Genomic DNA, 564,858 nt, shown 5'->3' with positions numbered 1-564,858 from the left:
GTGCAGGACCTGGCGTGCTTTGCACTGCTTCCTTTTGGTATTCCTGTCCTGTATGCTCAACAGATTTAAAACAAGGCATGCAGATGGGACATCTTCCCCTTTTGCTTGCACATTTCTTTTCCAGCGGGATGCACACCAAATGTTCTTCATTCTAAACACACTGAGAGCTGCATGAGATGATAAACACCAAGGCTGGGGACACCAGGGAATGGGAGAGCTCGGGCTGTCGAGAAAATAATCAGCCTCCTTGACAGGAGGATGCTTCCATCAGTAACTCTTGTGCTCTGAGCCTAAAGAAAACATGTGCTTCTCTTTCTCTATCTTGCCCTCCCTCTTTGCATGCTTAAAAAGTAATTGTTAATAGTTTAAAACAGGTTTTAAGCCAAAATTTTTAAGAGCTGCAAACAGACTTACTGGCAGGTTTTCAGATCTCTCATGGCAATCAAAAGCAGCTGATCCATGTTTCGCAATCTATTTTCAGACTGCCAAAACTTATGACTTAATTAATAAAATAAATGTGCCTATCAACTACAGCATAACCCTTTTGACCTTAATGAAGTCCTAAATCTTTAGTGAATTTGTTTCAGGATTTCAAATGTACACACAGCTAATATCTGCACTTGTTGCATGATAGTTTATTGCCTCGCCATGCTGCTGGTGCAGCCCTTGCTAAACTTCTGACCCTTGCCTGCACACACCCTTTCCAGATGACTGGCAATTTGGAAAACCTCATCAGACAAGAGGTCACATTTCTGTGCCCTGTTACTTGATATAACTTCTGTCTAATTGGCACGCAGGCCAGGACAAGCTGCTCCCACTCCTTGCACAGCAGACACGCTGTGGCACAGGAGGTTTTTCCTGTGGGCAGGACCCGTGTGCTCCTCGCAGAGCAGAATGGGTGCAGATCCCACCCCTGTGCTGTGCACACTGCCAGGAGACCTCTGGCACTCTTCTAAGGACAGTGTGCTTGATCCCCAGCTTTGCAGAGTTTTCTGCAGAGCGACCACAATATTTTAAGTCACTGTGAGCCTGTTCCCTGTCAGCTGTGATGTTTCTGGTTTGCAGCCCAGGCTCCAAACTGTTTCTTTGCCTGGTGGAGAGATGGGATCTAACCACAGAGCTGGACCAATGCTGGCTTGTGCTTCTGTGCAGAGGCAGATGTAGGTCTTGACATGGACATCGCAGGCATTCAGGAAGGGTTTATTGACATTTTAAAAAGGTACAGAAGTGGAGTAAAAAAGGTAGTGATTGGAACATCTCCAAGATTTGGAGTCATTAGTGAGTTACTTTCTAAAATCGGATTAAAGATTGAGAGGAAGGTAGAGCTCTTGTGAGGGGTCCTGCCAGCCTCCTTTGCTCTTTAAAACCTAATTCTAGCTATGAGTGCCAGAAAAAGGGTGAGGAACATCACATCTCTCTCTGCCAGTGCCAGTGCAAAGTGCTGAGGAGGAGAGGCTGGTGGAGCTGGTTCTTGAGATCCAGACAAACTCCCAGCAGGAGAGGGCACGGGCCTTTGTGCTTCCCCAGCTGCCCCTCAGCCCTCCTGTCCTGTGCCCTGGGGCAGAGCAGTGGCTGCAGCTCCCTGGGGACACTGTGCCAGTCCCAGAGCAGAGGACATCTGAAGGGGAGCGTGGCTGTGTTTGCTGCACAGCTCTTCACGTGGAGGGTTCCTGTGAACTTCTGGAAGACAACTTAATAACTGAGTAGTCAACGTCAACACAGACTATTAAAATCTGAATTGTAGAGTATCCATTCTCTCAAGGACTTTAATAAAGGGAAAGGCATTGCTTCCCAGGAGAGCTGAGCAGGCTGGCACAGAAAATTGAGTGTAACAACACTGCTCTCTGCACTTTCCTTTGTCTCTTTCTGCTTATGGCAAGTGTTCTCCTCACAAATCTTCCACCTTAATTTCTGTGCAAATGCATGAAATGATTCAGCTTGCCAGGGATACTCAGAGCCCTGACAATGTCAGCACAGTCAGGTAACTCACTGAGCTTAGTATATATATGCATAGTTTTCTTGTTTAACCTGTTAGACTGCTTAAAACTCTTTTACAAATACGAATTAGCTTTGTTTTCAGATCATAAGAGCATTCTGATAGTCCATTAGAGGGGGAGGAAGGTGATTTAAGGATTGAAGGGGGAACCTAAATGAGTTGTAATACTGTGACTAAGTTGTTTCATTGTTTTGATTTAAATCTCATTCTTACCTTCATTTTCTGCATGGATTGAGTTGAGAGGACAGCTCTCCTAGGTTTAAGCAGACCTGGGGAGGTTGGGTGAATTTCACTCAGGTTTAGCCTCCCAGGCTTGCTGAAACCGCGTCTTGCAGTGTCCTTGCCTGCTTTTGTTAAGGAGGAAGAGGCCGGGCAGTTTCCTGTGGAAATCTTTCTCCATTGCATTCTTCTGGGTGGTGACACAGTTCCAGCCGGGAGAGCTCCCAGGCAATGGCTCTGTCAGAGCTTTTTCTCATCAGAAACTTTTCTCCCTTGGTTATCACTCACTCCCTTCTGGCCCAGCGGGCTGTGGGGCTGGGTGAGGGCCAGGGAAGGGTGCACCCCCCAAATATCCCCTTCGGCAAGGGACTGCCCTGGGACTTCCCGGGGCACAGAGGGGAGAGGCAGATCCGCTCCTCATCCTCCTCCCCTCAGCATCCATCCCGGGCTGTCACAGGTGCTGGGAGAGAGCCAGAGGTGTCCCAGCTGGCCAGCAATGCATCCAGGGACCCGGGCAGTTTCTCTCTGGCTGTGCAGGATTTTTTTTCATGTCACTGTTTTGTCCTAAATTGTAAAAACAGCATAAGCAGCAGTGATGACTCAGTACCCCATAAAGCCAGGAAACAGGTGGCCTACTCAGTGTGCAGAATTAGTTTTTTTCCTAGCAAAGTGGGGAAAAATGGAAAACTCTTTAAGTTTCAGAAACATTGAACTTTAAAAAATCGTTATTATTATTATTTATTATTAATATTTTACTGAAAGAACAGTCTGATTTTGAGACAGGAAGAGAGGGTTGTTTAGGAGACAAAGCAAGGAGATGAACTTACTCTTTTACATTATATTTTAGGAAAATGAGAACTACAGTTATCCAGTATGTATGTGAGATCATACAGTAATTCAGATCTGACAGGATTTACTGTTTGTACAAACCCCACTCTTCCCCTCTTCCCCTCCTCAGTATATCTTGAATGAGAGAACCAAACTGATATGCATTTTAATGAGACTGGAGTAATTTCCAAGACACCAGATTTCTATGTGATTTCTTAAAAAAAAAAATGACATACCGTATAATTTGATTTGATTCTATCTTTATGATGATGTATATTACTTTTTAAAATGCAATAATACAAAGGAAGTTGCATCCTGGATGCTCGATGTGAGGTGTTGCACAGTTCAGCTTACCCCAGTCCCAGTCCATTCTTAGCTCTGAAGTGGGAACAATAACCATTATCTTTTCTCTTTTAGCTCCTTAGCAGCTTTGACTATAAGCCCTTTGGATCTCATAAATAGATGTACACTACCAAGCACGGCGCTGGCAATTCCAGCTGGGGACTCCTAACAGTCTGCTAATTAAAATATAAACGTTGTAGTGCAGTGCATTGATTGCATTGTCTTAAGCAGTTAAAACCTTGAGATAGCTTAGAGGGAAGGGCTGAAGTAGAAAATAAAACCACTGCTTTTCAGATACAGTAAGGCCAATTAGTCCTGCCTGTTATAACCTTCTATGGGTGTCTGTCCAGAAGCTCCCTGAGAGAATCACTGCTTCATTTTTACAAGTTATGGTGTCCAGTGATTCTGAACTCTTCTTGAAAGCTGACTTGCAATAATTTATGTATTGTAATAATAATCAGATTTGTAATAATTATCAATCTGTGGGGCTGTTAATTATAAATTTACAACAGTATATCACAAACTAAACAACTACTTTAAAAAATCCCCCTAACTCTATATTTAAAACAAAAATAGTCCCCTGCACCCTGTATTAAAAAAAATTTAAGAAGTCAAGCTTGATCCATAAGCTGACAATAGTAAGGAAATTCAGACATGAGCAGGGAAGTGTTCCATATGTTCTCCACTACCTAGGCACAACTGGGTGCCTCTTTAATGATGAGCTGAATGCTCCCTGTTGTGCCTAGGTACTGCAGAACATATGGCGTGGTTTCCCCCTTAGCTGTGAATTTCCTTGCTTTTGTCAGTAGGTGTCTTAGCTCTGTTGTGTTTTAATATAGTGTTTGTGCCTCTGAGCACAGGCCGAATTTGATCTTAGGCAAATAGGAGGGTGGATACAGCTGTTGATTATCTCATATTCCTCTGGAAACTATATTTCAGTGCATAATCTCTATCTGTATAAACACACCTTGTAATTGTTAATCAGGACCCTCAGAGTTTAAAAATCATTCCGCTGTGCTCCAAACTTAGCATGGATGATAAATGACTCTTTAGTTGCCAATATAGCACAATATTTCAATTTCCTGCCTTCACAGAGGTATTTCAAAGGTTGAATGGAGTTCATACTCACAGTATGTGTTGCCTAGAACTCTGTGATCTCTTGCTGGCAAACTTTAACCAAAACCTTTTCAATTAACTAAACGCATTCCTCGTGGAAATCAGCCAACCCAAAGCTGGACAAACAGAGTTTCAGTGATACTTTGCAATAACCTTTGCCTGCTCCTGGCTCTGGATAAGCATAGCCAGAGTGAGTTTATTAGTTGATAGCAAGTTATGTGATTGATAAAAAGATTATTATAACTTTGAAATAAATTTTGCTTTTTGACAGTTATATAATTCCAGTGTAATTTCCTTTAGTTCTGCTGGAATCCTCATTTATGTGGTGTAAACATGAGTAAAGTTTAGCCTACAACCAGCAGAGCAGAAATCCCACTGACAGGACAGGACACTGAGGTGTGAGCTGGGTCAGTCTGAGGCTTGGTTCTGCTGCTGTTGGGTGATACCCTGGGGGTTAGGGCTGTGCTGGTGACTGCTGGAACTACAAACAGTAAATGGGACTGAGGAATACCTGTCTTCTTTGGAAAAGCTGGGAGAAAAACCCTCCCACAGCTGGAAACTCTGCCACTGGAATTCCCCAAGAATAGTCTTGGAGGAGTATTGTGCATGAAAACCAGCGTGTGCTCTCCCTGTGTCTGTCTCTGGTGAAGCACATCTGTTGTTGACCTCTCCTGGGACAAGTGACTGGGCTGAAGTGACCTTTTGCCTGAGCTGCTGCATTTTTGTGCTCAACATGCACTGCCGTGGTAGCCAGGAATATTTGTAAAAGACAGCTTGTTCTAGCCACACAGAGCTCCAAATTTTCTTTGTGTAAGTCCTTATTAAACCCATTTGCTTTAATATGAAAATGTCACCCCAAACAGTTCCTTATTCAGACAGTACTCGTGTCTGAATATTTACCAGTGGAAGATGACATGAGGGGATATGAAGTTGCATGCACTGGTGGAGGACATGCCTTGTCTCCCAGATAAGCTGTTTATCATTTTTGCCCTCCTTTAGCATCCTAACCTGGATCTACCAGAGCTTATGGCTGATCTCTTTTACCTGGAGCTGGACAGGTAACCTGCAGCTCTCTCTAGAGGGTTACCAGGCAGTCAGGTTTGTTGTCCTCAGTACCAGCTGGTCTCTGTGCCTTTGTACTGAGGCACTTTGTCATTATCCATGAATGCCAGCGTGGTTCCCTGTCCTTGGGTCCACATGCACATTCAAGCATAGAAATGGTTTTCATGAAAAGCCACCATTTGGACCATGAAACAGCAACTGCTCAAATGTGTGCACTCACAACCTGCAAGCCCCTGTGTAGTGATCCCTGTCCCAGCTGACCAGCTCTGTCCTGACTGGCAGTTAGCTCAAAGGGAATGTTCTCCAGCTGCAGAGCATCCAATTCCAAAACACTGCAGCGGGCTATTTTCCATCCCTTTTCCACTCTCTCTGTGTTCCTGCTCCATCCTCTGTCTTAATGTGATGCCTCTGGGTGCTCTGGTTTCTCCCAGCCGGGCACGAGGGCTCTCCTGTGCCCTTGGCTGGAGGATGTGCTGGCTGTGCAGGACTCTGCAGTGTGAGCTGCCATCGCCTCCTGCCCGCAGGCACCGCGGGGCCCTCTTGGCCAGTGGCCACTTCGTGCTCTGCTCCCTTCTGTTTCCGTTCCTTTGAGGGCATGTGCCTTTTGAATAGCAGAAACCACACAGAATTTTGCCATGTGCTGCAGCTGGGCACACCGTGAGTCAGTCCTTTAGTATGTGTAGAAATCAATATTTGACCACAAACACCCCCCCACGCCCCAAATGGCCCTTGTTTTGCCTGTGGAAAGATAATTTGCCTAATTTCAGCTGGAGTCTGTACAAGGCACTCTAATGAGCCATGGCCACCTCCAGTTCTGTGACTGGGTCACCAAATATATTGCATAAAAGATATAAAATACATTGCATTTTTATTGTAGCACCACCATTTCTGTTTTCTTTTAAAGAACCTTGTGGAGCTCCAAAAGGGAGGAGAGAAGAGGAATATTTGCTTGTTGCTTTGCAACAGTGCAGCTGGCTCCCAAAGCACTGAGCTGTGTCTTTCAGGCAGTACAGACCCAGTAATCCAGTAAATGCTGTGCTCTCCCGTTGAATAATGCAAAGGATAATTGCTTAAAGGACCACACAGATGACTGAGGCTGAGCAGTGTGTTCGTGCTGCAGGTTGGGTGCAGCTGGCTGGGACAGGAGCTGTGCTGGAGCCCGGCTCTGTGAGAGTGAGGAGGCTCTGCTGCCTCTGGAGTGCTGCAGCATCTCCGTGCTCTGGGGGTCACCAGGCATTCCAGGGATGGCAGGGCTCCTCACATTTTCACAGCTCATTCTGCTTTGCGTGAGACATCCAGAGGCGTTTGGTGCAGCATGTACGAGGTAGAGAGAGTGGCTCAGCGCAGGAGTTTCTCCATTTTCCATGTGGGCTTGCTGTAAAATCATACTTTGTGATTAGCACCCAGCTACACCACCCTCGGGAGCAGTTGCCTGTTCCAGCTGGCTCTAGGGATCTCTTGGGTCCAAATTCATTTATTTTTTCCACTCCTTTGTTTTTTAACCCTTCTATTTGTCCTAGACTCCACCACCCTGGGCAGTTTGTATCACCATTATTACCCATTGAAGTATCCTGGAAATCCATTTTTCCAGTTATTAATTTTTACTTTCATTAATTATTTTCTCCTTCTCTCTCTCTCTCTCTCACAAACACACACACACCCCTCTTCCCTCAGCCCAGACCATTTCTCTGTCACCACAATTTTGAACACTGTTTTCACGATGGGGAGAACCTTCCATGAGTTGTGTTCCTTCCCTTCAGATAAGTTTTCACTTCTTTTTGAATTCTACCTGTTTGGCTTAAATAACCTCTTGAACCTTGCTGTTTTCCCATGCTAATTTTATTTTTCTTGCCTTCCGTGTTTCTTTGAAAAGCTGCACATTCCTTCTGGGACTCTATTATGGTTGCTTAAGTAGCCTCCATGCTGAGTTGAAGGATTTTAATTTCCTCACTTCTGACTTCAGGGCCTTTTTGACTGGCTTCCTCTTTTTTTTTTTTTCTTTTTTTTTTTTTTTTTAAGTCCCCTTTCTAAAGCTTAATGTCACAGTGCTAGGTTTTGTTGCATTCCCTCCCACAAGGACACTGAACTTAATTACACTATGCCCCTTTGTACTCAGTGATTCAGCTAGAGTGAGTTCTTCTACTCTGCATGTCATTTTCACTGGAAAAGGGGCACTTTGTTGGTATTTTTTTAAGCAAGAACGGTAACTTTCAACAGTTATCTTGATTTATAATCCAAATGGAGCAGTTCCTCCAAGAGCTCTACAGCCCAGTGAATGTTGCCCTTATCCCAAATTCTCTAAAATTGCTTTTCCTCATCATGGCCGGGGTTGATTAGGAGAGCTGATTCTGCAGGTAGAGTTTGGGGATTTGGTTGGGTGGAGAAGACCAAGGACTGGAATTACTGGGTAGAGTGACCATGGAGAAGACTGTCTCTTTCCCAGTTCTGTATCTTAGTTTAGAGCTGGTACAGATCCTTCCCATGGGTGTCTTGATACCTGGGGCTAGACAAACACCTCTGTTTGTCCTGTGGGAGCACTGGGGTTTAAAGCTGTCCCAGGACTCCAGGATCATGTCTGACATCAGGGAAATGCCCTCCCCATCACAGCGTGGCTGTGAGACTTCAGGTCCTGCCACCCTCACCTCTGTGAGTCCCCGTGACAGAGTCAGAGCTGGGCAGAGTCTCCAGGGCAATGGTCCCTAGAGACTTCGCCTGCACATCTCAGAAGTGTGGAAAAAATCCCCTCTTGCTTGGCAGATGGTGCACGACTCACCTGCTTCTGTTCTTCCATCCTACTTCACCGGAGTTTCCCATGGAAGCCTCTTGACTGCTGGTCAGGGTTTTATGTTTTATCTGCCCTTCCTCCTGTACCCCAGCTAAGTCCCCCTCTGCTCTCGTTTGGGATGCCCAGTGTCCCCTGGAGTTCAGCTAAAGGGCAGGACAAGGAAGAGTGATTGCTGACTTGTTTGAGCACTGCTCTCTTTTACTGACCACCTTTTGTGATGCTGAGTTGTGTCCCTGGCTGTCCCCCCAGAGGGATGCCTGCCTGTGCAGGGCTCAACTGGAATTTTTGCCTTCTCCTTCACAATCAGAGATCTGGTTACTGACACGTAGCTGACAGCATGCCTCTCTCTGCCTTGTATGCTTGGTTTCCTACTCTAAATAACACCCTTGTGCCTTGTCAGGTTTTTTAAGCGTTCTGAACTGATTCTGCATCCTCTGTGGAGTACCCCCTGCGTCATCTCTGCTTCCCCAAGCAAGGAAGAATATTTTGGGCTGTGGTCATACAGATTTCACCACCTTCTCTGCACCAGAGCAGACGCCTTGGCCGCTGTCATGGGCATAAGTTTGGTTTCTTTATCTCCAAGGCAAGGAACTGGCAAGGCTCTTTCTGAAAAACAGTTCAGCAAACAATCCTGATGGTGTTTCATGGTGAGGTGCAGGAGGAAGCATTTTCTGTTTCTTCATCATAAACGGAATTTTAACTCCCTGGATCCCCGTATTAGCGAGCACAGTGGCTTCTTCAGTGTGCTGGAATCCTCCTTGGTGTGTGGAGAAGATTGGAGTCTGTCCCATCTGTGTGCAGCTGATCACCATGGACAGGATTCACAGCCAAACCTCATTGTGAGGCAATTGCAGACAGAGAACTCGGATAATTTGGGGTTTTTTGTGAACATTCCTGAGGATGGTTGGCCATCCACTTGATTGCAAGCCAGTGAGATCCCATTCTTGGTCTAAGCTAGACTGGAAAACAAAATATGCCTTCTTCATATCAACACTCCAATTAATTTAATGGAAATTTTGTGCTATTCAGGTTGGAAACCATGTGGAGTCGTCTCATACATCAGACAGAAGAATGAAAGCCAGCAGCAGAAATTTCAGTGTATAAACTGACTTGGAGATCCCACCATAGGTACTTTGGAAGCAATCTCAGGCTCCTGAATTACTTCTCTACAACAATATTCTACAACTGATAATTAGCATGAAGGAAATTACTTTAGCATGTCTTCATGACATTTTTAAGGTTTGCTGTCTGGGATGTGAAATATGGTCAAAGTAGCCAGCTTGTAATTTCATTTCAAAGAATCTGCTGCCAAAAAGATAATTTTTCTAGAATTTCAAGTGGGAAAAATGCAAATTTAAGGCATGAATAGGAACAAAAATTTTCTATGTGAATTTTGAAAAAACATTATTTTGGTAATGCCTTACATTTGCAAGGTAATTATTGTAATAATTTGATATGTAGAAGTGAAGAAGTTTTAAAACCGGAAGACAAATGTTGCTTAAAATCACATTCTGCCCCCATTTTCATGCCAAAATCATCTTCCCAAATTTTCAAGATAATTGCAAATGCTTCCAAAACAGTTAAACACATGAGACATTACTTGCTTTTGGAAGGGAAAAAATGCACTTAGCAGAGGCAAACCTTTATTTAATTAGCCCCGGTGTAAAGGTTTCTTGTATTCCTCTGCAGTTACACGGCCGTGAGAGGCTGCGGAGTACCTGAAGGGTAACTCCTACTGGGACTAATTCAGTCCAGACAGCTCCAAGTATGTTCATTAAGCTCTGGCTGGGTTTCACACAGGTGGGGAAGGTTAGAAAGCAACAGATAGAGAATGGTCCTGATTGTGTTAAGCATAAAACACCATTTGTTTCACAAGTGAGAAGGGAACTAAATCGGCACGTCCTGAGGAGTACTATCCCGCTGCTACAAGTCAGCTCTCTTTTTTATTTATTTTTTGTTTTCTTGCTACATTTTCAAGCCTCAGTGTAAAGCAGCTAGAATGTAGAAACCCTAAGCTCATAAATCAGGGGACTGCTGAAAAGATGCCAAGGTTTAAACTGCCACGGGAGCTTTCAGACTTGTAATACGTCAGGAAAAGAGGGAATTTTAAATAAGTGTTATGGTTGGCATGAGAGAGGGAGAGAATAGAACAGGGTTTAATTCTAAAATTTTAAAACAGAGCCAAATAGGCTTGAAAGTCAACTGGTGTAGCAGTTAAAATGCTCCACATTGACTACCGCTTTCTCTTCACTTCTGAAGAATTGACAATAAGAGGGGCAGAGTGAGTTGGAATGCACAGTACCTCGGCCAAAATATTGAGTACTTTGTTTTTGCATTAGAAAATCTTTAGAGGGTTGCTAGTTAAGAAGAAACATTGCAAGCAGATGTAAGTGGCTGAATGCAGATGTGTCTGAGGGCTACAGAGCTTTGTGGACACTGCAGGCCATGACAGTGGTCACGTGGGGAAAGAAGAGATTTTCCTCCATGCTCTGCCTGTAGCAAATTCTGCTTGGAAAACCCATGGGTGGGACCTGGTGTCTGCAGGGCTACAAACATCAGGATGCAAGACCAGGATTTCTGCAGATCCTGAAGGTGATGGTGCCTCACCCCTTCAGAAATCACCTGTCCATAGGAAGGGCTTTAGTGTGAATCCAGGGACTCTGCCTGTGAGTCCCATTTTTTATAATCTTGGTTATTTATTCTATATAATCCCCAAACTCTGCATTAGTGGGACTAAAGGTGCAAGAAGTGAAGTAAACTGTGAATCTCCACTGCCACAGGTATATCAAAACTTTAGTGGTATTTGATATTTTTGTTAAAATCTCAGGTCCTGAAATCACACAGAACTTGAAATTCCCCTTTTTCTTTTTTGGCTTCTCTCTCACTCTCCCTTTATCCTTTTTATTTTGTTTTCTGTGTTTTTAATATAGTTCCATTACTTGAACAGGACTAATTTCCTGACCCATTAGACCAATAATGGTTTTGCCATTCTTTAGCTGTTAAATGCTGACCTAGCCTTGACTTGTGCCAACAAATTGTTCACATTATGAACAGGATTTTGGGATGCGAGCCAAAGCTTTTACAGGAGAGAGCAGAGATGAGTGTGGGCCCACCAGAGCATTGGTGGGGGTGGAAACATTTGCCATCTGGGCTGGCACGAGTCCCTCTGACACACGGGCGATGCACGGTAGAGAAAAGTCCTGTAACAAGTGTTTGCTGGTTGCTCCATGTTCACTTCCCTGAGGAGAAGCATCATAGATCCTCAGTTCATAACCTTTGCAAAAGCCTGTGCTCACCTTTCAATATTTGTCTTGCAACACCAGCAGATTCAAAAGCTTGGTTTTTTATGTTTACAATAGAGTTTTCTAGACAGCTTACTCCCATCCAATGCAGATCCTGAGATCAGATGGTAAGAGCACAGTGTTAAAAACCACTGGTGGTAGGTTTGATTCCCATATGAGTCATTCACTTAAGAGCTGGACTTGAGGGTTTTTGTGGGTCCCTTCCAACTCACAATATTCTGTTGTAAGAACCTGTGGTAAGGTGATGCCCAGAGATGCTTTGAATGGTGTCAGCCAACCTGGAATGTGATTTTTGGTTGGCTCTCTTTAAAACGAGGGCTTTTGTTACTGTTTTAGAACCCAGGATTTTTTGGTTTACAGAACATTTTGACCGTTTGTGATTCCCTTCATTGGTGTGCACCTGGACATCCTCTGCCATTTAAAAGAATCTGCTGAAGTGCTCCCAAGCCATGACACCAAGGAAAGAGCACGTATCCCTCTCTCTAGAGAGGGCGTCTGCTTAGGGTGACTGGAGATGGACCTGCTGAGAGCAGGACTGCTGGGGCAGGACCTGGCAGGGACGTTTGGTCTGGGTTGTCCTGGGCAGCAGTGACGAGCTGCTGAAATGAGACAGCTCAGCAGCATTGCAGCCACTGAAGGGGATTCCCAGGGAGAAGGTCTGCACTTACTTTTTCAAAAATGCCCGTCTTATACTTGGTTGAAACCAAGGTCCAGATCTCTTTGCCTCCTTTTTCTGCCTGTCCTAGGTACTTTTATGCAGGGTTGAAAGCACAAGAGGCTGGACTGAGAGCTGCTGGTGCTTTTGGACCTCCTGACCTTCCTGTCCAGCTTTGTTAACGTGAACTTCCCTACACTCCTCATCACCTCCTATTTTCCGGCCTGGATCCTTGGGAGCAGAGGTGAATCAAGTGTCCCTGCTGTAGTGACACGGAGCTTTGGTCACATTTGAGGTGCAGTCAGGCATCACCTTTACAGAAGCCTGGTGTCTGCAGTGCCCCGTGCTGCGGCACTGTTCAGTGTGCCAGGGCTCGTGGGGCTGAGGGGGGCTGGCCCCAGACTGTTGGCATAGCGACTGAAACACGGCTGGAAAAATGTCAGCCCCTCCAAAAAGCCTGGGCTGTGCCACAGAAAGTTCCAGTCAGCTTTGCAGCAGCTTTGGCTTGTAAAGCTCGCATTTCATCTGCCAGTCAGATCGTTCTGTGACCTCCAGAGTTTATCGCGGAAAGTACAAAACATTAAGTTCATTACCGACTGAAAGGCATTTTAGCGAACAATAATTAGCAGCACTTAAAAGATATTCTGTAGCCTGAAACACTAAATCCATGGTATATAACAACCAGCCGTGGAGCACATGTGTGTGTAACAGTATCAATATTGAAAGCCCCTACTGTGATGAGCCGTAGCAAAGCATTTTTAGTCGACATACTTTTGGGATCGCTAATGATTAATTAGTGTGTATCATAATGTAAAGCAAATGTCACCTCTGCTACCTGGGGCTCTGTCGTTCGAGAGGGGCCGCTGGCGGAGGCGGAGCGGATCCCAGGCAGATCCCAGGCAGATCCCAGGCTGCCACCTCGCGGGCACGGCCCCGCGCCGCTCCCGCAGCATCCCGGGCAGCGCCCGCGGCTCCCCGCGCTGCGCGGGGCTCCGGAGCCGCGGAAAAACTCCAGCGGCAAACGCTCTGCCCTCCCTCCCTCCCTCCCTCCCTCTCTGGAGGGCGGCCGCCTGAAAGGGAGCGACCTCGGAGGGCCGCTAATAACCAGAGAGAGATTTCTGACAGCGCGCGGCAGAGCTGTGTCAATAAAAAGCCGGGATTAGGTGCCTAAGAACCGCATTATTACCGATGATTTCTCCCTTAACCAGCCTCATTATTTGGAGGTGTTGCAGCTGAAGCAGTTTGCAAGACAGCCACAGAGCAAAGGCTTTTTGCCTTTCGCTGGGGAAGTCCACGAATTTCCTCTGTGTGTGTGGAAACCACGTTGCCCGTACTCTTGTGTTAATTCACAGCACTGTATTTTATCCCATCCCACTCTTCCCTTTCATTCCTCAAAAGCTGCAAGTTTTCAGTATAAATTCGATTATTTTATAAATATTTGTTGCTCATTTTTAAAAACAGCTCTCTGGGAAATTGTTACTAAGCAAGAGGGAACACTACAGATTTAGTCCCACATTAGGATCTAGAAAAGCAGATTTTTCTGTTTGCAATGAGAGAGTGCCAAGGTTTATCTCTTTGCAGGCTCAGCCCAAAAGTGTTGGTTTACTGATTTTTACAAAAACCAGGGGTGTCACAGCTGAAGTAATAAACGTTTTCTATTCAGCACCATTTAATGCAAATGGCTGAACCAATGATTTCAACTAATGAATTTGTCTTCTAAAACTGCAGCATTAAATTTTGCAATCCTACTGTAAAACAAAACAAAACAAAACAAAAAAACCCCAAAAATAAAGGCAATATGACATTACAGATGTGGATCCCTAAATACTGTAATCAGATATCACTCATCTGGAGAATTTGTGTGAACTCAATACAGTTGCAGTTCAACTTCAATTTGAAAAGGGGAAGATTTTTTTTGATTTATCACATTTTTTTGTGCGTGCAAGTTGAAAAGCGTGCTTGATTTCCACTATAAATTGTATCCATGCCTCATCACTCCATATTTTTAGAGGTGTGCTGACATCCTAAGCACAGTAGGATCTATACTTGACATTTTAAAGGGGCTTTTATAATTTATGTGGATGTTTGATACAACATATTTTTTCAATCTGTAGTGTGGGAGGGTCATGAATTTGAGCTTTCATTTCCCATACATTCTAGGAACAGCTAATTTTAAAATGTAAACTGTATAGCTTACATATATTTTCCAATCCTCTGCCTAAACTATATAATGGTAACTTACTGTGCAATTGATAAATTTCTTAGGTAAATAATAGTAGCTGTAGTGGACAGAATTGTCAGAATTTATCTACCTAATTGTCAGCATGGGTTTGATTAGTTTTGATCTTTTGCTACTTATTGTAGCAGATTAAAAAACTTACATTTCATGTTGCTATTTTTTAGCAAATAAAATTCATGGAAATATTCTATTGCATGTCAGACAACACTGTGGTTGTCTGGTAAATAAATAATACTTAAAATGACAGTCTTGTTACACAGGGAGATACACAGAGAATAGCAAGGGATGGGAATTGATGCAGCCAAATTATGACAATCTCTTCTCTGATAATCGTGACCATAAACAGGGAAATTTCACTTAAATATCTATTTCAATTTATTAACATGTCCAGAGGGAAAAGCAACTACTGAAACACTGCTCAATTTCTGTGTGTTTTTACTATTTTATTTGATTATATTCAAAATTCTGTTTGTGTTCTGCTTTTATGTTTATTTCAGCAAGAACTTGGCAACCTAGAAACGGCAGAGTCCACGGGATACTTCCTTTTCCATCATGTCTCTTAATCCCTTTATGGAAGGAGGACGTGTGTTGTCTAATGTGTTGTTTCACTGAGTAGATTTTTTCTTCTTAAAATAACTGAGATTCCTCTTACACTAAAATCTCTAAGAAAGAATGCAAAGGAGAGCTCAGAGAACTTCATAACAGTTATGAACCTTCTAGTTATTCTAACTCTACGCTCCTGACTGTTTTCCTTGTCACTCAGGAGATGTTCAGGGTGAGTTACAGGGGTTCAGGAGTACTTTTGAAATCACAGCACCGGGACATGGAACCGTTCCCTGGTTCTCCTCTAGATGGATCAGGACAGAGCTGGGAAAGGTTTTTGTTCCTCCCAGCAGATGTGGGGTCCCTGGGGACTGCAGGCTGTGCAGCTGAGCTGTGCTGAGCTCTGCAGGGCTCTGCTGGGGCACAGCCTGGCAGAGGGAGCTCCTGTGACAGGGAGTGGGGCTGCTGATCCCCAGGCAGGACCTCATCCAGCTGGACACACACTCCATGGCAATAATCACCACAATAATCAGAGTTACAGCCCTGCTCTGCTCCTGTGCTGGGGTGTGGGCTGCGAGGGAGAAGGTGCAGTACCTGAGGATACAGGGAGAGCTCAGGTGGCAGGGCAGGGCTGGGCTGGGACAGCGCCGTGATTCCAGCCCTGGACCTGCCCAGGGCTCCCCTGCCCTCCAGATTCACCTGCCCAGGGCTCCCCTGCCCCTCGGGATTCACCTGCCCAGGGCTCCCCTGGCCTCCGGGGCTCCCCTGCCCCTCGGGATTCACCTGCCCAGGGCTCCCCTGGCCTCCGGGGCTCCCCTGCCCTCCAGGATTCACCTGCCCAGGGCTCCCCTGCCCCTCGGGATTCACCTGCCCAGGACTCCCCTACCCTCCAGGATTCACCTGCCCCTCGGGATTCACCTGCCCTCCAGGATTCACCTGCCCAGGGCTCCCCTGCCCTCCAGGATTCACCTGCCCAGGACTCCCCTACCCTCCAGGATTCACCTGCCCCTCGGGATTCACCTGCCCAGGGCTCCCCTACCCTCCGGGGCTCCCCTGCCCTCCAGATTCACCTGCCCAGTGCTCCCCTACCCTCCGGGCTTCACCTGCCCAGGGCTCCCCTGCCCCTCGGGATTCACCTGCCCAGGGCTCCCCTACCCTCCAGGGCTCCCCTGCCCTCCAGGATTCACCTGCCCAGGGCTCCCCTGCCCTCCAGGATTCACCTGCCCCGGGCTCCCCTACCCTCCGGGCTTCACCTGCCCCTCAGGATTCACCTGCCCAGGCTGTGCCCACCCAGGTCTGTCACGCTGTCATGTGTCTGCTGGGAACACAATCTGATATTGCTTACATGCACAGCCTGTGATATGATCTGTTCAGGGCTATTCTGCATATTCTGTTAATATTTAAGGTGCAATCATATTATTAATGCTTTACATCAAGAGAGTGCAGCATTAGCTTGTGTTAACTGGATGTATTCTCCCACTCACTCAGTCTTCTGTGGACCTGCCACATGCTGAACACAGAGCAATACAGGTTTCTCTGTCCGAAGGGCAGCTTTGCAGACACTGTGTATGTTTAATAAAGTGCATTCACTGATTTTTCACTTCACTGTGTGAAGACACTACACAAGGCTGAATGCTGAGTTTCATAGACATATACTGCTAAAATTGCCTTGCCTATTATAAAGATAAAAATATCTTTTTGTTCAAATGTTCTGCTTGCTTCTTTACAAATGAAGGAGTTAAATACTGAAAGGCAGGTGGATGCTGTAACTACTTTAGAAAAAGATGAATAGGGCTGATGGCTAAAGCTACAGGGAATCTATTGAAGGTCCAGATGCAGACATGGCTCTTACTCTACACACAGTTCAAAGTGGGGTGAAGCTGCCTGGTTAATTGGCTATGAAATAACTAACCTCTGGGAGAAAATTGCCCTTGTAGTTAATTGCTTGTGTTCAGGGTAACATGTAGCCACCTGGCTGATTAGTGCCCTCACCTATATTTACACCCACCCGTGTTTAAATGCAGGCAGCATTGTCAGGCTGGCTCTGTACATTCATCTAGTGGCCCTCGTGGATTAAAGAAAATATGACCATCAAGGTCAGTTTTGCTTTTTCATTGTTCTTTTATCTCCTTCTGAATCCCCCATTTCTCACATAAGAAGAGCAAATTCAATCCTAAAGTAAATCCATAGGCTTTAGCAGAACAGTAGTGGAATGGATTTTGCCCCAGTTGTTTAGTTTGGTCATATTGCAGAATCATCAGGGCTGGAGTGGGGGAGTAAAATCTGACAGCCTAATGGAAGCCAGAAGGCAGGGCTGGTGAATGAGTGGAAGGAAAGCAAAGTGTTGAAATGCAGACAGGAAGTTGTGGTGTTTTTGTGATGGAAAAATCCGTGGGGATAGGTCGGACAAACACCACTCAAAGAAGATATTAAGCTTTTCTGAGGGGAAGAGATGGAGAGGAGGGAAATGCTAAACAAGTTGCATGTAGAATTGTCTGGCTTTTTAAATGGTTTTGTGCTCTTCTGCCCACTTGTGTTTGGCAGTGGTGCTGGGGGCTGGGCAGCGTGTCCCCTGGGCCCCTGGGAGCCAGCTGTGCTGAGCCCCTGGGGTCTCTGCCCTGGGGCTGGCAGAGCAGCACCCCTGGATCTGTTCTCTGCTGGGAGATGCTCAGTGTGCAGGAAGGGGGAGAGCCTGTGGCAGGAGGGTGTCAAAGGAGTTTCTTCAGACACCACTTTCCCTCTCAGTGCTTTTTTACTGTTGCCTTGTTAGTGTGTTCCACTTCCCATCTGTCATGGATTTGCTGATGTTTTGCTGCTTTTAGGGGAGAAGAGCTGCACATCACACCTTCAATGAGGTATGACAGCTCGGCAGCTTTGGGTCCAGGCAACAGGAATGGTACATAAACCTGTTCTGTAGGCTTACAGTGACTAACTGAGCAGAGTTCAGGGCTGTTCCTTTGTTCTCAGGATGTGCCTTATTTATTCAGACAGTACACATGCCACAAGTGGTCACACAGAAGAAGTGATGGACTTACCAATGGAAGCAAACCCATGGGACAAAAGGCTTTTTCTACTTTTGCTTAGCTAGCTGAGAGTCTGGCACTTTGTCTAAGCTTGTCATTCAGAGTTCTTCACCTATGAGCTCTCTACCTGCAGAGAGAAATTCATCTCACCTGTATTAGGTGGGAGCCCTGCTGTGTGTCTCCATGAAAACAGAGAAATCACAGTCAAAAAGCTCAGGCATCTGGGTTTTCCACAGCCCAGTGTTCGGTGAGGTTAATTCATCCTAAATGATTTGTCTGTCCTGCAGCTCTCTGACTGTGAGAGACATCTCCTCCTCAGTATCAGAGAGAAGCCAGAGTCCTGCTCAGACTGACAGTCTCTAAACACTCTGGCTGTGTTTGGGGAGATCAGAAGGTTTAGGTGAGCAGTTCTGCCTCATGGAATCTAAATCTCTCATGCTCTAAATCCTGTAAAAAATCTTCAATTTAACATTTTAGCTCTTTCTAATACTTCGCTGTTTTCTTTTCTGTGAGTGACTATTATTCTACTCTTTCATTTACTTAGTTGAAATGTAAACTTTGTAAAGAGAAATGAACACTATTTCTTTTACTGATAAAGATTGTAGTAGAGTTGAAGGTATAGGGAAGCTAAATGAAAACCTTGCTCCAAGAGGATGCAGCAGATCTGTGAGAATTGTGACAGGAGAGTGGGATTAACACATCACAACTCTAAGTGATAAGGACCTGACAAGGGCAATTTCCTTCACACGTTTGTACAAGGATCTGTATATACAGAACTTGAACTTGAGAGATAACACAGACATAAAATATACATTAAAATGGTGTGACAGAAAAAGATTATGTTAACAACTATTTCCCAGTCTGTAAAATGTGGGGAAAGTGCATAAATTCATGGGCTGGTATGAGAAATTGTCTCCCTTAACTCTATTGTGTTATAATGAGGACCTTCCACTTGTATTAAAAATGGAGCCTTTAGAACCTAGCAACAAAAAGGGTCCATTTGTATTAAAGATTTGTTTAAGGATGGGCATTTAAAATCGTTTGACCAATTTGTAGAAGATTTTAATATTCTTGGAGCTCAGTTTTCCCGTTTCCTTTGGGTAAGACATGCTGTTCTTTGTGAATTAAAAGAAGGTATAGAAATGCAAATGTAGCAGATTGAAAAATTGTTGTACAAAGAGACTGTCTCACTAAATTGATTTCAAGGCTACATAGGACATTGTCAGTATCCTTAGACAAAGGCAGATTGGAAGTTAAAGAGAAAAATGAGAGAGATTTAGGTAGAAATTTTAATATACAAGAATGGAAACAGACAGTTTAATAAAATGGATTTGTATGAAAATAAGACATTAGGTTGTTCAATTTAATTACATCCTATTCAGACAATCTATTTATGCCCTCTAAAATGGCAGAAATATAGAAAGAGATTGCTACTATACTACAATAACAGCAAGGTGCTGCATAGGGGGTAATGTATACACATATTTAAGTATTGATTGGACATCAAATATTTTCACAGAAAGGTGTCAGGAATTCTGCAAAATGAGTGTGTTTAGACTGAAATTTAAAGACTTGTTGATTATACCAGTGGGAGAGAGATATTTGTGTTTCAAGGAGGTTTTAACAATTTCTTCTTCATGTGTTTAGACACGAAGACATTAGAAAGCCAGGAGGAGAGAGATGGTCTGTGTTATCTGTGGTAGAATATTTAATTTATTCTATGCCTCAGCATTCTATTATTAAATATTCCACAAGAGTAGTGAACAGAATAAAGTAAGTTGAAGCTTGTGAAGTCTGGATAAACAGGTAAGCAATGAAGACACTGAGATATGGCCAAGACACAGCATTACTCTATGAAAAGCAGTGAAAATCTCTGGGCACTGCAAAGCTATTATTGTGCAATTTCTCAGGGGGATAGTAAAATAAAATACTAAAGAAACACTGAAATAATCATTAAAAAGAATATCCAGAGTTTTGAAACTTTTTCCTGATGTCTGAGTTGGGAAAATCTTGACTCTGCCTGTTGAATGGAGTTGGTGCTGTGGTTTGTGAGAGCTGGTCAGTCATTCCCCCCACAGGTGGAGTCTGGCTCACAAGGACAGGTCCCTTCTCCATTGCTGGCTACGTGGGGAAGATGAGCTGAGGTTTCTGCTGGGGTTTCTGTCTGTGACAAAAACATCCCAGGAAGTTTCTGCAGTGACAAACTCCCTCTGCAGCCATTCCCTGCAGGTCAGCCACCTCTGCTCTGGGCTCTGCTGGGGCTGCTGGCCTTTCCCAGCACGGTGGTGCACTCCTAACCAGGAGTGATGAAGTCCTGCAAAGTACGGCTTTGCCTTGTTTCACTTTTTCTGTGGGCTCCAAGTGGGGCCTGGGCAGTGCTGGTGAGATGGCAGCGGTGTCACCAAGGGCTGCTCCTGCAGCTCTGCAGGGCTGTCTGTTTGTCTGCCTTGGAGGTGGTGGCTGCAGGGGGTGAAGGTTTGCAGCTCACACCTGCTCCTCACTTTGTGCCAAAGCTTCTGTCCCAGCTCTGGGAAATGACACGTGCCACACGTTCAGTGGGGTGGTTTTGTGCAGAGTCCAGCGGGGTGTTCTCGGTGGCTGGTGCAAACAGGCAGCAGCAGTGTGCCACGGGAGCCAGAGCAGCCCGGCCCCTGGGCAGGACACAGGGAGAGCTGCACAAGCCAGCCCTCACTCTGACCTCAGGGATGTTGCTTTGGAGCTCTCTGTGCAGTTCTGAGATCTGTCTGCTTGAAAGATAAATTTGGCTTTGATATTTCCTACTCGGGATTGTCTCCCAGTGAAACTGCAACACCGTCAGGCATGTGCTTTTCACCCACCCAGTTCAGCAGATGACAGTGCTGTTTCATAAGCTCCTGTATAATGAAAGGAGATGGTTTTTATGTTCTGTAAAGTTTGTTAGTCTTCAGCTAAATTTGGCTCATCTTTTCAGTCCTAAATAAATGTATTTTCCTCCTCCAATAAATGAAAGACCAACAGTTTATAGAAAGAAACAAAAGGGATGACTTTAAATGTAGTCTTACTAATGAGTTAATCAGCATGTTTGAATGCTAATAAGCACAAGTTGATAACTGGATCATCTCTTTGCTATTGTCCACTGGGAAGCCACATTTAGGAAATTAATTCAAAATTCATATTTAACTCACTTCGCTTATGAATTAATGTGCATATTTAAATCTACCATGCAACAGAATCTTTGGTATCTGCTTTTTTTTTTTTCTGTCTCCTTCCTCCATTAATAATTCCTATTCTCTAATAAAAATTAGAGGAGGGAGGAAACACTACTGGTCATGAATTCTAGCAGTGTCGTGCAAAGATTGCCCCTAGAACCTGCAATCACTTGCTGTTTAAATAAAGGCCTGTAATTCTTGCCTTTGCATCTGGAGTATCTGTTGTCCCTGTGCAGCAGCAGTAAAGCCTTCCCTGCTGACTCAGGTGCAAAGGACTGGCCTTGGTGCCCGGGGAGTGTCAGTGTGCTGGGCTGGGGCAGGAGGGAGCCAGTGTCAGCCGTGAGAGTCCCTGCAGCTCCTTGCGTTCGCGGGACCGCCAGGAAAAGCTCTGATGGTTGTTTCTTCAAGTTTGCTGCACGGGATTGCTCAGGAGGCTCTGGAGAACTCAGAGAGCAGCCACGGACAGCGGCCCCGGAGGGCCAGAGGCTGCACGGGGGGTTCCTCCAGCCTGGAGGCACCGGGGTGCTCTGGGCAGCTCCTCTGGGCAGCTCGGGATGCTCTGGGCAGGTCAGGGATGCTCTGGGCAGGTCAGGGATGCTCTGGGCAGGTCAGGGATGCTCTGGGCAGCTCGGGATGCTCTGGGCAGGTCAGGGATGCTCTGGGCAGGTCAGGGATGCTCTGGCAGCTCGGGATGCTCTGGGCAGCTTCTCTGGGCAGCTCGGGATGCTCTGGGCAGGTCAGGGATGCTCTGGGCAGGTCAGGGATGCTCTGGGCAGGCTCGGGATGCTCTGGCAGCTCCTCTGGACAGCTCGGGATGCTCTGGGCAGGTCAGGGATGCTCTGGCAGCTCGCAGATATCAGTGAGTACAGCGAGAGAGGTGGATCTGAGAAGCAGGGCCCGCACTACAAATAGATAAAGGCTCCTTACTGTGAGGGGTGGAGCAGAGGAAATCTCCCGAGTACAAACGTCATGTCCGTGGAATAGATGGAGTCCCGGAGTGTGATCCCAGGAACTGCTGATCGCCAAAACTCCTGACACGGCTCATGCCATGTTTGGCAATAGAAAACCGTTTAGCTTTTCCTGTTAATTTTTAAAGATACCATTAAAGGCAATACCACAACTAACATTATATCAGGCCAAATTACACTAGTGTGCTGCTTCTATTTTTTTTTTCTTTCATGCTGTGGCATTTCCTTTCCCTTGAAAACACTCTTTCACTCAGTCTAGCAATTAACTGCTTGAACGGTATAATAAGGAAGCAATTAAGAGGTGACAGAGAAAAATTAACACTCCATTTCACATTAAGGGCCAAGTGAGTATCCTGGCCATTGTGAGTTAAATGTGTCTTTGAAAACCCGTAGTTTGGATGTATTTTCCTTTTGAATAAGAAGCCAGCTCCGTGTTTTTTTAGTCTAGAGTCCCAATCTGAAAATGGATGATAACTAATTGGGTGCTGTCTGCTTAAACAGGCTGTATTAATTGCAGTTCTCCTGTAAGTGTCAAGGAAAACAAAATCTTTGTAACGTGTAGGCACAATGTATGCAGCCCTAATTTGAATATGCATGTATCAGGGCAAATAAAGCAAACTATTGCATGCAATGTTGCCATGGCAGGGAGCATTTGCATAATAAATAACGGCTATCATGAGACTTTCTTTATGAAGTTCTCTCCCGTGTTGTCAGCTATAAGACAATTGGCAATAAAGGAGCCAATATTGAGAAAGTAGAGTTTGTTTTGCTTGCAGATGCGACGCCCCGAGCCCAGCGGCTGTCAGGGATGGGTGCTGCGACAGAGCGCAGGGCTCGCCTTGCTCTGCAGGGCAGCCCCGGCACAGCCGAGAGCTCGGGGCGAGGTCAGAGCCCGGAGCTGTGCGGGGTGAAATCAGAGCCCGGAGCTGTGCGGGGTGAAATCAGAGCCCGGAGCTGTGCGGGGAGAGGGCAGAGCCCGGAGCTGTGCGGGGAGAGGGCAGAGCCCGGAGCTGTGCGGGGAGAGGGCAGAGCCCGGAGCTGTGCGGGGTGAAATCAGAGCCCGGAGCTGTGCGGGCTGAAATCAGAGCCCGGAGCTGTGCGGGGCGAGGGCAGAGCCCGGAGCTGTGCGGGCTGAAATCAGAGCCCGGAGCTGTGCGGGGTGAAATCAGAGCCCGGAGCTGTGCGGGGAGAGGAGGGCAGAGCCCGGAGCTGTGCGGGGTGAAATCAGAGCCCGGAGCTGTGCGGGCTGAAATCAGAGCCCGGAGCTGTGCGGGGTGAAATCAGAGCCCGGAGCTGTGCGGGGTGAAATCAGAGCCCGGAGCTGTGCGGGGAGAGGGCAGAGCCCGGAGCTGTGCGGGCTGAAATCAGAGCCCGGAGCTGTGCGGGCTGAAATCAGAGCCCGGAGCTGTGCGGGGAGAGGGCAGAGCCCGGAGCTGTGCGGGCTGAAATCAGAGCCCGGAGCTGTGCGGGGAGAGGAGGGCAGAGCCCGGAGCTGTGCGGGGTGAAAGCAGAGCCCGGAGCAGCTCAGGGTGAGGAGGGCAGAGCCCGGAGCTGTGCGGGGAGAGGAGGGCAGAGCCCGGAGCCCCCGGGCTGAAAGCAGAGCCCGGAGCTGTGCGGGGTGAGGAGGGCAGAGCCCGGAGCAGCTCAGGGTGAGGAGGGCAGAGCCCGGAGCCCCCGGGCTGAAAGCAGAGCCCGGAGCTGTGCGGGGTGAGGAGGGCAGAGCCCGGAGCTGTGCGGGGTGAAAGCAGAGCCCGGAGCAGCTCAGGGTGAGGAGGGCAGAGCCCGGAGCAGCTCAGGGTGAGGAGGGCAGAGCCCGGAGCCCCCGGGCTGAAAGCAGAGCCCGGAGCTGCCCGGGAGCCCGGGGCCGCCGCTCCTCCCTGTCCGGCGGCGCTGACCCGAGGGCCCAGGCTCTGTTAAAGGCTGCACTGCGCGATCTCGGGGCGATTTCCAGCCCGAATGATTCTGTGCTCTGTCGTTTGTGGCAATCCGGCAGGTGGGACACGGCACAGAGGTTTGCTTTGTATTTTATAAGCAGCCTAAGGCTCCGAACTTTTGCATGAGTGTTTTAGCAGTCGATAAAACCGAGGGAATGTGGGATGTGCTGGGATGAGAATGGGTTGGGATGTGCCAGGGAAATCATGGCTGTGCCGCTCTAATCCCAGAGGAACTGAGGTTGGTTCTGTCTCTCAGAGATGGTCCTTGGCTTTTCCATAGGCTACTGAAAAATAACACAATGCTGAAGCTTATAAGAGGTTTTCCACAGTGGCTACCAGTTGCTAAATGAAGCTGATCCCTGGTTTAGTTTGACATTTGTAATCCAAATCCAATCTGGCATGGGGATTTCTGATTTACTTTTCTACATAAATTGTATTTAATAATATATGTCATCTCTTCACATTATTTTTGGTCTCTTTAATAAATTGTAAGGAATAAGCTGACTGTCAGTGTTATATGAAAAGTAAGTGATGATTTGCAGGTTTTATTTTGCTCTGAATGTCAGAAATTATACCTTTATATGGGTCTATTTTTTAGCTCATGGATGGATCATGTAATATCTATAGTACGTAACATCTTCTCCTAAACAGAAAAGAAAAAAGTCTCTTCAAACAAGTAACCCCAGATCTCATACAACAGCACAGCATGTGTCAATTCACACTGTGTCATGTGACATGAAGCTACTTAATACAACCTGCCTTGGAGTGACATTTGTATTGCCCATATCATAGAATAAAAAAATAACACTTTCACAAGTGAGGAATTATCTTTTCCAGTTGATGGTATTTTGCTATTTGCAGGTAAGAGTAAAAAACAGGTAAGGGTTAGTGAGCTACCTTGAAAAGAAATGTTACAGTAGGGAAGAGATTTGATAAGGGCCTAACCGTGCTGGCAATGCAAGCAAAAGAAATGGTTCTGTTCATGAAAGGCTGGCTCTGTCTTTAGATGTGATTTGAACTGAAGCAGGGGAAAACCCAGAGAGGAAATCTCAGCTTTTGAACAACAGGCTTGTGAGCTAATTAAGGCTGAAATAAGATTTTAAGGAAGGAAAAGAAAACATTATCTATTGCCAAGGACCGAGGGCACGTTTTCATCCACAGCTCACACTGCAGGGGACGGGTAATGCACAGACACCCCAAAGACGTGCAGAGCACTGGGCAGAAGGCAGTGCTGGCTGCTCTCCTCCCCATCCCAGCTCTGTGCCGTGCCTGCTCATGCTGCCTCAAGAGAGGACAGTTCTGAGCTCTGCTCCTACCCTGAAGACATTGAATTTTATTGTTTATTCATAAAATCCTGATTTGATCCACAGCTAAGAGCAGTGAGTCCTGTAAATGCTGGACAGCTTGTGAGTAGTGAGAGTCACCCACAGGCTCTGGTACTTCCTCGGCTCACAAGAAAATCCCCAATCCTTCTGGAGGCTTTTCTCTTTAGACTGGATCTTCTTCAAACCCACAGGAGTCCCTTTGCAGTAGCATCTCATGCTGACGTGCAGTTGTCCTCACCTTCCTGTTGCTCTGAAAGCATCTCCTCGTTGTGTATCCCAAAAAGCCCCAGCGACCCAGGTGTGTGCCAGTCTCCAGCTGCTCGTGGTGCTGTGGGATGTTTTGCACAGGACCTTTCCTGTAGCCCAGGAACTGCAAGTGGCCCTGGAAATAACCTCAGAGCTGGGAAGAGAGATGGCAAAAAAAGTTTCCCTGCAAGAATTTCTGTTAAGAGTAGTAAACATCCCCATTTTGGATAAGACTGGGTGATTTCTGCCTGGGTGACGCTGCTCCTTGGAGCAACTCTCCTCTTCTGGTAATTTCTTAAGTTTGAGCAGCAAGGAACACATTCACAGTGTGATATTTAATTTAAGATCCTTCTGGAGAAAACTTTGTAACCTCATTGGTCTCTACAAAGTTACACAGCTCAGAGCAAAGTTGCACCTTGCCAATGTGCTGGTACTTGTGTGTTTCTGTGACTTCAAAGTATGGTGATCTTGGAAAGATTAATTGTAAATTTATTTCAGCTGTTTTCACAGATTTTTTTTGTAACGAAGCCACACAGATAAGCTTGCAGTGAATATTTCTTGCTCTCCTGCCATGGCCCCATGCTGCCACTGCCATGGCAACCACGAAATCTCCTCTCCTTCCCCATCTCGTCTCCTGGGCTGGGGAGCCTCTGGTGCCACAGCCGTGGCAGTGCCTCTTCCAGCACTGGGGCCATTTCCAGCCCTCGTCCCATTTCCCAGCCCCTCACTGCAGGATCCCCCTTCCAGCCACTGGGGCTGGGAGCTGCTCTGCCCTCTGCAGCCCGGGGAACAGTCCATTTCTGCTGGGTGAGATTCAGGAGCAAGGACACAGGGCTTAAGGTCTGCCACCAGTCAGGACTTCTCCAAGCAATGCTTGGGAGGGTCTGGACGAGGCATTGTGGACATGTTTACATGCATGGCCACCTCACATCATTTCCTATTGAAAATGGACAGTTGCAAAGCTCTTTAATCAAATCTTGAAGCTTAAAAATGTAGTCTATTTGATACAGGGGATATGTCTTTTTCTTCACAAAGGGAGGAAGGCACGTATCAAATCTTAGAAATGAAAATAACATGACAATTTTGAAAACCACCATGAAATAAGGATTTATGAATTTGTTGATCTCCCCTGGGGACCCGAGTGCAATAAAAGCAGGAATTGTGCTGGCTCGGGTGGAAGTGAGGAACATGTTCAACTTGGAGGCAAATGGTTTTGTGGCACAATCCAGGGATAGAGCTCAGCTGTCACTCAAACTGTTAATCCCCCCAAATCTTTAGCGCTTGAGGATTAATTTCTCTAAATATTGTGCCAAATATAATAGTCTCTCTATCTCTCACACTATTAGACAGCTATGAACTACAAGGAGCCTTTTGTCTCCCTAATAGGATTCATCCCTAATTCCAAAATCATAAAGCATGAGTTTAAAATTAAAAAAACCCATAAAACATTTTCCACAGGTAGAAAGAGAACAGTAGGACAGCTGTAAAGCCAAAATCCTGGGCTCTGCTCCTGCCCTTTACACCAGCCCTACAGCAGGAACAGGCCAGGGACAGTGGGGCTTGCTTCCTTCTGCTTTCTCCTGACACAGATTTCCAGAAGAAGGGACAGTGATTCAGTGCCCTTCCCTTGCCATATCTTGATTTGGGGTATGGGTGTACACCAAAATGAATACGCTCCAAATGACCCAGCCAATGTGGAAACAAAGGAGAAAAATAAAAATTGAAGTAGTGGCAATGAACACGGTTCAATTTTCAACTCTGAAGGACCTTTTGTTCTGAGATATTAGCTCATTTTTACTTTCTGGGAAGTCAGACTTGAGGTACAGCATTTTGCTTTCATGGCTCCAAATAATTTCAGGTTAGTGAGTATTATTCTCATTCTATGAACTTTTTCTCCCAGTTGGGATGGCAAACACTGCAAAATTAAAAAATAAACTAAATAATTATGTGATTGACAGCTTGCATCCTGGTCAGAACTCCTTAAGCCCAGTATATTAACATTTCATTATAGCTGTTAGACATGCCATTTCACTCCAAATGATAATTAATTAGCTTTGAAGGTGTGAAGTGAAATCAAAATCCAGAGTGAGTTAAGACTTTCACACTTTTGCTTTTAGGTGAAAGTGAGTATAAAAATAGAGGAACACTGGATGCAAATGGTTTCACTGCTGTAGTTCCTAGAGTCTAAGAATAAATGGATACCTTTCTATAGAAGTGATCTAATGGGATTTTGAAATGAAAAGGTTTTCTTTATTGGAACATTAACTAGATTCTTTGAAAAAATGTAAAGCTGAAAATTTTGGTCTGTCAGCACCGGAGTAAAGATGGAAAACCTGTTATATCTGTGTTAAAAGTATAACAAGATCGTGTAACTAGAAATGGAAGAAGTCAGCGAAAATTAGAAAGAAAGGAGGCTGGTTTTAAAGTGAGATTAATTAACCATTGAAGGAGCATCCCGAGGGGCATGGTACCTTTTCCAGCACTTAAAGTCTGTAATTCATGACAGGACATATATTTCAAGAAAACTCTGTGACAGTACAAATAGTTCAGCAGGGCCTGGAGCCCCAGGGGGAAGGCTGGGTTGTTCAGAGGGGAGGGGATCACGGTGTTCCCCTCTGGCCTTGGCACCTGTGGGGTCAGCCCTGTGGGACAGGTGAGACTCAGGTGTGCAGCCTGCTCTGCAGTGTGCCTGCTCTGGGAGCAGGGTTGGGCTGCTGGGAGGGGTGCAGGTGTGCAGGGTGCAGGTGTGAGAAATGCAGGTGTGCAGGGTGCAGGTGTGCAGGGTGCAGGTGTGCAGGGTGCAGGTGTGCAGGTGTGCAGGGTGCAGGTGTGCAGGGTGCAGGTGTGCAGGGTGCAGGGTGCAGGGTGCAGGTGTGAGAAATGCAGATGTGAGGGGTGCAGGGTGCAGGTGTGAGAAATGCAGATGTGAGGGATGCAGGGTGCAGGTGTGCAGGGTGCAGGGTGCAGGTGTGCTGCCCTGTGCAGCTGCAGCCCGGGGCTCCTTTGGGAGCTCCCTCAGAGCAGGATGCCCAGGACTCTGCAGCACGGGGCTGACTTTGCCCTGGGCTCTGCACTTGCCTGGTTCTCCTCACCCCTCCTGGGTGAGTGCTGCTCCAAACCTGCTGGTAAACTCTGCTGCTGCTGCTGCTGCTGAACCCCTGTTAACCTGAAGGCATTAGAGAAATTGGTTGGAAAGCTCAAATCCTTCTTGGGGGTCAGGAAGAAGAGTCTTAGAAATGACACAGAAGAAAATAGGAGTCAATGAGCTACACAATGGTAGGGGAAAATATTGTCTTTTACAAAATCCCGTGACTGAGGGAATTCCCCAGTGGAGGGAGAGCAAGGTGCTTCCTACATGACAGTGAATGACAGCTTGATGTCCTAAATGACAGTGAATGACAGCTTTTGTGTGTACTGTGCCTTGCAGTTACATTTTCTGAGATGCAAGTGAGAAAGGGGACACTAACTCTTTTCCCAGAGTTATTGCTAACTCACATCCCAGTTCTTCTCCATTTCCATGTTCTCCATTTCTAATCCAGATCTTCCCCTGCTTCCACTGAATCCTGCACTGGCCTTTGCTGCACAATAAGATTGGAATGACTAAAAGGCCATGGAAAAAAGGAATGGACCATCTTTGTGCTCCCTACCCTTAAAAAAAAAAAAGAAGCATTGCCAGCTCCCTCTGTACCACCTGCTGCTGCAGGGCTGGATCATCAGCAGTGGGAGCCACAATTCCCAGTGGCAGCAGGAGGTTCAGCATGGAAGCACAGCCACGTGCTGTGGTGGCACCGTGCGTTTGCTGTTTGATGGGATTGTGGACTCTGGGTCTGCAGTGCTGGACAAGGGCAAAGGCAGCAGCAGCCTAAGGCAGAGTGTGGGGCTTTGTGAGGAGGGGGTCCCGGTCATCCCCTGGAGGGCCGGGCCCTCCTCAGGCCCCTGTGGCTGCCTCTGGTTTTCCAGTGGTAGCCCTGCCCCAGGGGTCTCCTCCTGGTCCTTCCACCGCCGTGGGTGGATGCGGCTGCTCCCAGCAGGAGAACAGCACACACCCTCCACCACCATAGCCCAGGGAGAGGGAGCAGGGCAGTGCCAGACTCTCCATCCTCCTTCAGGCACAAGGCACAAGGCTGCAGAGTCTGATCCTGGAAATTCTGACTTCTGTGTGCACTTATGTATTTTATGGGTTCAGGCCTTTTACAGTCTGCAGCCACTTCTGCCTGTTCCACTCTTTCCATGCAAGGATGGGATTTATCCTACCGAATACCTGCTGCAGAATTTTTATCTTTCCTTCTGATGAAGGAAAAAGGGATCTAAAAGGAGCTGGCTAAATGGAATATGCAGTTTTGGAGTGTGTGTGAAGCCTCTTAGGCAGCAGTCAGAGATCTCGGGGCGAGGTTTGGTGAAAGAGCTCGTGTTGGTTTCTTGGAGGTTGCAGCTCCTTGCCAGAGCAACCCCCAGATGCTCTGCCTCCTTCCTCTGACTCTCTAGTTCAATATCAAGTTTGCTTTTGTCTTGTCTTATTTTTCCTCCCCTTTTCCAGGGAGCCTTGCTGGCTGAATTCCTGGTGGTTTTGATTCACAGCTTTTGGCTTGTGAGGTGCTGCAAGAGGGAGGCTGATGTAAGTCCAGCTCTTGTTCTTTAATTCTGTTCTCTAAATTCAGCTTCACGGGGTAACAGATAAAAAACCCCAGCCCTCCCTGCAGGACTCATGATGGCCTTGATCTCTGTGTTTTTTCAGCTCCAGCCCCATAAACCTTCGAAGCTAACCTTGCAGCTGCATCCTGCTAGGCTCTCCCACACAGATCAATCTCATTTCTAGTTTTGATTGTTACAGTTTAAAGATAGAATTTCCCTTTCTTGCTTCACAGCATTCAAATGCTAATTAGTTCCCTTAAATGTCTAGGAAGTTATCCCAGTTTACACATATATGGTTTATTAACTCATGTTCATTTCAAACCTGTTCTTTGATGTAGGCTAATGGAATTATTCTTTATTCTTTTAGAATCTCTTTAAAAGGTGACTTCTCTTTCTTTCTTGATGGATAGTGTTTCTCTGAGGCACATTTGTGAGTGTTTGCCTTTGGAAAAAATACTTGTTTTTCATGGGTTAATGCTGAGTACTTCTGGATGTTCATGCAACAGATAAACATTTGTTTTCCATTTGCAGCAACTTACTTTTTAGAGTTCACACTTTTACTCTTTGCTGAAAAAATATTTCTTTTACCTCCCTTTCCATAGCTAATAAGATGGAACAGACCAGGTTTGCAGAAATACATCTGCCTAGAGAATATGGCCGTGTGAGCCAGCATTTGTTTCCAGCTGTTTTCTTGTCATTAGCTTTTAATTTCAACAACTACCTGCTTGTGCCTCTCCTCTTTTCTCCCCACCTCAGGTATTTTGCGCTGTTATTGTGATTGTCAGTTCTGTTCTGCTTGAAATGTTTCCATATATGTTGCCATGGTTACAGGTGCCAGAATTGGAAATAAATGAAGGGGGTATCAAGGCACCGGTGTGACTCTGATGGAGGCTTAGCACTAAGATGTTAGCTATTATTTTGCTGGATTCCATGATATTTGATGATGGATCCATTTTAATAGAATATTTAAATGCTTGCTTGAATATAGATTGCACTAAAATGGAATTATGTAGGATTGGATTTTAAGGTTTTTTTTTTTTTTTCCTTTTTAATGAGTACACAGCCTTTGGGACAGTCTGCACATGGGCAAATAGTGTCTAGAACCTTTACTGCATAAATGGGATGAACGTGTTGGACTACATCTACTACTGGAGCATGGATGAGTACTGAGTACAACTCTTCAGAAAAGTTCAAAGAGATAAGAGAAGAAATTTTTAGGAAACAGAGAGCTGCTTCAGAATGGTTTTGTGTAGCTGACTGAGGAAAATACTTGGAAATTAGGTGGATGCTGTCTCTTTTATGGTCTGAGTTGCAGTACCAACTGCTTGCCAAGTCTTGTGGGAGGTTTCTGGTGGAGGTGATGTGAAAACCAGAGATGTCTCTTCCATTTCTCATTTTATAGGCTTGAGACTTCATCGAAAGCTCACAAAGTCACTGGAGAAATTCCCAGTGACAACAGTGACATTTGAATTTAACCTTAGGTCAGCTGATTAGCAACCTTTCCCCACATTGTTCAAAGTGATTTTAGTCTGTTTTAAGTGCTCTTCTCTTTCAGGTTGTCTCGGTCAGTCAGACCCTCTCAGTGTGCACCTGTGGGTAATGTGTTTCATGTGTTCTTTAACATGTGGGATGGGCAAAATATGGGAGCACTGCTAAATGTCTAAAATGGGCAGTAATATGTCCCAGAGAAAGTTCCTGCTTTCCTTCCCCAGTGAAGGGGTGGCTTTTCCTTTACTGGTGTCATCTGTCCCCACTGAAGTCAGCTGAAAAGCTCCTGCTCATGTGAGAGAAATTTGTGTGTATGTGTGAATATGCATTTGTTTGTACACCCATACAGTTATCAATGTGCAATTAAATATTTATATTTTTGAAGTAGCTTTAAAATAAGCTGTGGCTTTCTATTTTCTGAAATGCTATTTTGAGGCCAGTGGAAAGAGGGCAAAGACTATGGTATCCCTCTAGTGTTGACTAGTGATTATAATTGGATGGTAATAGCAACATGAGATTTAACTAAAGATTGAGGTTTTTACAGTAACTCAGTTTAGCATGTCAAATGCAGGAAACTGGAGCAAATGAAGGCAGTTGCTCTATTCATCCTTTCCCTGAATTTGTATCTTCATTTCTCACTAACCCCTCCTCTAGGAAACTCTCACCGAGTGCCTTCCACCTTTGGCCAGGCCAGAGCCCTTCAGAGTCCCTAGGTGCTGGGGTTTTCCCTGGTGCATCCAGTCAAAAATGTAAAGTTCAACTTCTTAATTGCGGCTGTGGTCACCTTTTGTGTACCTTTGGCGTTTATGGAAGGGGCAGGGACTGCTCTGCTTCCCCTGCGTGGAGGAGCTCCTGCAGAGTAGCCGGGGTAACTCTGCACACCACGGAAATATGCTTTGCAGCCACCCTGAGAATCCCCGCTCCTCTCTGTGAATTCTGCTGCACCAGCTGCAGACCCAAAAGCTGAGCACTTCTAAGTGCTTTGTCCTCTGTCCCTTTGTCAGTCTGGGCTGAAATTTTTAACTCTCTGTACTGCAGAGACTGTCTGGGGGAAGCTGGGGAACAGCATCTGCTTTGTTTGAGCCCTCAGCAAACAGAGCCAGCTCCCCCAAAACACGGGGTCGTGTTTGCCCGGGATTTTGCAATTGCCTGCCTTTAGGTGGAGGGACACACGTGTGCACAGGATGAAAGGAGCTGCATCAAAATCCGTGTTTGCACAAACTCCGTAAACAAAGCAGCGTCTGTTGGGCTCTCTGGAGCCTTCCCTGGGCACCACGGTCCCTAATTGTTGTCAAACTGTTGTGTTTTCCTTGCCACTGAATATTTACAGCGCGGGGTAACACCGCTCATCCCCTGATGAATGAGCAGAGCTGTCGTTTCCTGCTTGCTTTAGGATTTTGGCTCCGGTTCGTACCTGGTGAAAGGCAGGAGCCGTTTGGCACCAGCTGCGGGAGCCAGAGCTGCGCAGGGCAACAACGACCGCTAGTGGCTCGCGGTGTTTTTTCCCAAATTGCTGGCACTGGAAGGAGAAGCCAGGGCTCGGAAGTGCTGTCCCTGTCTGTAGTTCACGGAGAGATGTCAGAGGTGCAGGCCCAAGGGCTCCGTGTCTCCAGGCCAGGCACCGGCTGTGCCCTGCCTGGCTTGCAGCGCTGCTGGCATCTGCAGGGAGCCCAGCGAGGCAGGGAAGGCAGCTGTGACGCCAAGGGACCCTTTCTCCAAGTGACTGTGTACAGTGCAGGGCATGGGGAGTACCCTTTATACATCACCAGAACAAAACTGAGCTTTGCTGCCTCCCCCAGTGCCCCTTTCAGAAATCCCTGTGCTCCTTTGCAGTCCCATATGGCAGAGCAAGAGGAAGAATCAGTGACGTGTTTGTGAGTAAAGCTGATGGAGTTTGGTCTGGGCACTGGTCCTCCTCTGCTGTCAGTGACCCAGTGCAAACTTAGAGACAACAGATCAACGTTCAGGTGGAAAACAGTAGGAGCAGAATAAAATATCACTGACGGCTTTGGGTTGGAAGGGACCTTAAAGATAGTCTAGTCCCAACCTCCTGCCGTGGCAGGGACACCTCCCACTGTCCCAGGCTGCTCCCAGCCCTGTCCAGCCTGGCCTTGGGCACTGCCAGGGATCCAGGGGCAGCCACAGCTGCTCTGGGCACCTGTGCCAGGGCTCCCCACCCTGCCAGGGAGCAATTCCCAATTCCCAATGTCCCATCCAGCCCTGCCCTCTGGCACTGGGAGCCATTCCCTGTGTCCTGTCCCTCCATCCCTTGTCCCCAGTCCCTCTGCAGCTCTCCTGGAGCCCCTTCAGGCCCTGCCAGGGGCTCTGAGCTCTCCCTGGAGCTGCTCCTGTCCAGGTGAGCAGCCCCAGCTCTCCCAGCCTGGCTCCAGAGGGGCTCCAGCCCTGAAGCAGCTCCATGGCCTCCTCTGGACCCTCTCCAGCAGCTCCAGGTCTGCACTGTGCAAGAGCTGAGTTCTGTTTCCCATAAACTCTTTGTGGTTCCAGGCATTACCCAAATACCAGCCTGCAAACCTGAGTTTTCACTGGTTCAGCTGGTGTGAGGAGAGTCTTGAGCAAGCACAGCTGAAGATCATCAGCTGAACACCAAATGCAAAAGCTACATCTTGTCTTAACAAGAAGCTAGTTCTTTCCAGATGGCCACAAGATAAAATGAGGATAGTTCTCTGGTCAGGGCATCCACTTTAGCTCCAGAGGTCTGTGTTGATTTCTCCTGTGGGAAATCTCCTTTTTAGGTAACCCCAAATCTTCCAGTTACAAAAATGCTTGTTTTTAGATTTAAGGAATGACTATGTAAGTGGTTAATGCATAGCTGGCTCTTAGCTAGGAGGGGAAAAAAGATTAATTTCTTCATCCTTAAGGGGACTATTAGGTTATATATAGCAGGGTATCATATCCAAAACTAAGAGAAAAAGAAAGATGCTTTTCATGTTAAACAACTTTACAAGTGCAGTTCTAGGGGGTTTTGTCTTCTGTTCTGCGTTTCTACCTGGAAACATTAAACCATTTTAGTCATTTCTGCTGCCTGTTAGTAGGTGGCAGTCTTGATCAAGTTTTGAAAGGGTGAAGTCCCTCCCGTGGGCTGGGCACACTCTGGCTGTCGGCACCTGGGACGTGCAGGGGGATCTCTGAACACGCTGCCCTGCTCTGGGGGTCCTGGGCTCTGCATGGCTCAAACCTGGACAGCTCTGGCAGCCCCAACGGGTTTTTAAGGGACCTGGGGAAAGTGAAGTCCCACAGAGAGGCAGCATCACCAGGGTTAAGGTGTAGAGGGTGATTTTTAGCAGTAATTACTCCATCTGAACCCTCCCTAAAAGCACACTGCCTCTTGCCTGTAAAAAATGGATAAAAGAATTTGCCTGCTTTGAAGGATGATTCTGGGTTATGTGGCAGTGGAACTGTGGACTTAGCCCTTGGGCTGCTCTGAAAGCTGAGCACACTGGTGCCACAGCACCTCTCCTCTCTCAGCTGACCTCAGGTCTGGGTTCTGGGCTGACTCCATCCGTGCAAGGAAGAAAGGGGAGGGCTTTCTGATCTGGGTTAAAAGCCCTTCTGTGCTCCTCCTTGGACTCTTTCCCAGTTTGATTTGTCTGTAGCAATAGACAGCTCACCTTTCTTGGCTCTCAGAGCTGATGGCTCTATGTTTACCAGCCCAGAAAGTCTCTCAGAAGTCTTAGCCAAGAGAGATGACTTGCATGTGAGTCCACCAAAAAAAGATATTTTAAAAAGCAATCATTGCAGATAAACAGAGTGGAACATAGGTGATGGAGAGGACATTTCTTTCTGAGAAGCTTTATGTACCTGGACTATCACTCCATTAAACTGCACTGAACGTCGGAACAGTCATCTCGTGAGAGAAGTGCTATTTTCAGCACAGCATTAATCTAAGTGGACATTTCCCCAGGATTTAGGATATGGGTTCCTTTGTGCTGGCTCCAGTTTGAGCTCTCTGTGCCTTTAGGAACGTTACTGCCCCTCCTGAGGCAGGACTTGGGCAGGGCTGGGTCGCTGGAGTGGGCACAGCAGAGCACCAGCCCTGCCCTGCAGGGAGGAGCCGGGGCTGAGTTAAGTCTGTGGCTCCTGTGGTGTGTGAGGGATGGCAGCAGGCAGCTCAGGCTCGTTTTCATTCCTCTTAAAGAAACTCTTCTTGGAAGCTCTATCAGAAAAAAGGATTGAATCATGTCTCTGCACGCTCAGGCAATGCCACAAGGCTGCTAATGAAGATTTCAAGCCATGAGGGATATCTGGTCTGGCCTTTCCTCCTTGGGCAGCATGAGAATGGGACTGGACCTGCTCCTAAACTCTCCTCTCCTCAGCTGGAGTACCTGCTGTGTGATTTCTTTTTCTTAACCAGCTGCTGAGGAATTTGGTACCATCCTCTGGTTACTACAAAAAAATTGGAGTGGGGAGCAGAGGGTAAAATAATAATGGACAAATGAACAAAAAATATAGTTATGAATCCCCCTTGTTGGATAAATGTACACTGTGTAATCTCACTTTGCACAGCACTGCAAAGCTCTTCTCATTCCAAAAGCTTGAGGGAAGTTACCAGATCTTGAGGCAGATTGCAGAAGTCCTCTGAGAAGGGAGTATCTGCTTTTGAGAAATAAGGCCTCCACTGTTTGTTTCTGCCTTGCTCTCTTTGTTTGGGGAAAGAGGTACAGGAAAGGTATCCAACAGAAACATTTAAATGGGAATAACTATTGACCTGTCTCAGCCATCAATAGATCTTTATTTTGGGGGGTGGTGTTTTTGTGCCATGACTGTGGATGGCTGTGCCAAGCAGGAAAAGCTGTTTTCAGCTGTCTGAGGGTTTGACTTTGGGATGGAGCGTGGTCCCTTTAGCAGAGTGACCCCAGAGAGTGGCCAGCAGCCCCAGCAGCGATGCAGGGCCCGTGGGGTGGCAGGACCTGCTGTCACCCTGCACTGCAGCCCGGGCTCTTACCTGGGGAGATGGCACTGCAGGAGCACGGGGCCAATGTGCAGTGACAGCTTGGCCTGGGCAGCCGTGCAGGGGAGGAACTCTGGTCTCTGGGTGAGATGGCAGCCGTGCAGGGGAGGAACTCTGGTCTCTGGGTGAGATGGCAGCCGGGGCTGTGACCCTGGCTCTGGGGAACCCTGGCAGAGTGAGTGGTCCCTGCTCACAGCAGAGCTCCTGCCTGGCTCAGCACTCAGAGCCCAGACTGTGCTGTCTGTGATAAAACGGGCAGCATTTATGGCTGTGCTGCAAGAACTGGGTGGTGAAAGTTTCCTGGACTCCTGGTGGGAGCCAGAGCTCCAGAGAAGCTGTAACTCTGCAGCCTTCTAAAGGCAGAGCGTGGCAGGGATTGCAGCAGAGTGATTTCTTTAAATCCCAGCAATGATGCCCACAGCATCCAAATCCACCCTGGCCCTGCCTGTGCCGTGCCCGTGGAGCCACGAGATGGCACTTGGTCCCCGTTTTACTCTGAATTTTCTTTTCCCCCTGGCCCAGCTTGTTAGCTGCTGTGAATGCTAACAGTCTGGATGTTACTCGTTTCATTCTGAGTTAATAATTTTCTCTTTTAATTTGCTGATAATTTGGAAATTTGGTGATGCTAAAAAGCCCTGAAATTAATGCAGTAGACTCTGCTGTGAGCCACAACTACTGTTACAGTTATTTGTAAAAGAGAGCCCTTTGGGAAGGAAAACTTGCACCCAATATATAAATATTTTAATGGCATCTAATTGAATTTTAAAGAAACTTCCAAGCATGTTAAATTCCTGTTTTAATATCCAGCATCATTAAATGTGTGTGATTGCAACAACATATATAAATCCAGAGTGATGGGGAATTATTCCAAACCACCAGGAAAACCTTAGCAGAGAGCTGCTGCTGACTCTGTGATAGAACAGAGGGGTGATGGGGACTGTTCTTTGGGAACCCTAGAAATGATAAACTAAATTGGAGTAGTTAATTCAACACCACAGGTTCATCTTCAGATGCAAAGGATAAATACATATGACACAGGGTGTGGAAGAGACAAGGGACTCTATTGAATCTATCTTAACTGAGTCTGCATAAAACTGCCTCTACATCTCAGATTTTCAACCACAGAGCTTTTTTCCCAGTTGGCTTGTTTTCCCCTTTTTGGCATCAGAGGCTAAAGGTGGGTGTTTGCAGCTGAAACTTCAAAATCTGTTTTCTTCCCACTGGCAGGGAGTTACCCAGGGAAAAACAGTTTCTGTTCCAAGGCAGGCTGCAGCCCTGCCTCTGCCTGCTGGCCCTCGTGCAGTGTCCCAGCATCATTTCCGTGCTGTTTGCTCCAACTGTTTGGCATCTGCTTTGCTTCCTGAAAGGCAGCTGGAGCTGAGTCAGTCCTTGCCTTGCACTGAGTGTTCCACAGTTACACACTGGCTTCATTCATTGGGAAATACTCGCTGGTTTTTGCACAAAGATCTCTTTTTCCTGGATTTAGTTTGGCTTTTTATGCAGTCCTCTGTCATTTCGGAGTTCCTTTTCAAGAATTTTCAGTCTGATGCTCCAGGAAAAGAGAGTTTTCTGTGGAAAAACATGGTGCTTAAACTTGGTAGATGGGTTCGGTTTCCCAAATGGCTCTATCCGTGGTGGGGCAGGGTTTTCCCCACTGCCTGCAGGTTCTCCAGCAGGAATACTCCTGTGTGCTCCTGTCTTTCCCCACCTGATGAATTTCCCAGTTATAAGTGACACTGTTGGGTGTGGGAGACAGTCCATGTCTGTTCCCAGTGGTGCTTGTGCCTGTCAGAGACAATGAGATTGAACTGAAATCCAAGCTTTCTGCCTTACACAACAGTGTTTTTATTGAAACTACAAATCTGCAAAATGGTTTGCACTTGCCAAAATGTCTTGTGCTGCTTTTCATTTCAGCTCAGACCAACAAACCCAAGTGCCAGGTCTGACTGGACAGTGATGCTTTAATTTCTATAATTTTCCTTCCATTTTAATTGGGAAATTTAATCCTATAGCTTTAAAAAGCTGTTATTAAATTTGAAACATCATAAGTGTTCTGGAAAAAAAAACCCAACCTAATAGTTCAGTCTCTAAAAACAGACTCCCCTTTTTGGAAACTGCATTTGTCCTTCTCCATATCAAATTTCTGAAAAACTCTTCTCCTGCCTGGAATGAGTGTGCTGAGCTGATACAGCTCCAGAGTCCACTTCTGCTCCCTGTGCTCCTTGGCACGGTCAGGGCAGGATTTTGCAGTTTTGGTCCCATGAAGTGGCCTGTGCAGACAGCTTGGTTGGTTTGTTTGTTTGTTCATGTCAGGGTTCCTACTAAAGGGGACCAGCAGTGTTTAGAAATTTGCTCATACATTGGGATAAATTCTAAAGACGAATTAAACCAAAGAGTACAGAGTAGTGTCATATAAATATTTAATGTGAACTTATGGATTACATTGTCCTCGAGACTGCTGTCAGAGGCACTTTGAAGCCACATGTGGCTTGTGATAGCTAGACAGAGGCAGCTTTAGCCACGAGTTCAGGCTCCTCTAAAAACACCCCTCCAGGGACCCCTTTGAAGTGGTAAAATTTTATGACTAGCTAAGAAATCAGAGTTCTGCAGCCAAAAATACGTACTGCTGTGTTTCCTCTCTGCCCTTTTGAAATGGACATCACTTGTATTTTTAACCCTTCTTCTCCAAGGCGAAGGTGAGGTAACATCACCTGGGGAGAGCAGTGCCCGGTGTTGGTGCAGGCAGGAAGCCTTGGCAGCAGTGCCCAGGTGATCTCAGAGCCCTGGGGCTGAGGGGGGCTCTTTGCAGCAGCTCCTGCTGCAGGTGCCAGGGCTGTGGAGCAGCGCCTGCTCATCACTGCTCTTCCTCCCCAGCCCTTGCCCCTCTCGGCAGCCCCGGTGATCCCAGCACTGTGCGAGGTGGGAGCCACCCACACACAGCTGGGAGAGCAGCAGGGCAGAGGAGAGGATGGAGAAGTGAAGTGGCCCAGCAGAGGGTCTGAGTGCCTGTGCACTGAGCTCAGCTGGAGAGCTGGTTCCCAGCACCCAGCACCTGGCAGAGCTTTGCACCCAGCAGTGCAGGATTGTGGAGCCGTGGCTGTTTTTCAGGTGGGGATGGTGAGAAAAAGGGTGGTGGCACTGGGGAATCCCAGCTCCTGCCTGCCAGCTCCTGTTGCACCCTCTCTTATCAACCAGGAGATGCAGCCTGGAGCAGAAGGGTTCCTGCAGGGCAGTTTGGGCTGTGCCCAGTGTGGCTCCCTGATTGAATTTGGATTGATGTAACCAATCAGGAGCACTCTGCTTCAGCAGGACCTTCCCTGATGAAAGAGCTCCAATCTCCAGGGCTCAGATCCCTCTCTGCAGGGGATGCACCCCAAACCAATCTGTGCACAAGTCTCCAGTGTCACAGGCAGGTTGTCCCAGGTCAGCCTCCCCAGCTCCCCACCGGCAGTGGCTTGGCTGACACCTCGTACAAACCTTTTTTGGGGGAAGAAGTTGACAGTAGCAACTTGGAGTTAAAGGAGTCTTAAGTAATTCCAACAATGGCAACTTGGGATCTACATGTCCAGAAAGTTTTATCATGCCAGAGACATCTGTGTTTTTCACTCTACTGGGTTTTATTTTCAATCATTTTTCTCATTAAAAAAATGTGTGTATCTCATTATGTCTTCATATCTGAGCCAGCATTTAATTCTCTGATTGCATATGGTCGGTACAGCATGTGCCATTACACCCACCATAATAGTGAAATGACAGTTCCCTTTGCACAGTAGAAGACTAGAAATAACTTTCTGCTGAGGGATGCTATTAATTTTTCTCTCCTTTTTTTTTTTTTAGCCTAATAAAAGCGAATATATAAGTGGCCATGATTCAGATCTCAGAAAGTGTTTTCTGACTAGTCTGTGACTTGTCGTATAAGGGCTGCACTGCAGCTTTGATATTTATGGTATATTATACCCACGTAAGAGTTATTTTAAAAGGCTACAAGAACTATCTGCTTCTTGTTTTATGTATTATTTATCAGTCTCTTATTCTTTCCTTTATGCCACAGATTTTTATTTTCTTTTCAGTCTCTCCCCTTGATGTTACAGAATCCCAGGCCCGCTGCAACTGGCACTGGGGGACGTTTGCAGCTGGGCTGGCATGCCCCTGCCCAGGCTGTGCCCTGCTCCCTGAGCTGTGGGTGGCTCTGGCAGCTCTTCCTCGGGAAGCTGTGCCTTTGTGACAGCACTGCATTCTTCACTGGCATCCTTCAAACTCCACCGCTGCTGTTCACCTTGTGGAAATTTCTTCTTTCCCTTTAGCATTTCCTCCACCTTAGCAGAGCTGTCCTCTCCCTCACCCAGCAAATCTCTCATGGTCTGTGCGAAGGACTCGGAGTTGCTGTGGAAGCAGGGAAGGGCAGCAGCTCCTTCCCTGGCTGGAACAGAGCATGAAAGCAGCGCTCCAGCCCGGCAGCATCAGCTGTGAGGGCCAAAGCAGCTCCCAGCAGCCCAGGGCAATAAATGCCCATCTGCCACACACAAGTGCAGCAAACCCCTGGTGATGCTGCAGCAGTGCCAGAGATCGAGGAGGGGCTTTGTGGGTGGACAGTTTCCCTCCACTTAGGATGGAGGAGGAATATTTAATAGAAATTTAGAAATAATTTTTTAAAAATGCAGCCTCTTCTTCATTCTCCTTGTTAATTCTGTCTCCTGGCATGCAGGAGAAACCCATCTGTCAGCTCCTGCATCCACTGCCTTGTGCCTGGTTCGATTCATGGCAGGTATCAGTGCTGCTCGTCCCCAGCAGCTCCTTTAGGGCACGGGCTGCTGCAGAAGAGCCACAGCTCTGCTTTGTGCTGGGGAGCCCCTGCAGTGCTCTGGGGCTCGGCTGGGCCAGGAGAGCTCCAGGGCCCCCTTCTTCATCGTGCCCCGGTCCCTGCGCTGACAGTGATCTGTGTGTTTTCTCAAAGCTCCAGTGACCTGTTTGGCTGCCTTTAGCTCCCTGCTGTAGTCCAAGCATTGAATGTTGCTCCTGGTGATCATAAAGAACCAGCTCTACAGTCCCACCAAAAGGTGTCAGTTGCAGTTTAATATTATTTTTCCCTGATTGCTTTTTTTCTCCTCTTTCCACATGAACTCTGATGAATCCCTTTGAACATCTCTTTCCTTCCATCACCATTTTATCAGGTCCCCTCTTGCTTCAGAGCAATTCTTTGCAAACCCCTTGTGCTGATTACCCTGGGTCTGCCTGAGCTTACTGCTGTGCTGGTCGGGCAGGGACTGAACTGCTTTCTGATGGGAAGGCTCAGTCACCAGCATGAATCACGTGGAAAAGACATGTGGCAACCAGCCCAAAAGTCATGCAAGCCTCATCCTGCCAGCGTTGTTTATTCCAATACACTTTGGCAGGTGGATCTCCACACGTACTACAAGCCTAGGAAATGGGTGGGTGTTTGTTCAAAGGAAAGGCCAAATGTGCTTTTCAGCAGGGTTCACCTGTCAGGGTGGCACCTTCTGTGATCTGTTTTGTAGACTGTCCTGCTCTTTGAAGCTACAGTACTCTGGTTTTCCCCTGATGTTGATGATGTGGAACGTGGTCCCAGATCTGTCACTTGCTGTGTTTGTTACAGTCTGCAGTGACACACCCTTTTTACTTTTTCTAGCAGGTATTTTTTAAATTAAAGGCAGACTTCTTAGCAGAGCTTGGTTATTCATCAATATTATTAGATTCTCCCTTCCCTCTCCTGATGCTGGGAATAGAAACCTATGAAATTACACAGCGCCGAGTAAGGAGGACGGGAAAAACCCATCCAGCTGAAATGCAGAAGAGATTTCATGTGCCAGTGGAGGGGGTGCTGCATTGAGCACTGGGTGTGTAAGCTGGCAGGACCAGGCAGGGAGGGGATGCCAAGGGCTTCCCCCAGGCCAGTGCTGGGGCTCACTCCTTCCCTGCACGAGGCTGGTCATGTAAGGGAAGCAGCTGGCTGGACCTGACCTGGCAGGGAATAACAGCAGCTTTTGAGAAATGTATTAGATTTTTTCCTTGCTTCCAAAGTAGAGGCTTACAAACACAAAGAGAAAAGGCCACGCCTTCTTGAATCTTGGAAGAATAGTCTTCTGTCACATTGCAGGGGCACAAACACCTGGCTCCTGTAAGAGTGTTTGCAGATGGGGTTGTGTTCCAGCTGGTTTGCCCAAAAAGAACTGGGGAGTTCAGGCAGAACCTCTGCATGGCAGCACTTTAATGCTAACAGCCCCCACCAGCAGGGCCATCCTTCCTGGTTTTATCCTGGAGGGCGTTTGCTTGCAGAGCCAGCCTTGGGAGAGGAGCTTGGCACCAGAGAAGTGCTTTCTTTGCAGTCTGTTTAGTGTTCATCCCTCCTGGTCAGGTTCACTTTGAGTGGGAGGCTTGAAGAAAGGAAACCTGCTGTCAGGGGATGTACCCAGACTGCTGGAGTTTGAGCAAGAGCTGGTTGGAGAGGGAAGCACTCGAGTTCCCATTTCTCCCAGTCACAGCTGCAGGCAGCTTTCCAGTAAGAACCCGTGTCTGTCTCTGGGAGCTGTTGTTAGCCTTGCCCCAGCAAACAAGCTGGGACTTCTTGTGCAGTGCCTCGTCTCTCGTTTAGCAAGGAGAGAACAGAAGGGCAGCCCTCGCTCCAGGCCCATCAGAATCACAGAGGAGAGGCGGTACCAGGGCAGCACGGGAGCTGTCAGAGGTCCTGTAATCCCACCTGTGCTGCAGGTACAAATGGACGGCTCTTAGGCACGAAGGAGGAGCTGGAAAACCTGCAAAGTGCAAATGCCTGTGCAGCAGAACCTGCTCCTCCAGCCAGCACAGGGAGAGCAGCTTCCACCCTTCAGCTGTGACTGCTCTGCTGTTCCACCAGCTATGGCTTTGTGGAAACACAGCTGCTGTTATGATTCTGCTGCAAACACAGAGCTTGCAGATGTGCCACTGCCTAGAAAATTCCTGGGCTTCCCAGGAAGTTATTGTGCTGGCTTTTCCCACCTTCCTGGCATGGGTTAATAAGGGCACTGGGTGCTGGATGAGAAAACGCGCAACTTTTCTCTTTGCAGTTTTCACAGGCACAAGGTTCACCTGTGGTTCAGTGTTTAACTAAAATTAAGGCTGACAGCTTTTCCCTATAAATTAAATTAATGAGATGTTTGAACTACTGCTAAATTGCTTGTGCAGATCTTTGCTGTTTGACATTGTCTCTGGGCTTCCTTCCCACAGCCAGCCTGTGCAGCTGCCCTCGTGCCCCTTGCCCATGCTGAGATTAAAGGGCTGGTCATTACTGAACTGCTCGTGCTGTGTGTGCTGGGAGAGGTGGCCACACAGAATTTTCACAGAGCCACTCGTCTGCAGGGGAGAAAGTTTACTAAACAAAAGAAAAAAAAAAAAAAGAAAAAGGCAAAAGAAAACGCAGTCTTGCCGTTGTAACCTGGGAGGACGTTTTGCTGTGTGAGTCTGGGGGCACTGCACAGCAGCAGTGCTGTCCCACGGTGTTCGTGTCCTGGCTGGTTCTCTCCCCTTTGCTCACAGGCTTTTCACTCAGACCTACTCAGCTCCTCCTGCCTCACTCACACCATCTCCCACAGCAGCTCTCACCCTGCACCCACCATCAACTTTCAGGCCTTTTTCCGCTAAAATGGGCTGGGTTAGCAGAGGCAGTCGATAACACTAATGAGCTCATTTAGCCAAATGGGATAAGGGATACATGTGGGCAGAGGCAGGAGCATTCCCCCCAGCAGAGCCCAGTGAGTGAGGGCAGTTTGCCTGTACCATCAGCTGCAGGAGCTCGGGGGCTCAATCCACTTTGGAATCAGCTTGGGGAGGTATCAGGAGCTCGACGGTTATGGGAAGCCTGTCTGGGCTCCCTGAGTAACTCTGGAAGGGTAAGAGGTGAGGGTGTTCCATCTTCAAGAAATGCAGGGTTTAAAAAGGAGTATCTGCTTTGTGGAGCAAGCAGAGTGAGTTATTTAATAAACAGCCACCTTGTAGGAGACACGCTTTCTAAGAGCAGAAATTGAAGCTGGTTTGATTTGGTAAAGCTCCCTGAGTTCTTCCTTTGCTGTTGCTTTGCAGAGAAGGACTTTTCTTCCTTGTAGCACAGTTCCCTGATGCAGAGGAAACAGGCATCGTGACCTGGGAGCTGTGGTTGCCCAGCTGAGGACAGGAGAGAGCACATTAGCTCCTTGTTGCTTGAAAATTAATCTCAGCAAGTATCACTGGCAGAGGAGCTAATAGCTGTAAAACAGACAAGGAAGCTAAATGCAGGTAGTGAGGCTATTCTGCACATACATCATCAGAGAGTTTTAGCTGTGGTCTGATACCTCAAGGTATTTCAGTGCTGTTTGTGGCCAAATATGTGGTTCATAGTTAAAACTGTGTTTGCTTTAAAGCATTTCAATTTTCTTTTTGTCTCATCTCCACTGCAGTTCAGGAGGGGTGTAGAAAGTGATGATGAGTAAGTTACCTTCTTTTTCTACCACCTGACCTCTGGTTGCATCAGTGGAAACAGGCCCTGAAGGTGCAGTGCAGGCATGGAGTGCAGGCAGGACAAACATCTGTTTGTCTGGAAATGCCTGCGAGTCAAAGCCAATTACTTGGCCATATCCCAAGATTCTGTTCCAGTAAAGGTAAGATTCTTGACCACTGCTCAGACAAATGCAAGGTTTCTTGTGCCACTGGCAGATTGGCAAGCTATGCCGAGCTGTGAATTTCCAAACAAGACAAAATTGTGACCAAGCAGAGCCATTGTCTGATGGATCAGTGTTCTGGCAGAGTGATTTAGCATCCAGGACTCCCCAGCTCCAAGGGGCTGACTGGACTGAATGCAGAACTCTGTGTATCTGTTAGTGTCTTTGCATCTGACATTCCCATCAGATCAATGTTTCCATGGGAAATGCAGATGCTGTTTTATAATCAAAGCGTTTGAGATTCTTTGGGGAAACTTAGAACTCTGTTCCTTTCTGCATTGTCAAACAAATGGTTTTGTCATTAAGTTGTTTTTCAAAACACCATCTTCTTCACTTTCCCTGGTGCCATACTCTCTTTAATGTAGACACAACGGAAGGAACGTCAAAAGAAGCAGATTAGAGCAAACTATGACAAAAATGACTATATAAGGTGGACATGGCCTATAAACCTTGCAGCTCTCTCTGTTAGGCTGGGAGAGGCTGAGAAGCGGGGAGATGAGCAAGGTGACAGGGACAAGGAGAGAGAGGCTAGGGCAGGTGCTGATGGGGATGCACATGTGGATTCAGCCCTACAAATACAGTGCATTTACTTGGACTCTGTGAATTGTCTCTGTCTGGGATGTCCAGTTTGAATGTCACCCCACAATTCTGAGCTGTCCAGCTGCTGCTTAATTACTGGCACAAGGATACTTTGGGCAGACTTGGGTAATCGTGGCCTCTTGGGCTGATGCAGCCTCAGGATTACCAATGAGTTTTGTGTCCTTTCCTGTTTGCATTTTCATCTGAGATTTACAGCAAACAACAATGAGAGATGCCAGAGGGCAACTTTTCAATTCTTAGCAAAATAAAAATATGTGCCAGGGTTCATGCATATATTCATGTGGACACCTGTGTTATTGAAACACATTTCCTTTGCTATTTGTGATCTATTTACTTGGACCACTCTAAAATTCAACTAATGCATAATACTGAAAATTCTCCTGTGGAGCTGGGTAGAACACATGAAACTTTATTTTGTGCTGGGAAATTCTGCACTGTATATTACCCACTTTTCCCTTCAAGCACTTCCAGCATGGAGCCTTCCCCTTGCCAGGCTCTGGTGCAAACCCGAGGAGTCTCAAGAGGCTCTGACCAGAGCAAAGCCTTAGAGGTCAATGTTTGTTTGTAAACCATATTCCTGGGCAATTCCATTTTCCATCCAGTACTGAATTTACCTCAATGTCTTGCCTGGTTATTTAATATTTTCCAGCTGACTAGAGGAGCTTACACTCCTGCTGGGCTGCTGTTCTGGGGGAGAGCTCTCCCAGGGAGATCTCAGTCCCCCGAGGAGCCTCCCCTGGGCTCGGAGGAGCTGGTGCTGAAGTGCTGGGAACATCTGGCAGGCTGTGAGCAGAGAGGGGCAGGGGGGAGCAGCAGGACCTTCCCCACGGTGTGATGTGTGCTGGGAGGGGTGCTGAGGTTCTGCCTCGCTCTCAGCCACCCTTGCATTTACCTCCTCCTGTTTAACACGGGTCTGAAGTGGAGCTCTCAGCACGTGTGCAGAACTTGCTGCTGCAACCAGGCAGCCTGAACAGGAGCTGAGAGGAGGAGCAGCAGTGGAGGCTTTCGGGTCAGAGCCAGGGCAGGACAGCAGGGAAGACGAATAACCCATGGCTGGAAAGATCTCTGCTTTGGTGTCACATTGCCACCCGTGTCCTGGCATGAGGGCTTTGCTTCAAAACCACATTGTTATGAGGAGCCTGTGGTGCAGCCCAAGCTCACACTATTCAGGACTAATGAAGAAAATTGAGAGTTTCATTCTGTGAAATTACAGAGCACTGAGCCCTTCCCAGAGATGGGAATTCAGCCCATGAAAACTTGCCTCGTTTGCTGCAGGGAGGTTGAGGCAATGGCACTGGTTTGATGTCCGGCCAAGCCTGGGTTTGAGGTCTCTTACCTGCAAAAATTAAATAAATTTAAATATTAGAAGTTGCCATGCTCGTAATTAATTCTTCCAGGAATATTTTCCCCAAAGCTTAAACCATTTCCAATAGCAAGAAGTTATAATGAAGCCTAAGTGTATTTATGAAGTGAAATCATTAACAATGGATTAGCCAGTAGAATCCAATTTCCTTTTCCATCAGTGATGCTAACACAGACTGGAATTTCATTGATGTATTGGGCATCATCTTCATCCTCTTAACTGAGAGAAAAATTATATTTGCCATTCTCCAGTGGCTGCACTTTGCAGGAAAAATGGCATCTTATACAAAGGATCAAGCCAGAATCTTAATGGAGAAGGTATTTACAAGAAAATAAATGTGCACATCAATATTTCACAGGCATCTCATACGTGCATTGTGTTTCATTATGTTTAATGTATGAATGTAACCATTTTACTTGTGTGGATTTTTTTTCCTCTTAAGCAATGTCTTGAGGAGTTTAATGTAGAGAAATAAATTTGTGTGAATGTCTGTAGTGCGTTATAAGATAGTATATGGGAGAGGTGGAGGAATCCTTCTCCTAGGAGTTCTTTTCCTTAAAGAAAAGAGCTTTCCACTCTAAGTGCTGAGTGTAGAGTCTGTGTGTTGGAAGCTCTGGTCGCTGCCTGTGTGCTCCACGCTCTGAGCCCTGCTCTGCTCCCCCTGTCCCCTGGGAGGAGTGCAGGAGGCTCAGAGCAGCGGGCTGCACTGCAGGGCTGCCTTGGGTGAGCAGTTTTGTCCAGCAGACCACAGTGCCTCAGGCAGAGCAGGGATCTGGGTTCAGAGCACACCAGGGTCTCCTGGGAGCCTGGCTGCTTCGCAGCTCCCTGCTCTCCTCTCCCAGCCCCTCGGGAAATACAACACAGAGATTTCTTGTAGGGCTCCTTGAGGCTCCTCTCTCTGGAAAAAATCTCAGTTCAAAATTCTGCTTCTTGCTGTCTCAGTGCTCTGCATCTTCCCCCCTCCCAGCCCCATCAAAAGTCGGCATTTCACAGCCTTTGCTGGGGCCAGGTGTCCACGGATGGTGGAGGGAGGGGTCCCTTGGTGTGTGCTGGGGACTGAGACAAGCTGCTGGCTCTGCAGAGGGGCTGTGGCAGGCAGGGTGGGCACAGTCCCCACAGGTCTCTGCTTCAGAACAAGCTGCTGCAGGCTCTGTGCCTCTGCCAACTGTGTGTCTATTCACATGCTGTGCTGCTTAAACTTTTCCTCTCTAGATTTTTCTCTGCCAGAATAATATGATTTAGGGAAAAGTCCCAGGAGATGCTGATGGCCAGGAAAAGTCAGCTGCTGTGCTTTTGGGGGATGTGGTGGTGTAATTCCATGTGCAGCCAGGTAGGTACCAACTGTCTTTGCTGAGCTGTTATCAGGGCTCTCTCCATAAAGAGAATATTTCTCTTTAGAAATGACAGCAGACCACTGTCTCAAACCAAAAATGAAACACTAGATTTTAACCCTAGTGATTGATAACAAGACAGTGATTGATACCAAGCAAAAAACCCCAACACTTTATTTAAGGAAAAGTAATTTTAGGTAATGTTATTTTAAAAATTAAGGCATAGAAAGTTTAAATAGAAAGCAAACTGTAGCTTTTAATGAAATCAGTGTCTCTTTTCCTCCCTATTAAGAATCCCCAAATCAATCAATTTCTGAACCAGCTCAAGGTGACCAAAGGTAATTCAAACAGAAGTTCAGACCAGATTGCATTTGGACTTGTCCTGAGTATTAATACATGCAACCATGATATTTTCTCATTGTGTGAACTCTAGAGAGAAAAGATAGGCTGTTGCTTTTTTTTTTTTTGTTGTTTTTTATGCTGGTGCTAAAATTATCTGCTAGTTTTGAACATTTCTGTAATGATAGTTGCAGTGTTAACTCCCACAGCACAGGAGCTGGGGACCATGTGGCTGGGTTTGTAGTGCACCAGATCAGCTCAGGCTGTGTGTGAAGGAGGCTTGGCTCCTGTGAAGCACAGAGCTTGCCTCTGTCCCCCACTGCAGGAGAGGGCTGACCTCGCTGGAGGAGGTGGTGGTCAGAGGAAGAGTCACCAGAAGAGGTCAGTCCCTGCTGCTTCTGCCTTTTGCTAGGGTGGTTCAGTAAGAGCTGGAGCTGTAGATCAGCTTTAGCAGGAGCTTCATTCCTCACCTTCACAGTGTATGACACAGCCAGCACGGGATGCAGGTAACTGGCTTGTTTCCCTGGAACAGCACTCTGGTTTTGTTCTGCAGAAATCTGTAAAATTCTGCAGACAGTCAGGACTGAGCTTCAAACTGCGCTCTGCAATCGCAGCTCAGATGCAGTTTCTGCAGGGCTGGGCTCCTGCATTACCCCGTGCTGTGCAGGACACCAATGCAGCCATGCACCATGAATTGCAGCGCTGGTGAAATGTTTAACTGCTGCATTGACAGCGTGGGGCTGGGCTCACTCAGCACTTGAGTCATGGTGTCTGGAGCATGAGATCACTGTCTCGGCTCCAGGGAGGCTGCAGAGCCCACAGCAGCAGGCAGGGCCATCCATCAGAGCCGGGCTGCTGCTCCCTGCCCCCGTGGGCAGCATTCCTGAGCATCCCTGCGGGGCTGGGCTGCCCATGCTGGCCGGGAGTGCGCGGCTCCATCCCCAGAAGAGGGGATGCATTCTGAGCCCCGTGCCCAGACTGGGCTGCAGATGGGCAGCCTGGCCCCCCTGGGCTGTGAGAGGGGCCGGCAGTGCACAGGGGACAGTGGGAGCACAGTTACAGTCAAAAGGATGAAGGAGAACACCGACCCAGAAGGAGCTCATGAAGGAGAAAGAGGCTGTCCGGGCAGAGGCAGCTGTGGGTGAGATGAGCTCAGAGCAGTGTGTTTTCCCATCCAGGTGGTCTGGGGGCACTCGAAGCTGGGATGAGTGGCTGGCACCAGCCTGTGCTGGGATGGATGCTCAGGAGAGCGACCGTGAGCCCGCATGCAATTCTGCCTTGGAGCAGCCCCTTCCCTGGGCTTAATTACATGCTCAGGGGATTGAGGCTTCTGGCTGTGATTCCCTGTTTCTGCAAAGGAGACTTGGGAGCCTTAAGAGAAAACCAGTTGTCTTGAACAGCCTGTCCTGCAACTAGAAAAGAAATCTGTTTTGTGATTAAGTTATTCAAATCAGAATGTGCCATATGTAGCTTTTCCCAATGGCATGCAGCCAGCAGATGCATTGGCAGCCCCTTGTCTCCCACCCCCCTCCAGCTCACACTGGGTAAAACAAATGCTCGTGAACCAAATAACAACCATTCTTTGAAATTCGGGCCAGTCTCTGCTCTGCCCGTGTAACTGAGGCTCTGGGATGTGTCTGAGAGGAAATGTCAGGCACACAGGAAATCACAGGACCTGAGTGCATGTCTCTCCATTTCACAGTGGTGCTCTAACGAGTGGACCATGCTGGAATAAGAGCAGTGAAGTAGAACAATATTTAAATGTATGCTCCACTGGGCTGGACTGGAAGTTGAATATATGGGATTAGGGACTGAGTTTTAGGAGAGGGTCCATGGCTAAAGGATGGAGTGGTGAGAGCTTTCTGATTTTTTTTTATTCTTCCATCACCTACAGAATACCAGAAGGACACAGGTAGGAGGAATTCTCAGTGCTGAGACTCAGCTCTCAGTGTGATGGTTCTGTTTTGCACATTAATACCAAATACTATGTGGAAAAATGATTCTGTTTAGAAAAGCATCAAATCTACCTCCAGAGAACAATGCATCAAGACCGTGCTCTGGCGTTTCTGAAGTGCCTTCATATCATTAGACTATAATGATATGAGTGACTTTTTCTGTCAAATGCTGCAGACCTCTCCCTTTGCACACTGCTCATCAGCAGTGTCTGGGTTTGTCCTCCTAGTGTGTTACAGTTGCTTGTATGCTTTTAAGCCTTTTCTTTAGAAAATGAGGAGTATTGCTGGGCAAACTGTGGTTTACAAATTCTGCAGGCTTTGTTCGTTTACAAGTGAAAAGGATAAATGAAATTGGGTTGGGACAATAAACATACAAGGGATGGTGGAACGTAGCATCTCGGCAGTGCAGCCCTGCCCTGGTGAGCTGCGTTTGAGGCAGTGCCACAAATCAGTTCTGTTTGCCAGGTGCTCCCAGTGTTTGCTGTGCCACACGCCTCAATCCCTCCGTGGGAGCTTCCCACCGAGTTCAGCCTTTAGCTGCTTCTAGAGGAGGGAACAGATTTCTGATTTGGGCAGCTATTTACAACTAGACCTTTAAAATGACCTAACTACCTTTAAAGGCAGTTTTTAAAACTAGAAACTGTCTTCCAAAGGAAATCTTTGCAGTAAGGTGAGAGTGGAGGGGATGGGGATGAGGGGCAGGACAATCCCTTTGCCCTGCTTCCCTGTAGCACCCAGCAGGGTCGGGGGGGTTGTGAGCTCTGGGCTCTTTCTCTTTGCATGCTCCTCCTCTGCACACCAAAGGTTTTGGCTGTGTTTGAAGCACCTTTCAGCTCTGTGCTGCTATCACCTCCCAGAATGTCACAGCACACCTGTGCTCATGCACCATCCAGTTGTGTTTGAGGCACAAGGCAGGTTTCACAGTCCTGCTCCTCACATGTTAAACCCAGCTCTTCCTTCTGAGCCATCAGAAACCTGGGGACTCTTTCAAGACTTGTTGGAGTTAGCAGAAATCCTGCTTCTCTGCTTCTTGCATCTGCTTTGGGGGAAAGGTCTTTTCTATAGCTCTGACATTAAGCTTTTCTGGCATGTGGAGCTTGCAGATAATAGAGGATGCAAGTTATTGGTTTCCAGGGAATACTGCACTCTGTGTTTTTTCCTTTTTATTATTATTTTTTTTAAGTCAGAAGTCTCCATTACTCTGACAGAAAGTGAGCAAGTTTGCATTGTCTCTGCCACATTTTCCCTCCCCACCTGCATACAGGGAATAGGGAATACCAACCAAGTTCCTACCTGTGGTGGTGTGCTAAACAGGGAAAAGCTGTCCCTGCTGCTCCCCAGCTGAAGGTGGCACTTTCAGAGGTAACAGGAAAGCAACCAAGGGAAAAGTTTTCCAATCTTCTGTTTGATGTAACCAAACCTGTTCTTTGTAATCCTGAGCCCTTTTCTACCTTTTTCCTAAAGTTCAGTGAGATATTTTGCAAGTGCTTGCAGTTTAAGATCACCCTGGTGTGAGCCTGCTGCCCTGGGGTTTTGGCAGCAAAGCCTCAGCTGTCCCTGTGGACCTTGCAATGGTGGGGAAGGAGTGAGCACTGGGCTCTGGGGCACAACACATCTCCAGATCACATCCTGCTCCTCCCTGGGGAGATGGGAGCACACAGGGATTGCCAGGTGAGAGCAGCTGCACTATTCTCTGTGGGGACAAATATTAACGCGTTTAAAATGAATTGTGTGCTCGAGATAAATTACCTCCTGGAAGCGTGTTGCCTCAGAACCTGTATAGCTTGTGTTTAAGAGGATTGACGAGGTGCTCAGGCTTCTCCAAAGCAGGGAGAGAGTTACACACGTGGAGGAACGACAGGTTCTCATCTTCTGTGGCGGTCTGGGTTTCTCTAATCCATGTCTGTGTTTGCTTACATGTCATTAGAGACGGGCCCCAGAGTGACTGAGGGGCTGCATGCATCTGAATCCACAGCTGAGACAAATTCATTTGTGCATCTGAATCCACAGCTGAGACAAATTCATTTGTGCATCTGAATCCACAGCTGAGACAAATTCATTGGTGCCGTGCAATTCCTGAGCATGGGAGCTCTGTGCTGGCCCTGGTGGCCCTGTGCTGGCCCTGGTGGCCCTGTGCTGGCCCTGCCTATGCCTTGGAGCTGCTCTGACCATGGGGCTGAGCCCTCACAGAAATCTGGCTCATCTTGGGCAGGAATAACTGAAACACTCGAATTATTATTCTCTCTCCCCAGTTCTTCATATCAAATCTGCATTTCCCCCCTCTATGCTCTAATTAAAAGCCAAATGAGAGGGAGAGAGGAGGAGGAAACGAATAATGCCAGATACACATTTGGCTTAGAAAAAAGAAAAGCACACTCTAATGTGTTTGAGGACAATAAGGAGGAAATGATTCACGCTTAATAAACCTCTTTGCTGTTAATCTCTGTTAACCTAAGGGCTCTGATACTTTATTGGAAAGTCTTCTCACTTTCTGTTGTGTCATTGAAAAGAAAGAACTTTCGTTATTGTTTTTTGCAGGGGTTATTTACTGAGCCTTCTGCCTCTGCAGCACTGGGGTGTTGTGGGAACTGGGCAGCCTGGTTGCTGTTATGCCCAGAATATTTTGTCACTGTTGTGATCCTTCCCCTTGCTCACTGCAGCACGGGAGGTCCCGAGCCACAGGCCTGTGTGGTGGGAGGGCTGGTCACAGCTCCCAGGTGTTGTCAGGAAAGGCTGCTGGGCTCACCTGCCTGTTAAGGTGATTGAGATCTGCTGCCAGAGGGGCTCCTGGGCAGGTGCTACCACCTGAAGGGCTGAGGCTGAGTCTGTGCTGGAGGGTTCCAGAAAGGAGCGCAGAGCTAAAGATCCTGTGCCACCTCCCTGGGGAGGTGGGAGTGCAGCGGATGGATGTGATCAGCACGCTGCCTTCAGAGCCCTGTTCTTCCTGCGTGATGCACAGGCTTCCACAGCTCGCTCACGCCGTGGAGCAGTGCCAGAGATGGATGTGCTGCTGCTGTAATCGGAGAGGAGCCAGGGGCAGGATGGATATTGCCGAGAATCCCTCACGCTGAGTGATTTTCTGTCCAGCTGCATCATCTTTCAGCCCCTCCCGTGTGCCTGGCCTCCAGACACCCAGAGGTTTGTTTCTTTCCCTTACGGTCGGTGGCAGGAAGGGCTGTCCCTGTTTTCCTGAAGCAGCTGTGTTGGCAGGGGCTGGGTGACTCCTCCTGTGTGTGACCAGTGGCTCAGGGGGCACAGATGCCACCCTGTCCCTGCAGCCCCAGGTGACCTGCCCACCTCCTGTGGTGCTGCTCAGGTGGCTGATCCAGGTGAGGGAAGGTGTATTTAAAGGTAGGAAATGAGGAGGAAGAGCAGCACCAGAGGTGGCAGGGGATGTGTAAGAAGAGAAAAAAATATATTTTGGGGAAAATTTAGTGTCAGGACAAACATGTAACACAGCAGCTGATGTGCCTTTGAGTCCTGAAGCAATTCCCAAGAGATGTGCTCTCCCTTAGCCTGGGTGAGGGCTCTTCCCCTCGCTGCAGGCCTTCCCTTCTGACCCAAGTGCTCAGAGCAAGCCAACACCTCTGACTGAGAATTCCCCAGTCTGGAGGTTCACAGGAGGCTCAGCCCTTGATTTGATATCAAATCCTTCAAAGGAAATTTCCCTGTGGTTTTAATACATTGGGGCTTTTAACTCCAGCAGGGGTTTTGTCTTATTATTTCTGTGAATCAAACCATGTTTCTGAAATGTTTTCATTTTCTTTCTGAGGAAAGGCTATTTTAAAGTCAGAGCTGGATAAAAATTAAAGCATGAACATTACCTGACTGGACTGTAAGTACTTTATAAGATATTTAGAGTGAAACCAGTACAACTGCACAACATTATTCCCTGCTAATGCAATCAATACCTTCCTCTTGCAGTGTTGTTACAGGCACATTTCTCTGGTTCTGGCCAGTGAGTTTTGAAATATTCTTTGCATAATTTTGCCAATTTCTCACTGTGTTTATTTGGCAATTATTTTAGTTATCTCAAAATCAGATTTTCAAATAAAGCAGTTTTCCCCCTCTGTGATGGCTATGAAAATTACACTTGGAAAATCAAAGCTTGCAGAGATCATTTCACTTTCATCTCTTGTTTTTGATGAGGTCCTAGCACATCAAAAATCCACAGTCAGAGACATCCATCTCTGCTCAAACATTTAAAATAACAGGGGGCCTTCATGGTACAGCAGGAGTGCAGCCAGAGTCCTCCCAGCCCGGCACTCACTGGAGTTGGGATGAACCCAAATCCTGTCAGGGCTGGGGACGCCTGGCTGGAGCACAGCCTTTCTGCTGGCACTGAGCAGGGCTCATTGAAACTGCACACAGATCCGACAGGAGCACAACTTCCACAGGAAAAGCCCTGAGTGGAGAGGATGCAGTGCTGGGCTGCCAGCAGCCAGAGGTTACCAACCCTCTAAAGGCTTTCTGTAGCTGGGGGCATTAAATAATTCAGTAGTGTTTCCATCCAGCCTCATGGAAAATTTTCTTATGTGCTAAAAAATTCTCCAGACCACCACCAGTAACTGAAATGATGAGAGAAACCCAGCCTGAGCACTAACACTATGCTATGGTAAAAATGAATTAAAAAATTGCATGAAGAAGCAGCCCCCCTGGCAGAAAATGACATTTAATTGTTTTCCTCCTACGATTTAGAATGCAAGAAGGCTCTCACTGGAGGTTCAAAGAGCTGCTCGTGTAAAGGATCAATAGATCCAGCACTGTATTTAGTGTCAGACTAAATGCTGGACCAGGCAATTATTTTGATTCATCACGGTGGTAAGTGAAGCATCAAAGTGACAGAAAATTCTTCTATTTTCTTGTTTCCTATCTAACCAAAATATTTCATCTTTAGAGTCAGTTGTGTTATGGATTGCTATTCTGCTCCTGACAGGCATTGCAAATGGTTTGTTAATTCAGTCTCTGATCCAGGGGTATCTGTGCCATGGGGACCCTGCAGTAGCACCCGTGGCCTTTGAGACACCTCACCGGAGTATCAGGGTGCAAATGCTCTTCCTGGCATCACAGGGAAAACTCCTGCAGGCTCAAAAGAACCAGTTCTGGAGTTGGATCCATCTTACTTTAACAAACTACAAGATGAAGGTCTACATTTACTCAGGGTAACGAATTAGATAACCAATATATTACGTGTGCTCAGCCACTTTGCTCCAAAGCTTTGACAGCTCTGTTCACTGACAGCAGCAGCCAGGCCCAAAGAAAACCTGCAGAGAAAGCTCGTGCAGCTCCTGCCTTGCTGTGGAAGTGAAAGCAGCTGCCTGTGCCTGTGCCTGTGCCTGTCCCTGTCCCTGTGCCATCCCTGTGCCTGTGCCATCCCTGTGCCTGTGCCTGTGCCTGTCCCTGTGCCATCCCTGTGCCATCCCTGTCCCTGTGCCTGTGCCTGTGCCTGTGCCTGTGCCTGTGCCATCCCTGTGCCTGTCCCTGTGCCTGTGCCATCCCTGTGCCTGTCCCTGTCCCTGTGCCATCCCTGTGCCTGTGCCTGTCCCTGTGCCTGTGCCTGTGCCTGTGCCATCCCTGTGCCTGTCCCTGTCCCTGTGCCATCCCTGTGCCTGTGCCTGTGCCTGTCCCTGTCCCTGTGCCTGTCCCTGTCCCTGTGCCATCCCTGTGCCTGGGCTGTCCCTGTGCCTGTGCCATCCCTGTGCCTGTGCCTGTCCCTGTGCCTGTGCCTGTGCCATCCCTGTGCCTGTGCCTGTCCCTGTCCCTGTGCCTGTGCCTGTGCCATCCCTGTGCCTGTGCCATCCCTGTGCCTGTGCCTGTGCCTGTGCCTGTGCCTGTGCCATCCCTGTGCCATCCCTGTCCCTGTCCCTGTCCCTGTCGCTGTCTCTGTGCCTGTCCCTGTGCCATCCCTGTCCCTGTGCCTGTGCCATCCCTGTCCCTGTGCCTGTGCCATCCCTGTGCCTGTGCCTGTGCCTGTGCCTGTGCCTGTCCCTGTCCCTGTGCCTGTCCCTGTCCCTGTGCCCGTCCCTGTCCCTGTGCCATCCCTGTGCCTGTGCCATCCCTGTCCCTGTCCCTGTGCCTGTGCCTGTGCCATCCCTGTCCCTGTCCCTGTGCCTGTCCCTGTGCCATCCCTGTGCCTGTCCCTGTGCCTGTGCCTGTCCCTGTGCCATCCCTGTGCCATCCCTGTCCCTGTGCCTGTGCCTGTGCCATCCCTGTGCCTGTCCCTGTGCCTGTGCCTGTCCCTGTGCCATCCCTGTGCCATCCCTGTCCCTGTGCCTGTGCCTGTGCCTGTGCCTGTGCCATCCCTGTGCCTGTCCCTGTGCCTGTGCCTGTCCCTGTCCCTGTGCCTGTGCCATCCCTGTGCCTGTCCCTGTCCCTGTGCCTGTCCCTGTGCCTGTCCCTGTGCCTGTGCCTGTGCCTGTGCCTGTGCCTGTGCCTGTCCCTGTGCCTGTCCCTGTCCCTGTCCCTGTGCCTGTGCCTGTGCCTGTGCCTGTGCCTGTGCCATCCCTGTCCCTGTGCCTGTGCCTGTGCCATCCCTGTGCCTGTGCCTGTGCCATCCCTGTGCCTGTCCCTGTGCCTGTGCCTGTGCCATCCCTGTGCCTGTGCCTGTGCCATCCCTGTGCCTGTGCCATCCCTGTGCCTGTGCCTGTGCCTGTGCCATCCCTGTGCCTGTGCCTGTGCCATCCCTGTGCCATCCCTGTCCCTGTGCCTGTGCCATCCCTGTGCCTGTGCCTGTGCCATCCCTGTGCCTGTGCCTGTGCCATCCCTGTCCCTGTGCCTGTGCCATCCCTGTGCCTGTGCCTGTGCCATCCCTGTGCCTGTGCCTGTGCCATCCCTGTGCCTGTCCCTGTGCCTGTGCCTGTGCCATCCCTGTGCCTGTGCCATCCCTGTGCCTGTGCCTGTGCCTGTGCCTGTGCCTGTGCCATCCCTGTGCCTGTGCCATCCCTGTGCCTGTGCCTGTGCCTGTGCCTGTGCCTGTCCCTGTGCCATCCCTGTGCCTGTGCCTGTGCCATCCCTGTGCCATCCCTGTCCCTGTGCCATCCCTGTGCCTGTGCCTGTGCCATCCCTGTCCCTGTGTCATCCCTGTGCCTGTGCCATCCCTGCCATTCCAGGCACCCGGGGTTTGTGAGCTGGGCCTGCAGCAGCTCCCCCACGGCAGGGACTTGCCAGTCCTGCTCCTTCCAGCTGAGACAAACTGAGCTGGATCCTGAGAGCGGTGCTGTCCTGTCCTGAGTGCAGAGTGCCTTCACAAGCAAGACCTGTCCCAGGAGTCTGCAGCCCTTTTCAGCCTCAGAAGGGGTTGTGGAAGCCAGCAAAGTGAGGTGCTGAGGGAGCTGCAGTGTGGGGTGTTCCAGGTAACTTGTGAAAAGCCCAAGGAATTCTGTTCTTTCCCAGGGTCCTTGTGGTCTCAGATGCCTACAGAAATTGGCCTTGGGGTTGGAAAAGGTGGCAGAAGTGAGAGGGGATCAGCTCAGCTTCCATGTGGGAAGGGCACAAACAGCCCTAAAACACAGCAGCCTCTGAGTATCTCCTGGAGGCTTTTGAGGACAACTGCTGCTGCCAGGAAAAAAGGCCTTTGGACCCGAGGACACGATGCTGCCTGAGGTTTGCTCCTTTCAGCTGCTCTGTGCCTGTGGAACAACCTGCTGGTGTCACCAGCTGTGCAGGTTTGTCCTGCAGGCTGCAGAGAATGCTCCATTTGGGGTGAGCACACCGGTCTGGAGCATTCATCTCCTTGCACATGCCCTTACTCAGGATGGCTTGAGCAGGCTGTGAAAAACACTGAAGCTCTTCAGTTCCCTGTGCCATAATGGGGTGGATGGACAGGCTTGTCCTGGCAGTGCTGGAGTGTGAAACTCTGACAAGACCTCAGGTGCCAGCTGTTATCCTGAACTGCTGCTGGGCCACGGCTGCTCGAAGGAATGAGTTGTTAGCTCGAGAATGTAAACACACCATATTTGTGTATTAGTTTCTTTTGAAGTAATTCAAATCCTGCTTAAAAATTCTGCAGAAAGTTCTTTAGGTAACTGCAAACCCTTAGACTCATTTATGCCTTTTGGATGACAAAAGCACCTTTCAAAGAGCTCTGAGTGTTTTGTTGCTGTGCAGTCAGAGGTGTCTCTGCAGGCTGCTTGGTGCCTGTTCTTGGCAATATTTCTGCCTGAAATCCTGGTGCAGGCTCAGGCTACAATGTCACCTCCAGTGAGGTTTCAAAAGACCAGCACCAGGACTGATCTGGGATCTGAATCACTGGAAGTACCAGGGGAAAGCTCAGAATTTGCATCAGATATAATGTATTATGAGTGAGATTTATAACAGGATTACAGAAAACAGTTGCTAAAGCTACTGGCAGTAAACAGGGATTAAAATATTTATCTAGCTGTAAAAATATGAATAATGGAGTAATTCATGTAGTTATGTAAAGGAGCTGTGTACTTTACACTGACAACAAATAGCACTCCTAATATCACTGATATTTTACAATGTCCACGTATCAAAATCCTTCCGTGCCTTTCACTTGCAACCCAAATCCTCGTGTATCTAATCAGTGCATGATATGGGATTTCCTCACAAGGGAGTGAGCAGTGCTCTGCCTTTCTGCCTCCCTGGGCCCTCAGTCCCTCCCCTCCCTCTGCGAGGGGTGTGATGCCAGCCACAGGGCAGCTGGCTGCTCAGAGTTCCTGCATTTTTACATTGCTCTTCCAACAACTGCACTCTGCTAATCTAGCTCTGTGTGATCAGTGGTATTTTACAGGAAGGTCTGGTCTTTCTTTGGGGAAGTGGTTGAGATTTTGGACTTTCACAACTCCCGTCTAATAGTTGAAACTTTTTACACAGAAGAATTCTTCTTTCTGACCCAGGTCCTGCTGCAGCATCCCTCCAGTTCAGCTGCTCTTACGTGTAATCTGTAAAACAATGAGTGAATGTACAGCAAACACTTCACTGCCTCCACAAACATGTATTGGTGGCCATCAGCAGCACCAGAGGTTTCACTTTGTACTTTTTCCATCACCTCCTTGCCAGGAACAGCTTCCAGTAAGATGCACATCTGCAGTGGTGCTTCCAGGAGTGCTGTGACAGTTCATCCTGGACAAGTTGCGAGTTCCCCTGTTGTTGTAGCTCTGTAAAACTGTGCTTAAGTCTGCCTGGACTGATAAAACCATCTGGTGGGAAAAGATCAGCTTCATCTGGAGGATCTGTGCTGTCCTCTGAAGGCTGAACACAGACCCTGGGGCCAGGCTCTTCCTGAGCCAACCTCACAGGCTCCAGTTGCCACCAGGACTCTCAAGCATCCTGTTCTTGATCTTCCGGGTGAGAAAAATATTGTTCATTCCTTGTTTAGGCCTAAGGAAGGAAAGCTCATTGGTTTGCCGCTTTCTGCTTTTACTCTCCAGTCAGTTGAAATGTTTAAAATATTCAGCAGAGAGGATTAAGCAGCACAGCTGGCCTTGCTCCTGTGTCTTGCTGAATTCCCCAGGTAATCGGTCACGCTGCACACCGAGTGTCTCCCACAGCTGCTGATTTCCTCAGCTGGCCTCTGCTGACAGGAATCAATCCAGCCCGTGGGGTGGTCCAGGAGATGGGCATTAATGCTGGTCTTTGGGTGGCCAGTGCCTTTCCCTCCTGGCTCAGACCACCCCAGGGCTCTGGGAGCTTTGCTGCTTGCTTTCTCTGCAACAGATTGCTCTCGCCACACTGCGTCAGCACAAATTACTTAGTCAGTTTTGGATTTGAACTCCATCTTTTATGCATCACTTGTGAGTCTTATGTGAGCTGTGTTTTTGATTTTTGGTATGTGCAATGATTCATCCCCTCCTGACGCTCTGTGGGGCTGAAGTTTGCTCTTCCTCTCAAACAGTGCATCCCCAAGTGGAGTTTGAGCCTTTGTGAGCCAGCACAGAGCTCATAAAAAATGATAATCTCAAGATTATGAGCAGTGGCAATCAAAGGGAGTAAATACAGTATTAAAATAAGGCAAAAATGTGTGGTATTGGAAAACTGTTTTGGCTCACTAGCTAAAAATTGTGTAGTAGGACTCATGGAAGGGGATCTGTGTGTGCAGCAAGGGACAGACAGAGAGCAGCTGCTAAAGGATTGCCCAAAGGGTAAAGAGGCATGAAACATTCTTATTTAAAAAATTGGGCTGCTAAAATGGGAAGGAACTATTTCTATTGCAAAAGCCTTTCTGCTTTTTCTTCCAAGTAGGGGGGGGGGGGTATAGGGAGGAAAAATGGTGTTTCTTGCATAGTTGTTTTGAGGAAAAAGCTGTTTCTATAAGGTATAGACAGGAAACAGAGCAGAAGTGAGTTGCAAAACCATCCAGGGGAGACCCTGGATTCTACTGAGGACATTCTTCAGGGTTTCCCATCTCTGCAATTATTTCTGATCCTTCATAACTGGGCAGCTTTTGGCTTTATTTAGGCAGTGTTAGAATGCACTCTTTAGTCAAAAGATGCTGATTCATGTGTTCTCAGGATTGTGTCAGAGCAGAAGCTGGGGCAGCTCTCCATCAGCACGGGGCTGGATTGAGCTGTGGGAGGCACTGCCCTGCTTTCCCACGAGCAGGGAGGGAACATGCCCCACAGCATGGCAGTGGCTGCCTGTCCCTGTGAATAACTGTGGCGTGTTGTTTGTTATTAGCAGCGTAAACAAGCAAAATACAGCTAGCTGCACCTCTTGGCTGTGGCTTTTGAAGAGCTCAAATATATACAAAAATACAGTGCAATAATAGCTGATGGTGGGCAAAGGGCCAGCCACAAGCTCCTAAATAACTTCCAGCACCCAATAAAGTCTTGCCGTGTTTGCACTGAAACTTTAGCCCGTTTTTCTCTTCCAGGCTGTTTGGGAAATCAAGCAGAGCTCCTGAGCCATTAACTTTGCTTTGAATTGAACTTTTCTGTGTTTTGTCCCTTACAGGTACCAGTTTGAGGCAGTCAAAATGCTTGCTGGTTCCCAAAGGGTGAATTCAGGGATTTCTGGACACAAGGTTTGAGAGGATGTTGGTGAAGCTGCAGTTCAGCTCCCCAGGAGATGCTTCTTCACAGAGTGTGCTTTGCTCCTGGAACCCAATGCTGCTGCCAGAGCAAGGTGAAAAGCCCAGCTCAGCAAGCTGCAAGGAAAAATCCCAACTTCTCTTCTGGGGAGCGTGTGCAGGTGGCTTTCAGACATCAAGGAAGTTCATCCTGGGGACGTGCTCTCCAAGATTGCTGCTCCTTTCCTCAGAAGCAAAGTCCTGGTCTTGGCCACTGCCTCAACAAACAGGCCAAGGACAAATGCCCCTCCAGACTACTTCACTGAGTTTTTTTCCCTAATTCACTCTTACTTTTTTATCAAATTCAGAAATTCTGATGAAATTCAATCTTAATTTCTTATGAAATGGAGATTGATTTGGCAAAAGAGTGTGAGGTGCTGAAGATACCAGCCTTCCAAAGCAAATGTGATTCCAGAAAATGTTCCTACTGAGCATTGGGATGCTGCCAGTTCCAGGGCAGTGCTTGGACTGATACCTCACGAAGCACCACGAGCCACGAATGTTTTATTGCTTTGGGAAGCTCGGCCTCGGTGCCTGTCCAGCCCCTCCAGCGCAGGAAGGAAGATCAGCCGGGCGAAGCGCTGAGCGCTGCAGCTCTCTCTGCTCCGGCAGCGGTGCCGCCGTGGGGCAGCAGGGAGCTGCGAGCTGCTCCCCTGGCTGAGCGTGGAGCTGCTTCCCAGCCCCCGAGGAGCGTGCAGGGCTGCGCTCAGCTCTCCTCTGCTCCGCACCTCAGCGTGGAGCGGCTCCGCTCCCCTGGGGCTCCTTCGCAAGCCCCTGAACGTGGGGAAAGCTCACCAGTTCTGAATACCTGCGGCTAGAGGGGGAAGGTTTCAGTGCTTTTTAAAATTCGTTTTGTTTTTAACTCAGGGCAGACCTTTCGGTTCAGTGCTGAGCTCTCTGGGCTCTCCCAGCCAAGCCATGAAGAATGTCACAGCATCAGAGCAGTCCTACAGAGCTCGTGCTCAGCCACTCTTGGATCAGACTGGAGCACTCTGTGTTTATTCTGGCAAGCTTTTCCACCCAGAGGGAGCTGCCTGGGGCGCTGTGGGGGCAGATCACCAAATGCCATTTTTCCTGGAAAGTAGAGCAGAGCATCCCCCATATCCTCCCACCTGATTCTTAAGGGGGAGTAGTTCCTTCCCCTAGTGTGAATTCCAGCGTGTATCTAATCATGCTCCAGAGATCCCCAGCCAGCATCCAGCTCTTGGGGGAGAGGGAAAGTAGGATACTGGGTAGGAGGGAACTCCAGCAGAGACAGGGGAATTGCCTGGCAGAGATGTGGATGTCACAGAGCATGGACATCAGCTCTGTAAGAAAAGAGTGTTCCTTCAGTTCCAGGCTGGAACAGAGACAAGCCCCTCTCTGTGCCCTGCGAGCTTTGCAGAGCCTCATCAAGCAAGACCCAGATCTGAGAAATGTCACCTGCTGCCATGCAGCCCCAGCAGTGACTCAGCAATGCACACGAGAGGCTGCTCAGCAAGGACAGATTGTTCTCTAAGTACACTACTTTTTTTGGTTGTTTTTTTTTTTTTTAATATCGTCTAATTATGTTCTCTTCGGTATTGATCCTGTGCTCTTTTAGAAGCCAGACTCATCCTTTGCTCTTAAGAAGCAGAAAAGAAAGCATTTGGAGCCTGAGCTGCTCTGTGGTCCCCCAACCATGTCTGCTGGGCTCGTTTGCTGGCTGACAGTTGGTTTGGGACTCTTGATTGCATTTTTTAGGGATGTGATTTTACAGTGTGTCAGAATCTCATGTCTATCTCTTTTCCCTGCAAACCACTTGTGGACAGTTGGCCAAACAAAAGGTTTATATTAAAAAAAAAAAAAAAATTAAAGTGGTGAGATTCTGTTGCCAATTCTCCTGTCATTCTCCTGTCCTATTTACTGCTTGGACTTGAAAAGCATAACGATTTTTGAAAGCTTTGTTTTTAAACTCTGCTCTTGCTTTTCCTTTGTGACTGCTTTGACAGACTCCTCTGATGTATATTTCAGCATAGGTTGATGTGAAGCTAATGAGAAGGCAGATGTTTATTTACAGAAATATGGGTTCCATTTGTAGAATTATTTCCTGGTAAGGAGAACATTGCTTTCCAATTACCTTACATTCTAGGAGGGCTTTTTTATAAATTTCTTTACAGCTTGGTCTTTAAACTGTATATTGCTACAGGCAAATAAAACTGCCAGTAAACCGAAACCCCACAACTTTAGCAATCATTCTAAAACACAAAAAGATTCAAATGGTATTTTAAGTCAAGAAACGGATTTACACATCATAAGTGTATAGATATCAGCACCAATTTACAAGTCTGACTAATAAGTACTGAATAGAAAAAGATTAAGTTCATAAATTCTCAGGCTCTACTTTGAATTGTCTGGTGCCTGATTTACATGAAGTAAAACTTTGTGTAAAATGGAGAACAGCAGAGCTTCTATCTTGTCTGCCATACAAACCCCAATCCTTGTTATGTATATCCTGATCAGACTTACTTTTATCACTTCATCTTTTTGTTGCTACCCTTGGCACCACGAAATAACTGTGGAAATAGAAGCAGAGCTCTGTGTGGTGCATGGCCACAAACCAAGGCTCTGGGTAAAAGGCTGCCTCAGCCAAATCAAGCAGAGCAGCCAGCTGTGTGTGCAGCTGTGGCTGAGGGCCCAGCCTGAGCTGGCAGAGCTGAGCCAGCTGCCCGTTGGGATGGGGTGGAGCACTCCCCCAGAGGCTCTAGGTGTGGCATGCTCTTGCTGCAGCTTGTGTGGACTCCAAACCAGCTCTGACAATAACTAGGCTAGCAAATGCCTCAAGAGGTAAAATTTCCCCAAAAATGGGCTAAATGCCAAGTGGCAGGTAGCTAAATTAGCGTGGAGTAAGATGTGCATTCCCCAAATTCTGTTCAGTGCAGACACCAGGACAAGCTCTCCTGTCCCTGACACTGCCCTGCCCTCTGGCCAGCTGGAGTGTCACTCCTGATGTGACCCAGGGTAAGGAACAGGTTTTCCCTAACTGGGGCTTGCAGGTCATGCATCAGGACTCGCCCCAGGTCAGTCACCTGGTGGGAGAAGGTGAGGAGAAGGTCTGCACAGCCTTGTGCCCCTCCACGTGGTTCAGGACGAGCAGTGCTGGCCGAGAGGAGCCCTGGCAGCAGCCTGGACATGAGTCCCTTGTGCTGGCCCTGCTAGCTCTCCTTCCTTCTAATTCCATGGGGCTCATGGACCCCAAATGAATGTTTTCAACCTCTTGTAGTGATTCTTCAAAGCTCTGGTGCTGAGGGTAACTGAAAAGACAAACCCTCTTTTTTCTTTTCATCTCAGCTCCTTTGTTGTTTCAAGTGTCTCAAAATCTCCCTGGTGTTTTTTGTGTTGCTTTGATGACTGTTTTGCTTTTTCATGAACAACCAGGGCAGTTGCTGCAGGGAGACCTCCCCTTCCCCAGCATCAGCAAGTGGCTGGAAAGCTGGAGGAGGAAACCTGGAGCCAGGTCCCTGAGGGCCTTGGTGGTGGAGGAATGCTGCCTGTGCTGACATGCAGCCTGAGCAGAGCAGCCTCACTCACGAGTGAGGTGAGTACAGCTGGCTGAGCTGTGCATGCACCTTCAGGCTGGTCTCACCTGGGAAAAAGGGATCTCCTGTTCTCCTCCCCATTTCTCTGCAAGGAAGATGTTTCCTCATCATCCCTTTGCTAGCTCATGGCTGCTCCTGCTCTAGCTCTGCTGGGTTCAGTGGGGTCAGTCCCATGGGGAAATCTGCCCTTATCCTACTGGCCCAGGCCCATGCAGAGCCCGTTGTGTGTTTTCCTAACTTGTTTGTGGAGCAGCAAAATCCCTTGAGGTTGTTTCCATTGTTTCCACTGCTGTTTCCTTCCTTTCCTCTGAACTTCCCAAGCTGAGCTCCTCTGTCCCATTGTATGGCTGCAAAGGTGGGGTCCTATGAGACCCAGCCACCCTTCAACCACCAGGGCTGCCTAGGATGGCAGAGCCAGATGACAGCCATTGCCTCCAAATCTGCACTTGTGCAGCGTCCCCCGAGTCTCAGGATCCCCACTGATAAAAGAAAAGGGGAACAATAAGAATTCTTGGTAGCCAGTGTACCCTCTCAAAGAACTTACTGGCACAGCAGTTGGTGGAACTTGGCTGTGTTCCTGTACGAGACTAAATGAAATATGTTCTTTGAATTTTTGATTCACTTTGAATGAGTTTTACGCAGTCCCATTTCCTTGTCTTCAGGGAAGTGGTACCCAAGGCTTCACTTACTTGTTTACTTCTAGATTCAATTTTATCAGGCTTAGTCTCTTCAATGCTTTTGAGGAAAATCCCTTTTCTCTCTCTTTTATATCACATGAAAAACTATTTCCCTCTTTTACTGAGAAAAAAAATCACCATCCTGAGTTGTACTGTGTGACTTTGGTGGGAGAGGAGTATTTTTAGCCAGTCAGAACTGGAAATCTGACTTAGAAATGTGTGTAAATGTGTGTGAATGAGGATCCAGAGCAAACCATCTGCAGAGCTGCACAAGTGGAGCAGCAGCCAGGCACAGCCCCTGCAGCTCAGCTCCTGCCTCTGCATTCTGGGCAGGAGACCGTGCTGCCCGAGGCTGCAGCTTGCCCAAGGCTCTTGGCAGCCAAACCCCCACAGCCTGTCCAAGAGGGCTAAGAGAGAGCAGGACTTGGCCTGCTTTCTCTCAGGTAATCTCTGTGTTTGCCTGCTTGTCACCCTGGTGCCCAGGAGCTCAGCACTGCCCGGGAGGGTGCCAGCAGCCCGGGAGTGCTGGGTGCCACGCAGGGCTGCGGGCAGGCACAGCAGCACTGCACCCAGGGGCTGCTGGATCCACGAGCCACTCGAGGGGATCTCAGCAGTAAAGTGGTACTGGCTGTGACTGAAGCAACAAACCCTTCACAGCAGGCTTCATGTAAAGCCTGCGAGCTGTCCTGCTGAAACACAGGGGGGCATTCGGGTACCTGCAAAAATATCTGCACTCCTGAAAGCTTAAATACCAATCCAGTGTGAGAATCCATTTCTGTTCCCATTGTGGAATGTTACTTTATGTAATTATCCATGCTCAGGGTGTTTTTACCCACCCAAGTCAGTGTGCATTGTGATGGCAATGCAGTAGGTGCTCGTACTTAAACCACCAAAGCCCCTTTTCCTGCTTGTGTGAAGGGAGCTTTGGGACAGACAGTAGGTGTGGTATGTATTTATTTATTTATTCTGTTGCAATACTTGCCATATTCATGTTATTTCTAAGTGAATCCAGGTTTTGGGCCATAACCCTGAGAGGCTGGATGAGCAGGTCACTGTAAGGTCAGCTGTGTGCTGTGGGAGATGCTGCATTGGGGCTGTTCCTCACAGCCTCTTCCACATCTTCAGCTCAGCAATGCTGTTGCTTTAGGCTCTCATAATTTGATTAAACCCTCATTTGTCTGGAAAGGTGAGTCACCTGTAATCAGCACATTAAATGAAAAACCTGTGCGATTTCCTACTGCAAAATAATCTCAAATTCAATAAAGGTTTAATTCCACATTTACAAGCCCTGCTGCTTTCAGCTCTCTAATCACTGTTTCCTGTCAAGCACGAAAGTCTTTTCATTTCCTGGAGTATGAACACAAACAACTGGGTGAGAGCTGCAGGCTGAGGCCTGAGCTGCTCTGTGTAGGACACTGCACATTCAGAGACCATCTCACTTCAGCAGGAAACCTAGGATTTTCATGTTTCCAAGACATTTTATGGAACAACTCTGCTGGCAATCACTCTGTTGGTGTCCAGAGAGATTTGATCAGACAGTAGGTGAGGTAAGTCAGCTTCCACCAAGTTTCCAAACTCTGGTGGTGTGTGTTTGGTGGTGCCCAGAAGGATTTGAAAGGAACTTAGCTTCTGGAAAATTCTAGCCTTTAGGAAGCCCTGGGGAATGTGCTGCCATATCAAATCACATTGGCTCCCTTGTCATTGAGAGGTGTGTCCCCAGGAGAAGCCTCGTGAAGTCAGGGACACTGTGGAGCAAGAAGAGCTGTTGACCAGCTCACCCTTTCTTGTCTCATGTCTCTAGAGCCAGGGACCCAGGGAAACAAATGGGAGCTGCTGAGCTTTGTGGTGCTTTTCTGTGTGGGCAGAATCTGGGTGTTGGCCAAGGTGGTCTCCTGAATGACTCAACAAAAAGGAAAAAGACCAGCAAGGAAATTTCACAAGCAGATTCCCTCAAGGGTGGCTTTGCTGTACACCTCTGCAGTTTTAGAAGAGCATCAGCCAGACAGTGAATTAGCTTCTTGGAGAGAAAGGGTTTGGTGTGTGCTTTTCGGGGAAAAAGGCCAAACCAGTGACCAAAGTGCTCTGGCTGTGCAGGGGCAGTGCTCCCTCAAGTCTGATTTACACCTGGCAGAGGCCAGGCTCAGGCACTGGAAGCTGTGCAAAAAAGGGGAAGAGATGCCTCTGTGGAGGTGTGCTCTCTCCCTTTGTTGTGTAGCTCAACACTGTCGTGTTTGAGGAGCTTTTTGTGGGGAGGGAAGCTGGGAAAGAGATTGGCCTGTCAGCTAGAGGATCAATGCTGCTTGTATGTACTTACTAACACGCAGCAGTACTGCCTCCAGACATATTCCTAGAGCTAGAAAGTCCAGCACTTAAAGGATTTGTGGAACAATGGTTTTCTATAAAGACAGAGAGGCAACTTCTATATCAAGCATGCTTGAGATTTTTTTTTCACTTGGCACACGCAGAATCCATTAGACTCAAAGTGATCCAAGGATAATGATAGGAGCACAAGAAAAAAAAAAAAAAGGAAATTGAGGGAAGTGCTTTTAACTGCAGCGATCTGAAGTGTCAAAGATAAATAATACATAGATTGGCATTGCTTTCTAAAGCTACTGCTGAGTGTGATGGGGATTTTAATGCTGAGAAATCACGTGTGCCCCACGGAGGCTTTGGAGTCAGGTCAGTGGTGCCAGGGAGAGCTGAGCTGATGGGGAGTTCCTCTCCTCTGTGCAGCACTGGGGAGGCTGGGCTGCTCCTCTGATGACAGCAGACTCCTTCAGCACCCTCTTTTGTCAGGTTGCTGTGTTAGTCCTGTTTTAATCATCTCCTTGTGAGAATTTATGGAGTCTGCTCGTGCAGCAGAGGGGAGGGAGGGAGGGTTCCCTTTGTGAGGCTGAACTCTCTGTGCTGGGGAAGTGAAGCAGCTTGAAAGGGGAGGCAGGGTTTTCCTCTGAGGGTTCTCACTAGATGGAATATCATGATCCCGTGTGACTTTTCCAGGCTCGTTGGTGGCAGGAGCTGATGTGGGGGTGGAGTGGCTGAACCTGAAGCCGACAGTGGCACTTGTAGGGCCCAGACAGTGTGGGGATGTGCTGGCAGCAGGGCCCGTGAGGGACAGGAGGAGGGGAGAGAGGTTTAATGTGCTGGAAGATCCTTGGAGACAATCTGTGACAGAGGAGGAAGGGGAGCACCAGAGGGAGTGGGGAAAATGAGGAGGAGGAGGCCGGGGTGGGCTGTGCTCCCCTGGACAGGCCCGGGGAGCTCTGTGCTGCTCACAGGTGTCACCTCTTGTCACCTGGACCTGCTTCCCACAGCTCATGCCATCCTCAGGGCAGAGCCGTGCTCTGCGTGCCCAGGGGAGCAGCTCCAGCAGCTGGGCAGGGCCCAAGGGATTTTGGGGGAGCCTCTTGCGCTGAACTTGCTCCAGCAAGGTTTGATGGGGGCACAGAGGCACTGCTGCAACAGCCTCGTCCATATTCATAACCATGAGAGCTTTGCACTCGCAAAAGATTGGATTGCCTGGCTTCACAACCTTTAATAGACGCAGTGTGTGGCTCTGTGTGATTCTAACACGGCACATCACACACATCCTACAAGCTGGTGGCAGTCTTATATTGATTTTGAGTGATTCTGGTTTCTGTCTTTGACCAGCTATCGCTTTCTGTTGTGATAATTAAAGTGCATTTTCACACTGTGGCAGGAAGCCCTGATTTTCTGTGTGCAATACACTGAGTTCCCACATCACAAGGGGAACTATTGGGAAATCCATAATTGCAGGGCTTTGGCAACCTTTAAATATTTCCATGGTTACTGAGGGGAAGGAGTTTCCCATTGGTTGGTGCAGTAATTATTTCAGTGACAAGGATGAACATGATTTTTGAAGTTGTTTGTTAGAGTGTTATTTGGATTTAAGTTAATTTTGTAGCTCTTAGAGTACAATTTCCATACGAGCTGTTTGTTGTTTTCTGTTAATGAGAAGCATTAAAACTTGGCTAATTGTGCCAGTGGAATGATGTGGAAAACTCTACCACTGGTGCTTTTGCATTACTTTCAAGTGAATGAGGAAAGCCAGATTCTTGTGACCTTTTGCCTTCACTGTGGTTTGTGTCTGGATTCCATGTCAATATTAAAAATTGTGTTTTTACTGATAAAAAATCCCCAGAAAGGAAAAATCAAACTGGTAACAAAAGCCGATGAATTTATGCCTTTGGTGCATCCACGTGGGAATGAACGTGCTGAGATCCTGCATGGGCCAGCTCTGAGCAGCTGGTGCCTGGCTCATTTTGGGGTTCATCCATAATGTTCCTCCTAGTCAAGAGGGGACAAAAAGTGCCTGTGGGCAGGCTGGAGGGGCAGCTGGGGAGAGGGAGTGCCGGGACTGTGTGGGGGTGCTGGGACTCCCCTTCGAGAACTTTTCCACAACAAAGGAGGACAACATTAACTGGGTAAGTGGCTTATGAAATACTGCTCCTTTCTGCAGCAGCAAGGACGTGACAGGAATTCTGGGGAGAGCCCCAGCCTGTAATGCTCTGAGGCTGCTTGTGCAAGGGATGTGAAGTGATGCCAGGTATTGGAACCTACTTTCCTCGTGTGCTTGTTTCTGACTCCTCTTGTTTCCTTCAAAGAGTGTCTGTACAGGACAGCCTGGGTGTCTCTGTGCCAGGTGACTCCTTGGTGCATTTGCCACTTGGGCCTGACAGTTACTGGAGTTAAAGATTTACAGCTCAGTACTTGTGCCAATTTTTTGGCCCATTATAAGTCTAACCCAGCTTGACGAACAGACCTCCAAATTTGTATTATACAATGAGTCTCAGCATGTTTGTTTTCTCTAGGGAAGTAAAGACAAGTATTAATGTCAGACTGGATTTGAACTGAAAGCATCACACAGGAGTTGTTTTATGGGGTAGTACTCTGGCACTGGGTTGTTTGGGCTTTTTTTTTCTTTTTTTTTTTTTTTGTTCCTACCCCCTCCTGCTGACTACCCACAGCCCCAAATTAGGGCAGCTAGAAATTTTCTGGTTGAAAAAGCTCAAATACCACTACCTTTCCTGTGTCTGTGTGCTAATGCCAAGGGCACAGGGATAGAAGCGAGGCTTGAGGCACAAACCTGGGGCAGTTCACACTGTGGCAGCTGCAGACAAAGAGGCAGACTGCGTGTTGAAAGCGTGCCAGGTTTAGCCAGGATGCAGCCCAGGGGGCACAGTTAGTTCCTTTTTGGGGGCTGCGTGTGCAGATTGATTTATTTTTAATTGGGGCAGCTCATGCTGCTGAGGGTTAATGCATTCACAGGTTCATGGCCCACTCAGGAGTGTGTTGTTGTGGACTGAGGGGCCAAATGCTGCACTGCTGACACAGCCAAGCCCATCGTCTCCTCCCAGGGGCTGCACTGGTGCTGACACTGCCCTGCACGTCAGTGTGGGTGTAAAACAAAGCCTGCTGTGGGCGTGGGAGCATTCCCGTGGCTGTGGTCAGCTAAATCAGCAAGGTGAGATGCTGTGCTTGCACAGGCAAGAGCAGCACAGCCAGTGCTGGCTCCTGGCCCTGCAGGAAGGTGAGCAACCAAAGGTGCTTTTCTTGTCCATCAGCCCCTTCATCACTCACAGCAAAACCTTTGGGAGAGCCTGGGGTGGGAATTGAGTCTCCTTCCCTTCCCCTGCCTGGCCGTGGGGCCTGGCCCATCTCCCCTCCCCTCTGATCCCTGGGTTCATCTTGTCCTGATGTGGTTTGGGGTGACTCAGAGCAGTGGCACACAGGATTGATGGAAGTGTTCTGTAGCCCCTTCAAGTCCTCCTGGTGAGATAATGGGATGTAGATTGATCTGCGCCATCCTCTGCCTGCCCTGCCTCCCGGAGCCTTTGACAGCGTGGCAGCCTTGCTTCTCTGCTTTATTTATTTCTTTTAAATGAGGCAGGAAGGATGGTAAATATCCCAATTGGTAGTTGTTATTTGAGAGAAAGATTTTTTTCACTTTTAGCCAGCCCCGCTGATTTTTAACCCTCTGATGGCAGCAGCCTTGTCTGTCTGCACGTGCAGTGTGGACTGTGACAGACAGACACGCTGGCATGCTGTCCTGGAGACCAGCCAGACTTCCCCTACTTATCTCAGCCTCTCCATCACTGTCTCTGTTGCTTCCTGCTTTTTAGAAACCACTATGAAAATTATTAGAAAATTTTGCTTTTTAGTGTTTGTCTGAATAGTGTTTGTCACAGCTAGAATTGCATTTGCACACATGATTACAGTGTGTAATGAGAACAGAAAATACTGCATCAAACCCAGCTGATAAATCTTACATTTTCTATGAGGTAAGCCTCAGGCAAGCTGTCTCTGTGTCAGAATGGAAGCAGTTTCACAATCAAGAGAGTTTCTTGTTTAGTGTCTTCAAACAAATCCTCATTACAACTAAACTGTGTGTTCAAATCAATGTCTGCCCTGGGTCAGTGTACAAAAAAAAAATTAAAGCAAAGGCAATTTCAAGTCACTACCTGAATATCTTTAAAAGAATAAAAGAATTAACTTGTCTATAAATTTACATTTTCCCCTTCCCCTTCCCAGCTCTTTTGGCTCAGGTGTTCCTGGGGTGGCCTTTGCCCTTAGGCCAGCTCGTGGTGCTGCAGTGGAGATGCACTCATGGTTTTACCTGAGCTCTCTGTCAGCTTCTCTGCGTTAGAATATCCTGTAGAATATCCTTCTGGCTGTTAGAATATCCTGTATCAAAACGCTCCAGGATTAATTACAGGCTTTTCCAAATGACTCTTCCTTTGCTTTGCTCTGAGCCTGCTGCCAGGACAGGCAGCAGGTGTTTCAGGTGGGGAGGAATGCCCCAGCAGGTGTTTCAGGTGTGTTTCAGGTGGGGAGGAGTGCCCCAGCAGGTGTTTCAGGTGTGTTTCAGGTGAGCAGGAATGCCCCAGCAGGTGTTTCAGGTGTGTTTCAGGTGTGTTTCAGGTGTGTTTCAGGTGTGTTTCAGGTGAGCAGGAATGCCCCAGCAGGTGTTTCAGGTGTGTTTCAGGTGTGTTTCAGGTGAGCAGGAGTGCCCCAGCAGGTGTTTCAGGTGGGGAGGAGTGCCCCAGCAGGTGTTTCAGGTGTGTTTCAGGTGTGTTTCAGGTGAGCAGGAGTGCCCCAGCAGGTGTTTCAGGTGGGGAGGAGTGCCCCAGCAGGTGTTTCAGGTGTGTTTCAGGTGTGTTTCAGGTGTGTTTCAGGTGTGTTTCAGGTGAGCAGGAGTGCCCCAGCAGGTGTTTCAGGTGTGTTTCAGGTGTGTTTCAGGTGGGGAGGAGTGCCCCAGCAGGTGTTTCAGGCGTGTTTCAGGTGTGTTTCAGGTGTGTTTCAGGTGAGCAGGAATGCCCCAGCAGGTGTTTCAGGTGTGTTTCAGGTGTGTTTCAGGTGTGTTTCAGGTGTGTTTCAGGTGAGCAGGAATGCCCCAGCAGGTGTTTCAGGTGTGTTTCAGGTGTGTTTCAGGTGTGTTTCAGGTGGGGAGGAATGCCCCAGCAGGTGTTTCAGGTGTGTTTCAGGTGTGTTTCAGGTGTGTTTCAGGTGTGTTTCAGGTGGGGAGGAGTGCCCCAGCAGGTGTTTCAGGCGTGTTTCAGGTGTGTTTCAGGTGTGTTTCAGGTGAGCAGGAATGCCCCAGCAGGTGTTTCAGGTGTGTTTCAGGTGTGTTTCAGGTGTGTTTCAGGTGAGCAGGAATGCCCCAGCAGGTGTTGCACACGGGGAGGAGTGCCCCAGACGCTTCGGGCGCCCCGTGGGCGCTGGTGCTGGTTTCGCAGAGCTGCTGGGCGCAGCCCGGGATCTCCCGGAGCCTGTGGAGGCTGCCGGGGGGGGAGCAGGAGGCTCCTGGCCCGCGGGGCCGGGGCTGCGGTTGCCGTGGCCATGCGGGACGAGCGCATCCCCGCCGGGGAGGCTCCCCGAGCCCACGGCAGCTCCGGAGCGCAGCTGCAGGTGCGCTCATTGCAGCCCAACACGGGCGGAAGGCGGCAGCGAGGGACGGGAGCCCGGCTGGAGCTGCCCCGGCGGGGCCGGCAGGGAGAGCCGAGCCTGGGAGAGCCGAGCCCGGGAGAGCCGAGCCTGGGAGAGCCGAGCCTGGGAGAGCCGAGCCTGGGAGAGCCGAGCCCGGCAGAGCCGAGCCCGGGAGAGCCGAGCCCGGGAGAGCCGAGCCCGGGACAGCCGAGCCCGGGAGAGCCGAGCCCGGGAGAGCCGAGCCCGGGACAGCCGAGCCCGGGACAGCACCGGGCAGGGAGAGCCGAGCCCGGGACAGCCGAGCCCGGGACAGCCGAGCCCGGGAGAGCCGAGCCCGGGAGAGCCGAGCCTGGGAGAGCCGAGCCCGGCAGAGCCGAGCCCGGGAGAGCCGAGCCCGGGAGAGCCGAGCCCGGCAGAGCCGAGCCCGGCAGAGCCGAGCCCGGCGTGCCAGGGACAGCGCCCAGACCTGGGGTGCCCGTGGGGCACAGCCAGGCTGGCACAGCCCCTGCTGGCCCCGGTGCAGGCTCCAGGAGCCAGCCCGGCCTGTGCCAGGGCTCTGCCACCTGCTGAATGTAGTGGCTTTGAGGTTGGTGGTTAGTTTATGAAAGATAACAGGTGACAAATACATTTTTTTCTCTGCTTTTCCTAGACCTAGAAGTGTCCTTAAGGTCTGGATCTTTTAGCAATGCCTTGAGGAGAGGGTTTTCTGTAAACACCAGTATGTTTTTCTTTTATTTTTATGATATTCCATGTACCATCAAGGTTGAGAAGTCAGTGTTGCTAGCAGGGAGAGCTGAGACAGCACTGTGGCTGCCTGGCTGTCAGAGCAGCTCCGGGGGGAGTGGGTGTTTTTCCCTAGCCTGGCTTGGGCATGACACTTCAAAATTTGTGCCAGGCCAGCTCAAACAGGCTGGTGTGCATGGGATTGGAATATCAATAAAGGCTGAAGTCAACTCAGTGATTCCAGGGCATTGTAGTGAGAAAATATTGCATTTTCTGAAGGCTGAACTGTAGCGGTTCATTTAGAAAAGCTCTTCAAAGCAGGGTTATAGTATTATTCTGTGTTACTAGGTGACCACTTTGTTGTCATAAACTGGACTTTTTCTAGCACATGTTCTGAGTGTTGACTTAATCCCAGGAAGAAAACGAATCCATTTAGAGAAGCGAAGTGTTGCTTCCATTGTGTGCTCCAAGTCCTCGTTGCTTTGCTCAGTGTGGGGCTCTGAGCCTGCCACTGTGTAATTTGGTGACTAAGGTGGCTTTTTATTGCCACTGTTGTCAGCGGTTCCAGTTTTCAGCAAACAGCTACTTTTTGGTGAGGGAAATTTAGCATGCACGTCGTCATGCTGGGTGCAAACTTCCACCTTCGTGCACAGCTGAACGTAGCAAAGTGAGCTACTCTGCTTTAAAAGAGCTGCTCTAAACTCCTGCTCTCCCAGGCTGACTCTGAACCACCTCAGAGCAGCAGCACGTAAAGGACTCGCGGGGCTAGACCCATCCTGAACTGCGAGGGGAGCCGCTCTGTAGGATCAAGGACATCAGTCTTGTAGGATCCTGGAGCATTCGCTCAGGGGCTGGGGCAGCCTCCTTTGCCTGACCTTTGTTTCCCTCTGGCTTGGGGGCAATCACTTGCTGATGATTCTCTCTAGAGAATTCCTAATTGCTTCCTGTGCACGTGGAGAGGAACTTGGAACGGTGCTGGCACCGGAGATGGGGCCGTGCTTTACTCCCTTCTGATGCTGCTGGGAGACTCCTGGGCTGCAAAGAGCACCCCCAGCACAGCTGAGAGGGAGAGGTCTCATTTTATTGCTTCAGTGCTGCAGAAGGCTGCACAAATGCAGCTGTCAGGGCCATTTCCCTGCAGCTGCGCTCTCGGCAGAGGCATTTTGTGGTTTATCTCGGCGTCCCTCAGGCAAAGGCACAGAATTGCTTCTGTTTAGCAGAGGAAGCCCCTGGGTTTGGGTGCTCTCAGGAAGAGCAGGGACTGTCCCTCAGGACGCTGGCCCTGTGGCCTGGAGACACAGAGGTGCTGTGGGGAGGGACAGTTCTGTTCTCAGGTGCTTTTCTCCTTCCCTGCTCCCAGGGCAAGCTCACACACAGAGGAGTCACAGCGGTGTCCCCAGAACCAAGGACTCCTCCCGCTTTCCTTTTGTCAGCCCTGCTGCTTTGTCCAGGCAAGCAGCCCAAGGCTGTGCAGTGTTCCTAGGTGGGTGTATGTGAGAGCAAAGTTTGACTCAAAACTCTTAAGTTAGCCTCAAATGAGAATCCTGGAAGAGGAGGAGGACAAATAGAGATAACTTTAGCTTGGCTTCAGAAAACGGGGCTTTTTTATAGAGACGAGAACGTATTTCAGATTTGTTGTTGCACAAAGTTGAGTTTTGTTTGGAAAAGGCCAAGTGGCAAATTGTGTGATTATATTAAGCTCACAGGTGGTGACTCACTGGCATAAATTATTTCCAGGAAACAAATGGAAGGAAGGGTAATGATATGTTGTTTCTTCTCCCGTGGAATAAAGGAATAACCTTTCTGCCTGGGGGTACTTTTAGAAAAGCAGATAAAACCTGGAGTCAAAACCATTTGGATCAGTAAGTCCTGTCTTTAACGTTCCCTTCAAATTTCTATGCTGCAGTTTCTGAAGAAGAGGCTGAGAATCAAATTGCTTCCAGCCCCAGAGATTGGAAGCCTATTTTAAGTTATTAGAAATATTTTCTGTGCACCTCTGCTGAGGAAGTCCCTGAATGTCTGAGTCCCTGTGGGAGGAAGCTGCTTAAGCAGGTGGAGTAAGAAGACTGGGAATAGTCATTGTCCCTTTGGACAAACTTCCAAGCTTTTCCTCTGTTAGCCACTGGATGGGGTGAAGAATGCTGACATTTGGGAAAAAAAATGAAGGAGCTGGTCCAGTTGTGGAGTATCACTGCTGCTAAGACTTAAAAAAATATATAATAATTTGAAATCACTCTCTTATCAAAGAAAAAGCAATTCATATTTGCAGATCTTTTGCAACACAAAGAGTTATAACAAACACGTGAAGAGTCATTACAACTTGTGCTTCCTCAAATAAAATTAAAAGTAATTTACAACCCCAGCAAGTCCTGGTGATAGAGGAGACATAATTTTTAAAGCTTAGTATTTCTGTTTTGGAGCAATTACAGAACCTTGTATTATAGAGGATGATGTGATTGTTTTTCATGTGGCAACACCATTTAATTAAGATTTAAACAGATGGTTAACAGGAATAGTATTGCAGACTTCATCAAAGTAAAATCTAAAGGGCGCAATAATATTTCCACTTCAAAGTGGTTTGTTTTGATTTCTACCAATAAATAAATAAATTTCACACGTCAGGGAAAGCACTCTCACAGCAGAGTTACTGTATTACTGCAGTGCAGTGTGGCCACAGAACAAGGATTTAATTTGTAACCCCAGCGCAGATACAAATCCACCAAATGGGCAGTGCTTGATTTCTGAGATTCAGTGGTACCCACTGAGAGTGAAAAACCCCAACAAACTGGTTTTGGTGACTGGGAAAAGCATAGGCACGAGGTGAGTGGAGAGGCAGCCCCTCAGCCTGCCCTGGCAGTGCCCAGCCCAGCTGGAGCCAGAGGCTGCTCAGCAGAGCAAGGAGGGCACTCGGGAGATCAGGAAAGGGACAGGGCCAATCTCTTCTCTCCCTTCAGGCAGGGAAGCAAAGGAAAGATGGGGATTTAGCCCAAGAGCAGGACTGGAAATGTGGAAACAAACGTGGATCAGGGGAGCAGCTGCCACCCACACCCCGTGCTCTGCCCTCCCCTGCTTGCTGAAAACCCACAGGAGGAGGAAAGGGAGTGCAGCATGTTTGTGTGGATGGGGCTTATTTATTTCTCCTCCACAGCACAGCTCTGTGGAAGAGGCACCATCACAACCCCCCATCAAACCTTTCACAGTCAGAAAGAGAAAGCACAATATCTAAATCAAATTGAAATGGAATTTCCAGGACTTCTTAGGGCAAAGCATGACTTTGATAAGCAGACCTGCCTGTGCAAAGGGAGCGGCCGTGCTGGCCCCCAGGGCAGCTCCAGAGGAAGGGGAGAGCAGCCCTGCAGAGATAAGTGCCTATTTCTGGGCATGGCTCAGCAGCAAGGCTGTCCTGCAGCCCCAGAAGCAGATTTCCAGGAAGGAAAGGTCAGGGAGGATAAGGCAGCCATCTGGGAGCTGTCACTCTCGTCAGTCTGCTTTCTGCCACGGCACTCTTCACACTCACATGCAGGTCAAGAACAAAGCCGAGTTCAAAAGTTGCCTTGCTCCGGCAGGGATGCAGTGGGAAATGGGGCTGGGATTCTTCTCGTCCAGCTTTAGTTAAAATCTCGTTTCCTTGGCACTCTGCAGGAATAAATCAGCAGTTCTGGAGGCCGTGCAGCCCACGCCTTCACCCCTTGGCTGTGGAGGGAGCCCGAGCAGCTGTGCTGAGCCCAGAGCCTGGTGCTGCTCTCACCTGGCTGCAGGTGAGGCTGGAGCTCGCTGCTGCACTCTGCCCTTTGCAGAAAGGTGTCCCCGGCTGCTGGGACGGGGGGACAGCCCAGCAGCTCCAGCACTCCCGGGCTCTCTGGGGATGCTGGCAGGGGTCCCTGCCTGTCCTGCTGTCCCTGCTGGCTCCAGCACTGCGGGCTGCTCTGGCCTGTGCTCTCTGCTGGGAGGAGATGGACAGGCAGGGAACATTCCAGAGCAGCTCTGCCCACAGCAGCTCCAGCCTGGACCACCCCTGGTTAGCCCTGGACGTGGAGCTGCTGTCCCAAGGACAGTGGGGACTGCAGGTGCACCACGGCTGGGTGAGGAGCTGCCAGCAGCAGCAGAGCTGGGAACACCAGACAGCTTTTCAGGAGAATACTCTGAAATAAAACAACAGAGGCAAGCTGCTCTTGAGACATCCCATTTATAATCAGCACACACAAAAGACAGGAAGGTGTTCCTTGTTCAACACCTAATGTCATTAAACTTTACCCTGGCAAATATCAGAGTTGCTGGAAACAAATTCAGCCTTTTCTGCAAATACAAACTCCTGCTTTAAAGGGATAATTTCCCTAAACATTCGAGTGACAGGTTTGGGAGGCGTAATTAGAAAACCCTGGCAGACTTAAAGGGAAATTTTTTTACCCACAAAGATGCACGTGTGTAAGATGCTCCATTGTCCTAAGGTTCAATGTGTTTAGCAGTTTTGTTGCTTAAAGTGATAATTAGACCATGTTGAATTTAACAGAAGTCAGAAGAAAGATGAACAGTATCTAATCCGACCTCAGTCTCTCTTGCTTAACTCTTCTTAGGGTAGCAGGCAGTGCAATTTCCTTTTTTGTTTGGTATTTTATCCCGACAGAGTTGTCACCTCTCCCCCTGTCCTTCTCCACCCCTCACTCTCTCCTTGAATGTTGTTCCCCCCGCTGATTTCCAATTTTCATTCCTTGCAGAAGAGGTGACTCACAGGATCCTGGTTGTATCAGCATCTCCAAAGTGTTTAACAGCAGGAGCAACTTGAACATGCCATGAAAGTTAAAAGCTGATGAAAGCACAATTTGACATAACATTAATAGGCCAGATTCTCCACTGATATAAAGTGAGGAGAAAATGAAATGGCACTGGTTTTCACCATCTAAAGCGAGGCACAGCGTAGATCTCTGGTTAAAAGTACCTTGTGTAGTTATAATTTCACACTCTAAGTTGTCTGGAAGACAGGGAATTAAGCAACAGGGCTGAGCATTTTCCAGAAATAGAGGCATCAGTGGGAGTTGCAACAGGAATTTGTATGTAATTACTGTCCTTCCTGGAGTGTCAGGCTCATCCATAATGGCAAAGCTTTGCGTTTGAGCTGGAACATGCAAACCAGAGCAGGCCCCACATTTGGCACTAATTGGCTGGGCTGAAGGTGTTGCAGAAACGCTGCAGTTGTGAAGGTGCAGATGGAGAGGTGGCACCTGCAGGGCAGCTCTGTGTGCCTTGGCCCTCGCCTGTCCCTGGGGCACGGAGACACGGTCACAGGGACATGGAGACATGGTCACAGGGACACTGACATGGTCACAGGGACACTGAGACACAGTCACAGGGACATGGAGACACGGTCACAGGGACACGGAGACATGGTCACAGGGACATGGAGACACAGTCACAGGGACATGGAGACACAGTCACAGGGACACTGAGACACAGTCACAGGATATTGACACGGGGACACGGTCACAGGGACATGGAGACACAGTCACAGGGACATGGAGACATGGTCACAGGGACACTGAGACACAGTCACAGGGACACTGAGACACAGTCACAGGATACTGACACGGGGACACGGTCACAGGGACATGGAGACACAGTCACAGGGACATGGAGACATGGTCACAGGGACATGGAGACACGGTCACAGGGACACTGAGACACAGTCACAGGGACATGGAGACACAGTCACAGGGACATGGAGACACGGTCACAGGGACATGGAGACACGGTCACAGGGACATGGAGACACGGTCACAGGGACATGGAGACACGGTCACAGGGACATGGAGACACGGTCACAGGGACACGGAGACACAGTCACAGGATATTGACACGGGGACACGGTCACAGGGACATGGAGACACAGTCACAGGGACATGGAGACATGGTCACAGGGACACTGAGACACAGTCACAGGGACACTGAGACACAGTCACAGGATACTGACACGGGGACACGGTCACAGGGACATGGAGACACAGTCACAGGGACATGGAGACACGGTCACAGGATACTGACACGGGGACACGGTCACAGGGACACAGTCACAGGACACAGAGACATGGTCACAGGGACATGGAGACACGGTCACAGGGACACTGAGACACAGTCACAGGATACTGACAGGGTCACAGGGACACTGACATGGTCACAGGACACGGACACGGTCACAGGGACACTGACACAGTCACAGGACACTGACACGGTCACAGGGACACGGTCACAAGGACACGGTCACAGGACACTGACACGGTCACAGGACACGGACACAGTCACAGGACACTGACACAGTCACAGGGACACTGAGACATGGTCACAGGGACACGGACACGGTCACAGGGACACGGTCACAGGGACATGGTCACAGTCACAGGACACTGACACAGTCACAGGGACACTGAGACACGGTCACAGGGACACGGTCACAGGGACATGGTCACAGTCACAGGACACTGACACAGTCACAGGGACACTGAGACACGGTCACAGGGACACGGACACGGTCACAGGGACACGGTCACAGGGACATGGTCACAGTCACAGGACACTGACACAGTCACAGGGACACTGAGACACGGTCACAGGGACACTGACACGGTCACAGGACACTGACACGGTCACAAGGACACGGTCACAGGACACGGACATTTGTTGGCTCCACAGTGCTTCTCTAGGGCTGTGGAAGGGGAGGAGATGAAGCAGTGCTGAGGCAGCCGGGGTCCGTGGCTCTGGCAGCGAGGTGCAGGGGAAGGTGCTGCAGGAGGGGCAGCCAGGAGCGCTGGCCACGGGCTTGCAGGAGTCCTGCAGCCCCTCCAGATGCCTCGGTGGTTTTTGGTGGGGCAGGCAGCCCCCTGAGCTCAGGCCGTGAGCTCCACTGTGGGTAAGGATGACTCACGCAGCTTGCTGTGAGTTCTGTTGATTTCAAGCACGCTGATGAGCTCTGCCCACGACATCCCAGAGCCACAGGGATTCTCTCCTCACCGTGGTGCACAGGATCTCACGGCTCAGCCAGTCTCATCCCCGTGTCCTGAGCACGATGGCTCTTCCAGCAGCACCTGCACTCCAGAACAGGGGAAACGCCTGGGCTCGGGGGCAGCACGTTCCCCCCCGCACGTGCAGGGAGCTTTGGGAGCCTGAGGAGAAGCTCAGCACAGGCTCTGTGTGCCAAGCAGGGCCAGACACGGGGGGCTCTGGGGAGCGCTGACTCACAGCGTTCACATCGCTCTCAGTGACACTGCAGCAATGAAAAATATTCCAGATCCTTCCCTCTGGGGTACCTATCTCATTTTAGGCTGCATAAATCCTCCCCACACATTTGCAATAAGACTTTGGCTAACTTTTTGCAGGTGATTTAAAGTGTGTGTCTGACAAGATTTCCTGTGCCATGTTTCCCTTGATGCTGGAATGTCCTTTGGCATTCAATAAAAACCCAGAGTGCTCACGTTAATTTGATTTTTGCAATCAAGCCACCTTAAATTGCATTTATTCCTGTGTGGTGACTCATGCTGTAATGATCTGATTTGTAGATCAGGTCCAACTTCTGCAGGGCATTGTGCAAACATGGGACAATTTCCTTCTCACAAATCTTTCCACAGTAACAAAAGAAATGAACACATTTTTGCCTACTCCAAGTAGGAGACAAAGCTTCCAATTGTTTTTAACATAAAATTTACAATATTTTAGTAAAACAGGCATGAAAAACTGTCAGGTGGAATCTGTGATCCCAAAGGGGTGAAAAAAGTAAAGGTGTCACAGTGCTGAAGCCATGGTGGGAGTAGAGGTGACAGAAGTTGTAGCCATGGTCTGTGGACAAGGAAAAATGTGCATTGCAAACCAATCCAGGGAAACTCCACGTGTCTGGATTACTGTGGACATAACCCCTGCAGCTCCTTCCTGCCCCACGAGCCTTCCCCAGGCTCAGCAGACCTGTGGGTGCTGTTCAGTCCCTCACTGACACCCCTGACTGGGAACAGCAGCAGGAATTCCAGCCAGTTGCTGTTATTGACATTTTGGTCCTGAGCTGCGCCTCTAAATGCAATTATTCAGGTGCCTGGATGGGGAGCTGGAGGTAACAAGCCAGCAGAGCTAAACCCCAGCTAATTAACTCTGCCAAGACAGCCTCATTAGCTGCAGCAGTGTCTCCTAAGCACAGAGATCTGCTGCTGGTTTGGGAGCTGCATGGGAGCTGCATGGGAGCTGCATGGGAGCTGCATGGGAGCTGCATGGGAGCTGCAGGTCACCTGTGGAGGAAGGAGACTGAAGAGCTTTTCAGTGCCAGCAGGAGCACCCTGGAGCCACGGTGGTGTCCTGCTGCCGTGCGGTGCCAGGCTCTGTGCCTGATGCCCATTCCCTGGGCACAGGCACACCTGCCTTCTCGTCTCTCCTCCTCTCTTGGCACACCTCCAGCTTCTTTTCACGTCCAAAGCGTTTGGTGTGGTTGGAATTTCTGCCTCTGGGGTCACTGAGCCTGGGAACCAAGTCCCTGGCGGTCCAGCCAGCGTGCTGAGGAGCTGCTGCTGCGTGGGCATCACCCACAGAGCAGAGCAGCAGCTCCAGCGAGGGGTTTCATCCCAAGGTGAGGCTGGGAGTGGTTTGTCACGTGTGTGCCCCGGTGTTGTGCTGGGATTGTGGTGATGGACAAAGGGAGCAGCCCCAGCGTGGGGCCCTGCAGGCCAGGCAAGGAGCAGGGAGGGCCACGGGGGTGGCTGCTGGGGAGAGCCAGAGGAAGGGAAACCTCTGTTTGCAGGGCCCTTGAACAGAAACGTCGCCCAAGGCTTCCCTCCTTCCGCCTTGCTGGGCTGAGAGACTTGTCCCTGGGCAGACACAGTGAGTTTTCTTTGCCTTGGTGTGATTTGCACTTGGAGAAACACTCTTTCTCTTTTCTCTACTGACTTGTTTTCCAAAGGCACAGCTGACCTGGGGTCAGCTGCGTCCTTCCCTTCCTGCTACCCAGGCACCCATTTCCAGGGCACAGACTCCAGGGTTTGCTGCTTTAGGAGCAGTGACCCTCTGCACTTGTTTCAAGTCACCTTGCTCTTTTTCCATGATGAAGCCTTGGAAACTCATCCCGTATTGTAACAGTCCCTTTTGGTTACTTTAATCCTAAATTCAGCAGTTTCATTAAATTACTCATTCTCCCCCATTTTCTTTGTGATCACCAGCCATGTCAGTCACAGCGACTCTTCAAAGAGGGAGGCTGAACTCTACATCAGATAGGACTTTTTTCTTTTTATTTATAAAGCGAAGCAGGAATTCTAACAGGTCCACTAGTCATATCTATTGATTTGGTACTTAATCATATGAACACAATGAATATTCAGTGCCTGCATGATATAAAAAGAACAATCAGAATAAGCTATTAGAGGTGCTGGAATCTCATTTAAAATCTAATTAGGTCTAGAACAAAACTAGAGGAGTCCTGTCTGAGTAGGAAGAAATGGATGTGTCTATGTAATGATTGAAAAGCCTTCTTTTTTCATCCTTCTCTTGGCATGTATTAAGAAACTAGCTTTTTTTTTTTTTTTTTTTTTACCAGTTCAGGCTTGGAAAACCATTAGTCTGGCTGGTGCCCTCATGCTTTAACTCACAGATGAAGCTGTAACTCTGTGCAGAGCTGCAGTCATGGTGTTTGGGTGGGCAGTCCACTGAAGCAGAAATTGTTTTATGGCTGTCCCTGTTCCACTGCACTGATCAGCTCATAAACTCCTGAGTTTGCATTGCTTTAATGGACCTCGTGGTTTTCTGGATTTTATCACTATATCAGATCAGTGCTCTGTAATTTTTTTCCCCACTTTTTAATAACAAAACTGAGAAAAACTTCAGTTATTTATGGCTCTTTTACATAAATATCATGGCTCAGCTTGCAGGGGCTGTCTTGCATGAAGGCAGATTCAGGCTTTGCTCGGCTGGGCAGAGCTGAGCAGGTGAATTTCTCACTTCCCTTTAGCAGCTGGGCTGGCTCTAAGCCGTGCTTGGCTTGTCCTGCTGAGGCAGGCAGAGGACGGAGCAGAGGTCACCGTGATGAGCTGCCCAGAGTGACTCTGCTTTGCTTGGCGTCAGCAAACTTTGCCTGGCCTCTGACATTTCTGACCTGGGGGTGGGCAGGGGGTCTGCACGGGCCCTGCAGAGCCCCGAGGGGCAGCCAGAAGGTGATGGGAGCCCTGCCCACCGTTCTGAGAGCAGCCAGCTCTGGGCCTGGCACAGGGGGCCCTGCACCCACACCTGTGGCAAGAACGTTTCTCTCTCTTTCTCTCAGGATTTTCTATTGAGGTGCACAGAGAGAAATGAAAGAGAAAACAATTTCTATTTCTGCTCCTTGTTTTTCTCTTGTGGAATGTGTTTGGAGAATTGTTTACCCAGAGTGATCGTGGTGGATTGTTTGGGCCTGGTGGCCAATCCAACCCACCTGTGTCTGGGCTCTGGAGAACAGGGTCACGAATTGTGGGGAGTGAGATATGATAGAGAAAGTAGCATGTAGTATTTAGTATCCTCTTTTATATAGCATATTAATGTATTATAACATAATTATAATAAAGCAATCATTCAGCCTTCTGAAATGGAGTCAGACATCATCATTCTTCCCACTGGGTTCGCCGACATCTACAACACACACCCTGCTGCCAGAGCCTGCCAGGGGAGGGCTGGGGGTGCCAGGCTTGCCAGGGCTCTGCCACCCAGGCTGTGGGAGCATCAGGTGACTGTGCTTGGTGTGTTCCAAGGACACTGCTGCCTTTTAATCGCCCATTATTCAGAGACTGCGCCCAGGATTTTCCTGCTGTGCCATTTCCAGCCCAGAGCACAGTCTCAGGCTCTCCAGGGACAGTTTCATTCACTCTCCAAAGCCCAGGTGGCCAAAGCCTCCTCTCAGGGCAGCCCAGGCAGGGTGCCGTGGGTTAGCAAAGCTGCAGGGAGGGCTTTGCCCAGGAAGCTCCTCCTGCCTGCACACACCCCACGGTAAGTGGTGGTTTCCTAGAAATGCAGCCCTGGATACAGAAATGTCATTTCATTCATGAATTCATTTTGTGGTTGCTGAACATTCAGAGCTGGGAATGATCTTTCTGCATTGAAAGCCTGTTCCTCTCCCACCTTCAGCATTTCCTGAGGATGCAGGAGCCAAGGCAGCTGCTCCAGGCAAAGTGCCTTTCACAGCAGCACCCGGCTCAGCCTGAGGCCGTGTTGCAGTGACTTCAGAGCTGCCAGCTGCAATACCCCCCTCCCAAATGCTGTCTAGAATGCTTATAGAACATGTAAGGAATTATATTGACAAGCAAGTTAGCTCACGTGTAAACAGGGAATGAAAGGGAGTCAGGGAAGGTCGTGCTGCTACCCTGTGTAGATCCTATATTGACCAGGGCTGAGCAGCAAGGACCCATCCCTGAGGACTGTCCAGGCACTGCATTCTCACTGACCACTGTGAATATTCCGTTCCAGAAGTACAACCCAAGCTGTGCACACCTTCTCCCCCTGCAGTAGCTGGCTGCTCCCTCTACTCCAGCCCTGCAAATTCAAGTTATGGAGACGTAGCTCAGCCAAAAGGAGCCCCAGGACTTCTCTTTGCGAGGGGAAAAATGGCACTCATTAATAATGTGAGATTAATTCCTGAATTAGAGTGTATTCCTCGTGGTTTGAGGATGATGAGGAAGGTCTTGAGGTCTTGTTCAGTTTGCTTATAGTTTCCTTGCTTTTCTTTTCCTTGCTGCAATGAATTAAACCTTACAGAAGTGGGCACTTGCCAGGTATGACTTTAGACTTTTCAGGCTGCTGTGTAGGGATCCTAATTTCTGCCTGATATGCGTTACCTTCCACAACTGTGTTATTCCCAGGATTTGATTTTGATTCTGTTCCATCTCATCTGAGATGAATGGGTTTAATCAGAATCTCTTAAACCCACTTTATTGAATGGCAGCCCTTTATAAGATTCTAAGAAACATACCACAGGCTTGCCCTGGCAAGGCAAGAGGCTAAAGGAAGGGGAGAATTTTAGCTTCTAACTGGATTCTGACTATGGAGCTCTGGGGGTTTATAAGATTTTCCAGTGATCGCCTCATTTGGCCTCTGTAAGTGGAAGCTGGGCGAGAAAATACAATCTATCTGTCTGCTGTGAAATGTGCTTATTGATTTCAGCAGCTGTACTGTGGTTGTTCTCTCAAATCAGCTAACTGAGGTCCTTAATGAAAGGTGGCTCAAGCAGCAGCAGCTTTTGCATTTGCCTCCCCAGTGCTCCGTGCAGGCCAGTGCTGTTCTCCAGGCACATTGGGCCGAGTGACTGCAGCGGGTGAGGTTGCTCAGGGTGCTGAGGCTCCCCTCCATCTCTTGCAGTTGGATGATCTGGGTTGAAAGGGAGCTCTGGCTTTTATTCTAGTCTGAAGAGAGCACGTTGTTTCCTTTTATCCTCAGCAGAGCACGCTGCTGCCTGGTCGTGTTCTCAAATACAAAAGTTTTCAGTTAGCTCAGCTGGGAAAGTAGGTCTGGGTCTCAGTGCTGGCTTTCCTCCCTGGTCTGTCCCTGGTGCCTCTGGCTCCCTTTTCCCCAGAGCAGAGTGGCAGGGGGACAGCCCAGGCCTCAGTTTGGTGTTTCCACTGGGCTGTTAGGCTGGATGGAGGCTGGCAGCAAAATCCATCCCCATTCCTCCAGAAACTCATTAAAACCAAGTAACTGTGAGCTACAGCAAAGTGATTTCTGCTTGGACTACATCGCCAATTTAGCAGATGTGTGAAAGGTAAAATGATTAAGTAGTTTCTTGTAAAGAAATCTTTCTAACTAGAAACATTAAAAAAAAAAAAATCCAATATCTGTTCACTTATTTGATCAACTTTGTAGGCATAACTTCTTCTAATCATGTACTGCATTCCTAAGAGAGAGGACATGGATTTTTTTTTGACATCGCAGTTTTTCCCGTGGCTCATTATAACTGCAATATTTTGTGTAGGTGTTTAGAACAGAGGACTGGGAGTTCCATCACTGCAGTATTTCGGGACACGTACTGGCTGCACAGTGCAGCTGCAGCTCTCTGTGCTGACAGTTAAGGAAGATCTTCATGTATTAAGAGAACACGTATTATTTTGCATATTATTTTTGATTTTTATAGACATATTGGTGTTCATAATGGAGGCCTGACTGCTCTTAGGACTGGGTAACCAGTTTTGGTGTCAGGGGGGGTCTTTCCCCCACCTCATTTGATTCCAGCTCATGCTGGAGTACGATGGCAGCAGGGTCTGTCTGCAGGCACAGCAGCATCACTGGAGTGTTCACGTGCTGTGCTCTGCAGCCCACTGCTGTGCAAGCCACAGCTCCTGCCACTGGAGCTCCTTTCTCAGAAAGGAAAAGAAACTTTTCACAGCTTTTTCTCCCCATTTCAAAATACAGTTTTTTTTAGCTAAAACTGGTTGCCAAATTCTATTTTGATCCCGGGGTTTATTTTTAAACTGGAGATCAGTACATTCAGGAATCACAATTACGTGAAGATAATGCTGATAATCTCGTTCTGCAGTTTCCCCACAGAACTTGTCCATGTGGTGTTTATCCTGGAGGTGTCTGGCAGCAGTGACAGCAAGCAGCCCTGCTGGGAGCTGCAGCTTCAGCAGGAGCTCTGCAGGTGAGGGCAGGAGGGACCTGCCGGGGCTGCGCCCACAGGGGACAGGGGCTGCTCCCAGCTTCGGTTAGAGGCTGTGAAGGACCAGAACTCGGTCCAGTGCTGCTCCCAAAGCCGGGAGGAGCTGCCAGAGCCCCAGGAATCCTGCAGTGGGTCCTGTCCCACCCCTCTGTCTGTGAGGAGGGCGGTGGGGACAGCAGGAGCCAGCAGAGGGGACACTGAGGGGGGCAGCAGCAGGGTCCCCTCTCCCTTGCTGCCTGCACAGGGGCAAGAAGCACCTGGGCCACCCCCAGACCTTTCCAGGGCTCCCTGCTCCCATGTCCCTGCACACAGCTCCCGGCAGCTCTTCCCACCGCGCACAGGTGGAGTCCTGAGCTGCCTGCAGAGCCCCTGGCTCCCGCAGCTGCTGGGTCTGAGGCTTTGCAGTAGATCTCAGTTTTCCACAGGCAATTCCCCCCTCTCTTTCCCAGCAGTCCCACAGGAATGAGCGAGGAGCTGGCTGGCTGCAGTGGCACGCGGTGGCCCTGGCAGGAGCCCAGCAGCCCTGGATTCTGGCTGTGCCAGTTCCATCTGCACAGGCAGGGCCACTGCAGCTCTGCCCTTTGTAGGAGGCTGGAGGAAAGGAGTTTGTAACGTGGTGTCCTGGCTCATCTCCATTAGCACGGAGGGGAGCAGGATGGGACAGTTTTCCCTGTGTTTCTGACAGCTCTGCAGTGTGGCCCCTCTGCTGGCAGGCCATAGCCCCGCGGCTCTGCCCGGGCACAGGCGGGGCAGCACAGCCCTGCTGTAAGTGCTGGGTGGGAGCTGTGCCAGCTCAAAGTTCTCTTTGGCACCGCAGAGTGCAGCTGGGGCCGAGTCCCGACTCCTTCACGGAGTGATCCGTTCATTCCTGAGAGCAGGAGGAGGCACAGCCCTGACAGGGAGAGCGAAACCCTCTGGAGCTCCAGCAGCCAGGTGAGCAGGAGCTGTCTGACCCTGCCCTGTGGCTGGAGGTTCAGGGCCCGGGATTTCTCTGCAAGGTCGTGCAGGGACAGCACAACTGGAGCTGCAGGCTCAGGTCGCGAAGTTTGGTTTTCTTCAGGTTTTATTTTCATTTGTTTTTGTTTTGTTTTGTTTTTCTTTATTTTAATAGATTAGGTGATTCAGGAATGGTTTAGATGCACTTGATTCTAAACTCTCAAGAGGACACTCGCCAAGGGGCTTTTCTCTTGGCTAATCCTAAATCCCAAGGCTGCTATCCATCCCCTGCTTTGCTCTTTGCTGCTCTGTCCCAGGCACAATTTAGCAAACAATCGTGTCCTGATTATGTACCAAAATGCCAAAGCAAACAAAAGTGCAATCACAAGGGTGGATTATGAGCTGTTTTCCTTTGCTGAGGGAAGAATGTTTTTTGTCCATGCTTTTCAAGACACACTACTGTTCATGAGCAATTTAAAAAAGAAATATTTGATACTGCAGGGGAATTGGTAATGACTTAATCAAAGGAAAAAATAGCTCTTTGCTCCAGTTGAATGTTCACATAGTTTAGTTCTTATTAGCATCGATTTCCCCCAAATCTTTAACATCTGATTTATGAAAGGCAACATAACGAATTTTAGCAATGAACAGGAATATTGGAGCAACAAGAGAGAGCATTCTCCACTGCCTCGTGTGGCAGCGTGGAACTCCCAGGACAGCTCTGGAAGGGCTCACCCTTCTCTGCAGTGGCATGGCAAACTGCCCGTGCCTCCCTCTCAGCCCTCGGCAGGTGGGGAGTCAGGGATCAGCGGGGTGGGGAACCACCCCCTGTGCAGGAGCAGACACAAACCCCTCTGCAGCAGCAGGCAGAGCTGCCCTCCTGTGCCCCTGCTGCCCCAGCACCTGAGAGAGCCTGGGGGCTCCTGGCATTGCCTGCCCGTGGGACTGCAGCTGCTGCAGGACCCTGTGCCACACTGCCAGGCTTTGTGGCAGGTGAGGGATGTGCTGAGCTTCCAGTCTGTGATGTTTTTATTTAAACCAGCTGGGACTCTCTGACATTCTCAATTACAGTTTGTTTGCACACGCTCTTTGCAATTGAAATGCAGTTTGCAACCAGTGCCCCTAAGGTCTGCTCTGGGACGTGCCAAAACCTCACTGCCAAAGCTGTGAAAGGAGGTGGCATTTGCAGTGCTAATAGAGAAGGATCGGGGGGGAGGGAAAAATAGCTTAAATTTTCTTCATCCCTTTTAAGCAGTGACTCAGTCATCAGCCCTTCCCCCAGTTCTTCACTGATGTTCTAATTGCAGACCAGTACCAGCTTAGGCTGCCTAAAAATAAACTCCACATTTTCATTTAATCGGACTGTCTGCCTCGTTGCTGTGAAAATTATATAGGAGAAAATATTTACTTACAGGGTTTTCCAAAGTATGATCTCTCAGCTATCCCAAACAGGTAGGTAATGGATCCATACAGAAATATGGTAAACTACAAAAGAATGTGAGAGTGAGTTTGGGGCTGGGTGGAGCCTGCCTCACCTGAGCCCCAGCCTTTGGGCACGGGCTCTGCCTCTCTGCCTCTTCCCAAGCTCCCCTAAAACAGGTCAGTGACCACGAGCAGCGTTTGCTTCCTCTGGCCAGCCACTGCTGCCCCAAATCCCCCAGTGTGCCTGCAGCCTGGCAGTGCCAGGGAAGGACTGGCGTTTGCAGCCAGCAGCTCAGACCTGTGTCCTGGTGAGTCTGCTGCCATTCCTTTCTCTATGAGAGGTCCTGGCATGTAAATAATGTAAATAATATTGCAGGTTAATGTCCCTGGCAGTGCTGCAGGGGGTGCTGGGCATTGCAGTGCTCCTGCCATTACACTGCAATATTCTTCCAATGAACAGCAGCTTTCTCAACAAAACGTTGTGCCCCTCAACTGTCTGGAAAAAAAAAAAGGAAACTGGGATGGTGGTGGGTTTTTTTGATGCAGAAATATATCCTTTTGAAGATATTGGGGTTTCTGAGTGTGTTGGGAGCACTGACTTGCAGTCATTTGAGGGAATACTGCAAAACCACTCATGAATATTTGCCTTTCCACTCCTTGTGAAAGGGAAACATTGAAACCGTGCCAACAAAATGCATTTCTTGGGGACGTTAGGCAGGGGGGAGCAGGTGGATGGGGATATGGGAGAGCCACATGGTCGGGGGATGTGTCTGAGAGGTGCTGGCTTGGTTGCCTGGAGCTCCTTGGCGGGAGCTGCCCAGCCCAGGAGCTGAGGCTGGAGGGCCCACGGAGCTTGTTGGGCTCAGCAAACACCAGGGTCAGTGTCTGAGGGGTTTGCAAGGATAGTTCTTGACTGCACTATTTTAATGTGAACTGGGAAGTGACTTCTTATGTTTATGGAGAGTGGAATTTTGGGATGTAAATCACAGGCAAAAAACAAACAAACAAACAAAACCCTACATTTGAATTTGATGAGCAAACAGTTCACTGAATATTTTTCCCAGCTGAAAGGTTTTGGACTCAATGATCCTTGTGGATCCCTTCCAGTTTATGTTATTCTATATTTTATGTTGTTGGCAAAACCAGAAAATCTCGGGTAGTTCTTATTTCAGCTTTATGATGAGCTATCCCAATAATAGTATCTGACAGCCATAAAATCGACATGTAAGTCATTGATGACAAAGATTGTCTGTCTGTACTCGGCGTGCCCACTCCAGCTGCCTGGGCTCCAGCTGCTGGAGGCTGTTTTGGCAGGAGCTGTGGCTGCAGCCCTGCCTGCCACGCCAGGAGGAAATGCTGCCCGGGACAGGGAGGCTGCCACTGCCCTGAGCCACGGCTGCACGAAGCCACCTCTGCTGGCCCTCAGGACAAGGAGCCCTGCATGGATGAAAGCCCTGAAATTCACTCTGTGGGCATTACAGACCAGAGCTTCAGGTAATGCTGCCCCTGAGTGCTCAGAAATCATGGCACTAGCTAAAAATGATGCCTTTACTTTTTAATGTGAGAAGGAAAGGCTGCTGCTCTACTTTGTCTTACTACAATTAATTCTTTTCTTCCACAGAACTTTATTAATAATAAATATTTTTATGTAAAAGAAAGAAAAAGGAGGAATATTCTCGGGGCATATCCCAGTATCAGGTTCTTTTGTGTAAATTGCCAAATCATCCCGAGATTTGCATTAAAAAGCCCAGCTTTAGCTCTGCTAAGTGCCTTGCACTGTAAGTCTGCTGCCTCTGCGCAGCTCAGAGAGGCAGCAGCCACAACGAAGCCTTTCAGAGCGGGGCTCCAGGAGTCTCCCAGGCAGGGAGGGCTCCGCACTCCTCCTGCAGCAGGGCGGCTCCCGGGGCAGCTCGCCGCTCCTTTCTGATTCCTTCCCTCGGCCATCTCGGCCCCTTCGGCACGCTTTGGGCTGTGGGGCTGCTCTTCTGTCGGTGCTGAGGCTGCGCCCCGTTTTCTGCTCCTCGCACTCGTGTTCTGCCTTGCCCCGGGCTGCGGAGCGAGGGGAGCATCCCTCGGAGCGCAGGGAAACCCGGCTGGGGCTGTCCCGCCGGCACCAGGGGCATCCCTGCCCTGCACCGTGTTCCCTCGGAGCCCAGGGCCGGGCGGGGCAGGAGGGAGCCCCTTCTCCTTCTCCTTCTCCTTCTCCTTCTCCTTCTCCTTCTCCTTCTCCTTCTCCTTCTCCTTCTCCTTCTCCTTCTCCTTCTCCTTCTCCTTCTCCTTCTCCTTCTCCTTCTCCTTCTCCTTCTCCTTCTCCTTCTCCTTCTCCTTCTCCTTCTCCTTCTCCTTCTCCTTCTCCTTCTCCTTCTCCTTCTCCTTCTCCTTCTCCTTCTCCTTCTCCTTCTCCTTCTCCTTCTCCTTCTCCTTCTCCTTCTCCTTCTCCTTCTCCTTCTCCTTCTCCTTCTCCTTCTCCTTCTCCCTCTCCTTCTCCCTCTCCCTCTCCCTCTCCCTCTCCCTCTCCCTCTCCTCTCCTCTCCCCTCCTCTCCCGGGAAGGAGCGCGGAGCTCCGGCCTCGCCCGGCTGCCTCAATGAACCGCTTTGATCTCGGGCGGATTTCCCCGCGCTATTTTTAGCTGCAGCGAGGGTAACCGAGGGATGTCGATTCCGATGCAGACGGAAAGCAGTTCCAGATGCAGCTTTTCTCCAGGGGCAGAGGAGAGGAGCAGAAGGAGGAAAACAAGGCAGTCTCCAGCAGCATTTCCAAACCTTCTGCTCACACAGAGAGAGGTCGCCAGGGCCCTGAGGCTAGAGAGGAATGTTCCCCAAATACAAAATTCACTGGATAGCTGCTGGTTCTCCTTGTCGGCTTTTGTGTAACTCAGCACTCTGCTGCAGCCCAGAGTCAGGACCTGCAGTTAAATTAATCTTTGCAGCACAGTGGGTATGTTTATAAGGGATTGCTAGCCGCCCTTTGAATTAAAAATAATTGCAACATCTCTCACTTTCCCTGCTTTAGACACATATGTGGAGGTCTCAGATTGCCCGGTTTTGATCATACCAACTCCTGCTTTTTGTTTCATCTTCAAAACTGAAGCGAAGCAACGAGCAGATACACAAACTAAACCTTTCCTCCCTGGGGCAGGAGTGTGTGTGTCGGCAGATTTGCACTCAGGCTGCGGAAGAACAAGAGTAAAAACATGTTTACAGGGGAGAAGCGCTTCCGAAGGGCGTCTTCTTCTGCTATCGCCGTTGCTGGGGAAACCAGCGCGGTGCCCGGAGCGGCTCTTTCTGCCCCGGAGCGGCTCTGGCTCTCTCTTTCTCTCTCTCTTTCTCTCTCTCGTTCTCTCTCTCTTTCTCTCTCTCTTTCTCTCTCTCTTTCTCTCTCTCTTTCTCTCTCTCTTTCTCTCCCTCTCTGCCCCTCTCCCTCTCCCCTGTCCCCTGTCCCTGTCCCCAGCCCGGAGCGGCTCTGGCCCAGCGCGGCGCTCCCGCAGCCCCGGGGAGATGCCGGCTCAGCGCCCAGCGCAGCCCGGGCCGCTCGCCGGGACGTGGCCGGTGGCAGCGGGCTCCGGGTGCTCTCCGGGGCTGGGAAAGGCTGGGACAGGCTTCAGGGGCCGGCGGAGGAGGGGCAGTGCTGCCAGGAGCGAGGGCTGGGAGGATCCAGGGAGTCCCCAAGCTACAGAGAGTGCTGAGGCTGATGCAGAAACCCCCTATCAATCTCAGCTGGGCTTGCTAACTTCCTACTTGTCCATAAACATTCTAATGAGGGACTAATGAGTCCTCTTACCCTGCTCCCTCATCCCCTTTGCATCTTCTGGGGTGGAGCTCGGTTGTGTGCGGTGTGAGCTCTGGAACCCGTGCTGGGGATGTGTTTATTTCTTGCTTGGTGCCTGTAGTTAGAGGATGCTTTTCCATGGCCAAATGTGGTGTTCTGTTAGCACAAATCCGGGCACCAAGATACCTTAGCTTATAAATCCCAAACCATGAGCTCAGACAAATACACTAAAAAGCCAGAAGCTTAAAAACAAGAAAATTAGGATCTACTTATGTATTTGAATGCATTTACTAGAGTTTTGTTCAGTTTTTCTCCTCTGTTTGGAGAACCCTAATTTCAGCAGTGACATCAGTGCTGCTGGTTTTCATGCTTTCTTTTTATCCAGTGCCACAGATTTGGGGAGGGGTTTTCATGCTTTCTTTTTATCCAGTGCCACAGATCTGGGGAGGGGGGATCCAGGAACTGTGATGGGCCTGCAGGAGAGCAGCGAGCACAGCAGGACTGGCAGCAGCCAGAAACCAAGCTTAGCACGGTGCCATTCGGCTGGTTTGGCTCCTGATCTTGGCAAGCTTTGGGAAACGGAGCCCTCTCTGGAAATTTTCCCTGCTCAGGTTTGTGGGCAGCCTGTGATGCACAGATGTTTCCAACATCTGCATCTGAGAGCAGAGCCCTGATGTTTGAGACGCTGAGGTTTGAGACAGACACTCCCCCTGGGCACTTCCAGATTTTCAAACAGGACCTCAGCTCCCTCACCCCTGTTCTCCCTCCCAGCTCTGGGGTACCACCCACTTCTTCAGACTGTTTACCTAGCAGCTGAAACAAATGAATTCTAAATTGGAAAAATCTCCAAATTGGTGTCTCTTTAGTTACCAGAGTCCAAACATGTTTGGCCAGATGGATCAGTTAAACATCCCTTCCTCCCTGCCCCACATGCCAGACCTGAGAAATCTTTCCAAACCCTTTCTCAGGATCTGAAATGCCACTCCCTCAGCATCCCCAGAGCAGTCTTTTCTCTCCAGGCATCTCTCCATGGGCCATGGTTGATCCCAGTGCCCCTCTGCAGTGAAACCTTCCCCTTTTGTTCCATTCCCCTCCTCCAAGCTCGCCTTTCTGCAGGAATCCCCCGGGTTTGATGCTCTCAGGGTCGCTGCCTGGCTTTGCTCTGCAGCCCAGGGGAGCCCGTTCCTGTGAGTCTGGGCTCTCCCAGGAGGAGAGGGAGAAAGCAGGGCTGTGTGCTGAGCACTCCATCGTGTCCACCCGCAGGACACCCAGGGCCTGGCACTCCCTGAGCTGTGTCTGAAAGATCCATCAGCTGTGGGAGCTGCTTTCGGGGCCAGAGCCCCTGCCTGAAAGGGCTTTGCTGTGGCTCAGCATCATCTGCAGCACTCCAAGAAGCAGAGAGACACCAGAAGTCAGGGCAGGAGAGTTTTAACTCCAATCATGCAGGAGCATTTCAAGCCTATCACAAGCCAACGCTGGGTTTTCACAACACAAGTTTGGATTTAGAGGGTGGACTGTCTCCTGAATCCTAAACCCCACTTCCTGGTGAATTCTTAATTCTGCAAGTAGGTCATCTCCTCTGGGAACAGTGGAGACTTGACAAGTCTAAATAATAACTCTTATCTCTCCTCTCTTTGATGTTAGATGTCACAAAGTTGTTCCCTGCCATCCACTTTTCATCTCTTCTCTTCAATTCCTGCAAAACTCGGCTGAACACACAAGCTGAGGGAGGAGAAGACATTTCCAGGTCCCACCAATGTTTGCAGGGCGAGGTCTCTCCCTGGCTGCCAGGGTGACCCATCCCAGGGCTGGCACGGGACAGGAGGGGCCCCGGTGTCCCTGAGGACCCGTGGCACCCAGAGCTCACCTTTGAGCTGCAGTTTCAGTGCACAAAGCCCAGAGCTGCCAACCCTCTGCCTGTCAGAGGAGCCTCAATCTCCAGGGCACGCCCAGGAGTGGGAAGAGGCTCAGCAGGATGGAGGCCACGTCCAGCTGCTGGACACAGAGCCACGCCAGGCCACGGCAGTGACCAGTGCCAGGACAGTCCCTCTCACCTCCTCTCACCTGTGCTTTCAGCCGAGGCTCTGGCTCAGAGGTTCAGCTGCCATGAGGAGCCTTGCAAGGACCTTGCCCTGATTCCGGAGTCGTTCCAGTGACATTTTAAATTATGGGTGAGTTTTACATAATTCCTTTGATACGTGTTGTTATGACATGTAAAATTTTGTCTTTGCAGTTGCAGTGAATTATGTAAGAGCTTTGTTTTGCATTTGTCAGGATAACTTGAAGCACTGCACATTTAACAAATGCACTTTTAAAGGCCCTGGTCCTGCCCACAAGTGCAGATAATCTCCATAAACTTTATTAAATTTCTAGTAAATTATAAAGGCTAACAGGCGAGTGACAGTGTTCAAACTCCAAAGCTGAGCATGCAAGGAGTAGGAAAAGTCTTATCCTGAAATGCAGCACCATTCCTGGGCTTCCAGGGATGGCTCCTTATATGATCAAATGCTGGTTTTCCCATGGGGGCCCTGTCTCCATGGTGGAGCAGCCTGCCTGATGCAAATCAGTGGGCAGCAATCCAAAAATCTGTTTTCTTTATGTCCTTCAGCGTGTGGCCCCAGCCCTTGTTTGCTGTATCCTGCTCATCCTCGCTGTAAAGATGAAATACTCTTTCCACTTGGTGTTTGGGGTTTTTTTCTGTGCCACTCCAGTCATGTTTGTTTATTCTGCATGCAAACTATTAATTAATTTGTCTCTGTGAAGCCCAGGAAGGCAGGGGAGAAACATTATCACTTCATAGATAAGGAGCAGAGGCACAGAAAGATTCAGTCAAGAATGTCAATTAATCTGGGATATGCACCTTCAGGAGCTGATAACCCTGTGCACGTGGGATTTTTTGCTGGCTTTGGAGATGCCGTGGGCACTGTCAGGGCAGGACTGCAGTGGGCAGCTGCTGCTGGCCACACGGGTGGCCTAGAGCACTCCCAGGGCACGGGGGACCAGGAACAGCAGCCAGATGGAAGTGCAGGAAACCCCAGAACAGGCTGCAAAGATCCTCTGCTCCAGCCTCCTGCCCTGGCAGGGGCACCTCCACTGCCCCAGGCTGCTCCAGCCCTGCCCAGCCCGGCCTTGGGCACTGCCAGGGATCCAGGGGCAGCCCCAGCTGCTCTGGGCAGGGTGGCAGGATAAAAGCAGGACATCCCTCTCCATGAAGAAAGCATTCCTAGAATCCAGGCCAAACCTCCCCTGGTGCAACGAGGCCGTTTGCTCTTGTGCTTGAGTTACCTGGGAGAGCAGCTCTCCTTTCAGGTGCTTGCAGCAGCCCCTGCAGCCTGGTCCCAGTCCGTAAATGAGAGACCTGAGAATGGCTGTGGAAACTTTCACTTGCCAAATTCCAAGAGTATTTATATAATTTAATCGATAAATTGCATTGATTTATTTGCACTAAGTAACTCCTTGAGGTCTGGGTAATAGATAAAGGTGTGCATGGTGCTGTACAAACACATCATAAATAAATGCAGCTTGCAAATCAATTGCACGATATTAATCATTAATCTTCTCATAGTAAAATAATGTGATGTCTTTCCATTATCGATTAAAAAAAAAAAAAAATCTGACCTAAGAGGTTTCAGAGTCATTTGTTTGAGGAAGGCTGCCCTTTAAGCCAGATCTTACACTTTTAAAAGGTCACAGGGTTTAAATATCATGGTTCCTTACAAAGCAGCACTCCCTGAGAGGTTTGACAGCACCTTCCTCAGAACACATCATGGATCTGCTCGAATGAGAGCTCGGCCACTGGGGCCAGGGCTGGGTTCTTGCAGGGAATTTCACTCTCCCCGCTCTTTGGCTGCTGGTGAAGGATGCACAGAGATCTGTAAGGGCTACCCCAAAGCCTGGTGCACTGACACAGCTGAAGGGCAGCACATTTTCCTCCATCACCGCCCTGGCTGGGCCATTTTCTGACGGCAGTGAGAGAGCTGGGAGCAGAACCAGGAGGTGTTTTACTGCATTTCCTGCAGGCAGGAGACAAATCCCTGGCCAGAGCAAGGTCTAGTTCCAGGTATGCTGAGCCCAGTCAATCTCCTGTTGAGGCAGATGAGCCAGACCAGATCAGATCCATTGCCCAACCTCGGGGCTCCAAGCTGTGCACAGCTGAGCTGCCTCCCCACCCCACTCGTCCCCTATATAATAATATGCATTATTATATAGCAAGAAGAAAATGCTTATTCTACAATTATTTGTTCTAATTAATTTATCTCTCCATCAGCTTTCAAAAGAGACAGATTTCCTTGTTTCTCTCCCTCACTGCCTCTTGGCACGTGCGGTGCAGCAAGGCAGGGCCACGCTGTCCAGATGTCTCCCTGTAATCTGCAGCTCCAGTGCTCCACACGGCCCTTCAGACTGGATTTTTAAAACAAACAAGGGCTTTAAAAGTAATTCATGTGCAATTGTCTTTCATGCCAAAAGTGTTTTGCCTTTCCTTTTTTACCCAAGCTCTCCCTTTTTCATGCACTTTTAGGCACACATCACTTTGTTTAATAGCACAGCATTGCTTTTGGAAGGGGCAGAGCTGTTTGGATCAGGAGGATTTTGTTCAGGAGAACATGTGGGGCAGGAGAACATGTTTGCTGCTAGACTCCTGGCTGGTTCTGCTGAGAGGTTCCAGAGCCCTGTTGGGCACAGGGGAGGAGTTTGGCAGAGCTCTGTTACTGCTGCTGTGAACCAACACAAACCGTGCCCTCAAAATTCCGCATACAGCTCCGTGGTTTCCTCCTGGGTTTACAGAAACTGCATGGGCTTAGCCCAAGGTTTGCACAATAAATAAAGCAGTCAAAGCCACTGCTGCCCAGCCCAGCTGTGTGTTCAGGATGCAGTGTGCCCAGGCTGCTGGGCTCCTGGCTGTGCCTGACCTTGCTGTGATGTTCTTCTGCAGGAGGCAGGGAGGAGACTGAGCCTGGGCTCTGGGCAGCCAGAGCAGAGATCAGCTTTGGTGCTTCAGAACCTGGTGGCTGGAATTTTTGTTGGCATTTCATGAAGACTCCTGCTACTCAGGCAAATGCCTGGGTCTGTAGGCAGCCCAACTTTCAGTAACTTTTGAGGCATCATTAATGCCATCCCACTCCATGGCTATTCCCAGGCCTACTCTCTCTTCCCAGCACTTTCTTGCACACATAATTTTAATTTCCTTTAACCCTTCTGGTGATTAACCTTTCCCCCAGCTCCTGTCTCATCTTGCCTGGAAGCTCCATCCAGCTCTGTGATCTTTGTCAGCTGCTTAAACCCTTCTGCATTTCCATGGCAGCCCTCAAAGACTTGAGATTTTGTGCAGCTTTTACTGAAGTTTCAGCAGCTGCCTCCTCTCCCTCTTGTTGTGGCCAAGGGACTGGAGTCTGGTCTCCTCTTTGATGCCATTTCTGAGCAATTCTCCACCCTGATTGTTCCCCTCCTGCTCACAGAGGGGTCAGGCAGTGCCCAGGGCAGAGTTTGGCTCTTGGAAGTGCTTGGATGGACAAGACTGGCAGGGTTTTCATCTCCTCAGCAGAGGGATTGCTGTGTGCTCTAAGCACAGATGGGCACAGATGGGCAGTGGGGCAGCAATGAGCAGTGGGGCAGGACTGGGCAGTGGGGCAGGGATGAGCAGTGGGACAGGAATGGGCAGTAGGGCAGGAATGGGCAGTAGGGCAGGGATGAGCAGTGGGGCAGGGCTGGATAGTGGGGCAGGGATGAGCAGTGGGGCAGGAATGGGCAGTGGGGCAGGAATTTGCAGTGGGGCAGGAATGAACAGTGGGGCAGGGCTGGGCAGTGGGGCAGGGATGAGCAGTGGGGCACAGACGAGCAGTGGGGCAGCAATGAGCAGTGGGGCAGGAATGGGCAGTGGGGCAGGGATGAGCAGTGGGGCAGGAATGGGCAGTAGGGCAGGGATGAGCAGTGGGGCAGGAATTTGCAGTGGGGCAGGAATGAACAGTGGGGCAGGGCTGGGCAGTGGGGCAGGGATGAGCAGTGGGGCACAGACGAGCAGTGGGGCAGCAATGAGCAGTGGGCCAGCCCGGGGCGGCGCCGGCTCGGCCCCGCAGCGCTCGGGGCTGCCCGGCCCGCTCGGGCCCGGGACGCTCGGGGATGCTCCGGGACACTCCGGGACGCTCGGGGACACTCCGGGACATCCCGGGACGCTCCGGGACGCTCCGGGACGCTCGGGGACGCTCCGGGACGCTCCGGGACGCTCGGGGACGCTCTGGGACGCTCCGGGATGCTCGGGGGCTGCCCGGGACGCTCCGGGACACTCCGGGACACTCCGGGACACCCCGGGACGCTCCGGGACGCTCCGGGACGCTCGGGGACGCTCCGGGACGCTCCGGGACGCTCCGGGACACTCCGGGACGCTCCGGGACGCTCCGGGATGCTCCGGGACGCTCCGGGACGCTCGGGGGCTGCCCGGGACACTCCGGGACACCCCGGGACGCTCCGGGACGCTCCGGGACGCTCGGGGGCTGCCCGGGACGCTCCGGGGCACCCCGGGACGCTCCGGGACGCTCCGGGACACTCCGGGACGCTCCGGGACGCTCGGGGGCTGCCCGGGACACTCCGGGGCACCCCGGGACGCTCCGGGACGCTCCGGGATGCTCGGGGGCTGCCCGGGACGCTCCGGGACACTCCGGGACACTCCGGGACACTCCGGGACACCCCGGGACGCTCCGGGATGCTCGGGGGCTGCCCGGGATGCTCCGGGACGCTCCGGGACCCGGCGGAAGAGGCGCCGGGAGCCGGGGCCGGTGAAGCCGGGGCGGGCAGGAGGGGACACGAGCTGCCAAGAGCAGCGCCCGCAGTCCCGACTGCTCTGTGATTTCCTCGGCTCTCTGCTTTGCTCGGTCCACCCCAATTATGCAATCGTGAGATCTGCTGATTGAAACTCCCTAGAAAAATCTCATTATGTTATCTAATGCAAAACCTTTGGGGTTAATGTAAAACAATTTCACCAGCTCTGTGGCAGGTGGGGTCTCAAGTGTTGCCACTACTTCCAAATGCAGTAATTGTTCTTTTAAATTAAGAAAGTGTAAAAAAAAAAAAAAAAGAACACACCTTTGAACAACAACTAAAGTTCTGCTTTTGTCTAACAAGAAAAGAAGTTTAATTTTTAAAGATCACTCCATATTATGAACTCGCTTAATTATCAGAAGGGATGGTTGGATGAGCAGACAATTAAAACAAGGGGAAGCTCGGAAGGAAAAGTTCACTGTATTAGAGAGACAATGGGGGAAAGTAAAACTATTTCAAGAAACATTTGAAGGAAACCATTTGGGAAGAAAGTAGGATTAATTAAGTTTTGGACCAGTTGATTTTGTTATCTAAAACCATTTCCTAGATGAACACTGTTACATACTTATGCATGAGGTAATGCCTAAGGCTCTCCAGCAGCAGAGTGAAATGTCGGTGCAGGTGAGGGCTCCTCAAAGCAGCAGGGAGCTCCAGCCTGGGCAGTGTGAGTGTGCCAGGCTGGGGCTGGGCTCAGGCCTTGCTGCTCTGGCTGAGTTTGCTCTCCTGTCCTGCCCAGGTGCAGCTGAGCCAGCTGAGCCCCAAGGGAGGCGTCGCTGCTGCTCCTTCTGTGCAGGACGTGCCCCACGCCCCGGCCCCTGGCCTTCCCTTTCCTGGCCTCGCCCTTTTCCTCATCAGGAAAGTGAAACTTCTCCTTCACTGCTCTGAACACACCTGCGGGGAGCTGGGACCCTGCCCTCTGCCAGGAGACCAGCTCCGGGGAGGAGTGTGACAGCGTGCAGGGCTGAGAAACCCCTGGCACAGGAGAGCATCCATCCTGCCCCTGCAGCTGTTGAATTTAGGTGAGACGTGCCAGACATAGCTGGGAGCGCCTGAAAGTTATTTTCCATACGTGGTATTTAGGACTCTTAAATTTCACATCATTAATAGTGATCTTTGAAGGGAACCCTGTTACTTGTCTTCTAATTCCTGATGAAATAGAATAATTTATGGCATCAATTTCTCTGATTAATGTAAAATGTGTTTCAAATTTGGGCTTTCCTTTAATATTTTAACTTTCCCTTGACAGGAGCTGCAGAAGGTGACTGAGTGGCCCCCAAACTGATGTGGTGTGTCCTCAAAGCAGGGTGAGATCTGCTACTGGAGCTGGCCAGCAATAAAACCACAGCGCAGCAGCAATCCCAGCTTGTTTCAGGAGCTGCTATCCAAAAGGCATGAACCAGGGCCTCAGCTCTGCTCTCTCATGCCTGGGGAGAGAGTGCCTTAAAACCTTACTCTGAATTGGGAATTTTTTGTTGTCAAGGACATGTCCCCAAAAATTGCTGAAAAAAGGCCAAAGCTGGAGTTACACACAGCACAGCACAGCCTGGCAGAGCCTGGCACAGCACAGCCTGGCACAGCACAGCCTGGCACAGCACAGCCTGGCACAGCCTGGCACAGCCTGGCACAGCACAGCCCGGCACAGCACAGCCTGGCACGGCACAGCCTGGCACAGCCTGGCACAGCCTGGCACAGCACAGCCCGGCACAGCACAGCCTGGCACAGCACAGCCTGGCACAGCACAGCCTGGCACAGCCTGGCACAGCACAGCAGGGCACAGCCTGGCACAGCACAGCCTGGCACAGCCTGGCACAGCCTGGCACAGCACAGCCTGGCACAGCACAGCAGGGCACAGCCTGGCACAGCACAGCCTGGCACAGCCTGGCACAGCCTGGCACAGCACAGCCTGGCACAGCACAGCCTGGCACAGCACAGCCTGGCACAGCACAGCAGGGCACAGCACAGCCTGGCACAGCCTGGCACAGCCTGGCACAGCACAGCCTGGCACAGGGCTCACTCCCTGGCTGGGGACACAGAGCGTGGCTGTTCTGAGTATCTCAGCTGGGCACGCAGGACCAGCTCTGACAGTGCCCAAAGCCAAAGAAGGGCTGAATTTCTGTATCTATGGCGTTACGGGGAATGGCCGTCACACAGAAAGATTTGGAACATTAATTACAATTAATTCTGAACATTAGTATCTTTTGTAACTTCATAATTTAATTGCCAACCCTTTTCCCTTCAAATTAACCATGGGTGTACAGCATACAATCAAACAAGCTTTTTTAAAAAGTACATCTTAATATAAATAGTTTATTCAGTGCATGGTTGTGTATACAACAAATAATAAACAACTTTTTTTGTAGCAGGCAGAAAGCTGCCTGTACAGAACTAATTCAGTTTTGGAGCACAGAATCCAACGATGATTAATGCACAAAATCTTACACATCATGCAACTCTATGCCAATATTCCAACTTTCTCCCATGCAACAGACATGATGACCTAAATGGAAACCTAACTACATTTTTTAAACAATTGTTTCCAATAGCATGTATAAGTATATGTTGTTTAGGGGTAACCTGTCCTAACGCTTCCTCCTACACAATATTCACGTGCCCGTTACAGTGAAAGGACTTTTACAAATAAGACGTTTCTTATAAAAAAATTAAGTCACCTTAATTCCACAGTTTCTGTCTTTAAAAAAGAAGCCACAACGATAGTTTAACATGACACACAAAATGGAATTAAGAGAATTCTACACTGGAGGATAATTTTATCCCTTTCTGTTAACTTCCACTTGGGATAACAAAACAAATCAATTCCTACAGACTGGGGTTAGCACAAGAACTTTACCAGAAACTACAAATCTATAAAAATTTATTATTTCATTGTGTTTAAAACCACAAGAACACTGTTTGCTTGAGCCTGAGACACCAACTCTCAGTTCCAACCCTGAATTTTGAGTTATTTTTTTAAAGACAGAGCTTTAAAGACCCATTGGAGTTCAGAAATCAAAAAGTTGCACTATTCCAAATTAAAGGATACATTTTTTTTATCAAGCCTTAGATATAAAACGGTAAGCCAAGGAAACAACAGAGTTTACGTATTTGTTTTTTGTTTGCCCCTATAAAACAGACAAGCATTAAAATTTCCTTTGAAGAGCAAAAGTGGTCTTTTTCTGAGTTGGAAAGCAAATTCTGATCAGCAGTGAATGCTGTGAAATGTTTTTGTTTCGTTTTCCACAAAGCATAGGCGAGAGAGAGAAAGAGATAAAGAAAAAGTGAGAGAGAGAAAGAGCTGGACATTTCTTCTGGGAGGTTTTCCCACAGCTGTGTGTGCTGCTCTCCAGTGCCTTGTGCTGTGCACAGGCACACTCTCCAAGCCTGGGGATTCTCCTTTGGCAACCAGAAGATCTAATGGCTGATAAACAGGTGACCTGTGGAGCTCGGTGCCTTGTCCCGGGCAACTGAAGGTTTGGATGAAAGACTGCGAGTAAGAATTCAACTGCATCCAGAGGTAAGGTTCTGTTAGAGAGCACTTGGCTGGCCTGAACCTGGCTACGTTGACTCGTTTTGGCTCATGGATTTACCCCCATTTAGCACTCCTGAAACGCTTCTGCTCTTTGTTGGGGTCCCACTCCCAGACCTGGAGAACTCTGTGAGATCGTGGAGGGAAGGCTCTTTGTACATGGCCACTGCAAGGCAAGAGAGAGCAGAACATCAGCACGGCCTGGGGCTGCTGGCTGGGGGCAGAGCCCAGCCCTGACACGCTGGGGTTGCCAGCCAGCAATATGCCATGGGAGGAGAGACAAACAGCCAGGGCAAGGAGCCCCCTTCCATGCCAAGCACTTCCCGAACCTCTGAGATCCTCCTCGGTGGACTGACATTTTACAGAAGGAGAAAACCACTCCTCCCCCTCCCAGTGAAAGCAGCCACTGCACTTACACAGCCTGCAGGACAGACCTAAGCTGACAAAAACCAGCATTTCCTTACGAACAGAGAAGTAGCACTGCCAGCAGCTGTGATTTCACCTGCTGGAACTCTGCTGAGACGAACACCATGGTACAGAACATTACACTCCTGTCACACAAGCAGCTGGACACGTCAAAAACTTATGCACAGAAATTAAACACAACGTAGTATCAGTTCAGAGAAATGGAGCAAACCCAAGCAATTACCTTTTAAGGGTTTTGGAAGGAAGTGTGCTGCAGGTTTATTTTTCTTCACGTGGTTTCCTTTCATTATTTCTCCTTCTTTGTTAAGACCCAAATACCAACCCCGGCCAGACTGTTGCTGTCTGTAGATCATTGAGGAATATGTCACATAGTAGTTTTCAAATACTGATTCTTTGAACTTGCATTCGGGTGTAAAATGTTCCTGTAAGAAAGCAACAGATCAATAGGTGCAGGGCCGAATCCCACATCAGTTAATGAAAAAGCATGTAATATAATATCCATTGCCTTCTGATGGTTACAAGTCATACCTCTCATCCTCAACTATCCACTTATGAAACATGGCTCCTGAAAGTATTAACAAAGGAGTAACACAATTTGAAACCTGTGAAATGATGCTGTGAGCTGCTCTAAGTAGATTGCAATAAGATCTTTTTTGAACAATGAGTAAAGAGTCTGAGGATTTATTGATTGAGGCAGCTAATGGATGTCAGGCAGACACGGAGCTGTGTCACCCCTGGGACCAGCTGTGCTGCAGCCCTGCAGGCAGGAAGAGCCCGCGGGATGCTTTGTGCATTAACTGCTGCCCTCGGCTGTGTAAGAGGCAAATGCCAGAGTAAATGGGTGTCTCTCAGTACCCCTAAGGGCCCTGGCTCCTTCGGCCTCTGGACATTACAGGTTCTGCAACATCTCACCCATGGACTGGAAAATACGAGAGAGGAAGGGGTTGGTCTGGCCGTGCAGATGTTAACGCCTCAGTCGTGCCTGTCACTGCACCACAGAGCAGCCAGATGTTTGCTGGCCTCCCCTTGCCAGGGCAGCCAGCTGCAGGGGAGCTGCCCTCGTGCTTACCTCCTGCTTGTATAATCATTGTAATTTTGATTTTAAAATATCGCAGGAAATTAAATGTCTCAGGAGCTTAAGATATTCTTATGTAGTTTCTAAAATATTCTGAAGTGAGAAAAGGATGGTATCAGGGAAAAAAAAAAAAACCACCACTCTGCATTTTCTGCACATCTTTTGCCATTTTGTCTTTACAAGAGAAAGAAAAAAGCTCCCATTCTCTGACTGGCATTTGCTTCAACAAAGAATGTGAAGCAAGCAATTTTCTTCTTTTTTTTCCTTTAAGCTAATTGGTTGTTGTTTAGTTAATTGACAATTGGTTTCAATTGCTGTCAAATAGGGACAGTCATTGCATTTTTGTAAGATTTCTGCATAAAAGCCTCCCCTCACTGTTCCCTGCCCAGCACCAGCCATGGTAACAAAGACTGTTGCAAGGGTATCATCCAATTAGCAGCAAAATGGAAAACTACAGTGCTCCCACTGGCAGATTATGGTTTATGTACAGTAATTTGGAGCTGTTTGGGTACAAAAGGCCCGCTTGTACACAGCAGCAGAGGGTCAGACTGCAAACAGAACCCCAACATTTCCTCTGGAGCCCTCAGGGAGCAAGTTCACCTCAAATGAGCAGCCCAGAGTCCCTGACACGGAGGGACAGAACAGTGGGGGACAGAAGGAAAGACACGGAACCCCTCTCACTCCTGGTTTTCCCTCAGCTCTCGTGGAGTGCTGTGCTCCTCTGAGCTTGCAGCTGAGCCCATGCCCAGCCCGGCAGTGCCCTGCATGGGCACGTGTCCATAACACGCCCAGTCACCAGGACACGTTCCCTCCCAGATGGCTGGGCACCAAAGCAGAGCCCCCCATGGCCTGGGCTGGCAGGATCCGTGCCCCTCTCTGCTCTGGCACCTGCCAGTGCCGGCTGCAGCTGCAGCCAGCAAGCTGCCCTGGCATGGCCCTGCCAAAGCAGCAGCTCCTCTGTCTCGGGGCCCGGGTGTCGGGATGACCCCAGAGTGTAAAAGTCCTCATTTCCCAGCCCCGCAGCCAAAGGAGGAGTCTGAATGTGCAGGGTCGGCTTCTCAAGGGTGTTTATTTCCCCTTCTCTAGAACATTCTCTCTCTGCCCTGCTGAGCTCTGTCCAGCAGCTCGGCCATGGCATTCTGTCTGCCCTCAGGGCAGTGTTCACATTTTATACCAAAAACTCCGTGTGCCGTGGTTACAATAACGTGCCAATGTCTGTCATTGGTGTTGGACAGTGTGTCTGTGCCTGAAACCAACAGAAAAATGTCACCAGCACAGCAAGACATAGAGGGCAAGGAGAAGGAGAAGGAGAAGGAGAAGGAGAAGGAGAAGGAGAAGGAGAAGGAGAAGGAGAAGGAGAAGGAGAAGGAGAAGGAGAAGGAGAAGGAGAAGGAGAAGAAGGTCAGGACATGCCCAAATCCCTCCATCTTGTCCCTTCGAACCCCATTCTAAAAAGCCCCAAAATTTTACTTTTTCACCCTGTGTCAATTCACCTACCACACCACTCAAACCCTCGTGGCTTGTAATTCCTCACACAGAGTTGGCAGCTTTTCCCACGGGCTAAAATGGAAGCCACAGGTGTTTTTGACTCCATGCCAAGGTCTCTGAGCCCCATGCCAGGGTCTCAGCCAGCCAGGGCAGCCAGAGGGGTGTGCTGGGTCCCAACACGTCTGGGCAGCCCGGGGCTGCAGGGCTGTGCCCAGCCCTGCCCAGGGGAGTTTGTTCCACTGCCCTTCCTGCAGCCCAGCCCGGGCGGGTGCCCTGCTCGGCACCAAGGGGAGCAGCCCTGCAGAGCCAGCTCCGGGCAGGAATGGCACCACGGGCTGTGCCAGGCACCCTGCACTGCCCCGAGCCTGGGCAGCTCCGGGCAGGAATGGCACCACGGGCCATGCCAGGCGCCCTGCACTGCTCCGAGCCTGGCCAGGAATGGCACCACAGGCCATGCCAGGCGCCCTGCACTGCTCCGAGCCTGGCCAGGAATGGCACCACAGGCCATGCCAGGCGCCCTGCACTGCTCCGAGCCTGGCCAGGAATGGCACCACAGGCCATGCCAGGCGCCCTGCACTGCCCCGAGCCTGGCCAGGAATGGCACCACGGGCCATGCCAGGCGCCCTGCACTGCTCCGAGCCTGGCCAGGAATGGCACCACAGGCCATGCCAGGCGCCCTGCACTGCCCCGAGCCTGGGCAGCGAGGTGCCAGCCCCGCTGGGCACGGGCAGGGCTGCCCTGAGCTCGGCACAGCGCAGAGCAGCAGCTCTCGGCCATTGTGTCAGCTCTGCTGGCACAGGCTTTGTCACACGCCGAGGAGGAGCAGGCTGCCCCAGCTAACACCGACGCTTTCCAGCTCGCAGGTCGATCCTATCCTTACAAACACACGTCTCCAATTCCAAGGCCAGGTTTTTCCTGTCTCTCAGCTGTCCTTTTAGCCCATCCTCGCAATAAAAACGATGCAAATGAGGTCTGGAAAGTCCAGATACATTATGGATGTATGGATACATTATTACACAATATGGATACATTCTTACACAAAACAGACACATTATTACACAATTGATACATTATGGATACATTATTACACAAAACATATGGCTACATTATTACACAATTGATACATTATGGATACATTATTACACAATTGATACATTGTGGACACATTATTACACAAAACAGATTAAATAATTCTTTCTGTGAAACGCTATTTCCATCTCTGCTTACCTCAAAAGTCACTGATGATGGCACCTAGATGACAATAAACTGCAGTGTCTCAAGCCCCTCACACATCCACCCTTAACACTGAATGAATGAATGAATAAATAAAAGGGAAAAGACTTTCCAGCACATAAAAGTGCTGGATTCACCGTAGTCGTGACTCAGCCACACTTAAGTAAGCAGGAAGATGAACTGTCAGGGGCTGCTTCTTGGGTTTGAGCTGCTCAGCCTAACTACTGAAAGGTTCCTTCATGAACAAATCTGTAGCTGCATTGAATATGTGAAAAATAATAATTTGGTGTATGATAATATGGTAAAAGGGCCTTGTGGCCTTTTTTATACACTTAGAGTAGCTGTATTTCCAGGCAGCTGGCTAGATTATATCTAAAATAATTCAGGTTGCATTACCGAATGCCAAGCCTGAAAGCTAAAATATCACAAAAGCCAATCTGGAATTCTTCCTGCTCTATTTCTGCAGAAGACATATCTGAAGCCAAAACCCCTCCAAATGATCAGCCATCACACCCAGCAGCCCTGCAGGACTGCATGTTAATTATTCTGTGCTCCAAATGACTCTGGAGCAGGAATTCAGCCCCAAAAGGGGAAGCCTGTGTGTGAGGAAGGGGTTCAGAGAGCCCTGGTTGGGATGGCTGATGCTCAGGGCACAGGAGCAGGAGGATGTTTGCTCTCTGCCATTTATTGCATCCTGAATTTGCACTCTGGATGCCATCAGCAGGGGCCAGCACCAAATTCTTCAAGTCATGAGGTCAGGACTGGGTTTGTTCAAGGTTTCTTTCACCACAGGTCAAATATCCTGCAGCAGTTTATTAGAACAATGACAGATTTTGTTCAGATGGACTTAGTGCTAGAGGCCTGAGCAAACAGCAAGAAAAGAAAATTTAACTTTGAAAAGTATTTAAGAAAAGTATTGTGTACTCGGGAAACTTGGAAAATGTTCTTATATATTGAGCATGTAATTATATTCCTTGTGATCAATGACTATGTCTGTGTACAGGATTTATCCTTTATTTTCTCCACTTAATGAAAATTGGATTTTTTTCCCTCCATATCCCAATTTCTTTCAGAACTATAATGTAGCCCAGGATTCCATTTGATAATCATGAATTTTTGAAGGAGCCTCGTTAAGGCTCCAGAGCAGTGATTTTCTGCACCAGTGAGCCTGCCTTTTTTTATTAACAGAGATTGATTTTCTCCATCTCGGCACGTGAAGTTCCAGGGTGTATCCTCTGGACCATCACCCTGTAATGTGCGTGGCATCAACAGCACAGGATGGGAATACTTCAGCTTGCATGTTATCAGGAAAAACAGCTTTTAGATCCCCAGCGTGAGGAGTCTGGAGCAGCTGGAATTTCCTGAGCCCCCAGCAGCCATTTGCTGCAGCAGTGGAAAATGACATTCCCTTTCCCTTCTGGCACTTTGTACCAGCTCTAGCACTTCTGCACAGCCAGGCTCCAATCCCACCCTGCTGGCCACTGTGCTTGAGTTTCCCTGCTCTGGGAATCCTGGGCACGCCACTGGAGCAGCCTGCCCTGTGTGCACAGGTCCTGTGGGGCTGCTTGGCCACGGGACTGTCCCTGTCCCTGTCCCCAGCACTGGCAGGCACAGCAAGGGCCAGAGTTTCCAGAAAAAAATTTACAGAAAATTTCGAATTTTCCAGAAAAAAAACCCTGGGGGGTTTTTGAGGAGAGGTGCTGGAGCAGCTCGGGGAGGAGCATCACTGTGGCCAGGCCCTTGCAGGTGAATTTTCACAGGCACTGCAGGTAGCCCAAAGCCCTCAGGAGGGGCTGTGGGGCTGAACTAACTGCTACAGACAAACTACCAGCTGATCTGTGGGACAATTCCCCCAGAGATCACTTCCAGGTATGTGTACTGGCCACACACCCAAGGAAGGAAGAAAATTAGGTCCAAAATTATATAGAGAAAAGACACTGAATTTATTCAGGAAAACAACTTAATGGGAGGAGTGATAGGGAGGCAAAGCTTTCTGGAGAGTGATCCCAGACAGCTCCATAGAATGGATTTTCCTTATTGCTAGTGCAATAAACAGGAATTTATCAAGTGAAACACAAATGGTCAGTGGTGTGTAAAATTATTTAGTGCAAATCTTCTGTGAAGAGTACAATGGAGCCCAAGGAAGCAGCTGGATAACCAGGATCTCAGAAAGATTTCAGGTTGTCTCTAGGTATTCTCTGAATCCCTGAGAAAAGCACTGAAAAGAGCCTGCAGTGATTCCCTTGGCATCATTCCTTTGCACAGCAAACCAAAAGCACAAATTCAGGGGAGAATGCCCACAGTGTACCGAAGTAGAAAACATATTAATTACAAACACAGAGATGCAGAGGTGTGAATTTTGTTCATTACTCTCTTTCTGCCCTCATCAGTGACTCAGTTGAGCAAAAGTCTCCATCTTTGCCCAGGTTTTTAAGTGGCCTTTAGGCCCCTCAATAACCCATAAATAATAACTGGGTGCGTCACCTCAGGCAGGATGTGCTGCCTGATGAGCCAAGGGAAACGACTCAGAGACTGGAAACAAGGCTGGAATTTAACTGAGACAGGAGCTATGCACAATCATATTATTGCTCCCCTGCCTTTTGGTGATGCTTCACTTTACAGCTGTGCTGATTAACCAAAGCACTCCTTAACTGGGGCAGGAGAGCTAAGGCATGATACATGCAGGAGGAAGGCACTCTTCTGGTTACTGCAGAGGAAATTAATCCTGCTGGAAAAAAAAACCTGTCATGGGGCTTAAAACTTCTGCAAGATGCCCAGGAGTCCACTTCAGAGATGTCAAACACAGGTCCCTGTCCTAATCCACCCCACCAAGTTTTGACATAGAATTTACTTGCTATGAAGAAGGACAGAAGATCCACTTTACCCCAAATTCTCCTCTTGGACAGAAGATCCACTTTACCCCAAATTCTCCTCTTGGACAGAAGATCCACTTTACCCCAGATTCTCCTCTTCTGCATCATATTTACCTCTGATGATGCTGGAATCATTGTAGAGGGAAACCCCTGCCGTTACCTAATGGACCAAGTGTTATTTTGATACATTCTAATGCTTGCACCCACCCTCTTTTGATTTCTGCAGCTTCAGGAGGAGCACTCAGGTCACCCGAAGCAGCAGAGGCAGCTGCAGCAGGTCCCTCTGTGTGCAGGTATCAGTGTGTGGCAAACACCCCGAGCCACTGCAGCTGGAGCATCACTCCAGCAGCCTTGGGGCTGTGCCAGCTGCTGAATCGTGCTCCCACTGAGAACTACCAGAGAACTCCCTTTTCCTCTCAGCAGGCTCTCCGTTTTCCCCAGAGCAGCCAATCCTTTTCATAATTTTCCTAAGCTCATTATCTCCGTTCCCTGCCACAGCGGCTTCCACGGGTGAATCCAGCACTGTGGAAAACATTTAAAATGTGTCTGCTGTTGTTTTTTATCATAAGCAGACTTCTTGGCTTTTTTTTTTCTTTTTTTTTTTTTTACAGCTTTCTACTCTCAGCTTTTAATTTTGGAAAACAGCACATAAAAGTACTCAGAGTGCCTCTTCTGTGCCATTCACTACCCCACATCTCTCCATCGTGCCTCTGCTTATTCATCTCTTGTCTTAACTAAGCAGGCCTAATCTTTTAAAATCTCTTCTCATATGAAAGTTTCTCAGTGCCTTTAATCATTTTCATTACCCTTCACTGAATTCTTTCTTTTTTCCCCTCTATCATTTCGAGAACTGAAACACAACATTTAAGAAGAGGCTGCACCATTGAGTTGCATAACAGAGGTAAGATATTTTCAGTCATTTTTCTTGTGACAAAGTAAAATGGACTTTGTTGCTCAACCTTACTATTGTGCATTTGTAGAAAGGTTCTCTGTCTTTTCAGTCGTGTCTCTGATAAATATAGTCCAATGTTATGGTATAGCTGACCCTCTGATTAGTCAGTGTACCCAAGCTTAAAGGAAGGGGGAAAGATGCAAAAAGCAGCTCAAACAGCTTTCTTCCCCAGAACTAGAGCAGAGAGCCCCAAAGATGCTAAGCAACCTATTTTATAACAAATCCATTATTACACAGATAACCTGCCAGACACTGCAATCAGATTTCTAGCAGTTATAATTGACATCAAATCCTGCTATTGTCAAATCTCTCCAACACAGCTGTTGAGCAGAATGTCCTCAGCTTAAGGGTGCCATTTAAGTGTGTGCTTTTTAATAAAGAGCAGACCTAGGTTGGAAAAAATCCCTTTAAAGTGTGGGCACCATCTCCTGCTCTCAGTCATGGACAGCCCTTCATGCCCTTGTTCCAAGGGCCAAGCTCTGAGCCCACTGGCACTGGCTGGACATGGCCAGTGGCACCTGAAAGAGCATGAGGAGCAGAGCCTCAGCCCAGCCTGGCACAGCCCAGCACAGCCTGGAATGGCACAGCCCAACCTGGCATGGCACAGCCCAGCCTGGCACAGCCCAGCACAGCCTGGCACAGCCCAGCCTGGCACGGCCCAGCCCAGCCCAGCCCAGCCCAGCCCAGCCCAGCCCAGCCCAGCCCGGCCCGGCCCAGCCCAGCCCAGCTGCCCTGTTTGCAGGGTCTGCCCGGAGCTGCCCTGAGCCCTCCTGGGCTCTGCGGAGGATGGCAGCAGTGCTGGGCACTGCAGCAGCACCCCCTGGCACCTGTGCTGCCCAGCCCGGCACCTGTGCTGCCAGACGGGCTCTGGGGCAGCCCCGAGGCATTTCCTGCTCCTGGGTGCAGCACAGCAGCCCGGCCTAGGGAGAGGGGGGAGATCTCTGGGCTGACACCCATCCATTCATGCACATTTACCTTAAAGGGCTGGAAAACAATAATCTAATCAGTGTTTGCAGCGAGCTCTAAATCTCTCTGCTTAATTACAAGCAGGGACATGACCCCTTTTGCAGTGGGTGCTCCCAAGTCCTATGGAAAATCCAGAAGGCACACAGAGCTTTTGGGGAGGAGCAGCTGAAGGAGCAGGAGCCAGAGCAGAGGGCACAGTGGTGCAGGGAGCAGAGCTGGCAGGGGCTGCTGTGTGTGCCAGCCTGCAGCCTGGCTGTGCAGGTGCACCTGGGCCAGTGCATGTGGGGGATCCCCTCCCTGCTCCCTGCTCCCTGCTCCCTGCTCCCTGCTCCCTGCTCCCTGCTCCCTGCTGCCTGCTCCCTGCTCCCTGCTCCCTGCTCCCTGCTCCCTGTGCTCCTGAGGGCAGACTGCAGCAGGCAGGGCTCTCCCAGCACAGCCCGTGCTCAGCCCCAGCTCCCCAGCGCCCAGCAGCGTTTGCTGACGCTGGAGGAGGAGGATGGGGTCTGCAGCACAGGAAGAGCTCAGCTGCTGCTGAACGAGCTCTTTTTCTGCACACCAGCAACTGCCTCTGCTCAGTGACTGCGAGAGGCTGCAAGGGGAAGATAAACAGCAGGAGCTGCAGGAGGAGGAATAATGCCACACTACATCACACAGGCTCCTGCCCGCCTGCCAGCTGAGGGTGTTCCACAGGACAGCCAGCCCTGCCCTCTGCCTTTGCTGGGTGGGTGCCCCTTTCTGGAGCTCTGGCTCATCCATCCTCAGGTGCCCATTCCTGGAGCTCTGGCTCATCCATCCATCCCTCAGGTGCCCATTCCTGGAGCTCTGGCTCATCCATCCATCCCTCAGGTGCCCATTCCTGGAGCTCTGGCTCATCCATCCCTCAGGTGCCCATTTCTGGAGCTCTGGCTCATCCATCCATCCTCAGGTGCCCCTTTCTGGAGCTCTGGCTCATCCATCCTCAGGTGCCCATTCCTGGAGCTCTGGCTCATCCATCCATCCTCAGGTGCCCATTCCTGGAGCTCTGGCTCATCCATCCATCCTCAGGTGCCCATTCCTGGAGCTCTGGCTCATCCATCCCTCAGGTGCCCATTCCTGGAGCTCTGGCTCATCCATCCATCCCTCAGGTGCCCATTTCTGGAGCTCTGGCTCATCCATCCTCCCTCAGGTGCCCATTCCTGGAGCTCTGGCTCATCCATCCATCCCTCAGGTGCAATTTGTAGAGCTCTGGCTCATCCATCCATCCTCAGGTGCCCATTCCTGGAGCTCTGGCTCATCCATCCCTCCTCAGGTGCCCATTCCTGGAGCTCTGGCTCATCCATCCCCCAGGTGCCCATTTCTGGAGCTCTGTCCCTCCTCCTGGCAGCCCCAGCAGTGCCCACCTCCGTGCTGTCCCCACGCTGCCCTGGGCACTGCCTGTGCTGCAGCTGCTGCCTCACAGGAGCCTCCCCTGCAGCAACACTGCCAAGCCTATTTTGGGAACCCCCTGGAAGGCTTTGTAAAGTAATACATGCATCAGAGTTTTTGGACTGGGATTATATACTAAAAAATAACACCAAGCTAACAGGCCTATTAATTAATATCAGCCTATTAATATTAGGCTTTTATTCTGAAGCACTACGTTGCAAGCAGAATTGTTAATATGGATAATGTCAGTGCTGGGAATCGTAAGCAGGACATTGCACTCAACAAAAGCAGTGACTCCTTCAGAACCTGATCCAAAATGTATTTTGACCAAGGCAAATACTACCCATGCCTTCTCTGCATTTTGGTTAGCTCCTGATGTTCAGGCAGCCTGCAAAGACACACAGACCTCTTGCTTTAAGAAACCTAGGATATTTGATATTTGTCACTACCAATGCAGCTTGCTTAATACAAAGTGTAAATAGAAAACCTGAGCTTAATAATAACAATAATGTGAATGTCACAGGTTCAAGGAACTGCTTAGCTCCATCCTGACCAAATTGTAATGAGACCTTTTCAAATGAGCTTGATTTACTGAAATCTGTTCGTTCATGCATGCCATGGGTGGATGTTTTTCAAACCTCAGCAGGCTGACAGTGCCAGGCCATTACTGGCAGCCAAACCCTGCTTCTTGCTGCAGAGCAGTGATGCTCTTTGGAATCTGTGCACCCTCACAGCCCCCCAAATGCTGCTATTGACCATGTGCTGCTACGGGGATCTCAGAGGGATGTTTGTATTAGAGATGCTAGGCTCATTGTGCCATCTGAGAGATTTCAGGTGGCAAAACCTTTAGTAACAAGATAATAAAGGATTATACAGGGGAGATGAGATACAAGAGTGGCCCTTTACTGACGCTGACTGGTAGAACACATTGGTTCTACAAAGGGACACATGCAGAGAACAGGCTAAATTTCTCTCTGTAAATCACATACACATGTCTTGTAAGCATTTTAAGTTTTGGGAAAGTTTTCCACCACTTGCATGTCCTCTTAACAGGCCTCCAGCGAGCCAGTGAAGGCAAGAAATAGCCCTGTCCTTCCAAGAGACAGCCTGAGCACACAGATAAGCTCACAAAGCTCTGGTTTCTCTCTCCCACAGTGATAGGGACCTTGCAAAGGCCTGTCACTTGGCTGCTGATGACTCCCTGCTGCCCCTGGGCTGTGTAGAAGATTACTCTGGAGCCAGACTTTTGGGAGACACTATGCTGCTGTTGTCTAAGCAGCAGAGGAGAAACAGGTCCCTGGTAAAACACTTGCAAACCTAATTTAAACTTGGAAGACACCCAAATGTCTCTGGGAGGTGCAATTTAAAACCCTAACCTAAGATAGCCTGGACTGCAGTCACAGATTTCTGGGAATGCTGTGGGACACTTGCTCCATGAATCAAACACTGCAGATCTCTGTATTATAACATTTCATCAGGAGAGCTGTTGTGAGTTCTCTCACAGTGAAAAAAAATAGAAAAAAATCTAAATTCAAACACAGGTATGACCACTACCTGACTTGGACATCTGCTCCAGCAAGTCTCTCAGCCTTCCTGAGAATTTGAGTCAAAGAACCCTTTCCATCCCCATCCCCATCCCCATCTCCCTGACAGTGTTACCTGTTGAACAGACAGGGAGCTCCCTGAAAGGATTTAGGAGGGTTTGAGTGAAATCTTTGTCCCTGAATCAGACAAGAAGGTGAATGACGTGAGCACTTTGATTTGAGACCTAAGCCTTGTATCTCTGCCTCAGAAAGTTTTGAGCACAGCTGAAACAAAGAACTGGCAGGACATTTCCAGATGCTGGGTCCTGTATCACAAGGAGGAATCTGAAAGCCAGCTCCCAGGTTTGCTTTGAAAACTGCTGCTGTATTTCTCTTGAGGTACCTAAGGTGCCTTGGATCAGCTCTGCCTCTGAGCTGTGGCTCTCCATGTGAAGTCACAGCTGCCTGCAGCAGGCAGGAGCGAGCAGAGAAACCAGCCTGCAGCACAAAGGTGAGCCTGTCCATCAGGAGAGGTGCTCATCCTTCCCTTTCCCCACTGCCTGATCTCCCATTCCACTGCCCAGGGATGGCTGCACTGATCCCTGCCACGGCCACGGTGCCCAGAGGGAGCAGCTGCCCGTGTTCACAGCAACACCACCCGAAATGATCATCTGAGCAGGGATTCCTGCACTTTCATTACAGTACAATCTTCTTAGAATTACTCCTAGGTGGCTTTGCCTAGGATTAATTGGGTCTACAAACTAATTACTTTCTTTCTGCAGGTTATAACATTTTGTCTGCTGGTCTCTTGTCTTTTTAAGCTCCTGCTGGTGACATTCAGCTCTTCATTTCAGTGTCTCCCACCACTGGATGTTATTGAAAAGCAGCTGCTGGCAGAGCTGCAAACACAGCCAGGAAAGCCCAGAATGCCAACTGGAAAATGATGAGGAAGAAGAAGATTCATTTCTTCCCCTAGATTTTGCAAAGCTGTTACCTGTTTCTGAATGGCATTTCCAATTCGGCACTGGGAACTGCTAAAGCATTTACATAAGAATGCAAAAATTCACACATTATCACTGCAGGAAGCACTTAAAATTTAAGATAATTATATAGTATGGAAAGCATTTCAAAGGACTCAAACAAAATAACAACTAATTCTAGAGAGTCACCCTTTAAGATGATTATTACTCTGCACTGCCGCTCATCTCCCACTAAAAAAATCCTTCTCTTTACAATTATATGCACATGATAAATTCCTACTCTGTTCTTCCACCATCAAGCTCCCACAGCTGCCACTGACAAATCTGCATTCTCCGAGAGCTTAACTAGGCAACCAAAATCTCCCCACTGGGGAGAGAGGTGAAGCTCCAGGGCCGGGGCCACCCTTCCTTGCCGGGCTCCTGCAGGGCTGGTTTGCAGCAGGGACACAGGGGGCTCCTGGCAGGAGCCTGCCCTCCTCTGCTGTGCCATGAGCAGCAGCAGAAGGATCAGCAGCACGGGTGACCCACAGGAACCTGGCTGGGCACGGTGGGGAGCCCTGAGCCCTCACCCCTGCTGCTGTGCTTGCAGGAGGGCAGCAGCCCGGGGTGCTTCTCCTCACCTGTGCAAGGTAACAGAAAGCAGGAAAAAAGCATTTCGTCAGCTGCTTTCCAGACCAAAAAATCCCATTTCAGCTGAGGAAAGCTGCCATGGAAGGGAGAAGCACACTCGTGAGGTGGAACTGTTCTGCCCCAGCAGCCCCTCTCCACCTTCTGCTTCCACTCCCCACTGTTGCTCTGGCTCTGCCCCACTGCTGCCATTCTCTTGTCTTTTCCACAGGTGTCCCAGGGGAAAACAAATAAAACATTCCACCTAGCTCTACTGCTCCAAGCAAACCCATTTGGGGAAAAACCTATCTGCCAAATCCTAATATGTTTTTATTGGATATCTGCTGAGAGAGATTTACAGAAGTTCATGCCAAAGTCAAACTACATTTTTTCCCCCCACAGCAAGGGCAAAAGTACAAACTGAACTCAGAGCAAATGAAAATTTCTTGTCTAAAATATTATGGAGACTTAACAAAGTCCCATACCAAGTCTCTGACTTAATGGACAAAAGAAAGTGTTTTGTGAGTCTAATTATTGGAAATAACAGCAGTGAAAAGAGCTGGAACTTCCCCACAAATTTTAGCCTGAGAAAGAAAATGGATCTATTTAAAACCTTATATTTGGATACAGCACAGAGTAAACTAGAACAGCATCTGGTGATGGGAAGTGCAGCCACCCCATGAATAGGTGCTGGGCTGCTGCAGGTTTGCCACACAACTGTCTCAAACAAACCAAAGCCCTGGAGGTCACTTGTCACTGGAGCCTGATCTGAGAAAAGACAGAGGCAGAGGAGCTGTGCCAGGTGCTGGTCTGGATGTGATCTGTGGACAGCACCTGCTCTGACCTTTCACATCAGGCAGCACCATTTGGGGTCAGGACCCTGCAGCTGCCAAACTCCAGCCTGGCACTTGCCAGAGTGGCCTGGGACAGAGCCGTGGCTCAGGGGACAGCCCGGGGAGCTGAGCACACTGAAATGAGCAATTCCCTCCTTTGGCACACAGCAGTGATTACACCTGTTAGAAGGAAGGAATGTTTGCACTCCGTTGTGAGAATGAGGACTACTAAATAATATCTGAGTGTAATCACATTTACATGTTGGAGTGTGCATAGAGAAAACAGTCTTTTGAGAGATTCACCTTTCCTGTTCCCAGCAGCTGCAGTCAGTGTGATGCAAGAATGCAAAGGGCTGAATTACTTCTGCAGACAGGAAAATTATTTATATATTTTTAAATAAATAATGTGATTTATGTAAAAAAAAAGGCTTAAAACCTAAGAACTGAATGATGTATAGACTAATTCATCATTGGGGTTTTAATATGATACCTCTAAAATATGCATAGGGGTCAGTGATTTACTAATAACCTACTCTTACAGCACAGCACACAGGCAGAGATGCAAAGCACAACAGGTTTAAACCCTTTAAACTCCCCCATTTCTGTTCTCACTGCTATATAAAAAAAGAACTATTTAAATTAAGTTGGTTTTATTACCCCTTTGTAAGTCTTAATCCATTACTGGGCTACCTCTACCACAGCACACAAATAAATCAGCCTTTCATTGCCAGAGACCTTTACAATATTGTGGTTGTTCATTTACTTTTAGTTTTCTGGATATGCTGGGCATATCCTGGGCATGCAAGAAGGATCCACGTGCCCTAAGAAACTCCAGATCAAAAAATAAATATTATAAAGATGAAAAATATTCATCAGAGGCAGCAGGAAATCAGGGGAGCAGAGCAGGGCAGAGCCAGGCAGCGATGATGTAACGTTCAGAATTGTATTTAAGAAGTAAATCCTTGGAGCTGAAGTGCATTTCAGAGCCAGCAGCAGGGGCTGGCAGTGCTGCAGTGCTCCAGGAACTGCTCTCCTGGTTCCTCTCCACACCTGGCTCCCTGGGGCTGCTCCTGGTTTCAGACACAGAACCTGCCTGCCAGCAGCACCTCCCAGCGCTCAGACTTCTCCCCACACGAGCATTTTCACAAAGAAGGAAATGAAAACCCAGCTCTTCCATGTTTTGCCCAAGGCTAATGAGGAATTCATTGCCCAGCATGGATTAAAACCCCAGAACACTTCTTGCACCACGACTCTTTTCAGTACAGCCTTGTCCTGTCTCTGCTGACTCCACCAAGCTCAGCTCTCCTGCACACCTGAGGGCAAGATGAGCCTTGAGGCTCTTGATCTATCGGTTTTTAAACCCATAAAATGCCCTGAAATAGCCCCAGTACTTGCACTCTCCTTACCCCCTCCGGCTGCTTTGCTAAACCTGTATTTTGTCTTTTTCTGTACATCAGAAGGGAACTGGGCTCCAGCAGCAGCAAGGTGCTACCATGGGATTACAAATCACTGGGGCACTGGAGAGCTTCTCCATGCCCTGACAAAAGGAGCCCAGGGTGTGCTGAAATCAGAGGGAGGAGCTGCTGGGGATCACTACACCAGTAAAACATGGCCCATGTGCATCACCAGCTGCCCGCTGCACCAGTTACAGTCTGCAGCTACAAGTAAGTCAAGTACTTTATTTGTGTAATTACAAGGAACTGATCCCTGGGGGTCATACAAATAATTCAGTATACTAGCTAAAAATGAGCTTTCTGAGAACATTCACACTAGTATAATCTGATGGGATGCAGAGTTCTGGAAAATAAATGCCAAAGGAGATGAAAAAACAGCTAAAGCTAATTTATTTTTTAAATCAAATGAATATTAGCTTTTTTTTTTTTTTGTCTGTATTTGCTCAGTTTTAAGGAAGAGCCTCTTTGCTTCTTTGTTGCTATTTGTTTTTCTTGGGCAATAGATCTCAACCTGAGGAATTGTATCCAAGGTTCAGCACAAGTGCCAAGGAGTGAAATGCAGCTATAATAAAGCTACACTGCACACCACTTGTGGGAGGCACCTCTGTCCATCAGCCTTTCCAGCAGCTTCTGAAAAATAACCCCTGTTATTAAACTAATCACCTCGTGTCAAATGGCAGAGTGACAGGAGAGGAAATTCACCTGGGTAATAACTCAGCAATAAAGGTATGTACAGGGAGGAGGAAATTAGGCTGCTGCAGACACAGCAATAACATCGTGAGGCAAAATCCAATATTGGAAGAGATAAAAGTTTTCCATCCCAATATTCCTCCGTGACAAGTATGAAAGAGTATGCATAACAGGGGGGAAAGATGAAGGATAGCAGCCAAAAAAGGCCTCTGAGAGGTGAGCTAGCAGGTAATGGATGGCTGCACAGAGGGCAGAGGAGGAGAGGCCAGGGCTGGGACCTCAGTGCCCCTGCTCAGCCCTGTGCTCTCTGCAGGGGCACCCAGCCAGGGCTGCTGCCCGTGCCACCCACACCAGCCTGGCACAGGGCAGCCAGGGCTGCTGCCCGTGCCACCCACACCAGCCTGGCACAGGGCAGCCAGGGCTGCTGACGAGGCAAGCCAGCAGCAAAATGTGTGGCACTGACATGTTTCCTAACAGCACTGACAGATTTTAATAAGCAAGCTATTCTTCAGTTTTGATTTGAGGTGTATATAATTAGGTAATGTGGGTGTTGAGTGATAAAACCCACAAGAAATACACAAATTAGAAGCACTGATTTTTTTGAAACCATGGCCTGTTTCAGACTAAGTGGCATGACCTATTTTTATTGTATTATTATATTTGGAAAATAAAAGGAAAACTTTTCTTTTTCATCTCTTCTTCAGCATAGGAAAGATTGGGGACAAATGGCACTGCTTTTTTAAGGTCTCCTCTTTCAAAATGTAAGAACCTTTATTTGTGGTTTGATTTCTTTCACTGTTAACTGGCTTCTTCCTGGAAGAGATGAGATCTAGCCTTTTCCAGATTTTCCAGTAATCACTTTCACAAACTTCCCTACAAACTCAGTTAAGCATTTCTCTGTTCCAGATTTAAGTAAGACCAGGGAAAGCCAGAAATATTCTATGACTGCTGACCAAAAGCAAGAGTTTACAATGGATTTCAAGAATGTCCTTTTGAAAGGAAAATGACTGCTCAAAAGCAAAAAAAAAAAAAAAAAAGATCCTCTCTGAATTTTCAGGCATTTCCTCACATGGCAAGATCTTTCCATGGGCTCTGAAAGTGAAATATCCAGTACAACTTTCTGTACAGCCTTAGGAATTCCTACTCCTCACTGTCACCACTAATGGGCTGAGCAGGGGATCAATACAGCAACTGCACAAAATACATATTTCTGTCTATTTCAGGAATTTAATCAATTCCTTTTAAAAGAAGGTAGATTATCTTAATTAAATTTATAACATGAAGTCCTTTGGTGTGCAGGACAATGTCTTGTTCCAGTATCTTTACAATCTTTCATACAGGCCTCCAGTGGCCACCAACTCATGAATTGCCTTTTTTAGAGCACCTTATCATCTCTCCATCATGTGACTGTTATGTAATGACCCACCCTTATCTCTGCTGCCTGCTGTGGACAGAAGCCCAGCGTTATTATTTCCCAAAAATCCACTCAGCAGGGCTGACCAGGGATGGTCACTGAGCCACTGGCAAACACACATCTCCCAAATCTCTGGTCCTGCTGTGTCCCAAGTGCTGCCCTCAGCCAGCACAGGGCTGGGCACAGCCTGCCCCGAGCCCTGCCAGCCCTCCTCAGGCTTCTCCCCAAAACTCATCCACCTCTTTCTGCATCCTGCTGAGCTCCAGCCAACAAAAACTAATTTAGTCCCATGGGAAACACCAGGACTACAGAACCTGTTCTTATTTCAAATCAGTATGAAACACACCAAAATCCTGTATCTTTTCACAACACAAAATATTAGAAATCATCTCCTAATACTCTTAAAATGCTACAAACAACAAAAGACTGAAATTGCCATTTTGAAATGGGTTTTTTTTAGCCATAGTCTTTTCTCAGAAATTTTAGAAATCAAAATTTGTAGCTTTTCTTCTGGATATACCCATCTATCTCCCAGCTTTCTCTCCTGAAACCAATTTTCCTGAAGTCTTTGTTTATCCTTATGGATGAACAGCCCTGTTTTGCAGATGTCTTCATATAGCACCTCATCCAGAGCATCCCTGATCCTGGTTCCCCAAAGATCTTCTTAGAGCTGTCATCCATTCAAATTCATAATAGCAGTGATTAATAGGAATAAGAATGCAAAGCCAGCAGCAACAGGAGCTTAGTGGGAATGCTATACTTTTAAATGGAAGCTGATTAGTCTCAGCTGCTCCTTCTGGCTAACACTGAGCTGTAATACTTCTTGATTCCATCTGCTTTACTGCCTGCCCTTTTGTAGGGAAAGGAGCATTTTTATTTTTATGACTGGGAAGGTAAAGTATCAGCATTTCTATTGACCCTCAAAGCTATAAGGACTCAGGGGCAGGCATCCTTACCAAGAATCTGCCCAAAATTTCCCTTTTTATTCCCCTGCCTTTTGACTTAACATGCAATTGCACCCGTGGAGAAGCTGGTGAGTCCCCATGTCCCTCTGCTGACCCATCTCCAGACCCGATATTGCCAGGAGTGATGGCAGCGACCCCCTGAACCCCAAATCCTGTCCCACTGCCGTCAGCCAGCTCCCACGTGGGGGCTGCTCCCAGTGCTGCTCCTGCCCTTTTCCCCAGCCTGCATCCCTGCCCGGGTGTGAGCCCTGCCCCAGCCTGCCCCAGAGCAGGAGCAGGGCAAAGGAAGAGCTTTCCCCTCTCTGAGGCAGGAGCAGGGCAAAGGAAGAGCTTTCCCCTCTCTGAGGCAGGAGCAGGGCAAAGGAAGAGCTTTGCCCTCTCTGAGGCAGGAGCAGGGCAAAGGAAGAGCTTTGCCCTCTCTGAGGCAGGGGCTCAGCACCAGCCTGGCAAACACTGCAAGGACTCGGTGGAGCCAAGCCCTCTGCAGGATGGAGCTGTCCTGGGAGGAGGCACGGCGTGGGGATGCTGTGGGAGGGCTGCTGGGCAGGGAGTGCACTGCCCAGTGTCTCACAGCTGCATCCCAGGGGCCGAGCACTGTCCTTGGGCTGCCTGGCAGGCAGACAACATCTGCTTCATTTAATGATTTCTCCTGATGCCTTTCAGATCCCAGCAAGTTTGAGATGCTGCCCCTTATGCACTTAGAGCACATTTCCCAATTAAGAGCAGAATGGTTTTTTATAGTCAAGTGGGAGATTTGCAGTAACTATTGTAACCCAATTGTAAGGAAGATCTCCAGGACTTTATCAACCTTTTCCTTGAAAAAATTAATCTTGGTACAGAAAAGCAGAATTTTTACCTGCACAGCAGCTTCCCAGACGAGCTCTGCCCTGGCCATGCCTTCTCCTGCTCCCACCCAGAAGGCTGCAAGGCGTGCCCAGAGGCTGAGTGTGCAGACCTGCAGCCACTTCTGGCTGTCACCAGGGTAAGCAAGGACAGATGCCCAGAGTTACTTCTGAAGAGGCTGACCTCGAAGAGCACAGGCTTTGTCTGATACACAGGAGAACCTTCCTCACAGGAAAGCACTTTGAACGAGGTCGTAACTTAGCCCTTATCACTTCTTGATGGAAAAAAGAAAATGCTTTTACCAGTTAATGGCTCAGAAAAGTGCATGACTGGTTACTGTAACCACAACAACATATTCAAAAGCAGTGAGACAGAAAAGGAAGTGCTCGATAAGCATATGTTGTTTTTAATAAAGAATGACTTAGTGCTAAGTGGACCACACAGCTTCCAAGGTTGCTTGACAAAAGCAGAACATGGGGGGACCCAACACCCTCCCTGTGCCCCATCCAGTCACCTCCTGCAGCATCGCCTGCCCTTCTCTCTGCTGGGCATCCTGCCCCAGGCTGCAGAGCAGGGCTGATACCCCTCTCCCCCACCCTCCCCACACCAAGCATTCCCCAGCCCCAGCACCAGGCTGCACCAAATTCACTGCTTAAGGTACTCCCTGGGTCCTCAGGACTGAGGTAATTTAGTCAGAACTGAGATCTGGAAGGCTGATTTTGTTCTGGCCTTGCATGAACTGATCATTTATTACACTGCAAGATCAGCACGTGTTATCAATATTCAGAGGTCTGAGAGCTCCAAGTGCAGATGGGCCATGGACTGACAGAAATTTACTGTGTGCAGTGGCTCAGATGAGACTGGAGGAGAAGTGCCACCATCCAGGTGGCTTTCTGAGAACAAGCACAATGAATCAGCCAGCAGCACTGAGATATCCTTCCTGTGAGCTGCAGAAGGGAGGGAAGTTGGCCCTCACCCCACACGCTGCTTCCCCTGCTCCCCGTGAGCCAGAGAGCAACACAGCCATGACACAGACCTCAAAATATCTGCCTGCCAGGAGGGTCATCCTAAGCAGGGCCTAAAACTACCTGGTTTGCAGGCTGCAGCTGAAACAACCAAAATTCCCCTTGTTCCTACAGCAAAACCTCACAGACCCTGCCCACTGTCCCCCTGCTCTGACATTCCAGCATTCCCAGGTGGGCAGCCCTGATCACCCCCAGGCTGGCTGGTTGTGATGCAAGGACCTTCTTCCAGCTGCTCATTCTCCCACCTTGAGGACGTGGGTAAGGCTACCCCTGGCTGCACAGCATAGGCAGGAAGCAACATCTAGAGTAAAAATCAGCTCTCATGGCAGGTGAAACCTCCAACAAACCTGAGCCAAGGAGCCACCAAGCCATGACAAGGCTGCTTGCTCTGGTTCAGCAACCTCGCTACATTCTTCCCTGCAAGGAAATGCACTTTGCTCCTTCTTGGCAGTGGCTGGGAGAGACATAAAGCTCAGGTAAAGGTCTGAGTGGGAACGGGAATGCAGCTCCAGTGATGGTTCCTGCGGAGCAAATGGGCTGGAAACGAACAGCAGAACTCAGCAACAAACAGGACTCGGATGAAATTCACAGAGAAAAAAACACTGCCTCATTTCAACAAGCAAATCAGCATTATTAAATCACCTCCTCCTTTAGCTGGGCTGGGGTAACATCCACCAGTGCCAATCCCAAACGTGTGCCCGAGCAGGGATGTAGGCTGAGCACCCCTGAGCACTCACATCCCGATGAGAAATGCTAATGCAATGTTTGCACTTAACCCCAGCACTTGGACCCCAATTCTCAGAAGGCACAAAAGCAGCTGCTGCTTTCACAAAATCGAGCCTCTGATAAGATGCTGCAGGCTTCACACCATTTCCTGAAAGGGAGATAAGGACGGAGTTGGGACAACTCACATCCTGGGCAATGGCAACTTGGAAAATCAGCTCCGGGTACAAAAAGCACTTTCAGGTAAACTCATCTGCTGATATGGAAAAGTAATTCTAGTACAGAGATGAAAAGTATTTTCAAGTCTCATAAAACCAATCTGACCAAAATGCACTTAAAACTTTGCATTGAGTCTAGCATGTCTGTCACCCTGCTCTTAGGGCTAGACTTGTACAGCTCAATAGGTCAGACCAGAGGCAGACAGGAGCACTCTGGGCTCTCAGAACACCATTACCTCTACAGGCTGCTGCACCATCACTTCTGTGGCCATGCCAAGGAGCAGGGAGCTGCCACCCCAGCTGGAGCAGCACCGAGCTGCACAGGGGCTGCAGCAGCACAGAGCTGCAGAGGGGCTGCAGCAGCACCAGGGGCTGGAGCAGCACAGAGCTGCACAGGGGCTGGAGCAGCACAGGGGCTGGAGCAGCACAGAGCTGCAGCAGCACAGAGCTGCAGAGGGGCTGGAGCAGCACAGGGGCTGGAGCAGCACAGAGCTGCAGCAGCACAGAGCTGCACAGGGGCTGCAGCAGCACAGAGCTGCACAGGGGCTGGAGCAGCACAGAGCTGCACAGGGGCTGCAGCAGCACAGGGGCTGGAGCAGCACAGAGCTGCACAGGGGCTGCAGCAGCACAGGGGCTGGAGCAGCACAGAGCTGCACAGGGGCTGCAGCAGCACAGAGCTGCAGAGGGGCTGGAGCAGCACAGAGCTGCACAGGGGCTGCAGCAGCACAGAGCTGCACAGGGGCTGGAGCAGCACAGGGGCTGCACAGGGGCTGCAGCAGCACAGAGCTGCACAGGGGCTGGAGCAGCACAGAGCTGCACAGGGGCTGCAGCAGCACAGAGCTGCAGAGGGGCTGGAGCAGCACAGGGGCTGGAGCAGCACAGAGCTGCACAGGGGCTGCAGCAGCACAGAGCTGCACAGGGGCTGCAGCAGCACAGGGGCTGGAGCAGCACAGAGCTGCACAGGGGCTGCAGCAGCACAGGGGCTGGAGCAGCACAGAGCTGCACAGGGGCTGCAGCAGCACAGAGCTGCACAGGGGCTGGAGCAGCACAGAGCTGCACAGGGGCTGGAGCAGCACAGGGGCTGCAGCAGCACAGAGCTGCACAGGGGCTGCAGCAGCACAGAGCTGCAGAGGGGCTGGAGCAGCACAGAGCTGCACAGGGGCTGGAGCAGCACAGAGCTGCAGAGGGGCTGGAGCAGCACCAGGGGCTGGAGCAGCACAGAGCTGCACAGGGGCTGGAGCAGCACAGAGCTGCACAGGGGCTGCAGCAGCACAGGGGCTGCACAGGGGCTGGAGCAGCACAGAGCTGCACAGGGGCTGCAGCAGCACAGGGGCTGCACAGGGGCTGGAGCAGCACAGAGCTGCAGAGGGGCTGGAGCAGCACAGAGCTGCACAGGGGCTGCAGCAGCACAGGGGCTGGAGCAGCACAGAGCTGCACAGGGGCTGCAGCAGCACAGAGCTGCACAGGGGCTGCAGCAGCACAGAGCTGCACAGGGGCTGGAGCAGCACAGAGCTGCACAGGGGCTGCAGCAGCACAGAGCTGCACAGGGGCTGGAGCAGCACAGAGCTGCACAGGGGCTGCAGCAGCACAGAGCTGCACAGGGGCTGCAGCAGCACAGAGCTGCACAGGGGCTGGAGCAGCACAGAGCTGCACAGGGGCTGGCTGTGCTGCCCCAGGGAGGCAGCACAGGGTGGCTCTGACACGCTGGGCACAGCCTGGGCTTCCACTGCTCCTGGAGCCCTGGGGCTCATCCCTGCTCCCTCCTCCAGCCCCTCTGCCCTCGCTCAGCCCAGGGCTGCGTAGAGCTGTGGAACAGGGCTGCAGCCCTGGACACCCAGAGCTGCCTCCAGTGCAAAGCCTGAGCCAGCAGAAGCTGGTCCTGGGCAGTCAGGGGCACCACGAGCTGGCCTGGCTCTGTGGCTGCTCCTTCCCAACAGAGAAAAATGAGAGGATCTTGCCTCTAAGGCTTTAAAATTATTTTTTAACACAAGCTGCAAATGTTGAGACAAAAATCACCAAAGAAGCCCAAATCCTCAGCTGTCATGAGCTAGCCCTTGGTAAAACTGTTATAAATGGGTCGTTTCCATCAAGTGTGGCTCAGTTCATGGGGAAGGTCTGACTGAGCACTTAATTTAGGCTGGAGGAAACAGCCTCTGCAAACCCTCTGCTCTCAGATTTCACACCACTTGACAATCTCAGATATTTTTCACTCATGCTAATGCCTTTCTTCTTGATGTCAAAAAATTTCAGGACAATTTTAACATGTACCTTCAAATCATCAAGCTGAAACAAATCTGAAAGGTGTGCATTTCCCCACAAAACACCCCCAAAATGTCTGCTGTTACTTCTACAGCTGAGCTGAAGTTAGAAACTTTAGGGAACGACTTTGTTAAGCTTGGCAGGAAAAAGAAATCAAGCAGGATGAACTGTGGTGAAAATCATCTGCCACCAGCAGCTCCCAGAGACAGCAGAGGATGAGAGCAGCAAACCCCACAGGGGGGTCAAACACGACCCCACGGGACCCCACAGGGGGGTCAAACACGACCCCACGGGACCCCACAGGGGGGTCAAACACTCCCTCTTGGCTCTGCCACGCAGCTGCAAAGGATTCTGCCACTGAACTCGAGTCCCAGGGGTGTTGTGTTGGAAAGGAGAACTCTCACTCAAAATGAGCCCCTCACCTTTGGGTAAACGAATGAATTCATTACTGAAAGTCAGATAAACGATTTCCAAGGGATTTTTTCTTTTGGGGGTGGGGGGGGAACTATGCAGTGGTCTTGCTGACACAGATTGGTATTTTATACCAGTGGTTTAAAATTTCCTGTGCAAAACTATATTCCAGACCAGAAGGAAAGGGATACACATGTGCACAGGGAGAAAAGACACAGTTTTGGAGAAAATCTATTTCCTCTGAGGGAAATTATTGCATGTTCAAAGATGATGAAGACAGAAAATGCAGCCCAGCTGAATCCTCATTAAGAATCTGCATTCACCTGGCTCACCCATGCAGAACTCTGTGTGTCAGAGGGCTCAGCCTCCAGCACACATACCTTCCTCACCACTCATTAATTCTTTCCCAACACTTCTGAGTATTTTCTACATTAAAAAAAAAAAATAATACTTTGCCCATGTGTACTTTGTTAAGAATAATGCACTCAGATGTGATGGATGGCTGGCTGATCTGCAACATACTTGCCATACCGTATTTTATATTATCCTGCTTGCTTTCCTTCCCTATTTCTGTTCTTTATTAATTCATTCTCTCTCTCTGACTTTCCCCTTTAGTAATTCTCTGCTTGGTTTCCAGCCTTATTTTTATCAGTGGATTTTTCCATTACTCCATTTTTGGCCCCTTGAAGAGAATAACAGAAGCTAAGTGTCCCTTCCCTCCCCAGTCAGACTCAGACCTCGCACACCCTCCCTAGCAAGCAGCACACTTTTTGCCCACTTTCACATATTTTTTAACAAGCTGGCTTTCAAATAAAACCAACAGTGCTTAAATGATACAGCTCCTCTTTGGCAGAGATGATCACATTCCTAAGCAGTTCATCCAAAGGCTTTGCAAAGGCAATTCAAGCACATCCTTTTACCTGGGACTGTTATTTCCCAGAGGCAAACACGCTGCTGCTAATTTAAACAGAGCTCATGTACCCATGTGCTCTGCTGTGAATGGCTAAGGATCACTGGGGCTTACACTACATAGACTTCCTACTTGTGGAAATTTTAAATTACCCAAAATGCATATGAGTTGAGTTGAATATGTATGCCCACCACCCCCACTTCAGCTTGAAAATTGCTTTTTTTATAACAAATGCCTATTTCGAGCAGAGTGTTTGGAAAAGAAAAGCCCTTCCAAGCCAGGGTGTCCTCTGAAGCAAGTGGGAGAAGAAGCAGGTTCTAAACCCACTCCTTTTGTTCCAAAATGTGGAATTTATTTTGTTACTTTTATAGTCACACACTTGCCATTGGCTCCAGCAGGCTTGGAAGCAGGCTTGCAGGGATGCTGGGAACAGGAGGGAAGGGCTGATGGAGGTAAATCTGTCCTTTCTGCTTGCAAAGAGAGGGATGGAATAAATTCCAGAGAGGGGAGAAAACGAGAAATGTAATAAATAAAATACTGAGAAGAGTGGATGTTAAAAGAGGGGAAGTGACAAGCAGAAGGGAAACGAGAAGTCAGCTGCAGTAAGGACCAGCAAGCTGCTCCTGAGATGGAAGCAAGGAGGGAAGCTGGGCATCACCAAGTGCAGCTTCTGGTGCCCCCCTGGCAGGGCAGGCAGCCTGCTTGGGAGGCAGGAACTCTGCCCTGCTTGGGGAACTCTGCCCTGCCTGGGGAACTCTGCCCTGCTTGGGGAACTCTGCCCCGTTTGGGGAACTCTGCCCTGCTTGGGGAACTCTGCCCTGCCTGGGGAACTCTGCTCTGCTTGGGGAACTCTGCCCTGCCTGGGGAACTCTGCCCTGCTTGGGGAACTCTGCCCTGCCTGGGGAACTCTGCCCTGCCTGGGGAACTCTGCCCTGCTTGGGGAACTCTGCCCTGCCTGGGGAACTCTGCCCTGCTTGGGGAACTCTGCCCTGCCTGGGGAACTCTGCTCTGCTTGGGGAACTCTGCCCTGCCTGGGGAACTCTGCCCTGCTTGGGGAACTCTGCCCTGCCTGGGGAACTCTGCCTTGCTTGGGGAATTCTGCCCTGCCTGGGGAAGGGTTCCAATGTTCCCAAAGGTCACCCAGCCCCACTGGTGACATGGCAGAGTGCATCCAGAAGCCCACGGGTGTCCAAGGAAAGAGCAGGCCAGGGCCAGGAGCAGCCCCTGGGATCTGCAGCCCCTGAGCCAGGCCAGAGTCCTGCCCTGGGGCAGCAGCAGACCCCAGCTCACTCTGGTGGCCCTGCAGACTCCACCTGCCCTCCCCAGGCTTAACAAGACCTCAGAGTACTCGACACACTTAGTGCCTCCTTTAAACTGGCTTCAGGCTTCCTCCTGAGCTAATGAGGAACCACTTCTGAGCTGCTCCTTTAGGAAAGGGCCCTTCTTCAAAGCCCCTTCCAGGTGCCATGTGCAAACAGCAGCAGACCCAGGTTCCCTCCTCAGATCTCACTTGTCTGCACCAGGGACTGCTCCTGGGAGCTGCTTCAAAGGCTGAAGTGTCAGCATCAGAAAGAAAAGAGGTGTGTGGGTGTGAAGTTACTAAATGCAAAACTGTCAACCTCCTTTCATTTACAACCCTGAATATGCATGCATGCAAAAATGTAGGACTTATATTAAAGTTTTTACTCTTGGAGCAGAAAATATCAAGGAAAAAAGAGACTAAAAGATAAGACAAGGCTGTGCAGGTCAGAATTCTTTCTCAACTAATCTTTTCTTTTTCATCAGTAATGGTTTCTGTTCATAAACCCTGCCCTACCTTAAATGAGATTGTCTTGTACCATCTCAGGGAAGGGCACTGGCAGCAGACACCTTTTGCTGGTGACTGGTCAGCGACAGCAGATGGATTTTTTTAGTCTCTGACCCCCAAAAAAGCTGTGTGGGGAATCAATGCCCACCCCAGAAGAGCACTAGCCTACAAAGCACCTCAGGGCAGGAGTGGGATCTGGGGTGCTCCAGCTGAGGAGGCTCTCTGGGCTCTGCCTCGAGCTCTGGCAGCTCCCTGGGCTGGGACAGGGAGCCAAGGCACTGCCAGTGCCAGCGGGGAGAGCTGTGCTCCCCAGGGGCTGGGCTGTGCCAGTGGGAGCCCTGAGCAGCAGGACGGGGACACACAGGGCTGGGGGACACTGTGCCAGCCTCACACAGTGCAGGGCTCTGGGGACACTGCACTGCTGCTCCTAAGCAAATTCATTCCTCACCGAGCCTGCCACAGCCAGGAGGAACAAAAACTCACCCCATCTCATGGGAAACCTGAATTCTGTCCTTGGCCACCCTCAGTCTGTGCTCCTGCTGCTGGCCCAGACATGTCACCTGCTCAGGGGACACCTGCTCACCAGCTCAGCCTGATTTACTGCTGTCCCCAGGACTGCTCAGGTGTCCCCAGGACTGCTCAGGTGTCCCCAGGACTGCCCAGGTGTCAGACACCACAGCACGATGCTCGGGGATGGCTGAGGCTCACTGAGCTGCTGGAACACTCCTGTGCTCAGATCCAGCTGGGAAACAGCGCTGGGGCAGCGGAGAAGCAGGAAGGGGGAATATGTCCTGAACAGAAACCCTCAGCACTTATATGGGAACCACGATTTCGATACTAGGCTTTACTTGAAAAGTGCTTAGATTTTGGTTTAAGAGCTACATGACCTGCAAAACCCCACCAGACTCTCTGGCAGAGAGTCAAAGATGCCAAAACATCAGTCAAAGGCTCAAGCTCTTCTCTTCATAACGTGTGTGACCCTGATGTAGGTACCACAGGGACAAGGTGATGTACAGGGGACAACCTGAGCACCTGCAAGGCACAGGGCACTTCCCCCTTTAGGTTACCCAACATTTGTTTTGAGTAAGAGTAGAGATGTTTGGATTTGGCCTTACAGTAGCAAATGGCTCCAGAGGCATCAGCCTAATGACAACTTAATTTTACCAACGTTGCTCGAGTCAGTAAAAACCCTACAGACTGAATAATTGCTGTATCAAAAAGGAAAGGCCACAGCTATCACAAGTACCCACATTAACTCCAGTTGTTTCATAAGAGAAGCAACTGTTGCTTAGAAGACTGTCAGAGGAAAAAGAAACTTTTCTTTTACTGTCAGTGCTGCGATAACAAAATGAAGGGCTGCAAGTGCAGAGGTTTGCTTTGGGTAGCAAATGAAGCTTCATCAGATGATCCATGGCCAAGCTAGGATGACTGTAGTCATCTTCTCCCCAAAGAGCACAAAAGGAGGTTGATTTCCTTCGTACAGATATTCCCAAGCCACTGGCAGATCAAGACTGCCTCCCTCCCAGCTGGAAATTCCAGATCTTCGGGGGTTCCTCCTGGGGAAACGGCTCCAAGGCCAGCCCTGGAGGACTTGGTGTAGAGCTGGTGCACAAACAGGGCCCTTCTGTGCTCCAGAGCAGTGCTGCTCAGCAAGAGAAACCACCAGTGCCACGTGGGTGAGGCATGTTCTCCCTGCCATGGCTGCTGGACGTCATTTTGGGAAGAAAAGGTTTGGTTTCATTTTAAGAGCTACGGGTTATTTATAGTAAGTGCTTGCCCTTCTGGTACTGCTCCTACAAGTATAATTAAAGGAAATATAAACAGTTAGTGCCTCACTTAGTACAGGTGTTTTCTGGCATCTCACAGATTTGAAATGCAAATTTGGGAAACAATTAACTAACGTGGTAGAAATCAACAATTTGCATAAAGCTCTTCCAGGTCTTTCCTTCCACAGCTGCAGTCATTTCCCCAAGAAAAAGCCCAAGGAAGTCCGTGCTGAGCTCTGCTGCCCGTGCTGCAAGTCCAGCTCTGTCTAGAGCACACGTCAGATCTGGGCTCCACGCAGAGGCCGCCAAAGCACAAATTAAAGCCAGTTTAGAGCTTCCAGAGCTGCTGGGTGGTGCTGGGCAGCCGTGGCTGCGCCCTGCCCATGGCCCAGGTGTGCAGAGCCTGCCTGCAGTGCTGGGCTGAGCCTGGCTGGGCTGAGCCTGGCTGAACTGAGCCTGGCTGAACTGAGCTGAGCCTGGCTGAGCTACCTGGCTGAGCTGAGCCTGCCTGCAGTGCTGGGCTGAGCCTGGCTGAACTGAGCCTGGCTGAACTGAGCTGAGCCTGGCTGAGCTACCTGGCTGAGCTGAGCCTGCCTGCAGTGCTGGGCTGAGCCTGGCTGGGCTGAGCCTGGCTGAACTGAGCCTGGCTGAACTGAGCTGAGCCTGGCTGAGCTGAGCCTGCCTGCAGTGCTGGGCTGAGCCTGGCTGGGCTGAGCCTGGCTGAACTGAGCCTGGCTGAACTGAGCTGAGCCTGGCTGAGCTGAGCCTGGCTGAGCTGAGCCTGCCTGCAGTGCTGGGCTGAGCCTGGCTGGGCTGAGCCTGGCTGAACTGAGCCTGGCTGAACTGAGCTGAGCCTGGCTGAACTGAGCCTGGCTGAACTGAGCCGAGCCTGGCTGAGCCCTGCTGCAGCCTCTGCCCCACCTGCAGTGCCAGCATCCCACAGAGGCACCAAAAGCTGCAGCTCCAAGGGAAAAAGCAGCACCAGGCATTGGGGAGGGCATTACTGTGAACAGAAGCACACCTGCCTCTGCTGGGCTGCTCCACATCAGCCCAGCTCCTGCCTGGGCCTGCAGCCAGAGAGGGCTCCAAGCCAAGGGCCAAAGGCTGGCCCATGACAGAAGAACCCCTGTGGGCAGCCAGGGCACCAGGGCTCTGCTGCTCTGCCTCTCCTGGCCTCGGAGCCTGGCTCCAGGCACTTTTTTAGTCATTAAGTTTCCCAGGCCTCCCAAACGTTCTGTTCATTTTTTAATGACACAGAAATCTCATATTGTAAATCAATGTCTATCTTGTCCAGATCCTGAAAATTTTACTGAGATAAATTAATTCTCCCTCTGGCTGGCAGTCAAAGAAACTGCATGAGTAAGAATTACTTACATGAGGAAGGATTTGCAATATCAAGCCCACAAAACTCTTAGTTTATCAGGTGAAGGGAACAGATCTGCACTTCAAACTGTGTCTATTTCACTTATTAGAATTTCTTATGGTTTTTGTTCTGTTTCAGATCATTCAGTTATTTACTCTGAGCTTACTGTGCCTTCTGTCAGTGTCAATATGGCTCAGCTGGCAGCAGATGCTCTGCTAGCTCTGAGCACACTGGTGTGAAGTAACGAGAACAGAATGGGAATTGATGTGAACTTTTGCCTGAAACCTGAGCTGAAACCTTTGTATTTATGAAACTCTGCTTCTAATTCATGTACCAGCTCCACCAGATATCCTCACTTTAGAAATGCTGTATTCTAGTTTAGCTGGAGGACACGAGTACTGGCAGGGTGAGGAGCAGCCCACTCTTTGCAGTTCCCCAAACCCATTTTGTTAAAACATGAAGTTCTGGAGCTGCCATTCGAGGAAACGTGCTCACAATCTTTAGAGATTTGCCCACTCACAGTCAGCTCAAATGCAACGTCCCACCAATAGCTGGGCTCAAGAGGAACACTGCTGTCTCATTACAGGATTTTTTAACATCTGAAAATGCTCTGGGGATGAGGATGGAGGGTCTAAATTGATCCCTTATTTCTGTGCATTCAAAGTAATCAGTGTAAAGAAAGGGGGAGGCTGCTTGATAAAGCAGACAGCATCTTGTGCTGTGATTCTGAACCCAGCTCTCTGATTTTTAGATACCTCCTGAGGCTTTAAATAAACAGAACTGCACTTCACCAATTATCATGCCTGTTTTGCTTAGCTCCCCAGTGGATTCCATTTTAGAAGAACCATACTGCTCAATATTCAGAACTGTTTGGGTAGAATTACAAAAATGAAAAACAATGTGATGGCACCTGTAGCATCAGCAGAATGTAAAATATGAAAGGCCTTATTAGTTCAACTATTTAGACCATCCCATTCCCTGGTAAAAGCTATTATATAGGCATTATATCCAAAGAGTCCCTAATCCATTTGAAATTTCTGATTCCTTTGTCAATCCTAGATTGCCTAATGAAAGCAGTTCAGTACAGAAATGCAAGTTTCTTGATACAATTCTTATTCAAGAGACTTTTTCCTTTCCCAGGCCCTTTTTATATTTCCCATCCAGGAACCCAGCAGGTCTAACTCCAAGAACTACATTATGGAACAGTTAGTTTCTGAGACCAAGGCTTCAAGGGCAGAATGTAAATATGACAACTTTTCCATTTCCTTTGCTCCTGAGTGTCCTCTGTGCCACACAGAAGGTCTCTCCTGCTTTCCAGGACTCTTACAGGGGGCTCTGGTTCCAGCACACAGGAGTCATGCCAAGAGGATGGCATTCAGACTGGGACAGAAGTGACAGAGCTTCCTTTGGAAACCTCCTCCAGTTGTGCTGCAGTTCTCAAAAGCAACCATGGAACTCTGAATCTTGGCTTTAAGCACTCCTTTTCCTCCCCCACTGACTCCCCATCAGTATTTCTCAGTGCTCTTTTCAAAAGAAGCCTTTTGGCTGACAATGTGAACTTTCATAGTCGAGCTGGATTCTCAGTTTTTGCACCTCATCTTTTGCAATAAAAGTTCTGCAAGGAAAAGATGCTTTTAGCAGGCTTGCAAGGATGTAAACGGCCAGGAGCAGTAAACATTCCTCTGGAGGCTGCCAAGTAGAACAGAAGTGAATTCAGCTCCTCTTAGCACTGCTGTAACTGCAGGGCTACATAAAGATAAAAAGACACAACGTGTTCAATAAATCTGTTCCCAATACCCCACATGGCAGATCAGTTGCTGGTGACAGCCTGGATTGATGGACAGCAATTCTGGAGCTGGGCTGCCCTTTGCCTACTTTTAGCACAAGAACTGCTGAATTTTGTTTGTCCTGGCACTGCTGAACAGCCAGAGCTCCGAGTGCTGTCCTGCAGCACAGGCACTCCCAGGAGCAGGCACACTTCCACCTCCTCACTCAGCTTTTCCTGCAGCCATTCTCACCCTGCTCCACCCTCACCACCTTTCCCATCCACCTGTGACCAGGTTGAACACTTGGGGGATTTCTCCTCGGAGCAGCAACAGCCTCCTGAAAAGCACCCCCCAAAGCAAGGATGAGCAGCAGCACTGAGCAGGCAGGGCACACCTCTCTCAGCCCCCTGGCTAGCTGCAGGTGCCAGGGGAGAGCACAGCAAAAGGGGATCCTGCCTTCCTGTGCACCCTGCCCCGGCCTCTGCTGGCTGGGACCCTCAGCTACTTCCAAGCCAAGCAGAACACCATTGTACTTTGCAGCATTTTCCTTTCAGGAATTTACCTAATGGTGCTGGAAGCCACACAGATGATGGGATCCCGTCACGGAGCTCCCAGCTGAACACGGAGCTGCGTGGAAAACACTTCTGTGAATTTAATAAACGTGATGAGCCCTGCCATGGCAGTGTCATGCTGGGTTAGCTCCTACTCTAGTTCCGAGTTTCCAGTGCCAGCCCACTCCTGTTGGTTTGGGGAGCCCTGGGAGCCTGTCTTACTGCAGCACCTGCTCAGATGTTCACCCTCAGACAGGCTGAGCCATCGTGCCGGCAGCTGAGGCAGGGGCTCTGCTGAGTCACGGCGACAAGAGCTGCTCATTAGCTCAGCCTGCAGCACCAGAGGGAGGGGAAACCCTTCTGGGCTTCCCAGAGCAGGCAGACACCTTTTTAGAAGGAAAGGCAGGTGCAGGAAAGAAGCCAAGGTTTCATAATGGTATTTTCTTTTAATTAAGTCACATTCTAAAGAAACAGAGTCAGTTTGGAATGTGAGCTTGCTTCTGAACTTGAAGACACAGATCAGGAAAAATAATCAACACCTCAAAAATCCACATAAATCCTAGCATACATATTTTCCCAGTGAACTGAGCCCAGCTCTACAAGAAGCAGGCACTCATGCCTGGTGTGCATGGACCTCTACACCCCACAGGTACCTACGCTGCTGGTCCTGAGGTGTAGCACCTACACCACACTGAGGAGAGAAAAGCAGCACTTTTCTCCTTGGCTCTGCTGAATCCCAGCAAGGCGAGCCGTCCTTTGGTGATCTGAGCACCACATCCAGTGGAGTCAGGACCTGGCAATGCTCTCCTGGCACTCTGCAGCTCCAGCCCTCATCTGCTCACCACTCTGCCTGCCAAACCCGTTTTGCAGTGTGACAGGGAGGTGCTGGGAGTAGCCTGGGAGCCCTGCAATTCAGGATTCCTTGTTTGCTGGTCCAGGGCCAAAACCCCTTGTTCAAAATGATCAGTGTGATCCAAGGTGCAAAGATCTCAGACTTGAGTCCAACTCCAAATTCTGCCAAGGCTTTTTTCTGTCATCATGGCAGCGTTGTGTCACTGTGACCCAGTGAGAAGTGCAGTGAGAAACCCAGTGAGAAACTGGGTGTTATGAGCTACATTGCCATTTCTGCCCCATTTCTGAGCTTGCTGAGTCCCAAACTTCTGCTCTGAGCAGTATCTGAAGTCTGAGTCTATAAAAACTTTCTTTTCACCCAAGGACTTTGGCATTGATGAGCAAATGACCAACAAAGGAAGAGGATGCACTTTTAGCCTCCTGTCTCTTTGCACGTGTACTATTTATCTGCAGGGCACTAAACTCCTCTTGCACAAAGAGCAGCTTCCCTGATGACTTTCAGCAGCAGCTCTGCTGGGAAGCGTTGCCCAGGTGTGCCAGGATCAGAGCAGAGCCCTGGGGCACCCCTGCCTGCCTGGGCTCCTCTCAGGGAGCCTCAGCTGAGCAGCAGCTGAGAGCCTCAGCTCCAGCAGGGGCTGGAGGCACAGCAGCACCTCGGGATTTCAGATGCCTGGGGATGACTTGTAGAGAAAAGCAGCATAATAGTTTCAAGACCTTCGGCTTGCTGAATCTCCTAATAATTCTCCCGTGGGAGGATTATGCCATCTGCGCTTCCCTGCTGGAGACAGGCAGTCTGTCCCCAGAAATCTGGGCTCACACTGGTGCCCCCAGAGACAAGCACCTGAAGAACAGCACCATCCCTCCAGCCCCCATCACTGGCAGCAGCACAGCTCTCCTCCTGCTGCAGGAACCTCTGCTTCCCCCGGGACACGGCCCCAGGAGTGTCCCACAGCTCAGAGCAGGGCCACGCGGGCTGGGGGAGCTCAGCCAGGGGCTGCAGGTCCCTTCAGCAGCTGGGACACGTCTGTGAGCAGCACCCTGCAGCTCCCTGCAGGCAGCCCAGCTCACACCCACCCCAAAACCTGCCAGGCACACACCCTGCCTGGAGGCTGGGGCCGGGCAGGAGCACCAGCAGCCTGTGGTGCCCCGGGGAGAGCCACAGGGCAAGGTGCTGGCAGGGACAGAAAAACAAGGATCTGCACCTCAGACTGGCACTGAAGAGAATCAGCTGTATTCAGGTGTAGTCTGCATTCGTGGTAAAAAATGATTTATACTGACATGCAAATTTAACCAGATGAAGCTTTTGATTATTTCCCCTATCTCTTGGTTTGTGCTATTTCCCTGAGGTGGAAAAATGCTCTTTGCCAGTAATTCATTATAAATGCCCCAGCCATTCCCATTAGCTACAGCAGGTCTCCACTGCACTGCTCAGTATTAAAATATGCACAAACTTCTCTCCAACTCACCAAAACCAATTTTTGAATCACTCTGTGAATTTAATCACATTTCAGTTCTCTTGGCTATCATCAACGTGCATGCTTCACACAATATTTACTTTCAGTGCAGGTACCAAACGTAGATATGACAGTTTATTTTACATACAGAGGACAATGTTAGCTGAATGCTCTCTCAGGGTAAATGATACACACAGCTGTGCCCAGGGTTTTACACCGAAGTGCTCCCTAAACCCCTGCTAGCTCTGCACCAAGTGACAGCAGATGAGAAATGGCAAAAGGAAGCCACGTCCAGCAGCAATATTAAACCAAAAGTACTCATCCCAGAACAGGTAACAAAGGCAGCATAAACACCTTTTCCTAGCAGCCATCCCCAGCAGGCTGAGTGCCCTGAACTGCCCCTAGCTAGGCTGGGGGGCTGGAGGAGGGATGGGCAGATTGTCCCTGCCACACATGGGCAGGGCAAAGGGCTCCCTCCAGCCTGGGAGAAGCTGTGAGGAACTGCCCATGACCCTGGGAAATGAAATGCTTTGGTAAGACACAGGAACCCAGAGCAAGACTACAGGGGAAATGAACCCCCTTTCCAAGCTGAGCTGCACTGCTCCTGAGACTGGCCAGAAGTGTGCAAAGAGCAGCACATATTTAATTATACTGTTTCTGACAGCATACCCAGGAGAAACAAGCACAAAATCGCCTGTGTTGAAATGTTCTATAGGAAAAATATGCATTTCACTGACAGTCATTACATGGTTTGAAAAACTCTACCATGATGGTTCATGGAAAATGCATGGCTGGAGGTTCACAGGCTGCTTTTTAAACTGGGTGTATTTTGGGCTGTTTCAGCCTATGCAGAACACCCAATTCCCTGCACCTCCATCTGCCTTCCCCTGGAGGAACGTCACCCACTGCTGCTCTGCATCGCTGGAGCCTCCTCTGTCACATCACCACCACTTAATGAGAAAGCAACAGCTCCAGGACTGCGTGTCTGCCAAACACACCCTTAAAATGTTCAAGACAACCAAACAACACACGAATTCACAGGATATGAAACTAGAAAAACTCATGTGGGGCATATATGGCGATCATGTGAAAGACGTGGTCGTTCACAGAAAGCAATAAGATGAAATAAAAGCCACCCTAAACCACAAAATGATTCATGGTTACGTAAGACAGCAGGCCATAACGCTGCCTAAGTCATCTTGCAGCAGCACGGTGCTGGTGTGAGAGGATGAATCAAACACTGTACTTTCACGGGGAAAGGATGCTCAAGCACCAGGGGCTGTGGCTCCAAATAGCTCCTAACAAGGTCCCTCCAAATAAAACTGAGGGTGGGTTCAGCTTGGGAGGAGCAGTCACCCAACAGCCATGGAGTTTGGAGGACGCTGGCTACGGGAAAGAAACCATTTCAGATGGGGATTCTGTGATCTGGAGATGTGACATTGTGGCCTCCCTTCCCTGCAGGCCAGGACTTCCACGTGCCCCTGTAACAGAGAACTGCACATTTGATTTCTTAGTTTATCTTTCTTTTGTTTAGCTGAATTGCTGCCTTGTCCCCGAGAAGCTTTTATCATTACCCTACAGATCTCACTGATCTGATGCTGCTAACTGACAGATGCTGCAAACTATCCATAAACTCTGGCAGCCAACTCCAGATATCTGTTCTTTGCAGATTTATGATACACCACTGATCCCCCCATGGAGAAAATTCACCTCCTTCTCCAGCACAGCCACGGGGCTGAGGCAAACCCCAGTGCAGGCTGCCTCTGAGGCAGGCACTGTGGTGCCCTCTGCACAGACACAAGGCTCACAACAGAGCCCAAACCAAGTGATCCTGAAAGGGACCACAACGATCTCTCCCCTTATCCAACTGCTTCACCAGTGCTGATTTCATTGCTCTCTGGAAATGGTGCAACTATCTGCTCTGGTTATCTACAGTTTAGTGCCCTTCTATTTCCCCTGTTCTCCTGCTTCAGGAACTTGTCAGTGCTTTGTGGGGCTTTTGCACTTGATCAATCCCATGTTGCCATCTGTCCGCTCCTGACAAATCCCATTCAGGAACACATCCCTGCAGGGGCTTTGAAATCCTCAGGATGTGTAGATGGATGTCACTTACTTGAGCTGATCTGTTCCCCAGACTCCCTGGTGGCTTTCCTTGAACAGGTGAGTGTTCAGCTGGTATAAATCAGCTGAGCTCTCCTGGGACTCATTTATATCAACCAAGAATACAGCCCAAAATATAGAGTTCATTTCCCATGCATCAGACTGTCAGACTGCATCCCTTGCTGAAAGGACCATTATCAGCAAAATAATGCTTGAAACACTTGAAAAATAGTGCTGGAAATGGATTTCTGGCAGCCTGAAGCAGGGGCAGGTGCTCCTCACCAGCCCTTGTCCATTCCCATGGATCAATGACAGGGACAAGATCTGGTTTTTGCCCCCAAGAGTTTCTTGTGACTATCGCAAAGAACAGAACAACCAAGCCAGAAGGCAGCAGGGGATAAACCCAAGATTATTGAGAACTTGGGTGACAATTTCCCTTAGAAAAGTAGATCAAAATTAAGTGGACACCTGTATTTGTGAAGAGATTTTAAGAGTACGAATTTGGGAAACCACACAACAGAATTCTGTTTAAAGCCTTGCCAAGCCCATCAAGTTCAAGAGATTAAAAAATAAATGTAAGAAAATAAAGTTGTCTAATAAGGCAACAAAAATGACCACTGTTACTAAGGGGGAAATAGAGAGATGTCACCAGTTAATTTTGCAATGACATCAACTATGGAATTCAAAGACATTAAAGGATCCAAGGAAGACGTGATGCAAGGGAATATAACCATGTGAAGAACTACCCTTAATCAATGCAAAGAATGAAGATTACAACCCAAGTGAATCTCAGAGCTCTGCCTAAGATGCATATCAAGCTAGAAGTTGCACTTAATCTACATCAGGGTCACATTCTGCCCCTTCTCCCCCCAGCAGGGGAACTGGAAGTGATGCTCATCATCTCAGAGGTGCCGTGGGCTCAGGGCTGTGTGGCAGCGAGCAGGGACTGCTGCGCTGCAGGTAAATCCCCTGCCTGTGGCTATCCTCACCCTGCCCACTTCCCTTGCCCAGACAGAGGTGATTTCTGCAGGGAAGCACAAAGCACCACCAGAAAGCAGAGATTTCTGCACTGAGAGCACAAACCCAGTGCTCTCTGGAACGTTCCTTTGTCCCTGCGCTGCCAGGCCTGATCTGCTCCTGCTCTGACAGAAAGAGAAAAAATATGCAAAGCTGCCCCTGCTTCCAGCTGTCAGGATTGCAAAATAAATGAGAGATTTGAATAAGTTTGCTTAATTTTTATCAGGATTAAGGGAATCTTTTATAGAAGAGAATCATTTGTAGTAGATAATAGAATACATTTTCCTCTATTTTCCTCCTTGGGAAAAATCTATTAAAACTGTATAATTAAAACTCCTGAAGATAGTTCAGCTAAATGTTTTTAATTGAAAAGTGGTCTATTTTAAAAGTTTTTCTTTTTTTTAAATAAAAACACTGTCTGCTCTTGTGAGAAACATCACTGAAAATTATCAACTGATATTCTTCATCAAAACTACTAATAAAGCTGTTCTTTACTCACTCACCTACTTGAAACCATAAAATTTCCATTTGAAAATCCTGGCCAAACAAAAGAATAGAATTACTTTCTCCACCTCCTTTTACTTACAGTAAGACAGATTCTATAGGAAGACACAAAGCATGCTGAGGCAGGTGTGGGACACACCCAGCTGTCCCCTGCCCTCAGTGCCCCACTCTGATCAGCCCAGTCACTTCACAGGGACCAAGAGAGAGGATCCTCTCTGTTCGGGGTTTTGGTTGGGAGGTTTTCTCATATTTCACACTTCAGGATTATTCAAAGGCACCACAGCTTGATTCCATACATCCCTAGGTGCTCCTGATGGAAAAGATGAATAAACCAGAAGCAGGCTATCACCACCACACTGACTCTGCTGCCAAACTCACATTTATAGGTTATTAGCAGATCCCTTGCAACAGTAAGTTATTCATTTAGCACAATTCCACTGAGAAGAGAAATAAAACGTTTACTTACTGATGTATATAGGTATCCTTCACTGTTCATTGCCAGATATAATTTTGTTTGAACCCCCTGAATCGCCACCACTCGTAAACCCACAGGTATGAGGTTAAACAAAGCTAGGAGAGAAAGGAGATGGAGAGCAGAATTAATCCTTTGGAGTAGGCAGATCAGATAGCAAACGGAAGCAGAATTACCAGAACCAAATAGAAAAGGCCTCTTCATGCATACATTAATTTCTGTGGGTGCTACAGAGCAATGCTTCTACCCCCATGTCCTCTGACAGCAATTCCCAGCAGGAGCTCAGGCAGGGTCTGAGGTATCAGTGCATCTCCCTCTCCTGAGGAGGGGAACTGCTGCCAGCTGACAGAACTTACCTGCCTCGTGAGCAGAACCCAGCTCTGAACACTGTTTGGGTTTTGTTAGGGCGCTTTTCTTGTGCCACTTAGGGCAAGAAGCAATCCAGAAGCAAACAAACAAAAAAATTTTCAAGATAATCAAAATTTGTTTTCAAAGTCAGTAAACATTTTGACCAAAAGGAAGGAAGAAGATGAAATTCAGAAAAGTTGAAAACCATCATTAGCATCTCAAAATGTTTCCACTTATAACTCATTGGGGTTTAATTTCTCCTCTTTTTTAGAGGAGAATGGGTTTGAAAAAACAGAGTTAAATAACTTCAAAATGAAATGAAAGGGCAGCATGTTCTTTAGATCAACCCCTAAATCTGTGCTTTCAAAATTGAGCTGCTTTGAATGTTCTGCTTGCATTTCTGCTTGTACACATGCTAATAGTGGCAGTATTTATAAGCACAGAAACAACTCTTCAAAAAATGAAGATTCCGGTTTCCAAAGTGGCAAAGAGAAAAAAAAGAAAAAAAAGAAAAGGAAAAAAGCAAAGCTCTGCCATAGCCTGGATTCATGGATATGTTAAAATTGAACACAAGAAATAACGAGTTGAATAACAGTACTCTGTGTTCAATATGTAGGATTAAAAATAAAGGAGAGCTAAGAAAATTATCATAACCCAAAGTATGTCCTTCCACTCTGTGGCAGAAATGCAGATATAGGATAAAGTGATGCCAAATTACTTCTCATTTCCAGTGATTTATTATTTGGCTGAAAAGTTCTGGTCTGCTTCAGGCTGAAGTTTGATATTTATGGTCACTGTCCAAAGCCAATTTAAAACCGAATCATGAATTTGAAATATTTTTATTATTTTCAAAATTATGGCCAAGAATTATGACCCATTATAAATTCCTTTTTAAGCCAGAAAACCCCCAAATGGTCATATTTAAGTAAAAAATGTGCAGCTTGACAGCATTTAGCACAGATCCTAAATTCTGTGTTTGGGGCTGTCAAGAGCACATGGAGGTTGGGGCACCTTTGAGCACTGCGCTTCCTACAGTGGTCACACGTAGCAGGAGAGGTGGGCTATCCAGAACTAACAAACAAACGCAGGGCATCAGAACATCTCTGGTTTTCTTCCCCTTTCATAGCCACGAGTGTACAGGCAGATAAACCACACATGCAGACCCTCCTCACGCCCACCTCCAGCTCAAAATCAACACCCATTACTTGCTCTTCACTCAAAGAAAATTCTCCGGCTCTGTGCAGCTTTTGGCAAAAGAAACTTAGATTTTCACTAGGGAAAAAGGATTTTTCATTCATTCTATCAAATGCTTGAGTTTATTGCGGGGAGAAAATATTCCCTTGGACATGGGTCCTTTGCAGTTCAGCCCCAAAAAGCAGCACCTGATCTCTGTGTGGGCAGGAGAGGAGGGTTTAAAGCTCAGCACCCAGGCAGAACCTGCAGGGCACTTCTGCAAGGTGATTTCTTAATGGCACATTTACAAGTAGGGCGGGTGTTGGGGTATTTTCAGCACGAGGGTCTGAGCACGGGCTCCACTGTAAACAGTGCTGCAGACCTGTCAGCAAGAGCTGAGGAGAGGGCAGAGCTAGGACAGCAGGGACAGAGCTGCCACGGAGCTGGGACAGCAGGGACACAGCTGGCACCGAGCTGGGACAGCAGGGACACAGCTGGCACCGAGCTGGGACAACAGGGACAGAGGTACCACCGAGCTGGGACAGCAGGGACACAGCTGGCACCGAGCTGGGACAACAGGGACAGAGGTACCACCGAGCTGGGACAGCAGGGACACAGCTGGCACCGAGCTGGGACAGCAGGGACACAGCTGCCACCGAGCTGGGACAACAGGGACAGAGGTACCACCGAGCTGGGACAGCAGGGACACAGCTGGCACCGAGCTGGGACAGCAGGGACACAGCTGGCACCGAGCTGGGACAATAGGGACAGAGGTACCACCGAGCTGGGACAGCAGGGACAGAGCTGGCACCGAGCTGGGACAGCAGGGACAGAGCTGGCACCGAGCTGGGACAATAGGGACAGAGGTACCACCGAGCTGGGACAGCAGGGACAGAGCTGGCACCGAGCTGGGACAGCAGGGACAGAGGTACCACCGAGCTGGGACAGCAGGGACACAGCTGCCACAGGCCACTAGGATGGGCTGTATAAGGAATTCCTGGCTGTGCTTTGCTGTCCAGGGGCAGAGCTGAGGCTGAGCCCTCCTGCCCGAGCGGGCTGGCACCTGAGCCAGGGGTGGGTGCCCTGCTGTGGCACCCGAGCTGTGGGTGGGTGCTCTGGCTCCTGAGCCAGGAGTGCTCGGCTGCTGCTCTCAGCACTGGGACTCGTTTCCCCTGCAGACATGTCCAGGCTCAGTTTCGAGGCAGGACGAGGCTGAGGCACACTGGAAGCTGGTTCACACTGCAGTGGGATGAGCAGTGGCTGTGGCACAGACTGCTGGAATTTGGGAAGGGGCTGTGGGGAACAGGCTGCCCACTCCCTGAGCAGCAGCACGTCCAGCTCTGGCTCCCAGAGCAGTGAGTGACCTGTCCCCAGCTGTGACCGCTGCCAGGACCCACAGCAGAGGCACAGAGAGCATCTCTGCAAGTCCCCAGAGGGACAGCAGGATGGAGGGGTTACCTCACTGCTAGGACATGCCCCTCATGTGGACAGATATGACAGAAGGGGTGGCGAAGAAGCTACAGCAAAATAAATTGCTTCCTATTGTGATCAGCTGGCATCAGCACAAAATAATCCAAAGCAATTTGCATCCTACTCTTTCCCTATTACATTTGCATTGTTTTAAATAAGGATATAAGGATAAGGATATCCTCCTAATGAACAGCTAAGCAATGCCTAAGGGAGAGATGATCTTTGCCAAGATCTCTGTGCAGTACAAGCCAACAGAGAAATGAAGCTGCACAGGAAGAGGCAGCAGCCACAGCTGGATTTATGAACATAAACATTTCTCTGAGGTCAGCCAATCTTGGCTTGCCCACCTGGACCTTCATACACTTTCTGCAGGGCATTGTTTCCTACATTGCCTTATTTTACCAGTCTTGAAATCTTTTTGTCTACCTGTGTGAGACCCTTAAGCATTTTTCACACACCAAATCAATGCTATAGTCATATTTTCCTGTTTTCTGTTAACCCTCAAAGTTGTAAAAAAAAACCCAGACAAAAACAACAAATAAAAATGCCCAAAGCTTTTTCACAGAAAACCTGAGGGAAAGCTGGTTGAAAGTTGATGGCACAATTTAGAAGAGGTAACAAATAATAATAATAGGTAAATGTGAAGTTGAAAATGCTGCTGAAGTCCCAGTTTGTGAAATACCACGGCGCTGTTTGAATGAGCCCCTGTGTGAGAGTGGAGATAGTGTTATTCTATTTCAGGCTCTGAGTAGGCGAGCAAATTTTCCCTGCCGAAAAAAAAAATCTAATAAAATCCAAAGGACAGCAATGAACTTCTCTGGATTACCATGGAGATAACATTTGCTTTGTTTGTCACATGTGTCATCATTACCTCCTCTGGTTCATTATTTCTGTAAGTGATTTCTATCTGTATTTCTCTCAGACCCAGTAAATCTGAAGCACTTCTGTGCTGCCAGCACGGTGTTAGTGCTGCTGCCACTCACTCAGCCACCCCAGGACAGCAGCTCTGAGGGGACCTGCACGGGGGGGAGAGACACCACAGTCCACAAACACACCATTTATTCTCGTGTCACTTACTATAACTACTGTCTTCCTCTTTTGTTCCATCAATTGTTCCATCTGCTTGCAACTGCAAGTGGTATCCTTGCCTGCTGTAGAGCTTTGTTACTATACCTTTAAGCTGAGGCTCTGCAAAAAAACAACAGTGAGATTAACGTGGGAAATCCTGATGTGCCACTCCAAGTGAGCAGGATGAAAAACAAATTGAAAAACAATTTGAAAATCAAATCTTCAGGTTCCTTCTCAAGGCTAAGGTAAGAAAAAGACCCAAAACAAAAGCAGGGCTACCAGCTTTGCAACACTCTTCATTTAGGCTGAGATCAAATTTATGACTATGAAATCAATTGCCAAAATGATTAAATGCCACTTTCGATTACAGTGTGAGCAGCACAGCAAAATCTACTTCCAGTGAAGACGGATTCCAGGAGCACTGCTTGGCCTCAGGAGCCCAGCCCTATCTCATTTAAGATTAAAAATGAGCTGGCAAAGAGTACATTCAGTCTTTTAAAAAGGTGTGAGTTCTTAGATGGAGAGGAAAAAGAAGTCTATTACAATAGCATTAATAAGAGCCACAGTGACACAGAGAGCCCAAATATATAGCAGCGAACGTTTAGCACAGGATCTGCTGCAGCTCTAATAAACAAACCCCCATTCCTCACTGCTCCAGAGAGTACAGAGCATCCAAAGAGACAAACTACTCAATGAACATACGGAAAATGGAGAGGGAAACCCTGAAATCCAGCAATGTGTGGAACTGCAAAATAAATATTACCATAAGGGCTGAGGTAATTACCTCATCAGCTAGAAGAAGAAAGATCAAAACAACGCATAGTTTGCATAGATTTCTTTTTGCCATAACCATCCTTGGATTCACAGCTAGAAGGCGAGATATCTCACACGGTTTCATATCATTCTAGACCAAAAAGTACACAACAGCAGGATATGCTGTCAAGTGTGCCATTCAAGATATCTGGCTAAAGCATCAGGAGTAATTGCAAAAAAGGTCTACACCCACTGAATGCCAATGACATCTGCATTGTAGTCATTTCACACCGTTACGTTTGTCAGGAGCTCAGGCAGCCCTGCAGCTCGCTCCACATCGCGCTCTCTTCAGAGACAAACACTGTGAAGATGTGGTGTGTCATTTCCAGCACTCTGCGTCTAGATCAGACTCCTTGTGTTTGTACCAAAGGCATTGGGAGCTCTGCTACTGCACTTCATTTTAGCAGGGGCTGAAGGCAAAAGCTTACAACAGTTTGCATAAGCGTATTAGATCTTATTAGCAACTTTGATAAGAGTCCTGATGGACACAAAACTCTTATCTACCAATTTTTCTGACCAGAAATGACTCCAACCCTCACTCTGGCTCTTTAGCCATAATCCATCCCAAAGCTGCTGGCAAACTGCAAGCAAGGCAGACAGGCGGAGTGGCACAAGCACCAGTGCTCCAGCAAAGCCACGGCAACATCGCCAGAGGGTTTTGCTCCTCCCACGTACAAAACAAGCCACTCAGATCAGGGACTCCGTCTTCACGCCTGATCTTCTGCACCTGTGACCCAGAGAACCTCGTGTCTGCAGGGCAGCTGCAGGTATGGCATTCCTAGAAAGGCACAGGGCGCTGAAGCAAAACTCTGGAAGGTGCCAGCAAAAGCACAAAGCCTCGTCTGCAATCAGCAGATAAAGCATGGCACGGGCATTCTGTGAAGCAGGACATCAAAACCAGATCTCCAGACCATGAAGTTATTTAATATACAACCGAGAGATGCGTGTGTGGGAACTTCCCAGCTAGCATCTCCCCCACAAACACACCCGTGTGTTTGCGTGTGTGTAACAGAGGGACAGACAGCTGACTTTTGGGTACCTGGGTGCACACAGGTGTGCAGGTGAGGCACAGCCAGCAGCGTGTGCTACCCAAATAAGCCAGATGAACACGACGGGAAAGGGACTGGCACGGGGTACCCAGGTCCTGCACATCCATTGTACGAGCCCTGAAATACCTTTCCCTCTCTCCCCACACCTGACACATGCCCCAGTTTCCATTGCATCAAACCAACCGACCCCCCAAAGACATAACCCTTGCCAACCTGGTCGCCTTCTTCGCCTTTTCTTGGAGCCAAAGAGTTTGACCCTGGAAAACACATTCAACTTGTTCTTGTCGCAGCTTCCCTTGCTCTTGCTGGGGCTGTTGACACACTTACAGGCGTTGGACTTCTCCCGCTCCCTGGCTTGTCTCTTCTGGCGGATGAGGGAGCTGGCGATGGCTGCGGCCATGGCCGCCACCGCCCCGGCCGCCCGGCCGGCTCAGGCACGCGGGGGTCGCCGGCCGGCCGCGGCCAGCATGCTGCTCGGCCGTCCCCAAGGCCGGGGAGCTGCCGGGCAGCCTGGCCAACGCCGCCCGGCGCCGCTCGGCACGGCAGCCCGGGACACACCGGCGGGATGAGCACCAGAGCCCCGGCGCGGCACGCAACAGTTTAGCTCGAGAGATTTTGTCCTCTGGGATCTTCCCCTTTTGGCTTTCTGGTGCTTTTTTATTCCTCCCAACTTCTAGCAGGGGAAAGTTTGCAGGCAGAGGTGAGCGTTTCTACGGAGATCACGCAGATCACTTGCAAGACATCCCTCCAAGCTTCTCCAGACGCGCTATTTGCATGCAGCCATGGAACATCCACTTGGTGCAAGATCATCGCATCTCTCCTAGCCCCGATTTCTCCAGTTAAGTTTTCTTCCCCCCCGTCCCCTCCCCATTCAAATCCCAGCAAACACCTGTTAGACTCCAGCAGGGGCTGTCCAGTTGCAGGGGTTTCTGGATGCTTTTTCCTCTTCTCGCTTAGAAGAGACCCGAAGCAGTCGGTGCCGGAGGCACTGGGCTGAGGCGCGGATGCCCCTGGGCTGCCGACGCCTCGGGAAGCCTCTTCTGCTGCGCTCCTGACAGGTGAGCGCAGCCTCCCCTGCCCGGCACGCTCGGCTCTCGCACCGCAGCACTTCCCAGCCGGTAAACAAGCAGCTCCGGAGCCGGGACTGCAGCAGCAGCAGCAGCAGCAGCAGCAGCAGCAGCAGCGGCAGCAGCAGCGGCAGGATCCCTCCGGCAGCGATGCGGGCACGGCGCACTCCCCACGAGCCGTGCGCTGGGTACACAAATGAGGCGACGCAGCAAACCCCTTATCACCACCCCCCTCCTCCTCTGCCCGTGCCTCCTCCTCCTCCTCCCGCTCCTCTCCCGGCGCGGCGGCGAGCGGAGAGCCCTGCCCGGCGCTGCGGGGCGGCCGCGGGGCCGCGGCGGGGAGGGGGCTGGGGCGGCCAGGGGAGGGGGTGCCAGGGGAGGGGTGCCAGGAGCAGGGCACGAGGGGAGGGGGTGCCACGGGATGGGGTACCAGGGGCGGGGGTGCCACGGGATGGGGTGCCAGGGGATGGGGGTGCCACGGGATGGGGTGCCAGGGGATGGGGGTGCCACGGGAGGGGGTACCAGGGGATGGGGGTGCCACGGGATGGGGTGCCAGGGGATGGGGGTGCCGCGGGAGGGGGTACCAGGGGATGGGGGTGCCACGGGAGGGGGTACCAGGGGATGGGGGTGCCACGGGATGGGGTGCCAGGGGATGGGGGTGCCGCGGGAGGGGGTGCCGGGGGCGGGGGTGCCTGCGCCGCTCGGAGCCGCCTCCCGGCAGGCGCAGACACCCAAACAGACGTGACTGCGGTGAGCAAACAGCCCCGCTGGCCCCGGAGCGAGCGCACCTGGCCGGCAGCAGCGCCGGGCTCGGGGCAGGGCGCAGCTCCGGCCACAGCTGTCCCCGGCCCTTCCCTCATCCTCACAGGGTGTCCCCCCTCTGCAGCACGGATTTATTGGAGGCTTTTTTGCGCCTCTCGCCCTTCCTTTCCACCGCCCGCTCTCAGCTCCAGTTTTGCAGCAGACGAGGAAATCCTCAGAAAGAGCAATTTCCTCGTCGTTGCCACGCTCTCCCGTTCCCCCGTGTCCCCGCACGGAGCCCGGGCTCGCCTGCAGCCCGGTTCATCCTCGCCGAGCTGCGGTGGCGCAGGCAGGGCCCGTGGGGCCGGGCAGAGCCGGGCCCGCGCTGCGGCCAGCGGACCCCGAGCCCGCACCCCTGCCCCGGACACCGGCAGGTCCTGGAGAGCCCCCCGCAGCCACTCCCTGCTCTGCAGCATGCTTTCAGCAGCTGGAGCCCAACCAAAGGCAGTCCAGGCTGGAAATGCAGCAGATCTGCAGCCCTGGAGGCAAACAAGCACCGAGAGGATGTCCCGAGGCAGAGGGACTGGCGGGCGCTGAGGCGCCGCGGGAAGGCCCTGAGGGCCCTGAGGGCTGGCCCAGGCAGGAGCGGAGCCGGTGGGCACCGCGATGGCAACAGGCTGCTGCCACCCGCGGAGCTGTGTCCCTTGTGCCCCGGGCCAGCTCTCCTGGGGCTACAGAGGCCCCAGGGATGGCTGGGCTGCTGTCACAGCACCGGGCTCGGCCAGCTGCTGGGGGTGCTCGGCCTTCCTCCTCTCCTCCAGGCGCCCTCAGCAGCAGCAGCGGGGGCTCCGGGCCCTGGCCGGTCACACACGGGGACAAGGCCTGGCACGAGCAGCAGAAGGTGCTGCCCAACACCTCCCCAAGCCCAGCTCAGGGTTTGCTGTAGCTCTGCGGACACCACAGCCCTTCCCTCGGCTAGGAGCAGCCCCGGCGACTCCGCACTCTCCTCCAGCCGGGAGCGCTGTGCCAGGCCCTGTGACAGTAAGTGGCCACCCTGTGACAGTAAGTGGCCACCCTGTGACAGTAAGTGGCCACCCTGTGCAGGCTGCCACCCTGCAGGGATGTCCCTGCCAGCCCGTGCTGAGCCTGCAGGGATGTCCCTGCCAGCCCCAGCGCCACCGGCTGCCCCCCGGGCTGCAGGAGCTGCCTGTGTACTCACACACCCACACGCACACGTTTGTTTATGAGGCAGCCCATGCACACAGGCGGATTAAACAAACACTCCTAATTTCTTATTTCAGTTTAACGGGAGGGTAAAAATAGCTGCAATTCACAAGTCCCACCACTACCCTCATCTGCCAGTCCACATAAGACATGTGAAATCCAACACAGGAGACAGCCAGTTGGGTATTATTAGCAATAACTCGTCCTACTCAACTCACCGGTAACATACTATGAATTTTGCCATCTTTCCGTTTCCAATACAGTCATGAGTGAGGCTTGTTTTCTTTCCTGAGACTCACCCATTACTTTATAAATAGTCCCAATTTGGAAAGCAGTGTTTGATCTTCAGATCAAAGTGAAGCTGCCTCATTGTGATCTGTCCTGCGAGGTCACAAGACATTGCGTTTTCACAGAGACTAACCAGAACTCAGAATTCAGCTAACCTTGAAAATCCAGGGGAAAAGCGGTATATAAAAGCTGTGTTTGGGATATCTTTCTGCCAGCATTCCAGCCTGCACGCTTAAAATCCATAATGAAAATTCATTTGCACAAATGTTCCTTGACAGATAACTAAAGAGAGGAACAAAAATAGCATATATGCATAATCAGATTTAAGTTTCAAAAAACAGTCCTCCAGTTTTTTTGCATGAGCAACCTCTTCATCTATCGGTACTCCTACAAACATGTCTTCATTTACTATAAATGGTACATGAAAATGAAGATCTTGTTGGGAAAACGTCTTTGGTACAGGACCAGCCTTTGGACTACTTCAGCGTTCCAGATATAAAAATCTCAAGGAACAACTTTATTTTCTTTGAAAAGCAAGAGCTGTTCACTCCCCACTGCACTAAAATAAAATAAAAATTACATTCCAAGTGACTTTTTGAACGTAGAAGACAACCAGATGTTCCTAGAGCACACATTCTCTCTCTTTATGATCATTGCAGTGGGCACATTTAAAGCTAAGGGGTTAATTGCCAGTGCCATTTCAATCAAAGAGAAATCAGCATGGGACAGACTTGTCCAGTTGCCATCAGAGTGCCATCATCTCCCTGGAGCTGCCATCTGACCAGAAGCAATTCCACTGTTTTGAAGTAGACAAGGATCTCACCCACTTTTGATTTATAATTTTTCCTCCCAGGCATCTGCTGAGTGTTTGCTGATGGTTATTTCCATGATTCTGATCACTAAAACATGCTTGAGCCCTCCGAAGTTGCCTGGATTGGGCAGAAGCAAAGCCTGCAATTTGGCACCCAGGCCAGGAGTGGCTCTTGGACTGAGGCAGGGCATGGTTTTCAGGCAGCCCTTGCTGTCTGGCTCCTGCACAGAAAGGCATCAAATCCCCATCACTGGCCCAAACTGCAAGCAGTGCTGGCTCTTTCAGCCAGTTAGAGGAAAGTGCCAAAGTTCTGGTTTTCCGTTCATCCTCTCTGAATCATCTGTGCTGTGGCAGGTCCCAGACCACTGCTGTTTGCTCTGAGTTTGAATTTATCCCGAGCACAAAAGATTTACAGTCAGTGCTCTCTCATGCTGAGCAAAACAAAAATTGAGACCAGGTGAAAAATACCGAGCCAGCTGCAGAGCTGCCTGCCATGGGAGCTGCTCAAGGACAGCCGGAGCCCATCGTGCAGCATGGCCATGTCCAGGGCAGCCCTGAGCAGAGAATTCCTCCCTCCAGCACTCCTCACTGCCCACAAGCCCAGCGTGTGACCCTCCAGGGACCCACGCTCCTCTGTGCCCTGTGAAGCATCAGCAGTTCTCAGGACAGGCTGCCATAAAGTAGGAACTGATTTCCAGCATGTTGGGTCAAAATATCCCATCCTCAGACTAAACTGCATTCTCATTTATTTCCTGTTCCCCTATACAGAAAGTAGTAAAAGATTTATAGTAGGCCCTATATAAACTAATAGTGTTTGGGCAAAATAAATGCTGCATCAAAATCAGACAAGAAAAAAAAAATCCCAAGCCAGCCCCAAGCCTCACTCAGTCCATCTTAAACCCCAAACCACTCTACAGATACAAGCTTGAAGCTGCTTTAGTGTGACAACAAAAAAATCAGCCTGGCATTGGGTGTCAGGAATCCCTCCTGAGGCTCTTTTGTTCTTGCTCTTACAGAAAAAGTAGGGAAAAAAAAAAGCTTCAAACAGCAAACCTATGGACTATTTCCACTGCCTACACTTTCCAAAAGTAGAGCATTATTTTCTGAAAAGCACCACCAGAATCTCATCTCTGTCTTTTCGGGATGAGATAAAGAAGACTTTCTCCAGTCAGGGATGACACAGCAGCACTGAGGCCCCGGTGGTTTTTGCTCTCCTAAGTAAACAGAATTACTATTCACCAGGAAGCAGAGCTGCTCAGAGCCCAGTCCTGCATCACTGAACTCCTGTGTGAAATATCCCATGGACATGACTCAGCCTCTGCTCTGCAGCCAGCCCCGGGCTGGGCACAGCCAGCAGCACAGCAGGGCTGAGCACGCAGGGCTGGCCCCTCAGCACCCCCAGAGCTTGGGCTGTGCCCAGACAGGGCTCCAACAACAGCAGCCTGGGCTTTATTGCTGAGGGCAAGATGAAAAAAGCTGTTAGTGGAAGCTGAGCTTCCAAGCAGCTCCGGCCCAAGAGCTCAAACCTGAGGATATTTTAGAAACAGACCAACCTGAAAATTACTAGTAAAGAATGGCTACAATAAGCAGCTGCAAACAGAAGTATTTTTATGTTGAGAGCATAAGGGACTTGTAAATAGTGATGTGAATGTTCCTCTGTGTGTGTCTGTGCCATGGTTTTTTTTTTTTTTTGCAGAAATGCACTGGGCAGCCTTGCTCAGAAACAGGAAAAAAATCAAAATGGATTCCTGTGACACCAGTGTAGACATGGCACCTAGACCCACTTTATCTAAAACTCACTTCTTCCTCAAAGGATGAGGTGATGGATTCATTTTTATCTTCTCAGGGTACAGAATCCCGAATCCCAACACCAGAAGAGACCCCAGTACAGCTGGTGCACAGGACTGGATGTGCCAAAACTTGCACCCATCCAGCAAAGCACAGGAACACACCCCTGATTTCAACACGTGAGACATCTCACTGGGACCACTGAGATATTTAAAAAATAATTCTGTAGCTGATGCATCACGAAAGGTTCTCATAGTCTAAGCCCATTCTCTTCTCATATCTACACAAGTTTGCCAGGGCAAGGTCTTGTGACTGACAAGAATTTAGGTCTCTTCTTCACGACTTACATGACCTGCTAAATGCTCAGGATGGCCACGACACCTCATACAAAGAACACCAGTTTCCTCTCAGATTCTCACAGAAAATACTAATGAGAGAAAACCCAGTTCTGCCTCTTCCCAGCTGTGAATTCCAATTCCTTTATCCTATATCAGTAAAAGCTGGATTTGATCTGACCTGGTAGTGCAGCCATTTTTGGAAAAGGAGGACATTGTTTGAAGATAGAAAAATAGAAATATTTTTACCTAGGCTAATTCATATTCAGTCATCCCAAAATGTCAACCACAAAAGCTCGTCTATCCGGGGCATAAAAGATCAGTGCCAATCAGCTGGGAAAGGTCACAGAACAAACACAAGGGATCAGCTCCCCCAGCTCTGCGGGCTCCCGAAATGGGAACGTGTCATTCCGGTGCGCGGGGGCCCGAGCTGAGCCAGGAACTGAGCAGTGCCCAAGTGACTTCTCTGCCCACCACAGACCAAGCAACACTCCCACATCAGTATGCACAGAGGGGTCTGCTCACTCACCTCCCAGCACGGTGGCTCTTGGAAACGTCCCTGTAAATGACAGCTGATCGTCCCTGAAACATTTACATCTCAGCATGGGACACACCAGAAGTGTGGGCTGTGTGCCACTGTCCAACTTAACATAAGGCCACTTTACACATGACAGAACACTGCAAATAGTCCTTCACAGAGCCAAGGCAAGTTGCCTGGAAATTGCCACGTTACTCAAGTAAGATCTTTTCCCACCTTTTCACAGATCTGATGGTTCATCCTTTGTCAACAGCTTGACAAAACCAGACTCAGCGGGTCTCCAGTGAGTTGGAGCCTCTGAGAGTTCTCCTCCTTCCCCCTGCACGCAAGCACTTCACCAGCTTCTCACAGTCATGCTCCCTGCTTTGGTCAGAACGAGCTTCTGCCCCAGTGCCTGGCTCGGCTCAAGCACAGAGCCCAGCCCACTGTGATCCTGTGATGGATGCCACACCTGGCAATCCCCACTGCTGAGTTAATGATGCAGGACTCAGCTGGTTCCCAACCATGCAAACCAGTTACCCGCACTGGGGTCAGAGGAGCCTGGCACTGGTTTTCTGTGACTTCTACCCCATTGCCAAGATCATGGCACTACATTCACGCAGACAAATGAGAAGGTGAGCAGAGCTGGTCACAAACGAAAGGGACTCTGAGGAAGAAGTGTTGTGTCTTGCATGGAAGCAGAGCTCTCCAGGAACTGGAGTTAGACCCTGCACCAGTCAATGATGCTTCTGGAAATGTGGAAGTGGAGCCTGGCTCAGTCACTGGCATGGAACTGGAACCAGTTTACCCAAAGAGAATGCTGGTCTTAGTCTCTGTAAGCAGAAGGAAGGTCTATCCTTGAGGATTAGGAAAAGAGCCAAGAGCCTGAGCTTCCTTTGGGTCTCAGCTCACCAAGTAATAGTCACGGTATGAACAGAGGTGTAACAAGACATATCTGACTTAGCGATGGAAAAAGGAGGTTTCTCTAAGCTCATCTGACCAGGTGTCTGGGCTGAATACTCAAGAAAGGAGAGAGAAAGGCAACTCCAGATGGCAATTCATTCCCATACAAAGAACACCACTGTCTTCCCAGCTTTATGGAGGAAAACATTACCTCTGCTTTACTGAACTTGTTGCAGAGTGATTCAGACTGTACCTCATGCATCGTTATGGTAAGTAATATTCACCACCACCAAAATTAATGAACCCTTAATGAAGGTTAGTACAGCTCAGGGTCTTGCTTCTGGCAGCTCTCACTCACACATGGGAACAAAAATCCAGCCCAGGCGGTGGCTCAGTCACACTTCCCACACCCAACTGGCCCTGCACAAGTCAGCCTCATGACAGGAGCTGCTGCTGGCAAGAGCAGAACAAAGGTGACACCTAGAAATCACACAGGGATTTTGAATTGAAAAGTACAGTGCATCATGAGTAAACAGAAGAGAATTCATTGTCACTGGTTAGATGCGCTGCTTTTGCAAGCAACACCATGAAAAATATTGGCCAGCAAACAGGAACATGAACCACAAGCCAGCATCTGCTCTGTGGGATTTAAATAGGTCTGGAGACTAGAAAAAATGTGTATGCAAATTTCACAGAAGCAAATTAAAAGAAATTCAGAGAAGTCAATTCAGAGAAGGAAGCTAATGGCAGAACATCTGCTGCTGCTCCCAATATTCGCATTAGAGGCTGGGAACATTTCTGGGGAGTCAGACCTCATCAGAAAGCTCAAAAAGGTTCTGTTGCTATGCAGAGAAACATTGCTCAGAAATCAGACAAAGAGACAGGAAGCTGCCCGAGCTCAGCACTGTTATTCCTTGCTCAGGTCCGGCCGAGCTCCAGCAGGGCCACATTTGCTTGTACAGACTGGGTAACTGCCCCACCCCTGGCACGTTTCTACCCAAACCCACCACAAAAGGAGCAGGCTAAGATGCACAAGTAGACACAAAGACAATACCATGATTTCAATCCAGTCCGTATGTTTGGCCTTTGCAGCACCCAGCCATACAGCTAAAAGGTGCTGAGCTGAATTCACAGCAGACAGACACACTGTCACGCAGGTGATGGTAAATCCAGGATTTCTGTCCTCCTCCTTCAGCCCCCAGCCCCTTGTTTATCACTCTCATTTTCCACCTCTTCCTACCAGATCTTCTTTCCTCGTTTCATTAAAAACTACAACATGCTTCTGATGAGAAGTAGTCACAAAACTCATCAGTATCTCCATGTCCTTACCCCTCAGCTGAGGTCAATTTAACCTTGTTTACAAACAAATAAGCTTAGTTTAGCTTTATCTACAACATTCCAAGGCTTGGGAGCTTTTGCTGGGAAGGGACAAGGAGCAGACTGAGATTGTCAGGCACAGAAATAAGCCTGCTGGACTGTAAGAAGTTCTCTGGGCATATACAGACACGAATACAGGCATTTTTTCTGCCTTTCTTTTTCCTAATTCACAAATATGAGCAACCCCAAAATGTTACAAAAAGGCCAAGATGCACAAACACTAGGGAATCCAAGAGGAGCTGTCAATGACGGAAGAAACTTTCACCTCCCTCAGTCCTTTTTTTCCCAGTTCTGCATGATATGAAACATCTTACTCAGTTACTATATTTTTAAACCTTTACTGCCATAAATTTTAGCCTACTTAAAAATTTCTGCTGTACAGTCTTTTCAGGAAGCTTTCAGCAAAATATAGAGTTTCCTGTACAGGAAGTATGCAGTAAAACACGAATTTGTAAACAGCTACAAACCAAACAAATGGAACAGATTTCCAGTACTGAAAGTACTGGAAACGAATAAAATGCCGAAAAAGAGAACCGAGAGGGACACCTGCAGTCAGTCCGGGTAAGTGCCCTGCAAGGCTCCTGCCATGCAGCCTGGGGGCTGTCGGTGCGACAGAATGAAAATTTAACAGGGTAGAAGTCCATTTGGATTTAGGTGAAATGTGCCGCTCTGAGCTTGCTAGCAGAAGTAAAATATGCTGTTTAGTTGGTAACTGCAGCACTGGCAAAGCTGCCCCAGCTGAGCAGAAAGAATGCGAATTTCCAAGCTGAAGAGATAAGAGATGAGAAAGACTCCTCGGACCTTGAAACAGACAGGGCAAAGTGACCCAGGAGTTCTCTCTGAACTTTCTGACAAAAACTAGGTGTGAGTATAAGTAGCTGTAAGTGTAACGCAAAATCAGCAGAATGAATATGCATAAACCGATTATAAAATTCTATGATATCTAAATTAATAAAGGGTAATAAAAAAGGATCAGGAGTCCTCAGGGGCACGCGTGTCCTTTGGAGAGGGGTGATCCCTCACATGCGTCCAGCGCTGCAATAAACATACCATCCCTACAAATCTTTATTGGAATTGTGAGGTTTTAATTGTTCATCTGCCTTTCATCGGTGCGCTGTGTGCCCACAGCAAACAGCCGGCTGGCACTTCAGCAAGCTCGGCGGGGCCGGGAGAGCCGCTGGGGCTGCCCCGGGCAGGTCCGGGCCGGGGGCTCGGAGCCGGCCCTCGCCCTCCTGCAGCTGCGAGCCCCGGCCCCGCGGCACGGGGCAGGGAACACCGCGGGCAGGGGAGCCACTGCGGGCCCGCACGGAGCCCCGGGCACCCGGGCCACCCCGGGGCATCGGCACTGGGCACCTCAGGGCACCTCAGGGCACCCCGGGGCATCGGCACTGGGCACCTCAGGGCACCTCAGGGCACCTCAGGGCACCCCGGGCCATCGGCACAGGGCACCTCAGGGCACCCCGGGGCATCGGCACTGGGCACCTCAGGGCACCTCAGGGCACCCCGGGGCATCGGCACTGGGCAGCGTCCAGAGCGCTCCTGAACCCGGCGCTGTCCGCGGTGCTGCCGCTCCGTGCCCAGCCCGCTTCCCGCAGCCCTCATCCCGATCCCCCATCCCAGATCTCCCATCCCACAGCCCGCAGCCCTCATCCCGATCCCCCATCCCAGATCTCCCATCCCACACCCCGCAGCCCTCATCCCGGATCCCCCATCCCACACTTCTCATCCTGGGTCCCCCATCCCAGATCTCCCATCCCTCATCTCCCATCCTGCACCCCTCATTTTGGGTCCCCCATACAGCACCCCGCATCCAGGATTTCTGATCTCCCGCCCTGGACCCCACATCCTGCCCGCTGTGGCCCTGAGCAACTCCTAGCTCGGGCACGACACCTGTCCCTCCACAGCACGGTCACGTCCCCACAGCATGGGCACAGCCCCACAGCACTGTGACACAGCCCCACAGCACGGTGACACAGCCCCACAGCATGGGCACAGCCCCACAGCACGGTGACACAGCCCCACACCATGGGCACATCCCCACAGCATGGGCACAGCCCCACAGCACGGTGACACAGCCCCACACCATGGGCACATCCCCACAGCATGGGCACAGCCCCACAGCACAGTGACACAGCCCCACAGCACAGTGACACAGCCCCACAGCATGGGCACAGCCCCACAGCACGGTGACACAGCCCCACAGCACGGTGACACAGCCCTACAGCACTGTGACACAGCCCCACAGCACAGTGACACGTCCCCACAGCACGGTGACACGTCCCCACAGCACGGTGACACAGCCCCACAGCACGGTGACACGTCCCCACAGCACAGTGACACGTCCCCACAGCACGGTGACACAGCCCCACAGCACGGTGACACGTCCCCACAGCATGGGCACAGCCCCACAGCACAGTGACACGTCCCCACAGCACGGTGACACAGCCCCACAGCATGGGCACAGCCCCACAGCACAGTGACACGTCCCCACAGCACGGTGACACAGCCCCACAGCATGGGCACATCCCCACAGCACAGTGACACGTCCCCACAGCACGGTGACACAGCCCCACAGCACAGTGACACAGCCCCACACCATGGGCACATCCCCACAGCATGGTGACACATCCCCACAGCACGGTGACACGTCCCCACAGTACAGTGACACAGCCCCACAGCACAGTGACACGTCCCCATAGCACAGTGACACAGCCCCACAGCACGGTGACACAGCCCCACAGCACAGTGACACAGCCCCACAGCACGGTGACACGTCCCCACAGCACAGTGACACATCCCCACAGCACAGTGACACATCCCCACAGCATGGGCACAGCCCCACAGCACAGTGACACATCCCCACAGCACAGTGACACAGCCCCACAGCACGGTGACACAGCCCCACAGCACAGTGACACGTCCCCACAGTACAGTGACACAGCCCCACAGCACAGTGACACAGCCCCACAGCACGGTGACACGTCCCCACAGCACAGTGACACATCCCCACAGCACAGTGACACGTCCCCACAGCACAGTGACACAGCCCCACAGCACGGTGACACATCCCCACAGCACAGTGACACAGCCCCACAGCACGGTGACACAGCCCCACAGCACAGTGACACGTCCCCACAGCACGGTGACACAGCCCCACAGCATGGGCACATCCCCACAGCATGGTGACACGTCCCCACAGCATGGTGACACGTCCCCATAGCACAGTGACACAGCCCCACACCATGGTCCGTACCAGCTGCACACTGGGGCTGTACAACAGACACCCCAAAACCCAACCCACAGCAAAGGCCCCTGACTGCTGCAGAGCCACTCCATCCTCACTGCCCCGCTACAAAACTTCTGCTGCTGCAGCACAGAAAGGCACCAGCAGCTAGGAACAGCCCATAGTGGTCACACCTGCCACATGCCAGAACCAAGGCAGAGCGCATACCTGGCACTGCACACTTCACTGTGCTCAGATTTGCTAAATTAATCTTAAAAAGAAAAATGGAAGCCACACTCAGCTCACAGAAGTTGACTGGCAGTGTGTTATTTCTAGTACAGCAGGACACACAGCTGGCATCTAAGGCTCACAGTTAATGCTGAATGCCCTGCACACAATGCTGCTGATCAGATCATTGTCTGATTTTGGGGTATTTTCCAAAAGTCCCTGGGTCTGCTCTTCCCTTCTAGCCACAGGGTGTTGCTTCTTAGAGTAATCTGATCATTTCATGTACCCCATGCAGACAACGCACTTTTTCATTATTGAAGAAAACTAAATTACACCATCATAAGCCTTCAGCTAAAACATGGACAAAAGAATAGAGAAATTAAGAAGGTTTTGTATTGAAAATGTTTTTATGCTGTTAGCACCATGACAAGATTGCCTTCAGTTAAGGTTAAGCACAGTACTCTGATGAAAGGCAATTAGAAAAGAAATTGAATGGTTTGTTTTTTCTCTAAAGCAGTTCTTATACCTGACGAAAGCTTGGGTACAAAATTAACTAAATACGTGGCACAGATGTTTAAAAGGCCATAAAATCAACCTGTTTGACATGTGAAACATATATTTAATCAGGACAAATTTGCCAGTTCAGCAGCATATTCAATCTATCTGCAGTCCCAAACAGTAGGAATGAACAGTACACCTGCCTTTTCCTTCTTAAATGACTTTTTTTAGAGTTACCAAAGAAAACTCGTGAAGTCTAAGAACAAACACATTCTTAGTATTAAAGAAATATTAACCTCTGATTTCTTTATATAGTTTATACCCTTTACAGAGGATTAGTTGCCAGGAAATACCTTCTCAATTTTTCCTATAAAAAAACATTGCTTAAATACATCTTACCTGAATAAGACTTTCTTATCCCCAAAGCCATGCTGCCTTACAAGCTGCTCCTGCCCAGGCAATTGCAGTCTACATTTGGAGCAGACACACAGGGAGTAGATCAGAGAAAGTTTAAGGCACATTTAAAGTATTCTCTAAGGTACTGGCCAGAAACATCAAGCCCATACTCGTGGTATAGAGAGATCATTAATGGGCATTAGTGACAGACCATTATGACTTTCAGAATCATTAAAGATTCATAATGTAGCTGCATTGTTCTGGCAACATCTCACCACTTCTTGGACATAAATGTACCTTTCTCCTACATGATTTACTTAAACTTATTATTTTTCAGTGTCAGATTTTGTTTTCTGCCTTCTAGAATTACAAAGAGAGGCTGTAACAGGATCCTGCAGTGCATCACACCAGCCACAGGAGCCTGGTGCTTGCTTTATTTGCCCTTTCTGTAAGGCAATTTGCAACAGGAATAGCACAACATTCACGAGGTTGAATATGTACCATTTCTTTCTACTTTAAATATGCTGAATTACTGATGTACCACACATGTTACAAGCACAAAAACACTTGCAAGAATTAAATTTGCTAACAATTCTGTAATGATTACCTTTTGAAATGGTTAAGCTTTATCACTGCCTTTCAGGAGAGCTCATCATTTGGTATTTGGATATAGTGAAAAATATTGCGAATATGCTAGCTGGGGTCAACCAAACCTGCAACTCCCAATGCAATTGTGACAAGTGAGGAAAACACTGAGATTTGCTTTTAAGGATGTACAATACTGCAAACAGCATGCTCCAAAATGTGGCTACAGTTACACTTCAGCTATGTTAATCAAGGGCTGGATTTAAATTTTCTCCTGCTGAACTGGACTGAGCCCTTGTTTAACCCACCTTTCCCAGTACAGCAAGTTAAGCCCATGCTCACACATTACACAAATAATGAGATTTAGGCACTTTAGAAGCAGAGTCAGATTTTGAAGTCAAATATTGTCCCAGGTGTGATTTGTTCATTGTGAAACCATAAAATTCCAAGCAGCAGAGAGGAGCTGTTTGCCAAGGCTCTGGCTTTACAGGGTCAGCACTCCCTGCAGACACATTTCCAGGTGAGCCTGAGCCTGGCCCATCCTGCTCACTTTGCTCAGCCACATCCTCCTGTGTGCCAGGGCAGAGCACCCAGCTCCCTCTGAGGAGCAGCAGCTCCTCAATTCCTCCACTCTCACTCTCACTGTCACTGTCACTGTCACTGTCACTGTGTGGGATTTGCTGTGCCTCAGACCCCTGGGCCTGAGGGGGACCAAAATGAGATCTGGCAGCCAAAGCCTCCCAAGAATTTTAAATTGTCAGCATTGGTACTGTGCTGATCTAGGCCTGAAAGGGGAAGATCGCCAATTTACTACTAATAAACCATTTTCCAAAAATAATAGTTTAGTGTTTGCTAACACACATGACTGCTTATATATTTGGAATTCACAACAGGAAGTATGCAGAAACATACCATGCTGTGAACTGCACAATTTTAGAATATTCCCTGTTTCTTATGCCACGATTGCTCATAATCAAGCTGTGAATAATCCTGATATCCAACTGCACTGTACAATTAAAAACATCCTTAATTGCTGTTGCCAGAAATGAACAGTACCTCACAAGGAAAACTGCATTGGGGCAAAAAAAATGAAGTTGATTTTGAGACCTCTCCACTTGGAAATGGCACTGTTTTCACCAAAGAGTAAAAAAGCCACACGGAAGAACACAACAAGTCCATTTCTAATGGCCTGCTGAGCTCTATTGATTCCAGGACTGACCTTGAGTCAATAGGTTTTCTGTCACCCGTGTCAGCTACTGACAGGCAGTCAAAAGCCCAGAGTGGCTTTGCTTACTGCCAGGCAATTATAAACAAGGTTAATCCCTCGTAAATGCAGCTCTTCTACTGGCAACAGGAGACTCCCAAAGCCTACATCACCTTGTGGTGACAACTCCCTAAAACTGACATGGATCTTATTAAAATGTATTATTCTGTACTCTTCAGCCTACCTCAAAAATGGTTTAAGCAGTTCAGAATCATTCTTAAGGTTTTACAATACAATTGGAGTTGTATCTTGAAAACACGACCTGGTTCAGGTAATCCTCATCACCATCTAGTTACTCACAGCACATTGACTTGGTTTGGTTTTTCATGAATGAGAGGAAAACACAGCTCCTGTCTGATCTCTGGTTTGCTCTGATCCCTTTATGTCCATCGTGTCCCTCAGCACAGGCTGGAGCCACCTGGCAAGAAGGAACTCAGCTCCTCTGAGATCCTGCCTTCAGCCTGCTCCCATCCCACCTCCGCTGCAGCATCAGCTGCCTGGGCACTGTCAGCTTAAACAAACCACTTTGCAGTGAAGCAAAAGGACTACAGGTGGGATTTGCAATAGAACCAGCCATTTTTTATTCTTCTCCAATGCAGCAATAAAAATCGAGCTGCTGTTTGCTATGAGCTGTCCCCAGAGACTGTCAGGGTGTAACAGCTGCCGAGGTCGGGCCGTGCTGGCTCTGGTGGGGTGCAGGCAGCTCTCCCCACGGTGCCTGCTCAGGGCTGTGCTGGGATTTGTGCTGAAAGTGGTGAGAACTCGGGGATGTTTTTGGTGTCCCTGAGCAGCTCTCACACAGAGCCAAGGCCTTTTGTGCTGCTCAGCCACAGCGAGAGGCTGGGGGTGCCCGGGGGCTGCCAGGGGGCACAGCACCCGAGGGATGCTCCAGCCCACCCAGCCTCGTGGGCAGGGGAAATGAAGAAGGAAGGGCTGGACATTTGGAGCTGGGCTGTTTGACTTCCCAAGTGACCATTCCACGTGATGGAGCCCCAGCCAAAACCAACACGGAGGGAGGGAGAGAGGGAGGGAAGGGAAAAGATGGTTTGGAAAGGGCATTTATGTTCCTAACCATCTAAAGAGAAAAGCTCATATTAGCTCTCCAAAAGCATCCCTTTAAAGCAAAAATGGATCAGTTTACCCATGGTATTACGTGCCAGAACAGGTAATTTGGCATATCCCAGGGGGATTTATGCCCCCACCCCGTTGCCTTGCTGGCTGTTTTGGGAACAGTGCAGCCAGAACATTATCAAGCACTCTCCTCCCAGAGAGCACACATCAGCACAGTGCTCCACCCTCTGTGTGTGCTCTCCACAACACAGAAACTCTGTCTCTTTTGCAATGATGCAGTTATTATTTTGCATTATCATGCAGGCTGAAATAAGGGCCAAGCACAGCCAGAGAAGCCAGCACAGGCAATCCTATTTCACAGAATCCTGCTTTGTGCTTTCAAATACATCTTGCCCAGAAAAAAAACAACGATCAGCCTTGACCTTCCTCCCTGGAATCCAACAACAAAATCCCCAAATGAGCTTGTCTGGCAGGAAGAGGCCAATTGCTCAGGCCCCACTTCTGCTGCTACGACCAAAAGATCTCAGATGCAAACTCTGGCTGAGCAAGCCCAGCACTGCTGCCTCAGCAGCCCCCTGCAACACTGCACAGCAGCTGCAACAGGAACCTGCCAGGAAAGTACAGATAAAAGGGCTCCTGCCTCCCTGCAGGAGAAGGAATAAGGAGAGCAGAGAGCTCTGAACTGCTGCCCAGACAGACACAACTCCCCCTTGGGGTTCTGGAGCCCTGCACAGACTACTGCTGTGCTAGTCATCATCAGACTTTCACTAACCCATTCAGAAATACGAATTTCAGCTCCAAAGAAAAGTGACTCAATCCAATTTTATAATTTTGTGTTTCAGATTAGTGAAAATATAATATATTTGTATGGGAAAATACATTTTCCTCTCTCTTTTTGACCTGTTTGACCTGTCATGCAATCTAAAATGAAACTAGTTAATATTCTGATGCAGGGAATGTTTCCGTTTCTACTTTCTAAAGGGAAGCTGAGTGAAATGAGCGCAGCAATTTCGTTCCTTGGCTTCATCTGCCACCTGGTGGAACAAGCGGAGCTGGCAGAGAGCAGCACTTCATGGCACGTTCCAACGGGCACCGGGAGCTCAGGGCTGTGGGGAGGCTGCAGGAGGCAGCGAGCAGCCCTGCAGCTGCCAGCACCTGTGCAGTTCGTGTTTGAAAAGCGTTCTGCAACGAAACCAACGCTTTTACACACAGGGCAGGCTTTGAGTTCCCATTGTTTAGCCCATGAAACTAAAGAGCTGCAAGCTCCCAAATGTCAGAAGTGGTCCCAACAGTTTATAACGTTTATGAAAACCTCCTGAGCCTGAGAGAAGCTCAGATTCAAAATCAGGACTTGCAGGCAGACACAGGATTCCAAACAGAGCAGCAGAAGAGCTGCTCTGTTACCTGCCTGCAAGTAGCTGCAAGTGCCCTGCTGGTATCCCATAAAAATAAAGCAGGAAAGACAGAATTGGTACAAGCCTCAGCTTCTGAAGCTGTTTTACTCTGTTTGGAACGGGGTGTTTATTTTACATTCTATTCAGAGCATTTTAGCAAAGCTGCAAAGCCGGGTACACCCAAAAGTAACTCCTCTCTCCTCAGTGTGAAATCAGCAGCCCTGGCTGTGCTGTCCCACAGGACAGGGTGACACTGCTGGGGTCACCCAGCACAAGGACAGGGTGACACTGCTGGGGTCACCATGGTGTCACCTGGGAGAGGGGAACTGCACATTCCCTGCCAGGGCTGGTGAGCCTGAGCCCCAGGGAGGCTGTGCAGGGGCTCAGGTGCCCAGGCCAGCAGCAGCAGAATGCTCTGACAAGGGACAGGGCAGCACTGCAACAGCCCAGGACAGGCACCCTAAGCCACTTCCACCTCTCACGTGTGGGGGAAACGAGGCAGAGCTACAGCAGGCCCTAGAGCTGTGCCACAGCAGGGCAGCAGCAGCAGCTCAGAGGCTCTTGGCTGGAGCAGCAGCTCAGGTAAAGCCCCTCTCCTGGCTTAGCCTTCCCACAGCCCGAGGAGAACACAGGCATAACACAGGCAGTGCTGATGGACACAGAGCAAACCTGAGAAAAGCCCAGAGCAGCCACCAGCATTGGCACTGGCACCTGTGAGCTGCCACGAGCCCTGTGACATCCTTCTGATAGCTGGAAAGCAAATGGCACTCACGCTGGCAAACTTCTACTCAAACACAGCTCTTATTTACTCACCGAAGGTGGAAAAGGAGACACAGCAGCTGCCTCAGCCAGCCCTGGTGAAAGCACAGCCCCACCCATCTCTGGGTCACCAGGCGCTGCAGATCAGCTCTTCAAGCCACAAGGAACATTTTCCCTCTTCTCCACTACAGACCACAATAAGAACACCCCTTCCCAAGCCTGCCTGCTGCTGGGAAAGAGCTGGATGCTGTGCATGTGTTTGTGATGGGATTTGCAAAAACACCTGAGAGAACTGGGAACATAAAACCCATTACATTCCCCTGGCACGCATTTACTGAGCTGAAGCACTTTTGGAAAAGCCCCACTGAAAATCCCACTGAGAGGACTGCAAGGAAGCACTGGGCAGATGCCAGGGAGGAGATGAGCAGAGCCTCCCTCCATCCCAGGCAGGGGGCTCCAGCAGCCCAGCCCAGGGCTGGCAGTGCCACCTCCCAGCTGAGCAGGGCCCAGAGACCCTGGCCCAGGGCCACCCCAAGCCCTGGGCTGCCCAGGGAGCAGCCCAGCCTGGGAGCAGGGATGGTTTGGGATGGCAGTGCCCACTGCCAGGTGCAAACACTGCAGACACAGCTCTGCTCTCAGCAGCCTGCAGGCACCCACAGCCAAAATCAGTACCCACATCAGTGCTCCTCAAAGTCATTTCACTTATGATAATTAAATACACTCGTTCTAAAAAAGAATGATTTCTCTATTTACCAAAGGAAAGTAATGGGTTGAAAGTAATTTAATTTGACACAAATTTGGGGTTTAATACTTCAAATTTTGTTCTTAATTTCTCCTGATATTTTTTAATACTGTGAATTATTGTTATTTGTTTTCCTGTGATAACACCAGAAAATAAACTATTGAAAATGTGACCTAAGCCCTGGACAGAAAAGGAGGAGCAGAGTTCCCTAAGTTTTAATGAAGAAGACCCTGCACTATTTGAAAAGTCAGCCTCAAATTCTCTGTATATGTTCCAGTAAAAGCAAAACACTTTGCAAGTGGATTGAGACACTTACACCTGGGAGTTCCTGATGTGGAGGCCCAGAACTGGAACTCCATTTGCTGGGTATAAAGGAAAAGGATTTCATCCTTGCCCCACTATCCAGACTCTCATCACCAGCCACAGAAGGTAATGCCTTCATCCAAGCACAAAATGGAGAATTTTTGTCCCCAGGCTCCATTCCACTGACAAGATGCTGCAGGAAACACTTCTGGAGAAACGGGAGTGAAGGTCATGGCAGAGGGAAGGGGGCTTTACGTGCCAGTGCCACCCCTCAGGCCTGCACCCTGGTCCCTGCAGCACCGCCCCAGCCACGCTCCCATCCTGGCTCCTGTGGCCTGGCAGCGGGCACACCGCGCAGTGCCTGGTACAGGACATGCTCACTATGCCCACCAGAACCTCCAGCAGACAGAAGGACCACCACCACCTCTTTTGCAGACATCATTTTGGCCTACTTTCCTCACCAGGTAAAGCACTCCCACGATTCAAGCACTCAGAACAATCTCCATAAAGCATTTGCCACTAGAGGAGGCTAGTCCATCATTTTTTTTTTTTCTCCAGTGACATACCTGCCAGAATTTGCAAAATCACCACTACTGTTTTCCACCTGTTCCTACTGTGCATTCCTCTGAGATCAGGAAATTCCTCAATAACTGTATGTGTACTTATTCTTGTGCCAAAGAAAAAAATAAGTTCACAAAACCCATAGAGTTCCTAACCTGGATAATTTTTGTCTCTTTTAGCATGATGGTGTTTTTGCAGCTCTGCAGGCAGTGAAAGGGAAAATGCAGGTGATTAAGTTGGGGGCTTTCAGGGACTCTGCTAGTCTGTAAATACAATAATCCTAGGCAGAGAAACTCAAGTTGGATGACTAATTAATGTGGTCCTATCATCAGCAAGTGCATCAATTTTCTTCACTATTTCCTATCTTTTTTAGAAGTCTTTTGAGCACCTGAACCTCATCTTCAGTCCATCAGACTCCAGTGACCAGATTTGGATTCATCCCCTTGAAGAACTGTGTAGTCTTGCATTATTTGCTCCATGTCTGATTAGAACCAAATTTTAGAACATCCCAATTTTCTAAGAAAGATTTGCCCTTTCCAGTCTGGCCTCGGTATAAACTGATATTAAGGGAAACAGGCCAGGTCATTCTGTTGGACAAATCTTGAGCTCATAAAACATCTGTGGTTGATGGTCCCAGAAAGAGCTGCCCTTTCTCCATCCACAGAAGAAGCACATCCCAGAGGAGATCAGGGAGAAAGGTTTGTCCAACAATCCCATTTTTGGATGCATCCATCACAGGCTCCTGTACTCAGAGTACTCCCACAGTACTCAGTGGAATCTTCTGTGCTGTTCATCTGGCTCCCAACTCATAAACTCCAAATCTGACTCTATTTTTAAACATTCCCACTTCCACTTCCTGTGCGAAGAAGCAGTTGTTGAAAAAAAAAAAAAAGTAATTTAATTTAACTACATTTTTTTTTAAGTTAAGGAGCTGTGTAACTACATTCTCAGTTATAGTGGGGAGAGCTCTAACTCCACATCTGTGCATCAGAGGGAGTCCTGCTCCTGTTTAATTCTCTCTGCAAAGTCAAGGAGGAAAGTTGGAAGCACGGCTTTAGTGAACAGCATGCGAGCATTCAGTCAGCAGCATCAGAAAAAAGAGCAAGAAAAAAACCCCTAGAATGCATTTCATGCTCTGCAGTGAACCCACAGCACACAGCAGCATCAAAATCTGCTCCCTGTCCTCCTGCCAGAGACCAGCAGCCCTGCTCTGCACAGCCCTGCTCTGAGCTGCAGCTCTCGAGAGAAGATTCACACCGAGTCAGCTTCAGTGAGCCTGGAGCTCCAAAAGGCTTTAGCAGCCTCTAAAGCAGTTAGATTTTATCCTGGTGGGCTTGGAGGAATCCCCCAGCCACGGGCAGAAGCCAGGAGGCAGAACTCTGGTCCTGGGCTCCTGTGGCCCCCCATGTCACTTTAATGGGCTTGTCACTCTGCTTCAGCCCCAGCACAGTAACTGCAAGAGGTTTATCTCTGCCAGCCATTGCAGGAAAGGTGTTCAGCAGGTGACACTGCTGAGATGTCTCTGTGCCTGGAAGCAAGAAGTGAACGGGGTAAATGTTAACTGGCTTCTGATGGACGTTAGGTACCATCACAGATGCCCACTGGAGTTCTAAACCAGTTATTCTGCAGCTCCTGCATCAGTCACTTCCCCATGTATATTTGACTCAGCACGCAGTGCTGACACGTTTTCCCAACTCTTTTCAACTCCAAGCCAGAGAACTGATGAAAATAGAGGTGAAAGGCAGATTACTATTTAGCTCTTCTTATGTCAATCTTAACAGTCTTCTAATAAATGAATGTCAAGAAAATACTTATTATCAATTTTTTAGGGGGCTGTGCCTACAGGAAAGCCAGGCTTCATTTAACTCGACAGAGGAAGAAATCTTGGGATAGAGGAGGAAGAGGTGGTTCACTCTGGATTGCCCATGGTGGCCACACAGGGACAGGGACACCCCATGGAGACAGGGACACTCCACGGGGACAGGGACACTCACAAGGACAGGGCCACCCACAAGGACACTCCACGGGGACAGGGACACCCCATGGAGACAGGGACACCCACGGGGACACCCCATGGGAACAGGGACACCCCATGGAGACAGGGACACTCCACGGGGACAGGGACACTCACAAGGACAGGGCCACCCACAAGGACCCTCCACGGGGACAGGGACACCCCATGGAGACAGGGACACCCACGGGGACACCCCATGGGAACAGGGACACCCATGGGAACAGGGACACCCCATGGAGACAGGGACACTCCACGGGGACAGGGACACCCAGGGGACAGGGACACCCAGGGGACAGGGACACCCACGGGGACACCCCATGGGAACAGGGACACCCCATGGAGACAGGGACACTCATGGGAACAGGGACACCCAGGGGACAGGGACACCCACGGGGACACCCCATGGGAACAGGGACACTCATGGGGACAGGGCCACCCACGGGGACAGGGCCAGGGCCCCCCAGGCACGCAGGACCCCCGTGCACCCCTCAGCTGGGGGACTCTGCAGTACCAGGGTGGTGCCTGTGCCAGTGCTGCTGCAAGGGGACAGCAGCTCTGTTTTCCTGCCTGTGCCACTGCTGAGAGGAGATTTCCCAACCAGGCTCCAGCTATCCCATGGAACTGGAGAGACAGGATAAAACAAGAGTCTTCTTCGTGCTCCACTCCATGTTTTGCTGTGTTCATGCAATCAATCTATGAAGCACCCAGTGTTTGTTTTTATCCCTGGCTGCAATTAAACCTCCAGGAAATGTGATAAACACAACCTTCCCACAGGGATTATTGCTCTGCAAGCCACTGACTAACCACCAGATAAAACACCTAACTGACACCATGGTTCAAAAAGAAGGACTAGGATGAATGTCTTACAGTAATAATGTTAATTTACACTGGGTGGACAAAACGAGAAAAACACGCCGAGAATTCAGTGAGGGCTGCTAAGATCTGTAATGCTTAAATAGCCAAATGCAATTAAAAGACTCACTCTTAAGTCATCAGCAATTTTGCAGCTCCACCGTAGGACAGAAACACTGGAGCCAGGGCACTGTGAGAAGGGAACAGATTTCTGCTGTGCTCTACAGCTGACAAGCCTTTATCTGTGGGAAGTGTGACATTTAACGTGGTTTTTTCAACAGACTTGGCAAAAGCAGACAGATGACTGTAACAATTAGTAGCCATTTCCTAAAGCAATTCTTTATCCCAGCAGATCTATGGTTTTTAGATGTGACCAAGAGAACTGAAATGCCAAGAGACAAGAGGGGTGTCCAGGTGTGAGGAGGACACACCTGAACAGCCAGGCTGTGCCTGTGTGGGGCTCTGGGGTGGGACACAGCCCCGGGGCCCCCCTGCACCACAACCACCAGCCCTAAGCAGAGCTCCTGTCCTCAGCAAAGCTTCAGGTACCCCAGTGAAGCCCAGGTTTTCAGGCTGATTTGAAGCACCCCCCTGGCAGTGAGGGCTCTGCGTGGAGGGAAGGGCACCAAGCCCCGTGTCCAAGGGGCAGAGCCAGCAGTGACATCCCAGTGCCCTGCAGGGCAGGGAACACCCTCCTGACCCCAGCACATGATTTCCTGCTGCACTGCTGCTTTTCCCAGCCCTGGCAGCACCAGCCTGCAGGGAGGCCAGAGACAGAGGCAAGCACCCACCTCCCACAGCTGAGAAAGCCACTGACCTGTGCCACCGCCTGCCACACACAGGACAAGGCACCTCCAGCTTGGTACATTCAGGAGAAAAACAAATGTTCAGCCAGCAAACAGAGACTCTTAACAGTGGGATCCTGTGGCCCCAGAGATGAGCCAGAGGAGAGAACTGCTTCATCATCTCCAGTGTCATCTGCTCATTTCACTCAGCAAGTGGTGGCATGGAAGGGAAGCAGTGGAAGTTTTACAAAATAAATACTCCTACAGCTGTCACCAGCTTCTAGGCATCCAGCTAAAAGGAGGCATTTGTTTTCAAATTGCACATTATGGCTTGGAAGGGATGGAATTATCATCTTCATCATCAAATACTTCAATATTTGTAATATGGCAACATCTAGGAGCCACAATCAGGTCCACAAACTGAATCTGCAAAGGGATGGAGGCAGACATCCTGCTCCAAGCAGGTAATTAGCATTAAACTGACAAATTACTGTTTCTGCCATCAATAACCTGATTTAAATTGTGGATGGAAACACAAATAACAAGCGACAAAGCCCTGGATCATTCTGCACTGCTCTGCCTTTGCCTGCTGGAGTCACAAACAGCTGGGCCAGGATGGCAAACAGAGCCCTCGCTGCTGGCCCTCGCTGAGCAGGGCCCAGGTGAGTCCAGCCCAGGTGAGCAGAGCCCAGGTGAGCCCAGCCCAGGTGAGCAGAGCCCAGGTGAGCCCAGCCCAGGTGAGCACAGCCCAGGTGAGCACAGCCCAGGTGAGCAGAGCCCAGCTGAGCACAGCCCAGGTGAGCACAGCCCAGGTGAGCAGAGCCCAGGTGAGCCCAGCCCAGGTGAGCACAGCCCAGGTGAGCACAGCCCAGGTGAGCAGAGCCCAGCTGAGCACAGCCCAGCACTGAGCACAGCCCAGCACTGAGCACAGCCCAGCTGAGCAGAGCCCAGCTGAGCACAGCCCAGGTGAGCCCAGCCCAGGTGAGCCCAGCCCAGGTGAGCACAGCCCAGCACTGAGCACAGCCCAGCTGAGCACAGCCCAGGTGAGCCCAGCCCAGGTGAGCCCAGCCCAGCTGCTCAGCCACCAGAGCAGCAGAGGCACAAAGCTCCCCCTGTGCCCCTTCCCTGGGCACAGCAGCAGCAGCAGGACAAAGGGACTCGGGGCCAGCACAGGTGGGATAATGCTCCTGCAGATGCTCAGGGATGGGGAAAGGCTGAGTGTCTTCTCTCCTGATCAGAACACACAGACAGAGCTCAGCAATCACATTCCAGAGTCGTTTTCAAAGCATGTTCCATTCACTCCAGATTTCCTGTCTCCAGTCCTGCCAGGGTTTCCCAGGAGCACACACTGAACTGGAACATTGCACTGATGTTCTGCCTGGTGCTGTTTTATCTCCCTAACCCGAGCACTGAATTGCATTGCCAGCCTTGCCATGTATCTTCATAACCAAACCAAATGATGTTTTGCTGTTCAGCCAGCAGGACTCCTGCCACAGGGGAACTGCAGGGAAGCCTGAAGCCTGCCATGGTTTGTATCTGCAAGCCTGCAACTGCCCACAGTAACTGCCTTTGACGTAACAGATGGAGGTTTATAGCTGAAATAACTTGATCTCCATCACAATGTCCATGACAGCCAAGGGAAAAACTCAGAGCTGAGTTTACAAATGAGTCATGGCACAGTAACAAGTTCTCATTAGCTGACAGATCCAAGGTTCCTAGAAAATAAGGAGCAATGCAGTGAATTGTTTCCTTTGAATTTAAATAAATTGGATGCCATCCTTTTACCTAAAAATTCCTCTGCTTCAATAACATTTATACAAGAATATACAATGCATATTTACTATTATTTTCTTGATTCAGCTTTTCTGCTCACAGCACTTCCCACAGGTCACAGATTTAACTCCAGCAGAGCAAAGGAGATGTCTCTGTCTACAAACCTGGTAATGGTGGGATAATTCAGCAAAGCAACAGCTTAGAGACGTGTAAGAACTTGAATATCACCTGAAGGGCTCCATCTGCACTTGATGTGATGGCCCTTAGCTGGCTGCTAGCAACAGAACTCCAGATTTACTCCTTATTTCAAACACTGAACAGCACAACTGGTCTGAGCTCTTCCCTCAGCTCTGACCTGTGCTGCACCCAGCACCTCAGCACCAGAACCATATTCAAAACAATCACAACTTTCATTTTCAAACACAACCTTTTTCTACCTGCACGGGACAAGAAGTACAGCATCCAACAGCCACGTATCAGGGAATTTTCTGCAAGGTTTATTTCTATCAAGAATAACAGGAAAATAAAGGAATTACTACGCCAGGTAGAAATGGAAGCCCATTTACCCTAAATACTAAAAAGAAACGTATATGCATTTTTCACTCGATACCTCCTCTTCTTTTCTCTGCCAGCTCTGATACTATGAGAGTGGTTTAAATACTAAAACATCTGAATGTGAATCCCTGCCAAAAGCTAGCTGCAATTAATCTACAACTAGATATTTTGATCACTGGCACTTCCATGGAGACACAGATAGCAGAAGCTCAAGTACATCTCCAGCTATCCCCACGTGAACTTCAGTTTCTAGAAGACCCAGTTCAAATTCACTATATTTAACTGAGTGTTTACAGAAAAAATGAACTTTGCATAAAAGTTTAGAAAACCAGCCTCAGATTGAACAGTCTTAAAATACAGTGCCAGAGTTGGAATCTGAGAGGAACTGAATTAACAGGTCCATCATCATTTTTGATCTCAGACCCATTCATCTGTCAGCAGCAGGAGCACAGGGACAGAGCCTCAGGCAGCCCCAGACTGACCCCTGTGCATCCCCAGAGCCAGGTCAGCAGCACGGCTGCAGGCAGGAAGGATCCTGGGGCCCAAAGGATGAACCATGTCAGGATGTACTCCTCAGCTCAGCTGAGACCCAGCTCTGCTCTTACAAGAGATGCTGAATCAAAACCCGCCTAAGGACATCTGGCTTGACTTTGCTGCATGGTCTGCATCAGCAAGAGAGTTTCCTTATTGGAAATTCTACATATTAGAAGTGCCAGAAAGGTACCTTTGAGTCATGTTGATAAATCCTCGTTTAACAGCTGCCAGGGGAAGCTGACAGCTTAGCCAGAGGGGGCTCTCTGGGCATGCAGCACTCCCAGGTGGATCATGTTCAGCAAAATGCAGATGGAAGGAGTGATCACATCCCAGTGCCAGGCAGCAGCACAGGGCCATCGGCCTCCAGGGGGTCCCACGGGCAGAGAGCCCCGGTGGCAGCAGCCTGCAGGGCTCAGGAGCACCAGGGCAGGTGCCAGGACCGCAGAGTCAGCCTGGCTCCTGCAGGGAGCCCTCCCAGAGCCCACGGGCTGTGCTGGCACCTCCTGTGCAGCTCTGCCAGCAGGGCTCTCTCTCACCTGCTGCTGCCAGGCACCCAGGGCACCCCAGCACATCCCTCCACACACAAAAGCTCTGGCTCTTACAGCAAGCACGCAGCAAATCCCCAGTTCTTCCCGTGCTGCTGCTGTTGTCCTCCTGCAGCTCCAAGGTCAGAGCAGGAGCTCCAGAATGGCTTTCAAGCAGGTATCCATGCACAACACTGGGACAACTTTCTCCTGGGCTGTATCTCTGCCACATACAGCTCGTGGCCTTGCATACAAAAGGACTGAGGCCAGATGTAAAATCTGCAGATAAAATCTTTAAAACAGTACACAAATTCACAGCGGGTCATGCCAAAATCCTCTGATGTATAGCAAGCCTAATCTTCCTGAATAATTGTTTTCCTTCCCATCCCACACTGCTGTATTTTTCTCTATTTTAATTTATTTTAATAAAACATACGTTTGTTTGGAAACAACATATATTATTGAGCTGTTTCTGGTTTAGAAAACAGAATCATTAACATGATATAGCACACAAGCACATCTCTAGTTCGTGTTTTCTGCTTTGTCAGTTTGACTCAGTCTGTTCTAAATTGCACAAGCTATTTTAATGCCTTTTTTGCAATTCAAATCTGCATTCTGTAAGTATAACTGAAAAGATAACAGTTCATTCTCAGTCTTGCACTCAAATCTGTTGAAGGAGGCTTTAGCTGAATATTCTGTTATTTAAACTCTCTTTCTGATTGTATTAATTTTAAAACAATCTTGTTTTAAAAAGCTAGTCAATGAAAAAAGGTGAGGCTTGATTGGAAGCTTTTTCATGGGCCTAAGGGAGCAGGTTCCAGAGGAGCAGGGAGATGGATGCTCCAGACAGAGACTGTGCCCTGGAGCTGGGTGAGTGGAGCTGTCCCAAGCCTGTTGAGTCAGAGGAACAATGGCACCAGGACTGCTCCAGAGCAGACACTGAGAAACCATCCTAGGCAAGTCTCCTCCAACTCTCTCTCCTCCCTTGGCCACATCAGACTGGAGAAGAGTCTTCCTATGCTTTGACCAGCCTGTTTGCACTGACCATCCCACAGAGCTGCACGAAGGTGCAAAGCACCGAGCAGAACAAAACCAGCTCCCTCTCTGCCCACGTTTCTGTTCCTTGCATCAACTCGTGAATCACAGAGCATTTTGTCCTAATTTAAAGCGATAACTGTAGAAGAAATTTGTAATTTATATAAAACTGCCTTGGGTAATAATAATTTTCCTGACTCTGCACAACGCAGCGTTAGAAAATGATTCCATGCAGGGCCAAGGGAGAGCTGGAGTGGGAATGCTGCTGAGGCAGGGCAGGGCAGGGCAGAGCCTGCAGCCAGGGCAGGGCAGAGCTCCTGTGCAGGGCAGGGCAGGGCAGGGCAGCAGTGCCATCAGCAGTGCTGGTCACTCTGTGGCTGGACAGTGAGGGTCACTCTGAGGCTGGTCAGTGCTGGTCACTCCCTGGCCGGGCAGTGCTGGTCACTCCCTGGCCGGGCAGTCCTGGTCCAGACCCCCCCTGAGCCAGCCTGCCTCTTCCAGACCCTCCTACAGCCCCTCACACCTCCTCTGTCCCTGCAGGACTCAGCTGCAGTAAAGGTTTTAACAGAACTAACCACAGAACAGAACTAACCACTCCTGTTTGTTCCTAACAGAACTAACCACACAACAGAACTAACCACTCCTGTTTGTTTTTAACAGAACTAACCAAACCCAGCAGCCCAAAGTCCTCTATGAAAACGCCTTCACGGGTGCAGGTTCAAGAGGCAAAAGGCAGGGCAGGGTTCAGTAATCACAGGAGCATGCTGGATTGCTCTGGTTACTCTGGCTTTGGAGATCAGGATGAAAACAGGTGTAATTGAAGAGTGCCCCCGTGCAGCAGCAGGGCTCCTGTGCATGCAGAAGCTTCATGGCAGGACTCCCATCAGACATGCACAAGGCTTCGGAAAAATGAAGTTCACTTTTGAATTCGGAAGCCATAAAAATATAATTAGCAGAAAAAGAGGGTCTAAGCAAACCTGCTTGGGCATTCACGTATTCCAAGGGATGTGTGCTTTGAGAGCCACGGGAAGCAGTGATGGTGCTGTGCCCAGCCTGAGAGCTGCCAAAGCCACCCAGGCTGCAGTGCCAGCTCAATCCCCCAGTGCTGCAGTGCCAGCTCAGCCCCACTGCAACCCCCAATGCTGCAGTGCCAGCTCAATTCAAACCCCAATGCTGCAGTGCCAGCTCAATTCAATCCCCCAGTGCTGCAGTGCCAGCTCAATCCCCCAGTGCTGCAGTGCCAGCTCAGCCCCACTGCAACCCCCAATGCTGCAGTGCCAGCTCAGCCCCACTGCAACCCCCAATTCTGCAGTGCCAGCTCAATTCAAACCCCAATGCTGCAGTGCCAGCTCAATCCCCCAGTGCTGCAGTGCCACCCCAGCCCCACTGCCACCCCCCAATGCTGCAGTGCCAGCTCAATTCAACCCCCCAGTGCTGCAGTGCCACCCCAGCCCCACTGCAATCCCCCAGTGCTGCAGTGCCACCCCAGCCCCACTGCCACCCCCCAATGCTGCAGTGCCAGCCCAACCCCCCAGTGCTGCAGTGCCAGCCCAGCCCCACTGCCCTTCCCTGCCCTTCTCACCGGTGCCCCACCCCTGCTGCTGCCATGGACAGTGGCTCTGGCAGCCTGAGGCTCAGAGCAGGAGCAGCTCCAGCCCCCCTCGGGCACATGCAGGAGGGCCAAGCGGGCCCACGGCCACCGTCCCTCTCTGGTCACCCTGTGTCCCTGCCTGCAGAGCCCACAGTGCCCCACAGCACCAGCCTGCGCCCTTCCCTGAGCTGCCCTTTCCCAGAGACAGCAGAGTTCTGGAGAGCCTGACCACAGAAAGCTGTTTGTTAACAGCAGAGGAAGAGAACAGTTGCTGAACTATTGATTTTTAATTAATGCTCATTTTTTAATTACTTGTCTTTTTAATTAAATTGCTCCATTGGAATGCTGGAGCCTCCCTAGAGGTATGTTGTGCCTTCTGCCTTGAATTTTTTTATTTTTAAAGGTTTTATTCCTAAAGGTGTGTTGCACATCTTTAGAACACCTGTAGGATCCAGAATGTATCCCAGATTTTGGTGGGCATAAACTGCAGGATCATTACTGGCCCAAGGGTACTCACAGCTCAGAACTCTCTTTCTGGTACTACAACAGGAGCTGCTGATTTTCTACCAAAGCCTGAGAACTGACAGAAAATCATGTTTTAACTGACCCTCGTGTGAGTTTACTACTTGACAGAGAAATAATATCTGTGATTATCTACTGAGATTATTGTATTTTTGGGTGGGAATGAAAAAAGGGGCATTTATTGCATTCCTTAGGAATGAAATGGGGAATGACTTCTAGGAGAAGCAGCATCTTTCAGTGAGTAAAAAATGCTTCTTTTTCCTGCAAACCATGCCTGGCCTCTTATCCATTGGTGTTACAATAGCATTAGTATAATGCTATAAATGTATTGGAAGACCTAAATCAGATAAAGTCATCATAGTGAGACATTTGAAAACAAGAGGGAAAATAAAGCAGCTGAATATTTAAGGAAAGGAGGCAGAAGAGCTTTTTCCTAAAGCAAGAATCCCCCAAGCTCTCTGCAGCATGAGTACCCCTGCCTCTCTCTGAGCCTTGCCCCGTGGCTCGCTCACACACTGCTCTGAAGAGTTCTCTGCCACAGAGGCTGTGCCAGGAGAGCTCTGCTCCCAAACGTGGGCTCCCCTGACACCTCCCCAGGGATCCCTGTGGAGATCCTCTGGCAGCTTCCTCAGCTCTGCTCTGAGTTACATCACAACTAAAATTTCCACCTGGTATCAGTGGAAAAAAAAAAAAAACCTGCTTGTCTTGTGCCAGTGGGCTCCAAACCCACCAACTCCTGCTTCTCTGCAATAGGGGATTTTGGGTTTCTTTAGAGGTTTCTGAACATCAAGGGCCATCTCTGTCCATGAGAGGGGCTTTCCCCCTGGAGCCTGCACTCCATCCCCAGCACGTGGGGAGCCCTGGCCACGGGGCTCGGAGCCCTCTGCTCTCCCCCTTCAGCAGCAGCCCAATAACCCATTTCCCCTCTTGCCTTTGCTGCTGGATAGGCCATTTCCCTCCAGTAACTTCTTGGTTTCTTTCTCCTGACTCAGCCTGCTGCAGCATCGGGGCACTCATTTACTATGGAGTTCTTTACTTGTAAGCTTATTATCTCCCATTTATCTGCACGGAGCTCTGCTGCCCTGTTACAACCCAGGTACTCAGAATTAATCCCCATCATGTATCAGATTAAATTGTTTCTCATTATCTGCTTGACTCTCAATTCAGTACCATTTGTAAAACTAAAACCTACTTTTCCATACTATTAATCAAGACTTTTTTTTTGTGACAAAAGCCACTGCATTGCAATCTGAATAATCTAAAGCAGTTCAAGTAATATTTCTCCTGCCAGCCAAACTTGAATGTTTCCATATTTCTTTTTTCCCTTCCTTTTGAAGTCTCTCTCTGTAATCAGCCATTTGAAGCACGAATTTAATGCATTTAATGCACATTTCTCTAACTTGTGTCGTCTCCTTATAGCTAAAGGTTCTCAGTGATCAATATTTTACATGATCAGATCAATCACAGCATATGCAGCTGTTTTAGGAGACCTGATAAAACAATTTCCTATTGCTTTTTTTAAATGGATTAACAAGGCAATTTCCTTACTGCTTGGTGGGCCACAATCACAGAGAGCACAGGTATGACCTTGGAGAGAGGACAATTCTCAGGTTATAGGCTAGACAAGAGCCAGGTTCGAGGAGACATTGGGGGAAAGCCTGGTGGTACTTCTGCTCTGAGTCCAGAACTTACAGGAACATTCTCAGAGGATTAATTTCATACTCCTGATTGCCATTCCCTCCACTCTATTTATCCACTCATAAAATGGAGAAGAGGAGAAATAAAAAAAGACACATACTTGAAATTTAATTTAAACACGGCCTTGTTCCAGAACAGAACAGCCTTGGTTTATTGTGTCTTAGTTACCAAAAGCACTTCAGCCTGGGCTGAGGGGCAGCTCTGTCTGTCCACACCTGAGCATGGGAGGCTCCCACTGCCACCCCACATTTCCCTGGCATCACCTGTGCCAGCAGAACTCTGCAGGCAAAAAACAGCTTTGAAATCCACTGGCAACTGTCTGAACTCAGGTTCAGCAGCTGAGTGGAAATAACTCTCTGCTGGGTCCCAGCTGCTTTTTGGAGTAAGTTCAAAGCACACACCAGTGCTCAGGGGAGCTCCCCAGGGGCAGTGCCAGAGCTGCTGCAGGGGCTGCATTCCTTCCAGGGCTGGGGATGTCAGAGATGTTCCTGCTCCTGCTCCCCTGTCCCACATAAGGCTGCTGCACACTCTGCCCTTGGACAGATGCTCCACAGCTGTAGCAAACATGGTTCAGGGACTTCCTTCCTACAAAACTCCACACAAATCAATATTCCATTAACACACCCTGCTATTCTGTGTGCACTTTGAGGAAAATCTGATTTTGTTTAAAGATATCAAAACCTACTCTGCCTAGAAAATCCAGTTAAAATGTGGTACAACAAAGGGAATTGTAAAGTAAGTGAAGATGACTGCATCAACCATTTTTTCAGAGAAATTTTGTCTTTTGAGAGGAAAGCAGACCACCAAGACCATGGTGCCTGTTGAAGACGGAAAGACTTCCACAGAGATGCATTTGGGTGGAGACACTGATCTCCTCAGCCCCTGGGCAGCACTCTCAGGCCCAGGGTGTGCAGGATGTTCTGGGCAGGGCAAGGAGCTCAGTGTGGGCTCCTTCCAGCTCGACCATTCTGTGACTCTGAGCCAAGCCAGGCTCTGAGCCCCGCAGCACGGGCCGGGGAGATGCTGTGAGCTGCTCAGATGATCTGACATCACTTCTGCCTTCAGTCAATTGAGAAAAACTCATCCCCTCAGGCTTGGAATGCATGCAGGAAACTCCCTCCCGAGCCTGGGGGGTGGCGTCAGCCCCAGCTGCTGCTGCACTGCTCTGCTGCACAGAACGCTGCTCAAAGCTCACACAGCCCCTGCACACCAAGAGCTTTTCTCCTCGTGGAATTCCTGCCTCCCACTGCTCCACAGGAGACACGAACTTACAGCACTTGCTGCCCAGCTGACACTGCCCAGCTCTCCTCACGCCTGGTCACAACACCGCTGTGTTAATTGTCCTCAGCAAGCCACTGTGCCATGAAGAACAATTTGATACACTGTGCAGAGTATCTGATCTGCTCTCTGCACTGAGATGTCCCTTCGTTCACTATGAGAAAGAACATTCTCCAAGCTCTCCTGTTATTTTACACTAATAGACTTAATTATAGTGTGGAGGCTGCAGGAGAAATCTCACTACTGTCTTAAGCCATTTCATATTTTCATTTTTTTGTTATTGCTAAGAAAGCACCAAAGTCCAATACACCTGACGTGTATTTGCCCTCAGTGCAGAGGGAACTAAAAGGGGATGCAACATTCTCCAAAGAGTAACTTAAGTCACAGCAAGGCTCCTTCTAACCACCAAAATGCATGAATGACCCAACACCAGTAGGAACCAATGTACTACCTGAAGGAAATCACACCCTTGAGTGGAAATACCTGTCCTGGACAAGAGCAAGCAGAGCTGCAGGGCAGCTCACCCCGTCAGTGCACTGCAAACCTTGTCAGGCTGAAACTGTGCCACTGAGACCAGCAAGCACAAGCTCCTTTTGCTCTGGGGATGACATTCTCTACTGTTCTTTATGCTCATTCATCTTTCAACTTCCAGTCCACGAACTCATCAACCAAGAAGGAAATGACTCTAAACCACAGGAATTCCACTGACTTTTGAATTTCTGTACACACTTTGATTCCCTAGGTACTTCTCTGCTTGCAGTTTGTACTGTTCCTCAGTGGTGCCCTTTTCTCTGTGGATGCACTCTGCAGGTGGGACAGAGGAGACTCCAGACAATATCCTTCCTGTTCTGTTCACAGAACTTCAGCTTCCTGACTGGGCAAGCACACAGAATCTAACATCTGGCCATCCTCTGCTTTTACCTGTGATGTGATTGTTTGCTACCAGTGAAAGAAATAAAGGGATTTCGCTGGTTTTTGTGATTTTGCTCTTCAGGTGGAAGATTTTTTTTTTTTTAGATAAACTGAATTTTTGTCCAGGAGAATAATTTTTAGTCCAAAGAAAGATAAATCTTTGGGTTGAGGACAATGAGAAGAGTAAAATTCTGCATCAACTAATAACATAATAAATGGCTCTTAAAAATAGCACAGATGGAGTCCTCCACTTCAAACAGGGCAATGCCAATGTGAGCAAGAGGCATCATACAAAAAATAACAAGTCTCATTATTACAACAAGGAGAAATCAGATGTCCACTCTCCCAGATTCTTAACACTGTTGACACTAGATTTTTAAGGACCATAAATAAGCCCAAAACTACTTGTGAATTTGCTCTGCAAATCAACTGCAAGAAGTGATCTGTTTTGATCCTTCCCTGGAGTCCCATCCTAAATCAAAGTATTACAACGTAATCCTTTAACAAGTTTCCTTCCTAATGAACCTGCAGACCTACAAGTCTCTTGAGAAATCTGATGTGTGAGTTTAGGTTTGCATGTTTTTCCTTATAAACCCTGATTTATATATTATTAAAAAAAGAACTCCCAGTATTTGTGCCCTTAAAAGTAAGTGTTCATCAACTCCAGGAGACTGGAAAGGTGCCAGGATTTTACTGGGCTTTCCTCCCCCTTGCTGCCCCTGCCTCCCAGGCAGAATGTTTTCTCCAGGGCTAAACAGAAATGGACTTCAGAGCAACCAGGCCTGAGCTCAGACATCGACCAGAGGGAGAGAGAGTGGCTGGTGAAACAGAGGTGACACAGAGAGACTGCTGGAAATAAAACAGGGAATGAAGGTGCAGAGCTTGGCACCTGAATAAGAAACGGCTCCTGCAGGAGAGCAGAGATAAATATAGACCTGCTCTGCAGCAGCTGAGGGCACCAGTGCCATTCAAAGGGGTGTGAAGAAACCTCTGGGGCTGTTTCACACAACTCAGAGGGCACCCTGCCCTGAGCCCAGCACCTCCCAGTGCTCACAGCTCACAAGGAGTGCATTCCAATAAAGAAAACCTGGCCAAGGACTTACAAAGAAAAATGTGGGCAGGTGTCCATCTCAACATCACCCTGTTGGAAACGAGCTGACTTTAAAGGTTGGCAATGAAACTACTAAAAAAAACCACAATTCCAAACCACACCACTAAAAAAACCTGGCACGAGTGTTGGGTTGGGTTTTTTTACAATGTCCTCTTGAGGCATTAGTTTTTTAAAAGGCACCTTTTCAATTCTGTTGAGACAGTGCAAATTCTGCTGCAGGAGAGATTACATCAATGACAAACAGTCACAGGGCTGCCTGTGATTTTCCTCAGCCTCCTGGATTACACTCATGTTTTCATTTGCACGTGCAAATTAAAGAATCTGCCATAATTACACCTGATCAGGCATCAATTGGCAGCACTCCACAGAAGTCAATGTACTTAAGTGACATCATGTAGAGGGATGTGAAACTCGAATTGTGTGGCTGAAATGCACTGTTTAGAGCCTCAGTAACGTCATGCATGGAATGGTGTGTGCAGAGCTGTGACCGTGGGCTTAGGGCAGCAGCTCTGTGCTCTGGGAGCAGCTGGGAGCTCAGTTCAGGGCTCTGACCCTCCTGGGGGGAGGCACAACCACTCACAGAACACCCCATGGTCCTGAAGAAAGGTGCTGCTGCTCACAGTGCAGCAACTTGCCTGCTTTTCTTTGGAGATCTCTTGTCTCCCACTGTGAGGGGTCCATCCAGGCTTCCAGCTCCTCTCTAGCAGAGTCCTTCCACCCACTGCAGCTCAGGGCTCTCTCTGCTTCACTTCTGGACCTCACCTGCAGCCAACAATTCATCCCAAAGCAGAAGCTCACCTGTCCACACCACCACTGTCCTTGCAGGCTTCCTTCCCCAGCAGCAGAGTCACCTTCTCCCAGCTGAACCTCTCCTTCTCAGTACCACGATTTGGAGTCCACAGCCTGCCCTGTCCTCCTCGGTGCTCTTCATAGCAGTTCTCCTGTCATTTTCTGTCCCTCTCTTCAGCTCGTCCTCCCTCCTGATGACCACACTGTATCCTGCTGACAATCCTACATTCTATAATCCTATATTCCACTGCACTATCATGAAATGCACTACATCAAGTTCTTTCCAGTTAAAACAGCAATTTCCTAAACATGCTCCTTTGTTATTGGTACAAAGACCAGCAAAATTTCTCACTATGTTTACATTTATCTAATTTAATATCCAAGAGATTAAAGAAACCACCTAATGCCTTGCATTTGGCAGCCCAAGTCCCATTCAAATTTTTGCTTACTACTGGTTTTACAGTATATTTAATCTAAATTTATCATAAAAAGGTCAGTTCCATGAACTGCATGGATTAATGCTGACAGCTCATCATTAGAAGGGAAGATCTTATGTGAAGCTTAAACATTTTCTACTAACAACATCTGAGAAACACTAGCAATATTTGAGGGCAGTCTTGCCACTTGTCTGAAATGAGAAAATGTTTATACTTACCAGAGATAAGAGCAACTAGAAGGCAAAACTGGGTCGTTAATTAGTGACTCTTCCAAGCTGAAGCCATAGAGGAAGAGAAACAGGGGCAGGCACCAACTAAGTAAAGATGCACAACTGAAATTCCCTCTGCATTTTTAACGACTCCTGCAATTAAGAGTTAACTTGATGTCACCTGTTGCAGAAATGAGAAGTCCTGGGACTGCTCAGAGAACAGGCACCTTTAGAGAGCAGTGACAGTCACCACAAAGGTGGTTCATGCTGTTAAAGCCTTTCTCACAAGACGGCCAAGTCAGCACCTGGTCCCCTGCAGAGGCTCCCACGGCTCCTCTCCTGCAGCACCGAAGGGAGGCTGGGAAAGCCTCCAGGGCAGGGATGAGGGCAGGCAGGGGACAGAGTGCCAACACCCTCGTTGCTGAGGCCACCAGCCCAGAGCTGCTGGCATGGAGCCCTCCGTGGGCTGGGAAGTTTAAAGGCAGCTGAGGATCATCCTCCACGGATGGTGCAGTGCCAGGCAGCCGTGGGGGTAAGGCCTGCTTCTCTGGGGTACAGACACTTCCTGCTCCAGAGAAAGCTCTCAGGGCCACCCTTTAGCCATGGCAGGCTCCCCAGGAAGGCTGCAAGGAACGCAGCTGAGGAATGAAGTGCACCTCTTCCACAAGAGCCAAGCACAAAAACCTGAGCCAGGAGTCTTGTAATGAACAACAACCAAGGATAAGGAGAAAGATTTAGCTGTTACTTGGAAAATACTTGGTAAGAAGCCCAAACCTCCATCAGAGCAATGAAGGCAAAGCCATCCTGGGCCACTCCCTCTGTCTTCTGCGTGGGGCTCAGGACAATCAGGATGCTCAGGTACCTGTGCAACATTACCCTGAGTCACCACTCCACACTGCTGTTCTGACCTCTCCATGCCACGGGCCACACAAAACAATTAAAATCTGACTTAACAATGCCAGCCCAGACCTGAAGAGTGGGCACAGGTCTTTATTCTGTCACGGAGCTGAATTTGACCAGCCAGAGTAGAAGAGTGAGAACTAAGCCACTGCCTCTGCAGGAGGCACTGCTGTGTAATGAGGAAATGGCAAATCTGAAAGACAGCTTAACTAAAGACTTCTTGTGCAGTGAGTTGTGCATGTTCTTAAGTTTTCCCTTCCTAAATCACCATGCAGGAATTACTTAGCGTGCTTGAAAAATGTGGCAGAAGCTTCAGACCAGGAGTAGCCAAGATGCCTGGAAAGGATTTCTCCTTCTTTCCTTGTTTTCTTTGTAGGGGTTCAACACTGTGGCACTGAAGAGGAAGTAGAGCCATGTGCTGGGCACACTCTGCAGCTCAGGACCTCTGCAGGTTTATGTGCCTTGAAATCTCTGGGGTTCACCTGCATCTTTGTCATCTGTCTTGCAGAGAAAAAAGATCAATCTGTCTGTTTTCAAACACATGGCAGAAAGAATCAAACACCAGGAACAATACCCAGCAAACACCTGTCAGTCCTTCCTGAGCACCACTGCTTGGCCTAACCTAACCCTAACCCTTTCTGTCCTGGAGGACAAGCCCTGCCTTAAAACAAGACATGCAAATATTGTGCACTGTCCTACAAAAACTGGAGCTTTTTAAGCATGTAAGCAAAAGCAAAGAAGTTGTGCACAGCAGGAAAATTCTGCAGATAGACACCAATGGGCAAAAAACCTGAATATGAAACAGTGTGAGCAATGACTTTTCCCCAAGCACTCAGCCACTACTGAAAAAGCATCCAATAACTTTATGTAAGTGTTCCATGAAAATTCTGGCCTTTTGCAATCTTGGTGCTCACGGAGGTCTGGGTAAAGCTTCTTCAGTTTCTTTAGCTTTCAGGTCAGAACATTTGGAAGAGAACAAGAGAAGAGACAAATGTACTGTCACCAAAAGTGAAATGCTTCTGCAGTCAGGAAGGAGCAGTAATAGAAATGCACATTACTGCACGGTGTGCTCACTGCAGACTTGAAGGAAAATGCACTGTTGAGAAACTTCCTCAGCTTTGCTCAGAAAGCATCCCCAGCCCTGACAGAGCAGGATCCAGAGCAAGGAGGGTGAGGGGAAAACACACCTTGAGGGAGCTCAGGGAGAGCAGAGTGAGCTCCAGGTGAGACTGAGCTCCTCCTCTTGTCCAGGTAGCCCAGGGCAGGAGGAGCCTGCCCGACTCTGGAGAACTTTGCTGTTCATTTTTGTGCCCTCAGGGCAGCAGCTGCTGAAGGCCAAGCCTGCTGATGGGATGAAGAGCAGAAACCCCTGAGTTAGGTGTGGGCTGAGCTAACCCTGGAGCTGGAAACCACAGCCAATTAGCTACCTGAGCTAATTACCCCTGAGGTGAGCAATTCCAGTGCACAGGCAGGGCATCTCTGCTGCTCCATGCACACTTGCCTTGGTGCTCCTGAACCTGATTGCCTTGGGCAAGGAAACAACTCTCCAGCTGGAAGTTTAACTCCTCCTGGCTGACACTCAGCCTAAGCCAGAAGGTCCTGGAAGGTCTGGCACAGTCCCAAGGCAGAGGCAGTCCGTGTTGCAATGCTGCAGACATTACCCCTGGTGAAGGTCTGTGCAGGAGTTATGATGGGCCGTGTAGCTGAGTAAGGGACAAAGAAAAACCTCCATTATTACAAAGAACTACATTTAAAATGAGGACAGGCTGAAGAACCAAGTCTGATGCTTTCTCAGGAGAGTCATGGGATGGAAAAGTTGCAAGACAAAGGCCTTCCTCCATACAAGGAACACTCTTTGAAGATCTCAGAGTCCTTTAAAGATGAGATGAGAAAAGAATATCAGGGTGACTCATTTGGTCTAAATGTCCTACTTCAGCTATGCTAAGTGCCAAATACTGTCTCCATAGTGAATATTTACTTTGAGATTAGAACAAAATAGTAAAAGACACAGATAAAAGACTTCTCTCAAAGGGTACACAGGTAAGGTAAGAGACAGCATTTCTTTTTGGGTTGTCATGACCTGTTCAGGGGTAAGGCCAGGTCCAGTTTGAGAATGAAAAATCATTATCTTGAAATAAAAGTTCTACAACTGCTCCTAATGCCATTACTTACTTAAGACTCTTCTGATGCAACAGAGTACAAATTTGGCTAACAATTGCACTACTCACACTCACAGCTGCCACCAGGAAAACCCAGTTCAATAACCCACTTCACTATCAGCCTCCTGTATTATTGACATTTTATCTTCATGTCCTCCAGCCACATTATTCTTAGATGTGAGTCTGGCAAACAGACCCAGGTCTGAGGCTGTTTCCTGGACTGAGATGTTGTGTGCCCACACAGTGAGAAGGATCTCCCCAGACCCTTCCAAAGGTCACAGTTCAGTACCTAGAGCTCAGGTGATTCAGCAGTGTTACTGCTACTGCTCCTGATGAGATGTCCAAGTGATGATGATGATGATGATGAGCCTTCTCTTCCCTCTTTATAAGGGGAAACATTAAATTCCTCTGCTGCTCAGGACTCCTGTGATGACTTGCACGTTCAGTCATGAACCACTGTGGCAATAAGGGCCACATCAACTGCTGAGGGAGTAAGAAAAGAAATCAACTAAACCATATGAGGGGGCTCTGATCTCATTTGCAGACAAGTAAATATTGAGTAAATCTTGGATTTTGGTGGAATTACTCTGGATTTGCACTGGCTGAGCCCGAACCTGAGTCAGGCCCAGCCTGTGCTCAGGTGAGCTCATTAAATACCTCCCAACCCCCGTGACTCTGCTGGGAGCACTCGTGTTTAAAGTTAATCTCGTGCTTAAAGGCTTTAAAATGACTCCAAGTCATTTTTAGTTCTGAACAATATGTAAAGTTCAAAAACCTCTCACAATTCTCTGATTTCAAACACAGTTCTCCTCCCCCTTCTTCTTTCCTTTTCTGCTCTAAAATGCAGAAATACACATGCATTAACATAACGAAATGAGCGTGCAGGGCTAATAGGGCTGATTTAGTCTGGAAGGAAAGGATATAATTAAGAGTGCCAAGTGACAGTGCTCTCAGTGGTGGCACGATGCTCGGAGCACCAAGGGACATTCTGTGTTACAGCATAAAGGCTCCACATTTCTGCTGGTGGCACAAGTGCCAGTGCAGAGCAGGTGAAGACGCAGCCTCCACGCCGTGTGCTTCACCATCCTCCCTCTGCCTCACCCCCAGGACTGGCTCTGCCACTCACTCCACTGCTGGGCATGAAGGTAACAAGCCATTGTCAAGGGCAACCACAAAGCTGCTTGTTTCACATTAGCATCCTTAACATTTTCTATCTAATCAGATTTCCTGTTGGTTGAGGAAAGCTGCCTTTCCTCGTTACCAGCTGCTATCCCAGATTTCCCTCTCCCCATCCCCAATACGTATTTTGCCATGCTTGTCTGCTTCTCTGTGTAAAAAGGTTATGTATGCCTGGAGGGAGACTAAATGTTACCCAAAAAAAAAAAAAAAAAATAGAAAAAGGCAAAAAAAAAATCCCACATGAAAACAGAACTATGGGCGAGTGTCCAAGACTCTCGACTGTGTGACTGTGACTAACCAATGGGTGTTTTTAAAAAACATTTCTCTCATTTTATTCCCTTCCCTGGATGTAATAATACAACTCAAATTAGTTTTCCAGGAGCTGACTCCTTTTTATGTAACCATGTTTTATACAGATAGCAGCAGCAGCTTATGTTTAAACTATTTAAGAGAACAAATAGCTGCAAAATGTACTTCAGATGGCCCTTCTCCTGCTAGCAGTGTACTCCTGCCTTGAGGGAAGACACAAAATCACTCTGTGTTTTGCTGCTGCGTGGATGCAGTTGTAAACAATGCCCAATGCCCACAGGAGTAGCACGCAGGTAAGGATGTCAGCTCTGCTTGTTTTACTGCCTTTCAGAGACCCACGACACTGCAAACTGTGCAATGACTTTGAGCGAACACAGCTGGGAGGATGCAGAACGAAGCAGCAGTTCAGCTCTTACCACAGCCCCGGCTTTCCAGAGCATCAGGGAGGGCAGCACCCCTCCTGAGCTGCAGCCCAGGCTGGCAGCATCCCCTGCTGGCACGGGGCTCAGCTGGCAACTCCCACGTTTGGGCAGAACTCATCGTTGTGATGCCCGACTGTTCTCCTTCCTCCCTCTCCCACCGCTGGCTGCAGCTGCTGGGCCAAGGACCCGCTCTGTGTCCTCCAGGCTGGTACCAAAGAACTGCCCTGGACCTGCTTTCCTGAGGTGCATTTGGGGCACGTGGCTGTGGTGAGTAAGGTGATGCTGGAAGCAGGCAAGGAGGTGTGGGGAAAAGACCAGGAAACCAAGGCAGATGAATTTAGGAAACATGGATCTCATTTTCTCATTCCCACTTTTGCTCTTAGAAACAGGCCCAAGAGATGAGAACTGATGGACCACCAGGCTCAGACACCAGCGTGACATGGCATTTAAGTCTCTCAGCAAATAGCAGAACACTCCCCAAACACCCCTACCAAAAGCCTGGAAAATCTTTTACCCGGTGTCATCCTACCTGCCTAGGGAGTCCGAATCCTGAAGTGATAAATGAGGCTCCCCAAGCACTACCCCTGTATGAAAGTGGTTAAAAGGTGCAGAGAAATCCATCATCTAAACAAGAGAGTTGCAAAGTTAGAAACACGCAGGCTTTACTCTGAGTTCCCATGCCATTATTCAGCAGATTGAAAAGGTGCATTTTTGTACTCCCTGTGGAGTCTTCCAAGTCTGCAATTTTCCATAAAACTTCCATTATGACATTTTACTTGGAGAACTTTGCTAACAGCTTCCCAGTTGTCATACTTCCCAGTACCTTCAAAAATGTGTAATTGATGTCATAGTAACAAGTTTAAACATTCCTTTTCCTTTATCCTAACAGCACAACTGAGCTGCTAACTGCAGGGCTCACACTGGAAGGGATTTCTGCTAGGATTTGTTTCAGCCACTGCATTAACTTCGATGGACTGTGGCAGGGTCTGCATGGAAAGCACAGTTCAGATCACCTCACAACCAAAATTTTTCAAGCTTCATGCCAACAAACCACTGAGGATGGCATACATCTTTCAGTGGGTCTAATACCACTTTCCAAGCAATTCACTGATTCTGAAGAAAAAGATAAATGCAGCCCAGGCAACCTGAGCTACAGCAGAGGCTAAAAGAATTCCTGATCAGATGTTCTCCCTCCCGTGCTAGAGACAACATCTTTTAGAGAAGCACACACAGAAATCACACCAACAAAGAGCGTCACCCCTCTGAATTCCCACCCCCTCAGGTGGTCACAGGACAAGCCAGTGTGGCCATGGCTTCTTGTGCCTGTCCTGGAGGAGAGGAGGAGGGACACGCAAGGAAGAGACATTCATCCCTGTGCACAACAACAGAAGATGGCAAGAGAAGATGGCAAGCCTTCCTCTCAGAGCCAAAGGTTTTCCCTGGGAAGGAACAGCAGTGCCGTATGCCATGGAGGAGGGGGTGACACAGCTGCTGCTGGAGACACGCTGCAGATTCGTGGAGAACCCAAGAAGAACAACTCCTGGCTTCCAGGGAGCACCAGGGCCACACTGATGCTTCCCTCAGAGCCTGCACTGTGCCAGCCTTTCCCACAGATCCCGAATTCCCCAACGCTGAACCGAACCGTGTCCCGCGGGGGCTCTGGAGAGAAAAGGCCCAGCACGGCTCTGCTTTCCTTGCTCCTCTTGGACAGGCCACGGGGTGTGAGCTGGCGATTCCTCCACTGAAATGACCAGCACAGCTAAGAGTAGTCTTCTGCAGGATCCAGCTCCCAGTGCAGGCTCCACTGAAACAAGCACAAGCTTCTGCTGGAGCTCCCCCAGCACACGGAGGAGTCGCGCAGCGTGCCAGGGAGGGCAGGTGTAGGGCCCAGCCTTCTCTCATGCCTCGTGGCTGTGGAATCTTCCTGCTCACCACGCAGCCGTGCTCAGCACCTGCAGAGGCTCAGCTGCCATCACCTTCCTAGAGGAGCCTGTCAGGAACAGTTCTGGGCTCCGCATTTACTCATGAACAACACAAACCCTGGCAAGAAATCCATGACGTCTGCTAAGCCAGAGGAGTGCTACAGGATTCACCTGTCCTTCATCTTTACTGAGTCATGAAATCACAACTTCTATCAAGTCAGCCCCAGAACTGAGAGGACAATTGGACTTCCTTCAAACCCCGACTTTAACTTTTAACATCATCACTGCAACACGAAACCTCTCCCCAAGCCTTAAACCAGAATGTGTGTCAGAGTCAGTATTTCTGGTGAGATGATAAATGCTATTTTTAAAAAATACTTTTATTTTAAAAGACACAAATCTCCCAGAGGTGGTACAAAGAACAGTCATGCAAAATTTGGAGAATGGAACAGAAGAAAGCAATTGACTGAAATATTTTGGGCTAACAGTGACAGCTCAGGAACTGATGCCCATCATTTTAGAGAGAAAAATGCAAGTGATTTGTAATAAGAACTCCAACCTGCTCACTCTGCTGTTCCTGCAGACTCGATTGTGGCAAAATCCAGCCCTGAATATTTCATCTTAAAACACTTCTACCAGCAGTAGCATTATTTGTCTTGGCAGATACTGGAGCTTATGCAAAAAGTACAAGGCTTACCACGTGGAATATGAAGCAGTAATGCAAAACACGTATGAAACAATAAGAGAAAGTATTAAAAAATAAAATTTATAATAGCTTCATCTTATGCACACTAGACAAACGAGATATACCTCATTGGCAATTTCATATCAGCAAACCCAGCATGAGGAGAGACCATACCTGTGCTTCATCTGAAAAGGAAAACAATCTACTTTTTGTTTTTTCTGCTGTGCATGCATTCCATTTCCCAAAATGCAACCAGGCGTGCATCACATACAAACTCCATCCTGCTTCACCCCAGAACAGCTGCCATGAGCATTCTCTAGCACTATGCAGAAGCGAGGTGCTGGGGACAAGCCGAATCTGAGCCTGAGTGCCAGACCTGGAGCAGAGTGCAGCCTCAGGAATTACTGCAAAGAACCGCCTGGGAATTGATGCCGTTTGAGTAGCAAGCAGCTTTTGGCAGCCAAAAAAAAAGGGCAGTGTGTAATGGTGAGAGCTGAAACAAACAAACTTTATTTGAGAAAAGCAGCGTCACTTGTGTCCTGGAATGATCCCGTGAGTGGCTCAGGTTGCAGTGTCCTGTGGGAGCACCAGACACTGACAGGCAAGCAAAGGGACACGGCTCCCGCCCCCACACAGGCTGGGGACACACAGCACACCCGGGGACACACATGGAGAAAGAAACCAAACAAACAGAACATGGACCCGAAGTGCCACAAACCTTCCGGCTCTGTGTTCTCTTTGAGGTGCACTTGCTTCAGTGGGCAGCAGAAGATTTCGTGACACTTAGCACGAAAAGGGGACTCTTTTTTCTTTAATTCCGCAGATTGGATGGAATCTTGCCGTAACATAATGTACTCCTGAGTGCCAGGGGGAGCGTCATCCATAACTGTGGTCACCACATAACAAAATGAACTCCGGTTAGAGCCCGAGGAAAGCAATCCCGAGAATCACATCAACTACATAACGTCAGGGTGGGGAAGGACAGAGGGAAAGAAAGGTTCATAGGAAGGTAAAATAAACTTTAAAGTGTAAATATCTTAGTCATGGTGGTAGAAGGGTGGGAAAATACATTTATTTTATAAACAATGCTTCTCATAAAGCTCAACACTTCGTCCCGTTTCATGCAGCTTTGATAAACAGCAGAAGAACACCCCGCTCTGAGAAGCAGCACAGCTCCCTCCTACATCTGCTTTGTTCCCCCCCAGCACCTCTATCCCTTCTGCATGCAGATCGGGAGGAAAGCAAACCAAACGTGCTGTTAGGGCCTGGCCACACTGCCCTGACCCCAGGGAGCAATCCCTGCACACCTGCAGGTACCTGCTCCCCAAAGCACAAGGACATGCCTTTATCAGGGTATGGAATTACAGCCCCTTCCTCAGAGCAGGGCTAAGCCTGTGACATTTGACTCCACCATCACTTTCACTGCATAGACATGCAGATGTACAAAGAGAAAGCACATGAATCCTTCTGATGGCTTTCTTGTACAACAGCAAGTAGATCTGAAAGTTGATCTTATAAATCAATACTGCCATTAATAACATAAAGGATACGCAGTCTGAAATGTTTCTGAATGGGGTCAGGCTATTAAATGACAAAAGATAAAATATATAGCATAAAGAAAGTTCCAGCTACCTCAACGTATTACATTACCAGAATGAATTGAAACACTTTTCCACTATCTAAAAAATGAAGCATTAATAACAGAGATAGTGAGATTCCTCAGCTCACAGCTTTAGGCACAGATCATCTCACATGAACAAAAATTTGCTGCTTTTTCACAAGACAGCCTCCAACCACCAATTGTTATTTATAGTGTAACAGAGATATAAAACCATACCCAAAACCAAACTTGCATTCCCCAACCCTATGTGAAAAAAACAAAAATTAAAAAAAAAAAATCCAAGAATTTCAGTAATGAGAGAAGTAACTACTGACAGGCTAGTCTAAAACATGCACTAGCATGCACTAGGTAAGTTTATTTGGTTCTCAAACTGTTGTCCATTAATTCTAACAATTTAACTGCTTCCTAAATATCTGCCAACACATGGACATCTTAAAAACCATCAGATTTAACCATGGATCCCCTCAAACAAATATTACCCCACTGCGTTCTCAAGCACTGGATTTTTTTCTCTGGCAGGAGTCATATGTGGGTGATAAATTCAACTTGACAGTTGTTCTGTTCACAGTGGGCACTCACCTTCTCTCAGGACCTCATTAACCCTCCAGAGCAACCTTGGCTGTTGTTGCTCCATTAGACTACACCCAGCACCAGCAATACACACAAATAATCTCTATAAAGTGTGAGTCTCTATAATCTCTATTAAAAGGGATGCATGATCAAGTAGGAAAGCACAAGTGTTCAAAAAGCAGCAGCAGGTCAGTGGAGCACAGGTCAGGGCTGCCATTTCATCACACCTGAACAGTGCCAGTGTCCCTCTGGCTGGTGGAGGGCTAGGCTGTGCTCAGGAACACACTGAGAGCCCCAGTTACTGCTGGCAGCAATTACCAGGAGCCAACACCCAAGATAAGCCAAGGACCAAGAGGTCCTGAAGGGTCAGTCCTCAAAACTCTTGGTTTATGGGAGCTCAGAGCAGCAGCACCTGCAATCCAGTGCCAAGGACGGATCCCACCTGTCCCGTGCTGGCCAACAGCTGCCTGATCCTTATGCAGGCCCCTGTGCCATCTCAGGCAAGCTGAGGAGCAGAAGACACAACCAGCCCTTCACCAGTCCCCTACACACCCCATCCCCACCTGCACAGATCTACTGAAATGTGCACACAGCCCAGCAGGACCCACACCTTCAGCAGGTGACCAACACCGCAGAGCCAGCAAAAGCACAGCAGGCCAGCAGGTGACAGGCAGTGAGTGCTGGCTCTGGGGGCAGCCTTGTCCTCACACCTGGAGCACACCCCAAGGAGCACGGACCCACGCAGCCCTGGGCTGGAATGATGCAGGGGTAGCTGAACTGGTGTCCGTGCTCTGAAGGAACTGCTCAGCCTTTCCCTGCCATGATGAACGGCCTCAGGTCAGGCTGAGAATTTACTGCAGGATGAGGAACAGCCCCTGACCCTGCTGCGTCCTTTTCCTGCTCTGATGACAGGCAGACACCCTCGTGGAGCCACTGACATCACAGCTGCAGGACCTCCAGCGTGGGCCCCACGACCCAACCAACCAAGCTCCAACCACATGGAATCTAGTGCAGAAAGCTTTAAAAACCTGGTGGCAGCCGTCTCTGATGACTGAAGATCACCAGTGCACAACCATGAGAAGATGATTATCAAAGAACTGTGAAGCAGCACTTTGGAAAAGGGAGAAGTATCACCAGGCATCTGCTATGGGTTTGCCAGTGGGACAAAACCCACACTTAGGAAAGAATCACATGCACACCAGAGCAGGAGAGAAAGCACACGTTTTTGGGAAGTCACCGAGGTCTGCAGCAGTGTTTAACTGAGGAGCAGAGGACAGGGTTTGCACTCAGCTGCTTGCCCAGTGCAGCCTCTGCCTGCAGTGCCTGGCTCTGTGACAGCCCCGTGCAGGGCACAGAGCCTGGGCAGCACCGGAGCCAGCCCGAGCTCAGAAGGGAGCCCGGAGCCACAGCCCCAGCCCAGCACTGCTGCTGCCCTCAGTCACACAGAACAGACCCCTCTGGGCACAGCTGCCCTTGCCTGGCACTTCCTGAAGGCACGTGTGGCACCCTGGTGCCAGCCTCCACCATCCACCTCTGTCACACAACCTCGCTGTTGTGTTTCAGCTGCTCTTCTCTCTTCCCTTCCATCCTGATGCACTCCCCATCCTCAGGGGTAGGACACACTGGAGCTCTACACTCCCATCTTCCCACAGGACTGAGAATGCCATGGACACAGGTCATTAACTGACTGCTAAAGAACTTGTATATTCTCAGATGAAAGTGATAAATAACTACTACATAGCTTTAAGAAAATGAATCCTTTTTTCTTCCCCTACAATTTGATGGAGACCAAACCCACAGCAACTGAGAGGAATTTGCTTAGCAGTGAATATAAAATAACTGCAGTAACTATTATGTTTCCTAATCAAAACATTCAGCTTGCTAAATATCACCCTGTAGCACATTCTTTAGCTCAAATAAAATAATAATAATTACATTAATAAAAACTTGCTGTCAACAAGCCAGTAGGGAAAAAAAAATTCTCTTCCTGTAAGCTTTACTGAGAGAAAGCAATCTTTAGGATGGCTGCTGGCACCAGGGTGTTTTTCAAGATAAATTCAAACATGTTTACTTTATATAAACACACCAGCTAAACAGTCTGCTGGTTTGTGTCTTTCTTTTATGTCCAACTGCATTTCAGTCCCATCCAGAATTGCCAGAAACCATAACATCAACCCTGTCCATAGGCCTTGGCTCGGGCTCCAGCTGAATAATCTTTGATGTAATCCAGAGTTTAATAAAGCTGTTAGGAAGTATCTTTCCCCCTGGTTTTACATAGAGAGGCTTCTGCTCTGCTAGCTACAGGCTATAGCAACCATAGGGTAAATAAAATCCAGGCAAAGCAAATCCTCCTGCTCCCGTTGGACTATTGTTCTTGTGTCTATGGCACAATTTAAACAAAAAAAAATTATACTTCCATGGATCCATCCACTCCTTGAATGAACCTTTCAGGTCATTACCTGAAACATTAACTTTCCTCAGTTCCCAGGATGCTTACACTTGCAACAAATTCATTTTGCTGGCATTTTGGAAGGGCTGGAGTCGTGTCTCTACACACGAGGTGTTCAAGCCACAGAGAGCATTAGAGCGCCTCTGAAATCCTGCGTCCCCAAAGTGAAGGAAATCCCTTCTCCTTGGCACAGGACAGGAAAAAAACCATTCCCTCAGCACGATTTTTTGGAATAATGAGAGCAGCAGCCAATGCTCCCCAGTGTCACCTCCTCAGTGTCACTGTCACCCCCCCAGTGCCACCTCCAGGACACAGACCAGCGATGCTCCCTGAGCACCTCCCTCACCCACACAAAGGCAATAAAGGTCACAAATGAGGTTACCCAGGCCCTGGGGCTGTTTAGAGCTATGCAGGAATTATTCCTTTTTTCCTTTTAGGGGAAAACATTAGGCTATCGAGTTGCTTTCAGGAACAAGTCTAAAAAAAAACCTCTCTAAAATAACTTGTTTCAAGTGACTGCGTGTAGGACAGGGAAGGGCAGGAAAGTTGGGTATTTTGCTGTAGTAACGTTTTCCTGGTTGAGACAGCTGATGAAAAATCTCTCAGTTCTACGGGCAGTAAAAATTCTCTTTGCTTCTTTTCAGCACTGTTTTGTTTCCCTCCTAGTTTCTTCCAGTTGAAGGTGTGATTTTTTTGTCAGCCACCTGCACAATGTAATGAACTCAGAGCACAACAATACTTACAAGTTAATTGAAAAAAAAAATCTATTCTGGGGCTGTAAAACACTCAGATCCTCTCAAGGACAACACAGTCTATCCAAACCATTTCACATTAAGCTTTGCCAAAATCTTGATGAAGTATTCTTACCAAACAACCCTGGCACTTCTGCATCACCCAGAAATCTTATTTTCAGCTTGCAGCTGTGTGCTCCCAACTTCGAAGTCTGGTTGACTCTGACTTGCAGTTTTCACAATGAAGACAGATATTACAGGAAGCACAAGCAGCCAATTCTCTAATTTTTATTCACAGCAAGCCATTTCTGGAGTCCCTCATTTTGCACCACTCCTTCCTCCCCAGTACACCCCCAAACCCAGGCACCACACCAGCTTATTTCAAACTGAAAGAAACAAACCAGCAAAAATACCTTGTGAAAGACACAAATTTCTTTAGATGATTTTCCAGAATTAAAAGTGGGCTCAGAATGAGCTCTCATTACATCTGGAAGCTGCTGCTGGATGGGGTCTGTGACAGGGAGGGCTGCCAGGGACAGCCCAACTCCTTCACTCTCACAGGAACAGCTCTGGCTCTTTTGTTCTCAAACCAGTTCTGTGAATTTCCTCTATGGCAACTCTTTCCTGTGCTTAGTTCTGACCTGATATTAAAGGACAGCTTTATGGCATGCATGAATAGAGCATGATTTTGAGATGGGCAGTAAGTGTCTCCAAGAACTCAAACACTCAGGGAAGCAATCCCCTTGCCCAGCAGAGGGCTTTTAGTACTTGAACTAGTGAGTTCTCAAGCTGCTGATCTCAATTAGACTGCAGCCAGTTATTGGAACTGGAGGCTTTAGGGATTCAGCAGGGTCTGGCTGTGAGTGCCCTTCTGTGTCTGGTGGGACAGGGAGGGTAACCTCCTACTTGTGGCACACTATCACAGGAATAGTTAAAATTCACCAGTGATGTCTAAGGAATGCGTCCTGTGGTCAGGGCAAGGTCCCAGCTGCTGCTGTGACTGCTGTGTGAGGCAGAGAGTCACCAACATTTCCACAGGCAGCTGCAGCCTGGGCACCAACACTTCCATCCCACACAGATCCCGTGTGTGTCCGTGGCCCCAGCAGCCCCAAACTGATCAACTCCTGCAGCACAAGCACCCCAAAGATTCCTGACAGCTCCTGAACCGACCTGGGGGGCTCATTCCTTGGGCAGCAAACAGAAATCCCCCTTGCACGGTCTGCATGAGGAGTGGAATGTCCCAGTCCTGACCCCAGGGCTTGGCCAAGCCCTGCACAGCAGGAGGGTCAGCATGGCCCAGCAGGGCAGGGTCACCATGGCCCAGCAGGGCAGGGTCAGCATGGCCCACCAGGGCAGGGTCAGCATGGCCTGGCAGGGTCAGCATGGCCTGGCAGGGTCACCATGGCCTGGCAGGGTCAGCATGGCCCAGCAGGGCAGGGTCACCATGGCCTGGCAGGGTCACCATGGCCTGTGCAGGGTCACCATGGCCTGTGCAGGGTCACCATGGCCTGGGCAGGGTCACCATGGCCTGTGCAGGGTCAGCATGGCCTGGGCAGGGTCACCATGGCCCACCAGGGTCACCATGGCCTGTGCAGGGTCAGCATGGCCTGGGCAGGGTCAGCATGGCCTGTGCAGGGTCAGCATGGCCTGTGCAGGGTCACCATGGCCTGGCAGGGTCACCATGGCTTGGCAGGGTCACCATGGCCTGGCAGGGTCAGCATGGCCTGGGCAGGGTCACCATGGCCTGGCAGGGTCACCATGGCCTGGCAGGGTCACCATGGCCTGTGCAGGGTCAGCATGGCCCAGCAGGGCAGGGTCACCATGGCCTGGCAGGGTCAGCATGGCCCAGCAGGGCAGGGTCACCATGGCCTGGCAGGGTCAGCATGGCCCAGCAGGGCAGGGTCAGCATGGCCTGTGCAGGGTCAGCATGGCCTGTGCAGGGTCACCATGGCCTGGCAGGGTCACCATGGCCTGTGCAGGGTCACCATGGCCTGTGCAGGGTCACCATGGCCTGGCAGGGTCAGCATGGCCTGGGCAGGGTCACCATGGCCTGGGCAGGGTCACCATGGCCCACCAGGGTCACCATGGCCTGTGCAGGGTCAGCATGGCCTGGGCAGGGTCAGCATGGCCTGGCAGGGTCAGCATGGCCTGGCAGGGTCACCATGCCCAGCAGGGTCACCATGGCCCACCAGTGGCACCCCTGCACCATCAGGTCAGGGTCACCACCCAGTGCCACCCTGCACCACCAGTGCACTACAGGAACCTGCGGTGAACCCCAGCTCAGGGAAGAAATGCTGGTGTCTGCTCCAGATCAGGAGGCTGAAGGACAGCTTTATTAAAACTATACCATATTACATTAATATACTATTTAAAGAGATGCTATCCTATTCTACACACTCACTTCTTACTCCCCTCTCTAACTAACTCAAACTGTGACTCTGCTGAGAGCCCAGCACAGCTGGACCCCACTGGTCACTGACCCCACACAACCTTCACCAGAATCCAGCCCAGCAACCACTGCAGGTGAACAATCTCCACACCACATTCCACATGGGGAAACAAGGGGCAGAGAGAAAGATTGTTTTCTCTTCTTCTCTCTGTGCTTCTCCTGAGAGACAGAACTGTGTCTCTCTGTCCAGAGAATGGGAATGTCACAGTGCACAAACCCCACTGGAGGCTGCTGCAGCTCCCACGCAGCTGGGCTTCTCCTGCCCAGGACAGAGCTGCTCCCTGCTTCAGGGGGATCACTCACAGCTCCTGCACAGTTCCTGCTGAGAGACCTGATGAAATCCTTACTGGAGAACCAGGAACCAAGTGAGCCAAAATTATATGGCTGACACCTACTTTAGGCAAACATTTCATTGCTGGATTAATTCTTAAGGTTTGCACAGCTCCATCTTCATTCCTACATCAAAGAATTTCTCTGATGATTTTAGATAGTGATTTATTTTCTGTTTTGAAACTACTTTCCATTGTGAAATATCTTTATATTTAATAAGTGACTGCCTTATGATCAAAATTGAAAGCTGACAGCTCTTTCCACCATGTTTCCTCCAACATATGTAAAAATTTCTTAACCTTTTGATCTGCTGAAAAATTCTGAAATATGCTCTCTTTGGGCCAACACATAGAATAATTTTTTTCAGATCTTCCAAAAATATTTGTACAGAACACTCCCCCTTGACCTAAAAGAGTAATTGGATTAACAGCTAGCAGTAACAGGCTGTTATCCTCTGCAAAGACTAGCCCAGATAAGGCTGCACTTAGATCCTCGTGGATAATAAAGACAAAGACGTACGACATCAAAACTTTGTTGCTAAATGCCGCTCAGAATGCATCTCCTCTTTCCCGTGTGCAGGTGGCAGCAGGATTTCTGCAGAGAGCCTGATCCCCCAGCTGCTCCAGGGCCCTGTGCCAGCAGCCAGCCCCGGCCGGGCTGTGCAGGGCTGCAGCTGAACCAGGGGCTCGCTGTGCCCCCGTGCAGGGACAGCGCTGCAGGGCCACGTGCACACGGGAGCCACTCCTGGGGACACCTGCAGCCTTGAGCTCCTGACAGGAGAGAGCTTCTATCCTGTGCAGCCCCGCTCTGATATTTCCTGGGGGTTTGCAGGTGGGCAGCGATGCAGCTGCAGCGAGTCCAAGGATAAAGGATCAGGAGCCCAAGGGGTGCTCTGCTCCTTACTGCAGGGAGCAGTAAGGGAAGGAGCAGCAGAGCCAGCACGTCAGTGCCTCGTCCCAAGGCTGGCGTCACCAGCAGAGCGCTGCTTCCGTGGAGGTTTGGGCTGGAGTTAGGAAACACTGCCTCAGCAGAAGGGCTGCTGGGCAGTGCCATCAGCTGCCCAGCGACACGGTGGGACCACAGCCCCGAGGGATTGCGGGGATGTGAAGTGCAGATGTGGCACCTGAGGTGAACTCGGCAGTGCTGTGTGAGCAGCTATGAACTGTGGCAGTGCTGGGGAAGTGGTCGGGCTCCACGGCCTGAGTCTCTTCCTCCCTGAACAGCTGTGTGACTGTGGGAGCTGGGTTTGGGAGAGCTGCACTTGGCAGGCAGGGCTGTCACCTCCTGCACCCGAGCTGTGAGGGACAGAGCCAGGCTGCAGCTCACCAGGGGCCAAGGAACAGCCCCAGTTTACTAAGGAACAGCCCATGGTGCAGACCCAGCAGCTTTCCCTTCCCAGCCATCGGCAGCTGTGGGTTTGCTATGCCACATGTGCCCACTCTCATTTGAGCTCTACAGCTCAGCTCACTGCTTTGCTGTGCTTGCCCCTGAATGAAGGAATGAATGAATGAATGAATGAATGAATGAATGAACGAACAAACATTTCTTCTCGGCCTGTTCTGAGTGCTTTCCTGCTTTTCCCATCTGCTAAAACAAATGCAAGCTGGCTGCTTTCCAAACAGGTGGGCTGGGGCATGCAGCACAGCAGACGAGACAGTAACTCACAGGGTGCTATTCCTTTTTGTGGAGCGTGAGTTTGGGAAGCAACAGGCACTGGGAGCACTGGGAGCACAGCAGTGTGGAACTGGGGACACTGCATGGCACCAGGGGCTGGCTCAAGGGAGGGCACTGGGCAGCAGGACCTGCTTGGCCAGCTGCAGAAGATAAACCACCCAAACTGCACAGCCACCAAGGATTTGGCCCTTAGGATAAAGCTGTGGCTGCCACAGCAGCTGCTGGAGCAGACATTTCTCTTTCTGCTCCAACCACACAGGACAGGAGCACCATGGAACACAGGGGGAGATGGACAGCAACTCCAGATGGAAATATGAGCCTCACCCACCCCTGTCTACCATAAAACCCACTCTGACCAGCTCACAGTAAATTTAAACATCACTGTGACAATTTGTGTCACAACAGTGAACTTATGGTCTTCACTGACAAAGTTTGGGAGAAAAAGCAAGGAACGGCGCTGTCTCTAAGAGAACATCCTTGGAGTGTGGTGAAAATCAGGCATGCAGATGAGAAGGTGCCAGGAGACCTGCTAGAAAGGTCCGGGATGAGTGGGAAGCTAGCAGATCTGAGAGCTTTGGACAGCTTTAGTTTGCTGCTTATGAAATATCAGAATACTCTTGTGCATCATAACTTTAATGAGAATTTAATTATTAACGTAGCCCTATTTGGAGCTAGGAGAATAGTTTCAAATTATAAGGGAAGTAGAGAGAGGTGCCTTTTTTCTTCCTATTTATAGAGCATTATTGTCAACAGCTGGGCTACAAAAAGAGACAAACTTCCCTAGTGTTGGGAAGAAAAAAAAAAATCAAACCAACAAAAACACAAAGAACTGAAAAAAATCAGAATCTTCCAGGAAGAGCAAAACAAGGAAAAGTAGCCTGAAAATGGCAACAAAATCATCAAAGAATAGACTGCATCTCTCCTGGAAGTCTGGAAGTCTGAGTGCTGCCTCTGGGGAGCAGGAGGTGAGCTCCAGCCTGGAAGTCTGCTCAGAGACTGGCACTGAAAGTTGCAGCTCTTGGGCATTTCTCTTGGAAGAAGCAGACAAGAACAGAAGCACCATTCATAAAAGGACAGGTGACACCTCCCAGTTATTTGCTCCATTTACTGAGGATTAACAAAAGAAAGGATGCAAGAAATCGAGTGCTTTAAAATTCACTCTCATTACAGGAAGAGCTGTTCAGAGAAATGGCCTCAGAGGAAATTTTTCAAAGCGAAGCACAGAAAACTCATCAGCAGAAGCCAAAAGCCTGGGTGTGCCATGGACAGGTGCAGAGAGTGTTCTCACAACCCTGGGAAGCAGCAGAACCCTGGACCCTGCTCTGCTTCAGCACCCCACCCAAGGGGCAAAGAGCTATGCACACAGAGGCTGAACAGCAGAGAAGTCCTTTCAGAAAAAAAAAAAAAAAAAAAAAAGACAATTTAACCTGAAATTAACATTACTCTTCATTTTAAGGTTGGAAATTATTTTTAACAGGTTAAAGATTAGGCTTCTGCAGCTAGGGTCCCTAGATACAAACACACGTACACAAACCAGTTCAACTGTTAAACAGCCAAATGAAAGGCTGCAATGGTTTCTCACATTGCTCCCTTAGACTAAGCTTTAGTTATATTGAATTCCCACCACAGGTGATTTTGCACAAATCACTCGATGCACACCCCAAAAATGTACCCAGCAAGTTACACCATCCTGAAAAATCCTACTCAGCTGTATGCTCAGCAGAGTCATTCACACCACCAGGAGAAGGCTCTGCCTACCCTGGCACTTCTGTTCCCAGTGTGCTACCTACTGCAGCAGCCGCTGCTGGAGCAGCCTTCCCCAGCCCAGCTGCCAACGTTGTGACTGAATAATCCACCTCCAACAACCAGCCAGCTCTCTTTTCCCCCCATCTGGCCCATGCAGAGTTATTATATCCACTTGAACACCCATCGACTGCGGAACAACACCCACAGCAGCCCATTCCCCCTTCCCTGAAGTAAATGGACTGCATTTCAGAAGCCTGCACTTGACACAGTTTTAGAAAGTGTACTTGAAAACGTTTTTCCCCTCTCTACACTTACCTAAAGCCTTTCAGACTCTGCAGAAAGCCGTGTGCAATTCTGTCATCGCTGTTACTCAGCGTAGTAACACTGAGTACAACACGCTGCGTATACAGAGAAGGGGTTCTCTTTTCACTGCTCATCAATTCAGTCAGCAACAAGACAAATTAGCAGAAGACTAAACAGCCTGTTTTCCTGTTACTGCCCACCCTAATGATCACTTGTAGAGTCCAAGTAGATGTTCTGTATACTGAGATCCTTCTCAGCTTCCCTACAACTTTCTTTTGTACGCTGCCACGGTACTCCCACACACTGCCCAGCATCTCTGCTCTGTGCTAGCAGCCTAGGCACACCAGAATTACAATCACTTTCACACAGTGGAGCTAAAACGACATTATCATTTTACTGCAAGTGGTGGCTTTCAGTTCCTTGAGACAGCTGCTAGATGCTCTGAGTGCAGGGCGAGAGGGGAGTGAGCAGCAGGTCAGCACAGCGGGCAGGGCTGGGAGCAGCCAAGGTGCAGCAGCCCGGCTGCCAGGAGCAGGGAGGACTTCACTGCCCAGCTGTGACAACAGACAGCAGCTGGCAGCAGAAACTGCAGCTACCTGCACCTCGAGCACGAAGCCACCGGCTCCAGCCTCTGCCAGGGGGACGTCCTGGCAGCCCTGCTGCCTGCACCTGGGCAGAGGGGAGCAGGACCTGCTGGGCCCCGCAGGAGGAAGCAGCCAAGCTGGCCCAGGGGCACAGAAGGAAGCAGCCAAGCTGGCCCAGGGGCACAGAAGGAAGCAGCCACGCTGGCCCTGGGGCACAGAAGGAAGCAGCCAAGCCAGCCCAGGGGCACAGAAGGAAGCAGCCAAGCTGGGCCAGGGGCTCAGAAGGAAGCAGCCACGCTGGCCAGAAGTAGCCAAGCCAGCCCAGGGGCACAGAAGGAAGCAGCCACGCTGGCCCAGGTGCACAGAAGGAAGCAGCCAAGCCAGCCCAGGGGCACAGAAGGAAGCAGCCACGCTGGCCAGAAGTAGCCAAGCCAGCCCAGGGGCACACCCCGCTGGGGACCCCCAGCCAGGCTGTGTCTGCAGAGCTGGCAGCAGCTCCTGTGCCTCGCTGCTCTGGCCACCCCTGCCCAGCACCGTGCCCGGGTCACTGCGAGGTGCCCGGGCAGGGAGGGGGACCAGGGGACACGGGGGACCAGGGTGACATGGGGGACCAGGGAGCTGCCACGGTGCAGCTCAGAGCACCTGGCAGTGATGGCTGCGGGCACGGAGGTGGCTGTGCTCGCACCTGGACTCCGCGGCGCTGGCACTCCGCAGCCCGATCCCAGAGGGATTTCAGTGCTACGGGTTTGCAGAAAAGAGTTAAAACCCAAGACTGTGCTCAGTCAAACCATAAATAGCTCAGCTGGGTGACTGTGGCCCAGCAGATCACTGGTCTGCTCAAACAGCCCAGCCGAGGCCAGCATGTTGGGCAGTCACTCCTGACTGACACGTTGTCACCGAGGGGAAGGACACGGTGACAAGGTCACAGTACAGAAATGAAATGCAGATCTTTTACAAACCAGCACACATTTCCACACAACCTGGCATGAAATTCAGATGTTTGTACAGGTGACCTCCATGCCTGGGTGGCTGCCACCCTCTGAGCCTCACAGCCACCACCCACTGCCAGCCATGGGAGACACCTGGAGCCCTGCACCAGGAGCTCCTCCTGCTCCTCAAACATGCACACAAACACTCCAGATCCAATACATTATTTGGAATTAACTTCTTCAGAAATCAAAAGGCAAAACGATCAAATGAGGTTGTTCTGTTAGAGCAGAAATAACAGTGGAGTTTATTGCCTTTGTGTATTTTTATACTACATTGCATAATATGCTCGCATTGATGTTCAGCACCGTAAATGACATAAAAAACAACCCAAGGCAGCAAGCACAGCACAGATCTAAGAAAAAAAATCATCACATTTCACATTCCAGTGCATGAAGCAAATGCTGCAGTCCTCTAGCTTACAACAGTCTATCAAAGTTAGCAAAGACAAATGTGTGTCTTAGCAAAAAGACATTGTTTCAACACGGAGCTATAAATTAGCTTCTGGATTTGAGGAGGTAGTAAGTGGTCTTTATTCTACTACAAGAAAAAGCCACTCTGCTCAAACTAAGGACATTGCATGCTGCATACTGTAGTTGGGGAGCTGCCTTGGGATACCACACTCGCTTTTGTACTGCTTTGGAATCATCCCTATCAGAGAAAAATCCCTATTTTCTGTCATTACTGTATTTATGCCTACTGGGACTCTACATACCCCCAAAGAAATTAAACCATTTATTCTGAAAGTTGATTAAAAACCTTTAAAACATTGGAAGGATGCTGCTGCTGTAGATGTCTGAAACGTGTGGATTCACACCAACTCCAGTTAAACAAAAAAATATCAAGAAAAGCTTCAGAGCAATTTGCAGCAGCTGAATATTTGGCCCCAACAGCTGTCAAAACAAGTGCTGGAGTGCACAGGGCCTGTAAACCCCCGTTCCTGAGCCCTGCACTGCTGTGGACAGCTCCAGTTTGCAGTCTGTGCTCTCAGCACCACTTGCACTGTTCACCAGTGCCAGAGTCCTTCCACTGCCCCTGCACGCCACAGAAGCACTCACACTATTTCTAATACTTGCCCCCACAACCCCACTTGTACCTGAAGTGACTGCAGGAAAACTACAAATGAATTTTTAACAGCTTCTCAAAAGAATTCCTTTAGGGAACGAGGTCTTTGCAGGTTGCAAACAAACCCACCTTTCCTCTTACCTTTAAATTTACTAATCTGTAACTTCTATTCTGCCCAGGCACTCTGCTCCTGAACTGAAATTCTAAAGAGCATTTCGTAAAATTTTATTAGAATTTTAGTCTGGCTTTATCTATTAATTTCACAACAGATACACAACTGACAGAGTTCTGTGCTTGCTATTGCATGCACCTGCTTGCCCCCAGGCTATGGAGAAGGGGATAAAAGCTGCAGAGGCCAGGTGTGCCATCCCACCCCCAGAACGTCCTACCTGTGCCAGCGCTCTTGGTCAGCCCCGAGAAGCCCTCTCAGGGAGGAAGGCAGCAGTGCTCTGAGCTCTGCTTGTCCTCAGCTGTCATGCAGCTGTGGGATGGAGGCTGTCCCCACTGCCTGTGGATCTCCAGCTGCTAACCACAGCGAGCAGAGATGACTCACTGTCACTCTCACGGACATTAAACGCCCCTGCCCATGCTCTGGCTGCAGTTATTGCTGCAATTGTTGTGTCTCAGCTGAGGGCTGGCACGGGCTGGGCTCACCCTGCCGCCGTGCCGGGTCAGGCTGCTTCTGTGCTGGGGCTCACACCTTGCCCCTGCCCAGCAGAACCTTCCTCTCCCATCAGGTAAGAGAACAGAAGGGAGCTTCCCTTGGCCACATCTGACATTTCAGCGCCGATGCTTCTCTCCAGGAATGCTTTGCATATCACATATTCATGGATTCTGACTAACAGCTCTAGCTTCACATCATGTCTAGACAAAGTGCCCCGCTGTGGGCAGTGGCCTGGAAGGGCTCTGGGTGAACACAACATAAACTGTGCTGCTCACAGGCCGTATGCATGCTCTACCTCACCTGGTTATTCTCCAGGAGCTGAGAATAATGGGAATTTCACTGAAGTTTTAGGCAGAAAGAGGCCAAAGCTCAGGCTGGCCAGAAACGCAGGAACAATCCACATTGTCCCCAGCCTGGACACCAGGAAGAATTTCTTCCCTGGAAGGGTGGTGAGGAATTGGAAGGGGCTGCCCACGTTGGTGGTGGGGTCACTGTCCTTGGAGGTGTTCAAGAAGCAACTGGGCATGACACTCAGTGATCTGGGCTACCCAACAGGGTGGTGATGGGCCACAGCTGCTGGGACTCCATGGTCCTGGAGGTCTTTTCCAACCTCAACGATTCCATCACTGTATGAGAAGCTGTGGCTGCCCCTGGATCCCTGGAAGTGCCCAAGGCCAGGTTGGACAGCAGTAACCTGGGCTAAGGGAAGGTGTCCCTGCCCTGGCAGGGTGGGACAAGATGACCTTTAAGGTTTCTTTCAACCAAAACCACTCTGATTTTATGTGCATCACTCAATACCGAAAAAATGAAACAGTCAGAAGACTAGAGGGGAAGTAATAAAAGTTCCACAGAAGATTCTGATGGCAAAAATGTGAACAGGCTCTCTGCAGAGCCCAGGTGTGCTCAGCAGTGTCCATCTACACCCTGGCTGCACTCTGACAGCACAGCTGCACCCAAAGCTGACCAAAACTCCTTCACACCACAGGATCCCTGCAGAAAAGTGACAGCACAAAAGCACCACAGCTGCAAAGCCACAGTAAACTGATGCTGGCAGCAGGGAAGAGGTGGTGAGGTATTATTTCCAGCCCACCAGAGCGACTCCAGCGCTTCTCAGCAGCCACCAGAGTTTGCCTGCCCCGGGTGTTAGCTGTGAGGTGAGCGCTGCACCTCGGTGTCAGACTGCAGCACTGCTCCCCTCGCCCGAGATGAGCTGCCTGAGCTCCCTTTCAGTGCCTTTCATTATGCTCCAACACGCTGTGCTGCCATCACAGCTTTAAATATTTACTTGGCATTATCTTGCATCTGGCAAATGTATTCTGATACTCCCCAGCAAGTCCCATGCAGGATTGAGTTCTCCACTGGTCTTTGCACAGTAACAGATCCCATTTTATTTCACCACTGCAATTCTCTCCAAATCAGGTCTGCAAAGTCCAACAAGTTTTCCAACAATTCTGTTAAGACAGATGAGATTTGCAGGCACCAGACTAATTTCTAAGTTCCTACAGCAGGTAAGACTTTTCCTGCCTCCATCAGGCTTCCTCATTTTCTGTGCTGCTCAGGCCCATACAGAGACTGCCTGGTACTCTCTTAGTGCTGCCAATCCAAATGCACCTTCTCCACTTATTCTCTTATTGTTAATTAACTATTTCATACCGCACATTCCCATTTTTCAGACAAGCTGCTGTTGTCACAATAGCCCTGTAAGTGAATTATTGTAACTATAATGCATTCATAAATAACACATTAAAGGCTTAAAATACATATTTTTTTACAGCTGTTGCAATCCAGTTGGCCTACATGTAATAGAAATTGTGCACCCATGAAACTAAGCTGAGTAAAAAAATTAGTTTTCAAAGGCTTAGTTCTCTGAAAAAGTTATTACCTCTAATTCTTTTTGGTCAAAGGTTGTTTTCTTTCTGATGCTAAATTAGAATACTAAAATAAATAAAAATGACAGCCTTTGGGTAGGGAACTGCAGTAATGAACAGCACCCAAATTCCACTGAAGGCCAGGCAATGCTGGGGGTGGGAAGGAGGGAGCAGAAAACAAACACACCAATATTTTCCAATGAAGCTGTGGCAGGATAACGGCACACACCTTCAGTGAAGCACTGCAGAGTCAACTTCTGCAGGAATTTCTCCATGGGCACTCCCAGGCTGCTTGCCATGGCCTTCAGTGACCTGTGCCCTGGCACAGGTGTGCCCTGTGCAGGTAACACACACCCAAGGGCCCTCTGCTGCAAAGTGCCCCCACGCCCCTGGCCGTGTGAGCAACGGGGACAAAGCAAAGCAAAGCAAACAAAACCAAAGCAAACCACACCAAAAGCAAACCAAACAAAAGCAAAGCAAAGCAAAGCAAAGCAAAGCAAACCAAACCAAACCAAACAAAACCAAAGCAAAGCAAAGCAAAGCAAACCACACCAAACCAAACCAAACAAAACCAAAGCAAAAGCAAACCAAACAAAAGCAAAGCAAAGCAAAGCAAACCAAACAAAACCAAACAAAACCAAAGCAAACCAAACCAAACCAAACAAAACCAAACCAAACAAAACCAAAGCAAAGCAAAGCAAAGCAAAGCAAAGCAAAGCAAAGCAAACCAAACCAAACAAAACCAAACCAAAGCAAAGCAAAGCAAAGCAAAGCAAAGCAAAGCAAAGCAAACCAAACCAAACAAAACCAAAGCAAACCAAACCAAAGCAAACCAAACAAAACCAAACCAAAGCAAACCAAACAAAACCAAACCAAAGCAAACCAAACAAAACCAAAGCAAAGCAAAGCAAAGCAAAGCAAAGCAAAGCAAAGCTGCCCCATGCCCGGCTCTGGCTGGCTCTGCACAGCCCCAGGAGATCAGCAGCACTTCAGCCTGATCTCAGAGCCCCGTGCAAGCACACCTGTCTCTCACAAAAGGAGCAGCTGACCAGCACAAAGGGCTGCACAACCTCCCCCCTCCCAGGGATCCAACACAGATGCTCCAGCACAAAGTCAAGGGAACATTCTGAGCGTTTCTGTCACCTTGCTGTGCCCCTGAGGCTCACACTGCAGGCAGACTGCTGTGCCCACACTCCTACAGCACTGCACAAAACTGCACTACAAAATGGCCAATTTCCCATTTATTTCCCATGAAGATACTCAGCCAACAACAAAATGGGGAGTGGGAGTTGCCCAAGAACAATTTTGTCGGTTTCTAGAGAAGTAAAAACTCAAAAGAACTCTTTTTCTCTCAAGCTGCAATAACCAGGCAAGCCCACGGTTTCTGGGCAGCCCAAGGCTGCTGTCAGTGAAAGAGCAGTAAAATGCAAACCCCAGTTCTCCTGAGTGGGCCCAGAAGAGGCAGAGGAGCTGCTCACTCAGCACTCCCAGCTCACACAGCTGAGCACAGAGCCCATCCCTGCTGGCCACCCACCCAGTCCCAGGGCACAGCACACGGGAGCTGTCCCCAGCACTGACTGCAGGACGTGCACACCTCCTTCATACCTAAACCAGCCAGATTTTAGTTTTGGTTTTGGCTCACTCTTCCTCACAGGGCTATTAAGACCTGGTCAGATAAGGCTCTTGCAGGCTATCCAAGGCTAATTCCCCTAAATGCACACCGCCAGCTCACAGCATCTTATTGTTGCTGCTGCTGGCATGTGGAGAGCTTAGATGAAAACAAGCAAACACTGGGTAAAAACTATTCCAGAAAAAGCTGAATATTTATGGCTTGTACACAGAAACCTGACTGGCAAGTGAATGCTCCAGGTAGAGATAAAAGGAGTGACAGAAGAGTAACTTATCTGTGCAGTCTACATTTAATGACTGCATGAGCATTTGCAGATGATTAGGGCCAGCCTAAGTGCTTTGTTCTTCCTTTGTTCCATTTCTGAAGGGTTCGGCCTTTATTTATTATTTTTCTTCTTCTTTTTTCCTCCCACCCATAGCTGCAACTAAATATAATTTTTGGCTTTTACAGACCTATTTCCATTTATAGAATCCAGCTGACAGGCTGGGGATGATGTTTCCTAGCTGAGGCATCTGCCTCCTTGACAGAGGGAGAGATAATCACGTTGGGCGAAGCAGGCTCGGCATCTATGGCAGGCTGAAGATGTCAGAGCTGAGAGCAGCGTGTCTGGCCCCTCTGGATGTTTTCTCTGGAGGAGTTCAGCCCCATCTGCTGTGGAAGGCAGCCAGCCTGCAGTGCTGCTGTGCTGGGGACAGGGGACAGGGGACAGGGGCAGATCTACTCCTTGTCATCTTCCAACAATTTCATTATTGAAACAGAGATCACTAGAGTATTAATAAGACACAACCAGCTTGCCCCTGCACAGCAGGAACAGAGGGGCAGTCTGGATCCCATTTGCATTCTGCTTTCTGCACCGTTTGACCAGCCAGGTGAAAGGCAGGTGTTGGTACCTATCCCCAGCCAGCCCGGGTGCAGCTCAGGTGCTAAGGTCTGTGCTCAAGATGCACTCCCTGGATGCCACGAGAGCTCTGCAAAGCAATTACAGGAGCAAATGGATTATTAAGAGCAAGATGTGAGAGCTGTGGGAACTGATGCAGCTCCTGGGGAGGATCTGGGCTGGCACTGGCAGGGAGTTATTGTTCAGCAGCTGACTGGCAATGCCCACGAGATGGGAGCTTGCTCCTGCTTTGAACCCCCCCTCAGCAGCCACGGGAGGAGGGCAGAACAGCACAAGTTCCCTTCAGGGTCTGGGGACTGTTCATTCCTTCAGACTGCCAGGCCCAGCTCCATGTGCCCTCACCCTGCCCAGGAGCTGCCCTGCCAGCCCCAGCCCCTCCTGCTGCTGCCTCCTGCCCACCCGAGGGCTCTGCCAGCCTCCTCCCCTGGCCATGGGCACGTCCCTGTGGCACCACTGCAGGCAGCACCAGCCCTGCACCCACTAGCTCCTTCAGTTCTCTCACATCTGAGTGAAATTAGTACCTGCAAACTTTTACTGCCGTCCTTGGCACTCTTGACATCTCTTCATCATTTTGGTTATTCTCCTTTCATTTGTGCTCTCTGCATCTGACAAAGGCGTTGTCAGAAAGGATATAAGTGGGAGAAAACACTCGACACAAGAATGAAACCATTCAAAGTGAAGCTTTTCTACAGAACAGCAAAGTCTCCAGCCCAAGATTCTGCCTCCCTCTGGTTTTGTTTTTTAAGTCTTTCCAAGAAAGCAAACTCTAGTCACAAAACATTTGCTTAGCTGCAAAGCTGGGGTGTCCTGGAGCAGAGAAAGAGACAGAGGAAGTGAGAACAAAGGGGGAAATGTTTTTTTAACAGCTGTGCATCTCCATCAGCTCCCTGCACACCCATCAGAAATCCTCCCCTCCACTGCCACAGGCCTGGCCTGTGCTCCTGGAGCTCAAAGCCCCTGGTGTCCCTTGGACCTGTGGCAATGTCTGTGTGCTCCCCCCGGGCCTGCTGGCCCTGCTGCTCCTCCCCTCCCTGGTATCACACAGGACAGCTCACCTGAGGGCCACGGCAGAGGCTGGCAAGAATGAAGGCCCTTATTAAAATGTATGTCACAGTGAACAACTGTTCCCTCTGACCCTGCAAGAGACTCCTTCACAGGCAGCCAAATCCCCCATGGTGTCCTGGGAGAACATCTGCTAGCATTGAGCACTCCTGAGATGCCACATTTATACCCAAACAGAGAGGAACACTTCAGTTAAAGCCTGTGTGTGGATGTGTCTGTGCCCACCCACCTACCTCAGCCCTGTCCAGCTCTCTGTGCCTTGCTCCTGGTGCTGTGGCATCTGCTCTGTCACCCTGCACTGTTTCAAAACCTGGCCAATTTCTCACGTTTCCTCTCCTTCTCTGCCAGCAGATCACCCCGATGTGATTTCAGCAAACAATAAATCCTTTTATCAATGGTGCTGCCTTGAAAGTCAGTAGATGGAAATCTGAATCTGATTTTCCAGCTTCTATAGCATTTCTTTCCACAAGATCATTAAACTGCAGGCTCAAAGTTACAGTTTAAATCATGTCTTTTTGCAGAAAAGTCTAAGCTCCAAACAATCAAACTGTGATTCACAATCTGTCATTTTCAGTCAATATATCATGTTTAGCAATCATTGATTTATATGTAAGACCAGACTTTGTGGTTGTACTTTCCGAAGTTATTCAATGACAGCAATCATAACCAACAATTGATAGGTAATTTTTCTAGTATACACAAATTAATCTTTGCTAATTTGACCTTAAATTCCAAAAGTTTCATGATTCATTTTCCCATACAAAATTGCAGGTTGGTTTGGTTTCTTGGTCACATTACTCTTCCCCTGCATCTTGTCCTTTGACTATTAAACTCTTTGCTCATATCTCATTCTTTCAACGTTTACTTCCTTTGTGTATTTGGTAGAAATGCAGATTTGCCTCCCCCAGCTTCACTTGTGTCTTTGGGCTTTGATTCTCCTGCTAAGTATCTTCTTATCTGTTAAATTCTTTCAGCACATCCTTCTGTGTGACATCTGCACCTCCAAAGCTGACATCCTACTCACAGAACAGCTTCACACTGCTAGTCCAGAGCAGGCAGGCAGCACCTCTCCTACAGGAACAGCTCCCACCCTTTGCCTGTGCCGTGCCCTGGAGGTTTCTGTTCCCAGCTCCACCTCAGCTCCCACAGGCTGAGGGCAACTGTCCCAACCTTGCCCTGAGCCCAGACAGAGAGTGACTGCACTGAGTTCCAGGTGTGGAACACAAACCATGGCTTTGCTGTGGTGTGGAACACAAACCATGGCTTTGCTGTGGAGGTTCCAGGTGTGGAACACAAACCATGGCTTTGCTGTGGTGATTCCAGGTGTGGAACACAAACCATGGCTTTGCTGTGGTGTGGAACACAAACCATGGCTTTGCTGTGGTGTGGAACACAAACCATGGCTTTGCTGTGGTGTGGAACACAAATCATGGCTTTGCTGTGGTGTGGAACACAAATCATGGCTTTGCTGTGGTGGTTCCAGGTGTGGGACACAAACCAGGGCTGTTTCCCTCTAGGACAGGCTGGTTCCAGCCCAGCAGGACCCTGAGCAGGCTCCTGACACACAGAGGAGGGGCAGGACCATGACATGAGCGGGGCAGGGTGGGTTCAGCCAGGGCCTCAGCTCACTGCCATTACAATTAAAATAAAGCCTTGGTGGGAAGGGCCACCTGTGGCTCCATGTGCAGGGCCAGCACCCTCACCAGGGGATTGTTATTTCAACACCTGTCTGCTGTACATGGTTGTTTCATGAATAGAAAGGATCACGCACAGCCTGAGGTAAATTAAAATTCCAGTTCTGCTATTCCGTGTCATTGAAGAATATGCCAGGCTGTTGTTTGATTTGGTTTCTAGCAAAGCAGGCTAACAAACTTCCTTCCAAGCCATTAATTCAGATATGCAATAAGCCTAACACAACTGCACTGGCTCATTAAAGCAATTTGAGGTAACCTGCACTCATTAGAGCAGCCACCATCCATAGCCCTGTGACTGCAGCCCTGTTTTCAGACAGCATCAGAGATGACCTGCTGTGCCAATGCCTCTTTTGTCTCAGGAAAACTTCAGGGAAATAGCAAAATGGAAAACCTTGATTTGCTCAGGCTTTGAAATTCATTTAAGTGCAAGAATATGGTAACATTTTGAGTATCTTTCTTCACCCAGAAAAGGATTATTTAACTAGATGAAGGGAAATTCTTCAGTAAAGACAGTAGCACGCTGATAGTCATGCAGGACACAAGTTTACAGATAAAACTGATAAGCTCCCTGCTATATCTGTTGGAAAGGACAGTTTAACCATTCAGGAAAGGAAATACAGGAAGGACAAATTATGAATGTGCCATAGTTGAGATAATAAGAACCAACCTGTGACCTTGGTACACAGCCCAGGCTGCCATCAGTGTACAAAGCTGCAGAGGGCTGCTGCCCACACTCAGGGGAAAACCATAAAAATCCTCATGTGCTTATTAAAAAAAAGGACACTAGAAAGAAGGTACAAAGACAACTGAGGCAGCATTTAGCCTTTAAGGAGGGACACTTACAGGTGTACCAGTCATCAAGCTCAGGATAATTAAGCCTGGCCCTTGAACTACATCAACCCATTTAGTAGCTGGAGGTGAAGCTCAAAATCCTTGAGTGAGACTAATTTGGAGTCCTCCAGCAGAGGAATTAAGTAGCTTAATACAAAGCACCTTCTATGGACTTAGCACACTTAAAGAAAGACTGTTGTTCACCTAATAAAAGGGACACAGGCATGCAGCAGACTTCTGACCCTCTGCTATACAATAAAATCAACTGCCTAACAAAAACAACAGAATCATCTCTGTGCACGTTTGCTGTTTCCTGAACAAAAACCTGTTCCTTCAAAGTCAGGTTCACAGCCAGCACTGAATAATGGTACCTGCACTGCCAGCACTCACGGCAGGCTGCTGCCCTCCTGGCAGCCCTGCTCTGAGCTACCTGAGCTCACAGCCCGTGGAAGAGTTTGTTGAACTGCATTTATTTATTTGTTTGTTTATTTACTGCCATTTCAAGCCACTGTCTCTCATATACCCAAGCCACCAGAGCTGGGAGAAGCACCTGGTATGTGCATGGAGGGTTCTGGGACTAGAACCAGAGTTTTCCTACCCTCAGTGTCTCTCATTTGAGCTACAAAAGCTCACTTTAGCTGGAAGGGACAACACATCCTCTGTCCTCCCTGTGGGCTGGCCCAGCTCAGGCTCATCTCTGCCTTCCCTCCCTCCCAGGGCAGATCCTTCCATGTGTCCATGGGAAGGAACTGGCTTTCACAGGACTGCTCAGAGAAGAGCAAGGAGAATTTCATCCAGTAACTTTCTTTCTGAAAACACTTCTGAAGTTCTTCCTCAATTCTTTTTTAGAAGGCCTCCTGAGAAACCTGCTAAATAATTAATATCTCTTTCTTATTTTGCTACCATAATGTGAATGCTTAATCTATTCCTTAGTAACTGCTATATTACAAGAGAACAAGCTCTGCAGTGGGGTGCCAGAGAGAATTTGCACACTTCCTTCCTCTGAGTCACCTGCACAGGGCTCTGGGGTGGCTCACATCCCAGTTCCCATCACCACACCCCAGACAAGGCTTTCTGCAGCTCTGGGGAGCATCAGGAGGAACCAAGGTGGTGACAGCAGGAAATTCTCAGCCAGAAAAACCCTCAGCCCCTTTTGAGAGCTTTCCACCCTTGAGCTCAGCAGACAGATCAGAGGGAGCAAAGGCCCCAAAGCTCCACAAGCACAACACTCTCAAAATGACTCCTTCCAATGAAGCTGTGCTGTCTGGGAGACTATCAAGTGTTGGAGAGCTGCACCAGACACAGGCTCTGAAACGATGCAGCCTGTGTTCTTCTCAAAATCCACCTTCCCTTCCATAAATGCTCTGTTATCAAAGTCAATAGATCTTCTTTGGATTTTTCTAAAAAACCAGTGTGCTCCTATTTGCTGCCAAATTTCAGTTCTAACTTTTAAAGATTTTCCTGTCTATGTCAATTAGAACTGTGACCACATCTTGGTTTCATTTTCCTTCCACTTTCTCTCTGGCTAAAAAAATCCACATAATTTAAGTTGGTTAACATTTCCTGGTTTCCTTATGTATACAGAGAGATTTTAGGCATTAAAACTTGGAAATTAATAAATCAAGAGAAGGACACTGAGGTCACAATTACACAGTATTTTAGTCAACCTTCAGCCTTATTTCAGTGCAACAAATGAAGAAACTCCTCCAGTCTCTGCAGAAATTTAGGAAACAGCAAGCAGAATAAGAGTTGGGGGCATTTTAGTGCTCCAGGCTTGGAATTTGATCAATGAGTTACCTCTAGGAGTGTCCAGGGAGCCCCAGAGCACAGACTGATGCACACTCCGAGGGGATGGATGTGTCTGCTCTGCCCTGGGTTTTCCAGGAGCCCAACTGAGGAGCCAGCCTGATGGAGGGAATGTGCATTTTCCATCCCTGCCATATCTGCCATCACTCTCATATCTGCCCAATTTTGTCTTCCAGGAAGAGAGACAGACTGTAGCAGCAGCTCTCAAAGGTTTTAGCTCCCCCCTGGATGCTCCTTCTCCCTCCCTCACACCATCGAACTCGGAGCTGAAGCTCGGTGTGGGTGGGGTTCCTTCCATGGGACAATGGAACTCCTCTTCCCACCTCCCTCCGTTTTTAACTCCTCCTTTCAGCACCATCAGCACTTGCCCCAGCATTCAGAAAGTATCAGCACAATGAAGTACAAAGCTGAAATTCACGGTGAAGGACTGATAGCAGGTAGGATGTTTTTAAAAAGATAGGTTACAATCAAGCCAATCAGTCTCCAAACTACTCTAGAGAGAAGCATTCCATCTCTGACCTCAGGAGGAATTTTCCCCACCTGTGTTGTCATCCCTGAGGGTGAAGGAGACTCTTGGAAGAATGGAACAGTGCTCAAAACACCAGCAGATCACATGCAGTACAACCATGCCTTCAAATTAATCAGAAGGTCAGCAAGCCTGCACACTGACAGCTAGGATCTATTTAAATATTGTCACTGTGAAGTGGATATATCTTCATTTTGTCCAAAAGGCACTTGAAACACGGCAGCCTCACACATCTCACTCCTCAGTGAGACTGAAGGAATTAGCACTGCTCTGAATCACTCAGCACGGATGGAGTCCCACTGCACTCCTGAGAGGCTGATTACAGTGCCACACTCATTAGGTCACAAGGAAACATATTTTGTTGGAATCCAGGATTCTCTGCAACTGAGAAGCACTACAAGAAATAGAACAAACCAATTTCTATGTTTAAAAAGTGAACTAAAGGCCTGTGATCATCAGGGTTCTAATGATCTCTATCAAATTACTGTCTCACAGCAGTAGAGGTGCTACAGGATTCACAGCAGCAGCTCCTCAGTGCTCCAGCACACCCCTAAGGGGTGCAGAGGAAGGGCTGAGGGGATCCCAGGGCAGGGGGGTGCTAGTGAGGAAATAAGGAAATAACTGGGAGTCAGGAAGAGATGCTGGCAGAGCCTTGTGGGCACAAGGCAAGGGAAAACAGCTCGAGGGAGGACAGAGCAAAAAGCCTGTCACAGCAGCCACGCCACCCTGGTCTGGGGGGGCTAACCCCTGGCACAGGAGGAGGAGAAGAAAAGGCACCACATCTCCTACCTTGAGCTATGGCCTCCCACCTTGTCCCCATTCCATCACTGCTGGGCTGGCTGCGTCCATGGCAAAGCAAACACTGTCCAACTTGCCAAAACCACGTGTCCAGCTCGCTTTAACAAAAATAAACGCTCAGGGTGCATGCAAGCAGCAACTGGAAAAATCTGGAGCAGGAATGCCCGAGGAACGTGAATGTGCTCAAGTGAGGCAGGCCAAATTCTCCTGCCTTCGTGTCCTGCAAACGTGTGGGAGCAGCAGGAGGGGCTCCGGGGCGCAGGGCTGCACCCCACTCTGCTGCTCGTGAGCTCAGCCCAGGCAGATGGAGAGGAGCCTCAGCAGGGTGTGATGGAGAAGTGCCCGGGCTGCCTCAGCTCCCTGTGAACACAAGGGTACAAACATCCTCCTGGCAATTGGCATTTACATTTTATTTGTGCCTTCTTGGCTTGGGGTTTTTTTTCAGGCTGCTCTAGGCAACATATTTGTACTTCACTGGACACAGCCTTCCTAATAACCATTGCTGTTCCTGGCAATTTTTAATGAGTTGATGCAAGGTAATTTCACTTCCTTCCCCCTCAGAACGAATTTATTAAAAAGATCTGTATAGGAATAATAGACTCATAATCAGAGAAGCCACATGCCATGATCAGAATTAAAGGAGCCATCTGTTTCTTTACAGTCACGCACATCTCAAACAAAAAGTACACACATGACATATGTCATTACTTCCACTTTCCTGAGAGAAAATATTTGCCATGATTGCCTCCCACAGGAGCGCAGGAAGCTCCACCACCAGCCTGGCGTGCTGGAGGAACCCCTCCCACTGAAGCCCTCCAAGCAGTGGATTCAGGTTTTATCTCTGCCTCAGCCAACCCAGCAGAGCTTTTCCTGCCTCTGTGAATCCTTTGCAAACTTATTTGCCCCAAGATCTGCAGCCAGGTCTTGGCTTGCTGTTGCCCACCACCAAGAGGAGCTGCCCTGCTGAGCTCCACACACACACACACTCGTGTCTCATCATTTAAAAGTCAGTTTAGGAAATTACACTGTTCACTGCATGATATATTTTCATGTCAATATGTTGTAATACGCATTTTTTCCCCCTTTTATCTCATTTCAGAATGCAGTGACAAAAGCAGTGATGGAAATGCACCAGACAAACTCCCCAAGCCCAGCTCCCACAGCCGCTGCCAGTGGCTGTGAATGCTCCCCTCAGGGCAGGAGGCAGCAGCAGCACCCTGCTCTGTCCTTTGCTCCTCACCCCACACTCGTGGCCAGCAGCTGGAGGTGACACTGCAGGTGACACACCTGCACCACCAGCACAGGTGACACTGCAGAAGCTGGAGGTGACACTGCAGGTGACACACCTGCACCACCAGCACAGGTGACACTGCAGGTGACACACCTGCACCACCAGCACAGGGCTACGTCCCTGCTCGTGCCACCTCAGCAAAGCTGCAGGCCCAGATACCTGTTCATAAAGCATTCAGAGCATCACCTGGGCTCACACAGGGTCTGCAGGACAGCTGAAACAATCAGTGTTCCCTTCATCCAGGCAATACCCAAAGCCCTGAGCTCTCGCTGTGCAGGTACAGAACCCCAGCTGCTCCCCAGCAGAGGGGCAGGCAGTGCCCCTGCCCTGCCAGAGCTGCCCTGAGCACTGGCACTGCCCGGGAGGGCTGCTCAGGAGCCAGCAGGAGATGCCACCCTGGCCCTGGGACACGGCTGGCAGTGTCCTGCTCCCTCTGCCCAGCCCTGCCAAACACACCAGTGTGACATTCCCATTCTCTGGACAGAGAGACACAGTTCTGTCTCTCAGGAGAAGCACAGAGAGAGAAGAAGAGAAAACAATCTTTCTCTCTGCCCCTTTGTTTCCCCATGTGGAATGTGGTGTGGAGATTGTTCACCTGCAGGGATTGCTGGGCTGGATTCTGGTGAAGGTTGTGTGGGGTCAGTGCCCAGTGGGGTCCAGCTGTGCTGGGCTCTCAGCAGAGTCACAGTTTGAGTTAGTTAGAGAGGGGAGTAAGAAGTGAGTGTGTAGAATAGGATAGCATCTCTTTAAATAGTATATTAATGGAATATGGTATAGTTTTAATAACGCTGTCCTTCAGCCTCCTGATCTGGAGCCAGGCACCAGCATTTCTTCCCTGAGCTGGGGTCACTGCATTTTACTATACACCAGCCCTAAACCACAGAGAATGACCAATGACAAATGTTCTGGAAAAAGCCTCTCCTGAAACGTGGTAAAATTCTTCCATCTAAAACTTCTCCTCCTCTTTTCCCTGCCTTGCCTCAGCTCAAACACTGAACAGTTCAAGGCTACCTACTGTGCCCTGAGACACCGTGAAAGGATTTCTTCAGAAAAATCAAAGAGTAGCTTAATTTAAGTTTGTCTGACCTGGGTTGTTACCCTTGCTTTCAGTTATGGAAAACCTTTAAATAGAAACAGGAAAAAAAAAAGAAAAAAGAAAAAAGTTGTCTCTGGTTCTTCAGCTTTTCTCTCTGCAGGCCTGACTGTTTTTGCTGTAAGCTGTTCAGCAGAGGCCAGCAGAAAAGCTCTGAAGTTCAAACACTGGCAGCTCTGCAGGGGATGTTTCCTTCACCCATCTGCTCTCCCTGCAGATCACCATTCCTGTGCACAGACACGTATTTCATTACTGGCAACGCTCTGTGACCCTGAGATGTTCTGCAAATTCTCCGTGTCAGCTCAGTGGAAGGCACTGTCTGACCCTTGTCTATCCATGTTCTGGTTCTGTGACATCTTGCATTATTATGCAGGATTGCCCACCCATGGCAATCATTCCTGTGCTTTGATCATCTGTGGAATGCATAATGATGAAAGATGTTACGATGAAAAAAATAAACCAAAGCACTTTATATCCTTAATTCAGACACTGTATTAACACTGCACATTTTTAAAGTACATTTTTAAGGCCTGTAAATACACACACACACATATAGTGCATCTATTTTTTATCTAGCCTTCTAAACACAAAGCTGTAACCAAAGATTTGCACTGGGGCTACGATCAATACCAGATTTGTGTTTCAGAGGCACGAAGTCAGGACATACTTCACAATTCCCACCCTCTTCCATTCCACAAGCACATTCCTAAACAGCTATGTACACTGACACCTTACTTAAAAAATAACTGAGTTAAGCCTCTGCTGAAGCAGAGGACAAGGTGTAATCAAGATTTATTGGTATTTCAGCTGTCCTTCTGCACTCTCACATCATTCTGCCTCCTAACAATTACACTCTACCTCAGGCTGCGCAGGCAAATATTTCCATCCTGAGAATGCCTCGGGGACACGGCTGTGGGTGGCAGCTGTGTGTCCTGGAGCTGTCACCTCCCCAGTGCCACCCGGGCAGCGCAGCCTGGCTCCTCCTGGGGCACCCAAACCCGAAACCCAAACCCAGCCAGGCACCTTCTCACACCCACCAGCCGTGCTCAGGCTTTTCCTGGTGCTTGACTCTGCTCCACCCGGATATTCTCCCTGACCAAGCAGCTTTACCAGCCAGCAGCTATCCACAGCTCCAGCTAATAAATGCTATATATTATTTCTTTTTATTTAACTTCTTCTAGCAATAGTAGAGGCTATTTTGAGACTTGGAAGGAAGGAAGCAATCATCCAGAGGAGTGTCAGTAAACTGAGCCAGGAACTGAGCAAGGAAACCAGCCATATTTCAGAAAAGCTCTTTCTGGATCCTTCCACAGCTTCTTGCCTGACAAAGCCTGGCTCGGAGGAGGCACGAGCACACACGATGGAAGTCACTGGCACTCGCTGCTTATGCAAGCCTTGAAATTCTCCTTTAACGCCCTCCTTACAGGGGGAAGAAATCATCCAACAAGCACAGCTTTTCATCACAAACCTGAAGCACCCAGAGCACAAAAGCCAAGCAGCCTGGAGCTGCTAAGTGAGCCAGGCTGACAAGGGACAAGGGGCTGGCAGGGGATAACGAGTGCACAGACTGTTCCCTGCTCCCTTACCTGGAGGACATAACAAACCCCAGAGCTGCAGCTCAGGGAAAACGAGTACAATTCGAACTGAACATCCAGAGGGGTGGGCAGGAGATGCCTGGCAGGGAGAAGCACTGCTCTGCTGTGAGCTGCAGCCCTTGGCTCCACTTCAGCTTGAGGGAAATACTTCAGCATGGGCATCTGTTTATCTTAAAGATGTCAGACCACCAGCCAATTTTATAAAACAAAAAGCATTCTGAATGGAGAGTACTTCAGGATAATCAACATGCTGCAAGGTTTCTTTTGGCTAATTAAAAAAGTTCTGTTATAAATGTTTCTCTCTTTGCATGTCTAATTTAGTTTCAGGTCTTAAATGAGTACTAAAAAAAAAAAAAATGCAGCTAGAAGATGCACAAGTTTTGGCAAAATAATAACTTTTATGCAAAATCGACCTGATTCTGGAAGAAGCAAAATGTGAACACAGCATGGCATAATTGCACGATTTGTTATTACAGTCATTCTAGCGACATCTGCTTCTTTCTTTGCCTCACTGATTTGCACTTTACAGAAAGCAGACGGCATTAGACGCTGGTCACTCAGGAAGGTCACCCCCTGGCTTGATACATACTTCCACCTTAATTATTTTAGGCTTGTTTTTGACATAAAGGGAATTTATTACTATACAGAGAATAACCATATTCCAAAAAGTATCAATAGCAAAGTTGAAACACTTCTAAAATGGGACTGAAAGAATAAATTGAAAACAAATGTTAGAAGAAGGGTTAATTTTCTGTCCTAACACTCCCAGGTTTTCCACTGGGAGTTCTTTTTCACTGTGATTTATCACTTTGATTTTGCTTGTTTTTTCCTGATCTCATTTTCATGCATCACTGTTATCACATTCAAGAGCAAGGTTTGACTGCACTGCTCCTACTGGAAGGGTGTTTCAGGGTGTCCTGCTCAGAAATCCAAGCCCTACACAGAGAATACAGAAATCTTCAGAGAGTATCATTAGCAGAAGGGTTATTATTACTTCCTCACAAATTTGCTCTTATAATTAGACTGATCCTGGAGTTAGGCAGGCAGTTGTCTAACCTAATCAATAAGTCTGCACAAAAAGCAACTGAATTGGGCCAAATGCAACAACAAAGGATTTTAAAAAATGCATTAAATAGGTGCTATCATAATTAAAGAGTGAAAGATGCAATGGCAAAATTCTCCTCTCTGGCCTATGCTGTGATGAAGGCACAGGGTGTACCTGTAATGTAATTTCTGAATTGGGGATATAAATGGCACTGCCAGTGACTTTCATGGATCTCCCCGTGCAAATAAAACCCAGAAAACCAAAATGGCAATGACAGATCTGTGAAGGAAGAGAAAATTTTCACTGCAGCTAGAAAAGCAATGCAGTGGTAAGACATAAATAAAATAATGAATGAAGCTGCATGGCACATGGCTGAGATGAAAACCAGAACTGCCAGAGATCAGCACTGTCTGGGGGGGCTGCAGGAGGGGCTGCTCAGCCCAGCAGGGCCCTCGGTGGGCTTGAGCCCAGCCCTGCTCCTGCACAGCTTCTCGTTCTGAGAACCCAACAGGGCTCCTGACCCAGAACCTGAACCCAACAGAGATCCTGACCCTAAACCCAACAGAGCTCCTGACCCAGAACCTGAACCCAACAGAGATCCTGCTCCTAAACCTGAACCCAACAGAGCTCCTGACCCATAACCTGAACCCAACAGAGATCCTGCTCCTAAACCTGAACCCAACAGAGCTCCTGACCCAGAACCTGAACCCAACAGAGCTCCTGCCCCCAAACCTGAACCCAACAGAGCTCCTGACCCATAACCTGAACCCAACAGAGCTCCTGACCCAGAACCTGAACCCAACAGAGATCCTGCTCATAAACCTGAACCCAACAGGGCTCCTGCCCCTAAACCCCAACCCAACAGAGCTCCTGCCCCCAAACCCAAGAGAGCTCCTGCCCCCAAACCCAAACCCAAGAGAGCTCCTGCCCCCAAACCCAAACCCAAGAGAGCTCCTGCCCCCAAACCCAAACCCAAGAGAGCTCCTGCCCCCAAACCCCAACCCAACAGAGCTCCTGCCCCTAAACCTGAACCCAACAGAGCTCCTGCCCCTAAACCCCAACCCAACAGAGCTCCTGCCCCTAAACCCAACAGGGCTCCAGCCCCTAAACCTGAACCCAACAGAGCTCCTGACCCAGAACCTGAACCCAACAGAGATCCTGACCCTAAACCTGAACCCAACAGAGCTCCTGCCCTATAACCTGAACCCAACAGAGCTCCTGCTCCTAAACCTGAACCCAAGAGAGCTCCTGCCCCCAAACCCCAACCCAAGAGAGCTCCTGCCCCCAAACCCAAACCCAAGAGAGCTCCTGCCCCCAAACCCCTGGGATGCCTCAGCCCTGCCCCAGCCCTGCCGCCTCCTGCACGCACCATCGGGAAGCAGAAAATGATTCCTATTCCACTGAAACAAAACACTATTAATTGATTCAGAATAGACACAATATGGAAATTGCAATTACAGCAATTCCAGCTGCTGAGACAGAATGTGAACAGCAGCCATGGGCTCCAAACTGCACTTGAGCAGCACTTTCCAAAATTCCCCAAGAAGACTGATAAACACAGACAGTCCTGCTGTGAGACTGAAGTACGTTTTCCTAAAAATATCTTCTTGTTTTCATTTTTTTATTGCCTTTTCTAGACTATTTTTTTACACTCCATGCATTAATTGGAATAATACAAAGTATAAATATGGTATGTGCCCGCCACTGTAATTACAGTGCTGAGACCTTCAATGCAAATGCATTTATTGCAATATCTGAAAGTATCATAAGATATGCAGTAAGTTAAAAATGTCACACGGGACAGTCATAAAACCACAGAATGGCTTGGGTTGGAAGGGACCTTTAAAGATCATCTAGACCAGCCCCCAAAAACCCAAAAGCTGTTTCAGTCTTGAAATCTGGTAAGAGGAAGGTGGAAGAGGAGAATATCCTTTTCAGTATGAATTAAAAGGGATTACATTGGCTGGAATGATTTTTCCACTCACATTCAAACACCAATCTCAGCTCCCACTCCCAAACTCTCTCATCACTGTTGATACACTGTTTACAAAACAGCCAAAAGCAGAAGGTTTGTTTTCTTTTCCAAGTGTATGACTCCTGCTGTTCTGTTGGGATTTTTTTTCCTCCCCACCTCCCCCCCAGCAAAGATGGCCATAAAAAAGAACAAGATATATTTTATCATTAGATACAAACCCAAGTCTCACACATTTATTGGTTTAGTTTAAGATCCATTAGGTAAAACTTAAAGAACAGGAAAGAAGCCCCAGTTCCCCAGTTAAAATTCCATCAAAGTGAACTCACACTTCAGTCAGTTAATTAAATAATCCGTGCCAACCTGAGGGCTCCCAATCCTGTCATAACAGTCCATAAGCACTGATGGTAATAAAATATTAGATCTGAATTATTATTAAGCTGAACCAAACCACAAAGGTCAAACTTAGCTTAACTGGCACTAAAAAAAAAAAGTGTGGGCATCTTTAAACTGCACAGGCGCTGATCTTTGTGTTCAATACCTCTTTTATTTAAGGACTTCTAAAAGTATAAGGTAACAGAAGGCTCTCCAGTGAGAAATGCAGACTATTACTGCAGCACACAGTGCAAACCTGTCTGCTTTTCACATGCTTCACTGAGAAAGTGCCAGAGGTAATGAAGACCCGTTGCACAACCCCAACTGCCACTGAAAGAGAGCCAGCCTTGAAAGGGATCTATTTTTAGAGGGATGCTAAAGGTCAGCTAGCTGAGGCCTTTAGTCATGCAATGTCATCCCCACGCTAAGCCCAAAGATGCTTTTGAACGAGGCATTTGCTGTACAGTAAATGGCAGATTTTTTTCCAAGACATTACTGATTTGCAAGTTCACCTTCAGCAAACCGTGCCAGAAGTGCTCTCAGGAAAAAGAAATGGCACAATTACAACTTGAGCAGGAGATAGAAATGTCTGTAAAAATATAATGAGAGCTTCTGGAATGCTGCTATGATCCTGCTCCCATGAGAACAGCAAGAATTAGAGGATCATATTTTTAGGAAAATATGCAACATTTCAAGTTCCTGAAGAGCCACTGAAATGTCATGTGGTCTAGAGCAGGCCACAGAACCCACAAAACCCACGTTCTGTGCAGGCCGTGCTAAAGCCTGGCTGCATACATGTACCTACAAATCACCTCCTGGACGAGGGGGACACCCCAAAATGCCACAGGGGCCTGGGCCAGGAGCTGCCCTGCCTGGCTGCCATGGGGGACACTCAGCACAGCCCCTGTGCTCCCCGGGCTCTGCCAGCACAGGGATTCCATTCTGCAGAGCCTGGGGAGAAGGGCTGGCAGCAGGCAGGACCTGGGGCCAAACACAGCCCGAGCAGGAGGGCACAGGGAGCCACCAGAGCCCAGCTGGCCCTGGGCTGGGCAGCGCAGGGCTGAGCCCAGGGCAGGGGAGACCAGAGGGACTGCAGCTTCAGAGAGCAGCTCACGGAGAGGAGCCCAGCACGGCCAGGCAGGGCCAGGCAGGGCCAGGCAGGGCCAGGCAGGGCCAGGCAGGGCCAGTGCCCAGGGCCAGGCAGGGCCAGTGCCCAGGGCCAGGCAGGGTCAGTGCCAAGGGCCAGGCAGGGCCAGGCAGGGCCAGTGCCCAGGGCCAGGCAGGGCCAGGCAGGGCCAGGCAGGGCCAGGCAGGGTCAGTGCCAAGGGCCAGTGCCCAGGGCCAGGCAGGGCCAGGCAGGGCCAGGCAGGGTCAGTGCCAAGGGCCAGTGCCCAGGGCCAGGCAGGGCCAGGCAGGGCCAGGCAGGGCCAGTGCCCAGGGCCAGGCACAGGCAGTGACCAGGGCCAGGCAGGGCCAGACATAGCCAGTGGCAAAGGCCAGGGCAGGGTCAGTGCCAGGGCCAGGCAGGGCCAGTGCCAAGGGCCAGGTGTAGCCAGTGCCAAGGGCCAGGTGTAGCCAGTGCCAAGGGCCAGGGCAGGGCCAGGTGTAGCCAGGGCCAGGCAGGGTCAGTGCCAAGGGCCAGGCGTGGCAGGCAGATGTGGAGCCACAGCTGGGCAGCAGCCAGCAGTCTGTCCAGCCAGCAGAGAGGGACTGGCTGCAGGACTGTGCACAGCATGCTCTGTCTGCCCAGCCTGAGCTCCCACAGCTGGGCACAGCTGCTCCTGCCCGTGCCCTGCACACGGGAGTCAGGCCCCAAGGTTTCTGTGCATTATTTAACCCCTTTGCACTTGCCAGTTTTTCCCCTTCTATGAAGTCCCACTTTAGCTCTTCTGAGGTTCCACCTGTGATGTCTGAGTTGAAATTAAGCCAGTCTTCAACTCCCCCAAATGGGATTGCTTGGCAGCTCACAGAATCATACAAAAAGAACCTTCTCCCTCCTCCTTCAGCATGTCAGTGTGACCCCTCTCTGCCAGCCCTCAGCCATCTCCTGGCTCCATTCTGGATGCAGTTTGCCACACAAAACACAATCAGCCTCAAGCATTGCTGGCACCAGGATCTGCCTGTGCCTGAGCAGGGCATGATCACAACCCTTGCAGTGAGTGAGATAACAGCAGCACAGAAGGTCGCTCCTGACACACGGCTGTGAACTCACAGAGCATCACTGCCTGCAGTGTAAGCCAAGGCACTTCTGCAGGTGCTTGTACACAAATGGTACCAAGGAACAGTGGGGAAGGAATTCATGCTTCAATCTGCAAACTAAACTTGTACAGCAAACTTGGAGAGAATCAGAACATCATGAATTTTGACAGCTTTGTCAAAAGAAGAAAAAAAGCAGAAAAAAGATTGGAAGAAATAACACAAGAAGGAAAGACTGACCCCGCTGGTCCAGGAGCCTTTCCAGCTGGAACACCACCAGCACTGCTGGCACCAGGCAGAGCAGGGTCTAACCAATTCTTGTTGCTTTCAGAGTCCATACACCTGACAGGAGAAAAACTGCAGTCCCTGAGGATGCCAGATGTGACTCTGAATGGCAGGAGAAAGGAGGCAGCCTGACCTGGTCTGTGTAGAGCAGGAAGACAAACACCACAGGCAGCAGATCTACAGCACGTTCTGCCTTCTGCTCTGCTTTCCAAGACCTTCTCTGCCCAAGAATAAAACCCTCATTCTACTTAGGAACTGCTCTCACAAATTGTTCAAGCTCTAGAATGCAGAAAGCAGGGCCAATGAACTGCAGTGAATCTGGAATGCTTTTAGTGACACTGGAAAGGAAAAGCAGTGCTTTGCCTGTACTCTCTTCTTAGCAAGACAGGGAAAGGGAAAAAAAACTAAAGACGTGGCTTGTTGTACAGCACTTCTTGCTTCACTGTTATTTTTATTATTTGTTATTGCCTAGGGCATGAGTTTACATAAAGTGGAGTGCAGGAACAAGGTACCATTTTTATTTTTTGTCTCCTACGCTCCCATAAGTTACAGACACTGATGTTGCACAACTTTTGTCCCCATTATTTTCAGGATGGACTTTCCTGCTTCTCTATCACACTATGTTCTGCTTCATCAGAAGCTGAGCAGCAATTTCCTTCCTAGCTCAGATCACAGACATAAAAATGTGCACCACTATCAGGATGATTTACAAAAGGCACAGGTCCTTTGCATCCTCCATACAGACACTGGCCTCCTTGTCTCCTCTTTTATGACAGGCAGCAAATGAAGTAATGAAGTAGAAATGAAGTAATAAAATAAAGATAAATCATTCATCTTGGGAAGGACTGCACCAGACCAATTAAAATAATGCCTCAGACACACTGCCATAACATATCGTACCTAAGGGAAGAAGATACCAGCATGAGCAAGCCCTGCAATTACTATTTTCTCCAATTATATCCTCAGAGATTTCTAGCTCCAGCACAATAAAAGATTAAGAAATTAAAATATATTTTAAAATTGAATCTTTATATTTTTCCAGTAAGCTATTAAAGGCAGTGATAGTGACACATCTCTGCCTGGAGAGGAAGCTTGCCCAAGTCAAGGCCAAGAGCAGCTGCAGCCAGAATCACTGAGGATGAGGAGGGTTTGTGGAGACACTGAGGATGAGGAGGGTTTGTGGAGACACTGAGGATGAGGAGGGTTTGTGGAGTCACTGAGGATGAGAAGGGTTTGCAGAGACACTGAGGATGAGGAGGGTTTGCAGAACCACTGAGGATGAGGAGGGTTTGCAGAGTCACTGAGGATGAGCAGGGTTTGCAGAACCACTGAGGGTGAGGAGGGTTTGTGGAGTCACTGAGGATGAGAAGGGTTTGCAGAGTCACTGAGGATGAGGAGGGTTTGCAGAGACACTGAGGATGAGCAGGGTTTGCAGAACCACTGAGGGTGAGGAGGGTTTGCAGAACCACTGAGGATGAGGAGGGTTTGTGGAGTCACTGAGGATGAGGAGGGTTTGTGGAGTCACTGAGGATGAGGAGGGTTTGCAGAGTCACTGAGGGTGAGGAGGGTTTGCAGAGACACTGAGGATGAGGAGGGTTTGCAGAACCACTGAGGATGAGGAGGGTTTGTGGAGTCACTGAGGATGAGGAGGGTTTGCAGAGTCACTGAGGGTGAGGAGGGTTTGCAGAGACACTGAGGATGAGGAGGGTTTGCAGAACCACTGAGGATGAGGAGGGTTTGCAGAACCACTGAGGATGAGGAGGGTTTGCAGAACCACTGAGGATGAGGAGGGTTTGCAGAACCACTGAGGATGAGGAGGGTTTGCAGAACCACTGAGGATGAGGAGGGTTTGCAGAGTCACTGAGGATGAGAAGGGTTTGCAGAACCACTGAGGGTGAGGAGGGTTTGCAGAGACACTGAGGATGAGGAGGGTTTGTGGAGTCACTGAGGGTGAGGAGGGTTTGCAGAGTCACTGAGGATGAGGAGGGTTTGCAGAACCACTGAGGGTGAGGAGGGTTTGTGGAGTCACTGAGGATGAGAAGGGTTTGCAGAGTCACTGAGGATGAGGAGGGTTTGCAGAGACACTGAGGATGAGGAGGGTTTGTGGAGTCACTGAGGATGAGGAGGGTTTGCAGAACCACTGAGGATGAGGAGGGTTTGTGGAGTCACTGAGGATGAGGAGGGTTTGCAGAGTCACTGAGGGTGAGGAGGGTTTGCAGAACCACTGAGGATGAGGAGGGTTTGCAGAACCACTGAGGATGAGGAGGGTTTGCAGAACCACTGAGGATGAGGAGGGTTTGCAGAACCACTGAGGATGAGGAGGGTTTGCAGAGTCACTGAGGATGAGGAGGGTTTGCAGAGTCACTGAGGATGAGGAAGGTTTGCAGAACCACTGAGGATGAGGAGGGTTTGCAGGCCTGACCACACAGCTGCAGCCCCCATCAGCCCAGCCCCTGCCCTGGCAGGCAAGGACCACCCTGAGGCAGTAAAAAGGCTGGCTCCTGCACTGCCATGGGCACCAGAGCTGCAGCAGCTCCTGCCCAGCTCTCCCCCATGCTGTGCTCGATGCCAGGGGGCCAGGAGCTCCCCCTGGCCACCCAGCTGGGGCAGAAGCCCTGGGCACTGCCCCACTGGCACCCCGGGCCCAGCATTACACAGCACCATCAGAGCATGGAGCAGCACACACAGGCAAGGGGATGGCAATGGCCAGCCCTCCCCAGGTGAAAGCTGCACACTGCTCTGCTCTCTGCCACCTTCCCAGCAGCAGGTTCCTCTGCAGTGAATCCCAGGCACGGAAATGTTCCCTGCCAGGGAGGTTTCCTGAGCCCCCCCAGCCACAGGGATTTGGGCACCTGCTACCAGATCTCCCTCTAGGCAGTCAGTCCTGTGCTCCCTGGTCTGTGCATCCTCTCATGGGTCTACAAATCAACCCAAATCTGGTCTAGAATTTTATTCACTCATCTAGAGTCCTAGTCTAAGAACAGCACCCATTCCCTCCCCATCTGTTGATTTTCAAACGATTTTATGGCACTGGTATCTAATTAGAGTATATCATTGCCTGTTACAATCACATGTCATTTACTGACTGGATGACCTGTGGAAACCCTTTTCATGCTCCAAAGAAAATCTCCATCAATACTATACTCAAGATTTCAAAGATCTAGCAGAAAGACTGAAGAAAATAGGTTTTGGGTTTTTTTAGCTTATCACTTCTGACCACTTCAAAGGTTTACAACAAAATTCAGTGTCAAAAACAATGAACATGAGTTGAACATTGGTGAGATTGCAAACCACAGAAAATGCACTGTGACAGAGTGAAGTGAAGCATGATCACACAGGCTATCAGACAAATGTGGATCACTTGAAGGGACTGGCACGGCTTGAAGGGGTTTTTCTTTCATTTATAATTAACCACTCAGCTGTCACATCACTGCATCCACGCACCCTGGCAGAGTGTTTACACCGAGAGCTCTGTGCAGGACACGGCCTGCGAGCCAGAAAAGGTGAGAAGGGAAGCTGTGTGTGTGCACAGAGGGATGCTCAGCTCAGCACCACGCCGGCAGCCCGAGCAGAGGGAGAATCATTCACCTCAAACCAAGGCAGCAGCTCCGGGCGCTCCCCTGGTGCCTCCACCTGCTACAGAAACCTTCCTTGGGGCTTTGGAGCACAGGGGGGTTTGGCCTGTGCACTCTGACTCCTGTTATGGGCTACCAAGATCAACTTCTGCTAGAAGAGGTTATTGGACAGAAGTCGGTACGGGTCCTAAAAAGCAACAGATGTTGCAGAGCGTGGTCTGCGTGACTTGAGGAAGCTTTCCCAGAAAGTTCTCAAGGATGAAAAGCTTGTCATGCTGGCAGCAATGCTCAAAATGGAAATTGCATTAGGAAGTACAACAATAAAGTGTGGAACTCCAGTTTAAACAAGGAACAAACCAATTTAAGCAAATTAAATATTGTCCATCCTACTGTAAAAATATCTGCGTCTGCCAGTAAATAAACTCAGAGTGATTTTAGGGAATCCAGGGTAACTGGGGCTGCTGCAGTGCCCCTGCTGTGGCTCTGTCCCTGCAGCCCTGGCAGAAGAAGGGCTCCAGGAGCACAAGGCAGCCTCTCTGCAGCCCGTGCCTTGGCTCCCAGCAGCTCTCAGGCACTGCCAATCCGCACGAGGTGCCAGCCCCAACTCACCACCAGCCAGTGGGCTGAATATCTGAGCTGCAAGAAATAGATTTGAAGAAAGGCTTTCTTTACTGACAACCTGCTTTATTTTTGCCAGCAGACATGAATCAAAACAGGACTGTGGTACCCCAGCCTGACTTCTAAGGATATGAACATTTAATTTTTTGCAGCTTTGGCTTCCCTGTCCATTGTAGTGCAAACACACCCGTGGGCCCCCCAGATCTCCTGCAGCGCTGATTAAACGTTCCTGTTTGAAAGATGACAGTGAGAGAGGATGAGATGCATTTCCAGCCCAGGCCAGCCTGGCGTGCCCTGGGCTCTCTGCAGGGCTCATGGCACAGGGGCTGCTCCGAGGCAGGAGGCTGGGCTGGCCCAGGAGCTGCAGGGTGAGCTTCCCTCCCAGACAGAGCCTCTCCAGGGCTCAGGGCGTGCCAGCACACGATTCCCCTCCACTCCGTGCCATAGCTCAGGGCTAGAGACCAGATCTGGAATTTAATGCAATGGTGCAAGTGAGGCAATTGGTGAATGGCATCTGCAGCCCAGCAGGCCCCCTGTGAACCAGCTAAGCACATTATCTTTGTGAAGATCATGGATTCTCCCCTTAAACTAACCGTGTGTAACTCCTGCAGCTTGTCACATCCCACTGCAGCCTGGGGCCAGCCCTGCCAGGTGCCAGTGTCCTTGCCCCACTGACATCCAGGGGAAGCTACGGCCCAGCCTTCCCAAAAGGGCATCCTCAGGCTCAGAATCTCAAATCCAGACAAGGGGGAAAGGGCTTCACTTGTGAATGGCCTAACAGGCTCTAATTAGCACTGCCTCTGCTGTTCCCTCAAGTCTCAGCTCTGCTCTGTGCCTGTGTCACAGCCAGGAGAGCCCCAGTCACCCCTGGCATCAAGCCTTACTCAATTCTGCTGCTTATCAGGGGGGCTCCACCAGGCAGCACAACCAACTTCAGCTAAGCTCAGGACAAACACAAAGAAAATGATGAAAAACCTCTTGTCCTCCTGCCCCAGCATTTGAAAGTTAACACAGAAGATCAGGTGTTTGTATTATAAAGTTCTTGGAACTTCTATTCCAGTCAAAAAGATGTCCCTTTCTGTCTTGGGATGAAAAGCTACATCTCTACATCCATCAACAGTCTGAAAAGCATAAACCCAAATTTAGTTCAGGTCCAACAAAAACATCATTTAATTTTAACCCTATTAAAAATGAAAACCAGAACATTAAAAAAAGCTGCAGGCTTGTTTTGTTTGCTTTAAGCAGACCCGCGATGCAAAGGAGGTTCCTCTCATCTCTCTCTCATTTAAATTTCACGTACACTGTAAGTCTCATCTGTCTTCCCACATGTCCCAAGGTGCACAGAGGCAGCTGCAGGCCCACAGTGATCAGCCCAGCCCCAGGGCAGGTGAGGACACCTCCACCCTGCAGGTGTGACGTGGAGCTCAGGGCCCAGAGCAGGGCAGTGCTTCACCCAGCCTGCAGGTCCAGGTCATGCCCCACACCATTTGGGCACTGAATAGAGAAGCATTTCTTCACAGGTTTTCAAATTTCCAGGGAGCAACTGAGTGCTGACAAAGCCAAGAAACTCCCCGAGCACTTCACTTCTAACGTGGAACGTTTCAAGATCTATTTTCCATAATCTAAAGCAGTAACATACCCCAAAATCACAGCTCCTGAGTCTGAATGAATTCTTGATTGAGTTGTACAAGATTGCTTTGCTCTCAACTTCCTACATCTAACCTCAGGAAATTCCCACACCGGCTTAACAATAAATTGCCTTCTTTGTCACACATAATGAAAGAACAGCCACAGAGTTAATTCCTGCCTTCTCGGCCCACAGCCAATATGAAGCACAGAGAAATTTGGGGACATCAGCACTCAGGCTGATTTCCACACAGTTTAGCACTTTATGTTTAAGCAGAAGGAGCTCAGAGGTTTGATAAAAAGTGATCACCTCGACTGAATGCAGAGAGTTTCACAGCTCCTGAATATCTCCAGAGAGCTCGAGGAAAGAGTTACACAATCCCTACCCCACCAAGTGCTTCAGGAAGTGGAACAGGAGCAAAACACGCTCAGGCAAACTCAAGAAGAGAATTTCACAGCTGCCTATGGAGTGGCAGTGTCAGCCAGGACCCTGCAAGGCTCGAGGACGCTGGAATGCTGCTCCAGAAGCTGCAGGGCCCCAAAGAGCAGAATCCCTGTCCCCTGCTGCTCTGGCAGCACTCAGGGCCTGCGAGAGGCACACACTGACCTGTGCTGGAAATCCAGAATCCTGGAAAGTCTGGAAATCCAGAATCCTGGAAAATCTGGAAATCCAGAATCCTGGAAAATCTGGAAATCCAGAACCCTGGAAAGTCTGGAAATCCAGAATCCTGGAAAGTCTGGAAATCCAGAACCCCAACCACGCAGCAAAAGCGAGCACGATGCTCACGGTGTCACACAGGCACATCCACAGGAGCAAGAGCAAAACAAGGCTTGGAAACACCTGCATAGCAAGTGGCACTTTAAATAACCAAGCAGCAAAGGAAGAGAAAAGCTCTAATCCATTTGCTTGTTTGAAATATTACTCACTGGATGGTTCATCTCAAAGCACAGGCTTTGGAGCTTATCCTCCTCAAATGACTCCCAGATAAAATTAGTCAGGTGATTTGCAGGATATATTGATTAGAGAGGATTTAGCTAAGGAACATAAAAAACATCCAGTTTTATCGTTCAGTGAGAAGGAAAGAGAAGAAAGAAAGCCTGCAAGCTATTATCACTGTGTATAAATTAGCCTTTATTAATGAATTAGCTAACTACATAGAAAATGCTAGATAACAGTTAAAATAATGGCATTTCTCTCTGAAAAAAAAAGAGTCGATCTCAGAAAAAAGCAATACAAATACAAATAAAATAAGTCTTCACTGTTTGCTGGGGTTTTTTCTAGTGCCTATAACAAGCTGAATTTTCACCCCAACATTCCTGAAAAACCCTGAGATGCTTGGTTTTCTCTTCCAGCTCACTACTTTTTCCACCTTTACATAAAAACATCCTCAGTTTGCCTCTGTTAAATCCCAGTTGACATGAACTACTCAAACTTTCCCCAGTAAACACTGGTTTTTCTCAGGATTAACTCTGAAGTGCTCAAAATAGAAAATACCCTGATTGTGCTACGTACAGACTGAAAAATCTGGGATTCTTCTGACGGGGGGAAACAGAAATGGGATTTTTGACTCAGAACTGGGCACCCTCAATGGCCCAGCTGGGAGGGGGCTGTCCTGAGGCTCCAGCTTTGCATGAGACCTTCAGAGGAGTGTCCTGCAATGGCCTGACAGATGGTTGATTTACCTGCAGGCTAAGGTGTCCTGGATGTCACAGCCCTGGGAGAACATCTGCACCAAGCCGAGCACAATGGGTGAGAGCAGCACAGCTCCCTCTGGGGGGGTCAGGCTTAAACCCAACGTCCATATGACCACAGAGTGCTCTGCAGAACTGCCCAGAGTGCTTGCCCTGCAAGAAAAGGCCCTGTCCCCCTGTCTGGGACACTGCAGTCACCTGTCCCCCTGCCTGGGACACCCCAGTCACCTGTCCCCCTGCCTGGGACACTGCAGTCACCTGTCCCCCTGCCTGGGACACTGCAGTCACCTGTCCCCCTGCCTGGGACACCCCACTCACCTGTCCCCCTGCCTGGGACACCCCACTCACTGTCCCCCTGCCTGGGACACTGCACTCACCTGTCCCCCTGCCTGGGACACCCCAGTCACTGTCCCCCTGCCTGGGACACTGCACTCACCTGTCCCCCTGTCTGGGACACTGCACTCACCTGTCCCCCTGCCTGGAACACCCCACTCACCTGTCCCCCTGCCTGGGACACCCCACTCACCTGTCCCCCTGTCTGGGACACTGCAGTCACCTGTCCCTCTGCCTGGGACACCCCACTCACCTGTCCCCCTGCCTGGGACACTGCAGTCACCTGTCCCTCTGCCTGGGACACTGCAGTCACCTGTCCCCCTGTCTGGGACACCCCACTCACCTGTCCCCCTGCCTGGGACACCCCACTCACCTGCCCTGTGCTCTGACCCCCCCTCTGTGCCCAGGACGGTGCCAGGGCTCCCTGGCTGCCAGAGGGGCAGGTTTCCACCTCTCCCCTGGCACTGCCTCATTTCCTTGAGCAATCAGCTGAGCCCACTGACTCCAGCGCTCAGCAGCCAGATTCTTTCCAGGGATGCAGGAGAAATGCATTTAAATTCCCTCAGGCTGAAAAGGGAAATGAGTTCAAATCCACAATCCGAGGTTCATCAGCTCACCCAGGAACCACTGGGAAAAAGCGCTACGTCCCAGATGTGTTCTTGTTTTATGAATCATGATTCTCTAGCAATTAACTCATTTCAAGAGGATAAAGATGCTTCAAAGGTTTTTTATTTTTGGTTTGAGTTAAAAATATATATTCTTGTCAGTGAGACATGCTGATAAATTTTCTTTTCGTTTCAGAGCATATCTATTTTGTTTTTATGTGCTATTTTAGATCAAGCACAGAGCCAAAAAAATAAATGCAATTATGTATTCAGCTCTATGCTAAAATTTCATTTAAAGTCAAAACAGAAAGTATTAACAGACAATGACAGGGTAGAGCAGTGAAGTGGTAGATTAAAAGATGCAGGAATTCTGCTTACTAGGCACATTCCTATGTTTTCACGTTGTCTTTACAGCCCTTCCTAAAATTCTCATTATTGGCAAGACAATTCTGGTGAGAACGAGCCCATTTCTCACTGCTGTGCTGCATTTCTGGGAAGACAAAGACTCCAGCTCGGTTTGATGTGTGTGAAGCACAAGAACTAAAGGGAGGCCAGCAGCTCCAGGCACTGCAGCGACCTCTGCGAGCCCCTGGCCAGCAGCAGCTCTGCCACCGCCAGGAGCCCCCTGCAGAAAACACCTGGGAAAATGTGACATCCTTCTGTTCTGCACAGAAGATGGACTCACTGGTTTTTAACAATGCAATCCTGGTGCCTTTCCTCCATTTGCATTTTGTGATACCTCAGAGCAGAACAAAATGTAACCCTCAGGCTCAGTTCTACCCTGACGTAAAATTGTTTCCCATGGAAATTAGTTAAGGTTATAGTCTTCCTGTCAAATTCAGCTGAAAAAAAGGAGTATTTTTCCTTAAACTTACAGCCAGAGGTATGCCCATACTCTGGGAGTCTGTGGAAAGGCCCAAACTCTAACACCTGCACAGGAAAAAGTTCTCCTCGTGGCACTGAGAATGTGCAAGTAAAGCAAGCAAGACGTGTGAACCAACAGAACATCTTCCTTCACCAAAATGACTCCATTTCTGTTGGTTTATGTCTAAAGCAGGCGTTCATTGGTTTACCACGAGAAATGTTCTAGCCTTTAAAAAAACAAAAAACCTACACATCCCTTGATTCCCACACCAAGAGCACCGAAAGGAAAATCTCGCCCTTAATCTGTGGAATTGCTGTTCATTAAGATTTCATTAATTTAAGTCAGTCAATTGCTTGTAAAAATGTAAGAGCTCGTTGCAGACTTTCTGCATGTTCAGCAATCAGACTTCCGTTCACCTGGCAGTTCCCACCTTGCTCTCAGAGAACAGACCTGGTTTTATGAGAGCACAGCATGTGGTGTGTAATCACTTCCCAGCAGTCAGCTAAAGCAGTTGGTCTCTTTTACAGCCCAATAACTTTCAATACTAAAATCACTTTAAAGAAACACTTTAAATGAAATTAAAGAACCAAAATGAGCTTCCATTACTTGAATTCTTTTTAATTGCTATGGATGCTGGAAAGGAACCCGTGCTCCTTTCATTGTGGCATCTCAGGCTGGAAGCAGCACCAAAAGCAGAGCATTTCATTAACCTCACACCCCTGTGGCACTGAAGCCATAATCCTAGTTGCATTGAAGGCAACAAGACACTTGATTTCAGAAGCAATTCAGGATTGAAACCATCTTTCCCCCCCGAAGGCTGCCCACCGGGACTGTGCAGAAGCAGAGCTCGTGTCCACGGGGTCTGCAATGAACTGTTCTGCTGGACACAGCAGTGACAGCTCTGGAGGAAGTGTTTCACAAACAGGGCACAAAAAGCACATCTGTGAGCGGATTCTCACACACCCCCGATGCTCCCAGGCAAGATTTCTTTTAGTTATTGGAAGAGCCAGTGGAACACTCCATCACTGCTGGCTGTGATGGTCCGACACAGCCCCAACAGTTTCTTTACACAAACACTCTTCAAGATGCCTCATTTTTTTCCTCCTCTCTCCTCAAGTCCCTTGACTCACTCACGTGAGCACACTTCTACCCTCTCCTTGCTTGCTGAATATAAAAAATAAATTATAAAGCTAAGGTACTCACTCATGGAAGTTCCATAATGTATTGGTGCAACTCAATCCATCATCAATATCCCAGAGATACATCAACTGCTCCACACACCCACCTTAACTCACCAGCTGCTTTGGTGTCCCACTCCCCTCCCCTCCCATCCACTGCAGTCCCATTGCTCCTTTCTCCCTTGACCAGGCACAGTTATTACTGCACCCACATATCACATGCCAAACCCATACTGGGCTCTCTCACCACTCCAGTAAAACAAACCCCTTCTTTGCCTTTGACAAGTTGGAAAAGTGTAACACAAAAATACTGTCAGTCACAGCAAATGGAGTCAGGACAGTGAGCTTCTTACATCACAACTCTTATCTCGATGAGTTTATCTTTAATCCTACAGAGAACTCCATGAAACTGAGCAAAATTTCAGTAGATCAAAAATGGAATTCATTATGTGAGAAGATCAGAGACACCATATGACTGAAAATTATTCAGACAAATCCTGGGTAAAGGCTTCAGTGGAAATTGCTGTGGATGAACATCATCCAGCCTCACACAGGGGAGAACTCTGCAGAGCTCTCACGGACTCAGCACGAGCATGAGCCAAGGCAGGACACCCAGGGACTAAGGGCTACTTCAGCAAACACTGGCCAAGGGCTCAGTCCTGTGCCTTCAGGAGCCAGCACTCACCAGCAGCAACATTCCACCAGCACAGACCCTCGGCTGCTGCCACCAGCACTTCTCTTACCACGGGGGGCATCAGCAAACCACACTAATTTCTATTTCCTCTGGGCTGAGTCCACACCCTGACAGCCGTGCTGGCTCTGGTGGGGTGCAGGCAGCTCTCCCCACGGTGCCTGCTCAGGGCTGTGCTGGGATTTGTGCTGAAAGTGGTGAGAACTCGGGGATGGTTTTGGTGTCCCTGAGCAGCTCTCACACAGAGCCAAGGCCTTTTGTGCTGCTCAGCCACAGCGAGAGGCTGGGGGTGCCCGGGGGCTGCCAGGGGGCACAGCCAGCACAGCTGGGGCACCCCAGACCGTGTGGCCTCGTGGCCAGCACGTTCCAAGTCACTGTGGGCTGTGCTGGAGCCCTGCTCTCCTGGGGATGCTGAACCTGCCTGCCCACGGGAACTGAAAAGAATTTCCTCGCTCTGCTTTGGCTCTTGCTTTACCTATTGAGCTGCCTTTATCTCAACCCCTAACTTTTCTCACTTTTACCCCCCAATTCTCTTCCTCATTCCATGGCAGGGAGTGAGGATCAGCTGCTGGCTGGGGTTAAAGACCAGCCACAGCCAGTGAGGATCAATGGATCTCAGATGCCTCAAAAGCTCATGCAAGTTTGTTCCCAAGATAAAATATGAGCAGCAATGACATGGTGAGTTAGCTCTGGGTATTATCAGCATTCACTCACTTCAAATATATTAACAGCTCTTTTATTATTTATATATTATTAGGACATCAATCCATATTATGAATTATGAACCTAATTCTGCTCCCAGTAATATTAATGGCAGACAAATGTGTCTCTACACTTAACATATTCTTTTCAATGTCATTAACTTATTAGCGAATATCAAGTTCTGCTGTCACTACAAAACACTTCATGTTACTCTACAAAATGATCTAGTATCTCAGAGAAGAAAAAAATGCATTCTAGAAGAACAGTCATCTCTCTTCTTAAGAGCCCAAGACAGAACATCACTCTGATGTCACTACTTTCAACATTAATTTAATTTTAATAATCCATATTTTACTTCAGCCCAAGTGGTTCAAGTAACAAAAGAAGGCAGAATATGAAAGGGAATGTGTCAGAAGTGACACCACTTCTTGCAAAATGAACTAAAATAAACCAGAAAAAAACAAAACCAAACTAACACCACAGGGAAAAAAAAAAACCAAAATCAAAAACCAAACCAAACCCCTTACTGCTCTCTAAAAACTAATTCTGGATGGGCCCCTCTCTTTGCCTGGATCACCATATCCTCTCCTAATTACAAACTTCACCAAGCACACCCTCAATTTTAGAAAAAATAAAACAAATCCAGACCACTTAGAACCATAGATCAAAGGAAATAATCCTGTCACAGTAAGAAAAACCACAAAGCATCCAGGGATTTGATGAGCATGAGAAATCAATCGTGCATCAAGTCGACTGATGCCGGTTATTTTAAGTCCTTCTCTTCTGATTTATTGCCATCAATTTGCATAGATAATAGAACAAGACATCCTCTTAAAGTCTTAATTAGGAATTAAAACGCAATACACTGGTGCATCTCTCTCTGCTCGCCAGTGAGGCACCCACATTAATGTTTAATGTCATTTTATCACAGGGATGTGCTGACTGGAAAGAGGCACTTTGGGCTGCTCCCTGACATCGCCACCAACGTGTGGCTGTAAAAGCTGCAAACCAAAGAACAGTCAACAAATCCTTCCCGCTTGTAGGTAGCAGGTTGTAAACACAACTGTGACAAGCACAAGGCTGAGCTGTATTCCTGAGAGCAGCTCGATTTTCCTTACAGCATGGCAACTACAGCTACAACTGCAACGTCTGTCCGACGCCTTTCCCAACTCTGCCAGTCCCTCCTTAGGAGCCAGATGATCTGTTCCTACTCTCAGTGTACTGGGGATGAGTGGGAAGTTTGCTGCTCAGCAAAGTGATTTCTCTGACAGGTACTTACATCATTCACAAAACCACCGCAAATATGCACAACTGTTTAAAAACAGGGGAGAAACAACGGAAGCCTCGCCTCGAAGAGGCAGAGAAGAGTGTGTTACAGGAGCAGGAGCTGTGACACAAAGCGTGTGTGTACATGGAAGGGTGGGATCAGCACTGACCTGCTGCCTCTGAGCAGGAGGTTCTGCTCAAATTGCACATTTCCTTCAGGAGATGTGCTGGGAGAACGTGCTCACAAGGAACCTGGGAAGGCAGAGCAGCAGAAATCACTCTGTGTTTCGTGGAGAAGAAAAATGGGCAATGAAACAGAACAGCAGGCAGGACTGGTGTTGGCCATGTGTGCAGGACAGTGCCGGATCAGAGTGTGGCAGGACTCCAGGAAATTCAGGAGCGTACACCCAAATTCTCGTGAGAACATGAACCCCTCCCATGCCCAGAGTGTGGGACCCTCGGGTCACTGCTCACCCCGATTCCCAGCAGAGATAAAGCAGCACTCTGTGCTTCCCCTCCCAGGGGAGAGCCCTGCCCTCTGCAAGTCCTGCTTGCAGGAACTGCTTTCTTCCACTCTGCTCCCTTCACCCTGCTCAGGGCACAGCAGCCCCCAGACCTGGCTCTCACCTTGCTCACCTGCAGGGCCACGGCCAAAGACATCAGAACTGACAAAGAAATGCTCTGCGACCAAATGCTGAAGCCTCTCAAGTGTTTTCCCCAAAACTTCCCAAGGACTGTAGGTTGGTTTTGGGGCTGCTCTTGGCTTTGTCAGAGGTCTGTGGATCTTTGACTAACAGGCCCAGTTCCTGGATTTCACCAAGCTCTCAGAGGCTCAAACACGGGGACAGCCAGGAGCACTTGCTGAATGAGGAAAGCATGATGTGGGCTCCCACATTAAACAGCTTTACAGGTGTTTCTTCCTTTAACTCTGCTAAAATAATGAAGAATTAGGGTTTGCAGAGAAGCTTCTCCTGCAAGAAGAGCCTATATATAGATGAAAGATGAAATCTGCTACATGTCTCCGTGTTAAAAATAACTGCAGTATTAAAAATTAAAATTATCTTACAAAGAACTGTCACTATTAGCAGTTCTAATGCCAAGTTAAAAATTAAGTCCAATCTGCACAGAAAAACATTTGGAAACTCTTTTAAAAAATGAAAGAGACAAAGATTAGCTACTATAAAATACAGTATCAACTGTATGAAGCGGAAATTTGCTTCCCAGAAAAAAAAAATCCCTTGCTGTTACTGATGTGGAGCCAAAAGTGGAGCTGAATCAGGAGTGTGGCATGGATCTTCACTATCAAATCACCTTCAAGTCAATTCCCAAGGAAACATCCTTTCAGCAGAGCCATCGAGGATGCAGCATTGCTCGGTGTGGTTACTGGTGGAGGTTGGCAGAATATAACCCTCGAAATATTCCAGGAAATGCTGCTCACAAGCCAGTGATCCCTTCCCTCCCCAGCTCCAGGAGCAGCTGCGTGAGCAGGCCAGGGGTCTGTGGCCAGCTCTCAGCCACATGCTGCTCCTAACACCTCTCTACAGGGCATTTCTCCACAGCTCTAGCAAAGAGTCTCTCTTGAAATTCATTTCAGAGAGTGGAATCTGAACCGCACTCTGCTTCAAATAAAGTACCTCAGGAACAACGTACTCTGGGTGTAGAAGGAGAGAAAGAGCTAATACATGAGAATTAAGATAAAAATTGCAACATTTCAGTGGAGAACGAAGCACTTAGTGAAGATAATTGTGCCCATTCACCAGAAAATGAGAACCCGAGGAGAGCACCGTAAGTCACAAAATATTTGAAGTATTAAGAATGTAAAGCTGCTGAGGATCTATCAGCTGTACCAGTGGTGCTCTCCATTCCCTTCTCTTGCAGTGAACCTATTTCACGGGCAAAGCTGTGAAATTCACCTTGTTACAGAGCTGACTCCTTTTCCAGGCTGCTCCTCCTGAGCAGGACTCGGGCTTGGAGCAGCAGCACAGAACAAGCCAAGACTGAAAATGGAACCCAGAGATAACAACACACCCAGGGCTTTAATTACTGTGAATTACATACATTAAGGGAAATAGCTTGAGCTCACCCTCTGCTGGGCTGGGGGTAACAAGGCAAACATCACCTCCCATTTAACCTTTTTATCCTGAAGTGGCCAAAATTGCTTCAGGAAAGTGAATTATGTTTATGTGTTGCCACAGTAGTTTTGACACCTTTTCAAGCTCAAAAGCAAAGGCAGTTGAGTAGGTTGAAGATTTGGGCTTTAAAAAAAAAAAAAAAATTATACACCCAGGAAGGTTTTTTAATCTCTTATACACAGGAGGCATTGGCATGCTTTGTGTGGTCCCTTCTCACAGAAAGTGCAAGACTTATTCCTGTCAATGGAAAACAGAATTCAGCTTTTGGACTATCTCCTGTATCTTTTCCTTCCTCAGTAATAATGTGATCTTGAGATGCTTTGGGGTTTACTTTATTATGCCAAGGATATCTAAATTGTATCTCTTCAGTTACATGCTAGATAAAAATTGCCCAGGATGGTTTTTCTTTGCCTGGCTTCACGGTGCTTATACTTCAAGATGTCTTTATCTTCAGGATACTATAGTTGGTAAAAAATTCTTTTTGCTGTGAAACCAGGTTATTACTTCATTATTGAATTCTGACTTTTGTGTGAAGGCTACTGTGCAACTCCTCCAACACTCTAACAAAAAAAAAAAAAAAAACCCAGAGGAAAGTATTTCCCAGAGAAAAACCAGCTCATATTCCTAACAAACCTAAGGATAATATTTATTTCTATTTATACTTCTGGCACCAGCACCAGCCCCTGCCTCTCGCTCAGTTCCACAGTCCCAGCTGTGGTACCAGGGCTCTCAGAGCAGCTCCAAGGACATTTCTGGAGCCCAGCTCACTTCCCACTACCATCAGCACGAGAGTTCTGATTTTCTCCCTGTGTTTGTCTAACACACTCCACCTTTTCTAAACCACCTTTGAGGAGGTTTCCAGCCACACACCTCACTCTGACAGCGGCCAGTGAAGCACAGCTCAGGCCTGGCTGCCTGTGCCTGGCAATCCAAGGCAGGCACTGCTCAGCTTTGGGAATGGCTCCCTGGGGACCTGCAGTGCCTCTGAACACTGCTGGGAAGCACTGCCACGGTCCTCCCGGAGTGCCAGGCCATTCCAGACACCCCAAAGGAGTTCAGACAAGGATTACTGCACTTCCAGGTACGGCTCTCAGGGTCAGTTTGGTCTGATTTTAAACCAGCAGGATCAGAAAGGATAAACCACCACAGCATCACCTGCCAAGTTAAGAGGACTGTTGGTGATTTAGGAAGTTTTTCATCTTGCTCACACTACAGTTAGAGAAAAAAATATATAATAAATCTGAACCCCCCCTTATACTTCCCTGACCTGGCTCAAAGCTGCTCAGCTGGGAGGCTCTGACACAAATGTGGTGGGAGGAAGGAGAGCAGAGCTTCCAGGCAAAAGCATTTCTCGAGGAGTTAATGAAATTTGCAAGTATAATTATTTTTCATCTGGGTGCCAAGTTCTCTCTCCATTCCATGAAATCCTGGTGCTGTGATGCTACGAAAGGAACACATGAGCCCTCAACTCTCATTACAGCATCATTATATAATTCACAAATACCAGTCTCAAATTAAATCTACTGAAAGGGGGTTACAGCAGCCAGAGAGCACTAAGGAATAGAGTATCTATGAAACTCAGAGCCCATGGAAGCTCCAAATCTGTCCTCCAATAAGCCAGGAAGGTGGAAAAATCCAGGTTTGCTTTCCCAGAAAGCTCTTGCCAGGCTGAACTCAAGAGGGGCTGCAGGAGCTCACTGGAGCTGATCCACACCCACAGGCACCACTGTGGGCAGTATGAGGAGAGGAAACACGGGCAAGAGGAAATGGCTCTGAAACATCTCTCAGTCCAGGATTTGCTTCTCCTCCAGGATCCACTCCCTGCCCAGGAGCAGCAGATGGCCAGCAGAGCCCAGGCTGGGAAAGGATCACACTCCTGGGTTCACAAAAAGCCAGCCCAAAACACAAAATGCTCAATCACCCCTCACCTAACCTCTGGCTATGCCAGAGAAATGAAGCAAGTGAAATGCAGGAGGAAATGCACACCTGCAGCTTCCCCAGCACCCCCTGCCCTCACTGCTGCCTTCCTGGCCTGCACTGAGCAGATGCTTCACCTTCTCTGTTTTGGGGCAGCCCACCCTGTCTGGCTGCCTTTAGGAATCCCAAATCTGCCCCTCCATGCCAGCTCTGCCCTGTGTGAGTGCCCAGAGCAGCTCCTGCTCCTCAGCACAGCACAGCTCCAGCTCTGCTGGGCACCAGTCCAGCTGAGCCTGCACAGACAGACACTCCCTGGCTGGAAGAGCCTGCTACAGGGCACTGCAGTCTGGCCAGAAGCATTTATTAAAAAAGCCTGCTGGAGCAGAAAATACACATGTATTGAGATTCTGTTCCAATTTCCTCCTTTTGTTTGCCGGGCACGTCGCTGTTAATGCTCTATTACCCACAGGGGATATCCAGCAACTCAGCAGCACAACTGCAAGGGATATTTCATTCCAGGTTCGAGATTTCCAAGAAGTTAAAGAAATTCCTATCAATTTCCTTGCTAAAAAATGTTGTGATCACAAACAAAAGGCAATTTTAACATAAGAACAACCATTCTGGCTAAATGAAAAACTCACCAACCCCCCAATTTAGTCTCTTGATGTTGTCTACAGTGGCTATTCAGGAGAAAGTCTAAGGACAAGGCAAATGTACACGCAGCATCCCAGCAATCTCTCATCCCTGCTTAACACAATCCTGAAGAAAAGTTTCTTCTTCCACAATTTCCACCGTAGCACAACATTAAGGGATCTGTACTCAAATTAAAGCAGACCTGCCCAACAAGCATCCTGTTTTAGATCAGTCTCCTGCCAGCAGCAGTGCTGAGTCTGGAGCAGACTTTAGAGAAGTGAAGCCTGCTCTGTCAGCCTCCCATCCAGACATGCTTTCTGTCTCCTGCCCACAGGGTGCACGCTGACTTCAGAGATTCTGGAGGAAAAGTAGCTCAGACTTCCTGCCCAGTGGCCAGAAGAGAGCAGACAGCACTCTCAGGTGTATCAGGCTGACAGCAAGAGCCTGCCATTCAGCTGGAGTAGCTAGAACATCTTGAAAGAGATATTTAGAATTGCAGAGAAATCAATTTGAGCAATTTGCAAAAAAACGCCACTGACAAAAAGCAGCGGTTTCCAAAATCACTGGCAGCAGATGCCATGGTTGTAAGATTTCCCCACAAATGAGCATCTGTAGTACAAAAAAGGAAAAACAATAGAGAGGCTTCTGGGGAAGGAAACTCTTAAAATACATCTTTATATTCCAAGGCTTCTGTGATCATGTCTTAGATTAAAGGTTAGACTTTAACCTGCACACTTGGGGCTGGATTTATCCTATTGGAAGACAAACTAAAAACAACTGTTCCCCATCCCAAAATCAGAGGCTGACAGGCTCTTTCCATTGTTTTGCATAACAATACTGTGGAAATGAGCTTCAAGTAACATTTTCGCTCAAGCTTTTGTTAAAGAATGTGAATCATTCCCATCCTGCATCCCAATTACTCACTGCTTCTCAACTTCATTAACAACTCAAGAATCAGCACAGAAACACGAGTCCTACAGACTGCAAAGACAGGCAGCAGAAATAAATACATCAAGCCCATTCTGAAGGCTGTTCTCCCTGCCAGATGCCAGCTCTGGAGAGATGAGCCCTGGCACACCAGGCCATGTGGCAGTGGCACTGAGCGTGGCTCAGAGCCACAGCCACAGCACCAAGGGCCACCAGGCTCCTTGGGGTGACCTCGAGCACGTGGGGCCACCCAGCTCTGGAAGCAGCACGGGAATGAAAAGCTTGAGAGGTGCCTGAAGCCTCCTGAGATCCCACCAGGGTGGGCAGGGGTACAGGAAGCACCAGGATGCACTGAAGGGCTCCTCAGAGCTCTGGAGCAGACACATCTCAGGTGAGAGGGGGAAACTACACCACAAACCCGGCACTGACAAGCCTGACAAAGTTAAACCTGATCTGCCCTCCTTCATTTAAAGCCCCTGAGTACACCCTGATTCATAGCTGGGGCTACACTGGCACTGTCCCATCATTTAAAGCAATCCCAGCTGTGCCATACGGATGACCTCAGGTATCTCATCTTTACACAGCTGAGCCAGGCTATTTTTAAACCCAGTTATCTGCAGGCAAGATATTGGTATAAAACTGATTAAACACCACTTCATACACAGAAAGGCAAACGATGGATCTGGTACAGAAACAAGTCGATACAATGAGTGCACACATGTGACAGCAGAACAGAGGCTACGCAGCAGAGTGTTCACTTAAGAGCAGATTTTACATTTGACCTTCACAATATGCAACAGAGGTAGTGTACATACACAACATGGCTCTAGAGAAAGAATATTTATCCATCAAGTTCAACTGAGCTTCTATAAATAATGCAGAAGCAAAACACTAATTGGCCTGTTGCAGAAAAATTTTGCATTTCACAACTCACTGCTTTCCCTGTATATTATCTGGGGGTTTATCCTGACTAATCCAAGAATGCAGACAATCTGTCCAAGGAGCCAGTACACAGCTCCAGAAAAAGTAGCAGCTCTTTCTTTTGTAGCTTTGTTTCCTGTGAAGAAGAGATTAGACACTTGCACTGTGCAGCTATCCATCCCTCTATTACTTCATTTCTCCTATGAAGTCTTTTTTGGCAAATTTCTACCATGTCTTGAGATGGGAACATGCTTCAAAAATACTGCCTGCAAAAATACAGCCCAAACCAAAAGCCAGGCAAAGAGAGACCCAAAAGGGTGGTGGAACAGCAGTTTTAAACCCCTCCCAAGAGCCAGGGGACTCCTCCTCTCCCCGGGAAGAGCACGGGCAGCACAGATGGGCAGCACTAAACTGCTGCCAGCACCAGGTGCCCCTGGAGAAGGGCCTTCAGCAGGGCCCTCCCTGGCCAGGTCCCCTGACCAGAGCTGAGATGACCATTCTGGAGCTGCCTCTCCATGGTTTCCCAGCTGATGAGCCACCCAGGCTGCCCCAGCCTCTGAGATCCAACTTCCATTCCATTTGCCTGCCTTCCAGGGGAAATGAGGCATTCTCCATCACTTACTGCACAAGTTATTGTGCACAGGGCCTTCAATAAAAATCTCCCAATGGATTCTTTATGGAGAGATAAAATGAAATGTTTCTGCTTGCTTAGTTAGTTTCTTGTTGGATCTCACTGGATAATTTTAGGTACCATTTTTGGAAGAGGTTCTCTCTGACTGGGCCAATAGTATTTTCTGGATATGAAGACAAATGTTATCTTTAAAGAGAAATTCACCCAAAATCTCTAATACAGGCTCCTGGAAAAGCTGACATTTAGGAAAGATCAGTGGCAAAGGCATTAGGAAGCTGAATGGAGTTATTTCACTGATTCCTTTTAGCAGCTTGAGCAGACTGGTTCCCAAGCTTCGACTGAGAAAAATTCATATCAAAGCACTGCTGCTTTTTAAACCTGATTTCCACCAAGACGAAGGATCACAGAGAACAGTCCTGGAGGGAGTCCAGGGTAAAGTTTATGTTTACAAACAAGATCCTGCCTCAGGGTTTTGTTACTTAAGAGACCCTACAAAGTGTGAGTTTTGGACAACATTCAGAAACCTTGAAATCTTAAGGAAAATTATAAATGCTGAACCAGACCCAACCATTCCAGTAAGTTAAACTGAATTTTTGCTTAGCAGAGCTCATAAGCATACAAACAAATGACTGTCATCAGGGCTTTTTCTATGGGACCAGAATAAGGGAAACACTTTTCTCCTGAGCATGACCTTGACAAGCTCCTGGTTTGTGCCCTGTGAGGCAGATTCAGCTCATGGGCCTCATCTCCCTTCCCATGGCTCTAAGGTGAGCCTTGCTTAAAGCATGGTCTTCTTGAGGATCTTCAGGAAGGTAAATTTCACCTTTAAAAATAGCTAAAGAAGAATCCACTGCCATTCTGAATTAAGGTCTTCCCAAACTGATGATACAAATGGTTCTCTTATTTCTAGCATAAATTGCTCTAGATACTGACATGAGTTTTGCTCCCAACCCTGCCTGTTCACTCTATTTCACTTGCTACACACTGAGAATCCACTTGCTTCCCCAAAACCTCTCTGCACTAAGAGCAGTGGTGAGATGTAGCCTTTCCTCCCTTTTCCCAGGTTCAAACAAGGCACAAACGGGGCCTCTGTGACACCCCCACACAGACCTGAGTGATTCCTCAGCACACAGGAGTGCCTCTGAATGGGCAGGTGGCATCCCACAGCACATTATTAACAGGGTTTCATGACCAGCACAAGGAATTGCATGCCAGAAGCTTGTTTCACTCAGCTAAACAGCAGCAAACCAACAAATCATTCTGCTGCTAATGGAAGGGGGCAAGGCCGTTTACAACCATCTGTAGGACTTCACCCCAGGCCGAGAAGAACTGAACTGCCCAGAATAAAGCCTGGGCAGCAGGCTGGCTGGAGGGAGGGCAAGCAGAAAGCAGGCACAGAAAGAGCCCACGTGCCCTGGAGGAAGCACAGTCTCTCCGGGGGACAGAGCCCAAGGGCCAGGGCTGGCCAGAGCCTCCTAAAGCTCCCCCAGGGCTGCTCTGCAGAGCCTGCCTCAGGATGGTCAGAGCCAGCTCTGCCCGAGATAAATCAACACCTGGCACTCCCCAAACTGCCAGCAACCTCTCTGTGCCAGTGGACACAGGATGTGACAAAGAAACAGGTGAGAGACCAGGAGACATGAGCACCATGTGTCCTCAGGGAAGGTTGTATTATCCCTCCTGCACTTTTATTTTTGCAGCGCTGAAGCACGGAATGGTCTGTGAAAGGTTACTCGTGAAGCACACAAAGACTCTGGGCCATATCAGATTGCTCAAGCTGCTGGGTGACTTACTGTACTGTGCTAATTATCTCCTACCAATTACTGCACACTCGTGTTCAAAGCCCTAGACAATAAGCAGAACTCACGTTTAGCCCAACAGCAAAAGATTAATTAAAAAAAATGAACAGAGCCCCCCATAAAAGCACAGCAATGAATTTGCCCTTATTTCAGCGTCTCCCTCTGTGCATCACTTGACACGACCCTGCACCTCAGAAAGGCTCAGGGGAACAGGAGCTTGTGCAGTGCCAGCTGGGGGTCAGCAAACCAGCACTTCCAGGCTGTAACTGGGAGAATACTTCACCCACCAGCTTTGCTCGGCTTCAAGAAGCACTTTGGGAGATCCCCAGTGGCTCGAGGCCAGCTCAGTGGGACCCCCGGCCGGGCAGGCAGGGGCAGAGCAGGAGGTGACATCCCACAGCATTGCTGGCCCCAGGGTGGGGACATGGGGACAGAGGCTGAGGCAGGGGGTCTGAAACCGGAGGAGAAGGGCAGGCATCCAAAGGCAGGGTCTTCCAAAATCCCACTCAGCATCACAGCCCTGCAGTGCTGCAAGGTGATTTTGGTAACTATTTCTTGGGATTGTGCTTCCTTGCTCAGGGCTAGCAAGAGAGCATGTGCCATCATCTTGAGGACAGATTGGGAATGCAAGCCTAACATATTCTTCTCTTCCCTTTCAAAATCAGATGATCAGCTGTGGCTTTAGTCCTGCCAAACTCTGTCAAATATAGCACAAAATTATACAGAACCATAGTAACTGCACTCCCACTATTGTTCTGATTTAAAGAGGAGTTTGATTACATTAGGTAAATATTTGTCCTTATGTAATGGCTCCCTCCAACATTCTAAAAATTTTCCGTCTCCTAGAATTTAACTGAAGAGGATGCTTTTATTTGTCACTGCTCTGTCCCAGAATGGAGTGTACTCCATAATACCATGAATATTAAACTGTGAGTAATGTTATTACTAGCAATAATAGTTATCCAGAAAATTATGTAGTTGCAACTGCAGTTTCCTATTAAATCTAGAAGCTTTAAGCAAATTCAGAGTCTGTAAGAATTGCAACACCATCTCTGATGAGCTAAATAGCAGTTATTTATTCACAGATTGTTAAATTCTTATGGCCCTGGGACTTCCAGGAAGAAAGCACCAAAGAACTGACTCCGCATCTCAATACTGGCTCGTTTTTCATGTTGATATAATTATGAAGTTTCAGTCATTGCAAAGCTGTTCACACTGCTCTACATGCATTGCAAAATCTATGCTAACTGCAGTTTTTCCATTATAAAACTCGCTGGTGAAGTCACTGTTCTATTTCCAGCTCAGCTCTGGCACTGTGCGGATGCTCGCTGCTCAGTAAATAGAAATATTTTTTTTAGGGAAAAAAGAACATACTGAATCAAAAAGCTAGAGGCTTTTGATACCCTTTCTTCCAAGTCATTTCAAATAACGTAATGAAATAAATGAATAATAAAGAGCAAACAGAAGCTCGTGTGATGACTCAACACACCAGGAGTCATGAGGAAAATGCTGAATTCTTGACTACAGTTCCAATATAATAACACAGGAGTGTACACACTGAAAAACTTTCACCTCTTGAAATAGGTGTTATCAACAGCCTAGGCAGCATTAATCAATGTTCTTATCACTGTGGTAATTACATTCCTCCTGGCACACACATGCAAAGGAGGGAATTTAAGATCTTAACTTGAGGCTTGGAAAAGAAGGAACAAAGCAAGAAAGCTCTTCTACCTTATGTCCTTCCTGCTCAGCTCCAGCTGGGGTCTCGACTTCTTTGGTCAGCCTCTGAGATGAAAACCATTTTAGCCCCATGCAAATACATCAGCTCGTTTTCCTAAGAATATCTGCTCCAATAAATGACTTCACTTGCTCTGGCTGCATTCATGTGTGTGTTCTGTGCATCCTGGAGGTGAGGTGATTGTCACAAACATTTGTTCACACAAAGGAATTAAAACAAGCTTCTTGGCAGCTTTCTTCTGAAACAATGGTTACTTCTACCTGAACATGGTTATGGAAAGAGCCCAGATCCAACAATCCCAAAACCTGCCAGCCCCTACTGTATCACGGAGAGCAGAGCTCAAAGGACTCACTCCCCACAGAGGAGTCTCTGGAGAAAGGAGTGCACCCAACTTTCTGCATGTGTTTCAAACAGGAGAGGTTTCAGCACAGAGCCCATGGCTTGTGCAGAGCTCAGGCAGCACCTGGAGTGCCACAGAGATTTCCATTTCAGTTTGTCCCAGGGTTAGGGTTAGGGTTCAGCAGCACAGCCTCGGCAAGAGCAGCCCCTTGCTCTGCCTGCCCTGCCCAGAGCAGCTCCCAGCAGAGCCCAGCTCTGGTTCTGCTCACCCAAAGCCTCTGCCCCGGGTCCCAGAGGAGAGCGCTGGGAGTCAGGGGCAGAGACTGCAAGGAGAAGGACTTGGAGAGGTGCATCTGGAAGGTAAGAACAGACCATTGCAGTGACAAAAGTACTTTTTAAAATAGAGCACACTTGTTCCATCCCTTTCTGCTGCCAAGAGGAATCAGCAGCAGAGGACTGGAGGCAGCAGGGACAGGTGTTTTCTCTAAAAGGAGAATTTGTTCTTTTGGCCACCTATACAGCACGTTTGTCCAATGGGTTCAAATCCAAGTGTGGGATCCTTCCATCGGCAACATTCAGGCACTGGCAGGCTCTGCTGGAAGCTCTGCAGTTGCCTTTCATGTGATCAGATGAAAAGCTGCTTTTTGCCATTCCTTTTTTCTTCTAAACCATGTATTATTTAAAATTATCTGGAAGAGTTACAAATTACTCTAACCAATTCTTTCAGCATGCAAGAATCTATGACTGTAAAGAGATTATAAATGTATTTTCTTACAGCTGAGCAGTTCAAGCCCAACATTTAAATGTTGGTATAAAAATATGCGAAACCAAATTGTATGACACAGCTTGCTTTGTCAAAACACAAATGTCTCATAAAATATGCTGTCTGGCATCATAAGTAGTAGGTGATATTTTTCAGACAAACTTTTTAAAGGAAACATATCAATTAAAATTAACAAAAGACATTCAAAATTAGGATTTGATATTTTGTCTTTTGATTTCAAATGGCAACAATTCTGAGGTTTATTATATTTGTTTAAAGGTCAGACTCAAAATAAAAAAAAATTAGCTATGTGAAATATTTTGTTCAGCCCTTCAAAACTTCTTAAAGTTACTGTTGCGTAGTTGAAAACTGCCCAAGAAACTCCTGTATTTATGCAGCTCCCCTGTTTGCCATCTTTGTCTCCAGCATTTCTCTACAGTCCACAAGCCAGAACACACCATTTGTTTGGCTCTAATCCAACGGGCCTTCACCCATGCAACTTATCAAAAGAGTTTTTGGATTTTAAGTCTTCCCAGCAGCTGTGATCTTTTGGCAGCTCGTGTGAGGAGAAGGGAAATTGAATTTCCTGGCAAAGAAACCACTGTGACCCATTTGTACGTGGCCTCACCAACACTGAGCAGCAGTGCAGGCTTGCAGGAGGAGCAGGGCAAGGGGCAGAGGTGAAATGGTAGAACAGTGCCTGCAGAGATGGGATGGCAGCAGGGGAGGGCACAGGGAACCTCCAGGCTGTGCTGAGCCATGCAATGTCTCTCAGCAACGAGCAGAGGAAGCCAAGGCAGTGCCAGGGTGGAGAAGCCCCAGGCTGCCGTGCCAGGATGGAGCCCCAGGCCCCAGGAGCAGCAGCTGCAGGGCTCTGCTGAAGGGGGACAGAGCAGCAGCTGCCCAGAGGGGTGTTCTCCTCTGGGGTGAAGGGTTTGGGGTCACAGGGACAGCAGGGCCACAGCAGGAACCTGAGCTGCAGGAGCTCTGCTGCGTTCTGCACTCCTGTGCCCTGCCCTCCTCTAATTACAGCTCAGAGCTATTACATCTCATTCTGCAGAGGCAGCCTTGATCATTTCAGAGAAATCAAAGCAACTGATAACAAAATCTGGACATTCACTCTAAGCAAAGCAAAGAGTATTAGGCTGCAATTGTATCAAATTATGATCCGTTTTATCCCTCTAGAAAAGGCTTCACAAATAACCAAAAGACCCGTGAGTAGAGATTTTTCAGCTCAAGTAGACTATGAAGTATTTAGTTTCTTTGATAGTGTGGAAGGTTTGATCTTCTCTTGCTTTGTCAAAGCAAGATGCAAAGCCCTGGATCTATTCAGTTCCATTGTGGTCACCCACAGTAACATGTTTTTGTCAACAGAGCAGACACGAGGTGACACAGTCTTGTTCTGCATCAGCCTCAAAAGGCTCCTACGTTACACACAGCCCTGAAAGGAAGAAGATAAAAAAAGGAAAAAGGAAAAAATAGAGCTTAAGCTGAGATACAGCTGAGCTTCTTAAAAACCCTTACTATAATCTATTTACACGGTTCCTGCAGAGGCTCCTTGGGTGGACAACTGTTTTATTTACACGGTGCTTTACACATCAAATTCCAGCAATCTACCTGAGCAAGTAAAAACTTCTATGCAGATAAAACCAGAAGAGATCAGAAATCCTCAGCCAGACAATTCCAAATAAAAAGCATGCTAGTGAGACATTTTGTGTTGTGTCAGGCAAAAAATGAGCAGCTGCTGTGGACACTGCACTTCAAACGGGCTGTAATTAAATATCTCACTGGACTAAGTCATATTCAAACCACTTATGACATGACCAGTGGCAAAACCTGACAAGGATGACATCTAACTTAACATCCTGCAAATAAATACAAATATTCTCTCTTGACAGAGATGGCAGACATTTTTGTTACAGGGCAAATGACCATGAAAATCAGGTGAGCTATGGGCCATGTAGGTGTCAGTCAGAGATCAGAGCCTGCAAAGCTGCTGAGCAGCCTCAATGCATTTTGCACTGCAGAAGAATTCAGCACTTCACTGAACTGGCCCCACTGAATGGAGAACTGCTGATTGCAAGGAGAGGACCTAACACTCAGTGGCCACCACAGAGAGGAATGACTCCCTTTTCACACTCAGCATTTCGCCCACTGCAGTAACACCCACCAGGCCCAGCTGCACCCAGAGTCCAGGGCAGAAGTGCAGCTTTGTCCCCACCTGTGTTCTCATAAGCAGGGACAGGCAGAGGAACATGCTGCAGGAACAAAATCCTGCCTCCAGGTAAGACAGCAAATGACACTGGTGGCCAAAGGAACCCTTCCTGCTTCGTTAAAACACCTCTCCTTTGGGCGAGTCTGTGTTTTCCAGAAGACACAGCCCTCCTTGTCACAAAGCTTCTCCCCAGCTCAAACCTTCCCCACACACTGCCTGGGAAGCAGCAAACAGGCCAGATATTCTTCATCAGCTGCCAACCCCAACAGGGGCACAGCTCATCTCTGCTGGCTGCTCAAGCTCCTCTCAGTCACCTGACCTGTCCATCCAAGAGCTGCAGCAGCAGGTTACCCTCTAACCATGAGCTCATTCTGATGTTCAAATCCAGCTAAAATGAATTACTAAACTACTGAAATAAAGTTAAATAAAAGTTATACAGCCAGATTTCTTGCTGGCCCTACAGGCTGCACTCTGTCTTTCATTACACAAGCCCATCAAATATTTAAAGTGACCATGTCTACACAATTACACATAATTCAGCAGAGAGGAACATACTGCTAAATGATATAAATCATGCTGGCATTTGTGTCTGTACAGGACTAATACTAAATATAATTAAAATACTTCTGTTTTCTTCTAAGAGACACTCTCAGGCTGCCATCTCTTCCCAAAGAGTGCAAGGTGCCAAGTGCAGAGATGTGACAGCAGCATGGGCTGTGGTGTCCCCATCAGGAACAGCCTGACACAAGTGTTTAGCCCATGGCAGGGCAGCATCCCCGCCTGCAGTGGCACCTGCAACCCCCTGCCAGCCTGCACAGGGACAGCCCAGGCACAGAAACAGGGACAGCCCAGGCACAGGGACAGGGACAGCCCAGGCATAGGGAACAGGCACAGGGACAGCCCAGGCACAGGGACAGGGAACAGGCACAGGGAATAGGCACAGGGACAGCCCAGGGACAGGGGACAGGCACAGGGACAGCCCAGGCACAGAAACAGGGACAGGGAACAGGCACAGGGACAGCCCAGGCACAGGGACAGGGACAGCCCAGGCATAGGGAACAGGCACAGGGACAGCCCAGGCACAGGGAACAGGCACAGGGACAGCCCAGGCACAGGGACAGGGACAGCCCGCGGTGCCACGGGGCTCTGTGGCAGCATGGCCTGGCCAGCAGCACCCTGCCACCTCCAGATGGCTTCAGAGCAGCCACGGCACGGGGACAAAGCTCCACTCAGGAGAAACAGTCCTGACTTTGTGTTCTGGAGGAAAAGCCCCATGGCTTTGGGGCTCCCGAGCTCCAGTGACAGACTGGACACACTGGGGACAGACCTCAGAGCCAAGCATGAGCCCAGCAGGGCACAGGAACAGTCCTGGGCCTTCTGTGTGCCCCCTCAGCCCACAGCAAGTCCTGATCCCCCAGGTTACTGCAGTGACCTCCAGACACCCCAAAGCGGGGCAGAACCTTGCCCAGAGCTGCCCCAAGAGCTGGCTGACCCCAGGCCAGCCATGAGCCCCTCAGCCAAGCTCCCCTTGCCTCAGCAGCACTCTGTGCCCTCCCATCTTGGCTGAAAGACCACAAGGCAATTTACCAAAGAGGAAAAAAACATTATTAATTTCCCTCATAGTAGATTAAATAAAGAGCAAGTGAAACTCTACGTTGTCCTGTAGAGCAGGGAAGAGCTGCGTGCTCTGGATTTTTCTGCATCTTTGCCCTGCCTTTTAGCTGCCTGGTTCTTTTAAATAACCTCGGGGGTTTCTGTTTTATTATGTTTAAAGGAAGTATTTTCCTTTCTGCTGAGATTCTTTCACATTTAAGGCTATCATCAGTCATATTGATTTTTCATGGACTAACCAGGCTGAGGAAAGGAATAATGTGTTATTCCTTACACACAATTTTTCCAAATGGCTTCTCTGCCCAGGGCAGGATGTGGCAGAGGCTGTGCTGCACTTGTTGCTGAGCGATACAAATGCCTGCTGCAGTCCCACGCAGCATCCTTTGCACACTGGCTCTGCAGGAAATGCAGGTGGCTGCAGTGCTCCAGCACCCACTGCTGAGAGGGAACCACAGCAGGAGAGAGAAGCTGACAGACAGAGCTTACATCCAACTGACCCAGGCAGCACCACTCTGCCTGCACAGCTCGCCCATGGCCCAGGCAAGGGTTGTTTTGGTAAATGCCACCTGTGAGAATTTGAGATTTTTTTCCCAGTAGAAGTCCAGACAGAAACCCAATATTAGAAATTCCTTGATCTAGAGCAAGAAATGGTCTCACAGACATGGCACGTAGCAGACTGCGACTGTAAGAAAGGAGGAATCATTTCACAGTCCAGCACGGCTGCAGCTGCTGGGCAAACAGTAACAAATAACACAAAGAGGCAGTGGCTGCACAGAGGTGAGGCAGCAGCTGAAGGGGATGTGCTGAGCAGCCAGGAACAGCCCACTGCAGGTGCAGGAAGGAAACTGGGCTGCAGGGAGCACAGGGGGCAGCAGGAAATGCCAGGGACTGACCAGGAAAGAACTGAGAGAGGAGAAAGCACAGCCAGGCTGGCTGCCCACTGCCTGCAGCTGGGCAAGGCTGCGTGCAGCAGCACAAGCACAAGAAACACACAGCCCTCAGTGCAAGGGAAGCTCTCCACACAATTTATTCCCATCTCCTGAAGCTGCCATGAAATCCACACTGCAAAGCCAGGATGGCTCAGCGCTGTGCTGGGCTGACAGAAGGGTGGGGGACAAGGCAAAACCCTTTCAGTGCAATTGCCTGTGGAGCTTGCCCTTTCACTAAAACTGGGAGGATATTTATAGAATAAAGTTTCACTTCAAGCCCTGTCACATACTATATTACTCAGGAAATGTCAAAAGTGCAGCAGCAAAAGTGAAATGAATTAAAATAATCTTTTGAACCATTTGATGCCTGGCAAAATAGGACACGACAAGCAATGATACCCTTTGGAACCAAAACAAGAAGAGAATGTTAATCCATCTCTTCAGAGCCTATCACCATTTTGAGTATTTTGGGAAGAAGTTGGTACACCTAAGACACAGACGACTCAGCCACTGACAGAATCTGTAGCTTCCAACCCAAAAATGGTGCTCTGCTTACCAGCAGTTTGCATCAGCAGCAGCCAGGTCTGTGACTCACACACCAAGCACTGCTCAAGTGCAATTCCACAGATACTCCCACCCTCACCCTGCCCAACGAGCTCTTCCACTGCACTGCAATGCTGGGATTCATTTTTCAGTCACAAAAGAAGAGGAAAGAAATGTAAGAGTATGAAGAAGAAGGGATAGTTGAAAGAACATCTCAAAACCAAACCAAATCCACACGTGATGCCAATTCTCCCTGTGCAGCGAGTGGCCAGAGCACGTCGAGCAGTGTGTTCAGCAGCCAGTGATCACCCTAGTAGCAAACACACACACAGTGACACCTGGCAGCAGGAAATCTCAAGTATTCCACTGCGAGAGCTAAATCAAAATTCCAACAGTCCTCAAGCTCCCTGATCCTGATACAAACAGGACAAGGAAACAAACGTGTTTCTGTTACACCTGTTCCAGGGGCTGCTCCAAGCTATACTACACGCCAATTACTCAGAAGTAACAAGTCCTTCAGGAATCAAAGCAGAAGGCATGGCCAGAAGACAACTTCTAGAAATGAAAGAGAAATTTTAAGTATCGACACACTGGAATCTGCAAGTCTTGTCAAATAAAAGACTGGGGGAGAATAACCATGATTTTCCTGAAAGAAAACAGAATTCGAACTCTTCGGCTATGAACATTCCCTCAGATTTTACTGTCCAGGGAAGGCAATTAAGTGAATTATCACCTGCTACACTGGAATAGTCTTCCACAAGCGTAGGACATTTGGGGTTGAAACAATTCCCTCTGTAGCACACTGCTTTCTCACTGCCATCAATGTATTACTGCATGACAAGGTCAAGCCACGGCATCCCAGCTGTCCCAGTGCAATCACCTTTTCCTTCACCAAACCACACGGATCTACCCAGATTCAGAGCACTACAGAAATCACAACCTGCCCTTCCAGCTCTTCAAGCCCGCCCTGGGCATGCCTTGATTTCCAGAACTGCAGCAAAGGAAAAAATGCCACACCAGGAGACAGTTTAATATTAAACTGATTTCTAAGACTGGTTCTGTTTGCTCCATGTACTGAAAGAAAATAATTCCATTTCAGAACAGTTGGGATATTTGGTTGTTTTCTTTGTTTTAAATAAAAATCGCTAAATCAGACTAAATTGTAAATTTTAAAATAACCTCAGAACCTTTGTTTTCTACTGAAAGGAGTTTCACCCTTTTTGCCGTGGAGTCCTCAGCTTGCCTGTGGGTGCAGGGAAGGCTGGGCCAGCAGCAAGCCAAGGGAAAGGGAAGCAGAGGCTGCAGACCTGTGTGAACAAGGCATCAGCGAGTCCCCAGAGCAGGCAGGGGGGAAAGGCCCCTGAAGGATGGACCCAAACCCTGCCTCAGTTCCCTGCAAGCCTGACCAGAGCCCAGCGCTGCTCCAAACACCTCTGCAGGAATGCCTTGAACACGTTTTCATCGCTTTCCTGTTACCAGAGACAGCAAACTCTGTCCACCTCCCAACCACAAGAGGTGGGACCCCCCTCCTCCATTTGGTTATTTTCTCAGTTTTATTTTGCGATCTGTTATTCACTGTTCGAAAAGGAACATAATTAAAAATTTACTCTTCAGAACCAAGTTTTTATCTTTTTTTCCCCACAGATCCAGTGGAGAGAAGAGGAGAGAGGGAAGATGAACAAAAAAAAAATAAAAAAAGGAAGAATTCCTGTCACATAAATAATGAAAAAGATGCTCAAAGACTGAAATTTTCACATGCAGCTTTTGAAGTTATTTTTTACTTCTTTGTATTTTGTTGCATGCTCTACCTGCTGGTTTTTTCTCTTGGTAGCTTGACAAGTTCCTTTTAAAAAATGATTTTTAAAAGGCAATTCAAGAAGTTTTCACTGATCTTGTCCAAATAAAAGGAAGATTCTTTTTGTTGAGTATGCAAACTGCAATCCTTTGAACAAAAGGCACTTGCCCACATGATGCCAAATCCTTCCTCAGCTGAGAGCTTACACAATGCAGGCTCCATCCACAGCAACACCAGTGCAACAGGGAGGAAAAATTCAATTTAAAGCGACCTCCTGCTTCAGCCAGGCACAGCGCTCAGAAATGCCCTCTGTGTCACTGAGGCACGAGGAGTGGGATGTTTCCTGTAGCACTGCTCCGTGGAGGAGATTCTCCAGGGTTTCACCCGTGCCCAGGTGCTGAGGTGACAACGTGGTGCCCGAGCGTGGCATGGACGGGCAGCTCTGCCAGCCGAGGGGGAGAACAGCCCTCCCAGTGCCCGAGCTCATTTCCTCAGAGCTTGCTGAGCTATCCTAAAACAGGTTACAAACAAAAGCAAATCTCCGGAAAACCATCCAGGTGTGATGTCCGTGCGCATTGGCAGCACCAGGCAGCCAAAGGCAAGGCTGGGCTCTCTCCTGAGCCCGCCCTGGCTCCGCTGTCCCGTCTCTGCTGCTAACGCCCTGAGCCCTGCTGTGCTCCCCCGGCCTGTGCCTCGCCACACAGGGACACCCCAAACTCCCCGTGTCCCCTGCAGCCGCCACACAGGGACACCCCAAACTCCCCGTGTCCCCTGCGGCCGCCACACAGGGACACCCCAAACTCCCCGTGTCCCCTGCACCCACCACACAGGGACACCCCAAACTCCCCGTGTCCCCTGCGGCCGCCACACAGGGACACCCCAAACTCCCCGTGTCCCCTGCACCCACCACACAGGGACACCCCAAACTCCCCGTGTCCCCTGTGCCTCGCCACACAGGGACACCCCAAACTCCCCGTGTGCCCTGCAGCCGCCACACAGGGACACCCCAAACTCCCCGTGTCCCCTGCACCCACCACACAGGGACACCCCAAACTCCCCGTGTCCCCTGCGGCCGCCACACAGGGACACCCCAAACTCCCCGTGTCCCCTGCAGCCGCCACACAGGGACACCCCAAACTCCCCGTGTCCCCTGCAGCCGCCCTGCCCCGTGCCAGGCGCACGCAGGGCACAGCTCAGCCCCGGCGCTGGGCGAGGCGTGGGCAGCACAGGCTGAAGAGAGCCCGTCTGCCTGAGGTGAAGGGCGAGTGAGCCCCTGGGGCCACTGAAACTGCCCCACGCTGCCCTGGCTGCAGGAGGGGCAGAGTCACGGTGCCAGCCCTGCAGCTGCCAGTGCCAGGCTCTGCTGCTCCTGGTGCCAGGCTCTGCAGCTCCTGGTGCCAGGCCCCTGCTGCTGCCACTGCCAGGCTCCCTGCAGCTCCTGGTGCCAGGCTTCCTGCTGCTCCCGGTGCCAGGCTCTGCTGCTGCCAGTGCCAGGCTCCCTGCAGCTCCCACTGCCAGGCCCTGCAGCTCCTGGTGCCAGGCTCCCTGCAGCTCCCGGTGCCAGCCCTGCTGCTGCCTTTACCTGCCCTGCCTCCTGAGGAGAACGCTGAGAGCCAAAGCCCTGACCCCCCCATCCCGTGTTACTCCCTGCCACATGGAATCCAAATGAACAGCAGCCCCAGGTGCTGAGAAGCCCCTCAGCAGGCAGCGCTGCAGGAACCCTCAGCAGGCAGCACTGCAGCTGCAGCAGAGCAGGAACCCTCAGCAGGCAGCACTGCAGCTGCAGCAGGAACCCTCAGCAGGCAGCACTGCAGCACTGCAGGAACCCTCAGCAGGCAGCACTGCAGCACTGCAGGAACCCTCAGCAGGCAGCACTGCAGCAGGGCAGGAACCCTCAGCAGGCAGCATTGCAGCTGCAGCAGAGCAGGAACCCTCAGCAGGCAGCACTGCAGCTGCAGCAGGAACCCTCAGCAGGCAGCACTGCAGCTGCAGCTGCAGCAGAGCAGGAACCCTCAGCAGGCAGCACTGCAGCAGGGCAGGAACACGCTCTCCCAGCAGAGCAGAGCAGAGCAGAGCAGAGCAGAGCAGGGCAGAGCAGGGGGCAGGCTGTGTCTGCTCTGGGGCACACGCCTGCAGCTCTCTGGATCACTGACAGCAAGCTGCTCTCCCCGAGCAGCCTCTCCCAGCTCTGCAGCCTCACGCTTTTCCAGACACGCTGCAGAAATCCCCAGTAACGCCTCCCGCTGGCAGCCACAACTGTGAGTGCAGCATCTTTTTTCAGTCTCTGCTTTACACCACAGTGTCACTGCGAAACGCCTTCCACGCTTTTGGGACGCATGGGAACAAGCTTTTTTCCCTTTTCTTTACACACCAGCTATGGCAGCATCAAAGACTTGTTACACACACATAAGCACACGGTGCACCTCAGCCCAGGAGGCGCCCTGGCCTAAACCACTGAGATTTGAAGAATGTGTTCAATTACCAGTCACTGACGCTTGATCCCCCCATTCTAAGTCAGTCCTACAAGTAATAAGCAGTGTTCTAACAGAGTCTCTGGCATCACCATCGCTCATTCTTCCCTCTATACGCTGGCATCACTGTCATTATCATGATGAAAGCTTTGAGCTCAGTTTATCATCGGGATGTGTGAAAGGCTGCACAGGGAAGGATTAACACACATTTTTAAGGTAACAGTAAATGCAATTTCAACTTGCAGGCTTGCATCTGCTGCCTTTCTTTCAACAAGAATAATGAGCATCATTCAGAAGAACATTTCAGTTTCAGCTTTGCCAGATCTCCCATGTGATATGTGCACCCTCAGAGAACAAGAGATCAAGTCCTACCATAAAAGCTTGATCCTATTTGCCCTTAAACATACTTCCTACCCTTGATGAGAACACAGAACTCGGGGCAACACCTGGATCTGCTAATCCACTCTGAGACACATTGCTGCAAACCAGTGAGTGCCTCCCTGAGCCCTTTCCAGACTGGTTCTCCCCCTGAGCCATTCCAGCTTTCCAGGCTGGCTCTCCCCCTGAGCCATTCCAGCTTTCCAGGCTGGTTCTCCCCCTGAGCCATTCCAGCTTTCCAGACTGGTTCTCCCCCTGAGCCATTCCAGCTTTCCAGGCTGGTTCTGCCCCTGAGCCATTCCAGCTTTCCAGGCTGGTTCTGCCCCTGAGCCATTCCAGCTTTCCAGGCTGGTTCTCGCCCTGAGCAGTTCACCCTCGGAGAGCTCCAGGCTCCACCTGAGCAGGTTCCCCTTGGAGGCACGTGTCTCCCAGGCAGGGCAGAGCTCCGTGTCCCCAGCCAGGGGCTCAGGAAGCCAAGTGCCCTTTGCTGGGAAGGCACATGATGTGTGGCACAGACAGTGAGGATCACAAGCACCTGCTGGCTCAGTCTGAGCTCGGAGCTCTTCACAGTGCCCAGCCAATCCCTCTGAGGACCATGATGCTGACACCTGTCCAAAGAGAGGCAGAAAGCAAAATGGCAAAATGCAAACCATTCCTAATTCTTAACTCCAACTGCTCCCACTGTCACAGAGGCACTGATTTATCACAGCAGTGGAACTGTCCTGTTCCTCAGAGGGAAGCAACAGCATTCACATTCCTGTCGATAATGATGGAAAACTTCTAGGGTGTAAGGGAGGAAAAGAGCTATTTTGTCTTTTCTGACTCTCAGAGATAGGGAAATGCATCAGACTTCATCTGAGAATTCCACTGGAGCTCATGTGGGCTGGGAGGAGGAGGAAGAGGAGGAAGACAGCTACAACCTGTGTTGTTTCTTCCCACAGTTTTGCCGGGTACAAAGCAAACCAGCATGAATCCAAATTTATTCTTTCAACCAAACGATGCTCTGAGATAGGTATTCATGAGCTTCCCACATTCGTGATGTCTGAGTGACCCACAGAGAATTCACGTTTGTCAGGTTTTAAATTCCAGCTGCCCCTGAGCGTGGGAGCTCCAGGAGCTGTGGTGAGCGCCCGAGGCTGAGCTCCCTGCAGGAGCACTGCCACTGCACCTCCACACCACCAAAATCCTGCTCCCTCTGCTCGGGAAAAACACCCAGCGGGGCTCAGGCAGCAGAGAGACCAGAAGTATTTCTGTAACCTGCCTCAGCAACTCAAAGTCAGTCCAAATTCGCTGGTTACCAGGAGAGCCTTCACATGGTTAAAATGTTTTCCACGCTCAGTTCAGGCACCGGACCCACTTCTCCTTTCAACTGCAGCTTCCACTCCATTCTAATGCAGAAAACTCAACAGTTCATTCACAGGACTAAACATTTAAACACACTGATGCAGCTTCATGCATTGGCAAGAATGGCATTTCAAATTCTTACAGTATCAAAAGCAAAAATTTCAAATAAACATGGAATGCATTCAATCCTCGAGTTTCCACTGAAACATTTTGATGAATTCAATCTCAATTAATATATTGTCGATTCTCAAGATTAAAGCAGTACAATCAATTAGATTTCTCTTTTCTGATTTCCACACCTCAAGTCACAACTCACTGAAGATCGTGGGAGGGGGCGCCGTTCACCAGGGCATGCCAATCGCTGCTGAGAGCAGGACCCTGCAGCAGAAACCCAGCTCAGCTGCTCGGGGAGGCCCCAGTGCTTAGCTCAGTCCTGCTGGGTCCCTCCAGCAATGCCTGCTGCTCTCCCAGCTAACACCAGTGCCCCAGAGCCCCCCTGGCTGCTGGGACACGAGCCTGGCACAGCGGGGTGGGCAGGGGACAGTGCTGGGCACGGGACAGTGCCTGGCAAGGGCTGGAGAGCAGCCTGCCCTGCAGGGAGGACAAGGCACCATGGCAGAGGGGCTGCAGGAGGCACAGAGAGAGGATTAAGCCATGGCACCATGGCAGAGGGGCTGCAGGAGGCACAAAGGGAGGATTAAGCCATGGCACCATGGCAGAGGGGCTGCAGGAGGCACAAAGGGAGGATTAAGCCATGGCACCATGGCAGAGGGGCTGCAGGAGGCACAAAGGGAGGATTAAGCCATGGCACCATGGCAGAGGGGCTGCAGGAGGCACAAAGGGAGGATTAAGCCATGGCACCATGGCAGAGGGGCTGCAGGAGGCACAAAGGGAGGATTAAGCCATGGCACCATGGCAGAGGGGCTGCAGGAGGCACAAAGGGAGGATTAAGCCATGGCACCATGGCAGAGGGGCTGCCAGGCAGTGCTGGAGGTGCAGGACCTGCCCTGGGACAGGAGCTGCTGCTGAGGATCCTTGCCCACTACTCCATTCCTTGGGAAGCACAGCAGAAGAGGAGGCAGGAGCAGGAATTAGCAGGCTGCTCTGAAGGCTGATGTTTATTCTAGGCTGCCTCTGTGTACATAAACCAGGCACAAAAGGAAAGGCTTTTATTCAGTTAACGCACTAAAAGCAAATGCTTTCATTATTTGTGATTTCACAATGTTAATCCTGCAAGAATAGCTGGACTGGAGCTATTTATCATCTGGCACTCTAGACTTTGTTTCCATAGAAGGAAAAGAAAAAGGCCAGGAAGGTTCAGCCAATTTGTCTTTTAATACTCTTTATTGGTTCATTAATGATTAATTCTTTTTAACACTCTGCCCTAGATCCTAAATTCACAATGGCTCAATTTAGACGAAAGATTTCAAATCCCTATCTCTCCTCCCTCTTCTCTTCTGTTTCCTGAGCTTATGCAAAAAAACAACAACAACAACAACAACAAAAAACCACACCCAAACAAACAAACAAAAAAAACCAAACAACCCACCATGCCACTGCTCAGCACGCTGCTGTCAAAGGAAATCATCCCGGACAGAAAAACCTCTCTGGAAGATTATGTGGTGCAAAGATGAAACAAGCAAAGAACACAACCAAACCCAGTCCTGAAGAGCCACAGACAGAGAAAGACCCACTCAGTAATGGTAATCTCTGCCCCCACTTAGCCACCAAGTCTACAACTTATTTATGCCTAGCACTGCAGTGCTGCAGCATTCAGCTGTGCTCAGTTACTGAATTCTTCCTTTGGAAGGAACATGAATTTATTCCTTCGGCAAATTATTGAGAACGGAAAATGCTATTGTTCCACAAACAGAAACCAAAGAGAGCTCTTAGAAACATCATCTAACCAGAACCTCTGAACATTTCCTTAGGATTACAGACAGCTACACCCTGGTCACAGTGATCTTTGCAAGTTCCACGAGAATTCACTACCAATGCATTTGTCACTGCCCTGTCCTAGATGCTGGAACATGCAGAAGAGTATTCTGTCTGCATCAAGTTTCCTCCAGGATTTCAGTTCATCCCTTCAGTATTTCCTGAAGCTGTAAAAGAATCAGATGAGCTGTGGAGGTGTTTCAGATCCTATTCCTACCACAGCTATCAGTACAACAAGATTTTGCATCTCACTCCTGTTTAGATAAGGAAGCAATGGAATAAGCACCTTGACAGTGTGCTGAGATCTCTGGAGGAATTATGCCATTTGTGTTCAATATTTTTACTAATCTGCTCACATGCTGTTCCTAGCAGCTGCAGTTCAAATACATATTTACCTCAAAGTACACTTGGCAAGACTGTAGCTCTCCCATTCATCTCAAATGAAGAGAAACATGCAAACACGTGCATTTCCATACAAAGTAATTAACCCAGGAGATGCATTTATCTGAATCACAGCAGCTTTCTCTCTGATTTGAAAGGCAGAAAAAAACCCACAAACCCACAACAGAAAAAAACAACAACATCTAAGAAAAACACACTACAAAGTAGTGCAGTTCCCTAGCCAGGACAGTATATTTGGCCTCAGGACACTGCCAGCCCCATTCTGCAGTTTATTCTGAAGGCTGAACACTTGGGTACCACAGCCAGGACTGCTTCTCTGAACTCAAAGGTAATGGGGAGAACTTTGAAAGGATTTAACACTTGAGCAGCTGGTGGGTCTCTAGGCAGGTGTCTGAATGGCAGGAACTGGAACATTACCTGGTCAGTATTGCTAAAAGTACCTCTGCCACAATGGCATGCTGAGCACAGTGCACTTCAGACAGTTTCCCACTGTCACTACCCGTCGGCAGATCTGTGCAAGAACAGAACAGCACTGCCCCAATCTTTCTGGAACTCTGTCATCACACAGACAAGCAACACTGGTGGAAATGCCTCTAGAGCTTAATAGCCCCCAGTAATTCATCATTAATTCTGCTTTTTCATCCCCTTCCTCCTACCATCTTGTGATTCTTATCACTATTGAACTGGAGAGACTGGGAGCTATTACCAAAATTTCTGGGTTTAGCAACCCTTTTTTTTTTTCAATACAGCATTATGTCATTTTTTCCTATATAAAAAGGATTTTCAAGATCACCCATTTCTGTGTTACTGAGCATTCCAAGGGCATGAAAGTTCAGCTTCACTTGAGCCTTTCTACTCAACAGTTCACAGCCTGCCTTGGCAGTCCCGGGGGTATGAAAATCCTCCAGGAGAGATCCCCTGGGAACAGGTTCAGTGCTGCCTGCTGATCACTGTGCGTGCTGGGAAAAGCAGAAGGTCCCCAGGGACCCCCAGCCACTGTGATCTGCTCCACACACAGCCTGAAGCACATCCCAGCACCCTGCAGCTCCTGTTCATGGCCATCTTCTCATCAAACTTCTCCCAACTTCTGCACCAGCAGTGCCTGGGAAGAGCCAGCTTCAGGAGCTGCCAAAGCTGCCAGATTTGTTTTGGCCATTAGTGGCACAACGTGCCCCAGGAAAGCAATGCCAGCAGCAGCTCCTGACTGCAGGCAAAGCTTCAAATCACTCTGAAGTGGGGTGAGTGTCACAACTGTATTTCTGCCTGCTCTGCTCCTGATTACACACACACACAAGCCCCAGAGGTTGCAGTTCCATGTGAAAAAAAAAAAAAAACGAAAAAAAAAAAGAAAGAAGTCTGCCCTCTTATGTTATTTTAAGCAACAGCACAGTCCAATTGACTTCAGAGGACCTCTCACTGGCCAAGCTGGACATATGTTTAAATACTTCCCTGAAATAATGCCAGATCCTACCTCACCAAACCCCCTGCCATCCCCCTGATTCTCCTCCGGAGGTGCTTCCAGCCTGCCCTGAAAGGACAGCCCTGCACTGTGGGAACAAGGGTGCCCTCAGGGATGATGCTCAGGAGTGCTGTAAGATCCTGGTCCAGGTGCACACACAGCCTGAAGCCCCCTGAGCCTGAGCTCATGGCTCCAGCCTGTTTTGTTTGCATTTCCAGGTGGAAGGAAGAGCAGAATCTCCTCTCCTGCTTGCCAAACGTGGCATTTCCTCACACAGCATCTTCTCCCCTGAAAGCCAACCCCTGAATTTTAGTCTGGCACAAACACACCTACTAGAACTCTTTCATGTAGGTCAGCTCAAGAAACACTCAGTTAACTCCCACCTGGCTGGAGCAGCATGAACACACAGAATGAGCTGCATCAGCCCCTGCTCTCACTCCACAGGAATTCAGGGGCACCAGCACTGTTATCATCTGCTGCAGAGAAGGGGGCAGATTTCATAATAACTGTATTTATGCCAGCTGCATATGAAGACACACTCCCCCAGTCCCCAGTTTGTTAAGAAGTCATAAACCACAAGCTTTACAGACCCTCTGAAGCCTATGCCTGCTTTTGTTTGGATTCATTATGCACTTTCCTGATACATTCTGAAGAGCTGAGAAGGCACCCAAGAGAAACAGCTTGTAATCATCTGATATCTCCATGTGACCTCCCCTCTGCAATTTGCATTGGCTTTGAGTTTCCAGATGAAGACGTCGGACGAAATAGTGCTAGGATTAATTTTAGCCTCCTCCTCAAGATGAGTCGCTGATACCAAAATAAGGTTATAATACTTGACAGAGCAGAATATTCTCCTTGCCAACATCATCTGTTTCAGGCTTCTCAGGACTGAAATAAAGTGTGGAAAAACAATTCCAAGCAAAGAGGTGCTGTGAGCTTTGAGAGCAGAGAAAGAATTAAAATAGCTTCATTCTTGCCAGTTTGCAAATCAGTCTCCAAGGTGGGCATGGGCCTGAACATAACAACATCTCCTTGAAATGAGACATCCACTCAAACTCATCAAAAGATGGCACAAACACAGTTTTGGTATGCTGACAGAACAGATTTCTCCAGTTTTTAATTTCCAAGAACCTGCAGGTTTAGTGGAAGGTTTAGTGCCACAGGGGGCAAAGGCATTTTTGCAGTGGTGGCCTGGCACCCTTCAGAGCACCACAGCAGAAATGCACACCAGTCCCTGACCTTGGGCACGTACTGCAGAGCTAACACAGCTCCAAGGCTGTACTACCACCCTTTTCCAACCATGTTTGTTGAGAATGGCTCTAGAGAAAGCCATCAAACCTTTCTGAATCCCCACCATGGAGAAAAAGAGCCCAAATCTGCCCTCTCTTACAGACTGCCAGCCTGCCTGGACAGGCACCCTTTGAATGCCAACCATGCACCTTTTAGAAGCGAGCTCAGGCTCCAGTGCCTCCCAGTGTCCTTGTCAGCCAAAGCCTTCCCAGGTGGGATTGCACAGAGATGTTTTTCAGGGAATTCTCAGAGCCAAGCCCGGGAGCACAGCGATGCCTTCCTGCCAGGGCAGTGCCAGCCTGCAGGAGTGGCAGTGCTGGGTGCCACGGGGTGAGCAGAGGAGCAGGGTGCTTTTGAGAGCATCCCAAGCTCACCGAGAAGGGGGAGCTGAAAACTGAATCCTGTAGGTGGCCCGGAGCTGAGGTGGGGGTTTCTGCCCCACAGCAAGGTCAGTGCCTGCTCCCGGGCAGCGGTGCTGCTGCGGTGGCACCAGGGACACTGGCACCAGGGACACTGGCACCAGGGACACTGCTCCTCCTCTGCCCCAGGAGAGCTCCTGGCCCCTGGGCACAGGAGAGCCACCAGCTCCCCGGGCTCTGCTCCACCAGCAGCAGCACTGCCTCCATCTCCAGAGTCCCTCCCAGGGAAGGCCAGTGCTCCACACACTCCTGGGGGATTTCCAGGTGCTCCAGACACTGACTGCCCATCACAGGACACATGGACAGGCAAGCAGACTCAAGGCTGTGTACATATTTCTGTCCAGACAAGCCCAGGAAAAACTCTTAACAAGACTGAGCAGTGTCTAAAAATGCACCTAATCCTGCTCTAATACTTGGATGATTAATAAACTACGCTGATATATTTTACAGGAACTACACCATAAATGAATTACAGGGGAAGTTAAAGCAGACCATGACTATTATATTTGTTACATTAACTCTCTCTTGCTGTGAATAATTGCTTGACTCTACCAGGACATGGCTGCTGGCTTGTAAATGGACTTCAGGGGATTATTTTTTGAAAAATTATGCTCAAATGAAACCCTCTAACAGAGTCTATGCTTTCAGCATTTGAGTGAACAGGAGCACTCTGAGTGACCAGGAGTGAAACCCAGGGCAAAAGGATATGGGAGGAGAAAACCATCCCAGTTCAATACATGCAGCACAAAATGCTGTGCTACCAACAACGTGAGCAGGGAGGGAGAAGCAGCTGGTGAAACCATGACATTCACTTCCTATTATTATTCCTTCCAAACTATTTAATCTCTCCTAAAGTTAGTTCTGCATGGAAGAACTAAAATTAAAAGAACCTGCCAGACCCATAAATCATGCCTTGCTTTACATACCCCCCCATCAGAAGTTACAAGTCTACTACTTGATTCCCAATTAATTAATTACTAGCAAAATCCGTTATGACAAAGTTTTCACAGAGTAAAGGTGAGAAGTAAAATCTTTGAGAAGAAAAAATTTGAGTAAGAGCTGTTACTTGAGTCTGAAATTGGTTTGAATTTTCTTTCAAATTTGTAGAAATATTGTAATTTAAGTTTTATTCTTACAAAAATGATCAGCCATCTTTTCTTGTTAAGCTCAGCAATTCCACAATTTTGAGAAAAAAAAAAAAAAAGTTAACATTTCCAAAGTCATAAAACTAAGTAATTCAAAGCCAGTAATTCATCTATGCAAAAATTTCAAGACTTTTCTACTCTACATTTCCCATCTTTTAAAATAATTTGCAGGCAAGCATGTGCAGAATTCCACCATAAACAAATACTAGAGAAAGAAAAAAACCCCATATAAATGTATTGTAATATTAAGAGAATATATATACAGCCATCCACAATGAGACTGATTCAGTTACAGAATAAAAACTTACTGGAAATGGCCAATTCACCTCAAGTTTTATTTACTGAATGTTTGGAAACATCTTGTCATGAGCAACACACAGAACAAGAATTCATCATGCAAATTCAATTAAATTAATAACTTTAAATGCAGTACACTTTTTCCCTCAAGCAGTTTCTTTTCTCAGTGGAAAAATAAAACCTTCTTTTATCAAGCATGCAATTACTTGATCGGTTTTCGCCTCATCTCTGAATAAAGGCCCACAAAGAAGAGAGAGAAGTTGCAGTACAAAACCAAACTGTTCCTGCTGCCAAGGCAGAAACATCTTCTCAGAATCTCAAAGAATTTTACACGTCACCTAATCAGACCTACACATAAATGACCAGGTTTAATTGGGTCACTCGTAGCATCTCTCTGAAACTATTTCTTCATCTATGTTCACCTGCTCCCAAACAAGAGGAAAGAGGATGTGTGTCTTTATATTAAAGTAATTAAATCAAGCCATCTGTGATCAAGCGTTCTGTAATTAACATATGTTTACAGATACGGTGCCATCCAAATTACCTAGGCTCCAATCCCATGGAAGTGAGTTCTGATCCTCCTGTTAACTCCTCCATGGGGCACTCTCCAGGCTCTGCCACAGGTCACTGTGCCAGCATTGTGCCACCCTGGCTGCAGGAGCACCTGGCACTGGGCTGGACTGCTCCAAAACCCAGCTCCAGGCATGGAAGAGAGGGGCAGAAAGGAGAACCCAGCCACTGCCCATCCAAACAGCCCCACAGCACGTTAACCCTTTGTCCCTGAGCAGCTTTTTTACATTTTGTGTCCTGGGCAAGCTTCCTGCCACGAGCACACGGGTTCAGGACAGAATCTCACTGTACCCTCACCCAGAGCAGAGAGGGCAGGTGAGCTGTGCCACCCCACACACAGCAGAGAGGGCAGGTGAGCTGTGCCACCCCGCACACCTGGGCATGGCAAGGTGCCCCACAGAGAGCAGGTGAGCTGTGCCACCCCGCACACCTGGGCATGGCAAGGTGCCCCACACGGTGACTCAGCCTCTGAACACAGCCCCACGCTGATGTGACACACCTGCAGCCCGGGCTGTGCTGGACAGACACACAGACACTGCTGTCCCTCCACACAGCAGCAGAGCAGTGCCCTGGCTGCACAGGAGGGCTGCAGGGAATGAAGAAAATCCAACCTTTGTAAGGGTGTTTCAAAAGTAAGAGGAGCAAAGATACAAAAAAGTAATTTTCACATTAAACACCACCAGCACTAAGGAAAAAGCTTCCCCAGCACTTCTCCCTGTTTTCCCAGCCAAAGCTGGTGTGAGAACAAGAGCCAGATCTCTCCTTGTGAGACTCTTCTGTTGCTTTACTGCAGTCTCTAGACTCTGTAAAAACCAGACATTTTAATTTAGTTTTCAATGTCAAATAACTGATTTCAAGTGCATTTCCCACAGCAATCCATACATTCTCTGCCTTTCTACTTTTAAACGTGTGATAGCTTGCAGCTCTCTGAGGCTGCAGTATATATTATACTGCAAAATTACCATGTCAACAAATAACTTTTCTTCACTTCCAAACAGATCCTTTCTGTGAGCTGGCAGATGTCTGCCAAATTACGCTTTTACTCATTGAGATGTTCATTGGGAAAAATATTAGTAAGATACAACCCTCTTGTGCAGTGAGCAGCAACCAAAGCCTGGATGGAAAATGACTCCAGCAAAATACTCATCTCTCAGCAGTGAAAGGCAGCTCTGAGACCTGGTGTGCCAGCGAGGCATCTCAGGCTCTTCAGAGGGCAGCTCTCTGATAGTTCTCTACCCAGGGGACGTGCAAGACAAGACCAATCAACAAGCAGGTCCCAAATCTTCAGGAGATGTGTCCTGGAGGGCACACCCAGAGGGGTAGATAGGTGCTGTTACACCTGCACAGGTGCTGAGGCTGCAGAATTCGGGTGAATTCCCACCTTTGCAGGTACCCAGAGGTCTCAGGGTGCCCAGTGCCAGGCTGCCATCCCTCCCTGCCCGGAGCATCCTCTCCAGGCTGAGCCCAGGGGAACGGGGTGCTCAGCTGCCTCTCCAGACACGCTGCAAACCTCAGCACCACTGTCCCCTCCTGCCACCACCCCAGAGCCTCCCCCCACTCTGGGGCACTCGGAGGGGCCACACCAGAGACCCCAGGTGGGGATGCTCTGCTCCAGGACCACCCAGTGCCTGCCCTGGAGGATCTCCAGCTGACGTGGATGCAGCTCTGGCACAATGGAACACAGAAAAAGGGGAGGACTCGAGTGCTTCCCCCAGATAAAATCAATCAGACAACAATTTATTCATTGCAGGGGCGATCTGAGCCACCACTTGGAGAGTCACTGTTTATACTGGTCACCAGTGTGACAGTTTTCTTCCAATGTTTTAAAAGCTGTGCTTGCCAAAACACATGAACGGAATTTAAAAAACGAATAAATAGGTGCACATACACAACTTTCATCCTCAGCATCTGAGCAAAGGATCAAAACCACAAACTTCCCAAGGAACAAGGCATCAATCACTCCTGAAATGGCAAGAAATGTGCCCACTGGTAGTTTACAAGAATTTCTGCTGGTACAGACCAACACCACAAGGCAAGAGGTTGGGAGGCTGACGCTTGCTAGAACATGACAAGGAGGGCAGCAGGGCCACGTGGATGGAGGAAAAGCTGTGGTTACTGCTGGCAGAGCCAAAAGCAGCACAAGTAACTAAAACTGTATGGCCTTTTTATTTTTAAACACACGGACTGCAATGCCAGATTAATTGAAAGGATCCATTTCCATCATATGCAGGATCTGTTTACTGCTGTGCTATCAGTGCTAAATACAGCACATGTCTGCAGCACAGGGAGAACACATTAACTGCAGGAAAACACCAGGCTGAAAGAAGGAAATGTGAACCAAATGGCTGAGTTGTACAGCTTTAACAGCACGACTGAAAAGCCAGATCAGGCACCTGGCCATAGAGAGCAGTACAGAAAAAAACCAGTCTGTGGTAAAAAATAAATCAGTCTCTCCGTGGACACTCAATTTCTCCTTGTACTCAACAGCAGCCATGCCAACATAGCACTAAAGCAGAGGAGAGAGGAGTTCAGAAACAAAAGCACAAGAAAGGCATTGTTCCATAGAAATTCTCATAAAAACAAAAACCATTACATACATGGAAGCTGAAGAAGGCTGTTCATGTCACAGGAACCCAAACCTTGCAACAAACAGAAAATGTAATATCCTTCTACTAATATCCTTCCGTGAGACCCAGGTCTTGCAACAAGCAGCCCAATCCAATAACCTTCTATTGAGGCACCAAATGAAATCCTCACGGACCAGGGCAGACAATTGCCACCCTCCATCTGCATCTAAAATTCCCTGACCCACGTAAGATCTGGGTGTAACTCCTGAAGGAATCACAGCTCGTGCATTCTGATGTTGTTTTCCAAGTGAGCAGGGAAAGAAGCACACACAGGAGAGGGATGCCACCTTCAGCCAGCATCTACTGAGCTCCTTGAGGACAAGGAGTGTGTCATCTCCTCACAAACACCAGACCAGGCTTCCCTCCACCTCCAGCCTCTGTGAATCTCCAGTGCAGCTCCCTGACACGCGAAGATAACGACAACACCAAGGAAAAGTGACAGAATCTGGCTGAAAACTGTAAGTACTTTTCCCCAGAATGTGTTTAAAGATCTCGGAGGGTAACTCAAAATCCCACATTAACACCAGGATTTTGTCACTGGTAGCGAAGTGCTGCACAAAGAACACACCTTTTGTTAGAGACCACGTGTTCATTCAGTTAGTTTTTTACTAGTCACACCCTCTCCTTCTCTTTAAAAACAAGATTTCTCCAAGTTGCCAACAGTTGTTTCAAATATGCTCCTTTGCTGAATAAGCCTCCCAGTTTCTATATTCAGAGCACAACCAATGCAGAAGTCTCAACACCCACTAAACCTGAATAATTTATACTCTTACAGTCTTGTATGGCAAGATACAAAGTGACTTAATCATCAGGTATTCATAGCATTCTCCTCCACAGAAGTATGAAACTCGGTGAAAAATATCATTCCAATGCAAGTCCTCAGGCAGTGTGCTCCACATAGGAGACGGAGTCGAGTTTTCATTAAAAATTCAGAGCCACAGACAAATAAAATACTTTTGGTTCTGTGTGACTGCTTGCCTGGGCAGTTGGACAATTCATTATTAAGCACATTCCATTTCCAGAATAAGCAGAGAAAACAGGATAGATTGCTTTAATATTAATTCACGCGTCTGCACAGTGCCTATTGCATCTCATGAATCTTTTTAAGCCTAATTCAAAGTTAAAATGGCTTTTCACTGCCTCAGTGTTTCCAGTGAGCACACCTACATCTTGGCTAAGCACCACTGCACAGGTATTTTCTCAAAAGGAAAACATGGCCTGGTAGCAGAACTCGTACGTTCCCTTGCTTCGTCTTTATCCTGCTTATATTTGTATAAACATATAAACAAAGAAAGCAAATGTTTCTCTCATGGCCTCAGATGAAAGCTGCCCTAACAGTTTCACATGAGAGCCACAGAAGGATTCTGTTTTGGGCTCTGTTGTTTTGCTTTTGGACACAGACAGCGAGGTGCTCTTACTGAAACCCCACTGATTTTCAGAGTCCTAGAACTGTTTAGGCTGGGAAAAAACCTTCAAGATCACCAAGTGCTACCTACCATTAACCTAATACCACCAACCACTAAACCCTGTCCCCAGGTGCCACCACTACACACCTCTGCCTCTCCACCTCTGCCCTTCTCATCCTTCTGCTTTGCCCTTCTTCCTCATTCCTCTCCTCCCCTCTGCTCTGCCCCTGCCCACCCAGCTCTGCCTGCCCATCCTGCTCCTTCTTTTGCCCTTCCTCAGCCTCCTCTCATCTTCCCTCCCAGCTGTGTCCACAGCACAGACACAGATGCTTCTCCGTGGAGGCTGGATGCTGAGCTGTCTTTGACAAAAGAACTCCCTACAAGAGATGTTTTGCTCCTTTAAACACTTTAAAGGTTTATGAAAGTGAAAGGAGATTAAAAACATATATGTGATTGCCCATTACATAAGTAGTTTTGGAAAGCATGCTGAGTTTAATGATATCTCAGTGGAACAAAATGAAGCAAATCACTAATCACAGTTACCAAAAAAAAAAATTCTTACAGCAAAGTACTTTCTCATTAGTTCCTGGTTTAAAGTGGTTCCACCTGCCTAATGAGCATGTACATTTAATCAACTCATTAAAAAAGGGATATTGATATCAAAGTGCCCCAAAGCAAACAAAAGCCCCAGCACAGCACCAGCCCAATGAGCAGCAGCAATGGCCAGGGGACAGGGCACACAGCCTGTGTCCTGTGGCAGTGCCAGGGGATGTGGCACACACTGTCCTGTGCCAGGGGATGTGGCACACAGCCTGTCCTGTGCCAGGGGATGTGGCACACAGCCTGTGTCCTGTGTCCTGTGCCAGGGGACGTGGCACACAGACTGTCCTGTGCCAGGGGATGTGGCACACAGACTGTGTCCTGTGTCCTGTGCCAGGGGATGTGGCACACAGACTGTGTCCTGTGTCCTGTGCCAGGGGATGTGGCACACAGCCTGTCCTGTGCCAGGGGATGTGGCACACAGACTGTGTCCTGTGTCCTGTGCCAGGGGATGTGGCACACAGACTGTCCTGTGCCAGGGCAGGGCTTCAATCCAACCAGCAGCAGTGCCAGGGGAGCAATGTGAGGGTGCAGGAACTGATCCCCTCGCAGTGCCCAGCTCAGCATCTCCTCAGAGCTGCCCAGCTCCACATTTAAATTTAACACATTTAACAGCCTCTGCCACTGACTGCTGCCATCAGCTACAGCACACCTGGCCTGTTCTCCTCTCCCTCCCTGCCCCAGCCCATCCTTCCTCCTGTCCTACCTGTTTAAATGCACCTTTTCAGGGCATCTCTTACATTGCTGCAGTCACTGAACACCTCGTTCAGAGCTGTCCTGAGCTCAGCAAAGGCCTCTGCAGCCAGGATCTGCAGGGAGGACAGTCACAGGCTGGATGCACGAGCCATCATGAGGAAGTGATCTCCTGACAACCAGCCAGCACCCAAGGCTTGACAGAAAAGTCACCAGCTGGCCAATACAGGGAAGTCAAGCTCTCTTTTTTATGAACTGCAGGCAAGGCTATTGATATTTCAGCTCTCAGTTAATGCCATGGCTTTGTGGTTTCCCAAAGCATGTTTTAGCATCTCTCTTCTGCTGTGACATCTGGCAGCACATCTTCAATATTCCCTGGGAGCAGAGGGCTGTCAGTATTCAGCTCAATACCTGGATCACAATCACATCGACCAGATCTTCAGTCTGCAAGTGGTTCCATCAGTTACCTTGAAACTATTTCCACAAAGGAAGGTAAGAGCAATAGAATTTGGCTTCAAACACAGGAGTCCTTGCCAGGTAGGAATTTTAAGGATTGACACCTAAAGGAATGAAATCACTCACGTGACAACAGCTCACCAAAAGCAGTGTCATCAATGCTTTTATAAATGAAAAAGGTTTCAAGAAATCAGCTCTAATTAGCTGAACTCAGTTATGCTCCTCACTGTCACAGAATAAAGTAAAACTCAGTGTTTTATTTTTAGCATCTGCTGCATTACAAAATAGTGTATTTGACAAAAAACTACCCTCCCCATCCTCATCCAGAAGGCCCTTCTCCTTTCCTCTAGGTAAAGCCACCAGCAACCAGCTGTTATCCATTCTAAGTCAATTCAGAGCACACCTGTAATAACAGATCCAACACCTACAGGCCAGTGCAATCCTACTTTTCCAAAGCTGGCAAGAGAAGGGTGCAATGTGGCACCTCCAGGCTTTGCACATCATGGGGGAATGCACCAGCTCAACTTTTATAGAGGCTGAAAAGAGCCCAAAGTCAGTGCCAGAAACCCCCAGGATCATGAACCCTGCCCACAGAGCAACAGCACTTCTGTGGGATCCAGGTGCAGGCAGGCCAGCCATGCATCTGCTAATGAAGTGGCAATGCATGCACGATAATTATAGCTATCACAGCATCACACATTCTCCCCTAATTATTTCTAGTCACAATATTTACCCCTTTGAATGCAGCAACAAAGGTACAGGACCTTCATGCAGTTGTTCTTGCTGATTTTGCCCAGAAGAATTTTCCCAGTTCCTGGGAGGACCCCAGTGGGTGTGAGCCCAGGCTGAGCCCTGATAGAAACGTGACCATGAGGGCTCTGAGCCAAAGGGTTTTATTTACTCACTTTTAGTGGGACATGCGTTTATTTGAGGATATGAATTTCACAAATATACATCCCAGCTCCCCAGACTGCAATGAGCTGTCAGATGAAATCCACTGGGGAGAATCTGTATTTAAACTGGGGCCTCCAAGTGCCTTCCCTGCAGCTCCTGCAGACTGAGGCATCGCTCTGAGCCCAAGCAGCATCACTGCCATGTCCTGCAAGGTGTCCTTGTCCCCGTGTTTCTGTCACAGTGGAAAACACTGTTCAAACTTCCAAGCCATCTAAAGATGAACTACACACAAAAAGAAACTCCTCCCCAGAAGCAATTGAGGCAGCATATCCAGCCATGGCAATTTAGACTGTTAAGGGTAAAAAGAAAAGTCTTGAGAACCCAAAGCAACCAAAGGATTCACAAAATGAGACATACTAATTCTTATTTCTACTAAAATAAATTAACACCTAAGCACTTTGAGAGGCTGAGCCAGGTGAGTGATCCACATTTTCTCAACTAAACCAAGTTTTAAACCATAGCAGTCAACAGAAGACTGATTCCTAGCTCCACCAAAATAGGTGGGTATGTCTGTCAAGTTTAGAGCTAGCAGGTTTATAAACAAATCATCCAAGCAAACACCTTTTCCTGCTTGAATGCTGCTGTGGGAGTGTGCCTGCCAGCACACCCCACAGCAGCATCACATCCCAAAGCCCTGACCCCAGTTTAGAGGCCTCTGACAGGCACAACCTGAGAGCCTCCAATAGTGCCTCACCAGCCTCAGTCATCCAGGCTAGGAGAGACAGAAAATGAAGAAATTAAGCAAATCCATCTCAGCTTCTGTGGGCTTCCTTATCAGAAGATCCCTGCAAGCACTGCTGGCTCACCCAAAATGCAGCTCCCTTCCCTCCCTCTGCATACAGAGCTTTCCAGTTCCCCTGGGACCAGGGTAAGGGGACAAGGAGCAGGAAAGAAAAACGAAACCAGGATGAGATCCAAACCTGCCAAAATCAATAGCAGCCTCTCTATTAACTTCAGTGGGGTTTTGATGTAGCAGGGAGAAGTCAAACAGACTGAATGGCAAGCAAATCGATTTGGTAGATGCTTAGATACCACAGTGAATGATGCCCTGGGCAGAGTCTAGAGAGCACTGACCTCTCATTATGGTTTTCATATATTATACATCACACACACATATGCAGATCTCCTAAATAACACTGAAAAGAGAAAACACCAGAATAAAGACGTTCTGTATTACTTCATTCAGCATGTCAAAAAATATTCAGGAGAAAATATCACCCTTCATCTCCACTCCTGCCTCCAATATTAGATGTTCCCATTATTTTTTTTAATAGCAATAGGCTGGCAAAATATAGAACAATTGAGACATGCATTGAAAACATGCACTAGCAGCATTTACTTTTTCTGAAACTGCAAAATATCGTGAAATTGAGTCTAATTTTGAATGCACACAATGAGAATCAAAATATATGTGACCATTTTTCAATTTCTAATTCACTTATCTCAGCAAGCACATATTCCCATTGAGTATTTAAGAAGATTATTTTTCCAATGTTAAGGAAAAACGGGACTAAAATAAAGGAAGTTCTGCAATAAGTTCTGAAAAGGACATTTTGAAACCTGGCAGGCAATAATAGAAGAAAGAAATAAGCCAGCCATTATAGATCATGGCCAAGAAATACAAGCAGCAGTGCCTGTAGATCATTACTATTGCTAATTGTACTTCATCCTTATGGTTTGTTGTCTTATATGTTTTATTAATTTCACTAAATTCGTGGTAACTCTGCCCTAAGTTTCTCTTGCTCAGAAAAAAGCAGAAAATAGGAAAGTTCTAGGCTGCCAAACTGGCTTCAAGCAGAAGGATTACTCCTGTGCTCAGGATCTCCCCACCACTGTTTGTGGGCTCTTCAGGACAAAGGTGAAACCCTTCTGGAGGAAGAGCACCCTTGTTCAGACACCACTGCCAGCCAGGCCAGTGAGCTCCTCCATCACACCACGGCTTTTGCTTTTTAAAGGTCCTCCAGCAAGGCAGATGGTGCTGGCACCTTGGCTGCTCCAAGGCTAATTCTGCCTCTCCCAACACGAGCCTGTGAGCCTGGACTGCCTGAACTGTCTTACAGAGCCTGACCCAGCTCACAGACTGACCCACAGCTCACGGAAAACAGTGCTTGCCCACTGCAGCTTTGGTTTGAGGATCATTTCTGTGTCCCATTCACTGACTTCCTTACAGCACCCACAGCCTCAGGCTTGAGGAGTGCCTGATTCACAGCTGCTGTTCACTCGTGGGTCCCTCCCGTGCTCCTGGGCACAGCAGCCGTGGGGCAGGGCACACCCTGACCCCCAGCACACCCTGACCCCCAGCACACCCTGACCCCCACACTGGGCAGGGACCCCAGCACACCCTGACCCCCAGCACACCCTGACCCCTGCAGGGACCCCAGCACACCCTGACCCCTGCAGTGACCCCAGCACACCCTGACCCCCAGCACACCCTGACCCCCACACTGGGCAGGGACCCCAGCACACCCTGACCCCCAGCACACCCTGACCCACAGCACACCCTGACCCCCACATTGGGCAGTGACCCCAGCACACCCTGACCCACAGCACACCCTGACCCCTGCAGTGACCCCAGCACACCCTGACCCCAGCACACCCTGACCCCCAGCACACCCTGACCCCCTGCCCTGGGCAGGGACCCCAGCACACCCTGACCCACAGCACACCCTGACCCCCAGCACACCCTGACCCCCAGCACACCCTGACCCCAGCAGTGACCCCAGCACACCCTGACCCCCAGCACACCCTGACCCCCACATTGGGCAGGGACCCCAGCACACCCTGACCCCCAGCACACCCTGACCCACAGCACACCCTGACCCCCAGCAGTGACCCCCAGCACACCCTGACCCCTGGCACACCCTGACCCCCAGCACACCCTGACCCCCAGCACACCCTGACCCCCACACTGGGCAGGGACCCCACTGCAGTCCCCACACGTGCAGGGACACTGTCCCGTGGCAGTCCCTGCCCAGCTCTGCTCCACCCTGGGCACAAGCTGCTCTGCTGTCCCCCAGGTGCTCCTTGAGAGAGCGCTGATCCAGTAAATGAATTAACACGGGGGTTTCCTGCTGTCCAGCACTGCTGACCGAGGCACAGCCTCTCCATCCAACACCCCACACTGCCTCAGCTGCACTGGTCCCAGCAGCCCTTCTGAAGAGCAGATGACACCCCTTGTTTAGCTCAGCAGCCCACAGCTACAGGCCTTTCTTCTTTTTTGCCCTCTCTCTTCTTTTTCCTTTTTAATTGAACTGCTTTGGACAGAGGTAGCTCTTCCTGCAGCGGAAATCATTTATGAAATAAATCTAATATTCAGATCAGACTGTTTTAGAAGGGACTACTCATCATATATATGATATTTCCAGATTACATCTTAACATGACTCACTGAGTCATCACTTCAGCATTCTCACTAAATCAAAAATTAAACAAAGCGAATCAGTCAATTAACGGGGCTGCTCCTTGCTCTGTGCACAAATAATCCTTTCAAGTCCAACCCTAACTCAATTTGGAGCAGGGAGTGCTCGGTTTCTGGGAAGGAGCAGTCACTGGGCAGGGCTGGCTGCTCTGGTACAGCCAGGACAGCCAGCCCAGGGTCTGAGCCTGGGCCACAGCAACCCCAGCCTGGCCACAGCCCCAGCCTGAGCCCCCCATTCCCACAGGGAAACCCAGCCCTGCTCAGGGAACAAAACCCCAACAACCAGAGTTCATAATCCCCTCTACTCCTTCCGCACACCAAAGCCATCTTCTCCCCAAACCCGTGCCAAGCATGGAAGACACGCTGGGAATCTGCTCATTGCTTCATCCATCTGACAACCTGGCTGCACCCACAGCCAGAAGAGAGAGAAGATGCAAAATGCTCTGACACTCAACAGACACAGTCACTCGCTGATTGTACACACAGCACTCTGTTTTCAGCAGGTATACTTTAGGTAAAGGGAGGGGAAGGATGGGTTCAGTGCACAAGAAAGTATTTTGCCCTTGAGAAATATTTCCTAGGTCTGAAATACCCGCCTGTACCAGTACAGAGACGGACCCAAGGCCACCAAATGTGATTTATGCAGCCTCTCTGCAGTTACAGAAGAGTTAGGTGCTTGGTTTTTAAAGCAAAACAATAGCCTGTATAAACTCCTTTTAGCACGAAAAGCTACAACTCCTAAGTCACCATCCATGACCCGTGCTCATAAGAGAGAGAAGCCCCAGCACAGGTAACAGTTCTCTCCTTCCAAAGCACAGCCACACGGGGCCAGAGCACAGCTGCACTCAGTATCCAGCTCCTGAAGAAACAGCCACATTCAAATCTCCTCTCTGCAATACGGCAAAGCGGGTGGATGAATATTCCTTTGCAGCAGCAAAGATGAGATTGTTCCTCCCTCTTGCACACAAGTGTTCGTGCATTTCCTCTCCAGTTCAAAACACACTCTCCTTTAATTCTCCCTTCGCTCCTCACATGCACACGGCTCCAAGAGAAGAAATCCTGAACTAGTGATGAAAAGAGTTGCAGTCTCACTGAAGTCTGCAGAGGAGCTTTGCAATGGATTTAGATGGGATTAGAGCCTTTATCTAGATTAACAGTGCCTAATAGCACAGCTAACAAACAAGCTGCTCTGCATAAGGAGAAATGATGATTGTACTTTTCTTGACTGGTCACTTTCCCCCCAGCATTTCCCCCTTACCAGCATCTGCAATGTCTGTGCACATTCTAGCTTACAGTATTTCCCCACTTTTCCCCAGTTTCTGGCCTGCCAGGCTGGAGGTGTGGTTCTGGCTCGAGGATGCAATCACATCAGCATCTGACCAGTTCCCTGAACATAAGAGAGGAGGTGTGACCCCCTCTGCCTCACTAGAGTGCTGGTTTGGGTCCTTCTCCTTAACACAACAGCACTTTCCATCAAATTGCAGAAACTCCATGTTTTTGAAGTCCCACTGACTTTGCTCAGTTCAAGCTTTACACAGATGAAAATATTTGACAGACCATGTAATCATGCACAGCACTGCCCCTAAGAACCAAACTGGGATGTCCTATTTTCAGCAAACCTAGGGGTTGAGTATAATTTGTTGTAACTACGAAACTAAAAGCCTCAGGACTTACACTTCACCTTGCATTTGCCAGGAATTGCTGCTATGGTGAATTGGATCAGCAGTGCAAGCTAACAAGGGAGGCAATCTCAGCTTCAAAGGCAGAGGGCTACTCAGATATATTTGCATCATTTCTCTTGACCTTCATATTGTTGAGATAAATCCAAATAATTTAACTTCACATACATTTTTGCACCTTGGAAAACGACTGCAGACATCCATCAGCAAGCACAAACCCCTGGGTTTTGGAGCAAGGACTGTGAACCAGACCTCCTGCTCAAGTGCTTCCACTGGGGAACATCTGCCAATAGGTTTGTCCCTGCTTGTTCTTTTGTTGTGGCAAACTCCCAGGAAATGGTTTTTAAAGCCCTTCACTAGCTTCAAGCACACTACCATTGCAAAGTCAGGCGTGCACAGCATCCTGTGCTTTAATGCTTTCCAACAAAGTACTGACCAGATCAAAACTGGCTTTTCCTTTCAAGGCATGTGCTCCAGCACCTCATCTCCAAGTCCTCCATCTACAGCTTTGTCAGAGCAGCTGCAGCAGAACTTCCTGCTAAGCTTCATCATTATGCTAAGTACCAGAACCTAACAATCCATGGGCACACACAGAAGCTATCTGAACTACCACCCTTCCTCAGGTCTCAGTGCAAGGCAGGACTGATCTGTGCACAGAGCCTGCATGACTTTTACAGAACGGCGTGAGAACAGCAGCAAGGAGCCATCCCCAAGCCCAGGCCCCTTCAAACCTGAGTGAGAGCTCCAGCAAAAGCTGGACTGAGCAGCAGCAGCAGCCAGAACTCCTGGCACAGCACTGGTCCTGTGTAAGAGCTTTACAAATATCCTCCTATTTCTACACCAGTTAGCATTTTACTGTTCGGAAATGCTTTGTTTTGACTCTGTGCTACTGGCTATGACACTACCATCCCCACTGCTTTTCCGTTCTCCCCCCTGCTCCATCTCTTTGCAGATCATCTTCTCTCTGGCAAACGTGTCTGAGAGTCTTCGCCTGCTTTTGAACACGAATACATTAACGCAATGAATTGATTTTATTATCTTTGAGACATCTTCTACCTCTGATTACTTCACACTTAATGCACAAAGAACATCCACATGTAATCTAGACATGTAGGGCATACAGTCTAATAATTATATAGTAAAGAGCTCCCATTTAAATATGTGTCATTTACATTTAAAATCCTGTTCATTTTTCTTAACATTCTATATTAAAGCTGATTTAAATTATATCCTAATACTGCCTTGTAATTGCAAGAGTAAAATTTAGTATTTATTCCAAAGTTAATGAGTATCTATAACTTACATTAACTGGGAAGCAATAAATTACAGTAAAATATTATTTGCTGCACTAAAACCTAGCAGAAATTCTACTGCAGCATAACAGGTAGCTCCAATTATAGGATTTACAAGTTAGTGCCACACACAGGGACAACAGTCAGCAAGAGTCAGCTCAGGCCCAGAGATGAATCCCTCTGATGCCAAGAAGTCCCATCTGAACATCATTTCCACACTGGCTTTGAGATATTCCACATCCATAAACAGGGCATAAGAAATGCAAGGTGGGTTTTTTTTTTGTTTTGTTTTTTTTTTTTAATCAAGACATGAAATGCAAGCCCCACCAAGAAACACACTGCCTTTTCATAAAGGCAGCCACCTCCCACTCTGGGGGCAGCTGAGCTCAGCCTCGCAGCAGAACGGGGCAGAATGAGGGAAACTGAGGAACGGCTCTGCTCTCCTGAAGGCAGGTGAGGAGCACAGACCACACAGACCCAGCCAGGGTTTCAGCTGGGCTGGTCTGCGCTGCCGTTTCAATGAATCCACCAGGAAGGAGGCTCCGTGCCCGCAGCTCTGTGCAGGAAAGCAGAAGAAGAGCAGATCCGAGTCCTGCTCTCCCAGGCTTGGACACGCTGGCCACGCTCACACCCGAGCACAGCTGTCCAGGACTGAGCACCGAGATGTTTCCTATCACCATCCCAGCAGCAGTTGCATCTGGACAGTTTTCCTTATCTCCTGTTAATGGCCCATCAATGTCAGAGGTAACACTCTCCAGGAGCCAGTTCTGTTTAAGATTAAGAACACACCTTGTGACTCAAAATAACATCAGCCCCTCGTGAGATGCTCCCAGGGGGAGAAGTTAGGCATTCCCACCTGAATAAATCCAGGAATTTCTAGACAGAGATGTAGCCTTTCCACAGGTTTCCGAGAAGACACAGCAACCACATCTGGCACTCCAATTTGGACTGCTACCAGCACGCTGGCCAAAGGGGTGTCAGGTTGTATTCTGACTTTGTCAGTGGTCTTCCTTTTGTATCATTGCATGTATTTTTGTCTTCTTTTTTTCTTTGCCTAATAAATTGTATTTCTGACTTAGAGTCTCTCGCTGGTTTTGCTTTCAAACCAGAACAACAGCTTACACCGGGCTCAGGTGCCAAATGAGCCTGCTCAAGCGAGCCACGAGGGCAAGGGAGCAGCAGAGAACAGCAGATGTGTCTGCTGCAAGGCCAGGGCCAGCGGGGTGCTCCGGAGCCCCAGGAACTCGTGGCTGTGTTTCGAACTCGGCTGCACGGAGAGTGAGCCTTCCCAACGCTCTCAGCAGGCACACACCTGGACTGCTGAAGAAGTGAGATTTGTTTATTCGACACAGATGTAATTAACATCTAAGGAGTGGATAATATACTTCACATCTGCTTCTGGTTACTGATTTAGCCAGTCTGAAAACCCAGGCATGCAAACTGGAAAGCCAGACTCATTACCTTTACAACAAAGACCACCAGTTGATTCCCACCAGGACCTGGCCTTATTAACCTTAGTTATAAATTACAAAGTCACAGATGTACTCATCAGTTGCTTGATGAAGATTCATTTGCCAATCTCATCTCACAAAAGGAGTAATTAACGGGAAGACATTACAGGCTGATGATTGGAATTGTTATTATGCAGGACTGCAGACAAATAGCAAGGCACCTGCATATCTGTAACAACTAAAAACTCCCTCAAATGTTCCAATTTGCCAGCATAATTGTAAGAAATTAAGCAGAAAGCACTGAATTGCATCAGTCCTGGGCCTGCTCTGCACACACTCAGACAAATAAATTCATGTCTCCAAGTGTAGCACTGTTACAGCTGTGGTGGTTTGAGGACAGAAAGAAAGAACTCTGTCATTTATTAGGCCATTTTATTAGGAAAGCTTGAACAAGTCTTTGGCACACAACCCCTTCACCAGATCTGGCAAAAGCAGGAGCAAAGCCCAGGCTAAATACAGGTTAGACATTAGCACCAGTGGAGGAAAGAAGGGTGTTGAGGGGGGGAGGTGAAAGGTGGGCAGCTGTGGAGAAAGGAGGTAGGACACAAGGCAAAGGGCCCCAGGCTCAGCTGAGAAAACAGCGGATCAAAGCACAGACACCAAAGGCTGGGCGTTTGCAGGCACCTGCAGCTCCGGAGCCAAGGCTGCCTGACTGCAGGGCGAGAGGCTGGGTGTGATCAGCTCCTGAGCACCCTGCTCCCACCCAGCACAGCCCTGCAAAGGCAGAGCTGTGAAAATCCCTGAGAAATTCCAGAGGGCCGTGCTGGGCTCCGCTGGGCTGTGCAAATCCTCCTGGTGCTGGTGCCCAGCCTGCCTGCAAATCCACCTGGTGCTGGTGCTCAGCCTGCCTGCAAAGGCAGCCCCAGGTGGGCTGCAGTGAGTGCTGGGGACACTCCTGCCCAGGGCATCGCTGCCTCTCCTCCCCTGGGCCAGGGCCTGGCCCCAGCTCCCAGAGCTGCTTCCCAAAGCCTGCTTTACTGCCTTTGCTGGGTGCCTGAAGGAGCAGAGGCAGCCCAGGGCAGGAATCCCTCTGGTGCCCTGCTCAGGCAGCCCCAGGGTGCACGGGGAGCCTGGGAGCAGCACTGCTGGCACTGCTGCTCTTCGGGGCTTGCAGGGGGTGCTGGAGCAAAGTGCACCTCTGCAGATGAAGAGCACCTGTGAGACTGCCTGTGTGCCCTGGCCCCTCTGGGGAACACCTGCAGGGCACCCCACAGCCCAGTGCCAGCTCCTCTCCTGTTGTGGTTGGACACAAAATGAGCACACGGAAGCTTGGTAAGTTCAAAAGAGAAAAAGAGCTAGTTTTAGTCAAACTTTTGGTATTTATAGAATTTTAAAGGTGACTGTGGATTGGAGGATGGAATTACCACCCCTCCAACCACACTGGTCCAAAGATCAATCAATTATTTCTCTCTACCCACAGAGAAATAAGTAAACTGTTCTGTGTATACATGACATGGTGTGGGAACTCTGACACTTTGAAAAGAACTATAAAAGAAAACACTTTTAAAAATCAGGGCAACACTCTCCCTCACACGGGAGCTGTGTTTGACACCCCAGCCAGAGCAAGGGCTCAGCTCGGGGCACAGCAGCAAGCTGACCCCAGGCACTGAGTGCAGAGCTGACCCCAGGCACTGAGTGCAGAGCTGACCCCAGGCACTGAGTGCAGAGCTGACCCCAGGCACTGAGTGCAGAGCTGACCCCAGGCACTGAGTGCAGAGCTGACAGACCCCAGACACTGAGTGCAGAGCTGACCCCAGACACTGAGTGCAGAGCTGACCCCAGACACTGAGTGCAGAGCTGACCCCAGACACTGAGTGCAGAGCTGACAGACCCCAGACACTGAGTGCAGAGCTGACAGACCCCAGACACTGAGTGCAGAGCTGACAGACCCCAGGCACTGAGTGCAGAGCTGACAGACCCCAGGCACTGAGTACAGAGCTGACCCCAGGCACTGAGTGCAGAGCTGACAGACCCCAGGCACTGAGTGCAGAGCTGACCCCAGGCACTGAGTGCAGAGCTGACCCCAGGCACTGAGTGCAGAGCTGACAGACCCCAGGCACTGAGTGCAGAGCTGACCCCAGACACTGAGTGCAGAGCTGACCCCAGGCACTGAGTGCAGAGCTGACCCCAGGCACTGAGTGCAGAGCTGACCCCAGGCACTGAGTGCAGAGCTGACCCCAGGCACTGAGTGCAGAGCTGACCCCAGACACTGAGTGCAGAGCTGACCCCAGACACTGAGTGCAGAGCTGACCCCAGACACTGAGTGCAGAGCTGACAGACCCCAGACACTGAGTGCAGAGCTGACAGACCCCAGACACTGAGTGCAGAGCTGACAGACCCCAGGCACTGAGTGCAGAGCTGACAGACCCCAGGCACTGAGTACAGAGCTGACCCCAGGCACTGAGTGCAGAGCTGACAGACCCCAGGCACTGAGTGCAGAGCTGACCCCAGACACTGAGTGCAGAGCTGACAGACCCCAGGCACTGAGTGCAGAGCTGACAGACCCCAGGCACTGAGTGCAGAGCTGACCCCAGACACTGAGTGCAGAGCTGACAGACCCCAGGCACTGAGTGCAGAGCTGACAGACCCCAGACACTGAGTGCAGAGCTGACAGACCCCAGGCACTGAGTGCAGAGCTGACAGACCCCAGGCACTGAGTGCAGAGCTGACAGACCCCAGGCACTGAGTGCAGAGCTGACCCCAGACACTGAGTGCAGAGCTGACAGACCCCAGGCACTGAGTGCAGAGCTGACAGACCCCAGGCACTGAGTGCAGAGCTGACCCCAGACACTGAGTGCAGAGCTGACAGACCCCAGGCACTGAGTGCAGAGCTGACCCCAGACACTGAGTGCAGAGCTGACCCCAGACACTGAGTGCAGAGCTGACAGACCCCAGACACTGAGTGCAGAGCTGACAGACCCCAGACACTGAGTGCAGAGCTGACAGACCCCAGGCACTGAGTGCAGAGCTGACAGACCCCAGGCACTGAGTGCAGAGCTGACCCCAGACACTGAGTGCAGAGCTGACAGACCCCAGGCACTGAGTGCAGAGCTGACCCCAGACACTGAGTGCAGAGCTGACAGACCCCAGACACTGAGTGCAGAGCTGACCCCAGGCACTGAGTGCAGAGCTGACCCCAGACACTGAGTGCAGAGCTGACCCCAGACACTGAGTGCAGAGCTGACCCCAGGCACTGAGTGCAGAGCTGACAGACCCCAGGCACTGAGTGCAGAGCTGACCCCAGGCACTGAGTGCAGAGCTGACCCCAGACACTGAGTGCAGAGCTGACCCCAGACACTGAGTGCAGAGCTGACCCCAGGCACTGAGTGCAGAGCTGACAGACCCCAGGCACTGAGTGCAGAGCTGACCCCAGGCACTGAGTGCAGAGCTGACCCCAGACACTGAGTGCAGAGCTGTGTCTGCCATGCAGAGGTGCCAGCCCTGGCACAGATGGAGGCACAAAGGCACAGCAGCCTGGGGTGCCCTGCAGATGCCTCCTCTCCCTTGTCACTTCAGCGTCCCGTGGCCTGGCTAGGTCCTGTACCTTGCAGGCCTTTCCCAGCATGATCGTTCCTCAAAATCCAAATTCAATGGTATAAAGCAACAAAACCCACAGGAGTATTGATTTTGTAGTCAGAACAAAGTTACTTAGGAAAGGAAAGTGAAAGCTGTGCACCTACAGGGGTCTCCTGTCAAAGACAACAGTTTTTATATCTCCAGATTCTTGGTCTTCAATTCTGTCTCACCACTGTCCTTTAAGAACTCACAGGCATTTTGCTGAGGATTAGCCCAGCTCCAGACACTCTCCTTCCCCTCTGCTTTGCTTCAACCACCTAATAGTCACAAGGACTACAAGCACACAAGAAACATTCCCCAGCCAGGTAAACAAACCACAGCCAGGTATTTACAGAGCAGCTCCATCCCAGCACCACCGAGGACTCGTGGCTTTAGCCCAAGCTTATTTACCGTGAACAGAAAAATAGAAACTTGGACAAGTAAAATGCAGTAGATCACAACAGCCTGGGGACAAAACCAGCCCAGAACCATTGTAGAAACTTCAGAGGGAGAATGGTTTCCCAGAAAAGGACACGATGAATATGTGAGAGTACTGGGAAAGAAAATGAGGGCCCTTGTAAGGTATTCTGAACTAATCTCTTCCCTTCAATGAAGAGCACTAAGATTTCATGCTAAGATTCTTCAGCAGCTAAGCTTTTCCAAACATATTCAGGGACAGAGAGATGCTATTCTGAAAGATGCCTAGAAGGGTTTTCAGCAGACAAAGACAAAAAATGAAGTCAGTGATGAGCAGTAACTCTACAAGCCTGAGTGTGTGCTGCCCATCTGAATGTCAGCTGCTTCACGTGCAATTCTCCTCTGACATTTTGCTTCCAAGGCTGCCTGCCTGCTCGGTGCTCAAGCCACACATTTTTTAGCTAATCCTGATCTGTGGAAAAGTTTCATCAGTAGCTATTTAACAGCAATACTGCTACTAAAAACACAAGAAGAAATGAACAGCTGGAGTGTTACGTAGATAGATTTCCTTGCATAAGGGGATTAAGACAACCTGAGGGTGCATACGGTCATTGAAAAGTTTCTCCACTGAAATGAGAAGCACCAGGTTGTGCAGACCTCATTATTAATGAGAAGAACTTACTTAGCTAAGCAGCCTGGAAAATCTCGTCTTTTGGGGAAAGCACTGCAGTGGAGCCTGGACACATGAAGCAAAGAAGAAAACCCTGAAATATTAAATATTAACTAGATACTATTCAATTAAGGAAAGCTTTCACACAATCCATGATTTACACTGAAAAAGAACGTGACCATTTTGAAGATAACTCTCAGCACGCAGTGGCTCCACAAGTGCAGGAGTACACTCCACCATCCCTTCTGCTCCAAACCAAAACACAGACTGTTTGATCATTTAATGTATTACCTAGAGAATACCCTGACCACCGGGTCCCCAGTTAAAAAAAAAACAAAAAAAAACCACACATAACAAAACCACAGAAACCTTCAGAAATACAGGCATTACATTTTGGTAGCAATTTAACTTAGGACACCAGTCAACTACAACACCCAGCTCTCCACCTTCATAAAGACCAAAAGGTTGAAAGATAAATCTGATCAAAATGGTTTTCATTACAACATACCTGTTTTTTTCTCAGGCAGAGGACTCAGCGTGCCATAATCTTTTGGGCTTTGAATAAGTATTTCCTAAAATGTCATTTCTGATCGGTTATGTACAGTTTAATGGGGGGGGATATTTTTTCAGATCAGAGCCAACTTCTAAATCATCTCTCCATCAGCAGTGTGCTGGGAGAGATCAGCCAGCTCCCCTGGGGAAGCCCATGACCCTGGAGTGAGGGTGGGCCCCAGAGCAGTGCTGCAGCCCCTGGCCAGACACACCACCTTAGGCAGAGGAGGGCAGGACCAGCTCCAACTGGAGCAGGCTGTGGCCACAGAGAGCCCTTCACTGGCACCCACTGTCCTTCTCCTGACAGCTCCCAAACCCCTGGTGATTAGGATGGCAAATAAAATTACCCAGCACACACGACACCCACAGAGGAGCCACAGCCATGGATCTGGGAAGTGCCCTGAACACCACATTCATACCCTAATTTTATCCTCACCCCCATCTCCCATAAATACCCAGAACCCTAAAACTGGGTCACTGCTGCCTGGAGGGTGGCAGGGGAAAATTCATAAATATTGATGCAGGAAAAAGAAATCAACTTTTCTTGGAGGAGTGGGTTCTGCCTACCATGCCCCAGGAGCCTCAGCACCATCAGCATTTTGTGGTGCCAAACCATAATTTAAAGGCTGAATTTTATGCCAACTCACCGGCCCTGTCAAGGCTTCCCATCTTCCATTTCAGCCCATTAATATCATGAGAAGTCAAGAGCCTTCTTTGGCCTCAGCACCACTTCTGGAAAGGACTTGTACAGCCTCCAAAAGCTGCCTTTCCTGATGGGGCTGGGAGAGAAGATGCTCTTCACATGCCAGCTAAGCACAAACTCCTCCACCTCTAACTCCAAAGTCCAGCACCAGTCAGCAGGATTTGTGTTTCAAAGTCAAGCATCTTCCAGAAACGTGGTTTTCTGATTCAGAAGAGCCTTCCAATAATGAACTGCATGGCCTATAGCTATTTCAGTTTGGTGGCTTTTAAATAGCACAAAAAAATTCATGATAAGTTATGTTGTTTAAATAACTTAGGGTAGGGAAAAAATAATCACAACCAATTCATCCATTCACAAGGAAAAGCCTCCCAGTAAACACCTGCATCATAAAGGAGAGAAGAGACAGAAAAGTTCTCCTCTATCACTAAAATTCAGTTTTCCACAGAGGGAAAGAGCAGATGCCATGATCTGAGCTCAGTACATCACTAACTGATTATCTCCTCGAGGGAGTAATGCAACTTTCATATTGAGAACACACAGTTATAGGTCTCTGCAAGAAATTGCTCAGAAATACAATTAGCAGGTAATGTAATTGAACAAATATGTCTCATGGAAAGGACATAAACTTCAAATTAACCAGAGCCTGAGCTGACTTTGTTGTTGGTACCATTTCATACAAGCTGAAACCACTGCAGTTCAACAAACCCAGCCTCAAACTGAAGGAAAACTCAAACCATCAGTCATGGTGCCAAAGTTTGTACCCAACAGGAGCTTATGAACAGAAAGAAAAAGCTTGCATATTTTTAATTCAACATATTCTATTCAGGATGTCGTTGTTGTTTTGATATTCAAACAATTCTCACTGGCATTCCAGTTATCCATAGTTTGTTGTATCAGCCCAGCCAGGAGAGCAGAGAAGTGCAGCTGGGGAGCAGGAAGGGGTGAGAGGCTGAAGGAAGCTGCACGGACCCTCAGAGGAGCTTATCTGTCCTTTCAGTGCAGGGATGTGTGTGCAGGAGTGCAGGCTCCTTGACCATGAAAATGCCTTCAGCCACCCAAGCTGTGTGCAGCAGTGAGTCGTTTGGACACCTCAGGTGTTTGCCAAGCAAGCAGAGCTTTACCAAGGAGGCGAGCTGGCTGCTCCTGTCCCCAGCAGAGCAGCACAAGCACGCGGCACCGCTCAGCTCCGCGCTCGCCGAGTTATCCTCCCTTGGCTCCAGAAGCGAGGGCCGGCAGTCCAGGGAGAAAAAGATCACAGCCAGAAGAGCTGAAACCAAAGAATTTGAATGCCTCCACTCTTCCAAGGGAAACAGCTCCTTACAGCAATCAGTAGGGGCCACGTCCCCTCAGAGTGCCCACAGCTCAGGACGGTGCCCGCTCGAACCCGACACCACCGGGGCACCAGCGCCGCAGGGCAGCTCCTCTCCTCAAAGTCTTTGGGGTTTGCAGAACACAGACAGATTCATGAAACAAACCAAGGATGAAGGAGGACTAAAATAGCTCGCTTTCTTTCTAGAGCCACTGGCAAAAAATCAAACCAATTAAAATCATGATCCGAGTCAGTTTTAGTGGATTGCTGGCACCTCGGGCAAAACGCCGCTAGAGCAGAGCTGCTGTTGGTCTCCAATTCAGCTGTCAGTGAGACAAGGGAAGGGGCTCGGGGAGATGAAAGAAGGCATTAATGAGAACAGAGGCAAAGATGAGAGCTTGGTCCACACACCATGGGCACAGGATTTGCATCAGCTTCCCGCCCCTATCTGACAGCAAGCCTGGCCCAGGGCAAGAATAAAACCAGGAAGCAAAGAGGAAAACTTGAAGGAAAGAAAAAAAAAAAAAAAAGTGTACAGATACATAGGAAATAAAGAATATTTTTACAAAACAGCTGAAAACAAACATTCCCAAAAAAAAAATGTTTTCAATGAGCAGGTGACAAAGGCACCTTGCAGAGCACTGTGGATGTTCCATGGACAGCAAGTCCTGTCACCTGTCCAAGCAGAGGGGGAAGGCTGGGATCATCAGCAGCAAGGCCACCAGAAATAAGCCACTGGATTGGTCACTGGCACACCAAACCATGGGATGGGGACACCTATGTATCTGTATGCCCTCTGCATTAGAGAATCACCTCGGCTGGCTTCGTCCAGGACAGCAGGGTGTAGTGCCAGCAGCAGTGTTGGCAAGAGGCTGCAGGGCACAACGCAATAACCTACAAAACACCTCGGTATTGATGGTGGCTGCTGCCCAAGCAGCCCCAGCAGGCAGTGATGGTAACACCGTGAGTTACCAGCCGAGGAAGGAGGCTGGGCTGTGGTTACTGACGGGCTCCTGGGACAGGACACAGGGAGCTGGAAGCTGGAAGCTGCTGTGTGCAGCCCCACACTGAGGGGTTGGCTCCTGGGACAGGACACAGGGAGCTGGAAGCTGGAAGCTGCTGTGTGCAGCCCCACACTGAGGGGTTGGCTCCTGGGACAGGACACAGGGGCAGCTGGAAGCTGGAAGCTGCTGTGTGCAGCCCACACTGATGGGTTGGCTCCTGGGACAGGACACCACAACCACTGGAAGCTGCTGTGTGCAGCCCCACACTGATGGGTTGGCTCCTGGGACAGGACACCACAACCACTGGAAGCTGCTGTGTGCAACCCCACACTGATGGGTTGGCTCCTGGGACAGGACACCACAACCACTGGAAGCTGCTGTGTGCAGCCCACACTGATGGGTTGGCTCCTGGGACAGGACACCACAACCACTGGAAGCTGCTGTGTGCAGCCCCACGAGCACTGAGGCTGCTGGAGGGGCAGGCCAGTCAAGCCAAGCTGCAGAGGTGAAGCCACCAGCCAGCCCCAGAGAGGGCTGGAGCAGAGCAGCCTCTCCTGGGTCCCTGCAGCAGCTCCTGGATGGAGCTGGGACAGGACACTGTGGGGTGGCTGCAGCAATTGGCACCGTGGGGTAAATGCGGGACACGGCTGCACGGGAGCAAACAGCTCTCTGAAGGTGTGCCATCCACAACAGACAGCAAGAGCAGGGCATTAACGTGCCCAAGGCAACCTGGTTAGCATAGCAGGGACCCTGCAACAGCAGCACAGTGCCAGCAGCCACGGGGCACCAAGGCAGGGCTGGGCCACCAGGCAACACCAACAGCACAAACACACAACAAAGCTGTTCTGACACACCGTGACCCCTGACAGAGGCAGTCCAAAGCCAAAAAAACCCCAAATGATCCAACAACAGCAACAAAAACATCACCACAGGACAGAAGCTAAAAATAAGATTCAGCCACACTGCTTTTCATCAGGCCTTCATCTGTGCCTGAAAGGGGAGAGCTTGCAGGGAACAATACCTGCCCTTACTCTGGATTCAGGGTCACAAACAACTCCTCAATTCCCAATAGTTCACATGTGGCTTGAGCCAAGGTATCGTTTTTCTGGGGAGGAAAAACAAGAGCAAGAATTATTACAGCTCTGAAAGTGCCGTGGGGAGATGAGCTGCAAGGCTGGCTCCTTGGCAGAGGCTGCCTCTCCTGGCACTGCCACACCCCTGGGCTCACTCAGACAGCTGTGCCCACACACCTCTGTCCCTTCTGGGGCAAGGGAGGACCTTGTCCTTGCAGGAAAGCCTGGCAAGGTGCTCACTCCCTCTCAGCTGCACCCTCCAGTGCTTCAGGCTGACCTAAAGTCAGTCCTCATGGTTCAGGAGGCACTCGGAGGAGCACAGGAAGGATTTACACCTTTGTCATCCCAGCTTGTGGGGACAGCACCCCACAGAGGCAGAGGAACTGAAAAGGGACCAGTTTCCAGAGGTAGCCAAGGTGCAGGAAATAATTAATTAGTGAGCTATATTGGCCTACTGAAAGAGGTGGAGAGCTGATAGCCTTTGCATTTTGAGATTCCCATCTTTAACCTCCTTTCCAGACGAAGTGAAAAGGATGGAGACATGACATGTTTCCAAAAGGACAAGCTGAAAAAGATTAACCTGGATTACGTGCAAAGAGGAATGTTTTACACCACAGCACCCAGAGAAAATCCTGTTACTACACAAGATGGGAATTTAGCTACCACCACACCACATCAAAAGAAACTTCACCACGTTTCAGTCTTTTACTTCAGAATCTGTCCCACGCCTTCCTCATATGTCTGCACGTCCTGACCAATTACCTTACATCAAAGCCTTGTTACACACACACACACACAAGTTTTAATTGATTTACTCAAGTCAGTGAGCAAGGAATAAATTAAATTCCATCTTGGGAAATGAAGCTGGGCACGCTAGGGCAGCCCGCTTCACTGCTGCGAGGTTTGAAGGCTCAGGAACAAAGGCAGAGCTGGTCTGTGGCCAGTTTGAGCTGAAGCCTCACACTGCCTGCTGCTCTGAGAGCTGGGCTAGCCCAGCTGATGCCCAGCCAGCCCACGGATGGTTTCTATCAGTGCAGCCAGGGTGCTGAGCCTGCGCGTGCAGTCACGCTCCACAGAAAGAACTTGCTCACTGGTCACAGCAGGATCAGCTGGAATTGATAAAGCACCAGCAGCTCTCTCCACACAGTAAAACACAGAGACAGCACAGAGCCCACTGCAGATCTGCGTACTGAATACAAAATGCACACAAAACTAACACTGCCATGCTTTGTGCTGGTATTTTGGGTTAAAAACTGATGCCACCACCACCTTTCAAAGACTCTTCATCCTCACCATATTTACCAAGGTGTTAATGATCCTTCAAGACCTTTGAGTCAATAATCCTTATGCTTGTGAATAAGGGTGAACCATAAGTAAGAAACAGACAAAGATGAAGATAATGCAAGAGACTGAATTATACAGCATAATTCCCAAAGCCAAATTCTGAAGCATAAAACAACCAAAATACAGCAGAACTGGAGAGGCAGCAGCTGCCTTCAAGGACATCCAGCACAGGACAGGGTAGAAACTTCAAACCCCACTGTTTCAGTTCACAGCATCTCCCAGGCAATCTCTGAGGATGCAAACTAAACACAGGATTCTGCTCCCTTTTATTCACCAACACGGTTTTCTGCTGCTGCAAGATCAGATTTCAGGAACCAAATCTGTTTCTCTTACATACATCAGTAATCTCATACTGCAGAATCAAGCCTCAAAATCGCAGTTCATTCTAGCAATCTTCAGGCTTATCTTACAACATTGATTCAACACAACCCTCCCACGCTTTTTATAAAGAAAAAAAAAAAATACGAGAAAAAAGGAGAGTTTAAAATATTCATCACAACAGCGGTCAGCACCATGAAGTGCAAAGCATATCACACTTGCACTGAGGATTTGATTCAGCAAGGCTGATCCTGAGCAGCAGAAGTCGTGTTTCAGTCTAACCTGAGAGGACAGTACTGGCTCAGGGTCTGTTCTTTACAAGGTGCCACCCCAGTGAACACCGATGAGCTACCAAAGTCTCTTAGCAGCAGTTATTCAAACCCGTCACATGCACAGGGACAGTCTGAAATGCTTTAAAGCAGCAAGAAGGACAGCCATTAGAGGAAGCAAAGGCACTTTAAGAAGAGCCATATAAAGACCGGGGTTTCACAGGGAGTGCAAGCACTGTGGATGAGTTAAGAGCAAGGATCTCCCTGCTTTATGAAGAAGAGCAATGCGTTATCTCCTCGCAGTGACAGAGGCACTGCCTGGCAAACAGCTCACTCAGACACTGCACCTCGGCGTCAAAGTCTGCTGGGTTTTCTTCATTTCTTTCATAAGCCTTTTGTCACTCACTCAGACTTCCTCATGCACACTCAGTGGCTCCTGAAATGCATTTAATGTAAGAATTTGTGATAGTGGGAACACAGCATGACAAGAATATCCAGCATTCACTGACAGGGGCCCAAAGCAGAGCGCTAACAGGTTCTGGGTAAATGGAAAGTAGAGATGTTTGGCACCTGGCAGGACAGATTGTCAAGTCTTTTCTGCACCGTTTCAGGCTGTCAAACCTGCGTGCTTTCACTGCAGTCTGATATTACTACGAGTTACACCCATAATATCTCCTGTTCCATTACATTCTTCAGCTTCCTTGTGCTCTCCAGAGACTTTCCAAAGCCCATTTTCCATCGTTCAAAGTCTCACAGAATTTGCTTTCTCCTGCCACTGCACCACACTTTCTCCCCCTTCCATTCTCAGTCTGGCACCTCGTATTCATTCCACAAAGCAATTTAAAGTTCATCCTTCATGATCAAATGTGGAGTGAAGGAAAAACACTTCCAGACCAAAAGGCACAGCCCCGCCACCTCGCTACTGAGCTTCCAGCCATCCTCCACACCACTGACTCGAAACCCTGCTTTTTTTCAGCTGTTACGAATTTCAAAATCTCTTCCTAACATTGTTCAGAAGGGCCTGACTCATTTTTCTGATCATACTCAAAAGTCTTGCTAAAACATCTCCGTTTTGACAGGAGGCCTTTTCAGACCAAGGGTGGAACAAGGACAGGGATGGAAAACCTGACAGGTCTTTTTCCTTAAAACACCTCCAGTGTGACTATTTTTCCTGAGAATCCCCAAAGAAGTTTTGCTTATGTCCCCGTGAGGGAACAAATTCAAATTTTTAAACCCTGAAAGTTGCCATGAAAAGAACCGACAACTTTTGCAGCTCTGCGTAATCCTTTTCTCCTCTACAGTCATGAATTGCTGCCACTTAAATTAAGCATCCCTAAACAAAAGCATCTATTGTTCTTAAATGAACTACTAGGAAAAAGTACAAGTGAATCTTTCTCCTGTCTTCCACCTGTTCTCTCCTTGTACAGGAGTTGCTGGATCACTGCCTATAAAGCTTTCACTCCTCTCCATCACCTACTAAGGGGATTCTCCTCATGAAGAGACTGTTATTTACACTAATCACCAACATCCCAGGAATCACGTGATAGAAATTCCTCCCAAAGACACAATTATACAACCAGAACTTGAAAACTGGGGTTTGCACTAGTAATCTGAAAAGAAAAAAAAAAAAAAAAACCAACAAAACAAACAACATGAAACCCAACCCCAAAACAAACAGCCCAAGCCCTCCTCCAGCCAAGGAAACCATTTCTGCTGCTCTCCAGTGGCCAAGTAACAGCTCTGTTTGGCCAACAGCCAGGTACCAACCAAGCTCCAGCACCAAAGCAGACATTCCTTGTCCAGCCTCCCTGGCCAGGCAGTATCCTGACCTCGGAGTGGGTCTGAAACAGGTCACACTTCACCCCAAAAACCTCTTTTCAGCTGGAGTCAGACTTCTGACTTGCTGCTGCTGTAGCCTCCCCATTAGGTGATCAAGAAGAGCCTTGCCATTTGATCCCTCTTGACTTACTTCACTTGTACCACCTTTTATTGAGTTCCGCCAAAGCAAACGAAAACCCAATATCCTCTCCTCAGAAAGCAAACACGGGGCAGAGGGGGAAGAGGAGGAGAGCAGCAGATGAAAGTCACTCCAGCTCTCCTTGCCCAATCACTTGAAAGCAGTCAGCTATTTTTGGCAGTCTCCGAACGTTCAGTCACTGCTGTGCAAGATGAGAAGCAATCGCAGAGCAGGGCACATGACCAAGCTGCACTGCTGGGCACCAGCGTGGCTGCAGGGACCTCTGCTCCTCCAGCAGCAGAGGGGACAGTGTGGGCCACAGGAGCACTGCACTGCCTGGTGGCCTCACCCAACCACCCACCATTCCCTTAGGAAATGCATTCCCCTGTAATTCCCACCAGCACTGCAACTCCCCAAACACCTCCACATCTTTATTTCACTAGGGAGGACTTTCGTGGATCAGGTACCCCAGTTCTGCACCCCACAAGAAGTGACAATGGCTTGCAGTGACAACTGGCTCCGTCCTGGTTTCTTATTCTCCTGCAGCACTGGGAGGAACAAAGTGTAAGTGACAGCAGTTCAGAGCACTGTGTGTAATCACAATTAAAACATTTCTCATTTCCCAGGCAGTACTGAAGCACAACTTGGGCAAATTGAGATGTAAGAGCAACATAAGAATTTCACACGTGTACTGAACATACAAGAAAGCTGCACAGAACTCCACAGCAGATGTAAAAGCCAAAGGAAAAATGTTTCTGTGCCAGCAGTTTGACAGCACACTGACAATGTGTGGAAGTAAATCCAGCCTCAGCTACTTGAACATTGTGGCCAGTAGCAGTGAGCTACGTAAGAGACACGGGAAAAGAAAGGTACCTACCATCTTCTTGGAAACTGCTGGAAGATGGCTGAAAGAACAAAAGCAGAAGGAATCTCTGTCCTGCTGTGTGTTGTGTCTGCTGGGCAGGTGAGAGTGTGCGAGGCCAGGTGTGAGCAGAGCTGTGCTGTGCATCACCTGGAGCTCAGTCTGCACTGCTCCCTCCTCCTGCTGGCTCTCTCCCCTGCCCCTCTCTCCTGGCTTTCCTCTCTAGTACTTTCATACTTTCTATTGTATCTTTCCATTTCATGCAAGAAAAAATGCCCTGTGCTTTTCCCCTTCATTTAAAGAAAACCAGAAATTTCTAAAATTTGAGCAAAAAGGAAGAGGAAAAACACTGAAAATTCCCGATTCCCCTTTCCTGGTGGGACTCAAAAGCTGTCTGGACACAGTCCTGAGTGATGTGTCAGGAGATCCCACTTCAGCAGCACGCTGGACTGGAGGAGCTCCAGTGCTCCCTTCCAGTGAGGACCATTCTGTGATTCCATACACAAAATGAACAGAAAAATAAAACAACTAGATGAGTGCTAATTACCACTGGATTTGCATAAACAGGCTATGGGGGCAGGGGAAAGTGGCTCAGAACTCCTAAACTCCCATCATTAAACTCAGTGGCTAAAACCTGAGTGAAGCTCCTGGAAGCTGTCACCTCTGCTGTGCAGTCCCTGGGAAGCCACCAGCACATGGGAACAGTCCCCTGTGGCCAGGAGGGAGAGGAACTGCCCCATTCCTGCCCGGTGAGAAGGGGAAGTCACCTGTCACCTTGGTCAGCAGAGGCCGGGGCTCCAGCCCTCGCTGTCCCCACGTGCCCAGGCTGAGCTGTGTGTCCCTGCCAGGGCTCATCCCCAGGGGCCCCTGTGAGGTGACAGCAGGGCTGTCCCGGGGGGTCCAGCACGTCCCACGCGCTTCCACAAGGCTCCACAAAGGCCTCACCAGTCCTGGCAGCAGCCCTGGTGCCACCTCGGGACGTTCTCAGGGCAAGGACGATCAGACGGGTGAGGGGCTGCTCTGGGGAAATGGCACCTCTGGCACGTCAGTCCCAGTGCCAGGGCCCACGGGGACAGGGACAGGGCAGGGACAGGGACAGGGCAGGGACAGGGACAGGGCAGCACAGGGATAGAGCAGGGACAGGGACAGGGCAGGGCAGCACAGGGACAGGGCAGCACAGGGACAGAGCAGGGACAGGGACATGGCACCTCTGGCACGTCAGTCCCAGTGCCAGGGCCCACGGGGACAGGGACAGGGACAGGGCAGGGACAGGGATAGAGCAGGGACAGGGACAGGGCAGGGCAGCACAGGGACAGGGCAGGGACAGGGACAGGGCAGGGACAGGGCAGGGACAGGGACAGGGACAGGGCAGGGACAGGGCAGCACAGGGACAGGGCAGCACAGGGACAGAGCAGGGACAGGGACAGGGACAGGGACAGGGACAGGGCAGCACAGGGACAGGGACAGGGACAGGGACAGGGACAGAGCAGGGCGGCACAGGGACAGGGACAGAGCAGCCAGAGGAGGGACAGGGACAGGGACAGGGACAGGGACAGGGACAGGGACAGGGACATGGCACCTCTGGCACGTCAGTCCCAGTGCCAGAGCCCACGGGGACAGGGACAGGGTAGCACAGGGACAGGGACAGGGCAGCACAGGGACAGAGCAGGGACAGGGACAGGGACAGGGACAGGGATAGAGCAGGGCAGCACAGGGACAGGGACAGGGCAGCACAGGGACAGGGACAGGGACAGGGACAGGGACAGGGCAGCACAGGGACAGGGACAGGGACAGGGACAGGGACAGGGACAGGGACAGAGCAGGGCGGCACAGGGACAGGGACAAGGACAGGGACAGAGCAGGGCAGCACAGGGACAGGGCAGCACAGGGACAGAGCAGGGCAGCACAGGGACAGGGACAGGGACAGGGACAGGGCAGCACAGGGACAGGGACAGGGACAGAGCAGGGCAGCACAGGGACAGAGCAGGGCAGCACAGGGACAGGGACAGAGCAGCCAGAGCAGGGCAGCAACAGGCACAGGGCAGCACAGGGACAAGGACAGGGACACAGCAGCCAGAGCAGGGCAGCACTGCTGCTGCACCCCCTGTGCTGGACTGAGGTGAAGCTGTCACTCTGCACAGTGACACCCAAGCAAGTGCCTGCAGAACACGCAGGTCAGAGGGGGATTGCACAATGCCCACCACCCATCTGATCCCACCAACACAGCAGAAATTCATCCTAAATTGGGTGGTAACTCAATGCACAGGTATCAAAGATAACAAGCACTGGCTAAACAATTTATTCTTAAAGCAACCAAGAGAGCCTTGTATCAATTATATCAAACCCCAGGTTCTGAAAAGCATCTAGAGATTCCCTGGGCCACAGAACAGATATCTCTATAAACACACAGTCATTTCAGCTGCCAGCACAACCAGTGTCACAGGTAACAAACCACCACCAGCTCAGATTTAGTCAATCTTGAACTGTGTACATGTAATGCAGCCCAGATCAATGCCAATTCGATTGCTATTTCAGGAATATCTCTTCTTCCCACTTCATTTCTGTCCTCTGCTCCCTCCCACCTCACAGTGATGCTCTAATTATTCAAACAACGTAAGCAGTGTTCAATCCATGCCAGCCCTTTCCTCCTTTAGCACTGACCTTGCCTTATACATCACTCTCACAAAACTAATTAAGTGGAGAACGGTCTCACTTTACACTCTCTTCATGAAAAGAACTGAATTGTTACCTGCCTGAGGGTGCAATTCAAATTATTTTCACCTTCATTTCACTCAGCAACACAATACAAATATTGAGCATGAAACCAGACCAGGCAATTCATAGAAACTCTTTACCCAAAATACCATACACAAAAATGAAAGGATTATTGTAAATAACATAAATAACATAGTTGTCTCATTTTGGTTTTTAATGTGCATTTCCATGTACGTTTGACCAAGACATGTTTTGGGAAATGAACAGAGTTTTGTTAGGTCAAATGATGTAGCTGAGGAAGGAAAAACAGTCTGGGCTACACAAGCCTCAGAGCCAGGCTCAGCTGAGAGGGACAGGAGTGGCTAAGAAAGCTTCAGTCCCACAGAGGAGATCTGAAAGCACAGAACCTCTGAGAGCATCCAGCCACCAACAGGGCACACAAAAATCCTGGTCTGAAAATGCTCAGCTAGAGGTTGTCCAGGATGTGAAGCTGGTCCTCTCTGAGTTACAAATGTTTTGTTTGTACACAGGACACCTCCAGATTTTCAGAGCATTTCATCCAAGCATGGATTCAGTGCTTGCAGGAGCTTGAGGAACACCTCAGCCTTCGCTCCTGAGGAGGTTTTTCACACAACTCTGGAGCTGTGTCCTCTTCAAGCCACTTCAGCACTAACACACAATGAGGAAGAGAAGCAGCAAATGAACACTCATTGACCCAAGGCTACCCTGCAGCACTCAGTTCCCAAAGCACAGGGCTTAGACCAGTGCCTCGCAGGAAATCTCAGTCAGTGGCACAAATAGAGTTACTGACGAGTCTCCAGGGTACTGTGGGTGGCCACAGAGATGCCAGAAGCCTAAGCCATGCAAATTCTTATGCACCTGCTGTGCTGCTGGTGCTCCTCCCTTCGCAGCACCCTGCAATGCTCTGTGGGGCTCCTCATCCTCCAGGCTTCATCTGCCTTGGAGTTCTTCCTTTGAACATGAGATTTGGCATCTGCCAAGAAGCAACTATTACTAAGTTTTCCTCTAGAAGCAAAAAAAAAAAAAAGATGACTTTTACTACCTTCTGTACAACACGAGTTCTTGGCGTGGACAGCAGCCACACAAGAACCAACACTAACAAACCCCAGAGTGTGGAGCTTGTCCCTGGAAATCCTGCCTTGCTGTGGATTTCCTCAACACTGAAAGCCATTCAAGAGCATCAGCACAAATGTGCTGGCATTTTCATCTCAAGACTGCTTCCACTTTTTAGTTGCTGACGTTTTATCAACATATGTGAGGGCCAGTGTCTTGGGATTGAGAGGGAAGGATGTTTCTTTTATGAAGAGTTACTGTCGTTCGTGGCACCAAAGCCAGCCCCAGATAATGAGTCATAACAGGAGGCAGTTACTGTAAATATTCCAAGCATGGGCACATTAACAACCACCCACTAATCAGAGGCAATGCCAGGGGCAGACACAGAGAACTCCCACGGGTGTCAATGGGAGTTCTGAATGGATCAGGATCTCAGCCAAGCACTGAGCATCCACTGTGACCTGCAGCATCAATACCCAGGATGGGCTGGGGCACGGCCCGGATTTTGGCTGCCGCTTGCCAGTGGGCGATGCAGGCATCTATTCAGAGTGAAATCTGGAATCCCAGACAGGAGGCTTCCAAAGACTTCCAGTGTGAGGTGAACAAAACAAAAGCGTTGTGTTTAGCACCCACTCTTTGGTGCCACTCCGTGTTTATAACACAAACACAAGTTCTGATGTGTAAGTCAGTAGCACAAGTGACCACAAGAAGACCCAGCCTGCTGCGGGCAAGCACCTGCCTGAACAGATCCTCAAGTTCATATCCTAAACTGCAGCTGCTGCTGAACTTTGGTGGGGCTTTTGGTCTGAAATGTGAAAGAACTGGCACCCAAAAAGACAAAGAAATGCCCTGCCTGCGACCTGAGCTGGCCAAGCAGCACTTGAGGCAGTTGGCACCGTGCTCCCTTCCCCCTTCTCACCAGGGCTGCACTTGCTGCTAATTTTGATTCCGTGGACTCAGACCAAGACGTGGTCAGCTTACATGCTGCTCCTCTTCAGTCCCTGAAGTAAGTTACTTTCTCATGAATCAGTACTATGGAAATATAACTGTTGAGATCAGCTTCTTTATTTTTGTCAGCTTTTCTCCAGACCTTTCAATCATAAGCTGCATTATCCTACACTCCCATAAAGCCAGGAAAAGCAGTAATAGATACCTCAAAATTCTGACTTCTATTTTTCCTGCCAAGTGATTTCTCTAAGTGCTTTGTTTTCTGCTGTCACTGAATTAGAATAGTACCTGTACTTCCAAAGTCTTCACTGTTACTGTCACTATTTCAATACACTCTTCTCAGATTAGAAGCTTTCAGTTTCACAAATGCTCCTATTTTGCTTTTTGTGGAAGAAAATACACTCTGCATTTTCTCTCTGCTTATGGCTGAGGTTATCAGACTTTTGGACAAAGCTATCTCAGTTCCTTGCAGTGTGACAGCACGGTGACAGGAGAAGATCCCCCAGCATCTGCTTTGCTGGGGAAGGCAATAGTACATAATCCCCTTAGCAAAAAGGAAAACAAACACAGATTAATCCATTCCTCAGATTCAGTTTGAGACTCTCTGCTCCAGCTCTTGACTCTGCTCAGAGGAGCCACACAAATTGCACAGCAGCCTGTGGAGAGAGCCTGGCTGTAATACCAGAGAGCACGAGCCCTCTAAGGCCCTGGTCCAGAGCACAGGGCTTTCAGCACATCTCAGCTCCCTCTGCAATGCCCAGTGCTCTCCTCCTGCCCAAAACCCTCCCCCAGAGAGAAGATAAAAAATATTTAATTCCAGACAGGTTATGTTGGTACAGCCCCAAGGACCGATGGGGACACTCGATGATGCACCGTGCCCAAAGTGCAAGGCAAGAACTTCTGAGGGAAGTGCCCTGCCCTGGCACAGCCAGGCTCTGGGCACAGCAGCTCCGTGGCAGGACAAGAACCTGCCTGGTGGGAACTGCCCTGCTGTGCTGGGAGTGCAGGAGAGCTGCTCCCAAAATCAGTGAGTGACCACTGCTGTGCTGGGAGTGCTCCCAGAGCATCCCCCGAGCTCAGAGCTGCTCCCAAAATCAGTGAGTGAGCACTGCTGTGCTGGGAGTGCAGGAGAGCTGCTCCCAAAATCAGTGAGTGAGCACTGCTGTGCTGGGAGTGCAGGAGAGCTGCTCCCAAAATCAGTGAGTGACCACTGCTGTGCTGGGAATGCTCCCAGAGCATCCCCTGAGCTCAGAGCTGCCCCCAAAATCAGTGAGTGACCACTGCCCTGCTGGGAATGCTCCCAGAGCATCCCCTGAGCTCAGAGCTGCTCCCAAAATCAGTGAGTGAGCACTGCTGTGCTGGGAGTGCAGGAGAGCTGCTCCCAAAATCAGTGAGCACTGTGGGATGCTGAGCTGCTCTTCTCCAGACCCTCCCATTCCTGCCCACCCTGGACACAGGAGTGAGGAGACACAGACTCCTGCCCCAGGCTGAGCCCAGCCCAGAAGGGACAGGCTGCTCTCTGGAACCAGCTGCTGGCTGCCCCAAACAGCCCCCACCCCGGAGCAGCAGCAGCCCTGCCCATCTGCCCTTGGGAAGCAGCTGGGAGGATACCTGGGCTCACAGCACCCTGCACCCGTCCAACTCTCACACCACCGAAAATAAATAAGGGAAGGGGAAATCAATGCCATAATCTGCCATAATCTTGTAGGAACACACTCACAGTTAATGCAGCATCTTGCAGAAAGTACAGGTGCACATCCCTGACTTCATTCTGTTAATCCGTGAGCTTTATTTAAGATTAGGATAGATAATTCTAAATGCCCACAGACACTTTTAAAAGCAACCAGATATTGAGCAAAACACAGCCATCACTGGGTTTTCTAGGCAGGACTTACAAGCAGGACCAGCACACTCTTAAGCAAGCAGTTACCTTCCCCTTTGGCTTCAGGAAAGATGTGAAAAACCCCCACTATTTTAATTAAAAATAGATTTTATACTTCTGTAGCACCTGCAGAACTCCACTGACACCACCACAGACTTTACAAAAGCATAATTTAACTGCAAAAAACCACTGCAAGGCAGTTGAGTATTTGCTCTGGATCGTGCTTATTCCCAGCAAACTCCATGGCCTTTCAAGGTTCTGTATAAATCAGTTTTTTCTAAAAAGAGACACCCCAAAAGCCAGTGGAACAAAGTGTCTTTCAACAACGTACACAGCGCAGCTCCTGCATTTGGGCTGAACATGTAGGAACATCAACACCCCCTCCCCAAATTCTGTAGAGAACTACAGCAAGGTCTCACCTCATGCATGGCCCTGCAATGCCTAAGGAGTAAGAAAAGCTGGCACTGCTCCCACTGAGAAGCATTCCACATTTATTGGGCAAACAGAGCCCTGGGACAGGTGCATTTACAGCAGGTATTCAAACGACATCACCTTGCCTTACAGAACGGGGGTACACGAACCACCACCACAACAGGCTACTCGCATGTAAAACACGATTCTGCTGTTCTTTGAAAAGAGCTTAACTGACTCAAAACCACAGAGCTTCCTCTCAGGACTCCAGTGCCACAGTGCACCTGCAGGAAAATGCAGGAAACGATATCCCATCCTTTCCAGGCAAATCACTGGTTTATTGTATAAAAAACCCCATCCAAACCAAAAAATTTTAATAAAAAAACCCACCCATCACCGCCTGGATTTACCATGGCTGGAGCCAAATTAAACATTCCCATTAAGAGTATTAACACTTGCCATCACCAAAAGAGAATTCAGGTGGTTCAGAGACAAATACATTTCCTATCCTTGTCTACAACTCAAGAGGTTAAAGACGAGCACGCAGCCTCTATATGAGCTAGTAAATATTAACTCCTTCTCAGCATCCCCGGAGCCCTCCTGAAAGCTATTTCACAGGTGCTCACCGTGACTCACAAACCACCTCACACGTATCGGCTCCTCCCGCTGCACCTACAACTGCCTCCTCACTTGGTGCTAGCAGAGAAAGTTTTTCTGTGAGCTCAGGGAGCGTCTCCTGGAAGCAGAGTACCAGCACCAACTGCTTTTCCTGGGAGCCTCAGAATATTCACCTTCTGCTACCCTGTCAGCGCTGACATCACAGCCTCGCACGTCTCAGGCATCACTGACTCATTAACAGGCATACAAATGCCTTTGTCCCACCGGTCTGAAATGTGCCAAAGCAATTTCAGCCACGAAGTGTGTCATTAAAACTTGTAATCATAGCACAAAATGGGATGTGTAAGCTTGATTTTAAAAATAAGCTTTCAGGCAAGCATGGCACAAACATGGCAATTTCTTTTTGTTTATAACAGAGTTCTAAATCATGCAAAATAATTCCTCAGAAAGGCGGGAATCTTTTGTTCTGCAGCGCTTAATAAATTATTTAAAGCACAATATAGCAAATACGGCCACCATGAAAGAAAATCAAAACCAACTCAACTTCAAAGGATATAATGTAAAGGCAAAACGTATTTATCTAAAAATAGTAAGGTTTTGCAACGCATCTAAGTAGTGAAGTTGATTGTGTTGCTAAGAAATAAAATGTCATGCAAAAGCTAAGGATTTGGACATGAGACAGAACATAGTAAGAAGGGGAAAGACAGAGTTAGGGGAAAGACTCACATGAAAAAAAAAAAAAAAAAAAAAAAAAAAAAAAAAAAAAAAAAAAAAAAGCTTTCCAAAGTGTTAAACATAAATTTTCAAAACCATGAAACCAAAAAGCTTTTTATCAGGAATAGAAAGGCTGTATTGTTTAGATTCGGCCTCTCAGGCTGCTAGAAAAGTAAACGGGTAAACGGCAGGGAAGTGTCCCACTCCGTTTTAGGGAGCCAGGAGATAAGGAGCGGGTTTTGGTCCTTCGGGGAGGCCCGGCCACAGCCCCCCCGCTCCCCGCAGCCGGGCGTCCGAGAGCGCAGCGGGTGTGCGGGGACACCGAGCCCCGCAGCGGCCGGGGAGGGCGCGGGGCACACGGCCACCTGTGCGACCCCGGGCGGGGACCCGGCAGGGACCCGGCAGGGACCCCCGCACCCCGGCAGGGACCCGGCAGGGACCCCCGCACCCCGGCGGGGACCCGGGCAGGGACCCCCGCACCCCGGCAGGGACTCCCGCACCCCGGCAGGGACCCGGCAGGGACCCAGCAGGGACCCGGGCAGGGACCCCCGCACCCCGGCAGGGACTCCCGCACCCCGGCAGGGACCCCGGCAGGGACCCCCGCATCCCGGCCATGCAGCCGGCGCGGGCAGCCCGGCCCCGCACGCCCCCAGCGCCGCGGGGCCCGGGGCGAAGCGGGGCGGGGAAGCCCCCGTGCCCGGCCCCGGCTGGGTCCCGCCGTGCCCGGCCCCGCGTCTCCATGGCGATGTCTCCCCTCGCCGCCCCGCTCGCCGCGGCCGGAGCCGGGCCCGCCGCAGCGCCGAGCACCCCCGGCCCCGGCCGGAGCCGCCCCCTCCCCTCCCCGGCGGGGAACGGGGGGGCCCCGCTGCCGCCGGTGCCGCATTGAGCGGGCCCCGCCGCCGCGCCGGGGTGCCGTGCAGCGCCCCGCACGCCGGGCACGGCTGCCGCTCCCTCCCGAGCCGGGGTCCCCCGAGCCGGGGCTGCCCCCGGAGCCGTGCCCCCCTCCCGGCCCGGTGAGGTCGGGCTGTCCGCGGTCGGGCCGGGCAACGAGCCGGTTATCGGGGCGGCTGCGCCTGCCTTACCCTTGGAAGCATCTTTCTCTTCTTTGGGCTTGATCACCTTCCCGCTCATAGACCCCAGCTTGGGTGGGAAAATCCCCGGGAGCGTCGCGAATTCCGGCTGGACCCAAAGAAACCTCGGGCGGGGGGCAGCGTGCGTGCGTGTGGGGGATCCTCAACGCCGAAAAGGCAGAAATATCACCAGGAGCAGGGGAAGGGGGGGGGAGTGAGGAGCCGGCGAGCTGCCCGCTCCCCGGAGCGGAGCCTCGGAGCCCGGCGGCGCCGCCGCGGTGCCTGCGGGAGCGGAGCGGGGAGCGGGGGGCTCCGGCAGCCGCAGCACCGAGCCCCTGCGCCGCTCGCCGTGCCGGAGACAAAAGCGATACTCCCTGTGTCTGCCTGGCCCCGGCCCCCTCCTTCCCCCGCCTCCCCGGCTCTGCCTCCCCTCCCCAGGGCCAGGGAAGCGCAGCTGGTCCTGCAAGTCCCACCGACCGGGGGGAGGGGGGTACCGCGACCTGGGGGGGGCTGCTTGCTTGGGTGTGTTGGGTTCGGGTTTTTCTCTTTTCGCATCCTCCCCTAATGATAATGGGATGGAGCGGCGGAGCTGCAGCCGCGGATAGGAGGAGGAGGAGGAGGAGGACGCGAGTCCCCGTCACTGCAGAAGAGGCGGCAGGTTTACGCTCGCGGCAGCGAGGAGGGCTGGAGGGGGCAGCTGCAGCCGCCCGGCTCCGCGCATCCCCCTCGCCATCACCCGCACCGAGGCCCCATTAACCGGCACGGGGGGGAAGCGGGGCCAACGCGCCTCCCGCTGCCCTCCGGCGGCGGAGCGCTGCCCCACGGGCGGCCCCGGGCTGTGCCCGGCTCGGGGAGCCGCTCCCGGCCCCGCAGGGGCGGCTCTGGGCGCGGGCCCGGCGCTCCCCAGCCTGTTGCTGCCGGCGCGGGGGGCAAAGGGGGGATCGGGTTCCCGGTAACAGCGGGCACGGAGGGCAAAGGGGGATCGGGTTCCCCCGGCAGGAACGCGCAGAGCCCGCGCCGGCTGCCGCCCAGCCCTGCTGCTCTGCCCCGGGCGTGGGACGGCGCTCACCCCTCTCTCCCCAGCTCCATCCCCCTCGGGGAGCAGGAAGGGACCCCAAGAGCCGCCAGAGCCCCTCACCTGTGCTGCAAAGCGGCGTGTGCCGCCCCCCTCTCCCCACGCTCTCCTCGGCGGGGCAAAGCCTCCTCTGCCGGGGCCGCCGTCCGGGGAGGGACGCAGCCGGAGCAGCCCCTGGAGCCCGGCCCCGCTCGGCAGCGCCCGAAATAAACCGCGGGGACGGGCGAGCCGTGCGGGGCCCGGGGCAGCCCCTCGGCCCGGCAGCCGGGCTCCTGCTGGCCCTCTCCCCACGGCGGAGGGGCCCGTCTGGGGCGAGGGACACGAGGGAGTTCCGCAGCACCGAGAGGGAGCGAGGCAGGGCTGGCAGCCGGGAAGGCGCTGTGCCCTGAGCGGTCCCCGGGCCCCGCTGCCCGCCGGGGGTCCCCGGCACAGCAGCAGCCCCGGGGCCGCTATTTTTAGCGGGGCCGAATTCCTGCCCGGCAGCCCGGGACAGCTGGGGACAGCTCGGCTTTCCGCGGCCCCCCTGCCCCGGGCAGTGCCGGGCGGCAGGACAGCCTCTGAGTAAGTGGGTGATGAAACACGACGTGGGATAAGGTCTCATTCGCACCGCACGCGGGTGGCAGGCGATCAGGTGCAGTTAGGGCCATTGGGGCTGTTCAAGCTGAGATTCTGGAGCCAGCATGGCAGCTGCGATCCTGGCTCGCCCTTGACTGGGTCGGGTCAGCTTTGCTTTGCAGGGACACGGGATTTGGGGCAGTGGTGAAGTCACCGGCGCCGGGGGCACTTCAAACCGCAGAGGTGTGGCACTTGGGGACATGGCTTAGCGGTGAACATGGGACTGAGTGCGGGGTAACAGTGGCACTTGGTGATCTCAGAGGCCTTTCCCAATCAAAATGATTCTAGCATTCAGTAAGCCCTCTGAAGATAGCGGACTTGCAGTGCTCTCCATGTAAGTCTATTTCACATGAGCCTCTTCAGTTGTTTGTTTTTTTAACACATTGGCGACTCTCCAGGGGGTTAAAAACCTGGTCTTTTTCTTGCCTGTTTCTCTCCAAACAGGGACCACTGAAGCCAGGGAGCTGGAAGTGGAATGGGGAAGGAGGGACTCTCTGGTTCAGCTGAGCCAGCACTATCAGAAGTAGCTGAGCTGATGAGCCCCAGCAAGGAGATTTCAGCTGCCCAATACAACTTAGACCTGATTTTCAAAGGCACTTGCAGTGTCTTTGCTGAGAGTCAGTGACAATTCACACTTCTGCTCTGAGAACTTTCCAACACCAAATATCACTGACAAATGCTGTGTTAGTGCTGACAGTGAGCCTGCCTTACCTGAGCCATTCCCATCTTTGCCAGGAGACCTGTTCAGTTTTGCAGGAGTAGTTATTACATTGACCAAGTGAGGCCCTTGCACTACACTGGAAGGAGGCAGCAGCTCAGCAGGTTGTGGAAGAATTGTACCAGCTGGTGGGCAGAGGGAGCTTACCCTGCTGTTTTAAAATGAGTTCATTTTTCCCCCTAGTTTTCAGGGCTTGGAAGTGTCAGTTAAAACAGTAATAAAATATCGTGTTATGCATGCAAAATATAAGGGAATTTGCATGAAGGCTTATTGCAATCCAGGTACAGGTTGCACGGCCTTTAATGTGAAAGCTGCCTCGATGGCTCAAATATCCTGGGGGAGGTGGTGTCTGTGGTCAGGATGCTGCCTTGTGTCTTCAGATTCCCTCCTCACTTCCTCGCTTTGAAGTGAGCATCTCTGGATTTTAGGGAAGTCACTTCAGGTCTGGCTTTGCAGCAGAATTTCTTTAACTAACTCAAGTATTTAAACATGAATCTGAACCTCAGTGTCTTGGTACGTCACTTGCCAGCTACAGCAGGGAAAATTGTCCCCTCATTGCTTTCCAGCTCCAGCCCTGGAAGCTGAGAAGCACTCGGATGCTGTGGTGACAGAGGTGATAGGCAGCAAGCTGCACAGCACAGCCAGGCTCAGGCAGAAACTTACCTGTACATGGCCCTGACACAGATCCTGTACCTCTCACTGACAGATTCTCTGAGTTTCTGAATTTACAGCAATTTCTGCACCTGCAGATAAATCAGGTACCCAGAGGAAGGAGATTTAGTGAAGTTTAATACAAAGAAATCTGATGTGTCTGTGTAAATGCTGATTAGGTGCTCCCTGTGTGCCTTGGGAGGGTTTAAATTCAAGACAGTCTTTGTTGGGGGAGCAGGATATAAAGTCAGGTATCAGTCAATTGTTCTAATTGCACACCTTTTGTGTGCCTCTGAGATTGCAGTGGAGTCATTTAAACTGAGTGGCAACAAGCCAGGCAGCACAAATGGCTGGAGCATCATCTGTGCCCTTGCATGGTTTCTGAGTCTCCTTCCCAGAGGGACAAACAGGATTGCCCCAGGGCTCACAAGCTCCAGAGTGAAGTGAAACAGGAGGCTTTTCCAGCAGAGACACACACAGCAGATCAGATTTGGGCTCTCCCAGTACTCCCAGCTCGGGGTGGCTCTCGGGGAGCAGGCACAGCAGAGCTGACGTGCTGCACGGAGCTGTGCCTCTGCTGAGGGTATTTATTCCCCCAGAAACATCTCCCAGAAGGTTCTGACTTGGCACAGGCTTGGCTAAGTCAAGTATCACTTAACAATCTGAGACTGTAAACTGGAAGTGCTTTTATACAGCAAAGCTCTGGCTGTATTAATGTGCAGTAGCTGTATGGTCTGTCTATAAAACACACACTCAAGTCATGAACATGCTTTTCCTGCCCTCGTAAAATATCTATAGAGGCATATATTCCCTGAGGAATTTTGGAACTCACACAGATACAGTAGTGACATTGCTCCTCAATGTACTTTTTCCTCGGTTCTTTGGCTGATTCTCAAGTTGAAATGTTCTCTTTTCTGTAGGCAGGGGTTTGTAAAAGGTCCAGATTCTACTCTTTTATATAGCAGGAATCTTACATTGTGCATTTAAAGCTTTGCCATGATGGCTCCTGCTATGTTCCCAGTTAAATCTGAAGTAAAACTCCCCCTACATTCAGGCAGAGCAGGATTAGGCCCTACATTTAAGATTCCAGACATGATAAAGTCTCGCTAATACAAGTACTTAATCCTCATTTCAATTTATATTTCAATATTCATACTGGCATCTGGAGGTATCTATTCAATGTGGATAAAATAAGTAAGGCAAGTGTCTGGTTTAGTTGTCTCTGTTTTGCAGTGGTGCCTATGAAACCAGCCCAGAGAAATCCAATGCAATCTCCTTATTTCCTGGCCTACCACTCACTGCTTCAACTGGAATGCCAGGGCAAGTTTCTGTACTACCAGTTGTGTGCTACAACAAAGCCCAGGAGGATTTACAGGTGAGATAAATACTAAACACAGGGCCAAAGCACAGCCTGTCCCCGAGCAGGCATGTCCCTGTTCCAAGGGATGTTTCATTTGGCCCCCAAATTCTTTTTACCATTCCTATTCCTATGCAGTATTAAGCACTACACAGAAGATCTTTTTTGGGCAGACAGCTTGCTGTGCACAATCTTCTTCCTTTTGATTGCCAAAACCCAACTGCTGCACGCAAATAGAGTTCCAGCTAATGGATGGTACGGAGATTGCAGTTTAATTTCTCTGAGTAATTCAGTCTGATCAACAGAAACGCCCTTGGAAGATCCAAGTGGGAAGGGATAAAGATCACACATCCATGGAGTGCTGGCCCTGGCTGGGTGCCAGGTCCCACCAAAGCTGCTCCATCACTGCCCTCCTCCACAGGACAGGGGACAGAAAATGTAACAGAAGTCTCAAGAACAGGCAGAGATCACTCACCAGTTACTGCCACGGGCAAAACAATTAATTCAATGTCTTACAAAATCAAATGAGAAGCAAAAACTAAATCTTGAAAACCTACAAAAGAAGCTTCCTGTCTTAAAATCCTACCCAGATTATCTCTAATAGATGCCTGCTCGCCAGCCCACCTCTGAGGTTGCCCCTCTCCTCAAGTTTGATCAACTGCAGCTGTTTAAGAATTCTCCTTTGCACCAGCAGCATCACCCTGACCCCAGAACCTTCAGAGGTGCAGTAAGCATTTGGCACCAGCCCACGGGCACTGAGGAGCAGTGGCAGAGGTTTCAGGGGTGTCCTGGGCTGTGCTGCAATGGGACAGGGCAATAAAGGAGCACCTTTCCCCTTCCCTTTAGCTCGCCCAGCCCTGCCCCATTGCACAGAGGTGCTCACACACAGAACACACGGGGCTGGGGCCTTGCAGAAGTGAAAGCAGCTTGTGTCCTCTCCAGGGGAGACACTGGGGACCACAACCAACCGAAATAAAGCCTTAACTTGGTAGCTTTTGTTGGACACCTGCAGGCAGAACTTCAGCAGGTGGGGTGAAGGAAAATGAAGGAAGTTTTCAGTGTTCTACACTGAATGCAGGTGCCTTGATGTCAAAACAGGTTTTTGCCCAGGGCACCTTCTCCAAGGCTGGTGAAAGGTTTGTGACAGCATAAAGATGGAAGGCCTGAGAGTGGTTCTTGTGCTACCCACAGCACAGTCTCAGGGTGAAGGTTTCCCACACCTCTCATGAACACAACAAGAAGCACAACTCACAATCCTCACTGCTTTGCACTGTGTAAGGTAAGAGCAAAGGGCCCTCCCCCACACAGCCCTTCATTCTGTGCTTACAGCTTTCCCCTCACAGCTCCTCCTTCTACTTGGTCAAGTCGTGAAACTTAAAGGGCTTTGAAGTGGAGCTGGAGCAGGAGCTTTGATGTTTGACTGCACCGAGCTGCAGACTGGCAGTGGCAGCTGATCTGCTCCAGCCTCTGTGGAGCTGATGATGATGGAGCTGAGGAGGCACAATGTCCATCACACCAGACCTGAGATCCAGGGCACAATGTCCATCACACCAAACCAAGCCTGAGATCCAGGGCACAATGTCCATCACACCAGACCTGAGATCCAGGGCACAATGTCCATCACACCAAACCAAACCTCACATCCAGGGCACAATGTCCATCACACCAAACCAAGCCTGACATCCAGGGCACAATGTCCATCACACCAAACCAAGCCTGAGATCCAGGGCACAATGTCCATCACACCAAACCAAGCCTGAGATCCAGGGCACAATGTCCATCACACCAAACCTGACCCTGAGATCCAGGGCACAATGTCCATCACACCAAACCAAGCCTGAGATCCAGGGCACAATGTCCATCACACCAAACCAAGCCTGAGATCCAGGGCACAATGTCCATCACACCAAACCAAACCTCACATCCAGGGCACAATGTCCATCACACCAAACCAAGCCTGACATCCAGGGCACAATGTCCATCACACCAAACCAAGCCTGAGATCCAGGGCACAATGTCCATCACACCAAACCAAGCCTGAGATCCAGGGCACAATGTCCATCACACCAAACCTGACCCTGAGATCCAGGGCACAATGTCCATCACACCAAACCAAGCCTGAGATCCAGGGCACAATGTCCATCACACCAAACCAAGCCTGAGATCCAGGGCACAATGTCCATCACACCAAACCTGACCCTGAGATCCAGGGCACAATGTCCATCACACCAAACCAAGCCTGAGATCCAGGGCACAATGTCCATCACACCAAACCAAGCCTGAGATCCAGGGCACAATGTCCATCACACCAGACCTGAGATCCAGGGCACAATGTCCATCACACCAAACCAAGCCTGAGATCCAGGGCACAATGTCCATCACACCAAACCAAGCCTGAGATCCAGGGCACAATGTCCATCACACCAAACCTGACCCTGACATCCAGGGCACAATGCTTCCTCTGACATGAGCCTATTACCTCTACTGCTTTTGTTCTTTTCCTCCATGGAATTGCCTTCTCCTTTAAAGCTCCGTGCAGCTCATCCCATTGCCTTGGCTCTTTTTAACTTGCAGCAATTTTATCAGCATCTGATGGAATTTTTTCTATCATTCTCTTCACTCAGACGTGATCCAGGTCCAGCTCTCACCCAGGATCAGAAGATGAAGCTCACCCATACTGCACTGAGCAGCTGTGCACCATTTCTCCTCTTTCCTCGGGTCTGACACTCTGGTCATGTCGTGTGTCCCCAGGCTTCCCGCTCATTTCTAGCTGAGCTGAACTTGCAGCTCCCTCCTAGGCCTCTCACATGTCTTAGTCAGATGGCAGCTGGCATTTCTTATGTGCCAACCAAGTTCTGATCTCGATGACATGCACGGTGCCGTGTGTGAGCAGGAGCAAAGAAATGAGAATTGCTTTTCCCTTTTGTTTTATAGAGTTGTGTGAGTCCTCCTGACCCACCAAATTCCCACAGCACAGAGGGCTGGCTGTAGCAGTGTCTAGTAGCTTGATCTTGGAGAAAAGCAGAGCTTTAGCTCTGAAAATCAGTTGTCTCATGACTGGAGATTTTTTTTAACAAAGCAGACTTCAGGTAAGCTGGGGGATTTGGATTTGTTCAAGGCAGAGCTTGCAGCTACAGCCTTTCTCCTTTAGACCAGAATCAAGTGCAGGTCCTTGCCTTGCCAGCCCAGGGGGATTCTGCCTGCTCATCCTTTGTAGAGAACCACAAACACTTCAGGAGATGTACCCTGCTCAAAGGACTGTACTTGGAGGTCAGAGTTTAGAAAGGGAAAGGATTTTAAACTGGTTTGTGTGTATTTAAAAATCTGTTTCCAAAGCTCCATATGAACTGTGTTGATATAATTGAATTTTTTTTTATGTTTTCCTCTTGCCTCGTAGCCAAGCAGTGTGTTCAGATCAGAGATGCTGTGTGCAGTAACCTGTGTGCACCAACACTCGACACTTTGTGTGAGGCAGAAGAGCACCTGGGCTCAGTGCTGGTGACACCTTGTCATGCCAGCCTTCCCTGGCCTTTTCCTGAAACACTGCCAGACACCACCCTGGAGCACCACTAAAACTGTGCTTTCAGCTTTGGCTCCCTGATCCCCATTTTTCTCCTCCAAAATGATCCCTAGGTGTACATACTATTTAATTTCTGGTGACACTGTGATAGCTGCAGATACATTATTCATAGCCCCGGGATCTGCCTTTCTGTGCCTCCAGTCTGAGTGGTCCCTTGGCTATCCCTGCTTTGCATCCCGTTTTGTTGTTCCTGTAGGGATTATGCCAGCAGGGATGGGGCTGAAATCCTGCTGGATCAGGAGCAGAGACCAATGCTGCTGTGTTTGTAAACACTTCCAGGCTAAAATTAGCAGGAGGCAGAAGAATCATTTACGGACGTCAAGCTCCCCCAGCCGTCCTGAGGAACGTCTCGGGCCTGTGGCCACGTGTGCCAGCTTTACACGGTGCCCTGTCACCATCCTGCCAGCTGCCACCTCCTCGTGCCCAGCCCTGCCTGGCTCCACAGCACCAATATCGAGCATTTTCAGCTGCAGGGACCCTCCAGGGCCTCCCTAACGTCTGGCAGAGACTGGGAGAAAAGCCTTGGTCAGCTGGAACGCTGTCCAGCAGAAGGGAAGGATTTTGGGCTCTGGCTAAACACCACAAGGCAGGAAACCCTCCCAGTGTGAGCATCTCTCACAGCCCTGTGCTGTGCCCTCTCAGGCTTGGGGAAAACTGAGCCACGCTGGCTACAGCACACCATGGACATGAACAGGGTGGAAGAGCCCCACGTGTCCCTTCCTTCAGCAGCTACAGCAGCAGGTTATAAAAACAGCCTTGGCAGTGGCTGCAGGAAAACACAGCCAGAGGAGCAGTGCCATGCTCAGACAACGTGTTCAATACAAGCCACGCTCCTCAGAAGAGGCCAGACAATCTGAATATGCCATGGCAACTAAACCAAGTCTTTGCAGACCCTGGAGCATCAGCTTGGCTCCTCCAGTCCTCGAGGCACACACAGCCCTGACTCAGCTGACCCCTCAGTAATGGATATGGAGCACCTGAGTTGGTGACAGGTGTGCCACCGTGCCTCGGGCAGGCTCAGCTGGGCAGCAGGACACACGGGGCAGGAGGATACACGGGGCAGGAGGACACACTGGGCAGCAGGACACTCTGGGCAGCAGGACACACTGGGCAGCAGGACACACGGGGCAGGAGGATACACGGGGCAGGAGGACACACTGGGAAGCAGGACGCTCTGGGCAGCAGGACACTCTGGGCAGCAGGACACACGGGGCAGCAGGACACACTGGGCAGGAGGATACACTGGGCAGGAGGACACTCTGGGCAGCAGGACACACTGGGCAGGAGGACACTCTGGGCAGCAGGACACACTGGGCAGGAGGACACTCTGGGCAGGAGGACACACTGGGCAGCAGGACACAGTGGACAGCAGGACACAGTGGACAGCAGGACACTCTGGGCAGCAGGACACATGGGGCAGCAGGACACTCTGGGCAGCAGGACACACTGGGCAGCAGGACACTCTGGGCAGCAGGACACACTGGGCAGCAGGACACTCTGGGCAGGAGGATGCTCTGGGAAGCAGGACACTCTGGGCAGCAGGACACAGTGGGCAGCAGGACACAGTGGACAGCAGGACACTCTGGGCAGCAGGACACATGGGGCAGCAGGACACAGTGGGCAGCAGGACACAGTGGGCAGCAGGATGCTCTGGGAAGCAGGACACTCTGGGCAGCAGGACACACTGGGCAGCAGGACACAGTGGACAGCAGGACACTCTGGGCAGCAGGACACAGTGGACAGCAGGACACTCTGGGCAGCAGGACACACTGGACAGCAGGACACAGTGGACAGCAGGACACACTGGGCAGCAGGACACTCTGGGCAGCAGGATGCTCTGGGCAGCAGGACACAGTGGACAGCAGGACACTCTGGGCAGCAGGGGACACTGGGCAGCAGGACACGGGACGCCCATGTGCCTGGGACCACCCCAGGTGAGCGTGGCAAGAGCCCAGCACCCCCAGCTCACCGAACCCACGGGTCCTGTCCGTGCAGCTTTCACAGCAGCCCAGAGCTCCTGTACTGGGAAAGCATCAGCAGCCCCGTAAGGAAGCAGCAGGAGTCAGTGTGACACGAGGCACTTTTGGAAGAGCCACATCCTTTCCATTTGCAGCGTGGCGCTCGTCAGCATTTCCATTCCTCTGCCCCTGGCAGAGCAGCACACGTGCACCGGGTCGTGTCCACAGAATACTCAGCTGCAATTTATGTCCCCACACCCTGTCCTGTATGCAGAACATCCCATCCATTTACACAGAGGATTAAAGGAGTAGGAGGAAGCTTAGCACAAACAATAGCTGTGATCAAGCCCTGCGTGCTCGAGTGATTTGTGGGAAGCGCGAGACGGATCAAAGATGGCAGGTGCTGCTCTGCTTGAGAGCTATTTATACTCCTGGAGTCACTCCACAAACACTTCCTGCTTCAGAATGTTGTAGGATTCCTTTCAAAGGGAGAGGAGAGGTGTGGAGTATGAAAGCATGGGCCAAGTCTGTAATTTTAAAGATAACAGAATTAAGTATTGCATAAAAATCCCACTATAATATACAAAGAGGAGTAGCCTGACATGAGCAGTTTCAAAGTAGGGAATCACAACAAAGGGGGAAATATATAACGGGGGGGAAGACATAAAAGTGGAGGGGGAACAAATAAAACATTTTTATCTTGGAAAATACAAACCTTAGAGATCCAGGCTCAGAAAATATTTTGTCTTATATTTTTAACAAAGGACTCCCTGCCTCCCACAAGAAACAGATTTGTTAGAAGAGGCTTGGCTGCTTTCTTGTGAGGGCTGAGTGATGAACATGGCCAGCAGATGCATTTGGGGTTTTGGCCCAAGGTGGGACCCCGAAGCTCCAGCAGGCTGGGAGGAGCTGGGAGCGCTCCTTGGGCAGCCTGGTGGCCGTGGGGCACGGCCAGGCTGGGCCATCCTGCCCAGGAAACTGCCCCCACACTGCCCCAAACCACCACAGCACCCAGGCACGGCGAGAAGGCTTTGAATTCAACTGGAAACAAAAGCTGAAACCCACAGAGCACAGGCCAGTGTCAGAATCAGTCCCAGCACTCTCAGCTGATGGGAGACCTTGTAAAGCCCAGGATTAATCCCTTCCACACTCTCCTGGAAATGGGGAGGAGCGGAGATGCCACCACAGCCTGAGCCCTGCATCCACACTGCAGCACCCAGCCTGGAGCACGCAGGGAGCTGCAGCAGGGTGCCCTTCCAGGGTGCCCTTCCAGCACTGCCACCCTCCCCGTGTGCCCTTCCAGCACTGCCACCCTCCTTGTGTGCCCTCCAGGGTGCCCTTCCAGCACTGCCACCCTCCTTGTGTGCCCTTCCAGCACTGCCACCCTCCCCGTGTGCCCTTCCAGCACTGCCACCCTCCTTGTGTGCCCTCCAGGGTGCCCTTCCAGCACTGCCACCCTCCTTGTGTGCCCTCCAGGGTGCCCTTCCAGCACTGCCACCCTCCTTGTGTGCCCTCCAGGGTGCCCTTCCAGCACTGCCATCCTCCTTGTGTGCCCTTCCAGCACTGCCACCCTCCTTGTGTGCCCTCCAGGGTGCCCTTCCAGCACTGCCACCCTCCCCGTGTGCCCCTGCCGTGGTGGTTTGCAGCACTGCTGTTTGACTCAGCCCCACTGGGAGCGTGTGTGTGACAGAAGGGCCAGCAGCCACGTTATTTACACCTCAGCTCAGAGGCACTCACAAAGGGTAAGGAAAGCAAGTCCAGCTGAACGCCACCGACTCCTTGGAGTCTTCCTCCTAAGCCTTTTAGCCTGGCACACCCCCGTTACAATGGGTGAGAACTTGTGTGCTGAAGCTGGCAAATTCACCAAACCCATCCTCCTCGAGTTTTGTTATTACAGCCATGTAGTTTTCAATTGCTCCTCAGACACAGTTCTTGTAGGCACACATTGCATCACTACCAATTATTTTTCCTGAAGTACCAAGCATCACTGCCACTGTGTCATAACTAAGGCAGTAATACAACTCTCAGAAGTGATTCAGGGAAATAAAGCAGGTCTGATTAGCAAGCATCTTCTTTAAAGCAAACTACCATAAGTCATTAATCATAAAAGTTTCTAATTTCAGAAATGAGTTAACTGAACTTTAATGAGACAAACAGCTTTTAAAAGCTGCCACCACGAGACTGTCTGCATTAAACTGGGAGAGTGCTGTGAAATGAGTGACTTCATTACCAGTCCCAGGGAGCGCTCTGCCAGCAGCAGCTTCAGGAGGCTAAAAAATCTCCACATTCCTTTCAAAAGTTCTCCTTATTTATGGTCTCTTCCAGACCAGCATTTCTGTGGTTATTGACCTTAGGACACCAGAGGGGTCAGTGCACCCGTTGCCAAGCAAAGCAGTCCCCGAAAGCCCAAAACACCGGAGATGTGCAGGGACAGCTGCTCTGTTCTGGAGCAATCCGGCCCTGCCGAGTGCCAAACCTGCAGAGGGATTGGGATCAGCAGCCCAAGGGACTCCATCCCTCTGTATTTAAATGAATTGGACAATAAGCTGTTTAAGAAGCTTTTTACTGTGTTAATCCGTACAACGTAGTGCCATTTTTGGTTTTTTTCATTAAAAGATAATTAAGGGAAACAGCAGCAGCCAGTAACTTGAAAACAAGGGAATTGAATCAACTAAAAACTCCCTACCTTGGGCAAAAAGTTAGGTACCCCTATATTTACTGACATCTAGCGTGGCAAGATAATGCTTCCCAAGAAACAATTCAAGCACTGCTCCTGACAGTGAAGCACTAAGGACAATTTCCATTAAGAATACCTGGAAGAGCTACTTCTTCCTGAAGGAGGGATGAGTGAGAGCTCTTCACTAACGCCCTGTGAGTCACTCCCCCAGCACCTCTGCTAATGAAGTGCTGTTGTGCTCTCCTCCAAGAGTGAAGCACCTACTCCCTCATCTCCAGGGCTCTGCCCAGTACACAATCTCATGTTTTTCCCTCTCCTTCCTTAGTCAGAGCTCAAAAATGCCATCACACCATCTGGGTAGCTTTGATCCCCAAGAAAAACAGGTCATTTCTGGAAGAAATATTTGCCCTCCAGACTCCCTGTTTCAACTGTACTGGAAATTCAGGATGATCATCAAGGACATTGGACCAGCACCACCAGCAAGAAATCCTCTGAATTTAACACAGAGAAAGTGAGCAAAGGTGATATTTTGTGAAGGGAATTGTTTTTCTGAACAAAATGGGACGACAGTAACTAACAGGCTATGGAGCTTTAGAGTCACACACTAAAGAAGTACAGGATCTGGAAAATATAAAAGCTAAAATCCCACGGCATCACTAGAACAAGCAGGGCTGGACCCGTGCTGGGTCTAAACCATATAAGCTTTCAGTTTTAACAAATACCATGTCCAGAGCAAGAAGATGCTCTAGAAGGGCGTGCAGGTGCTCAGGAGGTGCTGAACAGGGCAGAAGAGCATGGTGTGTGTTCCGAGATATCAGAAGCACTCATCTCAACTGGCCCATCTCAGCACCCTCCCCTGCTCTGTTAAGGATGCCTCTGTCACTGCAGAGTGGAGAGCAGTGCATCAGCTCTCACAGAGCCTCTTGCTCTGCTCCCCTCACCCCTTCCCTTCCAGCAGCACATGAGGCAGTGCAGACACAGCCTGCTGTCTGCTGGGCAGCACAGCCCGGGGCTGCTGTGTGAGCCAGGCAGAGCCCCTTGCCCAGGGCACGCAGAGTTTGGCACAGCCCTGAGTGCTCCTTGTTGGCTGCCCTCCGAGGGTTGGGTTGTATGAAATATTAATTACGATTCTGCGAGTTCCCAAACGTCCTTTCAACCACAAATCAAGCTGAAGAGGTGAGCTTTGTTGCAGAATGATGCAGCAAATAGAAAAGGGAGCAAAGGTCTTCCTGTGTTTGCTGTGGTCAGCCCCGATTTGTTGGGCTGCAGAGGCAAACCCACCTCATGTATGAATGGGCAGGGGCTTGTGGCAGGCCCCACGCTCCTCCCTCAGCACAGGACACCTGGCTCTGCTCCTCACTGAGGGTGTGAAAGTGTCTCTCGTTTGAGATGCTCACAGCTCTACACCCACTGACTCCTGCTGCCAGAGGAAAATCCCAGTTCCACCCATGAGAGGGGGAGAGGTGATGGGGTGGGTGCTAGCTGGGGGAGGAGGAAGGAGCTGCCTGTTCTCTCTCCTCCAGCTGGTCTGCTGGAGCTCAGCAGCCACAATTAGCACTGGATTAGGGTTTTTCATGGGCTAACTACCTGCCATGTAGGCTGGACCCGACTTTCAGGTACCCTAATCACAGAAATGAAAGGGTTTTTGTCCATCTGTGTCTAAGGGAGTTTTGGATCCATTAGCAATTATGATAATGGATCTCTTTCCAGAGAATTAATTGCTCCTTTCCCCAAGTCATAGACAAGTTTGCTGTAAAAATTAATTACCTGGCATATACAATACGCTTAACAGTTGAGTAATAAGCTAATTTTTAGAGAATGCACAGAGGGCCCCCCCAGTCTCCCAACTTCTCAGAGTAGAATATCCAGTGAAAAGTCAGATAGCTGTTGTTGTCCTGCAATTCCTTTCCCATGGTATCTGACAGCCCCAGAGCACCTGACCTGGCACTTGACAGCTCAAGACCCCAAAGAGCCCAGGAAAGTACAGGGGAGTTAAAACAAACCACATCTGCCAAACAGCCACCCAGTCAAACAATTCCCTCCTCCCCAAACGGCGGATGCTTTCCCAGGTGGCAGCATGCCTTGTGTGTGAAAATGGATGAGGATGGTGCCAGCAAGCAGGGGAGGAGCAGGATGGGCAGAGCTCACTGCTCTCCTTTCTCGTTCCCATCCTGCTCCCGGCAGGATTCCCTGTCCCCGGGGGAGGAAAGGGACAGCTGTGCTGCCAGAGGGTCACCCAGCTCCAAAGCCCCTCTCTGGTCCATGGCTTTGCCTCTCCCCCCAGGCCAGGGGAGCTGACCCAGCTGGAGGGGATCTCTGTGCCTGGCTGTCCAGGACACCCCGAGCTTCCACATCACCTCTCTGCTCTCTGCCCGGACTGCGGGGCTCGTTCGGGGCACCTGGAGCCAGCCAACATTTTGCAACCTCTGCTGTTTTCACCAAATTGTTCAACAGCAAAGGACAGCGGGTTCACAACATGACATTTCTCCTTAGGAAAGCAGACTGGAAATTTGCATAGAATGTTTGCAAGCAACATAATTAGCTCTCCTGAGCAGCCTCCCACCCATCGGGCGGCCCACAGTGATTGATGCTGTGTGCTCCTCCTGCCTGCCCCAAAAGCAGAGTGAAACACTTTCACTTACATGAGCACAAAAACCTTGGTTTTGCCCAAGATCCAAATCCTTCTGCCAAATGCCCACGATAAGCTAAATGCGACCACGGGGAGTTCATCTTTGCAAGATGATCACTTTAAGAAGGGGGACCTTGGCTGCTTTTAGCAGCGTTCAGTGCAGCTATCTGCAGCCCCTGCAAACTTCTTGCAGTAGCTTAAATATTAGAGGTCTTTTTATAGCCCTCACCAACATGTGTAGCACTTTGCACGAGCCCCATACAGACAGATGCAAAGGGATTGTGCTTCAGAGACAGAGCTGAGCGTGGGTGGAAATGAGAGGAGCCAGGGCTGGCAGGGCCAGGGCTGGCAGGGCCAGGGCAGCCAGGCCAGAGCTGCCCAGAGCCCCGCAGGGCTGGACACGCTCCCTTCCCCACTGGTTTGATGAGGGCTGGGCAGCTGGGTCAGGGCAGCAGCGCTGCAGGCGCTGCCCCAGGGATGGCAGCTGCCCTGCACACCAGGGTCAGTGCTCAGCCTCCACGGCTGTCAGTGGGAACAGCCACAAACTCATGCTAGGCATCTCTGGAGGGAAAAAAAAAATGAAGCCAACAAACCCCCCCCCCCGCCTTCCCCATAGTAAAAATTACAATTTTTAACATAAAACTTCTCTTTGCTGATGGGTTTCATGACTGCCTTGCCAGATGCAGGTGTTTTTAGCAATAAGACAACCCACAACAAATCAACAACCAATCTAAATGTTAATCTAACCTCCCTTGAGGAAATTAATCTATTTTAAAAGTACAGAACAGTCCTGGCTCAGTTCTTTTCTTAACCTTCTCGGTGCCCTTGAGTGTGCACAATTCATACAAGGAAACAGCATTTTCAATTTCTCGTGGACATATGTTATACAACCTCAGAGAAGAATGCTGGAAATGATCATCTATGAAGAGCATGGGGCTTCCATCTGGCACCGTTTTGATTTGAGACTGACAAAAATATCCAGCAGAACTGCACAGAAAACACTGAGATTGCTAATGGCCCAAATGCTATCTCCTGGGGAGGAAGGGGGGAAGAAAAAGAATAAAGATAATGAAAATCAGACAATCTGCCATGAGACATTTCAAATAGAAAAGGGGAGATTTGTGGTGTGGGTTGTGTCTCTTTTCCCCTGTAGAGCTGTGAGTGCACTGGTTCCTGCTGCAGGGAGCCACACAAATCTTTTCCTCAAGTTCTATTCACAGGAGGTGGGGAAATCACAATTGCCAAATGAAGACAGGTCAGGATTAAAAGCAAGAAATATGTTGGTTTGGTTCCAGAAAATTCAGTAGCAAAGAACCCCATCAGAGACATTCGGTTCTGCTTTGGCTCATGTCAAATGCAATTGAAATTTTCATCCATTTGAAACAAAACCACAACCAGTATCAGTTTAATAGAGAATTTAAAATTAAATAATAATAATAAAAAGGTAGTGAAAGAGAGATCACATGGGAAATTACCACAGGGTGCTACTACCCAGAGATAACTGCTGGAAGTGGATCCTGAGTCCAGAACAATTGAAAACAAACCAATATGGCAATATAGCTCCTAACCCTCACAGGAGAAGGTTTTACCTTCTGTGGTTCAAGACAGAGAAGGATTTTGGAGAAGTTTTCACAGCACTCTGCCTCTTGCTGCTGTCCAGCCAACTGCAGTTTTATGTGCCAGGAAATTGATTAATGGGCTAAATATCTCACGAAACAGAGAAAAAGATTTTGCAAAAAAATCACTTCTTGCAGTGAAAGCTAGAGTGTGGGCTGCACCATCAAACTTTTACAGACTTGCAAATGTCAGCCAGGCTGGCAAGACCTTTTACTGTAACCCAGGATATTTATCTCTGAGGAAACACTCAGATTTATTTCATAGTGGGGCTTTAAAAGGAAGAATGAGCTGCTTTCCTGGGACTCCAGATAGCCTGTCATGGCCTGTAACTTCCACTCTGCATCTGGCTGCAGTGATGAGAATTTTTTTTGTGTTTTGAGCGATTTAATTAAGCCCACACTCCACTCTCCAGACAGAAAACATCTGAGAAAGGAAGCCTGTGCCATGAGCTGTTGGTGGGAAGGAAGGGAGCTCTCCTCTCCTGGTGCTCCGGGGTGGCAGGATGAGGAGGGTGCTGTCCTTCATCCCCTCGCTGTGCCTGGCAGCCTCCAGCACACAGGAGAGACCTTCCCCTTCTGCTGCTCCTTGCTCTGAAATGCTGCCCGACCCCAGCCCCGGGGAGCTCAGTCCAGGATGCTGCTCTCCTCCTCCTCCTCCTCACAGGCAGGAGTCAAAGCAGGCAGCTTAAACCTCTGCAGCTGCTCCTGGAGAGCAGCATCCTGCCCTGCCTGAGCTGTGTTTGCAGCATCTCCCCTGCCCTCCCCTCCCCAGGCATTCCACACACCAGCTGTGCCTTGTTTCCTGCTCAGGGGCTCAGCACAGGGCACTGGGTGCCCCCCAGCAGCTGGAAACAAGGCAAGCCCTCATGCAGTGGGAGGTGCTGCCTGCTCTGCCCTCCCAGCTGTGGGATCCAGCTGTGCTTCCCTGCCAAGGCTGCCCATCATCACCATCACCATCATCCTCCTCCCGCTGTGCCCAGACAGACCTGCCTGCTCTCTCTCCATGCACGCTTTTCTGTGTTTGGGGAACATGAAACCCACTTTGCAAGCCAGAGCAAATCCCTTTGGCAGCCCTTCCTCCGGCAGGATTCCCAGGAGTGGCACAGAGAAGTGTCTGAGGGCTTTTCTCTGCTGCTGTTTCCATCCCAAACCCACCCAGGGCCTTTGGCTGTGCCACTGCCTCATCACAGCTGGGCAGGGGGGCAGTAGCTCACCAGCCAGGGGTAAAACACAGAGAGAGCTGAGCTGGAAGCAGCTTTGGCACTTCCCAGCACCGTTCTCAGAGCCTCAGCTGCTGAAGATATCTCCCAGACTGCAGGTGTTGCTTCACAACAGCCACGGAAATGTAGACAAGCTTTAAGCATTATGTTTAAAGGAAATATTCAGCTGTTAAATGCCTCAGCTGTCTACCTCTCTGCAGAGAAGGATGCAAATTTCTGAGTCTAGGCAGTTTCCAAAAAAAAAGGCAAATTTCTGTCTGGCACTGTTACTGTAGAGTTCTAAGAAATATTTCTCTTTTTCTGAGAATCTGGTAAACTCAATCCAGGAGAGAATTTAATCTTACACTCATATTTCATTTGGCTCAGCTTGACAGACCCTGCAGCTCTACCCTTCAGCCACCTAGAAGCTCTTCCTTGTAGACATATCCATGTCACAGAAACGTGGGGAAAAGCTGTAAATCAGGCTTGGCACTGAAGGGGACGGGGCCTTGCTTTCCATAACCCTGGGGAAAAAAGCTCCAGGCAGCAGAAGAGCACTGCAGGTGTGTTGGGGTGACTCCACACAGGGCTGTGGAAGGGGAGCAGAAAGGCAGGACTCAGAGCACCCCCAGCTCTGCTGCCAGCACATCCTCTGCCAGTCTGTGCCACTTCCCTCTGCTGCACAGCTGTGGCAAAACAAGCAAGCAATTCTCACTTCATGGTGTGCAGATCCTGATTTCTAGAGCTAGAGGTTAGATTTATATAGAATAAATGTTGGCAGGTCCTGTGTATCCCCCAAGGGCTCCTCAAGGAGAACAAATGCCTTTGAGATCTCTGAATGAACATGATGTAGGACCAAAGTCATGAGGCTGCAAAGAGCACTGAGGTGAGATCTTAGAGGAAAATATCCTCCAAACTGTGTGAAAACAAACTTAATTGGTGAAAACCACAGTTGGGAAACATCCCAGGCAGCTGTTCCTCAGCTCTCTGGAGCCCTGCCAAGTCTTATATCTATATCAGCTTTGAGCTGAGAACAAGTGTGATGAATTCCCGCCAAGAAGGTAATGGTTTTGAGTTATAAGCACCTAAAAATAGTCATATGTAATGAAATTGCCTCCCCAGCCATGACTGCCATAAGGGTACAGTGCACCATGTCCCCCCAGAGCTGCTGGGGTCCTGCATCCACTGAGGCAGGGCATCACTGGCCCGGGGTCTGCTCTCACCTGGGCTCATCAGGCTGAAAACCAGCCAGGGCAGAGCCCTGCAGCCAGGGCAGCAGTGTTTGCAGCACCAGCTCCACTGGGAGAGCACAGGATGAGCATTCCTAAACATTACCCTTTCAGCACACGCAGAAAGCTCAGTCTTAATCTCATAACATTTGCAAGGAAATCTTTTTAATCAGTAATGAAAGCCAAACATTATCCAGCCTTTATTGACCTGCAATAACAGAACTCTGCTGCTACATTTCCCCTGTGCCTCTGCACAGGTTCATTTGACTCGATCTGTGGCTGGTGTTTGTTCTTAGCTCACAAAGCTCAAAGAGTTTATATTATTGATTTGCTGTGTTTCAGCTTCAATCCCTTGGTGCCCCTCGCCCTGAATGAATGAAGTCAGAAAGAGTTAACACCTTTACTTCCAAGGCACAAACACGATGTGGGGCATCCAACCCCACATCCCTCTGCCAGAGCCCAGCACATTAACCTGGAAGTGCCAAACGCTGCACCAACAGCAATATTTGCAACTGCAGAAGCATCCACAAAGTGCAAAAGCATTCACAAACTGCAGAAGCATTCACAAACTGCAGAAGCACACACAAAGTGCAGAAGCATCCACAAAGTGCAGAAGCATTCACAAAGTGTAAAAGCATCCACAAAGTGCAGAAGCATCCACAAACTGCAGAAGCATTCACAAACTGCAGAAGCATCCACAAACTGCAGAAGCATTCACAAAGTGCAGAAGCATTCACAAAGTGCAGAAGCATTCACAAACTGCAGAAGCATCCACAAACTGCAGAAGCATTCACAAAGTGCAAAAGAATCCACAAAGTGCAGAAGCATTCACAAACTGCAGAAGCACACACAAAGTGCAGAAGCATTCACAAAGTGCAGAAGCATTCACAAACTGCAGAAGCATCCACAAACTGCAGAAGCATTCACAAAGTGCAAAAGAATCCACAAAGTGCAGAAGCATTCACAAACTGCAGAAGCACACACAAAGTGCAGAAGCATTCACAAAGTGCAGAAGCATTCACAAAGTGCAGAAGCATCCACAAAGTGCAGAAGCATTCACAAAGTGTAAAAGAATCCACAAAGTGCAGAAGCATTCACAAACTGCAGAAGCATTCACAAAGTGCAGAAGCATTCACAAAGTGCAGAAGCATTCACAAAGTGCAGAAGCACCCACAAAGTGTAAAAGCATCCACAAAGTGCAGAAGCATTCACAAACTGCAGAAGCATCCACAAAGTGCAGAAGCATTCACAGATGGGAGTTTGCTCCTGGCAAAGGAAAAAGTGCTGGGTTCAGAGCAGGAGAGTGGAAAGGGCCAGCAGAGACGTGCACCAGGCTGGGAGCAGCCCTTCCCTGCTGCTGGCCACACGCTGGGCTATCAGCTGTGTGCAGGTGCAGCCTCTGCAGCCCCACACCCGGGTCCTGCTCCCCTTTTGCCTGCACCTCTTTATTCCAGGAGCACTTGGCCCACAGGCTGGGCGTGCCTGGGGGCAGGGGCTGTCACTTTGCCGGTGTTCCACTCACTCAGCATCCCCGAGCAGGAGCTGAGGAGCACCGGCTGCAGGCAGCAGTGGGAGGCTGAAAGCCAAGCGAGCCCAGCAGTGCAGAGAGCACTCAGCACCCCTGAGAGCTGCATGCCACCAGCCAGGGGCTCCCTGCACCGGCTGAGCCTTCCCAAGAGCATCCCCCTGTCCTCAGGAGAGGCTGGCCCAGTGTTTATTTCCAGCTTAGAGGGACCCAAAGCCACAGTAAGTGCTGTGCGATTTTTCTCTCAATGTGTTGCATCCCCGAGGCCATGACAAGAGGAGCTTCAAGAAGATTGAATAAGTGGCACAGAGAGGGTGGGAACAGACTGGACCACATCCTTATCTGGAGAACCTGTGGAACAATTTTCCCAGGTATGTCAGCTGCACGAAAGTGTTATTTCTCTCACTCCTCAGAGCCTCCAGCACCAGCCTGGGGCAGAGCTGCCTGTGGCAGCCACAGGAGCATCTGGGAACTGCACTGAGCTGAGCGAGCTGGGAGAGCCCATACAGAGATGCCACAGCTGCCTTTATTTTCCATTCCTTGGGAGCTTTTCCAACGAATCTGAGCTAAAAGCTTGCCTTCCTGGGTTTGACTACACCCAGCACAGCCCCTGCCATGCACCCTGGGTAGCACTAACCTGCCCACCTCCTGCCCCCAGCACCAGGGCTCCATGCCAAAGCCTCCTCTGTAATCAGACAGTTGTAGCCTCTCAAGGGCGTTCTGGTGTAAAAATCTACCTAAACAAGAGAATACAGCAGAAAAAGCAAGCTATTGAGCTAAAATATGGAGGCCAGGAACAGAAGAAATGCTGGCTAGCGTGCAGCCAGGAGAACCTGGCTTCAGTAGCAGGAATCTTGAAAGAACTACTCCAGTGGCTCATGTACTACTGATGCTAACCATTAACCCCTTCTTTCCATGCAAAAAGCTTAAGCAGAGTTCTGAGTGTCTGCTGGCCCCACAGTCACGGTGTCACCCCTCAGTGCCTGGTGCCCCGGGGCATTTCACACACTGGGCTCAGCCCTGTTCCATCTCTGACAGCCCTCAGAGGCTGTGTGCAAACATGAACAACCAGCCTCTGCATCAATGCAGTTGCCTAGGTAAGGGTATTTCAGAAAGGTTTGTGCTGGGGCTGCGTGCCCAGCCACAGCAAATTTACAGTGACCACAGCGTGACAGAGCACTAAAATATTAAAGTCTTTGTGTTGTGATTGTACTTGGGGATTGCTCAGCTGGCTCTGAAAAGTAGCTGTGACTCTATAAATAGTAAGTACTTTATCATTTCTTGCCTACTTTAAACACGCTGCTGTATTTCAGCTGTGATTCAGAGTAAATCAAATTCCTTGTGAGGTATGGCAGAAAAGTTGTGTGTGCCAGAGGTGCACCCTGAGCTCACATCAATCAGCAGAGCCCCACGGATGTCTGAGGAAAGGATGCCAGCTTCTGCCAGCTGCAGGTCTGCAGGGCAGTGTTAGTGTCACTCGTGCAAGACTGAGATACAAATAAATAAACATCAAACACCAAAATATTCACGGTGGCCCTCACTGTCCCCCTGAGAGCCACCCAAAGCAGCTCTGTAAAAGTGCTTATCCCCTCTGGTGTCATTCACTCCTATAAAAGGATTAGAAGTGTTGTTTAGAGCTACTTAATATTTGCCATAAATCTCCATGCTGTGTAACAGTACACTTTGTTTAGGAATATTACCTGGAAATTAGAAACCCAGTGAGCCATTGATTTTTAAAATGCCATGGGTCCAGAATTCCTTCACAACAGGATGCAAATAAACTCAAAGTAAATTAGTGCTTACCAGAGGGGAAAGGAGAACAGGATCTATATCCTAGGTAACATTAGAAAACAAAAGATTAATGAAACCCTGACTTGAAAACTCTAATGACCAAGGAACTAAAAAATGTACCCGTAAAAGGTAACATTAATTGAGGAGCTATGGGGAAACACACAGCTGGGAGAGCAGAAATAGGTTTCCCTGCTCTGAGCAGCACCAGAGCTTGCTGTGCACCTGTGTCCTCCCGTGAGCTGGGTCAGAGCTGTCCTTTAATGCCCAGCTCCACGGAGTGTGGCTCCCAGGGAGACAGGAGCTGCAGTCTGGCACTGCTCAGAGCCCAAGGCTCTGCTCTGCACACATTTCCCTGCACCTTGCACCCTGGCACGGGCTCTGTCTTGGCCTCACACAGCACTTCTTGGGCTCAGCCAGAGCGTTGTGTTTCCTCTGAGCATGGCTCTGCTCGGCGGCTCTGAACAAGTGCAAACACTTCCCTGTAGCTGCCTGCAAAGGACTGTGAGGTGCCACAAAGGTAGCAGCAAAGATCCGTGTTACCCCATGCTCCCGAGTCCTGCTTTTCAAATACTCTGCTGGCATCAAAGCATGCAAGTCTGCTTCTGCTCCCACAGGAGAGTGCAACAGGCACAGACACCACGCAGGCTCCCCAGCCAGCACACTGACACCTCCTGAAAGGGTTAAACCACCACCACGGGAAAGCAGGCTGCAGTGCTAAAAATAGAAAAGTCAAAAAAAAAAACCAAAAAAAAACCAAAAAAAAAAACAACCTTCAACTAATCTTAAATAAATCCATTTATTCCAGGGTTTCATAGAAACCATATAGCTGAAATTGCTACAGGATAATTCCTTATAAGCCTTATAAGAAATGTTGCTGTCCCAGAGTCCCACTACAAATCCTGGCAAGAGTATTGGAGATAACAGATTGGATGCCATGGAAACCGAGACAGACCTAATTTGAGCAGTAACCATTGCTGTTATTTATTTAATTCTGATAAGCCATCTAAATGTAGAATGACTAAAGGTTCCACTGTGCTAAAAATAGCAGCCTTGCAATATTTTAATTCGCAAATCGCTGGTGTTTAACAATATTTTGGGCATCTGACATTAAGATTCCTCGTGCACTTTTGGGAGCTCATCATTAACCCCGTTCTGTTCCATTCTGTGAGGAGGAGAAGGGTGCCTTGTCCCTTCTCCTGCCACTGATTTCATACATGCAGGATGCCTTCCACCAGCCCAGGCTTCTCGTGGGACAGGGGGAGCTTGGAGCTCCCTGCTGCCTTCTTGTCCTCCCCCAGGCCTAAAGCAAATGTTTGAAAGAAGGCAGAACTGGGCCATAGGAACCAAATTCCCCTTCTCTAGATGGTGCCAAGGACCTTTTGTGATTGTTTGATCTCAACAACTCCACAAATAAAGCACCTCCTCAGGCACCCCACTTCTGAGCTGATAGCTCCCATCTGTTCTTGCAACCCTGCCTCCATTTCCTGAGCTGGAGATGCAAAAACCTTCAGGTGTAAATTTGCAATTCCTGTGCCTTTGGGGTTTTACAGTGATTCCAAAATGCCTGGGAACAGAAGAGAAACTGCCTTTGGGATGTCAGGACCACAGACAGACCAAACTGAATTTCCTCCTGTCTGACTGTGTTTTTCCCCTTGTAATCTTTGTCTCCACAGCAGGAATAGCACCTCCATTTCTCCCCTGCTCTGGATTTTAACCTTAAAGTGTGAATGCAGCTGTATTCCCTGGGAGGTTGTACACAGCATGTACTACAAATAAAATCCTAGATGTGTTTTTGTTCCCAGGAATTCTCTGCTCCTCGCTCTCCTGCCTCCAGAGGATCGTGGGGAGCCCTGTTCCTGCCTCCTCAGGGCACGACCCCTCTTGTCAGGAAGGCCCAGCTGCCCGAGCATCAGGCACTCCCCACGTCACACCTTCCTCAGGCACTGCCCTCTTCTCTGACAGCTGCCTCAGTCTTTCATTTTCCCACCTTTGGAGCTGGGAGTTTGTGCTGTGGGAGGCATGGATGGAGCAGTGCTGGCAGCACTGTGTGCCAGAGCAGCCAGAGCAGCCCCTGGGCTGATGAAACCACCAGCCTGGATCCTCCCCAATGAAACCAGAGTGCTGATGGCATCAATGCAGCAGTGCCAGGGAAAAGCAGATAAAGATCCTGGCCCTGACACCTAGTGGGAGTCTGGATTTGGTTCAGAAAGGAGGGACATGACCAGTAGTGTGTCTCACTCTGCAATCAGCTGGGCAGAGCCTCTCCTCTCTGCACAGGGCTCAAGGGTGAGTTGTCAGTGTTGTTTTCTTCAACAGTTCAGAAGTAGGACTGCAGGAAGGATATTCTGGGCAAGAATCAAAATGAATAAGAATGGCTTTCAGGATCTGTCACAACCACAGACAGCATATATTTAGCTTCCATTGCTCTGATTTAGAAACAGGGAGTAAAGCTGGGATATTTAGAGCCTTCAAAGACCTTTTTCAATGGATTGCAGCTCCAGAGGTTCCTGCTGGGGTGGACAGGCACTGATACTCTGTATTAGTGTACAGTGGTACACCAGCCAATCTGTATGGGGCACAATAAGACTGGAATTATTCTGAAGGAGCACAGGTTGCAATTACAGGTTTTTACCATTTCCCTGACTGTGCTACAGGACTGCTGCCAGTTTAAGGCTTTAATGGTTAGCAATAACTCACAGAAGTGAAGGGTTCATTCATCAGCTAGGGTTTCACCTCCAGCATGATACGGCTGCACAACAAGCTGCTCTGTTATCTGCCTAAAGGAGATCTTGATGGGCAGGCTCAGGATGAAGAATCTGATACGGTACCTCCTCCAAAAACCTGTTCAAGGCTTCTAACAACCAGGCTGTAGCTGTTACAGAAACAGTTTCCAGTCCAACTTTCCCAAAAGCAACAGTTGTGGGGGCACGTGTGATCTCACATCCTGGTCACCTCTCTTTTCTGATTAGAGTCTGCAGAGATGTTCACCTTCTGAAGAGTACCCAAAGGCTGCTTTTCATAAAGGAAATCTCTCCTGAGTTCTCCAGCTAACAGCAGGAAGTAGCTGCTGAAAGGATTTTTGTTCAGACAGTCTCACAGCGCGATAAAATACTGATTATTCATAGATAATAGGAAGATGTAGAATAATTTCAAACTGAGATTTCACATAATAGGTATCTCAGACTGTCTATATTTAGCCTCCCAAATCTATACTTAAACTCCTACGTAAAAATGGCCAAAAGGAAATCAGCCATTTGGAGCTGGTTGTCACAGCTCACATTATTAGCGGCATGAATTTGTTGGTACCATTTAATTTTCTCTTTCTAATCCTCCTCCTCTCTGATCCTAAGCTCCTTCCCCACTGTCTTCTCTGCCTGTTAATAAGGACACGTGGCAGCTACGGAAGGCACTTGGAGAGCAGCACCTCCTGGAGACTTCAGGCAATCCCCAGACCCTCAGTGACCCTGAGTGATGTGGTCCCACTGCTGCTGTGCAGCTCCTGCCTCCTCTGGAGAGCCCCTCCACCACTGCCCCACTGCACTGACACCCCGAGAGACCAGCAGAGAGCACGGGTGGCCTATGCACCAATTCACTGAATTAAACATAGTATTGTGTCCTAAATGTAAACAGACAGATCCGAGGCTCTGTGGACTTCGAGGGATGTGTCTGTACACGTGTGCACACAGGATGAGAGCACTGTCACCAACACTCTGCTGCTCACAACCAAAACCTTTGGCTTTCCCATTCCCATTCCCTGCATCAGAGCTGAAGCAATTCCAGCAATCACAGCGGAGGACATGGGAACAAATTGCTAATTCCCTTTAATTCTTGAGCTGCCCTTCACCTTCAGCAGAAAGACATGAGTGTACTGAAATAAGTGTAAATAAGGTGAACACATCAAGAGAATTGCTCCTAAAGTTGAAAAATGTAGTCATCTGCTGACAGCTCTCTGTTCTCTCCACACAGTCATAGCAGGGCCGCTGTGACTGCAGCCACAGTTGAGTCAGCATTTTCATTATCACCTGCCATTTCCTAGGATTTATATCTTGGCCATTAAAAAAAAATAAAAAAGGAAAAATAAGAGTTCTTGGCTGAAATTTCCACAGAAGCTCCTTGGGCCTGATCACACCTCTGTTCTCCACCTGGTCCTGTCAGCTGTTCCTGCCCAGCACGAGGGTGAAACGCTCCAGCGTGGGATCACTGCCTGTCCAATGACTCTGCACAACCAGGGCTGACCGTGGCAGGGGCAAGAGAGCACAGAAACCATTCCTGCAGAGCTGCTGCCGTGGCTGAGCATGAATTCCAGCCAGAGCTGGAGATGCTGGAGTTAGCTCCCAGTAATGAGGTGTGGCTGATGCCACCCCTGCCGTGCTGTGCACAGAATCAGGCACGTTAGCACCTGAAATCACAGCTGGGGGTTGGCAGTCGAGGTTTTGCCCTTAAAGTCAGCTCTGGAGGGGTTTGCTGTGTGTTCCTGCTTGCAGCAGACAGGCAGGCTGAGAGCTCCTTTGCCATGCAGCATTCACAAAGCTACCGCCGGCTTTTAGAAACTGTTTGTAACAAATTATTCAGCTGCACAGGACAGATCTTCTGAAGAGATTACTCAGTGGCTATCAGTTTAGGCACAGGAAGATGCACCCCTTATCAAAAGAGGGAGCAGAAGAGCAGCAGAGAGCACATCAGCTGCCTCACTCCCACCCTCGGAGCACAGGAGTGCTGTGCACACAGGAGGTTTGGCTCGAGGCTGACGCTGAGCCTGTCGAGCTGGCTCCAAGTCAGACCACAGACTCCCTGCACTCCATCAGCCCTGGGACTGTGGGGGCCACCAAAGCTCACAGTGCAAGCCCACCAAGGCCTCCCATTAATCACAGCCCTGTGCTGCCAGCCCTGCTGCCAAACCTCCGCTCCTGGAGACCCCGAGCTCATCTGACACCCCTCGTGCACGTCCCACAAGCAGCTGGTGCCCAGTGGCAGCAGGTACAGCTGAGAGTGGCACACATGGAACTGCAGCAGGGCCAGCTCCCTGAGCAGCTCAGCCTGCTCCTCCGTGCTGTCACAGCAGCATCACAGCAGAGACCTGCTGGTGGCCCAGCTCCCAGAGGCTGCTCTGGGATGCAGAGAGCATTTCTGCACTGCTGCATCTGCATCCCTCCCTGCCCCCATCCGCTCACCTGTGTCCTGTGGCTGCAGGAGCCGTGGGAAGCAGCAAAGCACCCGCCCCACCTGCTCTCCTGGGCATCCCTGTGCTGGGAGACTTCCAGATCCTCCTACCTGTGGCACAGCTGAGGTCTATAAGAACCACCTTTGGTGTTGTTTACTCACAGCCTTCATCAGCTCTGTGTTTTCACTGTTTTCTTTGTGCCATTTTCCCCCAGAGGAGAATATTTATCCTGTTGGTTCTCATGCAGTAGCCCTGAGTTTCTACATTTTGTTCACTTCTTTCTTGTGTCCTGTCCTGCCTCATGAAGCCTCCAGAAGCACATCCCACCCCCCACGGCTGCTTCTTTTCCTCCTGTGCTCTATCCTCACTTACCTTCCAGTGACATTCAAATGGAAGTGCCCTGCCCTGCTGGCAGGCTACTCAACACTCACAACATAACTTAAACGATGGGCCAGTCTTCAGAGACTGGGTTTTGTTGTTTTTTATGTTAAAGAAATTGGAGAGAAACAAAGATAAAATTTCAGACCTCAGCGTATGTTCAGGTAAATGGTGCACGTGCAATTTTGATGAGAAAACACCTCACAGAAACTATTTCTGTGAATGCTGAGAAGTGCCTCAATGAGAAATGTAACTCATCTTTTCCCTGGTTTTTCCTAGCTAGAGCTAGATATTGCCATTGGGATATTTTATGTTACATGGAAGAATGAACTGAAGTCTCGGTGGGAGGCTTCAACACAGCAAAATACTTAAGCCCTTGTGTAACTTTAAAAGGACACAAATAGTCCCACTGAAGTCAATGGGATTTAATGCACATACTTCAGAGCCAAGTTGAATCCCAGCCTGAACAAATGTTGGTTTCATCTTGCAGAATGGTGTGACCTGATGCCCTACTTCCAGCCAGAGCCCGCTCTGCTGACTGCTCTCCATCGTGCACAGCCTAAACACTAAACCCAAATCCTGTCTCACGTGCAGCTTAACAGCCCTCCCTTGTTAAAAATCACATTCCCCAGGCACCTTATCTTTCTACCTCCTCTATTGGAAGTAGCACTCGATATGGCTGTTATAAAACGAGATGCCAGGGAAAACTATTTACCAGTGCATTTGCTTTATGCCTTTGTTAATCATTAATGTCTCAGCACTGTCATTCCACGGTGGGCCCTCCCTGTATCCGAGTGCTCCCTCTCCCACGGGCCCTTCGTGCCACCAGCAGGACCCTGACAGCACAAACAGGGCACTGGAAGGGCAGTGGGAGCTGTACCTGCAGGGACTGACTGGTTCCCAGCCCATCTGGGGGCTGCCACTGGTCAAACTGGGAGCCTGCACACCGGGCTGGGAGGTGCTGGGGGGAGGGGGTAAGGACAGGCCACCAGGCAGGCTCCTGGCACTGCAATCCCTGTGCCCGGTGTCCTCCCTGTGCCCGGTGTCCCTCCCTGTGCCCCAGTGTCCCTCCCTGTGCTCCAGTGTCCTCCCCCTCTGTCCTGGTGTCCCTCCCTGTGCCCGGTGTCCTCCCTGTGCTCAGTGTCCCTCCCTGTGCTCCAGTGTCCCTCCCTCTGTCCTGGTGTCCCTCCCTGTGCCCCAATGTCCCCCTCTCTGTCCTGGTGTCCCTCCCTGTGCCCGGTGTCCCTCCCTGTGCCCAGTGTCCCTCCCTGTACCCTGTGTCCCTCCCTCTGTCCTGGTGTCCCTCCCTGTACCCGGTGTCCCTCCCTGTACCCCGTGTCCCTCACTGTGCCCAGTGTCCCTCCCTGTGCCCCAATGTCCCCCAGTCTGTCCTGGTGTCCCTTCTTGTACCCGGTGTCCCTCACTGTGCCCAGTGTCCCTCCCTCTGTCCTGGTGTCCCTCCCTGTACCCGGTGTCCCTCCCTGTACCCCGTGTCCCTCCCTGTGCCCGGTGTCCCCCCCTCTGTCCCGGTGTCCCTCCCTGTGCCCCAATGTCCCCCCCTCTGTCCCGGTGTCCCGTCCCCTCTCCCCCAGCCCAGGGGACACCAGGCAGGGCCAGGTGAGGCTCAGGAGAGGCTGCAGCTCCCCACACCCCTCGGGGGTACCCCCTGCCCCCCGTGTGAGCACAGGGACAGGAGGAGTGTGGGACACAGCACCAGCCCCATGCAGCGGGGCCAAACTGAGTCCCAATTTTGTCACCCCAGACACAACTGAGCCTTACATTTTAGCGGGTTCAGTCCAAGGGCTATAAATACCTTCAGAAATGGGGAGCAGGAGATGAGCTCTCTCCCAGGGAGAGCAGAGGTGTGATGTAAATCCTTAACTCTCCTTGTCTTTGAAAGGGTTTGATCAACCTGCAGTGGGATTTTTTCTGTTGGTGAAGGTTCTCTGTACCCTTCAAATCAGCAGCATCAGAGAGAGGTTTATCCGTGGACAACAGAACCTCACAGCTGTGTCAGAGCAGAGGCTTCATCCCTACCCTGCAGAGGAGCTTTTCCAGGTTTCTGTTACCAAAAAGGGAACAGGCAAGCTGAGCAAACCTGTTCACTTGCCAATTTAAGGATTACAATTCAACTGAATGCTACGGCTCTGTGCACCAAAGCAACTAAAATATTGACAAGGCTACTTCCAGGACTGATAGCGTTACTAAAAAAAACTTGCAGTAAATAGGGCAATTGACTGGAAGCTAAAATGGGGAATGCTTTCTGGGCTAAAAATTCCTTCAGATATATTTATTAATTCATTATTCAATGATGACGTGCATAGCGCTGCGTACATTTAAACATGAGACACTGCCATAACTGCTTCTTGAAATTCTGATTTGCTTAAAATATTTAGTCCATTTTAATGTTAATTAAGGAGCAGTCAAGAAGGGAAGCCATATATCTGTGAGAGGAAAAACAGATCTTCTCACTGAAAGAAGACTTGCCCCTTTCACCTTGCTCCTTAGCCAAAATCTTACATGACCTGTTAAATACTCTGGTGTATTTTAGCCATTTGAAGTAATCCCAGCTACAGGACAGCACAGCCAGCAAAGGTCAAGGGCTGAGGGACGTCAGCCGTGCTCAAGAATCAGAGGTGAGGTACGAAATGGAGTGCTACAGCTGTCCAAAGGAAATCAAGCTGCTTGGAGCCTGCTGTGTTCCAAGGCAGAGTCTTTTGCTACTTCCGTAGCGATAATTGTACATCTGGCAGCGAGGATTTGAGAGCAGAAGCAGCTCTCAGTCATTTCTCAGCTGCAATTGTGACTGGAGGATGCCAGAGCTGGCTGACCAGCTGGGAAACAGCAGGTTTTGCCAACAGGATCAGAAGCCTAATCTTTCTGAACACTGTGATATTATTAGTTTTGAGTTGCAGGTTTTGGGGGCTCAGGATTTTCATCTCTCTGTTTCAGTTCTCCATCTGTTTGCCAGCCCACCCATCCTCTTCTTCAGGCAACAAATAAAGTCATCCACAAAAAAAAAACATTCAGGGAAGAATGAGGGGCTGGCAGCTACAACCCAAATCCCAAATTTTGTTATTACAATTGGTTTTGGACCCGTTCCAATAACTAAAGTAGCATTTGTTCAGACAGTGCCATTCTCTGGGCTCCCAAGGCTGTTGCAGACAATGCCCCTCCCGGGCTGACAGGAGGAGCTTGAGCTCAGCCTGGGGCTGCAGTGCAAAGGGCCTGGGCAGGGACGAGGCAGAGATCCCATTTCATCTCACCCAGCAGCCTGAAAGCAATTTTCAAAACGTTGCCCAGAAAATGCTGCTGAGAGAAATAAGTGAAACAGGTAAAGCAGAAGAGAATGATGACTGGGAAAGCAGCTGCTGCACTGGAGAGAGCATTGCTCTAAGAAAATCTCTCTTTGCAAATACATCTTCCAGCATTTCACAGTTCAACAGAAAGTACAAGCAGAGCTGCCTCAGGAGATTTTGCTGCAGTGAACAAGTACAAAGAGACTCCAGAGAATCGACAGGCACTTGCATCTTCCTAGATTACTGCATTTCTAGAGCGGTTTGCAAGGAATGTGAAATGGATCTGGGTGACTTTTCCCACCTGTGCAAGTTTCATGAGCAATTTCATTGCTTTGTCCTGCTCTACTATTCTGTTTTTAGTGACAACACCAGCATCACTTTACTGATACCTAGTCAAACACAAAAAAACACAGGCAGAAAGGAGTTCTCCTTCTAGAACACGCCTGACTCATCCTGGTGAGTCAGGCTATCATTCATTTAAGTTTGTCTGATAGCTTTGGATCTCCAGCTTTGGATGGGTGCAGAGATCTTTTCATTGTCAAGGGGCAGGAATTAACCTTCTACCCACTCATTAAAAACTGTAATGACCTCCTACAAGCAGTGTGAACCAGGAGCTGACTCTGCCTCTGGGAGCTGTGGCTGCTTCTTGCCTTCCCTGTGGTTGGCAGACCACTGTGAGCTCTGGAAGTGCATCTGTTTGTGTGGGAACTCCAGAAGTACTTAATACCCACAGCTCATCATTTGGGCTCTGTTCTTCTCTCCAGTCTCCAAATAACCATCATATGATCCACCAGAAAAGTGCCTGACTGCCACCCACCAGCGCTGACCCCACTCTGAACCTGGGGGATTTCACTGCACTTTCAGCCTGCTGCTGCTGTTCTGCCAGCTGAAATTTCAAATTGCATTTGAGAAGATGTGCAAATATTTTGGCTGCGCAGTGAACACGCTGTAGATGAAAAATTACAAAGTAGAAAAGGAGTAGCTGGCTATAAAGCATGGCTTCAATGTTGAATTAAAAAGTCTAATAAAGTGACAGCTACCATCATGAGACACAGACATCTGATTCACTCTGCCAGCAACTGCATTATTTCAGAGAAATATTTATGTGGCATTTATCTTACCCTATTCATCAGCTCCCATCAAATCAAGAGTGTCCCTGCACTACAGACTCTCTATCCTTAAAATAAAGCTGTGAAAATGGAAAGGCTAAAGAGATGAAAGTTATATTATGGATAATGTAGACATATATGCTAATTACCCATGTATGCAGAACTCCCAGTGCAGTTTTGCAAACAGTGGTCTGCAGTCAGCCAGCAGTGACTGACACGAGGTATGATGCAGTAGTCATGTGGGGAAAGCACTTGGCAATGTTTTAATAAATGCTTTCCTATCAAAGTATGAGCCTGGTTTTTAAAATGATCTGCCTAGTGCAGAGAATCAGTCTGTGCTTCTTCTCCTGATGTTCCCAGGGTATGTGGCAAGCACATTTCTCTCTCTCTCAGGATTTTTCATAGAGGAGCACAGACAGAAAGAAGGAGAAAACAATTTCTATTTCTGCTCCTTGTTTTTCCCATGTGGGATGTGTTTGGAGAATTGTTTACCTGGGGTCATTGCTTGGTTGGATTCTGGTGAGGATTGTTTGGGGCTGGTGGCCAATCCAACCCACCTGTGGCTGCACCTCAGAGAGGGTCACAAGCTGTGAGTTAGATTTGGTGGTTAGAAAAGCAGGTTTGTAGTTTTAGTATCTCCTTTAAATAGTATATTAATGTATTCTAGCATAGTTATAATAAAGAAATCATTCAGCCTTCTGAACTGGAGTTGGACATTATAATTTCTTCCCATTGTACCTGCATTTACAACAGGGGTACCTGGGCCCTGTCCAGCCCTGCATCATGGCAGGGGTCAGGGATGCTGGGGCTTGGCAGAGAGCCTACCCCAAACTCCCTTCCTCGCTGGGATGGAATGCTGCTCCCACCCGTGCTCACTAGCAGGCTGGGCTGTTGGAGGGGGCACAGCCCAGGGCTGTGCTCTTCCCTGGAGCCTGCCTGGCCTGTGGGTCTGGGTCTCTCAGTGGGATGGATCTCTCTGGATCTCTCTGAGATGGGGCTTGCACAGACAGCAGCAGTTACTGCACACCTCTGCCTGTTCCCACAGCAGCCCTTGGTAGGCAGCCCTGGCTTGGCTTTCTACAGAATCATGAAAAGATTTAAGGACTCAGCTTTCCCAAGGTATAAAATGCACAACTCCAAGTCTTTGCCTACAGCTTCGAACCTTTCCCCAGCCAGGTGTAAGCTGGTTCATCACAGCTCAAAGAGTTGATGTTTCCACTTCTCTGGAGCAGGGAAAGGAGAAGGGTGAATAAAAGCTAAAGGAAGGCAGGATGCACTCTGAGCCTGTCAGATCCTAAAAGGGATTTAGGAGCCTGACTAGCAGCACCCCCCTTCACAGAGCCTCCAGGGACAGTGGCAAAGGAGTGCTCAGCTCAGGACACCTGCAGGGCTGTTGGAGACCAAAGCCACAAGGCAGAAGGCTCCAGCTGCAATCAGAGCTCTCTGGGATGTGTTCCCCTTCCAGCTTAATATTTTCACCACTCTAGAAAGAAGAAAACTGGGGATTTTTGCCTAGAGAATTTTCCCCAAAATCAGCCAAACTGTAGTAGCCAACCCCTAGAATTTCCTCCTTAATGTTGGCTTTGGACCAGGACCGTTCAAGTCTGATGTCTTAGAGGACTTTCCATGCATTTTTTCTGACAGAGCTGAGCCTTGCATGTCCTTCTCCTGTCTGTGCTGGCTGGAGGAGCCAAGGGCTCAGTCAGGCCATCCCTGCATTGTTTTTCCATCTGGAAGTAGCGAGCTCAGCAGCCACATTCAGAGGTGTTGAAAGGAGATGCACAGAGGCGTTTGCTCAATGGGGGTGATGGAGCAAGTACGAGACAGGCAGATGGGTTCTGAAGTCAGCCCCTCCAATGGAGGGAAAGGTGCTGGAATCTGGCTGGTTTGAACCAGAGAGAATAAAACAGACCGTAAAAATGAGTGTGAGTGAGTGATTGGCCTGTTTCTTTCCTACATAAAAATACCATTAGCTCATTTCATGTGCCACATGTTATTTACTGAGCAGCTCGCTGGAAAACCTCTGTTCTCCACCCAAAATGCTGCTGCTAATGCACAAATGCTTTTTCCCAGAGGGCAGACTGAGGCAGGAGTGGCTCTCCCCAGCATGGCTAACACCGTTATGGGGGCACCCATCTGTTTCATCTGCAGTGGCAGCAGGCAAAGGGCTTCTACCAGCACCTGAAACTTGCCAGAGCAGCAGCAGATCTGGAGGCAGCAGAGGTGCTGATGGCTCTGTGCCCTGTGCAGGCAGCTCTGTGCCCTGTGCCCTGTGCCCTGTACCCTGTGCTCTGTGCCCTGTGCAGGCAGCTCTGTGCCCTGTGCCCTGTGCCCTGTGCCCTGTGCAGGCAGCTCTGTGCCCTGTGCAGGCAGCTCTGTGCCCTGTGCCCTGTGCAGGCAGCTCTGTGCCCTGTGCCCTGTGCCCTGTGCCCTGTGCTCTGTGCCCTGTGCCCTGTGCCCTGTGCCCTGTGCAGGCAGCTCTGTGCCCTGTGCCCTGTGCCCTGTGCTCTGTGCCCTGTGCCCTGTGCCCTGTGCCCTGTGCAGGCAGCTCTGTGCCCTGTGCAGGCAGCTCTGTGCCCTGTGCCCTGTGCAGGCAGCTCTGTGCCCTGTGCCCTGTGCCCTGTGCCCTGTGCCCTGTGCTCTGTGCCCTGTGCCCTGTGCCCTGTGCCCTGTGCCCTGTGCCCTGTGCAGGCAGCTCTGTGCCCTGTGCCCTGTGCCCTGTGCTCTGTGCCCTGTGCAGGCAGCTCTGTGCCCTGTGCCCTGTGCCCTGTGCCCTGTGCAGGCAGCAGTGGCTGCTCCCCAGCCCTGGCAGAATGAGCCTGGGCAGAGCTGCAGATCTCAGGGTCTACCCCTCACAGAGCCAGCCTGCCAGGAGGAGTCAGTAAATCTGGTGTTCGTGGCACACAGGATGGCTCCTGCAGGAGCCAGAGCAGCACCAGGAGCTGCCACTGGATTCATTCCCAGCTAAGCTGGGCTGGGAACAAAAGCAGCCCCCCAGGACGAGGTCTGTGCTTTGCCCACTGCCCACAGGCAGGCTGGGAGGGATGGACAGGCAGGATCCTGCTCAGGAAACAGAGCCTTAGGTTCCAGTGCATGACAAGGGAACATAAGGAATAAAAATAGGTAGAGAGCCCTCAGGTAAAGGAAGAAAAGCGAACATTAAACCTGTTTGTGAAAATGCTCTTGCTGTAAAATAATCTCTTTTGAGCACATTGGCAGCTGTTTGTTCATCAAAAAAGCCCAGCAACCTTAAGGAATGACAATTTTTGGAAATATAATTAAACAAGAGGTCAAACGTGGCTTGGGAAGCAGGTATGGCAATCACTTAGCCTCGATGCTTGAGAACAGCTGAGAGACAAATTTATACAGCTCCTTCTGGGCACTTTGGGCTTTCATTTTCCTGTTGCAGTGGCCCCTGTCCATCCCTCCCCAGGCCAGCCACGAACAGTGGAGGAGCAAAGAGGAGAATGGCAGATGGGAAAGAGGAACCAGCACAGGGGGACAAACCTGCAGTCCTGCTGCCCCGAGGTATCATTGGAACCACTGAAATCTTTACAAGTTTGGGGGTGCTGCTGCGTGTGGGACCCCATTCGGAGGCCTCAGGGCTCTACATGGAAGTGTAACAATCCAACAGCCTTTTACACTGCACAGAGAAATCTACACAGACCAGCCCAAGCCACCAAGCCAGAGCTGAGCCCTCACTTCTGCCTTATTCCCAAGAAATATCCAGCTTCCCCTGCAGAGTGACACTGCACAGGGGAAGGGGTGCAGAGAGATGCTCCCCTGGCAGTGAGGGCTGGGGGCAGCAGGGGCAGCAGGCTCTGAGCTCAGTGGGGCTGGGGGCAGCAGGATCTGAGCTCAGTGGGGTTGGGGGCAGCAGGCTCTGAGCTCAGTGGGGCTGGGGGCAGCAGGGGCAGCAGGCTCTGAGCTCAGTGGGGTTGGGGGCAGCAGGCTCTGAGCTCAGTGGGGTTGGGGGCAGCAGGCTCTGAGCTCAGTGGGGTTGGGGGCAGCAGGCTCTGAGCTCAGTGGGGCTGGGGGCAGCAGGCTCTGAGCTCAGTGGGGCAGCAGGGGCAGCAGGCTCTGAGCTCAGTGGGGCTGGGGGCAGCAGGGGCAGCAGGCTCTGAGCTCAGTGGGGCTGGGGGCAGCAGGGGCAGCAGGCTCTGAGCTCAGTGGGGCTGGGGGCAGCAGGGGCAGCAGGCTCTGAGCTCAGTGGGGCTGGGGGCAGCAGGGGCAGCAGGCTCTGAGCTCAGTGGGGCAGCAGGGGCAGCAGGCTCTGAGCTCAGTGGGGCAGCAGGGGCAGCAGGCTCTGAGCTCAGTGGGGCTGGGGGCAGCAGGGGCAGCAGGCTCTGAGCTCAGTGGGGCTGGGGGCAGCAGGGGCAGCAGGCTCTGAGCTCAGTGGGGCTGGGGGCAGCAGGCTCTGAGCTCAGTGGGGCTGGGGGCAGCAGGCTCTGAGCTCAGTGGGGCAGCAGGCTCTGAGCTCAGTGGGGTTGGGGGCAGCAGGCTCTGAGCTCAGTGGGGCTGGGGGCAGCAGGGGCAGCAGGCTCTGAGCTCAGTGGGGCTGGGGGCAGCAGGGGCAGCAGGCTCTGAGCTCAGTGGGGCAGCAGGCTCTGAGCTCAGTGGGGCTGGGGGCAGCAGGAGCAGCAGGCTCTGAGCTCAGTGGGCTGGGGGCAGCCCCAGAAGCTGCCAGCCCCTCCATCAGCCCCAGGCACAGCTCGCTGGGGCTGGCTGCCAGGGAGAAGAGCCGTGGCGTCTGCAGAGCTGCCCGGGGATGCTGCTGTGCCCGGCAGAGCAGGCAGGATGATTCAGAGCTGCTTTAAACGACAGGCTTCCTTCAAAGTGCCAGCCATCTGCAGCCACACGAGCTGCGAGTCCGGTGCCTAGGGGAGACAACTCAGTTTCTCTACTAAATGAAGTGGAAGAGGCACCTTACTCACTCTCACCCGCTCTAATTGCTGCTGTTCTCATCAGCTTTCAGGCCTGCATGTTGAATAAGAGACAGAGTTCCTGTTTCAAAAGCACCCTTGGTTCTTCGCTCTGTGCAAAGACAACGCCGCACAGAAAAAAGTCTCAAGCTTTGTTGGGGCAGGTTGCTGAAGATGCTGATTGCCTTTCACAGAGACACGGGGCAGGACGGGCTCCTGTCCCCAGGAGCACGCAGGAATTGTGCTGAAAACACACAGCTTCCCCCAGACTGTTCCACTGCAGGTGCTCAGATTAGTGGGACTGATTCAGAGGGGTCTCGTGGCTCTTCCCCTGGCACGGGGTAAACTAATTGCTGTGAAAGAATTGCTTTGAAGCTCTGCCCTAAACGGCACAGCAGGAGCCACAGGTCATCCCAATGCATCATTTTTTAATTCCACATCAATGCTAAAGGCATCTAGAATTCTGCAGCAATGGTTCTTTACCATGACCTCTATTATTGTCCCATTGACCATTCACTTGTATTTCTTGAGTGAAGAGGCTCCTTTTCCACTCCCAGGATGTGATTAGAGCTTTAGCTGCTCTATTGAAAGGGCTCCCCTCACAACCTTTTGTTCCAAATGTGGAGAGCTCAGACTCGCCTTGGTTAACACAAAACTGGCATTTTAATAGCTAGGCAAATTGCTCAGGTTTCTCACAACAAGGCGTGTTCACGAATCCTGCTATTATTTTTGTAAACCTTCTTAGAGGGGACCCTAATTGACCCCAAACCTTTTTGAACTGCTGGCCTAGACAAACTCTCCACGCAGCAATTACTGCACAAGGCTCTGTTCCCTCTCCACAGGAGATGTGACCAAGGAGCACACTCTCACTTTGGCCCCAGGTGAACCCATATTCAGTATTTTTCCCCAGTGCCCATCCTTTGCCCCTCTCCCGTGGCACTGCCCTGATCTGAGGGCTGGCATCTCCTGCAGTGCCAGTTCCAGTCAGAGGATTTGCAGCACCCAAGGGAGAGCAGGTGAGCTGTGGGGAGCAGCTGGCAGTGATCGTTTTGAGGATCATTGCTTGGACAATTTTAAATCCCTCTAACACACACCTTATTCATTTTTGTGCTCTCTAGTTACTTAATATGAAGGGCTCTGAGATACAAAATTATCTATCTTGCTGAGGTCTATATATATTCTGCTGTATCAACCCAAGTGTTTTCATCAACTGAACTTGTAAATTCACCTCAAAATGCTACACTGAGCTCCTTCAAATAGATTACATTTCCCTTAACCCACAATGGTAGAAGGAACGAAGGAAATTTTTCCTTCTATAATTCACTACTCAATCTCATTCTTTGAGATTTCTTTCAGATAACATAAACAATCCATAAAATTTGTGGTTCAAAACCCAGCAGGTTTAGTCACTGTTCTATTTGCATTAGCTTGAAGCATAAACACCAAAGACTTAAAAGAATCTCTATTCGGAGCAGGTAAAAAAAAAAATAAGGCAGAAAAAGAAAACAGCAACAAAAATAACTCCTTCCCTCTGCATCCTAATGCAAACCTAAATTCATTTTTATTTAAGGCACTGGTTGTTTTCTGCTGTTAAATGTACCACAGAGGCTATAGGACAGAAGATTACAGAGACCTGCCATAATCTATGCAATGGAAAAGAGAAAAAACGTTCAAGGCTCTTGACAGATTATTCACACATTTAAGGACCAGCAGAATCAAGATGCACCAAATTTGCATGGGAAAAACAATGGCTCCTTTTCAGAAGGGCTTGTTTCAGTTCAAAGTTTCCTCTCATTTGCAATAATTAAGCAGCAATGAGATTGATCATGTCATTCAGATTGTACAGAACATTTGCATCTCCTCAAGTGTGTGAGGAAGTGCTCCAGGAAGCCCCCTGCCAGAATAAATCTTTTCTCAGGCTCTGCTGCTGTTTCTGCTCCTAGAGGTGAATGAGCAGCTCCCGAGCTGCTGCTCCTGGGGTGAGGAGCCAAGGCCTGAAGGACAGGCAGCTCCTCCTGAAGATCAAAACATGAGCCCGAGCTGCTCTGGGGCTTCAGCAAAACCAAAAACCTGTGTTCTCGTTTTTGCTTCGTTTCACGAGTCCCCTGCACGGCCTTGGGCCACTGCTCCAGCTGGGAGTGGCTCTTCCCACCCAAAAATCTCTTCCCCTGAAAGGCACAGGGCAGTACCCAGCTCAGCCTTGCACTGTGTGATCAGAGGTTCAGCTTTGTCCCCTTGCACCCCAGTCCTGCTTGCCTGCTGTCCCCTCCAGTTGCTTGCAGCAGGTTTTGCTTTAAAGCTTTTTTAAACCACTTTTCCCTCACCTGTCCCCCATCCCTGCTGCTGCTGGGCAGTTTCCAAACTCTTCTCTTACTCTCAGGTGAGGAACTTGCCTTCAAATCCCAGCCCCTGTTTATTTATTAAATATATGCTTTATTCTCTTCTGCTCTTACATCACTGTTCCCTTCCTCCTGTAGGACACAGAATTTGGAATTAAAAAGCCAAACCACATCAAAACCCCCAAGAAGACCTTGTCTCAGTCTTGTAGAATGTCTCCAGCCTGCAAGCTGTGCACACACTGGCAAGATGGACATTTGCTCTCTTCTGGAGTTAGGTATTGTGTGACTTTTCAGAGGAAATCAGAGGGGAAAACTGAATGGACATGAAAAATAAAGATTTGTGCCAGCTCATCTTGCTTTGGATTCTACAGAGCCTGTGCTGGGGAAAAGGTGTTACTCAGATTTAACTCTGAATAAATTTCTGGATGGCTCAAGCTCCTTCTCCAGATAAAGACAAACTTCCCCCTGCACAGGCAGGATGGTGGTGGAAGCTGCCTGCAGAGGAAATGCCCAGGGAGGGGTGAGAGCCAGGACAGGCAGGAGGCAGGGTGTCTGCAGGAGTGGCTGGCTGGGAGCCAGTACAAATCCCAGTACAAATCCCAGTACAAATCCCAGTACAAATCCCAGTACAAATCCCAGTACAAATCCCTGTGTATGTAAAGCCACACAGGTGGGGATGTGAGACACGAACCTCAGGGCTACAGAAGGTCTCCCACAATGAAATTCCTTCCCAAATTACTCCACTTCTGGTACATTTTAGCTTTAGTGGCACACATCTCAATTTGTCTCCCATGAGTTTGTCACTGTTGGGAGCAAAAATGAAGGCACAAATGGCATTTAGAACTTCCACTAGACAGATTAATTAAACTCATTTGATTTCAGGCACGATAATTTGTTTTCCTTCATCCTGCCATCAACAGCTTGCTGCCACCTGATCTTTTCCAGGAAGGCTGAGGGCAGCAGCCTCTGGCAGAGGGCTCAGCTCCAGGGTCTCCTGAGCAGAGAGGAGCGAGCTGGGCCCTGCAGGTGGGAGGAGGGTGACTTCACCAGCTGAAATAGCACATTTTGGAGGGGGGACATTGTGCAATCTGAAATCCTATTCAATAATCACGCCTTGCTTCTGTTCACTGCTGTGCAGAGAACTCTTTGAAAGTTTTAAAGCTTTTTTTTTTTTTCCCTTAAGAAAGAAAAGGTGCAGGTATTTGGATCGTTGAACGGGGAGAAAAAGTTTCCTCAGATTTCCCAAACCTTAAGTTATTGCCCTCTGAGATTACAGCAGCTGTTTCCTACACGGCTAAAGGGAAAAACAGACCCTAAAATGGAACAATAAACCCCCAAAGGCCCCACATCTACAAATGAAGAGCACGAAGCACATGAAGAGCTCGATGTGGGGAGCAGCCTGGAGGATGTGCCCACAGAAATGCCAGCACTGCTCCAGGCCACGAGAGAGAACCACAGAGATGTGTAAGGCAAAGGAGTTTAAAGGGGGAAACAAACCCAAACCCTATTCCTGGCTGTACTGCAGAGAAGACAGAAGTGCTGATCATTTTCCAAACCCTGTAATCTGAAGTGGCATTTTCTGTTCGTTTTTAATCAAATGGATTGTTTTCCCCCTTAGAATGGTGCTGAGCCTCTTAGCATTGCTGCAGAGCCAAGACACTGCTAATAAATATTTAAAGTCTCAGAGCTTTAAGTGAAAGGAAGGATTTGTTGGATAATATTTCATTTCCCTTAAACTGTTTATTCACCATTAAAATTGAAAATTTTAATTTTATGGGGATTGCTCAGAGAGCTGATGTTCAGACATCTCCACAAAAAAAAACAAGAGTCGGGAAGACAGTCTATAAATAACCACCTTGGAAATAAACTTCTGTGATTTGGACATAACCCAGATGAGATTTTCAAGTGTGTTGTAAATTACCCACAGCCAGGGCATAGGTCAAAAGTATTTACTAGCACTGAGCTTCATTCCTCACATTTACCTGGCAGCAGTGTTTTAATCCTGGAGCACAGAGGCCTGAGGGTCAGTTTTGCTCACCTCCAGCCCTGGGGGCATTATTTAGTTTATTTATTCCTGTGCTGACAGAGCAGTTTTGTCTCCTGGCCTTGCACTAGTGCAAACGATGAAATGCAGGAGGATGAACCCAAACTTTGGTGCTGCTTTGCCCCAGAGAATGGAGCACTGCCCTGCAAAGGGTCACGGCAGATCTTCACACCAGAGGTGCCTCCAGCAGCAGGGGCTGCCTGCCCTGTGCCCCAGTGCAATCTCCCCTCTGAAGCTCCCCTGGGCACCAGCTGCCCTCCTTCCTCAACTTTCCGAGCAGTGCCCAAGCAGTGCAGAGCACTTTGGCTGCCTCTCCTGGTGAATTTGGCTGCAAATCATTCTTCAGAGCAGAGCTGTGCTGGCTCTGAGAGCTGGCAAGAGCACCGTGAGTGAGCACTGCAGGGCACTGGGTCAGGGAACAGAAGAGAAAACAAGCAGGTCACATTCACTGAAACTCCAATCCTTGTGAACTGTTCTGGGATCCCACAGCTCTGACAGGCTGGGGATTCCGGGAGGAAAATGTCTGGGAATGAGCAGGGGCTCGCTCACCAGGGGTGCTGGTGGGAGGGGGCAGGGCAGGCTGTGCAGTCCCTCTCTCCAAATTTCCCCTCTCACTGCCTCCTGCAGCAGGCCCAGGAGCCCTGGGGAGGGCTCCCAGTGTCTGCAGCTGCCTCTGCAGTCCCCCAGCTGGCAGGGATGTTCTAAAACCACGGTTATTAAGCAGAGAACAGGCTTTGAGTGCCACTGCTTCAAGTACCTGTGCCTCAGGGAGCTGGTTGGTGCTGTCAGTTGGGATGCACAGCTCAGAAATATCCCTCCCTCTTCCCTGCACATCCTCCCCTTGGATTTTAGCGTTGATGCCACTGACAGTTCTGCTCCTGAAGGGCAAGAAGGCAAACTGTAAAGGGCAGGAAGAAAGGGAGGTGGGAAAAGTGAATAGGACGCAAGGATGCCCTGAGACAAGGAGAGGATAAAAACTACAGATGAAATATGATTAAGGCAACGAAAAGGAACGAGGGAATAGCCACAAATGTTGCCTTAGAAATGGGCAGAACAAGGACACAATGCTATTACTGTAAGCTCAGTGTGAGGTGCAGGAGCTTTGGCTGGGGAGGGTTTGGCTGTGCTGGTTGAGACTCACTTCACCCCAGTTTGAGGTATCCAAGAATAAGTTTGATGTATAATGTGAGCTGTCAGTTGAGGCTGCTTTGCTAGTTAACAGAGAAGGAGAGAAAGAGAGAGACACCTCCCTCCTCCAACAGGCATCAGAGCAAGGCACAGTGAGCCCTCCTGCCAGTGAGGAAGGAATCAAGCTCAGCTGGATGCAAGCCTGGGGCAGGACAAGCCTCTGTCTCCCACACGTGCCTGGCCTGACAGGGGTTGTGTCATCTCATGCCAAGACACAGCAGCAAGCCAGATTTTCAGCTGATATTTCATTTAGCTCTTGCTCTGTACACTGATGTTTGAGCCTGGTGATCTGCCTGAGCTGTCCAAACCTGCAAGAGCTGAGCTTTCTTTCACTGCTTTGTCCAGAGTTTGAGGTGGAGGTGGTGAATTCTAAATTTAGAGTGGCTTCAGCAGCATGCTGTGTCTACCTGTGCTGGCACTCTGCTTTCTGAAAAGATGATGACCAAACCAAATCCAGATTTCCTTTTAATCTGGCCTATTTTAAATCAAACTGCAAGGAAAGATACTAAAGCTGCTACTGGGAAACGTGCTGCTCCATGAATTAGTAATTGTGTTTATCTTCTACATTGGGGATTTTTTGCCTGTGTTGCTGTTTTCTTACTGCCACTCAACGTGAGGAGCCTTTATTTGAATGAGACTATTTCAAAGCACTTTTACACTCATGTAGAGTCAGGCACTTATTTACTTTCTGACAGTTATTTACTTCCTGTAAATATTTCACAGCCACAGGACCTCCCAGATGAAAGCAGAGTTTGCTCTGTGCTCCTGTTCAGGAGTCTAATTAAAACCAGAATGAAATGGGAGGGATGGAGCTAAGTGCTAACTGCAAAGGATGGATCTAGAGGGAATTCAGCAAGGGAGCCTTTTCTTGGCACAATTACTGAAGCATAAAAGCGGAGGAAAAGTGCCCAACTCACAACTGAAAGGCCTGGGACTGGCAAGGAGAGGCTGTGGGAGATGGCAGTGCTGCTGTACAGAGCCTGCTGCCAGCACTGAGAAGCTGATCCTGGGTGCTGTCTCACATCCCTGAGCCCAGGCACCTCCCTTGGGCCAAAGGGAGGCCAGCACAGGGCTGGGCCAGCAGCAGCCCAGAGCCACGGGGCAAGGGGGCAAGGGCTCCCAAAGCCCCCAGGGCACAGCCCCACCGGGCCAGTCGCTGACCCTCTGCTGGCCAAGCACACCTGGGGACCTCTCCCAGCGCTGGGGCTTTCTCCAGGGCGTTAATCATTACAGCAAAAGGCAGCCCTGGGAGGGACTGTGCTGTGCTGTGCTGCCTTTTGGTCTGCACGAATTCATTCCCCACATTCAGAGCTGCAGAAAAAGCCAGCAACTCCAAAGGAATCACATGAAGAGTGAGAAAAAATAAATATCAGGCATTACTTCCCCTGTTTTGGTTGGTGGTTTTTTTTTGGTTGTTTTTTTTTTTTTTTTTTTTTTTTTTTTTAGAGATGGCTTGTTTGCTTCTTGGTTAAGGAAAGATCACTTAGCACAGCTGTCTAGGGGGCAAGGGCAAATTGCTTCAGGTTTTGAGTGAGAATTTTTCACTTAAAAGAGTGCATTTGGAGACAGGGGAGATTATGAACAATCCTTTAACAAGATCCTCAAGCCATCGGGCTGTTTAACACTATTGATCAGTGCAGCAGAGCACATTTTAAGAGAAATCTATCAGATTAAAATGGAAATAGATTTCTGGATCTGACTGCTCACAAGCTCCATCTCCCTTGGCAGCAGAGAGCTCCTCTGAAGGAGGGGCAGTCAGAGGGGGTGACCCTGGCAGAACAAGCTGCCCTGCAGCCCTGCCAGCTCCCTCTGCCTGGGCACAAGCACAGGCCCAGCAATCACGTGTGGGATGCTTCCATCCCAGCAAAAAAGGGAGATTGCAATAAAAAACCACATCATACCAGAAGAGACATCTCCCAACAGCTCATTGCCACAGCAAGCCTATCTAATAGGGAGGAACATCACTTGGGTGTTATTTTAAACACTCTTCTTCCGAGAACATTGAACACTAAGTCAAAAAACATCCAGATCTGATCGATGCCACCCACCTAGACCACAAAGCTTTCATCTCCAAAGGGTCCCTGCTGGGGATCACAATTCTGAGGATTTGTTTGCAAAATAAATAAAAATAAGCACTTTGCTTTCAAGTTAGTGCCCCAGAAGTTGATAGCAATAGTAGTACACAACAGAAATTATTTGTATTGATAGCTGTGCTTATTCTAATGATGTTGGCATTCTCTGTGAAGATTAATTGGCAATAATGTTGCCAAAACTATTACACGTGAAATATGCACCATAAACCTAAAAGAATTTGACTGACCTATGTTCTAAAGTAAAATATTTACAGTAATGAGATCCTAATTATCCTTTGTTATGGCAGGCCATTCTCCCCACTCCTCTTTACTGATAGATGTATTGTTTCAGCATTTTAGCTCCATTTATTTTCTCACATTTGCATCTCCTTATGCACATAAAATGAGAGGCGATCATTACCTTCTTCACTTTGTATTCAATTTACATCAACAGCACATTACCTCATCCCAGCTCATTTATCAACCACAGAAACTTGATAACAAAAGCTACTGTCAGTGATGAATAAAGATCATTTCAAATGGAGCAAGAAGAAACAAGATGAATTACAGGTTTCAGGACTTTTTGTTTGCTCAAGAAAAGGAAGATAAAGGATATTTTCCACCTAGACAAGAGGGATCTCATGAGGCTGCAACTCATATTCAGCATCTCCTCTTCAGCTGCTGGGTCTGTGTTGCACACACAGGTAACCCCAAATACCATGAACCATAAATGTCTGCGCCCTTTGCCTCACAAGGGAACGTTCCTGATTTTCTGCATTGAGCGCACAGAATTTATGGTTGAGAAGCTCGAGGAAAAGCTTTACCAGGCACCCAAGGGGCTGCTGTGGCCTCAGAGCCGTGAGTGGAGCTGCAGCCTGGGAGACACCAGCACGTCCAGCAGGGCACAGCCCTGCCCTGCCAGCCCCTGGGCACCCCGGGGCCACGGCACACACTGGGATGCCCCTGCCCCATGGTGGCACAGCGCCCAGCTGGCTCTGCTGGGCTCTGCTGGGCTCTGGGACATCGGGGACCTGAACTTCAGGGGCTGTAAACAAGCAGCTGCACTTTGAACCCCCGACTGAGCTCGGCCGCCCGGACAAGCTGTCAGCGAGAGCTTTGGCCAGGGGGGAGAAGATGGCAAATGCCCCCCTCATACTCTCCATGTGTCTTCTGGGAGCTTGCCTTGCTGCTGAAAACACAGGTGAGTTCATTTAAAAGCGAGCACACCCCTCACTTTTGGTCCAGGGTGTTAGAGATGCCAGCCTGTCGTGCAGTGTTGTGAGACAGCAGCTCAGAGGCACTGCTGCAGTTCACAGCTCCTCTTTAAAGCCCTGGCTCTTTGCTGGGGGGATGAAATAACAGCTCCTGTGCTGATTCCATACAGCACGTGGCACAGGGATTAATTTTCAGAATGGATTTTTTTCCTTAGGTTTTTTGCACCTTTAAGCTTTCAGAGCTCGTTTCAGCCATTTTAGAAGGCACACACGGGAGAGGAAAAGAGGAGAGCACTGCTGGTGCAGTGACAGTCACACCTCTTTGTGTGCCACCACTTTATCCTGGAGAACAAACATGCTCACATCCATAAAACACTCATTGGATTTGCCACTGCGAGGATTGTTTAAAGGCAAAGCCAGTGTGGTTTTAACAAAGACTGTAGGATGCAGCCAAAGCTGGAGACAGGACAGAGCATTGATGGATGTGGGCAATCACACACAGTAATGCAGGCTCTTGCTTGATTTATCTGCAGCAGCAACAGTTCCAGCACAGGCTGGTTCACATCCAGTGTGAGCTCCTGCTTCCTGCAAGGCTTTCCTTTCATTAAAACATTGCTGGAAACAGGTTAAAAAAAAAGGCTCTTTCCAAAATGTTTGCTCAGCAATGAAAAGTGAGCAGAACGTCGTATTTTTGCCACCACCCGCCCAGGTGTACCCCCTATAAAATACAGTGGACAGGACAGGTGTGCCCTGCCAGCACTGCCTGGAGACCTGTGTCACTCTCTCAGCTTGTGGTTCAGAAGCTGGTAAATGAGGATATTCTCAGGCTGAGGATGGTTTCCAGCCCCGTGAGTGCCATTCCTGCCACCCCTCAGGGCCTGCAGCCTTCAGTCCCCAGCAAGTTTTGTTTGCAAAAGCAGCACGTGGGACCCGTAAGGAACGGAGAAAGCCTAGAGGGACGTGAAGGGAGGTGAAGCTGCCCTCATTAAATGAGTTCTCTGCATTAAACGGGTTCGTTGTGGCAGGTGCCTGGCACATCCCGCCGGGAGGAGCCCGTTCAGTCTCCTGTAGAGGCACTGCCAGTGCAGGGGCTCCTCACCTGTAAGCGAGGAGCCAACCTGGGGCCAGCCAGACCAACCTGCCTGGGGCTCATGAGAGCTCCACCCGCCCATCTCCTGCAGGCTCAGCAGGGCTGGGCCCTGCTCTGGATCTGCAGGACCTGGCCGTGAGCAGGGATGAGTGGCTGGCGCTGGTCCCTGGGTCTCCTCCTTCCCTGCCTGGCCAAGCTCGTGGTGTCCCTGAGCCCCAGTGGGGCCCGACCCCTTCCTGCACAGAGCCCCAGGGGAGGGTCCGTGACCCGGGTGGCCCCGAGAGCCGCTCTGCCATCTGGTGACAAAAAGGGACACGCTGAGCGTGCTGCGGGAGGGTGGAGAGGGAGGAGAGGCTGGGCAAGCAAAGCAGGGACATCCCCTGGGTGAGCAGAGTGGTTTAGGGAGGTGAAGAAGAACCCCCGGCAGAGCAGGGTCAGGAGCAAACCCTGCCACAGGACAGCCACCGCTGCTGTCCCTGCTGCTGGGACACACAGCCCTGCCAGGCAGCACCCACGGTAGCCCGTGATGGGGCTGCCCCTCACCAGGCAGCCACCACGGCAAGGCTGCTGGCCACTGTGGCCATCCCACCCGGCCCAGGGTCCCAGCAGCTCTCGCTGGTGGCCCTGCCCAGGAGCGTGGCCACTGTGGAAGGTGGATACAAAGAGCCCACTGAGGAGGTGGCCCAGGGGGTGAGGAAGGCTCGTGTCACCCCTCGTGCCTGCAGGAGATGCTGGGACCCGGGGCCGTGGCCAAGGATGAGGAGCAGGGAGAGGAGGACGTGGGCCCCTGCTCCCAAGGGCCACAGCTCTGCAGGGGCAAGTGGCCTTCCAGAGCCAGCACAGGCAGACAGAGCAGGAGCACTCCTGGGGCCAAACAAGACCTCACCAAGCAGCAGCACGAAAAAGCCTGTTATTTTCCCCTCTCAAACAGCTTATTCCAGTCTGTGCATCTGTGATGGAGATTCTCACGCCCTCTGCTTTAGGGTATTTTAAGCATCAAACTTCAGCTCTCCCAATCACCCCCTTGCCATCAGTCATTTCTGCCTATTGACTCTTTTGACATTTGGCTCTGCAGATCTGATCCTTTGGACTGGGCTGAAGTGGGGCAAGAAAGAAAGCTCAGGCCCACAATGACAGTCCCGAACTGTCTCTGGCCATGGGGCAGTGGGAAACCTGGAAAGGGCTGGTTTTTCTGGGGGCACAGAGCCCTGCCAGCCCAGCCCTGTTCCTGTCCCCGTTTCAGTGTTCATGGGGAGCCAAGAGGCCAGCTCGGTGCTGCAGAGGCAAAGGCGAGCCAACTCCAACAGGCTGGAGGAGGTCATTCCCGGGAACCTCGAGAGGGAGTGCATAGAAGAAAAGTGCAGCTATGAGGAAGCCCGAGAAGTGTTTGAAAACGAAGAGAGAACGGTGAGTGCCACGCTGCTGCACAGCGGCAGCACCGTGTTCCCTCCAGCTGGGGCACAGAGGGGCAGCAGGAGGGAACAGCAGGAGAAAACCTACAGGGCCCAGGGCAGCATCTGGTTCTCCTTTGTGCTCCATCAGCTGGGCTGGGGAGCTGCTTTAAAAGGGGTTATGGAGGTGGTGGTTTCCCTGCAAGTCTTTCCCTTCAGCTTTGGAGCCATCCAGGTACTGCTTCAGTCAGTCAACACCCAGAAATGAGAAAACAAAGGAAACTTTTTCTTTTTTCCCTTTGCAGATGCAGTTTTGGCAAACATACGTTGGTAAGAGCTGCTTTCTTCATGTTCTAGTGCTTCATATTCCTCTCTCAGTGCATAAAGACCCGATGTTACTGTAACAAATGTATTTCAGCACCCAGAAACTGTAAGGGCAGAGCCAGTCAGAGCCTTGCACCCCAAATCCTGCAGCACCCAGCCTGGGTCTGTCCCGTTTGTATAGAAATGGCAAGCAAAAAAAAAAAAAAAAAAAAAAGGATGTCTCACTCAGCATTTTGTTTGTTCAAGCAGGGTTTTTCTGAACAAATTTCAAAAACCTCGTGGAACAAAACCAGGCAGACTGCTGGCTCTCATTGAGCCCAGGTCACGCTCTGGGCTTCACTTTCAGCTGTGCCACAGAGTAAAATACCACAGCGATAATTAACACCCCTTCGGCAAACAGCAAATGCTCTGTTCTCAAGCACAGATCTCCAGATAAGGCACAGCCTTGTGAAGGCACAGCGTGAATCTCTAGAAATGCCATATTAAAGTGGAGACTCAACAAGATCATAGCAAACAGCTGTTTGCAATTCACACCCTTACTTCACTGTTTGCTTTCCACATCTACTTCTTCATTTGCAGCCTCCATCCCCAACGACTCCTTGGTCCCTTAACAAAAAGATTTCAATGCCCACTACACCATCCGAAACTAATTTTAAGGACATTTCCATAAATGAACTCTTTGGTAGATTGGCCAAGTGCCCAGAACATCTCACTAAAAAGCCTTAAATAATTCAGATTACTCAGTCCAGACTATAAAATAAAAACATTACATTTGCATTGTAGGACTGTCCTCTGAAAAAAAAACAACCGATGAAACTCCACGCTGCATTTGTTTCCCTGCCACTGTAACAAATTAGCTCATCAAAAACGAGGAATGCCATCTATTCCTCTGTCAGCCGGGGTGCCTGGCTTGCTGCTCAGAGTTTGCTGCTGTTCCCAGCGTGCAGCCCACAGGAGCTCGCCCTTGCACAGCCCCCAGCCCTCCCCAGGCAGCACAGCAGCTGCAATCCTCCCTCTGCCTGCTTGCCTGCCACCAGCGCTCAGACGAGCCCAAACCGTTTTGCTGCCGTTTGCATTTTGTGTTCCAGCCCTCTCCTGAAAGCCCCGTGCGCTGCCACCCTGTCCTGCCACCTCACAAACCCAGCAAGGCCTTGCCTTTCTGCAAGCCTTGGCACAAGCACTTCGAAGGGCATCCCCCCCGCATTCATCATCACTGATCTGCTTCTGCAGAGTTGTAGATCACCAGTTTTGCAATAGTGAGCATTTTCATTAAAGCCTCAGGCTCTCAGCTGGAGGCAGCTGTGAAAATAAAAGCCCTGGCACATGAGGAAACACCTAGAGCAGGTAACAGCAGTGCAGGAGTGAGGAAGAAAGAGCAACACGAAGGTTCTCAATCCTAACACACAGGCAGGTCTCCACACCCCAGTGGACAGACCCAAACTTTCCCAGAACGGCGTTAGTGCTAAAACAACCCGGACTGGAAACTCAAAGCACTCTTGGAGTAGCAAACCTTCTAAACTTGTCTGATTTGGCCAAGCCATGAGGTGCTGCTGAGATGTTGCAGGAGGGCGACTGCAGAGGGGCTCTGCTGAGCTGGGCAGAGCTAGCCCCAGGGGACAGGGGGACAAGGGACGGGTGTTTTTAACTCTGCTGTCTTCTCTCCAAGATGGGGATCAGTGCAACCCCAACCCATGCAAGAACGGAGCCGTTTGCAAGGATGAAATCAATTCCTACGTGTGCTGGTGCCCGGCTGGCTACGAGGGCAAGAACTGTGAGATAGGTGCGTGCCAGGGCTGCCCCAGGGGCCGTGCTGCTCTGCTGGGAGCCCCTGGGACCAGGGGGGTCAGCGGCACCCTCTGGGGCTGTGTGGGACACAGCTTGCTTTGCTGTAAGGCAGGAAGGTGTCAGTTCAGCCTGCTGGCACCGGGGATGGCAGGGGGACACGCCTGGGGACGCTGCAGTGGCTCTCTCTGGTCCTGCCCAGCCCCAGCTCCACCTCTCTGAGCGCCTGCTCTCGGGCAGGGCTCAGTGGAGACTCAGGCTCAAGGTCTTCTGTTCAGCTGTGCCTGCCAGGGCAAATGTTGACACAGAGCCCTTCCTGCATGTCCCAGCACAAGCCTTTCTGGGCCTGCTCAATCAGGGACAGCCTGCTCGCCTGCTGAAAGCAGAGTTTCCCACAGACCCCCCATGGAACCCCCATTCTCCCACTCCCCTTTCTCATGCCAGGCTGAGCAGCGGGTGCTGGGCAGGGCAGGACTATCCTGGCCTCCTCTCAGTGGCACTCTGCTTTATTCATAATTATAATTATCAGCAGCAACCTTGATTCTGGAGGCAAATAAAAGGCAAATATTTTCCTGATGGGCTGAGGAGTTCATGAAAACCAAACAGCTGATAATTTAAGCAAGAGGGATATTCAGCTCCTATAATATAATCAGGGGCTGTGCAACTTGTATAATGTGCTAGACTCACTGCACTAATAAAAGATTCTCTTTCTAGTTGTATTTCTGCTCTGGCAAGAGAAGAGTGTACGTTAAAAAGAGCATTTCAAAGTTGCATCAAATTTAAATAGTCTCATTGCAGATTTCTTGGGGAAGTGAGGAGCAAAAATAGAGCTGGAAGTGAGGCGTGAAGAAGAGCTCTGTAAAAATAGTAAATGATGGCATTAAAACGGCTACAGGAAGGGAGGTGTCCTTGAGGAAGTAGGAGTGGAGTTAATCTGCTGTGAAGTTATTTGAAAACTCACTGAGAATTGCAAGGGCCTCTGCAGATTTGTGGTTCCCCACCTCCAAGGTGTTGTCCCCACAGAGGAGTGAGGGCTGGGGTGGGAGAAGGCAGGTGCAAGGCATGGGAACCTCGCTGTGCCTCAGGCTGTGTGTCCCATCACACATCCTGCTGAAAGGGCTCCTCCAGGCCAGCCTGGACAGCGATGGGTACGGCAGGAGGAGCACAAGGCTTGCCTTGAAGTTTGGAGCCCAGCAACAATCCCAGCACAAAGCCCTGCTTGGGTGCAGGGTTTGCTCCAGTCTGATACAGGCTGCTCCCCCCCGCCACTGCCAAAAGCACAAAAGTGGGGAAATCACGTGGCTTGTGTTTGTCACCAAATCTTTGTTACCAAATATTTGTTACCAAATATTTGCAGGAGTCCTTTAGGGTCAGGCTGCCACCACGCAGCTGTTGGAGGCAGGAGGCTGTGCCAGGGGGGCTCCATAAGCTCCTCAACCTGCCTGCCCCAAGAGGTGCCCACTGCTCCTGCCTGATGGGCAGGGGTGGGATTGCCCTGCTTCCCCATCCCCTTCCCATAGCCTGGATCAGCCACGGGGGGGTTACTGAGCCCAAACCCCCGAGTCTCAACAAATCTCTGACCAGCTGTGTTTCAAAAAAGCTCTCACAGTTTCATTTTAATTTCTTTCAGACTTCACGTGTGCTATCAAAAACGGAGGCTGCAAGCACTTCTGCAGTCATCAGCCCCCACAGAGGGTTGTGTGCTCCTGTGCTGCTGGCTATAAACTGCATGAAGATGGGAAGTCCTGCGAACCTACAGGTTAATTTTTAAATTGTTTTTAAGAGATTTGGGTTAAAGTTTTCAAGGCCTTGTCCCGGATTTAGTTACGTGAATTTCATAGATGCAATATCCTGTTGGAAACCTTGTTGCTTGTTTTCCTACTTAGCAAAGGTAGAGCCCGACCCTGCACTTTCCCCAGGGGAGATGTGGGGTCTGGCTGGAAGGGTTCAATCATCCTCTAAAACATCAATTTTTTTAACCTGGGTGAGTGGAGATGCAGGGTACTTGTCCAGGACTTTGTTCAAAGGCAAATGCTGTTTCAGATGGCTTCTCAGACAGGCTCCAGCCATCTCACACTTGTAGATATGGATCAGAAATTTTCTGAAGGCAGAGGGTGATGTTCAGTTACCCCAGCACCCAGCCAGGGCTCACTCCCGTGTTCTCCCAGTACGAGCTAATAGTTAATTACTGATTCTGCACTGAGGATGCTCGGAACTTCTCAGAACTAAAGATTTTAATTACTGTAAATCCTCCTGGTGGTCTCTTTCATGGCTGGTCATGACCCAGTGTTTTATAATCTGAGTCGGGTGGGTACAAGTGAAGCTTTGTGCTGGTGCTGTCCTCCCAGCAGCGTGGATCTGCAGAGACCCTCAATGAGAACTGGACTCTGGCTTAGCCGTTGTGTTGGGTGGGGTGGAAGGAAAATGCAGTTCTTGAGGCTGCAGCTTCACAAAGCACTAAGGAGTAGCTGGTTCTCCTTGTGCTCCCCAGCTGTACCCTGCTCCTAGACCACTGCAATACCTGTAACTACACTGACCCATGCAGACCCAACCCACCACCACCCAGCAAATAACTGGGTGTGAGCATCTCAGAAGCACATCTGGCAGAGAGGAGAGTGAGCAGATAAATGTTTGTCATGTGAAGTCAGTTTAACATTTGCTGCTATCACATTCCCAACACCTGACTGCAGTGGGATTGCACACCCACCCACACCTGCAGGTGCCTGCAGAGGGGAGCTCTGTCAGCTGCAGCAGGGAACACTGACCTGACTGTCAGCAGGCAGTTTGGGAAATATCCTAGGGCAGGAATCCTGTCAACAGAGGATCTCATCAAGAGCTCAGGCCTGTGTTGCCCAACATTCTGCATCACTTTCACTGGGTCAGAAAGGTTTACTGTTAGCAAGAAGATTGTCCTTCAGGTTGGGCAATTGTCCTCCCTGCAAAAGCTGACTTTTGTTGGCTCTGAAACTGTCATTTCATAGGCTAAGCTTGCAGGTACCACTTTCCATCACTCAACACTCATTTGAGTCCTGTCCCTAAAGTGAACTGTTTAAAAATAAAGGATGAAGTCTCAGTAGGCCACACTCACATCTGATTTTACACTAGTGTTTGTTTGCTCAGTGCTTCTGAGAGCTTTTCAGATGAAAGACAATGCCTGGTGCTATTTACTATTTTGACTGCCACCAGCAGCAGGAATTCTGCACACACTGTGTGGGAGAGGATTGGGAAGAGCTCGTCTGAAACAAGTCTACAGATGAGTTCTTCATTAACAGAGAAAATGCACAACTCTAGGAAGAGGTTATTAATGTTTTCCTCACCTTGGTGCCAAGCAGGATTACCTGTAGAGTTGGCAGCTGTTATTTCCTGCCCTCTCCCAGCTGGCAGTTTATTGTTCTGGAGTCACTGCTGTGCAAATGCCCAGCACAGGATTCCCAAGCATGCAGCACACATCCTGCCAAGAGCAGGCTCAGCTGCCCCAGCCCATCAGGCACAGGTGCTCAGCACAAGCTTTTTTCACTTTTAAAGCCGTTCAGATGACATTCCCAAAGCCCAGAAACAATCGCTGCTTTTGCTGCTGTTCCATATCGCTCGCCCTGCGGCTCCAGGGCACAGGCACGTGTGCACAGGGAACGTGGCCAGCCCACAGCCCTGAGCTGGTCCCAGACCCTGCTGAGGTGAGGCAGCATTTCCCTGCTGGCCTGGCCTCCCCTTAGGTCGCTGTAAGTGACCCAGCCAGTCACAGCCGTGACTGTTCCTCTCCCAGTGCCATATCCCTGCGGGAGGATCACGGCTCCTGAAGCCAAGAGGAAGCTGACCCGGTCCATGAACACCTTTGAGCACTGGAACATCACGGGTGATGACCCTGACGATGGCCCTGGGGAGGTGCAGGACAACGCCACGGAAAGCAGCGCTGCTGCCAGCACCAGGATCACACCTGTGCTCAGGACGGGCACGCGCGTTGTCGGCGGCTCAGACAGCATGAAGGGAGAGGTGCCCTGGCAGGTACCAGCTCTCTCTGCAAACCTTCTGGAACCCCAGCAGTCCCTTTCTGAGTACACATCACCTTCCTTTTGAACACCCACAGCCTGTCTCTGGGGTTAGACTGGCAATAGTCTCAAGCCTAGCAGGAGCACAGCTTCTTTCCATAGGCAGTTTTATGCCACAGCAACAAAACTTGGGGCTCTCCTCTGGCAAAGAGAGGCAGAAGTCAGAGTCACAGCAGCTTTACCTGGTGGGGCACAAAGGGTTGAGCTACAGCAGCAGATTGCCCAGTAGTCCATGAATGTACCAAAAGTAAGCTGAAGGGAGTTTTGCAAGGAGCAATGCAACTCAATTTTTTTGGCACCAGCAGTTTCAGCAGATCATAGAATCATCTAACAGTTTGGGTTGGAAGGGATCTTAAAGATCACCTAGTTCCAACCGCCTGCTGTGACCAGGGCCACCTTCCACTGCTCCAGGCTTACACAAGCCCCAGAGTGTGATTTGCCCCTGCTCCCACAGGTTCTGCTGGTGAACAGCGAAGGCTTGGGCTTCTGCGGCGCATCCATCATCAACGAGAAGTGGGTGGTGACAGCAGCACACTGCCTGAAGCCGGGCTACACCCACAACCTCACTGCTGTGGCAGGTGAGCACCTGGGCGGGGGGGGGGACGCGGCACTGGGCTGGCGGTGGCTGGGCAAGGCGTGGCACAGGGCAGTGACCGCGGTGACGGGCAGCGGCGGGACACGAGCTGCTGCGGGGCACGGAGGCCCCAGCTGAAGCTGTGACACTCCATCAGCCTGGTGCCTGCAGGTCCCACCGCCTCTGGCAGGAGCAGTGAGCCGGCTCTGCCTCGGTCCCAAAAGCACAGAGCTGCCGGACCGCAGTGTAAACGCAGATCAGCCTGGCCATGAGTGAGCTCGCCTGAGCCAGAGGCTCATCCAGGCAGCTTTAAAGCCCGGTGGAAGAAGCATTCCCCTCCCCCGAGCTTCTTTGCTTCTCCGCTTTCATCCCTGAATCACATTTTCGTGACCCCAGCAACAGCAAGCATCTCTAACGTAAGAAAAGCCACCTGAAAGTCTCCCCCACGTTTGTCTCGCGTTCACACTGTACAAACAGCCTGGGAGGGAGCTGACATTCCCTCTCTGCCCACAAAAGCCCTCGCCGAGCCCGCAGGAGCCGCTCACCTGAGGCTGGCTCCGCAGCAGCGGCGGGGCCGGTGCCGCAGGTGCCGCTCAGCGCCGATGGTGCGTCCTGGAGAGCCCGGCAGGGTGAGCAGGAGCCCCGCAGCACGGCCCGAACGCCGCGGGGGCTGCGGGACAGCGATGGGGAAAAGCCAAAAACATCCTGGTCCGGCTCAGCCCGCGGGGCTGCAGGACAGCGCTGGGGAAAAGCCAAAAACATCCTGGTCCGGCTCAGCCCGGCCCCGGGGGCTGCGGGACAGCGCTGGGGAAAAGCCAAAAACATCCTGGTCCGGCTCAGCCCGGCCCCGGGGGCTGCGGGACAGCGCTGGGGAAAAGCCAAAAACATCCTGGTCCGGCTCAGCCCGGCCCAGGGGGCTGCGGCCAGGGCGACCCCAGCTGCTGCCCCTTCACCCACCTGGGCGCACGGAGCGCCCGCCCTTCCCTCTCCCCAGCTGTCCCGCAAGGCGGGCAGGTAACAGGTAACAGCTAGCAGGTTACAGGTAACAGGTTACAGGTAACAGGTAACAGCTAACAGGTTACAGGTAACAGGTTACAGGTAACAGGTAACAGGTAACAGGTAACAGGTAACAGCTAGCAGGTTACAGGTAACAGGTTACAGGTAACAGGTAACAGGTTACAGGTTACAGGTAACAGGTAACATCTAGCAGGTTACAGGTAACAGGTTACAGGTAACAGGTAACAGGTAACAGCTAGCAGGTTACAGGTAACAGGTTACAGGTAACAGGTTACAGGTAACAGGTAACAGCTAGCAGGTTACAGGTAACAGGTTACAGGTAACAGGTTACAGGTAACAGGTAACAGCTAACAGGTAACAGCTAACAGGTAACAGGTTACAGGTAACAGGTTACAGGTAACAGGTAACAGCTAGCAGGTTACAGGTAACAGGTTACAGGTAACAGGTAACAGGTTACAGGTAACAGGTAACAGGTAACAGGTAACAGGTTACAGGTAACAGGTAAAGGTAACAGGTAACAGGTACCAGGTAACAGGTACCAGGTTACAGGTAACAGGTAACAGGTTACAGGTACCAGGTTACAGGTAACAGGTAACAGCTAGCAGGTTACAGGTAACAGGTTACAGGTAACAGGTTACAGGTACCAGGTAACAGGTTACAGGTTACAGGTACCAGGTACCAGGCTGCGGCTCCTCGATCGCAGCTGCAGCTGCTGAGCCTCGGCCGGGCACAGGGGCACCTGTGAGCATCGGGGGGCATCGTGCCTTCCCGCGCCCCATCCTGCCCCGTGGCTCTGTGGGTTTACAAAGGGCAGATTGAGGTTTATTTTCGCTAATACATCATTTATTTTAGACCAGTATTTTTCATCAGCGAGTTCTGCCCCTTTTGCTGCAAGGGTGACATCCCCTTACCTCTCTCTGAGGGTGCTAAACCCCCAAAACAGACACTTTGCTGCTAACCCTGGCAAAAGCATCTGCATCTTTGGTGCCTGACTGGAGGATGTCACACCTGCCCGGTGTCACACCTGGGCTGTGCCGGGGGCCTGAGACGTGAGGGAACGTGCAGCTGCCTCTGACAAGGAGCCAGCAGCCTGGCCAGAGCAGTCTGAGCGCTCAGCCCTTTGCAGCCGCTGGGCTGGGCTGGGCTGGGCTGGGCTGGGCTGGGCTGGCAGCAGCAGGGCGCGGTCCCGGGGCTGCTGCGGGGGGACCCAGCCCGGTGCCGCCGGTGTCCGCAGGTGAACACGACGTCAGGAGCGACGACCACACGGAGCAGCTGCGCAAGGTGGTGACGCTGCTGCCCCACCCCACGTACAACGCCTCCATCAACGAGTACCACAACGACATCGCCCTCCTGGAGCTGGACCGGCCCCTCACCTTCAACAGCTACGTCACCCCCATCTGCCTGGGCAGCCGCGAGTTCACCAACGCGCTGCTGAAGCAGGGCGTGGGCACGGTCAGCGGCTGGGGCAAAGTGCTGTTCCGCGGCCGCAAGGCCACCACCCTGCAGGTCCTCAAGGTGCCCTTTGTGGACCGGCCCACCTGCCTCAAGAGCACCTCCACCACCATCCTGCAGAACATGTTCTGCGCAGGCTTCCCGTCCGGGGGCAGGGACACCTGCGAGGGGGACAGCGGGGGGCCCTACACCACGGAGATTGAGGGCACCTGGTTCCTCACGGGGATCACCAGCTGGGGAGAGGAGTGTGCCCTGCCCGGCAAATACGGCATCTACACCAGGGTCTCCAAGTACGTGAAGTGGATCAAGCAAACCACGAGGCTCCCCTGACCCCAGGGAGCGCGGTGCGCCAGGCTGGAGGATGGACTGGGGACATGGAGAGGGACCACGGCAATCTCCGTGGTTTTGAGAGATCATTGCATTTCAATAAACATTTCTAAATGAAGTAACTTTCGCTCTTGGAAGGCAGGAGTTGAGAGAATGCAATGTAGATGTGGTAATAAGGAAATAAAAAGCCCTTTTAATGACCCACGGTTGTTTTTCTGAGTGCACTGGCGCTGCTGTGGTGGTGTGAGTCCCCAAATCCCAAATGCAGAGGCTGGTGGATCAGCAGGGGAATGGTTCACACATGTCCCAGTGTGCCACCAGCATTGCCCACAGCTGGCACACAGCAGTGTGGGCAAGGGAAGCCCAGCAGGCACTGGTGCCCCAGCAGCATCCCAGGAGCAGGAGCCCACAGGGGAGGTGAACACGCACGGCAGTGCACCCACAGTGCCCCCAAACAGATGTTCTCACATGGAGGGGAGGCTGGGGGTGGCCTGACCCTGCTGGGATGGAGGCAGGGGAGGCTGGGGACACCCTGACCCTGCTGGGATGGAGGCAGGGGACACTGGGGACACCCTGAGCTGTGCTGGGATGGGTGCAGGGGACACTAGGGACACTCTGACCCTGCTGGGATGGAGGCAGGGGACACTGGGGACATTCTGACCCTACTGGGATGGACACAGGGGACACTGGGGACACTCTGACCCTGCTGGGATGGAGGCAGGGGACACTGGGAACACTCTGAGCTGTGCTGGGATGGGTGCAGGGGACACTGGGGACACTATGAGCTGTGCTGGGATGGAGGCAGGGGAGGCTGGGAACACTCTGACCCTGCTGGGATGGAGGCAGGGGACAGTGGGATGGGTGCAGGGGACACTGGGGACACCCTGAGCCAGGGCAGGGTGTCAGCAGCTGCTCGTTCAGACTTCAGTGTAAGTGCCAAGGTGCCCCTGTCGCTTTCACTGCCACTGCATCCAGCAAGAAACTAACTGGATCATCTGCCACTGCTTACCTTAAAATCAAAATGCATTTAAGAAGGTTTTAAGTTGTTCCAAGGAAATAAATAAAACCAACACTGTGAGCCCTTTTTTCCTCTAGTATTATAGCAGACGTGTCTTTGAACAGAATTGCATATTCTCAGATGGATTTAATTAACAAGTTTTTAATCTTTAAATATAGATTTAACACATTTTTACAGGTACATATACAATATAGTTCATTTAAACTTGCAGTCAGAGAAAAGTCTCTACTGTAATTTATACATATTCATGAAGAGCCTAGTTCAACAGCATACTCGGGGGAACATACCACGTGTGCAAAGTTTCAAATGTTAAAAACCTCAGACTGTACATTCAGATTTGCAGAACTTATCAACCTCATAAATTAATAAAAGCTTAGATTTAAAACTATGGAAGACAAAAAAGATTAAAATCATTCAATATGCAATGTGTGCCATGTTTCAGACAAATATTTACAGTAGTACCTCAAAATGTGTATTGTTACCACTATAAAGAGCCCCAGCAGTAACTTTAGCCTTTCCCACCTAATTAGTGCATTGTGACTGATTTGAAAGTAGAGGAAAAGAGCCTCCAGGGGTGTCCCAGCTGTGCACTGTGATTCCAGCGGGGTCGTGGTGCTGCTCAGTTCACACTCAGCTGCTCCCGGCTCTGAGGGTGCACAGGGGTCACCCCAGCCCTGCAGAGCCAGGCTGGGGAAACGGCCTCTGGGGCACCCCAGGAACCCCGGCCAGCAGCTCAGCAATCCCCCCCACACAACAAACCCAGCATGTTTGAACTCGGGACTGTGTCTGAGGACCACAAATAAAAGTCAGATCATAACGGTGCCCCTCTAGTCCACGGTATAAACATTTCCTTGGGCTGGGGCAGAGCAAGTTCACTACTGCATGCACACCATTAACCCTGCTCTCCACACACTCAGGTGCTCTTTGCACACATCTGCTTCAAAGTTCAAACCACCTGTACCTACCTATGCTCTACAAAAGCAAAACTAGACAGAGAAACACAAAATTAAATTATGAGTCTTCAACATTCTTTTTCCCTTCTCAAAAAATTCAATAGATACATCATTGTTAAAGATGCTGAAAAAGTCTTATCACAAGAACATCCTTAGTGCAAACATGGACATTTAGCTTGGATTTATGGCACGTGTTCCAAAAGTACATACATTAATGTAAACTTCAACACTTGCTAGATACAGGTTTCAGCCCTGGGACGCTTTGGGACCCTAAGTGATTGGTGACAACCCTGAGGTGTCAGTTTGACCTGATCCAGACCTCACTGAAATCAGGGAGGCTGACTGCAATGGGCTGGAGTCAGACCCTAAGTGCAAAAAGAGGATCTTTAGTGTTATTGCTTCCTCACACGTGAGTCAGCCAGATGATGCTCTTACAGAACATTACATTCACATAGCTGAAGCAGATACTTAAGAAAAATCCACCCACAAAATCAATTAAGCAGGACATACAGCTTCTTTGTTTGGTTTTTCTTTTTTTTCTTTTTGGTTTACCAAAACTCAACTCTTGTTTGCAACTTCAACAGTTGTCAGCTAATAAATAGGCAAAACCTACTTCAACCTGTAGAGGAAATTTCAAGCATCTAAACAAAGTGTCAGGAAACTGTAGTGTACTTCTCTGATGAAACATGATGTTATGTCATGGAAAAACAGCAGGAAAAATTAACAAAATACCAGAATTTCCACAGGCGAAAAGAAACAAAGGGCAGAGAATGGCTTCCTTTATGAGCATGAGAAGCTGCTTAGGACCCCGGTCCCACTCAGTGCAGATGAGGCTGTGGAGGTCTGTGAATGTGATGAACAGTACAGGACAACTCCAACTACTGTGCTAGTTCTCTGTAACACTTAGCTGAAAGCTTCCAAAGAGCATCGAAAATAGGATGCTGCTAGTTCACCCTTAATTCAAGGGGAACTAAACTTTCTCGTGTTACACAGGGCAGCATCTATAAAGTAATGGAGAATGATGTTAATATTAAAGCATTTTAGTCCAAGAAATACATTGTTCCCTGTAATCACGTAACATTTATATAACAGAAAAAAAAAAATAAATGCACTCCTGCATTTCTCCCTAAAAGCTGGGCTCCCACTGGCTTCAGTGACTAAGGCAGGGCCGCAGGGTTTGACTCATTTCCATCATCTATCACTTGATTATCACAGCAAGGCCAGCTGGTATCTTCTCTGGGCTCCTTCCTTTGCCAGGCTGGGGATGGTTTTCTGGCGTCACTAAAGAGCTGTTCTGTGAAGCTGGCTGGCACCGCAGGGCCAGGAGAGCCCCTGCTTTGTGCTTCAAAGGCCAAAAAGAAACCAGCATTGCCTCTAGGGGAGCCTGCACGGACACACAAGGCTGTGCTGCAGCCACTGAAGTGCATGGGGGCAGGGAGCAGTGCTGCAGTGCCAGCTGCAGGGCACCGGGGCACCTGCGGGGCACCTGCGGGACCAGGGCGTGGGCAAAGCCTGCACCTTTCAGCCAGCGTGCCTCCAGCAGCCTGCCAAAGCTCCAGCCACACAAACACCCTGGCCAGGCAGCCCCAGGGATGCTCCAGGGGGCACAGGACAATCCCAGTGACTGTCCAAGGGGCACAGGACAATCCCAGTGACTGTCCAGGGGGCACAGGACAATCCCAGTGACTGTCCAGGGGGCACAGGACAATGCCAGTGACTGTCCAGGGACACAGGACAATCCCAGTGACTGTCCAAGGGGCACAGGACAATCCCAGTGACTGTCCAAGGGGCACAGGACAATCCCAGTGACTGTCCAGGGGGCACAGGACAATGCCAGTGACTGTCCAGGGGACACAGGACAATCCCAGTTCCCTGTCCAAGGGGCACAGGACAATGCCAGTGACTGTCCAGGGGCACAGGACAATCCCAGTGACTGTCCAAGGGACACAGGACAATGCCAGTGACTGTCCAGGGACACAGGACAATCCCAGTTCCCTGTCCAAGGGGCACAGGACAATGCCAGTGACTGTCCAGGGACACAGGACAATCCCAGTTCCCTGTCCAAGGGGCACAGGACAATGCCAGTGACTGTCCAAGGGACACAGGACAATGCCAGTGACTGTCCAGGGGGCACAGGACAATGCCAGTGACTGTCCAGGGGGCACAGGACAATGCCAGTGACTGTCCAGGGGGCACAGGACAATGCCAGTGCCCTGTCCAGGGGACACAGGACATGCAAGCTCAGTCCTTCAGGCACTGCCAGGGGTGGAAACCTCTGCTCAGCTTCATGGCATGGAGAGTGGGCACAGGGGATCCCCCTAAGGCTTGGAAGAGAGGATTTGGCAAGCAGGATGTTAAATAAACGAGGAGAGGGTCTGGCATGTGGAACAGGAGCCTGTGCCCACCTTAGATCACCAGAATGGCTTGGGTAGGAAGAGACTCCAAAAGGAATCTGGTTCCAAGCCCTGCCGTGGGTGCTGCAGTGCACCTGAGAGGTGAGATCCCTTCTCTTGCCTGGCACAGACCTGCCAGTGCTGCACAGTGTGATCCCTGGCGCACTGGCCACCAAGGGACATGCAGAAATGGTTTGCCTCCTGCTCCAGTGCAGAAGAGGAGTTGGGATTGTAATGCTGGAGCCCCAGCCTTCCCTGAAATGAAGAGGGAATCTTGCATCTCCGTGTTAATTCATGGAAAAGCCAAGTCAGTTAATCAGGCAATGCCTGACCACTTGCGAGGCAGCAGAAACTACCAACACATGGGTGAGCCTCAGCAGTAGTTCCATTCTGAGTATTGCCCTTTCTGAGCACAGTTCTCTCCAGATATTTTTCATTTTGAGCTCTGCATGTTACCACCTGCAATACAAAACTGCTCCTTCATCGTGCACATTAAAAAAAAAAAAATCCACCCTGGGTCTGCACAGCAGAGAGAATAAATCTGTCTGGAAGAAAGCAGCAAGGACTAATCTCAGGACTTACAGCTAGAGGCACACCAGAAGGAAAATTCATTTTCAAAATGATCTCCAAGCCAGCCACCTTCCTCCCAGAGAACCTCATGGCTTATATCCAGGCCAAGATTTACAAGAGGACCGTGGATTTGCAAAGCTGGAATGGCTGGGAAGTGAAGCATTTACCAAATACCCCTCTGCTAACTTAAAAGGGACAGCAAAAAGTTCCCTGTAAGTTCATTATGATCTGTATTGGCTCAACACTGGAATAATTAGCAGGAGGGGGGAGGAACAGCTTGTAGGCATGCAGGTAGCAGCCATCCTGTGGTGGGCCACAGGATAACTCTAAGGAGAAACGTGAAAGTAAGGGATTTATTCTATTCAGCTAAAGGCTTTGCCCTGAAAAAAATCCCAAAGCCCAGATTTGTACGAATTCTGCTATGAAACTGTGTGACTGGACACAGAGTTTTAATTAGGGGAACCTGGAGCTGAGCAGTAAGACAGGCACTGCCCCCACAGAGTGCCAGAACTGCCTCTCCCCAGCACTGAAGCGACTCCAACACTCTCCAAAGCTCTCGGGGATCCCACAGCGTGTCAGTCAAGCCTACACTGCCGACATGCAAACCAGCACTTCAGCACGAGCAGCTCACAGTCCTGAGGGATCCGAGGCTCCCTCCTGGCCCTGCTCGGCTGCCTCGTTCTCCTCTGCTGTGCTGGAGCAAGAGCTCCATCTTCTGAGGAAGCAGGAGAGAGCCCAGTCCCGGCCACTGCCAAGGAGTCGGCGGTCACCTGCGGGGTGAAGTGACCAGCCCCAGGGGAAAGGCAATTGCTGAGTGCACGAGTTCTGTGTGAAGATCGATTTTCAGACTGCAAGTTGCTTATGGCTCTAGGGACGCGCTGCTGAAAAGCTCTAGGAATAGCTCTAGGAAACAGCAAGAGAACATCCTACATGATCCCCCAGTGTTTCCTGGAGCGTGTGTAAGATCAGAACCATGCCTTGGGACTGCAGGCAGCATCAGAAGCAGCAGAGAGAACAGCTACCTTCGCAGGGAAAGCAGAGCCCCAGTGCTCTCAGAGCCTGGGACACGGCTCTGGAGTAGCTGGGCAGTGGTGTGGGACTCACAGGAGGCATTTTCTGTGGCTTCACCCCGGGGAATTGCCCTCAGTTTGTACTCAGCAGCTTTGTAAGCCAGTCCAGAGCTGACAGTCTCTAGGTTTCTGGGGATATGACCACTGACAATGCAAACCAGGGTTCAGAGTTTCCCAGCACCTTTTTTTGAGATGCATTCACAGCTGGAAAACCCTTCTGCAGAGGACCTGGTGAGATGGGGTAGCTGTACATGGAGAGAAGGTCAGGGGAGCCATAACTGCATCTTGAAAACAGGGTGCCAGTACACTCTGAACACTGGTCAGCAAACTACCCCTTACAGAAAATCAGCAAACTTCAGCCTGGGAGATTTGACTGCCCTGCAACAAAGGGGATAAAAAAATACCTTCCTGTATAGGAAGGACTTCACTGAAATATACCAAAAACCACCAAGAGCTGACTGGAACTTTAAGCCTTTCGGATGGCTTCCTTCACATTAATAAAAAAAATAGATTCTGACAGAAAGAAGTATTTAAAGAGAAATCTCCTTGCAAGATTTGCTTCATACAGTCATAGCTAGTAATTTTTAATTTTTTTTTTTTTAATGGACTAAGTCAATGTGGGCTTCCTGAGCTGTTCCATCTCCAGCCCTGGTCTCCCATTTGCAGAGGACAGCATGGTGATGAGGCAACACATGGAGCAGTGACACTGTGGACACAGCAAGGGCAACAGGCTGCTCTTAAGGCATTTTCTTGTGTCATCTCTTATGCTTCCCTATCTATTTCTATGTACAGTTGCAGCTAGAAAATGAGAACTCTGGGTTTGGAGACTCCAAGCCTTTGGCTGAAACCTGGTCACCTGTTTATAATAAACTTTATCTAAGGATGGATTAACCAGCAGGCAGCAGTGAGGGCAGGAGTGAGGCAGCAGGGAGGAAGTATTGCCTTTAGAGTGCTGGGGTCAGGCCACGATGTCTTTTGCAGCAGGAGGAGATTCTGAACCTCCTGTTCACACGGGGTTTGAGCTACAGCAGGGAGGAGGCAAAACAGTCTCGGGAATCCCTGGTCAGACTCCATCTCTTCTCCCCGGTCTTCTACCCAGTGCTCTTGCAATGAAATCTACGTTTTTAAATGCTTGGTTTTAATTTACTAGTGCCTAAAGTCTCAGAAAGATCTTAACGTGTTAAACAAACAAACAAAAAAAAAAACTTAATTTGCTACTTTTGCAGGCTTTTTGGAATAGCTGCTTGCTTTCCTATTTTTCCAGCAGAGGCATATGCAGCCAGATTTAGTACATCAAGTGTAATGCAAATGGCTTAAAAGACCTGATTTGAGATATGAAATATTGCTGCTAGGCGTGCTATCAAATACCTGCGACTTTGGCATTCCGAAATCTGCAGTCACCGACTACAATCTGCAGACTGTGGACAGGAATCCAGCCTTCTTTTCTTCTGTTTAGGTTTTTCACCAACCTTTGAATGACAACAGCATTAGGAACAGAAGCCAGCCAACCCAGAGGCAGCTTGGTGAGGGCACGCTCTACACAGCTGGGGGTGCAAGCAACAATTTGTTCCGACCAGGGAAGCGTTTTAACAGGACCTGGCCGTGCATTTAAAGCATCATTCCCACCTAAATTTAGGAACCTAATTTAAAAGCCTACATCTCTGTAGACACTGGAGGAGAACAGGACTCCCTCTCAAGTCATGCTGCCCGAGACCTCCAGAGATGCCAGTTGAGGAAAAGTGGCTACTGAAGGAGCCAAGGGCAATTATTTCTCTCACTCCTCTGCCATTTAGACTGGTAGGATGATTTTAGTCAGGGCGCTGTAAGTAAATTCAAGCCAAGATTTAGGTAGCTGGAAACACTCATGCTCCGAAGTGACAACCCTCTGTCTCACTCATGCAGTGGAATTTGTGCTAACAAAAAGCTTGGTGTGAGAAATCTTTGACTGGCACTGGCAGAAGCCCCCAGGAGTGGTGAACTTTCAGCAAACCTGAGATGCTTTGCATCTGCTTTTGCTAACAACAAACTGAATTTCTCAAAATGCAGTGGGACTAGACGATCCCTGCAGATCCCTTGCAATTGAAATATTCTATTTTATCCTGTTCTGATTTCCCCTGAAGTGCAAGGGCTGCAGCTGTCAGCCAGGAATCCTGCACGGGGCATTGACATCTGTGCACTTACAGGCTGGTGCCTGCACAAATCTGACCCAGGTTCCTGCCAACATCACCCTTCCCACACCCCAAACAAGGCTTTGGCACACTGGGCTCCCTCCTGCTGAGACCCTGGGCTGGCTGGTGAGAGCTGCTCAGAGTCAGCCTGGAAAGGGAAGAGCCAGAAACCTCAGCCAGCTTGCTGTGAGCCTCAGGAGGGGCATGCTGCCCCTCCAGACAAGGACACCAGTGGTCCAGCAGGCCAGGGGTGTTCCCAGGGGATGCTCCCAGCCCCCAGGAGAGGAGCAGCTGTGAGGTGTTCTCTGTGAGCCACAGCTTTACACACAACAGAAACAGAGCCTGCAGCCATCCCCCAGTGCAGGGAACACTCCTACAGCTGTCTGAGGGAGGAAAACACCTTGCAGTTACTCACTGTGGCTGGTAATAATCCCAGAGGAGCAAAGCCTGGAGCTGAGCTGGGATGGACAAAGGGAAGCAGCATGTGAAGTGGGGAGAGCATGGCAAGAGGGGCTGTGAAGGCATTGGTAAATCCCAGCTCAGGCAGAGACCCACGGCAAGGGAAGTCCTGACTTGTTTCCCCAGGCCAAGCCAGTGTGGATGGCATCTAGTCTTGGCAAGAGAATGAATTCTCCAGCTTTCTGGAATGGTCTAAAGCTCAGTCAGGAGCTGCAATGAGTGTATCACCAGGCAAGTGACATTTCAAGGGACTGCCCTGCAGCCTCTTAGAGATAAGGCAAAGTAATCCTAAAATACCTACCACTGTCCCTCACCATCTTCATGCAAGAGCTGAATTTCATCCCCATTTTTCACCAGCAGGTCCTCTGATCCTCTCCTCTTGCAGTCTGCAAGGGCTTTGTATTTTCCTGGAGACTGTGGCAGAGAGAAAAATCTTAGCTTATTTAGCTGCATTTTGCATCATGCAGCTGTGATTTCTGACTGCTGCGGGGAATGTGACAGAGCCCTGCCAGCTACCTGAGTTAAAATTATTTCAAGAAACTGTGGCTGAGACACGGAAACTCTGAGAGACACGGACAGGACACATCCAGGGTGCAGTGAGGAGCACAAGGCAGGCTGAGCGAGCATCCCAGCCCTGAGGCTATCACACCCCCACCTACCAGCTGGTTCTCCTCCTCCTCCGTGTCCGAGCAGTTGGAGAGGTACTGCTGCCCCGACCACTCCTCCAGCCCCTCGCAGATCTCCAGGGACTGCGACGTTCCTGGCCAGCCTGCAAGACAGCGTGGGGCTCAGGCTGGGGCCCCGCGGCCAGGGAGGCCCCGAGGGAGGGGAAGGGGCCCTACTTCTGTGGGGCTGTTTCTGGGGGGACAGCGGCCCGCTGTCCAGCATCACCGGGCTGGTGCGCTCCGAGTCGTTCTCTTCCGAGCTGATGGAGGCTCTCTGCTGCTTCCTGAGGGGGTCAAAAGGAACAAAAATCAGTCTTGGCTTTACTTCGCACATGAGCACCTACTCCACGAGGTTTTGTTGAACAGGGTCAGAAATAGTACCAGATATACACTGGTACCTCTCAGTGTATACCTCTGTGAAGATTAAGGACTTAGTGCCCGGCTCTCGACCTTTTTGGGAGGGGAAAGGAGGTTGCTGCAGTGTCTCTGCCCTGAATTACAGCCCTGCCTTTGCTCTGCTCCCTCTGCAGAGGAGCTGCAGCTCAGGCCACGCTGCCAGGCTCACGGGTGTCCCTGCAGACCCTGTCCCCAGGCCACGGCCACCAAAGGGTGAGCAGCAGCACAGCCCTGCTGTCCCCTGCCCAGAGACAGGGACGGGCCAGCACAGAGCCAGCAGCAGCCAGCCCTGGGTGCCCAGTGATGGGAGGGACCCAGCCCCAGCCCCAGCCCAGCACTCACCTGTCCCCCAGCTGGGAGGAGAGCGGGAGCTGCTCCGAGCACGAGCCAGGCTGCTGCTTCTCCCCTGCTGCGAGGGCAAACACAGCTCAAATCCACTTCTGCACTAGCAACTGCACACTCAGAGCATTGCTTTAAAAATTAGACCTTCTGTACAACCCTATTGTATTGCAAATGCAGGAGAACCCGGTGGGGAGAAATGCTGATGTGACTCCAGCTCAGAAGGCTGAAGGATTTCTTTGTTATAACTATGCTAGAATACATTAATATACTATTTACAGGAGATACTAAAACTACAAACCTACTTGTTCTAACTCCCATATCTAACTCTCTCACAACTTGTGACCCTCTCTGAGAGTGCAGCCACATTGGATTGGATTGGCCACCAGCCCCAAACAATCCTCACCAGAATCCAACCAAGCAATCACCCCAGGGAAACAATTCTCCAAACACATTCCACATGGGAAAAACAAGGAGCAGAAATAGAAATTGTTTTCCCTTTCTTCTCTCTGTCCTCTATGAAAAAATCCTGAGAGAGAGAAGAATGTGCCTGCCACACTATTGGTTTCTGTCCAGAGAAAAACAGACCTATGGGCTCCTGCAAAGCACAGACTTAATTCTAATTAAGGTGGCATGTTAGCACAAATCCAGCGCTGAGCCTGCTCCTGATACGCTTCAAATTAGGCATCTGGTTTGTATCTCATTGAATTAAACCTATGGTAACAAATGTGAAATAATGCCCAAGGTAATGACAACCAAAAAAACCATACTTCTGTGATTCATTTTCACATGAGCACCCAGTTTTTACTGCTCCAAGGTATGTTATTTCCCTGCAGTGTAAGGCCTCACTCCAGCATTTTGCCACCAGGCTTCTAAAATTCATTCTCCCGTAAGAATTAGTGGACTTGAAGATCAGCAATGTGCCAATAGAAAGCTTCTGCTGCAGAGTGAAAGCCACAGAGAAATTGATCAAATGTACCTTTTATAAGCTCTTGCTGCTTAAACAAAATTTTTCTTATTTCATTCAACCATGCCATCTTCAGATCTACTGTTTGGGCCTGGAAGAAGAGAAAATTGTCTGAATTTTGAATTAAGAGCCATCCGTTATAATGTAGGAATAAAATCTTACTTTTCCATGCTGTAATTATCTGAAATCCCCCTTTTTCCCAAAGCTACTACTAAATTTTAAACACTCTCGATCTTTTAAAACTGATGATTCCCATTACACCCAGGCAAGGCACAGTGGAAATTGTAGAGCCATCACTACAAGCACGAAGACCAGTGGGACACATTTTCTCCTCACAGCTCCCAGGACGTGCAAATACCCAGATTCCTGAGGTACAAACCTGCACCACATACACCTCTTCTCTCCCACTGTACCAGATCTCAAATTTCCGATGATCTCCCTTCACATTCTCAGTTATCCCAACTGCATTCATCTGCAAATCCAAACGAAAAAACAATTAAACACAGTCCAAGCTCCCTCTTCCCTAGGAATGCAGACTTCTGACAGCAAGTTAAACCTGTCTGCCCTGAATTTAACATGTTTCATCAATTTCAATTTACGTAGCAACTGAAAGTCATTATCTGTCTCATTCCTCCTGACTCTCTATCAGCTGCATTTTGGATAAGCCTTCCAAAATGAATCAGTGGGCCTTTGGGAACTTTTCATTTGGCAACCAGTGGAACCAACTGAAGCATCATGTCAGCTGCCTCTTTCAGCACAGAATTTCTCAGATTTGGCATACGAAGATTTATACATACGTGACATGTTGTAGTGCATGTTATTTATCCACATGCAGTATTTCTTTCCAAAAAAAGGTTAATTTTTGGGATGCAGCCTGAGCTGCCCCAAGCCTGGCTTCCAGGACACGTGCAGGCTTGCAGCTGAGTGCTGCTTTACTCATTTACCCCCAGCCACTTCTGATGGTTTGGATGAAAACACCAGAGGCACAAATCCTTCAGGACCTGCACAACGTGACCCACCTGAACCAAGCTCAAACCATGATTAGAAACTCTTCAGCAACAGGAGACCTCTGACCTCCCTCCTGAGCTGACAACTGCTGTAACACTGATACCACATGAACCATCCTCTCCCTTAAAGCAGGGTTTGCTGGCAATTATTCACTGATTAAAGGATGGCCAAAAATAGCTCAAGCTCCACTTGCGTGTTTTGGAACAGATGTAATAATAAAGGTATCATCTATCATAAATTATTCACGCAGACTGGATTAGACAAATCCACTATAAACACAAACAAAACCTTAGAAATAACATCTGTTCACCACTGCTGTTCCTCCTTGACAATATGTGCGTGCCCAGAGCTTTTGGTCTGGAAGACTTGGATGATTTACAGCATAGGTGCCAGGGACAAATGTTCTGTTCCAGCAGTTTCACATGGTGGTGCCCCTTTTCAGGGACATGAACAGCCCCAGGCAGCAGGAACCAAGTTGCTCCTGACATCACAGAAACATTTAGGCTGGAAAAGACCCTGAGGCCATCGAGTCCAACCACTGACTCCTGTCCCCAAGTGCCACATCCACAAGGCTTTAAAAGGGGCACTGCCTGGGGTAGCTGTGCCAGTGCCTGCCCACTCCTCACATCCAAGCTGAATGCCCCTGGCACAGCTTGAGGCCATTTCCCCTTCAGAAAGCAGGATGAGGCTCCATTTTGGTTTTAGAAAAAGATTATGAAAGCTGTTGGAAGGGCAGCCTAGAGAGCACCTCATCCAGCCACTGCAATTCCCAGTTCTGTGCACCTTGTTTGCCTTGGCAATTTATAGAGGCTCCTACAAAACTGCCCAGGCATCAAGCTGTTAGAAATTCTGGATGATCTACTGTGATGATGCAAAGAACAAGCGCCAGGGAGAGACAGATTTAAGGTCTGTTCATTGAGGTTAGTGGATTCCAGAATTCCATTTCCTCCCCCTGCCCAGGATTTACTGTCAGCTGCTGGATCACTGCAGTGCAGACCAAGCTGGGCTAGTGCAAAGCTCTGGGCTGGTGCTCATCTGCATCAGCTTCCCCCTGGCACCAGGCACATTCACCTGGCTTTGCAGTAACCTGCACCCTCTGGGTCACTGGAGCTCAGCTGAAGAGCTGTTTACCACTGCTCATTCCCACAGGATGCAGAATATCATCCTGAGACTTTCTTTGGTTTGTTTTATGGACGATCTGTTACACAGCATCTGCCCAACAGATGCTCATTTCAACCCTGAATCCCCCAAAAACACTGCTGCAAAGAAAAGCCATCTCCTGATACTTAGGGACATGGTTTACTGATGATTTAGCAGTGCTGGTTTAACAGTTGGACTCGATGATCTCAGAGGTCTTTTCCAATATCATTGTCTGTGATTACAAATCAAATTAATGTCAAGCTCCAGAAACAGAATTTTGCCCTCAGCACAGCAATTCTCAAAACATATGTACAGGTGTAACCCTGTCACATCCATGGATTCTCTAACTCCAGCCTCTGTGTGCCAACGCAAAGCAATCCTCTGGAGGCAAAGGAACACTGTGGACACATTGCCTGGGCTCCTGAGCACAGCATTTTCTCCTCTGAGCTGCATTTCCCCTGCCACACCTCTTCAGTCCCTTCAGAGGCATGTGTGGTAAAACAAGCCCTGCAGGGGAAACGAGCTCCCAGAAAGAAAGTGATGCTGTGTGGGGAACATCTGGGTAGCAGACATGCAGCCTGAGCCTTGCTTCCGTGGCATCCTCAGTTGGGCTGAACAGACTCCTCTGCTGTTACCTGCTTTTCTGGCTGCTCCTGGCAAAGCCCTCTCCAGACCCCACTGGGACCAGGGACCTGCAGCAGGGACCTGCTCTGCCCCCAGGTTCTCAGTTTTTTCCAATCTAATACATATATACACATATATATATATATATATACACACAGCCCTATGGGTTTTCATTTCTCAAGAAAAGGCAGAGCCCTGAGAAAGAAATGCTGATATTAGAACTGCTCATCCCACCCAGTGTGCCAGGAGGTCTCCCATTCAGAGCAGCACTTTGGGAATTTTATTGGTAAGAGTTAGCATTTAAAGTTGTTTACACCCCTCATATTTTGCTGCGGGCTGCCCTTGTCATCTGATAATTGTCCTTCAGCTGGAGCCTGCCAAAGGAGAAGGGAATGGGGAGGAGGAGGAGTTAACCCTGCATCCTCCTGTGGATGTAAAGAGGGCTCAGGAGCAGCCAGGCAGAGCCTGCCCAGGCCCCCCTGGGGCAGGAGGAGCCCCCCTCTCTCCCAGGTGGGCTGGGGAAGACAAAACACCCTCCCATGGCCTCACCAGCCCTGAACACTGCAGAGGGGCCAGGCACATCTGTACCCTGGTACTGCTCCGTTTCCCTGGCAGAGTCACAGCTCTGACTCCAGGCCAGGGGCTCTCCCAGCTGCTGCCCCAGCTCTGGGGGTCCTCAGAGTCCTTCCGTGGATATGGCACGTCTCTGTGAGACAGCACAGCCCTCAGCAGCAGAAAACAAGCCCCCATGTCAGAGAGAACAATCCCCTCAGGCTCTGCAGAATTACCACTCTGCAGTACACATGGCTGTGTAAGACACCCTCATGTTCATGAACAGAAATCACAACCCCTTACTTTCAGGAAGTGCTTAAAGCTGTACGATGAGGTTTTGTCGTATCCATCGCCGTGCTCCTCTCGCTTCTTGCAGAAGACCAAGGCTTTCTCATAGAGAAACAGGTGCCTCTGCATGGGCTTGAACCTGGCCAGGTCCTTCATTTTTGTTGGCCCTTTTCGGTGTCCTGCCCAAACACTGAAAGATCCCTGCATCAACACCTTCCCCAGCTCGCTCAGGTCACCCTGGGGACAGCAGGACAAACAGAAAAGAACAAAAAAAAGCTCAGTTAAAATGTGAGGGGACTCTCCAAACAATGCTGGGACACAGGGCCAGCTCTGCTCCAAGGCACGTCCCTCTAAGAATAGGTCTTCCTGGAAGGATCAGAGGATCTTTTGGGAGTGGTGACCTGGTGCCAGGGGGGAGCACAGCCCTCATGCAGGCCTGCAGCTAGTCTAGAAGGTCAGAAACTGGAAGAACTAAAGGGAACAGAAACCCATCCAGCTCCTATGGAAGAGCATGTCAAGGGTTCTGGCTACTTCAGTGGGACAGGGAAGTGAGATTTGAGCCTGAACTGAGGTATCAGAAGATGGAATTCTCCAGGCCTGGGATCAGCAGCTTCCCTGAAACCCTAGGAAATGCAGCCACTCCAATGGAAAAGGCTCAACTTCAGCCTGAGAGTCGTTTGTTAAATGCTGAATGGGAAATGCTACAGAAACAGCCCAGGAGAGTCGTTCGGTCAGCCATGAGAACACAGAGGGGCACACACTGGAAAAATGCTCTCGAAAACCACAAGGTGGCAAGTGTGGGCACGGTGCTGCTCAGGATATCCCCAAACCCCTGAAACCAGAAGGAAGGTTGTCCCCTGTGAGGGCTCCCTGGTCCCACCCATTGCACATGTTCTGTTCTGTTCTCTCAGCTCTCACATTCTGTGCATCACCCAGCCCTGTGCAAGGGCTCTCTTTGCTCAGAGCTACTCACATCATATCCTGTGATTGAAATCTGATGCATGGAGTCGTTGACTGACTTCAGCAAATCCAACATTGCAACCAGAGCTTCTTGAAGTTCCTGAACTCCATCACAGCTCGTGCTGTACTTCAGCAGCTCCTGAAAATAGAAATAGGAGGGCACGTGTTTGCACTTGAACAAAGCAGATTTTTCCACCTTGCCCAACGTTTCCAATGCCCAGAAGTGACCTATGCTGAGTTTCTCTTTTCATGTCACTGGGAAAAAGGGTCCCTCTAAAGCACAGTCAGTATGAGGTGTGGAACAGCTCAATGAGGGATGGTCTATTTTTAATGTGTTTCCTTTAGGATGGTGTCAGCACAGAGCAGCATCACATTCTCCTGATTCCTTTGTGTTGTGTTTTCCTGCTTGGTAAGATAAGGCAAATAAGGCTGGGCTTTTTCATTAGTGCCAATATGCCCTCAAAGGAGCTTGCAGCTGGTGATTGTCTTCAGACTGGCAGGCACAAGGAACAATTTATAAAATCCAGAGCCTTCAGGTCAGTAAATGGAGGACAGAATTCCACCACTGAGATAACACTAGGTTCATTTCAGATCTCCTGTGCCCACCTACAGCTGCATGTATGCTCACTCAAGAGGCTGGAAGGTGCTTCAGAAGCTGCTACCCAAGTGCTACTCCTGCCTTACAAAGTGAGAATAACTGCACTGCCCTGCCTCAGATGGGGGACACAAGAATAAAGGCAATAAAGATTACAGGTGCTATCAACACCCGAGGAGAAGAGATGCAACAATTTATTTCATTCATCAGATCCTCATGATCATCTCTGGCTCTGTTTTCTTACAAGTGCTTCTGTAATTTTGCATCTCTGAAGAGATTCAAACAGTCTTCCTCTCCTTAAAAAAGGGCCTCTTAAAAGCACTTTCTCCTTTTTCAGGTATGTGAACATTCATCTTCACTGAAAGCCACTTCAGGAGAGGCCAAGACAAACAATATGTCATCCAAAGCTTGGTGCTGATTTACAGGTAACCTTTAATTGAAAGACAAAACAAATCTCCTCTCTCTGCTGATGCCCTTGGGAAGCAGAACATGAAATACCTTCAGGAGTAACTGGTACTTCGTCAGGCGCTGCACTGGTTTGAGCAGATAGGAATCCAGCCCCAGCTTGTGCTCTAATTTTCTTTGGCATTCCTGGAACACAGAAGTCAGGCTAAGTCAGTTCTGCACCATCTGTAAGCAGATATTCCAACAGCACAACCGTGGGGTTTGATGACTGCAAAGGTTTCACGTCAAAGTGTTGAATGGCACCCGCAGCTAAAGAAATATTATAAAGAAATATTATGAAGAAATATTATAAAGAAATATTATGAAGAAATATTATAAAGAAATATTATAAAGAAATATTATAAAGAAATATTATAAAGAAATATTATAAAGAAATATTATAAAGAAATATTATAAAGAAATATTATAACAGCATGCAAATTAGCAGTGAGTGGATCTGCCCTGTACTCCTGGGGTACGAGAAACGCCAGCATCTCTTTCTGTGAGCATTTTGTGTGCACGTTGCACGCAGCACCAGGCAAAAAGCAGAACTGTGGGCTGCTGAGGAGGGTGGTAGGACAAGGCAGTGTTCCAGGTGGGGCTGCCTGGGGAAGCAGCAGCTCACCTGGAAGAAGGAGCTTTCGGAGCACTGCCTCCACAGGGACTCGGAGCGGGGCTTGTTCTGGCAGTACTTCTCATACATCTGGAAATCCTCCCGCTGCAAGGCAAGCCCAGGGCAAGTCACCCTCAGGGACCCAAGTGCTGCCAGGCAGCAACTCGGGCCAGCACCCAGGCTGTGGGTGCTTTCACCTTTAACGCCTACAATGACAGTTTGGGTGAAAAAAGCACCGCAGGGACCACAGCTGCGGCCACAACAGCTGCTCTGCCGTCCCTGCTGGCCACACACGGCCACTGCTGGCCCGGCTGTCGGTCCTGAGGGCCAGGAGCCTCTCACCCGACCAGCACAGCCGAGGTGCTGCAGAGTGTGACAAGCCAGGAGAAACGAGGCTGCTGGACACGTGAAAGTGATTCACCCACCCTGTCCAGGAAACAACATCCCACTCTCTCGGGTGCTCCCAGGCAGTTTTCCAGACTGTGCAGGAAAATTCTGCAAGAGACGGGAGAAGGGAGAGGAGCACAGCAGTGAGCAGGGGCAGGTTTGGGTATGCCAGCACTCCACGGGATGATGGAAGGGGGAGAGAGCAGCACCATACTTGTTGTGGAAGTCATAGATCTCGGGCATGTTTCCGAAGAGAACGTCCTTCCTGTTCCTCAGCACGGGGGGCAGGAGGATGAGCATGGCAGGATTATCCATCTCAGCCCTGTAGCCCTGCCAGATGAAAAAGGGCTCACACTCAGCTGCCATCTCCTCACAGGCAGATCAAAAGGGGACATGAACAGACTTCCAATCTGATCTCTCTGTTCCCAAGTGCAATATCTCTTTTATTCCCTGGTTTTTGGTCTCTAAAACCCTGTCTTCAGTCCCTGGGCACACGGGGTTGTGGTCCAGAGGGGAATGGCGTGGGACAGGGGCTGGCAGCACTGCAGAGATCTCCCAGTTCTCCAAAGGCAAGTCAGCCTGGCTGCAGGAGAGGAGCCACAGGAGTGTGTGTGTGGGGAGAACACACTCTTGTCCATGCCCAGGGGACACAGGGGACACAGGGTGTGTGTGCAGGGAGTGCAGCCCCACACAGCCTCACCAGAGCCCCTGCAGGAGAGCTGCAGACCAGAGACAGCCTGAGAGCAGATCAAAAATCCGTGGGCTTTTTGCTCTTGCACAAGACATGCTGAGAACTAGGGTCTCCTAGTGCTCCTCAATGCTCCAGGAATTCTGGGATCTGTGGCTCCACCTGCCCCTTGACATCAGGGGCTCCCAAACTGGGGAGGAGTGGGAAGGGACAACACTGAAATACAAACTGTTGGGGGGAACCAGGAAATAATGTAAAGCTCCCCAAAGTAACAGGCCACCACTGCAGCAGATATGGCCAATTTCCCAACTGCAGTGCAGGGAGCAGAGCTCAGCACCAGCAGTGCAAAGAGGCCCCCAAGAATGCCACTAGCCACAGCCCAGGCTGGCCCTGCTGGTCACCAAGGGCTGCACAGAGCCAAGGCCCTTCTAACATGGGCAGCACAAATGTGTTCAGTATGCACAGCACATCTTTGGCTTTCCAAACCAGCCTCTCACACTCACTGTGCTTGGAATCAATGTTCCTTACACTAAGCAGGCATTTTGGAGTTGATTAAGGATAAGCATCTGCAAAATCAGTCATTTTTATTTAAGGGCAGCAAGCAGGCTTCCCTTTTTAAAGGAAATACTATTTTCATAAAACTGAACTCTGTCCATTTTTCTCTATCTAGACTCGATGTGCACAGCAATAAATCCGTGTACCTGCCAACTGCTTCATCACAGAGAGTGTGGTTTAACAAAAAACCCAATCAGTGCAGGGAACCTACACTGCAGTCCAACAGATTTACATCCTGCTTGCTCCTGGGTGAGAGAAATGTGTGTGGGGGGAGCTGCTCAACAGCCAGCTTGTTTTGGCCCTCAGCAAGAGTTGTTTTGGAATGAAGCAGTAATGTCTAAAACAACAGTGTGAGAAATCATTGTCAGCTTTCTAAAGTAATGTGCTTCATACAGTCACGAACTTCTGAGACAGTATTGAGACAGAATTCTCCCAAGGATAAAACACAAGCTGCTTCCTTTTGTCTCCTAAAGGTAAAGGAAATTAAGGAACAGTCAAAAGAAACAGGTTTTTGTATCTTTTACAGGCACTGCTAAGGCTGATTACCAGTGCTTTTGTGTACAGAGGGATTCTCCTTCACTGCAGGTGAAAAGCTCATCCTGACACCAACTGCTCCTGCAGATGCCTCCAACAAAGACAACCTAAGGAGCAAACTTGAGCATTTCTGACTAGATGGGGGTCTGACAGTCTGGTGGAAGCATGCCCTGTCACATCTGTGCTCAGTCTGACAGAGTGGCACGTGCCCTTTTGTACAAGTCACCAGGGAACAGGAATGAGCACCCTGGAGAAGTCACTCACCGTCAGAACAGTGAAGAGCTCCTCCACATACACTCTCTCTGTTTCTATAAGCTCATTGATGACATGGCTAAAATGAAAAAAAAAAATAATAGAAGTGCATTATTTTCATGTCTACAAAAAGCCCCACGAGTGATCAGTGCAGCTCAAGGAGGCCAAAACATTTTGTGATCTCATTAATAACCAAGAGGTAAAAGCACAAGAGAGGACACGTGGGTCAGGCTGGAGGAACACAGGGATGGGGCAAGGACTGGCCAGAAATAAACATCATTTTAGGGGATGGGAATGGGGCGAGTGCTTACCCCTTCAGAATATCCAAGCTGTCGTCACTGTCTGAAATAAAGTACTGCAGGGAATTCCTCTTCTCCTGGTAGTCGTGCATGACTTCGATCTGGAAGGGAAATGGGATGCACTGGGAAGAGCTGCAGGGAGGGCCCTGCAGGGGCAGGAGGAGCCCAGCCCCTGGTGCCAGCCAGGAAACTCCCTGGGGAAGGATGAACTGTGCTTCCTTGTAAGAACCTCGGGCAGTGAACCTTAGAAGGGAATAACACGTAGTGGGTAGCCAAATATCCCCAGAAATTACCCTGCTACATAAAATGTGAAAATCCTGGTAACAGAATTCAGTAGTGGAGAGGCCAGAGAACAGTTTCCACAGGGGAAATATCTGTGGATGGGGATATTTCCTAATACACACCTCTGTTATGTCAGAAATAACTTCAGGGAACAACACAGGAAATAGGTATCTGGATATTGTAAAATCAATCAAGACAGAGCTCAGGTGTTGGACTAATCCAACTAAAGCACATGCATACAAGAGGGTTTGGGTTTGCTTGAGTTTTTTAAAAGGAGAAAGAAAAAAAGAAAATAAAGAAAGCCTCTCCAAATCCAAAGTACGCTCAATCTTCAGAGGAGTTTCAGTTTTTCCCTGTATAAAACTAACTCAGATTTCATGAATAATTTTTACCTTGCGAGAACTTGGAGTTTTTCTTGAAGTTTTCTTCCCAGGAAGAGAGAGATCAAATGAAAATTTCAAACTGGAATTAAAATCTACACCTTGGATAGAAAAAAGCAGAATTACATAATGTACATCTATGGTGAAGGGGATTCTTCAGACAGAAACTAGTAAGTCAGGAAGAAAAATGGGATACGCTTTAAGAATAAATAATTATTTAGCTAGTACTGATAGCAGACTGACAAAATAAAGGGTATTTATCTCAAACAATACTGATTCCACAGAGCACGTCCCACGGTCATAAAGGCCATAAAGTACAAATATTTAGAAAAAACAAAATGCCTCCCTAAGGGAACACAGTAATCAAAACCTAACAAAGTCTCTGAAGCCTGAGCATATGATAACAGCAAAAACAATAAAAGCAAATGAACTACAAAAAAGAACATCCCCTGCTAGGACACTGTTAGAAAGTCCTTTTATGAACTTTTATGGGCAAGATGCTCAGCTGCAATAAACTGTTTCTCCATCCTGCACAAATTCATTGAAAGTGTCAGTAAATAAATAATTACAGGTCGCAATTGAGCTGCAGAGCTAAACTGGAAGCTTAAACACAAAGCACCAGTCTCTCCAGTGAGCTGTATGGCACCATTCAAATAGTTTGTAAGAAGGATGGGGACATGCTGGAGAGAGCCCAGGGGGACCGGGGAGAGGCTCTGAGGGCAAACTGCTGCGGGGAGCCCGTGCTCAGCTGGGGCAGCTGCTGCAGGTTACCACAGCCAGGCCTGGCAGGTGTAAGCACGGAGCTCTGGGTGCTGCAGACAGGCCAGAGAGGTGCACGGGTGGGGCCCAGCACACACGGGAGAGCCCAAAAGAGGTGAGGACTTGCCAGAGGTCCCGCTCAGAGACCGCCCTGGCAGGAAGGCACACGGATTTGGAGCTGGACGGGACACGGGCACCAGCCTCTCTTGCAAGAGCAACTCCAGCACTTGGGCCCTGCCACTTCTGCACATCCCACTACACCTGAGGGCTCAGGGTGGGACACATTTGCTCTTCCCCCCTCCCCAGCCCCCAAAAAAATGGTTTAAAAATTAGAACCACATTTCTCAGACAGGCTTCAAATCCAGGGCAAAGACAAAAGAGGAAGAATCTGTCCTCAGACAGAGACAGAAGGGGGGGAAAGGGGCATAGAAACATAAGGAAGAAAGGAATAGAGCACGACAGTGATGTGCTCAGAGTTGGTTTGGTTTCAAGCCACACCATAAACCCCATCCACGTCAAAGCACTCCCAGCAGAGCTCAGCGTGTGCCTTTGACACTGCCCATCACGCCAGCAGCCCTGCAGCAGTTTGATGTTTGGTATCAAACAGACTTTATTAAAAAGCTCTCTTGTCGTGATCCCTCCAAAGAGGAGCCTTTTGTCTTTGCCACGCTTGATCATTGCTTTCAGGAAGAGGATTAATGGAGCACACCTGTGCTTTGCAGGTGTCCGAGGGCCTCTGCCAGAAAAACTTGTGTCCCATAAAGGCAAGAAAAAAGTCCAGCTGAGTGACGGTGATCTCACAACATCCCACAGAGGTGGCCACCCATTTACCCCACTCTTTAGGCCAATATCTGTCTTTACCCCTTTCCTCTTTCTAGAAAGCTGGAAAAGCTGTGCTAGGTAAAATGGGCAATGCTCTAGTTTGAAGAATCAGAGCTTTTACTGATTGAGGAAAGGGCTTCAGAAGGTAATGTGCTTTGGAGAGGGTGGCATCAGCCAGGGAAGAGGAAATCTGGGATTTATTCGCTGCACTGGCCTGCATCTTGAGCTTCATTCCCACCCCTCCACTTGGCTATTTACATTTCTCATTCCCTGAACTGAGGCTGCTTTTGCTGCTGTATGACACCTGCTACAACTCACCATAACCAATATTTGTTAATTCATCATAAAAACCTTGTGTTAAAACAAATGTTTAATTGCTTTTATGTACTCAGATCACTGAATTGAATATTCTGACATAACTGAGCGAGTCCCTGGTTGAAAATACATGGATGCTACTTTGGAATCTCTTTTAATTCTGCCTGATTCATCCTTGGCAGCCCTGAGTGGAAGTTTTAATGTTATCATTTAAAGCTAACATGGTGCCACATCCCATTACCAAAACTAAGGCAGAACATTCAGTGACCTCAGTTCAATGAGAATTTGTAACTTTATGGGCATTAATTATTTCACAATTGGGATTTAGGGAAGACACCCTGAAGGAATCAAAAGGACTTAAGCATCCAGCTCATTTCTGTTCATGAGATTTGAGCTCCTCATTTCTCCAAGCTCCTTTGCAAACATCAGTCTAACTTTACGTCAGTTCCAGCTCAAGACAGCCACAGAGAATAGGCAAGCCAATAAATTTACAAACGTTGCCCTTTTTTCCCTGTGGTATTAATTCACCAGTTTCCAGCCCAGCAGGATGCCAGTACAGCAGAACTGGAGGTGTGCACTACTTACAGCTCTTTTTTCACTGAGTGGGAAGTGGAGATAAATAACAACCAACCAACTTCACACAGGTATGGGAGCACAAACACTGGAGAGTTAATAAATCACCTGCTATATATTTAACACTATCCAATAACTATTCTCAAAACCATCCTAAGCCTTACTCTTCCTGCCTCGGAGCAAAGTTAGCAGCTGAAAACACCATAATTCCACAGAGTGTTACCATGTTTAGGAGAGAATAAGGGTGACTTTGCCCGGGGAGGGTTTTCTGGCCGAGGAGCCACCAGCTGGACGGGCCGCACGTGTTTGTCCAGCAGCTTCTTGAAGCAGGACTGCCTGTTCTCAAACATGCTGCGGACGTTGTCCAGCTTCACCTGCACCGACTGGATCTGGCACTGCAGAGAGGGAAGGAAGGCTCACACGCTCACCACTCACCTGCACTGTGGCCCAGAGCAGAGGTGACAGCCCTGCCACACGGAGGGACCCCGCTCTGGGCCCGTGTGACAAGGAACTGGGGGCCTCGCTTACCTTCAGCTCAGACGTTAAGACTGACTCAAAATCGCAGTGCAGGGCTTGGGGATCATAGTTTAAGTAGGATGAAGAGCTTTCAAGAAATCTTTCAATGTCCTGGAGTGCTTTCTGAGCGCCTTCTTTAGACTGGCACTTGTCCATCTGCTGGTTGGCGAGCAGGTAGGCACCTTCATCACAGCACTGCAGAGCCTGGGGACAGCACGGCCAGTGAGACCCTCCGGGCACCTCCACTGACACGAGCTCCTCACTGGAGTATCACTGCTTGGATCTGGATGCAGCCACGGCCAAAGACCTCAGCACTTACTGAGGTTTGGTTAGAAAGCACAAAGGCCTCGTTTTTTTCTGTAAGGTGACTGCAGTCCTCAACAGACCCAGCCAGGCTGCTCCTGCTTGTAGCTGGCTAAAATCAGTGGTGTACCTGCCATGGAGGCACTAGTGCACAGCTGACCCCAGTGAGAAGCAGGTGTTTATTTCTCCAGCTGGGAAAGATGAAGTGAGCACTTTGGAGCCTACAGGGAGGGTGCCCCTTTTCTTGAGGCTCAGTGCAGACCTGAACTGGGGCTCATTGGCACTCACACACTGAGGTGTGCACAGGGCTGAGAGGATGCTCCAGCCACAAACAGAGAATTCCCAGTGCTGTGAACGGGATGGGGACATGGAGAGCAGGACCATGCTGTGCTCCAGCACAGCCCCAGCTAGACCCTGGGCACCAACCAGGCCTGCAAGGAGCCCAGGAGAGGAGCCTGTCCTGCAGCTGAGAGGCTGCCAAGGAGCTGTCTGTCCCCACAGATCAGCACAATGCTGAAGTGGCACACACAGAGAAAAAGGAGCTCCCCAGCTCCCTGAAACAGGGAAATGGAACAGGGTCAAAATTCACTGTTTCTCTTAATTGGCCTCAAGCACATTACAGCCATGTGCCTTCTGGCCTGATCAGCGTGAATTTCCCTAAATGAATATTTGATGCTGATTAAGATATCAAAGAGCGTTGGAGCCACATGACTCCATTTCCATGGTAGCACACAGCAGCTGTGCCTATCTGCCAATCTGTCACCTCATTTCACACTCAGCTATGTTCATTCTTAACAAACCACTCAGGAAAAAGGGCTGGAGTTTATGTGAGAGCATCACCTCTGCACACTGGGCACGGAAACCTCCAAAGTCAATCAATACACAGATGTAGCACGAAAGCACCACCAAGAGCAGCAGCTGAGCTTGGTGCTCTGTGGAGATGCCCACCTCTTTCTGCTGCCCTCACAGCACCAGCAGATACCTGTTTGCTGACTTCCCAGCTAAGGGAGGGGTGTGGCACTCCTCCAGCCTCTGGGGAACACCTCCCTACCATTAACTGTGAAGAAAAGCCGCAAATCTCAGATGCTTCCAGCGAAGAAGAGAGGCTAACCCCACGGAGAAGCTGAGCAACCATCTCCTCAGAGCACTGTGTCCTTGAACTCTACCTGCTGAAGGCGGGTGTGGAGGTCCAAGGTCTTCTGCAGGCGCACCTGCTTCCTCTTGATGTCCTCAGCCAGGAGGTCGGAGTGGTGCCGCAGCTCGTTGCACTGCTGGCAGATCAGGTTGAGGGCGTAGTGATGGTTGGCTGCCAGCTGGTGCCCGTGCAGTATCACCACCTGGGCCTTCCCTATCAGGTCCTGCAGGCAAAGGGAGAGCCCAGGCTGCACAGCCGTGGAAATGGTGCCAGAGTGCCCACAGGCACCAAGGTGCACTCCCACCTCAGCAGAGCTCAGGCACTCTTGGACGTGGCTGCTGTTAGGAGCAGCCAGCACACAGGACAAAATGGTACCCCCACCATCTGGGAAGAAAAACCTTCCTATCCATAAAGGGGGTGAAGAAGAAAACAGTATTTCACCAAAGCAGCAATGCTGTGAGTGCCTGCTGGCAGTGCATCGCTGCCCCTTCCAGGAACCACACCCTGAATAAACTGCAGCTGATGGCCAGTTCAGGCCCACCGTGCTCCCAGGCATCAAAGGGAATTGGAGTAGTTCAGGTTTGTCTTGATGCCAAGAACACAGGATCTTTTCTGCACACCTCATTTCAGGGTAATGGTTCTGGTTTCTCCAGGGCTGGCTTTCCTGCTGCATGCTGCCTGGCTTTTTGATCCTCCTCCCTCTCTCCACAAACATTCCTCCCAAATGGCCAGCAAGCCTCACACCTTCCTCTAGAACTATTCTGTGGCCAGACCCCTCAGGATTTCTCTGCTGAGCCTGGCCCAGGTGCCCAGCACATCCCTTTGCAAAGGTCACATCCTTAGCTGGGCTCTGTGAATTGTTTCATTCTTCTTTCCCCTACATCTCTTAGTCTTCACCCATATGTTATGTTCAAGCCACAGAGACATCAGGATACAACTTTTTTTGCAACTCCATGTGCCTGGTAACAAGTTTCTACCTATTAGCATAGCTAAAGCACTTAAAATATAAATAATTCTTCTTCCAGCTCATTAAATCCCACGCCTCCCCCACGTTCAGACATTTATCTGTTCCGTATTTTCACGGTGGCTCAGCAATTTATTTTAACTCTGCTAATTAAATACCCTGTTTCTGGCTTTCAGAGTGATCACAGCCTTGCTGCTCAGAGCAGAGACATGAAATCGATCCTTTCGTGCAGCACTTACCAACAAATTACACCAGAACCAGGTGATTTCAGCAAACACCTCCTGCCACAAATACACAGCGTGGCTCTCGTGTTTCATTAGTGCTTCTTCTGTGCAGGATTGTCTCACCTGAGCCATGCCATCGAAATGATCCAAGTCCTTGAGCCTCTGTTTCACCTGGGGGACGCTGTCGCCCGTGTCGGGCAGCTCCGCTTGCTGACCCATTAAAAATTCAATGGCATTCTTGACCTGCACACAAAGAAGAAGACTGCTGCAAAAGGATACAAAGCACAGGCAGGAAATCCTTCTGAGCCCAGAATTAATCACACTTGGGCTAAGATTGCTAAATCCAATAATACAACTAGCGTCCAAGAGCTAATTTCTAAATTCAAAGATGCTTCCATCAGCAAAATCCACGCGGCTGCAGGGCAGTGATTCCTAAATTAGCTCTCAGAGAGGAAGCACAGCCGTCTCCCCAGGCTAGCTAGCCCTGCCACAGTCAAGGAACAGCAGCATAAATTAAGCACTCTCAAAATAAAAAGCATAAAATCTTCTCTCCACCAGATCTCCAACTCTCCCTTCTGCCAATGGAAGCACATCTGAGCCTACCTCTTGAAAACTTTGCTCAAACTTCCACAGTTGTAAATATTGTTCCATTTTTAACTGGTGCTTTTCCCAGAAGCCATCAAAAGCAGTCTCCATCTCACGCAGCTGACCAAGCAACCTTGGGCACAGAAAAAGGACAAGATTGGGACAATCTGCAAACGGGGGACAAGCAGAGATGGACAAGACCTAGGGGTCACTTACACAGGTTCTTCTGGACACAAGGTCTCAGAAGAAGTCAACAGACAGGTCCATGTGACTTGAGATGATCTCAGAGAGAGATTTAATGAAATCAGCACTGCAGAGGAGAGCATCTGTGTGAAGCAGTTGTTGCTATCTCCATTGACCTGGGTAAAACCTGGGAGCCTGGCATGGGAGAACCCTGCATCTGCTCCACAGCCTCCTCATAGCAGTGGGGATAAAGGTCAGAGCAAGTCAAAACCATGAGAGAAGTCACCCAGCAATCTGATGGGCTGGAGCACAATTCTGGTATCTTTGTCTTTGATAGGTGACCTAAGCAACACATCCACACCTAAATAATTTGAGTGTTTCCACCGAAAAATCAGGGAAATGAGGAACACAGTGCACTCACCGATTCACTGTCTCCCAGTCCCCAGGCCTCTCTTGCTGCTGGTCCTGACTGCATTCCCCTGAGTCTGGCTCTTCAAAACTGCTCAAAAGCAGGTTTCCCTCCTTTGTGACTGCTGTAATATCTTCCTGTGTAACACAAAACATTTCTCTTTCAGGCTACTTACTGTGAGGTAAGGATGAGTCATTTTGTGTTTCTCCTGCCTTAGTTTCCCTGTGTAAAACAAATCCCCAACAGACCAAAGGACTCCCAGCAGATGTTTTTGTCCTCCTAAGATGGAATTAACCCCTGGAGCTGCACGAGGCTGAGCCATGGACGGGTCACCAGGCTGGATGGAAATGGCCACACGTGAACACACCAGGCCACAAAATGATTCAGGAGGCCAGCACTGGCCCAGCTCTGTCCTGATGAGCAGCTGGTGGTGGTGTGAGACATCTGTCCACGAGTTCATGTCTTCAAGCAAGACTGTCCACAGCTTGAAGGCTGTGCTTCTCCACCAAGGGCAGGAGAGGAGGATGTGAGAGGAGCATCCCACGGGGGAACAAAGCCAGGACTGAGCCCACACAGCACCACTCACCACAGCCTCTACACGTGCAGTCAACACCCCCAGTACAACCTCTCTTAGGGAAAATTTAAACCCTTGGGGTCCTCATCAGCATCAGCTGAGGTGCTTTGTGCTGGCTGGGCTCAGCCCCAAAGCAAACATGTGCCTATTTCCAGGAAAAAGAGGCCAAACGCAGAAATGAGGAGGGAGAAAACACATGTAGCTGATGAACTGAGGTGGAAGAGGCCCTGAAGGAGTGATCTGTGTATGGTTCCATTGGAGAGCCAGGTCCTGGAGGAGTAAGAGCCCATGCTAGGAGATGGCCAGGTTTTTATTGCATCAGAAACAATGGCAAAATCCCTTCAGGGAGAAGATTCAGAAAGCCCAGACTTGCTTCAGTGTCTGCCTGCCCCAGATAGCTCACAGCAACCCAAACACATCATCAGCCTCAGGGCAGCAGCCCAGGAGCAGGACACAGCTGCAGAACTTCCCTGTCACTAAAACACCCTGAAGATGACCACAGGGCAAACCCCATCTCCCTCCGACACTGCCCCAGGCAGGAGAGCCAGCAGAGAAATGGTGCAGCATGTTGTACACTGCAGGGGGCTGGTATTTCACCCTCCTACACCTCACTCTCCAGAGACCCATGCTCCTTCTTTGATTCAAATCTATTTTGATTGGCACCAGCCAAACTGAGCACCAACCAAACAGTGAGCACCAACTAAGCAGTGGGCACCAACCAAACTGAGCACCAGCCAAACTGAGCACCAACCAAACTGAGCACCAACCAAACTGAGCATCAAGCAAACAGTGAGCACCAGCTAAACTGAGCATCAACCAAACTGAGCACTAACCCAGCACTGAGCACCAGCCAAACTGAGCATCAACCAAACTGAGCACCAACCAAACTGAGCATAAACCAAACTGAGCATCAACCAAACTGAACATCAACCAAACTGAGCACCAACCAAACTGAGCACCAGCCAAACTGAGCACCAACCAAACTGAGCACCAACCAAACTGAGCACCAGCCAAACTGAGCATCAACCAAACTGAGCACCAGCCAAACTGAGCACCAACCAAACAGTGAGCACCAACCAAACTGAGCACCAACCAAACTGAGCACCAACCAAACTGAGCACCAACCAAACTGAACATCAACCAAACTGAACATCAACCAAACTGAGCATCAACCAAACTGAGCACCAACCAAACTGAGCACCAGCCAAACTGAGCATCAACCAAACTGAGCACCAGCCAAACTGAGCACCAACCAAACTGAGCACCAACCAAACAGAGCACCAGCCAAACTGAGCACCAACCAAACTGAGCATCAACCAAACAGAGCACCAGCCAAACTGAGCACCAACCAAACTGAGCATCAACCAAACAGAGCACCAGCCAAACTGAGCACCAACCAAACTGAGCACCCACCAAACTGAGCACCCACCAAACTGAGCACCAACCAAACAGTGAGCACCAACCAAACTGAGCACTAACCCAGCACTGAGCACCAGCCAAACTGAGCACCAACCAAACTGAGCACTAACCAAACTGAGCATCAACCAAACTGAGCACCACCAAACTGAGCACCAACGCAGCACTGGGCACCAACCCAGCAGTGAGCACCAACACAGCACTGAGCACCAACCCAGCAGTGAGCACCAACCCAGCAGTGAGCACCAACCCAGCAGTGAGCACCAACCCAGCACTGGGCACCAACCCAGCACTGGGCACCAACCCAGCACTGGGCACCAGCCAAGCAGGCAGTGGAGCCCCGGGCAGCCCCAAGCAGGCAGCCCAGTGGCAGGCAGGCAGCAGGGCTGTGCTGAGCCATACCTTGAGCTGGCAGTACCTCTCGGTGCGCAGCGCCAGGATGCGCTCGATGGAGTACATGTCCTCCGGCAGCTCCGCCTCCGCCAGCTCCGTGCCAAAGCACTGCAACATCTGGGCAATCTCCTTCACAGTCAGGGCAAAGCTCTCGATGGCCTGCTGGGACACAGGGGCTGCCATCAGCCCGGCATTCACCACGCTCCTACGGCTCCTCGGGGGTGCCAGAAGAGCCAGGGCTGAGCCGTGCCAGGGGAGCCCAACAGCTCTGAGAGAGCTGGGGGGGATGTCCAGGCAGACAGAACATCCCACCGGGAATCCAACCTGCCACTCATCTGGGAGACAACACCCCAGGGAAAACTGAGAGTGTACAGGAAGCACAAAAACATACAGCAAGGCACAACTCCTGACTCCTGGCAGCAATACGAAAGGAAAGTTCTTGCAAAGGGAAAGAAACAAAGCGAATTGGAAATTTTCTGAATGCTCTGCATGTGGTCAGTATGCAGTAGGCAGTCTCATTACCCCACTTCCCAAACACAGTCCTGACATTAATCACATTAAGCGAGCATTATTAACAAAAAAGCCTATTTGGTATCTCCCATTAAGGGAATTCTAATAAAGATTTAAAGACAGATCTTTCAGGAGCAGTTTCAAAAGGAGCCTGAGGGAGGAAGTCATCCTGCAAACCCATCAAAGCCTAACACCCCTCGGCTCCTTTGCAGGGCTGATTTATTTGGAGGAGCAGTGCCTTTGGGGACTGCTTGCAGCCCCCCGGTGCTGAGTGCCTGACAGAAACCATTCCCCAGGGAGCCCCAGCTGGCCCAGAGCCCGAGGCCAGCCCGCACTCACCGTCCTGAAGATGACCCACTCGCTGTGGCAGTACTCCAGGGTGCCCCCGAGCTCCGGGGTCAGCTGCTGCTCATCGATGTAGGTCAGCAGGTCACTGACGGAGCTGAGCATCACCACCTGCACACACACACACACACACACACACACACACACACACAAACACACACACACACACACACACACACACACACACAGACAGGGCCCCTGTCAGCGGGATCACCGCTCCTGCCCCACCCTCACCCCCCGTGCACCTCGAACTTGAGTTTGCCCTACATCTTGCTCTGGAGCAGGGCTGCCTTCTTACACTTATGGCTTAGCACAGCTTTTATTTGGTGTCTCTGGCCACTGCTGTAAGCCACCCCTCATCTCCAGGTGCTTTCTTTCCTAAATGCAAAGCACAGTGAGATGCTGCAGAACAGGGCTCAAAGCAAAGTGATGTAGGCTTAAGCAAGGCATGACCAGTAAACTGGAAAGAACACATACATTTTAATAAGTTATGAATTATAACTTTAAAATTTTCACATAAATACGCACTCATGATTTTTTTGTGTGACTTGTCTGCCATGGGATATGTCAGGAATGTTCAAAAGAACAGAAATTTTAGAGTGAAAAATGTAAAGTTTGTGAAAATAATGCTATTTCCTAAAGGAAAGCATTAATTGGTTCTCTGTGTTTGTAAAGCATCAACCTTAGATTCTATAAATGTACTTTTCTTCTCTTAATTATACTCATTATGTCCTGTAATCAAGGTGGTTTAGAAGTCTGGAAATTTTGAGTTGAGAAAATAAACTCACAACTCATTTCAGTTGCTATTTTAGGAACAAATACCAGCAGGATGCTGGTATGGAGTCTACACTTAGATGAATATGGGAACATTCATAGCAAAGGCTCCACTGGACATGTCTTTTGACTTTTCAGACATAAAACAAATTCCTGGCTACTCTTCACATAGAATGGTTTGGGTTGGAAGGATCATGGAGTTTCCAGCCCCACTCCTATGCCAGGGACACCTCCCACTGTCCCAGGGTGCTCCATTCCCTGTCCAGCCTGGCCTTGGGCACTCCAGGGATCCAGGGGCAGCCCCAGCTGCTCTGGGCACCTGTGCCAGGGCCTGCCCACCCTGCCAGGGAAGAATTTCTTCCTAATATCTAATCTATATCTCCCCTTTCCCAGTGGGAAGCCATTCCCTGGGTCCTGTCCCTCCAGGCCTTGTCCCCAGTCCCTCTGCAGCTCTCCTGGAGCCCCTTCAGGCCCTGGCAGGGGCTCTGAGCTCTCCCTGGAGCTGCTCCTGTCCAGGTGAGCAGCCCCAGCTCTCCCAGCCTGGCTCCAGAGGGGCTGAGCCCTGCCAGCCTCCTCGGGACGTGCTGCGGTGGGTCCGTGTCCTTCTCCTCGTGGGGCCAGCAGCAGCGTGGGGCAGTGCCACGCATCCTGCCAGGCAGGGCAGGCCCTGAGCACAGCCTGAGCTCAGGAGGCAGCTGCACGTACCGGTAACTTGAGCAGGAAATCCTCCTGGCTGAAGCGAAAGCCAATGTCAGTGAAGGTGCGCTGGAAAAACCCCGTGGGACGCAGAACCATCACCAAGTGCAGATTGCCTGGGAAGGACGCCTGCAGGGGAACACACACAGCACTCACCCTGGGCACGGGCAGGCCCTCCAGCAGCTTTCAGTGCGCTGCAGAGAGGGGGGATCCTTCTGCTCTAGGCTTTTCTGCTTATTTTCAAAGCAGGAGGGAGAAGCTGGGCGTGGCTCAGAGCTATGGGATGTAACTGCAGCAGGGCTCTCCAGCCCCACTTGCCTTTGGAGCAGGCAGGTCACCGTGCTCCTTGGAGGCACACTTATGATAAACTTTAATAATATAGATACTGTTTGTCATTATAACTTGGGGAGAGAAATTACAACTTCAGAGGGCTGGAACATTGAGAGGAATGACAGATTGTGGAAGCAAAATTTATTGCCAAACTTGCTAATCATCCCATAACTGCATGAAGCACACTCGTCTTGTCCTTGGTAATTACCAGGCAACATTTAATTTGTGGCAAGAATTTGGAATTTCCTGTCAACACTGCTGGAGCCTTTTTTCAAGCATATGGTTGGCAGGTGCATTTTTAAATAGATCTGTGAAAAGGGTTCTCGAGAATGAAAAAGAATTTCTAAGAAAGTAGAAGTTGCATCATTAAATTATGGATAAGCGCATGATGCAAATACTTGAGTTAATTAAGACATGATTTGCTCTGAGATCTTGCCAGGCCAGGTCACATTTCTCTCCTCCTTAGATCATCCTCCTCCATGAAACGTGATAGCAACCTCTCTACCAAGGGTGAGAATAATGAACACGTTTGGGTACTTTGCACTGCAGGGCACTTCCATCCGTGCCTTCAAAGCAAAGATCACTCCCACAAACATGCACTGGTGTTGTTTAAAACAGGCCTGATTTACACGTGAGGTCTGGCATCCCTGAGCTGCACTGTCACCCATTTGCTTTGCTTTCTTGGGTAGGAAGGGGCAGGTGTGGCTTCCACTGCCCACAGCTTCCCTTGGAAATGGACGGTGACTTTCAGGATCACACAAGCCACATAAATCCAATACATTGATCCGCTGTTATTCTAAGCACGAGCAGAAAAAAAAAGATTGTGAATGAAATGACAAACTCATACCCTTTGGAAGTCAACAAGAGTGGTGCCAGGGACAAAGACTTGGCATTGGAAACAACAGCAAACCATTAAATAACAGACACTGGTGCTGTGCTCCTGCTCCAGCACCTCAGCAGCACATAATGCCTCCTCTGAGAACTTCAGGCTCCTACCTTGACCCTCTTCCTCTCAAAGGAAGCTCTGGGTATTAGCACCTGTTCAAACACTGGCAGCACAACTGAATTTTGATGATCACTTTCAAGAAATACTTTCCAAATGCTGCTTCTTCTCTAGTGGTATGGTAACCACACTTGCAACTTCCGTTTCCAACGTTCAGAAAAATCAGAACCAAAAATACTCTCAGTGGGATCTCATTCACACTGCAGGAAGGGAACCCTCTCTGCCTCCTAAGGGATGCTGACCAGCAAAAGGCCAGCAGACAGGCATTTTGGACACCAAGTTCAGCTCTAGCAGTATTAACCATTGAAAATTCCGTAAATTGAACTTTTTCAGAACCAGGTAAGCATTTTCTGCCTCAGCACATACCCTTTACCTCATCCTTTCTCAGATGGACTCATGTCTTCCACCATTCAACGACTGAGCAGAAACAAACACAACAATAATACAGCCAGAATACTTCCACTCACCTACCCACATGGCATGGTGTGTTTGGGAAAGGATTTCTCTGTTAGCTCCTACCTCCCCATGCACCCACAAACATGACTTTCCTACAGCTGCAGGAATGTCTTTGAGAAGAACCAGCCTGAAATTCACCCTCCCTCAGTCTGGCATCATTATTCCCCTCATCCCCTGTCCCCTTTAGCCCTGTTGGCACTTGGAGCTTTGGCCTCTCTTTCTCCTTTAAGTCCTTTTCAACAGGCACCCTCTGGGTGCAGAGCAATCTCCCTGGAGGAGGAGCCTGGGCCTCCAAACCCAATTCCCCATGGGAAAACCTGCAGGCTTTGAACGCCTGCCCCTAGGGGCCCCCGGGCAGGAAAGCTGCAGGGAGAGGGAGCAGCAGGCAGGGGACAAGCACAGCTGCCTGCCCAAAGCCCCGTGCACAGGGACCCAGTGAGAGGTGCCTGGCTGAGAGCAGGGCTGCCCCTGGACACCTCTGGCTGCAGGATGCCAGCTGTTCCACAGCACACACCAGGAGACCAGAGCGCTCCTCTCCTTCAGCACAGGGAGAGCCACACACCTCCACTGTGTCCCTTCTGCTCCCAACAGCCACCATCACATCCCTTCTGCTCCCAACAGCCACCACTGTGTCCCTTCTGCTCCCAACAGCCACCACTGTGTCCCTTCTGCTCCCAACACCCACCACTGTGTCCCTTCTGCCCCACACACCCACCACTGTGTCCCTTCTGCTCCCAACACCCACCACTGTGTCCCTTCTGCCCCACACACCCACCATCACATCCCTTCTGCTCCCAACACCCACCACTGTGTCCCTTCTGCCCCACACACCCACCACTGTGTCCCTTCTGCTCCCAACACCCACCACTGTGTCCCTTCTGCTCCCAACACCCACCACTGTGTCCCTTCTGCTCCCAACAGCCACCACTGTGTCCCTTCTGCCCCACACACCCACCACTGTGTCCCTTCTGCCCCACACACCCACCACTGTGTCCCTTCTGCCCCACACACCCACCACTGTGTCCCTTCTGCTCCCAACACCCACCACTGTGTCCCTTCTGCCCCACACACCACCACTGTGTCCCCTCTGCCCCACACACCACCACTGTGTCCCCTCTGCCCCACACACCCTCCACTGTGTCCCTTCTGCCCCACACACCCTCCACTGTGTCCCTTCTGCCCCACACACCACCACTGTGTCCCCTCTGCCCCACACACCACCACTGTGTCCCCTCTGCCCCACACACCCTCCACTGTGTCCCTTCTGCCCCACACACCCTCCACTATGTCCCCTCTGCCCCACACACCCACCACTGTGTCCCTTCTGCCCCACACACCCACCACTGTGTCCCTTCTGCTCCTTGGTGTTTCCCCTCAAAACAGATGTTTTTCCAGGGCAGATGATTTGATTTCCGTTCAGTTTAGAAAGCATTTGGGGGTTTTTCAGCTGATCTTATACATATAGGATCAAGGTCAGCACTTATGAGTAGCTACAAAACAAGAAACACAGCTTTGCAAATGACACCTCATGTATTCCAAGCATGGAAAAAAAAAAAAAAAAATGAACCAGACAAGAAATAAGCTTGTAGAAAGACAGACACCAACAAGCCATGTCCTGTGCCCTCTTAGAGACTTAAGGGAAAGGATGAAATGTTAGAAAAAAACCTGCATAGTCCAGTAATTCCTCAACATACCATTCCTGTAGGGATTGTATCTTTTTTGATTTGTGTAACAGTTTTTCTCAGGGCTGAAGCCTAGATAACTTTCCTGAAAACGGAACTCTAATGCTGCTGAAGGTACTGCTGCAAAAAAAACCTTTCCCACAATATATTAAAGAAAGCAAAGACAAAAGGATACTTAGTCTTGCTTTATGCTTTATCTCATCAATTTTAAGACTAAAACGAATCCTGTGCACCTTACAAACCTGGGGTTATGTAACAAAACACCTAAAGAACCCTCTAAAGCCTCTGCCCTCTGCAGCACACCGGGAAAGGCAGAAAACTACCAGCACAATTCCACTAAATCAGGCAGCTGGCAGCACTTCCCTACTGCTCACTGTCCCACTGACCACAGCCCTGCTCACAACATCCCTCCCCTTCCCAGGACAGACGTGGATGCCCGAAGGCCAGTTCAGCAACTTTTTAAATGCACATTTAACTATAACCACACCCAGAGCTCTGATTTAATCAATACAGACAAACTGGGCTAATAAAGCACAAGAAAGGACATGCACTGAAAGCATCACAATTACTCTCATTACTGAATATCTCATTCTGACACATCTAGTGTCATTTTAACATTTCTGCCAATTTTAGAAACTCCGTTTTCAGACACTATTCTTCCCTGCAGTTCGCTGGGGCATCCATGAGGTTGGTAATCAATAAATGAATTTTTAAAAAAATGAAAAAAAAGAAAAAGTAGTATCTGCCAGTAAGTTTCTTTCTGAGCACGGCAGACTGAGGCCAGGAGTCCTTTTACAGTGCTGAACTTAACGACTTTCTGCTGCCCCTGAAAGGAAAAGCCATGCAACGAAATGCCAGGTACTGCTGATCTGAGCCTTTAACTTCCCCCAGGGCCAGACGGAGACTCCCAAGTGCTCTGCCACCTTTACTTCAGCCGGCCGCACAATTAACGCCCCAGGGATGCTGCCAGCACGGCCGGGGCGCGGATCTGTCCAGGCCCCCTCCCTGCCGCGGCTCTCCTTCCCTGCAGGAGCGATGACGGAGCCGCTCCTGCGGGCGGAGAGCGCCGGGAGCGGCACTGCGGGCAGCGGAGCCGGCGGAGCCGGCGGTGCCAGCGGTGCCGAGGGATACCCAGCGGTACCCAGTGATACCCAGAGGAACCAGCGGTACCGATGATACCCAGCGGTACCGAGGGATACCCAGAGGAACCAGCGGTACCAGCGGTACCCGGCACTACCCAGTGACACCCAGCGGTACCAGGCACTACCCAGTGATACCCAGCGGTACCAGCGGTACCCGGGAGTACCCAGTGATACCCAAGGGAACCAGCGGTACCCAGTGATACCCAGTGGTACCCGGCACTACCCAGCGGTACCCAGTGACGCCCAGCGGTACCCGCGGTACCCGGGAGTACCCAGTGATACCCAGCGGTACCAGCGGTACCCAGTGGTACCAGCGGTACCGAGTGATACCCAGCGGTACCAGCGGTACCCGGCACTACCCAGCGGTACCAGCGGTACCCAGTGACGCCCAGCAGTACCCGCGGTACCCGGGAGTACCCAGTGATACCCAGCGGTACCAGCGGTACCCAGCGGTACCCGGTGACACCCAGCGGGACCCAGCGGTACCAGCGGTACCGAGTGATACCCAGCGGTACCCGGCACTACCCAGTGGTACCCAGCGGTACCCAGTGACGCCCAGCGGTACCAGCGGTACCCGGTGACACCCAGCGGGACCCAGCGGTACCAGCGGTACCCAGCCCCCTCCCGCACGGAGGATGCCGCTGAATTCCCCCCGCGCCGCTGCAGCCCGAGCGCCGCGGGCCCCGCCGCCGTTGTCCCCGGCCTCCCCCGGGCCGCAGCCGTGCCGCTGGCCCCGCTGGCCCCGCTGGCCCCGCTGGCCCCGCTGGGCCCGTCCCCGTGCGCCGCAGCACGGCGGGCCCGGAGCCTTACCGCACGCCGGGCGGGCCGCCCGCCCCGCCACGGGCCCGCCTCCGCCATGGCCCCGCACCCGGGGCTGCGGGGAAGGAACGGGATGGGAGAAGGACGGGATGGGGGAAGGAACGGGATGGGGGAAGGAACGGGAATGCGGGAAGGAAGGGGATGCGGGAAGGAAGGGGATGCGGGAAGGAAGGGGATGCGGGAAGGAACTGGATGCGGGAAGGAAGGGGATGCGGGAAGGAACGGGATGCGGGGAAGGAAGGGGATGGGGGGAAGGAAAGGAATGCGGGGAAGGAAAGGAATGCGGGGAAGGAAAGGAATGCGGGGAAGGAAAGGAATGCGGGGAAGGAACGGGATGCGGGGAAGGAAGGGGGTGCGGGGAAGGAAGGGGATGAGGGAAGGAACGGGATGCGGGGAAGGAAGGGGATGCGGGGAAGGAACGGGATGCGGGGAAGGAAGGGGGTGCGGGGAAGGAAGGGGGTGCGGGGAAGGAAGGGGTGCCGGGGAGGCTGCGGACCGCGCTGCCCGGGGCCGGCACGCAGCGGTTCGGTTCGGTTCGGTTCGGGCAGGCAGCAGCTCCCGGCTGGCAGCCCCGCTCTCCTCCCCAGCGCCGGCTTTGCTTTTAAGGTGGAATGCCAAAAATCATCCTGCAGACGCTCTCTCCTGCGAGGATTGGGCTCTCAGCTCGGAGCCTTCACCCTTCCCTTTCCCCCCCGCCGTTATCTCCAAGGTGCCTTTCCAAGCTGTTCGGGGTTCCGGGGCAAACCGAGGAGAGATGCTCCGGCCAAAACCCCAGGCTTGCCCCGGCATTGCTTCCCACAGCACTGCTAGCCTGGTTTGCCCAGGCAATTAGAGACATACACAAAGAGTTAAAACAAAAATCTGTGCAGTGTGATAGGAAAATTTTCAAGACCAGATGCACAACCGCAGAGCTGCAATTGCATATACATATGCTGGAAAAAATAGGACACGCTCTGTGTTTGAAATTCAGCTTCATGGCACTCCTTTACTCCAAAACTGTACAAAGATCAGAATTTTTTTTTTTTTTTTTTTTTTTGCACCAGGGTTTATGATCTGTGATTGGGGGAAAAAAAATCAAGATTTAAATTTTTGTCTTTACACCTTCTGGACACAGAGACAGCCATTTAGGACCTGACTCTGTTTTTAAGACAATATTCCCAAGTCACAGGATTTAGTGGACACAGGTTTCCTGCATCCCTGCCTGCACAGAGCACCTCCCTTTCCTTGCATGGACAGCCCTGATACTGCAGGCAAAGTCACCTCTCCACGTGGACACATGGCACAAACAGGGTGTATGCTCAAATAATTACATTTTCTTATTAAACACAAAATGAATGACACTTTTGTAGAAGCTACAAACTAGGACAGGATTTTTTCCCGTTTGACACTTCCAGACTATGCAAAGCAAGTACATCATCCTTAAAGGAAGCTCTGGGTATTAGCACCTGTTCAAACGCTGGCAGCACAACTGAATTTTGATGATCACTTTCAAGAAATACTTTCCAAATGCTGCTTCTTCTCTAGTGGTATGGTAACCACACTTGCAACTTCAGTTTCCAACGTTCAGAAAAATCAGAACCAAAAATACTCTCAGTGGGATCTCATTCACACTGCAGGAAGGGAACCCTCTCTGCCTCCTAAGGGATGCTGACCAGCAAAAGGCCAGCAGACAGGCATTTTGGACACCAAGTTCAGCTCTAGCAGTATTAACCATTGAAAATACCGTAAATTGAACTTTATCAGAACCAGGTAAGCATTTTCTGCCTCAGCACATACCCTCTACCTCATCCTTTCTCAGATGGACTCATGTCTTCCACCATTCAATGACTGAGCAGAAACAAACACAACAATAATACAGCCAGAATACTTCCACTCACCTACCCACATGGCATGGTGTGTTTGGGAAAGGATTTCTCTGTTAGCTCCTACCTCCCCATGCACCCACAAACATGACTTTCCTACAGCTGCACGCTCTGCTGTAAATCCAAGCTCTGGGTCCAAGACAATGCAATGCAGAATTGCAAACCCCCCCTTGGGAGCTATGTTCAGAGCAGAGATCTGCTGATGCTGTGATGTATGTGTGTACTAGATCATTTAAAACACATTAATGCACCCATGCACTTTTAAATTAGATTTTTCCATCCATGCCCACATACAAATCCTTGTGAAGCCTGTTTAAAGAACCTAAAACTTTCAGTCACCAACAATTAGGTAAAATAAACTAATAACCAGTGTCAAGAAAGAACATCTACCGAGCAAATTTTTCCACCCATCAAAAGCATAGAACATGGCACAAAACACATTTGAACCACTGCAAAAGAGTATAAAACCCAGGGAATGGATCAAACAAGCAAATTAGCACACAAACAGCTCATTTATGCACTCCAATTAATTACAGGGCCATAAAGCAAAGTACTGCCTAGAGAGGAAGCATCATTGCTCTGGTTCCCAGTGTTTTCTGAAGGAGCTACACAAAGGCAGGGTGACTCAGTACACCAAAAGCAATCAACACTAAAGAGGACTTACTGCTATTTTTTGGAGAGTCGTTTTGACTGATGTCCATGTGTCCAGTCTTCTATCCAGGATCAGGATAAATTTAGTGTCAGACTCATGCTGACTGCAAGATAAGAAAATACCAATAACCAGGTAATGTTCCAAGAAAAGTGACTCCGTTCCCAAAAGAACCCCAAATCCAAGAACTCGGAATGCAAACCACATTTCAGGATTTCTACAGTTCCTGAAATTCCCTTTGAAGAATTTTTCCTGAACACCCAAGCTCTTTCCAGTGGTGCTTAGCAACAGGACAGGGGGCAACAGGCACAAACTGAATTCCATCTGAATATGAGGAAAAATGTCTTTCTCCTGAGGGTGACAGAGCACTGGAACAGGCTGCCAAGAGAGATTGTGAAATCTCCTTCTCTGGATATTTTAAAAACCCACCTGGGGCTTTTCATATCTCCAGATATTCCAGCACAGCCTGCTGCAGGTGAAGCTGCTGTGGCTCAGGGGTTGGACTGGCTGATCTTTAGGATCCCTTCCACCCCAAGCCATTCCCTGTGATCCCCACAGCTCCCTCCCAGCCCAGCCTTCCTGTGGTTCTCCCTGTGGCAGCCCAGGCTCAAGCATCACCTGTGACTCGTGTGCGAGGTGCTGACAGCAGATTGCTCAAAAACCCAACGTGGCCTCGAGAAGGAGGCTGCAGAGGAGCTGTGCCCTGGCCAGCAGGCTCCCCCAGCTGATGCCCCAGGACCCCCCTGCCTTCAGTGCCCAGCTCGGGGTGGAGCAGCCCAGCAGTGACTCCTGGCTTCTTTTGGCAGGGACAGCAGAGGTGGCACCAGGCAGGGCAGAGACAGCAGAGGTGGCACCAGGGCAGGATAGGAGACAGCAGAGGTGGCACCAGGGCAGGGCTGAGGCAGCAGAGGTGGCACCAGGGCAGAGACAGAGACAGCAGAGGTGACACCAGGGCAGCAGAGGTGGCACCAAGGCAGGGCAGAGACAGCAGAGGTGGCACAAGGCAGGGCAGAGACAGCAGAGGTGGCACCAGGGCAGGGCAGAGACAGCAGAGGTGGCACAAGGCAGGACAGAGACAGCAGAGGTGACACCAAGGCAGCAGAGGTGGCACCAGGGCAGGGCAGAGACAGCAGAGGTGACACCAAGGCAGCAGAGGTGGCACCAGGGCAGGGCAGAGACAGCAGAGGTGACACCAAGGCAGCAGAGGTGGCACCAGGGCAGGGCAGAGACAGCAGAGGTGGCACAAGGCAGGGCAGAGACAGCAGAGGTGACACCAGGGCAGCAGAGGTGGCACCAGGCAGGGCAGGAGACAGCAGAGGTGGCACCAGGGCAGGGCAGAGACAGCAGAGGTGACACCAAGGCAGCAGAGGTGGCACCAGGGCAGGGCAGAGACAGCAGAGGTGGCACCAAGGCAGGGCAGAGACAGCAGAGGTGACACCAGGGCAGCAGAGGTGGCACCAGGCAGGGCAGGAGACAGCAGAGGTGGCACCAGGCAGGGCAGGGCAGTGGCAGCCTGGCAGAGGGGCAGGGCAGCTGTGGTGGCTCCCCCAGCCCGTCCTGCCGGGGAGGCAGCGACTGCTCCGAGGCGTTTTCCAGCACAGCCCGGCTGACTGGGCAAGCACAGGCTCCTGACGTCCCTTTTCACACCCAAACCCTGGAGCTGCTTTGAAATGCCCAGCGTGACCTGGGCAGGCAGCAGGAGCGGCGCTGCCCGCTCTGTAAGTGAAATATTCCGGGGAGCAGCCCAGCTACAGCTGCACTCGTGCTTGCACAGAGCCAGGGCCACGCCAGCGTGTAACCTCCTCCTCCTGGTGTATTTACAGCACACTCAGGTAATAGCTGCAGTGTTTATTTTGTGGATGTGGATCCCAGTACACGTGCTGCCTCCCCAGAGGGCTCAGGTGTCTGCCCTGGGCACGGCCCTGTGCAAGCAGCCTCCTGCCAGCACCATCTCTGCTAATTCCTGTGTCTGGCAAGGCAAACACACGGTGGATTACTCAGAAGCATCACACGGCAGACAATACCTGGCAACTCACTACAGGAAAGGAAAAAAAAAAAAAAGACACTTGAAGGCAGTGCAGGAGCTTTCATTCAGTGCACATCTTGCTGCTCTGCTCTGTGGCAGCTACAACTCTGACAAATACATTTAAGAGGAATTAGCAGTGCTGCTCAGAGGGATAAAAACTAAAATTCTCTCTGGCTCATAACAATAGGTGACTGAAGACATGGAGAGGCACCCAGCTCCCAAGCTATCCTGTGACACAGCTTATGGATCTGCGGCTTCACACCCAAAGTGCAAAGGTTTCAGTTGAATTTATTCAGTGGCTTTGAAGCACAGAAGAAAAGAGACGAGAAAATGAACATCAAATTTTACATATGGGTCATACACAGAGCACATGTAATAAAGTCTGAGGTTGTGAGCATGGTGAGCGTGACTTTCCAGCCAAAACCTTTATTTACTTAGAATAGTTTAGGCAAGGTGAGACAATTCTGCAGGTTTTTGTTAGCTCTGTTCACCCCCACCACAAGCTAAGTGACCCAGGTGGGTGGGAGCAGGCCAAAGGAACCTTTGGTATGAGGCAAAAATACCAAAATCCTTTGGTTTTTCAGCACACTCTAAAATTTTAAAAGGTATGTCTCTGAACTATAAAGAACAATTCCCAACTCCCCTGGTGTTTCCTAAGAGTCTGAAATTGAAAAAAAAAAAATAAACCACGTTTCCACAGAACTGCTATAACCATAATAAAACCTGAAGAAAACCCCCAGAATCCAAGTAATTTAGAAAAGGCAGCCAGACTGTAGTGCAGTGCCAGTTAAGAAAAGCTGGAGTCATTAAGTCAGGACAAGGTTATGCTCAGAGAGCAGCCTCTGAGCATGCTAATGTACTTTTATCAGTTCCCTTACAGAAGCAAAGAGGAAAGTTCCCAGCAGTCTGACAGCCTTGACACCTACTGTGAGAAATTTGTCATTTATTCTAGGCCAGTGGAGAAAGTCTGTTTGCAACCCAGGCCTTGCAGGTTTATCAGATTTCCAGGCCCGTGATGTACCTTTCAGACTGACAATAAAAATAAATCAATGCTTTCTACCAAGGCTCTGAGGGCTCTTTGTTTGCATCCAGAGCAGAAAGATGGAGACAGATAACCAGGGCAAGGATTATTTCTCTCTGGCTGTTTCTTGTCGCTTTTTTGATGCACCAGACTAAAAATAAAGACCTGGGATGTTTTGCAGGACTTGAAATTGGACCCTGGAGCCTGCAGTTGTGAGATTTAGCACAGGACTGAGAGACTCCTTGCTGCTGGTGGGATCAGAGCACGCCGTCACGACCTGCCCAGTACTGAAATCCAGAGATATTTATAGCCAGCAGCACCTCCAGTGTGCCACCACTCTGTGTTACCATCACAGCTCTGAGCCACTCTGCACCTCACCTCCCAGCCTAAAGGAGACAGGCAAAGCTTGTCTAAATACCAAAAAGCTGGAGAGTCAAAGAAAGGACAGAAGGGGCAGAATAGGATGTGCTATTTCAGTAGGAAGGGACCCACAGTGACAATCTCTCCAAATGCCTGACCATTTCAGGCTGACCAAAAGCTAGGAGATGCTGGTAAGGGCATTGTCCAAATGCCCCCTGAGCACTGACAGCTTGGAGAATCAATGACCCCTCTAGGGAACCTGTTCTGGTGTTTTACACCCCCTCAGCAAATGAATGCTCCCCAGTGTCTGCTCCAAACCTGCCCTGACAGCTCTGAACCATCCCGTGGCCTCCCCCTGGATCCCAGGGGGGAGCTCAGCCCCTTCCTCTGCACATGCCACCCTCAGGAAGCTCAGAGAGCAGTGGGATCCCCCCTCAGCCTCCCTCTCTCCACACAGGACAAGCCCAGAGGCCTCAGCTGCTCCTCACACACATTCCCTCAAGCCCTCCCACCAGACTTGCTCCCTCTGGACAATTCGAGGACCTTCACACCCTTTTTAAATGTGGCACCCAGAACTGCACACAGGTAATGCCACACCAATGCTACACACAGAGGGTTTTTTTCAGTTTTCAAGTTTTGCTTTAATAGTAATCAAGTCAGTTTTTTGTAATAACAATCTTACAGATATCGTAACTGACTTCAATTGATTTTTTTTTAAGCTTCTACTGGAATTGTGGCTTAACTTGGAAGAGGTAAATTCTTTCAGGCTAGAGAAAAGATTTGTATTTGCTGTAAAGACCACACTGTCACAGCCCTCAATCCCAGCCTGGATAAAGTGCTGCTTCCTCACTCCCCAGGTCTCTTTACTGCAAATTGCAGGACCTGTCACACTTCCCTGCTCCCAGCACAGCACTGCAGGTGCTGCTCAGCACAGCCAGCCTGAAGGCAGGCAGCATTTTGAGTTGGATGTGCACAGAATAGAAAGTGGGCACCTATTACTTATTTTCCCTTCCAGCTCATCCACACAAGTGCTTTCTGCAGCTGCCTCCTGCCTGCAGCAGTTCCCAGGAATACTAAAAATGCACTTGCCTGCAGACTCACCTTCCTCCTGGCTCTGCTATTAATGCACTCGCCTGGAGGGCTCAGGAGCAGCTTTCTGCAGCCATCTCCTTTATCTAGCAATTATTTCCAGCAGAAGAATGCCTCATGAAATTCAGCTGCCCAAAATACTAGGAACCATTCAACTTGCCCAAATACTACAAACTGACCCCCACGAGGTTTGCTCAGACTGGCACAGGCAGGACACCTGCAGTTCCCTTGCACAGGGTGTGTGGTTTTGATCTGCCCCTGCACATCCACAGCTAAGGAGGTGCTGGTGCACCCTGGTATGTGAGGAGATGAAATACCTCTGGCAGGTAAACATGTACCTCTTTTAGGGACTTTCTGGGCCACAGTCTGAGCTCTAATCCCACGATGTGGTGCTGCTGAGGGATGTGCACACAGGGGCACCAGGTCTGCCACCCTCCCCTAGGTGATGCTTGCCTGGTCACCCGAGCCTTTCAGCTCCAAGGTGTTAGGAGCACACGTTTGTGAGGTGGTCAGGCATTGGGGCAGGCTGTTATGGTGGGAGGAGGAGGAGCAGAGCAGGATGATTAAAGCAGTTTTACTAAAAACACGCTGAACGTGTTTGAATCACCAGCGAGCTCGCAGCTCTCATTAGGTTCTTGATTGAGTTGGACCTATTACAGGGACATCAGGACTGCTCATCATGCTAATGCCAGGGTGTTTACAGTCAGGTGGAATAGGAAGCCTTGGAGAAACCAGACAGAGCTGGGAAGTGCAGATGCACAGACCAGGGCTGCCTGCACAGGATGAACAACACTTGGCAGGGTCCTGCTCCTGCTGGGCCAGTGCTCTGTGGGCCAGGAGCCCTTGAAACCTCAGAGTCCATCAAAAAGAGGACAGAGGAACCAGAGGCTCCTTTTTTTCCTTTTTTTTTTTTTTTTTTTTTTTGAATAGAGGTGCCTAAACACTCCACACTTCTTCCAAAGCAGCTGCTAATGGAAAGCTCCCATCTAGCTGCTGTCAGCCTGCTCTCCCTGCAGGAAGAAATTTGCCAAAACAGGCATTATTCAAGAAAATTAAGGATTCCAGGTAACTGAGTCACCAGGCCCAGCAGCAAGAATTCGGAGGGCCATTAATCTAAGTATACAGCCCTGTGTGAGGCACAGGCAGACTGTCAGCAGCCTAACCCTGACACACAGGCAGGTAATGGGAGCTGCTGCTCTCTGCTGAGCCATCAGCTGTCACGGGGACCCCAAAGGCTTTGTTCTGTAATTAGTCTCTTCCTCTGGTTTCATTTCTCTTTTTCCACAGTAATGACTCTCTATTTGTACACGTCAAAACATTATTTTGCAGCGGCATGGTATATTTAAGTGGTGACACATGCCAAAGCTTGAGGAAAGCTTGCTGTTAATTAGAAACTTAATCAACTAAACGTGTGATACATTCCAGCTGACAGGCCACAGGGATGATGTCCACCCTCCCTCTGCAGTTCCTGGCACATAAAGCACCTCACCTGGACACTGTAAGGCCTTGCATCCCTGTGGTGCTCTGAGAGCTGAAGAAGCCCCCCGGGCCCACACGTGGCTGTGCCCTGCAGATCCCTGGCCAGCCCAGGCAGGACCCCCCAGCTCTGCCCAGCCCAGACCAGAGGTAGCAGGAGCCTCCTACCTCGGGACTGACGTCAGGTACGTCAGCACTTTAGACACGCTCTCCTCGGGCACCTCGTTGAAGCCAGCGTTGTCGGGGAGGGTGATAATCCAAGCCTTGTCCTTCCCCCTTCCACCTGCAAAACACACAGGGATGCTCCCTGGCCACGCTTCCCAGGAGGGCCACGGCAAGCAGCCAGGTCAGAGCACTGCCAGAGGGGTTTTCATCCCCAGAGCAGCAAAACGAAGCCAAGGCTGCCTCTGAGGCCAAGCACAACACACAGGTGCAGGTGCTAGAAACAAATGTACTGAGCAGCAGGCATGTCCTCTATTTACTGAGTGTGCTTCACACAGGACAGCAAAAGAAATCAGAAATACAAGGGCAAGCAAACACACGGGTCTGGAACCTACAGAAATACATTTCACAGCAAAGTGCTTGTTAAGGCACTGAGTGCTGGGAGGTCAGGGTATTTTACAGTGTGGCACGAGACAGAAACCTAACCTGCCTCCATGTTTTATTAACAACATTTCTAGTGGCACTGGATACTACCTGATGGGTAATGGCCTGTGTGAAGTATCACTCTGACAAACAGCAAAGAAGTTTGTCTGGAGTATTTAATTACCACAGGGACAGAGAGAGACCCTGGAGATGTTCTGGTACTCACCAGACAGAAAAGCAAACTCCTTCATCAGATCATCACTGATGTCCTTTGCACAGATGGGTATTGCAGTTTCTGGAGAAAGGGAAAAGCAGCAATCAAAATAAAGCACAAATCCAAAGCAAACACATTTATCAATGTGTTAATCCAAAGGTGGAACCTGAACTTCCCTAAACTACACGTGAAATTGTGTAATAAAGGATATGTGGCTCTTAGAGATGTTATTTCTAATGTTTCTAATGACTCTAACAGGGTGAAAGCCACAAGTCAGCAACAAATGTATTCCACTAAATGCACCAAGGGAGCAGTGCCCCTTAGCTTGAGTGCCCTCCCCTCCCCACCATAGCCAGTGTAAATTTTTGTATTCTGGAGTTAGCAATCCTACTCCCTGTTTTACAAAGTCTCCCAGTGCTTCCCAGCCTTGGCAGTGCAATGGGCTGAGGTTTCTGCTGGGAACTGCAGTGCCCAGGGCTGCTGCTCTGGGAGCAAGGCTGGGCTTTCACACTGTTACAGGCTTTAATTTTGAACAAATAAGCTCCTGAAATCATGCTTTCACCTGGCATGGGGCCACAGACATTGGAGAGGCTGTTGTTCTTGTGTTCAGTTATTAGATTTCTTCCTAATTAAATCATGGCAGAGGCTGTTTCAATACCATATTTAGCACCATGATCATTTCAGAGGCAACGAAGCACATCAGAACAACACACACAGCTTTACCTTGCCCTGGGAGAAGGAAACAAAGACCACACTGACTAAACACAAGAGGAGCTTAAAGCTGGCAGACATTTTTCTGGATTATCTATAAATGGAATGACAGCTAAAAATCAAACATCCTTGTTCCTGCAAATAAATGTTTTGAAGCACATCTATACAGATTAAAGTCCTTGGGCCTTCTGATAATCACATTTTAAACACTGATTATTCCACAGAGTTGGTCCTAGGGAATAATCTTCTGGCTGTTTTAGATCAGACAGGCTGCATACTTCAGCACACTCCAGCATAATCAATATTTATTCTATTTCCCTTTTTTTCCAAAAGCTTTCTGGTCACTTCTGCTTTATCTGAAGATCTTTCAGGCCTGTGCTGGCTGCTGGGTGCTGAAGCACAGCAGCCCAGATGTGTGTGGGGGTACCCTGCCTCCCACAGCCCCAGCAGCCACGGGCTCCCTCCACCCTTCTAGGCACACACACGCTGCTGGTTTTCCCTCCTGTAGGTAAAAATGTGCTTTTTGCTTGTTGAGGATTGAGCCTCAGTCCCACTGGCATCTACAGAAACATTCTTGATTTTAACAGGCCCTAGAATTGGTCGTGGTGAGAAAGAAGTTTGTCTTGCAAAGATATTTCAAATATTTGTCTCTCATTCAACTGCGTCACCCAACTTGAGGACAAGCAGCAGCAAGAGACTTCTTCTCTATTTGTTGATTTTTTTTTTTTTTCCCACCAGGTCAGTGGTTTCATACTGATAAAATTCACATTTAATAAGTCAATGAGCTCCAACACATGAACTAGATGCCATCAAACACGTGTGTCATTGAAAATACGAGACAAAAGCCCATGCTGTGCACACGTGCTGGCCCCAGATCAGCGTGGGGCTGCTGGGTCCACAGGCAGGGTGAAGCCTGGCCCCAAAGCCCACCCTGCCCAGCCCTGGCTTCCCCCAAAATGCAGCAGCCAAGCCACGTGCTGGAACTCCCCCGTGCCTCAAGAGCAGCCACAGCCCCAGGCTGACAGCACATGTGGGTTTTGTTTGGGTTCTGCACTGAAATGAGAGGGATGTGCCAGTCCATGGAGGCTGATCAGGAAACAGGCTGCAGAGAGGAAGTTAACCTTTCCATGCTCAAAAAAAAAAAAAAAATCACTTCATTTAAAAGTTTCACAAGACATTTTCTCACTGAGAACCACCTAACAAGGTGCAGGGAGGTAGGGGGAGTTGGTGCCCATGCTCTGGGATAATCCAACAGGACAGAGGAGCAGGATGCTGCCCTTGGCAAGGTCAGGGCACAACAACAGCCTGATTGTGGTGAGATTAGAGCCGCTCCTCTGCCAGCTCATCCCTGGCACTCACTCTGTGTTGGCCACTGAACTCAACCTCCTGGGCAAATATTAGGGAAGATCGAGGGCTGGCATCAAACCCACGAGTGTGTTGCTGTGCCTGAGGCACTTCCATTGGATGCTGCAATAAATCCTGAACAGAAGCATGACCTTTGTCCTCAAATATTAATCTCTGCAGAAAGAGCAGTGAAAGGCAGTGAGGCACCAAAGACTCTCAAACAAGGCTTCAGCTGATGTTCTGTGGCAGATTTTTTATTTCAGGCCACTCTCGGGACAGTACAGAAAAGACCCCAGGGTACTGCCCGAGCTGGCTATGAACAGCACAGCCAGCCTGCATCTCCTTGGCACATGGAGCAAGTCAGGCTTTCAGGAAACTCCACTCATTCCTTTCAAAGCCAAAAAGGGGCTTTGTGACCATCAGCTGTTACAAAACCAAGCCTGAACCCCCCACACAGCATCTCAGAGCACTCTACAAACTGCTGTCCCCACACAGCTGGCATGACCCCCAGCTTCAGGGTCCTACTAAAAACCAGCAGCATCTGGATGGCAAATTGTCAGGACAGTGCAGTGTCATTTTTACAGGGGTTCTAAAATGGGCATTCATAAAACACTGCTGCAGTTATTACACTCAGAGGCCCCTCTGCAGGGGGAGAGTGTTGCCATGACACAGAGTTTTGGAAGCCAGGCAGGGAAAAGTCAAAGGGGAAATTCAGAGCTCTCTGCCCCCTGAGGAAAGCCAGCGTGGCTCAGCAAGGAGCCCTGCTGAAGTGCCCTGTCCCCATCTCTGTTTGCACGGTGCAGGACATTCCACAGCCCCTCCAGAGGGAGGGATGCACCTCGGCATCACTGCACAGGCTGAGGAGTGAGAACGACGCTCACTGCCAGTGACCACCCCTTGGAGGAGACACGGGCAAGGAGGGGCTGTCATGCAGGGTGGAGGTGTGCAGTGACACCCAGACAGGGGACAGCTCCTGTCCCAGCCCAAATCCCTCTTCTAACACTCAGTTAAACCCTGAAGTGCTCTTAGCAACTCTTCTTTTCTTTCCCAAACTTCAGCAGCTGTGTACCACACCTGCCAAGCTGCTCACACTGACCAAACGCTGTCTGCTGCTATGAAATCCACCTGGAGACAGCTCTGCTGTCAGTGACCAGCAGCAGCTTTTCATCTGGGGGCTGCTGCCCTAGTCCAGGAAACAAAACTGCAGTGAATCAAGTGAAAAGTGTGACAGATCACCTTGAGCTTCTCCATGACCTGCCTGTTCTCAGCTGCTCTGGACACCCAGCAAAGCAGCATTTATTTGGCACTGAGGGAACCCTCAAAGCAGCACAGCTGTAACCTGTTTCCATGTCTCCTGGTGCCTTTCTGGGCTAACTGGGGTAAGCAGCCACGTCTCTCTTGGGCTGCCCAGCAGGGCCTTTGGGGCTGACACCAGCTGTGACACACCCTACCCACAGCAGGGCTTGCAGGACACTGGGGACCTTCAGCGAGCTGGGCTTCTCCCAGCTGCCACAGGGTCCGTGCAAGCCTCCCAGACAGCCCATGGAGCACAGACTGGGGGCGTGCAAGGACTGAGTCAATCCCATCTCTGCTTTGGGCAGGAATGGGAACCGAACTCCCTTGGAGCAGAGTGCCCCAAGCATGAACCAGCACAGTGGGGACAGTGGCCCTCCCAGCTTCTCCTGCTGCAAAATTAAATATTCACTGGGGCAAAGGACAGAAACACAGCCCTGTGTCTGAGGAGAAAGAGCAGTGCAGCACCCCAAAGGAGTGGCCCTGCAGCCCATCCCTCCCTCTGCACACACCATCTCCACAAAGAAGGACAGAGGGAGTTAAGGGGGGGGAAAAAAGCTACCTTACACTGTCTGCAAACTGCCCTGCTGTGAACAGCACGCCTGCCCACCGACCACACAGAGGCTGTGCCAAGTGACCAAGGGCCTGCTCCTGGCTGCAGGGAACAGGGCAGGAGCATGGAGGCAGCCAGGCACTGCCCCTGTGCCCACACACTGCTTCAGGCAGTCCCTCGTGGGGGATCTGTCCCCCACCTGTGTGCTTCCCCAGCAAGCTCACACCTGGAGCAGGATCCTGGGAATAAAGTAAAAATCTGCATAAAAATCTGTATATTTTATACAGGTTTTTATACAGATTTTTAGCCCTCAAAAAGTTACCCAGCGTAAAGCCCAGAAACTCACAGGTATCCACGTGCCCAGAGCCAGCTGCTGTGGGTCTGTCCTGCCCAAACAGGACACACTCACTGCTGGGCACAGGCAGGGCAGGTGTTTACAGAGCTTTTGTAGGATCCAGAGCCAGGAGGGGCTGGCAGCTGGACAGGTGGCACGAGGCTGATGGAGACAGCCCACACATGGCACGTGTGGCACAGGACAGCACACTGTGCTCCCCAACAAGGCTGCTCTGTTCACCCAAGGTGACTTACAGGGCTGCTCCGGGCAGAGGACACACAGCCAAGGTCCTGAGGCTGCTTCCTGGATGGGAGAGGAAACTCTTTGGCAGCCAAGAGCAAATCGTGTCCCCGGTGGCTCCGGTCCCCATCTGGGAACAGAACAGGCACAGTGCCAGCAGGATTTGGTGCTGGCAAAGGGCACGTTTGATGGCAGCCCCCCCCCCCATCAGGCTGCAGGTGTCCGTGGCTGTGTGAGAGCTGGCACACAGGGCACTGCTAAAACCCTGCTGCTGCAGCCTGTTGGACTAACCAGGACACCTGGGTAAACCACAGAATCCCTTGTTTGGGATTCCTTGTTTGTGGCTCCAGCGGGTGGGCCATTCCCCATGCCAAGTGGGCAACTCAAAGGACACATTAGAATATTGATGGCAGAAAGCTTCAGCACCTGTGACTGCTGCAGGTCCCTTTGTCCCCACAGCCCACGGGGACAGCTCGCACCTCTCTGTGGCCAGGGGCTCACGGGAGCTCACCCCAAGCCCTGGCTCAGCCTGCAGGCTGTCTGCAGCCAGCCAAAACCAGGCTTTCCTCTCAAGGGAAAGGGTAGCAATTAGGTTTATTAATGCCTCTTCTTCTGGCAGATGTGATGTATTGATCCTGAGGGAGATGGCCCCTGCAAGGCCTGAAGTCCTGCACGTGGCATGAAAGTCCCACCAGCACTAGTCCATCCCTAGGAGTGATGGCTTGGTCACCTCACCAGGTTCAAGGGCTCCTTAAATTCTCATTTCTCACACTGGGGGGATTTTTAAGGAACAGCTCATTCTATTTTCAAGCTCCTTCTTTTCCTTCTCTCCAAGCACCTGCTCCAGCACAGCGTAGGAAGCAGCACAGATGGTTCTCTCTTCTGACCCAGGGCTGTGCTTCTCCTGCAAGGCCCTCCAGAGCTTGTGTGCAGTCAGTGCCTCAGTGCAGACACATCCCCACCACCCAGGCCCGGGGGTGTGCTCAGTGAGAAACCACACAGCAAAAAAAAAAAAGGAAAGCTTCTGAAAAACCAGAATGACCTTTTCGAAAGGCTTAGACTTAGACACACTGAGGATGAGAGGAAAAAGGCAAAAAAAAAAAAAAAAAAAAAAAAAAAAAAAAAAGGTGCTGTGAAAGGAAAGGAAGAGAAGACCCAGAAAGCGTTAACTGGGCGCAGCTCAGGTTTGAGGAGCATCACACAGGCAGCGTGGCTGACCCGAGGAGGAGCAGCCCAGTCCCCACCTTCCAGCAGGAGCTGAGCCCCGAGCTCAGACAGGGCTGGGACCAGCACAGAGCCACCGGGTCTGGCTCCACAGGCAAGCTGCCAGCCCCGGGGCAGCAGCATCCCCTGCCAGGCTTCCCTCCAGCAGCTGCAGCGGGGAAAGCCTGCCGTGGCAGCAGGAGCACCCAGGGCACCGCTGACGCTCCAAAGCAGCACAGCCTCATTGCTGCTGAGCAGCCACTGCTGCCAGCAGGACAAGGTGCAGCCAGCCAAGGAGCCCAGACAAGCTGCAGGCAGACAAAGATCCCACAGCCATGGAAATGCCGTCCTTGGGCACAGCTCTGGGAGCTGGAGTGAGCAGAGGGTCTGCAGGAGCCGTGCCTGAGCCACGCTGCCAGCCAGGAGGAGGAGGAGGAGGATGTTCAGGGGAGGATAAAAGATCCCCTCCGCTGGAGACCATGGAGTTTTGGGGAGGGAATCTCTTCCAGTTTATATTTAGCAGCTGAGAAACTGGGGAAGCTTTGCTAAGAAAAGGTGAAGCAAAAGCAAATTAAGCAGCAACAGGGCTTAGTTGTTACCTCCTGCTATGCTGTGATGTTTTTCATGTCCAATCAGAAAAACCCCATTCTCATATCACACCAAACTAAGCAAAAACTGGGAATGATAAAAGCCAGCTCCACCATACATGAATTCACGTCAATTGCAAGAAATGTAATAAAAGATTACCAACACCCACTCTTTTGGATTCAACCGCAATGTGGGAGTTGAGAAAAATCTAGTTTCTTGCATTTCTAACATATAGGAGCTTCAAGGTACTTTAGTTTTCTCCTTTTTCCAGTTTCAGTCACTCTTCCCTTACCAAAGAGAGCAGTGCATGTGTTTGCACAGCAGCACCAGGGCACATTTGCCAGCTGTGCAGGCAAAGGCACATTTAACATCTGCCACCAGTACACATCTTCCCAGTCCAAACAATCAGCCCCTAAAACAGAGCCCATTCAACACAAAAGACTCCCAAAACCCAATAAAAATACACAGGCATCAGTAACTTTTCCACCATCATTCAGCACCATGCAGACACTGATTTTTCAAAGAGAAATTCCAGCACAAAGTAACTCCTGGGAGATATTTCAGCAGTAAATCCTGGGGCCCCACTAGCTGCCTGGAGAGGCTGGAATGAAGTTCACTGAGGACACTGGAACAATTTCTTTCACAGCTGATATAGCCAGGAAACTAAAGGATGCAGCCAGGTTCCCCCAGTGGCATCACCCGGAAACCCTACTGTAAAGCAAGGGAAAAGAAACACCATTTTTCCCGAACTGAAAGTGGAAATGCCCGATTCTGGCACTCCCCCACTGAGTAAGAGCACATTTCCAAATCCAGCTAACCTGCTCCTGCAGCAGGAGCAGGCCTGTGCGATGGAAAGTGCGATGGGGAGGGAGGACAGTGCTGTCCCTGCTGGCTGTGTCAGCACCCAGCCCCTGGACAAACACCCCCGGAGCAGCAGGATAACTGTGCTGGGCTGGGCCCCAGGGAGCAGCTCTGCCCAGGACATCCTGACTCACCTCTGCCCTAGGACCACGTCCAGCATCGCCTGGGAGGAAAAAGGGATTCAGAAAACAAGGCAGCCCCACGCAGCCACTGCCACCAGCACTCCTCACACTCCAGCTCCTCTGCCCACCGATTTTCCAATGGCCTTACACCTCCCTGAGCTAGGCGAGCTGCAGATGAGCTGGGCGAGGCCGTGGCAGCAGGGCAGGCTGAGCAGGGACCTGCACTGTGCTCAGCACGTGTCCCCAAAGCCACTGTCACAGCGACACGTGGCTGTCCACAGAGGCTGGCTCGTGGCTGCGGGATTCCCTGCAAGTCCCACCTGCCAAAACCAGAGCTAACAAAGGCTCCCACAGCAGCACAGCCAGGGGCAAGGTCCCAGCTCTGAACCCCATCCATGCACTCTGGGTCTCCAAGCACCCTCTGGTTCAGCGGCAAAGAGAGCGCTTTGGAAAACTCTTTCTTTCCCCCACCATGCTTCACACTTCAGTTGCTCCCTCCCACACAGCCCTGCTGTCACTTCACTTTTGTCCTGGCCCATGAATGATAAGCCATTAAAGTGGTTGTAGCAAATGTGGTGTAGGGAGAGGAAGCACATCCCACCTACTACTGACTGCTCCCAGACTACTACTGCTCTGGGGCCACCCAGAGGGCCTGGGCCAGGCAGGCACAGAGCTTTTGGAGGCTGCTCTGCTTCTGCCATGCTCTGAGGGAGCCCAAGCCATTTTAGAGATGGGAATGGCCATTAAAGGCTTGGGGTTTTTACAGGCTTTTATCTCAGTCTAAGGCAAGTATGGGTGGATCACCTTCTACCAGAAACCACCACCACGTTTCCAGTACTGCTGCTAGAGAAGTGGTCAAAACACAGTCCCAGATCAGGCTGAATGCTCAGAAATCAGCAATAAGGGAAAAGAACTTGTGATTTATTTTTAATCTCATGATTTGAAGAACCTTACTCAACTTTGTCTCTTTCTCAACATTTTATTTTAAGAACCTGTGTGGATGCCAAATCATGGGTCTGGATCCTGCAGCTATAACCACACAAGTGTGCCTTTGTGGGGGTATTTCGGCTCTGTATGACCATTACACAAAGGTCATCTGCCAAAAGCCGGTTAGGAGAGAGGGCTCATGCTCAGAAGAAACCCACTGCCTGCTTTCACCTGGTTCCCAGCACACAGCTCACAGCAAACGTGCACCACCTGTGTCCCCATCACCGTGTCACCAGCCCCTGCTCCAGCAGCGTGGGTGTTCCATGCTGACAGCAGCACAAGGAGCATTTAGTCACATCCACTCAAGCACATCCTTTGCTAACTGACCATGGCCACCCCTGCCTGCATTTATCTGCTCCATTTTAGGGTGCAGGGAAAGGAACAGGGTCAGGTGGGCAGGGCAGCCAGAGCAGAATTTGCTGCTGGCAGCAGCTCAGAAGGGCATGGACACACACAGCTGCTGGGAAGCAGGTGACACGTTGGTAGAGTCCTCACCTGTGACCCAGCCCCTGACAAATTCCTCCTGCACCCCCAGCTGTGCCTGGCAGAGATGTCAAGAAAGCTGGCATTAGACAGGAAGCTTTTTTGGGGTCAGTGTGTCTTTTTGGTGCCCGGCACAGCTGCAAGCACTGTGCCAGCTGCAAGCAGCCGAGGAGTGATGGCTTTGCCTGCTTCCAGCTCCTGACAAGGTGTGCGTGCTCCAGTGAGGCTGGAGTCACCCGAGGGGCCACCCCTTCCTGGCTGAGGAAAGACCTCACTGCAAAAATACCTGTAACTCCCCTCAGGAAAGCAGGAAAAGAATGAAAAAGTGAGGGCTCCGCACAACTTCTGAGCAGATCGCCGTCCATCAAAGGAAACGTGGCTGAGGCAGCTATGGCCTGGCATAAGGATCAGATTGCATCTGCTTCTCACGTTCAGGGTGTGCAGCCACGGAAGCACAGCCGCTTCAGGACAACGCCACATTCCCGGCACAACCGGCCGTCCAGAGGTGCTTGGGGACCGAGGCACACGGGAGGGGGGACGAGGTGTCCGTCAGAGAAGCACGCCTGACGCACATCTCCTGCTTCCCTAGCTCCGAGCCGGGAACGGGCAGGCGGGGCCAGCAGGATGAGGTACAGCTTCCCAGGGAAGAGGTCTTCGGTTCTGGCCACGGGAACCCGCGCCGGGGGCTCGCACTGCCGGCATCCCCTGCCGCCGGCAGCGCCTGGGCTCTTCACCGGCGCTCCGAGCCGCGCTCCCGGCGACACGTCGGGGAACGCCAGCAGCGGGGGGACGAGGCTCCTCCTGAAACCCCGGGGCCGTTCCGCACCCACCGGGCCGCCCGTGGCGTGACCAACAGCACAGCGGCTCGCATCCTCAGCACCTCGGATCCGCGAGCGACGGACCCCGCCGAGGCTCCCGCGGGCGGCGGCACCCGAGCGCGGAGAACGCGCCCGGCACCGGCACCGGGGAGGGACGGCCGGGGACACACGGGGCACCTACGGGCACACCTGCCCGCGGTGCCGCTGCCCCCACGGGTGTCCGGGGAAAAGGCGCTGTCCCCCCCCGCCGCCCGGACACCGGCGAGCCCCGCCGGCCCCGCACTCACCGGCGGCGGCCTCCAGCAGCGCGGCGGCGCGGAGCAGGCGGTAGTAGCGCTCCATGTCCCCCGCCGAGGTGCCCCCCGGCGGGGGCCCGCCCGGGGCCGGGGCCGGGGCCAGGGCCATGCCGCGGGCAGCGCTCCCCGCCGGCAGCGCCCGCTCCGCGCCCCGGGCCCGCCGGGCGGGGCCGCCGCCTCTGCCCGCCCCCGGGCCCGCCCCGGCCCCGCCCCGGTACCGGCGCTGGCCCCGCCCTGGTACCGGCACGACCCCGGTACCGGCACTGGCACCGCCCCGGTACCGGCACTGGCACCGCCCCGATACCGGCACCGCCCCGGTACCGGCACTGGCACCGCCCCGGTACCGGCGCTGGCCCCGCCCTGGTACCGGCACTACCCCGGTACCGGCACTGGCACCGCCCCGGTACCGGCACTGGCCCCGCCCTGGTACCGGCACTACCCCGGTACCGGCACTGGCACCGCCCCGGTACCGGCACTGGCCCGGCTCCGCCCCGGTACCGGCACCGCTCCGGTACCGGCACCGCCTCGGTACCAGCACCGGCACTGCCCCGGTACCGGCACTGGCCCCGCCCCGGTACCGGCACTGCCCCAGTATCAGCACTGGCACTGCCCCGGTACCGGCCCCGGCCCGGTATCAGCACTGGCACTGCCCCGGTACCGGTACCGGTACTGGCCCCGCTCTGGTACCGGCACTGCCCCGGTACCAGCACTGGCCCCGCCCCGGTACCGGCGCTGGCACTGCCCCGGTACCGGTACCGGTACTGGCCCCGCCCCCGCCACCTCCTCCCACCGGCATTTCTTTCCCCTTTTTTTTTTTTTTAGCCCCTTTCCCCGATTTTTCCTTCCTGGTCTTCTCGTTTGTTTCCTTTTTTTCTGCCTTTTTTTTTTTCCCTCTTCCCCCTCCCCTTTCCTCTTTTCCCCTTTTTTTCCTATTTCTGTAGTTTATTCCCTTCCCTCCCTTTTCCCCTCTTTTTTCCTTTTTTCTTTTCCCCCTTCCCCCTTTTTTCCATTCCCCTATTTTTCCTCTTTTGCCCCCTCTTTTTAGTCTTTTTTTCCAGTATTTCTTCCTGTTCCCTCCTCTGCTTTTTTCTTCCTTCTCCCCCTTTTTCCTTCCTCTCCCTTTTCCCCTTTCTTTCCTTTTCCTCCCCCTTTATTCCTTTTTTTGTTCTTTAATTTACCACTATACCCAGTGCCCCCCAGCAAACCACCCTGCAGCTGGATTTACTCCCTGCCTTAGTGCCTATAGCACTTCTGTAGGGAAAGAAAAAAAAAAAGGAAAAAAGGCATTTCCATCCACTGCAAGCAGCATTCTAGCAAATTCCTTGAACGATTTATGAGAACTACATTAAACTGTCCTACAGCCAGTGCTGGCCAGAGCTCCAGGCACAGCACTGGGCTGACCCATCATTCTCAGTTTTCCTGATGCTGAGGTTCAAACGATGCCAGCTCACTCTCAACAGGAGCCTGAGCTGCCCAGGAAGGCAGCATGGAGAAGTAGATGTTCCTGTTTTTCCAAAACAACCTTTTAATTATGCTCTTTGCTATAATAGCAGCCTTTTTCCAACACTTCAGCAGCCAGGGCTATTAATTAAAGAGCCGTGGTCTAACAGTGGTAATATAAAACCCAGCATCTTTTGGTAGACCTCTTCTTACACTAATACAGAATTTTTCAAGGAAAAACAACCCATTCAGCCAGCGCTCCTTGGTCATGACACAGCAGGTTCTCACTGTCATACAGTTTGGATAGATGACTTTCTGTCTGGTCACAAAGCACTTCTTGTGTGACAGGGAGAGTTCATGTGCAGTTCCTCATGAAAAAAATCAGTCTGATACACAAGGCTGCAAGTCAAGGAAGAGCCCTGCCACATTCCTGCCGTATTCTTATCACAGGAACGCTGTTTGTCCTAAACTGCCAGGGCTCTGGGAGAAATGGGACCATCCAAGTGCTCAAAGTCCCTGTCTTGCTCCACCAGCGTGCAGGGGATGCTCTGCTGGAGCTGGGACTCATCCCCACTGCGTGTCACACACCACCTCTGACACAGGACTTTGGGAAAATGAACCTACCCAGCAGAAGATGCAGCTGTCGCCCCCCAGGTTTCGCAATCAATCCGTTTCCTGCTCTCTGGAAAAAGCTGCCTCCACTCACACTGCAGGGCAACTGCTCATGGCTCTTGTGGCCACTGAGCTTCCGGGCTTGGAACCCTGGCTGCTGCAGAGCCTCCTTTGGGGCATCTCACTACAGACGCCCAGCTGCCCCAGCGAGGCATTCCACATCATCCAGCTGCCCACATTTTACACTGCCAGCAGCTCCCTGGCTCCTCCAGAGCCAGCTGCACCCTCTGCCTGCCCAGGAGATGATAAACTGAGAGAGAAGCAGCAAGGAGACAGATTAAAAAGGAAACAATGCCAGCCAGAAACATGGCAGTTCCTTTTTCAGGGATCTCCTGTCCAGGCCCCATAGCAGTGTTCAGCACTCTGAGGGTGGCACATACAAGCTGGTGTGTGAGGGGCAAGAGCCCTTTAAAGCTGTGGAAAATCTTGACAGCACCTGTTTGCAGAGATTTATTTCATGTGGGTGCAATGCCTCATCCTTAAATCTAATCTTAGGGAGAAGCTGTAGGAAGAATTCCAACTAATTTCATTAATTCCAGATCAGGGGCTGAAAAAACCCACTCAAACAAGATTCTAAACCTCTTATAGATGAAAAAAAAACCACCATTTTTTTTCCCTTTCCCAGATTAAGGCTAGAAGGTTGGGTTGAGACTGGAGCCATTACTTGGATTTGAGAAATCACCCTTCAAAAATACCTGTTCAGTCAAGTGCTGAGAACTGGAAAAACAGAGTGGCTAAACACAGGTTAGAGTCAGAGTGATGTCCAAGGGAATTGCTCACCTCTGCAGTAAGCACAGCCACAGCAAACTACTTGTGCAGAAGAGCAATTAACTGCAGGCTGGTTTTCATGAACAGGGATTTTAGGAGGATTTCTTGTGCAGACAGCAGCATCACTGCCCAGTGTGGCTCTTCCCAAGCTGGTCCACGTGGAGCAGACCCTGGCAGGAATCCTGGCCCCACTGAAGCCAGCCATACCTGCACAGATTTAATCAGGAGGAGGATTTCGTGTCTCCTACTTGAATGTGAAAATAAAAAAGGGCTCCACTCTGCTCTCCCACTCTCGCTTTCCCCCACGTCAGTCAGACCTGCCTCATTTGTTGGTACAGCTCCTGGTTTTGGAAAGGAACACTCACAGGTGCACACACACACACCCTTTCTCCAGGCCACTGTGTATTTTCCAGCTTAGCAGGTTATCCCCAGACGTGTGAAAATGTAGGCAGCAAAGCCCAATGCCAGCAGTGAGAACGCTGTGGATGCATGTCCTGCAACAGCTGCAGGGGCACAGCGAGGGACAGGGACACCATGCCCCCTCCACGTGCCAAGAGCCCTCACACGCCAGCAGCCTGACCTTCAAAAATTGCTGTCCTTGTTAAAAATCACCTTACAACCTGACGTTGCTTCTCCTTTCTAACAAGAAGGGCTACGTGGGTGTTTTAAATGCTAATTTTGGTGCTTTCTGAAACACTCGGTGACCTGCGGTCATCTCCCATCGCTTACATTTACAGCTTTTGTCCTGGGCAGCCAGCTCGGAGTGAAATCCCCTTCAGACATTTCCACTCTCACTCACTGGTGCTATTAAGACTCTCAATGCGTGTCTCTGGTTTCCAATAGTACGAGCTGCTGGGGAAAGGTTAGAGTTTGTTTTAAATAGCTCAGCCATCTGTCCTGCGGTGCCTGACGGGAGCTGCGGGGATCGAAGCAGCCAAAACAGAATTTTTCAAACTGTCAGCTTCTCATTACAAACACTTCAGTTTGAAACAGACCCGTGTCCTTAAAAAGAAAGTTAAGTCTATATATTTCTTGTGCATTACACAAACACTGCGAGTCGTGCTTTAGCAGTTTCCCCCGTGTTGTTGGAATTTCATCAATGCAAACATTGGGCCTGAACCTCACCGGCACCAGGCACTTTGCAAACCTCATTTGGGTACTTCGAGGCTTTGAACTAAAAAATACTTATTTGTTACAGGCAGCCACGACACAGAACCAAGAACCAAAACAGAGCAATAAGGAAAACACTTTGTGAATGGAAATCAGGCACAGGGACCTACATTTTTATCAGCCAGTTCCTAAGTGTCAGCTGAAGCCCTGGGTTCACCTATTCAGAAAATGAAATCAATTTATTCACTTAATTCACAGGATTCACTTTCAGAATTAAACATTCATTTTGAGGGAAATGAGTTGAGAGCACACAGGCCAGCTATGTGCAGCAGCTGATACCCACAATTGCTAACACACTGCTGGAAAAATAAAAATGTATGAGAAGCAAGCAGTATTTCCTTAGGCAAATGCTGCTCCTCATCAGACAAGCAAGCTGGCAGCTACCCCACTGTGAAAATGCTGATTGTCCCCCCAGTACTGCCCTGGAAAAGCCCACACAATCAATCACCCCCTAGGAGTATCCAAGGAGATGAGAGAGACAACAAATATGTATTAATCAGAACAACATACCAAAGTTTATTGATTACTTCAAACAAAAGTTTCTGTAATGAAAAAAGAGCAAGTTGCATTCATAAAAGGTAACATTCACATTCAATTTCCTTGATATAAAGCAACATAAATGTATAAAATTGCATTTAAGTGAAAAAAATGTAAGGTTGCAGTCCTTTTTCTTTGCAAGAAGCTGAAAATGTATCTGCTCATTGCCTGTATATAATTTACATTTTCTATACACTACATGGTTTTTTTAAAAAATTCATAGCTGGGAAATTGGATAAATGGTGCAGTATTAGGAAAGTTTTTCAACTGTGTGTATACAAATTCAATTTGAAGCTTTTATGCAATTCCAAGTCATTTATAATATTCTCATAACGATTAGGATTAGTTTTTGAGAAGTCGCTATGACTACACCAAGCTCCACTGTTACCACATAAGAGTTTTAGAGGGAACCTTAATTACTTTCCTTATCTTTCAGTGTCACTAGTCAGTGATAAAACTTCAACAAATTATTATGAGAAAACCCCAGCCTTTTTTCCTTCAAGTTTCTCCACCGAAAAGCCTGTACTGACCTTTTACTGCACCTGGCGAGCACCGTGAGCCATCAGGGAACACGAGCACCCACCACTGCATCCCTGTCCTGCTGCCTCACACCTTCCAGCCCCTACCAGCACTTCTTCTGCCCCTCTCTCACCTCAGAAGGGCTCCCCTGATTTCACAAGCCACCCACAGCAACCAGAATTATGGTTTTGCCACTGCTGAGTGACGAGGATCAGCTCTTCTGCAGGACCAGGGCAGCCTGGCTCTCCTGGCACCCAGCACTACACCAGTGCACTATCTGAAGATCCAAACCCAAGAAAAACTGCATTTTCCCCCAAAAGAGCTGCTATTCAAGACATTCCATGTGAATTCCACCCCGACCTTGGGTTTGAACACACAGCTATTGCAATGGCTTGTTCCAGCTGGAGACAGGACACTTGGAAATGCCAAGAGAAGGATCTGGTTCTCAGAGGGCTCTGTCTTGGGACAGGCAGCAGAAATTACCCTGGTTACGTGACTATTTGAACAGTTCACACACACGTCAGGCTCCACTGCTCCCACTGACACCACCAATGGAATTCCAGGGGAACAGACTGACCCTTGGAGCAGAGCATGACACAAAAACTGAGAAGCAAGGTGTCATGCTTGGGACCATTCGGGCTTGGAATGGTTTTGAATCACAGGAATTAGGCATTTTAGTGCCCATTTTTTAGAAGTTATGTAAACACAAGTCAGCAACCGTGTATTTAAGGAGAATGGTTAGATTTGGCATATAGAGCTTATCTTCATTGTATTCATCGTGTACTTGATCTGTAGGCACCACATTTCTGCAAGAAAAGCTGAGCACAGGACAACGTCTGCAAGTTGAATTCTAGGTCTGTGAAATGAGCTAGGAAAACAGGGAAAAAAAAAAAAAAAAAACCAAACCAAAAGAAGAAAATGAAAGCTTTGCCCATGGGACACATGCTGGCAGTGCAGCTCCTGCCTTGCATGCAGCGAGGAGCTGAGCCGCGCTCGCTGGCACCACCCGAGCTGAGGCCAGTGCAGAGTGTACAGTCCAGTGGTGCTGTCCATCCGTCCCCTGCCGTGCTGGGCGATGGCAGAGCAGCCACAGGGGCTGAGCACCCCCCTCTCCTGCTCAGGTAAGGCCCATCCAACCTCCTCAGGATGCACGAGAGAATTTGCCAGCAGCTGAGCCGCACCAGCTGCGGCCGAACCGCAGGGATGGCAGCCGGAGAGCAAGACTTGGTTCTTCCAAAAATTAACAGTCTGCAGTTCAACAAGATTTGGTGAGGGGAATGTTCTGTGCAGTCCCAAATTGTTCTGTTGACATGACACAAAGCTGAGCGAGCGGGAGCCAAACCCAGCGGCAGTGCAGAGCTTGCTGCTTCTGAAACCAGCCCCGAAGCTTCTCGCAGGAGCTCCTCTGGGGGACACCAGCACGAGGGAGGGACTGTCACACCAACCAGCAGGGGCACACGGGCTGCTCTGTCACTGCTCCTGACTTAACACAAGAGAAGCTGCTCTTTCCACACGTGAAGTATCAGAGAAAAAAAAGAATACTGAGTCAGGCATCTCACCTTTGCTGTGCAGAACCTAAAGAGGAAAGTTCCTACCACCATGGTACAGGTAGATTTAAAAAGAACATGCCAATTTAAAAAACAAAATGTAAAATGAAATCAGGTTCATGTACTCAATTTTAAACTGTCTTCTTTTTTCTTAGTGCAAATAACTCAAGATGCAGTTTTATACACCCACAGGTTGACAGGCACAGCCCATGTCCCTGGGATCAGCCAAGGACTACGCTGTCCCTCAGGCCTTGGAAGTGTTGGAGAGCCTGCACAGTGCAGCAATGCAAGCACAGCCACAGGAGCCTGGGCACTGGGGCTCAGAGTCTGGCACAGCCCAACTTCTGGGATTTCCTTTTTTCCCCCACGGAAACTTCCCTCCATCACCAACAGCCACAAAACAACCTTTCCTTCACTCTCCAGCAGGAACAAACCCATCAGCAAACTGGTTGTGGGAGGATGCTCTGGCACTTCTCAGCACTGCAGGTCTTCACGTGGACACACCACAGACTGCTTCCAGCTCCACCTGGAGGAGAGAGTGGCAAAGATTTCTCCCGAATTTCCAGCTGATCCTGCCGCGTGCATCTGGGAACCCACGGCTGGGAGGGGGCAGCACGGCCCCAGCACCAGGAGAGGGGCTCCAGGGCCACATCCTCCTTCTGTGTGAGGGGAACAGCCTCTTCCCAGTGCCTTCGGGGGGCCGGGGGGGAACGCCACTGGGTTGAAGCCTGTGCTACTTCTTTGGTCAGGCAGAGCAGGAGCTTTGAGCAGCCCTGCTGCTCTCGGGCAGATCTGCAGCGGGCACAGGAAGCCTCGTGTGAAACGGGGCTGGCACTGCACGCTTGCACTTCAATCCATGCTGTTTTGGGTGAGCTCCTAAAGATGTTTCTCGGCCTCCAGTGATGTAGGATTTGGCAGAATTGGTTTTTCTGGGAGGGCAGGGAAGCCTCAAGACCAAAGACTAACGGGTAGCGTGGGGCCAGTGCCCTGGCTGCTCTCCCAGCATGGCTGCTCACAGTCCTTGGTTCTATCACAGGTCACTGCCAGGTTAAACCATGGGTTTCCTACAGCATGGCAATGTGCAGTGTTTGTGTGGAGCACTTTAAGGTATCCTGAGAGGATATCTTTCTGCCAAATTAGTAACAGCATCTTCAGCCTTCACATAACCATTCTCTATACGTTTGTATGACACTAACACAGGCAGATCAAAGGGGCCAGCCTGAAAAAATCAGAAGGAGAACAAACATGTATTGCAACTGTTACATTCCCAAACCCATAAACCTTTTCCTGGGTTATTAAAAAAAAAAAAATATATATATATAGGAGAAGAAGAATGATTAGGCCATGATAAAAGTGCCAAATATCATTCACAACCAAGTAATCAGATGATAAATCGATTTTCACAATTTGCAAAGTGCTAAAAGTCTAAAAGTGGCATCTGCCCCACTGTCCCCTGCAGCTCCTGCTCTGTGCTGGTCCAGCCACCTCCCACACCAGTCTGCACCAGTATGTGGTGGTGGAGAGCACCACCTAATGCCAGTGGGGAAGGACTGGCTGCACAGGCTGGGTGCCAGCTGCACTGAGGCCTGGCAAGGCTGGCTGCTGGCCCTGCCATGCCCATAAATCTGATTTCTTTAGCAGCAGGTGTGGGCACAAAGGTGCCAGGGGTCTGTAGATAGTCTGCAGGTTTATGTTTGCAGCAGCCACCACACATAACATCTCCCCTAAATGCAGAATTGTGAATTCAATTAGGCACTTTTACTTTTTTATTCTGCTATTGGCTTACTACAAAGTTTAAAATCAACTCATTCAAGGATGCTCTGGGTGTGTGTGCAGACACACAGACACCGAGACATGCCTCTGTCCCATGTGCTGACACACAGATAAGTACACGTGTTTAGTTTCCATCTGTGCAGATGAATTAAAACATACTTATTTCTATCTGACAGAACAGCATGCACCCTAGAGAAAGGGATTTTGGTACAATTCAGATGCAATACTGGAATCATTTTAACAACTGAGTTTTCCATCCTTCACTGTAAATGTATCAAGTGTTAGCTCTTCTAACCAGTGTTAGCACAATTCAGGCTGCACTCTCAAATTAAATGTGCTAACATTCGACTGAAGTAGCAGTTAGATTGAAAGATTTGTTTACATATTGCCAAATATTTGAAAGGATCTGCACAGATATGGGATTCTGAAGAAGCTGGATAGTACAACATGCCCAAGTTAAAATGCATCCCAAGCATTGCATCTCCATTCCACAAGGACAGGTGCCCCACACCGACAGCCAAGAGGATTACAAGAACCATGGTTTAATTGATTTGGAGGGGGTTACATTTGGTTAATGGATGCCTTCACAACCATCCCAACTCCTCCGGACAGGGTACCTGTTACAACACATTAGACTCATCTGAGAATGCTCTTAAAAGGAGTGGTGTGACAGAAGGTCTGGCCGACAATGAATCAGGAGCCTTCCTGCTGCTCTGCAACAGCGAGGCAAAGAGACTTATAGCACACGAGAGCTCAGCCTGCCTGGCTCACACAATGCAGCACACACAACCCCTCGCACAGCTCCACCATTTCATGAAGGATGGGCCAAACACACTGTGACTAGCACTGGGTTTGCAGTGCAACAGGCATGGGAGGAATTCAGAAACCGGCCCAGCTCCCCACGGCGTTTGGGGATCTATGCTTCAGGGGGGAGGACACCCCTGATCTCCACACAACTGGTATTCTTAGAACAGCAAGTAATGGTGGAATGTGCCGTGAATCCAAACACTAGGGACATGCAATCCAGGTGCTTTGCTGTGGGTGACCCCACCAGCCCCACGGGCAGCAAGTCCAAGGCTACCCCTCGATGTGAGGGCTGTGGCTTAATCACACACACAAAGAACAGCAGCAGCACTGACAAACGGGATGGACCGGGCAGGCTGGGCACTGGGGGAGCTCCTCCTAGGTCAGACAAGTCATCCAGAGGACTGCCAACATCAACTCCACCTTGTCCCACTCCTATCTGATCCACTGACACAAAACTACAGCAAGGAAGGAGAGTGTAACCAGCTTTGTCTGTGTCCACCTCACTTGGACACCCTGAGCACGACCAGCTCACCCACCTGAGGAGCAGCAAGGGACCCAAGGGGAAGAGACAGACGAAATATTTAAGCAAAAGATTGAAATTAAGGCAGAAGGTGGGGAAAAGCAAGGTTCTGCTGCGTGAGCAAATCTAAAGGTGGGTTTTCAGGAGTTAGGCATCAGAAGGAAGAAAAAAAAAGCAGTCGAGCAAGCAACACATTGCGACTCAGAAAGGAAATCACCTTATTCACTCCAAGAAAAGCTGTGATTGCTGGAAGTTTGAGAAAGCATGAAGATAGTGGATGTTCCTGAGGAAGGAAGGCGCTTCGTTACCTAGTTCACAACAGCACAAAAGACAGAAAATTGCAGTACAAGAAAGAGAAAGGCAGAAACCAAGGAAAACACAAATGCGCCTTGCAGTTAAAAAAAACAAACAGAACCAAAACAAAATAAAAACAACCACCACATTACCACACAGAAAATTTAATAAAGGCTGAGCAGAGCTGATGTGCTGTGCTATAGGAAACTGGGGGTGAATCCCTGTCCCACAGGGATCAAGGGCAAATGCCCAACAACCTGGCCTAAGTCTGTCCTCCCCTTCCAGAAGGGACCCTTGGCCACCAAGTTGTGGTTCAGGCCCCCATACAATGTCCCTAATTTTGTTTTTCACTGTATGCTTCCCTTGGGACACTGATCTTTATTTTATTTCAATATTAAGGTCAAGATTCTCAACAAGGGTTTTGATTTGAAATTATCTACCTGGTCCTAGATGCCTTTACAAATCAGGCAGCTGACTTTGGTGTCTTATGGCTGACACAGATATCCAGAGCTGGTATCTCCTTCAGGCACTTACAATAAAGCTCCTACTCAAAACGTACATTTAAATATGGCTCAGCCTGTGCTTAGTTTGGGATGCACATCTGAAGAGACTTTTCTAGTTGACACTCACTTTGCTTTGCTGAGTGATTTCACAAGAGCCTTTGTTAAATGAATAAAAAGCACTCTTGAAAGTAAGTATTGCAAGAGGGGATGGAACTTTGGTCAGCAGTTGAAGGCAAAACCAGATCACCTCCCAGGTGGGTTGAGCTGGGGCTCAGAAATCCCCAGGTCATCCCTCCAGGGCACTGTCCCCAAACTGTCCTCTGTCTGCAGCTGAGAGCAACTCTCTCCCAGCCTATTCAACAGGGGTGCCCAGCTAGAAACTGTTAAATCATACTCAAGTGGAAGAAGTTACATGGATCCTCACAAAACACAACCACAGCTCTCCTACCATCTCTACTGTTTGCAACTTCAATGATGCCCCATCCCTGGAAGTGTCCAAGGCCAGGCAGGATGGGGCCCTGAGCAACCTGATCCAGGGAATGGCATCCCTGCCCGTGGCAGGGGCTGGCACTGGGTGATCTCTAGGGAGCCTTCCAACCCAAACCCTTCTGTGACTCCTTCAGTGACCAGGCCTGGGGCTACCTCACTGCATGTGAGCCCAGCCCGTGTCCCTCAGCTGTGCCCTACTGCAGCCCAGGGCAAGAGGCCAGGGCTGGCTGGCAATTCCCACAGGCTGGCCCAGGGCAGGACGTGCTGATGCTGCAGGGCAGGAGAGCTGCTGCAGCAGGGGGAGCAGGGCCAGGGGAGCAGGGGCTGCCCCTGGGGGCCAGCAGAGACAAGGGGCAGGGGCTCAGCACAGCAAGTCTGGCAGTGCTGGCCTTCACCACTTGCAGCAGCAATGGAGAAAACTTTTTAAGAGGTTTCCCCTTCTAAAGGGAGCCCTGCTCCCCAGCAGTGAAGGAGAGCTGTTAAGAAACCAGGGAGCTTCCAGGGGGAGTGACCATCATGGTCTGAGCCTCTGGTCAGTTATGCAGGATGGGCAAATGTGACAAGGCCTGACCCTGCTCCCACTGCACCAGCACTGAGGACATACCCGGGGAGCATCCTGCTTTTTTGACACAAAAGCAAGCAGGTTTTTTCAGGACAAGATAAAGTGTGTTTGGTGATCAGTTCAGGCTGGGCAAGGCTTCTGCACTTCTCTAGGAGACACCACATTCCCACCCAGGGAAGGCACCTAAGGAAAGGCACAGATTGACTCTCTCCCTGCTACAGATCTAGGCAGTATTTTTAGAATAACTTCTTGATATTTCTGGCATGTGAAAGAGCAAGACAAGACTCTAAAAAGCCTTCCTTGAGATGTGAGTGGTACGTGGTATTGTTAGAGGTTCATCTGGTGCCTGAGGGTAAGAACAGTCTTCCTAAAAATACAGTGTGATACATCATCTTGTTCCTTACCTGATGATTTTTCTCTTTTATATTTTTTAAAACTATTAGAAGAATTTCTGGGAAAAGGCTGATAAAGATCAGGAGAATTATTGCCAGCCATGTGGAAACAGAAGTCAGCATATGAGCAAATACAAAATACATTCTTTGCTGCTTCAAGAAAGGCCTGAAAAAGAAAGGATACAAATAAGTTCTGGTTAACATGGGTTTTCCAAGAAGATCAGAATCAAAGGAGACTTCAGGTAAAGCTATTAGCAGTTATGCCTCCCTTTCAGACAGAGATGGATACAGCACAGAAACACACTGTCCATCTTTCTCCTAATCCATCTCCTGCCTCCAGCTGCACTGTTCCTGGAATACTGCCATGATCCATTTTGCATCTTCCACATCTGTTTCTTTTCAGGGTGGGAAGGGATTTGAATTTAGCCACCATCACTGAAAGATAAATTATTCCCCTCATCAAAAACCAGGTCATTGTGTTTCAACATCAGGCTTTGCTATAGCTTCTGGTTTGGTTTTGACAGTGGAAATCCAGACGTTATTTGCCCCTTCTTCCTTTCTTTGGTGAGGGAGAGCAACCAACAGCTGCTTGTGAAAAACACCTCATCAATAACTGATGGCAAGGATCCCAAAACAGTTTTTGCTTACTGTTAGATCAAAACTGTTGAGCTATGCAAGTTAAACAGCAGAAGGTTTTCAGCAGAAAACTCACACATTTAGCACAGAGATGTGGCTAGATTGCAGATCTGGATCTGTTGGTCAGCAAAAGTTAACTGAAGAGCTAAAGCTTGTGACCCCCCACACAGAATATTTAAATCTGTCCCACATCCTTATTAGCAGGTTGCTGGATCAGGGATCCAGGCAATAGCCCAATGCAGAGCAAAGGTGTAAAACAGAGGTGCTGTACTGTGAATGCCAACTGAACATTTACTGCAGCACTGGAGACACAAAACTGCTCATGTCTGTAGTGTGCTATTGCTCACCTGCTTTTGCAACACACTAAACCTGAAATCCTGAGTGCAGTCAAATCAATGAGAATTTCTTCTGCTCAGATCCATGATGGATCCAGGATCCATGATCCTGGCTTTCTCCTGCTTATTTTTCCCTCTGTCCCAGAGGGCCAGGTCCTCTTGCTCTGCACCTGCCTCAGCTGTTCCTTCTGTTTCACAGAAGGAAAACCATGGAAAACCATGACACTGGGGTTCTTCCCACCACAAATTCTTTCTGTCTGTGTCCTCCACATGCACAGACCCTAAAAGGTTTACTCTAGAACCTCCCAATAAAGACAAGAGCCTCAGCAGCAGAAATGACCCCGTGGGCAGAAAAGCAAACACCCCCTGCCAAAGCTGAGCACGTGGATGATGCCCAGGGTGTTCTCTCTTTCAGGCTCTTCCCTCTGGTGGGCTGAGACCTCCCCAAGCACACCTCATCGAGCACCAGCCCTCTCCAGCACTGGCTTTCGGTGGGTGTTGGATGGAGGCAGCCCTGCCCCACCCAGCAGAGAAAGGAGCAGGGCTGCACACACCTTGCCCACTGCAAATCTCAGGAGACCCCTAAGGAGGGGATGCTGCACTGCCAAAGCCTGCACTGGGCATCCCCCAGGAAAGGGCAGTGGAAAGAAAAAGATACTTGCCAAATGACTCCTCCCCAAAAGAATGAGAAAAACACGTAGAAAGCAAGGGAGCCCCAAATCACAAAGTGGTTCATCCACGTCCAGAACCGGGTATCTAACGCTAGCTGTGGGAATAAAGAGAGACAAAAACAGGCTTTAGATGCAGAGTGCATTGGATGGTATTTATATGACATTTCAGACTGGCTTCACATTAGGGTTGAAGGTTCTCCAAACAGCCACCTCTGTGCATATGGGCACCAGGAAAAACATTTTCAATGTCCACAGTCTGGCACAATGTTAGCAGAGAAGCAGTGACATTCTAGTTGTAACTGACACTTTTAAATTGAATAAATTTGATGCAACCCCTGATGCTACAGGAAAGAAACGTCTAAAGGTTACAGGGACTTTAATTGCCTCTTGTCACCACCTGCTGTCCTGAACCAAACACAAAAGACCTTTTGTAAGGTCTTATGCAAACAGTTTGTTCTGGAAAGCTCCATGAAAAAAAAATAGATTTGCTATTGTTATTTGACACATGTGCTTTTGTGATCACTTTGGCACTCAGCCTTGTCTGAAACAAGGTGGACAAACCCAAATTCTCTATTGCTCCTCTGCTCTTGCTGGAACTGAACATCAAGAGGTGAAAGCGTGGGGAAAAGTTAACCATAACCAACTAGAGTCCTCAAAAGAGGGGAAAAAAATAGAAAAATATTTTAAATAGAACAAACACTTAAAGACCACGGACTACACAAAGGAAAGTAAGCAGGTTCTGCCTCTATGGGAGAAGATTTAAGTGTGGTGGAAAATACTCAGACACTTCAGCACATTCACCACATGATTTTACAGCGCACGCACGAGCCTTGGGAAAGGCCTGAAGAGGGAAGGGAGATGCTGACCTTGAGAGTGACGGTGAACACCAGCACGGTGAAGACAATCGTCCCAAAGGTCCAGTTCCCAAACACCTGCAAAACACACGGCACTGGCACAGGCGCCCCAGCCCTGCTGGGGCAGGCACAGAACGCTGCCAGGGACGGGGGCAAGCAGGGAGCAGAGGGAGGGCTGGGACAGAGGTGCTCAGACAGCTCCTGGCACAGCATGCCACGCCACCCTGAGCCATGCAGTGCCACACAGACCACAGGGTGACCAGAGCTGGGACGGTGACAGGGACAACCCCCTGCTAACAGCAATGTCCATGGAGGACACAAGGCATTGCACCACCTGCAGCTCAGGATTTCCTGGCAATTTGCTCTCTGCTTTCTCGCCACATTCATCATCATCATCTCTGTGCAGTCCCCTCTGCAGAAGGCACCAGTGGGTACTGATCCATCTGGTTTGGCTTGTGGGTACTAGTGACTACACACACAAAGAAAAGCAGATACTGTATACAAATCCAGTGATGGCAATGAATGGGAGAGATGCTTACCAAAGGCTGTCAAGTTCTGAATGCATACATTAAAACAGAAAGTGAAATGTAAAAGTTGCCAAAAAATGCAAAAAAAAAATTAAAGTCAATAGGTGTGAAAAACGAGTCAATCAAACATACATGGATATTATGAACAATTGCTGGTAGCAGTTCTTACAGGCATCAGTGTTTACAGAACAGGACATAACCACAGATCTTACTGTAGTGCCACACAGACTTGACCTCTGAAGGCATTTGCAGAACACATCAGTGCTTCATGTTTCATTCCAATCCAACCAGAATGGCTACAGGTACAGAAGAGCACTGATCTGACAATGCAGGGGCTTGACTGCATAGAGCTGGGGCCATAAATGCTGGCATTGATGCAATGTATGAATATACATACATAAATTTATCAGCTTTTCTCCAAGTGCTAGCCGCTAAAAAGAGTTTTGGTATTTTCAAGGGCCATAAGTGATGGTGTAAAGAAGTTTCCCATCAGCCAAGATCTAATAACATGCTGCACATTCCCTTGGGGAAAGGGTCCTGAAACAGCTCAGGCCACCACCCTGGCAGCTGCCCTGCACTAATGCTTTGCTCTGTTCTCAGTTAACCAGCAAAATAAGAAGAAATGAGAAAAAAGGAAAAATAAAAAACCTTCCATCTTTTTTCCTCCTCTTTCTGTGCGAGTTAACCCCAGCAGCTCCCACAGCAATGCAAGTGCTCATCCCCACAGCAGAGGCACGAGCAAGCAGGCAGCAGGGACAACACCCTGCTGCCTCCAGCAGCTGGGGACTTCTGCTGGCTCCAAAACAGGAGCAAAAGGCTTTGGCTGGAGCAAAAGGGCAGCCCAGCCCTCCCCGGGGCAGAGGGAGCCCAGAGGCTGAGATCACACCCCCAAGCAGGCAGAGCACACAAGCAGCCCCACACCATGTCTGCCCTAACGAGCAGCATCCCATCAAGGTGGGCTAATTCAGCTGCTCACCACCAGCCAAGCACACGCCGAATTTCGGGCTGGGAAGGACAGACACTGCTGCTGCCCTGGGATCACACGAGGAGGGGACGAGCGCTGCGCAAAGCTCCCTGGTGGAACAGAGCTGTGTGGAGGACTAGTCATTTTACCTAGTGACTGTAACCAGCTCTGCCCTGTTTCCATGGCGATCTGGAAAATGTTTTATTGCAAGCATTTGCTGCAGGATCACACCATAAGCCAGGCTGCAGTGCTGGACAAGACTCGAGACACGGTGCACAGATTAAGCGCGCAGATATTCCCTGCCAGGCGTGTCCGAGGCAGCACACAGCACAAACACCCATCTTCCCTTTCTTCTGGGGGCATTACCTTTCCGTTGTCTTCCAACGACGAGTTTTGAAAAAGAAAATAAACCCCAAAGAAAAACACAAGTCCTTCAAAGGCGCCCAGAAAGGTCCAGTAGAGGAAGGGCCTCCACTGCAGCATTGCATTGTCCGACACCTTCCTGCCAAGAGATGGAGCAACAAGACCATCACCACCACCTTTAGGATGTGCTGCAAAACCCCTCACAGGCAGGGGACTGGGGGGCTTTGGAGCAAGCCCTTGCAGTAGGAGGCAAGGGGGGAAACCACAAAAATACCTTCCAGGACATAAAGAACACTTCTAATATGCAACTGCTGATCGTGAGAAATCACAAGAGGCTCAGCATAGGAATTGTTTTGTCTTTCTCCTCTAGGTAAACTGGATGGGAAAAGCACAAAGTGAACAGAGGCAATGCTGTCCTGAACCTCTCCTGCAGCCCCTGAGCTGCCTGGGGTATCTGACATTATCTGCTAAATTTTAAAAGCAGGGTAAGGCTAAAGAGCAGCTGTATGGGATGCATGAAATCTGTGGTGTGCTTCCCTCTTTTTGTTGAATGCACAAAAGTCCTTTTTTGAGAAAAGCTCTGCAAGTCCTGTACCCTGGTGTTTTTCTGCACAGGCTGAAAATAACCTCCTGAATCGTATGGTGGGTGTTTTTATCACAGGGGTTGTAGCAGGAGACTCTTGGCTGAATACAGGATGAGATCTGGCATGGAGGCAGCAGCAGCAGCAAATGGATGGGCTATGAGCAAAGCTCTGCAGGGACCACACACAGGCCTGGGGAGCAGAGGGTGGCTATCAGGGCAGGAGGGAGTTAAAAACAGTTCCCTGCATCATTATCTTCTCCAATTGCTTTCTGTACAGTCCCCACCTTTTGTGCACTGTTCTCCTTAACTCCTAAAGCAACACATCCATTTTCAGCAAGATGCACTTTGCAGACCTGTGCAGTGCTGGGCTCCTGTAACTGCAGTTTCTGAAATGAGATCCTACTGAAACCTGCACACGACAATGTGACCACCTTCTAACACAGCACAACTTGGGTCTGAGAAACAAGGACAGAGCAGACTGGAAGTGTGGGGTATTGCAAGGAGAGAAAATACAAGCAGCTTCCTCCCTGCGAGCTCTGTTTTGCATTCCCATTTCTGTCCTGCAGTGCTGGTGGTAAACAGGCTTTTTCCAGGCTCAGGATCTGCACTGCAGCAGCTCAGCACTTCCTCCAGCAGCAGCGCAGCGGGCGCTCTGCATCCAGCAGCACAGGCACAGCCATGAATATGCAAACTGAGCTGTTTCCCCTCAACACACAGGCCCCAGAGATCAGAGAGCCCACCAGGGGAAGGCACAGGGGCCTGCTGCTATTGCTCTGTCGCACAATATTCAATTACCAAGCTATTTAAAATCCAGATGGTGGCATTTTGTCACAGAGTGAAGGAACATAGAGCCCTAATCAATCACGGCCCTGAGTGTTTACTCCAAAACCACCCAAGCCCCTTCCCAGCCTTACAGCTCTCGTTGCATTCACTGCTTTTTCTATACCTAAGGCAACGTTCACACAGCATTTTAGGCACCTGATAACTCCCTTTGCTGTCTCTGCACAGACATCATCCTTGGCTTGAGCACAGCCGTGCCACACGCAGCTCCTCCACTGCTGAGGAGCATCACACCCCAGTGACAGGGCTGGCACTGGCCAAAGCAGCCCTGACCTGGCTTCTTCCACAGGGCTGAGCTGACTGCCAGGCTGGGGAAATAGCAACAGGGATGCACGGAGAGGGGTTTCCTCCAAAAAAACCTCTTCCTTAGTCTTTGCTGAAGGGCTGCCCCAAGCACGCGTGTGGGCAGGGCTGGGAGGAAGATGGAAAGCATCTCTGTTTCTGTGCAGGATTGGAGCCTCTCCCTGCTGCAACCAAGGAGCAAAAACAACAAGCAAAGCAGAGGGAGACAGTCTGAGCTGTCCTTTCCCTGGGCAACATGGCAGAAAACAGTGTGTGGACAGATGAGCAGAGCTCCCTGGGCTCTGATAAGGGGACCTGGCCTGTGGAGGGGAAGCCTGGGGGAACACATCCATTTAGACAAGCTGAGAAACCATCTGCCTGAGCTGGGCTTCAGAACCATTCATCTTTCTGAAAATGAATGGATCTCTTTTCCTCCTGAAAGCTACCTCTCCCCTCCCTGCATTACACGCTCCATCACGTGCCTGGCTCAAAGGTAACGTGAATGAATGGTCTGGCCACGCTCACAGCTCCATTCTTCTTCTGGATGAATTCCACCTACAGTTTACCTTTCACGGAGATACAGCAGTGCAGTTTGCTAGACCAGAGACTGTCAGAGAGCATGAACAAGCAGCAACAGGCAGTAAACACAAGGCTGCTCAGCTTGAATGCAGGAACAGCTGAGCCAGGAAGGACAGAAATGGCTTTTTCTGCACTTCATGGTGCTCCCATCCCTGACCCAGGACAGGGACACCTGCTTACACTCCTCCAAGAGAACTGAAACCATGGCTGAGAGGGCTGTGCAGAGGTGCAGCCAGCCCAGCACTACTCACATGTAGAGCTGGGGGTCCGAGGTCAGCGTGTCGATGCTGATGTGCTGCTCCAGCAGGCTGTAAGCCAGGATAGGCAGCGATGTGAAGCAGATGTTGTACATGGTCAGGTAAGCAGCATCATACAGTGGCTTAGAAGAGGAAGAAAGGGTTAAATGAGACAGACAGGAAAAGGCCTCTCCACAAAGAAATTAAACCATCAATTTCCAGCTCCCACATACCCTACAGATGCATCCCTTTGTCACCCAGCACAGCTTCACTGCAAGGGAGCTGTGCTCCGTGCAGGGCAAGGGGAACAAGGCACCTGCAGGCTGCATGCCCAGGAACTTGGCCCCCCTGACAGGAAGTTTTGTAACTGGCTGGTCTCATCTCCAGCTTATCCCCCAGAAAAACATGACTGAACAGCCCTTATCACAGCTTTCCTCTTGCTGCTCTTGTGCTGCCGTTTCTATTAATACATCTGATGCCTCCTGTGGCTCTCTGAAGACTAGACTGTTTCAGAAGAACTATAGCTTCTTTTCTTAAAAAAAAGGCAACTGTTTCTGCCAAAACAAGCAGAGAATTCTCTCTCACCATTTACTCTTCCTGTTACTTTTGAGCCCAAACAGACACAAAAGCCCCTTAAGCTGACACAAAGGCCAAAGCTCTTGTCTCCAAGCACACGAACCCACTCACCACATGGATCTGCCCCTCTGATGCTTACTTGGATTAAACAAAGCTCTGGTAACACTCATTGTGTGTCTTTTTTTAAAAGACATAAAAGAATGAACTGTTCTTCCTTCTGAGTGACATTTTTAATGCACTGAAATGCAGCAGAGGACAAGATCAGGAAACCATTCAAAACTTGTTCTTGTAAGAAAAGCAGAACTAGCAAAATCAGGTGCTGACAAACCAGCTAAACCCTTCTCTCACTACTTCAGGAAGGTGTCCACCTGTGTTTACAGCTGGTGGATGGGAAAGGAAAGAAAGCAGATTGCTTTCTTTTCAGTTATGGGCTCAAAATATTATGCTCCAGATATGGTGCTGAGCAACAAGGTCAGCTCCTACTGTCCTCTAGAGCAAGGTGGTGAAGAGACAGGATGCCAAAAGCCAAATCTCTGCTAGGAGGCCTCATTCTGCCACTTGCTTTTTACCTTGCCTTTATAGACAAATTACTGGGAGTTACCTGCTGCGAGAATCCACAAAAGAACTGGTATAAAAACTGTGGTAAAATGAAGCAAAGGTTCTAGGAAAACAAAAGACAAACGGTCAGCAGGGAGGCACTTGACTTCTCAGTCTAAACCCAAGCAGTTTTTCCTGTTATCAGACACTAGTGTCTGACATTACAACATCAGACAAAGGTAAGGCACTTGTTCAATCAAGCACAAAACCAATCCAGTGAGCAATTACTATCTGCAGGAGACACTATGAGAATGCTCACATTCCCCTGGAAGCACTGTTTTCCATGGACAGGCACATGGCAGACACAGCCTGTCCCAGGGAAGGAAAACAGAGCTACAGAATACCCCCCACATTTTTTTTCCTGTTTATTATTTTATTCTATTGCCAAATAAATGCACAGGATAAACAAAGGACCCAGCTGCACACTGCTCCTTACCTTATAGAAGAAATACTGTACAAGGTGTGCTATTCTCACATAATATAAATGCCCATGTGCTAGTAGCAGTTTTCTTAAATGTTTAAACTTTGGCACAGCGTAGTCGCTGTTCCTGGAGGCCTGGCGTCCTTCTTTGCCTTTTATCCCTGGAGACAGAAGCATGGCAAGGGGTTAATCCCAAAGGGGCTGGAACCTGGATGCTGCCCACCGGGTTTGCTCACATCACTCAGTGGCTCAAGGCATGACAAAGGCTGAGTTTCCCTCCTGAGTGCCCCAGGAGACCAAGCATCAATACTTTCTGGGTGGTTTTGGCTCCACAACACTCAGACCTGCCTCTGGAGTTTTTAAGCTGTTTTTAGGCTGCTCTGTGATTTCCTGTGTAAGAGTGTGGTGAAGGCAAACCTGATGAAAGATAAGGAATTGGCTCCCCGTGGGCTGGCCTGCATCTCACACAGCTCAGCCTCCTGAGACATCCCCACAGGGCTGTTTGGTTCACAAAAGCCACATCCAGATGGACTGCACTGGATTCCCTTCATCAGAGGGCACCGCAGCACTTCCAACAGCCCCAAAGGAAGAACGTGCCCTTTCCCTTCCACTGACCCTGCATTACAGGAGGCTCCCACATTTCAGACCCAGTGTGCAGCCAGGAGGAGTCTCCAGCCTGCTCCAGTCCTAAGGACAGTGCAGCTGCAGGGCAGGTGTGCTGCTGCAGGCACGACACACCTGGGCATCAGCCCCAGCACACACGTGTGTGTCCCTGTGCTGAGCTGCTGCCACCAGGCACTGAAGCCTGACACTGTCACTGCACTGCCCCTAACCTCCCATCTGTTTGCTGCTCGTGCCCCTTTTTTTCCTGAGCCCCAAGCAATCCTTACCAGCACTACTTTGGTCACAGTTTTGGAACAATCTGCAGTGTATCACTGACAGAGAATGGTGCTAGCACAGGTGAGTAGTAGATGATGATCTCATCTCTCTCTTCCACAATGGGGATGGTAAAATTCTGCACAGGCTGCCCAGGGAGGCTGTGGGTGCCCCATTCCTGGGAACATTCAAGGTCAGGCTGTTCACAGCTCTGAGGAACTTGATGGAGCTGAAGAGCTCCCTGCTCCCTGCAGGGGTTGGACCCTTTAAAGGCCCCTTCCAACCCACACTACTCCATGATTCTATGACCTCAAGCATGAATCTGGAGTTAAACTCTGCCTCCAAAGAAAGCAAGAACAGACTTCCCACACTTTTCAGTGGGATTGGTTTAGCCACGTGCAATCAGAAGCACCAACTGCACCTCAGTAGTGAACCCCAGCCAGAGCAGACAGGTCTGGGCTGTGAGATGGGTGTTTCAGGGACTCTCACCTATTCCAACATGTGCTTCCAAAATCATACTGACATCATTTGCACCATCCCCTATCGAGAGGGTTATCGGGCTTCCTTTTGTGTTCTTCACCATTCGCACAATCTAAAAGATTTAAAAAGAGGACAGCAGCAGAACCCAAAATTCAGTTAAAAAGCCTCCAAAGACCTTCCCACTGCTCCCCCCAGGACAAGCAATCAGGCTTTTACAGCAGCAATAAAACACCTGGAGAGCTGAGGTTAATAAAAGCCCTCTTTACTTGCTTTGCAGTCACAACCAGAGCAAAAGCCCAGTCCAGCTGTGCAGGGCTGAAGGACAGTGTTTAAAAACAAACCCCAGCAGCAACATCCTGCTCTTCCCTTCTGCCAGACCCTGTTCTCCCAAGGGTGGGTTCTCTCACGCATCTCAGGGTGCAGAAACACAGCACTTATCAGGCTGGGACATCATCTGCTGGAGTGAGGAAGTCACGGACTCCACTTGACAAATTTGGGAAGGAAAACCGAAAAAAGAGCAAACTGGGAGGTTCTGTTTATTTCTAATTGGCCTGGGTTTATGGGTTCCTGCCAGCATATTAAACAAAGGGTTTGCATTCAGATTTGAAAGAATGGTGTGCTTTCATCATGCCCTGAAGCTCAGATGAGGCTTACACATAGCCTGGAGAAGTCCTGCTTGATGAGGATGCTGAGGTGAAGTCCCAGCTGATGAGCTCAGCGTGTGTCACATCAGGCAGGGCTCGGGCAGGGAGAGGTAAATACCTGTGCTTTCTGCAGAGGAGCCATCCGGCAGCAGAGGACTGCAGTGCACTTCAAGCAGATCTGCAGGAAGATGCTTTTGTAATTGCTAGAGCCAGAGTCCTGAGAGGGGTTGAGTATCAGCGACAGCGTCGAGCCGTCTATGATCAGTCCATACTCCTGACTCAACGTCCAGCTTCTGGGCACAACAAGGAACACGTTTCACACTTAACCAGACTAAGTCAGCCTAGCTGCTTGTATCATCTCAGTGAAAAAAAAAATGGCTTTGGGTAAATCTCCTTCCCATCCATTTTTCGGGGCTTAGCAATTTTAAAAAGCTTAGACTTAGCACGTGCCCTTCACTAAAGGAACAGTGCAATGAAGTTCAAAGCCAGCTAATACCAGAGATGATGAGCTAAGCAAAGGAACCACTCGCAGTGTCTGCAAGTGACCGGTCCCCAGGGCCACAGCACGGTCCTGCTTCTCCCCCAGATCTGCACCTGAAGCGTGCAAGGCTGGGTCCTCTGGCTCACTCACCTCTTCAGGCCTCCCCGGTTTTTGGGAATGTCCTGAATGAGCTTTTTGTGGTACTCCAGCAGCAGCTCATGGAGCCGATCCTCCTTCCTTTCACTCTCGCCCACCGTTCTCGCCGTCAGCTCCAGCAGCTCCGTGCTGGTCTGGAAGAGCCTGCAGGCGTAGCAGGTGGATTTGGCAGTTTCCATCTTGTCTCCTGTCAGCACCCAAACCTTCATGCCAGCTGCGTGCAGGGCTTCGATGGTCTCTGCCAGCTGCTCCTGCAGCCTGCGAGCAGAAGCAAAGCATCACTGCACCTCATCCACACAGCCCTGAGTCTGATTCTGCAGGTAAAAACACCCGCTCAAGGGAAGCTCACTGGCTTTTCCCATGCTGGGGAGACCACTGCCACAGGAATAAGGATTACAAGTCAGCAATACCAAAGTTCTATTTGCAGACAAAAAGAGAAATCACTGCTTTATACTCCTGACTCTTAGAGGCCTCACAGTAAGAGTTTAATTTACACTTGCAGTTACTATAACTGAATGTGGAATTGAATTTGTTTTGATGTGCAAATTAATGCTGTGTGCTTAATTCACTCTCCAGAAGTGCAAGTATTTCTGTAGTTTCATTAATAAATCCCAATTCCTACTACACCAGCCAATTTAAGCAACTAGGGCACTGTGAAATGGGTTGTGCCATGGTGTAATTAATTGCCCTGGACACTGCCAGCATCTGCCTGGCTGCTCAGCTCCACCACGGTGAGTCCAGGCCACAAGTTCACATCCCAGAGAAACCACAGGCACCACAGTGCTGCTGGTGGAGTCATCTCCTTACCTGTCTTCTACAGCAGTAGCCCCAATCAGGTGCATGTCTGCTTCTGTGTCGTCAAAAACCTTGGCCATCTTCTCCTCCCTGTCCTGCAGAGCCATCTTGGCTTCATTGAGCTGTCTGTCAATTTTGTCATACTCCTTCTCAGTCAGTTCTTTGAAGGCCACACAGAGCGTTCGGTAGCCATCCTGGCAGTGGCAGGGAAAGAAAACAAAGTGGACAAACGCCCTAAATCCAGAATTTTTACAGCTCCTCACTTTAGGGTTGGTGCTTTTGTCTGCCATCAGTGCTTCTGGCAGCACTGGCCCTGAGGGCAAGGATAACTTGCTGGCTTGTGTCAAAAGAGCAGTTTTCTGTGTTTACACTGAGTAATCGTGGTGCTGCTTATGATGTGCACAAAGAAACCAAGAGAAGGAGCAGGGCTGGGAGCATGCAGCCAGCAGGGAGAGCAGGACTGGGAGCCACCACGACTGGGACCAGGCTGCTGATGTTGCTTCTATTTTTAACTTGCCTGGGAGATGCTTGGACACAACTGTGATGGAGACCATATAAGTATATCAAATAAAGGTGGAAGCCAACCAAACAGAAAAGGAAAGAAGCCTGGCATCAAAACAATGTGAAGTGACACTCAGGTTTTCAACACTTCTCTCCAAAGCAAGGTCACATCCCTGTTTTTGGAATAAGGCTTTCCTGACCCCAGGAGCCAGCCAAATTCCATCTGTGTGCTCACCATAGCATTGCGGTCCACGTGCACTTTTGTTTGTTGGATTTCTTCTTGCTGCACCCTTGGAAAAATAGAGGAGTCTGCTCCCTTACAGAAGAGAAGCAACTTTCCTAAAAGCAAATTATAAATCATTTATAGCACTCAGAAGCTGCAGAAAGAGTTAACAATGCCCACAGCAAGCAAGTGATGCAGAGGGAGGAAGTCTGGGAGGACTAAAGAGGGAACTGCTAGAAACCCAAGTGCCTACCAAAAATGGCCTTTGACCAGCCTGTGAAACACCTCACGTTGAGACTTTGGGTGCCCCTGCTTCCCTCTGAGCAACTTTTCTGCCACAGGCTGGGCATTGTATCTGTAAGCCTTGGCAATCTTTCCAGGGAGGGCAAAACCAGCATCCCAAACCTTACAGGACTGACACTTGAGAAGGATGGTGACCTCTGAATTGTTGTCTTTTATTCCCATGAAACCCCATCCCACCCAGGGGACTTGCTCACATGTCTCCCTGTACTTGTTCCAGCCTGCAACAAGGCAGGCAGGGAGCTCTCCCTCCATGGGTCACTATTCTCATTCTCTGATCTGCTCTTGGTTCCAAAAAGCTGCCATGAAAGAAAATTAACTCTACAGCAACCAGTCCCAGTACAGAATTTAGTTAGCCCAGCCTAGAAAAACCTAACAGCTCAGCTTGCTGGGTGACAGGAGCAAGGAGGAGGTGTTTGACAGCTTGCACACAGGTAGGAGAGCCCTCAGAAGCACTTTGCCTGTACCTGTGGTGGTTCTCACAATGACACTCATACGGCGCCGGACAGGGTCGAAGTTCAACACGTGGAGAAGCTGGTACCTTTAGAGCAAGAGAAAAAAGCTTTGGCTCAGTAAAGGAAAAATAGAAAAATAACTATTTGAGACAGAAAATCACTAACAATGAGCTGCAGAAATCAATACACCCTGCAAGTGGCTTAAGCCACCTGGGAATGAATTTTACAGCTACTGCGTAAGAAAATGGAGGGAAAAAACCCAGATTCCAGTAGTCCTGTGGTGCTCTGAGCATGGGACTGAGGGTGTGGGTACCCACCAGTGCACTGAGCCCCCAGGCTGGGCAGGGGCTCAGCAGGGAGTGGGGCACCACGTTCCACAAGCAGTAACACTGAGTCTCCCACGTAAACAAGAAGTTTCTTCAAGAAGGAAGTAAGAAGTGAAACTGGCTTGTGAAGGCAAGTTTTCAGGGAGAGCTGGGATTGGGTCAGTGACTCACAGATGTCCACCAAGCTGTGAGCACAGGGTAAAATCTAACTATTTTCAGTTTGGGAGGGGAAGGAGAGGTTACGGGGAATGGAGCCGTGTCACGAGTTCAGGCTCACAGTGTCCTGCTGTGAGCTCCAGCCATGGCCCATAAGGTCAGCAGCCACCTCGTGGATCCCAGGAGCCACCTGCACAACCTGGTGCAGATGAAGCATACATACAAAGGACTGCAGGCTCTTCAGGGACCTGAATTTGGACATCAGAAAAGCACCCGTGGATTTTCGCAAGCGACTCTTTTCGCCCACACCTTGATGTGCTGTGCTTTGTAAATGGGACAGGGGTTTTAGGGCAGGTCAGCAGGGTCTGACTGCCCCCAGGGAACAGCTTTGACCTTGCCAGGTTGACCAAACCCGATTAGGCTGGGTGGGAGTGGTGCAGAAGAGCAGCCCTGTTCCTCAGCAGCCCCAGCAGCACTTACATCTCAGTTTCATTCTTTTGGTTTCGTATTTTCATGAAATTGTTTTCAAGTCCTAGAAAAGTGAAACCATACCTGTCAATAAACAAAAGGACAGAAGAGCATTGAAAACACCCGTTGGCACATGTTACACATAACGACGTTCTCGTTTCACCTTCTGCACTGCAGAGCAGAGCTCGGTGAGCCCGGGCTAAGGAGCACGGCTGGATGCTTGTTTGCTCCATGCAGAGCCTGCTATGATGTCCTGGCACTGCTCCCATCCCCTGGAGAGCCTGGGCACTGGAGCACACAGACACAGAGAACCTCTGGACACGGTCCACTGGCTCTCTGGCAGCTTTACAAGCCATGAGCAAGTGTACACAGCTGCAGCAGCCTCCATCTAAACCTAGGGGCTGGCAAGAGCATAGAATCACTGAGTGGTTTGGGCTGGAGAGATCACTTAGTCCCAAACCCATGGGCAGGGACACCTTTCACCAGACCAGGCTGCTCAAAGCCCCCCCAGCCTGCCCTTGAGCATCTCTGGCAGGATTCAAATGTGGGGTTGACAGAAGTAACCATCCCATTATTTTGCCACTGCATGGCGAGGAAAAGACTTCACTGCAATATGCACATGGTTCCTAAGCACAAGGCCACGTGGGCTCCAGCAAAGAAGCCTCTGCCACACCTGGGCACTGCAGCACCTTGGGGCTGCTCTCAGTGCATGCAAACCATGGTCTCCCAGGGAGCTGCTCAGGGAGATCCTTTACAGAGCATCCCTTTAACAGAGAGCTCATTTAAACCCACAGGCTGACAGCACTGCAGCTCAGGTTCAGCAGAGAGACCGTGGAAAGGGATCTATCAGCTTCAGATCACCCTCACCTCCCTCCTCCCCACCAGAGAGAGGGAACTAAAAAGCCAACATCTTCACATCCTTACTTTTCTGCGCCTTTCACCAAAGCGATTTCATCTGGGGAAGAGGAGATATAGGTGTATTTGCGTTCTGGGTGTGCCACCAGCCCATCCACCTGGTCTGCTTCCTTGATCTGAACCGTGTGGCACAGGCACAGGGCTCTCAGGAACAGCTCCTCACGGCTCTGGGCAGGAGGGGGGGAGGGAGGGCTCGTTACCAGCTGCACGCCACACGCAGCCAGGAGCTGGCCACGCAGCCCTCACAGCCATCAGCACGCACATCTCTTACCTTTTCAGCTCTGCCATAGTATTTGAGGGGCCCATCAGTCTGGGAGAAGCCATCCAGCTCTGCAGTGCAGTCCCTGTACTTGTGCCCGTCGATGCAGCACTCGATGAACTCCATGCTGTTCTCGGTCAGCGTGCCCGTTTTGTCCGTGAACACGTACTCCACCTGCAAGCACGGGCAGCTGCCACAGGGGCTGGGCAAGGGGCCCCCAGAAACAGAGCCTGGGGCGTCCCAGTGCAGCTGTGCCAGTGCTGGAGGGTACTTGGCCATCCTGACCCGACTGCAAAACACCCGCAGGTGCCCCACTGCATCACCCTGTGCTTCTGCTACTTTGCTCCTTTGTTTTTCAGCCTGCTGCAGAGGTGGCAGGAGGCAGCTTCTGAAGACCTAAAATCTGTCTCCAGGCTCTTCACTTTCCCCTCATTCACTTTCTTGGGTCCTTTGCTATAGCCCTACAGAACTTCTGCTTACAGAACTGCTGCTGCAGGTCTGCTGCCTCCTTTGGGGATTTTCGTCTTGGAGCTGCCTTTCCATCAGCTAATTGCTACTCCAAGTGTATTTTTACTATTGTTTTTAAAGCAAAACCAAAAGCAGGAGGCACTGCACATGCCCTGCACTCATCTCTCCCGCTGCAGAGCAGACAGGGAAGCCTGAGGTGTCCGGGTGCCCCAGCGAGGCAGCAGCAGCACAGCTGCACGTGCTCTGCACGCCCAGGGAGACAACTGGGCAGACATTTTTCACTAATCCTCAAAGAGGCAGAGGGTTTTTAATTTTTAATTGAAGCAGTGAAAGCAAAGCACCCTGGCACGCGGAGCGCCGCGCCTGATATTCCCCAAAATGGAAACAATTGGCGTGACCCAATTGCTGCTCTTTCATGCACTATTTATAGCCTTATCTGGCTGGCAGAGCGAGTGGAATCACATCAAATGGAAAGTGCCACCGCAGCTCTGGGTGAAGCTCTGGCCCCAGGGGACCGCCAGGGATTGCCACAGCAAGGGCTCCTGGCAGGGAGGGCACGTTCAGCCACATCCTCATCCTGACAGATGCACACCCAGCACCTTCTGACCTGCCCCAGCTCTTCGTTCAGGTCCGAGGTGTTCACCAGTGCTCCCTCTTGTATTTCCTCATCAAACATCTCCTTGTCCCAGGAGATGAAGAAGGAGCCCAGGAACTTCTGCATCTCCACTGTAACGTACATGGAGACGGGGATAATGAAATTGAAGAGGACCATGAACGACAGGAAGTCTGTGAACATCCGCAGCACCTGCAAAGGAAAGAGGAGAAGGTGCAGCCTGTGGCTGTCAGGACACAGGGGCAGCTTGCAGAAACACCTCAGGGAATCTAGACAGCTTCTCAGAAAAGGTTAAATAGGAAAAAACAACATGGAAAATGAATACAGCTGAGATACAGGGCTAAATCCCATTTTCCTTTGGCACAGAAAATCCCACTGTCTTCTGCAGAGCTACCAGGTACACATCTCACTGCTTCACAGTGACCAAAACAATGTTTCATAAGCATATTCTCCTCAAGAATATACTGCCACAGGCTCATGCTGACCCCAAATAACCAGAAAAAAGGAGCAGGTGGCTTGAGACCAGTCAAGCTGTGGCAAGGGTACCAGTGGTGCAGTGACATCCCTGTACACAACCCATCAACTCCATAACCCATCCAGTGAAGATCCCTACACACTTGCACTCACTCAGGCTTGACTGCCCACGTCTGGGCAAGTTTAACAAGCTGGCTGACATGGCCTCAATTTAGGCTTACCTATTCAAAGCTGAAAGATATCTCGAGTTCAGATAAGGACTCAGGTTACATCAGCTGCATTCCTGTATTATACAGTATTTACTCATGCTTTGCCCCTGCTCCACACAAACCTCACTGTGCACAAGCATGAGAGAGGCACAAAAGAAACACAAACAGCAGGAGAGACCAAAGGAAACAACAGCACTTTCTGTGAGCAAACAGGACTCCCAGGGCTGGCAGCAGGCACTATCAGATTAAACTAAACAGCCAGAGTGAGTAAAGCTGGAGGAGGTGCTGAAATACAAATCCACTTACCTTGAACGTGTCTCTCTCTTTTTTAGTCTTTTCGTTGTACCAAGGCTCATCATTAAATGGATTACTCTGCCAGACATATTTCAGAGTGGTGCACACAGTGGCCTTGCCCAGTAAGATGCACAAATACACTATCAAGAAAGCGTTGATGGATCTGAAAAACAGGTTTCTTTTTTTAAGTTCTTGCAGCTATTTTTATAGAGAAAAGCATGTAAACAGGCAGGAACAAGACTTCCTTACTTTTAAGAAGGGAATTACAGAACAAGTGCTTTTGACACTGCTGATATTCAGTGTCAGGTTCATATATTTAAACATGTCTTAATTTTGTTTTTAAACAAAAAAGCTACTAAATGATGCTGCTTCTAGCAAGATATGCTTTATCAAATACCCAGATTTTTCTGTGCAATCAGAGAGCATCTGAAGCAAAAGGCAGCAGATTAGGGGATTACTTCTGTACAAGCCATCCATTAAAAACAAACCCAAACCCAACGGGTTTTACCGGGGTTTTTTTTTTTTTTTTTTGACGTAAAATACTCACTTTTCTACTGCAGACCGTTTCTGAGATTTCCCTTGGTAGTTCAGAGCCATTTTTGTTTCCATGCCAGTATAGACTGCAACTCCTGCAGGGTATCAAAGCAGGGCTCATGAGGGACAGGGAGCCAGCAGGCACTGGGCCATTGGTGTTTACATCCAGCTCCAGTCCCAGCTGAGGAGCAGGCGTTCCCCAAGGACTGCTCAACTCCCCAGACCCCTGAGGCTGCCAAGCAATGCCACTGCTGTGTCCCAGAGCACGAGCAGGAGCCCGTGGATCACGCACAGTCAGGAAAAGCCTCCCACCAGAGCCCTGTCTCTGTCTCCCACCAGCGCCTGGTGCGCTCCCAGCAGAGGATCTGGGCCAGCTCCTGCTCATCGTGTCTCAGGCAAAAGGAAAAGCTTGCTCTGCTGCACTGACACACCTGGGCAGCCCTGCAGACACAGCCAGTGCCTCCGAATTTCACCCTGGCCACTTTGCATGAAAACTGCAGCTGGGCAGCCCAGGTAGACAGGCTGTAGAGAAGTATGCTCCCTCTCCAGATTTAGCAGTGAGCATCTACATTCGTCATTACTTATCAGAACTATTTCAATAAACAAACAAAAATAACTTCACCATAAATCTTCTTGGTATTTTTGAGGGTAGCACCTTTCAACAACAGGTTTTCAGGACCCAAAGACCTAAACATAAAAGAAATTACAACATTACATCACTCAAAGAACATTCAAACTACTTTATAAATTAGAATTAGAATAGAAAGATAAACAAAGTTTCCTTATGTCTGATTACATGATTTGTATGTTAAACTGGGGTCTTACTTGAGTTTGTTTTTCTCTTTATATAATTACATTTCCATTTCATCTTACAAATACTATCCCCAATGCAAGATTCCACTCTTACTGGGGGATTTTCAGTAAGGCTTTTGAGGAATAACTGCAAAATGTTCAGACCCAGTATGTTCCAGTACTCATATAAAACTGCAGTGTTAAAATCATCAGAAGCCTGTCCATTCCAGCCCAGTCCATCAATGGCACCATCAAAGCTGACAGCCCCATTTGTGTTTTTATTTCTCTCTGGAACCCCCAGTGAGCCCCTGCTGCTCCCAGGGTATGAACAGACCCACCAGAGCACAAAACCCATCCAACACGCTCTGGTGAGAGCCAGCTGTTGTGCATGGCTTATGAACATCACCTGCTCATCTTTCCCGTGGAACACTCTGACTGATGTTTGAGTTTTTGCTTACCTTCCAATGACAATATTTTGTCATTGCCTGGTAAGTTTGTGCCCCATCAGCAGGGCAGGCCATTACCAGGTGGTCTTGCACTGCCTCCCCAAAAGGGGCTCAAAAAAAATCACAGGATGGCAGAAGGGAAGCCTCCTTTTAGAATGAAATCTTTGGAGTGGTTAAAGAAAAAAAAATAATCCCAAATGATGGCAGGACAAGCTCAGATCTTTGAAATTCTCTGTAGATGCCCAGCCCCTCTGAGGAGGGCCAACAGGCAGCTGCAGGACCAACCTGGCTACAGGCTCTTGGTTACTCCCATAGATGATAATTCTTCCAACAAATCTGTGACAAAAATATGAGAAACTTGTGTTACAAACACATTATACTACAAAGGTAACAAAGAAAAGTCATTGACAGGACATGGAAGCAAACCCAGAAACAAGTGAATTTGAGAGTTTAATGTTTCAGAGGGGTGGCTGTGCTCAGGACAGGGGGAAGCCACACACACTCCCCATGCTCAGGGGTGCCCGTGTGCTTACACAGCGCAGCACATCCCATTACAGACTGCAACACACCCCAGAAAACCTCCCTCAAGGGATCTAACCACAGACCACTTACTCCTGGAAGTCATTCAGCCCAGTGCATCTCACTGGGAAGGTGAGAGTGGCCCAAAAATGGGTACATGGACCATTACTGCTGCTGAGCCGACAAAAACCACGAGAACTGTTGCACAGGGGAGGCTTTTCTGCAAAGACACTGAGCTTTGAAGACTCTGCTGTGCTCATACAGAGGAGGCCCAGTAGCTTATCAGTGCCTCGAGACACCTTTTGGTCTCTGGCACAAAGAAGATGGCCTTTGCTTTGCTGAACTGCAGATCCCCCGGGTGATCCGAGTGCTGAGGCGGCTGCAGGGGGATGCCACCGGGCAAGCTGCAGGGCAGGACAGGCAGGGGAGGAGGCAGGAGGGCCAGACTCACTTGTAGAGGTCGGGCTGTGGCTGCTCACACTCGATTGTGGCCGTGAGGGTGTCGATGGCTTCATCGGTGCAGAGCACGGTGGTGTCCCGCACCGCGTAGTGAGTCTGCAGGCACAGCAGCACAGGCAGCGTCAGCCCCAGCCCCGGGTTCTGCACCCCACCACTTCAAATGCCACCGTGCACAAGCCTGCCAGCACCAGCAGCTCTCCCGAGGCCTCGCCACGCTCCCGCAGAGCAGCTGAGGCATCTCTCAGAGAAAGAATGAAGTCACTAATGCTCCAGAGAAGCCACAGCAGTGAGCTGGGCGTCTCTCAGTAAGGCATCCACCGAAAGCAGAGCGTCCTTGGTTGTTTCTCTGGGGACCTGCCCTGGCTGGGTGGAGGGGAGGCTGCAGGTGGCCCCGTGAGGAAGGGGCTCACCACCTGCCCTGGCTCCTGAAGGTACCTAGGCACCAGCTCCAGCAGCAGGGACCAGGCAGAGCGCTGGCAGACTCCGAGCTATTTTTAGCAGCTGCTGCTGCAAAGGTTCATCTCTCATAATTAACTGAAAAGCCCACAAAGGATCTGCTCGCTGCCTTTCGGGCTCTATTTATAGGAGCTACTCAGAGCTCCAAGTCACGGCGGGCTGCACGGCAGGCTGCCTCAATCCATCTTCATAAACAAATTCATTAAAACGCTTCCTCCGCTCCTGACGTGCGCAGCCCTTCCCTGCACTTACACACGCTGCAGCCATGGCTCCAGAAATCCCCTCCTCCGTGCTGCTTTGCTAACCTGCCTGGCTCCTCCAGCTGAAAACGCTCCAGCAGGCACACGGATCTCCAGCACAGACCGCAGCTTTTGTGAGGCACAAGTCAAAACTGTTCCTGCGGTGCCCAGCACCAAACCCAGCCCTCGCGTGGGGTTTTGCTCCGCTCCCATCAGCAGAGACACCGTGCAGTTACTGAGTGATACTCCAAAGCCACCTCCCAGTCAATTCCAGGATCTTTACATCCTTTAGTGCATTTAGGAAACACGTGTTCTGTTAGCTAACGTACGGCCAAAGATTTGTGCTTCAAAGACAGAGCCCTGACAAAAATCTCTTTTACGTTTCTATTCCAGTTTCACTCAGGCACCTTTCCCACACCCCAACCTGACGTGCCCCAAATACCAGAAAAATGCCCACCAGGAAGGCAGCAGATACCCCTGCAAGATGAGGTTTGGTGGTAACTCAAATGTGCTTGCCTCACCCCCCTTTTGCAGCAAACTCTGGTTCCTAATGTTAGATCTATTGCCCCTAACAGAGCTGACTTTTCTGTTCTCTCCCCCTTCACATTAATCTTCACCTCCTCATTAAACAGGAGACAGCTCCCAGTCACCTACAGGAATCCACAGACCAAGAAAAAACCACCACAGTGCTTGAAATAGAAACTCAGCATCGCATCTCCAGGCTCACAAGTTGGTAAGAGCCAAGACTCTGCAAAAGTAGTGTGAACTCACGCCTATAACACACCTGACACAAATAAGCAATAGCCTTTTAACATGGTTAGCTATTTTTAGCCTCAAGCCACTTCAAAGCCCCAACTCCTCCTCACCAGAGGAACCAGCACTGTGCCACCAGCTCCCACACAGGTTATCCAGCACCAGCTGACAACCACCCATCGAGAAGAGCCACAAATCCCATCAGAGCACATCAGATCCACAGTGGCATTCCCACTGACTTCAGAGTGTGCTGGAAAGAATCATGTCATTTTAAAGCATCTTCCAGTCCCACTACTGCAGCTGCTACTCTCTGGATATTTATCAAATATACTTATTATATTGTTATAATATTATTATTTTATTATAATATTATGTATTATACTTCTACAAATATTTATCAAACTCAAGTGCAACCAAATGTTCATGTCTTCTGACGTATATAAGTTCTTTGTTGTTGCTTCTTTCTCTAGCTTAGAGAAGGGGAGATAGAGAAAGAAAATAAACTGAAGATACTCATCCTGAGCAAGACTAGCATTAAGTTTCACTGCTTGCTTCAGGGAAAGAGAGAGAAAATCCCAGAAGCGATGCTTTTCTCACGCTGGTGAAAAACTCCCGCAATGAATCCTAGACATGCTGCCCCAAAGAGGTCCCTAATGCCACTGGAAACGCCTGGTTAAGTAGCAGGGGTGCTGGCAGGGCCTGGAGAGGAGCTGGAGAGCTGCAGGCACTGCTGCCCTGCCGCAGCAGAGCGGGAAGCACTGACACGATGGCAGCGATAAACAGCAACACAGTCTGGGGCAGCGCCAGCACAAACGGCCCTCGGAGACAGAGCAGAGCACAAAGGGTCCCCCAGGGCCCACTGCTGACACACTGCAAGCAGGCAGGAGCAGGAGCTGCTCAAGAGCACCGGGATGGGCTCTGCAGCATCACCCCCCAGCTCAGCACGGCCCCACGGCGCCGGGCCCGGGGACCCCAGCAGCAGCCCCCAGCAGCAGCCCCCAGCAGCAGCCCCCAGCAGCAGCCCCCAGCAGCAGCCCCCAGCAGCAGCCCCTGACCTTGAAATTGGACTCGCCGTCAAGGCTCGCCGTGGTGACGTAGCAGGTCCCATCAGGGCTGCTGGAGGCCAGAAATATCAAGTCACAGGGGAAGGTCTCATCTGCTTTCACTTCTACTATGTCTCCAACCTAGGGAGAAAGGAAACACCCACATGAAAAGTCCTCTCAGTTGTTGTCAGATGAGTATGATTCAGCTTCTCTCAAAGCCTAAGGGGCAAACTGGGGTCCAAGAGGTGCACAGACCCCTGAACATCACTCCACGGCCTGATGGGGCAATCCAGCCCTGCACTGACTCAGAGCACCCACGTGGCACATTCAGTGTTTATTTCTCTGCTAAATCTTGATGGAGCAAGAGGCTGTACTTGCCTGAAGTGTGGTGTGATAAATTAACATCAAAGCTAAGTGTACTTTCCTGGTGTCCTTGGGAGAGAAGGAAATAGAGGACTGCCTGTCCTGGAGAAGTGCAAAATGCTGACAGATCTGTCACCTGTCAGCCCCGGTACAGCTTTTGTGAGACAGCTTTTTCAAAAGAAATCAAAGGCAGCTTCACTCCTTAACTGGGAGTATCTCATCTGAAAGTGAGCAAGCTGGGGCAGTTCTAGCCCAGGACACCCCTCCTCCCCTGCCCTTGTCCCCTCAGCACACAGCTCTGTGTGCCCGTCAGCCTCAGTGAGAACCACGTGCAGGCTCTCAGTTAACAGTTACCTTGATTTTTTCGCTCTCTTTCCGCACTTGCTTTGCATTTTCGACAACAAAGACGTTGCTTTTGTTCACTTCGTTGTCAGCTCTGTGCCTCAACCAGTCCTCGTACCCCTAAGGCACAGACACAGGCAACACAAACTCGTAACAAAGTGAGTAAACTAATGCAAAAGGAGGCGTGAGGATCAGAGGGACACATTAAAACCATGAATAAGGCCACCGTCCTCAGACCTCCTCCATGCCTGACAAAACATCAACCAGAGTAGCTCAGACTGAATCAATTCATTTTAAAAAACCTTCATATGCATATTTGACAGATTCAGAACAGACTGAAATAACACAAAAATAATCTACATGCGGGGCATGCAACGAGCAGCTAAACTACTGAAACACACTTCTATTATTCTCAGCTTTGGTAAGAACAGACTGATAATATGAATAATACACTCAGCAGCCTGCAACTCTTTCCTATGGTAACGCAGGACGAGACTCTTCCTCTTCAGTCTTTACTGGAAGAACAAGCATTGAGATTTGAAGCAGAGAGGTTTTATTCTAGCTCTCCCTTTCCAGCCCCCGTAGATCAAACTTCTTTTTTTATTATTCAATCAGGCAATTTAAAATGGCATGTGTGCCAGTGATGGGAGGCAAAAGGTCTTTTAACACTGCAAGAAGATGAGGACCACATGCTTTCAGGACTAGCTGAGTGGCTGAACAGAACCTGTCCTTTCCACCTACCAACGCGGGAGCAGAGCGTGGGCTGCATTTGGAGCACGTCTCTGCAAGGACTCAGGGAGCGCTTCCAAGAAGAGCAAAAACATTCACATAACACCAGACCTACAGCAGAAAGCTTTGCTGACCCTCATGGCCTGCTTTCAGCAGCACAGGGATGCTTTAGTGCCAGAACAGGAGACACCAGCAGCCACGCTCACCGTGCAGCCTCTCTTGAGAAGCACCTGTGCCCGCCTCACCCTCTGAGAAGGGTGCACCAAACCTACCAGCACGGGCTGGTGGCTTCTGAGCACATTTAAATACCTGCTTCCCTAGCTGTCTCAAAGAGCATCTCCTCCCCACACCGACACCTGTACCTGTTTGATAGCTGTGACAGTGATGACAAAGAAGAGCGGGAGGCCACTGGTCACCGGGCTGGTGGGGGTGTCCACTATCACCTGCAGGGAGAAAAACATTGCTGAGCCCTGGCTTTTAGGCAGCAGGAGAAACCACAGCTTTGGTTATGGGGGGGAAAAGGGGGCTTATCCCACTGAGGGCAGGTCAGAGCCCAGCAGTGGAGAAAGGGAAGGAAGGGCTGGTTATGAAAGGGAGGGCAGCACCAGTCATCTTGAACCACTGACACTGGGAGGCTAAAAATAACACCCACCAGCCCAAATTACCTAGGAAATGTACTGCAGAACAGAACATGAATATTTAAGTAAAACAGAAATCCAGGCTTTGTCTTTAAGCACTCAAATTTGGAGCTCAGAGCGTGATGCAGGCACCATGGCTGCAGAGGGGCCCTGGGGCAGAGAGCTGGATCCTTCTGAGCTCACTGCAGTGCTCGAGCCACACCAAGTAAAGACCAGTGAAGCCTCCAGGCTGTGGGAAACTGCTGCTCCTTCTGACTGTACCAGGACGTGGCCCAAAGGGTAAGAATGGCAGGACAGGTTCCTAAGTGGCAGGGAGCATTTCCACCTTCCAAACCAATTTCCACCTTCCAAAATGACCACAAACTGGTCATTTTTCCTGCTGGTCCTGGAGAGACTGGGAGCACGAGCAGCACGTGAGGGCTCTGATGAAAGGGACAGGGAAGCTCAGCAGAAGGGCTTTGTGTCCCCACAAAGGGACTTTGTCTCTTGTTTGTGCTTCCCCAGCACGCTCACATAACAGCAGCATTTGGATATTTATTGTTTCAGGCTGCCTGTAAAAGCTGTGTTAAGGACAGGACTCCTCTTATGAGCTACGTGAACATTTTTGACTATGAAATGCTGCAATATTACCCTGCACTCCTGAACCCAGAGAGAAAAGCCAGAAGATTCTGAAGTGGAAGAGACACACCACAAGAAGCAGCCAGATAAATGGCAGATGAGTTAAGCAGCAGGAGGGTAAACCAAGATAAACACCAAAAATATTTCCAGGTAGACGAAGCCCTGGCTCACTGAAATGGGTGTAAAGTGTTTCCAAGCAGAAAGCCTGGTGGAAACCACACTTTGGAGGAACAGCTCTGAGCCAGGATAGTGCCAAGTGTCACAGAGACACTGCACACAGCACATGTGATGGCCACTCACCAGAGCAGTATCATGAAGCTTAGGCCAGTAAGCCAGAAGTTATCTTCCAAAAACTGGACAGGTTTTGGGAATCCAAGAAGAACTTTGGCTTTCTGCTGAGCAGGTCAAAGTGGAGGACCTCCTGCTGCCCAACAGGAGAGTTCCCTGCACTGGACAAGTTATGGTTGTATGTATTTATATTTAAAAAAACCCACAATTCCTGTCCTCACAGATACAGGATTACAGCTAAAGGAGCACAATATCAGATGAAGTGCCTGGAATAATTCAGATCTGTATTTAGAGTTTGGACTCTCTGCAAAAGCCCTGTGGCTGGACACTACTGTTCCCCTTTGTGGCTGGTGGAAAGCTGAGGGACACACGAGCAACAAGCCAGGAGGAAGGCAGACTCCTCTGAAACTATTTTAGGACTTCAACAGCTCAATTTGAATCCACTTAAAAGTGACAAAGTCCTCCTGTTACTTAATAGTTTCTTCTCACGAGATTCCTTAGGACACTAAGGACCACACTCCAAAAGTTATCTCCACTTTCCTCCTCAAAGAGACTCTGCAGATTCCTGAAACAGCTTATTGCCACCAGCTTGGTCTGTCTACAAACACCCTTGGGCTGTGCTCACTCCAGGCCAGCCCCTTCTGCCCAGAGATTCCCTGCAGATTCCTGTGAGAGCTGCAGCAGAGGAACCAAAGAAATTTGTATCTGTTTGCGTGCAGCGTGTTTTACGTTTAATGCACGTCCTTTGTCCTACAAAGAGCTGGATCTGCAGTCACAGAGAAGCAGAAGTTTTGATAAAGTGTTTCACAACAGGTAGGGCAAGTCCTCGAGCACTGTGACACTTCACTCCTCATGCAGCAGTCAGGGGGGGACAACCCCATTAACTTACAGAAATTCAAATGTAAGCACGAACATTCAAGACAGAGGTGGCATTTTTCAAGGTATAACCCTTGGCATTCAGAATGAATGGAGAGGCCCCGAGTGCCTTTCTAAGGCAGGTTATGTCTCAGAATGACAAGCACCTGGGGACAGGGGGCTGCTCTGTCCAGCAGCCAGGGGATCAGTGCTGCCAGGCTGGGCTCTGCTCACTTGGGTGTGTTTGTTCTCTAACTGACCACAAGGGCTGCTTCCTCATTTCAGAGGTGCTCACAGAATAAAGACAAGGAAGAACAGCCAGGCTCTTCTCTCACCTGCACAGAGCTGTGCCTAAAACGGGCAAGCAGCTAGACAAACCCAGTTTGGAGCTATCATCAGGAATATTCCACGCTCTCCACAGCCAGAGGGTCAATAGATAAAATGTAAGAGCACGTCACTAAGTGGCCAGCTACACAAAAAGGACATCCTGACTCCAGGGTATCGCTTCAGTTCAAGGCAAATTACAAATTGGGTCTGACAAAATGGAGCAACGCCAGCGAAATGAAGAGATGGAGGCGAGCCAGCTGACGCCAGAGCAAATTGGCCTTTCATGTCACACTGCCAGCAGGAGCCACATGGCTCGGGATCCCTGCTCCTGCAGCAGCCAGAGGGACAGCAAATCAGAACCCCTTACTGCACAGGCACTCATGGCTTAAACAGGAGCCGGGGAGAGAGCCAGGGCCCCGTCCCCAGCGCCACCAAAACCCTGCAGCAGGCACACGGTGCCTTGTCCTCTGCTGGGATGGAGCTCTGGTGCCCATTCCCAGCCCCAGAGCTGGCTGTGTGCTCAGCCCCAGCATTTGAAAGGTGAGCAAAGGCGCTGCAGTGATTCTCCCAAGCTCCCTTTGCCCCAGCACATTTTGACAGCTTGCTTTTCTTGGATGACAGAACAGAAAATGAGCATTCCTCAGGATCTGCCCCTTCACTCAAGCCACAAAGCAGATCAGGAAAAGTTTGTGCCTGTAATAAATTTGCTGTTTTGCCCATGCAGAGCAACCTCCTGAAGCTTCAGCTTTCCAAAAGTCATCCTATGCATTTTTTGAATTTTACTGAGTACATCCTATCTCTCCTGCTTGCCTTGAAACTCATGATATCTGAGACATAAAAATATCATATCACTTGGGGAAATAGAGAGTTATTAAACAGAAGTAGCAATGGTGACAAAAAATAGATCCTAATTGCGTAGCAACAGGTGTATTTTCAGTGGTTGAATGACCTTAACAGTTAGAATTAAGATGGTTTTTCAGTGTTTCAGCAGCCATTCAAACCCCATCCCAGATATTTTAATTATTTTTATGCCTTGGATGGCATGGCAGAATTATAACACAGCTTCCAACTTCAGAATTTCCCAACTTCTGAAAGCACAAACAGTTTTAAAGCTCAATTCTTGCTCAAGCCGTGTTTAACAAACATCAGTGCCTAAATAAAGCTCCCTCTCTTAGCCACACAGCTCTTACCTGCACGAGGAAGATGATGAGGAAGTAGAAGTTGGCGATTCTTCGAAACTGCTCAAAAAGGTTCTTCGGGAGGAAGTTCCAGAGGGTGTACTGTGGGGAGAGAGGGGCTCAAACAGACCGAGGCACTGGCGGGGACCAGAGCGACAAAACGGGAACGAGGTGCACAGGAGGGGAGAGGAGCTGTCCCCTGACGTGGCAGGGGAAGCACAGCCTGAGCAGCCTGGAGGGCTCCAGCTGCCAGAGCCAAGCCCAGCAGCACAGTGCAGCTGGTGCTGAGATGCCAAATTCCTGCTCCAGCTTCTCCAGCTCTCTCTGCTGCAGCACTGGACAGCCACAAGTGAAACAACCCCTAAAAAGGCATTTGTACACAGGTGACTTCATTAGAACATGACCCACAGTGGATAGATTTTTTCCAAATTCCCCAAACCATCTTAGAGCTGTTTTTGTTTAAAAAAAAGGAAAAAAAAAGTGCCATGGTTGCCCATACAAATTCAGTATTAGGTTGTCCTTCGTTATAATTTTAAGAAGGCTGCTGAATCATTTACTTTGGAAAGCATGTGGAATTGAAGAACAACATGGGAAATAATGGGTCTAATATCTATCTTTCAGTCTGTCTGGAATAAAAAAAAATAAGCAGTCGAGTCTCAAGACTTAATTATAAAAAAGACTGGTCAGGTCCCAGGCCAAGCAAATATAAAAGGAAAAAAGAGCAAGGACATAACAATCAAAAATAAATCAAGGAAGAACTAAAATTAGTGCTAAAGCAAACCATTTGTCAAGGAGGGAACTGGGCTGGGGGAAGGTGTCCTCACTGAAGGCCCCTCCTGCGTGCCAGGGAAACATCAATGGGAATGCTACACAAGTTAAACACGGACAGACTGAAAGCTTTTCCCAAAAATAAACCCAGACATACAAAAACAGATAAGATCCAAGATGCACAAAGAAAAAAAGAGAGGGAAAAACCCCTTTGCAGCTCAAGTACAGCAAAACTGAGGCGTAAGTGTATGCTGAGCATCACAAATCCTGAGCACTGGGATACGTATCCAGCTGTGTTGACAATATGGAATGCCACTTGTTTGATATTTTACTCGAATTGGCTTCAAATCTTTTGAAATAGCTTCATGAATGTCATGGAAAAAAGCTAAGCAGAAGGCAGATGGGTGTCATCACAGTTTTCCACCATAAACAAAAGCTGCATTAATACCATATGAATGTTTCCCCCCCTTTCATCCAAGGGGATAAACAGAGCATGGTTATTTTTGTCCTATCTCAAGAAAGAAAAATCCCACAGAATAAAAAAAAAAAAAAAAAAAAAAAAAAGGAATCATATTTTTATGCCCCTTTACAAAATAATGCCACTCCCTTTTGCAAACTTGAGTTGCTGCTATCTCATGCTGTATTATACACCTAACCTGTCTTTTCTTCCCCAAGGGGATGCCAGAAAACTTTAAAAAAAAAAAAACCCCAACCCCACAAAACCAACGTGTCCACGTGCTTTGCTCTCATCCAGCCTACAAGAAAGGAACTCGCCCACACCCCCACTGGCGTTGATGGGAAAAAAAAAAAAAATAGGAAGAGAGAGGCTGGAGCTGTGTGTAAGGGCTGCACCAGGCTGCAGAGGCACCTTTGCGTCCACCCTTGAACTGGGACTCTCCCAGAGCCAGCTCACAGGACACGGGGGAGCAGCAGCGGGCAGGGAGCTCACCTTGGAGGAGACGATCCTGTTGTCGCAGAACTTCTGTGCCACGCACGCCTCGGTGTCCGACACGGGCCGGTGCCCGACCACCACGGTGCGCGTGCCCACCCGCTTCTCCTCGCCAGCACACTGCCAGCAACGGGAGAGACAGCTGTTAGCTCCAGGAACCCCGGGGTCTGCATTTACACCTCCCAGCTCCTCGGCCTGCTGCAACGCAGAGATTCGCCTCTCTGCCCCAGCCAAAGCACACACAACGAAGAACACACGAGGCCGTGGAGCAAAACCGAGGATGGGCCGAGCCTGAAACACGCCTTTGGTCAGCCATCAGCTCAGGACCACAGCCCGCCCCATACTGTAAAGTGCAGGCGAAGCCAGTGGGAAGAAATGCTGATTTCCAACTCCAGTTCAGAAGGCTGAAGGATTTCTTCATTATAACTGTGCTATAATACATTAATATACTATTATGCTATGTATGTGCTATATACATTAATATACTATATAAAGGAGATACTGAAATCACATGCCTACTTTCTCTAACTACAATAACTCCCAACTCGTGACCCTCTCTGAGAGCCCAGCCACAGGTGGGTTGGATTGGCCACCAGCCCCAAACAATCCTCACCAGAATCCAACCAAGCAATCACCCCAGGTAAACAATTCTCCAAACACATTCCACATGGGAAAAACAAGGAGCAGGAATAGAAATTGTTTTCTCTTTCTTTCTCTCTGTGCACCTCTATGAAAAGATCCCGAGAGAGAGAGAAATGTGCTGCCACAGCCCTACACCCCACCAGGACAGGTCACTGCACTGCTGCCCTGTGCAGGACAGCTGCTGCCTGCATCTGCAGCCTGTGCCAGGTTATTTTTCCTTCTTGGAAGAGAATGTGTCTTTATCAAGCACTTCAAGGCATGAGGAATATAATTTAACATCTATACATCTCCTCCTTGTCCTGACCGGGAGAATCCTTCAGCTCTGGGTTTATTCATTGCATGGAGGACGATGGAAACTGCACCCTCCCTTACACTCACTCTTCTGTCCAACCCTCAAACCCTTGCAAAATGTCTCACCACCACACTGGTACACACAGATTTAGTACTCAGCTCAAAAAAACCAAAAGGGTCTGCTTCTGCTATTTAAAAATCTCAGCTAAAATCACGAATGATGAAGCAGACAGTTTCACAGCACAAACTCCTCAAGATGACACACATGGTGCTGGGAAGCCAGCTGGGCTTGCTGGGGGTTTAATTTAAAGCAGAATGAGATGTCACAAGTGAATGTCAGCCTCACATCATGGGGGCCTGATGACAGCCCCGCTGCTCAGCAGCAGGATGAGGGAAATGCAGAGGAATAAGCTCTGCAGGGCTGCTCTGCAGGACAGCACAGCCCCTGCACAAAGCCAAAGACACCTGTGATCGGCAGCACGGGGCTCCAGCAGAGACCCAGCCACCCACGGGAGGTGACAGCCCCTGCAAGCCCCAGACAGATCCTCCCCATCCAAAGGAGAGGCTGTTAACACATATAAACAAAGCACCTGAACGCACCAAAACTACCAGAACTCCTCTATTGCAATGGAACTCTTCAACATTTCCAACTTCTTGTAACTTCTTTTAAAACCTTTCCCAACTTGAGACAAAGCCGAGGCTTTGTCTTTCTGTGACAACTGTTCTAATATTAAAAGAATATGAATAATAATGAAGATGATCTTGCTCAATGACACCTTTGAGAGAAAGGAATGAGTAGACACATGAAGAAAATTGTTATTTCCCTTCTGTATGCCTCTTTCTCTTTGCCTTGGTCTGGATCATAGATTGACTGTGACCACTGCAGGTCCCTGCAGCTCTCAGTGCTTGAGGCAGCACTGTGAGCTCTGTCTCCATCAGCCTCCAGCTCTGGCCAGCCCAGCACACTCAAGTCTCTCAGTGGACCAGAAAACTTTCTTTTCAAAAACAACAGAACTGTGCAACAGTTTAAAAATCAGCTTTTCATTCTGTCCATGTCTGTCCTTTAATATAACAAACTGTCCTAGCCACAGATGCTCACAGCCAAGGGAGAAGACCTGGCTGGCACCAGGAAGCATTTTGTGATGCTGAACTTAAAATCACACAGTGAATTTAAAATGCCCACTAAGAGCAAGCAAGCAAAGAGGGGTGAGGAGGAAAGAGTAGTGTTAGACCAGGGTAAGATTTCCTTAGAGTCCAGTTTTTGAATTTTAAAACATGAACAGGGAAGACATTTGTCAGTCTATGGTTCGAGGGCATTACCAGGCAGCAGAGCTGCCAAAACACCAGCAATACTCTTCATACTCCACTTAGTCACACTAATCCTCAACCCTACAGCCTGCTTGCTCTGAAATGCCACCAGAGCAGGTGTCAAAGCTGCCAAATGCCTGTCCCAGGTCAGCTGCCCAGCACGGGCTCAGCCTCTGCAGATGGATGCTCCAGGAGTGCCCAGGATCCAGCTCAGCATCCCTCATCCAAAGGGCTCAGTGCAGGCAGCTTGTCGAGGTGCAAACAAATCCCAGCTACAGAGAAGGTGCTCTGAAGAAAAACATGCTAAGACAGAAGGCCTGGGACTAACTGCTGCTTGGGGAAAGTGTCAAAACCAAAAATTTAAACAATTAAATAAAACTGGTGGACCTGGAGCAGCAACAACTGAACAGATCCTGTTGCACCAGGAACAGCATCTGCCCAATGGAAGCAGCAGCTCTTCCCTGCCTCTGTTTCCCAGCCATGTCTGCAGCACCTTTAATGAAAGAAGTGTTTTTACACCATGCCTGCACCTGGGGAGGCGTGCTCACTGCTCTCCCTACAGCCATCCTCACACCTCCAGGGGCTGATGCTCAGAGCAGGAGGATCCTCATGCCCTATCATCTTCATTATTCTTCATATTCTTTTAATACTAGAACCATGTCCCTGCACCTCCCAACAGAGCCAGCAGCACCCCCAGCAGTGACCACCTCCACCAGCTCCCGACGTGGGCAGGGCTGGCACACACTCCCAGCTAGGGAATGCCACCATCCTCCCAGCCACACCACCACCACGGCAGCAGCCAACAGCACCCAAACTGCAAGCCAGAGCCAAGAAAGGTTCCCTGATGTCTCTGCTGCATTATGGAGGTGCCAGCCACGGCCTGACCAACCTGTGCCCCAGGAGCAAGAGGCAGAGCCATCCATCCACGCCACAGCAGGACCAGGCAGCTGAGAAGGATGTCCCCACGTCGTGCCCCTGTCCAGGCTCTGGAGCCAGGCGTGCCTGGTGAGCATCCCTCCAGCCCAGGGAGGAAGCGACAGCTTCCCCTGCCCGCTGGCACGGCGCTGGGAAGGAGCAGGGTGAGGGTTTGCCACTCACACGCGCTGGCACGGAAACCACAAAGCTCTGCTTAAAGCACTTCTGGAAAAGCATCCACGAGGATTTCCTGACTGTCCACAGAAAGCACAGCGCATGTGAAGCCTCAGAGCAGAGGAGAGCCCAAATCCAGGTGCGGTGTGCTGGCTGACTGAGCTATCCACACTGAGTTATCAGCACCAGCTCCCAGGAGGGCTTTCACCCTGCAGTCCCCTGCTGTTTACCTGCAGCATCACCTACACAATGAGAGCAATGGCACTGCAACCCCACGGTGCACGCCAGCCCTCCCTCCACGGTCTAACCAGGCTCCCACCACTCAGAGCATTTCACTTCCCATTCCCTCAGCTCCCCACGGTGTCACACCTGCCCACAGCCCCACCAGCAGCTGGAAGGCTTCACACCACATCCCTCTTCCCCAGCCCCCAGAAGGCGAGTGCACCCCAGCCTGCAGCAGGAGGTGCTGGCTGAGCTCAGCAATTAAAAGCTCTCCCTCTGACGAGCCCAGCCCGGCCCTGGCTACGTCTTAATAATGGCTCTCAACAGAGACTTAGAGGCAGATTTAGGGAATAACTGCCAGGCTTTGGGGAAAATTATAAAATATGCAGATTAGCAAGGAGAGGATTTAGAGGACTTCTTCTGACTGCCTTTCATAAAAAATTTTAATTCTGATGGCAAAAAAAAAAAAAAAAAGAAAATATGACTTGGATGCAATTCAAGCAGCTGCCTTGTTGCCTGGTGGGGTTCCACACAGCCCTCAGTTCCCAGTGCTGGAGTGAGCTGGTGCAGGCAAAAGCCAGAGTTTCTCCTGCTCTTTAGAGCCAAGCCTGCCAAAAGGATTATCCAAGAAAATAAACAATTGCATTCCCTTCCTAGGCACTTTCTCACCTCCCTGGGCCGGAGGCATGGTGTTTGTGTGAGCACTGGGAGCAGCAGAGCTGTCTGTAGGGATCAGCAGTGCCAGACTGGGCATGGTGTGGGGACAGTGCCAGGGAAGCCACTCCGCATTGTCCCACCAAGGCTGGAGGACGTGGGGATGCTGGTAGGTGACCACGGACCCCCCTGCTGTACCGTGTGTCCCTGCCAGCCAGAGCTCCCAGCAGCTGGCAGACATCACAGCAGCACCAGGGGGACACTGCAGACACCGGGGGGACACTGCAGACACCGGGGGACACTGCAGACACCAGGAAGCGAGAGGAGGGAGGGAAGGAGGCATTTCTGAGCAGAGCCACTCTCCTGGCTGCACCACCTGAGGACCAGCCCCAGAGATGTAGGTCTCTCCTGCAATGCCTCAAGCTTCAGTTCCCAGCTCCTGTTCCGCTCCCCTGGTGCCAAACCGAGCCTACCAGCGAGTCAATCTTTCAGCAGGGCATCCAAACCAGATTTCTCCTGAAGGAGCTCAGCTGGAAGGCAACAGCCAGAGAGTCAGACACAAAGCACAGGAGATAGAGATGAGGTGAGCGAGGCTGTTCTGCCAGGAGAGCCCTCCAGCTGGCAGCTGGCTGCCCGTCCTGGCTTTGCCCCGGGGCACATCCAGGTGCCAGCTGCACCTGCATGGGACACAGGGCTGCTGCAGCAGCACCACCCTTCTCTGCCAGGGAGAAACTCACACATGAATGTGTTCTGGAAAATGCTTTGATGTAACCCAACCTTCCCACACTTGCACCTTTTATAGAGCCCACGTTCTGCCAGAAGCAGCAGTTCTGAAATCAAGGCATTAGGGGGGATAATGGCTATTTTCTTACATTGCCCAAACTTAAACAGCCCACCTAGGTGCCCATGGAGGGTCACCCGAGGCTTGGCATTCCACTCCAAATTTTTCTTTGAGGAGGCAAGAACAGGTATGATTTGAAGGTGTCAGGCCAGGAGTAAAAATGCCCACGGATACAATTAATAACCAAACACATTGATGACTTGAAACTGGTGGAGCATTACACAGAGATGGCAGAATTACATTTGCAGCCCACAGCAGTCCCCAAATTCTCTGCCTGAGTCTGGGCAACTGTCCCTTCGTGCCCCTGTCCCCTTGTCCATCTGTGCCCCCCTCCCACAGAAATGTCCCTCCCCAGCACAGCCTCCTGCCCGCCCTGGGGACAGGCTCCTCCTCACCTCCCGGGAGTGCATCACAGCACCCAGGTGGCACCAGGTAGAAGTTGCAAACCTGGGTAAAAATTAGCAGGCCTGGGTAAAAAATTAATGGAGTTAGACTGAGTTCAACAGGAGAGGTGAACCCGTGCTCTGCAGCCACTTCAAGAGGACTATTTCTAGGGCAGCTGCAAACAGAGTGTTTAATTATATCCCCCATATGGAAAGCAAGTGTCTGAGCTACCTTCTGGCCCTGTTTCCAGAAAAACAAAAAAAACAGCAGCAGAACTAAAAAACCACCAGCATTTGATTTACTACAGTTCCAGAAAGCAGCAAAACCAGAACTAACTAGCAGAAAAAACTTCTCCTTTCATGTTTGCTGATAACTTTAAGCCACAACGTAAACACAAATAACTCATAGAAAACAGTTCTAATAAAAACCACAGGCATTTAAAAAAAATCATCTGCTAAACCCAGAGATTATACAGTACAAGTACAAAGCTCAAACATTTGAATGAAATCACAGCTTGTATTAAATATATGCAAAAGAAAGATTAAATCACATTACTTGGCTTCAATCTCATGAGCAGTTTAAAGTCTAATTGCTCCTGCATTGTTCCATTTATCATAAAAGTTGTAGAAAAGGCGACCTGATTTACAAAAAAAGCTTGCAAAAATAACAGCACCTCCCAAAACAGCCTGTTCTAGCTCCTGTTTCGTTTAGCCTCAGAAGAACAAAGGAAAACAGCCACAGTTTTTGAAAGCCTCCATAAATTTACCGTAACCTCCCCCAAAACATCCATCAGCCTCGGGAAGCTGCTCAGCACATCAGCCTCACTGCCCAACCGATGTACTCTTAATTGAGATTTCTTCTTGCCAGCTTTCCTGTGCCTCTCTGTCCTTAGTGATCCCCGTGAGGGTACAAGGGATGCTTTGAGAATACCCTCAACAATTCAGCAGCTCGGACTGTGCTTACCCACAGCGACCACATGTTTAGGCAGATCTGCTTTGGAGAGAGAGAGCTCCAGCACCGACCCCACCACTCTTCCCTGTGCCTGAAAGGGCACTGAGGGAAAGGGTCAATAACATGCACAGACCTTGGGCAGGACAACCAACCAACAGTGTACCTGAAATGCTGAGAGCTCATAGGCCCACGGGAAGGGCTGAAGGCACACACTGCCCGACCTCATTTCCCACTGGATGGGACTCTGCTGCTCGTTCCTAAGCAGGATGGGAAGGCTGGTACCTTGGGAAAACAGCAGGTTGAAATTTAAACCAGTGCCCCCTTCTCCTGTGCTGGGGCTGAAGCTGCCACGGGTATTTCAGCCAGGGCCAGAACACGACCACCAAGGAGTGACCGCTGGGCTAAGGCAGCTCCAGCCAAGGTGGGGGGCAGCAGGGGCAACCACGAGAGCCCCAGACCTAAAGAAAAGGGGAAAGGGTCAGTTCCTGGGGCTTTTCACAGCACGTGATGGGGCCAACACGCAGACCTCGTCCCTGGGGATGGCACTGCAGAGGTGATGAGCTCCAGCACAGCACCACAGCCCATCCCCATGTCCCCTCTGTCCCCAGGACCTGCTGCCCCACCACATGGCGTGACAGGGAGATCACCTTCACCAAGGACAGCGGGCTGGGGAACAGCAGAGCCCAACCAGGCTGCATTTCCTGGAAAAGCTGACTTAGCCAACAAAGCCACTGATAAAAACAGGCAGACATGGCTGGGTGGAGAGAACAGGGGAAAAGGCTACTTGAAAGACTTCTTAAGGGTGGAGAGAGGAAATACAGAAGTTTTTTTCCCTAGGTAATAAATTTAAAGAAGAGCCCAGCCCTATCCTGGACTTGAGGAGTGCCATGGACAGGGGTGACAGCTGAAAAGACCTTTTTTGGCACGGATTTTGTTTCTCCTTCTGGAGGCAGTCTACCCTCGGGCATCTTCCCAGCAAGCACGCCCCAGTGGCTGCAATCACAGGCTCTGCTCAGCAGCACTTTGCACAAAGTCAGGTTCACGAGTGATGCAGAAAGCCAAACCCAGACAGGATCAACTGGGGCAGCATGACTTCAGTGCTGCTGTTTGGTGCAAAATCTGTTGCTCCTGCTCAAGCACAGCCACCGACCTTCAGAAGCATCTCAATTCTTCTTTTCCCTGCCCTGCTGGCAGCCAGGGTTATGAAACCATTGCTCATCTTGAAGTACAGGCAGCAGATCTTTATTTTTGGCAGTCCAAAAGAAAAGTTCGACCAGCATGCTGCCAGCATATAAAATTCAGGCTCATAGGAACACTTCAGGCTCGAGAACAGTAAAAGGACTTTGAATAAGAGCCAAATGTTTTGCAGAGGTCACAAAGCAAATACAACGAGGCCTTCCTGTCTTCAAAACTCTTCCTCCCTCCTCTCCCCGGCTCAAGCTGTGCACATATGTCTGTTCATCAGCAGCTATTTCAGCAGGGCAGCGAGCTCTCCAGAGCAGTGATTTGGCCTGGCAAAAACTGAAATAAGAGCAAAATGGAAAAAGCCTCCCAGTTTGCAACTGTCAGTGCTTGCACCACCCAGCAGAGCTATAATTTGTTGGTTTTCCCGTTGTTTTCTGGTCCCCTGAAAGCCTGAGCTCTTCAGTTATGGAAACAAAAAACCCCTAAACACTATGTTCTGCATCCCAGCTCGGCCAGACGTTACTCCAACCTCTGCCACCTACAAACATTTTGCCCCCTTTTTTAAGTTTTCCCAGCGTTTCAGAGCCAGGCTGCCAGCTGACTGGCGAGAAGCCCATTTCCCAGAGCAGTTTTCTTCCCTTTCCCCTGGGAAGCAAGCCCGCCTGGCTGAGCACACACTCCAGGGCAGAGGCTGCAGCCTGCCCTGCCTGTGCCTCACCACAGCACCCCAGAAGCCAGGGCTGGCACCCAGGGCTGCCCAGAGCCATCCCCAGCCCAAGCTTGCCCCCAGGTGTTGCTTCTGCCCCCAGGAGGGAGGGGAGGGCAGGTCCAGCCTGCAGGGACTCCCCCAGTCCTGCACCAGCATCCCGGGGTGTCTCAATCCCCACAGTGGGTACCCGAGGTGCCAGCACCTCCCACGCTCCTCGCTCACGTGGGTTCGGGTCAAGGTTTTCAACTCCCAAACCATAAAAACTGTGGTTTTCTAACTCTGCCCCTTGCTGTACTACAGACAAATGTTTCCACAGCAGCAGCAGGAGATAAGAGGGGAAAAAGAGGGAGAAATCACCTACTTCACCCCTTGCTCCACAGCCAAAATCAGCTCCACACGACCCAGACCACACTGGGAGTATTTTCATCTCTGGGTACTACAGTGAGATTCATCCTTGGGGCTTGCAGGCACAGTCACACCAGGATACTGGACCAGTGAAATCCACCCAGGCAGCACAGAAATCCTCACCATGTGGCCTGGAACTGTTTATCTCCAGGAAATCCTTTGGCTCCTGTTGTGGCCGGGCTGGGGAAGGCAGAGGCTGAGAGAGCCTCACAGCCAGCACAGACACAGGGACACGGAGCTGGGCTCTCACTGCACCTCAGCCTTGGAGCTTCCACCTGAGATAAACTGAACATTTAACACGGTAAAAACCTATTTAGATCTAAGTAAAATGTGCCGCTTTAAGCTTATTAGTGTAAGGAAAATATGTTGTTAGTAACTTTGCAACACTAATAAAACTACTCTAGCTAAAGAAAAAAAATTGCGAATTTCTAAGCTAAAAATATAAGAAATAAGACTTTTCAAACCTTAAAACAGACAGGGTAAAGTGACTTAAAAGTTCTTTTTGTACTTTGTTTCGTAAAAAAAAAAACAATCCCTAGGTACACCCAGCACTATAATAAACATACCATCCCTACAAATCTTTATTAAAATAATTTTTAATTTTTCACTGCAATTCACACCACGGTGCAGCCCAGCACCACCAGCTGCAGAGCATCCCTGGCCATGACTCTGCCATCTCCAGCCCAGTCTCTTTCCCTAGCCAGGCACCAAGGCGAGGGCGTTGCTGCTCTCCCAGTCAGCAGCACCAGCTCCTGCACCCACGGCCTCCTGTGCCTGCCTGAGTGCTTCCCCACCCTGCACTTACTGCAGTGGCACTTGCCAGGGGGAAAGTCCCACTTCCATCCAGCCAACTGCTCCAGGAGAAACCACCCCACGGAAAGGATGTGCTCCACAACACTAATTTGGCTGATGCAGGACCACAGCCCTCTGGGCATCGCAGCTAATTTTACTGCACTCCCTCCCTGAGCAAACAATGTAAGAAAAGGTGAGCTGTGAGGAAGGAGGAAAACACAAGAAGAATAAAAACCTTCCACAACTCAGGCCGAACAAAAGCGGCATGCAAAACACCACCCAAAGCAAACAGTAGAAAAAAATTCATTGATGCTGCATTTCAAGGCTGGCTTTGCAGCCCCCCGAGTGCAGTCTGAGTCCCCACAGATAGCAGCTGCTTGGCTTTGCATGAATGCTGGGGAGGAATTACACAGAAATCACAATAAAGGATGGAAGGGCTGCTCACAAAAGTGGATTTTTTTTTCCCCCCTGCATTTAATTTCCCAGCAGTGAGATTTATTTTTTTTTTCCCTCTTAAGCCAATTGAGACTCCAGCAACAGAGCACAGCATCGCTGCAGTCAAGCAGTATTTAATTTGTATTACTGCTGAAGAGATCTTGGATGGCAGAACCAAAGAAGAGCTTCAAATTGTCTGGTCTTGCCTGTTGCACATCTTACTCAGCTTTTCTAGGTCCTTTACAGCACAAGAAACAGAGGATCCCTCTGGTTTGCAAATCAGTGCATTTGCCACAACACTGCAAACAAATTGCATCGAGCAAGTGAGCAATGCCTCCGTTTCCCACAGAAATCATCTCACAGAATCTTGTTAAGGTACACAGCACACTTTAAGACATGCCAGATGAAGAGATTCTTTGAAAACGCACAGCAAAAAAATTACCAAGCCCTCCATAAGCAAGGCTGGAGTCCTTTCACCTATAGACCCTGAAAAATCAGCAGAAAACAAGAGCAAAAAGTCTGCAGCAAAGCATTACTCAGCAAAGGCCACAATGGAGTTTAGCAGGAATCTCGTTCAAGATGGGAAACAGAAAAGAAAAGCCTGATTTGAGAGCAAAATACCCAGCTAGAACAGCCTTACAGGGGCTTACCCCTCCTTCTGCTGCAGGAGGAAAACAAAAAGCTCTTTGGATTGTGCAGTAAGCTTTCCTTAAGGAGGGCAGGACAAAGCTATCAGTTAGGCTGGGTGGCCAGAGGAGACATGCTTTTGGACTAAATGGGCTTCAGCTGGAATTCCATCCCAAACAACACCACTGAGGTTGGGGGAAGAAAAACCACTGGAGTCAGCAGGAGGCAACAGGTGTCCAAAAAATGGGCAGAAGGGGTTGCATAAGGAGCTAAACATTTTAGAGAACATTGGTTCTGATCAGCATCTGTGGCAGTGAGCATCTCAGTGAGAGCACAAAAAACGATGGAGGGGAGGAGAAGCCAAGCCTAGGACAGCTATCCTCCCACCAGGGAGCCTCAGCTCTTCTCCCCACCCCACTGTCCCACGTGGGGCTCAGCATCCAAATGCACTGTGCAACCATCAGAATGGTGCCTTGTGCCAATCACTGCCCAGCAGCTCCCTGGGTTTTGGCCCAGCCTGAGAAAGAGCCCATAAGCAAAAAAAAAAAAAAAAATAAATATATATATATATTTAATGCATCTCTATATATTGCTTACATGCATATTTAATGTGCAGGTATTGCATGCATGCATATTTAATGCATATATATCTACTGAAGTCACTGCAGCCTCTGGGCAGAACAGGCTTTTCCTGACCCAGCAGCCAGGTGAGGGCAGGAAAGAGGAGACCTTTTAAAAGGGGGAACTTTCAGTTTCCCCAGGCTACAAGTTAGTAAATCAAGCTTTAAAGCACTTTGCCACTCGCTGCCATCCCCTGCAGCAGCAGTGTGGCCCTCCTCCCACAGCAGGGTTAAGGCATTCCACAGAACAGCTCCACGCTCAAGTCTTGGAGTCGAGTTTACTGCAAAAAAGCAGAATCAAATGTCAGCCAGCTCAGGCAAGCCTAGTGAGCAAGGGACTGGTGGCATGTTGGATGACTGAAGGCAGTTCAGCAAACTGCAGTGTGCAGGTTACACCAGAGCAGCAGGGGCTGCTGCTGGTCCTGGAGCCAGCCTGGAGTGCAGGGAGCCCCAGGGGAGCAGAGCTACACAGGATTACTGCACAGTCATTTCAATAGTAACAACAGAAATGGCTTACTATCATCAGCCTCGATATTGCTTGCTAATTAAAGTTGGGAAAAAAAAAAATAAAATCTTGTCTACTTGCAAGAGGTGATGGAGCTGGCAGGGGCAGGGCTGCAGTGTGTGCCAGGCTCTCCTGGCTCCCACAGCATCACCTGTGGGGCACCTGGACACAGGTGTGCTGGCTGGGGAGAGCACAGGCAGGGCAGGTCCACAAAACCTGCTTGGGGAAAACCAGCCCATCCTTCCCAGACCTCAGAAAGCACAGAAATACTTCCAACGTGAGCAGCGAGAAGCGGATTTTGGTCTAGATGCAGAGGTAAGGCATTTTCCAAGATAACCTCGGGATAGCCTCTCCTGGCACAGGGCACGAGCTGCTGCCCCCTCCCCTGGGCAGGGGACACATTTGGGCAGAAAGCCACCAGAGTGACCATGCAAGCCAGGCAGGAAAACCTCCCCACTGCCCTCCAGCCTCAGCACCCGCTCCCACACACAGGAAACTCCCCCGAAAGATCCCCCAGCAAACATTTTCAGGGAAAGGCAGATGGGGTAACAGCACACTCGGTCACCCTGTGTGCAAGCTGCTTGGAAAATTGCCCCTTCCCAGGCAGCCTGCTCGGTGAGTCCCTTAGCCCTGCAATGCCAGCTCCTCTGGCAGGCACATCTCGGCCACAGAGACGTTCCCCCACTTGGCCAGCCCAGCATTTTCTCAGCAAACACAGTGGGTTTAAATCTCCCAAGGGAACACAGTCCCACAGTGCAAGGAACTACAACCTGGGATAAGAGATGCAAGCATGGTGCCATGGGAGGAAGCTGCTCATAGGGACCAAACCTGCATTGCTGAAAACATGAGCACTGGCAGACAACAACTAATTTGGGTGTGAAGGTTTAGGGTGTCTGACTTAGAGACACTGTGAACGCTCTCCATCAGCCTTGCTTTTAACTAACACTTTTAAAAAAATAAATCTCTCCACTAGAGACAGCTACAGCCAGAACACAGCAGTTTTAATCAGAAAGGAAACACATAAACCAAAGGCAACAGGATGAAATTAAAGGCAAGGCTGAAAAGCTTGTTATTAATAGATGTCCTGTTTGCTTTTACAAATTTTATTATTAAAAGCAAATTGCCATGTCTTCAGCTGCAGCTCTGAACCTTTCCTGCACAGCCCAGGCAATCATCATTACTCTTAGCAAAATACCAGCTGGGGACAGAAGTGGCATGGAGGGAAGAAGAAAATACAGCCAAGACTCATTATTCTCCACAGAAAAGTTCCAGCGTGCCACAGGTTTAATTAGAAGCATCATTTATCATTAATGTTTGACCGGTGCTTTCCAGCCCTCCCTACAGCAATTTCCAAATTCCCAAACTTTAACTGAGCACACGAACACATGCAGCTGCTTATCCCAGGCCAAGTTTCTTGTTTGGCTTTTATTTGTTTTTAAACAAATGGCCGAGCTATTTCTGGGAATAAGGCTACAGTTAGGAGACATTAAAGAGGAAATGGTTACAGGAATTTCATAAACCCTGTATCCCCCAGAACCTGAGAAATTCCTGTGTCCCCATTTTCCAGGGAAGGGGCACCCCTAAGGGATTGCAGCCCTAAGCTTTTTGCAGTCCCAGCTTCCCTATTTGAGCCTGCCTTGACTTCCCTGTGGTCAAGCATGGGCTGCCCTGTGGCTGCTACAGGGGAACTGCCTGAGCACGTGGAATGCTGCTATCATGCTAAACACATCTTACAAAACAAAACTCCAGCAACTTCCACGAAAATTTCAAGTGGCTTCATTAAAACCCATACTCTGAACTGCCACCTGGTGCCACAGAGACACCCCAGCCCCACGCTGTGCTGCTTGCAGGTTTTTGCCACATCAATGAAAGCCAAACACTTCCTGCAGAAGCTGGCACCAGCTACAAGGTACCTGACATGCAGCCTCACTCTCCAGGTGTTAACATGGCTGGACTGGGAGGAAAAGACAACTCCTACAGCTTCCAACTCCTAACTGTAATCATCTTTATTATTAGAATAGGAACTGCAATCACACACTAATGTTTGGTTCACACTCTATGGAAAAAAAAAAACCAAGTGTGAAAGAAAATCACAGATGTGATCTGTGTGCAAAAATAGATTTTATTACACACTTGCTGCACATCCTAAAGATGGGAGTGTAAATCAGCATCCTCCACCACGGCCTTGGACACCTTCCACACCTCCAGCACCCCCCGAGCTGGGCAGGGACAGCCCCACACTGTCCAGTGCACCCCAGGGGCTCTCCCCACCCGCCCCTGCCCCTTCTCACCTATTCCCAGTGCCAGTGGGGAATTTACTTCCCATCTAAAAAGTGACTTTGGGCCATTTCCCTTTTTCAGGTCTCAGTGAGATATCTTCCTGCAGAGTCCCAGGCAGGACCTGCCCCACAGGGCCCCATAACCAAGCTGGGGGAGCCCCCAGTGCTGGCACAGGAGAGAGGGCTGCAGAGCCCAGGAGAGGAGCAGGGAGAGAACATCCCTGCAGCCTGGGACAGGGCACAGGGACAGCCACTGCACACCCACCCAAGAGGCCCCTTCTTCCCCCAGCAGCAGCGTTGAGAGCCCACAACAAGCCCAGCACTTGCCAAACACCAGGGATTTACCAGGACACGGGCTGCAAAGAGGATCAGGCCCCAAGGTACTTCATTAAATTGGAATAACACGACCAAGGTCCTATTGTTACATGCTGCACAAGCACGCAAACAGGAGAATTTTGCTCCCAATTACAGACTGTTTGTTGTTTTCTTACTTATCCTAGGTTTTGAACAGGAGAGTACCAGAGCAAGGAGCTGCACTGACTGCAGAGGCAGGAGACCCAGGACAGAGCACCAGCCCAGGGGCTCAGCCAGCAGCAGGCACCCCAAGAGGAGGGAGGGAGAGCACCCTGGGGTGCTTCACCCACCACCCCAGCCTTCCTGCACCGTGAGCAGGGTCACAGCTCCCAGGGCTCGCTCCCAGACTGGCCTTAAATAAAAGCAAATTGGGAGGAAAAGCGAAAACAATGAGGGCAACAGCAACTTCTCTTTCTGCATTCCTCACTTATCTCTCACAGCAGCCCGAGCAGTGCCCGCAGCCCGGGCAGAGCTGTGGCCCCGGAGCAGGGCTGGAGCAATACGTGAGGAACAGCACACTGCCTTCGATGCACGAGCCAGGGACAGCAGTGCCCGGCCAGTCGGGACGTGGCCAGTGCTCAGCCCAGCCCTCCCCTGGACACCCCCACACCTCCCCACTCCACCCCAGCACCCTCCCACAACAGCCGTACAAGCAGCAGGAGACTAAAAATAAGACTCCAGTGCTAGAATCCGTTTCCAAAAAAGAATTAAAGTTATATTTCAAGTTGACAGTATCGCCTAAAAGTGGATTAACCATGGCAATTCAATCCCACCTCCCGCAGTGATCCCAGCCCCACTCTTCCTTTGACAGGGATTTCAGTGGTGCAAACCAAAGTTCAGAATCCAATTTGTTTCTGCAGACATCAGTCTGTACCCCCAGGTAGCTGTGCAGACCCACATGCCCCACCCTATCCCTCCTGCTCTTTTTACCATCCCATTTCATAACCCTACCCAGGATAAGAGTTTATAGGAGGGAAAAACAGAGCCACAGACAGTCATGCTGATAGGGCAAGTCACATCCATTGTGCCTAAGCTGTGAGTTACAACTGAAAACAGGATTTTTAGTATCTGTTGGTATTTATGAGCCTCAGGCAGAGACCACACAGTGGAGAGGTTACAGTGTTTGTCCGAGTAGCCCTACGGGATCCTAAGTGTCAGAAAACCTGCAGCCTTTAATAACTGCAGCGAGTTTCTGCAATGCCACGGCCACAGGATGAGCATCCCTTGAAGCCCAGCACTGCCCACCCAGGACTGAGGGCCAGGCAGCACCTCGGGGACAGCTCCACAGAGACTGGCACGGGTCACCCTCTGCCCCCACGGAGCAGGAGGGCCAGGACTGACCCAAGGCTGCTGTGGCACCCGGCAGGGCTGGGGACAGGGCAGAGCTGCAGCAGCACGGCAGGAGCTGCTCCATCAGCCCAGGGCTGATATGGGGGACGCACACCACTGGCACCAGCCTGATAAAACTCCTCGTGGCTGCTGAAATGCTGCTCACAAAGCCAGGAGGTGGACACAGCGTCTTAAACCCCCGCAGCAACACTGCGGCTGACCTGGCACTCTGTCCCGGTCCCTGAACAAGGCTGCTCCTCCAGCCAGAAAACCACCTCCACCCTTCCAGAGAGGCGCTGCAACAGCTCGGCCCTGCACACAGCGCTCCGAAATACCTGGGCTGCGCTCGCTCGGGGTGCTTCTTCTCCACCTCAAAGGACATCACACCCCAGCAGCGCCGACCCTCCCCTGCCCACGCCGAGGGACGCGGGGAGGTGACACAGACCCCGTGCGACCCCCGGGCAGGGCAGGGGCTGCTCCTCACGGGTGAGGAGGGTGCTGGATCCAGAACGCAGGCAGGCAGCTCCAGTCACCCGCTTCCAGGAAGCGGCCACCTAAACAAGCTTTTAACTGAACTCCACGGAGATGCCTCAAACCACAAACGCCTCTCGACGTGACTGGGACAAAAAAACTCCTGCTAGGGTGGGTGGGGTAGCACTTAGGGCAGAGCCGAACTCGAAAGGCATCAAAGCCAGAAAGTCAGGGCGCCGAGTTTCATCTGATCCCTCTGCCCCCGAGGCTGCAAAACAATGGTTGTGGTAGGTGTGTTCTCCACAGGGCTAACTAACCCAGAGCCTGCAACAGACACACAGCCTACAAATGGAGAACCAACCCAAAAATCAACCCCTTCCCTCCCGAGCTCCGCGGAGCTGCCTCCAGACTTAAAACGGCGATTTCGAGTCCCTTTTGTGCTCCAAGCCTGGACAATCTGGCAGGAATGCCTCGCTCCGGAGCAGAAGCGGGCAGGAGAGCGCGTCTCCCGGCGGCCCCGGCCTTGCGGGCAGAGCCCGTGATCCCGGCAGGTGGAGCCGGGCAGCGGCTGCGGAGCCGCGCGGGGGGCTCGGGCTGCGCTGGCCCCGCGCACCCCCGCCCCAACTCCAGGAACTTCGCTCGCTACGCACTGCGCAATCAGTGACACTGCTGAGCCAACAGCAGCGCCCGGAACGCCGGCAAAACGCCGGTTTTTCCCACATTTGCCGTGGAAAAGGAAAACGTGAGTAATTACGGAGCTCAGGCCAAGCAGTGAGGTCACGGTGAAATCTCCGAGCAGCTTATGTGGCAGCGGGAAGGGCTCGGGATGGATCCGGCGGGGCAGAGCCCGCATCCCGCCCAGGGCAGGAAGAGACACGCGGTTTGGGGAGCGCGCTGCCGGGCCGGGGAAGTCCCCTCCGGCAGGTTTTGGGACGGAAAAAAAAAAAAAAAAAAAAAAAACAGCGTTTGGGCTCTGGCAGCAAAGGCAACTTCTGGAGGGCTCGCAGGCTCGGACCGAGCCGCCGCTGCGGGGCCGGGGCGGACCCCGCGGGGAGGGGGATGCGCCCCGCGCCGAGCCCCCGCGGGAGAACAGCCCCGGCACACGGCAGAGAGGGAATAACCGCGAACTTCTCCCCGCCCGCCGCCCCGGCCCCGCACTCACCAGGCGGCTGAGGCTGCGGCGGAGCATCGCGGTGGCGCCCGGCCCCGCCGCGCTCACCGCCGCATCGCCCGGCCCGGCACGGCTCGGCTCGGCTCCTAGCGGGGCTGCGGGCCTCGCCGCCGGCTCCGTTCCGCCCCGCGCTCCATGCCGCCGGCCCGGCCCGGCCCCGCTTTGTCCCGCCGCGCTGGAGGCGGCGCCGCCCCGGAGCAGCCTGGGAGCGCGGCAGCGCCGCGCTGCCACCGCCAGGGGGAGCCACTGCGCCGGACCGCGGGGACACGCGGGGACCGGGACGGGCGAGACCCGCCGGAGCGCGGGGACAGGGACACGCGGGGACAGGGACACGCGGGGACAGGGACACGCGGGGACAGGGGACACGCGGGGACAGGGATGGCCGAGACCTGCCGGAGCGCGGGGACAGGGGACACGCGGGGACCGGGACGGGCGAGACCCGCCGGAGCGCGGGGACAGGGACACGCGGGGACAGGGGACACGCGGGGACAGGGACACGCGGGGACAGGGACACGCGGGGACAGGGATGGCCGAGACCCGCCGGAGCGCGGGGACAGGGACACGCGGGGACAGGGACACGCGGGGACAGGGGACACGCGGGGACAGGGGACACGCGGGGACGGGGATGGCCGAGACCCGCCGGAGCGCGGGGACAGGGACACGCGGGGACAGGGACACGCGGGGACAGGGACACGCGGGGACCCGCCGGAGCGCGGGGACAGGGACACGCGGGGACAGGGACACGCGGGGACAGGGACACGCGGGGACAGGGACACGCGGGGACAGGGATGGCCGAGACCCGCCGGAGCGCGGGGACAGGGACACGCGGGGACAGGGACACGCGGGGACAGGGACGGCGAGCCCGGCCAGACACGCAGGGACCCGCTGGACTCGCGGGGACGGGGACAGGTGGGGACAGGGGAGCCCCGAGCCCGGCCAGACCTGCGGGGACAGGGACACGCGGGGACAGGGACACGCGGGGACAGCCTCGGCCCGCCAGCCCTGCTGCCATCCCGTCCCCGTGCGCGGTGTGTCCCCGCTGCAGGGCCCCTTTCCTGTGTCTCTGGCACAGAACCGGTGCGGTGGAACAGACCCTAAAGGCTGTCTCCGTCCAGCCCCTGTCCTGGCAGGGACACCTTTCGCCAGCCCCGTCCAACCTGACCTTGAGCATCCACACCTTTTCTGGACAACCTGTGCCAGAACACTCTCGGGGGAAGAATTTCTTCCTAATATTTAATCGAAACCTGCCCCCTTTCAGTTTAAAGAGGACTACCCCTTGTGTGACCTGCCCAAAGCATCATTCCCCCTGGCCCTGTAACTACATGCCCCATTAAAAGTGCCTGTCCCACTTCAGGCACTGGAAAGGACTCCAAAGTCTCCCCAGAGCCTTCTCTTCCACAATCTGAACACCCCCAGCTCTCGCAGCCTGTCACCATAGCAGAGATGCTCCAGCCCTTAGGACATCTTCGTGGCCTCCTGTGAGCTTGCTCCAACAGGTCCACGTGGCACTGCAGGCAGGGATCTCAAGGGTGCAATAGGGGCAGAACCCCCCCTCACCTGCTGGTGATGCAGGGTTGGCTTTCAGGGCTGCCCCCTCTGCTGCAGAGGCCCAGGCACGGTCACCATGCTCAAGCAGCCAACATAAACACACCTTGGAGCGTTTTCCCAAGTCATGACTGACCACAGAAGCTGTTTGGAGTCCCTGGGTACTTTTCCCCCACCAGAAACTCTTCCTGCCATGCGTGGCTCAGCCAGGCCAGCCTATTCCCAGGGCAGCTTTGCAGCCTCTTAGCCCAGAGCTGCCCAGCTCTCCCTGGTGCCTCCAGCCTTCCCGCAGCACTCGAGCAGAACACACAACACACCCCCTCCCCCCCGGGCTGGGACAGCAAAACTCACCCAAAATGCTTCCTCCAGGGAGCATCTCCCTAGTCGAGCAGGCACAGAGCATGACAATATTAATGTAAACCACCAAAATGAAAAAGAGAGATGTAACCTAACAAAATCGTCATGTTTTTTGTTATGTTTTCAACATCAAGTTGAAAAAGACAACACAGACCCTAAAAAAATCTACATGTTTTCATTACGTTTTCAACATCATTATTGCCTAGTAATAAAACAGCCTTTTCTGGAGGAATAGCCTCTGCAACAGGGCAGGGAGTTTTCCTGGTGCTGTCCCTTGCCGACAGCTCCAAGCACCTCCAGGAGCACCCAGGTGCCACTGCCATTCCAGCAGCTTGCATTGCTCCCGGTTTAAAGGCAGCTTCTTACTGGAAACTGAGCAAAACTCACCTCGTGGCACCACAACTGGGCCTGGAGAGCAACCGGCAGCTCCCAGAGGCCTGGAAAACGCACAGATTTTTCACTTTGCATTTTTAAAGTGAAAATAGCATCATATTGATTTTACTGAGGCTAAACCCAGTCACATTTACTCTGCATAAGCACCCACTGTCTGGCAGTTTTACACAGTGTGATACATCTAAGCCAGCCCCAGCACCAAAACAGAAGTCAGGTGTGGGGCAGGCAGGAGCCTGTGGGTTTTTTTAACCCCACTTTTCCCAGGGCAGCAAGCAGATGGATCGGTGAAGGCTCCACATCCCTGCAGGGCAGGGCAGCGTTCTCACAGCCAGCACTCACCTGCATCCCAAGTGCAACCTCCCCACCATTCCCTGTGCAGCTGTGCTGTTACTCACCTTTCCACACAAAGGCCTAACCACAACAGAGGAAACCAGAAAACAATGCCAGGCATTTTAAAATAATGAATGGCAATTGTTAAACATCTTTATATAATGCCTAACCCGTCTGGCTGTAGAGTTCCCTCCCCCACAGAGCAACAGAGCACTGAAGTTCGGCCAACGCTGCCCTGCAGCTTTTGCCTTATTTTTGGGTACTTCGCTGATGTTTTTCTAGCCTGTTCGTGTTGGCTAGAAGAGGGAGCTGTTGTTCTCAGACATTTTTCCTGTTGCGGGGCTCTGCGGTAGGTGCTGAACAGACCAGCCATGCCCAGTGAACCAGCAGCCTTTGGGGTTTGGCCCCTGCATGTTCCCAAAGGCCAAGGCAATCTGGCTTACCCGGCCCACAGAAAAATAGCTCTATTCTTCTCCTCAATGTACTGCTACAGGGACAGTTGCTCCTCACCTTTCACCTGAATTAATTGATCAGGAGAGTTGCTCTCACCAGCAGAAGAATCCATGCAGCTGCACTTTCCTTACAATTCCTGTGCCATACAAATTGCAGCCCCTACCCAGTTTAGTTTGAAGTGATGATGTCTTTTTTTTTTTTTTTTTTCTTTTTTAAGGTTTGCTGGGATTAGAAGCAAAATGCAAGACTTGGACTGTGCTACAGAATTAACCATTAGGTAACTAGCTTTAATGCACTGCCACCAGGGACAGAGACCCTTTTCCAGGGAGCTCCCCGATGAAATAAGTCCAAGCACAGCTGGGAAGAGCCACAGGCGAGTGTCTGGTCTCCCAAACTCAGCCGGAGCAGAGCCACAGTAGCCTGCTGTGAACCAGAATGTTTAAATCCATCCGCCGCCTTACTTCACCCCGAAGAGCCAAAGGCAGGGTTTCACTGGAGAAATCAAGGCCGCTGTCATCCCCCGTCGCTGCTGACACAGAGGCTCCGGGGCAGCAAAACCCGACCTCAGCAGAAACCAGCCCCGCAGAGAGGAAGCAAACAACCCTGACCGGGCTTTTTCAGAGCCTGGAACAGCCTGCACGGTTCCACTGCTGATTCGGTGGCAATTCTGTCGGTTCACAGGTCTTTAGACGGGAAATCTGTTAAGAATGCGCCTTTTAAAGCCGCGCACGGGCGGTGCCGGGGCTCAGGCAGTGCCCAGAGCGCTCCCGCTCGGAGCTGGCAGGGATTCCTGCCACGTCCAGGCATGCCCTGCCCACGGGAGCGCTCTGCGTGTTTCGAATAATTCGCGCACATGAGAAAGAGACGTGTGAAATCTGTTATATTAGAGACGTTCCTCTAAGTTCTCTTAAGCGCTCACACCGGGAAGGGGAAGGTCGCTTCACACATTTCGAAACCGCAGCTGGCAGCAGGGAGAAAAGCACCTAATTTGCAAACGAATAAACGTGGCTTCGCAAGGAGATGGGTGCTTCTCGCTCGGAGATGGGCGCTTCTCCAGGGTGATCCGAGAACACCCAGATGATGAACGCTCCATAAATATCTCAGATTGAGATAGCCAGAGCCATCAGGAAGACGCCTCTCAGTGCCGAATTCCAGTAATTAACTCCCTGATCGGCATACATCGCTTCCCGGACGCGTTTTGTTCAGCTCCACGCGGAGAAAAGAAACTACATGAATATGTGAGCTGTTGAAAAGAAGAAAAGAAACCCTGCCTTAGGCAGAATAGACGGTATAAGAACTGCTCGGACCGAACAGTCGGGGTGAACATAGGAGACCCTGTGCTGCAGAGGTCGGACCTGTGTCTCACCCAGCGCCGCTTGGCACTGACCTTTTGATTGTGGCTATCTCGGACCCAGTCTTGGTCGCGAAATAAAAGTCTATTATTATTAAATTCGGCTTGATCATTTTTACCTGTAACAGAAGGGACCACAAGGGGCAGCTCCCTCTCCGAGGGAGAACTTTGCACCATACAGCTTGGTTGGAGTCCATCGCCACAATTCAATTAGCACAAAAAATGAGCGCAAGGAATCCAGTACACAGCCGAGCGCTCAGACTGCCACCAGGGCACGAAGGAGCGACCCGAGGGAGTGCCTTGAACACCTCACAGCTTGGGTAAATCCATGAAATCCCCTCACAAAATCGCTTTCCTGTCCTTGTTTTGGCTGTTCACGGCGGTGGGGGTTTCCTGAGTCCAGTCCCTGGCAGGAGGGGGGCCGGCCTCGGGTCACACACTGACCCTCCCCACCTTTGGGCTTTTTTTTTTTCCTTTATTTCTTTAAACACTTTTTTTTTTTTCAGTGTTCTTTGCTTCTTCTGCCATCGTGTGGCGAGTTGGAGGATAAAGAGCTGTCTGTAAAACAAACAATCGGCTTTCCACGTCTTCCAAATATTGTACGGATTTTTATGACATCCGATGTCGTATGGATAAGTCAATGGAGATACATTATTCCTCATCAAGGTCCTTCCCACCGCCGGACGGGTACTACAGGTTTGTCTTTAGAGTCGCCACAGCCTGAAGTAGGTCTCGTTAACCCAAGCATGTAGGCTGACAGCTAATTTATTGCTGGGGCATGACCTGCCCATTGTCTCGCTGCTCCTCACACCGGGCAAGAGCACCCGGGAAAAGGCACTCGCTGCTGAGTGCCACCCACTTCTGAGGCCACCCTGTCCCCCTGACAACCATCCCAAGGCCATCTCCACCTGGGGAGGTGAGTTCATGCCCAGGGCTGCTCAGTCCCAGCACCCTGGAGGGACAGGCAGGGCTCTGTCCTGATGCACAGGTGCACCACAGCACGCCAGGATCACCGCGGGAGCACCGAGGAGAAGCTGACCCCATTTCTTTTCCTTCACGGGACAAATCCTTCATGGATTTGGTGAACAGGTTTTATAAGAAACGAGAGCATTTTTGCCAGCAGATCCCAGCAGAGAATTCTTGTCTGTGCACACCTGAAACTCTCAAACCCACCCTGCCAGCACGGGGCAACCAACAGGACCAGGAGCTCACTGTCTGAAAGCAGCCAAAGCCACCCAAATTCTGTGTCTGCTGGAGTCCTACGGATGGCCTGTAGCTGCTGACACCTCTGGCAGTGCTCACTGCCCCTCAGCAGTGAATATTTCATGCTCCCCTCGTGCCCCTCTGCCTGGAGAAAACAGATTTCCGTGGCTGTGCGTGGGTGCTCCAGGAGGGATTGCATCACTCCTGCGAAACACCCTCGAGGGAGGGAAGGCAGCCAGGAGCTGCCTGCAGAGGGGTGTGCATGCAGCCCTGCCTCCAGACCTCCCTTGGAGCCCCTGCAGCCCATCCCACCCCTCCGGAGCAGCAGGGCCCGGGGGCACAGCTGGGCACATCACTCAGCACCAGCTCCCCACGTCCTGCCCCACACCAGTGCCCAAAACAGCACTTCAGGTTTAGGGCTTCCTCTGTGACATCCCAGCCTGCAGCAGGGACCTCTCCTGAGCCTTCCCCAGCCCTCCTGGGAAAAGGAAGGAGGAGGCAAGTCCGGAGGCAGCACTGGGCACTGGAGTTGACTCAGCAGTGGCACCCACGCTGTGTCCCTCCCACAGGGGACCTGCACACGCTTTACTCCACCCCTCCGGGGCATTTTCAGTTTATCACTCCACCTGCAGCCTTCTGCAGGGCACAGAGCTTGATGCTGGTTGCTGCAGGCCTCTGCAGCAATTGTACCTGCAATCTATGAGCACAAGCCTAGCCAAAAAAAAACCCATAGAAAAACCCTATAAAATCACCCCCAAATTTCTCCTGCAGCTGCCCTGTGCATGGAAGGTGGGGGTAAGGTCTATAAGATGAGAGCTTGGGCAGCAAGCAAGACTTATATGCCAGCAAGTCAGGTATTTGGGCTACAGTCTTGCTAAACTCAGCTACACTGAAATACAAGTGCAGTTTAAGAAGGTGAAAGATCTCTCACAGACAGGGCCTGAGCTCTGATTGCTGCAGCTCACTTTCAAATGAAAAGTTTTGGTTAACAAATTGGCTCATGACCCAACATCCAGAGATGTTCTGTAGCAAAAGCCCTTCTAATTAATACACTGATAGTCTTTCTCTAGAGGCACTTTGTCCTTATAAGTGTGAAATAACCCATTCAAATATGCAGCAACTTACAGAGTGATAATCTGCGAAAGAGAATACCAATTTGAGTTAACAGAACTTCCCTTTTTGAAAAGAATGCTTTTTTTCTTTTTCAAAGGGGGAAAACCCAGCAAATATATTTGGTACATGATGTGACTAATTTATATACCTCAGACTCCAGCATATTTCCTGGTGCCCCAAGACACATATCTACTAAATAAATTTGATTATATCCTTTTTCCTTCTGCCAGCAACAATGTCTCCAACAGGGCTCATTTAACTTAGAAAGGGAAAGTTTTCATAGTTTCTCATTTTCCAATCCTTTGTCTTCGCCTTCCTTACAAAGTCTTACTAGCCTCTTTCATGACCATCAAAAGAAGCTTAGGGAGTTACTCTGAATAATTCCAGCCTTGTTTTTTCAGCATACATGACAGCAAACACTCCAGAGCTCATTTTTAGTGTAACACAACAGAGGGTCTACAACAAAACATCCAAAAGAAATTCTGTGCATGGTTGCTCATTATTCAACCTATTGAGAGCTGCCTGTTATCACACATATTGCAATATTCCAAATGATCTCTGGAAAATCACCTGGACCCTGGTGTACTCATCTAAAAAAAGCTGAGCCACTTCCCAACACTCACTTTTTCAGCTGGGAAACTTCCACAGGAGCATGCTGGCACCCAGCCCACACAAGTTAGTCAGAGGGTAGAACCTGCAAGCAGGAGAAAGTGTACATAGCAACCAGCTTCTCAAGTACAAAAACCACCCACCCCAGGCTTTTATCAACCTAACGCCCATTCCAAGGTTTAAAATCCACTTACCTTCTTTATACATGTTTATTTAAGTCTGTACATAGTAAAAGCAGCTTTCAGACAGCCGTGCAACACGGGTCAGAGCCCACACCTTAGCAGTGCCTCCCACGGCACAGCACAGCCAAGGAGCAGGGGCTGCTCACCTTTCCCCCACAGCCACTGCTCTGCTGGGGGAGAGATTTACTTTAATTCATTTTTATACCTTTTTCACGAAGCAGGGAGGGAGCTCCGTGTGAAAGCCCCTCACCAGCCCAAACCCCAGGCTCTGTACCCCAGGAGTGCCCTCCCCCTTCTCTGGCTGTTTATATGCCCAGGGCAGGTGATGGCATTTACAGATGGGTTGGTGGGGAGTGAGAATCACCTGCAGGCACCCCACAGGATGTGACCCATTCCATTTGCCTTTCCAAACACCCATTAACCCGGATCATTTGCAATTAATTCCCTTTACTGCCCTAAATCAGTGTTCAAATTCCAAAGTCTGAGATGCTCTCAAAAACCACTTGCTGGCTCCTTCTTCTAGAAATTGGGGTCAGTGAAGAACAAAGAACTGCCATGTTTTTTGCACATCACAAATCTCTGTCTCTCATTTCTTTTCCTTTGTCAGGCCTGGTTGCTGATGGGTTTGGCACCCCACAGCTCCCTGATGCATGGAGCAGGCTCACCTTCCCTGTCCTGCCCCTGCATGGGGCATCCTCACTGCAGCTGCTGGGAAAGCTGATTCCCAAAGGGTGTCTCCAGCAGAATCCAGGAAATGATTATGAAATCCACAATGGTTCCCACTCCTCTGGAAACACTAATGTACATGGGAAAAGCCGCAGAGTTTAGTTTTTATTGAGAAAACACAGCAGTGGATGTAGAGCAGCAGAGGTGCCTGTACTCAACAAGAGCTTGCCATGGGGAACCTCCTGCCCTGCTCATGTGTGTGGGGCAAATCAAGGGCTCTCAGAGGAGATTTTGGAGTCAACATCACCCCCCGTCCTCTTCTGGGGGTAGAGTGGAGCCAGGAGGGGCTATAACATAAAGTGTAGCTGCTGGCTAAGCCCAGCCAGTGTGCAGAAAGTGAAATTTAATGACTTTGGAGAAAGCACAGCAGGGCCATGGGTGGAGCTAGAGGGGGTGACAGCCTCAGCACATGGACCCATCTTCCAGGCTCTCCTGCAGGCCTTGTGCTGCCTGGAAGGACTGGTGGTGTCCTGTGCACAGGACAGGAGGACTTGGCAGTGTTTTGAACTCTGACCAAGCAGTGCTCTTCACAAAAGAGCAGCAGTCTCACTACTCAGCATCCAGTCCACACATTTGAATCCTGACAGTGATAACAAGCATCAGAAAACAATCCAATTGTGCAAAGCAACCTTGGTGTGAGGAGGTGGGAGGTGTATTCCCACAGGCACTTGCTGAAACATCTCTTCATCTTCTGGCAGCACACAAAGAGTCATCAACTTTGGCAGAGCCCAGCCAAGTGCAGACTCCCTCCCTCCATCTCTGGCGCTCTCCATCCTTCAGGCTCAGAAGGACCCAGGCTGTGGAGAGAGCTGCTGGTGACCTCGCTGGCAGGCGTGGGTCTCTGAGTGAGCAACATCAAGAGCTGCAGAAATGCAGAACTCACATGCCACTTTACAGCAGTGCAGCCACAGCCCAGGCTGAGGCACCACGGCAGTGCTGGTGGGACCAGGCACAATATTTTGCCTACCCCGACGCTCCTGAGTCAGCTTCTCTGGAAACTGGGAAAGAAGGATGTGCTAGATAATATCCAAGTGCTGAAATGCAAAGCAGGGCTGTGTCACCCAGCTGGCTCCCTGTAGGAAATGCTCTTGACACCATGCACAAGAGATGGAAAATGTGTCTCTCCGGAGCAGCTGCTGAGGCACTGCTTCCTGCTTCCAGCACGTTTGGAGTTCCAGTGTTTCCCAACAAACCCGAAATTCATGGGAGGGTAGCACTCGCCACCATCTCATTTTTGGGCCCCACTTTACCCTGCACCCCACAGCACCCACACCCCAGGGAGCTCCACCAGACTGAGACAAGGGGTTACTGAAAGTGCTGTATTTACAGGGCAATGTTAACTTCTGCTGTTGTTATTTACAGTTTATTTACAAATAATCCCTGTAGTCACCAACAGTTGAATACAGCAGAGTTAGACAGAACTTTACGGCAGGCTGGCAAGGCAGAGCAGCTGGTTCCTCTTCCTTTCCCTTTTCAGCCCTGCCGAGGGAAGGGCTTCCGTGATTTGCCTTCCCCGGGAGCACAGAGGCAGCGCCTGTTAATCAGTGACACGGGAGCAGAGGTGACTAACGCACAGCTCAGCTTCTGGCACTGCTTGCTGCAGGTGTCACGGGAAAACCGCCCAACCCCGGGCTTGGCTGAGGTGTTTGCAGGGCTGAGCTTTCCCGGCCAGGCTGGCACGGCTCTGCTGCTGCTCGTCCCTGTCAGGCGGAGCTGAGCGCACCCCAGGGACCAGCTGGGGCAGCAGAGGGCCGGGCTGCCAGCGGCAGGGACCGTCCTGGAAGGATGGCAGGGTCCGGAGGAGCGCTCCTGGGGACCGAGCCTCCGCCACCAGCTGCCTTTGAACTTAAATTTTCACCGACGGGCTGCAGGGTGCACAGACACGGGCATCACCTTCCTCCAGTGTGTGAAGCGGGTCCTGACAGCCAGATGTGGCTGAGGGTTGTGCCGAGCTCCTCCGCAGACCACCTGGGGCTGCCCTCTCTCCACCAGCAGGGAACGAGACTGTTCCAGGCAGTGGGCAGGGAGTGCAGCCCTGACCTGCGAAGACAGCTTTCCCAGGGCACAGGTCCATTCAAGAGACAAGCTCTCCCCCTGGGGTGTTTGTTGGGATCTTCCTCTCCTCCACAGACTAATCCGGGTTTACACGGAGTCTTCCACGGAATACTAAAATACTAACAGGGGGCGGCAAGGGGCCGGCTGTTCCTTTTCACATGGATTTGCAGCCCGGCTGCCAGAGAGGCATCTTACAAAGGGACTTTTGGCTCGCCCCTGTGGATCCCTGGTTTTCAAGCCACGCAGGGGACAAAGATGCTGTTTATGCCCCAGGACCCATTTCCCAGCTCTGCCAGCCCTGGCCAAGCTGTGCACGAGCGTGGGTGCCACTGCCACTGCAGGGCCCACACCCCCGTGCTCTGTGCCTCCCTGCTCAGGGGGCGACGGCCGATGGCTGCTTCCTCTGCTCCTGCCTCATCTTCAGAGCCAGCATGGCCCGGCGGTACAAATCTGGGAACAAGGGGAGCAGTCAGGCACTGGCCTGGGACCAGCTCCATGGCCCCGCTGGCAACCTGTGCTGAGTGAGGCTGCAAGGACAGCCCAGGCCCCAGCAGAGTCACTCATGTGGCCTCCCTGCATCCCGCCCCGCAGCAGAGGCAGCAGCATCTGCCTCCAGAGCAGCCCCCACGCAGCCCTGCAGCATCACCTGCCCGTGCCCGTGTCCCCACACCAAGCACCCCGTGGGCAAGTGTCCCTGCACAGCTCCCAGCCGACGGCCAGCAGGCCAGACCCCTGATGCTTTCAGCAAAATCTGTCCTGAGAAATACCAACCAAAGGTGCTTGAGATCTCCTCATGCTGCTGCTCCAGAGAAGGTTCCCGTGACTTGATTTTGTTCTTGATTTTCTTTTTTTTTTTCTTTTTCATACCCTGTGCTGAATGGAGAAATACAAAATTTCAGGCACCACACACCTGAGCAAGGGTGCCTTTGTCACCAAACCAGCAGAGAGGACTGCTGGTGGCAGGTTTGCAGTCCTCCATTGCTTCCGTGCATCATCCCCTGTGGAGATGCTCAGATGTCTCCCCTCTTCCCCTCTGGATTCCTGTGACCTGGCTCTGCACTCAGCTGATCTGCAAGCAGAGCTGATGGAGGTGGCGGGCACCAGTGGTCCAATGTTTTGTCACGTTGCCAGGCCTGGCCACCTCCCTGTAGGGTGGCTCTGGGGTCCCTGCAGAGCTGGCAGCCACCCACAGTCCCCTCTCACCTGGGTGGGGGGTGGCTATGGGCTCCTCCTGCCCGACCCTGTTGGGGAGCAGCAGCCCCCCGGCAGCCCCTACTCCTGCTCCCTCTGGCTCTTCGGCCGGGCTTGGCTGCCCCAAGCCCTTCTTCTTCACCTTCACCTTCCTCTTCCTCCTCCTGGGGCCCTTAGTGCTCTCCTCCTGGGCAGGGAAAGGGGGGTGAGGAGAGGGTGGCAGAGCCCCTCTTCCGCCCCGTCCCACCCCGGGGTCCCACTCACTCACGCACCAGGGGCAGGAGGCGGCAGACGGGGCGCACCGGCCGGGGCTCCCCGCTCTTCCCCGCGCCCTCTCGAGCATCTTCCCCGGCGGGCGGCCGGTCCCTGTGGGACGGAGCACAGCGGGGGTGAGGACGAGCGCTGCGGGGGGAGCGAGGGGACGGGCTTCACGCACCCACCTGCGGGCGGCCCTCGGGGCAGGCGGCACCGGGGAGGCGTCCGGCGGGGCCGGGGCGGCGGCGGCGGCGCGGAGGAGCCAGCGCAGCCCCTGCAGGGTGGCGCGGGCCGGGCGGGCGGGGGGGACCCGCTTGGCGACACAGGGCTCCTGCGGGAGGGCGGGCGGGGGTCAGCGCGGGGAGCCCCGCGGCGGTGGCAGCGGGAGCGGGGAGCGGGGAGCGGAGCCAGCCCCGCACTCACGATGCGGCAGGGCGAGCGGTTCTCGTTGACCAGCCGCTCCAGGCACAGCCGCTCGATCAGCTCGCAGGGCAGCAGCGCGGCCGCCGCGTCTTGCTTGTTGGCCAGCCTGGGGCACGGGAAGAGCGGCCGTCACCGCCAGCTCGGCCCCTGGTGCCTCGCCAGGGAGGCTGTGTGCTTTCTCCCGGCTTGCCTGCGCTTAGGTGAAGCATTGCCCCTCTAATGCTTCACCTCCTCCCCACGGATGCTCCGATCTCCCAAGCACTGCTCGGGTCCTCATGTCCCCGCGCTCCCCGACAGCTCCCGGGCACCAAATCCCCGCAGCAACCCACAGCCCCCGCCACAGGGTCCCACTCCGCCCCTCACCCCCAACCTCACGGCTCGCATCCCGATCTTACAGCAAGAGCGGCTTCCCGGACACATCGGGGTGGCTCAGGACGCGGCTCAGGACCTTGCGGGCCTCCTCCATCCGTGCCAGGTCACCGGAGTCCAGGACGAAGAGGAGCCCGTGCGCCTCGCTGTAGTGGCTGCGCCAGGCGCTGCGGGAGCGCTGAGCCCCGGGCAGGTCCAGCAGCGTCACCTCGAACCTATCCAGCCGCAGGCGGCTCCGGCCAGGCTGCGCATCGGGCAGCACCTCCCCGGCCAGCGCTGCGTGTGGGGAGAGCGCAGAGAGCTGGCACAGGGGCCCAGGAGCGTCCCTGTGCCCTGTGCCCCTCCTGCCGCAGCCACGTCCCCGCTCCCACTGCCCGGGACACGGCCGTGCCCCGCAGACTCCCCCGGAACAGCGGCTGGAGCTCAGAAGCCTCGGTCCTTTGGTTTCAGAGCACCATAAAGCTGCTGCCTGCGTCTGGGGCTGCCTCTGGGTTGTGCTGCTCCTCACCTGTCTCTATGTCCGCGATGACGGAGGTTTTCCCTGCGTTGTCCAGCCCCATGACAAGGAGGGTCACCTTCCTGGGGAGCGACAGCAGCAGGTGAGCACCCCAGAAAAAGGCTGTGCTCCTGGGGGGCGGTGACCACTGCTGGCCCCCAGGCAAAGGACCCTGCCCATGGCAGCTACAATTCAGCCAGGAGAGAGGCAGGACAGTGACACGGCTTCTGTCTCAGCTGGGGACAAGTGCAGGGACAACCCCTGTGCATGGGAGAGGGTGAGGACAGGCACAAGGTCCTGGAGCCACCCCAATACCATGGGACACCCACACTGCAGAGCCTTCCATGTACTTCCTATGGCAAGGACTTATTTTCAAATCATACAGGATTAAGCAATTATATGCACAGGCCAGCAAGATTCTTCCTGATATGCAGTCAATGATTACACCTTCCTTGCAGTAAATTTTGAATATACACAGGTAGGGAAAGGTTGCAAGGATGATTTTATGAGTTTCTGCCTGGACTCAGGTGTTCTTCCTGTTGCTAACCAGTCCTGTCCACTGTCCAGCAACATGATCCACCAGAGCCACAAAACAACATTTTCTCTGCCACAGACAAGCCACTACAGTTATTTGCAATGCCATTTTCTTCCTTAAACATATAGACCAGGCTGCATGGCAGTGGAGATGGCACAGCTCCACGTCCAGAATTGCAGCAGGTAAGGTGTCCTCTCTGGAGGGAGAGAACCATAAAGCTCCTTGCAGTGCTGTCCCAGGGAATTAACCTGGATGTTCTGGCATATGCAAACGAGGCAGGTGTTTCAGTGCATCCTCCCCAGCTTTCCTGGGAAGCTGCTGACTCTGCAGAGCCAGAATCCCCGTGGAACCATTCCCTGCACTGCACCCCTGCCCAGCTCCTGCCTGCTGCGGGGGCAGCAGGACACACGTGTGCCTTGCTCAGCAGTTTGGGGACAGCTCCTGCAGCGGGCACCTGTCTTTCCCTGTCACCACACCGGCGCCCTCACCACTCATAAACACACGGGTAAATATTGTCACCCCTGGGAGCCCCGGGAGTGGGCACAGGGACCTACCTGATGGGCTCCTGTATGGCCTGCAGCCACGACCAGCAGTGGGAGAAGAGGTGGAACATGGTCTGCAGCCCTGCGCAGAGGGGTGGCCTCTCTGCAGCACCTACGAAGTGAGCAGCCCAGCACGTCCCTGTGCTTCATCCTCCCGCCTGGGCTCTCTCTTCACGGCAGGGAACATCTCATCCCGGGGTGTCCTGTCCCACGGCACAGCACTGCTGCCTTCTGTCTGGTGCACGCAAGCCAAGCCTGGAGAAAAAGCCCGTCCTTCTGGGCAATACCCCATGGGCACAGACCCTGCTCTCACTGCCCCTCACATCAGGGGTGCCAGTCAGTCTCTCACCTGCTCATCCCCGCTGCACAGCCTCTGCTCACTTGCCCTTTGCGTAGCAGCTGCTTAAATTTAATCTGGATTTAAATTACTTACTCCTGCAGGCTCCTTAATCCCGGTGGGTCGGCCCAGGCCAGTGGCTGCTGGGACCCAGCTGTGCTGGGACTGCCTGCCACGCTGGGTGACACGGCACTGGCTCGTCCACCCCGCTGCAGCCTCGTGTCCCCATCACTGGTGGACGTGGCTTGTGGTGGGGACACTGCCTGACGGCCCTGTGGGCTGAATTAGGGGCTCCTCTAAGGGGCAGCTCCTCTGGCTTCTCCCTGCCTGATCCCTGAGGGGCTGTTTCTCTGCAGTCCCTGCAAGGAGCATCCCCTTCATGGTGTGCCCAGCTCTGCTGCTCACCCAGGGCCCCCTCTGAGCCGGGCTGGGGGACATCACTGCTCTCTGCTTGTGTTCTGTGCCCTGGCAAGGCACTGCCTGCGTGGCAGCGGGTCCTGTGCTCCCCGAGATGGAAACACAACCAGCCCCAGCAGGAGCCTGGCTGGGAGCAGGGAACTGGTGGAGACCCTCAGACCACAGGGCAGAGAGTGGAGAAAAAAAAAAAAAAAAAAAAAGCACCAGCTCCTCGATCTTCAGCTCTGAAGCTCTTATCTTGCTTCTCAGGTTTCCTGCTTCTTTTCCCAGCCAGAGCTGCCCTCCCTGGCTTGCTGCCACTGATGTGTGTGGAGAAGTCACACAGGGATGTCTGAGCTGCAGGAGCTCTGGGTGGGGGAAGTGGAGTCGAGAGGGACAAAGACATGAGGTCCTTCCAAAGCCATACCCAGGAGCAAACAGGGAGCCTGCTGGCTCACATCAGTCCGTGCTAAACCACCCAGCACCAGCAGCACTACCTCGACCAGCTGAGCACCAACCATGAGCCAGAGATGCTGAGACACTGCTCTGGCCCCAGGGGTGCAAGCCCAGGATGGGCACGGCCCCTTGCCCTTCCCTCCAGCCCCCCAGCCCCACGCCCTTCTCCCCAGCCCCACATGCTGTTGGGAACTCAGCAGCTGTCCTGGGCAAGGGAGGTGCCCCAGTTCCATGCCGTGGGCAGGCAGCCATGCATGGTAAATGTTGATGAAGTTGCTGTTCTGGTACCACTGCCAGGTGCCATATTTGGGGTCACTGGCCACCCCTGTGCTGCTGATGGCGGGGCAGTGGCAGCAGCTCCCTGTCCCCATCCTGGTGGCCTTTCCTGGTTTGTCCATGCCTGTGCCAGCAGCCTGAGGGGAGCAGCAGCCGGGGCAGGTTCACACACAGCAGGGGCTGCGATGCTTTTTGCAGAATTAGCCGTATGAGGGCTGAAGTGATTTGCTCCGAGTGTCAGCTCTTGCCTCCGTGTTTAGGGGTGGCACTGTCAGGGGACAGGAATGTGCTATAACATGACCACAGGTGCTATAAATAGGGAAGTGCCATGTGTCAGGCAGCCCTGGAGGAGTGGCTCAGCTTCCTGAGGGGCAGCAGGATCTGATCTCCCTCTGGCACCAATGGCTTTGCAGACATCTCTGAACACTTGGGGTGCCACTGCTTTTAAAACAAGTGTCCAAAATCCCTGGTCAGACTGGAGCTGAGGACAGGAAAACCCCCCAGGAGCCTGAGGCAGCTCCAGGTCACACCTCCCAGTACACACACACACCATGATCAACAGCCAGGAAAACCTCAAAATCCACCCCAAACCTGGTGAAACCCACACTGGGCTCCAGAGAGGCGGCACAAGGGCCAAGCCCACATGGATGTGAGTTCTGCTGGGCCTGAGCTCAGGTTCTGAGTGGGCAGCTGGCCCTCTGCCCACGCAGCCAGCCGGCCGGAGTGCAGCCACACACCCTCTGCCAGGGCCACTGGGCCTCCCCAGGCGGTGCCAGCAGGGACCCGCAGCAGCCATTCTCGTTTCCTTGGTGACTGTTGCCAGGTGAGAAACTCTAAGGCAGAATTTATTATCTTGGCAGATAAATGAAGATGTTCCTCACCAGAGCTGTAACCAGACCGTGCCGGGGCACGGTGCTGGGCTGGACCCTCTAGTGCTGCCAGCGCCAGCAGGAGCCCCAGGGAGGGCAGTGCCCGGGGCGCCGGGGCTGCCTGGCCCCTGGCATCGCTCCCCGGAAGGCAGCACGTGCTTTGGGGCTATTTCTGCCCGCTGGAGTGCCGCCGCAGAGGCAATGAGGCGAAACCACAGGGACCACGCAGAGGCGCAGATGGCCGCGGGCTGGCGGGCTGCCCTGCCTTGGCTTCACTAAACCCCGTGAGTACGTGCCCTGTCGGGCACACGGGAACCCCGCCCGGCACCCCCGGGGCAGGCAGCAGAGCTGGGGGGACGGCTGGGGAGCTTGGACGTGGGAAATGATGAAGGGAACACAGCGGGCAGAGCAATAGGGGCTGCCTGCAGCCCGGAGAGCCTTGAGCTGAGCTGACACCAAAGCCAAGGTGATGGCAAAGACCAAAAAGTCCTGGCAGAAATATTAGCAAGCTGTTCTGCTTTGCTTGGAACCACATCAACTCTGCCCGAAAAGGGACCTGTGGTGGGCAAGGACACACACAGGCTTTGAGGAGAGACTCATCTCTCTATTCAGTGTGTCATATGCCAGCGCTCTGAGCTGGTAGGTATGCAAACAGCCACATTGTCCCTTTAAATCCCAGCACAGCGCTGGTGGCTAATGATAACCCCGGATCACAGCAGCTCCCAAATCCCAAGAGCTAATTACAGGCAAACGCCCCGCAGTCAGGCTGGGAACACAGGATATTTACAGCCTGTGACACCGAGACCCGCTGGTGAGGAACTGGGGCACCGTGGAGGTTTTCTGGCATGCTGGGGACAGTGGATGGTTTGTGCCCCACTGCCATGCAGCCATTGTGGGCAACCATTCCTCGAGCTCTTTTGGGTAAGGGAGGTGGCTTTTCCAGAGGGTTCTTTGCTCCCCCATACCGGCACCATCACCCTGTGTTGGAGGCAGAAGCAGGCAGGAAGCATGCAGGGAATTGTTTGCTTTTCACCCAGTTCCTGGCAGGGAGCTTCCCAGCCAAAGCATACACAAATTTCTAGGAGAGGCTTGGATCTGAACGCTCTGTTTGCCCCGCTCCCTGTGGCAGGACAAGCTGCCTCCTTGTTCCTTGCCCCATGCCCACAGCTCTGGGGAGCCCCTGTGATGGCCACAAGCCCTTCTCAGGCTCCTGCAGTGGTTTTGTTGAGAGCATTATGGTGCTCCTGCTGCTTTCCTGGGGGGGAAAAGCACACATAAACTGTTCCTCCTGCCTGTCCGGGGCACACACAGGCACAGCCTGGCTGGGTTAGCACTCTGCCAGGGCTGTATACTCTTACAGCAGGGACCAGGGGAATCAGTTAATTAAAGGTAATTTTAACCCTTCCTGCCTGGTTTAGTGTTACAGCATCACGCACTGCCTGTGCTGGGACTGTAGCCAAGGAGGCATGACTTCAAAATGTGTAATTATCACAAAGATCTATAAATGCACCCAAAGGTAACTCTGCTTTCTTGTTAAAGAGCTGAAGCATGAGGCAGCTGGCATGGCCTGTGCTGTGCCTGCAAGCATCCTCTGGCAGCACTGAGCCCAGTGCCAGATCCAGTGGGCTCAGCACAGCCTCCAGGGAGATTTAGAGGGATGAGATCCTCAGCACAGATACCAGATTCTCTCCCAGCACGGTCAGAGTGAGGCTGGATGTGGAACTGGAGTGGTGAAAGCAGTCGCATGATGAAGCAAATGGAATAAACATTTCCCCAACCAGAAACTATTCCACAGACTGCTGGGGCAGGGAAAAATACAGCTGAGTTACTGTGAAAGCAATGCAAAATCCAAACAGTTTGGGCTGTGGAAACCAGTCATTTGCAAAGTTATTTCCAAACTAAGTCAAAACTTCCCAGCTCAGAGATTCCTGGGAACGTCCCAGCCCTGCCGGTAGGGCAGCGTGGCTGCACTGAGGGGACAAAACCGTGTCCCCTTCTCACATACCCGTCAAGCTGGGGGACACTCTGTGATTGCCACTTCACCCGGCACACGGGGCGTTTTGCCCATCCACACGTCCCCTCTGTGGCTGAGTGTTTAATCCCCAGCACAGACTGTGCTCTGAGGAGCTTTCAGCTCTGAAGTCAGGCAGCTCGGCCATCCCCACACCCCGAGCAGCTGCCTCCACCTCTGTGGCAGGGCTATATTTGGGAAGGCAGCAGAGCACTCGGCATGTTCCGACGAGCACCGTGGGAGCGGTGCCGGCTCCGGGTCCTAGAGAGAGAGCTGGGGGAGCACGCTGGCAGCTCTCCCCACCTGGGCTCTTTAAGAGTCTGGCTCGGAGCTCCCTGTCTTTTCCAAACGATTTTCTCTTCTCCTTTTACAGGAGCTGAGCCGCCAGGCAGGCATGTGTAAAGCAGACAGGGTTATTTTGAGACTGAGAGCCGGTGAGGAAGCTTGCTCCCACCCCACGCACAGCCCAGGCTCCCACACACAAATGCCCCGGCACATCCAAGGGGCTGGGAAAGCTGCACAGCAAACCCTGTGGTTTCACACAGTGGGGGCCACCACCACCACTGCCCTTTGTGTGTGCTGTGTGAACACTGGGATTAAAAAGGAAAAAAAGATGGAGGCTGGGATTAAGAAATGAATGAAGCTGGGATGCTGTCCAGGGCAGGCACTTGCAGAGACAGGAAAATTGACATTTGCACGTGGTGGTGAGACTCAGGTGTCTTGGGTATCCCCAGTGATCCTCATGGGTCCCTTCTGGCTCAGGAGATTCTGTGATTCCGTGATTCCATGATTCTGTGATTCTGTGATTCCGTGATTATGTGGTTCTGTGATTCCATGATTCTGTGGTTCTGTGATTCCATGTCACTTCACATCCACCAGCCCAGGGGCTGTTCTGCTTCTGGGAGGTTCCAGAGTGAGGGCCAGTCAGCAGCCACCAGCTCTGCTGGTCCAGAATGCAGCCACTGTAGGGTGGGAACACCTGGGGAGGATGTCCCCAGCGCCTGGCCCGGCCCTGCTGGCCTGTGGCAGCTCTGGTTCAGGCAGTTTCTCTGTGGCAGTGGTGTCCCAGGGTGTCTGTGCAGCCCCAGCTGTGCTGGGCTCGCAGGCAGAGGTGTGGGCGTGGGGTTGGCAGGGACAGGGAGTGGCAGGGCAGCAGGACAGGAGCTCTGGCTGATGCTATCTGTGACCCACATCGCTTTTTTGGCCTGTCTGCTGTTTACAGCGCAGAGGACAGGTGGGGTCAGGCTGTAGAGGTGACTCACAGCATGAACAGCTCCTGCTGCTCCGTGCTTGGGACAGAAAATGGGATAATAACTGGTGTGGAAAATGCTGTGAGGCTTTGTTTCTCCATTCCTCTCGATGGCTGCTGGGGCTTACGGATACAGGACTGGAATTTTTGCTTGCTTAAACAGTTGCTCTTAAGTATTTCATCACGAAGCAAGGGAAGCTGAAATTAAAAATATGATGAGTCGAAGCCCAGGCATTGCTCAGCCGAGGGCTTGGTGACCTGCCAGACTCCTGGGGAATGCTTTTAATTTGGATAAGTGGAAGTTGCATAAATGGTACAAACGGCACGCTGCTCTTGCTGCTCATACAGAGCCGTGGGTGCTGTTGGCAGTGCCACAGGATGTGTTGTCACTGGCTCAGCACCCAGCCAGGCACAGCTGCTCCCGTGCACAGCTCCCACCCCGGCTGGACACCATCACCAGTCGGCCTGGACACTGCTGCCTTCACCCTCTGCCCTGCCAGAGGTTTTTTTTGGAGAGGCTGTTTTCCAAAAAACATCTTGAAAATATGTAACTGTCATACCAGAGCTGAGTGGTCACACATAGATCTCCCTTCCCCACCAGTCAGGCCAGTCCCCATGAGCTCATGGGGTTTGTGGTTTCCCAAAGCAGCTGTTCAGCTTGGAAGTAGAAGCTCTGAGCAGCTGCAGGGACAGGGATTGCTTCTGTGTGGGAGCTGTTGCTGGGGGAGGTATGGCCTCCACAGTCTCAGGCAGTTTTATTCTCAGCTCTCCTGCTGATAAACCCAATAGCCGTGGTAATGCTCCCAGCCCGGTGAAATGGGGAAAACTCCTGTGCGTGTGGTTTGGGAGGTTTGGTGCTTTTGGCTGGCGTGGGGCAGGTGCGTGGACAGTGTCTCTGTTGCTAACGTGGGCACCTCCCTGTGAGCTGGCCTAGCTGCCGAGGGCTGAGCACTGAGAGCCTTTCACAAGTTACCTAAAAATTCCTGGTGTGCCTAAAGCGAGGAAGATTGACCAGTGTCAGACACTCTTTGCCTTGTCCCGTGTGTCCCAGCCAGGCAGTGTGTGCCCAGGCTGGACTGAGGGATGTGGCAGGCAGTGGGTGCCCAGGCAAGACAGCGTGTGTTCATCCCCCCTGTGCCCTCACCACCACTCCTGGGGACAGGTGGGCAGGGCTGCTGCTGGAGGCAGCGTGAGCTGGGCACAGCAGGGACCCCCATGGCCACGGAGGTGGGCAGCAGCCCAGCCAGCCTCCCTTCCCACCACTGGGCAGGTGAAGGAGGCAGGACAGACAGGAGGGAGGGGGGCTGAGCGCTGGGAGGTTTGGCTCTGTCAGCGAGTCCACACATCCCATTATCTCGGGGCGGGTCCTTGAAGGTGATGGGAAAAGCGCTCTCGCTCAGCTGTAGCACAAGGTCGCAGCTGGAGGCAGGAACATGCAAGACACAGGAGACACATCTCCCGTGTAACAACGTTCCCAAATCTCGATACACACACCAGGCACTCAGGGGACCTGAAGGGTGTCCCCGACACAGCTTGTCTTGCAAGATACCAAAATGCTCCCTGCCTTGACAGCACCCCCCTTCCCACACGCTGCCCCGCGGAGCGCAGGACCATGTGGTGCCATTCTGGGTCTGGAGCTGGGGTCAGGCCCCGGGTCTGAGGTGCTCGTGGGTGCAGGCAGCTCTCTGGCAGCTGTCTGATTCAGGCAAGGCTGGCACCCACACTGGCATCCTTCCTGCCCCGCCCTGGGACCCCAGTGTCCCTGGGGCTACCTGGCAATTCTCCCCTGGAGGGACCCTCCGTGTGCTGCTGCACCTTGGGGCGTTGGAAACTGCTGGGAATTGATTGGGCCTGGACTTGACAGGGGGGTCCTGGGGAGGGCTCCAAAGTCTCCAGGGCACACCCGAGGGGTAGCACGGGGATTGTCAGCACTGTGACTGGGGAGGGGGAGACCCAAGGTGGGTCTGTGGGGGCTCTGGGCTGTGGGTCCTGGCCATGCCGGGGAGGTGCTTCCCTGCGGAGACGGGGAGTCCTCGGTGGAAGGTCCTGCTCCGAGACAGAGGTTTCGGGGCAGAGGCGCAGGTGGGGCTGTCCCGGGGCAGGGACCTCCACACCCGGAGGGACCAGGGCACAGTAGCGATGGGGGTGTCGGAGCAGGAGGGCGGCGGCCAGGGCAGGGATGCGGCACCGGGAGCCGGGGGCCCCGGGCTGGAGGATATGGACGCGGTGGGGACGCCTGGCCGGCGGAGCCCGGGCCGAGGGGTCGGGGCGGTGCCGGGGCGGTGCCGGAGCGGGGCCGTGCGGGGCCGTGCGGGGCCGTGCGGGGCCGTGCGGGGCCGCCCGTCGGGGCCCGGTGCGGCGGGGGAGCCCCGCCCCGCCCCGTCCCGCCCCGCAGCGCGGCTCTTCTCTCCGCTGCAGCCCGGGATGGCGCCGCGGCGGGGCTGAGCGCCCGGGCCGGGCCGGGCCGGGCCGGGGCCGCCATGGACGGTGCGAGCGGGGGCTGCCCGCCCGCCGCCGCCCCGTCGCGGGCGAAGCTGCCGCTCGGCATCGTCTTCTCGACGGCGCTGTTCTGCGGGGAGGGGGCGGCGGCCGCCGTGCTCTGCCTCTCCTACGGCCACTCCGACGACCGCTTCTGGCTGGCGCTCACCGTCTTCTTCGTGCTCTGCCCCTCCGTCCTGGTGCAGCTCACCCTCATCTTCGTGCACCGCGACCTCAGCCGCGACCGCCCGCTCGTCCTGCTCATGCACCTGCTGCAGCTCGGGCCCATCATCAGGTGAGCGCGGCGGGGACCCCGGGCACCCCCGGTACCCCCGGCACCCCCGGTACCCCCGGCACCTCCGGCACCCCCGGTACCCCCGACACCCCCGGTACCCCCGGCACCCCCGGTACCCCCGGTACCCCCGGCACCCCCGGCACCCCTGGCACCCCCGGCACCCCCGGTACCCTCGGGCACCCCCGGCACCCCCGGTACCCCCGGTACCCTCGGGCACCCCCGGCACCCCCGGTACTCCCGGTACCCCCGGCACTCCCGGTACCCCCGGTACCCTCGGGCACCCCCGGCACCCCCGGTACCCCCGGTACCCTCGGGCACCCCCGGCACCCCCGGTACTCCCGGTACCCCCGGCACTCCCGGTACCCCCGGTACCCTCGGGCACCCCCGGCACCCCCGGTACCCCCGGCACCCCCGGCACCCCCGGCACCAATACGCGGAGCCCGGCAGGGGCGCGGGCACCGGGTGAGAGCAGGGAGCGGCGCCGGGCAGGCCGGGCACGCCGGGACCATGTGTCAGCGGCCATCTGCCCGGAGCTGCTCCTGCCGGCTCCCCGTCCCTCCTCCCCGCCTCTGCTGCTCCCGGCCCGCCGGGGCCCCTTGCTCGCCGGTGGTGCCGCCGGTGCTCCTGCTGCTGGACCCCGCTCCGGGCAGGACGCGGCTCTGCCAGCCTGTTGTGTCCCAGCTGCTGGGAAAGCTCTGCTCGAGGTCTGGGAGGCAGCCAGCGATTCACTCAGCCTCTTGGTTTTGCCGTCATTTGGTTGTGCTTGTGCTGGGAGCACAGGTGGGAATCCCCGGTGGGCGTTCCAGGGTGAATACTGACACGGTGTGGAGCTGAGTCAGGGGAGGTTTACATCAGATATCGGGAAAAGGTTTTACACCCAGAGAGGGGGTGGTGGAGCTCTGAAACAGGCTCCCCAGGGAAGTGGTGACAGCACCTGGCCTGTCTGAGTTCAGCAAACGTGTGGACAATGCTCTTGGGCACATAGTGGGATTCTTGGGGTGTCCTGCATAGGGCCAGGAGTGGGACTCAGTGGGGGTTATGGGACACGGAGAAGAGCTAGGTGCAGGAGTGGGGCTGGCACGGGAACTGTGGGGCCACTGGGCTGTGCTGGGAAGAGGACAGTGAGGGGGTGGATGGATGTTGCACAAGCTGATCCCTCATTCCTTGGGAATGCTGCGGTGCCTCCCGGGCTGTCACCACCCTGGGCAGGCTGCTCCATGAGAACGCACTGCAGGAGGCATGGCACAGCACCATCTCCGTGGGGCTCCTCCCCGAGGGCAGGCCAGCAGCCACGCTTTGGGCTCGCTGTACCCACAGGGCTCCAAAACCACCGTGGCTGCTCCGCACTTCCTCTGTCAGCGGAAACAAGCAGTGTGCCAGATGTGTCCCCGGCACCATGTCTTAACTTCAGAGCCACCTGGGGGCCTTGCCTCGGTGCTGCCAGGCTGTGCTGGCCCACAGGAGTGCTGTGACTCTCACCACACCCACCGAGGCTGGCAGAGATGGGTGGGTGCTGCCCAGCTGCCCTAAAAGCCAGCCGGGGCTGCCCGGGGAAGGCTGCTTCAGCTGGCTGCTCGGGCTGGAGGTGGAGCCCAGCCTGCTGAGAAGGTCTGGCTGGGCACTGGGAGCCAGCTGGATCTACACTTCAAGCTGGGCCTTTGGGACGAAACTGTTTTCCCATTGGAGTTTGCAATGAGCCATGAGTGCTGCCTTGATCTGTCCAGAGAATTTATCTTAAACCCTCCCTCCTTTTGGGTTTGATCCACAGCAATTTGTGCTGTCCTGATAAGCGCTCGTAAACAATGATGTCCTGTTGGTTGCAGAGCCAGCTGGTCCCCAGGCAGGAGCCAAGCTGATCCCCCCTGGCCACGCACACCCACCCCACGGCTGTGTGGAGGGGCCGGGGTCCCCCAGTCCCTGCAGGCATGGCAGAAAGGCACAGCCCTGCCTGCAGTGAGGCCTGCAGGGAAGGGGCTGCGGAAGCGCTGCCTTATCTGCCCGTGCCACACGCGGCTTCACCCCGCGCCCTCCTTCCTGCTGTCCCCACCAGGGAGGAAGCGTGGAAGCCTTCTTCTGCTCAAGATGGGAGATCAAAGAAGACTCCGATATTCAGCTCTGATATTTCAGAGTTTCTTTTGCCTCTGCTTAGAGGAAGAGGTTTCTGCCAGTTGGGAAAACAGGACCCAAGGGTGATTAACACCTTCCTGTAGCTGCAGCTCCCAGCAGAGTCGCTGCTTCCTACCCTGGATGCTGCACCTCTTCCAGCAGCTGTTTCACCCCTTGCTGGAGCAGTTGTTGCCCCCCTTGCTCCCCGTGATTCTCCCTGAGTGCTGGAGCAGAGGAGCAGCCACGGGGCATCCCCGTGGTGCTGGTGTGACCGGTCAGGCACTGCCCACAGCACTGCTGGGCAGTTGCCCAGAGCAGTCGGGCTGCGCTCAGCAGGAGTGGGCTGTGGCCAGCACCAGGCCAGGTGGGGCTGGAGGTGCTGGCAGGGGTGACAGCTCGTGTGTCCCCACAGGTGCGTGGAGGCCCTGGTGGTGTACTGCTGGTCCGGGCGGGAGGAGGAGCCCTACGTCACCATCACGCGCAAGCGGCGGCTGCGGAAAGGCTACGAGGTGGAGATGGAGCAGGAGGTGGGCCACTCGGAGCGCCGCCTGGCCACGCACCGCAACGCCTTCAAGCGCATGGCGGTCATCCAGGCCTTCCTGGGCTCCACGCCGCAGCTCACCCTCCAGCTCTACATCAGCGTCCTGGAGAAGTACGTCCCTGTTGCCCGAGGTAAGGGGCACGTGGGCTCCCCAGGAACCCCACCAGGGCACCGTGGTAGCTCCTCAGCTGCTTGTGCTGATGTGACATCCAGGCAACCCAGAAAGTCCCTCCCGGGGACACGGCTTCCGCTGGACTCCCCTAAATGTGGAGCAGAACCCGCAGAAGCTGGGCACTCTGCAGCTCTCTGCAGCTTTCTGCTTTTGGTCATGCAAAGTGGGAAAGAGCAGCATGGCTGAGGTGCCAGGCTCTGCTCCCAGCCCCGTGCTCGTATCTGCCCTCCAGAACCAAGCCATCCCCCCAGTGCCATGTCTCATAAGAGGGTCAGGTCCCTGCCTTCCTGCTCCAGTCTCCATTCATTTTTTCCATCTAGCTACAGGCTCTGGCTTCCCTCAAGTCCCCCCACTGTATCTATTTCTGCACATTTTCCCACAGCAGAGCTCCCAGCCCAGCACTCCCACTCCGAGGCTCCCTTGCCTGCTCCCAGGATGTTTGTGTGCTTGGGGGTGGATATGCCAGAGCAAACTTCTAGCTCCCATTTTGGCACTGAGCTGGGCACGCAGGTGTGCTCCTGCACCATTCCAATTACAGTGCTGGGTGAAGGAGCTGCCCTCACCCACCCGCTCTCCCAGCAGTGCAGGGAGCCCAGACCTTGTCATCTGTGCCCACAGCAGGTGCACGAAAAGGGAAGCACAGGGGATGCCCCATAGAAACCCCCTAATTTGCCACAGCCCTCTGCAAAGGCATTTTGGGGAGTTGCAGACGCACTGGAAGAACGAGTGCCAGTGCTGCCCTAGCAGTAGATGCAGGAAGTAAATACCAAATGATGTGTTTTGGGTGATTCCCTTGCAGCTGGAATGCCAGCTCAGCCCTGCAGCTGGCAGCCACCATGGATGGGACCAGCTGCACTCTTCTATTTTTCTCCATAGTATTCCTGGCTGTGCTGAATGTGAACAGCTGCCTGCATTCCCTACAAATGACCTTGGCTTTGCAGCCCTCGGATGGGACTGGCTCTTGGGGTGCCTCTGGGGCTACAGTGGTGCAGCTCTTGGCTGGGATGAAGGCAGAGGGGCCCTCACAGCACAGACTGTGCCCTGCTTACCCTTGAGCAGCATTTCCTGCACAGGGCAGGGGGGCTGGGGCATGGTCCTAACACAGAAATGGCTCCAGTTTGGCCAATTCTTGTGTTTTATTGGTATAGGGAGAACCTTTGGGTTCTGAGCCTCCTGCTGCCAGCAACTTCCCCCACAGCCACCTCATCATGGGGACTGTCACCGCCATCCATGAGCTGTTCCAGCAGTGCTCACACTGAGCCTTCTGCTGTGAGCCCAGGTGTTTGGCACCCTGTACTTCTCACCCAGGACTGGCACCCCAGGTTTCCCACCGGGAGCTGTCACCCCGCACTTTGCACCCCAGGCAGTGGAGAGGCTGGGACAGAGCCTGGTCTCCTACGCTGCCTCACTGCCCTGCTCTCTCCCTCTGCAGCCGTCCTCATGGCCATCTGCCTGGTGTCGGTCACCTACGGAGCACTGGTCTGCAACATCCTGGCCATCCAGGTCAAGTACGATGACTACAAGGTGCAGCTGCGGCCGCTGGCCTTCCTCTGCATTGTGCTCTGGCGCAGCCTGGAGATCTCCACCCGCATCGCCGTCCTCGTGCTCTTCAGCACCGTCTTCAAGCACTGGATCATCCCCATCGCCCTGGCCAACCTCCTGGTGGTCTTCTTCTTGCCCTGGGTGCAGTTCTGGTGCAGCGGCAACCGCCTGCCTGACAACATCGAGAAGAACTTCAGCCGCCTGGGCACGGTGGTGGTGCTCTGTGCCTTCACCCTCCTCTACTCCAGCATCAACATGTTCTGCTGGTCGGCCGTGCAGCTCAAGCTGGCCGACCGGGACCTCATCGACAAGTCGCAGAACTGGGGCCGCCTGGCCGTGTACTACGTGGCCCGGCTGGCGGAGAACACGGCCCTCGTCATCCTCTGGTACTTCTTCAAGACTGATGTCTATGAGAACGTCTGCACCGCGCTGCTGGTGCTGCAGCTGCTCCTCGGCTACTGCCTGGGCATCTACTTCATGCTCCTCTTCTTCCAGTACCTGCACCCCTGCCGCCAGCTCTTCCGGCACAACGTCGCTGACTTCCTGCACTGCGTGTGCTGCCGCCGGCACCCGGCGGGGACCCCGCTGTGCCTCGAGGCACCCTTGGAGCCCGGCGTGAGGCACAGCATTGTCTGAGCGCCTGGCTCCTCCAGCCAGCTAGGGGCACGGGGATGGGCAGCACGGGGCTGCGCCACAGCCAGAGGATGCTCGTGGCACGGGCCGGGCGCTGCCTGGTCCTGCAGTGGCAGCAGGTCCCAGTGCATCCCCACGGGGGCAGGGGGACAGGAGCGTGCCTGCCCGCTCAGGACCACTCACATGAACATGAAGGAGGGTTGATTTGGATTGGACATAAGGAAGTTTTTTGCAAAGAGAGTGGTGAGGCACTGGCGCATGTTGCCCAGAGAAGTGGTGAATGTCCCGTCCCTGAAAACATTCAAGGCCAGGTTGGATGGGCTCTGAGCAACCTGGCCTAGCCGAAGATGTCCCTGCCCATCTCTGGAGTGTAACTGGATGGCCTTTAGAGGTCCCTTCCAACCCAAACTATTCTACAGTTCTACAACTTATGGGGTGCCCCAACCACTTGCCCCTGCAAGCTGGCTGCCACATGGTGCACAGCCCCTGGGGTGCCCCGACACCCCCACCTGCTGCTGTGGTGCATATTTCGACCTCGGGCCACGGGTGCCACTGGGACTGTTTTAAGCAGTAAAGAAACTTTGCTGTAGCTGCGCGTCTGGGTGCTGGCAGTGACTCACGCGAGGGTGGGGACCTGCCACCGGGGCTGGCAGGGGTGCACACACCTGCTGTCCACGTAAAACTCTCCTTTACAGGCACCGGAATGGGGCTGTGCCAGCGGGAAGTGGGGACGGGGGGAGCCCCTCCGTGCAGCCGATAAGGTTCAGGAGCATGGTGGGATCGGGGCTGGCCTCATCCTGTGCTTCCGTCAGCATGGCCATGGCTGCAGGCCAGGAGAGAGCAGCATGCCAGCAAGCAGCAAGCCTGTCTGACCTGTTCCTCCAGGCTCAGGGGCCCAGAACAGGCTGCTGTTCCCAGCTGGAGCACTGGACACCCCAGGGCTCAGGGCCCTGCAGTGGAGGGCAGGCAGGAAGGGAAGGGTGGCTGGCACAGCAGTGGCAGTGGGTGCTGATGGGACCCAGACATCCTGGCCCCAAACCAGGAGTGCGACACCCCCACCCCAGCACCCATTTTTGGGGTCGGCTCAGTTTGGGTGCTGGGCTGAGGATGCTCATCAGCCCTGGGTGCTGCACCACTGGTGCTCAGTCTTAAATCACCTGCCCTGTAATGGATGCCCGGGCTGGACCCTGGCACCAGCACAGCGCCATGACCCCAGGATGCTTCTCTTCCTTTTCCCTGCAAAACGGGCAGTGGAGGCTGGTGAGGGAGGCCAGGGAAAACAGAGCTGCTGAGCCAGGCACAGGATGGATCCTCTGCAACTTCTTCCCAGGAAATTCCTGCCTTACAAAAAAAAGCCCCGTTTTTGTCCTCAGAGGTTGCAAAACCCCAGGAGGAGCAGCCGGACACCCTGTGTGACCCAGCCGTGGGGGGCCACGGGGGATCTCTCAGCACGGGGATCTCAACTGGCCAGCACAAGGGGCTCGTTTCGGTGTTGGCCGATTGGGTCAGCCCTGCCTTCCTGGAAGGTGGCCTTTGAAAGCGCCGGCATTTCCTTGAAGTCTCCTCGGGGGAAAGTCCCCGCGGTGCCGTTCCCGCGGCCGGGACGGTCGCGCCGGCTGCTGCCTCCATAAAACGGGCGGGCAGCGGCGGCGCGGGCACAGCGCACCATGGGCAGCTGCCTGGTCAACCACTGGTTCTCGGCCGCCGTCCTCGTGAGTGTGCGGGGCTGCGGGCTCAGCGCCGCGGCGCTCCGCGGGCTAAGGGCGCTGGGGGGCTCAGGGGGGAGATGGGGACTGATGGGCTGCCCTGGGGCTGGGCTGTGGGGAGAGACAAGCATCCCCTCTGCTCGCCAACCCGCGCGCCCCGGCAGCCAGGGGAGGGATGGGCTCTGGAAAACCGAAGTCTTGGGGAAAACACAGCTCACGGGGAAGGGGGTCCTGGAAAATTTTAAAGTGCTGCTGCTTTGCCTGGCCACTTTGGCTGGGAGCCTCCCACGTGCCTCTTCTCCCCTTGTGAGAGGAGGAGGATCCTGTGAGAAGTCGTGGCAGGGTGAGGAGCTGGCACCATGGGGACCATCTGCCAGTGCCGTGCTACAGCATCTCCGGTGTAACAGAGCTTGCCTGGCCAGCACCCATCAGCTGCTCAGCACTGTGTGAGGAGCTGTGAATGCATGGGAACATGGGGGTTTACTGACAGTTGGGCTATTTTAATTTTTTAAGTTACTTAAAAAAGAAAAAGAAAACAGCCAAAAACCAAATATACAGCAGGGTGTGGTTTTTCTTGGGACCTCTGCAAAAATTCAGTGGCTGTGAGAGGCGGCAGTGTGGGGTGCAGTGGGGTTAGGCAGGGGACAGCAGCACAGTGGGGCCCCTGTGAAACTTCCTTGTCCCAGAATCTTTCCCACGCTGTCCTGACCCCCCTCCAGATCTGCCTTCCCTCCCGTTACACGGGTGTTGCCTGCTCCTGCCTTTCCTCCTTCCTCATGCACGGGTGATGCACAGGGCAGTGTGTGACAAGACAGCAATTCTGCAAGGCTTCCACACCTCTCCCCACCTGTGACCCTGTGTCCCAGCCCTGTGCGTGACAGGGCAGCTCACAAGGAAACGGGACGGGACACGCTGTCCTGACACCCTCTGGCTGCACCCAGTGTGAGAGGCTCCCGGGACAGGGTCCCTCACGAGGCTGTGACTTTCCCCTGCAGGCAGCCTGGCTGGGCATCAACATCTTCCTCTTCACCTACTACTTTCTGTTCTTTGACCGGGACGAGCGGTATTTCTACACCAGGGCCATCCTTGGGGTAAGGTGCTCCCCACGGCACCCTGCCTGCCCAGGCAGACGAGCCCCTCGGGGCCCTGCTGCAGTGGGGTGGGGGCTGCAACATCCCACGCCCCTTTCATGTTCTGTTCTCTTCCAGCCCACCATCATTCATCCCACTCTGTGGTCTGGCATTGCACCATGCTAGTCTCTGCCTTGATCCCTGTCTGGTCTCAGCCCAGCAGCATCCCAGCCCAGCCTAGCATCTCCCCCTCCTAGTCCTCTCCTAGCATCCCTCCCAGTCCCCATGCCAGCGCAGCATCTCTCCATCCCAGTTCCCAGCCTAGCTCAGCACTGATTGGCCCCATCCTGACCCAGTCCTGGCACAGCACGACAGGACAGTGGTGCTCACCCCTCTCTTCTCCCCAGTCCGCGTTGGCATGGGCTCGAGCGTCAGCCAAGTGCCTCAACTTCAACAGCATGCTGATCCTGCTGCCCGTGTGCCGCAACCTGCTCTCCTTCCTCCGTGGGACCTGCTCGGTGAGTGTCCCGTGGTGGCACAGCAGTGTGGCCGTCCCCATCCCTGTCCCGTCCTGACACCGCTGCCTCTCCCTGCAGTGCTGCAGGCGGACGTTGCGGAAGCAGCTGGACCACAACCTCACCTTCCACAAGCTGGTGGCCTACGCACTGGCCCTGCTCACAGGTACCCCCTGCACTGGGATGGGGCAGCAGTGGGGACTGGGAGCTGCCCGCTGGGTGACTGCCTGTCCCCTGTCCAGCTGTGCACACCATCGCCCACCTCTTCAACCTGGAGCGCTACAACCAGAGCCAACAAGCCACCGACGGCAGCCTCCCCGCTGTCCTCTCCAAGGTGCACCTGCAGGACAGCAAGTGGCTGAACCCCATCCACTCCAACCAGACGGTGAGTGTGGCCTTGGCATCCAGCAACCCACCACGACCTGTCCCCTGCTCCCCTAACCCACCCTGCTGCCCCTGCAGACCGTCGAGTACGTGGCTTTCACGACCATCCCGGGGCTCACGGGGGTGATCATCACACTGGCACTCATCCTCATGGTCACGTCCTCCACCGAGTTCATCCGCAGGAACTACTTCGAGCTCTTCTGGTACACACACCACCTCTTCCTCGTCTACTTCGCTGGCCTCGTCATCCACGGCATCGCGTAAGGCTCCTCACCCTGCCCAGGGCAGGACAGCGAGGGGCAGTGCACACAGACCCCTGTGGGGCAGCTGCGGGGACAGCGGGGCTGTGAACTGCCATTCCCAGGGCGGGCTGGCCCAGCTGGCCTCACGCCGTGTGGCTCAGCCCTGGCTGGGAGCAGAAGCTGGCCCCTGGGCTCATCCCTCACCTCCCTGCAGTGGGCTGGTGCGTGGGCAGACGGAGCAGAGCATGGCAGAGGTGCACCCCTATCACTGCGCCGAGTACCTCACACAGCGGGAGCAGAACTGCACCCACAGCTGCTGCAAAGACCCCGAGTTCGGGAGCATCCCTGCCGAGGTAGGGCAGTGGTGGGATGGCTCTGGGGGAGAAGGATGCTCTGGGATGCTCCGGCCCTGACCCTGCCCAATCCTTGCTCTCCTCCATCTTCACAGTCCTGGAAGTGGGTTCTTGCCCCCATCATCCTCTATGTCTTTGAGCGGATCCTGCGGGTCTGGCGCGCGCAGCAGAAGGTGGTTGTCACCAAGGTGGGTGGTGCAGAGCCTGTTCCTCTGCCAGCTCCTACCCTTGGAGTCACCGGTGCCACAGCCCCTCGCCGTGGTGGCCATGGGGAGGCAGGCAGGGGCCACAGGCACAGCCCCTTCCTAGGGACAGGGGCCAGGCTGGGCGCTGAGCCCTGCCCATGCCCCAGGTGGTCATGCACCCTGCCCGCGTGCTGGAGCTGCAGATGCAGAAGAAGGGCTTCTGCATGGAGGTGGGCCAGTACATCTTCGTCAACTGCCCCGCCATCTCCCCGCTGGAGTGGCACCCCTTCACCCTCACCTCTGCACCCGAGGAGGACTTCTTCTCCATCCACGTCCGGGCAGCTGGCGACTGGACAGAGCGTCTCATTGACACCTTCCAACTGGAAACACCCAGGTAGGCTGGGGAGTGCCCAACAGGTCATGCCAGGGATGTGGGGAGGCCGTACCTCTCACCCAGGCCCTGCTTTGGCCAGGGTCGAGGTGGATGGTCCCTTTGGCACAGCCAGCGAAGACGTGTTCCAGTACGAGGTGGCCATGCTGGTTGGAGCGGGCATCGGCGTCACCCCCTTCGCCTCCATCCTCAAGTCCATCTGGTACAAGTTCCAGCAGGCTGACCAGACCCTCAAGACCAAGAAGGTACCGAGTGTCCCATGGGACCGACTGTGGATTTCTTCCTCTGGCTCTGCTCCTCCTTGAGCAATCCCTCTCCCCCTGCATCCCAGATCTACTTCTACTGGCTCTGCCGGGACACAGGAGCCTTCGCCTGGTTCAACGACCTGCTCGCCTCACTGGAGCAGAAGATGGCTGAGTCGGGCAAGGCAGACTTCCTCACCTACCGTCTCTTCCTCACTGGCTGGGACACCAGCATTGTGAGTCAACCACGGGCTGGCATGGCTGCAAGAGGGGGACACGGGGTGGCCAAGCTGGGCAGCAAGGGCAGGGCAAGCATGACAATGGCTTTTAGGCACGAAGTCCAGGCACGGTGTTTGGTGGGATCAGCAATGGATGCTCCTCTGTGGTGAGGGACTGGAGGGGGGCTCATGGGTGGTGCCTGGGGCTCTCACCATCCCTGCCTGCCCAGGCCAACAACGTGGCGCTCCGCTTCGACACCGCTACGGACACAGTGACGGGCCTCAGGCACAAAACCATCTTCGGGCGGCCCATGTGGAACATGGAGTTTGCAGCGGTGGCTGCAGCCCACCCCAGGTGAGAGCTGAGCACAGAATTCAGGATGTTGGAGTCGGAGGCATGCCCTCTACCCTGGCACTCGGCACCGGGCTGGCTTTGGGAGAGATGTGCTATCCTGGGCAGGGAGCCCAAAAAGCTTTTAAATCCCTTTTCCCTGAGTTGCCTGCCTGGCACTGACATGCCCGTCCGTGCTGTTTGCAGGTCAGTGGTCGGTGTGTTCCTCTGTGGGCCGGAGGCCCTGGCAAAGAGCCTGCAGAAGTCTTGTCACCAGCACTCCAGCCTGGACCCCAGGAAGGTCAAATTCTACTTCAACAAGGAAAACTTTTAAGTGGCAGCGAGGCTGGTGCCCCAGCGGGCAGGGAGTGTAGTGCCTCAAGCCTTTCCAAAGCAAGGCCAGGGATAAGCATCTGTGCATGCACTGAAGCCCAGCAGGACACAGCGAGGTACCCCATCTCCATGAGAAATTCCAGGTTCAAAGACTGCTGCCTGCCTGTCCTGGTGTACAGGGATCCTCATGGAGCAAGTGGGCCTGTGGCTCCACCCAGCCCCCTCACTGGGAAACCAGAGCCACATTCTGTGATGCTGCTGGAGCAGCGAGAAGCAGTGGGAGCCCAGTGGGTTGGGCAGAACCACTGGATGGGGATGGGACGTGGGCATCCATGCAGGTGTCAGGGGCCAAACGTGCCCCTCAGGGTTTAAACATTCATTTGTATAAGAATAAATTAAACTTCCTTTTCTTTGTAATGAAAGCCTCCGTGGTGAGCCAGCTGTGCAGGTACAAAGGAGCCCGTGCTCTGCCCCTTGCAGGGCTGCAATAGAGGAGGTGGTTGATAGCAAACCCTCTGGGGTGCAGGATCAGACACCCCTCTGCATGGGCTCGCTGCCACCCTGGCAGCCCAGAGCCAGCCTGCACCCAGCACACAGCTCAGCTCCACCAGGTTCTGCTCCAGTGTATGCAGAGAGGGAAACCCCGCTCCCTGGGCAGGCTGGCGTGGTAAGTGATACTGCAATTGGATCCAGAGCCCTTCCTGCCCGGCCAGCAGGAATAGAAAGCCAAGCTCTCTGTCCTGCCCTTCCCCTAGACCCCTGTAAACAGCAGGGCACAAGAAATTCCATGATTAGTTCTTGCCCTGTGTGGGGAGGAGGGAGGATGGCAACTGGTTTGGACGAGACTGGAGCCAGGCCACACTGCTCCAGAACCCAACACTTCCACTCTGGCCTCCATGAGAGACCAAACAAGGCAGCCAGGGACGTGGATTTACTCAAACCCTCCTCCCACTTTATTTCAAACACCATAAAATATACACAGAAAAAAAAAAAAAAAAAGGATGAACTGGAGGGAAAAACCTCTTGAGAGTGACATGACCTCTCCTAAAATGCACCATCAGCTCAGGTAGCAATGGGAAGCAGCTGCCATGGAGCATCACCTCTATCCAGGCACAAGGCATCTCCATCTTGTGCCTGCCAAAAAGGAGAGGAGGGTGAGCCTGGTACAGAGGGAAGCAGGGCAGAGTCCCATCCTGGGCAGCTCTGTTTTGCTGGAGGGAAACAGGCACAGGGTGAGACCAGGTTAAGGACACCACCTGTCAGGGTGCCCCCGTGGATTTCTGGATTTGCTCCTTCAGAATGAGGATGCTCTGCCGCTGTTCTGGGGGCAGCATGGCGATCTGGTCTGCTGTCAGCTGCAGGACCTGCATGATCAGTGCTGCCTGTGGGGAAAGAGGGGTCAGAGATGTACCCTGCAATAGCAGCCACAGCATACCAGAGCCAGGGAGGGGCTGGCCCCGCCACAGAAAGGCACACAGGAAGTGCTGCTCCTACTGTCTCACCCTTTCCCTTTTGCTCTCTCACCTTCTCGTGATCCTGGGGAGTGACCTGGCTCTGTCCAGGGCTAAAGCCTCCAGGCTGACCAGCTCCTTGGACTCCTGCCCCAGGTATGCCTCCTCCCTGCATGCCTGCCCCAGCCATGTTAGGAACCTGGGGGAGTAAGAGAGGGGGGTTAGGGACTGGGGGGTTTCTGGACTGAGCAACACAAATTCAGGAAGGTAAAACAGATGATCAGATGGATGCCCTCACGGACTGCTTGAAGATGCCTGAGCATGAAGAGAGAGTGCATTTTATGTGCTCTCCCCTCCCAACTCCTGTGCTCCTTTCTGTGTCTCAGGAAGAGGTGGAGAGAGGCCTGAGCCTTGTCCTGTCCCCAGCTGATGGGCAGTGCCTGGGGAAATGGGACAGATGCCCTGACCCCTCAGAGCCAGTGACCAAAGCCTGGTGCTTCCCAGAGCTGCAGCTCTGTGGGACACCCCCCACCCAGCCCCAGCCTACAGGATGCCGTCGGTGCCCGAGCGGCTGAGCAGAGCCGTGTGTACCTGGCGGGGCCCCTGCGGGCCACTGGCTCCCATGTTAAGTGGCCCAGGACCCTGTATCCCACCAGGCATTGGGCCACGCGGGTTGGGACCAGGCCCTCGAGGCTCCAGGCCGCGGGGCTCCAGGACCCTGGCCTCCATGGCCCTGGCTTCCAGCACTCGTGGCTCCAGCACCCGCGGCTCCAGGCCTCGCGCCTCCAGCGCTCGCGCCTCCATCACCCGGGGCTCCAGCCCGCGCGGCTCCAGCCCTCGTGGCTCCAGCCCTCGGGGATCTCTTCCGACTGCGGAGGAAACACAAGGTAAGCTCCTGAAGGAAGCAGTGCTGCAAGGAGTGTGGGAACGAGCCTGCTGCCTCCTTTGTCTGGGGGCCAGCGAGCACCCAACAAGTGCAGGGCTGGGGGCAGAGGGGACATGCCTGGAGAAAGTCCCTTGCACCCTGGGACTGGCCCTCCTCGCCTGGAGTCAGTCATTTCACTGCCCAAACCCCCTTCCTATGCCTTGGGTCGGGGCAGCCGGCTCCACTCTGACTTCCTGCCTGCACAATCCAAGCCACCCAGTATTTCATGCCCCCTCTCTCACCTCGAGCATCCATCAAGGGCCCCCGCGGCTCTCCCATCAGTGGTCGGGGTTCTCCCATGGGTCCCCCCCTCATCTCATGGGGGGGGCCACGGCTGTCATGACCAGGCATATGGTGCATAGGGGCTCCCTGGTGGGGCGGCCCAAGGTAACCTCTGACGCAGAGAGACGAGGAGAGCAAAGCAGGAGGAGGAGAAAAAGCGAGAGAGTGTGAATCAGACACTGGCTTGGCACGGTCTGGGCAGAGCGCTGGGATTGCCCCCGAAGCCGGCCGCAGGGGAGGAGGGTGAGGCTGGCACAGGGATGGGTGCTGGTGGCCCCATTGCCACAGGGCAGCTGCCATCACCCCGGGGAGATCCCTTCCCCGGGGAAACGGGCCGGCCCCCACGGTTGGCAGCACGCAGGCCTCCGACCAGGCAGCAGCGACTCCCGGAAGGCTGGTGCCATCCCTGTCCTCAGCGAGAGGTTACCCTTGGGCAGGGGACAGTGCCAAGGGCTCCTCTCCTTCCCTCTCCCCTCACCTGGGCTCCACTTCTCCAGTGACTGAGAGCAGGGTCCCTCCGCGAGGGTCATTCGGGGCATCTCCCAAAAGGCCTCGGGGCGGCGGGCCACTAGCAGGTAGAGGTCCACGCTGCATAGGGGCCCTCGGGTCTGGCATGGGCACTGCCAGGGAGACACACAAGAACTCGTGAGGATCTGCATGACCAGTGCCGTGCCAAGACTGTCCCCGGCGCTCTCAGGCCGGGCGTGGGGCAGCCACGCTGCTCCCCTGAGCTGTGCTGTCTGCTGGGGACGCAGCCCCACGCACGAGGCTGGAGCACACCAAAGCCCCTTCCCTGGCTGCCAATTTTATTCCTCTCTTTTTCTTCTCGGGTTTTATTTCACGTTTCTTATGGCACCAGGGGCCAAACCGAGCATGGGTGCCCCCATGGCAATCCCTACAAGTGCGGGCATCAACACCCTGCTGACGTGGGGCCAAGAGCAAAGCAAGACCTGGAAGGCTCCTGGAAGCACAGTGTCAAAGGGGGCTGGATCTTAGGCAGAAGCCCTTTCCAAACAGGCTCTCCTTTTGCACTGGAGGCTCCATGCATGGTTCTAGCCTGTTCTCTCCTGTAGCCCTAGAAGAAATCCTGCCTCCTTCATCTCCTCTTACTGCTGTCAGGCTACAAGGAGTGACATGGCAGTGCCTGGCCCTGAGAACAGCAGGGTGAGAGCTGCTCTCTGCACACTCCACAACGAGCTCCATGGGAAGAGGGAGCTGGTGCCGGGGTACCTTGAACGCGTTCGATAGACGCAGGCCTGGCAGGTCCCACGGGCGAGAGCTGCAGGTTCCCTGGGCAAGCAGCAGGAAAAGAGGGAAAGAGCAGACACGTAAATAGTGTATGCACACATGCACCGGCTTTGGGGACAGTGCTGCCTGCGGGATCACGCACCCTGAAGTCCCCAGGAAAACCTACAGAGAAAATGTTGCAAGTCTGTCTTTATCAACCTCTTCCGCTCACACCCTCTTTGTCACCACGGGCAGGACAGCCAGCGTGGCACTGTCCTTCCCTCACTCAGGGACAGAGGCAGGCAGAGAAGACATCCTGCCAAGAGACGCGGCATTCCGTGGGGCCACGCTGGCCCCATAACGCACACCCAGCTTCTGCTCTCCAAAACCTTTTGGGTGCCAAGAACTATCAGACAGCTTTCAGGAAGACAGTGCCCACCCCAAAGAAAATGAGAGTCAGCTGACCCTAAGGCCAAAGGATCTCAGACTAGATTTGCATGTTGCTGAAACAAGGCCTAGGATAGAAGTCAAGGCAACAGAGGTGCCAGGTGTCTGCACGTGTTGCTCCTGGGAGAACAGGAACACCGGGGCCGTACTAACCTACGTATGGCAACGTGTGAACCGTAAGGAATCGGGCCCCAGGGCCGGGCCGTACAGACCGTGCCTGCGGAGGGAAAGCCGAGCCGTCACCCTCCGCCAAGCCCCTGCCAAGCCTCGAGCCGAACGGAGCCCCGGCTCCCTCTGCTGGGCGCGGCGCGGGAGGACGCGGCGGCCGCGCCAGCGGCTTCCCAGCACCCAGGCAGCGAAGGAGCAGGACAAGGACCAGAGAAGAGCAAGCTCTGCCTGCCCGCACAAGCACAGGGACAGACACGGGCTCACAGAGGTGGAAAACACAGACACATCCCGCTCGGTGGGGGCAGGCAGCTCTCCTGGCTTCCAGGGCACGGCTGCACAACAGGGTGCGGAACGAGCCAGGAGCCAACTGGGGCAGGGGCTGAGCCCTGGGAGCCAGGGAGCTGCTGCCACAGCCTTGTGCCCCAGCCAACAAACCCGGGCACAGCCCCGGGGCTGGGCACAGCCAGGCTGCAGACAGCTGGGGCACAGCACTGCTCACTGGAGCGGGGCTCACACCACACACAGCACTACACACGTCTCTTTTACCTTGTCCACGCTCCAAGGGGACGGGCCCTGCACCCGGCATCCCAACCTGTGGCTGCATCCCACCTGAGAGGGGACAGGCAGAGATCAGACCCCTCCTCAGCCATCCCTGATGACTAACCTGCTCCTTTGGTCCCAAATACCTTCTCGCTCCCAGCTCCTGGGGGAGCACCTGGAGGTTTATCCCCTTGGTGTTGGTTCCCCCCCAGGGATAACCCAAGTTTGCAGCCCACCTCTGGCAGCAGCACAACTACAATGTACAGTACAGGACTACATGTGCTCTCACAGGGCCGAGCCCTGTGGTTAGGGGGAAGGCAGAGGGGGGTGTCTGCAGGACCCGTGTGCTCACAGGTGGGGCAGCTCGGCCCAAACTCACCTCCTGGAGCCATGGGGCCAGGGCCTGGGCCCTGCACAGGGGCTGCCATCTGTCCTGGGGCTGGCACTCCCCCCTGCATGGGTGGCTGCATCAGAGGAGGAGCGCCGTTGACGTGCATCCCGCCCTGCCCGGAGAGACACTGGATCTCAGGGACGCCCCGACACCTGGGCACGTGCCCCAGCTGGGAGAGCTGGCACTGCCCATTGCTCCTGCACACCCCATGTGCTGTGCAGGCTCTTACTATGGGCTGTGGCTGGGACGATGGGGTGTTCTGTGGGTTCAGCTGCGCGTTGGGCCCTGGCCCAGGCCCCGGTCCTGGCCCAGGCCCTGGCCCTGGCACTGCCTGCTGGTTGCCTGGGATCAGAGGAGGAACACTGGTCTGGCGATGCAGGATTTTCTAGTGGAGGAAGAAGGAGAAAGGAGCTCTTTTCCACTGCCACTGCAGAAAGGCTACCACCAATATCCTGCCAGCCCCGGATGAGCAGCAAGGCACAAACCAGCGCGATCTCCGGGTCGACGATCCTCATGACCACCTGGGCCTGCAGCAGTGCATAAGCCAGCTGGGGGTTCTGGAGCAGCATGTTCCTGGCTTCCTGGGGGCTGTTCTGGACACACAGCTGAGAAAGACAGGCACTGCTCAGAGCTCTGACAAGGTGTGACACGGCTGGGAGGGTGCAGGCAGCGGCGGGAGGAGCTGTGCTCACACGGGGAGCTCCTGCACTCACCTTCATCTGCTTCATCAGCTCGAACATCTGCTCGGGCGGCAGGCTGGCCACTGCCCGGCTGATGGACTCGGGGGCATCCTCGGGGTTGACAGGGTCCCCATAGGGCGACTCTATGATGGGTGCACCTGTGCCCAAGCCTGCAACACAGTTGGTGACTTCGTACTGCGACACAGACAGCGCGTGGAACAGGCTCAGCAGGAGGGGAGCACCAGCCCGCCGGGGGAAAAGGAGGCAGCAAAACCAGGGAGACCTTAGGGGGAATTGCTTCCCAGAAGGGGTGATTAGGCATGGGAACAGGCTGCTTAGGGAGGTTGTGGAGTCACTCTTCCTGGAAGCATTTAAGGACAGACTGGATGTGGCATTTAGTGCTCCAGTCTAGCCGATGCAGTGTGTTTGGTCAAAATGCCCCTTTGTGATCCTCACAAACCTTTTCCAACCTAAGTAATTCTGCGATCATCCGGGAGTGAAACCCCAGAGCTGAGCCCACGCATCCCTCTGGGGAGCCACTCACAACACCTCTGAGAGCAGGTCAGCTCCGCCAGCCTGGCAGGAGAGACACTGCCTGCCCTGCAGCGCTGCCGAGGCCGGGCCCGGCGTGAGGGAGACCCCCAAACAAAGCCCGACTCACTCTTGAGCTCCTCCTTGTTCTTCTCGCTGGCGGCGTTGTCGACGCGCAGGGCCCTGCCGCTGAACTCGCGCCCGTTGAGGTTGCGCATGGCGCTGAGCGCCGTCTCCTGGTCCTGGTACTCGCAGAAGCCATAGCCCTTGGGCTTGCCCGTCTCCCTGTCGTACACCAGCCTGGCAGCGAGGAGAGCAAGGCCGCTGCTGAGGGCGCCGGGGGCAGCGCGGGGGACGCGGGGATAGAGCCCGGCAGCGCCGGGGGCACGGTGAGCTCAGCCCGAGGCGCGGCAGTCGGGCCCACGCCAAAGCCAAAGGGCCTGCTGGCTCCTGGCATGGCTGTGGCGGGCGGGATGCCCACCAGTGCCAGCTGTGTGTGTGCCTCCCGTGGCCCCACAGGGCACAGGACGGGACCGGCTGCTCCCAGAACTCCCAAAACCTGAACTGAGAGCTCTCCAGAGGCTGGTGCCCAGCCTGGAGAACACCTGTGGGAGGCACAGGGATGGCAGTGCAGAGCACAGAGCCGTATCAGCCACGGCAGGGCGGCTCCTCCAGCCCAGAGCTGCGTGCCCACATCCACTGCTGTGCCCGGGCATTGTGCTCCACCTCCGGGTGAGCCTGGCACAGCCACCGGGCACAGCTGGCACAGCCTCACAACCCCCGCAGCTGCTGCTCTGCGTGAGGAAACAGCCCGGAGGGGGCCCCGGGAGGTTCAGACGGGATGTCAGGCTAAGTTCCCCCGCCAAAGCGGTTCTCAGGCACCAGAACGGGCAGCGGCCGAGCCACCGTCCCTGCGAGTGGCCAAAAGCGGCGTGCATGTGGCACGTGGGGACACGGCGGGCCTGGCAGCGCTGAGGGAGCGGCTGGGCTGGACGGCTTTAGAGGCCTTTCCCGGCGTTAAGGATTTCCGATTCCACGGTTCCAAGGCCGGCTCCGCGGAGCCCGCGGGGCTCGCTCTGCGCCGAGCAGGGGGACCGGGGGAGGCCTGCGGCCGCTCTCACCTAAAGCTGACCACGGGCCCAACCTCCGAGAAAATGTCCTTCAGCTGTTCCTCCGTGGCCTCATACGGGATGTTCCCCACTGCGGAGACAGACGGTGCCGCCGGTCAGCGCGGCGGCTACCGGCCCCGACGGCGAGGGGCGGAAACCCGCCGGCCCCCCCGCCCGTCCGTCCGTGCCCCTTTCCCTTTGCAGGTCGCGGTCCCGCCCCCGCGGCCTCACCGAACACGGAGCGCAGGGAGCGATCCACGGCGGGGTCCCGCACCGACAGCCCCGCCATCGCGCCGCCCGCGCCGCTTCCGGTCCGCGCGACACCCGTCCCCCCCCCGCTTCCGCTTCCACCCGCAACAAGCCTGGCAGCGGCGCTTTCAAAAAGCGCTCCGGCGGGAAACGCGGCACCGCTGGCAGCGGGGCGGGGGTGCCGGGACTCCTCGGGACCCCCGGGCGGGGCTGCCGCGGCCTCGGGGATCCCCCGGCACCGAGAGCGGCCTCCGGGCAGCCCCGCGGCCTCAGGGGAGCCGCTTCGGGCGCCGGGGCACAGCCCCTGGCGAGCCTGACACCGCCTGGGGCTCGGCAGGATGGAAGCCGCGGAGGTCCCGGCGCTGGCCACGGAGCGGAGGTTCGCCCAGCGCCTCAGGTGAGGCGCGGTGGGAACGCGGGGCAACGGGGCCCTGCGCGCTGCTCCGCCAGGGCCGGCCGGGCGGCTGGGAAGCGCCTGAAGCGCCTCGCCCCGCAGGGAACGCCTGGAAGAGGAGCGGCTCCTGGACGGGCGGTACCGGCTGCAGCGGGCGCCGGGCGGCCGCGTGGCCCTGCCCGTGCTGGAGGAGAAGCTCTCGCAGCTCTGCCTGCCGCCGGAGATGCCGTGTGAGCTGCTCCGCATCCAGGTGGGGACAGCCGCCTCGGGCCGAGCCCCGCGGGCGGCGCTGGGCGCCGAGCCCCCGCGCCACGTCCCCGCTGCAGGAGCCTGTCCCCTCCAGGGCCGCCCGCCGCCGCACGCCGGCCCGGAGGCTGCGGGACGAGCTGCGGCGGCTGCTGGGTGCGGGCTGGTCGGCGGAGCTGGAGCGGGACGTGCCGCACGCCTGGCAGAGGCACGGCGACATGGTGCTGCTGAGCGAGGACAGCTTCAGGGCTGCGCCATGGGACAGGCTGGGTGAGCGGCCTTGGGACACGGGACACGGGAACGGGATGGGGCACGGGATGGGACACGGGAACGGGACACGGGATGGGACACGGGAACGGGACACGGGAATGGGATGGGACACGGGAACGGGACACGGGATGGGACACGGGAATGGGACACGGGAACGGGACACGGGAACGGGACGGGACACGGGATAGGACACGGGACACGGGAACGGGATGGGACACGGGAACGGGATGGGACATGGGACACGGGAACGGGACACGGGAACGGGACGGGACACGGGAACGGGACACGGGAACGAGATGGGACACGGGAACGGGCCACGGGAACGAGATGGGACACGGGAACGGGACACGGGAACGGGACGGGACACGGGAACGGGATGGGACACGGGACACGGGAACGGGACACGGGAACGAGATGGGACACGGGAACGAGATGGGACACGGGAACGGGACACGGGAATGGGATGGGACACGGGAACGGGAACGGGATGGGACACGGGAACGGGACACGGGAATGGGATGGGACATGGGTATAAGGTGGGACACGGATAAGCGATGGGACACGGGTACCGGATGGGACACAGGTACATGACGGGACACGGGTATGGGATGGTACACGGGTATGTGACGGGACACGGGTACATCATGGGACACGGGTATGGGATGGCACACGGGTAAGCAGTGGGACACGGGTACGTGACAGGACACGGGTATGGGATAGGACACAGGTACGGGTATGGGACAGGACACAGGTACGGGACAGGACACAGCCCGTGCTGCCCGCATCTCCCGGGATGCTGTGTTGCAGGCTCGGCGCTCTGGCAGGCGGTGGCCTCGGCTCTGGGGGCCCGGCGGGTGGCCAGGCGGGGACGGGTGATGCCGGATGGGATGCGGACCCCCAGCGTCACCCTGCTGCTGGGCCAGCACGGCTGGGTGGAGCACGTGGACAACGGGATCAGGTGGGCAGGAGCTGCAGGATGCGGCTGGCCGGGGAAGGGGCTGCCCTCACCATCTGGGCGGGGTCTTGCAGGTACACCTTCGATGTGACCAAGTGCATGTTCTCCCCGGGCAACATCACGGAGAAGCTGCGTGTGGCCTCGCTGCCCTGCTCCGGGGAGGTCCTGGTGGATCTCTATGCAGGTAATGGGGACGGAGGAGGGGCAGGACAGGTGCTGAAGGCATCCAGGTACACAGGAAATGTCATTTCCAGCTTGGAATGAAAAATACTCGGGCTTAGAGCTCCTGTCTTGTCTTGTGAGCCCTTCAGCTCTCCTGGCACTGCTGTCCTGCCTGTGTCCCTGCAGCCTCTGGACACTTAGGATGTCCTGTTCTCAGGCTCTGTGCCTAGTGCTGGTTTGGGGAATCACTTGGATCCAGGGGAAAGATTTGCCACTGTTTGTGCTTAAGGAAGTTGGTGCGTCCAATTTGTGCCGCACTGAAAGGACATGCCACCCACAAAACTGCTGTGGATTAATCTAAAGAAACGGTAATCTGGATGCTTCTGCAGAGCCAGGCAGGTCTCAACCTGGTGGCCAAAGACTGGTGGTAAAATAAGCTCCTGTAAACATTTTTCAAGGCAGATATTGCTTTTGCAGAAGAGGGAGGGATAAATTTCCATTTTTCCAGTGTTTGGGCTTTTTCCAAGCCAGAGCAAAGCAGACTTGGAGAGGCAGGGTGGCAGTGTGCATGCTGCCCTGCCCTCGGGCAGGAGCGTGGGTCTTGGGAGGTCCCTGCCCCCAGCCTCTGCCACCTCCTGCCTGCAGGCATCGGCTATTTCACTCTGCCCTTCCTGGTGCACGCGGGAGCCGCCTTTGTCCACGCCTGTGAGTGGAACAGCCACGCCGTGGAGGCCCTGCACAGGAGCCTGGTGCTGAACGGCGTGCGGGATCGCTGCCGCATCCACAGCGGGGACAGCCGGCAGGTGAGCGCTGCCGCCGGGCCGCGGGGCCCCTCCCGCGGGCGTCCCCTCACCCCCGCTCTCCTCCCAGCTGCAGCTGCGGGACGTGGCAGACAGGGTGAACCTGGGGCTGATTCCCAGCTCGGAGGAAGGCTGGCCGGTGGCCTGCCGCGTCCTGAAGAAGGACACGGGTGGGGTTCTCCACATCCACCACAACGTGGAGGCTGGCCCGGCGCCGGCCCAGCTGCCGGCTGAGCGGGGCTCTGCAGGGGCAGCCAGCTCCGCGGGAGAGGCACGGCGCCCGACAGAGCACGGTGGGGAGGACACGCTGGGGGCCAGGCTCAGACCCGAGTGGCGGAGCTGGGCTGAAGCCACGGCCGCACGGATCCGGGGGCTGCTGGCAGAGCTGCACGGGCGGCCGTGGCGCACCAACATCCTGCACGTCGAGGCAGTGAAGTCCTACGCGCCTCACGTGCATCACCTCGTGCTGGACCTCGAGTGCCGGCCTGCGCTGCCCGTTTAGCGGGGCATGGGCACCGCTGGGGCTCCAGCTCCCGTGGAAGGGTGGTATCAAGCACCAGGGGCAGGGAGATGCTACCAGCAGTGTCCTGCTGCCAGCCTGGATGTGCCTTGGTTCCCAGGTGGCAGCACTGCCCAGCAGTGCCAGCAGGGCACACAGGGTTGTGCTCCCCACGGCAGATCCCTTCAGGATCCAGACGAGGATGGGGCAAGCTGGGGCACAGAGTGCCAGTGTTCTGCCCTGGCTCTGCCAGTCGCTGCCCAGGTCTCGGACATGTGGTAGCACCTTGAGCCCCATTTTCACACAGGAGAGAGCCACAGTGCTGAGAAGCCTTGGGTTCCTGCTGGGTTCATTTCAGCAGGTCAGGGACAAGCTTTGTGCTTGTATTTACCAGCATGCTTTTTTAGTGTATTGGAAGCAAGTCTCTTCATCCCGTTTCCTTCCTATCTTTTTTTTTTTTTTTCAAAAATAAAGATATTTCTCACCACCTCTTGTTGGTGTCCAGTTAAAATGTGAACATTGGTGCAAGCGTGGGGGTCTGGCCTGGGCACTTTGGGTCCTGGGGTGGTGTGTGGAGGGGCTCAGGGAGCAAAGCCTCTGTGGCATTGTCTGCCTGCAAGCCCAAAGCCCTCTGCATATTTATTGTGTACTCCCGATGGAGCGAACCCCTGCCCCAGGAAGAAGCTCCCGCTGGCCCTTTGATGTCTCCGTGGTTTTTTCCACTGTGTCAATGTCCCATCACCTCCCACAGCGCTGGGAGTCTCTGGCTCTCCCATCCCTGGGGTGCGGCCGAAAGTGTGGGCAGAGCCGCGTCCTCTCGTTTGCCTTGGGGCTGCACCCAGGTGGCTTCTCCCGCTGTCCTGCGTGGCGAGAAACCGCCTGCCCGCGGGTGGAGCCCCGCGGCTCGGCCAGCCGCGTGTGCTCGGGCTCCCCGGTGCCTGTGCTGCGGGGGACAGGGACGAGGCGCCCTGCGGGGACGGTATCTCTGCCGCGAAGGACAAGGGCAGCGGCTGGAGCCTTGCGGCGGGAGGACACCACGGCTGCGTCCCTGGGCTCCTCCCTGGGGATGCCGGGGGGTCCCCCGCAGTTCGGGTGTCGGTGCGCTCTGTGCTCTTCGGGAGAAGCCGCCCACCCAGTCAGGGCCATGGGGCACCGGGGAAAGCGGCCCGCGGGGCCGGAGCCGCAGCTCTGCCGGGGGTGATCGGGCGGGGGAAGGGGCTGGAGGGAGCGGGCACCGCCTCCCGCACGGGCCGCCCCGTCCGTGCCGCAGGTGCGGCCGGCGCGGCTCCTTTAAGGCACCGGCGCCGCCCTCCCCTGCCGGCTCCCCGCTCCCGCTGCCGGGAGGCGCCGCCCGGAGCCGCTGCAGGTACCGGGAGGATCGCGGGATCGGGCGGCGCTCCGCCGGCGGGGGTACCGAGGGTTCCTCCGCGGACGGGGGAGGACGGGGATCCCTCGGCTGGTGGGGAGTCGGGGGGAGCCAGGGGTCCCTCTGTGGTCCGGGGATCCAGCCGCGGTGTCCCGGGCGGGGGGCAGTTCCTAGCCCCGGTGGCCGCGCTGGGAACGCGGTGCCCCCGGCCCCCCTTTCCCCGACAGAGAGGAGCCTGGGGTCCGCCCCGCCGCCCCCTCCTCCCCGAGGGACGCCGGAGTGCGGCTGCGGGGACGGGAAGGTCCCTCCCGCCGGTTCCGCCGAGCCGGGCGGGAGCGGGGAGCGGCTGCAGCCCCCGAGCAGGCGCTCCGGCTCCGTCCCGGCTGGAGCGGCCGCGGCCGCCCGGGTCCTGGTGCCGCCGCCTGCGAGCCGGATCCGGCCCCTGCCGCCCTGGTGCGCGTCCGCTCCCGGCGGCTCCTCGGGCTCGGGCAGCTCCGAGCCCCGGTGCGTTCGTGGGAGGGGCAGCCGGGGGCGGCTCCTTCCTGCCGGGGCTGCCCGCGGCTGCTGGGCGTCAGCCCGGTCCCACGGAGCCGGCTGAGGTCACCGGGGCGGCGGGGCTGGCAGGCGGCCCGAGCCCAGCCCGGGACAGGGCGGTGGAGACGGCGGGCGGGCCGGTGTCCTGGGTGCCGCCATCCCGTCCAGCCCCGGGAGCGGGCACGGGGCACCTCGCGGGGCGGGACCCGCGCTCAGCAGCTGGCATGTCCCTAGCTGGCGTCCGGTGAGGGCCAGCCATCCCGGGTGGAGCGATGTCGGAGGCTGTGGACCTGTCCTTCCTGTCGGACGTGGAGAGAGATCTGATCCTGCAGGTCCTGCAGCGCGACGAGGAGCTCCGCAAGGCGGAGGAGAGAAGGATCAGGTGCGAACGCGGCTGGAGCGGGGCAGGAGCTGCTTCCCCGCTTTGCTCTGGAGGCGGGCGGATGAGTGCGAGTGTGGGTGACGGGTGTCGCCGGGGTCCCGGGGCGCCCCTGACAGCTCCTGGTGTCGGCTCTGAGCAGGCGCCTGAAGAATGAGCTGCTGGAGATCCGGCGCAAGGGAGCCAAGCGGGGCAGCCAGCGCTACAGCGAGCGGACCTGCGCCCGCTGCCAGCAGAGCCTGGGCCGCGTCAGCCCCAAGGCCAACACTTGCCGGGGCTGCAACCACTTGGTGTGTCGGGACTGCCGTTCCTACAGCCCCAGCGGCTCCTGGCGCTGCAAAGTCTGCACCAAGGAGGCGTGAGTAGCCAGGGCAAATGGCAGGCACATTCTGTACATGCCTCCTGTCCCCTTCCTCCTCTCAGTTGCCTCAACTTGATGCCCCATAGCCAGCCTTTCCTAGCCTGGCTGGTCCTCCCCAGTGCAGGGCAGCTTGCTCTGCTGTCACTCCTGGAGAGGGTTCCCGTGTTTGGGTGATGGAGAAATGGGTCATACCCCACTCTTGTGTCTCCTTCAACCTCTGAACTGACTGCAGCATTCCCCTGTGCCCTTTGTGTTCCAAGCATCCCGGGTTTCCTCCCTTTTGGCCTCCCCCGTCCTACAAAACTTGCCTTGGTCCCGTGTTTGCTGAGGATCTAGCTGAGCCTGTCAACTGCCCCGTGAATGGTCCCTGCCCAGTCACCTGCTGATTTTGCCCATTGTGCCTGTGTTCTTGGGTTGTGGCAGCACCGAGGGTGGGTTGGGGCGCAGCTGACAGCCCCCACTGCCCCTGACTGCCCCCACCACCCCTGCCCTGCAGGGAGCTGAAGAAGGCAACGGGTGACTGGTTCTATGACCAGAGGGTGAACCGCTTTGCCAACCACCTGGGCAGCGACATGGTGCGGCTGTCCCTGCGGCACAGGCCGACAGGTAGGGGTGCCACAGCAAAGCCTCCTCCCACAGCCCAGCCACCTGGGATGCTCCAGCCTTCCCCAGTGCATCTCTGCCTAGTGTGGGGCTGGATGGGAGCAGCTCCTGCTCCAGGCAATGATCTTGGAGCAGTGTTCCTCCTGATGCCTCTCTTCCAGGCAACAAAAGAGAGACTGTGGGACAAACTCTCCTCCAGAAAGCCCAGCTCAGCGAGCCTAAAAGCTCCTCTTCACTCCGTCAGCCGAGCCCCCCTGCACCCCGGGAGGGGTCCAGGTAAGAATCCCTGCTGTCCCCCATGCTCCAGGCACCAGCTCTCATCTGCTGCAGGTTTGAGAGGAATCTGCTGCCCCAGTGGATCATCGGTGGCGCAGAAGCTCTCTCAGACCAACCTCCTCGCCAAACAGGACATACCTGTGGTTTTGCTTGTCTGCAGTTTGTTTCCAGATGCCTCAGACCCTCGGGATGGCAAAAGCGACACAGAGTCCATGGAAAACATGAGCCTGGACAGCTACAGACCTAGTCCTGCTGATGTGGGGGGCAGGTGAGAGGATCCCAGGGTGGGTTGTCCTTGGCAGGACTGGCTGGCAGAGGATGGGACCTTGATCTGAAGTGTGTTTTTCTCAGTCTAGTGAGGGGAAGCTAGCTCCTCTGGCTGGGCTGAAGCCTGTCCCTGGGCAGGAAGGTCCTCTGCTCCCAGGCTGCTACGGGCAGCTCAAGTGGCACTTCCTGGCCAGCACTTGCTCTGCCAGCTGTGCTTGTGGCCTGGGACAGACCTTTCTGTGTCCGCCACAGGAGAAACTCCCTGGAGAGAGCCATCCCTGGAAAACAGGTTGTTGGGCCAGCAGGACCTGCTTCCTCCAGCCTGACCCTGCCTCTCCGCTCCAAGAACACGTTCTCTGACGGACGGGTGCGTGACGCTGCTCCAGCAGGCTCAGCCCTGTCCTGGGGCATGGGGCTGGGCACCCCACAGGGCTCCTAGCCCTGCCCTGCTCTCAAGGGACTCTTCCTCCCCAGGATGCCACCGTGGGGACCCGCAGCAGCACCTTGGTGGACGAGCATGAAATGATATTTAAGAAGAACCCTCGGCGGGTGGTGAGGCCTGCGGGTGAGAGATGCGCGGGTGCTGACACAGCCGGGGTGGGCAGCTCCTCCTCCCTGGGCTGGGAAGGGCTTTCAGTGCAGATGGGAGAGGCTGGGTCAGCCTTCTTGCGTGAGGGAGCAGCAGGGCTCTGCTAGTCCTGCTCCGTGCCGCTGTTCACCACCTCTCGTGCAGACTACACCAAGTCCGTGATCGACCTGCGCCCCGAGGACCTTGTGGGGGAAGGTGGCTCCCTGGGGGACAGGAGCAAGTCAGTCCCTGGCCTCAACACGGAGCTGGTGAGACCCTCAGAGTGCCACGGAGGTGGCTGCCAGCTGGAGGAGCCGGGTGTCTGTCTGGCTGTGCCTGACCGCTCCCCACACCGGTGGCTTCTCTGTCCCTGCAGGAGGAGGAGGAGGAGGACATCGATAACCTGGTGGAGATCCACCGGCAGCGGGTGGCCCGGGGCAGCGTGCGCAGCGGCACCTCCTCGGTGAGCTCCCGTGGCGTGGCTCTGCTCCGCTGCAGGGAGAAGTGGGGGAGAAAGGCAGTGCCAAGGGGTTGGCTGGGAGCGAGGCAGGGCAGGCAGCTCCTGGAGGGAAGGGGCAAGGGCCTCGTGTGTGGGGGCTTCTTCCCCTAGAAGGGAATCAAAATGCAGAGACCCAGCTCTCTTCCAGGCAGCTGTGTGTGGGAGGGAGGCACCTGTGGCCATCCCCAGCCACGGGGAGGTGAGGGGGGCTGTGCAGAAGAGGCCCAGGGAGTAACCTTGCCGAGGATGAGGAGGGGCTGTCCGGTGATCCCGTGCCAGCTCAGCCCTGCCTTGTCTTCCAGAGCACACTGGGGAGCATGGTCAGCATCTACAGTGAGGCCGGCGACTTCGGCAGCGTGGCTGTCACCGGGGGCATCTCCTTCTCCCTGAGCTACGAGCAGAAGACGCAGACCTTGTTCATTCACGTGAAGGAGTGTCGCCAGCTGGCCTATGGGGACGAGGGCAGGAAGCGCTCCAACCCGTGAGAGCCAGGGGGGCGATGGCTGCTGCCACCACTGGTGGTGCCCAGCTGGGTTGTGGGTGCCCACCAGAGATGGGAGCTGTAAGTGGGAGGGTCCTGGTGAGGCAGAAGGTCTGGGCTTGCCCTGGGGAGCTCGGAGGATTAATTGTGGGGGGACCTTGTTGAAGTGCTGCCTGTTCTCCCTGCAGGTACGTGAAGACCTACCTCCTGCCCGACAAATCCCGGCAAGGCAAACGCAAGACGACCATCAAACGCAATACCATCAATCCCCTGTACAACGAGCTGCTGAAGGTGAGTGGGGCTGGGCTGGCCTGCAGGTACCCAGGGGATGCTGCTGGAACAAGCCAGGGGAGGGGTGAGCTCCTAACCCTGCAGCAGCGTCTCTGCAGAGGACCCATGTCCAGAGACTGCGCCCTGAAAGCTGCAAAATCCCTGCAGTCCCAGCTCTGCTCTGGCTGTGCTGCCAGGCCCCAGTGCCACGGTGGAGTGGAGGCACAGCTGCAGATGTAATTGTGTCACAGGACATGTCCCTGGTTCCTGTGGCATTCCCCAGAGCAGAGGCATCCTGCTTACCCTGGGTATTTCCTTCCAAGGCGAAGGCTTCCTGGCCCCTGGAGGCATGTTACAGTGGCAGGAGGGGGGGCAGCACGCCACAGGGGCAGAGATAAGTTCTGGGCCCCAGCACAGAACAACCTGGCACTGCCCTTTACCATCCCTGCTGGCTGACTCTGTCCCCGAGTCTGGCAGTGCACCTCTGAGGCCAGGCACTCTTGCACAGGAGGAAGTGGGAGCTGCGGTTTGGTTTTCAGGCTCGCACAGCCAGGTTTGCTGAGGTCTTGTGCTCCGACCACCTGAGGCTCGGTGGTCTGGCAGAGCTCTGCTGGTGTGGGATGGCCAGATGCCATGAGTCCTGGCTCTAGGGGCCACCTGCTGGGACAGCACAGGCTCCTGCACCTCTGCCCTGGCACTCTGAGGTGTTGGCAGGCATGGAAGGAAAGAGGAACGGGCTCCTGTGCGCATCCACTGCTTCTCAGACCTGTCTCCTCTCGTGCTCGTGAGCTGTAGCTGATGGAATTTGCCAGGCCTGCCCCTGTCCTTTCCTGCCTGCTCACCAGTGCTTTTCTCTGTCCCCAGTATGAGATTAACAAGTCCCTCCTGCTCGCGAGGACGCTGCAGTTCTCGGTGTGGCACCACGATCGCTTCGGCCGCAACACGTTCCTGGGGGAGGTGGAGGTCCCTCTGGCTGCCTGGAACTTCGAGAGCCACCTGGAGGAGTTCCTACCCCTGCATGGCAAGGTGTGCCCCTGCTGCCCACAGCCTCCCTTGCCTGATCCTCTTGGGGGTATAGCCCTCAGTGGGCGGAGGGGTGTGGAGACCTCAGCTGAGCATTGCCAAAAGGCTTGTGCCAAATCAAATATTGGGAGGTATGAATACCCCAGGGGCAGACAGCAGTGCTGTTGTAGTAAAAAAGGGCAGATCTTCTGCCTTGAGCCTAGCTTCCCTCTCCTCGTCAGGTGATTGGGCCAAAATAAGTTCCCAAAGGAGCTGGGCTGCACTGGTCATGCTAGGGAGAGTTTGCAGGCACGTGTGCCACCTCAGCCACATCTAGGAGAAGCCAAGTCCTTTGTCCCAGCCTGGAGGTGCTGCACACCAGGCCGTCACTGTGTGTGCCATGGCTTCTCTGCAGTGGTTGATAATTCTCACCTCCTTGCAGGTTGGGGCAGATGCTGCTGGTTTCCACCAGTACAAGGGGGAGCTGGTGGTCTCCATGAAGTACATCCCATCTGCCAAGCATCCTGGGGCTGGGAATGGCAGGAAAGGTAAGTGCTGAAGCTCCAGGATCAGTGTAGCCCTGCAGGGCCTGCTCATGGCCATGCAGGCTGCCTCTGGATGGGGGTTTTGGGTGGTGTCACTGCAGCCTTCTCCTCTGCAGTGCCTGCAAAGCTGCTCTGCGTCAGGGCAGACCTGGCTGTCCTCAGGCTGCCCAAACCATCTCAGTACTTCCCTGGGGCTGGACCAGGCTTGATCTCTGTCCCTGCATGAAGCAAAGAAGCAATTTTGTCTGCCTTTGCCCTCAGCAGGCAGGGCCAATACAGGAGAAGGCAAGAGGAGATGCCAGTCCAGGCTCTGCACCTACCTCTGGGATGAAGGGTGCTCAGCAGGAACTTCCCAGAAGTTTGCAGTGGTAGAAATTAAATTTGATTAATTTCTACCGTGTTGGGTTTTTCCTAGGCAAGACAGGGGAAGGCGGTGAGCTCCAGGTCTGGATCAAAGAAGCCAAGAACCTCACAGCAGCCAAGTCTGGAGGGACCTCAGACAGCTTTGTCAAGGGGTGAGTGGGGGTCCTGGGGCAGGGGGCGAGGAAGGCACTGTCCTCCCTGTCTGTATTCCCAAAGCTGCTGGGGGACCTGGAGGAGGGCCCCTTGCAGGGTGTCGTGGTCCTTCCTGAGCCATGCCAGGAACAGCAGGAAGGGGGGCTCCAGGCCAGGTCCTGGGGTGCTGAGGTGCCCCAGCCCCCAGAGCAGGAGGCAGTTGCCCATGTGCTGCTCACCCAAGGGGCTGCTTCCCCCAGCTACCTCCTGCCACACAAAAACAAAGCCTCCAAGAGGAAGACGCCTGTGGTGAAGAAGACCCTGAACCCTCATTACAACCACACCTTTGTCTACAACGGCATCAAGCCCGAGGAGCTGCAGCACATCTGCCTGGAGCTGACGGTCTGGGACCGGGAGCCGCTGGCCAGCAACGACTTCCTCGGGGGCGTCCGCCTGGGGGTGGGCAATGGTGAGAGCCGGCGGGCCCCCCCTCGCTGGGGCTGCTGCGCTGCGGGCGCCGGGCTGCCCCAGCGGTGACTTCTCCCACGCCTTTCCCCAGGCATGAGCAACGGGCAGGCTGTGGACTGGATGGACTCCACGGGCGAGGAGCTGAACCTGTGGCAGAAGATGTGCCAGTACCCGGGCTCCTGGGCGGAGGGGACGCTCCAGCTCCGCTCCACCATGGCCAAGCTGAGGCCGTAGGCTGTGGCACCAGGACTGGCACCGCTGTCGGGAGCCGTGCTTACTGCGCAGCCTGGCAGGGCTGCCAAGTACGCGTTGGTTTCTTTTTTTTCCTTATACTTTAATAAACATGACCTTCTCTAAACAGGCTTGGGCAGAAAGTCGTCTTGGCCTAGCTTCGTTTAAAGGGTTTTCCTCTTGTCATAAGCCTCGTACCAGATTTCAGGCTGAACTGCAGTCCTCATGGACCCTCCCTTCTTTTCCCCCGGGCAAAATGCTTTGAAATGTCATTGTGTTTTTATTTCTTCCCATTCTTTTTTCTACCACCCCGTTCCAGAGTCTGGTCTCTCCTTGTCCTCTCCACCCTGTTCCCCATACACAGCCCAGCCCCAGCTGCAGCACTGGATGGATGGAACTGTGTGGGGTCAGCCTGGGGGGGTTGGGGATTGTGGTCTCCAGGAAACATTTGTTTCCCAGGCCTCTCAGGGACACATGTGCCAGCACTGACTTTTTATACAAATCTATTTATTTCAAGTTAATATTCTACTGCCAAAGCAGTTCCCAGAAAGGGTTCCCCGTGGGTGGTGGGAGAGGGGAGTGACTGGCAGGGGAGATGGCAAGCCCTTTAGGGTGGACTGCATGCTGGCTGGCTGCTATGGGCTCTGCTGAGCGTGGGGCCATTTCAAAATCAGGGCTTTCAGAGTGGGAGGCGTCGGGTCCAGGTTGTGCGCAGGGTGAGCCGTGGGGAGGCTGAAGCTGCTGTGCTAGAGGCTGTCACACTGCTGGCCGGCCTGCCCTCCCTGCCCTGCCACTCTCCTCTGGCTCCCCGGCTCCCCCCTGCCCTGGGATTTGAGCAGGGGCACTCCAATGTCTCCCACCAGGGTCCTGGCTGGGCTGAACTATCCCCCAGCTGGGAACAGCTCCCGGCTCTGGGCAGCGGGACACTGCTGGGACACAGTCCCTGCTCACCTCTGTGTGCCAGAACGGCCGGAGAGGGGCTCCCCTTCCCCGCAGCTCCTTGGCACCCTGCTCCTCCTCTACAGTGGGCGACTAGAAAAGCAGAAAGGAAGGTGTCCATCCCCGGAGGGCAGGGCCGGGGGTCACTCGCAGGGGTCCCCGCTCTGTGCCCGCCGCGCCGCCTCGCGCTCGCTCAGCAGGTAGGTGTCGATGAAGACGAAGAGCTCGTCGGGGCTGACCGGGGAGATGTAGCGCTCGCGGTCGGTGCCCGCCTTGTCCAGCAGCACCGCGTTGAAGTGCGAGCGTGTGAGGTGCAGGAAGCGCCTGCAGGTGCAAGGGGGGGTCGCTGCTCAGGGCTTGCACTGAGGGCTGAGCCTGCCCGCCTCTTGCGACCACGCTCAGGTCCTCCTGGAGTGGGGGCTCCCACCTCTTCCTCGGGGCTGTGAGCTCTGGGAAGCTCTGGTGACACTGCATTCCGACTTGCAGGGGGTCCCCCCGCTGCACGAGCCCCTCTGGTGCAGCAGAAAGGGGCTGTTCGTGAGCCCAGCTGCAACCTCATGCTTTGCCACTGCTAGAGGCGCTCCCCTTCCCTGTCCCCTTGAATAGCCACCTGGCTCTGCAGGACAGCCCCACCTGCCCTACCTGAGCTCCTCGATGATGCCAAGGGACAGCCGGTGCTCCCGGATGCGTCCCACCTCGTGTGGGGGCTGCCCCACCAGCTCCACGGTGGTGACGTGGCGCAGGTCCAGCCCGCAGGCAGCTTGCTGTGGAGGAGGGCACAGTTGAGGGGGTGCTGGATGCAGAGGTGGGGAGGGGGGCGGCAGGAAGCTCTGCCCACCTGCAGCATGGAGATCTGCATCTTGTAGTAGCGGTTGGAGGGGTCGGGGGCCGAGATGACCAAGAGGCGGCGTTTCTCGTGGAACTGATCCAGCAGGCTGGCGGCCGAGTTCACATCTGTGTTGATCTGCATGGCTGGGGCACGACACAAGCGTGTGGGGAGGTGCCATGGTGCTCCCATCATCCCTTTGACCCATCGGGCAGCATCCCGGGCAAGTCCTGCCCTGTGCACCACTTACGTGCACAAAGGGGCTGGGAGCCCGTCCACTGCTGGGTGGACTGGCAGACCCGCAGGGAGGTGCCCTGGCGCTCGAAGCCCCCGTCGCACAGGTACTCGCAGGTGGCTCCATAGTTGTTGCCGTCGGAGGTGCAGGAGATGTACCCGTTCTGCGGAGGCTTCAGGACAGGGCAGCGCCTCACTGCAGAGAGAGAAGCGGTGTGAGGGCTGGGGGTGATGGGTGCCCAGCAGCGGGCGTGCAGGCTGGGGGTGATGGGTGCCCATCAGTGGGTGTGCAGGCTGGGGGTGATGGGTGCCCAGCAGCGGGCGTGCAGGCTGGGGGTGATGGGTGCCCAGCAGTGGGTGTGCAGGCTGGGGGTGATGGGTGCCCAGCAGTGGGTGTGCAGGCTGGGGGTGATGGGCTCCCAGCAGTGGGTGTGCAGGCTGGGGGTGATGGGCGCCCAGCAGCGGGTGCGGAGGCTGGGGGTGATGGGTGCCCAGCAGTGGGTGTGCAGGCTGGGGGTGATGGGCGCCCAGCAGCGGGTGCGGAGGCTGGGGGTGATGGGTGCCCAGCAGTGGGTGTGCAGGCTGGGGGTGATGGGTGCCCAGCAGCGGGCGTGCAGGCTGGGGGTGATGGGTGCCCAGCAGTGGGTGCGCAGGCTGGAGCTGGGGGAGCAGCGAGCGGCCCCGCGGGAGCGCTCTCACCGTGGACGCGGATGCTGAACTTGCAGCTGGCGCGGTTGTAAGCCTGGTCGTGGGCGGTGTAGCGGATCACATGCTCTCCTTCAGGGAATTCGGAGCCGGGCTCCGGGCCCCGCAGCGTCACCCTGACCCAACAGACAGGTTTCTCCATCAGCAGCCCGGGCACGGCCTCCAGCCCTCGCTGGCAGTGCCCGCAGCGTCTCTGCCCTCACCTCTTGATGACACCGTCAGCAGAGTCCCTCACGCGGGGAGGGTCCCAGTAGACGGTGGCAGTCAGCTTGCCTGGCTCTGCTATGCGCTCCCGGGAGTCTGGACAGCGGATTTTGGGAGGCTCCAGATCTGCCCAGAGGGAGGAGAAGGATTGATGAAACCTGTGGATGCCTTGGCTGAGCTATGAGAGCGGTGTAGAACCACCCCAGGCACCTCGGAGCCACCCGGACCTGCTGTAAAGCCAGCGCTGAGTGCCCCAGTCCGGGCTGGTGCCTGTGCCTCAGGGCTAATGGCACTGCGGGGAGCAGCAGGGACAGGGAGGGAGGTGCGGGAAATGTCCGGGCTGGGTGTGGGGTGACACCTGCAGACACCCCAGGCACGGGTGATGATCTCCTGCACGCCCCAGCAGCGTGGGCTGAGAATTTACCTACACAGCTTGGCTCGCTCCCGCTCCAGCGCCCATCCTCCTTGCAGATGCGGCTCCGGTCGCCCTCCAGCTGGTAGCCGGGCAGGCAGGTGTAGTCACAGCGGGAATCCATCTGCACGCCTGCTGAGCACACGTAGGAGCCCCGCAGCACCGCCGGCAGCACGTGGCACCGGATTTCTGGGATGGAGACAGCAAAGAGGGGAGGGAAGCGGCTGGCGGCCGCGTGGGTGGGCAGAGCACCCGGGACTGGCCGCTGTGGGGCAAGGCGAGGGCCGGGACACTCACGTCGGCAGTACGCCATCCCCGACCAGCGGCGGCTGGGCAGGCACTGGACAGCACTGGGACCCACCAGGCGGTACCCGCGGGCGCAGCTCAGCTCGCAGCGTGTCCCCAGGCTGCTGCGGTAGGAGCTGCCCCGGGGTGAGTAGCAAGTGGCCTCTCCGCGGTGGATGTTGAGCGTGGCGCACCACTGGGGCACTGCGGGAGAGCAGGGAGGTGATGGAGGAATCTGCCACGCCTCGGTTTCCCCACGAGGACACAAAGGATGGGTTGGGTGCTGTTACCTCGACGGTAATCCAGGGCAGGCTCGGGGGGTGGTTCTTCTGCGTACACCTCGTTGGTGTGACTCTCCAGGTAGTAGCCAGAGCCTGGGAGGAAGGAAGAGACGAGCAGGCTGCAGGGTAGCTCATGGCTGCAAAACGTCCCGCAGCTGCCAAGGAGCAATCCCAGCCCTGGGCAGACCCTGTCCTTGGGGCTGCTGCCAAGGGTTAAACCGGGCAGACCGCGAGCCCGGTCCCCGGTGACATGGAGTGCGCTGGCACCAGCCGCAGACTAAACAGCGGCAGGGCAGCCGTGCTTGTGGCAGGAAACGGGCGCTGGCGCGGAGCGGGCTGGCACCGACCCCCAGCTTCGTGCTGCCGGGAAGTCCGTCCACCCGCTCCCATGGCACCGTCACTGCCACGGGGCATCCCCAGGGAAGGGAGAAAGCTGCCCTTTCCTGCGCTTTCCTGTGCTTTCCTTCTCTTTCCTGCCTTTTCCTGCCCGTCCCCTCACCAAGGAAGGGATGACGAGCACGCTGCCCGGGCGGGGGCTGGTGGGCGTGCAGCCCCTTGCCCGTGCTCCAGGGAAGGATGGAGCTGCTGGAGGGGCTCGGCCGGAGATGCCGGCCCCTCGCCACCCGTGCTGCGCAGCGGGGCCCGGCGGAGGACGGGGTGAGGACAGCCCTGCGCCATCCTCGCGGGCCGCGCCGCGGCCGCGCCGTGCCTTCACGGGCAAGGTACTCGCCGGTGAGGAGGGGGCCGTGCAGGGGGAGAGGCTGACGTCCTTCCCCTCGGCCCCTCGGCGCCTCGGCCGGCCGCGGCATTCCCCAGCACTGAGCTCACGTTTCCGCCGCGTTTCCGCTGGCCCCCGCCAGCGCTGCCCCCTCCCCGCCGCCCGCCCAGCCCACCGCCTCCCCTCCGGCGTGGCGGGGATGCTCGGCCTGGGGGGGACCCCAGGAAAGGCGGCAGCCCCGCCGCGCCTGCACCCCATGTCCCCTTGTCTCTGCTCCGGGTTTTGGGAAGGGGATATCCGCCGGAGCCGACGCGAGCAGAAGCCCCGCCGTCACGGGGAGGAAACTCCATTACGCATCTTTCCAAAATGAACTTTACTATGGAGCACTGCTCCCCACGAGTCGCCCGCCCGTTTTCACAATGCGTTTTTCCAGCTGCCCTCTCACGCTGCCATGGATCCTCGGGGAGCAGAGGAGCAGGGGCGGCACCATGGGGGCGGCGGTGGGGATGTGTCCGTGACCTGGGGAACGAAGCTGTTTCCCGGGGGGGCTGCCAAGACTCCCGCCGAGGCCCTGGGGACAGAGTGCACCGTGTCCCCGCAGGCCCATGTGCCATTTAATGCTAATGTTTCCTCCTACTGCAAGTGCTGCCTTTTCCTTCTCACCTGGCGCCGGCACGGCTGTGGCCGCACTGGGCAGGAGCATCCCCAGGCGTGCTGGCAGCGTGGCCAGGGGACGGGATGGAAGCAGGGAAGGGTGAAATCACCCCAAAACAAGGCCTGTGACCTGGTCCAGCCATGGGGCGGTCGGGACTGTGTGCTCCGTCCAGCAAACATCTGCGGCCGGTGGCCCCGTGGGAGCGGGGAGTCAGCGGGAAGCGGCGCTCCCGCAGGCGGGGGTGTGAGCAAGACAGGCTGGTTTTCTGCTCCTCCCTGGATGCCTGCCAGCATCCCCTCCGTTCCTCCCTGTACCCACAGCTCACCCGCACAGGCGCCCCGTTCCTCAGGCACTGATGCTCTCCCGGCATCGCTGCTCCCGGGGATCCTCCGTCCCTTCCCACCACGAGCCCTCCACAGGAGCAGAACCGCGCAGGCTGCCACCCCAGGAGCCAGCCCCGCTGTGCCCGCACTCACCTTCGTGCCACGTGGATGACACCAGCCTGGCAAGGACAAGCAGCAGGACGGGGGCTGCCTCCTGCGCCATCCTGGGGAGCCGGGGGGCTGCGCTGGGCAGCTCACCTGCCGTGCTGGGTCCGGGAGCAGCCGCGAGCCCTGGCGAGGATGGAGAGGAGCTGGAGGCAGGATGACGGCCCCCTCTGTCGCCTTGTCACGGCGCTGATGTCTGTCCCTCCTGCCTGGCCGCTCTGCTTGTGCTGAGCAAACTTACTTTCCCCCTTGGCTGCCCATCCCAAACATTCAAAAGCCGTGAGTCAGGCCCAAAAGGATGAGATTGTAAAAAATAATAAATCCCAGGATCGCCCGTTTTCCAACGCGCCTCCTGCTTCTCCGGGGCTTTAAAAGGTTGTAAGAGGTTTTCTTCTGCAAGCAGAAGAGCCAGGAGCCTGTGTGGACACAGGAGAGAGCCAAACCGAGCCCGTGCCAGCCCTGACGGGCTCCGGGAACGGGGGGCCTGCAGGGACGAGCACAAACCGCAGGAGCCGGGTCCCCTTTCCCACCTCTTGCCAGGAGGGAGGGAGGGAGAGACCCCGCTGCAGGCGGAAGGCTCCGAAACCGCTGCCGAGGCAAGCGCTTCCAGCCGGGGTCTGTTCCCCGCTGCAGCCCGGCCCCCGCAGGCAGAGGCAGCGCAGCAGCGCCTTTGCTGGGGCCGCTGCCCCGCAGCCCGGGGCTGGGGTCGGGCTGGGGTCGGGCAGGAGCCGGGCCCGCCGGGGCCGGGAGAAGCGAGGGGTGAGCCTGGCACGGACAGGTAGGAGCGCTCGCCGGGGGTGTGCGCGGGGGGGGACGTGCTGCTGTCTCAATGGGCTAATTAATTATGCGGCGGCCAGGCTGAGAGCGCGCTAATTACCGACACGCTGTCCCGGGCAGGAGAGGCCAGCCGGGAGGGGCTGCTGCTGCCGGAGTGGGGGTCCCGCAGCCCCCCGCAGCCCGGGGACACCCCCGGGACACCCCCGGCAGGGCTCAGCCCACGGAGGGCAGGAAGCCCGGCGCTTGTTGGCGTGCTGGTAGTGCCATGTGCCGGTAGTGCCATGTGCCGGTAGTGCCATGTGCCAGGCGCGGGGTGCCTGTCCCGCTGAACGCCTGCACAGGGAGTGGGGCACGCCAGGGCTGGAGCAGGACAGCAGGGGCTGGCTGGCACCGCGCAGGAGGTGGCACGGGACAGGCAGGGGGTGGCACCGGGGAGGCAGGGAATGATGGCATGGGTCGGGAAAGGGGTGGCACAGGGTAGCGCGGGGCAGGCGGGAGGTGGCAGCGGGTGGCACCAAGCAGGTAGGAGGTGGGATAAGGCAAGCAGGGGGTGACACCGGCAGGCGGTGACACGGGGGAGGCAGCGGGTGGCACTGGAGAGAGGGTGACACGGGCCAAGCAGGGAGTGGCACCGGACAGGAGGTAGCAGGGATAGGTACGGGGTGGCACGGGGCAGGCAGCAGATGACACCGGACAGGTCGTGACAGGGGACAGGCAGGAGGCGACACGGGACCAGGGGGTGTCACAGGACAGGGGGTGTCACAGGACAGGGGGTGACAGGGGACAGGGGTGTCCCAGGACAGGGGTATCTCAGGACAGGGGTCTCCCAGGACAGGGGTGTCACAGGACAGGGGGTGACAGGGGGTGACAGGGGACAGGGGTGTCCCAGGACAGGGGGTGACAGGGGGTGACAGAGGACAGGGGTGTCCCAGGACAGGGGTATCTCAGGACAGGGGTCTCCCAGGACAGGGGTGTCCCAGGACAGGGGGTGACAGGGGACAGGGGTGTCCCAGGACAGGGGTGTCCCAGGACAGGGGGTGACAGGGGACAGGGGTGTCCCAGGACAGGGGTGTCCCAGGACAGGGGTGTCCCAGGACAGGGGGTGACAGGGGACAGGGGTGTCCCAGGACAGGGGTCTCCGGGGCGCCCCCTGCGGGAAGAGCGGGGAAGAGCACGGCGCCGGCTGGCGCGCTCGGCCATTTCCGTGAGCGCTCGGCCACCTCCGGCGGGGACGGGACCGGCCCCGCTCGGGGGCGTGTCCCCGAGGCCCCGCCCCGGCCCCGCCCCGGCCCCGCCCGGCCCCGCAGTCGCCCCGTGTCGGCCATGGCGTCCCCGTCGCGGCGGCTGCAGACGAAGCCGGTGATCACCTGCCTCAAGAGCGTCCTGCTCACCTACACCTTCGTCTTCTGGGTGAGCACCCGCCCTCTCCCCCGCGACGCGTCGCGGCTGCGCCGCCCTGTCGCGATAGTTGCGAGCCACCGCGGCTTTCCCCTCTCCCCACCAGGTGTCGGGCATTGTGCTGCTGGCCGTGGGCATCTGGGGTAGGGTGAGCCTGGCCGTCTACTTCTCCCTGTTGGACGAGAAAGCCACCAATGTCCCGTTCGTCCTGGTGGGCGCTGGCACCGTCGTTGTCCTCCTGGGCACCTTCGGCTGCTTCGCCACCTGCCGTGGCAGCACCTGGATGCTCAAGCTGGTGGGTGGCCTGGGACAGGGCGGGATGGAGCCCCGTCCTCTCCTGATCCATCCCGACCCGTCCTGATCCATCCCGAAACATCCCATCCTATTCCTGTCTGATCCCATCCCATCCTTACCCCGTCCCATGCTGTCCTGCCCCCTGCTCTCCTCCTCCACTATCCCCTCCTGTCCCATCCCGTCCTGTCCTACCCCATCCCATCCATCCCCTCCCATCCCATCCTTTCTGCCCGCAGTATGCCATGCTCCTGTCCCTCATCTTCCTCATCGTCCTGGTGGCCGCCATCGTGGGGTTCGTCTTCAGGCACGAGGTGAGTCTGGGTGGCCACTGCCATCTCCCGGCGCTGCACAGTGAGTTTGGTGCTGCTTTTACCCCAGGGCAGTCGCAGATGTCGCCGAGGGACAGAGGGGCTGCTTGGGAGCGGTGCTTAGTTTAACAAAAACAGGGTTAAACCAGCACAAAGAGCAGCCTGGTCCGTGCAAGGACCCAGAAGGACCAGCCTGGGTGCAGGGTCAGCCCAGCACAGCACGTTGTCCCTCCATCAGAACAGGCAGAGTAGCCCTGGACTGTAATTTCTGGCTTTGGTCTGTCTTCTGCAATAATTTCAGTAATTAAAGCTCCCGGGAGGGTTTCTGTGCCTGCTTGGGCACGGCGCACGTCCTTGTTATTACAGGCAGCATCCCTGCTGCCACAGTGCATCCAGCCTGCCCTTTAATGCAGCCTCTAATTGCCTGCTGGCTGGGGAACGTCTGCTGGCCACGGCCGGAGTCATTGCTGCCGTCCCCGAGCGGTGACTAAGGCAGGACGGGGTCCTGCAGGGCAGGAGGGACAGCACCGCCCTCAGACCTCTCTCTTGCAGATAAAGACAAACTTTGAGAGTAACCTGGAGCTGGCCTTGAAGGACTACAACGTGACGGCGGATCGGCACAGCGAGGCCGTGGACACCATCCAGAGAACGGTGAGAGCCCGGGCTGGCAGCAGGGGGGATGCTGCCCTGGCCCAGGGTGTCACAGCTGGGGGGAATGCTGCCCTGGCCCAGGGTGTCACAGGGGAATGCTGCCCTGGCCCTGGGTGTCACAGCTGGGGGGAATGCTGCCCTGGCCCAGGGTGTCACAGGGGGATGCTGCCCTGGCCCAGGGTGTCACAGGGGAATGCTGCCCTGGCCCAGGGTGTCACAGGGGGATGCTGCCCTGGCCCAGGGTGTCACAGCTGGGGGGAATGCTGCCCTGGCCCAGGGTGTCACAGCTGGGGGGAATGCTGCCCTGGCCCAGGGTGTCACAGCTGGGGGGAATGCTGCCCTGGCCCAGGGTGTCACAGCTGGGGGGAATGCTGCCCTGGCCCAGGGTGTCACAGCTGGGGGGAATGCTGCCCTGGCCCAGGGTGTCACAGCTGGGGGGAATGCTGCCCTGGCCCAGGGTGTCACAGCTGGGGGGAATGCTGCCCTGGCCCAGGGTGTCACAGGGGAATGCTGCCCTGGCCCAGGGTGTCACAGGGGGATGCTGCCCTGGCCCAGGGTGTCACAGCTGGGAATGCTGCCCTGGCCCAGGGTGTCACAGCTGGGAATGCTGCCCTGGCCCAGGGTGTCACAGGGGGATGCTGCCCTGGCCCAGGGTGTCACAGGGGGAGCTCTCCCCTGGCCCAGGGTGTCACAGGGGGATGCTGCCCTGGCACAGGGTGTCACAGGGGGAGCTCTCCCCTGGCCCAGGGTGTCACAGGGGGATGCTGCCCTAGCCCAGGGTGTCACAGGGGGATGCTGCCCTGGCCCAGGGTGTCACAGCTGGGAGTGCTGCCCTGTCCCAGTGGAGAGCTCTCCCCTGGCCCAGGGTGTCACAGGAGGAGTGCTCCCCTGGCCCAGGGTGTCACAGCTGGGAGTGCTGCCCTGTCCCAGTGGAGAGCTCTCCCCTGGCCCAGGGTGTCCCCCCGACCTCTGTGGCATCACCATCCCTGCACAGGCTTTGGCCTTTGGCAGAGGCTGGGTGAGATGGGCGAGGCTGGGGCAGCCATGGCATGTTGGTGGCACTAGGGGTCAGTTCCCTGGTGTGAGCAGCTCCCCAAATGTGCTTCCCACTCCAGCTGCACTGCTGCGGGGTGCAGAACTATTCTGACTGGGAGAGGACTGAATACTTCAGCCAGAGGGGCATCCCCCGCAGCTGCTGCAAGAACCAGAACGACTGCTCGGAAGAAGATCTGAAAGACCCAAACAAGGCCAAGCTGAAAGTGTTTGTGGATGTAAGTTAAACTCAGAAAAATCTGCCTGTGGGTGCTGGAGGTGGGAAGGGCAGGGATGGGTGTGTGGAGGAGGGCTAGTCTGTCCCTGGCAGAAAGGAGAACTGCCCTATCCATGCTGATGTTCAGTGGTCCAGAGACTCCCCTGGAGTGCAGGTAGGGTAAGGGAATGGAATCCTCCCTTCTTGCCTGAGGTTCCCCCATTCCTTCCTTTGAGATCAGGGCCCAGCCAGACACAAGCACTGGCCTTTGGGGATGTGTGTTTTGAAGAGCAGGTGAGTAAGGAAGGAGCTTCCCAGTGAAGTTTGTTTCGGCAGTGCTGACGTCTCCCTTCGGTGCAAAGTCCTGACCCGTTGGTGAGGGCGTGTGACCTCATCCACAGGGAAGGCTGAGCAATGCAAGGGCTCCTCTGACGAGTCACCTGGCTCAGGCTGGGAGCAGCCCAAGGGCAGTGCTCCCCCTGATAAGGCATCTGGGCTGGGACACTGGTGGGGGCAGCCCGGGTAGGGAAATGGCTTTGCTGAGGTCTGGCAGGAGGGGTCAGCCAGGACCCCCCTGCTGCCTGCACAGGAGCATCTTCCCCTGGAGCTGCCGGTGCTTTGGGGAGGAGCTGGTCTGTACTCCTGGGGGTGGAAAGCACTGGATCCACGTGCTTGCTTTGCTTCCTCTGCAGGGTTGTTTTTTCCTGGTAACGTCAACAATGGAGTCCAAAATGAGCGTTGTGGCCGGAATCTCCTTTGGCATCGCGTGTTTCCAGGTAAATCTCCCTTGTCTGGCTCGGGAGGAGTGCAGAGTGAAGCTAGCATGTCTCCAGAGGTATTTAATTTCAGTGCAAAGTCTGCTGTGTACAAAAGGCACAGTTGGTTTCAGTCAGGGAGGGGCAGCTGCTCTGTGGATTCCCTTTGGATTCAGTCTGGCTGCTGTGCAGGCCCCAGCTCTATTTCCTTGTGCCCAGGTTTATTTGGAAAGACCTCTCCAACAGACTCCAAGAAAAAACAAACGGAGATGGACAAACTCTCTGTGCCTGCTGCTGGCAGGGATCAAATCTGTGCCCTTCCTTTTCCTACCCACCCACACCGTTATCAGGAGGGTGTTCGGCATCGCTCCCGTGCGGTGGCGTCGCCGTGAGTGCCGGTGTGGCACCACTTGTGCTGCTGGCTGACCACCCTGCCCTGATGGCCTCTCCCCCAGTGTCTCCTTCGCTTTATTGTGCAGGGCACTTCCTGCAGCAGCAGCAGCAGCGTGCTGGCCAGCCCCAGCTCCAGCAGCTTTATCCCGGCAGGAAACGGGAGGCCCCTGCCCCCTGCGCCGGGCGCTGACGCCGCGCTGGGCTTTCCCGAGGTGCCGAGGGCTTTCCGATGGCTGCAGGATGTGCAGCTGGCCCTCCTCCAGCTGCGCTCTGGGAGCTTGCTGGGCTCTGGTGCTGAGCAGCCAGCCTTGCCCTCGCAGGGGCTCAGATTCTGCCTCCCCTTGAGCCGGCACCCAGAGGCCGTGGTGTGAGCGTCAAGGTGCTGCTGGCCCGGGGCTGCGGGCTGGGGAGCAGGAACCTGCCAAGATACTGCTGTGTGAGCTTGTCACAGTGTGTTTTCTGTAACAGATGGGCTGAACTGGGGAGAGGTGGGAGCCTGCAGCTCGTGGTACCGAGGGCTTTGGGAGAGCCTGAGAGCTGGAGCTGCTCCTCTCTGCCCGCTGCTCGCCCCGCTCCTCCCCGGCTGGGCTGGGCTGGGCTGGGCTGGCTCTGTGCTCGCTGAGATGTGGCTGATACACCAGTGGTGAGCTGCACACACACTCCCAGCTGCAGCATTATCTCAGCCCATGGCAGGCTTGGGAATTGTAACCAGTTCTTAGCTTTTATTGCCCCTTCAGCGAGCTTGGCTGGGTCACACATCTGGCAGGGACCCCTTGTGCTGATGTGCCTCTAACTTGGCTTGTGGCGGTCAGAGTCATGCAGGATCTGGCCCTGGAGTCTGCACAGGTGCTGGGAGGCTGTGTTGTGATTCCAGAGCATGTTGTGGTAACAGTACCTTCCTGATGTGAGAGCAGCAGCCTTGCTTCCCCCCGTCCTTGCAGCAGGGAGAGGTGCTGCCATTCTCCAGTGGCTGTGTCATTGGCTGTGACACTCCTGATACCTGTGTAATCTCTGCAATTACCACAGAACAGTAGATGCTTTGTGAAGCAGCTTGTAAGGGGATGGGACCTGGAGCATCCCTTGTGAGGAGCTTGTTTAGTTGGTGCCTGCCAGGATCCTGTGCTTCAGGCACTTTCAGTGATTCTGAAGCAGGGTGCAGCAGCCCTTGTAGTGGTTTGTAAACCCCACTGTCCATCCTTGGATTTCGTAAAACCCTGGAGCAATTTGTCAGGTTTTCTCCTGAAAACACCTCTCCCTGGTTTTGGCTACCTCTGACACGTGGGGTTTGTTTTTCCTCTTTTTCAGTTGATTGGCATCATTCTCTCCTGCTGCCTGTCCCGGTACATCACGAACAATCAGTATGAGATGGTGTAGCTGGCCCCCAGCTCTCTGTGCCTGTGGCTGGGTATGTCTGTAAGCCTGGTGGGCTGCCCCTGCCCCCCTGGCTGCTGCTGGTCACCCGTGGGGTGGGGGTACCACACGTGGGGGGGTTTAGGGTTAGGGAGCACCTGCAAGACCGTGTCTGCTGTGTCATTTTACCCTGTGTCATTTTACCCTGTGTCATTTTACCCTGTGTCATTTCAGCCTGTGTCATTTCAGCCTGTGTCATCTCAGCCTGTGCATAAATCCATCCTGTCTGCTGACACTGTGCTGTGTGCATTGCAGGGAATGGCTGGGGAGGATGCCTCCACCTCCAGTTTTCCTCTGGATGCCACGTCGTGAAATCTTGCTTTGAACTGACTGATCTTCTTCTCAACTAGCTCATAGAAGGGAGTGCAGCATCTGTCCTGGTGCACTCAGGGACTTGTCCTGACACTACTCTGCTGTGCCACCGCCTGGGATAATAATTGGTGTGGCTGTGGTGGCTGCAGGCAGGTGCTCCTGCAGGCACTGCAGCCCCTGGCTCGTGCCCCGAGTGCCACACTGTGCTGAACTGCTGTGCTGGTGGCCTCCCGGGTGTCCCAGTGCTCATCTTCAGTGCCTCCACTGGGAAAGAGATGCTTCCCTTCCCTCGGGCAGCCCCTGGACATCCCCTCACTCTCCAGACACAGTTGTTCTTGAGATAGGGCTGTTAAAACACAGTCCTGCCTGCCTGAAGCCTTGGCTCAGCAAGGTTGTTGCCAAGCTGTCTCCTCCCTCCCCTGGGTTTTATATACTTTTTTATAGTTGTACTTCTCTAAGTACGGGCTGTAGTGGTTCTTTGTAAGCTGTAGTGAGGTTTGGTGATGTAGCTCCTGGTGCCTTTACCTTGGTAGGTGTCCTTGCACCGATTCAGCTGTGACTTGATTGTCAGTATTATATGCTGCTTCAACTCATTTTATGTATTGAGTAGAATTCTTTTTGTCCTGAGACACAATAAATATTAAGATATTTTACTCTATGAAAGCTCCTTGACTTTTCTTTTCATGTCCTGGAAATTCCTCTGCTTGAAGAGCAGCAAGTCCCCCCGGGGCTGATCTGCTCACTCTGGGCCAGGCAGGAACCTCTGGCCATTGCAGTTTGCATTCCTCCAATGTGCACTGGTGCACTTCTGCTTGCAAATAACTTCTGTAATTGAATTTTCTTCGTTACAGCGGTTGTGTAACAGTGCTGGAGCAGAGGGCCTGGAGCAGCCCAGCCCAGGAGCGGGGTGGGTAACTTCAGCCCACAGTGAACATGTGCACCCTTGGCCTGCTGGCCGCCGCCTTGGAGCAAAGGGCAGGGCAGTGCCAGGCCCCAGCTGCTCCCCAGGGCAAGAAATGTGGGTTTAAGCTTTTAAATTCCTTTGTTACTGCTCATTTTTGGGCTGCTTTGTCAGCAAGCCCCTGCCTTTGTGAGCCTGGTGCTGCAGTGAGGCACCCCTCTGCCAGGCTCGGGGCATTTTTAGGTCTCAAGCACCGAACTCAAAGGGTCTGTGTCTGGCTGGATGCAGGGCTGCCTGTCCTGGTCCTAGGGAGGAGGCAGGTGTAACCAGAGCAGTGAAGCCAGGGGTGGCAGTGGTGGCCCTGTCAGTGTCACCCCTGTGGCCAAAGCTGCCTGGGTGCTGGGTGAGCTGCCCCAGCCCAACAGGGACCTGGTACGGGCTCAGCCTGGCTGCTGACGGAGGAGCCTGGAGGGAAACGCCCCAAATCCTCGTGCTGCATTTCGCCCAGGTGAGTAAATCAGACTGCTGTCAGCTCGGGGCTGGCTGAAAGCCTCCTGGCTCGGGATGGCAAGGCAGAGTGCGTCAGAGCACGGGAGCAGGGCTGGAGACTGGCTAAGGGCAGAGAACGGGTGGATGGAGGCAGGGCAGGGACACGTGAGAAGCAGGATTCGGATAAACCCATGGTCATCTTAAAGCCTGCACAGAGGGAAGGGCCCTGCCCTGCTCTGTGCCCCTGCCTCTGCAGGCAGATTCCTTCCTGGGGCATCCAGTGGAGGTGATGCCAGGTGGATGGGGATGGTTCTGGCAGATGCTGGCACAGAGAGCCTGGAGGTTTCCCAGCAGCTGCAGGAAAACCAGCATGGGTTGTGGAGGCTTGTGCAAACCTGCTCGTCCCCACAGGCAGCAGAAGCACGGCAGCCATCAGAGGGTGTGGATCTTACCTGCTTAAATAGCACTGATGTAGATAACTCACTTTAATTTGGAGAGATGTTCTGGACGTACAGGCACGTGCTGGGGGAGGTGCCAGGCAGACTTGGGACAGCAATGTCCTGGCAAAGGCGTTGGGTGCACCTTGGTCACCTGTCTGGACACCCTGAGCAGGGGCAGAAGCATTTCTGGCTGGCCCCAGGGCTCTGGTTTCTTGCAGCAGCTGTGGCTGGGTGGGTTTTGCACATCCCCCTGCTGTGTTTGCACTTCCACTCTCAGTGGGATAAATGTCTCAAGGGACTTGTCAGAAAGGCTTGGTGTCCCCAGGGTGGTTGGTGTCCCTTGGGATGCCATGTGGGGAGCTCTGCTGCACTGTGCTCCCAGTGTTTTAACCACTTTGTCAGTGCAGCTGTGTGCAGGGAGGAAGGGAACTGCCCTTAGAACGTGCTCACGTCCCCTTGGGAGCTGTGGGGATGTGAGGAGCAGCCCTGGGGGTGCCACACCTGGCACCTGTCTCTGTTCCCTGCTCTGTCTGTACATTCTGGCTGTGGCAGTGTGCTCCCCTGGTGACACTGAGGGGTTTGCCTGGTGACACCCGCAGGATGCCAGAGCTCCTCAGCAGCAGCTGGCTCCCTGCCATGAAATCTGGGACCTGGCTCTGGCATGAGCCCCAAGGGCACGGGCAGAAGAAGAGTGCCCAGGGGTGCACGGGGATTTTGGTGTAAGCCTTCAGCCCTGTGGCAGGCTGTCCTGCTCGGGGCAGCTGCAGTGTTCAGGACTTACTTCTTCCCTCCTGCAGCTCAGCCTTCGCCCGTTTGTTGGTGACAGGGCTGGGGACACCTGGTGGCACTTGGGGTCCTCCACAGGAGTGGACTCCTGACTTTGGCTGCTCGGTTGCTCAGGGAGCTCCTTGTGCCAGCTTCTCCCTGTCCCCGGGCACCAGAGAGGACTGGTGGCACGCCGAGCCGCCAGCAAGAGCTGCTGAGCACGTCAGAGCACGCTGGAAGAGGTCAGGACGTGCTGAACAGCCACCAGCACCACCAGGGAGCACATCGGGGACCTCTGCACGCTGCGGGTGAGGCCAGCGCTGGCAGCGCCCGCACCTGAGTTATGGATGCTCCTGGCGAGGCAGCCGCGCAATTAGATCACTTCGCAGACCCATTAAGCATCAGACGGAGACGGAACGACTTTCCATTCTCTTTGCAATCGCTCATACAAGACGTTTATTGTTTGCCTCTCGCTGCTGCTCGGCGCGGCTGCCGCACACTCTGCGGGAGCTCTGGGCGTGCGGGGTGGCACCGCGGGAGGGGCCACGGCCGCCAGGTGCTGTGCCAGCAGCGCCTGCAGGGTGGCAGCGGGCACGGCCAGGCTACACCCTGCCCAGCATCCGCGCGATCCACCAGTTGCAGGGCATGATGATGCGGCAGATGACCCTCCCGCCCTGGTAGCAGTAGGGGTAGGGGTAGTAGCCCAGCAGGGGCTCGCAGACCCGCCGGCAGTAGCGGTTGGCACGGCGGCACTGGGCACAGCAGTAGCCTCGCTCATCCCACAGAGGGTGGAACTCCAGCCCGTTCTCCGACTGCCAGGGAGAGACAGAGTCAGGGCAGGGAGGGGGCTGAGGCACCCCGGGGGCGTGCGCAGGACAGCCTGGCAGGGCACTCTGGGCACCCCGCGAGAGGAGCAGACACATGGAGACACCCCACTTCCTCCCTCCTGCAGCTCAGGCTTCACCCGTTTGTTGGTGACAGGGCTGGGGACACCTGGTGGCACTTGGGGTCCTCCACGGGACATGCACATCCTCCCCACGGGCATGCACGGGGCATCCCAAGGAGCACAGCTGGCACACCCTTGGCCGTGCCAGGCTAACCCGGGACTGTGGCCAGGGCAGCCCAGCGTGGCATTCCCTCACTCACGTAGTCGTTGACGGGCAGGTCCTCCTCGGTGAGCTGCCGTGCCCGACGCCTGGGCCCCGCCTGCGTGTCCTCCTCCACCTCGTGCTCGCTGCCCCCGTCCAGCCAGCTCTGGCTGTCTATCAGCAGCTCAGGCTCTTCTTCTTCTGCCCCTTCAAGGTTGGCCAGCTCAGGAGCTACAGGAAGAGTCCAAACGTCGCTGTCAGTAACCACGGAGCAGGGGGACAAATGCAGCAGCAAGAATTGATGTCTCTAGCAGAATCTGGTGCCAAGGTACACAAAAAGCCCACTGCAAAGCAGTGCTCCATTGCCTCCTGCTCTCACGCAGCCTGGGGCAGGGCTGTAGGAGATAATGGCCCATTCCATCCCCGTGCCCATCGGTGGGTGTTGTTGGCACCTCCTGCATGGGGCCGGGCTCTGCTGCTGGGGGGTGGATTTGTAGGGCCCCATCAAAGCAACATGATTTGGGGCAGATCATGCCCAGCTTCAGCTCTCTTAGCTTGGGAAAGAACCGCAGCAGCAATAATTTCCTTTGCTAGGGAAGGTGCCAGACAGCCTGGGGACACTGCTGTCCTGGCAAAGGCTTTGGATGCACCTTGGTGGCCCAGCCGGACTCACTGACCCAGGACACTGCTGCAGGTGGGTCTAACAGCAGGGACAAGGAAGCAGAGAGGGGACAGCAGGTAGGGACACCAGCCTCCCTCTGCACAGGGAGCTCTGGTGCCCACCTGCCCCCCGGAGCACCGGTGAGCTGGCACCTATGAGCGATGCCGTGTGCCTCTGCGGCTGCAGAGCAGAGGGAGTTTGCTCAGCAGGGATTTTAAAACTGGCTCATTCGGCTGGAAGTGGGTTAGAGAGAGCGGGTAATTACACCAGCACATCTCAGAGGCCACAACCTCTGCGAGGGCTGTGTAGTGAGCAGCTGGAGGTGGCAACCCCGCCGTGTGATTTCGATGCAGATGTCTGCTCACACTCTGATGTTCATGTGGTGACGAGAATTTAGGCGTCCCAGTTTCCAGCAGTGCTGCTTTCTTTGCAGGTACAAGGGATTATTTTTTTTTTTTTCCCTTGTTATGAGGAGGGTGGCCACTCTGCAAAGTGCAGGGCAGCGGGGAGCCGGCAGAAACAAGTGCTTTGTAGAGAGAAACTTCAGCCCCTGCTATTACATTGGCCATGATCTCCTGTGGTCACGGGCAGCACTGTGTTCATGTCTGAGGTGTACAAGGAGGCTGTGAAAGTGGGTTCCCACCACGTCACAGAGGGGGACGTGGCAGGGGGGCCACAGGTGTGTGACAGGGCTGCTGCCAGTGAGAGGGCTCATGGGTCCCTTGGGGAGGAGATGGCTCCTCGTACCTGCTATTGGCGTGGGGTGGATCCAGAAGATGGTCACGTTTTTGCAGATGTCAAAAATTTTGGAGCTCTTCAGGAATTCCTTGTTCTGAATGGGCTTTTCCCCAGGCACCCAGACCACAGACTGCTCAAAGTAGGTGGTGGTGATTTCTTGTCCCTGGAAGAAGAGCAAGACATTACCCTGGCGTGGTGAGACATTACCACTGGCTGCTTCTCCTCCCAGAGAGCAGCTGGACTTCACCTGCCTTGGCTCGTGGTGCTCACAGGATGCACAGGCAATACCCCAACAGCCCTCGCCACCCTGCTCTCCTCTCTCTTAGTTCATCACCCAAGACCCTTCTCCTGCACAGCCCCCATTATCTGGAGGAGCCTTCTGGAGCCCCCCATGTCATTTAAAACACAAGATTAAAACACCTCTGCTCTACTTTGCTCCTAGGATTTAATTCCTCTCTCCTTCTGCTACTGATTTTTTGATCGAATGCTTTAATTTACTCCTCACAGAAATTCTTTGCACGCTGTATTCTGTAATTTATACCACATGTCTCTGCTGTTGCATTAGTCCATGGTGTGTTTTGGCAGGCACTTAGGGAGGGAGATATATAAAGATTATGGGATGGGTCTGCGCTGAGCTCTCTGCCAAGGCAACGTTGTCTGTGTTGGTGGTGGTAGCCCATAGAGCAAGCTGGCAAAAAGTGTTTTTCTCTCCAGAAGGCATCTAGAGCTGTGTATCTCTTTTATAGAGTTTTTCCTTATGGCTTTGGGAAGTCATAGGAAGGAGCCAACACAACCTGACCCAGTCTGGGTCATTTTTGGAGTCTCTGGTGGAAGCTGCAGGGTTGGGGAGGTGCTGCCTGCAGGACCTGGCAGCGTGCAGGCTCCAAGAAGACATGACTGGAGCTTAAATCTACATTTATCTCACTGGCTTTCACATTTCAGCTCTCTACCCGGGGCAATGTTCTGCTAAAGCCTGGGAAGTTATATCCCTTTTACGACGGTAGCTGAAAAGATCTATTAGCTTCTTAGGGCATAATCAAAGAATCGGTGTCTGGGAATTTGGGTCATGATTCAGGGAAATGTTTCTGCCCACGCTTCATTTCAAACACGTGTCCTGCTGGCGTTTTATCTGCAGCAGCTTCGCTGGGGGGGATTCAATCTGCTAACAAAATGGGGAGGCAGGAAGGCTGTGCCACCACCGGGGCCTGGGCATGGGGACGGGGACAAAGGGCCACTGCTGTCACGGGACTGAGCTGTCACTCCAGGCCACACTGTCAGGGAGGGGTTAAATCATGGAGTCCACGCTTTTCCCATGCGGCATGCAAGGCGTGAGGCTCCTTGCAGCAGGATGCAGGGCAGTTAAAGGGGTGCAGGAAGCAATCAGGCCCATCAGTGGGACATGCAGGACAAGGAAGTGGCCCCAGCCTGGTGCTTCCCACCTCTCAGGTCTGCATGCCAAGAGTTTTCTCAATTTGCATTTCTTAAATGTGGCTGCTCTTTTAAATCCCTTACTTCTGCCTCATTCTGTTTGAAAACATGAGGCTCAAATCTTGGAGAAAGCAATTTGATTGACTTTTTGGTGCCTGCTAATCCTGAGCTGCCTTACGACCTTTTGAGTACAACAGGATTATTGTTCTTGATCTCTGGTATTGTGCTGAGAGGCTTTTGTCTGTTGCTTTCTAATCCAATCTCTTTTCACTTGTTTTTATAAGCAATCCTCTGAAATAAGATCAGTTTATGAAGCGATCACAACTCATTATTTCTTTATTGCAGCATCTCTGGGAAGGCTGGAGCAGATGGGAAGGCGGCAGGAATGGCAGCCCCTATGGCAGGGAGAGGAGTGGATTTCACAGGGCAGAGGGGAGCCCTGTTTCAGTCACCTACCTCAAGCTCAGGGATCTTGGCCTCTGTCGTCTCAGGTAGGACTTTAGTCTGAGTTTTGATGAAACATTTTTGAAGTCCCACAAAGAAGATGCCAGTTATTCCCTACAGGATCAAAGCAAACACCCAAAAAGCAGTCAGGGCAGAGAGTAGGAGGTAGGGTATAGCTGGAGGAGGAAGGTTTAGTCATATTTTTCCTGTTGCTATTTTTGTGCCAGTTCCGTTCAGCAGCGGTGCTAAGATGTACTAACAGGTTCTCATAAGGGATATTGCATTTTATGGTTTGGGAGAACTGGGCTTTTTACAAATATTTTAAGGCAGGTAGTCATAAAATTTTACACTGCTCCTCTTCTCCTGATAACTATCATGAGCTCTCATTATAATAAATAAAAATATGCAGAATAGCATCTGACCGTTATGGTTATATGAACATTCAGCCCCCAGTTCCTGCTAGGTTATTAACTCAAAATTTTGCCATATGTCACTGCACAGGGTATTTCCCTACAAATTTTAATTAGGTTTCATAGAGAGCCTTCTTCAGTGCCATGAGGTTTTAATGCTCTCCAGACAGACAAATGCACTGGGCTCAGGTAGACTGATGATCATGGCGTTCCTTTGCAAGGGTAAATCCAATAACTAGCTCTGGCTTCTAAGCTGTATTTCATTGGGACTGAACCACGCCACCATTAAATACAGGTGGAAGCTTATGTAGATAACACATCTCCTTTCCTCTGAGAGCATCCCCAGCGTGTCTGGGTCTCCCTCCCCCCACGCAGGGATAAATAGTGCTGGGACTTGCTCCAGCGACCTCACAGTGTCCTGCAGGATCCCACCAGTCCTGCTGCAGGCCTGCAGGGTCTCAGGGACAAGCTGCACACTCACGTTTTTGAAGTCATGGATCTCCAGGATCTCCTCACTGCCATTCCCGCTGCTGAAGGTCTCTGTCCTGGCCAGTGGGTCAATCTCCATCACAATCTTCTTCTTCTCGCCGTTGCTGAAGAACGTGTGCTCCATGTCATAAACCTGGGAGGCCAAAGTCACACAGGGCTCAGCTGAGCACCCCTCTGGTTTCACAGGCTGTCCAGTGGGCAGACAGGCTGTGCTGGCTGTGTGACCACCGCTGCTGGGGACCCTGCCATGGGACTGGCTGCTCCCTCACAGCCCAGCTCTGTGCCACAGCGATCACCAGGCCAGCACGAGGGGAGGCAGCTCCCAGGGGGGAGCCTGGGCTGGGTGAAAGGGCAGGCTGCAGCCAGGACGAGGGGCACTGTGTGTCAAGCCTGGGATGTGTGTCAAACCTGGGAGGAGGTGCTCCTCCCACACCTGCAGCAGGAGCTTTGCCCCAGCTCAGCCTTTGCTGGTGCTTTCTGTGGCACGAGCCTGGTTACATCCCAGGCTGGACTGAAGCCCCGAACCCACAGGTACTTCATTCTCCCTTCTCCCTGGCCTGCACACTGCATCCCTGGCTCGTTTGCTCCATCACGCTGTCCCCGGCTCACCTGCTCCATCGTGTCCTCCCCAGCTTACTCGCTCCATCCCTGTGCCTTCTGTTTTTCCTGAAAGGCAGAGGTATGAGCCTCTCTCTGCCTGGAGGAGATCAAGGGTTGCCCGCGGATCAAAGACCTCCTCGAGGGCTGCTGCAGAGCTTCGGGGCTTTGGCAGCCGGCTTCGCGGCGGCGCCGGTCCCCGGGGAGCGGCGCCGGGAGGAGCAGCCCGCTGCCGCTGGCAGGTCTCGCCGCACGCCGCCAGCCCGGCAGCCCTCGGTCTCTGCGGATGCCTGACCCTTACAGGATGAGCAGTGGCAGATGCTATTTGAAGCACAAAAACGATCCTGCTGGCGCGGCGAGAGCTGGCGGGCCCTGGGGAGCCTCGTTTCCCAGATCGAACCGCGTGGAAGTGAAGGGCTTGTGCAAATCCCCGCGAGTTCACCAGGCAGGGAGCAGAGATGGAGGCACGGGGATGGGAGAGCCCTGCTCATCCCACGGCATGGCCATGGAACCAGGGCAGGAGCATGCTGGCCCCACTGGTGTGGGGCAGGAGCTCTGCCCTTAGTGCCAGCCCAAAGCCCCTTTCACAGTGCCCTGGTTCCTGCACATCCCTCCCCGTGGGGCTTCAAAGCCCCTTAGCAGTGTTCCAGCACTGGTGTCCCCTGTTTGGCACCCACGTGGGTGCAGAACTGCCTGTACAGATGGGAGCTGATGGGAACATTCACACCCCTGCTCAAAGGTTAGAGGAGCGATGTGTGCCTTGGCAGCCACGGACACCTCCTGTTGGTTGGTCTGCAGAAGACTTTGTAAAGATCTATAGCTCTCCGTGGATTTTATGATATGGTAAAACAATCTGAAGCCTAAGATGGGTGGAAGGCGGCTGCTTTTGACTGACAAAATGCACACAGTGCCATAAATCATTTCAAGGAGGGCAGGATCCCAGGTGGCACCTTACCTTCAAGTGCCTCTCCATTTACAAAGAATTACTTTGGCCAGCACAGCGGCCAGCTAACCCACTTGGGCTTTGCCAGCTCTGTGCTGCTCAGAGAGCTATGAGATGTTTTATAGGGCTAAAAATGACACTTGCTGGTGAATGGCTGAAATATGTCCCTCTGCAAGGCTGTGATGAACCCCTCGTTAGCTGAATCATCAGCTGTGCTGGCTGGCGAGGAGGCTGCTGTGCAGAGGGCAGAGCCGTGTCCAAGGCCACCCCTGGGAGGGGCGACCTTCTTTCAAGTTTTTTTCCACTCTCCAGTTACATGAAGGAAGCTTGATGGGTTTCATGTTCCTTAAAGAGTTTAATTCCCCTTGGCTGATATTTTTGAGCGTTACCAACTTCCAGCCCCCCCCCCCTAGCCTGTTTGTCCTGAGGACTCCTGGGCCAGCTGGAGAAGCCCCATGGCCACAGGGACAGGGCAGTGCTGGGCTCTGTGTGCAGCTCTGCTGCAGGAACAGCTCTGCTTTCTCGTGACCTCACACCCCACTTCCCTGCCCATCAGGTGTTGGGGAGTGCTGCATGGACTCCATCCTCCACCAGTGAGGACACCAAGGGCTGGGGCTCTGGATGTCCCTTCTGAGCTGTGGCATTGTCTCTGCTCTGCCTGCTTGGAGAAAACCGCCCCTCCAGGGGTTAACAGCCTCTTCCCCTCATGGCTGGCATGACCCCTGTTTTTCTAGGAACAGTAGAGACTTTATAATCGTCTTGGCAGGATTCTGGAGGAACATATGGCTTTTATTGTTTTTCCTTTTATTTCAGGGGGTATTTATTTCTATTCGCTGATAAGAAGATAAAGTTTCCAGCGAGCAGGGTGCTTCCTCTGCCCGGCAGGAGGGCGGCCTGGCCAGGCTGGAGCAGCTCCAGGATAGTGCAGGGAGCACACTGGAGATGCCAGCGTGGGAAAGAGGCTGCCTCGGCTGTGCGCAGGAATTTTGGAGACGTTCTCAAGAGCCAGCAAAACCCACTGGTGACGGGGTGCAAAGCGGGGCCTCCTGGATGAGCATGGAAATTCGAAGGAAGGGAGGAGGAGGGGCACCAGGCAGGCTGTGGGTTTCAAGGTTAAAGGATTTGCTTGGGGTGTGGGATAAAGAAGGGCTTTGGCAGCACTGTCAGGGTGCTGGGCGGCAGCGGGCAGGGAGGGCTGGAGATGCACAGCCCTGCTGCCGCCCCGACACGCTCGGCACTCACAGCAGCGTCCGTCTGCAGCTGGGAATAAAGGAGCCCAATCCAGTTAGCAGGAGCTCCTCCAGAAGCTAATCCGTCTCACCGTCCCTCACATTGCAGACACATTAAAGTAAGAAATATAATCCATGACAATCAATCACCACTGCGTCCTGGCTTTCTCTCCTCTTTATGCGGTGGCATAATGACTTTTCCACCGGTTTCTGGCAAGATAATTGAAATGAAATGGAAAATATTTTCTTACTTGTCATAAAATTTGCTGCCGGTGAAATAAGAGAAACTTTAACTCTTCATGGCGTAGCTCCCATCCCCTGTAATTGTCAACTGGGGAAAGAACGCGGTGACAGGGGAAAAAGCCAGCCTGCATAAAGCAAGAGCTAGTTATGAATAATACAAAGATTTTTAAAAGTCCCATGAATACCTGTGGTCTGAGAAAATGCATTTTGTGAAGTTGCCTGGGTTTTGGAGAGTTGTTAAAAGTTTCAGCGCGTCAAGGGGAGGGGGACAGCTCTGTCTGGGGAAGCAACGCTCTGAAATGCCGGATCAAAGAGTTTTTACTTACTTTTCTGGGTGCTGGGTTCCAGAGGTATTTGACACCAAAAAATATCAGAATGAGGGAAAGGAGCAGCACGCTGAAGAGCAGTCCACAGAGCTGGTACCTGGGGCAGCTCTTCTTCCGCGGCTTGGCTGCTTCTGCCTATTGAATGACAAAGCAGCGATAGGCAGGCTGCGCCCGGGGCTCCCGGCGGGACGAGGGCACGCACCTATCAGACATTTCTGGCACTGCAGGGATGCAGGGTGGCAAGGCAAGCCATGAACTCACGTCCAGAAAGCGGCAGTCCTCCGGGCTGCGCCGAGCCGTCCCTCCCATGGTCTCCTCCGTGTGCGAGGAGCCAGCCCGCTCCGAGGTGGAGTTACAGAGGCTCTGGCTGCACACGCGGTGGGAAGGCTGGGCCACGGCCACCCCCACGGAGGGACAGCCAGCTGTCCCGCAGCGCTGCTGGCCCCACGGCCCCGCCGTTCCCACGCTGGTGGCTGTCACACGTGGCCAGCGCCGCGCTTCTCCTTCGACCTCTGCTTCTGCCCTGAGCTTGGGCCCGCGTGCCAACGGCTGGAGGTGCCCAGAGTGCCGCTGCCACATGAGCCTGGGGACAGGGACACTGCTGCGGTGTTCATGTGTGTGTGGGAACAGCCTGGGAGCTGCATGGCAGGGGACATGGACATGGCACAGGACATGGGCATGGCAGGGGACACGGGCATGGCACAGGACACAGACATGGCAGGGGACACGGGCATGGCAGGGGACATGGGCATGGCACAGGACACAGACATGGCAGGGGACACGGGCATGGCAGGGGACACAGACATGGCAGGGGACACAGACATGGCAGGGGACACGGACATGGCAGGGGACAAAAATGTGGCAGGGGACACAGACAT

General features: G+C 51.4%; 13 protein-coding genes across 29 annotated transcripts; 6 read left to right on the top strand and 7 right to left on the bottom strand.

The window, feature by feature from the left end:
• Positions 1-103,925: 103,925 nt before the first annotated feature.
• On the bottom strand, positions 103,926-312,653 carry FGF13 (fibroblast growth factor 13). Of its 4 annotated transcripts, none has more exons than XM_053955349.1 (6): positions 312,277-312,653; positions 194,994-195,161; positions 148,153-148,263; positions 144,079-144,182; positions 105,811-106,009; positions 103,926-105,327 (listed from the first exon to the last, which is right to left on the bottom strand). In XM_053955349.1, exons 1-6 carry the CDS (start codon positions 312,323-312,325, stop codon positions 105,191-105,193), a joined length of 768 nt encoding a protein of 255 aa, XP_053811324.1. In that variant the 5' UTR covers positions 312,326-312,653; the 3' UTR covers positions 103,926-105,190. The 4 variants fall into 4 exon arrangements, with proteins under 4 accessions (XP_053811324.1, XP_053811325.1, XP_053811327.1 ...); XM_053955350.1 differs by lacking the exon at positions 312,277-312,653 and adding an exon at positions 220,553-220,593; XM_053955352.1 differs by lacking the exon at positions 194,994-195,161.
• On the bottom strand, positions 252,742-427,343 carry MCF2 (MCF.2 cell line derived transforming sequence). 4 transcript variants are annotated; one of them, XR_008433349.1, is made up of 31 exons: positions 427,247-427,343; positions 417,435-417,503; positions 416,792-416,906; positions 410,667-410,757; positions 402,718-402,837; positions 401,233-401,349; positions 400,393-400,542; positions 398,013-398,137; positions 397,427-397,541; positions 396,947-397,066; positions 395,667-395,858; positions 394,210-394,401; positions 393,905-394,076; positions 391,225-391,313; positions 390,563-390,651; positions 390,264-390,330; positions 388,437-388,552; positions 388,261-388,330; positions 387,848-387,940; positions 387,277-387,369; positions 386,197-386,322; positions 385,239-385,460; positions 381,991-382,083; positions 381,624-381,702; positions 380,648-380,714; positions 380,087-380,193; positions 379,904-380,013; positions 379,546-379,658; positions 377,986-378,086; positions 374,052-377,323; positions 252,742-252,752 (listed from the first exon to the last, which is right to left on the bottom strand). XR_008433349.1 is itself a non-coding variant. In XM_053955347.1 (30 exons), exons 1-30 carry the CDS (start codon positions 427,299-427,301, stop codon positions 373,545-373,547), a joined length of 3,309 nt encoding a protein of 1,102 aa, XP_053811322.1. In that variant the 5' UTR covers positions 427,302-427,343; the 3' UTR covers positions 371,753-373,544. The 4 variants fall into 4 exon arrangements, 1 of the variants encoding a protein (XP_053811322.1); XM_053955347.1 differs by lacking the exons at positions 252,742-252,752; positions 374,052-377,323 and adding an exon at positions 371,753-373,585; XR_008433350.1 differs by lacking the exons at positions 388,261-388,330; positions 388,437-388,552.
• On the top strand, positions 358,451-370,813 carry F9 (coagulation factor IX). The gene is made up of 8 exons (XM_053955348.1): positions 358,451-358,597; positions 360,944-361,107; positions 361,397-361,421; positions 363,082-363,195; positions 364,828-364,956; positions 366,961-367,199; positions 367,698-367,821; positions 370,069-370,813. The coding sequence occupies exons 1-8, from the start codon at positions 358,531-358,533 to the stop codon at positions 370,614-370,616; spliced, it is 1,410 nt and encodes a 469-aa protein (XP_053811323.1). The 5' UTR covers positions 358,451-358,530; the 3' UTR covers positions 370,617-370,813.
• Positions 427,344-431,793: 4,450 nt separating the features above from the next.
• Positions 431,794-486,466, bottom strand: ATP11C (ATPase phospholipid transporting 11C). Of its 5 annotated transcripts, XM_053955659.1 has the most exons (31): positions 486,357-486,466; positions 469,102-469,221; positions 467,397-467,486; positions 463,843-463,923; positions 462,764-462,871; positions 462,059-462,187; positions 459,548-459,651; positions 458,863-458,913; positions 457,962-458,026; positions 457,353-457,434; positions 456,818-456,968; positions 455,823-456,020; positions 454,760-454,921; positions 454,498-454,655; positions 453,586-453,657; positions 452,636-452,709; positions 451,881-451,984; positions 451,157-451,338; positions 450,344-450,607; positions 449,831-450,005; positions 449,078-449,180; positions 447,728-447,873; positions 447,296-447,355; positions 446,134-446,261; positions 443,602-443,737; positions 441,757-441,822; positions 440,882-440,985; positions 439,261-439,414; positions 437,226-437,291; positions 436,299-436,394; positions 435,041-435,127 (listed from the first exon to the last, which is right to left on the bottom strand). In XM_053955659.1, the coding sequence occupies exons 1-30, from the start codon at positions 486,381-486,383 to the stop codon at positions 436,302-436,304; spliced, it is 3,453 nt and encodes a 1,150-aa protein (XP_053811634.1). In that variant the 5' UTR covers positions 486,384-486,466; the 3' UTR covers positions 435,041-435,127; positions 436,299-436,301. The 5 variants fall into 5 exon arrangements, with proteins under 5 accessions (XP_053811633.1, XP_053811635.1, XP_053811634.1 ...); XM_053955658.1 differs by lacking the exon at positions 436,299-436,394 and having other exon boundaries at positions 431,794-435,127; XM_053955661.1 differs by lacking the exon at positions 437,226-437,291.
• Positions 486,467-495,943: 9,477 nt separating this feature from the next.
• ARL13A (ADP ribosylation factor like GTPase 13A) lies at positions 495,944-500,564 on the bottom strand. The gene is made up of 9 exons (XM_053956115.1): positions 500,506-500,564; positions 499,496-499,499; positions 498,947-499,434; positions 498,552-498,657; positions 498,314-498,459; positions 498,146-498,239; positions 497,886-498,060; positions 497,454-497,555; positions 495,944-497,132 (listed from the first exon to the last, which is right to left on the bottom strand). The coding sequence occupies exons 1-9, from the start codon at positions 500,562-500,564 to the stop codon at positions 497,056-497,058; spliced, it is 1,251 nt and encodes a 416-aa protein (XP_053812090.1). The 3' UTR covers positions 495,944-497,055.
• A 7,941-nt stretch (positions 500,565-508,505) lies between these two features.
• XKRX (XK related X-linked) lies at positions 508,506-514,443 on the top strand. The gene is made up of 3 exons (XM_053955330.1): positions 508,506-508,860; positions 511,379-511,638; positions 513,112-514,443. The coding sequence occupies exons 1-3, from the start codon at positions 508,568-508,570 to the stop codon at positions 513,855-513,857; spliced, it is 1,299 nt and encodes a 432-aa protein (XP_053811305.1). The 5' UTR covers positions 508,506-508,567; the 3' UTR covers positions 513,858-514,443.
• Positions 514,438-520,246, top strand: NOX1 (NADPH oxidase 1). Of its 2 annotated transcripts, none has more exons than XM_053955327.1 (13): positions 514,438-514,480; positions 516,556-516,651; positions 517,038-517,148; positions 517,227-517,311; positions 517,388-517,530; positions 517,608-517,789; positions 517,986-518,124; positions 518,220-518,312; positions 518,477-518,703; positions 518,783-518,945; positions 519,032-519,178; positions 519,391-519,515; positions 519,699-520,246. In XM_053955327.1, exons 3-13 carry the CDS (start codon positions 517,089-517,091, stop codon positions 519,823-519,825), a joined length of 1,491 nt encoding a protein of 496 aa, XP_053811302.1. In that variant the 5' UTR covers positions 514,438-514,480; positions 516,556-516,651; positions 517,038-517,088; the 3' UTR covers positions 519,826-520,246. The 2 variants fall into 2 exon arrangements, with proteins under 2 accessions (XP_053811302.1, XP_053811301.1); XM_053955326.1 differs by lacking the exon at positions 514,438-514,480 and adding an exon at positions 514,541-515,566.
• Positions 520,247-520,754: 508 nt separating this feature from the next.
• CSTF2 (cleavage stimulation factor subunit 2) lies at positions 520,755-527,954 on the bottom strand. Of its 3 annotated transcripts, XM_053955323.1 has the most exons (15): positions 527,807-527,954; positions 527,588-527,666; positions 526,597-526,766; positions 525,969-526,105; positions 525,741-525,860; positions 525,485-525,640; positions 525,244-525,367; positions 524,871-524,933; positions 523,713-523,772; positions 522,961-523,102; positions 522,443-522,594; positions 521,867-522,144; positions 521,349-521,474; positions 521,081-521,206; positions 520,755-520,958 (listed from the first exon to the last, which is right to left on the bottom strand). In XM_053955323.1, the coding sequence occupies exons 1-14, from the start codon at positions 527,862-527,864 to the stop codon at positions 521,084-521,086; spliced, it is 1,788 nt and encodes a 595-aa protein (XP_053811298.1). In that variant the 5' UTR covers positions 527,865-527,954; the 3' UTR covers positions 520,755-520,958; positions 521,081-521,083. The 3 variants fall into 3 exon arrangements, with proteins under 3 accessions (XP_053811298.1, XP_053811299.1, XP_053811300.1); XM_053955324.1 differs by lacking the exon at positions 523,713-523,772; XM_053955325.1 differs by lacking the exons at positions 522,443-522,594; positions 522,961-523,102; positions 523,713-523,772.
• Positions 527,955-527,988: 34 nt separating this feature from the next.
• On the top strand, positions 527,989-531,661 carry TRMT12 (tRNA methyltransferase 12 homolog). Of its 2 annotated transcripts, none has more exons than XM_053955329.1 (7): positions 527,989-528,221; positions 528,321-528,468; positions 528,545-528,734; positions 529,542-529,692; positions 529,764-529,873; positions 530,497-530,654; positions 530,728-531,661. In XM_053955329.1, the coding sequence occupies exons 1-7, from the start codon at positions 528,163-528,165 to the stop codon at positions 531,151-531,153; spliced, it is 1,242 nt and encodes a 413-aa protein (XP_053811304.1). In that variant the 5' UTR covers positions 527,989-528,162; the 3' UTR covers positions 531,154-531,661. The 2 variants fall into 2 exon arrangements, with proteins under 2 accessions (XP_053811304.1, XP_053811303.1); XM_053955328.1 differs by having other exon boundaries at positions 527,992-528,221; positions 530,722-531,661.
• A 791-nt stretch (positions 531,662-532,452) lies between these two features.
• SYTL4 (synaptotagmin like 4) lies at positions 532,453-539,626 on the top strand. Of its 2 annotated transcripts, none has more exons than XM_053955674.1 (17): positions 532,453-532,516; positions 533,285-533,432; positions 533,572-533,787; positions 534,287-534,396; positions 534,555-534,669; positions 534,830-534,937; positions 535,189-535,303; positions 535,411-535,501; positions 535,670-535,773; positions 535,884-535,967; positions 536,306-536,484; positions 536,673-536,775; positions 537,619-537,780; positions 538,199-538,304; positions 538,717-538,816; positions 539,057-539,265; positions 539,356-539,626. In XM_053955674.1, exons 2-17 carry the CDS (start codon positions 533,323-533,325, stop codon positions 539,496-539,498), a joined length of 2,055 nt encoding a protein of 684 aa, XP_053811649.1. In that variant the 5' UTR covers positions 532,453-532,516; positions 533,285-533,322; the 3' UTR covers positions 539,499-539,626. The 2 variants fall into 2 exon arrangements, with proteins under 2 accessions (XP_053811649.1, XP_053811648.1); XM_053955673.1 differs by having other exon boundaries at positions 535,881-535,967.
• A 417-nt stretch (positions 539,627-540,043) lies between these two features.
• SRPX2 (sushi repeat containing protein X-linked 2) lies at positions 540,044-545,668 on the bottom strand. The gene is made up of 10 exons (XM_053955756.1): positions 545,231-545,668; positions 543,391-543,474; positions 543,113-543,304; positions 542,828-543,004; positions 542,403-542,529; positions 542,194-542,315; positions 541,511-541,690; positions 541,273-541,406; positions 541,077-541,198; positions 540,044-540,758 (listed from the first exon to the last, which is right to left on the bottom strand). Exons 1-10 carry the CDS (start codon positions 545,298-545,300, stop codon positions 540,578-540,580), a joined length of 1,389 nt encoding a protein of 462 aa, XP_053811731.1. The 5' UTR covers positions 545,301-545,668; the 3' UTR covers positions 540,044-540,577.
• A 1,639-nt stretch (positions 545,669-547,307) lies between these two features.
• TSPAN6 (tetraspanin 6) lies at positions 547,308-553,452 on the top strand. Of its 2 annotated transcripts, none has more exons than XM_053955703.1 (8): positions 547,308-547,429; positions 547,524-547,712; positions 547,948-548,022; positions 548,572-548,670; positions 549,786-549,941; positions 550,612-550,695; positions 552,373-552,472; positions 552,652-553,452. In XM_053955703.1, exons 1-7 carry the CDS (start codon positions 547,343-547,345, stop codon positions 552,439-552,441), a joined length of 759 nt encoding a protein of 252 aa, XP_053811678.1. In that variant the 5' UTR covers positions 547,308-547,342; the 3' UTR covers positions 552,442-552,472; positions 552,652-553,452. The 2 variants fall into 2 exon arrangements, with proteins under 2 accessions (XP_053811678.1, XP_053811677.1); XM_053955702.1 differs by having other exon boundaries at positions 547,309-547,429; positions 552,733-553,452.
• A 2,353-nt stretch (positions 553,453-555,805) lies between these two features.
• Positions 555,806-564,316, bottom strand: TNMD (tenomodulin). The gene is made up of 7 exons (XM_053955782.1): positions 564,242-564,316; positions 563,981-564,115; positions 560,635-560,775; positions 559,756-559,857; positions 557,881-558,034; positions 556,531-556,703; positions 555,806-556,196 (listed from the first exon to the last, which is right to left on the bottom strand). Exons 1-7 carry the CDS (start codon positions 564,287-564,289, stop codon positions 555,987-555,989), a joined length of 963 nt encoding a protein of 320 aa, XP_053811757.1. The 5' UTR covers positions 564,290-564,316; the 3' UTR covers positions 555,806-555,986.
• Between the last annotated feature and the right edge of the window lie 542 nt (positions 564,317-564,858).

Source organism: Vidua chalybeata, chromosome 14 (assembly GCF_026979565.1).
Source record: "Vidua chalybeata isolate OUT-0048 chromosome 14, bVidCha1 merged haplotype, whole genome shotgun sequence".
NCBI lineage: Eukaryota > Metazoa > Chordata > Aves > Passeriformes > Viduidae > Vidua > Vidua chalybeata.
Note: the sequence above shows the minus strand (reverse complement) of the source record. Positions and strands in the feature narration are given on the sequence as shown.

Excerpts from the sequence above, each read along its gene's own strand:
- FGF13 (XM_053955349.1), bottom strand. The coding sequence starts at position 312,325 with ATGAGCGGGAAGGTGATCAAGCCCAAAGAAGAGAAAGATGCTTCCAAG. Across the intron at positions 144,183-148,152 it reads AGAGGAAGACAGTAGTTATA|CTTTGTTTAACCTCATACCT; the intron begins GTAAGTGACACG and ends TTTCTCTCCTAG. Across the intron at positions 106,010-144,078 it reads AAGGATACCTATATACATCA|GAACATTTTACACCCGAATG; the intron begins GTAAGTAAACGT and ends GCTTTCTTACAG.
- F9 (XM_053955348.1), top strand. The coding sequence starts at position 358,531 with ATGGCAAATGCCCCCCTCATACTCTCCATGTGTCTTCTGGGAGCTTGC. Across the intron at positions 361,422-363,081 it reads GTTTTGGCAAACATACGTTG|ATGGGGATCAGTGCAACCCC; the intron begins GTAAGAGCTGCT and ends CTTCTCTCCAAG. Across the intron at positions 367,822-370,068 it reads CAACCTCACTGCTGTGGCAG|GTGAACACGACGTCAGGAGC; the intron begins GTGAGCACCTGG and ends CGGTGTCCGCAG.
- MCF2 (XM_053955347.1), bottom strand. The coding sequence starts at position 427,301 with ATGGAGCGCTACTACCGCCTGCTCCGCGCCGCCGCGCTGCTGGAGGCC. Across the intron at positions 388,331-388,436 it reads ATCTATGACTTCCACAACAA|AATTTTCCTGCACAGTCTGG; the intron begins GTATGGTGCTGC and ends CGTCTCTTGCAG. Across the intron at positions 380,715-381,623 it reads GCAGCAAGAGCTTATAAAAG|CAGGGGAGAAGCAGCAGCCT; the intron begins GTACATTTGATC and ends TTGCCCTCGCAG.
- ATP11C (XM_053955658.1), bottom strand. The coding sequence starts at position 486,383 with ATGCTCCGCCGCAGCCTCAGCCGCCTG. Across the intron at positions 462,872-463,842 it reads CTGTCACAGCTATCAAACAG|GGGTACGAGGACTGGTTGAG; the intron begins GTACAGGTGTCG and ends TCTGTGCCTTAG. Across the intron at positions 450,608-451,156 it reads GCTACTGCTGTAGAAGACAG|GCTGCAGGAGCAGCTGGCAG; the intron begins GTAAGGAGATGA and ends TTCTGCTCGCAG.
- ARL13A (XM_053956115.1), bottom strand. The coding sequence starts at position 500,564 with ATGTTCCACCTCTTCTCCCACTGCTGGTCGTGGCTGCAGGCCATACAG. Across the intron at positions 498,061-498,145 it reads TCTGCCGCCTCCTGCCCCTG|GAGGAGAGCACTAAGGGCCC; the intron begins GTGCGTGAGTGA and ends TTCCCTGCCCAG. Across the intron at positions 497,556-497,885 it reads CATAGCCACCCCCCACCCAG|CACAGGGTATGAAAAAGAAA; the intron begins GTGAGAGGGGAC and ends TTCTCCATTCAG.
- XKRX (XM_053955330.1), top strand. The coding sequence starts at position 508,568 with ATGGACGGTGCGAGCGGGGGCTGCCCGCCCGCCGCCGCCCCGTCGCGG. Across the intron at positions 508,861-511,378 it reads CAGCTCGGGCCCATCATCAG|GTGCGTGGAGGCCCTGGTGG; the intron begins GTGAGCGCGGCG and ends GTGTCCCCACAG. Across the intron at positions 511,639-513,111 it reads GTACGTCCCTGTTGCCCGAG|CCGTCCTCATGGCCATCTGC; the intron begins GTAAGGGGCACG and ends CTCCCTCTGCAG.
- NOX1 (XM_053955326.1), top strand. The coding sequence starts at position 515,522 with ATGGGCAGCTGCCTGGTCAACCACTGGTTCTCGGCCGCCGTCCTC. Across the intron at positions 517,312-517,387 it reads CGCACTGGCCCTGCTCACAG|CTGTGCACACCATCGCCCAC; the intron begins GTACCCCCTGCA and ends TCCCCTGTCCAG. Across the intron at positions 517,790-517,985 it reads CTCGTCATCCACGGCATCGC|TGGGCTGGTGCGTGGGCAGA; the intron begins GTAAGGCTCCTC and ends ACCTCCCTGCAG.
- CSTF2 (XM_053955323.1), bottom strand. The coding sequence starts at position 527,864 with ATGGCGGGGCTGTCGGTGCGGGACCCCGCCGTGGATCGCTCCCTGCGC. Across the intron at positions 525,368-525,484 it reads CGTCCCAGCCACAGCCCATA|GGCGGGATGCACGTCAACGG; the intron begins GTAAGAGCCTGC and ends CTCTCCGGGCAG. Across the intron at positions 522,145-522,442 it reads GCCCTTGATGGATGCTCGAG|TCGGAAGAGATCCCCGAGGG; the intron begins GTGAGAGAGGGG and ends TTTCCTCCGCAG.
- TRMT12 (XM_053955328.1), top strand. The coding sequence starts at position 528,163 with ATGGAAGCCGCGGAGGTCCCGGCGCTGGCCACGGAGCGGAGGTTCGCC. Across the intron at positions 528,222-528,320 it reads AGGTTCGCCCAGCGCCTCAG|GGAACGCCTGGAAGAGGAGC; the intron begins GTGAGGCGCGGT and ends CTCGCCCCGCAG. Across the intron at positions 528,735-529,541 it reads TGCGCCATGGGACAGGCTGG|GCTCGGCGCTCTGGCAGGCG; the intron begins GTGAGCGGCCTT and ends GCTGTGTTGCAG.
- SYTL4 (XM_053955673.1), top strand. The coding sequence starts at position 533,323 with ATGTCGGAGGCTGTGGACCTGTCCTTCCTGTCGGACGTGGAGAGAGAT. Across the intron at positions 534,670-534,829 it reads GCACCCCGGGAGGGGTCCAG|TTTGTTTCCAGATGCCTCAG; the intron begins GTAAGAATCCCT and ends GCTTGTCTGCAG. Across the intron at positions 535,968-536,305 it reads TGCGCAGCGGCACCTCCTCG|AGCACACTGGGGAGCATGGT; the intron begins GTGAGCTCCCGT and ends CTTGTCTTCCAG.
- SRPX2 (XM_053955756.1), bottom strand. The coding sequence starts at position 545,300 with ATGGCGCAGGAGGCAGCCCCCGTCCTGCTGCTTGTCCTTGCCAGGCTG. Across the intron at positions 543,305-543,390 it reads TGCCCTGGATTACCGTCGAG|TGCCCCAGTGGTGCGCCACG; the intron begins GTAACAGCACCC and ends GCTCTCCCGCAG. Across the intron at positions 541,199-541,272 it reads TGCAGATCTCCATGCTGCAG|CAAGCTGCCTGCGGGCTGGA; the intron begins GTGGGCAGAGCT and ends CCTCCTCCACAG.
- TSPAN6 (XM_053955703.1), top strand. The coding sequence starts at position 547,343 with ATGGCGTCCCCGTCGCGGCGGCTGCAGACGAAGCCGGTGATCACCTGC. Across the intron at positions 547,430-547,523 it reads CCTACACCTTCGTCTTCTGG|GTGTCGGGCATTGTGCTGCT; the intron begins GTGAGCACCCGC and ends TCTCCCCACCAG. Across the intron at positions 548,023-548,571 it reads GGTTCGTCTTCAGGCACGAG|ATAAAGACAAACTTTGAGAG; the intron begins GTGAGTCTGGGT and ends TCTCTCTTGCAG.
- TNMD (XM_053955782.1), bottom strand. The coding sequence starts at position 564,289 with ATGGGAGGGACGGCTCGGCGCAGCCCGGAGGACTGCCGCTTTCTGGAC. Across the intron at positions 560,776-563,980 it reads GGAACCCAGCACCCAGAAAA|GTTTATGACATGGAGCACAC; the intron begins GTAAGTAAAAAC and ends TTGGCCTCCCAG. Across the intron at positions 559,858-560,634 it reads AGATCCATGACTTCAAAAAC|GGAATAACTGGCATCTTCTT; the intron begins GTGAGTGTGCAG and ends TTGATCCTGTAG.